Source organism: Anabrus simplex, chromosome 4 (assembly GCF_040414725.1).
Source record: "Anabrus simplex isolate iqAnaSimp1 chromosome 4, ASM4041472v1, whole genome shotgun sequence".
Lineage (NCBI taxonomy): Eukaryota > Metazoa > Arthropoda > Insecta > Orthoptera > Tettigoniidae > Anabrus > Anabrus simplex.
In genome coordinates, this window is record NC_090268.1 from 29,096,898 (window position 1) to 29,673,613 (window position 576,716).

Genomic DNA, 576,716 nt, shown 5'->3' on the forward strand with positions numbered 1-576,716 from the left:
TTTAAAGTTTTCAGTCTGCATAACACTATAATATACCTGTGAAAAGAATAGATGCTATTAAATAAAGAATGCCATGTTTTGTTTTACAAGAACATCCTCAGATTCTATCAGCTCACCTTATATCATATGCTCATATGTACAATATATATACTGCTGTTTGGAGAAAGTGAAACACTCAGAAGCAATGATTTGAAACACACCAAAATCAGAGGGCGTGTAGAACAGCGGAACCATAATAAATGATTTAAATTGCAGAGAGATGGCATGCACATAGGCCCAGCAGTGCCCTCCTGTGTGTGACCGGCCATGTCAGTGTTATGCAATGCTCAGTCCACGCGGAACCATCATACAAAGTGGAAATATGTACCCATGTGCCACTATGCCTCGCTGTCATTACAGAGTGGATTATCAGCATGTGAGTGCGTTCAAATGAGGCAGAATGATTGGGCTCCAGGAGGTGGCTCTCCCGTTCCATGACATTGCGGCTTGTACAGGGCACAATGCTTCAATAGTGAGGCGTATGTGGAACAAGCAGAGAGAAGAGGGCTGCACAGCACTGACAGGGTACTGGACGACACAATGTGACTATACACAAAAAACACAATTATTACAATTTTCAAAATGTCAAAAAAAGGTAAATGGTGGGGATTATACAATACTGCTCGGGATATGGAATACTATCACCTGAATCTAAACAAGATATCCTTACACACAAAAATAACAGACAGAATGGTCCTTATCACAACCAGAACAATCCTCATGGGCCCACAGCTCACACTGCAGGCACTGAGCCCATGTTTCGCCTCTTAAGTCCTCTGAAAATCTGGCAGCACACAAGATGGACTAAACAGTCATCCTTTGGTTGACGTCAGATGCCAGCGGTTTTGCTATCACTGGAATCTGAAGGTTGTGCCTGTCTGACTCTTTTTGGCCTTACACATTAATTCCTCCCTTTTCCCCTCCCTCTACCAGACGTTGTGATCCGTTTGGCCCCTCTTCCTTTAATCAAAGTTTCTAGGCATTCTTCATATGGAGAGGTAGTGAGTATCTGCGCTGTAGCCATCTAGGATTAGGAGCACTGCTGACTCTTCAGTTGGAATTGTTTTTACAATGAAATATTCAACCAGTGAGTGAAACGGTTTGTCTGAATCCAGCCAGATGGACAACATGCAGATATCGAGCCTAGCAAAGCTTCTCTCATAAGCTATTGGATTATATTCTTCCTGGGAAAAATAATCATCGGAGGTACAAACATGCCTCCTGCAATCATGCAGAGAATTATCGTTATAAGAGAGCCTCTTTCAGCTGCAGTCAAGGCTCCTATTTGTCTATTTCCTTTACAGCCTATGATGTGTGGTATCTTGATCTGCACCACATAGAGCCCTGTTTCATGTTCATGTTGTGCTATTTTAAGATTCAAGATTGACAAGACGCTAATAAGCCACTTCACAAGATTCACAGACTTTTTATTCACTAATTTTAATGTGTCCTTACTGCGCCCTTCCCGTGTCCAGGAGGGGTCACTTAAAAGAAATCCCGACCAGTCTCTCAGGGTTCATGAATATATATATTTTTTATGTGGGATCAAAGACACACCAATACGCCAAGTAATATTTCATCTATCAGCTGAGTTGATGGACGTCTCCATCCGGCGTATCATTAGATCGCAAGAATACTAGATAATTCAACATCTTAATTCTAAGTTAGCTTACACAATTACAGGAAATTTTAAATAACACTTCATGTAAATCTAGACTATTATTTATTCAAAAATAGAAATATTGGTAAAATAGAAATATTGGTAAAGGAAAATGAAATCTTGAAGTTAAAATTTTTTAAAAATTTAAAAAATAAATTAATATTTGTTTGACCTGGTAGCTTAAAATATTTGTTAATGATCACTATTATCATTTCTCATCTTTTCACCACAACTGAAATGTGCTATTATCTTTATACAACAATCATAAAGAAAACTGGTAAAATATGCAAAATCTGCATGGGAAATCGATGGTTATGTTATTGTATTACACTTATTTTATCAGTTTCTGTTAATATTCTCAGCTGTTCTCAGGACAAGCTAATAAGATTTATTAATCTTCGATTGGATTATCTCAAGATATGGTTAGAGTATCCTACTATAAGCATCCGGAAAAGTGAAAAGTTTCTTATTAGCAAAAGTTTGCTTCTAATAAATTAAAGTTACTATATTATCCAATATCATGTCGTACTAACTTCCCTTTACAACGTAAATTAATCATAGTATAACAAGGTATTCAGGTCCTTAAGTGAGCCTAAATATCAATATGTGACCTTGTGCAAATTAATTAAAATATCTAGGGAACATCATTCTTAAAGACATTATGCGATATCAATTCAGTTACATTCTTATACAAAGCAGTCATCCATATTAACCTAAGTATGTTATAATTAATTTAAGAGAATGTGATTTGTCAGTAGAAATTCTAAGTTAAAAATGTTCGAGTGAACAAATACTCAATCTTATAGGAATACCTTTTGATGATGTAATCCTATCACAATATTCAAGGAAACTCAGATCACGTCATCGTTATCATAACATATGGATTTTTGACGAAGTATAATGTCATTAAATCATGAACATATCATCTTCTCTCAGTATTCAAATATTCCATTTCCACCTATTATTTGCCAACGGCCGTAGCCGTGTTGAAACACCGGATCCCATGAGATCTCCGAAGTTAAGCAACATTGGGCGTGGTCAGGAGTTGGATGCGTTGCCACGCGCTGTTGGTGGGGGATAAGGGAATGGAGGAGCGGAAAGGAACTGGCCACCCTACTGCACGTAAACTCTGGCTCAGGAACACCTCTGCGGAGGTTCGGACCTGCCTTCGGGCAGAATAACCCTTACCTACCTATTATTTCATCGTAGCAACACATACGGTATTCCTGCAATTCGTCTTCCATTTCTTTCCTACAACAACATTACATCTTCTTCATTGCTCATTTCAAATCATATCTCTTATTATTCCAAATATTTCACATATTTACCTTTCTTGACGCACAAATAACCTTATCCTTGTATATTCATATCATTGGATCACTATCTTAAATAATCAACATTTCTTCTGTCTGCTGTTATTTCCATATCTAGTACACTGACGACCGCCCCGGAGATCTCCGTAGTATGGCGACCAGCAGTTGACGACGGGCCCTGGAGATCTCCATTTTTACACACGGGTATCGTTTGTAGCTTGTGCTATATGTTGGCTATAATTTTAACTACTTTCAATCATGTCACGGAGTAGAGGGATCATATATTTTAGTGTCGGTGTATTGTTTTATTGTACAATCATTGTAGCCATGGAAACTTCATATATACACGGGTATTCTTACGCACCGAGAATCATTATACAAGATGGCATGCCCATGGCAACATGCCCAACATGACGACAAATATTTCAATATTTATATTAAGAAGCATTAACTGATGTGCCACATGGATGATGAGCACTGAGAATTCTTGTAGTTTCCAGCTGACAGTAGGTGACAGCCGACAGTAGGTGACGGGCTAAATAAGAATTCTTGCTCTTATGCACCTTGTATTTTCTTGATTACTGATGAAATTGCAGGCGAGATTATAAGTTGCAAATGGTGTTGTCTTAGAGTATAAATTATTGCTGCAGCTTTCTTTCTTTCAACCTTCCTGTATTTAACAAAATAATGTCGGATATGTAGAGCTATTCCCTCGAACACCCGTGCTGATGTCAACATGGCGCGGCGTATTCAGTTGCCGATGGCTACCGTTAATTGTGATTAATTATATACAGGCCTGTTATAATAGGTTCCGAGTGACAGTGAATTAGATATTTCTAATGATTAACGGTTAACACTAAACGGGGAGTAGCTGTAAAGAGAAATACTTCCATCTTGCATACTTGAAAACAATTAGTATACAAATGGCACTACACTGTGCTTAGAAAGACTATTGAAACAGTACTGCTTTGAAAAGTATCACAACATACAGACTATGAGGCAACTTAGTGAGTACATGATCCAAGTTTGAGGTCGATAGCTTGAATACATATCTCATAAATAAAATAAAATGATAAAATATATTAGGCTTTTAACTACATGTAAATATCTACCAATTTATATACATTTTATTTAAGGAACTTATCTCTTTTTCCTTTGCTTCCGGAATGATATCATTGCTCGTTCATCCTCCGCAGTCGTGGGTGATGGTCGTCTTGCATGGCTGGTCCAGCTCGGGTTTAACCAGGTAGCCTACCCCATGTCTTTTTAGAGAGCCACGGCAAGCTTGACTTGCTCAATTACAAAGATAAAATACATTGATGAAATCAGCTAAAACATATGAATGATATCAAAGTCTTCTAACATACTTTAACAATATTAGATTTCGTTTAAGATTGCTTTTCGTGATTTTAATTTCTATCAGACCTCCAAGATGTCTGCAATTATCTCAATTTATATGTCATATAGAATTGCTTTATGAATACAGTGATGATATTGAGTTATATTGACCGTTTGCTTCTCTGTTCTTGCCGTCTGTAGTATGGCCGATAACCAAGTCTTGTCACGTATTTTAGATATATATAACGTGTTTTATATGAATATTCTTATATGTTTTGAGTTATCTCATTTTGTTGACGTCTGTAACTTCTTTTTCTTAAATGATCTTCTTTCTTGATCTTTTAAAAGATTCAGCTTGCTTCTCAGTCGCAGTACGTCTGCTACCTAAGCTTGTCTTTTCATTTGTGTCTCTTGTACAGTGTTAGCTTTTTTAACAATTTGAATTTTTATTTTGTCTTTATCACTGCCATTACAATCCTATATACTTCGACATTGCATTATTCTGAACTTCCATGGCATTCTATAATATTATGTTTAATTTCATTGTCAGTAATTGCGTTCATTCCAACTCGATTGAGTTTTATTTCTGGAATAGTGGAATGGCACATTACCATTTTTTTTTTTTTTTTTTCTAGTTGCTTTACGTCGCGCCGACACAGATAGGTCTTATGGCGACGATGGGACAGGGAAGGGCTGAGAGTGGGAAGGAAGCGGCCATGGCCTTAATTAAGGTACAGCCCCAGCATTTGCCTGGTGTGAAAATGGGAAACCACAGAAAACCAATTTCTGGGCTGTCGACAGTAGGGTTCGAACCTACTATCTCCCGAATACTGGATACTGGCTGCACTTAAACGACTGCAGCTATCAAGCTCAGTTTACCATATTTCCAATGATTTTATGTGTGATTGAGGATGTCCCATAAGAGGACGAAACATGCATCACCAATATAGTTTAATGTAGTCTTATTAATAAAGATGATTACAATATTGTAAAGGTGGAATTGTAAATTGAAATTTTCAGAAGTTGATAATTTTTGACAATATGGGCTCAAATATGAAATTTATCTCGTGCAACACCAAATTAATAGCTTTTGCCATTGCCAATGGATCTCATTTCTTTTGTTGTCTGTGATTGGGCAGTAAAGGTTAACTATAACCTGGCCTTCCTTTGGCTGTGGATAGATAAAATACTACGAATTAAAATTAACAGCAATATATGTCCTTAGTCATGAAGTAATTATTTATAGCTGGTTTCTTATACTAATAGCAAAATAAGGTTTGGTATAGATGTGAGATAGACGGTTAAAATCGTTCTTACACACAAATCTTAATGGCACTGCAGTTTCCTAAACACAGGGGGGGGTTATGGAATACTTAAAACTCAAGTGGTCCATAACCCCCTCCCATATAAAGTAACGTTTTACACGTTCTTACACGTCACACCTTACCTCCCATATTAAATTCAGTTATATAATCTGAGAGCCCAGTAAGGTCTTTCTGTAGACTGGAGTTCTAGAAAAAGAATAACACAACACAGTTCTCAAAATTGTGTAATGAGTACGCACCTGTAAAAGTTTCCGCCACCTCTGTTGGAAAACAATGAATCTTACTGCAGCTGAAGGAACACTGGGGGGCAAGTTGCCATTTCGTGACGATTAAGGATATTATAGCAGACTACTTTCAATATTGATGTTTAGGGAGCAGCAGTTACCAGCGTAGATATTATGGTATTCCATAAACCCTACCTATTCCACAGCTAGAGCCCTGCACGGATGTGGATATCCGAAGTTAGTGTCTTGGCGGATTGACAGTGTAGATAATTTTTCTGTCAATTTCTAAATGATGAAGTTTATTGATTTTCAGTCAGGTATCCTCTTATTTTTGCATCCGCCTAAATGGATAGATCTGTTAACATAATACAATAGCCCTGACCTAAAACTGGCCCCTGCCTGCAATTAGTGGAACAAAGGTTCTGAAAGAGAATCGCTCAATATGTCGGTAGTGGCGAGAGAGAATTCCTAATAAACCCAGCACTGTAGGGGTCTGGTGCAAAGTATCAGGGCTATTGTATTATGTTAACAGATCTATCCATTTCAGTACTTTTGGTGTAATATAGTTCAATATTTACAATAACCGCGGGTGCGGATGAAGGAAGTGCAGATGCGGATGAAAGAAGTGCGGATGAGAAACGGATGCGGATAATACTTTGTATATCCAGGCAGGGCTCTATCCATAGCCACAAACTCTCCTCTAGTTTTCATCAACAAAGTCACGTTTTCCTGCGGAGATGCGGGGTAGATTCATGTAAACCATACACTCAACATTAAGTATGATGCTAAATAACCTGCCATCTCTCACAGAAGTGGTTGTTTTAGCATTCATTGCTGGGGTTGATTTACCTCACACAGTGCCACGATGCTGTTCAGAATTCTGGGAAATCTCAATCAAGAGATACCATGAGGCAGTATTGTGTGCGCACACGCTCAAATACGACCAAAAAAAGAGGGAAGAGCAGCTACATACATTTGAAATTCAATGTTAGCCTCCGTGTGGAGTCTTGAGGCACCACACTGTTAGGCTTCAACTACAGTGCAGGCGGCGAGTGAAGCGTTGCTATCAAAAAGTTGAGGAGCAGGGAGGAGAGAGCGTCTGTGTGGACATCTAGCGAGAGTCAGTAAGCGGTGCAGCATCTCTCCTGCACGTGGTGACTAGATAATGGCAGTTTTCACATGTTTTCTCGTTTGTCTCTGCTTTTAGAATTTTTTAAAATCTAACATAAGAATTCGACGTAGAAAGAAGAAGATGAGTAACTACCTGGCTCGAATAGCCAATATCTCTGTTGCCCTCAGCCCAGCCACTGAACCCCAACACAATAAATCTCACAATGAGTCTCACACTGACTCCACCATGGAGTCCAACACTGTCTCCGAGTCCAGCACGAATGCTGACTATAGCTCCACCATGGAGCCCAACTCTGATAGACTGTCCGCGGCTAGCCTCCCTTTTTATAGCTTGGGTTATTTGAGCAAGAATTTTTGTAAGGTGGCTGGAGGCAGAACATTCCCGTTGAATCTCCAAGAAACTCGCAGATAAGCCGGCCGATGAGAACAATACACGGTAAAGCTGGCTTCATCCCACAAGCCGGCTGGGAGATCCCCGGTCATATGAGTCACTAGCCCCTTCCTGGAAGTACCAAAAGGGGCTGGCACGTAGCAATATTGAAAGAGCATTTTGAGCATTCAACCAGGAGGGATTGTACATCGAGTGTGGTACAGCTGGGTGGATTAGGGTGAAAATTGTTATTGGTAGCCATGAGTGGTGCAATTCCAACAATCGTTACACCATTTCACTCTGTGAGAGATGCTTTGTTACGGTGTAAGTGGGGGAGGGCAATGAAAGAAACTGTGGAACAATCCAAAGGAAACATACATCTGGGACCCTTAAAAGAGAATAGGATTCCTAAGTTGTTCGAAATACAAGTAATGTTCCCTGGATATGGGACTTGAATGCTAACTGATGTAGAGGCTGAGGAGAGAGATGCCTGACAGAGCGTATGACCAGAGCTGGGAGCGGAGCGAGTAATACCACTGATCGCCTCCACTAACAACTGAAAGTACTCGTGGAGGACCAGAGCACAGTGTAGCACACAACATATGTTTAAGGGTACTGTACCTGTATTCAATCTGCTTATCAAATCTGCATCTATATTTCCTTCGCTTGTTGTGTTTTGTAGATAATGTAAAGTATATTAGATAATAATTGTGGTATTTGTTTCATATTTAATACCATTTTTAGATGGTATTAATAGTTTTAGAATATTTAAAGAAATTTATAGAAATTTTAACCGAAATTTGTACCACAAATGAATCGCTAACTGCAGAAAGGCAACAAGTCCACAAATCCTGATTTTACAGGAATGACAAAGAAACTGTTTTGACACTTTATTTTCCAACTCAAAATTTCAATTTTTTTATAGTTATTCAACAGTTAGTATGGTTCTAAAGGATATATATATAATTTGTTAAGCATTTGTTTGTAAGTGTAAATATTGTTTTTAAAACATGGACATGACCCCTTTTTGTAGTAAATGAGGTTTAAAAATGAAAAAAAAAACTTTCTAAAATCTTGATAAATGCTTTATTTATGCAACACTATTGTCATAATGCTATTTTGTTGTTTTAATATCATAATAACTGATGTACAGTACTACTTAAGAGCTTCATTTATTCAGCTGGTTGATCTTCTTGAATGGACACTGTAGTTACAGGCCATGACGTTATTTCATTCCAAAATCTGAGCTTTTCATCCGGAATATAAACCAAAGTTTTCTTTATATCCACAATTTTTGAGTGGTTGATGGGTAATACAGCTGAATAGGCTTTATTATTTGGTGGTTCCCAGCCCTTTATAATGTTTCATTAGCGAAAAATATCACTTGTCAATCCAGAAATATGCATACTGCATTCAATCTCCTCCGACATCTCAGAAGAAACTGACATCTCACGGTATTTTGAAATTGAAAATATTATTTTGTTAGGTTTTACTACATTTTTCCCTTAAGAGTCTTTGCTTAAGCATGTTCTCTTGTAAAACTTAGACCACCAAGCCCCATAGTCAATGAAATCTTCAAATAACATTTTTTTCACTGTAAACTTTCCAGGAATTTTTGAGGAAGCATTAATCAGATCAATTACTTCAACAGTTTCATAATACCTCTCTACTTTCCTTAGTTTTTGCCTTATAATTCCAAAGTCACAGTGCTTTAGAACTATTGTTTACAGCAGAAAAGGAGCAAGTCCCGGACATGTTCCCTATCTGCAGTAAAAGCAAAATCCAGACTTTTACCATACCTATAAAAATGATGGCAGCAATTCCCTTTTAGCAGTAAACGGTGTGTCTACCCATTTAGAATTGATTTCTGCTAAAAAGTGAATTTGTGAGTTTTGTGGACTTGTTGCCTTTCTGCAATTAGCGATTCAAATACAGTCTGATGCATGGCAATTCTTTGAAATTACTGATAATAAAAATTAGCAAAATGCATTTACGTGGCAGGTGGTGGCGTATCAAATTTGTGGGATCATATCAAGAGGCATCACATGGATGAAATGAGCAGGTCGGCTTCTCCAGCAGAAAACAACATTGCTATATTCAGCAAAACAGTTATGAGAAAAGGGCATTGAATAGTCAGGTAAAATACCTTTCCGTAGTCATACCAATAACGTGTTTAAACGTGCTGCTACAATACATCCACTCGGTACAACTGGGTGATAATGTCACAACTGCTCTGCTCCATCCCCACCACTAAGGTTGATCACAGGTAAGTTATTATTGGACTGTTTACCCCTGTTAACAACAGTGTTTAAATCTCACTTTTAGTCCTAATTAAGTCAGTCTTCAACACAGGCAGAGCTGCGGAAACTGCTAGTATTATGATATTCAGGACTGAATATATCGGGAAATTTCTTATGAGCCAAGCATAAAGAATAAAATTTACTTGCTTACCTCCCTTACCTTAACCAGTTCGATCTCATCACCTGTAGCAGTCACCACTGCTGCCCTCTTATTCACTTCTGACACATTTATATCCCTCTGTTTGAAAATACCGGTGCTCTGCTGATTTTGTTGGTTCAAAATCAAAAGGGATTCATGCATATGACTGCAATGACGATTTCAACTTATTTTTGAGTAGATTCATACTACTAAACTCCCTTTCACATGAAGCTGTTGACATTGGCAGTACTAAAATCATTCTGCTGAGTTTCCTCAAAAGGAAATCTTTCGTTTACAGAAACAACTTTGGCTAGTAGACCCTGTAGTGGCAGCTTCTGCCCAGTTACTGTACAATCGTACCAGTCTTCCATACGTTATGACTTTCAGCATATTTTTCTCTTCTTCACAACACCAGTTTCAACTTGGATTCAGAAGCCAGTAAATTACTAAAACTCAAAGCAAAATTCCCTTTTGGTTTTTGTCTGTCATAATGTTTAAAATGCCACCAAATTAAATGTTTATATATTATTATTCTAGAGTGGAAAGAAATCCTGAAAACATTATATTACCCTCAAACTGGAACACAGCAGTCACAATATTAGAAAATTACAGGCACCTAGGGCTTTTCCAGCAATAAATGTTTGTACTAAAACATTAATTTCTGGATAAGCTTTACTATTCGGAACACATGCCGCTTGTTTACCACTAGAATCTTTTTATTGAAAGTTTTAGCGAGGAAGTCATGTCTGTTATATCTAGTCGCCTACCTACAGTTATGGAAACTTTCCTTGGTGCTGTCACCTGGTGCACTCTTGTGGTTGTGAGATGTATCCTCAAGATGAGCTGAGTTAGCACTGTTGTGATGTCACCATATCCGTGCCCCACAGAGTCGAGGTACCCAGGACTGGAAGAAGACAAGGAGCTGCAGGCAGAATGTGGAGGCACATACAGATTAAAGAAATAGGAATTTTCACCCTGTGGCCAAGTCCCATGGAGTTGATATGGCGAAAGCTGAAAGTGGTTTGGCAATCTCACTCGTTGTCACCCTGAGGGTAGGGGCGGTAGAATAACACCCACGGTATCCCCTGCCTGTCATAAGAGCTGACTAAAAGGGTCCCCAAAGGCTCTTAGGGTGACACTCTGGAGATAAAAATCAATATTTTGGTCATTTTAGTGACTTTTTAATGACTAAAATTGAAGGGATTGAGTTTCATTTTTTCTTGTAACAAAGTTATTCTGCTGAATTAAAAAAATATCACTGTAATAATGCTTTGTTTGCCATTTTTTTTTAACATTAAGAATTTCATTCTTTAGGTTCCGTATTGAATCCAGATTCACAATAGAGAATTGGGAAAAGTTAATATCCACCTTTTCAATACAATGTATTACGTGAGGGTTTTACATTTAAAACATCACGTTTATTTACATCTGGTACCGGTTTCGACTATGTTTGATGTCATCATCAGCCAAGGACAATTGTACAAAGATATATTACATTAATCATGACTCCTACAGTAATATAACATGTAATGAATATAAACATGAATATAATTAAAAATATATACATATATAAGCTGACAGTCAATGGGATAAAAGATTGTTTTATAAGGTGTACACCTTAGTATTTTAGTTAAAAAAGGAGAAAGTATTGAAAGTGAAGTATAATAATCAGCTTTTAGTGACATATTTGTCTGTTGAACAGTAGGGTTGTGTTTTTGGAGGCTTTATAGCCATGTTTAACATTATAAAAGTAGACACATGCTTAGTTATGAGTGTTTCTAAATAAAAATATGTACATTAAAATCTAGAAAGTATTCGAATATAGCTTGAGCTTGAGCTTAGAAGATTGAATGTCACTGCACATTGATGTTGGCATATAAAATGTCCGTTGGGGGATTCTATGTATAAGTTGTTTGTACTCTAATTTATATCATATTAGATAGAGCATTTTAGATTAAAAGCAGTTCTGTTGTAATGGTATTGAAGATATTCTTGTGCTATGAGTTGCAAGTACATAGGTTGTTTGAGAAGGATCTTGAACCAAGGCGGAACCTATAAGAAAATATAATCCGCGATTTTAGAATTACGTAAGCCAGGAATGTATATTATTAATAAAAGAATAGCAGACTCACCTCAGATGCCAAGCTAGTATCAGATGTGTCATCGAGGAACCAACAGACTAACTGAAGGTAGAAGCGGGTCTGCACGAGTGCAGTGAGGGGCGGAGTTTCTAAGCAGGAGGGAGGGGAAGGGGAAGGGCGATAGAGGCGGGACTATAGTCAGGTGGGCGCGGAGAGCGGTAGGGGTAATACTTGAGCATGTTATGTATTGTTTTGATGACTGATGGATTTTTGGGTATTTTTAGATTATTTAAAATTTTAATGAACGTGTCAAACAAGATCGTAGGTTTCTCAGAGAGGTCATTGAGATTATAATTAGGGTTATAGTACTGATCAAGTGATATATAGAATTGTTCTGTTAAATCGAGAGCAGGGCCTTTATTTATTATTTCGATAATGTCTATGTCTTGGTCTAAGCCTTGAAATTTGTGTTTGTAGTCGTTTATATGCTGTCCTACTGCAGAGAATCTTCGGTATTTGATAGCGTTTACATGTTCTGTGTATCTAATTTTGAATGATCTACCGGTCTGTCCGAGATACGTACTGAGGCAGTCGTTACAATGAAATTTATATACACCTGACTTTTCAAAAGGGTTGGAAGTGTTAATTGAGTTAGAATTGTGTAGAATGTCTAAGTTTCTATTATTGGTTCTGAAGGAGATGTTGATATTCTGTTTCTTTAATATGTTTGTAATTGGATGGATGTTGTTGTTAAAGGTGAAGGCTGCAAAAGTTTTTGATTTAGTAGTTTCTTTAAGTAGGTTGGATTTTGAGCGATGTTTGAACTTGCTAATTATACTTTCTATAAAACTCTTGTTGTAACTCAATTAACACTTCCAACCCTTTTGAAAAGTCAGGTGTATATAAATTTCATTGTAACGACTGCCTCAGTACTTATCTCGGACAGACCGGTAGATCATTCAAAATTAGATATACAGAACATGTAAACGCTATCAAATACCGAATATTCTCTGCAGTAGGACAACATATAAACGACTACAAACACAAATTTCAAGGCTTAGACCAAGACATAGACATCATCGAAATAATAAATAAAGGCCCTGCTCTCGATTTAACAGAACAATTCTATATATCACTTGATCAGTACTATAACCCTAATTATAATCTCAATGACCTCTCTGAGAAACCTACGATCTTGTTTGACACGTTCATTAAAATTTTAAATAATCTAAAAATACCCAAAAATCAATCAGTCATCAAAACAATACATAACATGCTCAAGTATTACCCCTACCGCTCTCCGCGCCCACCTGACTATAGTCCCGCCTCTATCGCCCTTCCCCTTCCCATCCCTCCTGCTTAGAAACTCCGCCCCTCACTGCACTCGTGCAGACCCACTTCTACCTTCAGTTAGTCCGTTGGTTCCTCGCTGACACATCTGATACTAGCTTGGCATCTGAGGTGAGTCTGCTATTCTTTTATTAATAATATACATTCCTGGCTTACGTAATTCTAAAATCGCGGATTATATTTTCTTATAGGTTCCGCCTTGGTTCAAGATCCTTCTCGAACAACCTATGTACTTGCAACTCATAGCACAAGAATATCTTCAATACCATTACAACAGAACTGCTTTTAATCTAAAATGCTCTATCTAATATGATATAAATTAGAGTACAAACAACTTATACATAGAATCCCCCAACGGACATTTTATATGCCAACATCAATGTGCAGTGACATTCAATCTTCTAAGCTCAAGCTCAAGCCATATTCGAATACTTTCTAGATTTCACTGTGCATATTTTTATTTAGAAACACTCATAACTAAGCATGTGTCTACTTTTATAATGTTAAACATGGCTATAAAGCCTCCAAAAACACAACCCTACTGTTCAACAGACAAATATGTCACTAAAAGCTGATTATTATACTTCACTTTCAATACTTTCTCCTTTTTTAACTAAAATACTAAGGTGTACACCTTATAAAACAATCTTTTATCCCATTGACAGTCAGCTTATATATGTATATATTTTTAATTATATTCATGTTTATATTCATTACATGTTATATTACTGTAGGAGTCATGATTAATGTAATATATCTTTGTACAATTGTCCTTGGCTGATGATGACATCAAACATAGTCGAAACCGGTACCAGATGTAAATAAACGTGATGTTTTAAATGTAAAACCCTCACGTAATTCATTGTATTGAAAAGGTGGATATTAACTTTTCCCAATTCTCTATTGTTTGTTTGCCAATTGTAATTTTACATGTAAATCCCATTTTTCTCCCATAATATTCTGCCAAATGTAACAAAATTTGTATGGTATATATCACAGCTATATTAAGAAACCTGCGTATGGAATTTTTTATTGCAGAATTTTTCAAGTAGTAGGGATTTATTTTTAAGTCCAAAATTTTAGAACATAAAAAATACACAAACTAGTCTATATATGAGGCGTATAGTTTCAAACATAGCCAAGTCCGTTGAGCTGTTTTTTTTTTCAGGAGAAGCAAAAAACTTGTTTAGGATATTAACTCATATATATTCAGACACCTTATTCTTTATGTTGCTTAACAGAGGCTTCTGATTCATTACCATACAATTTTTACAGTCTAAATATATTACATGAATTAAAAAATGTATTTAAAATTTGGACTTGACCATGTTTGAAACTAACTATGGGACTTGGCCAATTGGGAACATGCATCATTTTCAAAAATATTTTTTTTGAAAAGTACACCAATGAAATAGTACGTAAACGTATTACATTGTGGTATGTTGCCTTGTTTTCTACCATTAAAAAAATATTTAATAGTGCCTTTCCGCAAGGCGAGTGAAACGGCCTCTGACGTAAGCGGCGCGCTGTGACGTCACGATCCAGTACCGCATGGAGCTCTGCCAGCCGTTGTGCATCGGCCGTTGCTAAAAGCCGATTGTTTATTATTCATGATCGCGAATAACTTCGAAATGACAGAAGAAAGGTTCAAAACAGCACAGTCAGACAATCTACCATGTGTAGATGTCATCATTCTTGAAAAATGTGACTTTTGTGGCCGCAGAAATTAGCGGATAACAAGCAAGTTTGTAAGTGGCGTTCTTTATATACGTGCAATGTACTGTAAACCATAGTATTAGGATAACAACGAACCTGGATAGATTTCACATCACTTTCAACATTTCCTTCTAGACTGATTCCCCTATTAAAGAATAACATTACATTTTCGGGCTTTCAGCATTAGTAAAGTAAGAAATCGGATTTCAGCACTAACATAAACATATAGGTAGCATGATAGTACTAGTCCGCTTCTGTGGTGTTGGGGCAACTGGCCTACCCATTTCCGGGGCCCATGAAAGATAATTAAATATCTTTGTGGAGGGAAAAAGTTAAACATGATAAAGATAAATATGACTTCATCTAGTTTTCACAAGTTGGGCTGAGTGGTTCAGACGGTTGAGGTGCTGGCCTTCTGACCCCAACTTGGCAGGTTCGATCCTGGTTCAGTCCGGTGGTAGTTGAAGGTGCTCAAATACGTCAGCCTCGTGTCGGTAGATTTACTGGCACGTAAAAGAACTCCTGCAGGACTAAATTCCTGCACATCGGCGTCTCCGAAAATCGTAGAAGTAGTTAGCGGGGCGTGAAGCCAATAACATTAATTACATTTGGCTTTTAACAAGCTGAGCATATCAGGAAAGAAAAGTGTCCTGGTGACATTTTAGTCGCTCAATACAGGAATGTCTGTGGGTGCTGTGACTTTTACTCTTTTTTTTTTTTTTTTTTGCTTTACGTCACACCGTCACATATACGTCTTATGGCGACGATGGGACAGGAAAGGCCTAGGAATGGGAACAAAGCGGCCGTGGCCTTAGGTACAGCCTCAGCATTTGCCTGGTGTGAAAATGGGAAACCACGGAAAACCATCTTCAGGGCTGCCGGCAGTGGGGTTCAAAACCTTCTATCTCCCGCATGCGAGCTCACAGCTGCGCGCTCCTAACCGCACGGCCAACTCGCGCGGTATTTTTACCCTTCGGTTTATTGACTTGGCTTGTATAACCTGAAACTTAGGCAAAGTTGGATAATATTTTAAACACCTACATCACTATTTTCACCTGTGTGCAATTATGTTATTTATTTCATTAATATTATGATAATTATTATAATTGAGCATTGTTAGCTTATAAGACCCCAACAGACAAGCATTGGTTTTGTGTAGAGTTATACATTTGTTAAATTCACGTTGTTTCCTTTCATGATGTACACGCCTATTCTTTGTTACATTATAGAGTATTTAGATATGGCCTAAATTTCTTTACCAATTAAGCTCTTCAATAAAGACATACATAACTGTCCCATGCCAAGATATATTGGTAGAATTAGAGCTGTCAAAATGGTTCATAACCCCTTTGATTTATTATCTTGACATGGATCACCCAAAACATAGGTTAGGTTTGGAGAATACTTTAATAATCAGCATTATTTAATGTACTGTTTATTACTTTCATATTCCAAGATGTAATTGAAGCATTTAAATAAAGCATCATACATTAAAATTTAAAGTTTTACCACTAGAACAGCTGACATGGAAAAGTGATTTGAAAATTCAAACAAATTCATCATACGTTAAAATCTTCAAAAAATAAACTGTAGACTTTTCCGATATATCACCAGCATTTCTCCGGCTCGCCAAAATCCATTTCTCCCTAGTTTTAGCGTCTTTGGAACATGTATAAACAATTTGTTTGGTATGGTATGCGATGTGCTATTGCACATCGGAACTCTACACCATTTACAAGTTTTCTGCCTCACTGTCTGCGCAGGATTCATTTTAAGTCTAAAATATACCACTCAGATTATTATCCAATGTATAGACCTCGAATTTAACCATACTAGACACTAACGTAAAGTAGAAATACGCGAAGTGTATCCTGCTTCTCACAGCACACTATGTGTTATTTCGTCTGCTAATTCAGTCAACCTGTACGATGACGTCAGACCAATGAGATCGCGTACTTGCGTGACGTGACATTTTCGTAGATTTTTATCATGTTTGGAGTTATTATTTGTACATTCTGATCACATTTTTGAATTCTGCATGAAATTTTGAATCAGATTAGCATATTTTTAATTAAAACCCCGGATCATGCATGTTCCCTATTTTGAAACTTACCTAAGAGGACTTGGCCATCTTTGAAACTTAGATTAGAAAATTTGGCCTAATATACATTATTTCTGCTTCACCGTCTTTTGGGTATGCTTATGCGACAGTACCTTAGAATAAAAGCATCTTGTTTAGCTTTAACGGTGTGCATAGTATGCACTATGAAAGTCTTTTATATCTTTCATTGTCAGTAGCCTATAATTTTTTGTTCCTCTGTGATTACAGGTTGGGTACTGTGGTAGTGACATTGCGGAATACATAAGGAAAAAAGAAATCTAGATTAGGCCTATTTTCCAACTGTGTTCACCTTGACTTTATTTGGAACAAATATGATTAAAAATGATATGAGATTCAGTGAAACATCTTTAAAGATTATTATTTTAAACATTATGTTTGTGTAAAATTACCCAACATTGTAACCAATGTAGAGGGTAATTAACATTTAAATACTGTATATTTTGGAAATATGTGGATTCATATAGTTACTTCAATGCATATTCTTCATATTATACCTATTCAATACCATCGTGCCTTCGAAATACATCACCAAGCCTTGATTGAATCACCACTAACAACACGTTGTTGATTGTACTCATCTCAGCTGTTTTTCCCTCATGCGCTTCCAGATGGAAGGATCACGTTGCCGCTTTCTGTAATGGCGTTTATTTATTTCCTCCATTTCATTGCACAACAAATATGAATACTATTAAAAATTACCAATTAATTATATATATTTATTATTTATAAAATGTTTATAAAAATACACGCAAACAAAACCACCACATGTGACTCGAACAAACTTCAGTCAACCGTTTTACCGGAAGACACCACGTGACTGGATAGCACAGGGTTATTGGTTCGTGCGGGTTAACAGGGACTTGGTCGACTTTGAGATGAAACGTCATTCTTTGCTGTAATTTTAAATGTGGTTTGGCCAGATTTGAAACACACTTTAGTTCTCATTGTATTCATCTTGTAAAGAGGAATCCATGGAAGTCAAAACATCAGAACATGCAAAAGATGGACTTGGTCATGTTTGAAACTATACGCCTCATATATAAAATAAGATTTTTGTCTGTACATTGCTCAGAATTTGAAAAGAATGGTATTTCTGTATCGGTCATGTCCCCAGTAACAAGGAAATGCACTTTTTTACTTTTCCATAATTTCTATCTGTCTGTCTGTATGTACACGCATCACAAAAAAAAAAAAAAAAAAAAAAAAACGGCTGAAGAGAATTTAATGCAAATCAGTATGTTAAGTTTGGGGGATGAACCACTACAATCTAGGGTATAAATAATTTTATTTACGCTGAGTTAAATGGTAGTTTAGGGGAAGGCCTAAAATTTAATTCTCAAATATTTATATTATTAGTGGTCGTATTGATGAATACTACATAACTAAGGTTATACAGAAATACATTTCCGATCATTTATGTCATACATTTTTACCGTGCCGGCTATGATAACACAGGTATTCATGAATTTCTATTTTTGTTGCTAAGTCGATATCAACGCCGAGCGACGAGAAAATGAGTGAACAGAATTTAATGAATATCGTTATATAGAGTTAGGGAATAAGAAGCTACAGTTTAAACAATAAACAATTTTATTCACCCTGGATGAAATGATAGTTTAGGGGAAGGCACCTTCAATTTTATTTTTAAATACCTATGTTATTTGTCCTATAGAAAAGTGCTACATAACAAAAGTTATAGAGAATACCATTTCCGATCATTTATGTTTTATTCAGTTTTACTGTACCGACTATGATAAGAGTGGTATTTCAGAGTTGGAAGAAAATTAAATGTGAAGGCCTACAATATTCAAAGCGCATAACATTGATCAACAATAACATTACATTGACTATTGTTTGTTGTGATGTTCTTTGTCTCTTATGCTGGCACTCAACTCCGATAGACGGGATTACGGCTGCGTACCGATTATAACAGCCTGACTGAATATTGGTGGGAAATAGCTGGGGAGTTAGATAACTTTCTTGTTTAGCATGCCATTTCTCTGGTTTATACATTTTCTGATACTGCTAGTACGTAACACACTGGTTCATCATAGTATTCCAGCTATTTGATACCTACTCTTGACACGCTGTTTTGAATTAGCAGTGTGCACACTTAAGACAGAGGCTCACTTAGTAGTAGTAGTAGTAGTAGTAGTAGTAGTAGTAGTAGTAGTAGTAGTAGTAGTAGCAGCAGTAGTAGTAGCAGGAGTATGAACTGGTCTAGAATTACAATTTAGGCCTATTCCAAATTACAGCACCACAATTCACTAAATAACTCAAAATTCAACCCTGAAAAGAGCCATTTCTTAAGAAAAGCTTCTTCCTCTTCACTTTTATAAATCTACATTCATTTTATTCCAATTTAGCAGCAAAGATGTGGTTTCTCCTGTGGCTTGGAGGAAAAATTTGCTTCCAAGTCAGATAGTTTTCCCCCCCGCCAGTGTCGTGAATTGAGATTTTCTGACTCATCAGGTACTCCTAGGAAACAGATAAGTAAACGGGCATAGCTTTTTCCCTGAGTCTATCCACTTTTCAAACCCACCACACTGATAAAACGTTAAAAATTAAATAATTGAAAAAGAGGTTAATTTTTAACATTAATACTTTCAATACGGAACAATGAAATTTTTATCTTTAAACACCGATAAAAAACAAAGAGTGTTCACGAATCATGGATGTCTGCGATGCCTCTGTCATTCCAGCTCTGGAACTTTGGACTGTTAGGTCGACAGCGTACTACTGTTGGTTAAAAGTGAGAAAATGTGTGGTTTTTCATTTGATTGAGTATTTCATATGAAAGCATTGCTTTTAATCGCGCCATTCCTACCAACGTCATTGTAATGATCTATGTTCATTTCAGTTGAGAAAACCACGAAGAGAGTCTTTCTGAGAATCTATAAAGGCACGTGGAGAGCGAGTGTTGCCATTATAATGAAAACTCCCCAAACTGATTGTGACTGATGGTAGGCAAACGGGCCTACCATTACAATGAAAATTCCCTAACCCAGTTTTCATATTAGAAAAGACGTTTGGTGACTTCCCCGTCTCGTTTCTAGGGTAACGTTAAGAGCTATGCAATTTAATGCAATTTTGCTCACAACGTGTGCACTGCCTAATCTAGAATGCTGTATACAATTTAGAAAACCGTAGCAAAGCACGGATACATCAGCTAGTACAATATATCTCCTTATATAAATTATGTTCAGAAAAATCGATACATAGTGCTTTAAAAGAAGTATTATCTACCTAATTACGAATTTACATTAACATGTTAATTAAATTTCATGAAAAATGGAATCAAAAGTTTAAAAAAAAAATAATATTTTGGAAAAACTATTAATTGTATATGAAAGGTTCGTGATATCTCTACATTTATGTAGGTGACATTCCCACAACGTTTTTTAAAATCCATGCATTAGGTAAAAATATATTTTTATCTCCAGAGTGTCGCCTTAACTTGGGGAGCGTGGGTGGGCAACCACGGGGCACTCGGCTGAATCCTGACATTGCTTCCACTTACTTGTGCCAGGCTCCTTACTTTCATGCATCCTATCCGACCTCCCTTGGCCAACCCTTTTTCTTTTTCAACCCTGACAGTATTAGAGCACCTGAGGCCTAGGGAGTCTTCGATTTTCATGGCCTTTGTCTGTCTTTGGCTGATATCTTCATTTTTTGAAGTGTCAGATCCCTTCCATTTTTTCTCTCTGATTAGTGTTATATAGAGCATGGTTGCTTAGTTGTACTACCTCTTAAAACAGTAATCACCAGCACCTCTCACTTGTCTGCCAGATCTTGTTATGACTGCTTCGTCCTGTGTAGAGTGGTCGGTTGATGTCATCATCATTTTTTTTCTTGAGCGCCAGGGTTCCATGCATGGTATCCCATTCAGAAGCAGGTACAATGTCGTTGAGAAGAAAGCAGGTTTTACCCAGTCTATGGAGACACATACTGACTTATCTTTTATTTGGATAGTTATCGTTCTATCGATGCAACTCAATACACCGGTGAGGGGCCAGAATATGGAGGTTGTAGGGTTCCACGTACTGAATTTTCTCACAGATACACATGTGTGCACGTGTCTAAATCTTTGAATACAGACCTTGAGCTTTCACTATGCCTTGTGGCTGGTGTTGGACACAGTTGGTGCATTTGTTCCCATAGTCTGTCTGTGAAGTCAGAAGCATCTTCTTGTTGGTTGGTTGTCTTGTCATACAATAGTTCACCAAGGAGACGGAATGGTTCTCCATAGACTAATTCAGTTAAGAAGGTTCCGAAGTCGTCTTTATAGGAACTTCGGATTCCAAGCAGGGCAATTGATAGAGCTTGCAACCAGGACATGCCAGGATGACTCATTACAGCTGCTTTGAATTGGCAATGTCTTTCCACCATGCCATTGGAGCATGGGTGCCAACTGGTGGGACAGGATCTTAAAGTACCAGTCAGGATCCCCAGTTTCCAAAACAGCTGAGATTTGAACTGCCTGCCTTGATCATTGGTGATGCATTAGTGGTGATCCAAGAATTTCAAAATCCAACATGCAACAAACGCTTTGGCGACATTTTCTCCAGTGATGCATTCCAGAAGCTGTCGGACAGTAGCAGTAATTCCATGCAGGTAGCAGTGGTCCGATTATATATTGATGGACTTGTTGAAACCAAGCAGATGACATTCTTAAGTTGTCCATTTGTGCATTAGTATGACGTATAACCTTACTGCACTGCCATGTTAGGCCACACGAAGCATTCTGATACCAAGCAGGCGGCAGCTCTGGCACCAGGGCAGCTAGGTCATGAAGGGAAGAGAAAGCTAATCTGTGGTAGGGCATGGTGATGAAGAGTCTGGGTTTGTCTCTGCCACCTGGGCGACTGCCCTAAATGCAGATCAGTAGTGATTGATTGATTGATTGATTGATTGATTGATTGATTGATTGATTGATTGGTTGGTTGGTTGATTAATTTAATTGCCTGTTAACTTAAGGTTATTATGTTATTAATTCATTTCTAAAGTGGATGTTTAACAATGAAGTGACATTTACTATAGGCGATGTGCATTATGCATTTATGCCTGTACATAAGGTGATTGTTGATTCATAAGACTTGGTATTGCTACAGACTGGTGTTTATTAAATTGTAAAGGAACGTATCACTGCATTGTGTTAATATAGTCTCGGTCTAATCTGTCTTCAGTATAGTTGAATACTGAAATAATATTACACTACTGTGTAGATCGCACAGCACTGTCGTTCAACATGCAAATCACACTGTTGTTGGCAGTGCAGCTTGGCTATTCTGGGCTCCCACCAGATCTTTCATGTTTGTTCTTTCAAAATAGAAACTGTCATTTAGATAACACAATAGTTCATAAAATTAAGCAATTGGTAATGGAAGAGCTTAAATCCTTACATGAAAGCTTTATAGAATATCAGATGGCGTATTTTGATTCTGTCATTATTAACTGAATGCAACTCAATCATTTAAAGATAAAAATTTCATTGTTCCGTATTGAAATTATTAACATTAAAAAATTAAATAATTGAAGTTCAACCAATTCAATACATAAAAGAAAGAAATGTAGTAATTACATTCTTATTTAAGTGGGACCGGTTTCGACCTTAGTCCAGGTCATCGTCAGCCGTAAAAACAAGTAGGCGAAATCACACAATGTTTATGAATATTGGAGAAATGGGTCAGTTTCACACTCTGTCAGGCACAAGGTCACAACACTATCAAATAATATATGAAGATTATAAATAAACTTGAAGTCGCAGACGAATAGATTTGTAGAAGCAAACCGCCAGTTCCCGGTGATCAGCACGGCACATTCAAGGTCATGCGCTGCGGTCTCGAACGCCAAAGTAGAGTGGAGAATGTCTTGAAGGTCCAATATTTATCTCGGTTGCGGGAAGTTAAGTATGTATATAAAAAATATACGACGCAAATCAGTATAATTGAATGAGAACTTGTGCTCCTGCTAAGTTCTTGGAAAACAGTTGAGTTTTCTTTTATGTATTGAATTGGTTGAACTTCAATTATTTAATTTTTTAATGCAACTCAATCACTCGATCAAACGTTCCAGATCTAAACAAAAAGGTGTCGCAGGAATAGATGGTAGTGGTTACGGAAACCTGAACTTGCTTCAAGTGAAGTTATGAATTACCGTTGATGAGGGAATGAAGTTCAACATCGTCCTTCTGCGAGTCTGCCAATGTGGAGAAATTCAAGGTGCTGTTTGAAATTCCTTCTACACAAGATTTACTTCTTCTTAACTGTGCAGTGAACGATAACTTGTTCATTTACGCAGGTGGGAGTTCATCACGGTGTTGTCGGAATGCGTAAGTGTCTTGTGGTCAGTCCATTCCAAGATATACCGGAAGTGTTAGATGGCTTCATAGATTGCAAATAACTCACAATAGTATGTTGGCCACTCGGCTTGCTTTGTTGAAGGCTTCTTAGAGAAGAAAGCTAAAAGGGTTGCAACGTCCTGTTTACGTACTACTGCAGACTAGCTCCTGTGACTGTTTTGGAAGCATGGGTAAACAGTCCCAGAGTTGCTTTGGAGTTTGGATGAACTAGGAGCGTTGATTGGCGTAGGCTGAATTTACAGGTGTTAAATGTGGTTTCCACTTCCTGTGTCCAAGGCACAGGTTGGGATTCGCATAGATTGGATACTGCTGCATGGAGAAGTGCCTGATATTCTGATGATGAAGGTAGGAATCAATGGGAGAAATTCATCATCTCCCAAGAAGCGACTGAGGTTGCAGGCTGTTCTTGGAAGAGGGAAGTTTTGCAGAGCAAGGATCCAGTCTGGTAGCGGTCGGGTGCCTGTGGCAGAGGCTTCATATCCCAAGAAGGTAACGCACGGGGAGGCTGAGACGCTTTTGAGTAGCTTTAAGAAAAATCCCACAGTCATAACAGTCATTGGAAAAGGGATCGTAGATGGCGTTTGTGTTCTTCAGGACTCATAGAGTAAACAAATAAGTCATCTACATAAGGTGAAAGTGAATTCTAGTCCTGGCAGTACTTTGTAAATTAATCTCTGGAAGGTTTGACTGGTGTTTCATAACCCAAATGGCATGAATGGAAACTCAAGCAGTCCAAAGGATGTGTTTATTGCTGTCTTTGTAGTGTTATCCGGGTTCACAAGAGTCTAAGTGTACGCCTTGCCTAGTTCAATAACAGAAAAAATATTACATCCACGTAGTTGGTGGCTGAAGTCTTAGAGATGAAGAGGAAGATGCCCATCTGGGATTGTCTGTGAATAGTCTGGATAGTCTCCGCATGCATGCCAACCGCTATCGTCCTTTAGTACCAAGTGGAGGGGTGAAGCCCATAGTCCCTCTGAGCGCCATGCTGTGCCTTCCAGAACCATCACTTCGAATTCCTTCTTGGCTATTTGGAGACGGTCTGGAGTGACGTGATGAGCATGGCTGGAGACAGATAATCCTAGCATAGTTTGGATGAAATATACTGTAGAATTCTCAGATCTTGTAAAAGGCAGTGACGACTTTGAGTGATTTCACGCTAGGCTGTACAGGCACAGCTAATCTGGTGATGCCATCAATTAAATGCTTATTATAACAGTCTGGGTGTAGGCAAAAATATCTGATTCTTTGATCGGAACTGCAACTGACGAATCTCCAGGAGAAATCTCATAGAAGACCAAATTACAGCTTTAAAGACAAAGTTCTGTATGTGTAATTTGTATTGATCACTATCAAAGGGTAGAGAAAGGTCCACCTATTCAATACCACTAATGTGTGATTTGTGGAATTATTTGCTGCACCAAGTTCGTACTCGTTATGTGGAAATTTTAGTGGAAAATAGCATAAATCTGAGCTAGTGTTGATAAGGAATTTATGCTAACTGTTCTTGTCTGTAATAAAGAGGCGACTTCCACTTGTAGGGCAACCATTTACTGCCGCCACTGCTTGCTGTTGGAGTTTGACTGGTAGTTGCAGAAATACTCCTGGGAAATACTCCGGCACTGAAAAACACATACTATTGCTGAAGGGGAATCCTTACAGAGAACACCTCCGGCACAGCTTGCATCACAAGAAGTTATCCTGTTGACAACAAATGTGAGGTATCGAGGTAGGTGTATATCTTATCTACAGTTATTGACTAATTATGCAAGGTTATTCAGCTAAGATATCCACCTCAAGTAAGTCGTAAACAGTTTAAGATACTGGCATTTTGATTTCACTTTCTTTAATAGTATTAAGAGGTTAATATTTGCAGTACTTTTCCAGGCTTTTGACAAAATTTATCGGCACACACATCTGCATATTAGAACGTTATTTCATGCAATATCTGCTGATATACTATCAAGCTTACACTCATCGTTACTGGAACGTCGCACAGATTGCAACACAGGAGAATCAGTCTCGATATTCTCACAAGAGTCTCGAGATCTGCACACGAAAAACCCTCTTCAGGGCTGCCGACAGTGGGATTCGAACCCACTATCTTCTGGATGCAAGCTCACAGCTCCGTGCCCCTAACCACACAGCTAACTTGCCTGGTGCTGTCATAGTTGATAGAGTAGCAATAGTCTAATATTGCTAAAGAATTCTTCATAGCAGAGCTAATATATGCAAAATTTTGGCCTTCTATTTTCTTCTGGTTGAGACATTGTTTAGTATCTCTCCATAGTGATACTTCTGCTCTTAATTCAGAACTTGTTGCTGTGTAATCTGCTTTAGCAACTTTATCTACTGAAAATTTAGAAAAATTACTGGCAATAACCCCTCCTAACGGGGTCACTTTAACATTATCACAAAGGCTTAAGAGAGGGTCGGGAAATCATTAGTAACATTAGTTCCTGAAGTGCTATGAAGCTATCATGTCTTTCTACTCAGAGAGTATGTCAAAATGTTTTTAAATTGACTCGCTGATGTCTGGTTCATTAATAACACTCTTTGAAGAGCAGACATTCTTTTCGCAGAAGCAGTGACAAACGTTGTTACTGAGGAGATAATCCCTAACCTATTTTTAATTTGCCTAATATCACAGCTTTTTGTAATGCACAAGTTCAGTTCATGGCTGAAGCAGTGTGTATGTGTGTAAAATGCCAGAGGTTGCCGATTTAAAATTAGTGCTTGGGGTTCCAGTAAATTTACCTGACTCATTTGTACCAACATCAAACCCGTGAGCTTGAAAATCTTGAAAGTTTAATTGAATTTAGCTGCATGTTAAGATTGTTGCATTTATCCAAACATTTCCTAGGAACTGTTAGCTAACACGGTGTTAACTCTCACAAGAGTCACGATCAGTGAGAATCTAGAAGACAGTGGCAGAACCATGCAGTCTGTGAGTGCGCTTCAATGCACTTTTTGTTTGTTTGTTTGTTTGTTGTTGTTTTTTGTTTTTTTTTTTGCTAGGGGCTTTACGTCGCACCGACACAGATAGGTCTTATGGCGACGATGGGATGGGAAAGGCCTAGGAGTTGGAAGGAAGCGGCCGTGGCCTTAATTCAGGTACAGCCCCAGCATTTGCCTGGTGTGAAAATGGGAAACCACGGAAAACCATCTTCAGGGCTGCCGATAGTGGGATTCGAACCTACTATCTCCCGGATGCAAGCTCACAGCCGCGCGCCTCTACGCGCACGGCCAACTCGCCCGGTGTTTGTTTGTTTGAATACAGCTGTAAACCAAGACGCATTAAGTCAACATTTATTAGAATTTTTGTCTTGATCGTGAATTTTCTGTTGCTCTATTGACCAATATGAAAAAAGCCGAGAAGAGAATGTGTGGTTCAGATTTCTCTCTTTTTGGAAATTATTTCCAAGTAAATACCAAGTGTTCTCCCTAGGACCTTTTTAACAGGCGCACCACCCTGCCATTTTTACAGACCGACCAGCTTACATAACCTAGGTATGTGTTAGTTTTATAACATTAATACATATTTGAGTCAAGAAGTGCTCTAAATTAAAATGTAAATTCTGCAAAAATGTTTATTTAAATGATAAATATTCATTATTGTCAGCATAATTGCATCAGTAACATCAGAGTTCAAATGTTCAGCTTGACTGTCATGTAGTATCGTGCGCGAGCGGTGCCCGGAGTAGCATGCAAGCAATAGATTCCGCATGGCACTCCAAAGCAACTGAGCAGGAAGTGCTGATGTTACATGATGATGAACAAGCAGCAGAACACAAGAAGTTCAAAATACTCTTATGTCTTGTTTGTGATAATAACACTAAAATAGTTCAATTTTACAGTTAATGTTTACCTCTCTGCTATTATTGTTATTGCTCCGAGGGGAATAAACGGACATTTGATCATATTAATTTTTTATGCAATATTTTCCATCCAGCTGTTCATTCCTGCCACCCGGGTGGCGAAAATTTCTGGAGAGAACACTATACCTATTACAGAAAGTAAGCAAACTAATGAATCCGTGCTCAAAGCTAAAAATGAGACTTGGCAGAACATTTGTAGTGAATTCAATGTACATACTAACATTAGTATGACTCTAACAAGAAAAACCCGAGACTACAGATCAGTATTGGGACACCCTTGAGGAATCCGTAGACCACATCCCACATCATCATATGAAAATATTGCTAGGAGATTTCAACGCTCAGATTGGGAGAGAACAGAAATACCGGAAGATTGTAGGAAGATACCCTGCCCATAAGAGAACCAACAAGAATGGGGAACGGCTAATCAGTCTGTGCACTAAGTATGGATTACTCTTGAAGTCTACGGCTTTTAAACGCCTATCTAGGAAGGCGCAGCCCAAACAGCATGATGGGCGAGTTCCAAATTGACCACATAACTATAGACAAGAAGCACCACTGCGACATTATGAACGTGAAGGTTTCACGAGGAGCTAACTTAGACTCTGATCACTATCTGTCCATGGTTAAGATGAATCTGAAACCACTGTATAAAACCAAGGCTATGATTATGAAGTAAAAGAAGGTTCCTACGTTTGATATCACCAAACTTTAAGAAGACAATGCAAGTTACTAAGAGAGTCTGAACCAACACATCAATAGGATTAACACCACTACAAAATGGGGCCCACTTCAGGATGCTATAACAGACGCGGCTCAGAAGACGATCCCCAACAGACCTAAAGGAAACGAGCACCCATGGTGGTCTAACGAATGTGATGAGGCTATAGAAGGCAGGCGACTAGCATGGCTCAAATGGAGCCATCATAAAAACTAAGCCAACCTACAAGCCTTGATTACACAAAGAAAGAACGCCTCCAGCATCATAAGAGGGGCGAAAAAAAAAATACAACAAAGAACTAATTAAAGCAAGCCGAAGAGGATTTTGGAAGAAACAACTCTAGAGACTTATACAAAGGTCTAAAATAACAGACGACCCAGTTCACACCCCGAACTTTACACCTCCAGAGAACAGATGGATCAATGTGACTCGATGATGACTGCATCAAGACCCTAGCTGATTATTTCCAAGGACTTTTGAATGCTGAAGAACATGCGCAGCGCCTCCCAGTTAGAGAACCAGCTAACCCTGACACCAAAGACATGCCTCCTCCCACCTATGAAGAAGTAAAAGAGACCATTCAACTTCTCGGAACAACAAAGCCCCTGGAGAAGACGGAATAGTAGCATTAATGTTGAAACAAGCTGGTGAGCAAACATTCAGGCACATACACAAAGTAATCCTGAATGTATAGGCTAAGGAAAGGCTCCCAGATGATTGGACATCAGCCGTTATCCACCCAGTCCACAAGAAGGGAAGCAAAATAGATCCCAACAAGTATGAAATGAAATGGCGTATGACTTTTAGTGCCGGGAGTGTCCGAGGACATGTTTGGCTCGCTAGGTGCAGGTCTTTCTATTTGACGCCCATAGGTGACCTGCGTGTCGTGATGAGGATGAAATGATGATGAAGGGCCAGCAACTATAGAGGAATATCACTCCTTGCAGTATCGTATAAAGTATTTTCCAAGATTCTGGAATGGTGCATAACAAGACAATTGGATAAAGAATCAGGAGAATATCAAGCAAGTTTCAGAACTGCAAGATCTTGTGCTGAACAGATATAAAATCTGAAGACCATCCTACCATCCTTCAAGATAGCAAAAAAAAAGATGCCGACAATGGGAAGCTATCTTTGTCGACTTTCAGAATGCATATGACTCCATGGATAGAATCACACTCTTCAACACCTTAAGAGAACTGGGACTAAACGAAAACACTAATAGGTTGGTGCAAGCCACCCTGCATATCACCACTTCCAAAGTTAAGTTTAGAGGTCAATTATCAGAGAGCTTCACAATCAAAACAGGGGTGAGACAAGGAGATGGTATTTCATGCATATTATTTAACTGTGTCCTGGAGAAGATCATAAGAGAATGGACCAGGTCATTCATTACCTGAGAACACTGGATTAAGGATGGGGTTTAAATCAGACAATTTGAGAATTCTATGCCTGGCCTTCGCTGATGACCTTACTTTATTAGTAAACGACATGCATGAGGCCACTATGCAGCCACTGCACTCTATAGCAGCTAAAGCGGGTCTCTTGATCAACATTTGAAAGACCGAGTTTATCACCAATATCAAAGATGCTCCTACAACAATGGGAGTCAGTGATACAAAGCATATCAAGAGAGCTAAAAATGTGAAGTAGCTCGGAGAGTGGATATCGGAGGACCTAAGTGGAAAGGTGGCTCTTGAACAAAGGAAAATCAAATTAGACAAGGCCTACCATGCCTGCAGAAAACTGTATGCCTCAAAGCATTTATCAAAGAATGTATAACTGAGACACTATAATGCGGTAGTCAGACCATCAGTCCTCTACGCAGCAGAATGCCTATCCCTAACTAATAAGACCCCACTGAGAGCCTTGGAAGTGCAAGAACAGAAATTCCTGAGAATAATAATAATAGGGCCAAACGATCCTACCAGATGGAAGGCCATGGTAGAAGCCCAGCAATGAGCTCTACCAGCATCAAGAAAACCTCATAGATGCCATCAGAAGAAAACGTCTTACTTTCTATGGACATCTACACAGAATGGATCCTAATAGATTATCCCATAAGATCTTCAAGGTTGCTAACAAAGGCAAAGCTACTGGATTTCCATGGACCAAGCAAGTGGACAAAGATATTGCAGAGCTTAATATTAATCAAGCTGCCATAACTGACAGGAATGCACACCATTTAATGGTCAAAACTAAACCTTTCCGAACATCCCTTACATCAGCTAGCCACAAAGGAGTTGAGAATTGGTCAGAGGAGTGCAGGAAAGAATTCAGCAAGAAAACTGGGCCAACAGGAAGGCTCAAAAGGCTGCTAAGAACACAATCCAGTACGCCAAAAGGGGCAGACGATGACAAAAGCACAGCTAGAACACAAGCACCGTGGTCAGCAGATGGTCTAAACTGAAAGAAAAAAGTATATACAGTATTTATAAATGGGGTCCCATAATTATTTTAAAAATTTGATGGAGGATGTAGGATGTAGGCAGGTAAAATATTTTAATAACATTTCATTTAATAACAAAGAGCCTCCGTGGCTCAGGTGGCAGCACGCCGGTCTCTCACCGCTGGATACCGTGGTTCAAATCCCAGTCACTCCATGTGAGATTCGTGTTGGACAAAGTGGAGGCGGGACTTGTTTTTCTTCGGGTACTCCGGTTTTCCCTGTTGTCTTTCATTCCAGAAACACTATAGGTTTTAATAATGAAAAGGTATCTCATTTTTAAATTAAAATAGGTGTTTTACTATAATTATAGACACTATTGTAAAAGAATATGTCATGTGTCAAGCTCAATAAACGTCGAAGTATGTTTTACTGTTACCTGTAGGCTACATCATACATTTCCTTCCTCGTGTGACATTTCTGAAAAGGGAACTTGAAATGTTCTCTCATACAAATCCAGTTTTGTATGACTACAGATGTTCTCTATCAAAGTGATTCATCCACAATGCACACTGGTGATTGGACAAAACAGAGTTTTCTACGCCTTGTACAAGTTTCAGTTCTTCTTTAAAAATATTCAAAATAGCATGCAGTTTCAATTTCAATCCATTTAAAAAGGACAGCATGTTTAAGTGTTCATCTTGTTAAAGGTACCGTCCCTAGCAATAAGTTATTTAGAACTGTGTCAGCACTCTCACAGTCTATGTGCCAACCACAAGACACAAAATCAGGTACCGGGATTACTGCTGAAAGTAAATTTGTAGCATTTTCACTGCTTTATTTACATACGAGAACACTTCTCTAGTGAACTCTATTATGAATTTCGAGCTACTGAAAATATATTAAATTTATTCATTCGTAATCTGTTTACTCTCCAGGGTCGGTTTTTCCCTCGGACTCAGTGAGGGATCCCACCTCTACCGCCTCAAGGGCAGTGTCCTGGAGATTCAGACTTTGGGTCGGGGATACAACTGGGGAGAATGACCAGTACCTCGCCCAGGCGGCCTTGTGGAGGGATGGGAAGATTGGATGGGACAGGGAAGGAAGCGGCCGTGGCCTTTAGTTAGGTACCATCCCAGCATTTGCCGGGAGGAGAAGTGGGGAAACCACAGAAAACCACTTCTAGGATGGCTGAGGTGGGAATCGAACCCACCTCTACTCAGTTGACCTCCTGAGGCTGAGTGGACCCCATTCCAGCTCTCGTACCACTTTTCAAATTTCGTGGCAGAGCCGGGAATCGAACCCGGACCTCCGGGGGTGGCAGCTAATCACGCTAACCACTACACCACAGAGGCAGACTATTAAATTTATTACAATGCAAAATATTTTGTTGCAGTAATTTATGATGATTGTACAGTTTTTTTTCTGGATTAAATGAATAGCTCCCCAGAATAATGTTGCACAGTCCATTTCATCTACTTTACAGGCGAAGGTAAAAAACGATGTTGGTAAAAAAAAAAAAAAAAAAGGTTCATAAAAATACATTAGAAATAACTTTAAATTGTTTAATTGATACTTCTTTCATAATACATGAGGCTAACCAGTTACTTTTTCTAAGTGAATATGCCTATAATATGCTTCAAAATTATAAGAAAGTTGCATATCTGACCTACTCTTTTTGAACAAAACTAAAAAGTCAGTGCTGCATTTCAAGTATTACATTTCACCGCTGGATACCTTGGTTCAAATCCCAGTCACTCCATATGAGATTTGTGCTGGACAAAACGGAGGTGGGACAGGATTTTCTCCGGGTACTCCAGTTTTCTCTGTCATCTTTCAATCCAGCAACACTCTCCACTATCATTTTATTTCATCTGTCAGTCATTAATCATTGCCCCAGAGGAGTGCGACAGGCCTTGGCAGCCGGCACAATTCCTATCCTCGCCGCAAGTTCGGGGCTTCATTCATCTCATCCCTGTCTCGTTCATTGACTGGAAAACAGGTTGTAGGTTTTCATTCAGTGTAGGGTGAATGTGAATTATTTTTTTCTTTTGCTAGTGGCTATACAGTAAAATGAAAAATGTTAAAGGTCAACCTTTTCAATACAATGAATGTTCATTGATGTGAGTATACATCACATAACATTTAAAGAAGATTGGTACTAGTTTCGACGCTCATTGTGTGTCGTCATCAGCCAGCGAATCAATTGAGCAAAATACAACTTATCAAATATCAAATAGCAATATAGCAAATATGACAGCAAATACAAGGACTAATGTTAAAAGTTAAATTGTAACAAGTTAAAACAATGAAAGCAAGTCAGAGAAGGTAACACAATTGTTAAGGTATGATACATGAGAAAATAATCCAGCTTGAGGTTTGTAGAACATAAGGTGTATCTATATACAGCACTAATAAGGCAAATTTTAAAATGATGAGGGTACGGTGCGTATGACCATCTAAAACACATGACAGCACCTATAAAGTCACTGTTAGATTATAACCAGTTGAAATGATGAGGTGCGTCTGACCGTAAAATATAACATTTTTGAGAAGGTATCCCAGTTGTTGAGTTGATAAACAAGAGAATAGTCCAGCTTGAGGTGCATAGATCATAAGGTAATGTATGTTATCAGCGGGAAGAATAAACCTTGTTCTCTTAAGTTGCGATAATTAACAGGCTTAATTCAGGTGGTTTCATAGCCAACAATGTGGTCGTGTGAAGATCATAATGTGAATCAACGTTACAATTCCCAGTTCAGTATGGAAACGTGGAGACCTGACGAAAAGATTGAAAGCCAAATTAGGCGTGATATAAATGTAGATAGCCAAAAGAAAGATAAGGGAAAAGAGGCAAACTCACCTTGAGCAGCATGATGGCACAGCTGTTGAAAGGAGAGGAACTAGGCTAATGAAGAGAGCAATAATGGAGGCCGAGTAGCGGAGGAGAAGGGGAAAGAGGAGCAGCTAAAGCTGGGGAGTAGGGCTATGGTTGGGCAGAGGGATGAGTTAGTGGGGGTAAGTGACGGGGATGCGTATTGCACACGGCTTGAAAGATAGCGCTAGTGTTTGAAAATCTAGTATTTTTAAACAAGTTAATTAAGAAATCGAAAAGGATATTAGGCTTCTCAGAAATTTCATTTAAGTTGAAGTTAGGATTAAAGTATTGATCAAAATGGATAAAACAATTTTCAATTATATTCATGAAAGGCCCTTTATTGGCCATTTGAAGGATCTCTAAATCGTGTTCATTGTCGGTAAACTTGTGGTTGGAGTCGGAGATGTGTTGACCTATTGCTGAAAACCTATTATATCTTACAGCGTTGACGTGCTGTGAATATCTAGTTGTGAAACTGCGTCCTGTTTGCCCAATGTATGAGGAATTGCAGTCTTGGCATTTGAATCTGTAGATTCCAGACTTCAAGAAAGAGTTGGATATGTTAACTGATGGGGAATTGTGCAGAATTTCAGAATTCCTGTTATATGTTCTGAAGGAAATTGGTGATTTTGTAGACATCTTTGTTGAAAGTAAAGGTGGAAGAAGTGGCATCTTAAGATTTTTCTTTAGTAAGAGTGGTTTTAGGTCAGTGTCTGAATTTGTTGATAATCTGTTATATAAAGGGCTTATTGTAACCGTTAAATTTGGCGGTTGCACGAATAGTATTGAGTTCATTGCTCAAGTCTTTCTTTGATATGGGTATTGTGAAGGCACGGTGGACCAAACTATTATAGGTAGCCCGTTTGTGTGCTTGGGGATGTGTGGATTCTTGACGAATGGTAGTTGCAGTTTGTGTGGGTTTCCTGAAGATTTTGTAAGATAAAGAGGGAGGGTGTGTATGAATGGTCAAATCTAAAAAATTGATTAACCTGTTTGTTTCAGACTCAAGTGTAAATTTAATGTGGGGATCGATGCTGTTAAGATCGTGAAGGGTAGAGGCCGCATTCTTAATTTCTTCGTTCATAATTACAAATGTGTCATCCACGTATCTGGCCCATAGAAGAATGTTAGGAAAGTTGTTGTTGATTTTAGAGTGTTCCAGATAATCTAAATAAATCTCCGCTAAGATACCAGAGGCGGGTGATCCCATTGCTAATCCGTCTTGTTGATAAATAGTTTTGTATAAAGTGAAAAAGTTATTATTGACAACTAATTTTAGAATGGAGATGAAGTCATGTATTTCAAGTTTGCTAAGAGGACTGTATTTCTTTAAGTTGCTTTCAATAATGGCCAAAAGTTTTGCTGTTTGTATGCTTGGATACATGTTGACTATGTCAAAAGAATGAAGGGAGTGGTTAGGTTGCGAGTCGAAGGTCTTTAGTTTGTCAATTAGTTCAGTGGTGTTTCTAATAGACTTATTGGTGAGAAAATGGTAGTTTTTAGCCAAGAAACTTTGGACAAATTGAGTCTTTATACAAAGGACTAGGCCTATAGTTAAAAATAGAGCGAATAGGGATGTTGGCCTTGTGGATCTTTGGGAGGGCTTTAGCTGTAGGAAGACCCGGGTTCATATTTAAAAGCTTAGATTTTTCATGGTCCGTGAAAGGAAAGGAAGTGTTATTTAGGGTTTGTTTTAATTGTCGCTGAATTCGTTGGGTTGAGTCTTTCTTAATTATTGAAAAGGTGCTGCTGTTAAAAAAATCCTTAGTTTTAGAGATATAGTCGGTTTTGATCATTATGACTGTGGTATTACCTTTATCAGCTTTAGTGACTATTAGGTCGTTATTACTGATTTTCCTTTTAAGTTCGGTGATTTGTTTGTGTTCGGAAATCGACTTATTGTCAGCGGGATTAATGGAGGAAAATCTTTTGTTTAAATTGTCAGAGGTAAAAATTTTGTTAATTTCCTTTTTACTTCGAATCTAAGTTTGTCGTGTTGTTCTAGCAGCATTTTGTTGATGGCGGCTTCAGACTCAATAACTAAAGTAGTGGCGATGTTTATTTTGTTCAGGTTAGGGTAGTTGTGCTTTGGGCCTTTTGATAGAATAAGTTCCTTATCCATCTTCACCACAAATGAATTCCTTGGATAAGCAGTCTTAATAACACTTTTCTGTAAAAAGATACCGTCACCCGTCGAGAGTAACCTCCTGACACTTGTTATGTATGCAAGAGCAGCTACAATGCTAAAACAATCAATTACATGTTAAATTAATCATGACGTAGAATATAACTTGGTATTGTTTTTTCTCATGGATATGCAATGTTTTTATACTTACTTCATTTGGAGACTTCAGTCCAGATTTTATTAGATTCCTCCTTGTTGTATATGCCTTTCTGCTGTTCCTTAATATCTTGTTTTTCACATCCTTCCACTCATTTATATTTAGCGACCATCGTTTTCCCTTATTTATGAGATTTTATGGATCCTCCAGACACAAAAATGCTGCTTGTGGATGCCATCTTCTCAATTATCTGCAACTTTTTCTAGGGACTGCTAACTTAATGACTTCATAATGCTTTGTACGATAGATATTTTGACTTTCTACCACTGCAGCACCGTCCACTCATTTATATTTAGCGACCATCGTTTTCTTTTATTTATAAGATTTAATGCTAGTGGATATATGTCGCACCGACACAGCTAGTTCTTATGGCGATGATGGGGTAGGGAAGGTCTAGGAGTTGGAAGGAAGCGGCCGTGGTCTTAATTAAGGTACACCCCAGCATTTGCCTGGTGTGAAAATGGGAAACCACAGAAAACTATCTTCAGGGCTGCCGACAGTGGGATTCAAACCCACTATCTCCCGGATGCGAGCTCACAGCCGCGCGCCTCTAACCGCATGACCAACTCGCCCGGTGAGATTTTATGGACCCTCCAGACACACAAATGCTGCTTGTGGATGCCATCTTCTCAATTATATGCTACTTTTTCTAGTGACCGCTAACTTAATGGCTTCATAATTCTTTGTAAGTAGATATTTCGACTTTCTACCACTGCAGCACCGTCAGGTATGGAATATGCAACATTTTTCCATCATTAACTCCATTTTGACAAAAATGGATTATGCAGTGTTGTTCTGGGGGAGCTATTGAAATATTCTCTCTTGTCATAGTTTATGATTTTTATGACTTCCATCTTGATTTCCCAGTTTCAGTAGCTTAAACTTTGTTTTGGACACTTCCACCTAATCAACATTTACAAATTGTGTTATACACCTTTATTCTGTCTCATTTACAGGAGAACTAGTTCTGGTCTATTGTTTAGACCATCTTCAGCTACAATGATAAACTAAAGAACCATTCATTACAAACTATAAACATTGATACAAATGCCATGTTATAAAGTGTACATTCCTTTTCTTGGTGATGTTTTCAAGAATTAAAAACACAATTTAAATGTCCATTTTGTAACATTGTAAAATCTCTGTAGTTGTCCTGCGAATTTTTAAACTCATTAAAATACAGTTTAAAGCCTTAATCTTCACTCGATGTTTTACACAAATTTTAATAACGATTATTAGTTTTGTGCTACTCAATTGTATCTTCAAATGAAAGTGGCCTTTTGATTTACACTACAATATTGTTGATGGATAGAGGCATGATTTTTTCGCATTAATTTTTGAACGATTTCGCGAGAAGGATACTAATTTTCGCGTTATTTCGCGAAATAGATATTGCCGTATCGCTTTAATGGAATTCTAAAATTAATCATTAAAGGTTTCATTACTATCACTGATCGTTGATTGTGGAGGTTTAATTGATAGACTGTACACACCTGGTACATACTTTTGAAGCCATTTCCATCTCCAGCGGGATGTTGGCTTTGAGTAGCATCGCTGTTGTTTCGTGAATATATATATTTTTTTTACTCTTAGCTTTCTTCTGCATAATGAGAGTTCTATTGTGGCCGACCGTTTCACTGTTGGAGTGCTAAATTTACGTTCTGAATGTTCCTTATTTTTAAAACAATCTTTTGAGACAGTATCTTTTTTTCTCCCACTCGATACGAACATTACGAAATTTACACATTAAAATATTGCTTTCCGAAACTTATAAACCTTCACTCGCAAACTGTTTAGCTCTGCTGTGCACCGTGACACTTGTCGAGCGACCCATCTTTGCTACTCTCTGTGATCACTTTCTTAATTTTACCTGACCACGACGCCGAAATACACCAGTCAGTTGTACTGCTTGTAGACGCCATTAGGGATTCCAGGATTGCACAATGCCGTGAGGAGACAGGCTGGGGTTGGATTACGAGCCACCATAAGAACAACATTCCAAACATTTCGTTTGGCATGAAGCCTGGAGACAGCCCCTTTTCTGTGATGCAGTTTCTTAAAGAGATTTGCCAGAACATTAAGGATAGCATATTTCTTTCCTTTTGATCAACCTTTGTACGCTCTTCCTTTTCTTTTCATACATAATCTTGGAACAAAATGTCAAGTTCGTTATTCACTACAGATTTCGCTGTAATATCGCGCTTATTGCGAAATAATTGAATTTCGCTTTAAAATAGCCTTATTGCTTTAATTCGCGAACATAATATCCATATTTTCTAAACCAGGAACATATGATTCGTAAAGATATCACAAAATCGCTTCAAAATATTTTTTGTTGCGTTTATCGTTAATGCGAAAAATCATGCCTGTGTCGATGGATAAGTTAGTGTGAATGTGTAAAAACAACTATCTAAAATATGAAATACATGAGGCAGCAATCTCCCCTATATCCTTGTTTTAATTTGGATACATTTGTTTAAAATGAGTACAGTTGAGTGATATCGAAGGTAGAAGTCCTCAAGAAATTTCTTGTAGTTATGTTGAGTCAAGTGCACCAACATGAAGATGGGAAAACAGACCACGTTTTATCATTGGATTTCCCTAAATAAATTTTGTAAAAGGAACTCTTTCTTTCTCATGTTGACCTTCTTGCTGGTATGTTACAAGATGACTTACGGCTTTCTGCAACAGAAACCATTTAAAACAGATGTATCCAAATCCAAACAAGGATATAGGGGAGATTGTTGCCTCTTACATATTTTCTGAAAGGAAATCTTCTTGGTGGTGTCGCAAACAACTGACCTCATGGGGAGGAGGAAATTGATGTTGGTGAAATTACGCTTGAGGTAAATAAACTCCATTGTCATAAAGCAGCAGGAATAGATAAAATTAGGCCTGAAATTGTGAAGTATAGTGGGAAGGCAGGGATGGAATGGCTTCATAGAGTAATAAAATTAGCATGGAGTGTTGGTAAGGTACTTCAGATTGGACAAAAGCAGTAACTGCACCTATCTATAAGCAAGGGAACAGGAAGGATTGTAACAACTATCAAGATATCTCATTGTTTTGTATACCAGGCAAAGTATTAACTGGCATCTTGGAAGGGAGGGTGTGATTAGTGGTGGAGAGGAAGTTGGATGAAAACCAGTGTGGTTTCAGACCACAGAGGGGCTGTCAGGTTCAGATTTAAAGTATGGGCCAGGCAATTGAAAAATGCTACGAGAGGAATAGACAGTTATGTTTGTTTTGTAGATTTAGAGAAAGCATATGACAGGGTACCGAGGGAAAAGATGTTCGCCATACTAGGAGACTAAGGGATTAAAGGTAGATTATTGAAATCAATCAAAGGCATTTATGTTGACAGTTGGGCTGGAGTGAGAATTGAGGGTAGAATGAGTTCTTGGTTCAGGATACTTACAGGGGTTAGGCAAGGCTGTAATCTTTCACCTTTGTTGTTCGTAGTTTATATGGATCGTCTGCTAAAAGGTATGAAGTGGCAGGGAGGGATTCAGTTAGGTGGAAATGCAGTAAGCCATCTGGCCTATGCTAACAACTTGTTCTTAATGGTAGATTTTGCCGAAAGCCTGAAGTCTGATATCTTGGAACTTGAAAATAGGTGCAATGAGTATGGTATGAAAATTAGCCTTTCGAAGACTAAATTGATGTCAGTAGGTAAGAAATCCAAGAGAACTGAATGTCAGATTAGTGATACAAAGCTGGAACAGGTCAGTAATTTCAAGTATTTAGGATGTGTATTCTCCCAGGATGGTATTATAGTAAGTGAGATGGAATCAAGATGCAGTAAAGTTAATACAATGAGCTTGCAGTTGCGATCAACAGTATTCTGTAAGAAGGAAGTCAGCTCCCGGATGAAACTACAACCTGTGACAATAAAGTTTGGTGAATAGTCCTGTACTATCAACATAGATGAACAATGCACTACAGTGACCTTACTGTCCTTCGAAATAGTCCCCTCCCATAACTGTGCACTGCTGAGATTGGCGATACATGTCCTGGAAACTTTGCAAGAAGGCTTCCTTTGGGATGGTGTTCAAAAATCTCATCACGTTTCGTTGGATGTCAGGAATATCATCAAATCTCTTTCCTTTCAAGGCGAGTTTGAGTCACAGGAATGGGAGGAAGTCTGGAGGATTGAGATCTGGTGAGTATGGGGGATGTTCAAGTTGCATCACCCCCTCTTTTGCCAGGAACTGTTTGACGATTTTGGCTGTGTGTGGGCAAGCATTGTCATGGACAAAAAAACCATGAACCTTGTTGTGCGTACTGGGGTCGTACCCTGCGTAGACGTTTCATGAAATGGGTCAAAATTTCAATGTACCGTGCAGCATTCAATGTTGTTCCCTCAGGTAGAAATTACTTGTGGATAATGACTATCGAAAAAGGTGATGAGCATCGTTTTGATGCATGACTTTTCGGCTCTGACCTTTTTCTGACAAGGGGATCCCGGAGAATGCCATTCCATGCTTTGCCGTTTTGTTTCAGGGTCGTACCTGAGACACCAGGTTTCATCCTCAGTGACAATACAGTTCAAGAAATTTGGCGTCGCATCCACCGTTTTGACAAAATCCTGTGAAGCCTCTAAATGTGCCTGCTTCTGATCAGTCAAGTGATGTGGCACAAGACGAGAACACATTTTCCTCTTCCCTAACTTCTGGGTAATGATTTGTCATACAGATTCACGGTTAATCTGCAGTTCATCCGCTATCATGCACACAGTTAATCGCCGATCGTTTGTTATTAATGTCCTCACCTTCTCAATGTTTTCGTCACTGACGGCAGTCGCCGGTCTTCTGCTATGGGTTTGTCAGAAACACTTTTCTGGCCTCCTCGAAAATGGTCGAACCACTCATACGCACACTTCAAGGACAGTGCCTGGTCTTCATAAACACGTACCAACATCGCATGCATGTGTTTCTTTTGGTGTCTTGCCAAGCTTAAAACAAAACTGTATATTGATCTTTTGGTCATTCATGTTCCTGTTCACAGTTCAGAACCAACACACTAAACACGCACTGTGTCAAACAGGTCTTACACAACACACACACGATGCTCAACTGAACAATGTTGGGAGCAGGTGGTCAAAACCTGCTGCTACACAGATGCAGCGTTGTATGTTGCCAGTGTTGCCGGATCGACCGTTCTGACTTCATTCTCCGAACTTTATTGTCACAGGTTGTATCTTTACATCGGTCTGTTTTCAGACCAACTTTGCTTTACGGGAGTGAAAGCTGGGTGGACTCAGGATATCTTATTCATAAGTTAGGTGTAACACATATGAAAGTAGCAAGAATGATTGCTGTTACAAACAGGTGTGAACAATGGCAGAAGGGTACTCGGAATGGGGAGATAAAGACTAAGTTAGGAAGGAATTTGATGGATGACGCTGTACGCATAAACCGGCTTTGGTGGTGGGGGCAGGTGAATGGAGGAGGTTAGGTCACCTAGGAGAATAATGGACTCTGTTATGGAGGGTAAGAGAAGTAGAGAGAGACCGAGGTGACGATGGTTAGACTCAGTTTTTAACGATTTAAAGATAAGAGATATAGAACTAAATGAGGCCACAGCACTAGTTGTAATAGAGGTTTGTGGCAATGTTTAGTAAATTCAGAGAGGCTTGCAGACTGAACGCTGAAAGGCATAACGGTCTATAATGATGATGTATGTATGTATTTGTTTTTTAATTCTTGAAGACATCACCAAGAAAAGGAATGTAAACTTTATAACATAGAATTTTTATCATTGTTTACATTTTGTAACGCATGGTTCTTAAGTTTATCATTGTAGCTGAAGATGATCTAAACAATAGACCGAGACTAGTTATACAACTTTATTCTAACTCATTTTCAGTAGAACACAATTTGTAAGTGTTGATTAGGTGAAAGTGTCCAAAACAAAGTTAAAGCTACTGATCTCTCTTGCTCACTGTAATGGATTGAAACATCTAGTCAGTTGAAATATTATTTGTACTGCCACCATACTTTCTCAGAAGAAGCAAGTGCATTCTGTAAGTACTGGTATGTAGGCAATTACTCTCCACAGCATGCTTTGTATACAGAGATTGCCAAACAGGAAGTATATCTCAGAATACAGAACATTAGACTATTCATATATTGACTGTACAGTGGGTAAAATAAGTATTCATACCTATATGGTTTCAAATGGCACACAAATGGGAATTATCTGTGAGCGATTTGTATTAATTTATAATTTATAATTATACTAAGGTGCACTACAGTTTGACGTAATTTATTGTGATGTACAGTGGGTGTACACGCTATATTCCTTGATTTACAACAAAGTATTGTTTAACGGCTCACAAAGAAAGTTTTCATACAATTAGATCGTAGTCGTGTATGGTACGTAAACGCCGCCAACTGACAGCTGAAAATAAATCATTCATTGAGTATCCAGTTAAACACTACGTTCTAGAGGTTTAATGGACCAAGAGTCGCGATATGTAGTACAAGTGCACAAGAACGCGGGCGTGAACGCCTGAATGCTTGCTGAAGACGTCGCAACAGCAACAGGCAAGGAGGTAATCCCTCATACCATAACGAAGTACCTTCACGAAGCTGGCTTAAAAGTCAGATGAGAGCAAGTTCAACCTTTTTGAATCTTATGGGGGAAGGTATGCCTGGCATAAACCAACTCAGAAATTTGACCCTAAGAACATTGTACCAACTGTCAAGAATGGCAGAGGTCATGTCATGGTGTGAGGATGCATGGGCTACACTGGGGTGGGAGAACTGGTTGTTGTTGAGGATAACATGACTGCCACAGCATATGTGAACATACTCTGTGATAATCTGCTGGCCAGTGTTGCAAAATTAGATGTTGAGGACTCGTTTGCTTTTCAACAAGACAACGATTCGAAGCATTCTGCTTGTATAACATAAGAATGGCTGCTGTATAATGTTTGCGAGGAATTTCCAATGCTTCCACAGTCCGCAGACCTCAATCCCATAACAAAACCTGTGGGCATTAGTGGAATGGAGAGTAAATAAATGGAAATGCTTGTCAAAAGGAGACTTCATTGGTTATCTGAAGAAGGAATGGTCAGAAATTGATGCCGAAGCCACATCATACCTTGCAAGCTTCATGTAATGAATGCTTCAAGCAGTTATAGATGCCCAGGGAAAGCATACAAAGTACTGATTGTCAAACTGTGTGTGTTTCAGGACAGTGTTTCAGTGTGTATGAATATTAATTTTCATGAGTTATATTTTTGGGCTTATGCCGTGTAAATAATTGTAAACACACTTTCACGGCCCGTGTAACTATTCATGAGTTATAATTTCCTGTCTGCAAAAATATAGGTAATTGTTTTATTTGTTGTAAAGGCTGCATAATTTCTATCCACAGGTGATTCTTCATTAAGAAATATAATTAATATACTAGGGCAAGAAGTATTTGTGTTTTTATTAAAGATGTGTGACAAGGCACACATGCAGTGTATGAATACTCATTTTACCCACTGTAGATGAGAAAGAGCAAACAGAAATGAGAAGGGTTCAAAGAGGATTTAAGGAGCTGAATGTCAAGGTAATTCTTAATATATTCATAGAGATAATTAAAATTATTTTTCTATAATAGAAAGGAGTACAGGTAAAAATAAGGAACACATTTATGGAACTTCATGACAGTTTCTGTTCATGAGTAATAAGTTTTATTTTTGCTTACAAATCCCAATTTCTAAAAAGTGGTTACTATACAATTTGTACACAAGCAAAAACAAGGCCTGTAAATTACTATACATTAACATTCTTCACATTCATAAAGAAAAAAATCTTTAAAAAAATATCATCTTTGGAAGAGAACACTTTTCAAGGGCAAAGCATGGACAATCATCTTTCGCCATGATGCCCTACCTTTCGTGTTCCTCAGATGAGAACACTTCATATATTGTACCTTTTCAACATATTCAAATGTGTAACATACACTAGCTTAGCGTTTCATTTGGCTTTGGCGACTGCTTTCTCAAGACTGATGTTGGACAAGCATTGGTAATCTTGCTAAAGAATTCTGCCTAACTATAGAGGAGTAATAAATGGGTAAGATACATAGCCTAAATTGGAAATAAAATAAGTACATGATTAGGATACAGAGAAAAGCAACAAATGTAGGAGCTACTGTTATACATTTTACCTTCATCTTTTCAATTTGGTGATTGCATTTACTTTGAGCATTGGCATCTCTGGTTGGTTGAGGAGTGAATGGATTTGATAGAAACGAGCAGGCTTTGGATAATTATGCTTTTGCATATTTGAAGCAGTTTTATCTTAACAGTGCATATTTTGGGGTTTCCCTCCTGTTACGGCATATTTCAAAAGTATTTTTCGTCTTGAGTGTGGACATCAGATTTGTTGGACACTATTGGAAAATTTGACATGTATTTGAAATAACTGAAGTGGTTATCTTCAGGTAGGCTGTTTGACAGGTCGCCAACATGTTTAAATTTAGCAACACTTGCTCTACATCTGGCAATGGCTTTGTCTACCCGCAGTGCAATTAGGTGGGTACTGATTCTTCGAATTTCCGTTATAGCAGGGCTGTCTTTACCTCGTTTCATAAATACAGCAAACTCGCGATTATTCGGGTGCGGATTATCCGATTTGTGGCTTATCCATGCCCCACCGAGATTTAATGTACTGTATTTTTTTCCTTTATTTTTGTCACTTAAAAAATGTGTGAGCGCCCTCTCGACTGCAATTAGTGTGCTGTAGGCATGGTTTGTTCAAGAACTAAACACTACACAATGTACTGTATAGCAGTTCTTTGTTGGTGTTCCGTGATAGCAGTCATGGTTACGAAGCAAAAGAAAGTGGTTTTAATTTAAAAACAAAAGCTTGAATTAATTGAAAAGTTCAAGAAAGGAGAATCAGTAAAGAAATTAGCGAATGATTATGGGCTTGGGTTTTTGTATACTTTTGTATCGGTACTTCAAGTATTTTACCAACCATAGACGTTGCAAGTAATTTCTATATTAGCCTACTTTATGGATACAAGCGGTTATTGAATTTAATAGTTCAACATTATTTCATTTTCATACAGTATTGTATGTTTTGTATTATTAAAAGTTTCATTGTGCATTAAAATTCAGTTATCCAAGCGAATTTGTTTGGTGATTAGTCTATATAATCGAGAGTTTGCTGTAGTTACCTTTCATGCACAAATAGTTCTTGTCAATAGTGCTGACTCTGATTCAGAATTATTTGATAAGATAATCAGCTATGTGGGAAATGACTTCACTCAAGAACTGGAAAAATCCAAAGAAAAGCAGCTCAATTTGTTCTGGGTGTTTTCTGACAAAAGAGTAGTATTACAAAAAATGTTGCAAAGTTTGGGCTGGGAAGACTTAGGAGAAAGGAAACGAGCTGCTCGACTAATCGGTATGTTCCGAGCTGTCGGTGGAGAGATGGCGTGGAATGACATTAGTAGATGACTAAGTTTGAGTGGTGTCTTTAAAAGTAGGAAAGATCAGAATATGAAGATAAGCTGAAATTCAAGAGGACGAATTGGGGCAAATATTCATTTATAGGAAGGGGAGTTAGGGATTGGAATAACTTACTAAGGGAGATGTTCAATAAATTTCCAATTTCTTTGAAATAATTTAAGGAAAGGCTAAGAAAACAACAGATAGGGAATCTGCCACCTGGGTGACTGCCCAAATTGCAGATCAGTAGTTATTGATGTCTTACTGTGGTTGAGTTGGAACAGATTGTGGTTCATAGCTATGTTCTTGCTATTTAATTTATATTGCCTAAGGAGAAGAGAACTGTTAGTAAGGTATTGAAAGCATATGTACGCAAGTTTCAAGACTTTTCAACTGACGGAAGTGTGTTTTATTGTGGTATGGCATTTAATTCTTTTTTTATTTTGGTGATGTTTAAAGTGTAACATTAATTTCTTATAATATAAACCAACTGCTAATTGATTTTGGATATATGTTTGTTTTTAATGTATATTTCAAAATTTTGAGTGCATATTTTGGCATTTTTAAGTGTATAATTATCCAAAGCCTGGAAAAGAGTAAACTGATAGCAATATTGTCACCAAAAATAGAGAAGTTACATATAAATTTAAAAATATATTCTACTTATGAATACATAAAACAACTGAACATGTAAACATATACTAAAATGAGTGAACCACTATTATTGGGCAACTTTGGAAGTACTAAATGCAAATTTGAAACTGGAGGATTTCTGGCCATAGGTGGATCAACATTCATTAACAAGAAAGAACTGTTTGACCAGTCCAGAGAAGATGATGTTTGATTATTGTGTTTGGGGTGTACATGGCTGCAAAAGTTAGCAAATTCAGAATGTTGTATGTCCGGCGCTCCCTGCTCGCTCCGCCAGCCAGCTACACGCGCGCCAAGTGTCATTCTTCTAGCCTCGACGCGCAGCCCTCAGTGCGCGTGCCTGAACCATCGTGTGTGTAATATAAAGAGGAACTCCCAGCCTGTCCTGATGCCCACTTGCCCCGGTGTCCAGCTCCAGAATACACCCTACGTCGAGCACGGAGGCTACTCCTCTTGAAAATGTGCTTCGGCCAGGTGGACTGAATTTCTGGCAGTACGAGGTATCACCTCTGGTCACCGCTCCTCTTATTCCGCTGCCCATATCCAGTCATACTATTACATACCGTCATATTTCCCTAATTAATGCAAGCTCCCTTAGTTTCGCTAAGTAAGAATTCTTCCAACATTGAACTTGCTTTTATGAACTCAGCAAGGAAGGACTTTCTAAAACATATATGTCAGTGCTTCTGATAGTTTTCGACTATCGACTTTGCTATCACAAGGACTATCTTTTCGAGATAGTAGTGGATGTAAATACTGCAAACTTGTATATAGTGTACAAGAGATAGACTCTTTCTCAAGATTCCTAATTCATTTTGCTTCAAGTTAAATTTCAGTTTTATGTGTGTAAATAGTGTATTTTGCATTTGAAGCGAATAATAAAGTTGTGTTTTGTAAATCTCAACCTTGGTTACAACACAGAATAAGATACAAAGTATGAAAATAGATCAATACGGAGGAAACTGAAGTCAAATCTAGTTTTGAAAGCAGTAAAGGAATCCAAGCCCGCCTGCCGGCCATGAACGTCTTGACACCTTGTTTAACGGGTTCGAATCCCATTAGTCGAATAAATAATTTGCCATCAGAATGTTGGTTAATAACATAGAAAAAAGGAAGATAAAATTTATTAGATACCATACATGATAATGATAATCAGTAGGTGTCAAAGTGGTAAATCAGAAATATCCTTATCTAATCACCAACAGAAATGATCAATTAGACATGCTGTAAATAATTAGAAGACTAGTCCAATGTTTGAAGTACAGGTAACATAGTATGTGTAAAATAAAGACTGAATAACTTTGTATATTTCATACATTGACAACTAAAGGTATACAAGTGAGTTGGCCTTATAAATGAAAATGTAGACAATTTTTATTCCCTCTACTTTCAGGTACTGATCCAGCTTTTCTTTAACATAGGAGGTGATGAAATGGACTTCCTTTCCCACAGAATGTATATGTCATTTAATTAAGGGAATGTATTATTATGTTAATAAAAATAATGTGGTAGATTAGTCAGAACAGTAATATTAATTACAGTACATTAAATTATCTGTAAAGAATAAGATGCATGAAATATTGTCATAAACATAAAAAGCATTCCACTACTATATTAGTGATATTGACATCTTATGTCTACGATTCTTTCTTAAGGAATGTCCATTAAATTTCTCCCATCATTTTTATCATCATAAACTGAAGAAAATGCATAGTTTCTGAATAATGATCAATTTTAAAGCAAATAAATATCAGGTTTATCATTTTAAAATCTGTTTTATTACAGTAGTTGGTATTTGGAAGCAAGGATCGTGAATCTCCCAGATACTGCTCACGTGTATTCCTCTTTATACTCCAGAGATACAAATGCTCTTAGTTTGAAATGCCCATGCTTATGTCTTAAGGCTAACTTATTATTTAAAATATTTCTTAAGATAATGAAATTTTCTCCCTAAACAAGTGATTTTCAGTTTCTTTTCTTTAAGATACAACTAACCGTTGTACACCACTAGATCTATTTAATCAAGTTTCCAAATAAAGAGAGTTAAAATGTCTGATATGCTAAGAACATCTGGCAACCCAAAAATAATGATAACTGGTATCTTCACTTCTTTTTAAATTCCATTTTAGAGTTGACGTATGATTTCCAGCCTTTGACAGGAAAATGGAGAGCATTTATTGTTTATTAATTTCAATGATCTGTATTTTTTAAATTTCAATGTTGCATGGATTAAATATGTGTGTTTTAACTTGAGTATTGAATAGCAACAAGGAGCATGCAGCTTTGTGGATGACTGCATGTCTATAAGCATTGTCAAGGGTTCCCATGACAGAAGAGTGAAAGAACATATAGAAAACAGTCTTCTTATTACTTTTATGGTCCAAAAGGCACTTCCAGAATTTCAAGACATTCATAGCACAATTATAATCATTCTGGACCATTGGGAATATCTATTGCAAAATGGATTCTATACATTTTTGTTCCATTCTTTCGATTCCTGATATTTTTCATGTTACCTGTTTTTATATTTACTTGAAGGATGATGATGATTATGATGATGATATCCCAAGGATCATCATCATCATCATCATCATCATCATCATCATCACTGAATTCTTTCTTTCTTCCTTCCTTCCATAATAGGAACCAAAAATTTGTATGAATCATTGTATGGTCATATTTTGTTTAAAGATTTCTTGTCTAAGGTACACAAAGGCAACATTGTCAAGCTAGAAAGTAAATTTCTCCTGCTTTCAAGCTTGACAACATTAATGTTCATGTACACTATACACATTTCTGACGGCCTTGTTCATTTTCTCCCATGACTATATCTCAAACAAGTACAAAATTGTTTTGTTCATATATAGTACACGAATAAATTGCTACATTTTCACATTGAAGCCCCTGTGCTAACGTGATAATTTTATGTTTAGACCTTCATATGCATGCAGTGTTTTTGTTATAAATTTTGCTTCAAATGAGAGTTAAGGCAGATTAATAACTGTGAGGGTGGACAGTTTCTTTAGGGTATGCTACGGTTTGGTCTGTGTGTAGCTTGTTGGTATTTTGAGGTCTACAAAAAAAGTCAAGGTGATCATTTGAAGAATGATTTGTTGAAGAGCCCTATCAGAAAAGGCATATAAAAATCCATCATAATGAAGTATGTAGCTAATAGAAAATTTAGGAGGATTTAGACCCACCTAAAATAATTCTGAAGAAAGAATCTTATCAGGAATAAAGGATCATTTCAGAGTTGACTGTTATACCGTGATATCGGTGTTTTATCATCAGAAATTATTATTGAGAAATTTAAAGGAAGTTAAATTTAAACCATTACTTTGCTTGTTATAAAAAATCTAATGAAGTAATTTAAAAATGCAAGAAATTTTAAAGCTATTTCAAAACTTCTCATGGGGTCGTTGTTTAATATACTGCAAGCTCTTTGAAAATCCCAGACAGTTCGAAAGTTGCATGAAAAATGATGTGGCTTCAGAAAAGGCACCTAGCCTTCAATTTCTTGCCAAAACCACCACTGAATTTTTTCTCCGACTGAGCGAGCCAGGACGGGTACAATACATACATACCTTGCCAAAACCAAAAATGAGTCAGGATGGTTCTAGCAACCCAAGAAGTATCTGGAATAAGCTGAAGAAAGTGAAGTACATACTTTCTATCATTAGCCTGAAGCCTACTATAATAAGTTATGACAGCTAACATATTGTTTACAAAATTAATAACCTCCGTTACTGCCATTGGAAGCAAAATCTATTGATCATTTAGAAAATCTTTCAACCCCTGTAATTCCCTCATGTGTGACCTTAAGTGAAGTATAATCAATCTGTTTCTAGCTAGTGACCGTAGAGGTCTGTATTTCTCATGCTGAGCAATTAAATGGAAACTGTAATTAGTGCTGTAGTTTCTGTTTCTTCTTGCCTCATGTTTTGATGGTAAAAAATAAATAAATAAATAAATAAATAAATAAATAAATAAATAAATACTCTCCTTTTGCTACCTGAAGCTGGACTGTATATCATAAATTCAAAAACACCAGTTTGAAGTACAGTAGCTGTTAAAATTGCATGGAACGTTATACAGTAAGTGTGCCTCATTTTTGTGGCATAGAATCGACTGTAATTGCAAGATTTGATGGAGGGGCAGTTATAACTATTTATAGTTGATATCAGCATTGAGAAATATAACTGCAGAATATGTGTACTGTATATTTTAAATTTTAAAAATGATACAGCTACTCCATTTGATGCACATCTCTCTGCTTTTGCAAGAAGTTTTGAGTTCAAATGAAAAAAAATGCTTTTATATTTCTTCTTAAGCACAAGTATTTTGTAAGTAACACTGCTCATTTTGTCTTATATTTGACAATTACAAACTTTTTCTCCAATCTTTTTTTACATTAATTTCAAAAGCTAATTAGTAATTTTTTAACTTTATCTGTCATATAACTGACAGGCTTATGTTGTATGTAACAATGTTATTACAAGTATTTAAGTTTCAATTCTAGGTTATGTTTAAGCAGGGTACAGAACAAAAGAAATTTATTTCTTGAAAATATCAAACTATTGCAATAGAAAGCCAATTTCTTTCATGTCAAAGTGGCCTTCCAAAAATCAATAATATATAGTTTTAAATGGAATAATATGGCATCTAGAAAACCTTATGTGCATTGCTGGCTGTTGGAAGACTGCAAGGAAATATTTTGTCTTAATTTTTAGGAGATGTATTGAAATGAATGGCACACACACACACAGGTTAGGATTAAATAATGTTGAACGCATAGATTTTATCAGTTCAAGCCTGGTTGCAATTTTGTAATGAAAATTAACACTGTAAAAATCTTCTGCAAGATTTCTGCCAATTAAATTCTCCTGTTTATAAGTTCTCTTGTAGTATTCTACATAGGCCCTCACTGTTTAAACAAGGAGCGAATTCTGGATTGGAGGGAAAGGAACGCGAGATCAAACTGGGGCCAGAGAGGAGCGTCGGATCAGGAAATTATACAGTTTTTATCCTTGTCCTCTCCGGTACCAGGCTTCTTCGTGGGAGAGCGGGGACCACTCAGTCCTGCTGCAGCTGTCTGCTGTCTTCTTGCACAAGCCAGAGCATCATTTGGAACATATGAAATTCGCACTCCCCCATAAGCTCGGCGGGGTGGAAGTTCATACGCGTATTCATCACTGCTTGAACTAGAAGAGCATGTCGAACAATAACTATCAGCATCGTCTCTATCCCTATTTGGTTCACTTTCTCTGCTGCTACTGGGAACATGGCTTTCGGATGTTGTCTTTCTAGGACCTCTCATTCTGTTCCGTCTTTCTTCGTACTCCTCGTCAAATTCACGGTGTCTAGAGCGTCCAGAATAACTTTGACTGCGAGGAAATGTTCTCTGGCGCTGTGGACTACAAGTTGCTGCCGCTGCTGCTCCTTCTTCTCCTCCTCCTCCAACCATGTAGACTCCATCTTCCTCATCGCCTTCATCACCCTGAAATCTTACACTAAGCTGACCTTTTCCTTTCACTTTTCTCACAGGTGAAGTAGGAGTTGTGGGGGGCTGCTGAGATTGTTGTTGGGAGACAGTCTGGTGAACAGCTAATTCTGGCATTGAAGAGGCATGGCCGTACACACTTTCACTTTCGCTACGGATATTATTACTCACTATGGTACTGTTTGTATGTGAATGTGATGTTAGCGCAGGGGGCTGCCATGAATCTAAACTCAAGCTAAGATCAGCAAGATGTAAAGGTTCACGACTTCTGTCCCTTGCTTGTAGTAGCCTCTCCAACTCTGGACTTGCAGCCTGTATCTCTGTAGCCATCGCCACACTACCACCATGCTCGGATAGCAACCGTTCTAGATTTCGTTCCAACAATACACGATCAAGCCCTTTGCTGCACGACGGGGTGGAGATGTTATGTTGCGATGCATGCTGCGATGTCTGCTGCGAGGGACTAAGTTGCGTAGTAGGCGAAGGGGAGGGCAAGGGGGGCAAACCACGCATCACATATTCTTCTGTCTGGAGAAGAGTTACTTCGGCTTGTATGCTAGGAGGTGGTGGAGTTGATGAGCAACATGGGTCGCTTGCGAGGGGTGGTGGTGTTGGAGGTAAGGACTTAGCTCCTGCACCTCTCTGTAGAGCACGACGCCCCATCTTGGGAGAGCGAACAGGTGGTGGACTGCGCATCACATGCTGCTGAGACTGTGGTGACAAGGACTGCTGATGAGGTAAGCTGGAAAAGAAACAAAACAAATACTTCAGTCATATCTATTCTATTTGGTTCAGCAATAAACTATACAAAATACAGTGTCAGTTTATTTCAGGATAATAAGGTAATATACATCAAGAATGAAACACTACACGAAAATTGAAAAACTCTCATACTATGCAAAAAAAAAAAAAAAAAAAAAAAAAAAAAAAAAAAAAAAAAAAAAAAAAAGGATAAATTTTTATGGTCATCTTCTCAGAATGAACTCTAATAGATTAACCAAACAAATCCTTGACTACTTCTGTAACCGCAAAATTAAACAAAACCCAAGTGGTTTAAAGAAACTGAAAAAGATCTAGTAGAATTAAAAATTACAGAAAATTCACAATTCGATTGAACAGCTGAAGTAATAACTAAAGATGAAAATATATGGTTCCAAGACAAATCTACATTAAAAGCCAAACTATTATCTCGGAAGACGAGAGGAAACAAAGATCGGAAAGAACGAAGAAATACTGGGCACTAAGGAAAGACAACACACCGAGAAATGATTGATTCAATGTACCTCAAAGAGGGTAAAATGAAAGAAGAAAAGAAAAATAATCTTATAGACATGATATAGTCTTTTGGGCTCATGCCATGTCAAGAAAATAAGGTGAAATTCTTTACGTTTTGCAGAGAACTGTGCTCGACTGGACAGTCGAGATTTTCTTCTCATGACGCAGAGCACAGTTCTCTGCGAAACGTAAAGAATTTCACCTTATTTTCTTGACAAGGCACAAGACCAAAAGCCTATATCATGTCTATAAGTATGGGCCGTGAAAGCATCAATAATAATAATAATAATAATAATAATAATAATAATAATAATAATAATAATAATAATAATAATAATAATAATCTTTCCTGGCCTAGTTTTACTGCCGGACGCCCTTTCTGATGTCAACCCTACGTCGAGGGATGTACTCACTATTACATGTTTCTGTAATGATTAGTACGGTAGCGTGATATGTTGTGGGTAAATAAAAATGTGTATAAAGATGATTCCATACTTCCAAGTTACAGGCTTTCAATTGAGAGGCACTGGGCTGGAACCAGAAGGATGAAAAGAAGAAAGGGAAATTCAGATAAACATGGCTAAGAACAGTTGCCAGAATTTATGAATAATGATGAATACTTTTACTGAGTTATCGATCTTTGAATAACATTTATAATACTGATATGATATAGGCTTTTGGGCTTATGCCATATAAAAAAAATAAGGTGAAATTCTTCACGTTTCACAGAGAATTTTGCACTGTGTCTTCAGAAGAAAATCTCGACTGTTCACGAGGAAGACTTCTCCACGAATGAGGTTTGAATTTAGACGTTAATAATAGAAGTGAAAGTGGTATGTTCATTCGTTACCAGGATGGCTCACCGTACGCAGTACGGCGCTAGCATTCAAAGCGGAAGCTGACGGAACCATCAGAATCAGTCTGAGAGGGAGTCACATAACTTAACAGGTGTACGCACATATGAAAGTATGACATTGACACAAGCCTGGAATGAAACGTCTAGTGATGAGGAACATATGAATATGGAAAACACCTAAATGAAATAACAATAGGAAAGGGAACTACATATGTAAATCCTTAATGGCTGTCAACCACGTATTACTTAACCGATAGATAGTGTCCCTGTTGAAATTGTTAGGATTTCTATGTATTTCCACAGCTTCCCATATAATCTTGGACCTGTAGTGTCTAGTGTGGGTAAGACCTCAAACATCTTGGAACACAACATTATGACCCGACGATAGAGCGTGCTCAGCTATTGCTGACTTGTCTGGCTGGTTGAGACAAATATTTCATTCATGTTCCTCGTTGCAAGTCTCAGTGGACTGGCATGTTTGGCCAATGTATATCTTGCTGCAAGCACAGGGAGTTTCGTATACCCTAGGATGTAAAAGGGGGGACAATTTGTCCTTTGTTTTACATAGAATGTGAACAGTTTTAGTGATGGTGCCAAACGCGGTTTTTATATTGTGTTTGCAGAGGACCTTGGCAATTTGATCTGTAGAATTGCGAATGGAAGGCAGGTTCTCTGCAAAACGTAAAGAATTTTACTTTATTTTCTTGACATGGCATGAGCCCTAAAGCCTATATCATGTCTATAAGTACAGGCTGTGAAAGCATCAATGGTAACATTTATAATGTTGATGTAAAGATTTAAGCAATCCAGTGAAGTAACTCTCAAAATAAGCAAAACATGTTTACATCATGAATATGTAATTAATAGTACTGAATGGCTGATTGAATGCTAGATTCATCTCTTTTATTTTACTCGGTCACAATTACAAACAAACAATAAAATTACAATTACTTCAGAGAACACCAGTCTTTAGAACACCCTTAACATTTCTTTCACATGGGGTTGGAATGATACCCAAGTTTGCAAGGAAATAGATGCTACTCCATTTTCTGTCTTTTTGCTTAGAGACATAATGATAATGTTATTTGCTTTTACATCCCACTGACTACTTTTGCAGTTTTCAGAGATGCCGAGGTGTTGGAATTTAGTCCTGCAGGAGTTATTTTATGTGCCAGTAATTCTACAGACATGAGGCTGACGTATTTGAGCACCTTCAAATACCACTGGACTGAGTCAGGATTGAACCTGCCAAGTTGGGGTCAGAAGACTGGTGTCTCAACTGTCTGAGCCACTCAGCCCGGTGCTTAGAGACATATAGTGACACTAAACAAGATACTTTGAAACTCTGAAAATTGTTACTCCCAAACAAAGTTACCATTTTACTCATGTTCTCATTATTCTGAGCACCAGTTAATTCAAAATATGTACTCAAATAGGAGCAGTGCCATATTTCAGGGGAACGCATGGCAATGTCGTTCCAGTAAAAAATTATTCAATATTACTGTAAAAAAAATTGTGTTAATTAATTTGTATTTGAAACTCTTAAAAGAGGTGGACAGTTGTTTAAAATTCCCAAATTAATTTGATCACTAGAGACCAATAGCGGCTCACTCTAAAGGGCAGAAACTAACTTTTATTACTTGGTTTTACAAGTACTGACAATCTGAATGATGATACATTCAGTTTTGATATTAGATGCAGGATGCTGCTAGTGTGTCAATGTTTTCATCAGATGTATACTTTGCTTCCTCTGGTCGGTCATGCTGGGCCTGTGCCCTTCCGTGCAGACTCATTCTTAGGTAATTTTCATTCGTGTCTGCATAGAACAAAATATTTTTTCACATGCAAAAATGAGAAATAGGGTCATGTGAAGGCTTATCATGCCAAGTCGAATATCTGTTTCAAATTTGTGTTGCAAGTTTGTCATCTGAGGACTGACAAAATTGATTATTTTAACCATGTTGGTTCAATCTTGTCCGTATTGACTTGTATTCAGTTTCTATGAAACACTTTTCCGTCTTGCCAATACTTTACATTTTCATATACTCGTGATTATCTGCCAACCATTAGTCTGACAAGCGTGCTGTACTGGCTAATGAAATTGGTCATTGTGCTATTTCATAATATTTAGTGTGGTGTCATTAATATTAAATCTACCTGTGCAGTGTGCGGATGTATAGAATCCCCATGAAGAGTCGCAATAGGTATATCACATATGTACTCGTAGGTATGATTAACCTGAAGGCTACATGCAATGGATTCTGTAAGTTAGTAATAATAATATTATTCTAAGTAGACTTTTTTTTCGCAACTGTCCCTAACTGAAAAGATGGAGATAAAGACACTTGGTCGATCAACACCTCATTTACAACTAGAACAAGTCGGACAATATAAAGCGCACGAATATTGACGTAGATTCCAGCCAGGGGTGTATACAGAATACAAGTGGTTATGTGGCTGCGACTCAAGGAATGAGCTTTTCTGTTTTCTGTGCATGTTATTCAGACGTGACATGACTTGGACGAAAACCGGAATGACAGATCTCAAATGCTTGAAAGAAAAAATTAAAAAGCAGGAAAGGTCCTTCCAACATATCAATTCATGCATGGAATTAGCTGTGCTAAGGAAAGTTAATATGGTGACTCAACTGGATTCTGCTTATCGCCAATTCACTAACGAACATAACGATCGGGTTTGGAAAAATAGGTATATATTACACAGAATTATTCAGTGAATAAAAGTCTGTGGTGTATTTGAAGTTGCACTGCATAACCACGACGAGATAGAAAATTCCTTACATCATGGAATGTTCAAAGGTCTCATTCATTTTATAACTGAAAAAGATGTTGCTATTAAAGAGTAGCTGGCCAAAGCTTCAGTATTTAAAGGTACGTCAAAGTCCATTCAGAACCAGCTTCTCAACTGTATGTTGAATATGTGTAGGGAACCAATTTCTTCAGAAATTGGGGAATCCCAATTCGCTGCAATAGAAGCAGATGAAACAACAGATGTTTCAAACAAATGCTAATTGGTACTTGTTTTTCGATATGCATTATGAAAGATTTGGAGGATTCATGAATCCAACCGACAGGACAGCGGATTGATTGAGTCCATGTCTATTAGAGCAAATTAATCCCATATTAAGTGACACACCACATAAACTTATTTGTCAGAGTCATGATGGAGCCAGGGTGATGAGCGGAAAGACAGGGGGTGTGCAGGCGATATTGAAAGTACACTATCCTAATGCATTCATTCATTGTTGTGGACACAAACTGGATGTAGAAATCAAGAAGAGAATCATCGTTACTTGACTGAAATTAAAACCTTTTGTGTGCAATTGTGACTTCCCAAAGACGAGCCTGCCTGGTGGACATTATTGCTAAGATTTAAAGTCTGCCACTATAAGAATGTTAGTCAGCAGGAAAACCATCTTCGGGGCTCCCAAGGGTGGGTTTCAAACCCACCACCTCCCGAATGCAAGCTCACAGCTGCACGGCCAACTCGCTCAGTAGAGTTGTGCATGATAGTCTTTTGGATTATTGCCCTATGAAAGGAGGCGTACTGCAGATAAAATTGACCTTTAATGAGGACCTGCTTCACTTCTTCAGAGAAACCTTAAAACATGTGCTTTTTAAATAGTTTACCTGACCTCCTACACTTTTCCTTTTATTTATTCGACTCTCAAGATATTTAAAATCAGAATACCTGTAATTTCGGGAGTATTTGCCGGACTGCAGTTGACCTGGAGGGGATGATGGTGCAGAAGAGGAGGCAGGAGAAGCCGGAGGTCCCAGTGAACGTCGCATCCTGCCAGGTGACGTAGGTGGAGTACTAGAGCCAGCTTCAGAAGGTGGTCTGGCATTAGCACGCTGTCGCTGTTGACGCAGACGAGGACCAGGTCCCGAGCTATCCGATGGTGTCGGAGGTTCACCTTTACTGCATGCTATAGAGCAATATATTGCACCTCGCCGTGGTAAAAATGGCCGCCCCAGCAGTGATGAACGACAGGTGTGACAACAAAAGCACTGTTCTGTTGCATGCCAGTGTTGTCCTTCATGGCTCATTTGACCTGAAAAATAAGAATACAAACTGATAGAAAAAAAAAAAAAAAAAGAAAGAAAATATTGAAACAGGGAAGTCTTTTCGTCAAAAGGAGAAACACTGTTTATTTTATATTCATTTTGTGATATGTTCCTTTAGAGCTTGCTAATGCATTATTATTGAGGACCTCTTTTGCAAAACTCAGCAACTACAAAAGTAAAATTTTCGGGAAACACATTGTATTGATTATCTTCCAAAAGAAAAATGATATATTAAACTGAAAATTCACTTATAATAGAGCATTAAGATAAAAATTATTACTATAATGCACTTTTCAAAATAATTATTAACAACAGTAAAAAAAAAAAAAAGGATTGAAAATTGTGGGGTTTTCTTCAAAGCTCAACATCTACAGGAACAAAAGTTTACAAAACTATTTTAAAAGGTCATATTTCACATATTATGTAGAACTACACATTGAAAATTAGTAGATTGGCTCGTTTGGATACTCAGCATCATTACTGTCCTCATTTCGCTCTCAGCAACCTTGCAACACAGCAGAATAGAACAGTTTTGTCTCCTCGGAAGATGAATCAAAATATTTCAAAAGTTTCTTCTCCTCTTTTCTTAACATTGACGTGAGTTGATAGTTTGATAGGCAATGTCTTGTCCATACTTCTAAAGTTGGCTGTACCACTTTTGAACACCTAAAATCTGTCTTACGTATTGATTTCAGGACATACACATCCCAGCTCTTACCAAGAACAAGACATCGCCCGTGCTGATTCAGTATTTTGTGATATTGAGACGGGACTGTTATACTCGTAGTTTCCAGTTTTCTCAGTAAAAAAGAAAAAAATACCTTGTAAATATAAATACAATCCAGAATAGTACCGGTACTGATAAATTTTTATTCCTGTAGATGTGGAGTTTTGCTCCCCCTGTGGGTGGGGGCGGTAGAATAACACCCACGGTATCCCCTGCCTGTCGTAAGAGGCGACTAAGAGGGGCCCCAGGGGCTCTGAACTTTGGAGCGTGGGTTGGCGACCACGGGGCCCTCAGCTGAGTCCTGGCATTGTTTCCACTTACTTGTGCCAGGCTCCTCACTTTCATCTATCCTATCCGACCTCCCTTGGTCAACTCTTGTTCTTTTCCGACCCCGACGCTATTAGGTTTGCGAGGGCTAGGGAGTCTTTCATTTTCATGCCCTTCGTGGCCCTTGTCTTCCTTTGGCCGATATCTTCATTTTTCGAAGTGTTGGACCCCTTCCATATTTTCCGTCTGATTAGTGTTAAATAGAGGATGGTTGCCTAGTTGTACTTCCTCTTAAAACAATAATCACCACCACCACCACCACCTGTGGAGTTTTGCAAAATCTAACAAATGAAGATCTGTTATAGTGGTAGATGTTCAGTTTAGTTAAATTCTGATGAGTGCAATTGATTCCTCTCTTATTAAACTACATGACCTCATATATAACTCTTTTTCGGAAATTTTGTAGTTGTTGACTTTTGCAAAAACGGTCCTCAGTTACACAGAGCTTTCTCAATTTAATTTCCTTTTAATGGTGCATAATTAACTATGAATTTGCGATTGTTTAACATTTTGAGACCCTTCATTTTCGACTCTGTTTTAACCTCAATGACGTGGGTTTAGTTCATCGCCAAGGAGTCGAAAATTAAAAAAAAAAAAAAAAAAAAAAAAAAAAAAAAAAAAAAAAAAAAGATTTCCTATTCTGGAGCAGCCTACACCGAAAATGACGACCGGCTTAATTCCTGGGGTCAAAGGCAACTGGGCCCAGTGCTTATCACTATATCCCATTTAAGGCGGTAACGAGCAGTGGAAGCGTTTACTTTCCACTCCTCCACAGGCCTTCATGGCCTCTAAGGAAATGGCTCTGCTTTTTAATTCTCTTATTTTCAATTATACAGTGATATTATACAGAATTGAGCAGAATACGGTATCAGAATTCTTGCGATGACAGATGGAAAGAAAGCGATTTGTGCTCTAAATTAAGGTACATCCGCAGCATTTGCCTTGTGCGAAAATGAGAAACCACGGAACATCATCTCCTGGGATACTGATGGTGAGGTTCGAATTCCTTCGGTAGCTGCGGTAGAATTCTGCATTTCATTTGCAAATAGACCTAGATCTGAGAAGAAAGTAGATAAGGGCAATTAAAGAAAAATTGAAATCTGATTATTTCAATAGGATAGGCCAGTTCCTGACCATACAGAGACCTATAATGCAAGGCATGAGGCTCTTGCAATACCACATGTGACACAGCGAATCTTTCTGGAAGTCTGTAATTTAGAAATGTTAACATTCCACACAAAGCTCCGATCAGTTCATAAATTAATACACGACTGTTGTACCAGAGTAATTTTAAAGCAATTTATTGTAAAATGAATCTGAAATGCAAATGGACATACTATGAAATAATAATGTGAAACTAAGCTGTATGTGTATGTTTAGTCTTCAGCCCGAAGGCTGGTTGGATCCTCAACAGCTCTGCCATCAGCTGTCATAAATGGCCTAGGCATCACTGAAGAGGCGTACTAGGGAAATGAGGAGTGAGGTAGAAACTAAGATATCCTATCTTAATTCGAATACATGCTATTTTTTAATCTAGGACTCTTTCGATAAGCAGAGAACTAAATTATTTTTTAAAGTCACTTCAGTTGCTACAGATTTTAAGAGACATCGGTGTTGCCGCAAGTTTGTCCCGTGCCAGTGACACAGAGTTGTCACTTTTAATACACAACAATCGAAAAAGTTTGTTTTGTTACATGGCTCTCCTCGCATCTAACTTTTGATGTAGAATACGTCTCTCCCGGTGGTCCTATAGGAAAACGCATGTCACGATTTCATGGAAGATTTGCTAATAACTTAGTAGCTTGCACATGCAATTCGCGCACCTCTTCTTTCATCAGGACAGGCTCTCATCTGAGACCACTCCCACTCTCCTGTGACGTCAACTGGCTTTGATAGCGCGCGATCTATAAAAAAGGTCAAAATAGTCATACGCCGCACGCGGTAGATTAACACTCTGCGTCTCTATGGTCAGTTGGACCACTATACTTCGATTTACAGACGAAAATCATCGTTTTCTGGAAGTACCGACAGACTGATTTATACGTTACAGTGAACTAACCTGGGTTTGATCAGAACTTCCTAAAATTTTGTCTCTTCAACAGAAATTCAAGCAGCACTTAAAGATCATCTGTATGGTGTGGAAATTATTAATATTTAAAACAAATTAATGCGGCTTTCGGGTTTAACTTCTGTGTAAGCTAATGTTTCTAGATGGTTTTCCGTGGTTTTCCATTTTCACACCAGGCAAATGCTGGGGCTGTACCATAATTAAGGCCACGGCCGATTCCTTCCCACTCCTAGCCATTTCCTGTCCCATCATCGCCATAAGACCTATCTGAGTCGGTGCGACGTAAAGCAACTAGCAAAAAAAAAAAAAAAAAAAAATGTTTCTAGATACTAGACAGATTTTACCATAATGGCAGACTCGCGAGAGCTTGTAATTTTCAACTGCCTTGGTTGGGTACCGTAGGTTGAGTTTCATTGCATAGACGAAATCTCATTATTTCTTTGAATTCTGCCTGTGTAGTTTGCCAGCCAATGTCTGAATTCTCATGGTAAGACCACTCAGCGAAAGCTACCGTACCGTTCTAAAAACCGAGTGAGTTTCTTGTGCGATGATCGAGAATTAAGCCATTTACTATCCGCGAAGCCAACGGCCGTAGCCGTGTTGAAACACCGGATCCCGTGAGATCTCCGAAGATAAGCAACATTGGGCGTGGTCAGGAGTTGAATGGGTTGCCACGCGCTGTTGGTGGGGGGGTAAGGGAATGGAGGAGCGGAAGGGAACTGGCCACCCTACCGCACGTAAACTCCGGCTCAGGAACACCTCTGCGGAGGTTCGGACCTGCCTTCGGGCAGAATAACCCTTACCTACCTACTATCCGTGAAACTTTTAGTGAAACTTTGTTTTACGGGGATGAGGAGTAGGACGAAGCTACAACGGTTCCAGTAATACTGCCAACTGAATGGAAATGAAATCTGAATTGAATCGATAGTATGATAGATCGATATGAATTTTCTAAACCGTCGTTTCCGTGTAGACGTTCTAGGTTGTTCCTGTGATGTAGGCCTACTTTGATTTTCCTCACTCAAGTTCAAGCTTAACCTATATTTTGACTTTGCTACGTAAATAAACATAGTATTTAAAGTGTTGCAATTATACCGCCAGATGTCTAACGGTGATGTATAATCGATTCATACTTTTTGTGTCAAGAGGTTGCCAATACGAATCTCGAAGAAAACCGAGGTCTACCCATTCAGCACTATGGAGCCGAAGCATCACTAAGAGTTCCGTGGATAGTACAACTCATACGTATTTTCAGTGTTGGTAATAGTATTTGGATATGAAATAAACAATTTAACTAAATTTATAAAGAAAAAAGGAATTACATTTTCCTTTGACAAAATGATTCCAGTTACCTTGGTCAACTCCTATGGGCTCCCCACATGAATCACAGTACTCTGCAAACATGGCATCAAAACAGTGCAAACAGTATGGATGGCCATCACGCATGATGTAACGCTGTCCCCCAAGTTGTCGATCACACTCGAAGCAGGCGAAGTGTTTCATGTGCCATGCACGACCTTCAGCTTCCGTACACTCATCGGCGAGGATGATCTGAAAAGAGAAAAGTTTTCTTCTTTAATATGCTAACGAATGCACTGGTGCAACTTGAAGAGGAACAGCAAGTTGCCAATAAGAAATATTTCTTCTGCACAGTACAATAACATTTTATGAGAGTGGCTGTATCACTGCACTGAACATTATGAACAACATTATAGTATTTTGGAAATGACCTGAATGCAAAGTATTTACTGCCTATTGTACCTTTTTCACACTGAATGGAGAATACTTTATCAGATTGTACGCAAATACTCTGCCCAAAAGAATTAGCGGAACATGTTTTTGAACATCTGGTATGTTACAGTACTTTTGGCACAATTAGTACCAGTGGCCTTAGAGCATAGATTGAGACCTTGTGTACCAAAGCGGACATATCTCAGCTATACTGTCTCTCTAGTCTTAGCCTTGCAGTACAGTGCCAGAAGACACCTCAACACGAAGTGAATACCAGTACAGTATGTCGGCACGTCGTAGCGAGGTAAGCAGACTGACTTTGTTACTTCAGGAGTTCGTATACCTCCCAGCATGTACAATGAGACATATTAACGACGTACAATAACTTCATAGGAACGGTTTTCCAAACGCCCTTGCGTATCTGATAATCATAATTATTTAACACCAGAATCCAAAGCCGATATTTTAGTGATTTTCTTATTCAACCTTTTTTTAAAAATTTTTTAATCTGCTCTAGACGATAAGCATGTTCAAAAAATGTTTATACTCACCTGACTCCAATGTTTTTAATATTAATGACTCAACAAGTTCTTGATAACAGTTTCTGGTACATGAGGTACAGAACTTCTCTCCGGTTTACTGCTTTTACCCTCCTCTGTAGCAGGACTTTATAAATTACTTGGTTATCTATCAGTAATACATCCTTATTATTAGTAGTAGTAGTATTTAATCGGGCCTATATTGACGAAAATAAGGGTCATTCTTTCTTACGCTGGTTGAACGCGATGCCATTTGATAATGAAGTCATAGTCGAGACCGCTAACAGTTCAGCCAGACCTCGAACACAAGAATTACGTAGAAACTGGAGAATTTGACCCTCAGTGAATTGACATACACATTACGTCTGTTGCCTTGAAGGAGGCGTGTGGTTCCTCCCTTCATTCCCATCTCCCTTCATTGTCGAGCCAGCGGATCGTGTCGGCAGGCGGGAAAGCAAGTACCTTCTCCTCCGCGTGTGTTCGTTCATGCTCGTACTTCCGTTTTCTCCACCTCCCCTCACTCTTTAGATGTATGCATGTGTTAACGCGTCTGATGGATGTGACCAATGAGAGAGAATGTGTAAGCAGGTACTGTGTGTTTCTGAGGGCTGTACTGATTTTTTGCCTGAAATGAATATTTTTGGCCACGAGATACTAAATATTTCGATTGTACAACCAGCAAGAGCAGTCACTCTGATCGAGGGAAGGCGGACTTTTTGTCATGTTGCCCAGAACTTCAGTGTCTCCCCGTCTTTCATTTATTGTTTATGGAAAGGTTACAACGAGACAGGACAGTTCACCAGGCGGGTTGGACAAGGTAGTCGACACATCACAACTCAAAATGACGACAGATATCTGGTTATTTGTGCTCTGCGTCGTCGTACCGCCAGTAACAGAACTGCAAGTTCAACTGGAGTCACGGTATCCCCTCAGACTGCACGGAACAGGTTACGTGAAAGGAACGTATGACCCAGACGACATGGTCGAATACCTGGTTTAACGCGGCAATATCAAGCAGCTCGCCTTCCGTTCGCCCGTAACCACGTCAAGTGGCAACTTCGCCAATGGAGATCTGTGTTGTTAACAGACAAGTCGCAATTTCCCCTGACTCGAAGTGATGGCTGTGTACGTGCATGGGGAGGCCCTGGTGAGCGTCATTTGCCAGATGTAATTTTTTTTTTTGCTAGGGGCTTTACGTCGCGCCGACACAGATAGGTCTTATGGCGACGATGGGATAGGAAAGGCCTAGGAATTGGAAGGAAGCGGCCGTGGCCTTAATTAAGGTACAGCCCCAGCATTTGCCTGGTGTGAAAATAGGAAACCACGGAAAACCATTTTCAGGGCTGCCGATAGTGGGATTCGAACCTACTATCTCCCGGATGCAAGCTCACAGCCGCGGCGCGGCCAACTCGCCCGGTGCCAGATGTTATACAGCAAGTGGACAAATCCAGACAAGGTTTTGTGATGGTGTGGGGTGGCATTAGTGTCGACAGTGTCGTCCGTGGCCACCTAATAGCCAGTCAGTATATCAACCAGAACTTGGTGGTTGATGCATACGGTGCTGGCCCTGAATTCCTTCTCATGCACGACAATACCAGGGCGCATGCAGCGGGCAACACCAGGGACGTCTTGAGAAGGCTTCACATTCGAGTGATGGAATGGCCAGCGGCGAGTTCCGACCTTAATCCCACTGAACACGTGACAGGTGTGTCCTGTTGCACCACCGACTTCCCAGGAAGTCTTACAGAGTTTTATTGAAGAATGGGAACCAATACCGTAGAGTGACCTCCGTAGACTTGTACGGATTATGCCACTTAAGTGTCAGACTGTGGTAAATGCTTACGAAAGGTATACACGATGCTAAAGCTCTCAAACTGGAAAGAAAACCAAAGTGGACGCCTGGCGGAGCAGCTAATTCCACTTCGTTTTGACTCTGTCCGGACATTGAAATTTGTTTTATCAAAATGGATGAGAATGAAATAAAAGTTTTGTTGTGCAGTTCACCTGTGAAGAATACAGGTATATCTGGTAAAATTGTTGGTTAACAATTATTGTTCTGTGTTATACGGCATACGTACAAAAACGTGCTCTACTAATTCTTTATTTTCAATCAACTTTTTTCTGCTTTCCCTATAATTGGAAGCTGCTTGGGGTAAAAAGGCTTGCATACATTTTATTCCAAACTGCACAAAAATAATGAAACATTTACAACGAAAAATAACAAGCAAAATATAATTAATTTCAATTAATCTACATATTATCGAAATTAAATTAAAACTGTAATACATTCCATAGCCGGTAATTTGTACAGCTTGATGCTTATGAATTCAACATTAGCTATATAAATGGTTCCTTGGAAACCTTTAATCAAAGCGTATCTCAGACAGAACATTTTACAGAAATTGACAAACCTGAAGATCTCTCTAGAACCAGTCATTGACTTCAGCAAATGTTAGTTTATATTCTTCTCGATGGTAGATAGCAGACTTCTCTGGTGTTTACTCATGTTTATTCCGATGGTAGTGACAACAGTGAAACAATACATTGTGGCCTCCTGGATAGCAATCACGTCATTACGTCTAGATCAGGGGTTTCCAATTTGCAAGGGCTCGAGGGCCATTTTGGAAACCTTAGTCATGTTCGCGGGCCAATTTTCGTTAAATTCTGCAAATAGTACAGAAGCACCATTATGAAATAATATGCATAGTTCAACTGAAATGAGGGTTTGATAATTTTAATTGCTTAAAACATTATTTTAAAATTGCATAACAGAGTGAAGTTCGGAGCCGGGCTGATTGGCCGAGACGGTTGAGGCGCTGGGATTCTGGCTCAGTCCGGTGGTATTTGAAGGTGCTCTAATACGTCAGACTTGTGTAGGTAGATTTACTGGAACGTCAAAGAACTCCTGCGAGACAAAATTTCGACACCTCGGCGTTCCCGAAAACCATCAATAGTAGTTAGTAGGACGCAGAAATAATAACATTATTACTTGAAATTTGTATTTTAATTTTTTAAAAATCAAATATAATTTCTTGAGAACAGGTGAATACTTGAAAAGGGGAACTAGTAGGCCTATTAAAGTATAATTAGTTCTGATTTGGGTCTATAAGGTGTATAAAAATTAATACGTTTTTGAACGAGCTATGAAATATTTTTTGTGACTTTTCTTCACATTCTTTCTTCCAGTGCTCTCACGGGCCGCAAAAATGACTTCGCGGGCCACTTGCGGCCCGCAGGCCGCCATTTGGAAACCCCTGGTCTAGATGAATCGTTCTCTCCGCCTAGTAGTTTCAATGATACAAGGCGGATGCTGTAACTGATTATTGTGTTGACAGGTGTTTCTGGATAGTTTTCCGTAATGACAGGCTCCCAGAATGTGTGCAATGATTTCTTTCTCACTGCCGCAATGTCAGCAGTGGGTTCCATTCTGAGCTCTGTCTGGAAGAGCACGCACTGGGCAAAACTTGGTAGTCATCTCTAGCAACCTGCCATTCAATACTTGTCAGGCTGTAAGTTTAGTCAGTAAGCCGCTGTAAGTCTGTGAGCAAGATTGCCCTAAGTCACATCTAACTTGAGGAAGTTCATATGAGTTGCTAAGTTCATAACTGACTTAAGCGGGATAACACATATGATGCACTGATTACCACCATCAAAAGAGGAAATGGAGTAAAAATACTCCCTAACCAATATGCATAAACGACCGCCCCGCAGTACGCTAGTCGTGAAAGCTCAATAAGGAGAATTTTTCTAACCACTGTATATGATCGAGGGTTACGGGTTGCCGGTATGATCTAATGTGGAATCCCACCTATTGGGATTGTAATTCTGTATTGAGAGCAGTTGTGGCGATAAGGACCCCGCAGACCCCGCGGGGATTGGGGGCCAATGACTGTTCTTAATTTAGTACCTGAAGAGTGATTTTACATATTGATAAAGATACAGCACACATCAGAGTATTATTTGTGTTACAGAGGGTTATTCCAAACTTTAGCCGCCGTAGTGTAGAGTTTCTTTCGTCAATAGGAGTACAATGGTTATTTCTGAAAGAATATGGGTTTCCCAACCTCATCATCATCATCATAATCGATTTTCCGTTCCATCAAGCCGGGTGCGAGTGTTTACGAACCTCCTCCAGTTCGTCCTGATGTTCTACCTTTTGCTACCAATTTACATCACGTTTGGCAAGGTCTTTGAAAATTTGCTTCGCCCGACTATCACGAGGCCTCCCTCTGGACCTCTTATCAACAACATTCCATTGCTCTTGGGGTCCTAATTGGAGTCATCCTTCTCATATGTCCTTAGCATCGTAATCTGCTTAATGAGAAGGGTTCCAACAGGCTCCTGTCCAACTGAAGTTCTTCCCGAATACTTTCATTCCTTATTTTGTCTCTCCTCATCTTTTGGAGACATGTCCGAAGGAGCTTCATTTCAGTGGCCTGTTGGCGACTTTGTGCAGATCTAGTCAACGTTGCTGCTTCCAGTCCGTATGTTCGAATTGATACAAGGTATGTTCTGTACAGCATGAGCCTGCAGGCTTGGGGAAATGAGTCATACCAAAGTAATTGACGAACAGAGTGGTAGAATTTTGATGCAGCTTGTATTCTATTGCATATTTCTTGGTTTATGGTATTGTCAGAAGAAACGAAGCTCCCTAAGTGTTTGAAGATATTGATGATGTCTACTTCTTCAGTTTGCACTCTCAGGTGGACTGCTTCAGGATTTCGACTCATCACCAAACCGACGGGTTTTAATTCGGCTGATGATCATTACCATTCTTTCAAATTCTTCTTGCCAAAGATGTAGTTTAGCTTGAACTTCTGCTTCTTTCTGACCTCATAGCATAACATCATCAGAAAATACAACTGCATTTGTTGTCCGATCCTTCATTTCTACTACTTTTATAACCTCATCCATTATAGTGATAACGAGAAGTGGCGATAGACTACTCCCTCGCTGCCACTCACAACAATCAACAAGTCCTTTGAAGTAGTTAGCCAGATCTGAGAACCCAGTAGTCAGCGAGGATGCGATAACAATGCCATCCTCCTTATCTAACACGAAATACTAAAGTTTCCAGCCTGTTTATAACTCTCTGCAGTCAGTATAGCTAAGTAGGCCTGCAATGGACGGTGACGTTGTAAATAGCAGTAAATTATTTGGTACTAGGGACGAGATTATTTTTTAATATTGTGACGGTCAGCGTGTTTTGGTTACTATAATTGGAATACGCATTTCTCCAGTGTGCGTGTCATATAAGTGTATTCGTTCGGATTTGAAAACGGAATTGTGTAACTTAGTATTATTATTAGAGCCCGGATTTACATGCATTAATAGGTTAGAATGCAAAGTTTCTGAAGCGAGCAGCAAGTATAGTCTACCTTCACAACGATCGTGCTATGGGGTTTGCATAAACATTAGGGTACAGCCCATCAGAACTCCTATAATTTATGTTACTCTTGCTACATTGTGGAAGAGCGGGTGGCCGACACTTCCTATTAACCAGATGTAGTTTGCAATCTAACCCGTTACGGCATGAAAATCCGGGCTTTGATTATTATTATTATTATTATTATTATTATTATTATTATTATTATTATTATTATTATTATTATTATTGTCGTTGCTGTTCATTGTAATGATTTACAACCTTGTACTACGAAATAATCTTCTAACTTTCCTTATCGGGAAACGAGGGACCCATTTTCAATTATTGCAGGCGGAGGGCGATCTTGTTAGTGCCGCTACTGATTGAGAGGAAACGTCAAGATAATCAGCTTCAATTCCTGCTTTATTCTACCTGAGTCTAGTCTTTCAAGAATTAGCTGTCATTTAATGTCACTGTTTCAGACTTACCTCATCACAAGCTGAACAACGTGGCTTGAGAGTTTCGGCATGATGGCGGCCGCAGTAGAGCTTGCCTTCGCGGTAGAAGTAGATGAGGTCTACAAGGAGCTCCTTACATACGCAACACGTGAAGCAAGCTGGATGCCAACAGGTGTTCGGACCGGCGCGGGACGCGAACACGCAGATGTCTCCACTGGACAACCCCTCTTCACACTGGAACATAAAAAAAAGTTTGAGTAATCATGCATGGAGGCTGTATACGAGTAAAATTAAGAGGATTATAATTGAGCCATCTTGTATATGGCACTTTTACTGACTACTAAGCTCATGGTTCCAATGGCCAATTCAGTATAAGATTACCAGGAACTTCAATCACCACCTGCCTATCGCCACCATATTACCGTTTTCGTAGTATTGCGCCTACGTGTGTATGTTTTATACCGCACATATTCATTATAACAGCACACTCAAACATATTTATAGCTTCTCTGGTCCAGTATCATGCTTCAGTTGTCTTCAATAATATATTTACGCAAGTGTATAACCCTCATGAACCCGACAGCCGATATATTGGGGGAACTGGAGCCTAAAGAGTTGAAATGCAAAAATTGAAACTGTTTATTTCCGTGTTGACTCCGTGGCCCATGTGGCAGCGCGCCGGCCTCTCACCGGTGGGTTCCGTGGTTCAAATCCCGGTCACTCCATGTGAGATTTTTGCTGGACAAAGCGGAGGCGGGACACGTTTTTCTCCGGGTACTCTGGTTTTCCAGCAACTCTCCAAGATCATGTAATTTCATCTATCAGTCACTAATAATTGTCCCCGAGGATTGCGACAGGCTTTGGCAGCCGGCATACTTCCTATCCTCGCCGCTAGATGGGAGCTTTTTTTAAATTCCATTCCTGACCCGATCGAATGACTGGAAACAGGTGTGGATTTTTTCATATTTCCGTGCTGAGAGTTTTGTTCTCTATATAGGTTATGAATACTGTGGGGTACCGATAACCGGCATTCCGTAAAACTCGAAATCTGCAGAAGTTTCCTTTTTTTCACGGCGGACAAATGAAATTAGTTTTTTTCTCTACTTATACTGGTCGAGCGGTGAGAAGGGCTAGGAATGTTTGGACCATACTGTAGTACATCACTTTCCTGGTGACAGTGACTCGTACGGGGAAATTCTTACCTACCCTCAGGTAGCAGCTATACGTAGGAGTGTTAAGGAGCAGGGTATGTACAGTAGTACTATAGGTTAGGTTGTGATTCTGAAAGCAGAAACATTTAAAAAAACATATTAGAAAGCGCTCGTGCGAGAGATCCGAGCCGGTAGATCTACTACCATACTAACAATCCTTTGCAAGGAGAATAACGGAAATTTTACCTTTTGGGTGGTGTGAAAAACATCTACCTCTGAATAGGAAGATGATCTATAAGCAGTGGCGGCTGGTGCAGAAAATCAGTTGTGTGCTGTAACCCATTCACCTCCCCCCCCCCCCCCACCAAGTTTAGAATCATATGCGGGCTTCAAGAGGCTCTCCACTGAGTTTTCCATACTGAACTAATACGTGAACAACCCCAACACATATACACATTCCCCATACAAAACTAATTAAACACACAATAACACTTGCAATGACAAAACATTCACGAACTCAGAAACATTTGTTTTGAGCGCGCAAAAAACAGAACTTCTTAGTGTTACCAAAATCACTGAAATCATAATGCAAAATTACATGTTATGTTCTAATAGTGAAATTTATAAACTAGACATTTTTAATTAAAGAAAATCACAATATCATATCCTTATTTGACAACTTAAAAATTATAATTTGTATAGTTCATCGATTTACAAATATGGGTATGGAATAGGCAAATTGGGAATATTAAAGGACCTAGCGGGAACAACTGATGGCTTCCTCTACAGTATTTCGTTTTCCCGTTCGCTTTGATCGATCCCCTCTTAATACCACCGCGAGTCAAGAAGGATGCCACCTGCCACTTTCTCATTTCGGTCGAAATGCAAGCGTGACCAGTGCTGTCTCTCTGGGGTCGCGTACAAAGAATCGCTGTGAAGTGATGTCTTGGCTGTTATTTCACAGCACATCGGAAAAGTTGGGCACGCATGCGCAAACGGCAGAGTTCCTGCTTTCTGGCAAGAAAACTTAGAAATCCTCGCTGAGCTGTGATCTGCACACCACCCGGCGTGGAGCGCACGACTAGTTACCTGGTTGTGAGGGGAGTTGAAAGATTTCCTGTTCTCTGGCTGACATCTTTCTCAATGCACTGTATTTGATTGAAGATAATATTATTAAAGTAATGTATTTTTCAAGTAGACAATGTGCTGCAGTACTTCGGCACATAAGGTACGGCCGACACTGTCTATAAGATATACGAGTTGTCATCGTAAGAGCCTTTTAACTTACACCATGAAAAATGAGTCACAAACATTCACTCGGTCTAAAGCAAAAGCGAAGTCCTTCAATGACGATCACATTAAGTACAACGTGGTGATTCAATATGCTTTCTTTACGAGTGGTTTAAGCTACGTCTGACGTCCTAAATTGTTTCCCCTATCGAAGGGGTTTGCTTTTGATTTAGGAGAAAACTTTCGTGATCAGTGCAGTAAATTGTTCTTTATTCGCAGTTCATGGTGGAAGTTAAGTTTACTGTCTGTCTCCTATAGAGCATTTTTTTTTTTCAGAAATAGATAACTTTCACATCACCCAAAAGTAACTTTTCCATCGTACTTCTAAGGAAAGGTTCTCCATTAGAAGCTAATATTGTGCATATGATTTCGACGTTCTGTGACATTTTCAAGTACATCATTGTGTCCGACTCGTTGGCTGAATGGTTAGCGTACTGGCCTTTGGTTCAGAGAGTCCCGGGTTCGATTCCGGTCAGGGTAAGGTTTTTTACCTTCATTGGTTAATTCCAATGGCTCGGAGGCTGGATGTTTGTGCTGTCCCCAACATCCCTGCAACTCACACATAACACTATCCTCCACCACAATAACACACGGTTACCTACGCTTGGCACATGCCACCCACCCTCATCGGAGGGTCTGCCTTACAAGGGCTGAACTCGGCTAGAAACAGCCACACGAAATTATTATTACTGTCCGACTCATTGGCTGAATGGTCAGAGGACACTTACTACAGTTCATGAAATGGGCTGTGGTTTGGTCTTCACGACATTCACATAGCGTGGGTGTGCCAGAAAAGCCCCACTTTACCATATTGATTCTTGATCTACCAACCCCAGTTCGAAGCCTGTTCAAAGATTTCCAAGTAGACCAATGTTTCTCATGTCCTGGAGGGAGATGTTCAATTGGTAGCATCCAACCAGCAAGTTAAGGATTTCTAGTTCACCATAATCTCAAGATTCGTTTGGATGTTCGGTTGTATTCAGGAAATTCCTCCTAGACCTCAATCGTCGGTGGGCAGGTTCATATCCCCAAAATGCTTTAGTTCTCTCATTCATGGATGAAACTTCCCTTCTAATATGTGGTGGGGCGATTCCAGCCACACAGTAGATTCTATCTCGTGGTGTTGGTCTCAAACAGCCAGTGTTAAGTAGACAAGTTTCATTTAGAGAAATGTCAACTTGTTCAGCATGACTGGATCTGTACCAAACAGGGCACGGGTCTCTACAGCGGAGTAACACAGAGCCAGGGCTGTAGTTCTCATCGTCTTTGGATGTGTACCCCAATTGGTTCCAGACAATTTGCGAAGGATGTTATTTCTAGTTGACACTTTCTGCTTGATGTTCATGCAGTGTTGTTTGTACGTGAGAGCACGATCCAATGTTACACCTAGATACTTAGGTGTTGGCTGGTGATCTAGTTGAGTATCATCCCATACTACCTGCAATTTCCTTGGAGCCTGCCTGTTCTTTAAATGGAAGGCACATACCTGAGTTTTAGATGGACAGGCTTCATTTGGTTTCCTCTGTAGTAGTAGGATAGTTCAGAAAGAGCCTCTGATAACTTTTCTTCTACAACCTCAAAGCAGTTTGTACTCTATCAGTCAGTCAATCAACCAAGTGCCATATCCAAACCTGGACATTGACGACCTAGTCATTCCCCCAGATAAGCCAAGGGCCAATGATTCGACATCGTAAGCAGAAGTTTGATTGCGGTAGGATAGTTACTTTCTTTCTGTTCCTCTTAAAGTCAACAGTACGTGGGTTACCTATACAAGTGGTGACCACGCCCATTGTTACTTAACTTCGCAGATCTCACGGGATTCGGTGTTTCAACATGGCCTGGCCGTTGAGTGTACATGTATCCATAAATCACTGCACAGTCAGGTAGTGGAGTACTTCTCCGACAGATGGCTGAGGCCTAGTTATTTGAATATATAGTTTTGCCTACATGACTTACACACAATCCCATTGACAACGTGTTCATTTAGTAATATTGCGGCTACCGATCATTGAAACCGGTTCATACATTCAGTAGATAAGCCTTGATGAATGGTATGTACAAGGAGTGATGTTTCGAAAAATTACACAGAAAGTGTAATCATACGTCTTCAGATGTTGCCATACACGTAGACGTTCATGGTTGCTCCCCAGAGATGGATGGGTCTGTACGATATAAATTATGAGAACATTTGTTAGGAAGTTTCTGCGTGGGATATAATAACCACAATAGCTTACAATACCAGTAGCTTTCCTTGAAATGGAATAAACACGTTTCGCAGCTGCTTTTAACTCGATCGCAGTTCCGGTAAATCTTCTACTTGAGGCGTGATCAAGCCATACACAATGCTATCACGTACTTTTAAATAACAGCTTCCAGTGTATCGTACTCCGTTATTGCTTTTATTCCAGCGGTTTCATTTCTCGGTATAATGAATCATGCGTTGTTGTTTGACTCATCAGTCCACAGACTGGTTAGATGCAGTTGTCCATGCCACCCTATCCTGTGTTAAACTTTTCATTTCTACGTAATTGCTGCATCCTACGTCTACTCTAATCTGCTTGTCATATTCATACCTTGGTCTACCCCTAGCGTTCTTACAGCCTACACTACCCTCAAAAACCAATTGAACAATTCCTGGGTGTCTTAAGATGTACCCTATCATTATATTTTTTCTTCTGGTCAAATTCAGACAAATCGATCTCCTTTCACGAATTCAAATCAGTATCTCTTCATTCGTGATTCGATCTGTCCATCTCACCTTCAACATTCTTCTGTAACACCACATTTCAAAAGCTTCTATTCTCTTTCTTTATGAGCTAGTTATAGTTCATGTTTGCATTTTACTAGATAGGACGAGCTTGGAGTATAGAGTTTAGTGAATATCAGTCAGGGAACAAGCGTTCGCGTCATAGGGTCCCGGGATAGATTCTTGGTTACCCTGCGGATTTTAGCCACATTTGCTTCATTCCTTTGGTTAGAAGACTGGGTAGTTGTGTTCGTCTTCATGTATACACAGTCCGGCTCCGTGGCAAGGGGTCGTGGGTTCGATTCCCGGCCGGACCGGGAATTTTTACCTTCATTGATTATTTCTCTAGGCTCGGGGACTGGATGTTTGTGCCGTCTTCAACTTTGGGTTTCAAACTAGGTGGTGCAGGTCGCCCATGGGTGTCAAATTGAAAGACCTGCTTCAAGCGTCTCCGGAGGTCACACACCATTACACTACCGACTGCCATAGAGATACTCAATATAGAATACATCCTTCCACATACGGCTATCAGGACCCCCACTGTCGGCAACTCTGAAGGTGGTTATCCGTGGTTTCCCATTTTTGCAGTAGGCAGATGCTGGGGTTGTATCTTAGTTTTTTTCAAGTTGCTTTTACGTCGCTCCGACACAAATAGGTCGTATGACGACGATGGGATAGGAAAGGGCTAAGAGCGGGAAGGAAGTGACCGTAGGCTTAACTGAGGTACAACCCCAGTATTAACTGGTGTGCAAATGGGAAACCACGGAAAATCATCTTCAGGGCTGCCGACAGTGGGGTTCAAACCCACTATCTCCCGAGTACTGGCCGCACTTAAGCGACTGCAGATATCGAGCTCGGTGTGTTTCTTAGGGCCATGGTCACTTCCTTCCCGATCATAACCCTTTCCTATCTCACCGTCGTCCTGTGTTGGTGCGACGTAAAGCAAAATCGTAAGGAAAACCCGAATATAATACCAAAGATATTTATCACAACTATAATGCGTAGGATTGATACCAAATAGTGACTGCGGTGAATGTAAAGTAACCTCTATTTTCTTTCGAAGGGTACTATTTAAAAATTCCTTTTTGCCACTCGATGTCATGAAAAATTCACATAAATATTAAAAGGTATTACTAAGATTTTCATGTTTTCCCCCACCAGACCTTACTCTTCTCGGCAGAGTCCTGGGTGCAGTGTGTGTGTCACACATGTAAGTTTTGACGCGATGCTCTTCCCGACGTCAACCCTATACAGCACATCAAACTATTACTTGTTTCTGTGGTGCTTGAAAAATTTAGTGTGTTATGTGTAAATAAAGAGATATTTATTAAAAACCCACGAACACCCAGTCCCCGAGTCAGGGAAATTAACTAAACAAGCTAAACTCTCCAGCCAGTCAGAGAATCGAAATAGGAACATTCTCAACCGGAGGTTGACCATTCAGCCAAGGGATCCGACCCGCTGGACCAATAATGTTGCATATTTAGTATATTATTATTTTTATTTTTCACATCGTTATGCCCAACTAAGGAACACGCTTGAACTTACTTAGCTGATGATTTTGATTTTTCTCTTCCCAACATCTCTTCATCCTTTCACTGAAATACGAGTACTTCTTACGTTCTTCTGTCCACGTTTTATTAGTTCTAGCTTTTGGCACCACGAAACAATGATTATTAATCAGTGTTCTGAAAGCAGATCGGTTCTTCACAGTTTCCTGGTTGATGTTGATTTCCTGAAGATCTGATTCTATTTCACTTAGCCAGTTCTTGACTTTCAATGTGAGGGCAAGATTTTGAATTCTTTTGGTCAGTCTATCATTGTTCATTCTGAGAATGTGACCATAGAATTTCAATCTCATTTTCCTGATAGTGTCTGAAATTTTTTCAGTATGGCAATAAATTTCATGAGATTTCTTTTTCATCCACACTCCCTCTGTGCAGACTGGGCCGAAAATTTTTCGTAAAATTTTTCTTTCTTGCTTTTTTATATAATGTTATGAGTGATCTACCGCCAATGATTAAGGTTTCCGATGCGTATAACGCTTCAGGTTTTATTAATGTACTAGCAAGATACCCGTGCTTCGCTACGGTATTATACTGAAATTACCGGGCGAGTTGGCCGTGCGCGTAGAGGCGCGCGGCTGTGAGCTTGCATCCGGGAGATAGTAGGTTCGAATCCCACTATCGGCAGCCCTGAAAATGGTTTTCCGTGGTTTCCCATTTTCACACCAGGCAAATGCTGGGGCTGTACCTTAATTAAGGCCACGGCCGCTTCCTTCCAACTCCTAGGCCTTTCCTATCCCATCGTCGCCATAAGACCTATCTGTGTCGGTGCGACGTAAAGCCCCTAGCAAAAAAATATACTGAAATTTATAATTGAATGCTTATTGTTTTAGATATATAATCCGCTGAAATTCGCGATCTAACTCGTTTTCTGCGAGAATCCACCAAAAGTCCCGATCTGACTCGTTTTGTATTAGATTACGGCACGTTTACTACCATTTTTTCAATCTTCCTTTCCAGCAATCGATTTCGTACTTCCCGGGCTAGGCTCAGGTATTCCTCCCGGTCAGTTGGGTCCGTAAATCTTTGCCATCTTTTCCTATAATCATTTTTAATATGGATAAAATCCTTCAGGAGATCCGGCGTGGTGTCTTATTGGGTGCCTTGGCGGCACTGAACCCGCGGTCGGACTGCATTCTTAGTGATTTACCCGTCCAGGAGCCGTTTTCAGCGCGGTCCGCACATTTGACGACGGTCGGGAACATTATTATTATTATTATTATTATTATTATTATTATTATTATTATTATTATTATTATTACTATTACTATTATATGTTGCTGGAATGGCTGATGACAGGGAAAACCGGAGTATCCGGAGAAAAACCTGTCCCGCCCCCGTTTTGTCCAGCACGAATGTCACATGGAGTGACCGGGATTTGAACCACGGAACCCAGCTGTGAGAGGCCGGCGCGCTGCCGCCTGAGCAACGAAGGATCCCTATAAGTACATTAAGGACAGTAAAATCAATTGGTCTCACCTCCTTGTACACCCCATCGCCGTTAAGTTTATTTACCCCCCCCCCCCTAAAAAAATATTAAAAGGGCTTGTTTCTTTATGCTTAAAGGAGATTCCAAACACCAATGTTCACGTCTATTACCTTCAGTTTTGAGATATAAGTATCCCCATAAAAATAATTTACTTTTTTCACTTCATTTCACACTACCCCCCCCCCAAGTGAATTTCCCTGAAAAATATACTTGTTTCTTTAATAGTAAACGATCTTCTAAATACCAATTATCACGACTCTAACTTCTTCAGTTTTTGATTTATGTGTCCTCATGAAAGGAATTCAACTCCTTTACACTCTCACTCTCCAAGATGCCCCCCCCCCAAACGCGTTTTCCTTTGTTTTAAAGGAGATCCAAATACGAATTTTCACGTCTGTAACAACTTTAGTTTTTATTAGATGTATGTATTCTCATACAATTCAGTCAATTAATTTTTCAATTCTTTCACCCCCCCCCTTCATTGGATTTTCCGAGTATACGTGTTTCTTTACTTTTAAAGCAGATTGCAAATATCAAATTTCACGTCTGTAAGTCTGTAACATCTTCATTTTTGAGATATCAGTAGCCTAATTAAAAGAATTCAACACCATTTTAAGTCACTTTTACCCCCCTCCTCCCAAGTGGTATTTCCGAAAACTAAAAATACACGTTTATTTATGTTTAATAGAGATAAAAAATACCATTTTTCACTTCTGTAACATGTTAGTTTTTTTTAGATATACTGTAAAAATTCTCATTTTAAAATTTCACCCCTTTTTAGTTCCCGTTAAGTGGAGTTTCCAAAAACAAATCACCTAAGTTTCTTTACATTTACAGGAGATTCCAAACACCCACGTTTTACGCCTGTAACATTTTACGTTTCCAAGATATTCTGTAGATATCGTCTTTCAAAAAATTCACCCCAATTTGTCACTCCTGTTTAACCGCCATTAATTGGATTTTCCAAAAACTAAAAAATACGTGTTTCTTTATTTTTAAAGGAGATCCCCTATACAAATTTTCAGTTCTGTAATATCTTTCGTTTCTGAGATATATGTATCCTCATTAAAGGCATTCAACCCATTTTTCACCCTTTTACACCCCTCCTATTTGGATTTACAGGAAACAAAAAAATACGTGTTCCTTTATTTTAAAGGAGATTCTAACTACCAATTTTTACAACTGTAAATTTTAAAGTTTTAAGATGTAGACACACTCATTTTAAAAAATTCACCCCCCCTTTCATCCCCAATATTTGGATTTTCCATAAACGAAAAAATACGTGTTTCTTTACTTTTAAATAGATCCCAAATACCAAATTTCTGGTCTGTAATATCTTCAGGTTCTGAAATATAAGTAGCCTCATTAAAGGCATTCAACCTATTATTCACACTTTTACACCCTTCCTATTGGGATTTTCCGAAAACAAAAGAATACATCTTTCTTTATTTTTAATGGAGATTCGAAATACCAATTTTTACATCTATAAACTTTAAAAGTTTTGAGATATAGATACACTCATTTTTAAAAATCACACCCTTTTCACCCCCTCCCCATTAACTGGATTTTCCAAAAACACAAAAATACGTGTTTCTTTATTTTTAAAGGAGATCCCAAACACCAATTTTCAGGTCTGTAATATCTTCAGGTTCTGAAATATAAGTAGACTCATGAAAGGCATTGGACCCCTTTTTCAAACTTTTCCACCCTTCCTATTAGGATTTTCCGAAAACAAAATATACGTGTTTCTTTAATTTAAAATAGATTCTAAATACCAATTTTCACATCTATAACCTTTAAAAGTTTTGAGTTATAGATACACTCACTTTAAAATATTACCCCTTTTCACCCCCCTTAATTGGATTTTCCAGAAACAAAAAAAATATGTGTTTCTTTATTTTTAAAGGAGATCCCAAACACCAATTTTCAGGTGTGTAATATCTTCAGTTTCTGAGATATAAGTAGCATCATTAAAGGCATTCAACCCCTTTTTCACCCCTTTTCACTCCTATTGCGATTTTCCGAAAACAAAAAAATACGTGTTTCTTTATTTTTAATGGAGATTGTAAATACCAATTTTTACATCTGCAAACTGTAAAAGTTTGGAGATATAGATTCACTCATTTTAAAAATTCACCCCCTTTTCACCCTCCCATTAATTGGATTTTCCAAAAACAATAAAATACGTGTTTCTTTATTTTTAAAAGAGATCAAAAGTACCAATTTTCAGGTCTGTAATATCTTCAGTTTCTGAGATATAAGTACCGGTATCCTGATTAAAGGCATTCAACCCATTTTTCCCCATTTTCACCCTTTTTCACCCCTCTTATTGGGATTTTCTGAAAACAAAAAAATACGTGTTTCCTTATTTTTAAAGAAGATTCTAAATACCAATTTTTACATCTGTAAACTTTTAAAGTATTGAGATATAGAAACACTCATTTTAAAATTTTATCCCCCCTTTTCACCCCCTTAGCGAAGGAATATCCAAAAATCCTCTCTTAGCGAGCACCTACATCTTAATATCAATATATCCCCAAAATTTCATTTCTTTATGTCCAGTAGTTTTGGCTCGGCGATGATGAATCAGTCAGTCAGTCAGTCAGGACAAGTTATTTTATATATATAGATTATAATGTCTTAGTTTTGTTTTCCGAGATAATTAATTTTTGTTATATCTGTTCCAAGTGATTCGATATGCTTTCTATAATTTAGTAGTTCTCTCCTTATTTGCTTCACGATTTAATCCAGAAGGTTGAATGATTTCTCGAAGGTATTTGAATTTATTTACTTGGGAAATGTGTCCAAATTTAGTCATCATAGCTTGCCCATCTAGAGACTCCTTTCATGTACTTTTTTTTTTTTTCATATTTAAAGTCCTGTTTTGGCTGCAATTTCATGTAGGTTTTCGAGGGAATGGATTTCTTCTTCTTCTTCTTCTTCTTCTTATTCTTCTTAATGATGAGAAATGTGGAATTAAACGAAGCAACGAAGCGAGTTGGAAAGAGGAGATTGTGGCGGCATTTAGTTAATTCACAGAGGCTCAGACTGGACAATGATAATAATGAGAATCATAATGAAGACGTACGTGTGATATTGTCAGTACATTTAGACATTTCTATATATGTTGCCAACATGACACGAATGCACGAAGCTATTCAGGCTTTCATTAGTGCGTGACTTTTAGCATCCACGGAATTACAGGACGAAAAAAAAGTGGGAACATGTTTATATGAACCATCCGGTAAGTCATAAAATAGTTGCTGTTTATTGTTATGCATGTAGAGCAGAGGATATAGCAGAAAATATAAAGCCCAATTAATAGTGATGATTTATATGTAGCAGCAGGCACAACAGTTCATTATGCGTAGCTGACACACAAGATATATATATAAAACTTATATTTTAAAAATTATTCGGCTTCAGGTCAGTGTCAGACCAAACAACCATCTGGATATTACAACATGCTGGTTTGAACTTTACAATTCAATGACACAGTTTGGAATGTATATACAATAAACCTTGCTCAAAACGGAATCCCAAGGGACCAACATTTTCTTCCGAATTAGACAAGTTTAATCTGAAATATTACTTAGAGCTTACCTGTATCTGTCTACGCATCACGCTTGGCCATCCAGATTGAGGTACCGGTACGTAGTTCTGTAGTACAGTCATTTGTTTATTATTATTATTATTATTATTATTATTATTATTATTATTATTATTATTATTATTATTACTGAGCTTTATTATTACAAACAGAATCATACAGCATGTCATTTTGGCACTATCACAACGCTATATTATACCATTTCAGAAAAGTGGATATACGCCCTTAAAATTATTTTTATCATAAAACTCTGTACAATACTAACCTTTCTTCCACAGATCAAACAAATACACTTGTTTCCTCTCCTTTTTAAGCGTCTTTCTGAATGTAGTCCTGAGGTCAGTACATTACTTCAAGAAGAGTGCCAAATTGCTTTACTTCACAAAAGCACTGTGGGTCTGTTCGTGGTTCGAATCTTGTTTTTATCTTCGTCTTTTTGCTCGTCTCCTTCTCTCTTCTCCTCTCTCTCGGCCTTTCTCACTACTAGAAGGACTGTAGCTGATTCGAAAATGTGTTGCGTTGTAAATTGTTCATCACTTCGAATGAAGTTTTTCCCTCGCAAGGAACGTTTCTTGCTTGACGCAAGTTGGATATTGCCGATGCATTCTTAAGCACTCCATTCGTTTCACCATCCGTATTGTCACTCTCTGCAAACATGTGCGTCAGTTTGTGCAAACAATGACGTTGATCATACCAGCACCAGAAATGCACAAATATTGTGCGTAGGACTACATCAGATCCTAATAATTTCCACATTGTAGAGGTAGATTGTAAAGAATTCCTTCATTTTTCGTTTCCGTTTCCGCGTTGAGATTCCGCTTTATACAAAAGTAAGGACATTATAACGCCGTAACCTTCGCCAGGTCCGAGAAAATATCCCGTAGTGGACAAGTTTCCGCTTTATTCAAGTTCCGCTTTGAGCACGTTTTACTGTATATATATACACACACACTGACTGAGCACATGCCATGGGATAGCGGAGCACTGATGCACAGGTGTGTTATCTGCGCACCACACGCCCCCTGTGCTAGCGGCAGTTGTATAGGAGACCTTGTGAGCAGTGGCTGTGCATGTGACAATTGTAACATGGAATGTCGTGGTGGGCTGACACCGTTCGAACCTGGTATGGTGGTCGGTGCCCGACGGATGGGAAGTGCGATTTCGGAAGTGGTGCGGGAATTCGGCTTCACACGATCAACCGTGTCCGGGGTGTATCGTGAATGGTTGAATGCGGGTGTCACCATCCACAACAGACGAACGACCGGCCGTCCAGCCACCCTCGATGACCGTGACCGGCGACGTCTGAGACGGATTGTCAGTAGTGACAGACGGGCAACCGTGCAACAAATCACGGCTCAATTCAATACAGGCAGTGCTAGACACGTATCCCAGTGGACAATCCGTAAGAACATGGGTTCTATGGGGGTATGGGAGCCGGCGCCGCACACGGGTGCCACTGTTAACCCAACGTCATCGGGCACAACGACGCGCATTCGTCACCAGTCACCAGGGATGGACACTGGAACAATGTCGTAACGTGATATGGTCGGACGAATCACGATTTCAACTGCACCATGCCGATGGGAGGCACCGTGTATGGCGCAGACCACATGAAGCGACGGCCCGCCTGCCTCGAAGGTGTGGTCCAGTGCGCTGGTGTCTCTGTTATGGTCTGGGGTGCATTTTTCTGGTATGGAATGGGCTCCCGAGTTGTTCTGGAAGAGACTTTGAATGGTACGCGGTATGTTGAGCTGCTCGGAGACCATCTCCACCCATTTTTGGCCTTCCAGCGCCCAGACGGTTCTGCGGTGTTTCAAGATGATAACGCGCCGCCACATCGCTCCCACGTCGCCCGGGAATGCTTCCAGGAACATGCAACGGAGGTCCAACGACTGCCATGACCACCCAGGAGCCCCGATATGAACCCTATCGAGCATATCTGGGATGTCCTGGAACGCAGGCTTCGTGCCATGGATCCTACAGCCACGAACAGACCAGCATTGGTGTCAGCTGCGTCCAGAGGACTACCAGGGACTTGTCGACTCACTTCCACGGCGTCTCACTGCAGTTCGCAGGGGCAGAAAAGGCCCCACACGCTATTAGGTGACTATCCCATGGCATCTGCTAAGTCAGTGTATAAAGACATACATGTTGCACATCTTCACATTATAATCACATAAATATCCATATAAAATCAGTCAAATTTGTAGGCAAGTTTGTGTTACATAGTTCCTAATAATAGTCTACTCTTTTTTGTCTTCAGTCGCCAGTAGTGTGCTGATACGGGTTGGTAACTGTTGCTTAGCGTAAATCAGAGATATAATCAACACATTTGGCTGTTCGTGGTATTGAGCACATTCAAAAAAACAGATGATTTAGGTCCTGAATCGACTGGCCATCTCATGAACAGTATGGTGTGTCCACTACGTTGATGCGATAAAGGTGACTTCTAAAACTTCCGTGACTGAATCGCATTCGAGTGATTGACGAGATGGATCGTCGTTGAGTGTTCCATTGTGCGAACCAAGGACATCGCGGGGGATTCTGTTCGAACACTGAAAGATGGCTCCTTGTTTCCTCACACCTCTTTATCCACTGAGTATAGGCTCTTTTGTATATAATCACTGTATACTGTACTCCATGAAGTTGCTGGAAGTATTAATTTTTATAAGTTTTTAGAATCTGCTTTACGTTGCAACGACACAGATAGGTCTTATGGCGACAATGGGATAGGAAAGGCCTAGGAGTTGGAAGGAAGCGGCCGTGGCCTTAATTAAGGCACAGTCCCAGAATTTGCCTGGTATGAAAATGGAAAACCACGGAAAACCATCTTCAGGGCTGCCGACAGTGGGATTCAAACCTACTATCTCCCGGATGCTAGCTCACAGCCGCGCGCCCCTAACCACACGGCCAACTCGCCCGGACCTGTTAACTCTAATCATAGGAGAAACAGGTCTTATCCCTCCGAGAATTAAGATTTGTTTGTGGATTGAAGATACATTACACCAAAATAAAAGGAGGGGGTCATAAAGGGCGTGAAAACAAAAAGACACCGTAGGCCTCACAAACCTAGTACAGTCGGTGGAAGAAGGGAATAAGAGCTGATCAAGGAAGGCCAAAGATGAAAGTAAGCAACCTGGCAAGAGTACGGAAAACACAATGATGGACTCAGCTGGAGGCTCCGTATAGACCAATACATGCAACGGGTTAAGGACACACACATGACTCACGTCTCGACAGATACTACTACTACTACTACTACTACTACTACTACTACTACTACTACTACTACTAGAAGTACTACGTTTTCATTCCTCCCTTGAAGGGGCGAGGCGGGCCTCCTAGACTGTAACGCCGTCCCTCAGGCCAGGAGATTTGTATCGGAGAAGGAGATATGTGGTGAAGGTGAGAGGGTTGGCGACCGTGTTCTATACTAGGAAGCCCAGGGGGCTCTGAACTTGGGAGCGTGGGTTCGCGACCACGCGGCCCTCAGATGAGTTCTGGCATTCCTTCTACTTCGTTGTTCCAGGCTCCTCATTTTTATCTATCCTATCCGACCTCCCTTGGCCAACTCTTGTTCTTTTCCGATCGCAACGGTATTAAAGCACTCGAGGCCTAGGGAGTTTTTCATTTTCACGCCCTTAGTGACCCTACCCTGGCCGATACCTTCATTTTTCGAAGTCTCGGATCCCTTCCATTTTTTCTTTCTGAATAGTGTTACGCAGAGGATGGTTTCCTAGCTGTACTTCCTCTAAAAAAATCACCACCACCACCAGCTATACTAAGAACTGTCCCGGCATTAGCACTAGATCAGGAGAATGGAAAACTTTGAGGGAGGCCACTTTTTAAAGCAAGTTTTCATTCCCCCGCTGAAGGGGGAGGCGGGACACCTCTCTCCGATCAGGAGATTCAGGCGGTTAAAGCTGAAGTGAGGGATTTTAGGAGTAGGGTAAGGGATGTGTGGAAACAAGGAGAAGGGTGGCATTTGACCCATTGGCTAATCGTATTTGTTCTTTTTTCTTCTCTTTTTCTGTATTTTTTATTGTTACTCAAAGTGCCGGGCTGAGTAGCTCAGACGGTTGAGGCGCTGGCCTTCTGAGCCCAACTTGGCAGGTTCGATCCTGGCTCAGTCCGGTGGTATTTGAAGGTGCTCAAATACGTCAGCCTCGTGTTGGTGATTTACTGGCACGTAAAAGAACTCCTGCGGGACTAAATTCCGGCACCTCGGCGTCTCCGAAAACCGTAAAAGTAGTTAGTCGGGCGTAAAGCCAATAACATTATTGTTATTCAAAGTACATAGTTTTATCAAGATGTTGTACATAATACATATTTGGTTTTAAGTGTCTATTCACGTTATTTATATACAAAGTTTCCAATAACAATTGTTTTGGGGATCATATTGGTTTTTGGGTGAGATATACCTTTTTTCTTTTAAATTGTTTTCGTTCCTCCCCTGAAGGGGGAGGCGGGCCTCCTAGACGGTAACACCGTCTCTCAGGCCAGGAGATTTGTATCGGAGAAGAAGATGTGCGGTGAACGTGAGAGGGTTGGCTGTAGAGATGTCTGAAAAATAACGTAGCAGTTACTTGCCTGTCACTGTTACAAATGTAACGAGGAAAAAAAAAAAAAGTGTATAGTATACTCTATGGTGTCTTTGTTTAAGTTGCTGCTGTCATCTGGTAAGTAAAGTGTAAACTGTTAGGGCATATTAAACTGCTCAGGGGTAATCGTTGACTCACACATCACGCAGGGTTACTTGCATTATACTATTATTATAAGTTTCACCCGTATTACTTTTCTTGTACCATAAATAAATTTGTATGCTAACTTTCCATATTGATATTATAGATAACATACCGTTACCTCATTTTACTTAATCGATCCTCGTGTACCGGTTTGTGTCGAGGTTTGGCAGACAGATCATCATGTTTCCTTGTCTTCCATCCTTGATTGGTGCATTGTCAAACTCACTCCTCTAGATGTCATAAAAGACGCTATGTTGTCTTCTCATTTCATCCGTTGTCTGCCTCTCATTAAGTATACAGCAAATAGAAATGCGTGTTTTGTTGCACCGACATTCGACAGTGTAGTGAGTGATGCGTGCGCGCATGGGACTTCGCAACACAGACAAGCTTGAAGCCGTGACCAATAAAAGGTGAGTACCGTTGTACGTTATTTTTAACTGTTACTTTATTGTAGCAGTGGCACGAAAATAACCGTTTATCACATTTCTAGTTGGCGGCCGTGGCCTATACTAGCAACTGTCCCGGCATTCGTCTCAGTGTTGAAGAATGGAAAACCACGGAAAACCATTCTCAGGACATGCGACGGTGCGGAGCAGCTCCTCTCCGTCTCCCGAATACAGAAGCGATAAAGGATTGGCAGGTTAACTACTAGTCTTGGAAATGTGATATATGTGAATTCTAATAGGTGAGATTTTAACATCAAAGCTGTTCCATCTCCTGGATCAATAAATCATTGATTTTTAATGAATTACTTTATCGTGCGGGAAGTTCCGGTTGTTGGCAATGGCAATCCTATTACTAGCGGAACGATGAAACATAAAACTGATTTAATCCATCTATTGGCTGTGATGCCGCTATTACTTGTGTAATTAGGTCTATAAATCAGGTGCGGCTATCTTCGTACGCAGAACACAAAGGAAGCCTCCTAAGGCCACGCCCTCGCCAGGTGACGGCTACTAAATTTGTCAGTGAGAATGACTTTTGTTACAAGACAGGTTGCACCAGCCGTGTACACGCGAACTCAGGAAATCTCCGGTAATGTCTGTATCTTCGTGCACGTTTGTCACCCGATATCCCCCTTTCTAGCAGACGTGGACAGAAGTACGAGGACGAATATGACAAGTGGAAGAGGTAACGGAGAAAGGGAAAGGAAAAACAAGGGAACATAAGGAAAGGAACACGAGAAGATAAAACTAGGGACCAAGGGGCGAGTACAAGGAAAATGAAAGGACAGATCGAGAGTGCAAAGAAGAGGAAGAATTTGAAAATTAGGGTAAGTATACCAATAACAGATGTACCAACTCCCAAAATTTAAGCGGGAAACTCTTTACTTCTGGTCCTTCCTCCCTCTCTCCTGATCGCTGAGGTTTATCTCCCGATTTTGAGAACAGATTTAGTATTCCTGTATTTTTTGAAAATCCCAGGTTTTCCTCGTTCTTTAAGTAGCTGGAGAGAACTGATGTTCGGTGGGTACTGCGAAGGCAGATGGTGCTCTTAAATATGACAGAATCTCTAACATATTGTTTTTAATTTTATAATTTCCACAAAACAATGTTGACTATGAAGCTACTTTTTAGCATATTTACAAGGACAAAAGTTCAATTCACATCAAAGCTTCCCGAAAAAGAATTCTGGAAAAAAACATTAAACCTTAAAACCCTTCAACAAGACCAATGCTTTGAACATAAATCTAGTTCAGAAATTTATGAATAGGCCTAAGGCAGTTACATTGAATGGCCGTGTGTTCTAAGGCTCACGTACATGCACTATTTCAGTACTTTTCAACTAATTAATTAATTAATTAATTAATTAATTAATTAATTAATTAATTAAGAGAAATTACATAATTGTGTAGTATAATATGTTAATATTCTTTAAAGTTTCGTCATCATGTCGTGATAAGCCGCAAAAACATCTCCCGATTTTTGATTTCTGAAAGTTGGCACATTTGCAATAATATACGACTACTTGATATTTCGATACAGTAAACTATTTACTTTCTGACTCAACATAAAGTTCTACAGACGTTTGCAAAAACATTCGCTACCCTACCCTACACTGCACTTTACAAGATTTCTCCTTCTTCCGCTTTTCGCACACCTGCGGGGTCGCGGTTGCGAACTGTATAGCACATGTGGGTTTGGCCTTGTTTTACGACCGGATGCCCTTCCTGACACAACCCTATTAAGAGGGATGTATTCACTATTGCTTTTTTTTGTGGTGGTTGGAAGTGTGGTGTGTTGTCTTAACTGCATAGTGCTGCCATGACGCAACATATTACTTTACAGATTGTGGACAGAAGTAGTTTTACGGCACACCATCAACTGTCAATCAAACACACATGCCAGTGATGCCTTGTTTTTGTTTTACAAAACATACAACAAAACAGCCTTCCAACCAAAGGTACTCCTCCTTCCGCCCTGTCAACATTAATGCGTACCAACCACTGTTTATTTTCCATTTATATCCCCACCACATTACCACAGGCTTCAGCAGTCCCTCTGGCTCAACCTCAAAGACATTACCGACCTACGGTCGTGCAAATATACTTGCGCTTTGCAAGTACCCATGGCCAGTAGGCAGTAATATTCGGTCTTTGAATGTTAAAAGCTTAATCGCGAAAAATCGTATGTATACTCCACTATGGCAAACCATATCACATACGAGTGTTAAGGTATTAGCCCCAGTTAAGAATTGTTGGCACATCTAAGACACTGAATACTAGATTAAGTTTAATGCTTGAAATGTTTGTCACCAAATGCAAACGAAAAATAATTCATGTAACAGAGGGTTAATATGAAGAGGACAGTGTTGGGACAAACACAAACAGCCAGGCTCCGAGCCGGAAGAATTAATCAACACGATTAAAATCTCTGACCCGGTCCGGAATCAAATCCGGGACCCTCTGAACCGAAGGCTTCAACGCTGACCCCATTCAACCATGGAGTCGGACGCACATTACAAGATTACTTCAAAAAATAAACCTAACAATAATACTGTATACTACAGTATTTATAAGTTTCAATTATTTCTCGAAACGTACATAACTAACAGATCAGTCACGACTCGGCTACTCACGAGAAAATGTGTGGCTAAGGCAGTACTTTAGCGGGGTTCGTTCTATCACGTTAACAGCGCCCCGGTCTTCTGCAGTCTCGTAGTCGCTGTATGGACATTGTGAGCAGTACATCGTCCAGGCGGCCTCACCTGCTATGGTGAACAGAGGCCTTGTGGAGGGATGGGAAGATTGGATGAGACAGGCAAGGAAGAGGGAAGGAAGCGGCCGTGGCCTTAAGTTAGGTACCATCCCGGCATTTGCTTGGAGGAGAAGTGGGAAACCACGGAAAACCACTTCCAGGACGGCTGTGGTGGGAATCGAACCCGCCTCTACTCAGTTGACCTCCCGAGGCTGAGTGGACCCCGTTCCAGCCCTCGTACCACTTTTCAAATTTCGTGGCAGAGCCGGGAATCGAACCCGGACCTCCGGGGGTGGCAGCTAATTACGCTAACCACTACACCACAGAGGCGGACAGTAGTTCTTTAACGTGCCGAAAGCAAACGACCCACCTCATTTTGTACTGAGGGTGCGTGGACACTTGGATCAGACATTCCCTGCAAAGTGGATGGGAAGAGGAGGTCCTTTTTCTTGGCCTGCTCATTCACCTGATCTCATCCCAATTGATTTCTTCTTGTGAGGCCACGTGAAAAGCCTTGTGTATGAGACACCTGTCGAGACTGAAGATGATCCCTTAGCAAGAATTCTCGCTGCCTGGGACGCTGTTCAAACGACACCGGGGATTTTCGAACGGGTACGACAGAACTTGGTGCGACGATGCCATGCCTGCATTGGCGCAGGGGGACGCCATTTCGAACATCTGTCGTAAATGGAGCAGCTTATGAAACTTGTGCAGGTAAACGGACTTAAATCAGCAAAATTTTGCTTAACGTTTGACTCGATCGTTTCCGGAATATGGTTCCTTATCTCCATTTGCCGTCCTCCAGAAAGTTTGTAACACCATCACGGACACACCCTGTATACACTTTATACACTCTTCCCGAAATGGGGAAACACTATTGAAAGTTATTCTCTGAAAAAAGAAAATAATTCTTCAAAGGGTATAATATACCAAGATAAATGTCTGAATCTCTGGGATTAGCGGACCGAGGAGCAGGTTTATAACGTGATGAAAAGTGAGTGTCATAGCCATTTCAGTGCCTTCTTCAGCACCTGTGACCTTCCCACCCTAATGTGCGCCGAGAGCCTTCTCATATTTTGTACTAGAGCACTTTCGTATTTCACACCCTCCTCTTTTTTTCCAGCATCGCCCCCTCTTTTTTCTCGTACCAACTTCATTATCTCAAGTTAGTTTTCCTGTTCAGTGACTAGCCGATCCGGCTCGACAACTTCTTAAATCCTTCATCTCAATCGTATCATTTCTTTTCCTACTTTTTGTGTTAACTTGCACCCCCTAGAGATGGGAGGGGTTGTTCGCACAAGAAGGCTGACGCCTTCGGATAAGAAGAAAACTGCGCTTCCACTTTTGGATTTCACTTCAAGAACGTCGCACACTTTTCTGCGGAATTCTCTTTAAAAATTACTGTCAATTTTCTTGCATAATATGTAAATTAATAAGACAAAATTACGAAGTTTTGAGTACGAAGGGCGTTCAATATACAATGCAACACATTTTATTTCTCGGCCAATTTCGGTTCAAAACAATTGGAATTTTATTTGGGACATCTTTGAATATTCCCGCTTCGTCTCGTAGAGTTTCATTAATTTCCGATAGGTGACAGCCTTAAAAATGGCGTCTGTAACGGAGTTGCCTACCAAACAGAGACTAGTTATTGAATTTCTTTTGGTGGAAAACCAGGGCATCACATGTATTCATAGGCTCTTGCAGAATGTCTACGGAGACCTGACAGTGGACAAAAGCACGGTGAGTCTTCTTCACGACAACGCAAGACCTCACACAAGTCTGCGCACCCGACAGGAGCTCACAAAACTTCAGTGGACTGTTCTTTCTCATCCACCCTACAGCACGGATCTCGAGCCTTCTGACTTCCATCTGTTTGGCCCAATGAACGATGCACTCCGCCGGAAGCACTACGTAGATGATGAGGAAGTTTTCGATGCAGCACGACGTTGGCTCCGACATCGATCAGTCGAGTGGTACCATGCAAGCCCTCACATTACGGCACGAACTGAACGGAGATCATGTTGAAATATAGGGGATTGTATCAAAAGGATGCTATATTTGAATCCTCAATCGAGATCGATAGCTGCAGTCGCTTAAGTGCGGCCAGTATACAGTAATTGGGAGATAGTGGGTTCGAATCCCTCTGTCGACAGCCCCGAAGATGATTCTCCGTTGTTTCCCATTTTCACACCAGGCAAATGCTGGGGCTGTACCTTAATTAAGGCCACGGCCGCTTACTTTCAACTCCTAGACCTTTCCTATGCCATCGTCGCCATAAGACCTATCTGTGTCTGTGGGACGTAAAACCACTAGCAAAAAAAAAAAAAAAGAATTAAATTCTCAATAAAACCAACCTGCTTTTAGAGAAAAAATGTTGTGTTATATATTGAACTCCCTTCGTATTTATGATAAAAAGATGAAACTAGGCAGTAGTAATGGATGTGTAGAAACCATATCTTTATAGTTAGCCAAAGGACAATTAACAAGATTTCTACAGATTACGAAGAAAAGTTTGAGAAAAGAAAATAGACTACTCTATAAACTACATATTTAGTCTTCACTTTATTTACTATGCCAACGGCCGTAGCCGTGTTGAAACACCGGACCCCGTGAGATCTCCGAAGTTAAGCAACGTTGGGCGTGGTCAGGAGTTGGATGGGTTGCCGCGCGCTGTTGGCGGGGGGTAAGGGAATGGAGGAGCGGAAAGGAACTGGCCACCCTACCGCACGTAAACTCCGGCTCAGGAACACCTCTGCGGAGGTTCGGACCTGCAGAATAACCCTTACCTTTACTCACTGGAAGTACAAATCTACCTTTGGTGAGATGTACTTTTTACGGTATGTCTTCCGGTATGGGTCAGAATAAATTTGTTACTTCCATTGACTTGGCTTAGTCTCATACTTGTCTGTGACAGTAACTGTGATATGTCATTCCTTACACAGCCTGTCCCTGTTATGGAATGATGTGGAAGCGTTCTTCATAGGGTCGGTTGGCGAGCGCTTTTTTTAAGTCGACTTGACATTACTGATATATAATACCATCTCCTGGCTCAGTAAGGAAATTAACGAGAAAACTACCTCACACCTCCTTTCCAGAGCACTCCTCTTCAATGACGCCTTGGCTGGGGATCCAACCAGCCTTCAGGCCGAGAAATAAATAAATAAATAAATAAATAAATAAATAAATAAATAAATAAATAAATAAATAAATAAATAAATAAATAAATAAATAAATAAATAAATAGTCTGGCTTCTTGGCCAGAGGAGGATCCCGGCTCCGATTCCCGGCCGGGCCTAGTATTTTCATTCCTCCGGCTCGGGGACTGGGTGTTTGTGTTTGTCCCAGAATACTCTTAGTACATCTAGCTCCATGGCTGAATGGTTAGCGTGCTGGCCTTTGGTCGCAGAGGTCCCGGGTTCGATTGCCGGCAGGGTAGGGAGTGTTAATCATAATTGGTTAATTCCGCTGGTACAAGGACTGGGTGTATGTGCCGTCTTCATCATCATTTCATCCTCATCACGACGCGCAGGTCGCCTATGGGAGTAAGACCTGCACCTGGCGAGCCGAACTTTTCCTTGGACACTGCCGCTGCCAGTACGCCATTTCATTTACACTCCTCATGAACACTCATTCAATGTACCACAATACAAACCATCACAAGTATACGCAGTAGTGAAAAACTATAGCGTTGGCGTCATGAAAGACATCTGTCCATATTAGTGTCGACTGAAATTATGAAAAAGGCCAGAAAGTAGAATGTATATTGGTTTCTGAATTCAAAATTCTTAGAGTGCAGCACAAACTGGAGTTTTCGACATCTTTGTTCTGTTTACACCTTCATTCTTTTTGAATGTCAGATCTCGTCCATTTTTCTCCGAAGGGAGTGCCTGTCTAGTTGTACTTCCTCACTATATCTACTTTACGAATAATTGAGTATGTGCCAAATTAATTCTGAAAACAATTCTGAGAGAAGAGTTGAGCAATATCCGCTCAGTATTCAGAACCCATCTCCACTGTTCGCAAGTGAAAGCCAGGAAGCCGAAGTTGACAGTAATATAATGAGAGAAAGTTATCCAATCAATTTCCAAAATCTCGAGTATGTTAAGGTAGGAATGCCATTACCACTCTACCCCTTATTAGCGTCCTCCGCCGCTATAACTCACGGCACACGACGCTCATCGATCGTCGTCGTCGTGTGCCATCTTTCAGCACCACTTGGTGGCGACAGATTTATTGTGACACGCGGGCGCTAGCAGCCATTTGCGAGCCCCCACCCTCATGTGGGCGTGCAGCATCTCGAGTGCCTCAGCTGTTGAGTGAGGGATGCACGTTGAGTACCCTCGCAACGCTCTGTTTCTGCCACTGTACACCTCTTGGCAGGTTAGCAACGCGGGGACAAAAACGAAACGTACATTGAATTAGACCTACGGAGTTACATAAACCTCAGCTGCAGCAAATGCCAAAAACCTTACCTTCAGTTAACATGGCACACAGGCATACGTAAATAGTAATGCATGAATAATGTAACGCCCAGGAAGCTTGAGGGGACTTGTATATGAACATGATAGAAAATCCTGCAATATTTGTTTATATTTATGGAACTCTTGCTACCGAAGTTTAGAATACACAAGCTTATAATTATTGTGATAATTTCACAATAACTTTAGAAGTATTTTAAACCCAGAAACGTTGTGCTTTTCCAAGTATTACTTTTGTTATACATTTGAAATGAGTTTTTGCAACATTCAATAAATTTTGTCACTTCATGGGTTGGTACGCATATCTCAGAAACTATTTAAGAGAGAGCTGAAGTTTTGTGAAGAACTCTTCCGCAAATATCAGATTAATTTAGACCATTTTTAGGATTCTAGATGAAATAATTTCCGTATTTAGTTAGTGCCAATGTTCAGTAGTTTTTGTTTGTAAATATAAAAATTTTCTCTGTAGGATTCTCATACACTAGAAATGCAATAATGGTCTACTTTAAAGACCAGATAATGTTGAACATCTATGAAAATTTCATTACAGTAAAGTTGCTGGTTTCTCTGATACATGGACCAATCCATGAAGTGACAAAATTTACTGAACGTTACAAAAGCTAATTCAAAAATTTATAACAAAAGTAATTTTTGGGAAAGCACAACTTTTATGGGTTTAAAATGCTTCTAAAGGTACAGTGAAATTATCCTAACAATTTTAATCTTGTGCACTCTAAACTTCAGTAGCAAATAAGGTAAGGGTTATTCTGCCCGAAGGCAGGTCCGAACCTCCGCAGAGGTGTTCCTGAGCCGGAGTTTACGTGCGGTAGGGTGGCCAGTTCCTTTCCGCTCCTCCATTCCCTTACCCCCCACCAACAGCGCATGGCAACCCATCCAACTCCTGACCTCGCCCAATGTTGCTTAACTTCGGAGATCTCAAGTGATCCGGTGTTTCAACACGGCTACGGTCGTTGGTTCAGTAGCAGGAGTACCATCAATATAAACAAATATTGGAGCATTTTCTATGTTGTTCACATACAAGTCCCGTCAAGGAATCCAGCGATGCTTCCGAAGACCTTAAGATAGGGGGCCTGTATTTTATCCCCTTAGCAGATTTGGACTTGTAGAAATTCAGGAATATTATGGGCAAGCCTAGAAATTGGTATACATATTACTGAATAATATATTCTCCACTTACGGGCAAGTTACAACGAAACTGTTATTACGTAAGGCAGTCAATATTTGACAAAAACAGTACAAAAACTAAACTACCAAATATCTGTTCGTAATTTAATTTAATTTTAAAAAATCGTTTTTAATCCCTACCAAACACTTTCCCTAGAATGAATTACTGGAAGGCCATTTATGAAAAATGTTTTCTTGGTATTCTTTTTAACATAATCCTTTAGTGTTGCTCGTTGGATGTTAAACGCTTTACTTGCACGTTTCTAACTCATTATCTTGTGCCTCACTGCCTTAATAGCCTTTTTCATAGCCTCCTTATCCCGCGGCTTGCGTTTTCCCATCTCAAAATAATAATAAACTTCATAAATAACAAATAATATGAAGGGGGACGAAATTACGAACATTCACTGATTTATTATAATGACCGCTACAGTAACTCACGCCAACCACCTTACTGTAGCGATTACACTCCAGGAACTATACCACGCGACTGAAATGCAGTCTAGTATTTCATACACATATCAGTGCTCACTCTAGGAATAACAGGCTCTTAATCTGAATGCAGCACTAACTCAGCTCAGTATGAAAAATGAATCCTCCTTGTACACGGAAACTAAACATGGTGCACACAACCAACTCTCACAAGACAACGGGATGAGGCTACATTAGGTACCAACCGTGTAAACTGGAAATCCTTAGGGGGACGAAATTAACTGCGTGGACGGAATTTGGCTCTCCTACACTATATTCTCATAAAAATATAATGAAATGAGTTTTGAACAAACTGTCTTCAGGCTAATCAATTGCAATTGCACACGTTTGTACGGGTACTAGTTATATAGATTCTTCTTTCTGGCCTTTACTGGGGTCACGATTGATATGGATTTGGCAACACTTTTACGGCCGGATGCTCTTCTCGACACCAACCCTATATGTGCTTACAACTGCATGTCGCTGTACTAGTTGGTTGTAGCGTGCGTTGTGTGTAAATGAAGAGAAGTGTATTCAAATTAACACAAACCGCCCAATACCCGAGCTGTAGGATTTAGCCATATACTGTTAAAATCCTCGTTATACCCGGGAATCGAATCTTTGGACCTCTGGAACGAAGGCCAGTACGCTGATCATACAGCCAAGCAGCCCGACTAGTTAAGCACATGATAATAATAATAATAATAATAATAATAATAATAATAATAATAATAATAATAATAATAATATCCTTCTCAACCAGCCAGACAAGTCATCAGTAGCTGAGCACTCTCTATCGTTGGGTTATGATATCGTGTGCCAAGATGTTCGAGCTCTTACCCGCACTAAACATTACAGGTCTAGGGTTATACGGGAAGCTGTGGAAATACGTAATATACGAATATACACTTCCAAGTTATGGTCATTTATGAAACCGCCTACACACAGGCAACACGGCTATGACAACCTACAATGTAAGTTTACTTTTCCACATAGTCCCCAAGAGACTGTAAACTTTTCTCGGAACGGTCAACCAACTTTTCGATTCCAGGTGCGTAGAAATCGCCTCCGGCGCAATGTAACCACCTGGAGACAGTTTCTTTTACCTCCTCATCGTTTCGGAATCGTCGTCCACCGAGATCCTTTTTCAGTTTAGCGAACACACGATAATCGCATGGTGCTAAGTCTGGAACGTATGGAGGATGTTGCAATATCTCACAATTGAATCGCTACAGCAGCTCACAGGTTTGGCGGGCCTTGTGAGGTGTTGTGTCATCGTGCAACAAAATCACGTTGGTGGACGACGATTTAGAAACTATGAGGAGGTGAATGCAGCTGTCACCAGGTGGTTACGTAGCGCTGGAGGTGATTTCTACGCATCCGGAATCGAAAAGTTGGTTGACCGTTCCGAGAAAAGTTTACAGTCTCTTGGGGACTATGTGGAAAAGTAAACTTACATTGTAGGTTGTCATAGCGTTATTGCCTATATACAGGCGGTTTCATAAATGGCCATAACTTGGAGGTGTAACGTACTCTTTGATTCGCCCTCGTATTATTAAGAAAATATTGAAGACTTCTGCTTGTTACTCTTAAGGGAGGGACTAGAGAGTGAGCGACAGGCGTTTTAAGCCCTGGCACCATCTGACACGGCCTTGCCTTTCAGATATTATGCTATAACGATATAAACACCAATAAATCCTCACACCCTTCTCATAAGACGACCCGCGAACTCTTTATGGCTGAAAGGCGGAGTAGTCCATAGTTGTAAAGACAGTGTGCCCTTACAGTACAATTGACTAAAACACTTTTCCCATTCTCCCGAAAGAGGGAAAGATAAACGTCCATTAACAGCCTACATAAAGCAAAAGGAGAAACCTCTAAGAGATTTATTACTACGTGAAGCGGGGAGGAGGGCTACAGAGCGCCAGATCCCTTATCGATTACAAGCGAGGCGCTCGATAATAGAGACGAAAGTATTGAAAGACTTCCTCATAACTTAGATTTGAAACCAAGTCGAATAGGTAGCGTAACTCTGATTGATATTTAGAGTTCATGAAAAACGTGGATAATTGGCCTGGTTGTCACAAGAAATCACAATTAATTAAATTAACTTATGATTTTTATATGCATGAGGAAATTTACGTTTTGATTGTTATTTAGAACACAGAACTACTATAAACACTCTTCCTCACAAAATACTGGGATGACTATCTCTCTCTCACACTCTGCTTTTACGCAATGGTTAGTTCCCAAGACAGCTGCTTTGATCTGGGCTAAGGGGCTCAGACGCAAGACTGTTGGCTTTCTGAGCTCACGCTGACAGGTTCGATATTGACTCAGTCCCGTGGTACTTGAAGGTGCTCAAATACACCAGCTTCGTATTGGTAAATTTGCCGGCACTTAACAGTGATCCTGTGGGAAAATATTCTGGACTCTAGGAGTCTCCGAAAACCGTAAACACAGTTGGTGGGACGTAAACAAAGTAACATTCTGGCATGTCATTTTCAAGTGTTTAAATACCGCACTTACTCGCGTAGTATATCTCGAACTTTTTCTCCCAAAAACTTGAGTTTAAAAATGAGAGTGTGAGATATATGCAGGGACTTAGAAATTAGACCTTTATTAACTCATAAAACTAATAAAGCATCACACTTTCATATAATACAGCATATTGCATTTTATTACGTTCCGCAGCAATATTTTCATCCAACAAGGGGACTGCTAGACTTTGAACTACGCATGGATATGCATGCTTGTCGCTTTTACATTAGCGATGTATGCCAGAATTACTTTTCCCTTAATTCCATAACAAAAATTAGAGTGCGTGAAATATCATCATCATCATCATCATCATCTGTTTACCCTCCAGGTTCGGCTTTTCCCTCGGATTCAGCGAGGGATCCCACCTCTACCGCCTCAAGGGCAGTGTCCTGGAGCTTCAGACTCTTGGTCGGGGGATACAACTGGGGAGAATGACCAGTACCTCGCCCAGGAGGCCTCACCTGCTATGCTGAACAGGGGCCTTGTGGAGGGATGGGAAGATTGGAAGGGATAGACAAGGAAGAGGGAAGGAAGCGGCCGTGGCCTTAAGTTAGGTACCATCCCGGCATTCGCATGGAGGAGAAGTGGGGAAACCACGGAAAACCACTTCCAGGATGGCTGAGGTGGAAATCGAACCCACCTCTACTCAGTTGACCTCCCGAGGCTGAGTGGATCCCGTTCCAGCCCTCGTACCACTTTTTAAATTTTCGTGGCAGAGCCGGGAATCGAACCCGGACCTCCGGGGTTGGCAGCTAATCACGCTAACCACTACACCACAGAGGCAGACGCGTGAAATATACGGTGCCGAAATAAACACGGTGGTTACTGATATATCGTGATGAGTGAGTGAATGGTATTCCATAAACTCCTGAGAGATAACATTCCAGCATCCTGCCGTCTAATAAAATCTTAAGCAGTTGAAGGGACGCTGTAAAAATGACTCTCTCCTTCCCCTCAATATTAACTCATAGCTCTTGCCAAACGGCATAATTCCAGCATGGTAAATTTACCTCCTGGGATGATGCATTGCTCCAAGGGTATGCAGTATATAGAAGCCATATTTTTATATTGAAATTCAATCCTTACTAAAATAACACTGTTCTACAAAAAAGTCCTCTTTATGGAGGAAAAATGTTATTCTTATAGACATTCTAACGCTGAATTCAAATCTGTTTTTAGTTTTCATAGATTAGGGATAGTTTAAGGGTAATCCGATTTTTAATTTCCTTAAATATTTTCATATATACGGTATATCGTAGTTGCCGGGACAAAACCTCCCATGTGAAATATTTTAGCTTAGAAATTTGGCCGGTAAGGTTCTGTCATCTATTGAATATTGACAAGGCATTCTCGCTCTTCATAATGTACGTGCTGCGGGTCAGTATATCTCCAAAAATATTATCACATAGGAGGTTTTGTCCCGGCAGCGACGATATATAGCTTTAATTTAGTCATAGACATACTGACTGACGTTCAATTAAGGGGCCCTATAAACATTAGGAGAGTAACAGAAGGTGATAGTTGAAGTGCTCACGTAACGTTCTCACTTCTCAACAGTCATTCACAGAAAAGTTTATAAAAAATGGAAAATATGGACAGAAATGTGCCTCCGCAAAGTTTCATGTCTTATTTTTTCCTTTTGTATTGAGCATTCTTCTTGTTACGAATTAAACTCTAGCAATAATCGGCTAATATTATGGACATTAATTTCCCTTTATACCGTTTCTCCGTGGTAGCTTACATCTTTGTGAAATCCTTCTCCATGCTCATCTGATACTTCACTATAACTCTCTGGAAAGAAGTCTAGATGCGAGTCCATGAAACGTACTTCCAAGGACAAACTACATCCCAAATATTTATAAGTTTTGTTCAATTCATTTCACAAACTCTCTATATTTTGGGTGTCTTCTTCTTCCAAGGAAGTTTTGTGTTACTTTCTTGAAACATACCTAGGCTCGTTTATCTTTGTCAGGCATACAGACATATCGAATAGAAATACAAAAGAAGAGAATTTTCACCGAAATACTCTGTTGGAAATAAATAAATAAATAAATAAATAAATAAATAAATAAATAAATAAATAAATAAATAAATAAATAAATAAATAAATAAATTGGTAGAAATCGTCGCATTCTCACTGTGATTTTGAGGTTAACATGTCACTCTATCTGAACAATAACATCAATGTCTGAAAGAGAATCAGAAATAGTAAAGTTAATGTTGCCAACAATTTAATTTTCATTTCAGAAACGTGCCATATTTGCCTCAAACAACGATACCACATATGATATATATGTTGAGATTAATGGAAAACTGTCGCTGATAGCGCAATTATGATTGCAGATTTGAATTTAGCAATGTGAATTCCTTTATAATTACACATTTTCATCCCAGAAATGGAATCTTTGTAGAACAGTGCTATTATTTATTCATCTCAGTACACTTGCTATGATACAATACCTTTTGTAGTTTGCAATTTGCGTGAATTATTTAGGAGTTATAGTAGTTTTAGTGAAAGCACAAACAGTTTAGCTGGGCTGAGTGGCTCAGGCGATTAAGTCGCTGGCCTTCTAACCCCATCTTGGCAGGTTCGATCCTGGCTCAGTCCGGTGGTATTTGAAGGTGCTTAAATCCGACGGCCTCGTGTCGGTAGATTTACTGGCACGCAAAAGAACTCCTGCGGGACTACATTCCGGCACCTCGGCGTCTCCGGAGACCGTAAAAGTAGTTAGTGGGGCGTAAAGCAAATAACATTATTATTTAACAAACAGTTTAAATATGGCACAGAGAGAAAGAACTATAAGGTGGCAGGAAGAGCCTTGGGAAAACGTCGCGCTGAGCTACGCGAATGAGCGCATCATATTGTTTAATTTTTTCTCAGGAAAGAAAATATTATAAAGCTTATCACCATAAATTCAAAATTGCTAATACCGTATACAAAAATGGCGTGCATCTCTAGTGTATTATGAACCATATTCCAGAACAACCGAGGAGGTGAAATGCAATTCTTGAATGCAGGAGGTGTACAGAAGTGCAGGAACCAGAAGTCTTATCTGTTTATATTACCATTGAAATTGCTTGTCTTTCCAGTGGTGGGTGGAGTATTGAGTGATTGTTCTTTCCATCGGGGCGTGTAAAGGTAATTATCCAGAGCAAACGTTCGTCACCCCGCCAGCTGCCGGTTCTGCAACCCGCAAGACATTCGCACTATGCAGGACAGCTTACCACATAGGGGCTCGTAGGTAGTTGCTAAATGAAAGCGCTCTGATTGAGGACAATGACTCTCCAACAGCTTTCTTTCATCGTAATCTAAAAATCCATCGGTCTCGACAATGCAGTCGCATATCTTCAGGAATGTATTTTATGCAGTGCTTGGCTAGTGAGTCTGAATTACCTCAGCACTTAAGACGGCGGGTGATGTTGCGGCGAATATTATTTTAAAGAGCGTAATAACACGGTCATCAGCAACTACATATGCTGCAAACATTATTATTATTATTATTATTATTATTATTATTATTATTATTATTATTATTATACTCTAAGTGTGTATTATATTACTAGATGGAGGTCTTAAAACAACAGTGTCCCAAACCATGATAAAATGTTCCCTGTTACAACTAGAGCCTTGAGCGGATATACAACGTAACATCCGCATCCGCAAATGCTTATCCGCGGGTATTATAAATATTTACATGCATTATATTACCAAAGATATTGAAACAGATAGATCTGTTAACAAAATACAATAGGCCTGACACCTGGTATCAGAACCCCTACAGTCACAGGTTTATGTGATGCGACAACTACCGACATACTGACCTTTGTTCGTTTCTTCCACTAACTGCAGACAGAATCCAGATAGGCATAGGTCAGATTCACGGCTTTATGATCTCAAGGTTCTAAATATCATCATCCTCCCATACCAATGTCAAGGGTCGCCTAACTACAAGCAAAAGTAAGAGTAACTTATACCTGAGTGAAGATCAATAAACGTCATTATTTAGAAATTATCCGCACTAGCATACAGTTTGTATCCGCCGAGACACTAACTTCGCGGGTATCCGCAATCGTGCAGGGCTCTAGTTAGAACTCCTCTCCTTGGCGACAAAAAGCAACTGACGTTGGCATCACTGGTAAAAGTAGAAACCTTCGTTAGAAGATATTTAACTCACAACAGCAACAACTGCAGTGGCATGAAAAGGATACCATCGCTGACAAAGAAAGACTTTTCCAACCTCTCCGGAAGATAGGGATTTCTGGTCGTTTAACATGGACTTTCCATCCTCCCTTCTTTGGCACGGCGAGTGCGCGTTTGGGGCGAGGAACACGCCGTTAACTTGAAGCCAGACCGTACTTCCATTTTTGACTAAAAGTAGCGTCTTTCAGCAGAACTTCATACGAGCGAAACTTTTAATTCGGCAGTGATCACTGTCATTTGCTAAGCAAACGCAGCGATTATATTTGAACATAATTTCATACCATCGAGCAGTATATTTCAGCAGTTACCTCTATCACATACTCATTTATCATGCAATTATAGTAAGATCTACCATCAGGATAAAATAGAAATTACCGAGCTCGATAGCTGCAGTCGCTTAAGTGCGGCCAGTATCCAGTAATCGGGAGATAGTGTGTTCGAGCCCCACTGTTGGCAGCCCTGAAGATGGTTTTCCGTGATTTCCCATTATCACACCAGGCAAATGCCGGGCTGTACCTTAATTAAGGCCACGGCCGCTTCCTGCCACTTCCTAGGGGTTTCCTATCCCATCGTCGCCATAAGACATATCTGTGTCGGTGCGACGAAAAGGAAATAGCAAAAAAAAAAAAAACAAAAAAAAAAAAAACCCCTTTCACATCGAAATATGCTTTGTTTGTTATCTGACAATACGTATTTATAGACATGATATGGGCTTTTGGGCGTATGCCTTGTCAAGAAAGCAAGGTGAAACTCTTTACGTTCCTCAGAGAACTTTGCTCCGAAAATCTCGATTGTTCACGAGGAAGCCTTTACAATAATGAGGGTTTGAATTTAAGAACGCTTTACCGTTGGAGCTGTAGTGGTACGCTCGTTCGTCACCAGGTGGCTCGCTGAATGCTGTCACAGCGCTCCAAGCGGGAGCTGACGACAACATGCCAAGCCATGGAACATCTCGGTGAAAGAGCGAGAAAGGAAGTCAAAGACTTAGGAGTACTGACGAGAGTGCAACGAAAGTGGAATTAGCCTGCGTCACGGAACGGCAGGGAGACTGTGTAAACCTGGCCCACGGATGGCCGTAGAAATGAATAATAAGAATAAGAATATGAATTTCACGTCCCACTTTACAGTTATCGGAGACGCCGAAGTGCTAGAAATTTTCTTTCGCAAGAGTTCTTCCACATGCCGGTAAATCTAACGACACGAAGATGGCATGTTTGAGCATCTTCAAAGTACTATATGCCTGAGCTGAGTTTGAACCCAGCATCATGGTATTAGATCTATCATCAGGGTCACTCAGCCATGCAGCATAGTTCAAATATGACTTCACCACCTGGTTTTTAATGGTGAAAACATTTCTTAGCAGACAAAGTACGGGTCCCCATATCACAGAAAACGTAATATTAAGCAATTTCCTCAATTGTGCCGAAAGTTGAAGGGCTAAAAGGGCCCGGAAAGGTTTCAAATTGTGAGTCTTGGATAGCTCCATTAAACTTAAAGAAACGAATTTCGAAAATCATTTCCGGCCTAAATGCAGTTCCGAAAAAACACCCTAAAATCGCGTGTTTTTTACTCGTTTTATTTTTTATTCAAATTTTAGCCAAATCAACTTATTTACATAATTCTCCGTATAATATGTTCCTTGGTTCAATACCCTGATTTCTTGAAAAATGTCCACACCGAATATAGCATAAGTGAAACTCTGCATTCCCTCACATTAGCGCTCGTAGTGGTAGAAAAAGGCAAACTGTTAATCTAATCACGCCTGACTGGATCCCTCGAGCTAGAGCGATGCATCAAGTCGGCCGTGATCTAATCAACCGGATAACGATGATTAAGAAAAGGATTGTAATTTTTAGGAATAAAGAATATATTCTCATAATTTATTATATTTTATTTACCTAAAATTCCTAGCTCATTTCCATAATATGTTTTCAACATTGGATAGCTTACCTGAAGGGCTAGAACTGTGGATTTTTCTGCCATTTTCAGAGCGCATTTGTACTTCTGTAAGGCTGGGAGTGTATACAAATCTTATTCTTCTACCCCTGCAGCCACATGGGAAAAGGGAGAGATGCCCAATTTTCTTTATAGCTTTTAAATGAAACGCTGCTGCGGTAATTAAGCTTCTAGTACCCCCTCTGAAGCTTTAGAAATGAAACAGTCTTGTGGAAGAAACTTTTAAAGGGGAAATTAAGACAGGAGGAATTCTTACCGTTTGCTGTAATGTGAATACTCTCCGGAGGATATTTCCCTGTCTTCAAGGACGATTCACCGAGTGAACTAACATGGTTCGATTGTCAAATGTTAATGAAGTTGAGAAGACGACGTTAAACTTTTATGCAGTCTAATGACAAAGTGCTTCTCCTGGGACGGAGAAGAACGCTGTAGCCATTACCGAAAGTGGTAGATGGTAACCAAACAAAGCCGTGTCTTTACTAATGACCCATGTTAGGCATGGGTTCTCAGATTCTTTATGGTCCCCTCTGGCAACAAAAAAATCTACCGCTCTATGTTCAATATTCAGTATCTGGACACTGCTTTACCATGTAACTCTGTCTATATTTTCTTATGATGCGTTCTTCAATAAAAGAACTTTTGCTCGGCACTTTGTCCATTAAAAATGGATTTTCTCGAACACTTATGTCTCGTTTTCGTGTCCTTATAAAACAATCCCTGATAGCGCAATTCTGATTTCAGATTTGAATTTAGCAATGTAAATTCCTTTACAATGAGATATTTTCACCCCACAAATGGAACCTTTGTAGAACAGTGTTATTTATTCACCTCCGTACACTTACTATGGTAAAATACCCTTTTTATTTTGCAATATGCACGAATATTTAGGAGTTATAGTAGTTTTAGTGAAAGGACAAATGGTTTAAATATCGCGCGGAGAGAAAGGAGCGAACTAACTGGGAGGTGGTGTAGTGGTTAGTCTGATTAGCTGCCATCCCCGGAGCCCCGACTTCGATTCCGGGCTCTGCCACGAAATTTGAAAAGTGGTACGAGGGCTGGAACCGGGACCATTCAGCCTCGGGAGGTCAACTGAGTAGAGGGGGTTCAATGCCCACCTCAGCCATCCTCGAAGTAGTTTTCCGTGGTTTCCCACTTCCCCTCCAGGCAAATGACGAGATGATACCTAACTTAATACCACGGCCGCTTCCTTCCCTCTTCCTTGTCTATCCCTTCCAATGTTTGTGTCCCCTCATAAGGCTCCTGTTCAGCACATCAGGTGAGGCCGGCTGAGCGAGGTTCTGGTCGTCCTCTCCAGTTGTATCCCACGACCTAAAGTCTTACGCTCCAGGATACTGCCCTTGAGACCATAGATGTGGGATCCCTCACTGAGTTCGAGGGGAAAACTAACCCTGGAGGGTAAATGGATTAAGAAAGAAAGAAAGAAAGAAAGAAAGAAAGAAAGAAAGAAAGAAAGAAAGATGTAACAACATTGTGGAATGTGTTCCCTGTAATTATCTTTGAATAGGCATTTAATGTAAAAGGTGAAATGTGTTTATCAGCGAGAAGCACCACTGGGAACGCCAATGTCAATTGACGGCAGTCGAGCGTTAACTAATCCCTTCCATCCTTAATCATAAACATTACAGTAGGAGTTTCTAATCTTAATTATATCAGGGTGTGCCCTTTCTGTGTGACCAAACTAAACTACCTCGTCACAGTTGACAGGAATCTTGAGGAAAGAATAAGGGAAAATTACTGTGTGTGGGTATGATGGTAATTGCAGTCGAAAAGGGCATAAGCATCCTCCAAGGGATGGAACGTAATTCCTGAGAACCAATAATTTTTAGATGTTGTAATAAGGGATTATTTTATAAAAATTAACATTTTCAATTTTTAAGTGATGTTCAAACAGAAACCTGAAAAGACTGAATGATAGGCAGTGAACTGGAGACTGGAACCAATTGAACCTTTCGAGTACTTGCGGTCAACGGTATTTATAAGGAGTTCACAGACAGTCTGCTGGTATATAGCTCTGTTTTGGGGTAATCTTGATTACGGGAAGTAGGTTAAATGCAGAGCTCCAGCGGAATCCGCAAATGCGGATAGCTCGGCTAAGTTAAACTAAGCTAACCTCGACCTCACATTATTGATTGACTGATTATTGAATGATTGATTATCGGTTGATTGATTTATCGGTCTATGACGTCACCTACAAGGGTCATTCAAAAAGTACTTAACCTAATTTAACGTTAGCTATGAGTGCGTAGTTAACCTCAGTGGCTTCCATTCCTAGCCGATATTTTTACGCCTGGCTGCCCTACCTGACGTCACCTACGAAGTTTATTCGAAAAGTACCTGTTTAACGCTAATAATAGTGCGAGCTTAACGTCACCGGCTGCCCTTCATTACGCCTGGCTGTCCTTCCTGATTAACCGTTGATCGATTTATCGGCCTATGACGTCACTTACGAGGGTCATTCAAAAAAGTACTTAACCTAACGCTAGCTGAGTGTGTGAGCTTAACCTCACGCTAACCTCGCTGATGCCCTTTCAGACGCCTGGTTGCCCTTCCTGACGTCACCTACGAGGGTCATTCAAAAGGTACTTAACGTTAACTAAGACTGCGTAGTTAACCTCACTGGCTGCCCTTCCTTACGTCAACCGGCAACAGGACTTAAGAAACGGCAGCCAGTGAGGCTAGCGTAAGGTTAAGCTCACACTCTTAGTTAAAGTTAGGTTAGGTTAAGTACTGTTTAAATGACCTCCTCGTAGGTGACATCATAGGCCGATAAACCATTCATCGATAACCAGGAAGGGCAGCTGGTGAGGTTAAGCTCGCACTCTCAGCTAGCGTTAGGTAGGTACTTTTCGAATAACCCTCGTAGGAGACGTCAGGAAGGGCAGCCATGCGTAAAGAACAGCAGCAAGGAAGGGCAGCCAGTGAGGTTAACTATGCACTCCTAGTTAACGTTAAATTAGGTTCAATACTTTTTGATTCACCCTCGTAGTTGACATCAATCAATCAATCAATCAATCAATCAATCAATCAATCAATCAATCAATCAATCAATCAATCAATCAATCAATCAAAATGAATAACTTAGCCGAACAATCCGCAATTGCGGATTCCGCCGGAGCCCTGCGTTTACCCTGCTGCGGGAGTTACAGTAGGGTGGGCTCAGGGTATTTATTGATAACCTAGAAGAAAAAGGCATTAAAGTAGCGAGAATGGTTGCTGGTGCAAACAGGCAGGAACCAAACGAAGGATAAAACATTCGGCAATGATAAGAAGGATATGATAGAAATGAACGCGCTCAATGGAGGGATGAATATAGAAGGAATTTTCCAGGCTCGTAAGTCGTTGTCGAATTGGGTTTCTAGCTAAGTTTCTAGTCATTTTAAAACATTTATTCATTATTCAGTGTTTCTAACAATATTTTGACACGAAATAATTTCCAACTTATAAATCTCATTTTTGTTTCGTATTGGCATCAACTCAACTCAACTAAGGTTAGGTTAGGTTAGGCTAGGTTAGGTTAGAGTGAAGGCGGAATCCCATCTTCCAATACTTACTTGTTTTATTTACTGCATAGTCTAGTTACATTATTTTTAAAAAGTACATGTTTCGTTCCTAATGCGGAACATCTTCAGCTATGAAAGGGGGTACAAAAATCGGCACAAACGAAATAAAAGCACTTATGATGATGGTAATAATGATAATAATAATGATGATAGCTGACGAGGTAAGGGAAGAAGTAAACGTAGCTGGACCGGCCGGGAGACACTTCAACATCTTAAAACTTCACAACAAAACTTCAATTTCGGTTATTCTACAGGAGTTTCTCCCGGTCATCGTATTTTCAATTTTACATTTAAAAAATTAAGTCTATCTTCAAGATACTGTATTTAAAGTACATATTTCTCCTGCATTTTCAAGAAAGAAGATCCCTTACATAGGGATTTTGTCTCAACCTTGAACATTGACTTGTTGTGTGGTTTGGCTCAATATGAAGGGACAGTTTATCTCATCATTATCATTATCATCATCATCACCATCATCATAAGCGTTTTTATTTCGTTTGTGTTGATTTTTATACCCTGTTTTTTAGCTGAACATGTATCGCATTAGGAACGAAACATTTACTATTCTTTAAAATAATGCAACAAGATTTTAAGCTGGAATACGTTTTATAATTACACAGACTAGCAGTAAAAAAACAAAACAAATAAGTATTCGAAGGTGGGACTCCTCCTTCAACCTAACCTTTGTTACGTATGAATTTTGAGTGAAATGTAATACGCAGACGTTACAAGCCCCATTTTTCAAATTGTTAGTTCATCCGGAAGTATATTTCTTGTTTCATTTGTGTGCGTGGGTGATCGTGTAAAGTTTGCCTAATGGCGTGTAAGAGTGAAGTGTGTGTATAACTGGGGCTAGAGTCCAGAGAGAGTCGGGATATAGCCTAGGATGTAATTGTCTCCCTTGAAATGCTGGAGACCGTGTAAGCAAAGAGACTTGCAGTATTTTATTTCCACACAAATGATGGAACGAGGTGGCCCTAGGGCGCTGAACCTATGAACTCTGCAGTGGAATAATGGCTTTTTAATTTCTCATTCAACGCATGCTGGGTGGTTGAGAATTGATTGTCCACGGGCTGTCTCCATGGCCATTGTTACCTAAACCAGCCAGATCCCTTTCAATTTTCTTCAGCCGGTCACACATTTGAGAGCCAATGATTGTCGTGTCCACGAGAAGGTGAAATCACGCAGATTTATCGTTCAATTCTCTGTTCTGTCCAGTACTAGCCGAGAAGAGAGCAGACTGAAGGCGCTCGCAATGCGGGACGGAATTACTGCATTAATGGGGTGAAAGTTCCTTATGGCGATCATTGTAAGTATCTAGGTGCTAATATAAGGAAAGATCTTCATTGGGGTAATCACATAAATGGGATTGTAAATAAAGGGTACAGATCTCTGCGCATGGTAATGAGGGTGTTTAGGGGTTGTAGTAAGGATGTAAAAGAGAGGTCATATAAGTCTCTGGTAAGACGCCAATTAGAGTATGGTTCCAGTGTATGGGGACCTCACCAGGATTACTTGCTCCAAGAACTGGAAAAAAATCCAAAGAAAAGCAGCTCGATTTGTTCTGGGTGATTTTCGACAAAGGAGTAGCGTTACAAAAATGTTGCAAAGTTTGGGCTGAGAAGACTTGGGAGAAAGGAGACGAGCTGCTCGACTAAGTGGTATGTTCCGAGATGTCAGTGGAGAGATGGCGTGGAATAAGACGAATAAGTTTGAGTGGTGTCTACAAAAGTAGGAAAGATCACAACATGAAGATAAAGTTGGAATTCAAGATGACAAATTGGGGCAAATATTCGTTTATAAGAAGGGCGGGTTAGGAATTGGAGTAACTTACCAAAGGAGATGTTCAATAAATTTCCAATTTCTTCGCGATCCTTTAAGAAAAGGCTAGGAAAATAACCGATAGGGAATCTGCCACTTGGGTGACTGCCCTCAATGCAAGTCAGTAGTGACTGTATTTTATATAATGTCTTGAACACAATCAACGACAAGCACAATGTCAATCCAATAGAGTCTACTATAAGATCTATAGCTCAGCAGTGCCGCCACGTCTGTCTTTCTAGGATTCGAGGACACGCCGGTTTTCCTGGAAAAGAAAAGACAGACATCCTCGCAAAAGCAGCTTCCTCATCCAACATAAAAATCACCTACAACAAATCGCCCCCAAGTTATGCAAAAGCCCAAATTAAAACACATCTAATAAGACAGTAGAACAACCTCTGAACATCAAGTACAAAAGGGTCTGTCACAAGAAAATTATTTTCCCCCGACAATTTAGCCCACTCAGTTTCTCTCCGGTCATGGAGAGTGTAAGTGCTACTTTGAACGCTTCAAGATTAACATTGCAGGGCGATTGCTTGTGCTATTGTGGATCTTCACACACAGTGGACCATTTACTGTTCGACTCTGCCATGTTTCGAGAGACAGGACTCGAACTTGAGTGTCACCTAAGCAGTCGTAATGTGGAACTTTCAAAGCCATTATACCATCTGTTTAGGAAATTCTGCTGCTACAAACAGTTCCTTACGTTCATTCACCACATCTTCAATAATTTAGTTTCCTAATTTTGTGTCAAGTACCAATAATGAAAAACAATGGATCAAAACTATAACCCTAATATACTCATGTACAATAAGGTTCAAACTGTTAGGATATTTAATAAATAAATACAATTTTATTTTTAAATTATGATTCATGGATCACATTAAAGTGAGTTAATTTTATTAAATTCACACTTCTTTCCCTTTAATAATAAGCTCTGAGGCTGGCTCCATGGCTAAATGGTTAGCGTGCTGGCCGGAGTCCCGGGTTCGATTCCCGCCAGGGTCGGGAATTTTAACCATAATTGGTTAATTTTTCTGGCACGGAGGCTGGGTGTGTGTGTCGTCTTCATCATCATTTCATCCTCATTACGAAGCGCAGGTCGCCTACGAGTGTCATATCAAAAGACCTGCATCTGGCGAACTGAACTTGTCCTCGGAGACTCCCGGCACTAAAAGACATACGCCATTTAATTTCATAAGTCCTGATGAAAAGAGAGCAAATAATTTGAAAAATCTCCACAATTCGCCTTGTTTATGTACGCGTCTGTGCGTTTCCAAGTACACCTACACAGGAGTGATGACAATATGGGTGACTACCAGTCGGCGACAATTTGATTTTTGTACTGGAAGACAGTTTGGTTGAAAAAAAACTGTGTTGCAGTCTGTAAATTAGTTCTTATGTTAACAGTGATGTTTCATGGCATGACATGGGCTTATGTCGCGTGAAGAAAACAAGGTGAAACTCTTTAAGTTTCGCAGAGAACTTTGCTTCGCGTCTTCAGAAGGAAATCTCGACTCTTCCCGAGGAAGACTTCTACAATAATTAGGGTTGGGATTCACCTCCGTTCTATTCTATGCTGGTGTCTTTCGTTGCATTTTATTTTATTTTATTAGTTTCTATTTACTTCCTCTACCACTTTCGTCCCTGATTCGTCTGATATACTATCTGTTATTCCTCTCTCTCTCTCTCTCTCTCTCTCTCTCTCTCTCTCTCTCTCACACACACACACACACACACACACACACACACACACACACACAGAGAGAGAGAGAGAAAAAGAGAGAGAGAGAGATATAGAACGTCTTAACTGGAGTTTACTGTTGTCGTCAGCTCCCCCTTGGAGCGCTGTGCCAGCAATCTTAGAGCCATCTGGTGACGGATGAAACGTACCACTATAGCCACGAATCTCCGCTGAAGCTGAATTTTATTTTGAGTAATCAAAAATCAAATCAAATCAAAATCTCTTTATTTGCAAATGAGGTGTCTACCTCGGTGGCAAATGGTACACTAAAGCACTAAATTTTAAATTAACAAGAGAATAATTTTTTTTTTTCTAGAATACAATAATATACAATTTATGCTAACATTTTTTTTCTATTAAACAAACAGGTCATCCTTAATAAATTTATATTGTTTACAAAATTCTACTTATAATATCTCCTATACTTACAAACATAGTCAACTCATATACAGTACGTGGAATTACTTCAGATAATACTATGCACTGGTATAAGATTAAAATTTACATTGCATTTATTTACTTCTTTTTTTTACCCATTTTGGAACCTAAGTAGCATAACGACCTGCTGCGTCTTAACCAGAGCCCCCTTTTGCCACCACTTTTCAGAGTTCCTGAAGGGCCTTCGAGGTATAGGAAATTCCCGCCTTTGAGGAGTGCAGGTAGTCGAATCACGTGGAACTACAACTTGATACTGTCATAAGTGTTATTTTAATCATATAAAAACAAACTCGAAGTATTTTGACATTTTAATTACAGCACTTATTATAACAAGTCGTTGAAGACAGAATACATACAATATAGGAACATAAACTTGGAAAAATTCCTTTCGTTTCTTCTGTTTTTTAATCTCAAGCTTTTTCTTCCAGATATATTTCAACAAAAGTTATTGCTGTAAAAATTTATATTGGACTGACTCTGTATAAAATATACAAGACTATGTATAAAGAACAGGTCTTCACTGGTTACAGACATTCGAAATAATCACTCAAGGTTTCTACTGTGCTTTGTCATTATCCGTACATCTTTGTCTATGGACTGTGGACGGCCTGGGCGAGGCAAATCTTCAGTTGATACTCTACCCCGTTCTATATGGCATCTAAGTATAGTCGGTGCACTTAACTCCTGGCCTAGTGACGATTCAGGAGAAGGTTCAAACAGCTCCAACTGCTAATGGCCAAACGCACTAGGGGTGGACAGACAAATAGCTATGTGAAGATACTTAAGTGTGACGGGAAGATATAACTTACTGTAGTACGTTAAGGAGCAATAACACATAAACCTTAAATACTATATTGCACAGTTAATGTCGTACACAATATTTTTAGCTTGTATGGAGAAAATGTTTGCTTCGAGAAATGGATAAATTCATGTAATATAATTTCGAGTAATAGAGAAGTAAATATACATAAGAATAGAACGGACGTTAGGGAAATTGAAGTTATTTCAAGGCACTGAAAATTCGAATAATGGAGGTTTGACTGAATATAAAGAGAAGACTCCCTACAACTTTATTTATATACTGTGGATTTATTGGATTATTTAATTTAGTTAATGGTTTATTAAATGAAGAAGGAAAAATAAAAACAATTCCAACAATAAAATCCAAACTAGCAAGAGAATGAGAGAAACCAAATTATTTTGTTCATATGGACGAAGCTGAGATAAAAGGTGAGTTTACTTACGGCGTCGCAGGACATAGGCGCTTGGAGTTGTCGAACAGAGCCGCGTCCGAGAGCTTCCCGTTTCCTCTGCGCAGAGAAGAGCCGCAGTTCCTTACGCTCTTCATCCGTGAGGCTATGACAGTAGCGCACCTCATTGTCGTGGGGCGGCAGCTGATGGAGCAGTTGGCGTACTCGATATCGCTCGCCGACAGAGTTTACGTACGGCACTTTGTCCTCGGGTAGCGTCGAGAAGTACACGTGAACCTGAAAAGATAAACACGGGACGTGAGAAAATGACATAGCTTGCAGCTAAATTTTACAACAACAACAACAACAACAACAACAACAACAACAACAACAACAACAACAACAACAATAATAATAATAATAATAATAATAATAATAATAATAATAATAATAATAATAATAATAATAATAATAATAATAATAATACCGAGCTCGATAGCTGCAGTCGCTTAAGTGCGGCCAGTATCCAGTATTCGGGAGATACAGTACCGGTTAGAAGTTTAGGACCACGTAAAGAAATTACGAAATGTCATCTAGAACCTAAAATTGTGCCACGAGGTATCTGTACTTTCCTTTCTGAGCTCTCACATCTAATAGGATATATGTCGCCTGATTTCATTGAGTTAGTCCAAATAATGTGGAAGTTATGAATTTTTAACTCTTGGACGGTCACAACAAAAGATCAAAAATTTTGGTTATATAATGTACTGTACACTCTAATTGGTTGCAAGTATCACCGCCAAGATTTTTTTTTGTAGACTTAGAGATAGGTGAGGGCCATTTTAGTACAAATATAAAACTTCCGAAAATATGCGGCACCTTTTTTTTTTTGCGTGTTTAATTTTTTTCGAACCAGGGCCAAAATGGTTGATTTTTCTTTGCCTTTGTCATGTATGGCCCAAGGTCTCAGGATGAGCTATCGGCATGAAACTTATCTGCCCTGATAGTTCCATTTGCACTTTGTGGATGGCAACCAAGAACACATTTCTGATGACGATAGCTCACACTGAGACCTATGACAAGAACAAGGAAAAAACTGACCATTTTAAAGCTGATTTGAAACAAAAAATAAAAGCACAAAAGTCGGTGCCGCATTTTTTCGGATTTTTTCTATTTATACCAAAATGACCTCCAACTACTGCTAAGTCTATAAAAAAATCTTGTTGGTGTTGCTTGAAGCCGATTAGAGTATATAGTACATAATATTTCCAAAAATGTTGACTTTCTGACGTGACCTTCCAACAGTTAAAAATGTATAACTTATACACTACTTGGCGTAAATCACTGAAATCAGGCGATGCATATCATATTAGATGCGAGAGCTCAGGAAAAAAAATACAGAGGTCTAGTAGCAAAATTTTAGGTTGTAGATGGAACTTCATGATTTTTTAATGTGGTCCTAAACTTTTGACCGGTACTGTAGTAGGTTCGAACCCCACTGTCGGCAGCCCTGAAAATGGTTTTCCGTGGTTTCCCATTTTCACACCAGGCAAATGCTGGGGCTGTACCTTAACTAAGGCCACGGCCGCTTCCTTCCCACTCCTAGCCCTTTCCTATCCCATCATCGCCGTAAGATATATCTGTGTCGGTGCGACGTAAAACAACTAGCAATAATAATAATAATAATAATAATAATAATAATAATAATAATAATAATAATAATAATAATAATAATAATAATAATAATAATAATAAAATATGGAAAAATTAAACGAGTATTACAATTTAAGTATCTTGGTGAAACAATTCAGGAAAATGGACTCGAAACAAAAGCTAATGAAATTAGACACCGAAAGATGGAAACTGCATATCGACTAACCCAACATATCTATAACAAAAAAGAATCTCCAAGCACACAAAACTAGGGCATTGCAATACAGTCATTAAACGAGAACTTCTTCATGGATCAGAGGCGCTAATTTTGAACAGGAAAGCAGACACTGAAAACACTGAGAAAAAGGAACACGAAATCATTAGAAAAATCTAGGCCCAAAACTCACCGACGGACAATACCAACTTGGAGCCAGACAGGAAATCAAACAATACACAGATATTCACAGTGCCATTAGAAAACGAAGATCAAGATTCTATGGACACATTAAAAGAATTCACCCAGACAGATATACCAAACAAATAGTCGTGTTCTATGAAAACAGGAGTAAAGCTGAAAAATGAAATAGCGCATGGCTTTTAGCGCCGGGAGTATCTGGGGACAAGTTCGGTTCGGCTCCTTAAGTGAAGGTCTTTTGATATGATACCCGTAGGCGACCTGCACATCGTGATGAAAATGAAATGATGATGAAGACGACACATACACCCACCTCACGTGCCAGCGAAATTAACCAATGATGGTTAAAATTCGAGATCCGGCCGGGAATCGAACTCGGGACCCCTGTGACCAAAGGCCAGCACGCTAACCATTTAGCCACGGAGCCGGGAAGGAGTAAAGCTAAAACTGGCACAATGAAATGGATTTCGAAATCAAAACCGATTTGAAACAGGCAGGAATTATACTAGCAGATGTCCAAAACAGGGTAATCCTCAGATCCAAATTTCACAAATGGCAAGTTGACTAAGAGGAAATACCAAAGAAGAAGACTGGAACAACCTGGTCTGAAGACAGAAAAGAAGCCCAGAGTAAGAGAATGAAAGAAATATGGGCACAAAGGAAGGCAAGTGCACGCCTTTAAGTACTTTGCGTACTGTTAAGGGGGTTAATCGCATATAATAATAATAATAATAATAATAATAATAATAATAATAATAATAATAATAATAATAATAGTTTTACGTCCCACTAACTACTTTTACGGTTTTCGGAGACGCCGAGGTGCCCGAATTTCGTCCCACAGCAGTTCTTCTACGTGTCACTAAATCTAGCGACACGAGGCTAACGTATTTGAGTAACTTCAAATACCACCGGACTGAGCCAGGAGTGAACCTGCCAAGTTGGGGTCAGAAGGCCAGCGCCTTAACCGTCGGAGCCACTGAGCCCGGCCGTGGTACAGCGCGACGCACTCGAGAAACTGTCGGCAGAGGGCGGTGAATCAGTCTCTTCCCTCCCAACCAACACATCAGAGTGCGACGATCCCTGAGTCCAGTTAGTAGGGGGCAGTGGATAGCTTGGTCGCGACTTCCACGTTCCTCACAAGAATTTCTTTGCCCACTGTCGAAGGCAGACCTTCACATGCCTTGATGAAGGCCAATGTGATTGGAGGAGAGCTCGACTTTGTTAAATATATATAAGTGGCTTTAATTCAGTTAGCACATTTATTTCTGTATGGTTTGTTTGCACACTGAATTGGAGTAGAACAACTCATATTTTGCTCGAAATGTTGTTGCGGCGAACTGTGACCCAAAACCACGATACAATGTTCTGATATTTTCGATATGTATGACTCTACAACCAGACACAATTTGTCATCTGTATCAAATTACATGCAGTCGCGTTAGTATACCTAATGCAGTAATATTGCAATTCAATCCCACAATATTGATAATCAATAACATAATATAGATGGTATAATTATTAATTTAAACTCTGGACTACATTATATTTGTTCAATGTATCTGATTGTTAATAGAATTACATTCGCCAAGCGTTGGCAATTACCTCGAGAGAACCAAAAATGTGGGCTTCCTTTCTATTACAGTTCCATCACTAATGTAAACTGGTTAATGCAGTGAGTACTGCAGTTACCTGCGAACTCACAATGAGACTCGCGTGTATATTCAATGGAAGTTTTGCACTGCATGAAATGCGCTGCAATTTACAGTTCATACTTATATACTGATAATAACCAACTGCTGAAACTTGAAGGTTAGGTAATGAACTAGTGCTTTGCCATGTTTGCAGCTGCCTTTCTTTCATAGTTCAAAATTATAGCAGTGATAACTATTATTTTGAAGGAATCCAGGCCGATTGAACTCTCTTCTCATCCTGCAAACTGTTATTTGAATTCAAATACATTTGATTGTGTCAAGAGTAATTTAAACATGTGTAAGGTAGGGGGGGCAAATATCATTCCCGCACCTAATTTCGTCCCCCTAGAGATTTTCAGTTTGCACGGTTGGTATCTAATGTTTAGCCGCGCACACGAGTAGCCTCATCCCGTTGTCTTGTTGTGAGAGTTGGTTGTGTGCACCACGTTTAGTTTCCGTGTACAAGGAGGATTCAGTTTTCATGCAGAGCTGAGTTACTGCAGCATTCAAATTAAGAGCCTGTTACTCCTAGAGTGAGCACTGATATGTGTATGAAATACAGGACTGCATTTCAGTTCTGCCGTGGGTTACAGTAACGGCCATTATCACAATAAATCAGGGAATGTTCGTAATTTCGTCCCCTTCATTTTATTTGATATTTATGAACTTTATTCTTACTTTCATATGAAAAAACGAAAGCAGTGGGATAAGGAGGCTAAGAAAAAGCTATTAAGGCAGTAAGGGACAAGATAATCGGTTACAAACATGCAAGTAAAGCGTTTAACAACCCACGAGCAACGCTGAAAGACTATGTTTAAAAGAATACAGAGACAATATTTTTCATAAATGGCCTTCAAGTAATTCATTATAGGGAAAGTGTTTGGTAAGATTAGAAAGGAAAACGTATATTAAACTTAGTTCTACTTTTCATAAATTTGGTAGGGGACGATATTACGAACACATTTTTGGTAGTTTAATTTTGGTAGTATTTATGTCAAATATTGACTACCTTACGTTATAACAGTTTGATTGTAACTTGCCCGTAATATATTCAGTAATATATACAGGGTGTTAGGTGTATACCTGCAGATATTTCTTCTAGCAATAGAGAACGATGTGACGAACCACTATATATCAAACTTTTAGAAATTCTCGGAAGTTATTTTCGAGAGCAAAGAGACACGATGTTTTTAGAATAGGTAGTATGCCTTGTTCTTGTGAATGAATAGCTTCCCTTTGAGAACAGGCGAGTCACGCGCCATGCGTGCCAAACTGGTTTCTGTTTATGTTTACGTACAACAGCTGAACGCTTCCTATGCAGTGCACGAGATGTTACGTAACATACTTGTCAAACTGGTTTTATGTTTAAGAGCAACTGAGCTACGGTAACAGCTGAAGGTGGCTACTACAGTAGCGTATGCCTTGTTGCGTTACATTCTCGCCAGAGTGGTTTCGTAGTTGTCAGTATTCAGTTTCCGTCTTAGGGGCTTCAGACAACCCTGGTCATCGGTTTCGGACCCTGGATGTTCCGAATTCTCAGCGTTAATACTGGTTCATTTGCTGTTATGTCCTTTACGGGATTGGGATATGTGTGGTCATCAGCCCCGTGGTCTAGCGAGTATGGAAATGACCTGAAAACCTGAATCCGTGCGGGACCTTTACGAGCGTGTGATATAATTATTGGTTGGTATAGGCGCGCCGGGACGTGAAATACAGTAGATCCCCGTTGTGCATTGCGTAAAGGTACAAGAAAGATGGCAGGTCCTTACGCCAACGAAAGCAGTTATGGGATGCCCAAGTGAGTAGCATCGGAATTGAATTATCGAAACACATCGAACGTTTAGTTTCAAAGGAATATTGGACATGTTATACAACTAAATAAATTAAACGTACCTACATTTCATGCCTCCTTCCGGGCTGAGTTGCTCAGACGGTTGAGGTGCAGGCCTTTTGATTCCAACTTTACAGGTTCGAACCTGGCCCAGTCCGGTGGTATTTGAAGGTGCTCAAATACTGTAGGTCAGCCTCGTGTCGGCAGATTTACTGGTACATAAAAAGAACTGTGCGGGACTAAATTCGGGCGCCTCAGCGTCTCAGAAAACCGTAGAAGTAGTTAGTGGGACGTAAAGCACTTAACGTTATTATTATTATTATTATTATTATTATTATTATTATTATTATTATTATTATTATTATTATTAGGTCATTAAAAGCTGAAATACGTGGAAGAAAATAGTAAAATATGCGTGGTTTAAGAGGAAACAAGATGAAATGTATGTCACGTGAGTTAGCATCGGTCGCAGTAGTTACCTACAGATTACTATGCGTAAAGCGAGAACCAGGTCAAGCTCGTGGGGATGAGTCAGCTGTAATCTCGTATTGTGTATAAACATCAAACATACACATCAACAAATATAAGAAACATAAACAAGGTTACACGTTAGAGACATGTAGTTATTAACCTGAACGCCAGGCCGACGGTCGCTTTCATGAGTACAGATGAGTTATCAAATTATACACAATCCACAGATGTCGAACTTATCTAAGAAGATTCCGCCACAACTATATTACATTTTACTATGATGGTGCTAATAACAAATCGCAGCAGCAATTGGCTTTACGTCGCACCTACACAGATAGGCATTATGGCGACGATGGGACTGGAACGGGCTAGGACAGGGAAGGAAGCGGCCGTGGCCTTAATGGTACAGCACCAGCATTTGTCTGATGTGAGAATGGGAAACCACGGAAAACCATCTTCTGGGCTGCCGAGAGTGGGGTTCGAACCCACTATCTCCCGAATAATGGATACTGGCCACACTGAACTGAAATGTCGTATGGCCTTTAGTGCCGGGAGTGTCCGAGGATAAGTTCGGCTCGCCAGATGCAGGTCTTTTGATTTGACTCCCGTAGGCGACCTGCGCGTCGTGATGAGGATGAAATGATGATGAAGATGGCACATACACCCAGTTCCCGTGCCAGCAAATTTAACCAATTAAGGTTAAATTTCCGACCCTCCCGGGAATCGAACACGGTACCCCTGTGACCAAAGGCCAGCACGCTAACCATTTAGCCATGGAGCCGGACTTAAGCGACTGCAGCTATCGAGCTCGGTAAATCGCAGCAGATTACGCTACTGCGTGTTGAGATGATGTCGGTAGAATACAGTATACCTGTTAAGACATAAGGCTGCAGTAGAAGAAGAGGAAGAAGAAGGTAACGAGAGCCACATAGTCAAGCAGCACACAGCTGAACAAAGTGCACATTAGTGACACAGACATAAGAGTGGCGTGGTCGCGGGTACTACAGTCGCATTCGTAACACTCTGTTGTAGAAAAATAATGAACTAACATACAGTACGGGCTCCGTAATTCCAGGTGGACGGTAACAAGACTATCTCGAATAGAAAAGTACGGATTTACGAACGTACACGAAAACGCCTGTGAACAACATAATATACCTATGTTAAACATTACAGTACAACAGTTTAGAAAACAAAACATACAGATTGCATTAAAAGAAATGTTAAACTTTCCTTTATAAATTAACAAAACACTCTAGGCAATCTTCTTAAGTTAAATGTTAACTTATAGTTCCTATTTCAGTAATGATGAATATAAAACGATTATTTTATTGAATATTTATTCGCGACGACGACGACGACGACGACGACGACGACGACGATGATGATGATGATGATAATTGCTGTCTTAATGTCATCGGCCCTTAAAACGCAAAGCACGGACGATAATTCGCATCTCTGACAGCTGTTATTCAGGTCAAGGTCAGACAGACCGGTTTCATGTAGGGGTGGGGAACCCGTCCAGCGACATCCCCGTCGCTAAGAACAGCAGACAACCAGCATGTGACAGGTCTAGTGCTTTTGTCGAACTGCTTACGTGGAATATTCTCCCACAGTGCGATTTCAATATCATGGTCTTTTGGGAGTCCTACTCGCCGTATGCAGAAACAACCCGTGTTGACGTGTACGTAAATAAAGTTTATTACGTCAACGAAAGAATGCATGGGATAGAATTTCAAAGTGAGTAGTATCGGAATTGAAATGTCAAAACACATCGAACGTTTTACTTCATACCAGTAAGGGACATGTTATAAACATAAATTAATTAAACGTACCTTCCTTTCGTGTTTCCAACCGAAGAGAACATGTTTAAATGTAAATGAGAACCTTCTAGCTTACTGCTGATTTTGCAGTGCCTATTCAACGTATCAAAATAAACGTTGCCAGGCTGAGTGGCTCAGACGGTTCAAGCACTGGTTTCATGAACTTAGCAGGCTCGATCCTGGCTCAGTCCGCTGGTATTTGAAGGTGCTCAAATACGACCGCTTCTGATCGGTAGATTTACGGGCACGTTAAGGAATACCAGTGGGCTAAATTCCGACACCGCGCGTCTCCATTGGCACGTGAAGATTTATTATTATTATTATTATTATTATTATTATTATTATTATTATTATTATTATTATTATTATTATTATTATTATTATTGGGCGAGTTGGCCGTGCGATTAGCTTGCATCCGTCGAAAAGCCACTAACAATATTATTATAAAAACTGTGTTAGTCTATTATTACTGACTATTATGAAAATAAAAGTTAATCGCCCCACTCAAACTTCGTAGCTCGTAATCTGTCAGAAAACACTAAAGAAAATAGTGAACTTTTAACATGTCCGAATTATTATTAATAATATAATTGCAGACATGTCTCCGAAATTACCGAAGCATGTACTTACAAATTGTTTTACGTCGCACCGACACAAATAGGTCTTACGGCGACAGTGGGAGAGAAAACGGATACAAGTGGGAAGGAAGCGTTCGAAGTCTAATAAAGGTACAGTTCCAGCATTTCCCTGATGTGAAAATGGGAAACTACGGAAAACCATCTTCCCGGCTACCGACAGTGGAGTTCGAACCCACTATCACCAGAATACAAGCTCACAGCTGCGCGCCCCTAACCGCACGATCAACTTACTCTAAGCCCCAATGCCGGTCTGCGTAGCTCGGACGATAGAGCGCTGGTCTTCTGATCCCACCTTGGCAGGTTCGATGGCGGCTGAGTTCGGTGGTATTTGAAGGTGCTGAAATACGCCAGTCTCGTGTCTGTGGATTTACTTGCATTTAAAAACGTACTGCTTTACAAAATTCTGGCACTTCAGTGTCTTCGAAAACCGTGAAAATTAGTTAGTGGAACGTAAAGATAGTAGTAGTAGTAGTAGTAGTAATAGTAGTAGTAGTAGTAGTAACATTATTATTACGGACGTTTTAATTAAACGGGTCCATTACATTACCTATCGGCACTTACTGCCCGGTAATTAGCCTTCTGTCCACCTCTGTGGTATAGTGGTTAGTGTGATTAGCTGCCAACCCCCGGAGGCCCGTGTTCCATTCCCAGCTTCGCCACGAAATTTGAAAAGTGGTACGAGGGCTGGAACGGAGTCCACTAAGCCTCGGGAGGTCAAGTGGGTAGAGGTGGTTCGATTCCCACCTCAGCCATCCTGAAAGTGGTTTCCCGTAGTTTCGCACTTCTCCAGGCAAATGCCGGGATGGTACCTAACTTAAGAACGCGGCCGCTTCCTTCCCTCTTCCTTGTCTATCCCTTCCAATCTCCCCATTCCGCCGCAAGGCCTACACAAGACCCCTGTTCAGCATAGAAGGTGAGGCCGCCTGGGCGAGGTACTGGTCATTCTCCCCAGTTGTATCCCCGACCCAATGTCTCACGCTCCAGGACACTGCCCTTCAGGCGGTAGAGGTGGGATCTCTCGCTGAGTCCGAGGGAAAACCAACCCTGGAATGTAAACAGATTAGGAAAAAGAAGAATAAGCCTTCTATTAGAAATGCCCGGTGGCAATTCCATAGTAGACCGAGCTCGATAGCTGCAGTTGCTTAACTGCGGCCAGTATCCAGTATTCGGGAGATAGCAGGTTCGAACCCCACTGTCGGCGGCCGTGAAGATGATTTTCCGTGGTTTCCCATTTTCACACCAGGCAAATGCTGGGGCTGTACCTTAATTAAGGCCACGGCCGCTTCCTTCCCACTCCTAGCCCTTTCCTGTCCCATCGTCGCCATAAGACCTATTTGTGTCGGTGCGACGTAAAGCATCTAGCAAAAGAAATCCACAGTAGCTATTGTTCCTTCGAGCAATGTTCACGCATGGCTGCAACTACGGTTTTTGAAATCTGTCTCATTAATAACTATATGACTGAATGCTTACAGCCTTTTCTTTCAGTGTCCACCGTTCTTTCATTGACCTGAAAAGTTTATGAATAAGCATAGACAACTCGCATTGTTTATTGTCAGAAATTCATCGTAGACTGTCGCAATAACAGCACAGAAATGTTGCGCTCATTTTTCATTTACTTATTAACTATTTCCTTTCATTTTGTCAGGTTGGATCACTGAGTAATGCCATTGACGTCTTATAAATCACACACAACTACACAATACTTTATTCGCACGTATGTGCTGGTGCGTATCTTCGAGGTCACTGTAAGGATCCTTATACATTTCACACAGAGTACCCTAGACCGGTTTACGAGTACAGCAAGTGGCCTGGCACGTGAGTCATCCTCTGCTACTTGCCAAGCCTTTAGGGGAAGTGCACAACAACATGTGTTGGCCTGCGATAAGAAACAGGTTCAACAAGCCCTAGACTCTGCCACTGTACTTCCACTACGCGTGGACAGAATGACGTAACCGGCATATCCTGCTACAGCCGTTCAAAACACATTAGGTCCTGAAATATTTGGCTCAGTTATGGGCAAACTAATAGGACAAGATAAAAAGTACATAGCATATATTGTGAGATGTCTTTTTCTTTGCCGACTAGCTTAATATCTGCACGTATACACCTAACACCCTGTATATACCATGTCCATATATATATTGAACGAATCAACGACTTTCCGCAATTACGGGTTGCCACAATGGACAAAGTAAAGCTTATCAGGATACCTTATTATTCGATATAAAATCTACACTGAACAAGTATTTACTTAAAATGATAAAAGAGACTGTTTGGTAGAAAAACGAATCAATGTTTAATCTCAACCATCCCCATCTCTCCTTCGTGTTAAAATAGTACTGGATGACAAACAGGCATATTGATATTTAGTTGTCAAGTCAATCGCCGAGTCCTTTTTTTAACAAAGATGGAAAATCACCAATTCTTTCTCCAAAATGATTTAATTTTGAGACCAGTTCTTGGACATCGTAAGAAGTTTTAGTTTTTTATAGAAAGATACTTTACGGCCAACCGAGTTAATTTAAATAATGAGTACGATCTCAAGAAAAATCCATACTTTCACGGATATTTTACGTTCTGCAAGGTTACATAGCTTGGATGCTGCTAAACTCCGGTCGTTAATATTTCAGTGTTTGGTAGGGCGCGTTGTTCTTCACGGCATGAATATGGAGCAGCTACGAGACGATCATAGGGAGAAGTGAGGGGGCACTGCGAGGCATGTAATTAAATATCATTAAGCTGAGTGGGGCAACGCACGAAGTGAACCGTTTCTGCGAATCACGGACGCGTAAGAAGACGACCAAGAAATGCCACATGCGGAAGACTAGAAGATATTATTATTTAGTACGTTCTAACGAATTACATAATGACCGTGATTTCGTCCATGCTAAACTCTAACGCAATTATTTTAATGACACTTTATCAATCGCTAATGACTTCCATCCCGTGAATTCTTCATGAACTACTTCCATCTAATAGAAGCTTTAGGACAGGAGGTAAGTACAATCGCTGCCATTTACTCTAGTACACTCAACTAAATTGAGAGATTACCGACTTTGATAAAAAGAATAATCAAGGTGATATTTCGTAAGCTGGAATATGACACTACTTCCAAACGACAGTGATAGTTGTACACCTGAAACAAGTCTTCGCCTTTTGGTAGTGTTTCAGCGTTGTATTAACTGAGATGGTTTTTCGGATCGGATAGGAAAGGGTCAGGATTAGGAAGAAAGCGACCGTTTCTTAGTTAAATTCCAGCTCCAGGATTTGCCTGATGTGAACATGTGAAACTAGTGATGGGATAATCGAATACAAAATAATCGCTTATTCGATTATTTAATTTTATTCGATTATTCGAGTATATTTCCCTTCTATTATTTTTCGATTATTCATTCGAGTTAATGAGGTAATTGAACAGTGAATAGTTTTGATGAAAAGTGGTGTTATTAAGACAGTTAATTCACTCATTTAGTTTCAACATTTCGAGATACGTTTGGAAAAAAGCATATTTATTTTTCATGAGAGTTCATCTCTTCCCTTATTTCAGTCGATTATCCATTCAACACACTTGAACGAAAAAAAAATAATTCATGACGCTTCCGAATATTGTATGCCATACAACTGAATGATATTTGAAACTCATTTGATTATTTTATTCGATTATTTAAATAATCGGATGGAGGTTATTCCATTAATAAAAGTAATCGATCATCACTATGTGAAACCACAAAAAAAAATCTTCAGGGCTAAGGATAGTGGGGGTCACTCACTGTCTCCGGAATGCAAGCTGCCAGCTACGCGACTGGTACAGCGTTACCAGTTCGGTCCATAAACACACTGCATGGAACATTCTACACTGATATCCACTTTTGGGATAAGAGAAGGGCACTTACGTTTCGTACGTACGCTTTCACGGTCGGTATCTAATAATGTAGTATGTGTTCGAGTTTTTAACGAATGTCGAAGTTTCTTCTACTACATACCAGACCTTAGTAAGACAGTCTGGCAGCCAAAGAGAATCGGCCTCTTGTAATGTTGGTGGAAGCGGGAGATACAGCAGTGCACAGGTCCAGGTACTAAACAATTATCATCGCTTAAGAAGGAAAACTATGTAACTGCATTTTTTCCGAAATATTACTTTATTATTTCGTTGTAGATATATGAAGTCTCCATATAATTCTGTGCAGATCACATAACCAAATATCCCATAGAATTACTTGGAATGAGCCAACCCCATTATCTAGTATATGGCACTTACCTACACTTTTCTACAGATACCGTGTAAGTGATAAATGAAAATCTTAAAAAAGAACAAAATTTATATTTGACAAATTGTATTGGCATAATTCTGTTTCCCATTTTCAATCTTAGGAGACTTTTTTCATTCTCTTCCAAAATCAGGTTTTTGTTACATGCGAGGTCTTCATTCTCAAGCAATGAAATGCCTACAAGTTGTCCTGCTCCATGGCTAAATGGTTAGCGTGCTGGGCATTGGTCAAAGGAGTCCCGGCAGGGTCGGGATTTTTAACCATCACCGGTTGATTTCCCTGGCCCGGGGACTGAGTGCATGTGTCGTCGTCATCATTTCATCCTCATCACGACGCGCAGGTCGCCTATGGGGATCAAACAAAAGACCTGCACCTGGCGAGCCGAACATGTCCTCGGACAATGCCGCAATAAAAGCCATACGCCATGTCATTTTATTTTATTTTTTGCCTACAAAATGTCATGACTAGAGTTCAGAATTTTGGACAGTATTAGGTTAGAATGTATCTTCGCCGCTAGATGGCGCTTCATTCATTCGTTTCCTTGACCCCGTCTAATGACTGGACACAGGGTGTGGATTTTCAGTAGGTTAGAATGCAATCTTACCGAGACGAATAACAAGTGTACTCCAACAGGACTACGATTCTGTTAAGAGATTTGCCTAAACATTAGGGGTACTGCCTATTAGAACCCCTATAATTTATGTTACTCTTGGTACACTTCGAAACAATGAGCTGGCAGAGGCTTCCCACTAGCCAAGTAAGTTTGCATTCTGATGTTGATGTTTGTTGTTTAAAGGTGACTGACAGCTAGGTCATCAGCCCCTAACGGTATGAGGTACAACGAAATGAAACGATAATTAAAACTTCAAAATGTATCCACTGACTAGAATCTAAAACGAATGATGATGAAAAAATGACCATGAATCCAAAACAATCAGTGGATCCAATTCACAATGTCTTCTTTTCTGAGATGATCCTGCTTATAAAATGGGTTCAAAATTCCAGGTCACCGGCTCCTGGTAAATCAGGACCATGGTGTTCCTCCTACAGAGGTCTTAATCACGGATAACGTAGACTTATGGTGTTCCTCACATGGTAGTACTAATCACAGGCAATGCAGACCAATGGTATGCCACACATAATGGTACCACTAGCACGAAACACAGACCCATGGTGTTCCTCACGGACAAGAGCCAAACCCTTGGTGTTCCTGACATAGTGGGACTAATCGCAGGGCAAGTATACTCTTGGTGCCATTCACCTAGTGGTACATAAGCAATGCAAACCTGCAAACCCACGGTGTATCGCACATTATGGTACCACCCACAGGCAACACAGATCCATGGTGTTCCTCGCATAATGGTACTACTCTCAGGCAACGGAGAGCCATGGTGTTCCACGCATAGTGCTACTAATCATAGGTAACAGCCAAACCCCTGTTGTTCCTCACATACTGGTACTACTCTCAGGCAACGGAGACCCATGGTGTTCCTCACATACTGGTACTACTCTCAGGCAACGGAGACCCATGGTGTTCCTCACATGGTGGTACTAATCACAAGTGGTCTCATGGTTCTAATTTCATCATCCCTAAGTCGCTCTTTTGTCGCCTCTTGCTACAAGTAGGGGTCCGGCTCCATGGCTAGATGGTTAGCGTGCTGGCCTTAGGTTACAGGGGTCCTGGGTTCGATTCCCGGCGGGGTCGGGAATTTTAACCATAATTGGTTAATTTCGCTGGCACTGGGGCTGGGTGTATGTGTCGTCTTCATCATCATTTCATCCTCATCATGACGCGCAGGTCACCTACGGGTGTCAAATCGAAAGACCTGCACCTGGCGAGCCGAACATGTCCTCGGACACTCCCGGCACTAAAAGCCATACGCCATTTCATTTTTTACGACAAGTAGGGGATAACGTGTGTCTATTCTTAGTCTGCGTCCACGAGCCACTGTCTAAAATTGCGAGCTCTACTCATCACAGTAACATGTTTGTTAGAAATAATCTACATGGTGGATATACTACAAGTCAAAATCTAAGGTGTTCATTTCAGTGAAACCTCAACAATAAGAATCCTTTAGAGCGAACTATACATTCAGAATGTTGCCGAGATGTAGGGTTAGTATTCTATCATTTGCATAAAGCTGGTATAAAAGACCAAGGAAAATCATTTCATGGATTTGCAATGTCCATTCTGGAGTTCACTAGTCACTCGCGTATATAGAGACTACAATGGCCAGCGTTACTTTCACGCCAATTGGTCAGGCTCAATCTAGAAATTACGTTTGTAAAATAACGACTGTCTGGCGTTTAAGGAATGTGGGTAAGGTAGGTAAGGAATTCTATAACTGGCCGAGTAATATTAGTGGAAAATTAATTCTTAACACTGACATTATCTTACAATACGCCACGAGCATTAATAAATTAATAAATAATCATTGCAGTGACTTTAGCACCGTAACGACATTAATTTAATATTACTTAGTCTACAGGGAGAGTACAAGTGGTCATAAAACGAGTCTGGTCGTAAAAGCGTTAGGTAGTGGCTAACGTAGCGCCACCTGTTGCGTTTTAAGCGTCGCGGGGCGTCACAAGGTTGAATGTATGTGGCGACCTCACTAACCCGTAATATATTATGTACGTGAAGCTTCAGAGGTGTCGTAAACCGGAAAGAAGAATGTCTTAAATCAAACCCTATCTTTTCATTCAATAATACCTTAAAACTGGCGATTATTTCACTACAAGGTAACTTACAAAATTAAACGTGGTGGCAAGATAAGTATTTCCAGTGCTTAACATTATGGCTTAACATACTATAGGTTGAGCTTTCTACTAGATTCACATTGCAAGTGATAATAAAGTAAAATTAAAACATAGTTAACAACAACAAGATTACAACAAGCAATTCCATGGAAAGAAAATGTCTGGATGAGTTTTCTTCAAGAATTTCAACCTACCCAATCTCAGACGAGTGGCTGTTACTACACCTTCACTAATGAACATTTCACGAACATTTTCTTGTAGCAGTTGAAGATCTGAACACCGTTTATTGTATTTCTTCCTGGATGCTTCTGTCTTCTCTGACAACTGCTTGTCTCCTTTCTCCTTTAACTCCTTGGTCTGACTGACAACTGTGTTCTCTTTGTCTTCTTTAGAGACCTGTCCATATTTTTACTCAGATAAAGTGTCAGTAAGCTTTGAATACGATTCCTCATCTCATTCAATCATAGCTCTAGCTCCTTTCCGTTTGTCAGTTCTGATAACATTTTCTTGATCGTCTTCATCTTGCTCATCTTCACTGTCTGAAACAGTTCCTTGCTCTTGTTAGCTCGTTTCTCTTTTTTTTTTGTTTTATCATCAGAATCATCGCTTTATTCACCATCATCAGAATCCAAAGCCAATAGTTTAGTGATTTTCTTATTCAACTTTCTGTCTTTTGATTTCTTTTTGATATGTCCTAGACGATGAATATATTCAAAAAATGTCTTATACTCATCTGACTCCAATATTTTTAATATTGATGACTCAACAAGTTCTTGATAATAGTTTTTGGTATATGAGGTACAGAACTTTCCTCCGGTGTACCCTCCTCTGTAGCGGAACTTTCTAAATTACTTGGTTCATCTATCAGTACTGCAGTACATCCTTATTCTTATCTTCATTTTTTTTAGTGTTCTTCATATGAACTACCTGGGGGTATAATAATAATAATAATAATAATAATAATAATAATAATAATAATAATAATAATAATAATAATAATAATAATAATAATAACATTGGTGATATCATTTGTATATTTCAAGAAAGCTTCACGATTGCATCCATAGAGAATCCCTGTTTAAAATTTTAAGACACCTTGGACTACACCCCAAATTAATACACATGATAAAATTGATTCTCACTAACACCAAAACAAAAGTGAAGTTTAGGGGTGAAATATCAGTCATTTGAAATTAAAACTGGACTATGGCAGGGAAATGGGCACTCACCACTATTATTTAATTATGCTCTAGAAATGGTAATGGTAAACCATAGGAAATGTTACCCAAAAATAAAGATTGGCTTTGAACTTGCCGACGATTTAGCATTACTAGCAGTTGACATAAAAGAAGCAAAAACCCAGATATCAGAACTTCAAAACATTGCAAATAAAAGTGGCCTCAAAATACCATTTGAAAAAAAAAACCAGTAATTTTGCCCTAAAACCAACGCAGTTAAAAGAAGTTACCGTAAATGGTAATAAAATCAAAATAGTAACTCATTTTAAATATCTAGGAGAAGTAGTAACAGAACCGAAATGAAAAATCTCAATCCAACCAAGAACAAATAGATTGGCTAAAGCACAAAATTTAACATGGGACATCTACACAAAGAAATGTTTATAAATAAATGCAAACATAAAACACTACAACACAGTTATGAAACCGGAAGCTACATATGCAGCAGAAACACTTTTTCACCCTAATAAACAATCAAAGACTGGCAGACTCCAGAAAACTGGAAGGAGGATTGGAAGAACCTGCATCAACAAAAAATAACAGAAAGATGGACAATGGCGGATAATACCTAACGAAGTCGTGTGCAAAGAGTAGAACCCGTTACAGATACTACGCGAAATAGGAGACTGGGATTCTTTGGAGATATCATGGGGATGCAGGATTCGAGACTTCTGAAACAACGAGTATAACACAACTCCGTCTCAAAAAATACCACAACAGGATGTAAATGGATGAGAGAAGTAAGAGTGGATCTGAAGGAAACAGGCCTTACAACATAAGACACCATCGATAAGATAAAATTGAATACAAAACTCAAGAATACAAACCTCCGCTTTACCCACACGCGAAACAAACCAACAACACGCACATTTTCAACCGAGAAAAGGACACGAAGATCGGAGCGTCTGAAAAAGTACTGGGAGGACCGCAAAGCCCGAACAATCCCTTCAAACGATGGACTGACTAAAGTGATCCTATACGGACATATAATAATAATAATAATAATAATAATAATAATAATAATAATAATAAACAGAACGCTTGAAGCAGGATAAGGGTGGCATTCAAAAACACCCTCATACAGCGGATCTGAAACATATCAATACTTTAATTACCAACTAGAAGACCCGTGTTGCTCCGCAGGACTTGTATAAATAGATCGGATTACGTGCGTTGATATGAAACTACTCCATGCGCGCCGGGGACTATTTTGAATGTTTACTTTTAGGATTTATGTGTCAAGTTAATTTTTTAGATTTTTTATTGAGATATTGATTGATATTTTACGAACTATTTTGTAGTTTTAGAGTTATTGTTTTGCGTTTAATTTAAAGTTTTACTCTTACATTCTTTTTTCGCGTAGATCTTTGTCCTTGTTGCAGTTGATTCTTTCAAATAAATAATACGTTATAAAAGCCCGGATTTTTATGCATTAATAGGTTAGAATGCCAAATTCCTGAAGCGAGCAGCAAGTATAGTCTACCTTCACAACGAGTGTGTTATGGGGTTTGCATTGATATTAGGGGTACGGCCCATCAGAACTCCTATAATTTATGTTACTCTTGCTACATTATGGAAGAGCGGGTGGCCGACACTTCCTATTAACCAAATTTAGTTTGCAATCTAACCTGTTACGGCATGAAAATCCTGGCTTTGGTTATAACTGGTCTCCCCTTTATAAATCCTATCAAAACCATGTGGAGAAAGTTCAAAAACGTTTCTGACGTTATCTTTACTTTAAACAATATAACAGGTTTGTCCCTAGTGGCATAATTCACTATAAAGATCTCCTGAAAGAATTTAACTTCATTATTAAATAGACACATAATTAATGATCAAAAATACCTCCATGGATTTATCAATAATGTGGTAGATAACAGTTACTTTCTACAACAATTCTCGTTCAATACCCGGAAAGGCAGTTTAAGACACAGACATCTCTTGTTTCTTTCGATTTCTAAAACAGTATTTTATAGAAGCTCACCGCTGTTCAGAATGTGCACTACATATAACGTCACAGTTCATAAATTTCCTGATCTTGATTTAGACTTTACTGTTAGATACAATTATTATGTAAAATTATTGAAGAAGGTACACAGTTAAAGTAATGATCGCACTATGCTGGGAACTTTGAGTTGAGTTAAAGCACTATTTCTGAAGGTATGACCTATAGGTGTATATATATATGTACTATATTTATAGTTAATTCTTGGTTAGTTTGTGTTTCATTTGAGTGTTTTATTTTATTTGAATTTATATAGTATAAATGTAGATAAACAAAATGCATGGAAAACTGCAAACAAATTGTTAATACTAGTGTCTATTTGTACTTAAGATTTAGTGTGCTATTCATACTGATTACCACAACTCATCTCTTACCAAACACATATATATTTCATGCCTTACTTTCCATGATTTTCTTTTTATGTCAGTTGCTTTAACTTGTGTCAGTTTAAAATTAGAGTTATTTATTTTGTAGATACTAATTCTTAGTTTATTTTATGTTTCTGTATTTCTACTTTTATTTTATTCATTTTTAGATATTAAGTATTTTAGGTCATAAGTCCACTTCGAACTTGAAAAATATTAATGTGCTGTAAATTCCGTTTGCTACTTATTAATAATGTTGTATACTTTTGTTTTTAGATATTAAATTCTTTCTGACATTTGTTATTTTTAACAATTAATGTATAGTGACTAAGCCGCCTGTAATTGGAGAAACATCTCTGTTGGTGGTATGAAATAAATAAACTGTATGTATTTACGCACAGCGCCTAAGATATGATACAAGATTACACGTGTCACTGGAACTGTCAACAAATCAGCCTAGCGATCCCGGAAAATGTGGATTCAACACTATTTTCAGTCATTATTGACATTTTACTTTTCTCCTCTTCTCAATCCCCAAGCCGATGTAGGCCGAACTTGGAAGTCACACAATTCATCTCAGGGATCCCGAAAACTATGGATTCGACAATAATATTGGTCGTTTTAAATAATTTTTACTAGTAACTCCCGCCCAACCTCAACCACAACTGTAGGGGTGCTCGGAGTGTCTTACCCCCAGAGTATTTTTCTCCATATAGTAAGTCATATGTTTGGTTGAAATTTCAGGTTGGCGGTATCTTTAGTAGAATATTGCTCCTTAACTATATATAACCCGCTAAGTACAGAATGTTTTCCGATATAGGGCAAGCCTTCGCCTGCAATTATTAGTGTGATCAATTTTGATTTTAACTTAGAGACTTATCTTTGCCTGATGATTCACCGGTAAGTAATTCCGGAGACAACAAAAAAAAATAATGAAGCAGCTCCAGTAGAACAGCCGAACAAACTGGAAATAGCTGTTTTTGGTATTTAAAAAAAATATATATATAGATGTTTGGCTCAGGGGCCCCGGGTTCGATTTCTTATGGGCCGTGGAATTTAGCAACATTTGGTTATCTCATCTTACTCGGAGGCTGGATGTCTGAGAGGATAACCATCCGTAAAACTGGACTTAACCGACATTGGCGCCAACCCCAGATAACTGGTAAAAAGTCCAGGAAAGGGAAAAGAAGAAGAAGAAGAAGAATAATAATAAAACAGTTTGATATAGACTGGTAACACACTGTATAATGAGCTTCAAGATATGAAATTTGCGTTAACTATTACGTCTATTACATTCTATTTTGTAAATTTTGCGTTTCTCTTGTTAGGAGAAATGAAGATACTACTATATTCATTTGCATAGCTAAAACGCGATGGTAGATCCGGGAAAGAAGTACTGTAATTCCAAAAATAGCAGGAAAATCTTGAATTCGAATGTCAGCTAATAAGGTGTCATACAAAACAACCTCCTTATCCTCCAAATCAGCGATGGCCTAACTTCAGTGACATCATGATTAATTAGATAAATTATAATCCAATTTCGATACTGATTCTACAACTCCATGACAATTTACAGGGTTCTCCGACTGTATAATCAACCAAACACTCATTAACATGAACTTTGAAATCAATTATTCTCTGAAATTTAATAATAAAAACAACCTTGTATTTACTTGTTATCAAAAAAAAAAGTATTCAAGTGTGTGTAGTTAGCAACTCAGAACATTCGTCTCTTCCCTCTACATCTTTATTTAAATTACAGTAATCATTACATGGCCTTAATAGCATCTCACGGCTGAAAATCACCACCTGACATTTCAAAACTAAATAATTACTTGATAAGATTTTACTGCCATTAATTAATTCTTTCTTTATCACAAATTCAATCTTCTTCAAAAATTCCACATACGGACAAAACATAAAATGATACATCAGTTGTACGCACAACCTTCAATGTAGACTGTTATGCCTCTCTGCGTTAAATAAATAAATAAATAAATAAATATCGTCTACTCAGGGCTACTCTGCTTCATACATTGAATAATTAGTAGAAATTTGTTGTAGAAGTGCATGAATAAAGTACAACTTCGTGGTGCAACTACAAAGGAGTTACTTTCTGAAACTCTGTAGGCCACGCTTTAAAGAGCTTTAATTCTGTTCAATTACGTCTATATTTTACTGAGATTATTCCCAGAGGACAGCAGAGCGGGGTAACAAAAAATGGTGGGTCAGCCGACCCGTCCCTTGGGGAGCATTAGATTCCTGCGGCTTTAAGAGGAAGGCCCCAATTCTTTTTACTACTAGGCGGCAATTCATTCCATTCTCAAAGAACAGAGTTACGATGCCTTGGAGAAAAATGAAACGAACTTCATGAGACAACGATTTAATTAAGGAAAATAACGACGTTTGTAAACTGTTACAGAGTTGAAACTTAATTATGCTATTGGTTTTACGTCCCGTTGGATACTTATAAGTTATAACATAGTATATTTTCGGAGACTCCGGGGAGCCAGAATTTTGCACCTCAGGAGTTCTTCAAATACTACTGAACTGAGGCGGGACTGAACCTGCCACTCTGAGCCACTCAGTCCACCTGAAACTGTAGAGAGTATAACTTATTTTTGTTTCGGAATTTTATCCAGTAAGAATTCTTTAACGTAACAGAATCCAACGACACGGAGCTGCAGCATCCAAATACCCATAAATGCCAATGATTTCGACAGGGATCGAAATCACTATCTTGGAAACATAAGTCCAAATACTCTCAGACTGTCAGTAAGGTCGACATTTTTTAAAGTCTTATTTATTCAATTTACTTTACGTCGCACCGACACAGATAGCTCTTATGGCGACGATGGTACACGAAAGGCATAGGAGTGAGAAGGAAGCGGCCGGGGCCTTAATTAGGTACAGGTGTGAAAATGGGAAACCACAGAAAACCATCTTCAGTGCTGCCGACAGTGGGGTACGAACGCACTATCTCTCGGATGCAAGCTCACATCTGCGCGCCACTAGCAGCATGGCCAACTCCGCTGGTAATCTTAAATTAAATTAAGATGAGGGATGATTCATATGTCCACGTTTTGCATTTAAACGAACAGGAAGTTAATCTTGTCGAAGTTCAAGGGTGAAATTAAAATTTTGTATCAGGATTTCAAGAACTGTAATCGCGAATCCTTGTGTGTAAGTGTTTGATTACATTCTCGGTATTCCCTGCTCACCGCGAGGTGTGACTAAAGAGGCAGGTTGCTGTAGTCCCAGTTAGAGAAGTGCATTTCCAAGAGTTCACGATATATCTGCTTAGGATATATTGCACTCTGTAGTGACTCTGAGGCAGATTTTCTAGTCTCCCTAGTTCTTCTTGTCTAGCAGGCGTGATCGCTGAGGAACGCCATCGTAGTTTCCTAACATGGCGGCTTTGGGTCGAATTCAGACCTGTACAAGTGATACTTCGAAATCGTACGTCACACCCCAATAAAGCTGGAAGGTAGCTTCTGTGTATTTTCTCTTAAATTCCTACGTCCTTACCCTCTTTCATGCTGAGACAGTACTTATTTCTCGAATATAGGGACAATATCCCCATTCCTTTCGTTGTCTCTGAACGATACAGCCTCAATATTTCCACAAACTGGAGGGTGAGGTTAACCTAATAGTACCCTTAATAATAATAATAATAATAATAATAATAATAATAATAATAATAATAATAATAATAATAATAATAATAATAATAATAATAATAATAATAATAATTTTTGAACAGTTTTCACGCACAGAGTAAGTTTTTGTAGCAATGAAACGACAAAAATGCAAATGAAAGAAACCACAATGAATTGAATTTACTCTCTTCTTTTTAGAGGAACTCTTTCTTGTTCAAAATATCAGCTAGGAAGGAATTAACCTCGGACGTTGTTTTATTAGAATTACATATATTACTACATTACTATTTTACAGTAATAGACTGCCCTCAGTGCTTAGAAACCGAGCTTGATAGCTGCAGTCGCTTAAGTGCGGCCAGAATATAGTATTCGGGAGATAGTGGGTTCAAACCCCACTGTCGACAGCCCTGAAGATGGTGTTCTGTAGTTTCCCATTTTCACACCAGGCAAATTCCTAGCCCTTTCCTATTCAATCGTCGCTGCAAGACCTATCTGTGTCGGAGCAACGTAAAGCAACTTCCAAATTCATTGTACCCTAATTATGACCACGCCAGTCTACACACATACGCTAGAAGGCTGTTGATAATACGTGTCGAGTTTGATCAAGTAGATCTGAAAACCAGTATTCTACAATAATAATAATAATAATAATAATAATAATAATAATAATAATAATAATAATAATAATAATAATAATAATAATAATAATAACCGAGCTCGACAGCTGGAGTCGCTTAAGTGCGGCCAGTATCCAGCAATCGGGAGATAGTGGGTTCGAGCCCCATTGTCGGCAGCCCTGAAGATGGTTTTCCGTGGTTTCCCATTTTCAGACCAGGCAAATGCCGAGGCTGTAGCCTACCTTAACTAAGGCCACGGCCGCTTTTTTCCACTTCCTAGGCATTTCCTATCCCATCGTCGCCATAAGACATATCTGTGTCGGTGGGACGTAAAGCAAAAAGCAATAATAATAGTAATAATAATAATAATAATAATAATAATAATAATAATAATAATAATAATGGTTTTACATCAAACTAACTATTTTTACGGTTTTCGGAGGCGCCAGAGGTACCGAAAATTTTATTCTGCTGGAATTTTTTAACGTGATACTAAATGTAGCGACACAAGGCCTGCGTATTTGAGCATTTTCAAATACCGCGGAACTGGGCCAGGATCACACTTGGGACTTTGGGCTCAGGAAGCCGGCTATATACCATCTGAGCCACCCATCCTGGTTATAATAACTTGGTAAGTTTCACACACTTATTCAGTAGAAGAGCTGATGACTTCATCACACCTAGTTAAGCAACGCCTCATATTTGGCAGTTTTCGGAGGAGAAGGACAAGGCAGAAAGGTTCCTAAAAATGCTTCACTAAGAACTATGCAGAGGTACTCAGACATTCCCTTGGCCTTTTAATTGAATATTTTCCGACATCAGATATAGAATTACCGAATGAGTTGGTCGTGCAGTTAGGGGCGCGCAGCTGTGAGCTTGCATTCAGGAGATAGTGGATTCGAACTCCTATATCGGAAGCCCTGAAGGTGGTTTTACGTGGTTTCCCATTTTCACACCAGGTAAATGCTGGGGCTGTATTTTAGTTAAGGCCGCTTCCTTCCCAATCCTAGCCGTTTCCTATCCCATTTCCTATTGTCGACATAAGACCTATCTGTGCGACGTAAAGCAAGTTATTAAAAAAAAAGATATAGAACTCCAACTGTAACTGAATGAGCTCAGCAATACAGAACCCGTATCGGTTGTTTCGTGTAGGAGAACTGAACTCTGCCAGAGGAGTTAATGAAGTTAAGAGTAAAGTAGATCACGACCCTCGAAGGAAGCCATTCAAGAACATTCTGAAATGTATGACAACTCCTGAACTTTCGCTAGAAATGTCATTATGGCGCTTTCCCCTTCCTTTCTTCATTTCATTATATCTGCCTTTGTCTTTCTGCGGGAGAATGAATGCACTGCTTCTTTGTCTTGGAAGGCAACAGCGCGGAGTCATCTGAATGCAAATTCCTCTAAGGACAAGTGACAAGCGAAGTTGTGTCTAATATCCGTGAGTCTGGAGATCGATTACCGTTACAGCACGAAGAACAAAACATTGTAATGCCATTAATCGTATGTTGGGAAATATACATCAAAATGTCACTATTCTTGGATTTTTTTACTATTCACGAAAATATTGCAAGTTAAACATTAATTTATAGTTTTGCCAGAAATTTTAGGGACACACTATAATTTCAACACAAACGACCCTGTCGCTATATAATTACGTTAAATAATAATGTTCTCAACTCTTAATTGGCAATGTGAAGCGAGTATTCGTTTGGCCGAAACTAGGTGTTTCTACGATGGCGGTTATTCCTTCTAGAAAATATTATCGATGCTCCGCAGCATTCGTTATAAACAGGTCAGATAACTCGTTTTCATATGCCTGTCGTAGCCATATAGTTTTGCTTGCTCTTTTCAATGATTTTATGAACATTTAATAAGAAGCTCGTTATGGTACGCCGCAGTCAAATCTATCCATATATTCGCTTTTTTATCCTGCAGTTTTTGGTGTCATACAAGGCAATGGTATTTTTAATCGCAGTTCTTCTATATAGAACTGATGTCTTGTGAGCTCATAGGTTAGTCTCGAAAGAGCGTTTGTTTTGCCAGAGAGAGAACTTTTATAACATACATGGCATTCACTCCTTATAGTGTAGCTAAGTTATCCTTCGACAGGTGTTCCCAGATAATGACTAAGGCGTATGTCATGATGAGTCTGTTTGTACGTAGACTTTTTTCTCTTAGCAGCATATAAGTTATGAGGAACGCCCTGCCATTTGTTGCTGGGTGAGATTAGAGAATCAAAGAGTATCTAGCAGGGAATAGAATTCTTCCGTGATCAGAGGAAGTGTATACTCTCTGGTTTGACAGATAGTAATGAAACATGGCTGCATGCAATGACATTACTAAGAAAGAAAATCATATATTAGAACAGGGCCTCTCAGGGTGCATGCACTGTGCACGGTGCAAAAGACGACTTGGCTTGGTTGACCAGAGTGCAGACCTCTCACTCCTCGATGTGTAGCAGTAGCACTTACTCACTCTTTCCTCACGTCTGTCTCGCTCGCTCCGCCTGTCTCCCCCTGGACCACTTGCGCCGTAGCGCTCCAAATCCGGGCTGTGTTGAGCCGAGTATAGCCGAGTAGAGCCGAGCTTAGCCGAGTAGCCCAGAGACGAAGCGTTGATCCGGGCCATGCCAAGCGTCACCGTTGCACAATGCACGGAGCTCTTGCGCCTCGATCTGCAGGCGTGAGATTTTGGGCGTTTGAGTGGCCCTGTATTAGAATATTAACGAAACTGTTAGTCGCTTAGCAACCTGATAAGTAGAGAATGTATTGCCGGTTAGGGTAAGCCTTCACCTGCAATTTTCATTACTCAAAGTTGTCTGAGCTTAGAGACCTATCAATGTCTTATGATTCACCGCCTGGTAATTCCAGAGAGAATAAAACAAAAAATGAAGCAAATAAGTCCAGTAGAACGGACGGACAGATTTGCAAAAGCTGTTTTTAGCAAACTTTTAATATATAAATTTTTGACTTTTTGACAATAAATTGCAAAATAACTGAATAACTGTGGTGCAATTTTGATTTATTTCTGTATTATTTCCAACGCACTATATTTTAAATTAGCAAGGAATAAATGTTTCTTGAAGAATTAATTCGCAAGCGGCCAAGCATTTTGTGAGTTTTTTCTAACCAAGGGTGGGGGAAATCTTGGTGTTTGAAATAACTCTTTTAATGTAAGCACCTAGCACACGCGGAACTTGTTTCGCTTACCGAACGTGTCCTAAGGAACGCTGCTGTGCCAATCACGGCGCGCTAGATGCTTCTATTAAAAGATTATATCAAATTGAATATACCATGATTTCCCCCAGAAAATGTTTGTCCGTTTGCGAAATAATTTCTCAAGGCACATTCAACCTTGGTAATTTAAAATATAACTTGAAAACAATCCAGCAACAGATAAAAATTGCATCACAGTTAGTTATTCAGTAATTTTAGATTTTATTGCAAAAACGTCAAAAGAACCGTTTGCTTAAATTTTTAGAATATTTTCTAGAAGTGGTAACCCACGCCACAGAAATGCCTTGTTTGGGCAAAACAAATACTCGCTTCCCATTGTTAAGTAACAGTTAAAAACATTGTTATTTAACCTAATAATATAGCGACAATGTCGCCTGTGTTAAAATGGCAGTGTGTCCCTATACTTTCTGGCAAAATTATTATTATTATTATTATTATTATTATTATTATTTTTTGCTAGTTGCTTTACGTCGCACCGACACAGATAGGTCTTATGGCGACGATGGGACAATGAAGGGCTAGGAGTGGGAAGGAAGCGGCCGTGGCATTAATTAAGGTACAGTCCCAGCATTTGCCTGGTGTGAAAATGGGAAACCGCGGAAAACCATTTTCAGGGCTGCCGACAGTGAGGTTCGAACCTTCTATCTCCAGAATACTGGATACTGGCCGCACTTAAGCGACTGCAGCTATCGAGCTCGGTATTATTATTATTATTATTATTATTATTATTATTATTATTATTATTATTATTATTATTATATCGCGTAATGCAGAACTACGACATTACAAGACAGTTGTTTTGCCGCAAGCTTTATACACCTCAGAAACCATATCCCTTGGAGGTCACTCTAAAATTATAGAAATTGGAAAGCAAGAAAGGAAAATTTTCCGGAGCTTTTGTGGTACCACGAGAGAAAATTGAATGTGGATTAAAAGGAGAAATGCCTTTGCTGGCAGGACCTAGTGTTTACAGTGAACTATGTCTTCTGGTATAGGCTAGAGCAATTTTGTTACTTTCATTGATCTGTCTCTGTCTTATCCTTGTCTTTGCCAATATGAAAGTGACTGAGGTATGAGCGATGCTAGTAATGCCAATCCTTATGCAGCCAGTCCCTGCTATGAATGGTGTGAAAATGTTGCTCATAGGGTCGGTTGGTGTATGCATTTCAGTGGGCTTGGCAGACTGATAAGTAATAGCAACTCTGCCTCGGTGAGGAAAGTAACGGGAAACTACCTCACTCCTCATTTCCCTAGTACGCCTCTTCAGTGATGCCTAGGCCATCTATGACAGCTGATGGCAGAGCTGACGGACTGAACATACATACAAAAGGAGAACAGCGTACCTCTACTCATTAACTGACAGGTTCCACAACAGACCGGATATAGTGGTTCTAGAGAAGGGAATAAAACATGCCGCTCTGATCGACACTGCTATCTCGAGCACCAGGAACCTCCATGAAAAGTATTCTGAGAAAATCAACAAGTATACACTACTGGCAGAACATATTCAAAGATTATCGCACTGCGAAGGGGTGATGATTGTACCAATCATCCTTTCGAGTACAGCTGCTATACCTAAAACTCTGGTGGAAGGACTGAAGAAGTTGGGTGTCAACACCAAAATCTACAAGACCATGCAGAAGATGGTGCTCATTGCCACGACTGGAATTGTACGGAAATTTATGGGTTCAAATTGTACGTAAATTTTTTTTTGCTAGGGGCTTTACGTCGCACCGACACAGATAGGTCTTATGGCGACGATGGGATAGGAAAGGCCTAGGAGTTGGAAGGAAGCGGCCGTGGCCATAATTAAGGTACAGCCCCAGCATTTGCCTGGTGTGAAAATGGGAAACCACGGAAAACCATTTTCAGGGCTGCCGATAGTGGGATTCGAACCTACTATCTCCCGGATGCAAGCTCACAGCCGCACGCCTCTACGCGCACGGCCAACTCGCCCGGTACGTAAAAATTTAGCGTAAACTAAGGTTTATTGTGCTCTGATTTCCTAAAATCTGTACAACTGCTTGAATATCATTACGAAAGTGTGCAAAATAAATGAATAAATAAATAAATAAATAAATACATAAATAAATAAATAAATAAATAAATAAATAAATAAATAAATAAATAAATAAATAAATAAATAAATAAATAAATAAATAAATAAATAATAATTATTATAATCTATAATGATCTACAATCATTACTGAAACAAGAGATGAAACCAGATACACCGCACAGAGATTGTACAATATAGCAGAAAGGCAGGCCTCCAGATATCGTACGAAGAAAGCATAGCAAAAATACTCAGCTAGAGATGGAAAACGGCACAATTTCACAGGTGTCCTCCTTCAAATACCTTGGAGAAATCATACTACCATCGGGACTAGACAGTAGAGCCAACATAGAAACAGCCACTAAACTCCATAAGGCGTACAGACTAACGTGGAATTACTACAACAAAAGTCATATCGTGTAATGTAAAATTACGACATTACAAGACAGAAACCATATGCCTTGGAGGTCACTCTAAAATTATAGAAACTGAAAAGCAAGAAATGAAAATTCTCCGGAAAATGGTCCAACGAGAGAAAAATGGAATGTGGATAAAGAGGAGAATAGCGGACGTCTACTCATTAACTGACAGGTTCACTGATGTCGTACGCAAGAGACGCCTGGAATTCTATGGCCATATCTATAGAATGGACAGTAGCAGGCTCACCAAAAGATTATTTAAAGTAATAAATCCAGAGGAGGTCAAACTAAACTGGCTAGAAGAAACTAAGGAGGGCCTCCAAGAAATGAATATCACGTACTTCATAGAAGATCGTGGAGCTTTTAGCATAATAGCAGCCAAGCACAAATTCGTGGAGAAACCTAAAAAGAAAACTCATAGGAAGTGGTCCACAGAACGCAGGATGCAACACTGTGCATTCATGAAGAGATTTAGGGAGGATAAGAAGGCGAAAACCATGAGGCCAACGAACAAGTTCAAACGCGCTCTTTGAATGGGTATAACGAAATAATAATAATAATAATAATAATAATAATAATAATAATAATAATAATAATAATAATAATAATAATAATAATAATTGTACCGGGCGGTACACCTCCGCGCCGCTAATTCGAACATTGCGCCAGTTGAAACTCCTCTACTGGACGAAGCCTGAACTTTAACAACCATGTTAATTCTAAAGTTTCGCAGAAGATGTCTCTACTGTAAATTTTGAAGTGTTCTGAACTATGTCAATTTCGATTCGTGTTTGTCTGCTCCATAGCAAGAACTTTGAACATTCTCTAACAGAAGTCTCTAGCAAAACTAATAACGCTCTCTGGTGTAACGGAATGAACTGTCCGGAAGAAATTTAACATTCATAAGTTTTGTTTTGCTAAATTTTGTTCTGTGGTTCGAGAGTTGGCAATATAATCCTCTCTTTCCGCCTGTTTTGAATGTAGCCAATGAGGAATTTCTGTAATTAATTTTCCACCAATAAGGTGTTTCTTCTTCGTCTGGTGTATTAGTTTTTGCTGTTATCCAATAAAATTTTGTGGGCGGGTTGTAATCATTCATGAAACGTCACGAATTTTCCGCGAGGGTATATAAACTGCTGATTTTCTGGTCTCCTGGCCACTTCAGTAACATCTTTCCTTGTGTGATTATATAGCAGGGGGCGGGAAGCGCCTCTTTCTTCAGGCGCCAGTTCATCCATCAGGTAATGGCCTTTTAATAACTTCTTTGCTTGCTAGCTCAGCAGTTTAACCCTCGGGGCAGGTTCGAAACTTTTATCATGTAACCTTCCTTTAAAATGTAAAAGACACTTGGTATAAAGTTCCGTCTCTTTTACCACAAATCGGGATAGAGAGTGCCTAACCCTCTCGAGCTCCCTCTCATATTATTTTTGAGGTGACTACGTTTTCATAACTGTTTTTCTTCGCTTCATAATGTAATTAATTTTCCTATCGTGTCACCTCCGTAGTATGGGATTAGCCCTTGCATAAGCGGCCTAGTGCCAAATAGGTTTTAAAATGGTTTATTAGGAGTGCAAGTTACGCCTCCACTCAAGTTGGTATTTTGGGGCCATGTAATTGACCTGTTTCTTTACTTAATAGGCCACAGTAGATTGGGTATTATTACCCCTGTTCTTATGTGCCTCGAGGGCAGCTTAAAGTTGGAGTTTGGTGTGGCCTTTGAATAGGCTTGAACTTTGAGAGCGGGCTGCTCTTTCTTAAATTTGGTTTTTGTGTGCCTCGAGCAGGCTTAACTGATAATTGGGAGCTAGTGCTCCTTGGCATGATTGGGGTTTTCTGCCCCTTTGTTGAACCTTGTTTATAAGTAAAGTTGAGCTCATTGCTCAGGGATTGTGAATCTGGGGCTCGAAGCCCAAAATCCATTAATAAACTATAATTGTACATCCTTAACTTGTTGATATGCTACTGAGTACCTGATATTCTTGTTATTTCTTGATCTTGAAAAGAAAATATAACCTTTGTTAAAGTTTTAAATTAACTTTAATTTCGTAAGTTGAGATCTATTCATCCCAGCACTTTCTTTCACCTCTAACTACCACGGATAACTCCGTAACAATAATAATAATAATAATAATAATAATAATAATAATAATAATAATAATAATAATAATAATAATAATAATAATTGTACGGGGTCCGATGACCTAGATGTTAGGCCCCTTTAAACAACAAGTGTCAATAATTGTACGTGCCACTAACTACCTGTATATCACGATTTCTGGGGAAGCTAAGGTGCCCGAATTTTGTCTCGCACAAGTTCTCTGAAGTAGAAGTAAATTTACCGGCACGAGGCTGACTAAGTTGGAATTGTATCCGCTATTTGAGCTAGAAAGCTCAAAAGATAGAAATACGTACGCGGGGATGATAAATCCCTTAAAAGGAAACCGTTACCAAGTTACAAGTGTTAAAACTCACCACAAACAACGTAATAAAGTTGAATATTACGTAAGTTATATTGTTGCAGACTCTGACTCACGTCTTTAAGTGTGTGGACATGGATTGTGAAATTTGTATCACGTCTTAATACGAAACCCTTTTCCATCGTGTTTGTAGAATGAAAGTGAAAATCGTGGGAGCAATTCAAAATCATGTTAGGTGACGCAGAAGTTTGTCGTCTAAAATTGAAATACTCCTTTGTAATTATGCAACTTACAATGCACGACTACGAAAGCAGTTCCAAAGAAAACAGGAAGGGGGGTGGGGGGAAGGATCTCATGTAGGTTGGCTTTAATTTCATCGTACGTAGAATGCAATTTAATACGGCACCTTGTTCTTGGGATATAGGATTCCCGGTTATAGGTTATGACGTCTTGAGTATTATATAACTATAGTAATAGTTCTCATACATCTATAAATTATGCACCTTGTCGGACACTAATGCAAGGACTTAATAAGGAAGACAACCGGGAAAATTGAACTCAGAAGTACCAATGTTACATCATTATGATGTCGCAAGTGACCCAAAACGGTGGTTGGAACATTAAAAAGACAACATATTTCTCAAGTCCTCTGTGTGACAGGTTTTCCTAAGATTACGACTAGACAGATAATCGCGTCATAGCCATGTATTAGATTTTGTGTTAGAATGATGTCCAACTGCAGACATTTACGAAACTTGATAATTTGTCTTAACCTCTTAAAACGAGAACAATCACGGTTGAACTATAACTTAACCCACTAATGCCCAAAGAAGTAACTAGGCAACTTCAAAATTGTAATACGGGCTTAGAGGAACACAGTCTAGTTCAAGTGGAAATTTATTTTCTTGTGATTTCATATCATCTTATAAGACGATTTTATTGACGCAGCTGACTTCATATTCTTTTCAATTTGCTTTACGTCGCACCGACGCAGACAGGTCTTACGGCGACAATGGGATAGCAAAGGCCTAGGAGTGGGGAGGATGCGGCCGTGGCCTTAATTGAGGTACAGCCCCAGCATTTGCATGACGTGAAAATGGAAAACGACGGAAAACCACCTTCAGGGCTGCCGAGAGTGGCGTTCAAACCAATCTCTCGGATGCAAGCTCACTGCTGCGCCCCCCTAACAGCACAGCTGACAGTAGAAAACAAGTTAGAATAAGTGGACGAAATAAAAGCGTACAAGAGACTTCGCCAAGTCTGGAGTATCTCGAAAAAAGTTAAGTGATTTTTTTAAGTATAAATTCAAATACTCTGACAATTAGACAATAAATTTTCAATGAATTAGAAGCTAATCAGTGGACACATTTACGAAATAATTCCTGTAAGGAAAGTTTAGCTGCAGACCTGATAAACATCATTCAAATTTACTTGCTGACTTCAAAAATAAACATATAAAAACAATGGAAAGGAAATTTTACATAATTCAAAGTGTTGAATTAATATTTCTAGTATATGAAAGTCGAGGTTAATAAGTAACAGTTTGTTGTAAAAGAACACTATCACACGCGTCAACAGTGATAAGTACCATTTCACCTTTTTAAATTCACGTAATTCTCTTCGTAGAGAGAGTGAAAAGAATACATCATTTCAAATACAGGGTGACCCAAAAGACCGTTAACATTTGACAAGGCAATACTTCTCGGAATATTGGAGGTAGACAGGTAAAAATTGACACACATGACTGACATGACATGGGGTTTCATTGACCCAATAGTGAGTACACAAAATGACCAACATACATACAAGCAATAATTAGCATAAGAATCGAGGTTTAGCACAAACGATGTTCTTTATGTCGGCCGTCATTCATCAACAATACCTTTAGACGAGGAACAACACTGTACGGTATATCCTTAGGTATGGTGAGAAATTGCCGTCGGATTTGTCTTTTAGCATCCCTAATGAGGTTGGATGATCGCGGTAGACTTGCGACTTCACGTAATCCCACAAGCAATAATCACACGGATTGAGGTCCGGGACCTGGGGAGGCCAAGCATCACATGCCGCGATTGCAGTCGCATCTGACATCCTCTCTCATGACAGCTCCTTTTATACCGTACACAGGTGTTGCTGTCCATCGCCATCTGTTGGCCTGTTTGTGCACTCGTTTTTGGTGTAAATGAAACCCCATGTCATGTCAGGAATGTGCCGCCATCTGTACCTTACGTGTTGCTCTTCAACGCCATCTGTTGGCCATTTTGTGTACTTTATTTTAATGTCAATAAAACTTGTGTGTCTTTCATGTTTGGATGGAAATAAGAACTGAATCATAGGAAATACCACGAGTTGATTGGCTTCTCCTTGATCCATTAAATGAAATGCTGAAGCTCTATGAAGTGGAATTCGATAGGAGCAGACACTGGAAGGAAATGAATTGGACCGCGCGAGAATAAACCCTTTCAATCGTAGCTGAAGGGTATTTAGGCTGCCAGACGTCGAAAAGCTTTAAAAGGATGATTTCTGAAAGGAAATCGATAGATAAAGTAACACATCATGAGGAAGATAGTAGAGGTCATAGCTGAAGAATATAGGGCCTCTTTTCATCCGTTGTTCTCATTATAAAGACTTGTACAGATGATAAACAAGAAATCGCAGTCATGCTGTATTTATAGCTGATTGTTGTTATTCATTGTTTAAAGAATACAATCTGTCCAATACATACTTTTTTTGCTAGTGGCTTTACGTCGCACCGACACAGATAGGTCTTATGGCGACGATGGGGTAGGAAAGGGTTAGGAGGTGGAAGTAACCAGCCGTGGCCTTAATTAAGGTACAGCCCGAGCATATGCCTGGTGTGAAAATGCGAAACCACGGAAAACCATCTTCAAGGCTGCCGACAGTGGGATTTCAACCCACTATCTCCCGGATGCAAGCGCGCCCCTAACCGCACGGCTAACTCGCCCGGTCGTCCAATATTTGAGCTCTATACCGTCCAATGAACTTAAATCAAACCACGCACATTATTCGAACAAATATTATGGTCCTCCACTTTGGTCTAGGGTTTAACATAGTAGCTTCCTTGTTTGGTCCGGATTGGAATTCCAGTCTGACATCAATTAATGGAACTGGGACGGACTAAAGTATTTTTTTTTGTTTTTTTTTACAGTTCACTTTACGTCGCGCCGATACAGATAGGTCTAGGAGTGGAAAGGAATCGGCCGTGGACTTAACTAAGGTACAACCCCAGTATTTACCTGGTGTGAAAATGGGAAACCACAGAAAACCACCTTCAGGGCTGCCGACAGTGGGATTCGAACCCACTATCTCCAGGTTGCAACTCCATATCAACAAAGGATGTCAGAAATAACTTCATGCATACCAAGTACAGTACGCAACAATCTAGATTATGATGTCCTGTGCCTCTATATAAAACAGCATCAATTTTAATAATAACAGATGCATTTTCTCCTAAATGAAGTCCATCTATTTGGCTGAGTGATAGCGCGTCAGCGTTTAGTTCGAGGAGTCCCAGGTTTGATTCCTAGCTGGGCTGTGGATTTTAACCTTGGATGGTAATTCTAATGGCTTGTGGACGAGGTGTTTGTAATGTATCTACTCTTCTCCATGCTCACAATCAACACTTTACTACACTAAACGCGGTACCTCACAAGAGAGGCCGCCCACCCTCCACGGAAGGTCTGTCTAAGAAGAACTACGGGCTCTACCCAGGCTACAATAGCCACACGAATCTATTATTATTATTATTATTATTATTATTATTATTATTATTATTATTATTATTATTATTATTCACAACATTAATAAGGTTTCTACATTTACTTTCTTTGTTTGTTTCTTTCTTAATCTATTTATCCTCCAGGGTTGATTTTCCCTCGGACTCAGCGAGAGATCCGACCTCTACCGCCTCAAGGACAGTATTCTGGAGCGTGAGACTTTGGGCCGGGGGATACAGCTGGGGAGGAGGACCAGTACCTCGCCCAGGCAGCCTCACCTCCTATGCTGAGCAGGGGCCTTGTGGGGATGGGAAGATTGGAAGGGATAGACAGGGAAGAGGGAAGGAATCGGCCGTGGCTTTATGTTTCGTACCATCCCGGCATTTGCCTGAAGGAGAAGTGGGAAACCACAGAAAACCACTTTGAGAATGGCTGAGGGGGGGGGGGAATCGAACCCCCATCTACTTCGCTGACCTCCAGAAGCTGAGTGGACCCCGTTCCAGCCCTCGTACCACTTTTCAAATTTCGTGGCAGAGCCCGGAATCGAAGCCAGGCCTCAGGGGGTGGCAGCTAATCTCGCTAAGCCCTTCACCATAGAGGCGGATTTGTACATTTACACTGGCATAATGAGTATGGTATTTCGTCCTGTGGTGTGGGTTTTTATCAATCCCTGAAAGTATAGTTCAAAATAGATAATTCTGTGATATATTTTTCATTCATGAGCAAATATTTAAACTGTAATTTTATTTTCTATGATCCAGAGTTTCACATGTTCTTGTAGTTGATATTTTGTTCTCAAGTGCATCATTTCTAAGGGGAACTTTTTCAAAAATTTATGAACTACAGCTTGTAGTGTTCTGGATCCATATTTGTTGTTCTACATGATGATCTGAAAATAACTAATACTCAGTCTTGTTCCATGTGTATGTTCATTTACAATTCTATATTGTGGGTTTCAGTAATTTTTTTTGAATTATGTTGTAGATATAAAGCTGTTTAACTCTCTATTTTTGTACCAAAAGAATGTCTTGACAATACGATTTCGTAACATTTGTTCCATATTTACGTCTGTAACAGAAGCCAATCCCCATACACTTACACCATATCATATAAGCGACTCCAGAAGCTATCATGAGGTATTATATACTTAACCATTTCCATTTTGAACAGCTTACTAATTTGTTGTTTCCATAAAGACTATCTATTATTATACCTAGATATTTCATGTTATCAACAAATAATAATTTATCGTTGTCTCCTAATCACTCCTATTGTTTATGTGTGCCAGTGTTCATGCTTAGGGAGGCAAGCATTAGTACATACTAGTGATGGAATAATCGAATACATAATCAAATGCGTTTCAAATATTGTATCATTCAGTTGTATAGCATAGAATATTCGGATGCGTCATGAATCAATTTTTCGGTTTAAGTGTGTCGGATGGATAATCGTATGAAATAAGCAAATAGATAAACTATTATGAAAAACAGAAATACGCCTTTTTTCAATCGTATCTCCAAATGTTGAAAGTAATGAGTGAATTAACTATCTTAATAACATCGCTCTTTATTCGATTACTCGATTATTCACCATTCAGTCGAATGCAGTTCTGAATGGATAATCGAAAAAATAATCGGATGGAAAAATATTCACCCTTCGATATAATCGAATAATCAAATAAAATAAAATAATCGAATAAGCAATTATTTTGTCTTCGATTATTCTATCACTAGTACATACTCTTTACCATTCACCTGCGGAATATTAATAATTATTGGTATCGTGTTATGACGGAGCTCGACATGCAGACGTTGTGTGTGCTGTCTTGAACTGTTTTAGAATGCGCGATAAATTGTCTCTGCTTCACAACGTGTGTCGTAAGACGAGTCAAGGGTGCCTCTCAAGTTACTTTCAACAGCCCTTCTACCAAGAAGTTTCATAATAAAGTTACGTATGACTTTATGGGGTTATCATTCTCTGAGAACACAGCTACCTTCAACCTTGTAAGTGAATTACTAAAATATATCTTACGGCCCGTTTGTACCAGGTGGTGGAACGAGGAGAGAAGGGACATAAAATACACGTTATATACTAGAGAGATTCAAGAGGAATTGGCGGTGCTGAGGAAATGAGTCGGTTGATGTTAGAGATACACTCTAAGTCATAACGGTGCCGGCCCCTACAGAAACTTTCCCATCTACTTTTATAGAATGTTACTGTACCACTGTACTTATGTGCCGTATCTGTATTTATCTTACAGTACCTAACTATAAGTTCCTCTCCTCATTTTACTTCCATTCTTTAATTTTCCTTATTCGTTTCATTTGCTTTTATGTTTAGTTATTGTTTCCCTACACTTATCTTATTGGTTTTTTTATTTTCTTCCTCTACTTTTGTCGTTAGACAATTTTTCTTCGTTGCGCTTCATTTATTTTTTAAAGTTTGCAATGTGCTGCTAGTCCACTGTAAATATATCATTGCGGAACTCTGTAATTCGGCATCATCTTCTCATTTAATAAATAAATAAATAAATAAATAAATAAATAAATAAATAAATAAATAAATAAATAAATAAATAAATAAACTATCATTTTAATGAACAAATATATGAGCGATATATTCACATGGTAAGTTACGAATATCAGAAAGCTGACCAGCGCGTCCACTGGATCGAGTATCGACTGTGAAAGGAGTCTTGCTTAGAGAAGTATAGCCCTGAGCCGTCTACACGCTGCAAGTATACAAACCCACAGCTAGCGACCTATTCTAACATAGGTGCAAATAGACTGCATGTTACGTTAGTCAAGAAGTGGAGATTGCGGATACAAAATTGCGAGAAATTAACAGAGTAGTACAGTACAGTACGTTTTATCTATGTCGGTTTCACATAGTTATCGGAAAGATTTCAGTCGCAAAACATAATAAATCACAGTGGCAAAGTAGCTTTACAGATGAAAATTTAACTGCGAGTGACTCCGCGACTCGATCATTAGAAGCTCAGTAACTGTTTTCTAGGTTACTGTTCGACTTTCTTCCTATATAAAATCTTAAAATGTTTTAATCTCATGTATTTCGTTCTACACAGTTCATTGAAAACTGTTGCACTGAAAATAGCTGCAAACCAGTGTTTAGAAAATTTCAGAATTGTAGTTAACTTCAATTATCACGTCTTGCTGTTGTTGCATTCGTGTTTCTCGTTTCAGTGCATTGTCATCAATAGTCTGTGATTCGTTCAAATACTAACTAACCCGCAAAACATTTTCCTCGTGAAATGAAAATTGGTAGGTTCGGAGCTTCATAATGTTATATTCGTTTTATTTTGCTAGTGTTTTAAGGTCGTACTAACACAAGGAAGATCTTCAGTGACGCAGGGATGGGAAAGCAGCCTCAGTCAGTGGGATTGTGGCGTGAGAATGTGAAACCGCGGAAAACCATCTTCAAGATTTCCGACCGTATGATTGTATTAATTCAGGAAAAAAAACCACAAATTTTTATATGTTATTTTACGTATCAAAGCTATTATGTCACTAAAACGGAAGTTAAGACTGCTTATGTGGTACCACTGCGTACTCAAACAAAGCACTATGGAACTGGTGAAATCAGTCGTAGAATGTGGAGTAGGAACGCGAATTCCGAGGCTAATGCCAGGATCGTATCCAACATGTGTACCAAGGCGCTTTTCCCCCAAACCAACCCTCAATTAATTAAACATACACCCATATATAAAAACAACAGATATACTAAGACCCACGAGAGTTGGAATTTGACGTTTACAGCCAGCGCACTGGCGAGAAACAGTTGACTAACACTGCTCGAATACGGTATTTTGTTATGACAACGATAACAGCGATGCCACGTGGGTTGGCTTGTTCTTAGTCGCTTTTCTGATATTATTTGGCGTGGTACTGTGTTCGCTGTGTTAGTTGTTGTTGCTTTAGTTTATTTTCTGTAAGTTAATCGGTGGCTAGTTGTACAGTTGTATTCTGCTTAGTTAACATGTGCATTTGCTGAGGTTGTTGTCAGAAACTGATGATTTTGTTAGTGATTATGAAATCTCATTTATCGGCAATGACTTGTTCTGTCTTAAATGCTAGAATTATTAGCACGAGCTTAGGAACGGGTCAAGGTTTATTGAGTTGCATTAGACCTGCATGTTTTATTAAACACTCAGCCTGTATTGAAGTGTGATATTCTGCAGATGGAGGTAACTAAGACAACGCAGCGTTCCTCGTAGTTACTGTTTCGCCGCTCAAATGTCAGACTCCAACTCTCGTGGGCTCAACCATAGCGTACGTATGTTATCAAGTAGACGTCGAAGATACTGACCCGCAACACACATGCCATGTGTTTACTGCAAACACACCGATTTTCATTTTACGAGGAAATTGCTTTGCGGGTTAGTATTTTAACGAATCACAGACTATTGATGACTATCCCCTGAAACGCACAACAGGAATGCAACAAGAGCAAGTTGTGATAATTGAGCAAGTTGCACGCTTGCTGCAATTACGAATGCTGTGCTGCAAGTGATATTACGGCGAGAATTAACAACTAGGTCTCGTGATCAAAGAAAACATATCGACTCGATTCCAAACAGTGCCAACACCAACAGGTTTTGAAAGAGGAGGTTCAAGGGTGTCAAAGTCATAACACAATATAAGTCACTTATGATTGAAATGTTATATATCAATAGCAAGGGCAATCGTTTTAATTTATGTGATATAGCAATTTTGATAAGTGAATTATTTCGTAAGCATTAAGATAGTAATAATAATAATCTATATAGAACAAGATTTTACTAAAAACAGCTTTGGCGAATCCGTCCGTCCGTTCTAATGGGCCGATATGCTTCATTTTTTGTTTTATTCTCTCCAGAATTACCTGCCGATGAATCATGAGACGTTCATAGGTCTCTAAGTTCAGACAACTTTGAGTAATCATAAAATAAAGTCATTTAATGATATGTTCCAATATTTTCAGGCGAAGGCTTACTCTAAGCGACTAACACTTTCATTAATATTCTGATATATGTTATTTTCATCCTTAGTGATGTCACTGTATGCAGCCATGTTTGTTTACTACCTGTCAAGTCAGAGAGTATACAATTCCTCTGATCATGGAAGAATACTATTCCCTGCTAGACAGCCTTTGATTCTCTAACCTCTCCCAGCTAAGATGACAAAGCGTTCCTAATAAGTTCCATGCTGCTAAGAGAAAAAAAGTCTACGTACAAACAGACGTCATCATGACACACACCTTAGACATTATCTGGGAACACCTATCGAAAGATAACTCAGCTACACTAGAATGACTGAAGGCCATGTATCTTAAAAAGTTCTCCGCCTAGCAAAAAACTCTATTCTACTGTAGATTAACCAGTGAGCTCACATGGCAAGCGTTATATATAGCAGAACTGTGATTGAAAATACCATTGCCTTTATGTCATAATACCAAGCTTTACATCAAGAACTGCAGCGAATATATGGATAGATGACGTCAGAATGGATGAATACTGACTACGAATCGCGGCATACCATAACGCGTTTTTATTAAATGTTCATAAACCATTGAAAAGGCCAGGAAAAGCAATATAACTACGACAGGCACATCAAGACAAGTTGTCTCACCTATTTATAACGAATGCAGCATGGATCCTCCAGTAATAATAATTTAATGATCATTCTAATAAAGATTTATACAGGTCTCTGTGTGTGGTAATGTTGTCCCGAAGAGTTATTTAACGTGCTGGAAGGCTCAGATTCGTCACATTTAAACACCTTAAAATATACCGGCATCAGCTGTGATCAGATCCGGTTTCAGTAGCCCAACGACTAATCATTCGACTGTGGCACTTAAATCAGCAAGTGATTTTAAATGATATAATCGGCGGCCATTATCAAACTATAACTATTGTAATATGTTTGGTAATATTATCCAAGCGCGACATAGTGTTTCGGCTCCAAAACTGCGAGTTCGATCCCAGCTGAGATCGTGTCATGTGAAAATGTTTGAAATTTACAACTCCATGCGGTTGACTTCGAGTATATTAAGGAACTGATGGGAAACGAAGTTCCGACACCAAGGATTGAAACAATAACAATAACAATAATAATAATAATAATAATAATAATAATAATAATAATAATAATAACAGTTTTACGTCCTACTAACTACTTTTAAGATTTTGAGAGAGGTCGAGGTGCCAGAAATTTGTCCCGCAAGGATTTTTGTTATCTTCCACCAAATCTACTAGCTCGAAGCTGCCGAATCTGAGCACCTTCAAATACCACTCGTCTAAGCCGGAATCGAACTCACGAACTTGTGCACAGAATATTAACGCTCTATAATCCGAGCCATTCAATATAGCAGTCAAAGGGACATTCACGAATTATGATGATGATGATTATTATTATTATTATTATTATTATTATTATTATTATTATTGTCGGCCCCGCGGTTTAGATGTAGCGTGCCTGCCTCTTATCCAGAGGCCCAGAATTCGATTCCCGGTCAGGTCAGGGATTTTTACCTGTACCTGAGGGCTGGTTCGAGGTCCATTCAGCCTAAGTTATTACAATTGAGGAGCTACCTGACGATGGGCTAGCGGCCCCGGTCTAGAAACCCAAAACTAACGGCATAGAGAATCCGTCGTGCTCACCGCACGACACCTCATAATCTTCAGGCCTTTGGGCTGAGCAGCGGTCGCTTGGTGGGCCATGGCCCTTCCTATTGCACCATTGGGTTTGGTTTACTACTATTTTTATTTCTCAAGCACAATCAAGTCATCAAAATCGAACGACTTCGGCTGTAATCAGATAATTCTCCAAAGTTTCCTGGATGGAGGAGAGAGAGAGAGAGAGAGAGAGAGAGAGAGGGAGAGAGAAAACGAAAATTATGAAGGGGCCCTTAGTAAGTATTTGAACCATTTTGACTTCCTGATTTAAAAATTTAGGAATTAGTTATGTATCAGTAATCCAAGGACAGAATATTACCAAAAGTTCATGTTTTGACGTTATAATTGTTTGAATTTCTAGAATATTTCTTGCTTGTTTCCTTGGCTTTGACAATATGAAAGTGACTAAGGTATGAGCGATGCTAGTAACACCATTCCTTATGCAGCCAGTCCCTGTTATGAATGGTATGAAAATATCACTCATAGGGTCGGCTGGTGCGTGCATTTCAGTGGGCTTGGCAGACTGATATGTGAGCAACTTCTGGCTCAGTGAGGAAAGCAACGGGAAACTACCTCACCCCTCATTTCCCTAGTACGCCTCTTCAGTGATGCCTAGGCCATCTATGACAGCTGTTGGCATAGCTGTGGAGGATCAAACCAGCCTTCGGGCTGAATACCCAACATACGTTGTTTAAATGGGACCCAACATCTAGGTCATCGTCCCCTAGAATATTTCATCTTCATTAATAGTGGAACTTCATTAAGAAGATGTTATAGCAGAAACGTTATCTGTAGCACAGGAAAGAATTATTCAGTATTGAAAGTAAACTACGGATACAAATTTACCGTGCCTGTCGATATCCGTGTCATGCCAAACCTGTCTACGTAATTGCCTTTGTTTGTTTCATTCCAATGCGAGGCCTTTCTTTTTGTCCGATTTTCGACCGCGCACCCTCCATCTCAATCGCCCGCTTGCACGTACCACAAATTGGGCAATCACTGTGCTGTCCGCCCTGCTCTCTGGCGGACGACGTGACAACTGCATGCCCGCCAATTATCGGAGCCATTAGTCCGTCCAGACAATCCCATACTGATCAAACATAATCGATTCAATTTCAGATACGAAAAATAATATCCTAATAATTCCTTTCAGTATCAACGCTTGATTGAAATGAGTATTGCAAATTCGAACTGAAATGGGTTAAAGAACGGGAAATAAATCAACTCTCAGTTTTGGAAAGGTCAGTTTCATTTCTTAGACAATATGATGGCTTCAATAAAGCACCATGCAGCAGTATCCAAACCAGAATTAAAGATCACGCCTTAATACTACAGTAGTGGGCACTCACTCAATAATAATAATAATAATAATAATAATAATAATAATAATAATAATAATAATAATAATAATAATAATAATAATAATATTAATAATAATAATATGTAAAATGAATATTTATTTGCTCGTCTCGAATGAACTCAAAAAGTACAGGACCGATTTCGCTGAAATTTTCATAATTTGTTCTTATTACGCTTGAGTGGGTTTAGGAAGTGGTTTGAACGAAACACGATAGGTAGTTCTTTTATGTTTATGTAATTAATTTAATTATAAAGCCGCACCATGATGATGGACAGACTGTCGCTAGGCGACAGTGACTTACTCTGTATAATGCTAGTCCGGTAAGAAATGCTATATATAGGAGGATGGGAACACGCCGCCATGTTTTATAAAGTAGGAGGTTCATGACTGTGGCTGTATACAGGAGGATGGGAACACGCCGCCATGTTTTATAAAGCACCTTTCTTGCCAGGGGGTTCATGACCGTGGCTGTATTGTCTATATGAGGATGGGAACACGCCTCCATGTTTTATAGACTACCTTTCTTGCTAGGAGGTTCATGACCGTGGCTGTATATAGGAGAAAGGGAACACGCCGCCATGTTTTATAAAGTACCTTTCTTGTAGGAGGTTCATGACCGTAGCTGTATATAGGAGAATGGGAACACGCCGCCATGTTTTATAAAGTACCTTACTTGTTAGGATGTTCATGACCTAGCTGTATATAGGAGGATGGGAATACGCCGCCATGTTTTATAAAGTACCTTACTTGTTAGGATGTTCATGACCTAGCTGTATATAGGAGGATGGGAATACGCCGCCATGTTTTATAAAGTACCTTTGTCGCTAGGAGGTTAATGACTGTGGCTGTATATAGGAGGATGGGAATACGCCGCTATGTTTTATAAAGCACTGTTCTTGCCAGGAGGTTCATGATCGTGGCTGTATATAGGAGAATGGAAACACGCAGTAAAGTTTTATAAAGTATCTTTCTTGCTAGGAGGTTCATGACCGTGGCTGTATATAGGAGGATGGGAACACACCGCCATATTTTTTGAAGTACACACTAATCCACTGGAGCAATTTCAATCAAACTTATTACACTTATGATTTACTATCTAGAAACAAACACTTGGGTCTTAATTAAGGTATAGCCGAACTTTTGTCTGGTGTGAAAATGGGAAACCACGGAAAACCATCTGCAGGGGTACTGACAGTTTGGTTCGAACCCATTATCTCCCTAATGCAAGCTGCCAGCTATGTGACCCAAACCGCGTATCAACTTGCTTGATAATATATTATTTAATATACTGAACAGGACATGCAAGGTCGGAGTTTATATTAGTGATGAGATAATCGAATACTTTTAATAATCGAATTATCTCCATCCGATTATTTAGATAATCGAATATTAATCGAAGAAAATAATCGAATGAGTTTCAAATATCATTCAGTTGTATCGCATAGAATATTCGATGCGTCATGAATCAATTTTTCGGATTAAGTGTGCCAGATGGATAATCGATTGAAATAACCGAATAGACGAACTCTTATGAAAAATAGAAATACTCTCTTTTCCAAACGTAGAAACTAAATGAGTGAATTAACTGTCTCTATAACATCACTTTTCATTCAATTATTTGGAAAGCATTCACTATTCAATTGCGCTATTCATTCGAGTGCAGTTCCGAGTGAATAATCGAAAGATAATCGAATTAAAAAATTCACTATTCGATTGCCTCATTGTTTCGAATGAGTTTGGGATGGATAATTAAAAATAATCGAAAAATAATCGAATGGAAAAAATATTAACTAGTCGATTACCTTACTCATTCAAATGGAGTTTAGAAGGAATAATCGACAAAAATAATCGTTTGGGAAAATATTTACTATTCGATTGCCTAATTCATTCGAGTAAATAATCGAATGGGAAATATAATCGATAATCGAATCAGCGATTATTTTGTATTCGATTATTAGTTGATATACTACGTTACACAACATACATCTTCAACTATTCATACCATCAGCTCAGATAAATTTCTCGTTAGAAATAGTGTTTACAGTACACTGTATTTTCTGGAATGGGCTAGAACAAATTTGTTACTTCCATTGACCTGTCTCAGGCTTATCATTGGCTTTGACAATATGAAAGTGACTGAGGTATGAGCGAGGTTAGTACTTTGTAAGACCATTCGCCATGCAGCTAGTTTCTGTGATGAATCGTGTGGTTGGTGTTAGTGTATGAATGTCATTGGGCTTGGCAGGCTGATATGTAATAGCCACGGCTGGCTCAGTGAGGAAAACAACTGGGAAACTACTTCACTCCTCATTTCCCTAGTACGTGTCATCAGTGACACCTAGGCTATTTATGACGTGGAAGCTGTTGAGCCTTCGGGCTGATCGATGGTACTCACCCCTCTAGGGTATTAATATACCTTCTAGAAACCTATTTCTATAGAATGATCTGTCGTGCTCAAATTTACTTATATAGTGAAAAATAAAGTATTTAAAATTTATCGTCATCATCTCAATGATTATGATGATGTTCGCTGTTTAAAGGGGCCTAAGAGCTAGGTCATCGGTCCCTAATGGTACGAGGTGCAACGAAATGAAACGATAATTAAAACTTCAAAATGTATCCACTGACTAGAATATAAAATCAATGATAATGGAAAAATGACCACGAATTCAAAACAATCAGTGGAACCAATTTACAATGCCTTCTTTTCCAAGATGATGCGAGTTATAAAACGGCGGTCCAACATTCAGGTCACCAGCCCCTCATAATAGTACTAATCACTGATAAAGCATAATCATGGTAAAAATGAAATGTTGTATGGCTTTTAGTGCCGGGAGATCCCAGGACGGGTTCGGCTCGCCAGGTGCAGGTCTTTCTATTTGACTCCCGTAGGTGACCTGCGCGTCTTGATGAGGATGAAATGATGATGAGGACAACACATACACCCAGCCCCCGTGCCATTGGAATTAACCAGTTAAGGTTAAAATCCCCGACCCGGCCGGGAATCGAACCCGGGATCCTCTGAACCGAAGGCCAGTACGCTGACCATTCAGACAACGAGTCGGACAGAATCATGGTGTTCCTCCTATAGTGGTACAAAAAATATGGCGTGTGGCTTTTCGTGCCGGGAATATCCGAGGACAAGTTCTGCTCGCCAGATGCAGGTGTTTTGATTTGACATCCGTAGGCGACCTGCGCGTCGTGATGAGGATGAAATGATGATGAAGAAGACACATACACCCAGTCCCCCGTGCCAGCGAAATTAACCAATTATGGTTAAAATTCCCGACCCTGTCGGGAACCGAACCCGAGACCACTGTGGCCAAAGGCCAGCACGCTAACCATTTAGCCATGGAGCCGGGCATAGTGGTACTGATCACAGATAATGCAGGTCCATTGTATGTCACACTTAATGGTACCACTTGCGGGCAACACACACCCATGGTGTTCCTCACATAAGAGCACCACTCGCAAGCAATGCAGACCCATGGTGTTCCTCACATAGTGAGACTAATAACGGGCGCCAGTATTTCCGTGGTGTTCCTGACAAAGGGAACTAATGACAGGCAACGTATACTCTTGGTGCCGCTTACCTGGTGGTACTAATCATAGGCAATGCAAACCCACGGCGTATCACACATTATGGTACCACCGACAGGCAAAGCAGACCCATGGTGTTCCTCACATAGTGGTAATAATCACGGGCAACAGTCAAACCCGTGGTGTTTCTCACACAATCGTACTACTTATAGGTAACGCAGATCCATTCTGAACACAGGAGAACCAACACATTCCAGTGCAGCGTACGGCATCTTTTATAGCATGGATATTAGTCCGCGCAACCGAGTGCAACCCCCACCCACACACAACTCGGTGGGATCCACACGATGGTATTAACCACAGGTGGTACTAATCACAAGTAACGTCTACCCATGGTGTTCCTCATGTAATGGTACTAATTACAACTAGTCTCAGGGTTCCAATTTCATCATCCCTTGGTCGTCCCTTTTAGTCGCTTCTTACGACAGGCAAGGGATAGCGTTGGTGTATTCTTCGTCTGTGTCCCCCACGCACAGGGTGTCATCAGCATCGTAATTGATAGTAATCATACATAGTAAGATATGCTGAACAACATCATGTTGCCCGGAAGGTGAAAGGCAAGAAATAAATTTTTATCCTTTTGTTGTTTCAAGCGATCCTTTCACCTTTGAGTAATTGCGACAGACTCAAAGTTAATGGCACTGCCCAGCAGCCATTGTATTATGCAATACACACATTTAGAAGGTCAAACATTAAACTACATTTAAAACTTTTCTCCTTAGGCCGCATTACGTCATTGTAACTAGCTACCATATTATTTTGTGTGTTTTCAAATTGGTTATAGTCATATTTTGTTCTTTTCCCTCACACTGTAATTACTTCGTTTCAGCAGTAAAAAACCCAGTTTAGGAGCGAACTGATTCAGATTAAGAAACTAGTACCGTAATGTGAGGCGTACTGCATTTACGAGTCAAATGTATGAATCAACTACATGACGGAGTGTCATTATCGTTGAAAATTTTATTTTCTACATTCCTTTAAAGCCTGTTTCGTAACACTGATGAATATTAGGATGTAAGAAAATTCCGCTATAGCAACAGTAGTGGATATCTTTTATTAGCGATTAGACATCACACTGAACACAGATAGACTTTAAGGTACAGCCTCGGCAAGTGTCTTCAAGGCTCCCAACGATGGAATTGGAATACGCCATCTCCCGAATGGAGGCTCATAGCTGCATTGTCCCTACATCATAGCCAATATCTTCACCTTCGGCCGACCTGAAGATTTCCTCATTTTCGGATATACTGCAGGCAATAGGTTGGGATATACGATACCTCAAGTAATCTGATTACTGTTTGCATGAAGGAGTTATACCAAATGAATCATATGGTTACGAGTGTATTGAGAGGTTATAGTAATGATGTAAGGGAGAGGACATATAAATCTCTGGTAAGAGCAAAACTACAATATGTTTCCAGTGCACTTGACCATCAAATCAATTTGAGAACTTGAAAACATCCTAAGGAAAGCAGATTTGTTCTGAGTGGTTTCCGACCAAAGACTAGCGTTACGAAAGTGTTGCAGAGTTCCGGCTGGGAGAACTTGGAGGAAAGGAGACGAGCTGCTTGACTAACCGCTATATTCCGAACTGTCATTGGAAAAGTGGCATGGAATGACTTTAGTAGACGAGTACATTTTAGTGATGTAGGAAAGATTGCACTACGCAGATAAGCTTGGAATTCAAGAGGACCAGATGGGGAAAATATTCGTTTATAGGACGTAGTTTACAATGATGTGTTCTGGTATAGGTTAGAGCAATTTTGTTACTTTCATTGACTGTCTCAGTCTTATCCTTGGCTTTGACAATATGAAAGTGACTGAGGTATGAGCGATGCTAGTAATGCCGATCCTTATGCAGCCAGTCCCTGCTATGAATGGTGTGAAAATGTTGCTCATTGGGTCGGTTGGTGCACACATTTCAGTGAGCTTGGCAGACTGATATGTAATAGCAACGTTTGGCTCGGCGAGGAAAGCAATGGGAAACTAACTCACTCCCCATTTCCCTAGTACGCCTCTTCAGTGATGCCTAGACAATCTATGACAGCTGATGGCGGAGCCGTGGATGATCCAACCAGCCTTAGCGCTGAGGATTCAACATACATACAGGAAGATAAGTTATGGATTGGGATAATTTACCAAGAGACATGTTCGATAAATTTCCAAATTCTTTGAAATTATTTAAGGAAAGTGTAGGTGAGCAAGTGATAGGCAAACTTCCACCTGGACGACTGCCCTAAGTGCAGATCAGTGATGATTGATTGACTGATTGATTGATAGTCTACATACACACCTCTTAATTTTGTACTATCTTGACGTCCGCAAATGCCTATGGTTTTAAAATATATTCTTCGACTGAAAGGTTTGGGTAGCCTTTCGCATTGTGATGTTTGAAACAATACCTACTATAAGTACCACAAAGTTGCAGGTTGTATGACTCCAACTGAAAATTTCTACGTTTTCGAAATGGTACGAATGGTTATATTTTTGAAGTTGTAAGCATATTAGCTGTATTTCAAGACCTTTTCAGGGTAATGCACGGGTAGAAGCAAAATCATTATGTGACCTCTCCGCTGATTGGTCATCGTAGATGGCTTTGGGACACAGGGTTCAGGGTTTGATTCCCGGTCGCGCCGATGTTTTTAGCCGCTTTTGGTTAATTAATTACTACGGGACTGGGTGTATGTGTTCGTCGTAATACGCATCTCTCCAATGAAAAAAGAAAACTTGGTACTAGAAACCACCGCTGAAATACGACATAGTCAACACATCCCTCCACATAAGTTTGGTGTCAGGAATGGCATCCAGCCGGATAGCACTACAGCCCTGAAGTGCCTTGGCCTACCTAGGACTGCTGCTTAGCTCGAACGCCTACAGATTACGAGATGTCGTGTGGTCAGCACGACGAATCCTCTTGGCTATTATTCCTGGCTTGCTAGACCGGGAATCCACAGTCGGTGGTGACAAAAAGTAACTGGGAAAATCCAAGAAAGGGGAGGAAAAGGAAAATCATTATCAAGGCTGTAACTCAGACTGCATCACGAATACTTGAAATACGTCATTTTATTCCAACGTCAAGATTGATACTACAGAGTAATGAAATGAAATGGTGTATGGCTTTTAGTGCCGGGAGTGTCCGAGGACATGTTTGTCTCGCCAAGTGCAGGTCTTTCGATTTGAAGCCCGTAGGCGACCTGAGTATCGTGATGAGGATGAAATGATGATGAAGACGACACATACACCCAGCCTCCATGCCAGAGAAATTAACCAATGATGGTTAAATTTCCAGACCCTGCCGGGAATCGAACCCGGGACCTCTGTGACCATGGAGCCATGGAGCCATGGAGCCTGACACTACAGAGTGATTGAAAGAGATCTCTCACGATACAATGGAGAGAACTTAGAAATCCATCACTATATTGCTAGATAATAGAAGTTAGAGAATTACTGTAGAGTAGGTGAAGCTTTATCTGTCCCTGTAATCATTAATTAAGAGGGGAATTCCTTAAGGCAGTATTATTGGACCTTTATGTTTTCTTATATATATATAAATGATATGTGTAAAGAAGTGGAATCACAGATAAGGTGTTTTGCAGACGACGTTATTCTGTACAGAGTAATAAATAAGTTACAAGATTGTGAGCAACTGGAAAAAGACCTCGACAATGTTGAGAGATGTACAGCAGGCAATGGTATGATGATAAACGGGGTTAAAAGTCAGGTTGTGAGTTTCACAAACAGGAAAAATCCTCTCAGTTTTAATTACCGCGTTGATGGGGTGATATTTCCTTATGGCGATCACTGTAAGTACCTAGGTGTTAATGAAAGGGAAGATCTCCATTGGGGTAATCAGATAAATGGAACTGTAAATAAAAGGTTATGTGGGTATTTAGAGATTGTAGTAAGGTTGTAAAGGAGATGGCATATAAGTCTCTGGTAAGATCCCAACTAGAGTATGGTTCCAGTGTATGGAACCCTCACCAGGATTACTTGATTTTAGAACTGGAAAAAAATCCAAAGAAAAGCAGCTCGATTTATTCTGGGTGATTTCCGATAAAAGTGCAGCGTTACGAAACTGTTGCAAAGTTTGGGCTGGGTAGACTTGGGAGCTGCTCTACTAAGTGGTATGTTCCGAGTTGTCAGTGGAGAGATGGCGTGGAATGACATTAGTAGACGAATAAGTTTGAGTGGTGTTTTTAAAAGTAGGAAAGATCACAATATGAAGATAAAGTTGGAATTCAAGAGAACAAATTTGGGCAAGTATTTGTTTATAGGAAGGGGAGTTAGGTATTGGAATAATTTACCAAGAGAGATGTTCAATTCTTTGCAATCGTTTACGAAAAGGCTAGGAAAACAACAGATAGGGAATCTGCCACCTGGGCCATTGCCCTAAATGCAGATCAGTGTTGATCAATTGACTGATTGAAGTCCTGGTGCAAACGATAAAATGTAATTAAATTAAGCGGATTTTTTCGGCGATCATTCTGAAGAAATGACAAGCGAAGGATACAAGATGAAAATATAGCTTTTTTTCGTTGATATGTAAGCGATGTGAGGAGGAGGAGAAAGCTGTCAAGCTAGGCCTGGTGTTGTGGTAAACAGCGTCATTGTCACTCAGTGCTCCCCTCCCCTGCCGTAATGGTCGGCCATCAGGATTCCAGCCAGGCCTGCACCGTGGCCGTCACTCATAAGGGTCGGTCTACCATTACGGCACTTACGGCAGGCTAATAAAATACACAACTTATACGGACCCGAGGCTCTGATGAAGGCAATAACTGTGCTGCGCTCAGATAGAAATAAACTGGGCTCAGGGGTCTACGAGCATTAGTTTTTCTGCCCACGTTCCTAGAGTCTCTGGCCGGCGGGCTTTTACTGCGAGAGGAAGAAACGTGCTGTGGTGTAACCAACAGAGCTACTGAAAGAAATTTGCAACTCTCTCTATAATACTATGAAGTCATAACTCAACACAAATCTCATATCCAGGGTGACAGTGGCACCTGTTATACGGAGGCAGCCGACCACGAACTTCTTGTAGATTTTGCAGCGAGCCTTTGTGAGAGAGGACTTTGCCGACAAGCTCAATGCAAGTGCTTTAAAATACTGGTGATTACATTAATGATTTATGAAATTATTGTTTTCTTCTTCTTCTTCTTCCATACATAACGTTGATGTGTAAGTCTCACAAAACTCGGTCTCTTAAATCAGAGCGTGTTAAAAGGTGCGGTTTGTATCAAATCTTCCAAATTGTGTCAACAGTGCAGGAAAAAAAATGCATTTCTTGAAAAGTCAACGGAAATATATTTATTTTCAAGATGAAATAAAATAAAATCACTAAATGACCATTCCAATAACCGCAGGCAAAAGCTTAGCCTAGCCCGCAGTACATTCTGTACTTAGCGGGTTGCTAAGTGATTTAATTCTTTTATTAATTCTGATATATGTAGCCTCCGTGGCTCAAACGGCAGCGCGCCGGCCTCTCACCGCTGGGTTCCGTGGTTCAAATCCCGGTCACTCCATGTGAGATTTGTGCTGGATAAAGCGGAGGCGGGCTAGGTTTTTCTCCGGGTACTCCGGTTTTCCCTGTCATCTTTCATTCCAGCAACACACTCCAATATCATTTCATTTCATCTATCGTTCATTAATCATTGCCCCAGAGGAGTGCGACAGGCTTCGGCAGCTGGCACAATTCCTATCCTCGCCGCAGGATGGGGCTTCATTCATTCCATTCCTGACCCTGTCGGGTGACTAGAAACAGACTGTGGCTGTGGATTAATTCTCATATATGGGATTTTTATCCTTAGTAATGTGATTGCATGCAGCCTGTAAAGCCAGAGAGTGTAGGCTACACTTCCTGTGATCATGGAAGAATACTATTCTCCGCTAGATACTCTTTGGTTCTCAGACCTTCCCCAGCTTCTGAATATACTCAACAGATGGCAGAACATGCTGTCAAGAGAAAACGCTCGACGTACGCACAGACATGGAAGTATCAAGTTGACTAGCTTTCTGTATGATCATTAATAAAGCGCAGGGACAAACTCTTGAAAAAGTGGGTGTCTACTTACCCGAGCTAACATTCAGTCACGACCAACTGTATGTTGCACTATCTCGGGTAAGGCGTTTGAAAATGTTAAGGTCAAGATTCGCCCGAATAGTTGAAGCACAGTATTGTATATTGTATAGAAAGAAGTGTTATAAACTACATTACAAAAAGCAAAGCAAAGTCACCTTCGTACAGGCCACGGGTGGCCCAGATTGGTTGCGCAGTAGATGTTAGTTTTCCCTCGTTCTGCTCGTGACGTCATCACAGGAGCACCGTGACTGTGTAGCATACAACCGCACGTGTATCTCATTTCGTAGTTTATATATTATTGTCTTATAAAGAAATGATTTCCACCTAATAACTATACGTTATTTCTTTCCGTATATTGCTGTTGGTTTATACAGTGGCCTACTGTATTTTGCGTAGTGTGTGTCGTAGTTCGTTTCTGTGAGATCTCTGCTAAGTTGCTGTGTTTCGTGCAGTGAGGTGCACTTATTTTCTTTTCGTTAGTTGCGTGAACAGTGTAACAGTAGATGGAGTGAAATTTATGTGTTCATAGTACAGTATCGTTGCGATAGAAAACCGTGCCGTTAATGATTCACCGACCGAGCTCGATAGCTGCAGTCGCTTAAGTGCGGTCATTATCCAGTATTCGGGAGATAGTGGGTTCGAACCCTACTGTCGGCAGCCCTGAAGATGTTTTTTCGTGGTTTCCCATTTTCACACCAGGCAAATGCTGAGGCTGTACCTTAATTAAGGCCACGGACGCTTCCTTCCCATTCCTAGGTCTTTCCTGTCCCATCGTCGCCATAAGACCTATCTGTGTCGGTGCGACGTAAAGCGAATAGCAAAAAAGAAGAAGAAGAAGATTCACCGCAATCTACAGCGACATCTGATAGTTCAGCAGAGGGATTTCGGTACCTCGCCGCCTACATCGCCGACCGTGAAAGAAAATATGACAGGTTGACAGGTCAATGCGAAATCCCACTGGGGAAATGCTTTACATTTCTTCTGGTACAGCCCCTGTGGGATGGATAGAAATGTTATCTCGGGGAGGTCTACTCGTTCCATCGTTAGAATGGTAAACCAAATAAAGGAATTTGAGTTAATTTTCAGGGACACTCACGGACGTGCTGAACTGTGACGCATACCTAATATTATACGCAAAGTGTGTCAAATAATTAGCAGTAAATTCCGCGCTATACCACCAGAAATATTTAAAATGTATGTTAGAACGAGAATATTTATATGCATACGACAAATGAACATTCGGACAAGAACTGAAAAATTCATAGCAGCTCATCGGCGAAAGGCACGACAGTGGATTTCATCTTCAAAAGCAACCATTTCATGATATCTAATCTCACAGGTAGGACTGTGTTCTAATGAAGTGTTTTTCCTGTTCTTTCTTATTGTTTCATTTTTAAAAAGTAGACTATCTATGCGGAACCTCCATGGCTCAGACGGCAGCGCGTCGGCTTCTCACCACTGGATACCGTGGTTCAAACCCCGGTCACTCCATGTGAGATTTGTGCTGGTCAAAGCGGGGGCGGGACAGGTTTTTCTCCGGGTACTCCGGTTTTCCCTGCCATCTTTCATTCCAGCAACATTCTCCATTATCATTTCATAGCATTTATCAGTCATTAATAAATCACTTTGGCAGTGGCGACCCCATTGTAATAATAGGCTATATATGGCTCATTCATTAAATCCCTGACACGGTCAAAGACTGGAAAACAGGTTGCAGATTTTCCAGCACTATCTATGCATGGTTTCGAATATGAACTTACTTCTGCTGCTGTTATAATATGTGTTAAGCTTTAAACTCGATACCTGCGGAAGTGAGTCAGTATATCGTATGTTAACATACGCTAGTTCCATAACGGAATTTCTGCTGTAAAGATTTAATATGACAAAGATTTCATATCTCTAAATATTTAGACTATGTTTACAGATTTGAAAGCGCGTAACCTTCCTCAAACTAAATAGAGGAACTTGGAAATGTTAATAAATTTTAAGCGTTGGTCAGTGTGCCGTCACGTTACATTTACGCCTTATTCGTAATGGAAATAATGAAAAGTTACTATGCTGTACTCTTTTTCAATCTTATAACAGCAGTAATCTTTGTCTGGTCTGCAATTAGTTTTGAGAAACTGTAATGTTTGCTGATAATATGAGATTCCTACTGATTTTTGCGCGCTCTGGGCGCGGCTGCTTTGCTCCTACTGTGACGTCATTTCGTTAACCAATAGCAGCTCGGCTCGCGTTGGGCCCAACCTTTAGTAGTGTTTAAGAACCTTGGTACAGGCCATGAAGGCCCTTGGAGGAGTGGAAGGTAAAGGCTTCCACCATTGTTAACCTCGGCATGTGATGGGGTAGAGTGGTTAGCTCTTCGCCCGGCCGCCTTTGCCCCCAGGAATTAACCTGGTACTCATTCTTGGTAAAGGCGGAGTGAACCTCAGGGCCATATGTACCTCCGGAAGTGGAAATCTCGTTTCTTAAATTTACGACTTCCTGACGGGCATTCGAACTCAGGTCCTTCCGGGCGAACCGAGCACGCCTTTAGCGCCTCGGCCAGGCAGCTCCTATGAACTACATTACGAATGAATCAATTGTTACATACCGGTATTGAATGTTCATAAAACTATTTAAAAGGGCAGACAAAGCATTATGACTATGACAGTGAAATCAAGACCTATTTACAACGAATGCTGCGCAGAAGCACGGGCCCACTAATAATAATAATAATAATAATAATAATAATAATAATAATAATAATAATAATAATAATAATAATAATAATAATAATAATAATAATAATAATAATAATAATAATAATAATAAAGTTTGCTCGGGAACAACGTTTAAGGCCCCTACGTCAGGATGTGCAATAGTCTAGTCAAGGCATGTAGAAATCAGGGCTAGTCACATACTGTAGGAGTGTCATCTTGGTGTGTATATATCGTTCGTAACATTCTCTCAGTTGTCAGAGTGTATCACTCTTGTGGACGTAAACGTTAATTGGCATTGCTGGTCAATCCAAAAGCCTGCAGATAATGAGATGACGTGTGGTCACGGTGACGAATCGTCTCGGCCACTATTGTAGGCTTTCTAGACCAGAGCCAGTATCTTCTTATTTCTCATTTAGGCTAAGTGAACCTCGAACTTGTCCTGATATCCTCGTAAAAGTCCCTGACCTGGCCGCCAATCGAACCCGGGACTTTTCAGAGGCAGGCTTGCTACCTCTAGATTGCAAGGCCTGAGTGAAATATAAATGGAATAACACTAAATATAAGGAAAGCAGTTAGGCTTATAAAATGGCTGAATTTCTGAATGCTTTCTTGCCTTCTTGTTCATAGGTAATAAATTCTGACACTTATTGCAAACAAAGGTTACAACAGAATAAATTTTAATGTTCTGAGTAACTCTCAACGTTTGATAAGCCCTAACTCATTAGCACTAAAATTAATTTTAAATTAACTTTGAATTGGATTTGATATTAGGTGTTCTAATAAATTAATATTTCTTTCTTTCTTTCTTTCTTTCTTTCTTTATCCGTTTACCCTCCAGGGTTGGTTTTTCCTTCGGACTCAGCAAGGGATCCCAACTCTACCACCTCAAGGGCAGTGTCCTGGAGCTGGGTTGGGGATGAAACTGTGGAGGTGGACAAGTGCCTCACCCAGGCAGTCTCACCAGGGTCCTTTATGGAGGATGGGAAGACAAGGAAGAGGGAAGGGAGTGGCCGTAGCCTTAAGTTAAGTACCTTCACGGCATTTGCCTGGAGGAGAAGTAGAAAACCACGGAAAACCACTTCTAGGATAGCTGAAGTAGGAATCGAACCCCTCTCTACTCAGTTGACATCCCAATGCTGTGTGGACCCCGTTCCAGCCCTCGTACCACTTTTCAAATTTCGTGGCAGAGCCGGGAATCGAACCCGGACCTCCATGGGTGGCAGATAATCACACTAACCACTACACCACAGAGGCGGACAGTAATAATTACACCGGGCGAGTTGGCCGTGCGGTTAGGGGCGCACGGCTGTGAGCTTGCATCCGGGAGGTAGTAGGTTCGAATCCCACTGTCGGCAGCCCTGACGATCGTTTTCCGCGGTTTCCCATTTTCACACCAGGCAAATGCTGGGGCCTTAATGAAGGCCACAGCCGCTTCCTTCCAACTCCTAGGCCTTTCCTATCCTATCTTCGCCATAAGACCCATCTGTGTCGGTGCGACGTAGAGCCACTAACAAAAAAATAATTACACATTTTTAAATACAGCATTGTTTGTTAAAATGAATGACACTGTAATTTACATGAAGAGAAAATGAAGATATAAAATTAAGGAATAAAATATGAGGGAGTGTCTTTTGAAAAATACTAGCAATTTATCCCTGACGAACCCTGTAGGAGAAATGCTGTGCATAACTGTGGACGTTCTCAGAACATATACTTCATTACGTGAAAGTACTCACACCTCTTAATCCGCCCAGATGGATTTAAATCAGTTTGCTAGACGACATGTGAATGCATTCTTCTCCTTGGAACCACTCCAAGTGTGCCTCTCGAAGACAATGTAAGGACGCCATAGTTCCTGGAGGGCTCTGCCCACAAAATTCTGTCTGCTCCATTCTTATGAAACATTAATGAGCGCTTCTGGTATGAAGGTTGTTCGAGCTCTACAAGGTTACCTCTCAGCCTACTCATTAACACTACCGCCCCACTGACGACCTGCTTGCCCTGCCCGCACCACACACTTCACTCCAAAACAATACAGCCCGCGAGCGTCTAGAACTGTGTTCCCTTATCTCTAGTCACCACTAGGTTACCAGGTGTATGCATAAACTTTTGTCGGTTTTCGTGTTTAAAAAACCACGTAATTTTCAAGAGAAATTCATTTTTTGTTTATTCAAAATAATGACCATGGGCTTCTACACAATTCGCCTGTCTCTCAGGTAAGTTATGAATACCATGCCAGAAATACTGCTTGTCTTTTGCGGCAAACCATTCGTCGAGCCATTTTCCAACTTCCTCGAAATTGCTGAAGTGCTGCTCTGCGAGCGCGTGGCCAATTGATTCGAAGAGGTGATAAAAAGATGGCGCCAGGTCAGGGCAGTACGGCGGGTGCCAAAGGATGTCCCATCCAACCGATTTCAAGGTGTCTTTCACTGGTGTTGCTGTATGAGACGGGGCATTGTCGTGTAACAAAATCACTTTGCCATGTCTTCTGGCCCATTCCAGTAATCTTTCGATTAATGCGTGATTTAAATTAACGGTTTCGCCGGGCTTCAAGAGTTCATATTACACAATACCGCTCTGGTCCCACCGGATTTGTCGAAACTATGACTCACATGTTCTAATCGATCGAACGTGTTCACCATATGCTTCTACCTGCAAACGATGACTTTCCATGGCATTTTTCTTTTGATTAAATAAGAAAAGGAATGCGAGCCGCAAATGTTCTTTTTCAGGCACAAACGTCGATATCATCACTGAACGATACAAGACAGACGCTAGTGTTTGGTGGACTCAACTTGTGTGTGTTGGTAGGTTACTGTCAGATGAACAAACTGTGTCAAATTCATACGCTGCGTACTGTTCGCTGGCGCCATCTCTTAGTGAGACCGGAAAAGACTTACGCATACACATGGTAGACATTTAATACCACGCTCGTCTTCTGCATTGCTCAAGAGGGATAGCATCTTAGTTGTAACTTTTATTTCGGATGTACTTTCCGGGACGAACAACACAATGTACTCATCACCCTGAAATATTCTTTGGTTAATAATTCTGATAGTAGACTACTAGTGAAAAAATCACCAGCCTGTTTTGCGAGTGGTTTAACGTCGCACTAACTCATCAATGGTTGGTGTGAAAATGTGAAACCACGGAAAACCATCTTCAGGACTGCCTACAGTCAGATTTGAACCCACTATCTCACAGCTACGCGATCCTAACTGCACGGCCATTTCACTCGTAACTCCTCCACCTCCTCCCCATCATCATCATCATGGAAATGGTTTTAGAGAAGTACCAAATGGCATTTTCAATGGCTCCTCACCAAGGCGGTTACAGATAGCATTCCGGCCAATACAAGCGACGTTAGAAAAAGTGAATAGCCAGGTTCCTGTCGTGTGGAACCCACGTCATGTGACAATGAACACGATGTGAACGATCTTGTAAAGCCAATACGATAGCTTACTTTCTTACTAAGGTTATACTTGATTAAATCTATGCAGAATTCAACAATTCAACAATTCAGTTGTCTGAGTGGCTCAGGCGGTTGAGGCACTGGCCTTCTTTCCCCAACTTGGCAGGTTCGATCCTACCTCAGTCCGGTGGTATTTGAAACTGCTCAAATACGCCAACCTCGTGTCGGTAGATTCACTGGCGCCTAAAAGAAGTGCTGCGGGATATCATTCCGGCATCCCGGCGTCTCCGAAGAAACCTTCAGAAGTAGTTAGTGGGACATAAAAACAATAACATTATTATTAATTTCTCAATGGCGCGAAAGTCCCAATGAGCCATGGCCTACCAAGCGACTGCTGCTCACCTCGAAGATTATGAGGTGTCGTGCGGTCAGCACGACGAATCCTCTTGGCCGCAATTCTTGGCTTTCTAGACGGAACATTATTATTAATATAACCTCAAAATGATTTTTGTTTCGTGGGGCGAACTACCGTTATTAACAGCTCTTCAACTCACGACTAACCCGCATACGTCAATAGACTGGCGAATACTTGAAAGAGGTTCTTTAAGGTGCCAAGTAAACCTACGGACACTCGTCTCTCGCATTACAACTACTTGCAGGCCTTTTTCCCCATTTACTTGAGATCGGTACTAGTGATGGCATAATCGAATACTTTTAATAATCGAATAACCTCCATCCGATTATTTAAATAATCGAATAAATAATCGAATGAGTTCCAAATATCATTCAGTTGTATCGCATAGAATATTCGAATGCGTTAAGAATCAATTTAACGGTTTAAGTGTGTTGGACGGATAATCGATTGAAAAAAGAGAATAGATGAACTCAAATGAAAAACAGAAATACTCCTTATTCAAAGCGTATCTCCAAATGTTGAAAGTAATTGAGCGAATTAACTGTCTAAATAACATCACTTTTCATTCGATTACTTTGAAAGCATTCAATAGTCAATTGCCTCATTCATTCGAATGAATAATCGAAAAAATATTCTAATGGAAAATTCACTATTCGATTGCCTCATTCATTCGATTGAATAATCTAAAAAAATAATCGAATGGAAAATTCACTATTCGATTGCCTAATTCATTTGAATGAATAATCGAAAAATAATTGAATGGAAAATTCACTATTCGATTGCCTCATTCATTCTAATGAATAATCGAAAAATAATCGAACGGAAAATTCACGATTCGATTGCCCCATTCATTCGACTGAAAAACCTAAAAAATAATCGAATGGAAATTTCACAATTGAATACCTCATTCATTCGAATGAATAATCGAAAAAATAATCGAATGGAAAATTTACTATTCGACTGCCTCATTCATTCGACTGAATAATCTTTTAAAAAATCGAATGGAAAATTCACTATTCAACTGCCTCATTCATTCTAATGAATAATCGAAAAATAATCGAATGGAAAATTCACTATTCGATTGCCCCATTCATTCAACTGAATAATCGAAAAAATAATCGAATGGAAAATTCTCTATTCGATTGCCTCATTCATTCTAATGAATAATCGAAAAATAATCGAACGGAAAATTCACTATTCGATTGCCCCATTCATTCGACTGAAAAATCGAAAAAAATAATCGAATGGAAGTTTTACTATTGAATACCTCTATACCGGGTGGTACACCTCCATGCCGCTAATTCAAACTTTGCGCCAGTTGAAACTCCTCTACTGGAGGAAGTCTGAACTTTATCTACTGTGTTAATTTTCTAGTTTCTCAGAAGATGTCACTACTTGTAAATGTTGAAGTTTCTGAACTGGGTCGTTTTCGATGTATTTTGTTTTGCCTGTAGTAAGAAGTGTGGACATTCTCTTCCAGATGGCACTACTGAAGAAATACAATTATGCACCCTAGCGCGAAGTGAAAGAACTATGTTTTTGAAGAAATTTTGTGTTCATAAGTTTGTTCTTTGTTAAATTTCTTTCAGTTATTGTTTATGTTGGCAATATTAACCCCTTCCTTCCGCCAGGTTTGAATTTAGCCAATCCCGAATTTCTTTAATTAATTTATGACCAATCAGGTGTATCTTCTTCAACTTGGATATGTTGCTTAACCCTAGCCAATAAAATTCTTGTGGGAGGGTGTTCTCATTCCTGAAACGCCTCGAACTTTCCGCGAGGGTTTATAAACTGCTGATTTTCGGGTCTCCAGGCCACTTCAGTAACATCTATCTGTGCGTAAAGTACGTAGCAGGGGGCGGGAAGCGCCTCTTTCTTCGGGCAGCAGTTCAGCCACCAGGTAATGGCCGTTTAATAACTTCTTTTCTTGCTAGCTCAGCAGTTTAACTCTCGGGGCAGGTCCGAAGCCGTTCTACCATGTAACTTTTCCCCTAAAATGTAAAGACACCTAGTATCAATTCTATCTTTTAAACTACATATTGGGATAGAGAGTGCTTAACCCTCTCGAGCTCCCACTCATATTGCGTTGAGGTGAACTTATTTTCTCAACCGTTTCTTCCTTTATGTAATGTAAATTGCCTCTTTCTATAAGTCACCTCTCTAGTATGGGATTAGCCCTTGCAGTAACGGCCTAGTGCCAAGTAGGTTTTATATAAAGTGTATTAGGAGTGCAAGAACGCCTCTTCTCACGTTGGTATTTTAGAGGCCATATAATTGACCTGTTTCTTTACTTAATAAGCCTCAGTAGGTTGGGTATTTTTACCCCTGTTTTCATGTCCTTCGAGGACATCTTAAAAGTGGAGTTTGGTGTGGCCTTTGATAGGCTCGAACTTAAGAGCAGGTAGCTCTTTCTTAAATTTTGTTTCTGCGCGCCTCGAGGAGGCTTTACGGTGTAATTGGGAGCAAGTGCTCCTGGGCATGATTGGGGTCTTCTGCCCCTTTGTTGAATTGTGTATATTGTAAAGTTGGGCTTATAGCTCAAGAATTGTGTGTCTGGCTCTCGGAGCCCAAATCCTGTAATCACTGTAATTGTACATTTTCGAATTGTGTTTCGGCTGCTGAGTACATGTTCTATTTGTTATTTCTTAATCTTTAAAAGAAAATATAACCTTGTTAAATTTTATCTTAACTTTAATTTCGTATTTTGGGACCTGTTCACCCCCGCACCTTCTTTCACCTCTGCACATCCACTATACTCCGTACCAACCTCATTCATTCGAATGAATAATCGAAAAAATAATCGAATGGAAAATTCACTATTCGATTGCCTCATTCATTCGAATGAATAATCGAAAAATAATCAAATGGGAAATATAATCGAATAAAATGAAATAATCGAATAAGCGATTATTTTGTATTCGATTATCCTATCACTGGTCGGTACTATACTGTATGTGGATTTGGCCCGGCTTTGCGGCTGGATGTTCTTCCTGACGCAAAACCTATGTGGAAGGATGTATTCACTATTGCATGTGTGTGTGCTGGTTAGTAGAGCCATAGGAATTACCCAGACATATCTAAAATCTTTGGCGGAACCAGGAATCGATCTCAGAATCCTCTGAACCGAAGGGGACTTGCCTGACCATTCATGCGAGGAGTCGCTCTCCTGCATTAAGGCACTCTTAAAAGTCAAGGATTTGCATCAGAACTAGATTTCGCTATCTCGAGCCTGTAAGACGATTACCTCAAACAACTACGCTACGCTAAGAGTAACCACAGTGAAATCTCAGGGAGCAAATTTCTACCGGAGAAGATATGCTTTCAGGGTTCTTCGAGCCCATTGCACTGACTGTAGGCTGTACCAGCGAGAGCACCCAAATGCGCGTGAGGATGTCGCGATGCCATAAAGCAGGTCGACGACCGTCCAGTGCTGGTGAAATGCACTGGAGCGTGCTACACACGGGCCGCAGGTGGACAGTGGGCACGGCATGGCAGGGATTGTGACCACTTATGCGCTTTGATCCGAGAGAACATCGCATGGACGAAAGAAAAAAAAAAGTTGATCAGGTTGACGGAACTCAACGCAGACATTCAAGATGCAAATATCCACAGTTCTAGCCCTTCAGGCAAGCAACTCAATGTTAAATACATCCTAGGGATATGAGCTATGAATTTTAAGTAAATAAAATATAATAAAGTTTGAGAATGTATTCTTTATTATTCCTAAAAATTACAATCCTTTTCTTAATCATCGTTATCCGGTCGATTAGATGAGCAGTTTCGCTACCACACGGGCGCCAATGGAAGTCAATGCATTATTTCACTAAGCGCTAATGTGAGTCAATGGATATTTCACTTAAGCACTACTACAAGCGCTAATGTGAGTCAATACATTATTTCACTTAAGCACCGCTACGAGCGCTAATGTGAGTCAATGCATTATTTCAGTTAAGCACCACTACGAGCGCTAATGAGAGTCAATCCATTATTTCACTTAAGCACCACTACGAGCGCTAATGTGAGTCAATACATTATTTCACTTAAGCACCGCTACGAGCGCTAATGTGAGTCAATGCATTATTTCACTTAAGCACCACTACGAGCGCTAATGTGAGTCAATGCATTATTTCAGTTAAGCACCATTACGAGCGCTAATGAGAGTCAATGCATTATTTCACTTAAGCACCATTACGAGCGCTAATGTGAGTCAATGCATTATTTCATTTAAGCACCACTACGAGCGCTAATGTGAGTCAATGCATTATTTCACTTAAGCACCGCTACGAGCGCTAATGTGAGTCAATGCATTATTTCACTTAAGCACCACTACGAGCGCTAATGTGAGTCAATGCATTATTTCACTTAAGCACCATTACGAGCGCTAATGAGAGTCAATGCATTATTTCACTTAAGCACCATTACGAGCGCTAATGTGAGTCAATGCATTATTTCATTTAAGCACTACTACGAGCGCTAATGTGAGTCAATGCATTATTTCATTTAAGCACTACTACGAGCGCTAATGTGAGTCAATGCATTATTTCACTTAAGCACCGCTACGAGCGCTAATGTGAGTCAATGCATTATTTCACTTAAGCACCACTACGAGCACTAATGGAAGTCAATGCAGTTTCACTTCAGCCCTTATACGTATATTCGGTGCGACATTAAAAAAAGAATCAAAAACTTCTGATGGTATTGAACCAAGGAACACATTAAAGAAAGAATTATGTAAATAAGTTCATTTTTCTAGGATTTGAATAAAAAAGAAAACGATTAAATAAACAAGTGATTTTAGGCTGTTTTTCCGAAACTGCATTTAGGACGGAAGTAATTTTCAAAATTTGTTTTTATTTTACTTTGATAGAGCTACCCAAAACTCACAATTTGAAACTTTTCCGGCCCTTTAGCCCTTCAACTTTCGGCACAATTGAGGAAATTGCTTAATTTTTTTCGTCTTCCGTAGTATCGAGACCCCTACTTTGTCTCATAAGAAATATTTTCAACATTAAAACAATTTGCTTTTAGTTCTTGGGCGTGTGGTACTCCTCTTATTACTCTGTACTACTTTGTATCGAGCTACAGTAATTGGACCGAGATCTGTGATAGATGCTGTGAGAGTTGATGTAATGCCTGTTGCTCACGGTAAAATTTTCTGTCAAATTTATTGTACAATAATTTAATTTTATAAGATTTCTGTGCCGGCCTCAGTGGCTCAGACGGTTGAGGCGCTGGCCTTCTGACCCCAACTTGGCAGGTTCGATCCTGGCTCAGTCCGGTGGTATTTGAAGGTGCTCAAATACGTCAGCCTCGTGTCGGTAGATTTACTGGCACGTAAAAGAACTCCTGCGGGACTAAATTCCGGCACCTCGGCGTCTCCGAAGACCGAAAAAATAGTTAGTGGGACGTAAAGCAAATAGCATTATTATTATTATTATTATTATTATTATGATTATTATTATTATTATTATTATTAAAATTTCTGTTGCTCACGGTCAAATTCAAGTTTTATAAAACCTTTGATAAAACTTTTCATAAAATAGGACATGTTCTATTCCGTAAAATTAATTTTACCAAACGAACCAATCAGCGAAGCTGACATCACGACATCCTCTACCTTCTTCTCTTCTTTTGATCCAATCCCGAGTCCAGCATTTCCTGGCATTTTGTTTTCTTCTTTTTTACCACTGTACAACATATAATTGCAGCTAAAGCAGCAAGTTTTGCTTTGTTTGTTGGAGCCATACTCTCAAACACATTGTAGGTTGAACAGCTGATTCTTAGTTTAAAAGTTTATCGATAGATGGCAGCACATACACATCTTAGTTCAGAAGTAAGTTCATAGATGGCCATCCTGATGTTTCCATGGATTTTATAAAATAATTTTACGGTGAGCAACACAACTTGTTTTCACCAAATTTTTATAAAATTAATTGTGCAACAAATTTTACGAAATATTTTACCGTGAGCAATAGGCATAAGACTTTGCGACAAAAAACGCGGATATTCAAATATGTACTGTGTAATTAATATTGGGTGTATGGTCAATCATTAACTAGTCCGACTCGTTGGCTGAATGGTCAGCGTACTGGCCTTCGTTTCAGAGGGTCCCGGGTTCGATTCCCGGCCGGGTCAGGGATTTTAAACGCTTCTGATTAATTTTTCTGGCTCGGGGACTGAGTGTATGTGTGCATCCCAACAATCTCCTCATTATATTCAGGCAGCACACCATACTACCAGCCACCACAGAAACACGCAATAGTGATTCCATTCCTTCCTATAGCGTCGGCCTCAGGAAGGGCATCCGGCCTTAAAACAGGGCCAAATCCACATGTGAAACACAATTCGCACCCGCGACCCCACAGGTGTGCGAAAAAGCGGTAAGAAATGAAGAAGAAGACGAAGAAGTCAATCATTAACCACCGCAATCGCTATATACCAGATGATGAAGTCGATGCATTGTAAACCGCTTTCAAGCAAGCTCGAACAGTATTCAGTGACCAGACTAAACGATGGTTTGCCACAGTAGTGCACTGGTTCAATCTGGGCCAGGTATTGTTGAGTGTTCTGTTTCCGCTCGCATACACTTCCTCGGTACAGTCACGGGTCGCTACACAAGCATAAGCTTCCCCATTCTGCGACCGTGTTAGATTTGTGCTTAGTAGTGCTTGTTCTTCGGATTGTTACTGTTTCGGTTCGGCCATTAGTTTGATATGCTTCTGGTACATCTCTAGTGAGATACTGTGGGCTGAGAACACTCATCGAGTTTGTTACTTGCATTTTAATGTTGAAAACCTTTCTTAGCAAAGTAGGGGTACCACGAAAACGAAAAACGTAAAATTAAGCAATTTCCTCAATTGTGCCAAAAGTTGAAGAGCCCGGAAAGGTGCAAAATTTTTAGTCTTGGATATCACTATCAAACTTTAAAAAATTCTAAAATCACTTCCGGCCTAAATGCAGTTTCGGTAAAAGAACCTAAAATAACTTGTTTCTTTACTCGTTTTCTTTTTGATTCAAATCCTAGCCAAATTAACTTATTTACATAGTTCTTCCAGTAATGTGTTCCTCGGCTCAACACCCTCAGGTATTTTTTGATTTTTTTAAAAACGCCCACACCGAATGTAATTGTAAGAGCTTAAGTGAAACTCTGCTTTGACTGACATTAGCGCTTGCAAACAATGCATTGAGTCACATTAGTGATCGCAGTGGTGCTTAAGTGAAACAATGCATTAACTGACATTAGCGCTCGTAGTGGTGCTTAAGTGAAACAAAGCATTCACTGACATTAGTGCTCGCAGTGGTGGTTAAGTGAAACAATGCATTGACTCACATTAGGGCTCGTAGTGGTGCTTAAATGAAACTCTGCATTGACTCACTTTAGTGCTGGTAGTGGTGCTTAAGTGAAACAATGCATTGACTGACATTAGCGCTCGTAGTGGTGCTTAAGTGAAACAAAGCATTGACTGACATTAGTGCTCGCAGTGGTGGTTAAGTGAAACAATGCATTGACTCACATTAGGGCTCGTAGTGGTGCTTAAATGAAACTCTGCATTGACTCACTTTAGTGCTCGTAGTGGTGCTTAAGTGAAACAATGCATTAACTGACATTAGCGCTCGTAGTGGTGCTTAAGTGAAACAAAGCATTCACTGACATTAGTGCTCGCAGTGGTGGTTAAGTGAAACAATGCATTGACTCACATTAGGGCTCGTAGTGGTGCTTAAATGAAACTCTGCATTGACTCACTTTAGTGCTCGTAGTGGTGCTTAAGTGAAACAATGCATTGACTGACAGCGCTCGCAGTGGTGCTTAAGTGAAACAATGCATTGACTCACATTAGCGGTCGTAGTGGTAGAAAACGGCAAACTGCTAACCTAACGGTCCGGATAACCAGTAGTGTAATTACCTTGCCGGATAACGATGATTAAGAAAAGGATTGTAAATTTTAGGAATAAATACAGAATATAATCTCATACTTTATTATATTTTATTTACCTAAAATACGCAACTCATATCCCTGGGATGTTTTCAACATTGAGTTGCTTGCCTGAAGGGCTAGAACTGTAATTTTTTCTGTCTGTGGCTTTGACGATATAAAAACGAATGAGGTATGAGCATTATTAGGAAAATCATTCCCCGTGATCAATGATATGAACGTGTTGCTCATGTAGTCAGATGGAGAATGCTCTTCAGTGAACTTGTCAGACTGATATGCAACACCATCTTCTGGCTCGATGAGGAAAGAAACGGGAAATTACCTCACTCCTCATTTCCCTGGTACACCTCGTTATTGACACCTGGGCGATATGTGACAGCTTATGGTGGGAATGTCGAGGATTCAGCCAGCCTTCGTGCTGAGTACTCACCACACATGCAGTAGGGCGTGAAAACCGAGTGAGACTGCCTCTTTCTTCTCAACGAGGCCGCCACATTTCCGGCAGAAGTAAGCAGTATTTCTGAAATAATAAGTCCAGTCCCCGAGAATTGGATTCCACGTAAAACGTGAGGTACCGGGGCTACGATTATGATATAAACTGTCACTAAAACTGAAAGCGTGATTTTTCCTTACCAAGGGTTTTAGTAATAATGTTATTGGTTTTTATGTCCCGCTATTTTTACGGTTTTCGGAGACTCCTAGGTGCCGGAATTTAGTCCCGCAGGAGTTATTTTACGTGCCAGTAAATCTACCGACGAGGCTGATATATTTTTGAGCACTTTCTCAGATCGGCTCCAAGGGTTTTCCTAAGAGTGATCATAATCATCACCTCCCTTGGTCGGGCCAAGCATATACAGTATGAGCCTAAGTCGAGTTGCCCGTTATTTCTTGTGCTATGTCTGGGCGAGTGGATGATGTAATCGTAATAACCGCCTGACCCACATTGCTTGCCCTGACATGTCATGCTCTCAGCCAGACTGCGGTAAGCTTCCGTAGAGCGTGATTGCTACTTAGCAGCTATTGATCGGTTCAGTGCGTTTCATGGATTCTGAATTAAGTATCGAACAACGATTTCCATGTGCTGTAGATTTTTAAAGCACGAATCTGCTGGGAGAGTAAGATATTTTTTTACAAATTACTTTAGCATACGTCGCACCGACACAGATATGTCCTAGGGCGGCGATGGGACGGGAAAGGGATAGGAATAGAAAGGATTCGACCATGGCCTTGATTAAGGTGCAACCCCAGGGTTTGTCTGGTGAGAAAATGGGAAGTCATGGAAAATCATTTTGAAGGCTGCCGACTGTGAGGTTCGAACCCACTATCTCCCAAATATGAGCTGACACCTACGAGACCCAACGCGCGCAGACAATGGTGCGGTAACATAGATGATGATGATGATGATGATGACTCTTCTTTGACCTGAATTCTGTTTTAATAGACGCCATAGTGTCAAAATGTCTTGAAAATATGGTCTTTAATGAACGAGTAAATCTACTACCCGTACTATAAGGCGATCGCATTTTACTAACCTTAAATGCTCACCCACTGCTCCAGAATTGCATTTCTGCACCTGAAGTTTAGGATTAGCACCCAGTAATCTAAATAAAAATCATGTCCCCGAAATTACTATTGGTTAATTAAAGACTCAGACGAAGTCCACCTGATGCTCATGATCGTTAAGGCGTTCAAGTCTAAACCGTCTGACACCGAGGTTGGCCGGTTCGAGTCCCGTTGGTCGAAAAAAATGTCACCATCACAAAGTTTGCCCCGCGGAGCAAGGGAGGTGGTGATATACAATTTCTCATCACTAGATTGCGTGCCAAAAGCCTGCATTGAATTTCAAACCTCTCCGCAGTGCTCATATGGAGTGAGGGCATTTGGCGCTGTTGATGGTGATTCGTCCGTTGGATGGAGACGTTAAGCTTTGAGTAGACCCCTTGGTGCTTTTCTCCCTTCCTATTATCATATACCACGTTATTCATTTCATCTTATTAACTCCTCTGATGAGGTTGACTTGAAGATGGCTATTCGGTCGTAAAAACCAGCCACGACAGATTCATCTCAGATCATACTCGACACCGTAGAGAAACAGGACAAGGGTTGGAGAAACAAACAAACAAACAAACAAACAAGACTCAGACAGGCGGAATTTCGTCCTTTCTTCCTCTTTCGTTCTTTCTTCCTTTCGCATCCAAGTAAGTCCGCTGATCCAAGCTTCTCGCATTTAAAATGTCAGTAATAGAGCTGGAATTCGATCTCCCATCCTTCGGTCCAGAAGGTGAGCGGGTAACCATACAAAACCACAATTAACTACGAATACACACCCGTAGGGACACCAGAATAACGCAACTTATAATCAGAGACATCTCTCACATGTGGTAAGTACAGGATTACGAAGTCGCGAAGGACAACGAAGTATTTCTGTAATTGTGATACTGCACATGTGCGGAGCAACGAAGGTCCGATTAAGTTGCAGTAAAAAAATGCTTCATACATGATGCCAAGTGGCACAGTGAGGAAGGAAGAAATGGTAGGATGGAGCACACTAATGAGAGAATGCACTGTATGTGAACCGAGGGCGAGTTCACGTGCGCGGAAGTCATAAATACTAATTACTGTATAATATTCACAAAGCAGTTGCTTGTTTTCTGTCTTTCTACTTTAGCGAATCTGCATAACGGAACAGGCTTTATTAATGAAAAGTTCATCACATGTTGGAATCACACACTCCTCCTTCACTCCAAATCTCTCTCTCTAGCGAGAGGGCAATTAAATTCCATGACATACGTACAACGCATACATACCCTACAAGTAGACATCCACACGGTGACTAAGGCAGAGTCTTGTATGAACAAATCATCTCAACGAACCATAAGTTACACATATTTTCTTAACATACTGTATTTGTTTAGTTACTGAATCACGTCACAAGCTGTTTGTTTCATGATCAGCCTCGGGTAGTTGTTCCACTGTAGCCTATTTTAATGCAATTTCCTCAATTGTGCCGAAAGTTGAAAGGCTAAAGGGCCCAAAAAGGTTTCAAATTATGAGTCTTGAAAAGTTCTACCAAAATAATTAAAAAACCGAATATTGAAAGTCACTTCCGGTCTAAATGCAGTTCCGAAAAACAGGGTGTTTCTTTATTCGTTTTCTTTTATATTAAAATCCTATCCAAATAAACGTATTTACATAATTCGCTTTTAATATGTTCCTTGGTTCATTACCCTCAGGCCTTTTTTATTTTTGAAAAATGTATCTGAGAGTTTTTCCATTTTCTTGTAGAGTGTTTCTTTCTTGATGTACATTATTATCCTGAAATTTTGATTCTATGATCTTTCAAAATTGTCCTTTCTTTTGGATCGAGTTTCTCCATCTGCCCTTTGAAATGCATGCTCAGTTTTTCTGCTGGAATGCCGGCCAATGAAGGTAGGATTTAAAAAGATAGAAAATGTCAAGTCCCTGTGGTTGAAATCCGCATGAATACGAAGTCCTGAGGCCGATTATCGCAAGATTAGCAATTACGTAAAGCTACAAGTTACCTGTGCTTGGCATCAATGAACTCGAAAGGGTTGAGGTCACCTCATTTCGACTGCTGGAATGTATTTAACAATCCTCATGTCCCCAGATTTAGATTCCGTCCATACCCGAAATAAAACCTCATATTACCTTTACTTCAGGGCAATCTCCCTTGTGATGGTGTAACTTGAAATAAGGGAGACAAAATGTCACACACTGAAAAAAACAAAACCAGTGAAATAAAAAAGGAGCTTGGTAAACACAGTTCTGTCTGTAGCTGGGAGCAACACTGGTGGACTGTATATTGACAAAGTCTAAATAAAACAAAACAAAATGTCGATGTGGCGCTTTTTACGTCGAATGCTACTATGTAGAACAGCTCCGGGACAAGTCATAATATTCTTGGCCGGCTATTAACGGCCGCATGCATGACAGCTGGCGGCCAGGACTTGCTACCTTTTGTGTGTTTCCCGCAAGCTTCTACAACTCGAGCTACACAAAAGACCTAGTTGTAGTGCGCTCACCGCCATGTTGATTGAGAGGCCACGATAACAGAAGCATATTGCTTAAATGACTAAACGAAACTATTACAAAAAAATATATACATATATATTTCAGCGAATAGCAGCATCAAAAGAATCTGTCCGATGAACGGAGAATAACATTAAGTTCGAAAGAAACAAAAATGATAGGCTACGTAGAAATGAAACAATTTCACGGCAATTCGAGTCTAGTTTGTGCCATGCTATGCTATTTCACTTCTCTGCTCTCTACCAGAACGGTAGGAACGTTATTTTCACTAAATACGTATTAAGTACAAACATCCTAACGAGGATACTTATAGCTTACTGTTTAAAGTACCCGTATTGCTATTTAAATCTGAATCAATCAAACAAACGAAAATAAATAAATTTGAAAAGTGGAACGAGGGCTGGAACGGGGTCCGCTCAGCCTCGGGAGGTCAACCGAGTAGATTCACCTCAGCCATACTCGAAGTAGTTTCCCACTTCTCCAGGCAAATGCCGGAATGGTATCTGGTAATTCTTCCCAGTTGTATCCCCTGACCCAAAGTCTCAAGTTCTAGGACACTGCCCTTGAGGCGGTAGAGGTGGGATCCCTCGCTGAGTCTAAGAGAAAACCCAATCCTGGAGCGTAAACAGATTAAGAAAGAAAGAAAGAAAGAAAGAAAGAAAGAAAGAAAGAAAGAAAGAAAGAAAGAAAGGGACATATAGTGAAAATGGTTGAAAGAAATATGCTGCGATGGTTTGGCCATATGATAAGAATGTAAGAAGATCGCAAACCAAAGGAAGTTCTTAAAGCCCAGCCTGAGGGTTAAAGAGGATGAGTCCAGGGTCAGGAGTTTATGGAAAGGATAACCCGGAAGAAACGGAAGAGTGTATCAGAAATCCGTAAACCTGCACCGGACCGGAAAACATACAAGAAATAAGTAAACGTTACCCGACACTTAGAGACATAAAGGGAGAGAAAAGTAGGCTTGACACTCGACCCTGAGACCCACAGCTCAATAGAAAGGGTCGTAAACATTTTCAGCACCATACTACCTATTCATATTTATTTATATCAAACAATGAACAGGCAGAAGAACAATCAAATGGACATTGGCCCAGTGGATCTCATGAAGCAACAGGCCCCAGGACATTAGCTGCCACCTCCTCCGTTAGAAATGATAATTAGACATTCAAGACGTACTGGAGCACTGCCGTTCTCGGGAACAATAACCAAGAGCGAAATTGGACATTGTTTAAACAATGCAGCTCTAGAGAGCGCGATGGGCATTCGTAATTGATACCGGGCCGCCCCAGATAAAATGAGGTGCTTGCCTTCAATGGGATATCTTCCATATCATGCAGCGGTCGAACACCACTGGCGAGGAAACCAAGCCGACAGCTATTCAACCTATGAAGCCCGGCGACATGAAATATGACGGTAGGGTACACGGCAACATAATGAAGAGTGGTTAGGCATTCAAGGCTGCATTATCAAAATTCCTGTCAGTTACTTCGTATTTGAGAGTGCTTAAATAAGTGGCATCACTGAAATAATAATAATAATAATAATAATAATAATAATAATAATAATAATAATAATAATAATAATAATAATAATAATAAGTGGATTATTTTCTTTTTGAAAATAGGTCTAAAACTCTGGGGTGTAGGGTAGCAGGCTAGCTTGTTAATCGCAGGCCACGAGATCGATTCTCTTAATCGTATTATGGGGGCTAAACGGGTTTCATTAAGCCTTCTGAGATCAACTGAGGAGGCAGTGGAATCCACCAAAAACACCAAGCAATGGATTAAAGTTGTACTCACGCCGACCAAGTGAAACTAATATCTGCAGGCCATCAGGTTGGGCAGCAGTTGTCTTGGATAGCCAAAGTGCGAAATGGGTTGTATATACCACTGCACTGGTTCTTTGGTAATAACCTCTTATTCTTCTGTTTTGTGATATTTTCTTTCATATTGTGACATTGGCCTCCCCTGTGGTGTAGTGGTTAGCGTGATTAGCTGCCACCCCTGAAGGACCCGGTTCGATTTCATGCTCTGCAACAAAATTTGAAAAGTGGAACGAGGGCTGTAACGGTGTCCACTCAGCCTCGGGAGGTCAACTGAGTAGAGGCAGGTTTGATTCCCTCCTCAGCCATCTTCAAAGTGGTTCTCCGCGGTTTTCCACTTCTTCTCCAGGCAAATGCTGGGGTGGTACTTAACTTAAGGCTACGGCCGCTTCCTTCCTCTTCCTTGTCTATCTCTCTATCTCTTCCAATCTTCCCATCCCCCCGCAAGGCCCCTGTACAGCACAGCAGGTGAGGCCACCTAGGCGATGTACCGGTCCTCAATTCCAGTTGTATCCTCCCGACCTAAAATACCTCGCTCCAGGACACTGCCCTTGAGGCGGTAGAGGTGGGGTCCCTCGTCGAGTCCGAGTGAAAACCAACCCTGGGGGGCAAACGGATTAAGAACGAAAGAAAGATTGTGACATTGGACAGTTTTGTATTCTACACTATTTGATTACATTTGAGCATGTCTCTAGATACTTATTTTAAATATGGTCTCACTGGAAAATGCCGTAGTCGGATGTATTAGCAATCACCATTTCCTCATTCAGGACGTTTTCTTTCTTCTTCTTTCTTTCTTTCTTTCTTTCTTATTCCGTTTACCGCCCAGGATTGTTTTTCCCCCGGACTCAGTCAGGGATTCCACCTCAAGGGCAGTGTCCGTGAGCTTGAGACTTTGGGTCGAGGATACAACTGAAAGGAGGACCAGTACCTCGCCTACAGAGGTGATATCAGGATGTTTATAGGGCAATAATAATAATAATAATAATAATAATAATAATAATAATAATAATAATAATAATAATAATAATAATAATAATAATAATAATAATAATATTGGCTTTACGTCCCAATAACTTCTATTACGGTTTTGGGAGTTTTATAGGACATATCTGTACCGGCATCGAAGGAAATATGTGAATCATCAATGCAGGGAAATATTACGTTGGAGTAAGAGAATGACACCATCCTTTCGTATATTTGGAGATGAAATTGGAATGTTTTGAAAATAATATCGGCGATAACATTCGCCTCACCAATCCATCGTCGGAGGAGGACACTACCTCGCGCAGTGCTGTCAACATGTCTTGACATTACCAGGTGACAACGAACAAGCCAAGAGGTTAGGAGCGGGCAGAATAAATGGTCAGCAAACGATCGTGTTTATTTAGTTAAAAGATATTGTTGACAAATATTCTTAACGTCGAGTATGAGACCGTGGCTGTACACAGAGTGTGAAATAACTACATATTTTCCTTTTTCGGAGGTGAACACACAAGTGTTATTGATTTTGTTTCATTTACAGTCTATAGAGATAATGGTCAACATCCCACAATAAGTGGATGCATGTTTGTTGGCTGGCAGAGGAGACGCCCACCTTACAGCAACTACACGAGAACTCTGGCTCAAAAACTGTCCAGTGGACCTCAGCAGCCTCCACAGTTCCACAACGATTATTACTACTGGTGGTTATGGGTTTTATTATTATTATTATTATTATTATTATTATTATTATTATTATTATTATTATTATTATTATTGTCCGTTTCACCCTCTTTGGGGTACGATAGGTCTATCAATGGTTAGTGAGTCGTGTTTTCCTGTCCTCCCAGTACTTTTTCATTCTTTCAGATCTTGCCTTCCTCTCTTCTTCAGAAATTCTATACAGTCGTTTGGGCTTCTCCCTGTCCTGAAACCTCTTTATTTTATCTTTGGTTATTTTCTTTGAAGATCCATCTACAAGCATCTCTTCTGTAATTTGGAATTCTCGTAGGTCCTTCTCAGTTTCCTTAAACCACAACGATTATTACTACTGGTGGTTGCGGATTTTATAATAATAATAATATTAATAATAATATTAATAATAATAATAATAATGAAAATGAAAATGAAAATGAAAACCTAAAACCTGTTTTCCAGTCATTATCCGGGTCAGGGATGTAATGAATGAAGCAGATATAGGCTATTAGTACGATGGGGTCGCCACTCCCAAAGTGATTTATTAATGACTGATAAATGCTATGAAATGAGAATGGAGAGAGTTGCTGGAATGAAAGATGACAGGGAAAACCGGAGTACCCGGAGAAAAACCTGTCATACCTCCGCTTTGTCCAGCACAAATCTCACATGGAGTGACCGGGATTTGAACCACGCTCTGCCGTCTGAGCCACGGAGGCTCTAATAATAATAATAATAATAATAATAATAATAATAATAATAATAATAATAATAATAATGTTAGAAATATGCAAGCATTTATGACCTAAAATGTACTAGAGTATGAATTTGGTCACATTTTGGATATTTTCAAAATTTTGCCATTGTTTAATTTAACATTATATTGAAAATATACTTTTACAATTTTGAACATTCAGTAATAATAAATAAGTAATAATATTAATTTTATCATTATATTTTGAATTTATTTAATTACTCATTCCAGAGGTAACTCTAGACTGTGCACAGAATGAAATAAATGCTACATTTTGAAGGACGATCAGAAAGAATTACAATGGCAAATTGTATATATTTTAAAGTTTTCAAATGGGAACGATCTTCTATTTTCACGTAACGGGAAAAAGACCGCTCAACATCGCAGGATGTTATTGGGGCATATTTCAAATACGTCGAATTGATAGCGTTCAATATTGAGGGTCACTATTCCGTCGCTTTATACGCATCTGTCTCTTTCTATACAGATTACTATACGCGAACTTTTTCTTGAGCCCGATTTTTACGGGGTGAGAGGTGAGGAGGGAGCGCTGACGGTTCCGGTTATACTGCCAACTGGATGGAAATAAAATCTGAATTGAATCGATAATATGATCGATCGATATGAATTTTCTAAACATTTAATATCTTACGTCAACAACTCTGTCACACATACATTATTTAACATTATATAACATTTATCGATGGGAATCTTGTTCCTAGCATGAATTATATAGTTTGGCTTTGCTGTGTAAACAACATCAGTACTAGTTCGTAAAGTGTACGCCAGATGTCGCACAGCGATGCATAGTTTGTATTTCAAAGGTTGCCAATATGGATGTCGAAGATAACCGAGGTCTACCGATTCAGCTCTAGCGAGCTCAGGGCTCAAGAAAAGGTTCGCGTATAGTACTCTCCTCGTTCACATAAATATATATTTCTAAGAAAATGTTAGAAATTACAGACAACAAATAGGAGATGAAAAAAATAAGTATTTGAGACGACTGAAAGAGGTATGCGAAAATGGAATTAAAAGATAAAAATATGGTAAAAACACGACAATTCATGGGGGAAATATGACCATAATATGAAAAATTACCGGAAAATGACAAAAACGTTTAAAGAGCCAAAATATGACTTTACATGCCCCGTGAAAATTGCATAATTTTAGTCACCGTACAAGATATTAGAATCATTCCGTATTGACGGTTTTCACTTTACAAAGGTGAAAAATGAGAGTATCCTTCTAATTCAATACAATAAATATTCCGTCATTAGACGGAGTAAACAAATTCAAACATGTTTCATCTCGTTTGAGCCATATTCAGTGAAAAATTATATATATTATATAATTAACACCTTTTCACTGAATTTTGTCGCAGTGGGTTGTTTTTTGCTCTGCATATTGATGTAAATATTGTATATTTGTGCTAATTTTGTTTCTGTCTAGGATCTCTTTTGTTTGTTTTTTCATTTGCTCCTTCATTATGTTTTTTTAGCATTTTTTCAACTTATATTATGTAAATTATTTCAAATCTCCCCTCATTTTTCACTGAAGATGGCTCAAACGAGCCGAAACATGTTTGAATTTGTTTACTCCGTCTAATGACGGAATATTTATTGTATTGAATTAGGAGGATACTCTCATTTTTCACCTTTGTAAAGTTAGTCACCGTAGATAAAATTATGCTTAACTTGTATTTTGCAAGGAAATTATATACAGAAACAAATTATGACATCATAAACATCCGGGCCCTAATTATTATTATTATTTTCAATTTGCTTTATGCCACCCCGACACAGATATGGCGATGAGATAGGAGACGGTTAGAAGTGGGAAGGAAGCGGCGTGGTATTAATGTACAGGCCCATCATTTTCCTGGTGTAAAATGTAAAACCACGGAAAACCGTCTTCAGGGCTGTCGGCAGTGTGGTTCGAAACCACTATTTCCCGAATAAATGCTTATAGCTACTCCACCAAACAGCACAGCAACTTGCTTGGCACGGTTTTCATATTGTGACTTCTAAACAACCCTACCACAATACACCCGCAGGAGTTCTTTTACGTGCCAGTAAATCTACCAACACGAGGCTGACGTATTTGAGCACCTTCAAATAGCATCTGACTGAATAACCTGCCAAGTTGGGGTCAGAAGGCCAGCGCTGTAATGTCCGAGCTACTCAGGTCGGCGTGTGTGCAAGTAGTACAGGTAGTAGGAGAGCATCATTGTATGCTGTATGTTGGGTATTTAGCCCAAAGGCTGGTTTGATCCTCTACAGCTCTACCAACAGCTGTCATAGATTGCATTACGGCCGTCAAGCCCAAGCCGGTCACATAAAGAGAAGATTCTGCTACAGTGGTGCCAGTGCACTTTCCAATCAGAGAGGGTCTTGCTACAATACCAGCGGGACCAGAGCCAACAACAAGACGTGATCTGACAAAATAAGTTCATGTTATGCAAAAAACAGACAACTCTCGGTAACGACGGACAAGTGTTAGCTGCAATAAAAAACGTTCAAGAAGTTCATTGTTTCCAAGAAACATTCAGGCAAGCAACTCAATGTTGAGAACATGCTAGGTATGTGAGCTAATTAAAATATAATACAGTATGAGAATATATTCTTCATTTATGCCTAAAAATTACAATCCTTTTCGTAATCATCGTTATCCGGTCAATTAGATTAGCAGTTTGCCTTTATCTACAACTGCGAGCGCTAATGTGAGTCAATGCAGAGTTTCACTTAAACTCTTTACACTCGGTGTGGACATTAAAAAAAAGCTCCAGAGGGTACTGAACCGAGGAACACATTACAGAAAGAATTCTGTACGTTAATTTGGCTAGGATGTGAATCAAACGTTTTTTTGCTAGTAGCTTTACGTCGCACCGACACAGATAGGTCTTATGGCGACGATGGGATAGGAAAGGCCTAGGAGTTGGAAGAAGCCGTGGCCTTAATTAAGGTGCAGCCCCAGCATTTGCCTGGTGTGAAAATGGGAAACCACGGAAAACCCTCTTCAGGGCTGCCAACAGTGGGATTCGAACCCACTATCTCCCGGCTGCAAGGTCACAGATACGGGCCCCTAACCGCACGCCCAACTCGCCCGGTGTGGATCAAAAAGAAAACGAGTTGAAAAACAAGCTATTTTAGACTGTTTTTCCGAAACCGCATTTGGGCCGGAAGTGATTTTCTAAATTTGTTTCCTTAGTTTGATAGAGCTATCCAAGACTCAAAATTTGAAACCTTTTCGGGCTCTTTAGCCCTTCAACTTTCGGCACAATTGAGGAAGTTGCTTAATTTTACGTTTTTTGTGGTATGGAGACCCCTGCTTTAACTGCTAGGAAACGTTTTCAACGTTAAAATCGAGGATATACCCTCTCGGAAGACAGCATCCTAATCCACGGGACATGCGTCTATGGCACGTGTACACGAAAGCTGGGAACAGAGACCGAAAGAAAAAGCTAGTGTTTCTCCGCAATCCAGTTGGGCAGATAAGTCGTCCGATGCTGCCTATAGCTCCCATAGAGGATGATCAGCGTGAAAAGAACGCTGGGATCTAACGGAGACCTCTGTTCAGGGACCTATTTTTTTAAAAGCAGAAATTGCTTTCTCCTTCTATTCTTAGAATAATAATGTCTCTATAGTTATTAAAGTGTTTCGGAAACGATAGAAAGTGACACGAAATGAACGGTGGTGATATTTGTCCTTATTTTGGCGACATATCATCCAAGACGTACTTAGGTCTAAATACACACTCACACCGGCATTATGATTAAATGTATCCTACACTTGCCGACTCAGAAAGTGACGGTCCCCTGGAAGGTGAGGTTGCCCGCAACACGCACAGTGGGAGGCTAGCACATGCAACGTGGCCTCCTTGCCGAGTTACGTTCTATTTCATTGTCCTTATACGACTGTAAGACATGGCTTGTTACGTCTCTCTGCCTGGGACCTAATATATCCTTCCAGTGATCACCAGATGTAATATAGGTGCACTATGTTTTGTCCGACGGTCGTGTCGTAGTTTTGTGAACTGCCTCCGAACGTGCAGGGTCTTTCAACCAAGGAGGTAGCCGCGCGTACTAAATCGTGAGTTCTGCCGCTCGCTTCTGGTGTCAAGTGTGCAACTCTCGTTATAGTAAAAGAATATGTATATGTATATTTATTCTTGCATTGACTTACACGGCGAATCACGCAACTTCCTTTGTTTAATCTAGCCATTATTGTCAGTGAGATGGCTTAATTGTGGCCCTGAATACGGTTGTTAGAGGGGTAAGAGGACCGCCAACCACCGTTGTCCTCTTCCAGGCGTGTAGCGTGGGATCGATTAGGGCAGCGGCGTACGTACTGTCAGCTGCACTGACAATCCCAAAACATGTTGTATGTATTTGGTGGGGTTTCGGGCCAGATCTCCGCAATTAGTCACTTCGTCTCGGTCTATACGTTTCCGATGCGATTCATGTCTGCCACACAATGATGCAGTCGATATACTCAATCTGACCTTGTCTTGAGAGCCATTTCTGAACTAATTCTGCGGAAGTTTTATAACAACGGCGGGATGAGCATAATATTGCTTGAAATGTGCACATACTGGCCAGCGGTGAGACGTTGCTCCATTCTGTGCAATATTTCTATCGCGCGAGAGCTCATCTAACCCCCCCAACACGCTACAGATACACGGCCAGTGCGCCGATGCTCGGCCACGTATACTGGATTGTATTGGGGACCCGAAAGGTGGAACACGCGTACCGGCCAATCGTTCGCCGCGGAAAACATGCTGTCGTCGGAGAATATGACATACGACTAATCATGTAGCATGTTTTCCTAGGCAAAGGCAAGGCAGTAGGCCTATATCCTCTGCTAATCACTGAGCTTTTGTTTCTTATCAGTTCGCCGGGAATGAAAACCTGCCTCACTCAGGTGTCTGAAAACCGTCCTTGAGCTGCCTGGAAAACGCGTAGCCGGGCGTAGCTGCACGGCGTTCATGAACGGGGTCGAGTGGACCTTGGCGATCAGCCAATCGGCCTGTTCCCGGTTGGAGACCGGCCACGAACTCGAGCCAGCATGTCGGCTTACGTGTCCCGATTCTTGGAAACGTCTTATCCAGAGAGTCGCCATACTCCTTGGGATGCCGTAGCGTCGTCCCTTCTCTGTTGCGGTTAGATTTCCTCGTTGAACAACTACCCACTCACGGATGCGGGGTCCTTGGTGTGACATAGTTGCTGGTAGAATGATCTACCTGTGTGTAGTAACCCTGATAGGTGCATTCTGCCATCTGGTTGGTTTGCCAGCTGCTGCTGCTATTGCCGGCGAAGTGAAAAACAAAAATTCCCAAGAGATTCAAACCAGTTACCTTCCAACTGTGAACTTGAGTTCGTACACTACTGGGTTACGCGCTTTACGTAAACGCACGGATAACACACCTAAGTTATTAGTCTGCCTGCGACCTTTCACCTCGCTCGCACTTACGAACGTTTACAGGAAACTGTGCCATCTAATTGCTTCTCACACTCGCCGATGCTTCAGTTATGATGGCGACTTCTATATGAGCAATGCTTCATTGCCCCTGAGTACTGAACTAGGAACCACAACAACGCTAGTCAATGTACTCCGCGTTCACTTTGTTTCGCAAGTGTACAACTACTCGTAACTCTGTTACATCTGGTGACAGCATCTGATATACCTGGTCTGTCAATAGGCTTTACGGCTCCTTATACGGTTTCGAATGCATAAATCTCACCAGTTTTACAACATGACGCTTCTAAACCACAGAGTGGAAACTCGTCAAACAGTCCACCATAATTCTTCCTTTGTCTACGAGACTTCGGTCGACCACTCCTAAACTCCTGTCACGAATTACGGATATTAACGCATAAATGTCCAACCGCAAGGTGCACAACAGTGTTTGTTGGAAGATTAGGTCCGTTACTGTGCTCGTGAGATTAGCTTACTGCCTGGTTCGTCAAGCTTCGAATCCGGATTTTTAAAAAACAATTTGGTTTACCTATGGCGACGATGGGATAGGAAAGGGCTAGTAGTGGGAAAGAAGCGACCGTGGCCTTAATTAAGGTAGCATTTGCTTGGGAAAAGCCTTCTTCAGGGCTGCTAACAGTGGGGTTCAAGTCCACTATCTCTCGAATGTAAGCTCACAGATGCACGCCCCTAACCACACGGTCAGCTCGCTCGGCTAACCTTGGATCTGTTGCAAATTTAAAAATGGTTAGATAAATAGAGTAAGGTGCACTCAGCCTCGATTTTTAACAAAACTAAGGAGATAAAATTCCTCCCTCTCAAAAATGCGGTAAGTGATCGTTGCTTCCCACTTTAACTCTAGACGAAAGTCGGAGCGATTCCTAATTTAGAAAATGGCGGCTTCTTTCCCAGTTGGTGTCCGAAGTAAAATTACTAATTTACTGCTGAGATTGGAACGATATTCGAACATCAGTCAGCTGTAATCCAATGAGCTAATCACGCCCCCATACTGATCACGTATTACTTTTCATAATTACAAAGTCTATGTCCGACTCGTTGGCTGAATGACCCGGGTTCGATTCCCGGCCGGGTCGGGGATTTTAACCTTCATTGGTTAATTCCAGTGGCTCGGGGGCTCTGTGTTTGTGCTGCCCGCAACATCCCTGCAACACACACACTACACATAGCACTATCCTCCATCACAATAACACGCAGTTACCTACACATGGCAGCCGCTGCCCAGCCTCATCGGAGGGTTTGCCTTACAATGGCTGCACTCAGCTAGAAATAGTCACACGAAATTATTATTACCAAGTCTGTGTAGAATTACGAATAGACACGAACAGAGACAAAACAGTTACTCAGGTTCTCTTTGATTTCAAACACAAACACACACACACACGCAGAGAGAGAGAGAGAGAGAGAGAGAGAGAGAGAGAGAGAGGGGGGGAGTGGGGGAGAGAGAGAGGGGGGAGTGGGGGAGAGAGAGAGGGAGAGAGAGAGGGGGGGAGAGGGAAGGAAGTTATCCATTATGTTCCATGATCCCTACAGGAGACACAATGGAAGAGTATGGAATTTAAGTATTTGAAATTAAATTAATATAAATTGACCCCATCTCGTCCTTTTCGGAACAGACATTAACTAACAAACTATTTGTGATTTCAGTCCATCAACATGTTGATATTACTAGGACATTATTATTATTATTGTGGTTGTTATTATTATGATTATGATTTACCCTTTATCTTTCTTTCTTAATCCTTTTACCTCTAGGGTTGGTTTTTCCCTCCGACTCAGAGAAAGATCCCACATCTATCGCCTCAAGGGCATCAAAGTTTGGATCGGAGGATGAAACTGGGAAGAAGGACCAGTACCTCTCCCAGGCGGCCTCACCTGCTATGTTGAACAGGGACGTTGTCGAGGATGGGAAGATCGAAAGGGATAGACAAAGATGAGAGAAGGAAGCGGCCGTGGCCTGAAGTTAGGTACCATCCCGGCATTTGCCTGGTGGAGAATGGAGAAGTGGGAATCACGGAAAACCACTTCGAGAATGGCTGAGGTGGGAATCGAACCCACCTCTACTCAGCTGACCTCCCGAAGCTGAGTGGACCCGTTCCAGCCCTTGTACCACTTTTCAAATTTTGTGGCAGAGCCGGGAATCGAACTCGGGACTCCGCAGGTGGCAGCTAATCACAGTAACCACTACAGTACAGAGGCGGACACATGTTGATTTTACTAAGACATTATTACTAACCCTTTATCAATAATTAATACTGGCGAACAAACCTCCTAGGGAAAAACGTGCATTTGATATTGTTGTATATTGGTTACCGACACATCCGAAAATCGAACAACAGTGAAGTTATTTAAGCTTCAAATGTCAGCACAAATTGTTATAATTAATGTAACATTTAGAATACGATCGAAGGTTTATGACTACTACTTGTTCTCTTATCAGTCTGTTGATTACATTGAAATCCCGCTTTATGCAGCCTCCGCTCTTCGAGTTCACAATAAAACGTGCGCAGATAGCAATTGTTAGTGGTGGGTAAGTAAGAATATAATTTTTACAAGGGAATAAACCATTTACCATTAAAATCCCACGGCCCTATCGGAAATCGAGCCCGGAACCCCGAGTCCCAAAATTCAAGATACTGGCTATTCAGCCTTTTAGCCGGACGTCCAAAGGGAATGGATCTTGGGCGACGAATTTGAAACAGAAATATCACTTAGAGCCATTCATATTTCTCAGCTGCATATCCGAGAAATTGCATTAACTCAAGTGAAGATATACTGAGTTAGCTATATTATTTTAAATGATTCCATACCAATACACACAAGTATTTTCTGGAGTAGAAGTATCTTTATTACGCTGCGGAGTTCTAAAGCCACACAGCTGACAGATAAACAATCGTAACGCACACAACTCTTACTGAATGCATAAGAATTTAAATCATTTTTATAGTCTGCGTTTGTTTTGTAAAACCGTATGGTTGCCCAACAAATAAATTTCGGAGTGGGAATATATGAATCATTCCTATATATTGTAAAGAGAAATATTGTTATGATCGTAGTAAAGAACGGGACTAAAGCAGGCTAAAAAGTGAAGGGAAGTCGAAGGTAAACAGAACACGAGCAAATCTCAGCGGAGGAAGAACTAGTGCTGTCATACGGAACAAGAGAAGGATTTCCAAAAATAAGGCTAATATTTAAAGGAATATTAATATCAATCCAGATACAACAATAATAATAACTTTCTTAGTTTTAGCCTATATACCGCTAACTACTATTATGTTTTCGGAGTTACCGAAATTTTATCCTGCAGAAACTCTTTCACGCGCCAGTAAATCTACCGACACGAGGCTGGCGTATCTGAGACCTTCGCATAGACTCTTCTGCAAAAATCCACAGTTCTGGCAAGCAACTCAGTGTTGAAAACATCCTAGGAACATGAGCTACGAATTGTAGGTAAATAAAATATGATTAAGTATGAGAATATATTCTTTATTTATTCCTAAAATTTACAACCATTTTCTTAATCATAGTTATCCGGTCGATTAGATTAGCAGTTTGCATTTTTCTACCATTACGAGCGCTAATGTGAGTCAATGCATTGTTTCACTTAACTACCACTACGAGCGATAATGTGAGCCAATGCATTGTTTCACTTAACTACCACTACGAGCGTTAATGTGAGCCAATGCATTGTTTCACTTAACTACCACTACGAGCGCTAACGTGAGTCAATGCATTGCTTCACTTAAGCACCACTACGAGCGTTAATGTGAGCCAATGCATTGTTTCACTTAAGTACCATTACGAGCGCTAATATGAGTCAATGCATTGTTTCATTTAACTACCATTACGAGCGCTAATGTGAGTCAATGCATTGTTTCACTTAACTACCACTACGAGCGCTAATGTGAGTCAATGCATTGTTTCACTTAACTACCATTACGAGCGCTAATTTGAGTCAATGCATTGTTTCACTTAAGCACCACTACGAGCGCTAATTTGAGTCAATGCATTGTTTCACTTAACTACCACTACGAGCGCTAATGTGAGTCAATGCAGAGTTTTACTTAAGCCCTAATAACTACATACTGTGTGGACATTTTTCAAAAAATCAGAAAACTCCTGAGAGTATTGAAGCAAGGAACACATTACAAAAAGAATTATGTAAATAAGTTAATTTGTCTGAGATCTGAATAAAAAAGAAAACGAGTAAAGGAAGAAGCAATTTTAGGCTGTTTTTCCGGAACTGCATTTAAGCCGGAAGTAATTTTCGAAATTTGCCTTTTTTATTTTTAGTTTGATAGAGCTATCTAAGACTTACAATTTGAAACCTTTCCTGGCCCTTTAGCCCTTCAACTTTCGGCACAATATTTCTGAAATTGCTTAATTTTATGTTTATCTTAGTATGGGTACCTCTACTGTGTTTGTTATGAACTGTTTTCAACAATAAAAAATATAATATATATATATATTTTTTTACTGTGCACCATGAAATAACCGTGAGAGTATAATAAATGTTGATGACGACGTGTGTCCCATTTGCGTTTAATTCTGAGTGCTTGCGCAAAAGTGACAGTAAAGGGAAAGGAGGAGCGGGTAAGTGTCCCTCTCTCATTCAAAGAAGACACCAATCAGGGCCCTAGTAGCAGTGTGATGTCCGAGGCAGAAACTTGAGTGAACACGCAGCATGCGTCGACGACACATTCGACAAGCCTTTGTCCAGCTAAATGAGTTTGAGAAGAACCCAATCTGCAGGAAGGGGAGTTAGGGATTGGAATAACTTACCAAGGGAGATGTTCAATAAATTTCCAATTTCTTTGTAATCATTTAAGGAAAGGCTAGGAAAACAACAGATAAGGAATCTGCCACCTGGGCGACTGCCCTAAATGCAGATCACTAGTGGCTGATTGATTGATTACTGCCACCTGTGTCCGCGCTACGGGTGCTCCAACACTGTACTATACCCGAATATTGAAAGAAGCATTCTGACAGATAAGGCTGGAGGGAGGAGCATTGCACGGTGTTGCCACTTTTCTGCATTCCTTTCTCCTTCTCTTCGTTTCCGGCTCTCTTGTTCGATCGTTCAGACCGCTCAGAAGTGAGACGTTTGCCAACTCCAAGCCGCCCAGCAGGCTTATCTCCATGACAACCGCAGTGGACCCGTCCTCGTTTCCATGACAACCATTACTCCTTTCTTTTTGCTATTTGCTTTTACGTCGCACCGACGATGGGATGGGAAAGGGCTAGGAAGTGGAAGGAAGCGGCCGTGGCCTTAAGGTACAGCCCCGGCATTTGCCTGGTGTGAAAATGGGAAACCACTGAAAACCATCTTCAGGGCTGCCGACAGTGGGGCTCGAACCCACGATCTCCCGATTACTGGATACTGGCCGCACTTAAGCGACTGCAGCTATCGAGCTCGGTCCCATAACTCCTAATCTCTTATTCCCACCCAGGCAGGTAGTAAACGGACCTCCCTCTAAGAAATGTCAGAATGCTTCTTTAAGTATTACGACCTGTTACCCTGCAATAAATGCTTGATGCGGTACAATATTTCGATGCCTTCTTCATACGATGATGCCCTGTGCCTGTAACCATTTACGTGCCCCTGAAGTGGCTGCTTTATAGGACGCTTGTTCTTTTCTTTGTTTTGGCAAATGAGACTACTAACTACCGGACTGAGCAGGGATCTAAACTGTCAACTTGAGCTCAGAAGACCAGAGCTCTACTGTCCAAACTACTCAACCCAACTGAGGAATACATCAGTGTGGTGTATAAGTTGTAAAAGGCCGTGAGAAATAGTTTCCTCAATCTGCGTCTCGTCAAATATCGGTCAGGGTCAGCTCGTTACAATCATTTTTAAAGAGACAAGTTATCTCAAAATTCTTTCTCAAAATGTTCCTCGAAGGCGAGACATGCGATAGGTTTTATTTAAATGGAAAATAATTAGGTAATAACAATATTGGAAAGGGATTTCTCGTCACCAGGGCTCGGAAGCTGAAGACCTACAGACTGTCCAAGAAAGACTTGTAAAAATACATATGAATATCCACAAAAAAGGACCTAAAACTGGAAAAAAGGACGTAAAATTGCGATCGAAATTCAGTCATAATTTTGGTTTTAATTACATATTTAACAAAGGAATATAAAAATTAAAAATGCAAAACTCTGGTGTTATCCAACATAGAGTGCAAAAATGTATGAGTGAAATACTTCTTCGTTCAGACATATATTTTTACATTAACATAATTTAAAAAAAATTCGTGTGTGTTAAAAAAGTACTTGGAGAATTTAGAATGAAATGTTATTTTCCACCTAGAATGAATTCAGGGAACCCGCAATGGACATTCTGGAGGAAGAAATTGAAATTACTATAACTGGAACCACATTTGATTTGACCACACTAGGTTTACAGAAACTGGAATTTGGAAACCTTACCTCAGTTGGCTTTGCAGTATATCATAGTAGTGATCTCCAGGTTCCTAGGGGTAAAGTCCCGTCACTTTTCAGACGGCACGTCGCGAAACATCTCTCCTCATCTACGGATGTTAGGGATTCATATGTGAAGCAAGTGAGGTCTTCCTTTTCAAAAACACTCACATCAAAAAATTTTCCTTTCAATGTTTCACTTATCTTGCATAAAATTTGATACCCCTGTTTTTTTCCAAGCATTAATTTCATTTCTTGATTTCACTTCGTTTTCGTTTTTTTCTCTCTCACTAGAGAAAAGATGTTTAAGAGGTGGATGAATTAATGATTATTCGAATTGAGAATGGGCAGTATAAATGTAGTCGAAAGAATGGGAAGTTGCTAAAAAAGTCGTTAATATCTAAAAGCAAAGGCTAAAAAGGACGTATAAGCCAAGAAATCGCCGAAAAAGGCAAAAAAATCCAGATAAAGCCCACCATTTACTAGTCTACAATAATCCAGAATGAACATATATTATGTTGGACCTGGTCTTCAGACACTCGAGAAAAAAGGATTTTTCCTCAACATCCGAGCCCTTCTCACGAGATTAGCAGGCAGCATAACATGTTGCAGAAGGAATATGAATGAAGGAATGACTGAGTGAATGATTTAATGAATGTCATCTCTTGAACAGCTAATGGAAACTAATATATAATTTTTCTCCAAATTGCTACAGAGGTGTGAATTCAGTTCCCAATGCAGTTGGAAAATTAGGTGAGGCAGCGTTTACAAGACAGCTAGGACCACCCATATGACAGGCTACCTGGTACTGCGCAGGACTTCGACTCAGAATTTCATCTTTAGATCATCTTCATCACAGTATATTATCACCATCTATCAGACCCTTCAAAATGGATTAATAAGCATAATAATATTGATGTTCCATCTCTATAACAGAGAGGAGAACCCTCCGCATTGATAATTCTGTATCCCGTTATACACAGGAGAGAGCTTATAAATCAAGGCCTGTGCACCAAAAGTTTTCCTATTCATATCGATTAAGTAATTAAGGCAACATACGTCTGACGTGTAACTCATCCAGTGGAACTGTAAGTGACCTTGGTTTTGTGGTTTTAAAATACCTAAGCGATTATGTATATTTCAATTCACTCTGCCTGATATGCTTAGCATGCAGGACCTGACTGAAGCTAATGAAATAATGCAGGCCATCCTTGAACATCATTAAAAAATGGAACTAAATTGCACGTTGCTCCTGCTCATGAACATATGAGATGAGATATGAATATGCTAATGTACACTTTTTACTCTTCTATCTCATCCTTCTGCCTCTCCCCGAAGGGAATATTTTAAAATCGAATTTTCTATCAAACCTGGAATTAAATCTACTATGACCATGGTAAAAATTCCAGCATCAATAGTCAGACGCGCAGGTAACCATGAGCTAACTTAATGACAGTTGTCCAGATAGCAGGAATATTAATTAAATCAGCACCTTCACGGCTTCACTCGGAACATGCTGAGTCAACAGAACACTTGGAGCAGGGATGTAAATAGACTTCCTTTGGGATTAAATCTAGAGGTAGGAAAAGTAACAATTACCAAATTATTAAGGACTAGTATATGTAAGAGTGTCTTCAACATCCGAAATTACTATGCGAGAAGAAAGTGAATATTAAAAATGAACATTTATGAATATAAAGGATATGAAAATGGGAGAAATCTTTGAGGATCTGTTAAAAATCGAGAAATGGAGAATTTGAAGCACTTCAAGTACTTGGAGAGCTTGTTGACAAAGGATGCCCACTGAACAAATGAAATTGGAGCAAGAATCGCCATGGTCAAAGTCGCATTCAACAAGAAGAGGACTCTGTTGACCAGCAAGTTGAACTTGGAACTGAGGAAGAAACTGGTGAAGTGCTACATCTGGAGCATTGCACTGTACGGAGCAGAGACGTGGATCATTAGAAATAGGGAGAAAAAATAACTATATATTTTTGAAATGTGGTGTTGGCGGGGAATAGAGAAGATCAAGTGGACAGATCCGGTGGCAAACGAAGATGAACTGAGAACAGTAGGAGAGAAGAAAACTATTCTGAACACTATTCTTCAGAGGAAGGCCAACTGGATCGGACACAGACAGCAGGAGCTCATACACAACGTCATCGAAGGGAAGATCAAAGCATCTACAGGACGAGAAAGAAGAAGAATTCTACATCTGGATGACATGAAAGATGGGAGGAGATACATCAGAATGAAGGAAGGAGCTGAAAACAGTGAGCATTAGTGTTAGAAATTCTCCGTTCGAAGAGAAGGACCTGCCACTAGGCAGAAGTTAGACTTCCCATGCTACGTACCGGTACATCTTACTTGTATATTCGTATAGAGTTATAACAGGTATTATATAATTTTCGTAAAAAAACATATTACATCTAGTTGTAGAACATATTCATGGCTAAACACTGAATAGGAGAAATTTATCCCAACTTTATGACTGTGACAAAGGAGGCTAAATTTACAGGAAATTGTTTCCGTTTAAGAACGAATGGTATATAAGGATTAATAGGTGCCAAATTCGTTCTTGGAATAAAAAACGTTCTTCCTGAAGCAGACTTCGCCAGATGTTCTGCAAGAACGCTATTTTTGTCCACTTTCAGCACAGAGAATCTCATTTCGTTGCACAAACATATTAGATGCGGATTTTTTTTTAAAATTTCCACCGACACAGATAGGTGTTATGGCGAGATCGGAGAGGAAAGGGCTAGGAGTGAGAAGGAAGCGGCCGTGGCCTTAATTAAGGTACATCCCCAGCATTTGCCTGGTGCGTAAATGGAAAAACACGGAAAACCATCTTCAGGGCTGCCGACAGCGGGGTCCAAACCCACTATCAGCCGGATGCAAGCTCACAGCTGCCTAACCGCACGGCCAACTTGCCAGGAAAATAAATAAATAAATACATAAATAAACAAATAAATAAATAATAATAACATTATAATAATAATAATTTCTTCCTTGTATTACGGCAACGCTGCACGCAATTCAGCAAATTACTGTAAGTGGTCAGGAAAAACAAACAGAAAAAAAATTACAGGAAAGGCAAGGCAAAGTAAACGCCTTAAGTGTGGCTGCTCTTAAGGTGACATTTAACACAGGCTTGAACCTCAATTTGAAGTAGTATTTTTGTTCCACTACATCTAATGCTTTCGTGGCCTGCGAGCAACTAGAAGGTACTGAAAACGTATAATGGACTTAATCACACATGTATCAATGCTAAGAAGAAGTTTGAATGTATTCAGTACGCAGGAGAGTATATTACTTTGCAAATTGCGCGCCAGAAGATGCGAATTAAGGGATGTTAAAACAGATTTGAACAATTTTCTGGTCCACATTTTAAAAAATGGTGCGAGTATAAACGGTACTAAGTTGAAAAAAGAAACATAGAACGGACATCCTTGAAGGCGAAATACAGAATAAATATTAATAAGAGACTTACGGAAAATAAATGAATATGGCTGAAAGTTGATATTTAAGTTGAAAACTTCTTTTTCTTCTTCCTCCTCTTCTTCCTCTATTCTTAAGACGCCATCTCCATACGGAGGTTGAAGATCCACGTAGCCAGATCTGATCTTGTCAATGCAGCATGAAAAAGCTTCTTCTGATGTACATCTGTGCTAACTTCAAATGTCCTTTAGCCATACATTTCTCCGTCTACCAATGCACCGTTTCCCTTGTATCTTTCCTTCAATAATTATCTGTAATAATTAACACTGGTCGCTCCTCATAATACACCATAAGTATTGTGTTTTGCTTTGTTTTATAATAAGTAACAGTTTCTTTTGATTTTCCATCCGACATCTGAAATTTTCAATATCCAAGGTATGCGCAAGAGACGGGGATACAAATACATTTCAAAGGCATCTATATGTTTCTTAGTGCTTGGATCAAGGGTCCAGCTTTCACGTCCATATAGAAGAATAGGGAATATGGAGCAGCGGGTCATGAGGATTCGTAGCTACTGACCTTACAAGAAATTTTTTCATGGTAATGAATTGTTTCCTGTCCTGCTTAATTTTAGATTTTATTTCTCTTTTGTAATCACGTTGGTCATTCAGCATGGTGCCCAAGTATTAGAAGGAGGGCACTTGCTCTACTATATGAGTTTTATTGTGAGATTTAATCGTACTAACTGTTTAGAAAAAGCCATCATTTTTGTTTTGGAACGTTTAACATACAGGAAAAATTCTTCATTATGCTGAACTAACTTCTCCTTCGTAACGAACGTGATTGGAGTTCATTTGCATTATCTTCAGAGTACCTGTAAACAAGAAAACACGGCTGAGGCGCTGGCCTTCTGACCCCAAAGTGGTAATTTCATCCTGGCTCAGTCCAGTGATATTTGAATGTGCAAAAATACGTCAGCCTCGTGTTAGTAGATTTACTGGAACGTAACATATCGTTGGTGGGACTAAATTCTGGTATATCGGCGTCTCAGTAAACGATAAAAAGTATTCAGTGGGACGTACAGCAAATCATATTACTATTATTAAACAAGAGCAAGAGTATCAATAGAACACAATACACTCATTACCAGGTTCATATTGTCACATTGATTTCACATTTAATTGGATGTCCTATTTCCAATCTTGTAGGTAATTATTATAACGTGCCTTCAGACCACGGATAAGAATTAGTGTGTAGATCAAAATCAGAGTATAACATTTTTCTGTTGAAGGCTCAGTGCCCTTTAATACTGTGCGATACTGACCCGCAGCACATATATTACGAACTAAGTTTCACAAAGTGGTTTTTGCAGGCGCAACGAGGATATGTTGATCTTCTTTTCTGACAGTTTCCTCGATTATTCCAGAAAGTAATATATTTAATATACCGCTAGAGGACCCTGCTGCTTCACACCATTCCTTATACGAGTAACTCGTCTTGATATGACTGTGGTAGTCATTTTGTTTTGCCTGTCCTTTTCAATGGTTTTATGAACATTTACTAATAAGCGCGTTATGGAATGCCGCAGTTCGTAGACAGAATTCATCCCAGATAAAATCTAAGGCGTATGTCATGATGGGGTCTGTTTGTACGTAGACTTTTTTCTCTTAGCAGCATGTAAGTTATTATTAACGGCCTGCCAGCTGCTGAAAATATTTGGAAGCTGGAAAAGGTTGGAGAATCAAAGAGTACCTAGCAGGGAATAGTAGTCTTCCGTGATAAGAGGAAGTGTATATTTACTCTGTGGCTTCACAGGTAGTCAACAAACATGGCTGCATGCAATGACATTACTAAGGATGAAAATCACATATCTGAATATTAATGAAAGTGTTAGTTGTTTAGCAACCTGATAAGTATATAATGTATTGCAGGTTAGGGTAAGCGTTCGCCTGCAATTATTGGAGTGATAATTTAATGACTTGATTTTATGATTACTCAAAGTTGGCTGAACTTAGGGACCTTGCGATGTCTCATGATTCACCGGCAGGTAATTCCGGGGAGAATAAAACAAAAATAAAGCAAATCGGTCCAGTAGAACGGACGGACAGATTTGTCAAAGCTATTTTTAGTAAACGCTTTTGATATATACATAGCTTAGAAGTCTTTAATGTAGTTCACAATCTTGAATAGAAAACTAACTGACTTGCGCCACATGACTTTTTCCCCTCAAGTCTCGTTTGTGATTCGTGAGAATATTCATCCGAGCGAGAATAGAAGCGTATGCAAATGGCCTAGCCGTGGGTGTGCGTGACGCTGCCCGGCCAGAGACATAATTGCGAGAGTGCTGGACACTGTGGAATGCGTCCGACCCCACGGCACTTCCAAGGCTATAATCAGGCTCCGATTGCCCTACAACAGGGTTGGCCAGTATCTTCAGCCCAAAATAGTGGACCAGTGCTTCTATGTGTAACTTTCCATTCTACTTCCCTGGAATATTTAAATACCTACGTCAAAGTGAAATCATCATCATGATCATCATCGTCTTCTTCTTCTTTTTCTTTCTTTTTCCTTCTTCTTCTTCTTCGCGTTTGTCCCACAATGGAGCAGTGTCCGCTATTACAAGCCAATCTGCACTTGGTTCTATTAAGGGCATCATTTGGAACAAGGTATAGGATGTAACAAGTTTATCAATTTAGTTATAAAACACGCAATGCCAAGTGCTATCGCGTACCGACAATTTACCTGAATAAATATGGAGAGAGAGAGAAAATTAGAAGTAATAGTGCCGAAGTTTCTTAACTTGAAACATGTAAATCTCAAATATGGGCATGGGCGCTAAGCAGATGTAAATACAAATTTGGTATGATAACGGAGTGTGCAAGTAAGTTAAAATGAATACATTGTGAACTGAATTATTATAAACCGGTTTGATATGGATTTCCACGTCACCCAATTTGACCAGGATTCAGATGACTATTAATTTGATTTACCACAGGATTCCACACTAAGATGAACACTACACTTAGGTCTCAATAATAAAATAATCCTTGATAATAATTCGTCTTGAAAGAGGTTCTTCAATGTGTCAGTAAATATGCTGATAGGTGTATCATGCAGTTAAGCATTCTTAAATGTCAATCAAATGTGTTCTCAAGTGGAGAAAATACAAGAAGAGTGTATCAGATCGTTCCATACGTCTAACTTGTATATAGTCTACACTAAACGGCAAATACAATATTTCTATATGGATATGTTTAATGAAGATTGAGGCAGAAAATCCAAGACCTTGTTCAGACGATGGAGATTTTACTTAGTATAGACGCATGAGATTTCACAGTTGGCCAACCTGGCGGTCTTGGAATGAAGGTTACCGCATCGAAGAGGGCTCCACCAATGATATCCGCGTGCGTTTTTGTATTGGATCATAAAAACTGTGGTATAAGTAGGTGTGAGGACCCATGATTTAAAACTCATCAGAGAAGTTGGTCTATAGGAGTTAAAACCCTCGGAGGTAGATCCAACGGGAACTTAAATATACATCTTCGTAGACAAGATTGTAACGGTCATCTGTGTAACATGAAGTTAATTGAATCTAAAATAAGCTTATATTTGATTGTAATCACGTAGATTAGTTCATAAATCGAAATCTTGAAGATAAAAAATATAGTTGTGTATTACCTACGATTTCACTTTCTCATTTTCTATTGACTAGTCGCGGGTGTAAAGTGTCATACATGCAGATCTGGCCTCGTTTTACGGCTGACTTCAATTATTATTATTAAATACGAGTAAGCCCATAAGGACTACGCTAAGTACTCAGAGGCGTGCATTTGCCTGCCTTTGTGCCCAAATTTATTTCATTCTTTTACTGCGGGCTTCCGTTTTGTCTTCAGACCAGGTTGTTCCAATCTTCTTCTTTGGACTTTCCTCTTGGTCAACTTGCCATTTGTGAATTTTGGATCTGAAGTTTACTCTGTTTTGGACATCTGCTGGTGTAATTCCTGCCTGTTTCAAATCGATTTTGATTTCACCAATCCATTTCATATTGTCTGTTTTAGTTTTTCTCCTGTTTTCATAGAATTAGACTATTTGTTTTGGTACGTCCGTCTGGATGCATTCTTTTAATATGTCTACAGAATCTTAGCCTGCGTTTTCTAATATCACTGTGAATATTTGTGTATTGTTTGGTTTTATGTCTGCCTCTAAGTTGATATTGTCCGTCGGTGAGTTTTGAGGTAGAATTTTTCTTATGATGTTACATTCCTTTCCTCATTTTCATTGTCTGCTTTCCTGTTCAGAATGAGCGTCTGTGATCCATAAAGACATCCTGGTTTAATGACTCTATTATAATGTTTTAGTTTTGTGTGCTTGGAGATACATTTTTGTTATAGATATTTTGCGTTAGTCGATATGCAGTTTACATCTTTTGGCATCTAATTTTATTGGCTTTTGTTTCGAGTCCATTTTCCTGAACTGCTTCACCAAGATATTTAAATTGTGATACTCGCTTAATTTTGCCATAATTTGTCTCTATGAATTTGTCTGCTTGTTTGTTGCAGGTCATGTATTCTTTTTTCAAATTCTTCTTCTTCTTCTTCTTCTTCTTCTTCTTCTTCTTCTTCTTCTTCTTCTTATTATTATTATTAAAAGAAGATGTTGATGTTGAAAGGCTGGCGGAGACGAGGAGTATAGATGTAGCCTACTCTTAAAGTGCCTCTTCCATTTTTAATATTGCATTCTGCTTGTTCGTGAGTGCATGGGCTCCCAGTAGAACCTAACCATCACCACTGACCTCTTATCATAGTTGCGTATTATATATTCTGTATACAGACCAGCGAGGTGGAAAGGGTGGTTAAAAAACCTGAAGTCAGATGTTCACTGTTACTCACTGAGGAGGTGAATGACGTATGGGTAGCTAACTTTGGATCATCTTTCACAGTCACATGTTCAGCTTCACAGCATGATCATTAAATTAACTGTGGTATTTGTTATAGTGTTCCTTTCAATGACATGTGCCCTTCACCGACATTAAAGTCTACCAGAGGTTAATATACTTTTTTGTATCTATCACGTATGTACTTATTTTGGCAACATGTGCCATGTCATACTAATACCATGACGAATATAAGACCAAGTGTGAGGACTCGGCCATTATAGCATGATAGTTTGTGGTCCCGCCACTGCAAGCACTGCAAGCGACTGTATCCAACACGAGCTCCGGGCAAATTATAGAAAAGTGCGGGACACGTTATTGTGCGAAATATTTCAGTGAATAAGTTGAATTTTGCTTTCATTTCCTAAACTCAGTTGATTGTATGTTGTGTACTTCAACCAAGTATCTTACGTGGCTTGATTAATTTAAGAGTTCAGCATGCCGTACTGTTTTGTTCCTGGCTGTAAGTAAGGCTATGGTAGAGTAGTCGACGATATACAATATTTTTCACCTCTGAAGGATAGACACCAATTTGAAAAATAGGCCAGAGTTATTCCATGGAAAGATACTGATATAACGAGTAACAGCACAATTTTTAATGTTCATTTCTCTGATGATTTGATAGCGAAATCAGTGAACGGTAAACAAGTGGATATCTCTCGTGTGAGATGGAAATTACGTCCAGGAGCAGTGCCTCACATTTTTTTCTAATTTGCCGAAATACCTTTCAAGTGAGATTAAGTCACGTGAAACTCCCAACACGAAAAAGAACCTAGACACCATCAAGAAAAAAAGAAATAAGAATGAAGACGGGAGTGCAGTTGCGAATGGGGAATTAAAAGGTCAGTCTAATGTTGATCAAAATTTGGGACATTCTAATGTACTTTCTGATGCCGAAAAGACAATATTATCGCTCAAAAGGCGCCTAAAAATGCTAATCGAAATTTATTTTATAGTCTTGAACATCCGCCAAATCTTCACGCAAGCTTTCGAAAGTCCAGTAACCAACAAATTGAGTTGGTAAGTAGAGTATTACCTTTAAATAGTTCCTGGGCGTTTGCTTTAGTATTCTGGGAGTTATGTGTAATTTATCTGTATATGTACACTCCAGTAACCTCTGCTTTCCGCAACTTGTGATGAAGGCCGTAGCTATTATTTCCATGTATGAATTTTTTCCATTGTACCCTGCCGTGGTATTTTAATTGTAATTTCTCATTGTTTTTAAAAGACAGTGTATATTCTTATCAGTTACAGAGTGCTTAATACGTTTCCTCTGGCATAATTCCTAAGATGAGCTGATCGGTACTGTGGAGCTTGCCCGCTCTAGCGCTGCCTGGCGAGGCGCGCTTGAACTCGAGGAGTCCTCACACTTGTTCTTATATTCGTCATGCTAATACAGCACGAGATGGAACTTGCATGTGTACAATATTCGATGTGACTGTTTCATCATTTGCTTCTGATTGACATTCTAAGCAAAATATTCATTCGGTAATCAAGTATTTCGTTGTGTTGATTCAATGAAACTTTAGGCACTTCCGGATTATTGATGCTGATGATGTTTTTCATTCAAAGGGACCAAACAGCTAGGTCATAGGCCCCTAATGAAACGAGGTGCAACGAAATGACACGATAATTAAAATTTCAAAATGTATCCACAGACTAAAATATAAAACAAATGCTGACGAAATATGATCACGAATTCAAACAGTCAGTGGAGCCGATTCACAATTCCTTATTTTCAGAGATGATGCTTGTTGTCCGAAGGGGTCCAAAATCCAGGTCACCAGCCCCTCATAAGCAGAACTATGGAGTTCCTCATATAGTGGTACAAATCACAGGCAATTTAGACCTATGTTATGTATACACAATGGCACCACCGACAGGTAACACACACCCATGGTGTTTCGCACATAAGAGGACTATTCACAAGCAACGCGGACACATGGTGCTCCTCACATTGAGGGACTAATCACGGGCGGCGGTATTTCCGTGGTGTTCCTCACATGGTGGACTAATCACAGGCCACGTATACTCATGGTGTTGTTCACATAGTGGTACTAATCATAGGCAATGTAGACCAGCGGTGTATCGCACATTGTGGTAACACCCACAAACCCACGGTATTACTCTCAGGCAACGCAAACCCATGTTTTTTTCTCACACACTGGTACCAATAACGGGCGCTGGCCAAACCCATGGTGTTTTTCATAATATGGTACTACTCATAGGTAACACAGACCCATTCTGAACAAAGTGGAACTGACCAGTGGAATGCACACGATGGCACTTACCACAAACAACGCCCAGACCTGTAGTGTTCCTCGCATAATGGTACTGCTCCTATGTAACGTAGACCCACTGTTTTACTCGAAAGGTGGTACTAGTCGCAAGTAACGTCAACCCATGGTATTCCGCACATAATGGTACTAATCACACACAAGTACTCTCATGGTCCTAATGCAATCATCCCTTGGTTGCCCCTTTCATTCGCCTCTTATGACAGGCAGAGGATACCATGGGTGTATTCTTTGTCCGCGTCTCCCGCCCACAGGGAGTACTTCGGGATTAATACCGGATGTACTGTAATATCGATATTACAAAATATTTCAAAACACCGCAGCTGCAGTTAAAAACAATATGTGTCGGAAACATTTTCTTCATGTGAGTGCGAAATAATGGGAAAAGCACATTCAAGATGGTTGCAGGAAGCGATGGTACTGTAATTCTCTATTCTGGAGTCCGTGGTACGTATGGTAACACGAATAATTTACGGGGACAGTGTGGAGAAGAAAATCGATATTTTAGTCATTTTGAAGAAAAAATTGTTATGGCTGAAGTTGAAAGAATCGAGTGTCTTCTTTCTTGTCACGAAATTATTCCGTTGAATTCAAGCAATTTATCACTTTAATGATGCTTTGTTTGCCAATTTGTACACAGCAGAAATAGGCGTCGCGTCTGCCGAGATGTATTTTGCAGCCAATTATAATTTTACGTATTATTACCAAAATTTGTATGGTATATGTATCACAGCTATATTAGGAAACCTGTGCATGGAATTTTTTATTTCAGATTTTTTTCAAGCAGTAGGGATCTCTAAACCCAAAATTTTAGAACCTAAAAATTACGCAAACCTTAGTCAAATATATCTCCTTAGAGCATTCGATAATATTGATTGGACCAACCTAGTTGAGATTCCGAAGATGGTCGGGATCGGGTACCGAGAACGAAAAGTTGTCGACAATGTATATAAAAATGAGTCTGCAGTGATAAGAATTGAGGGCTATGAAATAGAAGCAGCAATCCAGAAAGTGGTGAGGCAAGGCTGGTCTTCGCCTACCCCCCCCTCCCCACCTTTTCAATGTTTTTGTAGAATAGGCAGTAAAGGAAATCAAAGAGGAATTTGGAAAGGGAGTCACAATCCACGGAGAGGAAATCAAAACTCTGAGATTTGCTGATGATATTGTTATTTTATCTGAGACTGCAGAAGATCTGGATAAACTGGTGAGTGGTATGGACATAGTCTTGGTTAAGGAGTACAAGATGAAAATAAATAACTCCAAAACAAAAGTAATGGTGTGCAGTCGTACGACGTCAGACTAAATTTAAAGGAAGTAGATGAATGTTGTTACTTGGGTAGTCAAGAACTAACGATGGCAGAAGTAACGAGGACATCAAATGCAGCCTAATACAAGCAAGGGAGGCCTTTCTTAAGAAGGAAATTTGCTCGCTTCGAACATTGATACAGGGATTAGAAAAATGTTTATGAAGACTTTCGTCTGGATCGCGGCACTGTATGGAAGTGAAACATGGGCGACAACTCGCTCAGAAAGAAAGAGAATAGAAGCTTTTGAAATGTGGTTTACAGAAGAATGTTGAAGGTGAGATGGATAGATCGAATGAAGAATGAAGAGATACTGAATCAAATTGATGAGAAGAGATCGATCTGGCTAAATTTGACCAGAAGAAGAGATGACATGTCGTATGGCTTTTAGTGCCGGGATATCCCAGCACGGGTTCGGCTCGCCAGGTGCAGGTCTTTTGAACTGACGCCCGTAGGTGATCTGTGCGTCGTGATGAGGATGAAATGAAGATGAAGACAACACATACACCCAGCCCCCGTGCCATTGGAATTAACCAATTAAGGTTAAAATGCACGACCCGGCCGGGAATCGAACGCGGGACCCTCTGAACCGAAGGCCAGTACGCTGACCGTTCAGCCAACGAGTCGAACAGAAGAAGAAATAGAATAATAGGACACATCTTAAGACATGTTCAATTGATTTTTGAGGGAAGTGTAGGGGCTAAGAATGGTAGCGGTAGACCAAGGTATGGATGCGACAAGCAGATTACAGCAGATGTAGGATGCAGCAGTTACGTAGAAATGAAAAGGTTAGCACAGGATAGGGTGGCATGGGGAGCTGCATTAAATGTGTATGGACTGATGTATCGAACAAAAACAACAACATAGAAATTACGTACAGAAAAATCAACACAGTACTTTTTAAATAAGTGTTATCTACCTAATGACAAAATTTCATTAACATCTCATATAAATTTCGAGTACAAATGGAATTAAAAATATCAAAAAGGTCATTTTTGGAAAAACGATGAGCTTTATATGAGACAAATTTTCGTGATATCCCTACTTTCATTTAGGTGGCATTCCCACAACGTTTCGTGAAAACCTATGCATTAGGTAAAAATAACTATCTCCAGACTTTCCCCTTAAGACCGTTTCCTACAACACTGATCATAGATTGCTTAGTTATAGAACGAGGTTAGGACTAACTGGTCCTGGGTGACATCCAGCTAAACCGGGGTTTATTCCGGCTCTGGATTCAGGAACTAGAATGGGGTGCACTTGCCTTCAGTTAACACAATTTAAAGACACATTGTTTGTTATTCCGTTCTCAGCCATGAAGTGGTTTTTCGTGGTTTTCCACTCTTTGACTCCCGTAAAAATGAAACAGACCTCGGGTAGGATATTCCATACAAAGAAAAACATAAAATTAAGCAATTTCCTCAATTGTGCCGAAAGTTGAAGGGCTAAAGGGCCGGAATGGTTTCAGATCGTTAGTCCTAGATAGCTCTATCAAACTAAGTGAACACATTTCGAAAATCACTTCCGGACTGAATGCAGTTTCGGAAAAACAGCGTAAAAACGCTTGTTTGTTTAATCGTTTTGTTTTTATTCAAATCATAGCCAAATTAACGTATTTACTTACTTCTTTCTGCAATGTGTTTCTTGGTTCTATACTCTCAGGTGTTTTTTTTATTTTTTGAAAAATGTCCACACCGAATGTAGTCATAAGGGCTTAAGTGAAGCTGTGCATTGACTCACATTAGCGCACGTGGCGGTACTAAAAGGCAACTGTAACGATGATTAAGAAAACGATTCTAATTTTTAGGAATAAATAAAGAATATATTCTCATACTTTATTATATTTTATTTACCTAAAATTCGTAGCTCATATCCCTAGGATGTTTTCAACATTGAGTTGCTTGCCTGATAGGCTAGAACTGTGGATTTTTTTAAATATGACAAGATACGTTACACACGAAGGAGAGGTACAATCCAGTAAATGTCTGGAGATCTAGACAGGGGCCACCCTTCCACTATAATCCCCCTCTCTCAGTGATAAGACAGATAGAACGTGTAGGCTTCCTCCCCTCACTGCAAGAATAAAATATACGATGTCACTTATCTGGCTTTATATTTTAAATGCAAAAATCACGACCAACCATCTGCATGTGGTCTCATAAGGACAATAAAGTAAAAACAAATAGAGGAGACCAATGTCGATTTCTGTTTTCCCCTTCTAGAAGTCGCCCTGGGGGGTTGCGTTGGTCGAAGTGAGCCAGGCAGGAAGGGCTGTGGAAATACCTCAATAAGTCAGCCATCCCTAGCCCTGTCTTTCGCGATATGATCCACGCGCGGCCTAACATCAGCAAAGTCGCGCCAAGCTTTAACTCATACCCTGCCAGAGATGGGGGCGGTTTCTTGCTCTGCCTGTCAGTTCCCTCCAATAAAGCCGGGAAATGGCAGCTTGTGCGGTAATCCTAGGGAATTGTCCTAATTTCATTTGCCCCCCTCCCCACCTCAGCCCCGCGACGTATTTTATTGTCACCGAGGAGTGGTGCCACGCTGTACCATAAGTAAGGCTGACGGAGGGTGGTAGGTTAATGGTGAAAGCCATTTGTTGGGCTCTTCTTACTTTCTTTTCTTTATTTCATCTTCCCTTGTTAAATTCGTTCATGGTTTCGAGTGCAGACAGTATCTCTCGCGGAGTGGTATTTGAATAGCTCCGCATCACCCCTTTGTCCCACGTTATGACATGTATCACATCACATATAAAAGCAAGAATTCAGTATTTGGTTGCTGGATGGGATTCAGTCACCTCTAAATATTTTATACCACCCAAAAATGGCGTTGCACTGATTGGGCATTTTCGATACTTTCTTTTCCTGCCATAAGTCACTCTCAATACCAAGCATCCAAATTAATACTCGAAAAGTGATAATCGAGATTCGAGATATCGCAAGACACTGATTGCCAGCGCACCTAGCGAGACGGCCTTGAAACCGCGTGTAGTAGTCTATCTATGAATGTTTGCTTGTGTGTATGTCTCGAATGGACCCAAAAACTACAGGACCGATTTATCTGAAAAATTCACAATTTGTTCTTAATACCCCTGGGATGGTTTAGGAAGTGGTTTGAACGAAATCTGATGGGTAGTACGGCATAGAGGGTGGGAAGGGTGAAAAAAAAGTAAGCAAGGGAAGGTAGGTAAACCGCATGGCAAGTCTGATCAGTGGGTTGCCTAACCAAAAGTATATAAAGATTATGATGTGTTTCTTATAAGTTTCCTTCTTCTTCTTCTTCTTCTTCTTCTTCTTCTTCTTCTTCTTCTTCTTCTTCTATAAACGCTATATAAAAATGAAAAGTCCAAGCTCAGTCCCCTTGGCATAGGGGGTGAGAAGGAGTGAAGAAAGAACATATCGAAAATGACAAGAGATTACGGGTGAATGTGTGTTCATGTTTCAGCATAGCTCTCAACCAAACTAGATATACATACAACTTAATATTGTATCTGGAAAAATTACTGTAGGGGCAAAAAAACCTAGCACCCCTAAAGGAAGGGGTCAAGTGTAAAAATACGAAAAATGATCGATATTAGTGGCGAGTTCATAGTCTTTGAGATAGCTGAGATGAACCGTGACACTCTGGATGCCGTCTGAGCAAAAGTTCATTCCCAATCGGGATGGGGGTTAGAAGGGGGTGAAAGGAATACCCAGAATGATCAGATCATGGATGTACGTGTGCATGTTCCAGCATAGCTCTCAACCAATCATGATACTTCATGTGACTTAATGTTTTGGAAAGAAAACTGTAGGGTAAGACACCCATACGGACGGGGTTTGAAAGGGGGGAAATGTTAAAATAATAGAAAACGAACATTGAAAGAAAAAACAGTATAAGTTAAAAAATATAGTTTTTCTTTTGCATTTATTTAAAAGGTTTAGAAAAATCTAGCGCGGTTGAATTAATCAACGCAGGCACCTGCTAGTTCACCATACACTATGAATTTTGCCGAACGTGTTAGTTTCCAACTCGTCTTTAATGAACAAGTGGTCATATACGTTACTCCATTTCACATCGGATGGTAAAATTATATTCTGTGACGTTCGCAACGAACAGGTGAGTGAAACTTGTTTTATATTTACCCCTAACGAATTATTATAAAATTAGCAAAATAAATATATATTTTAATTGATGCCTGTAAAATATATAAAATTTAATCTGCTTAGAACGTATTTGAGTGTCTATTTTAGGCAGATAAATTACATTTAAGCACCTAAAAATCCGAGGTCTAGTAATCACTATCGGATGTTTCTGTGGTGGTTGGAAGAGAAGTGTATTGTATGAATATGAAGAGAAACGTGTTGTAACAAACACATACATCTAGTCCCCGAGCCAGAAGAATTAATTAGGCGTGAATCGAATCCGGGACCTTCTGAACCGAAGTCCTTAACCCTGAACATTCAGCCAATAATTCAGACAAATTGAAATCATCATTGCGTTTCATATGTCTATCAGTATCAACATTCAACTTTCGTAGTAGAACAAAGCAAACATCTTAGTTCCGTTAGTTCTTTCATTTTTAAAATGCAACATTTGTAGTTTCCGTTTTGCCGCGTGATGTCTAAGGTGCGCCACTGTCAACATGTGTCTCAGTTTGGTACGGGAGAATACGGAAGTGTCCGGTATTCTATATAGTGTATTTGCTGCTAGTACAAGACAGTTGGAGTATGACGGGCCTGCTAGACGGTAACGACGTCTCTCATTCGGAGACGGTGAGGTGCGCGCATCCGTGACCTAGAATAGGAACTGTCCCGCGATTCGCCTTACTGCAGAACAAAGGAAAACACGGAAAACCGTTGTAAGGACAGAATGTAGTGCTGCAAGGCTGTTAAGCTGAAATGTCGGTATGTGTAAGAAGCCTGGCCAAGTTCTCTCAGCATTGCAACACAACTACAAAGAGTTCTCCGCTTCGCTACGAGGGGCGCTGACTTTACTTAACAAGAGCGAGACGAACTATTAGCGAAAATGGAATGTGCAAACTAGCACGCAAGTCACCAGGGCGTTACAACTCAACATTCTTGTATTTCATAGCCACGGAACCTTCAGTTTTACGCGGGATTTCAAAAATCCCGCATGTGCTGAAAGGGATTCGAACTGCGTTTGCATTCGTGAGAATTCGGTGATCACAACAATTGGCACTCACGCTCAGGCAGCTGACGTCATACGGTATTATTATAAGTAGAGGCCCCGTACTGCTCAGCAGCAGGCCAGATAACTCGTCTTGATATGCCTGTATTTGGCCCCTTAAAACAACAAGCATCATCATCATCAATATGTCTGTCGTAGTCATATTGTTTTCCCTGCGCTTTTCAATGTTTTTATGAACATTTAATAAGCGCGCTATGGTATGCCGCAGTTCGTAGTCAGAATTCGTCCATTCTGGAAATGGTATTTTTAATCGCAGTTTTTTTATATAGAACGGTTGTCTTGTGAGCTCATAGGTTAGTCTAGAAGGAGCGTTTGTTGCCAGACAAAGAACTTTTTTACGACACATGGCCTTTAATATTTCTTGTGTATTCCCAGGTAATGTCATAGGCGTATGTCATGATAGGGTCTGTATGTACGTAGACTATTTTTTTTTTTTCTCTTAGCTGCATATAGGTTACTAGGAACGCTCTGCCATGTGTTGAAAATATTTGGAATCTGGGGAAGGTTAGAGAATCTAGCAGGGAATAGTGTTCTTCCGTGATCAGAGGAAGGATATACTCTCTGGCTTAACAGGTAGTAACCAAGCATGTCCGCATGCAATTACGTTACTAAGGATGAAAATCATTCATCAGAATATTTTAATGAAAGTGTTAGTCGCTTAGCAACCTGTTAAGTACAAAATGTATTGCGGGTTAGGGTAAGCCTTCGCCTGCAATTACCGGAGTGATCATTTAATGATTTGGTTTTATGATTAATCAAAGTTGCCTGAATTCAGAGACCTATCAGTGTCTGACGATTAACCGGCAAGTAATTCCGGAGAGAATAAGACAAAAATGCAGCAAATTGGTCCGGTAGAAAGGACGGACGGATTTGCCAAAGCTGTTTTAGTAAACTCTTTTAATATATAGGCTATTATTACTGAAAGTATGTCTTTTTTTTTTTTTGCTAGTTGTTTTACGTCGCACCGACACAGATACGTCTTACGGCGACGATGGGACAGGAAAGGGCTAGGAGTGGGAAGGAAGCGGCCGTGGCCTTAATTAAGGTACAGTCCCAGCATTTGCCTGGTGTGAAAATGGGAAACCACGGAGAACCATTTTCAGGGCTGCCGATAGTGGGGTTCGAACCTACTATCTCCCGAATACTGGATACTGGGCGCACTTAAGCGACTGCAGCTATCGAGCTCGGTATGTCGTAATTTGAGAGAAACAGTTATGCCACTCCCACTTCAATATTACTCCGTAGTAAGACTATTCCTCAGTATATGAGAATAAATTTCCAATCCGAAAAGTTGGACACAATTCTATTCAAGTTAGCTGTTGAAAGTAGAAAATTAAATCCTCTGTCATTTGTCGCGTAATGAAGCAGTAGATAGAATATCATTAAATGAAAAACTGAGGAACAGCACGTTTGAACACATTTCTGTCTATACTGGCATACACGAGAGTAACATCTTCTCTAGAGGACATCACTTGGTTTCCAAGGTCGGTAATTTTAGAGAATAAAAATTATTGATATAAGAAACCTGTTTCTAACACCTTATCGTAACTTTTGTTCAAAGACATTCTTTAACAGGACGAGCTGACTAAAATTAAGCTTATTATATACCGTACACCTTTGTACATATTAAATGGGAGCAGCGTAATTTATCTTGGATTAACTCTCAAGGTTGTGGACACAGTAAAACTTGGAGCTGAGTCCATAAAAACACATTTTACTCACCAAAGTGATTACAGTAATCATACACTGTATAATGCTAACGCTCTAGACTTTTGTACCACTTCGAAGGATAGTTTATGTACTGTTTAGAATTACCATTTATGAACACATCTATTATTATTATTATTATTATTATTATTATTATTAACGGCTCAATGGCTAAACGGCCAGCGCCCTGTCCTTTTGCCCAAGGATTCCTGGGCTCAATTCCCGACTGAGTTGGGGATTTTAACCTTCACTAGTTACTTCCGATGGCTCGGGGTTGGGTACGTGTGCCCTCTTCAGGCGAGCCGAACATGTTCTCCGATACTCCCGGCACTACAAGCCATACGATATATAAAAGTAAAACAAGAATTAGAATTCATGATATGCATTGCTCCATCCTCACAGACGCGGAGGTCACCTATAAGGCGTCAACTCGGAAGACCTCCGTGAGGCCTCTCCGTAGGCCACACGCCATTATTATAATTATTATTATTATTTTATTATTATTATTATTATTATTATTGTTTTTGTTGTTGTTGTTATTAATTTTGCTCAAAATAGTGAAAGAACAAAATAAACTTCAAACGTGATTTTGTTAGCTATACTTAAATTCTGGTTAGTCCTTGACCAGATATTCACACCTCATGCTTCTTTCCCTCCTCTGCTCCACGGAAATAAGTAATGTAACACACTCAGCGAGTGGGCCCTGCGGTCATGGGCGCTCAGCTGTGACCTTGAATTGGGGTTCGAACCGCACTGTCGGCAGCCCTGAAGTTGGTTTTCAGCGGTTTCCCATTTTACACCAGGAAAATGCTGGGGCTGTACCTTAATTAAGGCCACGGACAATCCCTTCTCATTCCTATCCCATCGTCCCCATAACACCTATCTGTGTCGGTGCGACGTAAAGCAGCTAGTAAAAAAGTAATGTAACAAGTGGTAGCAGAGCGTAGTCCGCCGAGAGGCCTTACTCATCTCACAATTATTATTATTATTATTATTATTATTATTATTATTATTATTATTATTATTATTATTATTATTATTATTATTATTATTATTACGGAGATTCTGTAGCCGGCTTGGATAAATGGTCAGAGTAGAGGCTTGAGTTTCAAAATCTCCCGGATTAGATTCCCGGCAGGGTGAAGATGGTAATTTTAAATGGCTCGAGAACTGTGTTTCCCTGCTGTCCCCAATACACCTGCAACTCACCCTTTACCACAATAATACTCAGTTTCCCATAAACGGCAAATGCTCACCACCGTCATCGGAGGGGCTGCCTTACAAGGGCTGTACCAGGCTATCAACAGCTATACAAAAATTAAATTACTAGAACACGATTCAAATTTCGTACAGCCCACAGTACTGATAGACTATTGTAAAGTTAATTATGAAAGTGAATCTTTTAATGCGCCGTAATCTCGTTTCTAATGAAAGTTTTTACTGGATATAATTTTCATAATTCCTTATAAATCACGCTGCTTGAGATAATTTAGCGCAGAAAAGAACATTTCTACGTATATGCGGGTCAAAATTGCGGCAAGTAGTAGGGTAAATTATGTTCTAAAACAACGGTTGCTAAGTCAGCATTTTCCAAAGCTTTTGGCTGGAAATTTGAATTTTGCTGAGTCAACGTTTTCTTGGTGCAAGTAAGGTCATTGACCCCTAGTCAATGACATCATCATAACGTCAAACCTTACCTACGTGGGCAGGCCCAACCTCACTTAGGTGAGGTTATGGCATAATGATGACGTCTTAACCTAACCCTGCAACCACGGACGCTATGCTAACCTCACTGGGTCAGGTTAGTGACCGAGGTTTTTTTTGTGAGGGTGGAGAGGGTCCTATCCTCGCTCCCTGGGTGCCACCTTCCAGTTAGCGTCCGTGGTTGCAAGGTTAGGTAAAGACGTCTTCATGACGACATAACCTCACCTACGTGAAGTTAGGTTAGGATAGGTTAGGTTTGACGTCATGGTGATGTCACTGACTCGAGGCTTAACGTCACCATCCAGCGGACGAATCAGCATCAGCAATGTAATATTTTCTCACTGGGAAATACTAATTCAGGCTTTTTGACATGCAATCTAGTGATTAGGAATTATATACCACTACCTATCCTACCCCACCGTCCAACGTTCTAATTGTGACAATTTTTTTTCCAGCAACGGGACTCGAACCGGCTAACCACGGCGTCAGACTATAAATACTTGACGCCTTGGTGATCGTGGCTACTAAGCGGGCTTATCAAAAACGTATAACACACAAAATATAAATGAGGAGTAAGAATATAAATTATAGCAGAGCTGAAACAGCTGGGCTGAGTGGCTCAGACGGTTGAGGCTCTGGCCTTCTGACTCCAATTTGGCAGGTTCGATCTTGGCTCAGTCCGGTGGTATTTAAACGGGCTCAAATACGTCAGCCTCGTGACGGTAGATTTCTGCCGGACTAAATTCCGGCACCTCGGCGTCTCCGAAAATCGTAAATATAGTTAGTGGGACATACAGCCAATAAATTTTTTATTAAGGCTGAAATAAAGTAACATTTTCATTTCATGGCCATCTCCTAGTTATCTGGATTCGGTACTAAAGTGGATTAAGCATTATTTTACAGTCGGATGCCCTTGCGGACGCCAACCTTGTGTGGAGGGATTCGTTACTGCATATTTTTGTGGTAGTTAGTAGTGTGATGTGAGTAAATGATGGTTTGTATTAAGACGATCACAAGAGCACAGTCCCCGAGCTAGAGAAATTAATCAAATGTGGTTGAAATCCTCGCACCATTCTGAGCGTTCAGCTTACGAGCTGGACGCAAAATTAAAATAATCTAATCGATGAAAGTATATTAATTGAAAACAAAATTATGCTACTAGGTTGCGAAATATCGCCTTCAAAGTAGAAGCGAATGGGGAGAAAGAACTGCCAACAGATGTTCAGAGTAATAACTGTTGGTGATGAAGAATCAACTGGCAGAGAGAGGAACTGACTCCTGAGTTGTAAGTAAGAGGGTGAGCAAGCGGTAAGTTAATTGAGAGCAGCACTTGAAGTCTAAAGAGCTTATTACGATATTCATTATCATATTGTCTTGTAGATGACTTGATATTATTCCACGATGTGCTATTAGAGCAAGGGCATCGCTAGCTATTATCATAAACGGTACCTACCGCCCTATTCTCTGCTTCACCTTGCTTTTTAACGTTGTTACTTTATTGCTTTACGGTAGTAGGGAGAGAGAGGGCGCACGGGGACTTTATGAGGCAAACGGCGCCCCAACCCGAAGTCAACTGTTATGATTATTATTACATCCTGTTGAAGTAGGCCGTGAAACCTGGCTCCGTCATTCCTTGCAGCTATTATAATGTAAAATACAATGTAAGAGTCCCTCTCGTGTCATGAATGTGCAAGTTGTAGCGTAGTGATTTACCGTCTACCTTGAAATGTTATAGCAACATATTGTAACAGCTAGATGGACGACACAGTTACTAGCGCTGATGTTTAAATCTTACGAGTTGAGAACTGTGTGTTTCATCATCATGATCATCTTCCTATTGTAAATTTAGTCACCACCACCTCCAGACGTTTATGATTTTGGTCAGGGGTTTAAGGCGCGATCGCTTTCCTGCTGGCATGTATTGGTTCTATTGAAGATCTCTCCCGAACTCACCAAGATTCATCATCATCATCATCATCATCATCATCTGTTTACCCTCCAGGTTCGGTTTTTCTCTCGGACTCAGCGAGGGATCCCACCTCTACCGCCTCAAGGGCAGTGTCCTGGAGCTTCAGACTCTTGGTCGGGGATACAACTGTGGAGAATGACCAGTACCTCGCCCAGGCGGCCTCACCTGCTACGCTGAACAGGGGCCTTGCGGGGGATGGGGAAGATTGGAAGGGATAGACAAGGAAGAGGGAAGGAAGCGGCCGTGGCCTTAAGTTAGGTACCATCCCGGCATTTGCCTAGAGGAGAAATGGGAAACCACGGAAAACCACTTCCAGGATGGCTGAGGTGGGAATCGAACCCACCTCTACTCAGTTGACCTCCCGAGGCTGAGTGGACCCCGTTCCAGCCCTCGTACCACTTTTTCAAATTTCGTGGCAGAGCCGGGAATCGAACCCGGACCTCCGGGGGTGGCAGCTAATCACGCTAACCACTACACCACAGAGGCGGACCTCACCAAGATTAAAAACCGGAACACTGAGTTGAGAACAGCGTTCTTCTTCTTTGTATGATTATTATTATTATTATTATTATTATTATTATTATCAACCCGTCTGATGGCCACGATCGTTAAGGCGCTGACGTCTAAACGGTCTGACACCGAGGTAAGCCGGTTCGAGTCTCGTTGGTCGAACAAATGTTTACCATCAGAATGTTGGCCGGAAGGGTAGGGGAGGTGGTGGTATACAATTTCTCATCACTAGATTGCGTGCCAAATGCCTGGATTAAATTCCAAACCTCTCCTCCGCAGTGCTCATATGGAGTGAGGGTATATGACGCTGTTGATGGTGATTCGTCCGTCGGATGGAGACGTTAAGCCTTGAGCAGACCCCTTTGTGCTATTCGACAGGAGTAGGCTATGTGCCGGCACCGGGTTTCACCCTCTCCCTACTATCATATATATCACGTCATTCATTTAATCTCATTAACTCCTCTGATGAGGTTGACGTGAGAAAGGGCATCCCCGGTCATAAAAACCCGCCACGAGAGATTCATCTCACCTCATACCCGATCCCGTAGGGAAACGGGACAAGGGTTGGACAAACAAATATTATTATTATTATTATTATTATTATGATTATTATTATTATTATTTCTTCTATAAGGGAATCAATTTTATGGCAAACATTTTCTTGAAAACTGTGAACTCTTACCCTAAAAATCGCCACAATACTGGGTACTACTGAAGGAGATTACCTGTTAATTTTATCTGCTTTACGTCCCACTAACTACTTTTATGGTTTCCGGAGAAGGAGAGGAGATTACCTCGGATCGAGTAAGGGTATTTCAATCGCCTTGACAAAGAATACTGCAATGTATTGGAAACGTTGGCAAGCTGTACGTAAGATACATAAAGCAACAACAGGGTCCAACCTGGAAGAATTAGATTATTCAGCAGACTGTGGAAGCTTCGCATTTAAGATCCGGGCGTCCATCTGCAACCGCAACTGATGCAAATATTGAACAAGTGCGTGATATGATCCTGAATAACAGACGAATGACTGTTGATGACATGGCAAACCATATACATATTAGCGATGGTTCTGCATATCGACGGCTTACTTCTAAAACCTCGTATCTCGCAATGCTCTTTCTACCCATTATTTTCCTTAAGACTGGTCACGCCTCCCAGCCACATATTGATATGCAGCCCATCAGAACAATTCCCGTTGTGTTCATTTTCCTACGCTGATGTGTAAAGGAAATTGAACCTTAAATGCATTATACTGTAGGAGTGCGTAAATACGTGATGCAAACAACATCCCTACTATACGGTATGGTAAGGTCCATTTTCCTTTACACATCGGCATAGGAAATTGAACACAATGAAAATTGTTCTGTTGGACTGCATATCCATATGTGGCCGGGAGGCGTGGCCAGCCTTAAGGAAGATAATGCGTAGGAAGAGCATCGGGATATACGAGGTTTTAGAAGTAAGCCGTCGATATGAAATCATGCATAACAGGTTCCAAAACAACTCAATGACGAGCAGAGAATCTGTCAGCACCTACTGGACTGTCATGCTAACGAATGTGAAATGTTTCTGAACCGGATCATCACTGGAGATGAAACACGGCTTCACCACTTCGAACCAGAGAGCAAACAAGAGCATAGAATGGAAGCATCCCGGATCCCCAGCCAAAAAGAAATTCAAGAGTCAACGTTCTTCAAGAAAAGTGATGCTCGCAGTATTCTGGGACTCTCAAGGGTCAATCCTGGAACATTACCAGAAAAGGGGGAAACAGCACACAATGAACGTCACAACGATATTTTGGTAAACATGCGGAAATCTGCAATTTGCCACAAACGCAGAGGTCGATTGTCGGAAGGATTTCTTTTGTTGCATAAGAATGCGCGTCCACACACCGTTCAAACTCTTCAGATGCTGCGTTTCGAAGTGTTTGAGCATCCTGAGCGCAGTTCCGATCTCTCCCCGTCGGATTACCATCTGTTTGGTCCACTTAAAAATGCTCTAAGAGGCTGTCGATTCAGCTCCGATCAACAGGTGAAGGAAGTGGCGCATGTGTGGCTTGCTGCGCAACCAAAAACATTTTCTGCAGAGCGTATCAGAAATCTTGTGTAACTGTGGACCATATGCATTGAAAAGCAGGGTGACTATGTTGAAACATGATATCAATAAAAAGTGTGTACTTTTTTGTAATAAATTATAAAAATTGATTGCAGATACTTATTGACTTACCCTCGTAAATTGACTACATTTTAGTCTGGAGTGTTAATACAGTATTTCTGCAGCGTCGAAACCTTTAATAAAACAAAGTGATAAAAGGAACTTAAGGTTAATAAAATAATTTTCTTCGATGAAAGATTTTCATATTATTATATCACTCATATAAAATCAGAATGTACCTAATTTTGACGCTACAGATTTGTTGAAGACTGTACACACAAATTTATTTCCTTAGACTGTTCGTAAAGTTAAGGCTCTCGGTGCGGACCTGATGTGCGAGCTCTGTAATCTGTTAGTAACTTTAACAGAAGAGTCTTTCATTTAATCCATTTCACTCGACAAGGCGCACCCTGAGTGCAGTCTTGCTTTCCATCACAGAAAAAAGGAGCTTTTTCTACTAAAACCACACAGCCCATTAGGATTTTACAGACGGAGGCGAGTGAAAGTATGGCAACTAACCTCATGGTGTTGAACCAATTTAATTAATGTTTATGGTGAATAACTTTATGGGTTAGAATACTACAACCGATTAAACACAAATAAAGAGTAAACCGTTAGTCGTATGAGAAAGGAACATACGTGTAGGATTTACGAGGAATAGTAATAAATAGAAGTGGGACAGGTTTTTCTCCGGGTACTCCGGTTTTCCATGTCATCATTAATTTTAGCAACAATCTCCAATATCATTTCATTTCATCTATCAGTCATTAATCATTGCCCCAGAGGAGTGCGACAGGCTTCAGCAGCCGGCACAATTCCTATTCTCGCCGTTAGATGGGGCTTCATTCATTCCATTCCTGGCCTGGTCGAATGATTGGAAAAAGGCTGTGGATTTTCATTTATAATGACAAAAATGAGCACTAAAATAATAAAGATGCTATAATGTAAGCTACGTAACACACATCTGCATCACATTTTAATACTGAATCTTACATCGCCCTGTGGTTGGGGATGATAGAATAACGTCAACCGTATCCTCTGTCTGCTGTAAGAGGCGACTATAAGGGGGACCAGGTCCTCTCAAGTTGGGAGTGTGGGTTGGCGACCACGGTTCCTGTGGCTGAGTCTGGCGTTGCTTCCACTTACTTGTGTCAGGTTTCTCGTTCTGTCTCATCTCCCTTGGTCAACTCTTGTTCTTTTCCGACCTCGACGGTATTACATTTGCGAGGCCTGGGAAGTCTTCCATCTTCACCCTCTTCGTGGCCCTTCCCTTCCTTTAGCCGATACCTTCATATTTCTAAATATCGGACTGCTTCCATTTTCCTTTTGGTTAGTGTTATCAGAGGATGGTTATCAAGTTGTTCTTCCTCTCAAAACAATAATCACCACCAACACTTGATATTACGTAGCAAGGACGGGACCTGTCAACCCTAATATGTTAAAATCAATCCTTCTTTATTATTAATAATAGAGTTCATTGGAATTATATACCTTTTCTTTCAATTGATTAATTTTACGTAATATGTAAATAACAGCAGAAAATGTCCACAAAACTTAAAAATGGCATTAAACTATAAACTTCTTCTTCTTCTTCTTCTTCATCATCATCTTATCCCGCTTCAACTGGGGTCGATGTTTCTGGCAAGCCTTTTCTACGTTATCCTATCCCACACATCACATTCCCCTAATTTCTTCTCCTTCAGAACTTCTCGTACATTATTTGTCCACCTCCTTCTTGGTCTCCTCTATTTCAAGTCCCGTCCGCAGTCATATCCATTGCTGTCCTCCTTACATAGCTTTCATCCCTTTGCATAAGAATGTATCTGTATCATAGCAGTCTTCTCTCCTGTACTTTCTTAGATACTTCTGTCACTTTAACTGTTCCTCTGATTTTCTCATTTTTGATGCGGTCCATGCTAGTGACACCACTCATCCATCTTAGCATCTTCATCTATGCAACATCTAATTTATTGCATTGTGGCTTTTCTTTTTGCCCAAGTCTCTGCACCATGCAACATGGCTGGCCTCACTACTGTCTTGTAGGCTTTTCCTTTAACCTTTATGCCAAGTCTTTTGGCACACAGAATGCCAGGCATTTTTTTCCAATTCATTCACACAGACTGCACTTTGTGATTAATCTCCGGGTTTAGGTTGCCATGCTTAGACACAAAAGATCCTAAATACTTGAAACCATGCACTGTTTTTAAGCATTTGTCCAACCCCAGCGGGAAGTTGGGTCGGTGAACAGACTATCAAATAAAATACGGAAGCTAAAACAGTCAAAAAGGCAAAATAATAACTGGTTGTTCCATTCCCAAATGTACGGAACCATGTTCGTGTCTACGTGACACTTCGACATATCCACCGTAATAAAAAGGCATTTTGTCTAACTTCCACAGGAGGTAGACATATAATTCGCAAGATTATGGAAAACTAACATTTCCTCTTCAAGCTCAGCCGTGAGTGACAACTCATTCGTAAAACTAACAACAATCTGTCAGAGAATGATGAGAAAACCTCCCACATGTCCAGAGCATGCTCAGGGCGACACAAAACAAACTCTGGTACTGGTCATACAGAAACATTATTACCGTTGCCACTTGGGAAATTAAAGCCCTGCACGGTCCTTATTTACATCTGTTAACTCAGATATGGAACAATCTAGAGATTAGTTCACAAGTCAGATTACTTCCTACTCCCGATTGGGGACACAGTAGCCTATTGCTGTATGTTCACGGAACTAACAAAATCCCCAATCATTGAGCACATAGGCTACGGGACGTTTACACTGAAAATTCTTCTCTTCCACTCCCTATACTGAATAAATAATAATAATAATAATAATAATAATAATAATAATAATAATAATAATAATAATAATAATAATAATAATAATAATAAAGTAATACGAAGTCATTAATACACTTTCAACTGTCATTTTTCCTAAAGACAGAAAAGGAATTCTTTAAAGGACAATTAAATATACTGTCACGCATCTCTTGCATTTCAGCATTTTTGTATAGCAGTCGACTGTGTCAGGAATCGAACCCGAGACAGGAGGAAGAGCAGCTAGAACTTTGAAGGTAGGGGACGTGGCCTTAAATGAGTTATAATCGCAGCATTTGCCTGGTGTGAAAATAGGAAAACAAATAATAATAATAATAATAATAATAATAATAATAATAATAATAATAATAATAATAATAATAATAATAATAATAAAAAAGTATCTTCAGAGAAGGTGACTGTAGATTTTAATCCCATCACCCTCCAAATTCGACGCGCACGTCGACAAGCAGGCGTCAACTCGAAAGACCTGCACAAGCCATTATTACCTCCCAAATGTAAGTTAAGACTCACTTAGACAAATAAGTAGATGTCGGGAACGCTCTCGGAGAGGCAACATTAAGCAACTTGCGATCTTTTATAGGATGCACTAAGAGACTACGTATTTTTTAAATAAAGAGAAAGCTATGGCTGTCGACGATGTTGACGACGACGATGATGATGATGATGTTGATGATGATGATGATGAAGAAAATAAATAATTCGGGACTGTTAAAATAACGTTTCAGACAAAAATGCCGACGACGATTAGAGGAATTATAATTAGCGTAAAAAACTAAACGAAGCTAATTTGAATATATTAAATTGGAAATTGAAATCCAGACTAGGAATCCAGGCAGGTAAAAGGCCAGTGGTTACGGGTGAACAAAGAACACGTCGTTTCCGGAATAGCAGGCCATGAAATGAGAGCAAGTAGACCAGTACTAGGAGGCCGGGCAGTCGTTTCCGATCTTGCTGCGGGAGAGTTACGAGCCATTGTAGAGGTTACCTACATACGTACATTCACAATGGTTTTGTTCCATAATATTGCAAGCAATTGTGCTTTCACTGTACTGATTCAAGATTCTATGTCGGCTATTAAACTACGGGAGCCTTTCGCTAATTTGTCATGGCTGCATTTGCTGACCACCATCTTGAACTTGTAACCCACAGACAAATCAAAGACCAGCCGTTACCAAACGAGCGATCTCAGCTGTTGTTATCTAAAGCAGGGTTTCCCAAACTGTTTGTCTCTAAGACCCCTGAGTATATGGCATTCATGTTCAAGGACCCCTTAGTCACAGAACATAATACTACATTCAGTAAATAAATGCAGGATTTTGTAATGATGCTATGTTTGATTTTATTCGTATAATACGAGGGCCGTACTATATTGTTTTACACTTTATTTTTTGTACGTCCGGGTATGGTTCACATGTAACTAGTGTCTTGTTCCACCGTTTGGTAGCAGCACACGCACAGGGGCCAACGAATGCACTCGTCATAGCCATTTCATAACAACACTGTCAGTGTAGGAGCAGACAACATGCAAAGCAACGGTCAGGGACGGCGCTATACGACTTGGTTCCTTTACGGAAACACTGCCGCCATTCGCTTACCAACTGATGGCACTGTTCGATATTTCTTTGGTGGTGGACTGCCCTATGCTTCCATTGCATCGATTGTTGTTTCCTTTGTGGCTCATGGTCTGATCACCAGTCACAAGCCTAGCCATAAAGTCGACTGGATCTTGATCATGGCGTTCCAAAGTTCCCTGCACACGTCCATACGCCTCTGCTTTTCGTCTGCAGACAAGAGTCTAGACACCCACGTGGATGACACCTTCCCCAACTCTAAGTGGCCATGGACGATCCACTGCAGAGTGTTTCGGCTAATTCCCGTGGCTGCGTCCATTTCCGTAAATGTGATGCATTTGTTTTGCTGGATGGCCTGGTCGACCAGGGCAATGTTGGCTGGTGTCGACAATATCATATTCCTTCCAGAACTGGTTCCCTTGTACACCGATGTGCGCCCTGTTTTCCGACCTTCCACCTAGATGTAAACTGTTTTCCGTGACCACGCATGTTCTCCACAGACTACCACCAAGCGCCGATGAATTTCTGCAGTGATCACGCCTTCTTCCCAGGGAGATTGTTCTGTAATATTGGACCCAACAGTAAGTCTAGAATCAGGCCAGCCGCATGATGTGCACTCTGAAAATGAAAATCCACAGCCTGTTTCCAGTCATTCGACCGGGTCAGGAATGGAATGAATGAAGCCCCCATCTAGCGGCGAAGATAGGAATTGTGGTGGCTGCCGAGGCCTGTCGCACTCCTCTGGGGCAATGACTAATGAATGACAGATGGAATGAAATGATATCGGTGAGTGTTGCTGGAATGAAATATGACAGGGAAAACCGGAGTACCCGGAGAAAAACCTGTCCCACCCCCGCTTTGTCCAGCACAAATCTCACATGGAGGGACCGGGATTTGAACCACAGAACCCAGCGGTGAGAGGCCGGGGCGCTGCCGCCTGAGCCACGGACACTTGTGCGCTCTGACAAGCAGTAAAATATCATGTGAACTCCGTCGCCGTCTACGGACTGTTAGTGGGTGCAAGAAATACCATGCCGGGGATGACAGCCGAGTTGTGGAAGAGGTTTGCCCTGAAGGAAAGCTACCAAGCCACGATTGCCGAGGCGGCTGTGCATGGGTCCATGCTTCCTTTAAGAAACCATTTGTATTCAAAATCATAAAAATTGTACAATACTGGCTCTTATGGCAAACCCGTTGAGGGCCAGTTTCCTAAATAAAGGATTATATATATTTCATATTTCCATTGGATAATTAATCTTTCAGGACAAAGAACTTCATTCCAAAAGGCTTTGTGAAACAATAAATTAGCCAACCATGTATATATATATTTTAACATAGGAAAGTACATGTAGACTTACAAAAAGTACCATGTAAGAAAGAGTGTCGACCCGTTTCCCTATTCCTCGTTTTGCGTTTATATCTTTTCCTACAGTGTATTTTGTACAGACTTTCATTTAAGGAGACAGCTGCTGCGAGGGTCCTGCTATTGTCTAAATCAGGGCACACTGGTCTCAAGGGACCATATTATAGCTATTGGGAGCCCGGAAGAACGGTTCTTCCCGAGGGACCTCCAGCGTCATTGCATCTTGATCAGTCTCACTACGGAGGGGACAGAATTCACTTGCGTCCCGTATGCTTCCTAAGACACGCTTCGTATCAGGAAATTCTGCTACTGGATAACATCGCAAATCTATACTAATGAAATCATCTGTACACTATTTCGGATAAAGAATTTTACTGTTTGACACCTCAGGTGAAATAATTATTATATATAGATTTTAATTTATCGTAATTTTCTGTTCTTGGGCCTCATTTATCCTGAATCTATATTAATGAAGTTGTTTCTCAACTGCAACTATCACTTTTATACCAGCGACCTTCAAATATACTGACCCTTTGAAGTCGCCGACATTGTCAATGCAATCCACCAAATGAAATCTGTTTTACACTGAATTTGCTCCAATGCAAAAGGGAACTGGCTATAAATTAACGCGAAGAAAACTCAAGCAATCATAACAAGACAACCTAGACTTTTAAATCCTCAAACATCACACTTCTGTCTACTACGGGACAAGTATGAAAATAACACCTATTCGAACACTAATTTTTCCAATAATTAGTCGCACATCTCCTGGCTTGGTCCGGTGGTATATGAAGGTGCACAAATACAGCCTCATGCCGGTAGATTTACTGGAAAGTAAAATAACTCCTGCGGGAAAAAATTCCGGCACCTCGGCGTCTCCGAAAACAGTCAAAAAGTAGTTGTGGGACGTAAAAATATTATTATTAATAATAATGATATAATTGTTGAAGTACTACATACAATTCACGTCCAACAAACCAATTTACGGTTTTCGGAGATAACGATTTGTCGGAATATTGTACCGCAGGAGTTCTATTACGCGCTGGTAGATCTTACTATAAGAAGTTGGCACATTTGAATACCATTGTCCTCAGATGGTCAATTCGAAGTAATAATAATAATAATAATAATAATAATAATAATAATAATAATAATAATAATAATAATAATAATAATAATAATAACAACTTGATTTATGGGGGATTGCTGGATCCGCCACTGAACATGTTCTTCTGATTCTCGGATACAGCTAGTTCTGCAAGATATAAGTTAAATTTGTACAGGCAGACTAGTTTTGTTATAATTTACAATTCACTACTACTAGCACCTGCACAGACAGAGAAACCAATGCATGTTCCATCATACCAGCAGCTTGGACAGAACCGACACACACTCAATATTACTCTCGCCAGCATCGTGACGCTCTCGACATCGTTTCATACTCAATCATTCTTCGGCCTATCATTACCAATAACAAGCATAAGAACACAAATCATTAAAGAAGCTACTGAACCACACAGCGAGCTGTACTGAATAGGTACGGTAAAAATAGCACATTTAATAAAATGGTTCGATTCATTTCAGGAATGTTTAAGGGCACATGTCTGTGAAGTCCACAGTTAAGAAGTGGAAAATCACTATCTTTGGCATCATATTTTGGACAGAAATACTTATTCTAAGTGGACAAAAATTATCACATGCAATGAATGAACATTGTAGATTGCTATTATCTTATTCGTCTCTGGTTATACTTCATGCCTAATTTTTTATGACAGTTAATTCCTCGTATTGCTTTTCATGACAGAAAATTCACTTCAAGATGTCGGAAGGGTAAACTCATAAACTACTCATGTGACATGAATTATATTTTTACAGATGCTATTTTTCACATATAGTGTACAGCTACCACGGCTTTAAACACAGTCAAATTGCGAGGACAACTGCGTGAACCTACAGAGTTCTAAAAAAGCTGTATTATGGTTTGCTTGGAGATTTTGCAACATTATATAATAATAATAATAATAATAATAATAATAATAATAATAATAATAATAATAATAATAATAAAAAAGTCATCTCCGTACAGGCCATGAAGGCCCTAGGAGGGGTGCAAGGTATAGGCTCCCACTATCCGTAACCTCGGTACTTGATGGGGTAGAGTGGTTAGCTCTACACCCGGCCGCCTTTGCCCCGAGGAATTAACCTGGTACTCATTTTTGGTGTAGGCTGAGTGAACCTCAGGGCCATGCGCACCTCCGGAAGTGGAAATCTCTTTTCTTACATTTTACGACTTCCTGACGGGGATTCGAACCCACGTCCTTCCGGGCGAATCGTGCACGCCTTTACCGCCTCGGACAGTCAGCCCCTAATAATAATAATAATAATAATAATAATAATAATAATAATAATAATAATAATAATGAGAATAATAATAATAAAAGAAGAGAGGAAGATCATTAGGAAAATCTTGGAAGCAAGACACACCCAAGACGGTTACAGGCTACAATCAATCAAAACAACAGAAAACTGCTCAAATATCGGAATTGATATTAGGAAAAGACGAATGAAATACTTCGGTCATCTCACTAGATTACCAGAAAATCGATTGACAAAAAGGGTAATAGATTATGTAACCTCACTTGGGAACTTAACACCCTGACTTAACGAACTTCGACAGGACCTTAAAAAACGCAAACATAAGTTTCGATACAAAATAAACAGTTGGGAAGCTACATCACAGCAACCACTACAAAAACAGTACAGACCAAAGTGGTTCGTAGAACCTTCTCGGAAAGAACAACAAGAACAACCCGCAGAAGAATTGATTGAGTTAGTTGTTTTAACGTTTTCAAATATTGGGAGAATTCGCTAATAATAATAATAACAATAATGATGTTATTTGCATTAAGTCCCACTACCTACTTTCGCTGTTTTCGGAGACGCCCAGGTACCGGACTTAAATTCCGCAAGAGTTCGTTTACGTGCCAGTATATCTACCGACACGAGGCTGACGTATTTGAGCACCTTCAAATACCACCGAGCTGAGCCAGGATCGAGCCTACCAAGTTGCAGCATGGCTACTCTAGTCGCAGTATTTATACTTGGATGAACTGGGATGGAGAACAGGACTCGTGAATTTCTACTGTATACTTAAAGAAGCCGGTGCATTAAACATGTTACCTGACCTCCTGCTCTTCGACCTAGAGTATCATTAATACTTGGTGATATATTTTTAAGTCAAGCCGTGCCTCCTATTGCTTGGTAGAGTCCAGATCATTTATTCTTCCTTCAAACTAAATAATAGAGCTCCTGCAGTTCTTTCCTTAATGTAAAATTAATCTGTTTCTTTAACACATCTATTCCTGCGAGACTTTGTTGTTTAAACTAATTAATCCTTCATCAATCATCGATCTGTTTCACTACACTGGTTAGTGTTCTCGAATTGCCCTGTGTTCTGAAGAATGTCACTGTATGTTTAATCCAGTGTAATAAATGGCTGGCGAGTAACAACCAACTACAAGACCTAAGCATATGTAATTGAGTGGACGGCACACAAAAAGAAAGCGACAAGAGCCAAGTGCGGCCCTGCAGGAGTTCCTCTTAAAACATTTGCATTCCCGTTTGTGGGTTAACTCACTCTCTCTGTGTCCTCAAGGGCGAATAAATGAAACAAGAGAGCGTGTTGGCCATTGAAGTTCTTAATCTGTGACCTTTACCTTTAATTCAAATTACAACCCGCAGATAGTTTCCAGGAATGTCGCGAGGAACTCACCCCCTTCGAGATCAGGAAAGCTGTGCACCACACAACGCCTAGTTAGCATAGGATAGAGTGGTACAATCCCGATCAAACTTGGAAAACCCGCTATATTTCATTCTTCAATGTTAGTACCACTTACATGTGACCGGCTGAGGGAAGAGTGAAGCAGCTCCTTCGTAAATGTGGAAAATAATACATCTGTTTCTATTAGTTTGTAGGAAACAGCCGATTTTACATCACAAGGTGAGCGATACTTCGGTGTATTTCACATTGTTAAGTTTGATGCTGTTTTCGCTAAGCGTTGGGACTATTTATAAAATCGCTATCTCTCTACAAACCTCAAGATGGGAGTATGATACTCAAACACTATCTTTTGTATTTCTCTGTAACTAGTTTTTGGATCCATTGTTGAAGTACATGCGGTACATTTTCGATCGGATGGAATGATGCAATTTCGATCATAGATATTTGCGTTCTTCTCACTGCAGATGCCGCGCAGAAGTTCAATGAAGACAGTTTATATGAAATGGTTAATTACGCCCTTTCTTTGACCTTCAGTCATTCGATTATCGAAGCAACAATACCCTTGCCTAAAATTTCTGAGACTCCTTCAGACAATCCAAAATGAATCATCCTGTCGCCGAATGTAATGAATGACTGCAATTCAGTATTAATTCAGCACCAGATAATTCAACCATTATGGAAAATGCTTCAACTTCAACTTTTAATGTTACAAGCGCTGTCGCTGTAACACCCAACAACTCTATGAAAAAAGTCTTACCGTCACCTGAAAAGGAATCCACGCCAAAAAATTCAATGTAGTATCTTTATCCCATTTAACGTCAGATCAGAATTTTCAGATTGTTAAGTTCCAAAAAACTCTCTCTTTAAGAATGACAATAGTGTAAACATAAATCAAAAGATAACCGGCATGTCAAGCACTGCAGATCTTCAAGATGATAAAGCTCAACGAGCGTTTTCGAAAGACAACCAGTGTGGATTTTGTCATCTGGATTATAACTGGGAGAATCAGGCGATAAATTAAATTTTGATCGAAAATGCTGCTAATGGAAACACGTGTGCACAGGAGAAAGGCGAAAGGCTTAGCTTTGGGTGGTGTGAAAATAATTTCCCATTGAATAAGAAGATAATCTACAGTTACATTTCAGTACGAAGTCAGGTCATCGTCAGAATTCACACAACGATCAACGAAGTACTGATTGTAGAACGAGTCAGCGCACTGATCAATAAAGTTCAATCCGCCTAAATCAAAACCGAACTTCCATTTTCGACGACCACATCGATCACCTCCAGCCTAGACTGGGGCCATCATCTGCAAATTATTAAGAGTAAGATAGTACCTACTATAGGTGTATTGAACAGACTACGTGGAATAATTCCTGATTTTAACTTAAAGTGCGTTTACTAAGCTTTAGTTCATAACCATCTACAATGCACTAATGTTGTATACAGTTGCTGCACACACGTTCAAACAGCAGAACTTCAAATTCTTCAAAATAAAGCACTCAGAGCCCTTTAAAGCTTCTTACTCTTAATGTCTAGACAAATAATATACTCATCAACAGACATTCCTCCGGTTAGGTTATCCGTTGCATACTCTTTGGTCACACTTGCCTTCAAAATTAAACACAGTTTGGTTAGGTCAAAAATAAAACTCAAATTCATGAGTAATTCATCAATTCATGATCATGTAACACGCCATTCTGGAAACTTACATGTCCCTATAATGAATAAAGTGAAGTATGGAACTAATGGTGTATTGTATAGAGCTATATTAGCATTTAATTCCATTCCAGACTGGTTAAATTTTTGTCAGAATTTCAATAAATCCAAGAAAAATATTAAGAAACATTTATAGACATTTTTTGCTAGTGGCTTTACATCGCACCGACACAGATAGGTCTTATGGCGATGATGTGATAGAAAAGGCCTAGCAGTTGGAAGGAAGCGGCCGTGGCCTTAATTAAGTACATCCCCAGCATTTGCCTGGTGTGAAAATGGGAACCACGGAAAACCATATTCAGGGCTGCCGACAGTGTTATTCGAACCTACTATCTCCCGGATGCTAGCTCACAGCCGCGCACCCCTAACCGCACGGCCAACTCGCCCGGTAATTTATGGACAACACCAGCCCCGTGGTGTAGGGATAGCGCGCCTGCCTCTTACCCGGAGGCCCTGGGTTCGATTCCCGGCCAGGTCAGGGAATTTTGCCTCGACCTGAGGGCTGATTCGAGGTCCACTCAGCCTACGTGATTAGAATTGAGGAGCTATCTGACGGTGAGATAGTGGCTCCGGTATAGAAAGACAACAATAACGGCCGAGAGGATTCGTCGTACTGACCACACGACACCTCGTAATCTGCAGGCCTTCGGGCTGAGCAGCGGTCGCTTCGTAGGCCAAGGCCCTTCAAGTGCTGTAGTGCCATGGGGTTTGGTTTGTTTTTTATGGACAACATGAACAAACCTTCATAATTAACGACACGGCCGCTTCCTTCCCCCTCCTAGCATTTTCCTGTCCCACGGCCGCCATAAGACCTGTCTGTGTCGGTGCGACGTAAAGTAACTTGTAAAAAAAAATAGTTTTTTCCTACGTTATTTATTGTCTCATTTATAAATATACACATCGGTACAGACATAAAAATAACAAAATATACCCCCTCCCCTAAAAACAGTATATACAGTTCCCTGAGCGAAGCAACAACAATGTACTGCAATTGGTTAGCCTTGAACAGAAATCTTATCGTTTTCCTTGGTGTGGCTAACCCTTCAATTAGGAATCTCATCACTGGAGATGTTAAGAAAAAAATATTGTAATTTATCCTGGAAATTATTGATGGTGGGATGATGATAATTGGTTACATATCACTACTCAGTCACATTCTGTAGAAGCATGATCTTGGTTGGTTAAGGCCACTCGGCCGCAGGCTAGCAGAGTAACCGGTTGATACGTGCTAAGAATATATCCTTGAAGCCATTCCACCTGGCCTCACGTGCTAGCATACGACGTACTAGGAAATGGGTTCGCTACCCGTACCCAGAGATCCCATAAATGCTACACTTGGCATCTGTAGTTGGGTTACCTTCACGTGTGACACCATGTTACAATGGACAGAATCTGACCACAACAGCCTCCAGTTTGATAGAATACTTCTCCACGAGCTTGCTAGATTGGGGTTACTTCCAAATTGTGGTGTTTACAGTAAATCTGTCAAACTCTCAGCACAGCATCAGCGTTATTGTTCGCCGAGCGTGGCTCAGGACCTCACTAAACTTGAGGTTGGCTGCTGATTCCAAGCTGGCCTAAGTTATAGAAGTGTATGGTGTCGTTAGCCGCGTGTCTAGTGTGATATATTGATACTAGTGACGGTCCTCACACAGGTAAACGATATTCCACATATGGACAAACATAGAAAAGTGAAAAAGTAAATAATTATCTGACAGAGTGGTAGACATCGAACCATCTGCCAAAATACAAAACTCTTATTGGCCGGCTGATGGTGATGTCAGAATAACAAGGTATTTATTTACTTGTACTTCCTACAGTGATAGGCTGCCTACAGTACGCGAAACTTTTAGTGGTACTTCGGCTCCGTAGTGCTGAATCGGTAGACCTCGGTTATCTTCGAGATTCGTATTGGCAGCCCGACTATATGCGTCGCTCTAGGTAGCTCCCAAGGAGCGCAGCGAGGGATCCACTCGGCTTGTTTGCACAGCAAAACCAAAATATAGGTTAGGTTTTAACATGAGTGGGGAAAATCCAAGTACATTACAGGAACAACCTAGAACGTCATGGCTCGTAAAAAAGGCCACGTCATCCTTCGCCTTCCCCCATACAACTGTGATCTGGAAATGTGATACTAGTGACGGTCCTCACACAGGTAAACGATATTCTACGTATGAAGAAACATAGAAAATTGACAAGTGTGTGTGACACAGTTGTTGGCTTAAGATAATAAAGGTTTAGATAATTCCTATCGATCGATCATAGGATCGATTCAATTCAATCTCATTTCCATTCAGAGACATCTGTGTCATTGAATTGGCATGGACAAAAATAAAACGTTAATTCAAACGACGCAATATTACGGGAGACATGCCAGCAGTTAACTTACGACGACTGACTATAGGAGCATTCCATTTAGTATCTGCCGCAGATTGCAGAAAGGTGAAAGAACTGGAACAGGGATACTGGAGGCACGACGGTGTCATGGAAATAGCCATTTACGAGATAGCAGATAGCAGTGATGATTGTGAAAGTGGATAGTGGAAGGGAGGAACAAACTAGGAACAAGATTCGCATTGAGAAATGTTATATAATGTGTGTGTGAGACACAGTTGTTGGCTTGGTATAATAACGGTTTAGAAAATTCATATCGATCGATCATTCTATCGATTCAATTCAAATTCCATTTCCATTCAGTTGGCAGTATTACCGGAACCGGGGTAGCTCCCTCGGTATTCATCGCCTCCGTAAAACGAAGTACAGTATCACTAAAAGTTTCGCGGACTGTAAATCTGACAAAGCAGGCTAGGCCTATACATAACAGCTGAATATTTAATGTATGTTTAACCATGAACAATTTTCTGGAGTTAATCCTTCTCATATGCAGTACTATAGAGGTGATTTCTAACAATGCGGACGGAGCCTTTGATGGCCAAGACGGATAAATCACATGTACAGATTCTTGGGAATGCCCACACTTCTGAACAACTTGGTTCCTCTTGCTCCGATGAAAATTCCTACCACCCTTATACTGTACAGGATTTATTGTATGATTCCTTGAAGTAACTGATGGTTGGTTGATAGATGGCTCACTTCTCCGTGTCTACTTCTGCTGGCTGACTTGAGTCGAGCTCATCCGTAATGGTAGGGTCCAGAATATATTCAAAGTTTTTTTTCTCGGTCAATTGATTATAATTATCTATTCTCCGGTTGTTTCCACAGTCAACAACGCATGGCACCTCTTCATGTACCTCTAGAACACGCCTGAGGCACAACGTAGCAAGGAGAGCCGAGAATAACGCACAGCAGCCCAGGAAAGAGTGATATTGAGAAGGTTCAGTTGGAAACGCGATCACAAAGGGTAGGTATTTACATGAACTATTTAGTTTGTTAAAGAATCTTCTATCCACCGATAATGGGTGTCTCACATGTTATGAAACAACTTTATATGGATATGCACAGTGACAATCACAATTCTGATATTGATTACGTATTTTATTATTATTATTATTATTATTATTATTATTATTATTATTATTACTATTCAATTGGCTTTACGTCGCACCGACACAGATAGGTCTTATGGCGACGATAGGAAAAGGCTAGGAGTGGGAAGGAATCGGCCGTGGCCTTAATTAAGGTACAGCCCTAGCATTTGCCTGGTGTAAAAATGGGAAACCACAGAAAACTATCTCAAGGGCTGCGGACAGTGGGGTTCCAGCCCACTATCTCACGGATGCAAGCTCACAGCTGCGCGCCCTTAACCGCACGGCCTACTTGCCCGGTAAAAGGAGTACCTGGACAACAATAATGGATACAGATAGATACAGTAGATAGTATGAAGTTAAGAGTAGGCAAAAAGAATGAGGCATGTCAAACATTTACCTGAGGACCGCAAAGCATGGTTCTCGAAGATCATGAGGGACTTCTTGAGAGTAGTATTTGTGATTTTATAGATTAAATCTCTATTCAGCCCAAAGGTGTTGGAAAAGTTGACAAAGAGAATTAGGGATGGTTCCTCGAGCACCCAACATTAAGCCGATTACAGAGGTGGATGAGAGCTTATACTTTTGCTCATAAAAGTCCACCATTACTCCATAGATTCCTCTTTCTTTTCACATCGACCTCTTCTGGCTGGTTTTCGTTGATCTCAACTCTAATTGTTGGAGCAATGATGAAACCTTCAGAACAGGATGGCTTAAAAGCAATAATACCAATGCGAGCTCACAGCTGCGCGCCCCTAACCGCACAGCCAACTCGCCCCGTAGAACGGTTGTCTTGTGAGCTCATAGGTTATTCTCAAAGGAGCGGTTTTTTTTTTCAGGCAGAGAACTTTTTAAAGATATAAGGCCTTCACTCTTTCTAGTGTAGGTAGGCCATTCTTCGATAGGTGTTCTCACATAATGTCTAAGTTAGAGATGGGCACTATCGACTGAAAACCACTATCGACTAGTCGGGCGATAGTCCCTTCAAACTATCGACTGAATAGTCGAATGTTTTCAGTCGAACAAAAGTATTCATTACTTCCTGTTGAGAAGACTGAACAGTCGAATGATTTCAGTCGAAAGAAAGTATTCATATAACGCAAGCAGTCAGTCCATGAAAAACATTCGAATGTTTCCAGTCGAAACTCTCCGTATCAAAAGTGGAGAGTCGTACTTTTACGAATTCGACTGATTTTAATGCAATTTACCAATAATTAGAAATCACTTGTATAGACACCCACTAGAACAAAAGTAATGTTATATTGAGTGACTTACAAATTACACCACTCCACATTAAGAATAACAAGCTGCACCACCTGGATATCCCAGGTCCGTATTCCATTCACTGACAGCGGATACCATATCCTTAAAGCAGTTTTCCATGGGGTTTTCTACATTCATTCCTGGCAATTGCCACAACATTACTGTACCTTGGGCGCATACCCCAATCCCAGACTAATATAATCACACTATCGAGGAATTCGCAGTTGCGCAGGTTAAAATCCGATTTACGTACTCGTCCGTACACGGGCCTATTAAATAGGGAGATGCCCTTTACGAATCAGCATCATAGGAATGGCCTTTCTTGGTGCTAAATGGACAGTGACACATAGAAAGACGACAATGAGGCTCTATTCCCGAACAATGCTAGCAATAATAATACGTAAAATTTGTTGCTGTAGTACACAATCAAGATATATATGAGAATAGCCAAACACACTACTACTGTATTTTCTAGATTATTATTATTATTATTATACTTATGCAGATTATTTTATAGTTATGCCTTATTTATGAATAACGTAATTAATATAAACAAATATGCAACGAAATAAAGAGCACATAAACGACAAGAGAAAATCGCCACATTAAGTATGTACATATAAAATTAACATATTATATATTACATATCCGAAATGACCATAAACTGATAGTTCCATTCGCTTCCGCGTCGCTGTGACGGGAGTACGACTGAATTCAGTCGACTTGTTTTGTGCTGACTGGAGAGCAAAGCGTGGAGAGATCCGTGACGGGGACTGCGACTGAATTCAGTCGACTTGTTTTTTAAAGTAGTCGACTGTTACGATAGTTTAAACTATCGACTAGTTCGATAGTTATCAGTCGATAGTGCCCATCTCTAGTCTAAGTCGTATGTCATGATGGAGTCTGTTTGTACGTAGACTGTTTTCTTTGAGTAATCATAAAATCAAACCATTAAATGATTACTCCAGTAATTGCAGGCGAAGGCTTACCATAACCTGCAATACATTCTGTACTTAGCAGGTTGCTAAGCGACTAACACTTTCATTAATATTCTGATATAATATGATTTTCATCCTTAGTAATGCCATTGCATGGAGCCATGTGTGATTATTACCCGTCAAGCCAGAGAGTATACACTTCATCTGATCACGGAAGAATATTATTCCCTGCTAGATACTCTTTGATTCGCCAACCGAAATGTTCTAAATATATTCAACAGGTGGCAGAGCGTACGTAATAACATGCTACTAAGAGAAAACAGTCTACGTACAAACAGACTCCATCATGACATACGACTTAGGCATTATGTGAGAACACATATCGAAGGATAGCCTAGCTACACTAGAAAGAGAGAGGAGGTCTTATATCTTAAAAAGTTCTCTGCCTGAAAAAAAAACCCGCTCCTTTGAGACTAACCTATGAGCTCACAAGACAACCGTTCTACCGGGCGAGTTGGCCGTGCGGTTAGGGGCGCGCAGCTGTGAGCTCGCATCCGGGAGATAGTCGGTTCAAATCCCACTGTCGGCAGCCCGGAAGATAGTTTCCCGTGGTTTCCCATTTTCACACCAGGCAAATGCTGGGGCTGTACCTTACTTAAGGCCACGGCCGGTTCTTTCCTATTCCTAGGACTTTCCTGTCCCATCGTCGCCATAATACCTATCTGTGTCGGTGCGACGTAAAGCAAATAGGAAAAAAGGACAACCGTTCTACCTAGAAGAACTGCAGGATAAAAAAGCGAATATATGGATAGGTTTTTACCAAACAGACGGCATGATGACGTCAGATTGGGTGAATTCTGACTACGAACTGTTGCATTCCATAAAGCGCTATTTTTCATGAAACCATTGAAAAGGGCAGGCAAATCAATCTGACTACGACAGGTATATCAAGACGAGTTATCTGATCTATTTATAACGAATACTGCAGAGCAGCATGCGTCCGCTAGTAATTATTATTATTATTATCATCCCGAACTTTTCCCATTTATTACATATAGACTTGTCTCAGTTTTACGGTTGGATACCCTTCCTTTCGCCAAGTTTACGTCGAGGTGTGTATTCTCTGCTGCGTGTCACTAGAGAGTTTGGAAGTGTGGCGTGTTTGTGTACATGAACTCGTATGTATTAAGTCAAACACAAATACACAGTCCTGGAGCTAAAGTAACTAATCCCCGCTCCGACCGGGAATCTATCGCGGGACCCTCCGAATCAAAGGCTTACCCTTCAATCAAAGATCCGGACGAGAGCAATAATTCTATAAAACATCAACTCGAGAAGAAATGAGAAGTACGATCCCTCTAACTGGACAAGAATTACTGAACTAGGTTGGCTGTCCTCCAGCAAGGAGGACCATCAAGCTGGTTCTAAGGTATTTATACCTAATTATTTTAGCTCCTTCCATCCATGATAATCAAGATGCGAAGTCACGCTCGAGGGAGCCTGTAGATAGCAGCTTCCAGTTTTACCCAAGATCCGCCCTCATTTCGCATATGAGGTGAAAGTTGTGACGAGAAGATTTTTCACTTTTTCAGCCTGTCATTAACCTTGAAACACATATCACATTTACGACAGAGATCGTGCCGTTGAAGCTTAGTCATGGAAGATTCAGCCTCCGCGTCACCAATCATAATTTCACCGAGGTATTCGTGTCACGTACTCCAGAGGTTGTCCGATTGAATTCTGGTAATACTGGTCCTCCCTCAGAGAAGCTGACATCATTTTTGGAGGAATATCACCTTCGGATGTACAGCCCATACCAACTGGGCGTATCAATATGAGACTATTGTGTTTCCAGCAACACCATGGGTTCTATTCTTGTAAGTCAGGTGGAACAAATCGGTCGGTAAAGTTTTTAATCTCTCCAGTCCTGATGCATCGTATATTGTTTGTACACTGATGCACATTCTCGATAAATATCAGGCGTTACGTTAACCTGTTGCACCATTGCTAATCCTCGGTATCGAAGCCATGGTCTCTTGACGCTCGTTTTTCTCTCCATTATTCCCCTCGGAAGCAACTCAAAGTGGTATTCAGAAGGCAGTGATGAGCTCGGCCGTCACTTCTCTATAATTTAACCAGAAGGCAGTGATATTATCGACAGGCATGTGCCTCTAATATTTAAAATTTGTTTTTCGTCGCACCGTCGCAGATAGGTCTTATGGCGACGAATGGTTTCCCATTTTCATACCAGGCAAATGCTGGGGAAGTACCTTAATGAAGGCCACGGTCACTTCCTTCCAACTCCTATCCCATCGTCGCCATTAGACCTACCTGTGTCGGTAAGACGTAAAACAAATAATAATAATAATAATAATAATAATAATAATAATAATAATAATAATAATAATAATAATCATGTTATTAGCTTTACGTCCCACTAACTGCTCTCTTTAAGGTCTTCGGAGACGCCGAGGTGCCGGAATTTAGTCCCGCAGGAGTTCTTTTACGTGCCAGTAAATTTACCGACACGGGGCTGTCGTATATGAGCACCTTCAAATACCACCGGACTGAGCCAGGATCGAACCTGCCAAGTTGGGGTTAGAAGGCCAGCGCCTTAACCGTCTGAGCCACTCAGCCGGCAATAATAATAATAATAATAATAATAATAATAATAATAATAATAATAATAATAATAATAATAATAATAATAATAATAATAATCATGTTATTAGCTTTACGTCCCACTAACTACTCTCTTTAAGGTCTTCGGAGAAGCCGAGGTGCCGGAATTTAGTCCCGCAGGAGTTCTTTCACGTGCCAGTAAATTTACCGACGCGGGGCTGTCGTAGGCCCTATATGAGCACCTTCAAATACCACCGGACTGAGCCAGGATCGAACCTGCCAAGTTGGGGTTAGAAGGCCAGCGCCTTAACCGTCTGAGCCACTCAGCCCGGCAATAATAATAATAATAATAATAATAATAATAATAATAATAATAATAATAATAATAATAATGGGTTTTTTTTATTTCAGGAAAGCGTACGACTCGGTTGATCGACAGTCTCTCTTCGTTATTGTTGAGGAACTGGGACTTGATTCCAAGAACCTCAACCTCATCAAGGCAACACTCACTGACACTATCTCCAACGTTAAATTCACGGGGGAGATCTCTGAACCATTCCCGAATAAAACTGGCGTCCGACAAGGTGACGGCCTATCTCCGCTCCTTTTCAACCCCGTCCTAGAAAAAGTCATCCGCGAGTGGGAGAATACATTGAAAGACATGGGATACTGGCGCCCGACTAGGACGACCCAAAGACGGTATTGAGATATCCTGCCTAGCTTTTGCAGATGACCTGTCCATACTGACAGATGATGTAGCCACAGCCGTTAAACAAATTGAAACCCTTAGCGAATGTGCTGAAAAGGTTGACCTATAAATTTCCTTTGAAAAGACCAAGTTCTTCTGCTCAAAACTTGACATCCAAAATTTGAACACGACATACGCACAAATACCACACTTCAAGTACTTGGGAGAAATACTTAAACCAACGGGAAGCGAGAAGGCTGCCCACAAAATTCGCCTACAAAAATTTCGGAAAGCCTACGGTAGGGTTCACAACATATACAATAAAAAGTGCTTGTCCCGCCAAAGATCAGACACTATAATACAGTAATCAAGCCCAAAGTCTTATATGCCAGTGAGACCCTTACAATGAATGGGAAGGGTGACCGAGAAAACATTTTAAAAGAAGAAAGAAGAAACCTGAGGAACATTCTCGGTCTCCAAAAAACAGAAAATGGTTATAGACTGAGATCACGCAAAGTGACAGAAGAGTTTTCCAACATTGCAGCCGACATCCGCAAAAGACGTCTGAAATTTTATGGGTACGTTCGCAGACTGCCGGCAAGTAGACTGACACACAAGATTCTCACCTTTATAGAATATCTAAAAAATATTCTATGGGTACTGGAAGTGAAGAAGGATCTGGAAAAAGCCCAGATGAACTCAACTGACACAGCGCACAGAAACTTCTAGAGGAAAAAAAATTAATGGATGGAATGTGCAACCAGAGAACGAAGTGGAGAAGACTGGAGCAAAGTGGACAGAAGAACGAAAAAGGATCCACGGAGAAAGGATGAGAGCTGTTTGGCAACTCAGAAAACAGAATCGTTAGAGTTTTGCGTGATACACTGGGTCCATACGCAAATAATAATAATAATAATAATAATAATAATAATAATAATAATAATAATAATAATAATAATAATAATAATAATAATAATAAAAAGCTATCGAAAGGTGTTATCAATACTCCACGTATCCTATAATTTATTCTTTGATGAGGGTTATTGTATTTAGAGAAATGCGAAGAGAGAGCTCGTATCACTTCACATACCATCCATGAAATCTAGATCAAATGTCAGCCTTTTTCACAGCCAGTGTGATAACATCATACAATGAGAGTGAAAAGGCTGAGTCGAGCTCATTGTGGATGACATTTTAATTACTTTGAAGGCAAGATTAACATTAACTGAGCCAGATTACACTTTGTGGAGCGTGTGATAGAAGGGTGTGATATTCGACCAAGGGTAACGAAGAATTAAAACGTTTTACAGTACGAGGCATCTCCTGCCAGATTATTTCAAGTATCTCCTAAGACTAGCTGTAAACATTTTGTATGAAGTGAAAGAGTCGGATGATCAGATGCCTTCTTGAAACATCAAACCGGCTTCATTCGACAAGATCGAGTCTAGTTTTCAAATATTGGTTGGTTGCTGGAAAGTTCAGGATTAAAATTTATGTTCTAGAAGGGTTTACTTTAGACTTACGCCATAACGGGGCTGTCTACCCAAGACTGTAAAGGAATGTTCGGTTCACCCAGAAGAACGTGGGTTCAATTCCTCGTCACGGAGAGTACAGGCTCAAGACAATTTTCTTATGTCTAGAGGGAGCGGCAAAGGACCCTGAGGTACACTCAGACTAAACCAAAAATAAGTACCAGGTTCATTCCTAGGGAAAAAGGCGGCCGGACATAGCCCCAACCACTGCATCTCACTTAGTGCCTAAGTTACAGATATCACTGGGTGACAAGATTTTCTTCACAAGAAATTTGCATTTTGTCATCCTGAATTCAGATATGTAGTCAGAATTTTTCCATCAGGCACAGTCTTTTTGTGATAGCAACGTTTTTAAAATTTGATTTTAGCATTCTTTTTTTACCTGTCATAGGAACCTTTATGTCATATGTATCGATGCCATTCGAGCTACATTTAAGGAGATTATATGTAATATTGAATCACCAAAAGACAAGACTGCGCTGGTTCATTCCTGTTCTGAAACGCACAAACCTGTTAATCTAGCATTATGATGTGTCAGTATTGAGCAAACTGTGAGCGTGTCAGCACGAATATCGCTAGTGAAATATTGCCTTCCTTTCTGCTTACAATGTATTGTGTATGTTGTGTTCTAGTGTTTTGTTTTTCCATCATGCCAATAAAGTTTGTAAATCATGGAGATATTTTCTGCTATATTTGCGGTGAGCTAACTTTCAAGACATTTCACACGACTTGTGAAGGAGTGCCATGAACTTTACTTTGACTGTCGAGTGGGTGGAAAATGGTACACATCATATGCCATTTGCAATTTCCATTATTTGGAGGGAACCGAGGGATCATCGAAGAGATTTTTGTTTAGCAAATATTAAAGGAATCACATCTAAATGAAAATATGGAGTTACGTATCCGATTTTGCCATCTGAAATGAGGCCAGTCTTACACAATGAAGAGTTCCCTGTGCAAATTATAAAAACATTCAAATGAATACGACACAAAACTCCTGCCTGATAGGCAAAACCTGACATGATATTTGAATTCAGCATGGAAAATACTTCTAGAATCTCTTATTTTTATTCTTGTGAAAGAAGGAAAGGTTCTTTTTTGTCGACCAGTGTAATGGAAGCCTTTACCTTCTGCTCCTCGAAGAGCCTCAATGACCTATAAAACGATACCTTTGCTTTTTGTTCGATTAACATTGGCGTAATATTTATGATCAGCGAATTAACATTTTAAGCGGGTTAAAGTTAGTATCATCTGACGGTCGAAGATTGCAACAGTGTCGTTGAAAATGGTCATTCTGAGCCAGGATTTCCTCAGGTTAATACGTTTACCTCAGGGAAATTCTATACGGAGTATCTTGAGTACAGATTCCAGAAAATTTTCCTAAGTCTAGATCGAGTTCAAGAAAGATTTCATTCGCTCACAACTACCGAATAACATTCACATAGAGCTCGTTTCGTATCTACCTAGTTCTTGGAACTAGAAGAAACTTCAGTTCGACAAAGATTTTGTTGAAGAAAGCTTTTCAGTGCCTGAGGAACCAACAAGCCTTCGGGCTGATGACTTAAGGCGATACTCCGGAGATAAAATCGATATTTTGGTCAATTTGGTGAAATGTTTTATGACAGATTGAAAGGATTGAGTTTTTTTCTTGTCACGAAGTTATTCCGATGAATTCAAACAATTTATCACTGTAATAATAATGCTTTGTCTGCCAATTGTAATTTTACATTTAAATCCCATTTTCTCCCATATTATTCTGCCAAATGTAACAAAATTTGTATGGTATATGTATGACAGCTGTATTAAGAAACCTGCGTATGGAATTTTCGATTGCAGAATTTTTTCAAGTAGTAGGCATTTTTTTAGTACACAATTTTAGAACGTTAAAACTACACAAACTTCAGTACGATATATTTCCTTATACAAACTGTGTACAGAAAAATGGATACGTAGTGCTTTTAAAGGAAGTATTATCTACCTTATTACGAATGTTAAACAAATTTCATGAAAAAATGGAATTAAAAAATCAAAACAAAGATTAATTTTGGAAAAACTTAATTGTATATGAAAGAAATATTCGTGATATCTCTACTTTTATGTAGGTGAAACCTAATGCATGGATTTTCCCGAAAATTTGTGGGAATGTCACCTACATAAAAGTAGAGATATCACGAATATTTCTTTCATAAACAATTAATAGTTTTTCCAGGATTTTTTGAAATGTTTAATTCCATTATTTCATGAAATGTAATTAACATGTTAATGTAAATTCGTAATTAGGTAGATAATACTTCTTTTAAAAGCACTACGTATCGATTTTTCTCTACATAATTTATATAAGGACCGAGCGCGATAGCTCCAGTCGCTTAAGTGCTGCCAGTATCCAGTATTCGGGAGATAGTAGGTTCGAACCCCACTGTCGGCAGCCCTGAAAATGGTTTTCCGTGTTTTCCCATTTTCACACCAGGCAAATGCTGGGGCTGTACCTTAATTAAGGCTACGGCCGCTTCCTTCCCTTCTCCTAGCCCTTCCCTGTCCCATCGTCGCCATAAGACCTATCTGTGTCGGTGCGACGTAAAGCAACTAACAAAAAAAATATATATATATAAGGAGATGTATCGTGCTAAGGTTTGTGTAATTTTTACGATCTAAAGTTTTGGACTTAAAAATCCCCACTACTTGAAAAAATTCTGCAATAAAAAATTCCATACGCAGGTTTCTTAATATAGCTGTGATCCATATACCATACAAATTTTGTTACATTTGGCACAATATTATGGGAGAAAAATGGGATTTAAATGTAAAATTACAACTGGCAAACAAAGCATTATTACAGTGAAAAATTGTTTGAATTCAGCGGAATAACTTCGTGACAAGATAAAAGAAACTCAATCTTTTCAATTTCAGTCATTAAAAAATTTCGTAAAAATGACCAAAATATCGATTTTTATCTCTGGAGTGTCGCCTTAACAGACAGACGATAGTTCAATAAACTATAGCGTATAGTAACGTTATACACGTCTACAAAAGTTCGCGCATCAGACCAATGAACTAACACAGGGTAACCCAGAAGTCCGTTAACATTTCACGAGGGAATACTTCATGGAATATTTGTGGTAGAGAGGTAATAATTGACACACATGATTGGCACGACACGGGGTTTTATGGACACCGAAATAAAGTACACAAAATTATCAACAGAAGGCCAGCCCGGAAATAAATAAATAAATAAATAAATAAATAAATAAATAAATAAATAAATAAATAAATAAATAAATAAATAAATAAATAAATAAATAAATAAATAAATATCAATTAGACTCCTAAAATCCCAAACTGAAAAAAAATTACAATGTACATATAAATGAAGAAATAAATAAATTAAAAACAAAGTGGCATCCTTTAAACCAGATTAAAATGTAGCTTTTGTTTACCACGATTTAATTTATACTGAGAGTACCAATTCTCTAGACTACCGGCTAAGAAACCCTGAGGATAAGAGTGAACAATGTAGTCTTCAAATAATACCGATAAAATTAGTCAGCGCAGCCTAGGCGAGGTGAGTGTTCATGGACTTTGGGAAGTCTTACTTTCAGATATTTAAATAAAAGCCTTTCCGTGGCTTCCTGTTTCAATTTTGCTTACAGCGATGAGCAATCCATTTTAGACTGTTTGCAATACATTTTTTAAATTGAAGAATTACCATATATTCTTAATAATACTACTACTATAATTTATTCTACCATAGCTGATTGATGCTGGAACTGCATTCCATAGCGATGACAGTATTCCATTTCCAGATGGCTGCAAAGTCGCTGTGACAGCAGCTATTAAGATGTTCACAGAGGAGACACCACGCCTGGCCTCTTGCTGTGACCCCAACCACTGCATTTTACACTCGCTTCATTAACAAATCTCTGGGACAGGCGGGAGAGAGTTGACATTTTTTACAGCATAACTAACAAAGCAAGTAGTGTGTCTGCAAGGTGTTTTGTAACAGCTAGAGAACGTGATCAGAGTTGGAAGACATAGTGATCTATGCCACTGCCAGCTCCAGTAATTATTAGTGAAAGAATTTTAAAATATAGCTACTTTTATACCGATAGGTCAATATATGTATTTGGTGACATGAAGTGAAGCGAAATAAACACAATGTATTGCATTTTTTTCACTTTTTTGGTGAGATTTTTTTTTTTTTTTTGCTAGTTGCTTTACGTCGCACCGACACAGATAGGTCTTGTGGTGACGATGGGACAGAAAAGGGCTAGGAGTGGGAAGGAAGTGGCCGTGGCCTTAATTAAGGTACAGCCCCAGCATTTGCCTGGTGTGAAAATGGGAAACCACGGAAAACCATCTTCAGGGCTGCCGATAGTGGGGTTCGAACCTACTATCTCCCGAATACTGGATACTGGCCGCACTTAAGCGACTGCAGCTATCGAGCTCGGTGGTGAGATTTCTACATGTTGCCACCCCCTCCCCCCCACACACATACTCTTATCTATATTTTTAAAAGATTAGAAAGAATATCTTTTCTCTTCAGCACTTCTTGTGCGAAAACTTTGATAAAATCGAATGCTTCATTTGTGGCCTAGACTCAACGGACGCAGAAGTCGTAAGGCAGGCCCAACAATTACTCAACAACAAAGACCTAGTGTTGGAACTTCTTGCAGTGCATGGCTGGAAGCATTTACCTGAAGTGATTCGGAATTTGGAAAACGTTGATGAGTTAGGGGGAATGTTGATGGATTTGCGAAAGACAAATTCGATTTACATTTGAAGTTACTCTCTTTACAAGTGCTGACAAGAAATGCTCCATTGGTTTCTGTATATGTCGAGCGGTGTTCCTCTCTATGTAAGAATCAACCAAGCTCAAAGCGCCAGCGACTTACTGCCAAAAACATGGAAATGTTGTGTGCAATCCAATACAACAAGTTTATTCATTATTCAAATCCAGTAAATGGGATAATGAAAGTTCGTGTAACTGATATAAACCTTAATAACGTGATTTCATCAAGAGATTTTTCTAGGTATTTTCAGAACATTTCTCCCCCTTTTCTGTCAACACTCTTCACCTTAAAATCCTTTCCCTAGCAATTATAGAACTTCATAAGACGAATGGCAGTTTCCTAATGAGTTAAAATCTCTACGTTCTTCCGTCCTTTGGATTTTTGAAACACTTACCGTGCAGAGCACAATCAATTAAGTGTAATAAAGAACTTTTTAGAATAAAGTTTGTTCACTAATAGGTTGTGTGGTGTTTATTATGTCAGACACTTTAACTCAAAATTGTAGGATTGAATCTCAATACAGTCGTTTGGAGTTTGAGGAGATGTAAGTACAGAAAACCTGCCTCAGAAGATTTACAGGTATAACAGAGAACCAATTTAAACCAGAATTACTCAGTCCTTCATATCATTATGTAAATGGGGCATTAGTCTTGGAGCAATGTTACTCCTTTCCCGACAGGTCAGTGGTTTCACGCTTCATTTCAAGTCTGGAAGAAGAAACCCAAAGATGTAGTTCAAAAAACGACCATCTCATTCTTTTCTGGTCTTGTTCCCAATTATCTGAGGTGAGAAATAATCTAAATTAAGTCCAGTTTTATGGCTGGATACCCTTCCTCAAGCCAACCCTCCGTGAAGGGATGTATTCGCTATAAAATTTGAAAAATTTGGTGCAAATAAACAGGAGAAGGGTACAATACTCTGGAAGTAGGAAATCGCAGGTGTGTTTCCACGGTGACTGGTGGTGTGTTGTGTTGTGTTTAAATGAAGATGTGTAAGACTGTCACGATCACCTCGCCCCCAGAGCTAGAGGAATTAACCAAATGTAGTTAACATCAAGAACCTAGCCAGGAATTGAACCCGGGGCCATCTGAACCTAAAGCCACGATGGTTACAGTTCAGTTAAGGAACTGGAGACTTCATAATAATACGAACACAATTGGCTGATTTTGTATTTGTTGTTTGCAAGTTGATTTATGTCGCACCGACACAGATAAATCTTACGGTGACGGGAAAGGACTAGGAGTGCGAAGGAAGCGGTCGTGGCCTTAAGGGGGGTCCTACACCTTAAAAGTGGATAAATAAACTTGTTCTTTCCTCAGCAATGGAAGTGAATACTAAAAGGAAACTTAGTATGACAAACACAATATTCCTTAGTAATATTTATAAATCATATAAATCTATGCCATTACATGTAATTCATTATTCAACATGGCGGTGTACCATGACCACCGTTTTGTCGTTTCCCTGATAATTTCCAAACAAATGAATATTTTTCTATGATTCTTTCTTATTATGATTAGTAATGTTATAGCTACAACTTGTACTACAATCACTGAAGTTCGTCAAGTATCAGATTTTTTTTCACGAATTTATAGTCAAGTAGTCAATTTTTCAATAATTTCCATTTGAATTTTTTTTAAAACTTAATCAGTGAAGCTAGCTGAATAATTCTGGTACGTCGTCTTGTTTTGTATGAAATATACATGTATAAAAATTTCATCTTAATATCTTAAAAACTTTCAGAGTTCTGAAAAACAAATTTTAGGGAAACGAGCAGCAAACTTACTGATAAAGAGCTTGCTTGGGAGACAGGACTTCACAAGTATTGGAGATATTAAGAAAACGTTTGCACTGTTATATAGAGAAAAGTTCAATTTAAAGTGAAAAAATAAACTGAAAAATCGCATTTTTGGCCGGTCAAAGGTGTTGGTCCTCCTTAATTAAGTTACAGACCTAGCATTTGCGAGGTGTGAAAATGGGAAACCACGGAAAACCATCTTCACGGTTCGACGCTGGGGTTAGAAATTATTTCTCCCTCGTCGAAACATAATGGGCTACTGAAACGCACAGCTGTATATGTAGCTTGAGGTAGAAATAAGTGTGTTACCTTGACTCCGTGTGTCTACAGCAGGGAAGTAGCCTGCCCGAACAGAAATTGAGATATCTCTGGTTCGTGCTTCGGAAGAATAGAGCAGATGAAATGGAGATTGTGAAACTAATATGTGATTCTTAATAGGGGACAGTATTCTTCTATTACCCGCCAAGCTTCCCCCTTACATATTTTGAGGGTAATAATGGACACTGTGAGGAAATAAAGCCACTTTCCGTTTTGGAGGGAGTACTTTCCCCTCTTTCACCTGCTTAGTTATTGTAAGAATATATACTCAGATTAACGATTCAAGAAAGGAAAGAAAATATTATAATTATTGAAAAATGGTATTAAACTGACTTTCAAGAAATAACAAGAATAATACCGGGGTTAGTTAGCATAATGTGCGCCCTCAGTTTCACTGATATCAATAAGGTGAACCTGAATGAAAATGGTGTAAAAATCACGGATATTATCTATAATAATAATGTCCGCCTCTGTGGTGCAGTAGTTAGTGAGATTAGCTGCCACCCTCGGAGGCCCGGGTTCCATTCCCGGCTCTGCCACTAAATTTGAGGCGGTAGACGTGGTGTCCCTCGTTGAGTCCGAGGAAAAAACGAACCCTGGAGGGTAAACGGAGTAAGAAATAATAATAATAATAATAATAATAATAATAATAATAATAATAATAATAATAATAATAATAATAATAATCGTATGGCCTCAGCTACCGTGTGCAGACATTTCAATTTGACGCCATCTGGATGTCTGCTCGTCAATTTCGACGTTCCGTTTTACTCTAGGCCCCCACTGGGTGGCAGACCGAGTAAACCGAAACTCTCTTGGGCGTCTATGGCTGAAATTTAATGAATTTTGTCGGGTAAACACCAAATGTGTCACCAGAGATCTTTTACATGCCGACATCGTACGACATGGAGTGTCGAATGGACTTTTTTTCCGCCCTTCAAAAATCCGACTACCTCTGCCGGGTTTGAACCCGCTATCTTGGACTCCGGAGGCCGACACTCTACCGCTGATCCACAGAGGCAGCTATAATAATAATAATAATAATAATAATAATAATAATAATAATAATAATAATAATAATAATAATAATCTATCTATATAAATAAAATTGTAGGGGGTCCGCTGTCTGTAATTTCTTTTGTTTTGCCAATTTTTCAGATATTTATCCGTTTTAGGTCAACTCAAGACCGAATCGGTGGTTTTTACGTTTCGTGTCTGTTTGTTTGTCTGTTTGTCTGTCTGTTTGATTGTTCCACCATCACGTCGAAACGGCTGGATAGATCTCAACCAAACTTCATATTTAGTGTATACTCATACCGGGGAAGGTTTCGATATGCATATCATTTTAAAATCTTTGAACAGACGGGGGTTTATAGGGAAACCAGAATGGTTTCTCCACCATCACGTCGAAACGGCTGGATAGATCTCAACCAAACTTCATATTTAGAGTATACTCATCCCGCGGAAGGTTTCGATATGCATATAATGTTAAAAACTTTGAATAGACGGGGGGTTTATAGGAAAATAAGAATGGTTTTTCCACCATCACGTCGAAACGGCTGGATAGATCTCAACCAAACTTCATATTTAGAGTATACTCATACCGGGGAAGGTTTCAATATGCATATCATTTTAAAATCTTTGAATAGACGGGGGGTTTATAGGAAAACCATTCTGGTTTTCCTCCATTTTCTCTTATACTATTGATTTTCTGTAAACTTCGTTTACCGTACGTGAAACGTCTCTTCATTATAAACAGCTTTCGTTATGTCCATAATTTACCTTACTCTTCATATGACGGAGAAATTTACAATTTTCCGCTGGTATCATGCTCTGCACTGAGTGACCGACAGACCGACAACGAACCTACAGGTTACCATGGCAACGTCTCTGAATGCCAGTAGGGAAGTAACGTATTGCCATTTTCCTCATCATGCTTTTAAAGTCGTGGTTGTTCCTTGGGTAGAAGGCAAGAGAGGCGTCAATCGGCCTATCTGCGGGATATTGGCGGAATATCGTTGGATGTTATAACCGCCCTCGAATAGATTAAGTAATATCACCATTAGTCATCTTCTTATTATTTGTTTACCTAGGAATCACTGGACCTAAATTTCTTCTCTGTTACTGCTTTATTATATCCATAACTCACACTAGCATAATTTATTGAGGGGCATTTGATTTTCCAATACATTAACTTGGCATTTACATATTTGTCGTTATCCGGCTGTCCTCAGTTATAATCCATTTTCTATTACTTTCAACTTTCTTAACTGTATTATTTTCTTCCCTAATTACGCCGTATGTACGCGAGTGCTACAAACTACTGGATGTATTTCCACCAAGACTCATATTTAGAATACACCTGTCCTTGATAGGTTTTAGGGCAAATATTGTTTCTAAATCCCTGAACTGACTGGGGGTTTATACGAAACCGAAACAGTGATTTTGCACTTCCACAAAATATACACAACCAACGTTTATTTAAATCTACCTGCCTTGGTAGAAATTAATTTCTAAACCTTTTTTCTCATGTGCATCATTTCGATACGAGGATTAATAAGGGAGATATCATTAACGGACCGTTTTTCTGTACAAGTCCCATCGGACTTAACTCACGAGCGGGTGCGAGTAAAGCGTATTCCTTACAACCTGAAAACTACTGAAGACATTCGAACCAAAATATATATTTAGCATCCACCTGTCCAAAGGTAGGTTTTAAACGTAAATAACATTTCATGTTCCGGAATGGACTGGCGGTTTATAGGGAACCGAAATGGTGATTTTACTCTTCCACAATATATACAGAACAAGACCAACCTGACTGGAAATCGACCAAACGTGATGGAATTCCACCTCTAAACCTTTTTTTCATGTGCAATTTTTCGTCAGGAGGATTAATAAGGGAGATTACATGAATGGTCAGTTTTGCAGGTTAAGTCCAGCGGACATAGCCAAAAAGGTGTTTTATATGGAGCAGATTCCTTATCTATATAAATCAAATCGTAACGACTGTGTGCCTCTACACTGACTATTTTGGCGAAATTTTCGTACAGCTTTCCGTTTAAGGGGTAATAATGACCATCTGCATAATTGTTGGTTTAGTTTCCTGAAAGTCCTAATTTTTACCCGCCTCGCCCAAAATCCAGATTGCGGCATAATCTGCCAGAAGAAAAAGAAGATAATTGAAATTTGACAAAATTATACGTTTTAGCCTGTACCGAACGGAAAACATCTAAGATCATTAAATTTTTCACTTTTTATCCCCGAAGAATATCGAAATATGCAGGCAATTTTAATGATGGTGCAGACATTCGGAAATTCCTATCACATAACAGATTGCACAATCTCCATTCAATTTGGAATGATCTACAACCTTGGTCTTATGACTTTTTGCCGTATCTGTATCCCTTTTAAGTTTGATTTTTCTCTATTAATCGATGTTAAGTCAATTTGGAATTTTCACATGCATAATTCACACTTTCGATTACTTATATGAAATACAGAATCATCAAACTCTTCACGAAAATTGGCCCACCCAGTAGCCATATGTGAGCCAAATGCTATGTATGTAGCTGTCACATAATTATCCGAAAAGTAATGTAATGTGAGATAACCTTACAAAAACGTTACCCTGTTCCACGTTTCTAACTCAATCTGACCCAAGAATAGATGACATATCATAGGACCAGCCATTTAGGCCACTAAATCCGGCGTGTCTTATGGTATAATCCTTTGTCGATATGACGTACGTTTAGTAGCAGTTCGTCTGTAAATGAAGGTCTTCAATATTGTGAACACGCATATACTTTCGTATGTCGATCTATAAATATTCACTGATGTCGATTTGTAGCGATCGAGAAAGGGTGGGTCTGCTATTGTAATCAGTACTCCCCACACCGACTTTGACTGGCAGTATGAAAGGTTTCCTTCTCCAACTCCTGTGTAACTGTCATTAGTAAGGAAGGTCTACAATTGTAATGAATAGTTCACTTCTCGATTTGACTTGCAGAAGGCAAGTGGGCATGCAGTTTTGTTTAAAACTCCCCTACCCGATTGTGTTTGGCAGTAGGCAAGGGTGCCCGCCATTATAAAGAAATGTACTCATCTAAAATGTGACTGGCATTAGGCATAGTGGCCTGCTATTTTGATGGAAACTCACCAACTTGGTGTGACTGGCAGTAAGCTGGCTGGAAGTAGGAAAATGGGCCTGGCATTATAATGATAACTGCACAACTCAATTTCGAGTGATAGTAGGGTAATTGTCTGCCATTATAATAAAAACTGTAATCTGTCTGGAAGTAGGAAAGGGGGGCTGCCATTTTAACGAAAACTCCCCAAATCGATTCTGTCCGCGTAGTAGGCAATGGTGCCTGCAATTATAACGTAAACTTCCCAACTCGATTATAAATGGCAGTAGGCAAGTGAGCCTGCCGTTATATCACAAATCCATAACAAACACTTTACATTGGAAACAACGTACGGGGACCTCCCCATGCTCTTTCTCGGATAACGCTAAGAGACATGCAATTTTAAAACAATCTTATTTACTGCATGTACACTATTTACTTCGATATTCGAATACAATGTAGAATACCGTAGCGAAGCACGGGTACATTCGCTAGTAATAATAATAATAATAATAATAATAATAATAATAATAATAATAATAATAATAATAATAATAATGGATTTTACATCCCATTAGGGCATAAACTACCAGATTTCAGTTTTCAGAGGCGCGAAGAGGCTGGAATTTTGTCGCATGAATATAAATCTGTGCACACGAGGAACTGCATAAGTTTGGCGTATTTGAGCGCCTTCAAATACCAGCAGACTGAGCGGGAATTAAACACTTCAACTTGATCTAAAGGAGTCCAATTGCAATGAGATATTTTCCGCTGGAAGGAAAGACTGACAAGGCATTAATTTGTAATTAAGTCTTAAGATCTTTCCTTCATTTTCTGTTTTTTGTTAGCGGTTTACCGTCGCACGAACATTTTCCTGGTGTGATAATTGGAAACTACGGAAAAATTCACCTTCAAGACTGCCATCCGTGGGATTTGAACCCATCATCTCCCAAATTCAAGCTCACTGCTGCGCGACCCTAACTATGTGGCCAGATCACTCGGTCTTTTCTTCATTAGTTATCTGTATACAGTCAATCGTTCCATCCTCCACATTTTAGACACAATTTTGAAGTGAAACTGAACATTTGTACAGCACTGACAGATTTTCTTCCAAGCAGCAGCAAGGACACATAATGGAGATTCTGGGATCCATGTTCCGTTATTTGCCACCCACTCCTATAAAGCTGAAGAAAGCTCTCAAGTTTGATCGCCTCCAGCAATATTCCGACCGGCATCCGCCACAGCATTTGAGTCGCTGAGTCAGGCTCGCTACATGCCTTGAAAGGCTTCGTGCAAAAAGATAGAAAGCCGATTTTATTTACAAGACTCTCGAAATGAACTATGATGCATAGGAGATGAGAGTAGGAAATATTCATATTCATAACTGAATCATGATGATGCCAGATAATAAATAATATTATCAATGGGTCATGAAATCTGAAATAATTGAGTCGGAGCACAGAGTGCAGTAATGGTATCTGGTTCTTACATTCCTTCCACTTACATCTCCCAGGCTCTTCACTTTCATCTTATGTAGGTTATTGCTTTCACGTTCCACGAACTATTTTTATGGTTTTCGGAGAAGCGGAGATGCCATAATATTGCCCCGCAATAGTTCTTTTGCATGCCGCTAAATCTACCTATACGAGGTTGACGTATCTGAGCATCTTCAGATACCACTGGACTGAGCCAGGATCGAACCTGCCAACTTGGGCTCAGAAAGCCAGAGCTTTAAGCGTCTGAACCATTCAGCCCGGCCCACTTCGACTGCTAGGACAGGGACGTGGGGACAGGTCTACAAAATCGACTGTAAGAGGGCAGAACGCATCTGTGCGATACGTTTGTAACTTGCAATATTTTGAACATGCTTTCTTGTGTGGCAGAATGAACATACAAATTGTTTAACTGCTTTAGTTAAATAAAAAAAAGGCACAATGTTACTCACTGACTCAAATTCACACAAGTATTATCGTACACATGTGTCGTAATTATTTCATTTGATAATTATTTACACGTGATCAGTTACAATATTAGACATAACGTTCTATCACACCATGTGTGCGTGAGAAGTGACAGTGCACATAGTCGAATCAGGGACGACACCAATGGAGCTTAATGTTGTCGTCAGCTCCCGCTTGGAGCGCTGTACCAGCATACAGCGAGCCACCTGGTGACGAACGAGCGTACCACTACAGTTCCAACGGTAAAGCATTCTTAAATTCAAACCCTCATTATTGTTGAAGTCTTCCTCGTGAACAGTCCAGATATTTTCCTGCAGACGCGGAGCAAAGTTTCATCTTGTTTTTTCGACAAGGCATACGCCCGAAAGCCCATAATTATCATGTCTACAATATTAGACACAATTTGCAATGCTTAGTACGGACTGAGTAATGTCTGCGTTAATCTACACAGTATGATTCAAGAAACACCGACAAAGCTTAATGTGTTGCGCAGAACGGTAAACTGATCACTTTTTCAAGAGGGAATCAATGTTCGGAAATGCAGAGAACACGGACGTTACCTTTTTTTTTTTTTACGATTGGCTTTACGTCGCAGCGTCACAGATAAGTCACATGGCGACGATGGCATAGGAAAGGGCTAGGAGTTGTAAGGAAGCAGCCGTGGCCTTAATTAAGGTACAGCCCCCCGGTACATGCCTGGTGTGAAACTGGGAAACCACGGAAAACCATCTTCAGGGCCGCCAACAGTGAGTTTTGAATACACTATCTCCCAAACGCAAACTCTACAGTTGCATGCCCCTAACCGCACAGCCTACTCGCTCAGTGAGTACAGATACTACCACGGTTATCAGATCTAATACATCTCGTATTTTTGTTTGGGATACTACGAGAGTCAAGCGGACCTAATCGCATGAGTCCTTGCAGCGACTGAAATGTTGCACACGCCACCAGACGTCTTTCACCATGTGCGCCAGTCTCTGCTCCACCGATGTAGGCTCTGCAATCAAGTTATAAATATGGGACACACACTCACCACCATATACGAACCGTTGTCAAATTTTGACACCCCACATCACCCGAAGGATGCACTTTCGGACATGGGTTCCCGCCTCAACAATGATCACTTTATTACCCCGCCCAACATACTGTTACGAATTACATACTATTTTACTGGACTAACTTAACTTAGGATGGGCAAATTAGCACACACGCTAACAATTATACTTGACGATGACTTACACACTTCACTAATTAATGGCTCTTTACAAAAGTATATTATTCTCACAGTAGGTCGCCAGCTTTCTGATATTTACTTGGAACGGGCGACCCTTCCGTAATCTTGATTGACAGCTCTCACCTTTCACTTCGCTACGCACGCACACAGCAGCTGCATGCAGACAGCTTCGAGCACAAGTCTACTGACTATCACAAAGCACGGCTGCTGTTCACAACTTTCATAATCAATTCACGAGACCACTCCACACACTGAACTACTTAACACTTATCACTCGACAACACAACACAACTCAGCACCAACCACTAAACAACAACAGTGCTAACAAGCACTCCACTCCTCTTCAATCCTACTACATTCACCAACACTGACTCCAACATCCCTGAACGGCAACATTAACATTATTCTCCGACGCACTCCTCAAATAAAGGCAACAATAACAGGCTGTTCGCGGCGACCTTGCCTAGTGATGAAATGTTGATATTTTCGGGGAGCGCCCAGAATAGGAACCTTCTAGTTTCGCCCTCCAGAAAATCCACGGAGACACCAGACAAAAAGCACAATACAAGGAGCGGCCGTCTCGTGCCCTCAGGCAAGCCGGGTCCTTGCCAGCCTGACTCACTCATTCCTTCTAGGAAATACAGAAGGGGGCTAAACCAGGACAGTCAGCCGCATGTGCTCGTAACAATACTAAGCGTTGTCAGAGTAATATTATATTTCTTTGTTTTATTCTATTCTATTTAATTACTAATCTGACATCACAGTTATCGTACGTAATTTGGAATATTTATGATATACCGTTTATAAATATAATAATTAGTGTTATATTAGTTTCGCTAAATTCAAAATGCCACCTGGCCTTAATCTTGCCAAATAACAAATGAAAATCTACAGCCTGTTACTAGTCACTTGACCGGGTCAGGAATGGGATGAATGAAGCTCCCATCTAGCGGCGAGGATAGGAATAGTGCCGGCTGCCTAAACCTGTCGCGCTCCGCTGGGGCAATAATTAATGACTGACGGTTGAAATGAACTGATATTGGAGGGTGTTGCTGGAATGAAATATGACAGGGAAAACCGGAGTACCCAGAGAAAAACCTATCGCGCCTCCGCTTTGTCCAGCACAAACCTCACATGGAGTGACCGGAATTTTAACCCCGGAACCCAGAGGTAAGAGACCGGCGCATCATGGACTTAGCCAAGGAGACTTAGAATAATAAATAAATAAATAAATAAATAAATAAATAAATAAATAAATAAATAAATAAATAAATAAATAAATAAATAAATAAATAAATTTTCTCGCCTTTCGCGCCCTATTCTTTTTTTTTGTCACTTCGAAGGGTTGGATCTCTTCTTGTTTTCATTTCTGATTCGAAATTAGGAACTATGATTGCCTAGTTGTAATTCCCTTAAAATGACAATCACCACCACCATCCCCATATAATTGTTGTGCTTATCATTGCTTAGTATAACCTTGAAACTCAGTTAACATTCTTGACTTTGATTGTACCAGGCATTCTTGAACAAATAATAAGCACATGCTCTGTTTAAGAAGTGTGCCATACAAAGTACCAAAACATTTCAATAAACGTGTATCGAATTACTATGTAAACGACTTGAGTTTAATGAAAATCGTGCAAAATTATTATAATGTTTTTAAATTTAAAATCAACATACGGTATTTAACAGATGACTAAGACTTCAGTTACGAACTATTTGTATGGACTATTCTTCAACTTACTCTTTGCATGACTTAGGAGTAGGGTTACCATACTTTGTTTTCCACAAACTACAAGGGAGCATCGAATACAAAGGGGATTTTATTCTTTATTTAAATTCACTTATTGAAAAACACAAGGCAGTTATAATTTATTTTTCCACATAGTTTCCTGCGTTGGAAATGAATCTGTCCCAGCGTATGGGCAGCTTTTTGATGCCCTCATCGTAAAAAGAACAAGGTCGTGTCACCAGCCAGTTGCACACTCTCGTCATCTTCAAATCGTAGCCCTCTAAGAGCTTCTTTAAACGTTCCGAACAAATGGAAATCGCAGGGCAATGAGTCCGGGCTGTAAGGAGGATGATGTACGCCTCTAAACGTCTCAACTTCAGATTTTCGGTCAAAAGACGAGGGAACCATCTGAAACACACCTTACGAAACTGTCGGTCGTTCGTAATGATTGCTTGACAGCTCCCATAACTGATTCCGACTTGTTCTGCAATTTCTGACACACTCGATCATCTTTAACCGCACGAATGTTTTCGTCTGTTATGCTGGTCCGAGGACGGCGATTGTGATGCTCACTTTCCACACGTTCTCGTCTTTCCTTCAACTTTTTATGCCACGCAAACACACGCGTCCTTGGCATTGAATGTTCAGTCAATCTCTGGCAAATTTCCGCCACTGTAACTCCTTCACGAGCAAGAAATGTTATAATTATGCGTTGCGCATTGTAGGGGTGCACCTGTAGCTCCGACATCGTGAGCGTTACTGACGAAACAGCGGGAAATATCTAACATCACGCTCTCCCCACTCCTAATGGTCCCGCCTAAGCATAGCAGAAGCGCGGGGCCAGTCCTACCAACTGTTGATGTTCAGGAATAAAAATCCCGTTTATATTTGATTGACCTTCGTATTAATCATAATCATTACGTTTTCATCAGTTGAAATATTTCATTGTAAATGAACACTCTAACTCAACTAATACCAAAGATGATCACCTAATACCGGCTTCGGGAAGATAAACAAATTTTGTAACTAAGACTGGTTTCTCGGGTATTTTAAAACCGATGAGAATTTGTTTACTTTTCTTGACATAGCCTAGTTGGACGTGTAATTAATTAAGTTTCCGGCTTTGGAAAAGGGTCCAGCGATAAGACATGACTACATTCGCCAAACAACAGAGAAGCCAATAAGCAAGTGGCGACTTACTTGCGTCAGTACATTGATTATGTTTTACCGTAGCTACACGGCGTATATGGCTTAGGGAATCACTGCCTTTCTGCTTTGGAACGCAGTTTTCGAAACATTTGTACAGCGATGTATAAAAGAAATGTTACAATACATGTGGATGTGGCCCTGTTTTACGGACGGATCCCCTTCCTGACGCCAACCCTATATGGAGGGATGTAATCATTATTACGTGTTTCTGTGGTGGTTAGTAGTGTGGTTTGTTGTCTGAATATGAAGAGGAGAATGTTGGAAGGGACACAAACATCCAGTGCCCAAGCCAGAAGAATTAATCAGAAGCGATTAAAATCACCGACCTGGCCGGGAATTGAACCCGGGACCTTCTGAAACGAAGGCCAGTACGCTGACCATTCAGCCAACGATCACTTACAAAGAATTAAACAGTGTGAATTATTTTCGAGCAGCAGTTTCCATAACATCCGGGGCAAAACTATGAACCGGACGGGACACCGCGACAGAGCTTCCAAACCGGTACGGTCCCGGCTAAACTGGGACGTATGGTAACCCTACTTAGGAGGATAACTGTATTCTACCGGTATATCACCTGACTGGAGAACATCCAAGCAGGTTCTTTTGGAGCAACAGCCAAGCAGGCGAAATCGTCAGAAACTTACCTGAAACAAAGGAAGGAAGGACATGGTTAGCATAATTAATATTTCGAGACAGTAATGCTGGATTGAGAAACCAATTCTAAAAGATTAGAGAAAATATTATGTGAAATGAAAAGCAAAATACAACAGTGTATTAAAAATACTCAATTTGAAGAGAGAGAACAGAAAAGATGACCCACCCAAAGAATCGAACTGGAATTCTCTATTCTACTAGATTGCTCAACTAGCGAAAACACCCTATTTTCCTAGTTAATGCTAAGATAGTTCCCAGCGTAGAGAACTCATTTCCTATGACTCTAATTTAAGATGCACCAGCGCACTCTGACAGTCGTATCAGAAACAATTTTAGAAACTGAGAAATTGTTTTAGAGAATTTACTGTTTCTCTTACGGCGGTCGCCATTCAAAGAAATAGCAGGTGAACGAAATCGTTCTCGAGACTTTAACACCAATATCCTGCTTTATGGACAAATATCCGACTCGTTGGCTGAATGGTCTGCGTACTGGCCTTCGGTTCAGAGGGTCCCGAGTTCGATTCCCGGCCGGGTCGGGGATTTTAACCTTCATTGGTTAATTCCAATGGCCCGGGGGCTGGGTATTTGTGCTGTCCCCAACATTCCTGCAACTCACACACCACACATAACACTATCCTCCACCACAATAACACGCAGTTACCTACACATGGCAGATGCCGCCCACCCTCATCGGAGGGTCTGCCTTACAAGGGCTGCACTCTGCTAGAAATAGCCACACGAAATTACTATCATGGACGAGTGCATCACACTAATACCACTACAAAGGTCGACTTCCTACTATTTACTGGCTAATAAAGTAACGACGGAAACAAGAAATACTGAAAAATGAGCAGCACTTAATTTATTCGTTAGAAGGGATATTGTCAGGTAAAGAAAGCAATCATGTTATTAGTTTTAAGTGAATGTCTACATCGTGATCAAAACCACAGGACGTCCAGTTTTACGTAGAATCCGAACCATACTTTCTTTAAATCCACGAACATTGGCAAGGATTCGAAAGATGGCTGCCTCGGTGAAAAGCTAGTGATGCTGTTCGTACCTCTTGTTACGAAAATATTCCAAAATCTTACGAAGACAGGCCAATCTGGCAACGTCAGACTCTTCTTAAATTCTTTTTTGGACCTCCTCCTGTTAAGGGGTAAGGACGGTATGTGGGCGAGCAGACCACCAGGAGGGCAGCTAGAATCTGACGGCTCTTTAATAGAGAAAAATGTTTTGAATCAGACAAGCATTCAGCAGTGACACGCTACCTCATCATTAGCTCGAAGTACTATTGATGAGAATGAATATTATCTTCATATGGTAAAACCATAACAGATATATACAGCGTTCAAGGAGTTTTAATGTATTCATTTCTAACCAAGTATTATTTTGGTACCAGACACCTTCAAGTTCGGATTTTATGTCTTAATGATTTTGTCATCAAAAGGCTCACGAAGGTCGCAAGGTATAAAAAAATGGTCAAACACGACTATGAAACTGAAAACTTGTGTAATTATTACCAGGTGGGAAGTAAAGGAAATTTTTGTTTGAGCTGAAGATACAGCGAGTTAGATTACATTTTAAAAACTAGTGATTTATCTCTCATGTTGGGACATAAAAAGAAACAAACAATACTTTAGATGTTCTGAAAAAAGTCTCGATTTGAGGATAAGGTCTCTTTCTGTGACAATTCAACGAGTCATACGCCAAGATATTTCATCACAAAGGCTACGAATAGTGTCCGAAACACATTTAACATGTTGTGTCGCAAATATGTAGTTATGCAAAACACCCAGTGTATATGCAGCTTGACTAAAGAACACTTGACGTTCTCACATATCTCAAGCCTATTGTCTTTATATCTGGATGAAGAAATGATGTACATACCGAAGAGAAGCTTGGTGTGATATCAATTATGTGACGATGGAAATTATTATGCTGCAGATGAAAACAAGCCTACTGAAAAAGTAGCAAGATATATCACCAATTATCCGCCGTGACAGCGCTACAATAAGAAGTCTCAATCGCATGTGATTTCAACTTGCAACCAACTTCCAAATAAAAACCAACTTAAAAGTTGTTCATTAATTAAAAAGCTCCAGTCGCTTAAGTGCGGCCAGTATCCAGTATTCGGGAGATAGTGGGTTCGAATCAAACTGTCGGCAGCCCTGAAGATGGTTTTCCGTGGTTTCCCGACACAGATAGGCTTTATGGCGACGGTGGGATAGGAAAGGTCTAGGACTGAGAAGGAAGCGATTATTTCCTTAATTACAGTCCCAATATTTTCCTTGTGTGAAAATGGGGAAGCCGCGGAAAACCATCCATAGGGTTACCGACGGTGGGATTCGTACTCACTATCTCACTAATGCATGTTCACCGCTACGTGACCCAAAATGCGTAGCCAACTCGCTCGGTGGGTGTATTTTTATTTCGAAATATTGAACAGTAAGCCTCGTTGAGTATGTTTTGTGAAGTCCTTTGTTTTTGTCTGAGTGGGATCCGTATTTCATAATGTACGGTAAATCAATTATCCTAGCCCGCAAGGTCACAACTCCTTATATCGGATTGCCTGATTTCGACTCAGAAACAAGGGAATGCCATTTGGTCCTTGTTTCAGTGACGGTGAAATCCCGACATTCACCTCCCCGCGGTAGAGAGGGGGCAACGACAGGCGGCTAACGAATGAAGGGACCGATTATCTCCCGGTATAAGGAGATCCCCTATACCAAGTGCCAACAGTCTCTTTGAGAGTGGATGAGCGGGTACGGGTCCTGGGGACAAGAAATTGTTCCCAAAGGCGGAGGAACCGGTTTGGTCAACGGCATTAGGATTCAGAAGGCAACAGGAAACCACTGCATTAAAGATCCTGAGAGATATTCCAATAAATTCACATGGAATGGCTGCAACGTCAAGATCAGAGCAGGCCGTGTGGATTGTCTACCTCCGTTTGGAGACGACGGCTTAAGAAGAAGAAGATCAGGCATCTGACGCCATGAATGCCATTTACTTCCATCCTTTACAACTGGGCCTAATTCCTAAAATAATGTGGAGGGAAAACAAAAATTATTGTAGCTACCGGAACATAACAATAGTGAATTCGGCATGTTTAGGAGAATCTGAGTCAACAATGCCAAACGCTTGTTGTTGTTGTTTGAGTCATCAGTTCACTGAATGGTTTTATGCAGCTTTCCACGCCACCCTATCCTGTTCTAATATTGCTGCATCCTACATCTCCTCTAATCTGCTCGTCATATTCGTACCTTGGCCTACCCCTACCGGTCTTACCACCCACACTTCCCTTAAAAACCAATTGAACAAGTCCTGGGTGTCTTAAAATGTGCCCTATCATTCTATGTCTTCTTCTGATCAAATTAGGCCAAATTTATATCCTCTCACCAATTCGATACAGTATCTCTTCATTCCCGATTCGATCTATCCATCTCACCTTCAGCATTCTTCTGTAACACCACATTTCAAAATCTTCTATTCTCTTTATTTCTGAGCTAGTTATCGTCCATGTTTCATTTCTATACAATGCTACGCTCCACACGAAAGTCTTCAAAAACATCTTTCTAATTCCTATATCAATGTTCGAAGTGAACGAATTTCTTTTCTTAAGAAAGCTCTTCCTTGCTTGTGCTAATCTGCATTTTATGTCCTCCTTACTTCTGCTATCGTTAGTTATTTTACTACCCAAGTAACAATATTCATCTACTTTCCTTAAGACTTCGTTTCCTAATCTAATATTTCGTGCATCACCTGCCTTCGTTCGATTGCACTCCATTACTTTTGTTTTGAACTTATTTCCATCTTGTACTCCTTATCCAAGACTCTGCCCATACCATTCAGCAACTTCTCCAGATCTTCTGCAGTCTCTGATAAAATAACAATATCATCAGCAAATCTCAGGATTTTGATTCCCTCTCCTCGGATTGTGATTTCCTTCCCAAATTCCTCTTTCCTTTCCTTTACTGCCTGTCTATATAAACATTGAAAAGGAGGGGGGACAAACTGCAACCTTGCCTCACTCCTTTATGGATTGTTCCTTCTTTTTCAAAGCCCTCAATTCTTATCACTGCAGACTGATTTTTATACAGGTTGTAGATAATTCTTCGTTCTCGGCATCTGATCCCAGTCACCTTCAGAATCTCAAACAGCTTGGTCCAATCAACATTATCGAATGTCTTTTCCAGATCTGCGAAAGCCATGTACGTGGGCTTGTCCATCGAAGATCAGATGTAAAGTCAGGATTGCTTCAAGTGTTGAAACGCTTATCTAAGAAAAATGCTAATAGAGCGAGGAAATTATGTTCTCCACGGAAAAAGCCACTCCCCTCTGGAAAAAATGAGGTGACGGCGTTTACCCGCGTCACCCTGCAGTAAGACCTTGCTTGTAGTCAGTGAACTCATGAACCTCCACATCACAATTTTCCTCTCTAGAAGTTGTTCACACCTCTAAAGCACAGGAGTCTTGCGAAGGATTTGGTGTTTTAGTTGCTGGCAACTGGACACACCTGTACAGTAACTAGTGAAGGAATTTTAATTTGCAGCACCTTTTTTAGAAATATAGCTATTTTCATGTAGATAAGTCAATATATGTATTTGAGGAATGAAATGAAGCAAATCCAACATAATTTGTTGCAACTTCTGCACATTTTTTGTGAGATTACTACATGTTGCCATCTTTTCCCTTCTACGTCATGCTTCATCACTTTTCCCCCCTCTATCTGCATTTTTAAAAGATTAGACTGAACCTTTTTTCTCTACTACAACATATTTTCTTGAGCGAAAATTTTGTCCTAGACTCAACGGATGCAGAAGCCATCAAGAAGGCCCAACAAGTACTCTCCAACAAAGACCTAGAGTTGGAACTTTTTTCAGCGCATAGCTACAAGTATTAGCCTGATGTAATTCAGAGTTTAGAAGAAGTTGATAAGTGTTAGGGAGAATTCGAATTAACCCAGATGTGGAAACCTTTGATAATAATAATGTTATTTGTTGTACGTCCCACTAACTACGCTTTTGCGGTTTTCGGAGACGCCGAGGTACCGGAATTTAGTCCCGCACGAGTTCTTTTACGTGCCAGTAAATCTACCGACACGAGGCTGACGTATTTGAGCACCTTCAAATACCACCGGACTGAGCCAGGATCGAACCTGCCAAGTTGGGGCCAGAAGGCCAGCGCCTTAACCGTCTGAGCCACTCAGCCCGGCGGAAACCTTTGAAACTTTGATTGAATTGCCTTTACGAGTCCTAACAAGATAAATGCTTAATTGGTTTATGTAAATGTGTAATTATGATTTGCTACGACGTAAGGGAATTCAGCTGCCAACATTCAGCGATTACTATTTCTGCAGCTATAACATATAAGCCAGGGACTCTCAGGGCGCATGCACCAGTGTACTGCACGGTGCATGGTGCAAAAGACGACTTCGCTTGGTTGACCAGAGCGCAGACCCCCACTCCTCGATTTGGAGCAATAGCGCTGTCTCTCTCTTTCCCCACGTCTGTCTCCTTCTTCCTCGTTCGCTCCGTAGCGCTGCAAATCCGAGCTGAGTTGAGCCGAGCTTAGCCGAGTCACCCCGAGACGACGCGCTAGTCCGAGCCTAGCCGAGTGGGACCTATGCACTGTGCACAGGAACTCTGCGCCTCAGTTTGCACGTGTGAGATTTTGGGCGTTTGATAGACTCTGGTCTAAGGAATTGTTTTTGATTCTTCATCGATTCTGCAAAAAAAACCTCTTCTTTTGAAACAGAAGGTTTCAGGATATCTAGTGTTATTATTAGGGAGTGGATTTTAAGGTGGAAAGTATGGTCAGCAAAGGAGGGAAATAGTTCGGAAAATACATACAAAAATGCAAAACAGGTGTTGATGAAATCACATTATTGAGGTTTAAAACGGTTACAGTACATCAACTTTCTTTATACCACTTACTGGGTTCTAATTTATTAATTAATTTCGTGTGGCTACTTCTAGCCGAATGCAGCTCCGATGAGGATGGGCGGTATCTGTCATGTGTAGGTAGCTGCGTGTTATTGTGGTGGAGGATAGTGTTATGTGTGGTGTGTGAGTTGCAGGGATGTTGGGGGACAAGTTAAAATCACCGTCCCGGCCGGGAATCGAACCCGGGACGCTCTGAACCGAAGGCCAGTACGCTGACCATTCAGGCAGCGAGTCAGACACTGCGTTCTAATAATGAATAAATTCATTATTTGTAATTTAACTTTGTATCACAAAGAATGCCGCTGTAATGAAAACCCTGTAATAAGCAATAAATTAAATTAAACTAAACTTGTTTTATTGATTTGCACACAACATTTCAATGTTTTTGACAAATAATTCACTGGCGCTTTGAGCTCAGTAGATTCTTATATTCTGTTGATGTAACACTTTTAAACATCAATAATGTGATTTCATCAACACCTTTTTTTTTTGCACCATTTTCTATGTATTACCTTTCTTCCCCGCTTTTCTGATCATACTTTCCTCCTTAAAATCCTTTCCCTAACAATAACACCATGTACCCTGAAACCCTCAGCTTCAAAAGAAAGAATTTTTCAATATCGACGAAGAAACAAAAACAATTGCTTAGAAATCATAGCAACAGAAGTACTAATCACTGAATGTTGGCAGCTGAATTCCCATAGGGCGTAGCAAATCATAATTTTATGTTCACAGGCAATCGAAAATATCATTTTCGCCACACTTCCCAGTTGACGTCCTCGAATCAAGATTAAGTCTGGGAGAAAGTTTACGTTATCTCACGCCATAATTTACGAGCGATTCGTGGAAGAAGACAATGTGATCCCCAGCTAGCAACATATCACAGCTGAATATTTAATATTTAAAAAAGACAGCCGCTAGCAAGAGGCAGCTCCGAGTTTCCTCCCTGACGGTCTGGTCTAGACACCTTTTTCTTCAGCCTCGCCAGGTAGCAAGTAGAGTGAGGCTTTTAAGAATTTCTCCTGGACCATATTTCATGAGACAAGAGAGGGCTGAGCGGCAGAAATTTAGTGGCGTCTCTCGTCAGACGGGCGAGCCACATTCATGAAGCAGTATTTAAACTCGAGCAGAAGAAAGATAGAAGGTGGCCAACTTCACGCAGTACGAAGACCATACCAAACCTATCCTTGTAAAAGAACTAACTGGTTTGTTCAACAACAACAACAACAACAACAACAACAACAACAACAACAATAATAATAATAATAATAATAACAACAATAATATTAAAATGTTTAAAACTGTCCGCCTCCATGGTGTAGTGGTTAGTGTGATTAGCTGCCACATCCGGAGGCCAGAGTTCTATTCTCGGCACTGCCGCAAAATTTGAAAAATTTACCGAGCTCGATAGCTGCAGTCGCTTCAGTGCGGCCAGTATCCAGTAATCGGGAGATAGTGGGTTCGAGCCGCACTGTCGACAGCCATGAAGATGGTTTTCCGTGGTTTCGATTTTCACACCAGGCAAATGCCGGGGCTGTACCTTAATTAAGGCCACAGGCGCTTCCTTCCAATTCCTAGGACTTTCCTATCCCATCGTCGCCATAAGACCTATCTGTGTCGGTGCGACGTAAAACAAATAGCAAAGAAATTTGAAAAGTGGTATGCGGGCAGGAACGGGGTCCACTCAGCCTCGGGAAGTCAACTTAGTAGAAGTGAGTTCGATTCCCACCTCAGCCATCCTCGAAGGGGTTTTCTGTGGTTTCCCACTTCTCCAGACAAACTCCGGGATGCCACCTAAATTAAGGCCAAGGCCGCTTCCTTCCCTCTTCCTTCTCTGTTTGTTCCAACCGTGGAGGGTGAACTAATTAAGAAATAAAAATATAAAAAATTAGGCAAACTGCAGTGAACTTTATTTTCTACCTCAAATATAAATATATATATATATATATATAGAGAGAGAGATTTAACAGTAACTGTGAGAACATTTAGGCCCTATTAATTTCAGGTAGAAAATAAAGTGTACTGCAATTTGCGTAATATTTTCCCCCCTATTTTAAATTTCACGTTGCCGGGCTGAGTGGCGCAGACAGTTGAAGCGCTGGCTTTCTGACCCCAACTTGGCAGGTTAGATCCTGGCTCAGTCCGGTGGTATTTGAAGGTACTCAAATACGTCAGCCTCGTGTCGGTAGATTTACTGGCACGTAAAAGAACTCCTGCGGGACTAAATTCCGGCACCTCGGCGTCTCCGAAGACCGTAAAAGTAGTTAGTGGGACGTAAAGCAAATATAACATTATTATTATTATTATTATTATTATTATTATTATTATTATTATTATTATCATTATTATTAAATTTCACGTTCTCTCAAATAATAATTTATTTTATGCAAGAAATATAGCTGTGACGAGACTCGAACTCACATCTTCGAGGTTCACAGACAACTACGATGACCACTTGGCTACCACTCCGGTTGTCTGTGATGTAACTCGCCGAGCATATATGTGCTGTATTGAAATCGGGGATTCATCAATTTTTCGGAAATTATTAGGTTGCGGACCTGACATGTTTCTAAGTCAGATCTGTTCGCCTTTTAACGTTGTGTCACCTTCACTTTTTCCGAAGCGGATCTTGCGTCATGACATTTGTCCTCAATTTTAACGCAAACGAAAGCGTATTGACCTGAACCCTTATACACGAGTTACTGTTAAGTGTTCCCCAACAGCGTATATTGAAGCTCGCTCAAATCGGTTGGCCGCAGGGTCTGGCCTCTTCTTGTTAGATATATGACATTGTCCAAGTATACTGCTATATAACTTGCCAAGAAACTTACAATACCCTCATCAAGCTCATAAAAGTCAGTAACTTACGACGGCTTTCATAATGGAAATGATGTATTCTTTGAGGTTGTTATTTCATAAATAATACAAAAAGAAAAGAAGGAGTTTTCAAAGGAAGGATTCAACGCGACAAACCGTGGACATTTCAATTCTTCTTCAGCACCTTAACTCACGACGTGTATGTCATATGGCTCAGGAATAATAATAATAATAATAATAATAATAATAATAATAATAATAATATCCACCTCTGTGGTGCATTGGTTTGTGTGATTAGCTGCCACCTCCGGAGCCCCCGGTTCGATTCCGGCTCTGCCACGTAATTTGAAAAGTGGTACAAGGGCTGGAACGGGGTCCACTCGACCACGGGAGGTCAAATGAGTAGAGTCGGGTTCGATTCCCACCTCAGCCATCATGGAAATTGTTTTCCGTGGTTTCCCCACTTCTCCTCCAGGCAAATGCCGGGATGGTACCTGACTTAAGGCCACGGCCGCTTTCTTCCCTCTTCCTTCTCTATCTTTTCCTATTTTCCCATCCCGTCCACAAGGCCCCTGTTCAGCATAGCAGGTGAGGCCGCCTGGACGAGGTACTTGTCAATCTCCCCAGTTGTATCCCCGACCCAATATCTTACCTCGCTGAGTCCGAAGGAAAAACCAACCCTGGAGGGTAAACAGATTAATAATAATAATAATAATAATAATAATAATAATAATAATAATAATAATAATAATAACAATAATAATAATAATAATTGCATTATTCACGCTGGTGCCGTGGCCTAACCATTCGACAGCTAATTTGAATATCTGGAGCCTGAATCCCAGCGATTTCGGATGAAAATTTTCCTAGGACTAGTTCGTGGTAGCAGAAAGGCCATGGACTACTATATGGTCCTTAAACCCATGGGCAAATTCTAGTAAGTCGAATTGGGAGCTCTGCCGATCCGACCTAATAGTAGGAAGATGACGTCGAAGAAAATAATTTTCATTAATATTATTAGTTTTTATTTTGGCTACTTGTTTAACGTCGCACTAGCATAAAGGTTTTGTCCCCCAGCATTTGCCTGGTGTGAAAATAGGAAACCATCTTCAGGGCAGCCGACTGTGGGAATCGAACCCAATATCTGCTGAATGCAAGCTTACCCTAACCGCAGGGCCAACTCGCTCAGTAACATTATCAGTAATCGATGCCATTGGTGTTACTTTCTACCAACTACTTTTATGGCTTTCGAAGAAACCGAGGTGCCTGTGTCTCTCAGATGCATTTTTATGTGCCAGTAAATCTACCGACAAGAGGCTGGCGTGTTTTCCCGAGACGGCTGCAGCTGGAATTTTGGCCAGTGGATGTGTCTGTCGTTCGGATTCCATGTAAAGTCAAAGTCCCACGTTACCCACATATTCAATTATAAACTTGCTTGAATCTTAAACTACTGTATCATAATGCAAACTAGCTTGTAGTTTTTACGAGACTGTGGCCATCGTAGGACGTCCTGTTTTACGTGGAATCTGAACTACAGGGGCGTGTGTTTATCATTTTAAAAATCCCACATTTATTCGCCGTGATTTGAACCGTACCCACACTGGTGTCAAGGCAGCTTGCTCACCATTCGTATTCTTCTTCCACTTCCACCGCTTTTATCACACCAGTGGGATCGCGGGTGCGAACTTTGTAGCAATTTGGATTTGGGCCTGTTTTACGGCTGGACGCCCTTCCTGACGCCAAACCTTATGTGGATGGATGTAATTTATTTGCCTGTTTCTGTGGTGGTTGGCAGTGTGGTGTGTTGTGTTCTTTGAATATGAAGATAAGAGTGTTGGAAAAGACACAAACACCCAGTCCCCGAGACAGAAGAATTAATCAGAAGCGATTAACATCCCAGACTCGACCGGAAATCATACCCGGGACAATCTCAACTGAAGGGCAGTACGCTGACCATTCAGCCAACGAGTCGCACCTTCGTATTATGATATTATTTTGATTAACAAAAATATATAATAATAAAACAATTGTTTATCAAACTGCGATTCGTGAGGAATTGTCAACATATTTCCAGTGAAGGATGGAAGGAAGGTATAATAAATAAATAAATAAATAAATAAATAAATAAATAAATAAATAAATAAATAAATAAATAAATAGTCCGCCTCTGTGGTGTAATGGTTAGTGTGATTAGCTACCACCCCCGGAAGCCCGGGTTCGATTCCCGGCTCTGCCACAAAATTTGAATAGTGGTACGAGGGCTGGAAAAGGGTCCATTCATCCTCGAGAGGTCAACTGAGTAGAGGGGCGTTCGATTCCCACCACAGCCATCTTCGAAGTGGTTTTCCGTGGTTTCCCACGTCTCCTCCAGGCAAATGCCGGGATGGTACCTAACGTAAGGGCCGCTTCCTTCCCTCTTCCTTGTCTATCCCTTCCAATTTTCCCATCCTCCACAAGGCCCCTGTTCAGCATAGCAGGTGAGGCCGCCTGGGCGAGGTACTTGTCATTCTCCCCAGTTGTATCCCCCAATCCAATGTCTCCCGCTCCAGGACACTGCCCTTGAGGCGGTTGAGGTGGGGTCCGTCGCTGAGTCCGAGGGTAAACATATTACAAAGAAGAATAATAACAAGAACAAGAACAAAAGTATAAAATAATGAAACACTTGCTTATCAAACTTCGATTCGTGAGGAATTCTCCGCAAATTTTGAGAGAAGGAAGGAAGGAAGGAAGGAAGGAAGGAAGGAAGGAAGGAAGGAAGGGACGAACGAACGAATAATAAATAAATAAATAAATAAATAAATAAATAAAGACATTCAGCTGGTAAATAATGAGCCTGACACATCAACCCTGTTATTTTTTGCCTCTGTTCCCAAATGTCTCTAATTTGCCTCTTTCTGTTACAGAACATGTATAAGTGACCCTCAGATGTGGTCTACTTCGCTCAAGTTCCTTTTAAGAGAGGTTAAATAATTGAAGGAAAGAAGTAGCCATGCCACTGAAGAACTTCCTCTGCCTCACAAGATTCCGTAAATGCGAAAAGCTAATCCAATGCGAGGGCGCCGTAAGACTAACAAAGAGTGGAATGTTTTTGTGTGTGAACGTAATGGGTACAAAGGATGTCTGATAATGACAGTTGCCCGCTAGCGTGCTCTGGACACGGCCTAGCACCTGCTGGCAACATACAGCCCATCTTCTTTACTTCCTTAAAGCTACTTGACTTTCGAGTAAAGGATTCTTTTACAATACAAAAGCCTCAGTAATTTACATCAACTACAAATATACTGGTCTAAAGACAGGTTGAATAATAATCTTCTTGTCTGCTGAACCCTTGCTCGAGTAAAGGCCTTCCCAACTCCCTCCATTTGAAGTTTCTTGCCATCAGTGCTGATGCCCTACTTATTATTTCATTCCATTCCATTCCATTGTCAACATTAACCTATCAACTGCCATGGATCTTATTTGGTGATATTTCTGTTCGTTTTTTCTGCATACATTCTGAAGCAGTCCTTAGGTTGGCAGCCCGATTTATTTCCCTTGTTGTCCAGAAGTTGTTAAAGTTTGTGCACAAGTGATATTAGTTGTGGACGAACAACACAGGCTTTTCACGGTTCTTTTATCTCCCTGTTTTTAAAAAGCTGTTAATACATATTAATAGGGCTTTGTAAGCAATCTGTAATTTCAAGATGTTATTTTGTTTCTAATACACTACAGATTGTTGCTTGGTACCCGAAACAAAAAATGAAAGTCAAATACAATGTTATATGTCATGATCCCCACTTGGAGATATGAATATTTTTTTGTCCTCTTTTTTAAAAAGATATTCAAAATTTGTACTTGTTGACTTTCCCTGTTACTAGATGTTTTAAGAAACCTATACTAAGCCCACGAGAGTTGGAGTTTGACGGTTAGCGCCACCGGCGAGAAAAAATTGACTAACGCTGCTCGAAAATAGTCTGTTTCTATGGCAACGATAACAGCGATGCCACATTTAAGAAAGCTTTCGCCACGTGGGTTGGCTTATTCTCAGTCGCTTTTGTGATATTATTCTGAGAGGTACTGTGTTAGCTGTGTTTGTTTTCTGAATATTATTTCTATTCCCACTTTTTGTAAGTACAGTTCTATTCTGTATTTAACAAGTGCATTTGTTGAGGTTATTGTTAGGAACTGATGATTCTGTTAGTGATTATGAAATCTCATATTGACTGGCAATGACATGTTCTGTCTTAAATGCTGGAATTATTAGCACGAGCTTAGGAACGGGTGAAAGTTTTATTGAATTGCATTGGACCTGCATGTTTTATTAAATACTCAAGCTGTATGAAAGGGTGATTTCCCGCAGATGGACAACGGAGCGTACTTGTTAGTTACTGCTTTTGCCGCTCAAACTCTCCAACTCTCGTGGGCCCAACTATAGGAAATTGTTTAAATTGCAGGAATAAATTGGTAGACGCAAACAACTCTTCAAACAAGGAAATAAAGACACGTAACCGCAAAGGTGCCACATACAATGATTTGAAAACTAACATTTCCCCCGGAAGGTAACCTTGTGTTTGTCAGTAGAAAATAAATTATGAACATAGAACACAGTCTATAGATTTATATGAACAATAACGGCAGTGTATTGCAGGATATATTGGGAGGATGAAATGTCCCATGGATATAGTAGAATGCTCCACTAGTAATATAAACATGAACTCATAATAACGAATCATTCTTCGTCATATTGCAGACGTTTAAGGTGGAAACTGGCCACCTGTGCTCTCCCTAACGTTCACCCTGTGACCTATGTATTAAGTTAGCTCCTTTGTGTTGACGTGGAATGTATGGCGTCTTTATGCCGTTATTCCGGTTCCCTTTTCTCTTTAATCTAGAATGTCTTACAGCACTAATATCTTCTCATGTATCATCATGTTCTATCTAGTTAAAATTTGATTTGTCTGAACATGCAACCCGCGAGGCGTTTGTCAATTTTTCTTGGTCAACAACACGCACGCTACGTGACGTCTCTCCTCTCTTACTTACCACCACTATGGCAGAACACACATATCCTACGGTACTATTCCTCCGGTTTACTACTGCAGTTGTTCCACTTGCCTGTACATAAAGATTCTCAATGCAAAACACAACAGAGTATGGTGGTGGTGATTGTTGTTTTATGGAGAGAAAAAACAACGGGAGCATTCCACCGAGACCGAACAATCTGAACGTTTTAGTGATATTTATTTTCAACCTATATATTAAAAGAGTTTACTAAAACAGCTTTGGCAAATCCGTCCGTCCCGTTGTACTGCACAAATTTCCTACATTTCTGTTTTATTCTTTCCGGAATTACCTGCAAGTGAATCACGAGACATTGATAGGTCTCTAAATTCAGCCAACTTTCAGTATTCGTAAAATCAAACCATTAAAAGATCTCTTCATTAATTGCAGGCGAAGGCTTAGCCTAACCCGCAATACAATCTATACTTCGACTAAGCGACTGACACTTTTATTAATATTCTGATGTATGATTTTCATCCTTATTAATGTCATTGCATGCAGCCATGTTTGATTACTACCTGTGTAGCCTGAGAGTATACACTTCCTCTCGTCACGGGAGAATACTGTTCCCTACTAGATACTCTTTGATTCTCTAACCTTTTCCAGATTCCAAATATATTCAACAGATGGCAGAGCGTTCCTAATATCTTACACGCTGCTAAAAGAAAAAAAAATTCTACGTACAAACAGACTCCATCATGACATACGCCACAGACATTACCTGTGAGCACCTATCGAAGGATTACCTAGCTACACTAGAAAGAATAAACGGCACGAATCTTAAACAAGCTCTCTGTCTGGCAAAAAAAAAAAAAAAAAAAAAAAAAGAAATTCTTCCAGACTAACCTATGAGCTCACAAGACAATAGAAGAACTGTGATTAAAAATACCATTACCTTCCACGACATAATACCAAGTTTTACATCAAGAACTGCAGGATTTAAAAAAAACGGAATATATGGAAAGATCTTTACCAAACAGATAGCATGATGGCGTCAGAATGGATGAATTCTAAGTACGAACTTCGGCATACCATAACGTGCTTCTTATTAAATATTCACAAAACGACTCAAAAGGTCAGGCAAAACAATATTACTACGACAGGCATATCAAGACGAGTAATCTGACCTATTTATAACTAATGATGCAGAGTAGTAATTGTAGTAAATGTAGTAATTGGTTCACAGATCAATTGACGTTCGGTATCATGCTTACGAAATATCTGATAACAAAACATTGATGTTCAGTTTCATTACAAGTAAGTTAAAGAAATACGCGTCCTTAAGGGTCAATCTCTTGCAATATACGCGAATGTCACGATCCATTTTAGGCAGGATTTCGAAATATGACATCCTATGCTTACAATCTACCATATATGTTTTCTTCAGATATAAAGCATGTCGTATTTTACTCCTCAATTATAATTACAAGGATTTGCTTTTCTTCTTAGTGCTCTTCGATTAGTTTACAAAAATGTATGTATCGTGCTTTAAAATTGAATAAGAAGATAATTATAAAGCAAACAGTGTTCGAATGTTTATTTGTGGGAAGGTATATAATACTGTGGGCCCGATTTTCAAACAATAGTTTTTACATTTTACAGTTTAAATATTTAACTTCTGGCAAGTAAATGTAGAGACAGGGAGGTCTTACGGCGACGATTAGATAGGAAAGACCTCGGAGTTGGAAGGAAACGGCCGTGGCCTTAATTAAGGTACAACCCCAGCATTTGCCTGGTGTGAAGATGGGAAAGCACGGAAAACCATCTTCAGGGTTGCCGACAGTGTGGCTCGAACCCACTATCTCCCGGATGCAAGCTCACAGCTGCGCGTCTCTAATCGCACGGCCAACTAATATTTTTGCACTGCATGTTGCATACCACCAGAATTTTGAATTTTAAACATTATATTCCTTCATGAAATATGTAATTAAAAATAAAATTTTGAATGAATTCGGATCGCATTTTTTGGCAGTTTTAGGTCCTTTTTTTGAATGATTTTGTTAGCCAAATTATAAGTCTTCAACTTCCGAGCCCTATTATGTAATTCCGCGCAGAAAAATGAAAAAAATGTTAAAAGAAAGACAATCTTGCAGATACGCTATGTTATGCCATATATCTGAAGAGGTGAAAACGATGAGTATGCAAGGCCTCAGGTCATCCAGCACCTTCGAGATCGAAAGAGAGTTAGAGATGGGCAAGCGGAGAGGTCGGTTGAAATATTTTATCAGCCTGAGTTGCTTCAGAAAAGAATCTTGGATAACATCATTGCGTACACAAATCCCGGAGCCCTAGTAAACTTTGATCTCTTTCGGAGATCACGCTTTATGCTTGAGTTACCTGATAACATGCTATAAACGATTATAAGCCTAAGGATATAAAAGCCATTAAATTTCCTGTTCAGCAGAGTGACACTGGAGCGCGGTACTCGTTTGATCCTTCTTCAAGAGGCTGAAGTTCCATTAGAGACGATTGCATCTGCCTCCTTGTGAGTAATCCCATCTTATTTCGTCGTGTGTAACAACAGAGCGGTGACAGGCTAGAGCGTTAAGTGTCGATAACAAAAAAGTGGAGCGCTCGAAAGAGACACTTGTTTTTACGGCAAAGGTTTCTTCCTTCCATGGATACACGAGACAGGGTGCGTTTATTAGCCAGCGGTGGGGTCCTCACGAATGTTTGGTAGATGCTTTACGTCGCACCGAAACAGATAGGTCCTATGGCGACGATGGGACAGGAAAGGTCTAGGAATGGGAAGGAAGCGGCCGAGACCTTAATTAAGGTACAGCCCCAGCATTTGCATGGTGTGAAAATGGGAAACCGCGGAAAACCATCTTCAGAGCTGCCGACAGTGGGGTTCGAACCCACTATCTCCCGGATGTGAGCTCACAGCTACGCGCTCTTAACCGCACGGCCAACTCGCCCGGACCACACGAATGTAGTATGCCATTATTTCCGAAATTAATGTAACTCACGCCTGCCACATTTGTAGGGTTTACTCCTGTTTTGCTTCGACTTGTACAAGACTGTACACCTCTGACGCCTTGTCTTACCTTCCCACTGGGTTCTATAGCTGCCTCTGTGGATCAGTGGTAGAGTGACGGCCTCCGGATACCAAGATAGCGGGTTCAAACCCGGCAGAGGTAGTCGGATTTTTGAAGGGCGGAAAAAAGTCCATTCGACACTCCATGTCGTACGATGTCGGCATGTAAAAGATCTCTGGTGGCACATTTGGTGTTTACCCGACAAAATTCATTAAATCTCAGCCACAGACGCCCAAGAGATTTTCGGTTTACTCGGTCTGCCATCTAGTGGGCCTAGAGTAAAACGGAACGTCGAAATTGACGAGCAGACAGCGAGATGGCGTCAACTTGAAATGTCTGCACACGGTAGCTGAGGCCATACGATTATTATTATTATTATTATTATTATTATTATTATTATTATTATTATTATTATAATTACTGGGTTCTATTCCAGGTTATCTCACGGAGGATTATTATCCTGGTGTGAAGGTTTTAACGGTGAGCTCACAGCCCCGCGAGGGCAAATGAGGAGGAATGGGTTCAGATTGGACTATCGTCTATCATAGAAATATTTTCTTTTTACCTGCTTGTGAATGTCGGGTTAGCTGTTAACATGTTGCCCACAACTTTTCAGGAAATATAACTCAAAAATAGTGTTACGAGTAAAATACTGACTGTTCTTTAGAACTATTTTAATCCAGGATAACCCAATTAATATATCCACTCACTCACTCACTCTCGACAATCAATGACAATTGTTAGTTTGTCCAACCCTTGTCCTGTTTCTCTATGAAGTCGCATATGAGGTGAGATGAATATGTCGTGGCGGGTTTTTACGACCGGAGTTAATAAAATGAAATGAATGACGTAATATATGAAAGCAGGAAGGGAGACCGTGAAACCGGTACCGGCACATAGCCTACTCCTGTCAAATAGCACCAAGAGGTCTGATCAAGGCCTATCGTCTCCATCCGACGGACGAATCACCATCAACAGCGCCATATGTCCTCACTCCACATGAGCACTGAGGACTATAATCCAGGCTTTTGGCACGCAATCTAGTGATTAGAAATTGTATACCACCACTTCACCTACCTTGCCGGCCAACATTCTGATGGTGAAATTTTTTTCGACCAACGGGCCTCGAACCAGCTAACCACGGTGTCAGACTGTTTAGACTTCAACGCCTTAACGATCATGCCCACCAGGCGGGCTTCGACAATCAATGCCAATACTTCACTAATTTCTGGCTATTTACAAAGGTCTCTTGTCCTCGCAGCGTGTCTTCGGCTGGCAGTCTTTACCTTTGACGGTGATGCTGCGTAATCCTGATTGACATGTTTCAAGCTTCACTTTCAGGTGGTTTTCACGCACCATGATAACGTAACACAGTAGTTCCGCGTAGTCAGGTTCGAACATACGTCACAATGCATGACTGGTGTCACCTTGCTCCACTCCAGACAAGACCGACAATTCGCACAATCAGCTCACTCTACCGCTCCACACACTGAACTCTTAGCTTACGACTCGAACTGACTACTCACCACCACCACCACCACCACCACCCACCCACCCATTAACTACTCCTATTCGAGGCGAGTCTTCTTTTATATACGTGGCTCTAGTATATTTGGTGTGCGGCCACAATACGAGTATTGTTACACCTTCCAGAAAATTCACGGAGAAACCAGTAGAAGCACGCACCTTAGAACGGCGGGGATCTCTCTACTCTGACTCATTGATCCTTTCCAGAATCTACCTGAGAGGGCTTCCAGATAGCTAACGGCGGTATTACCACCTAACAGCAGCCTTGTGCGAACAGGCAACTACCTACTACAACTGTGCATTTGTTTGTGTGCTAGATTCGGGTTATTATGAATTTCACTCAATCTCCAGAAATCTTCATGTGTATAAATTAATAAATGAAATCCATATTGTTCCAGGAGTTCGTCAAAATGTGAGAACGAAAGTGAAGTGAACAAAGGCGCCGTAGGGTGGTAAGGGGAACGGACGATTCCTTTGTGGGAGAGTTAATAACCGAGTAACAATGGTAATGTAACTAGAAGAACTCTTAGCATTACCGACAGTAAAACAGTGTAAGAGTGTGCTTCAGAAGTCACTAATCATCCAGCTATAGGTTGAAGTTTTTCACCAAAATTACAGGGGTCTTTAACAGACAGATCTGCGCTCTTACCCGAGCATGCTGAGATACGAACTAAGAGAAGGCAAAAGAACCCACAGCAGCGGTTCACATCCGGGTCTCAGCGTCGTTAAGTAGCAACACTAAATGCAATTGCCGGGCTGATTAGCTGATGGCCTTCTGACTCCAACTTAGCAGGTTCGATCCTGGCTCAGTCCGGTGGTATTTGAAGGTGCTCAAATTCGTCAGCCTCGTATAAGTAGACTTACCAGCACGTACAAGAACTCCTGCGGGACAAAATTGCGTTTCTGAAAATGGTCAAAAGTAGTTAGTGGGGCGTGAAAACATTTGTTTGCTATTTTGCTTTACGTCACACCGACACAGATATGTCTTATGGCGACGATGGGATAGGGAAGGGCTAGAAAGTGGAAGGAAGCGGCCGTGGCCTTAATTAAGGTACAACCCCGACATTTGTCTGGTGTGAAAATGGGAAACCACGGAAAACCATCTTCAGGGCTGCTGACAGTGGGGCTCGAACCCACTATCTCCCGATTACTGGATACTGGCCGCACTTAAGCGACTGCAGCTATCGAGCTCGGTCGTAAAAACATTATTATTATTATTATTATTATTATTATTATTATTATTATTATTATTATTATTATTATTATTATTATTATATGTAATTCTTCACTACGCAAACACTGCCATAGTATTTTTTCACGGTCAGATCATTTTTGCAAATACGATCCGAAACAAGATGAGCTTCATCGAAAATTGTTCAGAGTCAAGGATCGTTTATGCTCTTTAGAGATGCGTGGTTGTCAGTGATATGAGGTTCTGTAAAAGTTGCGCCCAGTAAAATTTGCGCCGTGGATATTCCCCGCCGGGAGTAGAAGTGGTTTGACAGCTGTCATAAGCAACTACTATCTGCGCTGCAGCTCAGGGGCTTATTTCCAAGTTCAAGGAATGTCTGTGAATGTCTGTAGTACTAAGATTTTGAAATTAATATATTTAAAAAAGTTATTAACTATCAATGTTGGTTTTTTGCACATTTAGAAAACCTGCATCGTATTTATATCAGTGGGTGAAATGTTTATAACTACGTAGTTTGACTTTATTTACAAACCAAGTGTGGAAAATGGAATCAGTCTTTCAGTCTTATGAAGAATATCCACAGCCTATTTGTAGCTAACTGACAGGGTCAGGAATAGAATGAATGAAGAATGAAATACCGCTAAAGGAAGAAAATGCTGCCGAATACGAGATCTGACGTGCTTTTCTGGACAAAGAGTAATGGATGGCAAATGAAATGTAGCGAATTTTCTGAATAAAGATTGACCAGTGAAAACAGAAAGAAATAAAACAAACAACGGTCTCACCCTATGTTTCCCCGACATTGATAGGGGTCAAGAATGAACCATAGCTACTGCCAAGGAAAGGAAATTGTGTGCCCTGGCGAGGCCTGTCGCATTCCCCTGGGTATAAAAGATTAATAAATAACAAATGAAATTGTTTCAAGCAGTGATGCTGATATAAAGATGAAGAAATCAGAAATTAGGAATAGTTTTATGCGTGCGGGACGAGGATTTGTGACGAGGCTGGAAAACTCTGATAAAGGGTAAGTAGGCAGTGGACACTGTCACATTCTGAAACACGAAACTTCCCTGTGGAATTCCCAAACAAGACCTCTCACTAATGAGATCCTAGAATGATTAATGACCACGGCGCAATTTTACTGATTTTAACACGGAGCAACTTTTACTCGGCGCAAGTTTTACGACACCTGATATGAGCAGGAAATGTCTAAAGACGTGTAATTTTGAATCCTGTTAAAATAATAAATTTCTTCAGGTTAATCCAGCTTATTTCTTGGGTCGATGAACCCACCCAGGATCATTTTAGATTTAGCTGGCGGTTTAGGGTCGGATGCCATTCCTGACGCCACGTGATTCTTGAGATGGAAATCTCGACCCACAATTCGACCGGGATTCGATCCTCAGCCTTCCGGTTGGAAAGGCAGCAACCAAGCCACTAAGCTAATCACGCCCGCAATGATAATACCCAGCCAAGTTGACTGCACGGTTTGGATCGCGTAGCTGTGATCTTGCATTCGAGTGAAGTTGGGTTCGAATACCTTAGTCGGCAGCCCGTAAGGGTGTTTGGCGTGGTTTCCTATTTTCACACTAGGTAAGGCCACGGCCGTCACCTTCACAATCCAAGGCAAAGTACTCCGGTTTTCCCTGTCATAATTCATTCCAGCAACACTCTCCAATATCATTTCATTTCATCTGTCATTCATTAATCATTGCCCCAGAGGAGTTCGACAGGCTTCGGCAGCCGGCATAATTCCTATCCTCGGCGCTAGATGGGGGCTTCATTCATTACATTCCTGATCCGGTCGAATGACTGGAAACAGGCTGTGGATTTGCATTATCCATGTATGTATTCCAACCATGACGTGACCCTCCTATACGCAACTTCACGAACCGCCACTGATAACATGCATTTGTTTATGCTAACTTCGGTAACATTTCGATTTCAAGATCCATAGGTTACATGTATATAAACTTAACGATTAAACAACAGGACAATTTCCAAGTTAAGTACCCATCTAAAATTACGTCAGTGAGCGAAGAAGACTGTAAGTAGTCCGATTTCATTTTTATCTACCTACTTGATACAGAAGAAAGCGCATGAGCTAAAGGTTGGCATTATTCCCCTGGCACAGTACGAGCGGAAGCAGGTTCGGAGGTAGAATAAGGCGCTGTTGATTGGATGTGCGAGAGACGAGGATAAACTATTTCAATCTAAATGTTAATAATGGTTGCGGTGCACGCTTTGTTCCGTTTATTTAACAGTCAGTCCGTTCAGCCATTCTGCAGCTGAGGAAACATTCACCTACAAATCAGAACCAGATGTTGCACTATTTCTCTTCCATTTGTAATTTCAACAGCACACTGGTCAGTAATGCTTTTTTGTTTTTGTTTACAACTTGTTTTACGTCTCACCGACACAGAGATCTTATGGCGAAGATGGGATAGGAAAGGGCTAGGACTGAGAAGGAAGCAGCCGTGGCCTTAATTAAGGTACAGCCCCAGCATTAGCCTGGTGTGAAAATGGGAAACCACGGAAAACCATCTTCAGGACTGTCGACACTGGGGTCCTAACCCACTATCACCAGGATGAAAGCACACAGCTGCGCGCCCCTAACCGCACGGCCAACTCGTCCGGTATATATATTTTCATGTTTGAATTGAGAAAACGTATTTCCTTAAGAAAGTATTACAGCTACCCAAGCAACAAAATTAATTTTGCACTTCCTTCCCTAATACGAAATTTCCTGCATCACATGATTTTCTTAGACTAAATTCCACTACTTTTGTGTTAGATTTATTTGTTTGAATTTTGTACTTCTTGTTCATTTAGCAATTTCTCGAGATTCTCATCAGAAGCAGATACAGTAACAGGATCATTGTCAAATTCAGAATTTTGTTTTGCTCTTCTTGAACTAATTCATTTTCCGATTTGTCTTCCATTTCCTTTACGCTTGTTCAGGGGCATACGCAGAGCAGGGTATTGGGGGGGGGGAGATAAATCATCCCCAAAATTTTGAAGTTCAGAACTCGTGATTAATTGTGGCAATGATGTAAGCGTGGGACAGGGACAGCTTTCCTCAACTTTGCCACGATAAATAAATTATCTATCTAAATAAAATTCAGGAAAATCAATCCTCAAAAATTGCCAGTGTTCCGCCCCAGTGCGCCATGGGCTCATCACTTGGATTACCACACTGGTAATTTTTTACGATTGAGTTGCTGAATTTTATTCAGCTATCTCAATCGGAAGCCATATTTTTGGTCAAATTATCTATCGAAATGAAGCTCACTGTTTTTTTTTAATTTGAACTACGTATTTGCCAACAATATGTTGATGCTTTCCTTCACGAGTCAATTTTCTGCAGGAAAACTGAAGCTCGCTGTGTTTGGGGCCTATCCTGGATCATTACCAGGAAAAGGGGCAAACAGTAAATAGTGAATGTTACAGCGATATGCTGTAACCTGCAATTCGCAACAAATGCAGAGGTCGATTGTCGGAAGGAGTTCTTTTGTTGCATGACAATATGCGTCCACATACCGCCGCTCACACCGCTCAAACTATTCAGATCCTGCGTTTAGAGGTGTTGGAGAATCCTGTGTATAGTTCCGATATCGCTCTGTCGGATTACATCTGTTTGGTCCACTTAAAAATGCTTTAAGAGGCTGTCGGTTCAGCTCCGATCAACAGGTGGAGGAAGCGGGGCATGCGTGGCTTGCTGCGCAAACAAAAACTTTCTTGCAGAGGGTCAAAAGGCTTGTAAAGCGATGGACCATGTGCACTGAAAAGCAGGGTGACTACGTTAAAAAGCGATATCAATACCGTGCGTGTACTTCTTTTGTAATAAATTATAAAAATTGATTGCAGATACTTATTGACTTGCCCTCGTATATTTTTCTTCTAAGAGCAATCATCCTGAACCAATGGACTTCATTTCCTCACTTAACATTTTGCGACAGTGATATTTTCCCAATCCGCCTCTGTGGTGTAGTGGTTAGCGAAATTAGCTGCCACCCCGGAGGCCCGGGTTCGATTCCCGGCTCTGCCACGAAATTTGTAAAGTGGTACGAGGGCTAGAACGGGATCCACTCAGCCTCGGGAGGTCAACTGAGTTGAGGTGGGTTCGATTCCTACCTCAGCCATCCTGGAAGTGTCTTTCCGTGGTTTCCCACTTCTCCTCCTGGCAAATGCCGGGTTGGTAACTTAACGACACGGCCGCTTCCTTCCCTCTTCCTTGCCTCTCCCTTCCAATCTTCCCATCCCCTGCAAGGCGAGGTACTGGTGATCTTCCCCAGCTGTATCCCCCACCCAATATCTCACGCTCCAGGACACTGTCCTTGAGGCGGTAGAGGTGGGATCCTTCGCTGAGTCCGAGGGGAAAGCCAACCCTGGAGGGTAAGCAGATTAAGAAAGGAAAGAAATATTTAAAAGGTTATTTGCAGAATATGACTGCAGAGGAAATACTGAATGTGTTAGTCCTTTTGTATATACAAGAAGCAAAATATGTGACCGTAGAGCTGGCCAAAACACCCAGGAGACGTCTGCTAGTGTAATCATCAACATGAATACAAATGTGTCTTAATTAAATAATTGTATTATTTTGAAAGTTTTTATTTTGTCTTTCTAATTTCCCAATATGCATCCAACATTATTTTATAGAAGTGCTCAAATTTTAATATTTAATTCGCGAAAATAATTTTTGCGAACGCCCCTGCGTTTGTTCTACATAAAATTGTACTCTTGAAATATTTGGAAGAGTTACATTTTATTGTTACATTTTGGAGGCTTTATCTACCCGTTGAGTAAATACTTGCACGAAGAGAGAAGTTTAAGCTCTCAATTCAACGTCTTTCGCAATTTGCAGTCTAAAAACTTAAACATGCATGAGGAGTAATCCTAGAGCTTGGGAAACACATTATACTTAATAATGCCGAAAGGTAGCATGTTCATAATTTCAGAGAACGAGTCGGCATCTACTCTCTGCACGCAAACAAATCATTCTTCAACGCAAGCTAGTTTGCTGCACCAATTTATTCAGAAGTTCTAAAAGTAGGTTCTATATGATTCATCGAGTGTTAGGACACCTGAGGTCATAAACTCCGTGCTTTGTATTACGGTCTGTCTGATGATATGGATTAATATGAGGTAACTCCAATTACTTGCGCCTAGGATTGAGGTAGATGGCCATGGTCTTGAAATACCAATGTTGATTTCACAAGTCAAAAAGAACTTGTGGGGAGTGGAAAGAGATAAGGGTAAATTGTGCCCTCTCTTAATCGGTGACGCAGTGGTGGTTAAGAAGGTGAGTGCTTGACCTCAATTAGAGTATTCAGAACACAGTACTTTGTCAGTGTAGTTGTGAAAGTAGCAGGTTAAGGGTCATTAAAAAGTAATATTTATTATCCCTTTTAGGTTCCTTATTTTAAGGGGTCACTCTGTCATGAACTTATTATATTGTAGTAACTATTTTTTTCTAACTGTGACCTTATACTTCTCTTGTTTTCCTGGCCAGTTCTTGTTTCGTGGTGAATATGTGACAGCTGCTTTTGGAAAATAACTTGTAAAGGATAATGTAAAATATATTGCATTATATTACAACAAAATAATTTCCTCTGATCCCAATACTTCATTGGTTGCCTGGCCGAGGCAGTAAAGGCGTGCTCGGTTCGCCCGGAAGGACGTGGGTTCGAATCCCCGTCAGGAAGTCGTAAATTTAAGAAACGAGATTTCCACTTCCGGAGATGCATATGTCCCTGAGGTTCTACCCTATCACGTGCCGAGGTTAACAATGGTGGATGCCATTACCTTCCATTCCTCCAAGGGCCTTCATGGCCTGTACGGAGGTGACTTTGCTTTGCTTCTCTGGAAACACATTGATGGTTAATAAGGCGAGTGTTTGAATATTCAGTATACTCAATCAGTTCTGATGGGAGAGAAATTGGTCATGGGTCATTAAAAAGTATTATTTTTCCTTCCTCCTACAAGATAAAACTGGATGGTAAAATTCTGGAAGTGGTTAAAAGTTTCAAGTACAAACTGACATGTTTTAGAATGATTAGTCTGTAGTGGGAGATAAAAACACTAAATCGAAAGAAAATTTTATCGAAAATGAGCTGCCTCAGAACTCAATGTTAAATTATGTGGCCCGACAATTCTTGCAATCCATATATTATTTGGAAGATTCCTCCGCCCTGTTTGTCTCTCTCCCTTGTCCAGCCGGCTCGTGTGTGGCTCCGTGTGGGACTGTCAAGGCTTCCAACAAGGGATCATATCGACGTATTTCAAGTTTGATTCCGATTTTAGCACGCTGTGACCATCTTTTTCATTCATTTTGTACTTTAAAACACAATGGGACTTTTAACATTTAAGACTTACACGAACTGTGTTTTTAAAAATCAGTGTTTAAATGTGACAGGCTGAGTCACCTTGACCATTTAACATTTTAATATTTGTCATTCATTTTTAGTATTAAGATTATAATGTGTTTTACCATAATAGCTTACACAGAAGATGTCTCACAATAGAAGAGACGAAACATGTCCCTTTTCTTAAAATAGCCGGGCTGAGTGGCTCAGACGGTTAAGGCGCTGACCTTCTAACCCCAACTTGGCAGGTTCGATCCTGGCTCAGTCCGGTTGTATTTGAAGGTGCTCAAATACGACAGCCTCGTGTCGGTAGATTTACTGGCACGTAAAAGAACTCCTGCGGGACTAAATTTCGGCACCTCGGCGTCTCCGAAGACCGTAAAGTAGTTAGTGGGACGTAAAGCAAATAGCATTATTATTATTATTTCTTAAAATAAAATAAAAGGGAATATTGTATTGTATTGTTGTAAAAGTGGAGTCACTCAATTAATTAGACCTTATTGCTTATTGAGGCCGACAATACGGATTTATTATGAAATTTATATCTTGTGGTCAACTCTTCTCTGAAGTACTCACCAAAACCAGTTAGAAGCAACGCTAAATTTGCGTACTCCTTGAGACGACCCCACATATTCGAACCACACTTTGAATACCACTGTCCTATCAAACAGACTCTCAATCATCCTCCTAAGTGAAGTTAGACCCCCTACCGGGCGAGTTGGCCGTGCGCGTAGAGGCGCGCGGCTGTGAGCTTGCATCCGGGAGGTAGTAGGTTCGAATCCCACTATCGGCAGCCCTGAAAATGGTTTTCCGTGGTTTCCCATTTTCACACCAGGCAAATGCTGGGGCTGTACCTTAATTAAGGCCACGGCCGCTTCCTTCCAACTCCTAGGTCTTTCCTATCCCATCGTCGCCATAAGACCTATCTGTGTCGGTGCGACGTAAAGCCCCTAGCAAAAAAAAAAAAGTTAGACCCCGTTTAGAGACGTCATTCCATGACAGTCCTGTAATCAAACCCATGGCGTCCTGTTAGGAGGCAGACACTCTACCACTACACCGTGGGGTAGTTACGTATCTCTGCAAATCTATGAGTAAAAGATTGGTAATCGTAGTTAGTTTATATTTAAAACGCTGACCACACCCGCGATGGGCTTGTTTATCATTACAGCAACAGAAGATCCTTAACCGAGCATAAATAAAACAATGAAAGTTGCGCACGTGTAAAACAAACGGAGAAAATGAACCACTTTTATTTTCTCATTAAAATTCTGAACACCTGTGATGCTGATTGAATCCCAGACATTAAAAAGAAGAAATGAATAACATAAGGAACAGAGCCAAGTAAGAAGTCAGACACGGAGGCCAAGCAAGCGGCAGCCAGGTAGGTAGGCAGGCGCACGGGGTACAGGCAGATGTTATCGTCTGATTGAATACTACGTATGTAGCTGCAAGTCATTGCTGAGGAATGTAACCCTCCCTCAGGAAGTACACCAGCAAGGACAGGAGGTTATCGGGAGAGATGAGTCTCGAGTTAAACGGTACTGATGAGGTCAGACAACTGCTAGTCAATCGGCACGTACAGTCTGCGTCATTCAATGGTTTTTTTTTTGCTAGGGGCTTTACGTCGCACCGACCATTCAATGTTAGTCCCTGAGAGTAATAATGAGGGAGAAATGATTACTGAACCTAATAAATTATAGTTATTTTCTAACTATTGTGTTAACTCGTTTTTTACGCTCTGCCTTACGTCAGATTTTGTGCCAAAAGTCTGGATTAAATTCCAAAACTAACCACAGTGTTCATATGGCGCTGTTGATGGTGATTCGTCCGTCGAATGGAGACGTTAAGCCTTGAGCAGACCCCTTGGTGCTATTCAACAGGAGTAGGCTATGTGCCGGCACCGGGTTTCACCCTCTCCCTTCCTACTATCTCATATCACGTCATTCATTTCATCTCATTAAGTCCTCTGATGAGGTTGACGTCAGGAAGGGCATCCGGTCATAACAACCCGCCACGACAGATTCATCTCACCTCATACCCCTCCCCGTAGAGAAACGAACATACGCACGCTCTGCTTTACGTCGCACCGACATAGATACGTCTTGTGGCGACGATGGGATAGGAAAGGCCTAGGAGTAGGAAGGAAGCTATCATGGCCTTAATTAAGGCACAGCCCCATCATTTGCCTGGTATGAAAAGAGGAAACAACGGAAAATCATCTTCATGGCTGCCGACAGTGGGGTTTGAACCCACATTCCCCTAACCACATGGTATGTAAACTAAGTGAAACTGAACCAAGGGGCAGTAAAGCAAATGTAGAGAACTCGCAGTTGTGATCAATGGTATTCCGTAATTAGAAGTCAGCTTCCGGACAAAACTGTCTTTGTATCGGTCTGTTTTCAGTCCGACGCTGTACAGGGGTTAAATCTGGATGGGCTCAGGATATTTTATTCACGAGTCAGGCGTAACATACATGAAAATAGCGAGAATGATAGCTCGTACATACAGATGGGAATAATGGCAGGGTACTTACTTGAAATGACGAGATAAAGACTAAGTTAGGAATAAACTCTATGGTTGAAGTCGTACGCAAATACCGGCTCATATATGGCAAATGGAGGAGGACCTATTAGTAAAATAATGGACTCAGATGCGGAGGGTTAGAGAAGTAGAGGGAGACCAAGGCGACGATGTTCATACTCTGTTCTTAATAATAATAATAATAATAATAATAATAATAATAATAAAAATAAAAATAGGAAGTGTTTATGTGTGTGCGCGCGCGATGCCCAGCCAAATCGACAGTACGCACAGATCTGAAATTTGTAATTTCACAGATCACGCATGGCTGTGTCAAAAAGAGCAATTCTTGCTCCAAGAAATGAAGCTGTCAACGTCATCAACAAGGAACTTTTACAAGAATTACCTTGTGTTCCACAAATTTACAAGTCTATCGGTACGACTTGTAATACGGATTAGGCTGTCAACTACACGACAGAGTTTTTGAATAACTTTGAGTCACCTGGAGTACCCACCAGCATCTTGGAGGGGATGATTTTGGCACCGATTATCCAAATTTTTCTGCAACGGAACACGACTCTCAGTCAAGAAACTGATGCCGACTATTACTGAAGCTACCATCATGACTGGACATGCGGCGGGCGAAGTAGTATTCATTCCTCAGATTCTAATTATCCCTACGGACATCGTCGTTACGCCTGCGAAAACCGCTGTGTGATACAGTAATATTTTTTTAGATATACTGACCCGCAGCACAAGATTATGCAGTGCGAGAATTCCTTGGCACATGTCGCACAATATTGAACCTCAGATGACACAACAGTACCGGACAAAGTTCTAAGCTGAAATATTTCACACGGCGCTTTTTGCTGACGCGAAGATGATATGCCGTTTCAGTTTAGACGTCTGCAATTCGCCATTTTCTTTTTTCAATTTCGGTATGTGCATCAACAAGGCCCAAGGGCAATCGCTTAAAGTTGTTTGACTCGATCTTCCGAAACAGTACGTGGGTTGTTCAAGAGTTGGAAAGGCAACCACACCATACATCTCAGCTCCAAATGAAAGGACATTAAATATATTTCTTCTTCCGGGTTGAAATGTGCATTCCGTGCAGTTTGCTAACTTTTCGAATACATTGCAGTACTCTTTGCCAAGGCGACTGAAATATTCCTACTCGATCCAAGGTAATCAGTCTCTCAGGCAGGTAGTTACAGGTAGAGTAGTTACTATCATTGGCCTTAGATATCCTTCTCTGTCTCTGTATGAAATGATCGTTTGGCAATAAGCATTTCTTATTTCAGAAGGCTTGTTTTGCTACCTCGATTCCGAAAGGGGCCTGTTGTCAGAGGTAATTACACTACCCAAATATAGTCTAAGAATCCTGTGACTTGTTCTATCTTTTAATTCGTTTCTAGTTGTAGGCTTCTTTTCGTCTACTATCATGAATGTTTTATACTGTATTTATTTTTAGTTTTTTCTAAAGATTTGTTATTAGCATCTTACTCATATCACCTGCAAAGCGGATACTGTGGACCTGAATACAATTAAATTTCACCCTTTAGTATGCCCTTTCATGAACTGGTTAAAGAGATATGGAAGCTCTATAACGATACATTAGTTTGTTTTGTTATATAATATGGCCTTTTATATTGTTTTAATATTATTTGTATGATTCACCAACCCGGTATCTTAAGCGTTGAAAATACAAATATCCGAGCCGGATGAATTGACTACTTCCAAGTTAAAATCCTCGACCCAACCGGGAATCAAACCCGTGATCCCTTGGACCTAAGGGCAGTATGCTAACGGTTTAGCCATGGAACCAGACATTTAATGATAAGAGGTGTGGAACTAAAGGAAGCTATAGAGTTGGTTGAAAATAGTGCATTGTGGAGGCGCTTCGTTAATTTACAGAGGATTGCAGATGAGCCCTGAAGGGCGTAAAAGTCTAAAATGAAGATGTATGCATGTATGTATAAGGGCCATTCAAAAATAAACGACCGAGCTCGATAGCTGCAGTCGCTTAAGTGCGGCCAGTATCCAGTAATCGGGAGATAGTGGGTTCGAGCCCCACTGTCGGCAGTCCTGAAGATGGTTTTCCGTGGTTTCCCATTTTCACTCCAGGCAAATGCCGAGGCTGTACCTTAATTAAGGCCACGGCCGCTTCCTTCCACTTCCTAGGCCTTTCCTCTCCCATCGTCGCCACAAGACATATCTGTGTCGGTGCGACGTAGAACAAAATAGCAAAAAAAAAAAAATAATAAAAAAAAAATAAACGAGCCGGAGGCTGTAGAATGAAAACCTGTACCGTTATTTCAAAAGTACTGCCCGGTACTGTTAAGGCACTTGTCTCAATGCGACACAAAGCCGTGAATGGCCGTCTTGTAAATTTCCTGTGGCTGCGTTGTGAACCAGTTCCGAATGCACTGCTTGACGTTGTCAACCGAGGTAAATCATTTGCCTCTCAGAACCTTCTTTAACTCGCCTTGGATATTTTTAGGTCACTGTGACCCTGCATGCTTCCACTGGAGACTTTGTCGTTTTGACTCGGGTTCGAAGTGATGACACCGTATCTTATCTCAGCGACCATTCGTGACAGGAACCCATCCCCTTCCCTGGCACAGCGCAGTAGATGTTCAAGAGAGAGAGGTCCGTTCAACAAGCTTTCTGTGATGGTTGACTGTGAGGCACCCATTGGGCTCACGTTTAGCGAATTTCCACTCTCTTCTTAATGATGGCGTGAACACTTATAACGATCACTCCCACCTCTGCGGCAATTGTGCTACCGTAACTCGCCGGTCTTGCATAATAAGGGCAGCCACCTGCTGGAAAATGGCATCGGTAATGCGGTGTGGCGTTCCAGACCGTGCACCATCCGTTCTTACCTGATCGCTTTGACACTTGCCACGGACATGCAGTGTTCTTCGTACATTCTTCGATGAATTTTCGTTCCCCTCACTTCTTCTGCTGTCAGCAAACGCTCTACACCCCTCCATTTCACTGTTTTCAGCACGACTGGGTGCAGTGGACGATCAATGGATATGCGTGCTCACTCTGTCGTCACATGGTGTGCACCCATGTCCCTCGCGCGGCGCTCTTATAGGGACCGCACCTTCTTCCGCAAGCAATTGTATTACGACCCTTTCAGCGGTTTTATTCTATAGCCTCCGGCCTGTTTCTTCTTGAATGGCCCTCATATGTATGTATATACGACGCCAAAATGGTACATGAAACTGCTAAGTGCTATAGTTTGTCTTTGTTCTGTTAATTTGTATTTTGAACATTTTGAACTTATTCATGCGTTTCAAAGTGGCGGCAGTGTCAACAGGCTGTGAAATGCTATTAATTTAAAGATATTACCTTGCAATTATTATTTGTTTAAACCAACAGAAAGTTGCAGCTATGGAAAAAGCAATGTTGGTATTCATGACCGTGCAGAGTTTTAATTAAAAACAGAGTGTAACTTCAAGTAAAACAGATGTTGGTTAAATACCATGAATGTGCCTGAGAATACCGCAGAAACTGTGTAGCGTTGTTAACACGAACACTGAAGTGTTTTTGACCCGATGGAAGTTACTGTCTGTCAGTCAGTTGGAATTTATTCGAATTTGATTTGGAGCAACGTAAATAGAGAGATCGGTAAATTAAGGAATCAATGTTGAAAATGCTGTCAGCTAGGAGAAAGGTTTTGGCTTTGTTTTATTAGATACAAGATTTGAATTATTCTCATCACAAATCTATTTCCCTCCTATTCAACAATCGCGTGATTTATATCTCCGTGCTATTGCTAACGATTTAGATATGATCATTCTTTTTGTTTTAAGTAAAATATGGAACACAAAGGTTTCAAAAAATTGCAAAGCAGAACAAACAATAATTTCTAAAAACTGCTACAGAGAAGATTCTCATACTTACTCTCTAAATTTGTGTTCTTCTCATGACTATACATATTTGAAAACATTTCTTAGCAGACGAAGTACTACAAAAATGTAAGCAATTTCCTCAATTGTGCCGAATGCTGAAGGGCCAAAGGGCCCGGAAGATGTCCACGGCCACTTCCTTCCCTCTTCCTTGTCACTCCGTCACAATATTCCCATCCCCCGGTAATGCCCCTGCTCCGAACAGCAGGTGAGGCCGCCTTGGCGAGGTACTGGTCCTTCTCCCCAGTTGTATTCCCGACCCAAAGTCTCAGCCTCCAAGACACTGCCCTTGAGGCGGTAGAGGTGGGATACCTCACTGAGTCCGGGGGAAAACCAACCCTGGACCGTAAACGGATTAAGAAAGAAAGAAAGAAAGAAAGAAAGAAAGAAAGAAAGAAAGAAAGCATATTACAAAACATGTCTACGGTCGAAGGAGACTGAGTGGTCCCATCCTTTGCAAAATCAAGCTCAAATAAGGTTGGAAAATGACGACGTCTTCTAAAAACTACATAAATGCCTACTCTAGTGCAGAATCGTACTCTATCATACAGAGACCAACTTGAAGAACGTAGCAACAAGAAATTGTCACCCGAATTTTATGTCGCGTACAAGAATGCCCTGCCCGGGACCGACAGGAATTAGTAATGCAAATTAGAGTTAATTAACAAGTATTCCAAGAAGTGGGGCCCCTAAGCAAATAATTAAAGGAGTGAGTACCATTAAGTCATCCTGACTAACAAGGCATGCAACAGGAAGGTCTTCGGTAATAACAGTTTTCGTGGGCTTATTAAAAAATACCTTTGTCCGAGCGCATACGTGTCTTAGAACCGCAATCGGATGATTCTCTGAGCCATGGTTATGCTCAAGGAACTCTACACTGCATCATGTTCCACTGCGTCAGTACAAGAAATAGAGCATATAGAATGATCAGAAATAACGTGAAGAGAGTATATAAGCGTTACAGAGTTGGTCATACTGATAAGTAATTTGAAAAAATTCAAGTACCTACCCTGGAGAAGTTTATTTCTTCTATTGGCGCTCTCAAGCCGATCATAAGCCACGTGACGATTTAGCAACACGCCTCACAAAGCCCATTTGAAGTCGCCCGCGAAGAGATCTGATTGGCTAACTTCATCAGCTGATTAAATGGCAACGGCGTGAGGTATCTAATTTTGTTTTTCATTATTTTTCAGTATGACCAATCGTCGAACGCTCATATACCCGAACAGCCTGTATATAGTTGGTCTTCACTCTCTCTTTACAGCTGGCGTTCAAACAGAAGTTCAGTGATATTGCTTCTATCATACCGAAGAGATATTTTGGAAAAGAGACTCGGGAAGATATAGATCTTCTATAGATTCGAGGTTCAAATATTGCTCCTAGCCATCAATCATCGAGAGCGAGTCGCATCACATTATCCTTGGCTTATTAAAGGAAGCGTTTTTTGCCGTATTTAATTTTGAATTACAAACTCATAAACATATCGATGACTCATGTAGTTACACTATATATTCATTCTTTCATTCATATCATTTTGCCCTTATGGGCAGTGTTTGAACTCGAATATCTCATGATGACACAATTTTCACTTCTTTCCTTTCCTCCTCTTCTCTTCCCATAATCTCTTCATCCTTTGGCTGTGCTCCTGTTTCCTTTGTTCTGTTCACAATGTTCCTGTCTTCTTGTACTATACATTTTATATTCCTAATTTTGTTTCTGAAGTCTTTTCTGTCTCCTATTATTTGCCTGTTGATCTCAACCTGCCTTCAGTCTTCCTCTATTTCATGATACCAATTTGTTTTCTTTCTTGAACTGTTTACTACATCATTCTTTGTAAGTTATAGCAAGTTAGTCTGCGTTTCCTGATCGTGTCTGTGAGTCTGTCAGTGTGCTGGTACAGCTCTTCGGTAGGTCGTTTCATCCATATGCCATCTCTGTGTATTGGTCCAAATATTTTTCTGAGAATTTTACGTTCTATTTCTTCTGTCTCTATGATGCCTGATGCTCCAATTGTGGTCGTTTCTGACGCATAGAATGCTTCTGGTTATACGACTGTGTTGTAGTGTCTAAGTTTGGCCTGTCTTGACGTGCTTTTCTTATTATAATGTGATCATGTGAGTTTGTATGCGTGTGTGCTTTCAAGCTTTAAATCGTCTTGAGTTGAGTAAGAGTTGGTCGTGTATTGCATAGTATTTGTGTGTGTCCTTTTCTTTTTCGTACTGTACAGAAGTCGTTACTGAAGATGCTGGTGTTGTGGTGTGCAGCGATACGTCATGGAGTAACTTGTACTGTTAAAAAAATGCCGTGTGTTTTATTTGTGATTGGTTTTGTTATTTAGCTGTTCTTTCTTAAGCACTTTAATTTTACGATTGTTTCTATCATGACCGCATTTAATTTTTACTATTGGTTTTTTGAGCGATACGACAGCATAGTAGTGCCACGCGTTGCCTGGGGGAATTTATTAAATGCATTTAAATGCATCTCTCACCCTTCGAGAAAACAGAAAAATAATTTTCTCCCCCAGTTTGCCTTACACTTCAATGCTGAGGTTTTTATGTGCCGTACAAACTAAAAATAGCCCCTGTAAACCCCCCGTCCCCTTTAGTTCATAAAAATAATTTGTAGCTTAGTTGCTTCCGCTTTTTATCTTCGACTTCAATACCGAGAATTTCACAAATTTATGTGACGCCGTTTTACCGTGATGGTGTTGAGCAGAGCAGTTCGATATGGCAACCCTGTTTTCTTAACATGGAATGAATTATAGGGGTACTAACTGATCGTCTTATTGGGACGTACATTTTTACCAAAACAAACTCAATGGACGGAATTACTTTTGGTTTCTGTGGCACCATCTTGCGGGATTGCCTGCATCGAGTACGACAACACTTTGAACACTTCCTTTAACTACGAGTAAGTATCCTGTACAGTCATTGTAACATGTAACTGTATCACACTAAGCAAGACTGTTTTCTTGTTCATTTAAAAACAACTGCACATATACCGAATTATAGAATATGTCGGGTTGAGAAATCAAAGAAAAAAAATCGAAAGGATCCGACACTTCGAAAAATCAAGGTATCGGCCAAACATTTGAAACTTGAGACTATACGTAGCTACTAAAAGTTGGTGGAATTCTACACCAATTGTCACTCGAAGCCCGAAAAACTAATTGTGGCCATCGTTTTAACGCACTGAGCTATCGAAGTCGACACAGTAGCAAACACAATAAAAGAAGTATGAACCTTGTTTTTAAAGGGAGCGCTGATTTATTCGAGAATATTAACCAGTTTTCTGAGACATAGAAAGGCATGTAATGCATCTTGATCAGCCATACACAGCAAGTTTAATTTTTTTAAAGCACAGGAAAGTAATATTCTATCATTATAACAATTTTATTGGCAATGCAGATCGCAAGGGCTTCTTCGAATCGCATCACCAATGATGGCTGCAAGGTTTATTACCTGTTGGTATCAACGGTTAAGGTGTTACGTTTCCGGCTGTGAGAATCCTGGGTTCGAACTCCCAGTGGCGGTGAACATTGCTGTATTCCCCGGCAATTTCGATCTTCTCCGGATGGACACAGCCTTATGAAATATGGATATCAGCATGACTCATGAAAACAAGTCTATTTTAAAACAGCCCAGTTAATCAGAACGGACTTATTTGGTAGTGGTTTCGTTGGAATGCAACAGGTCATAATACATTATTGCTCTATCACAAGCTGAGCTCGACGATATGGCGATGAGACCACAAGTTCTGCGTATCAGAGTTGGTGCCGACAAAATCAACGTTTTTAAGTCAATGCAGGCCTGTAATTTTCCGTGAATACTGGCACTGTATTGATAGCCAAAGAACCTACATTTTTCCATGGAATCCGAGCCACAAGGACTTGACATTTGAAATATTACATGCATTGACGGCATTCGAATCACGGTCACCATGGTGACTGAACAAAGGGATGTCATCTAGGTGTGAAGTGACCACCTCAATGATACCTTGTTCGAAAGAAAAAAGAAGGCACGCATGCACTTAACTGAAAACACCTGTTCCAACATAGGCCTGCCTATGCAAGCAAGCCAGCTTGATTGTAATCTTCGTGTTCATATCTACGGGTCTCCTACTGCACATGGAATCCCAACCACTGCCACGAACATTTTCAGTTCCGATATACCACACGCACTGGCCGGGATTCAAACCGCTAACGCCTTGGTGAGAAGTCAGTGATGATGTCACTCAGCTATCACTGCAGGTGTTACCGTCAATGCACAGCACCATCGCCAACAAATCATTAATAAAAATCACGCATTGATCGAAAGACGGCCGGAATACGCCAGAAGACATGGCAAAGTGATTTTGTTACACGACAATGCGCCGACTCACACAGCAAAACCACGGAAGGACACCTTGAAATCGCCTGGATGGGACATCATTCAGTACCCGCCGTACTTCCCCGACCTGGCACCATGTGACTATCACCTCTTCGCATCAATGGGGCACGCGCTCGCAGAGCAGCACTTGCTGACAATTTCGAGGACGTTGGAAAATGACCGCAAAAACAAGCAGTTTTTCAGGCATGGTATCCATAACTTACCTGAAAGATGGGCGAAGTGTGTAGAAGCTGATGGCCAATATTTTGAATAATCAAAAAAATAAATTTTTCTTGAAAATTATGTGTTTTCTTTACCACAAAACCCGTCAAACGTTTATGCATACCCCTGGTAAGCCTTCTGACTTTCGAGAAACTTCGGTTTGTAGCTCAAATGCGTGTGTATTTACCTGGAAGCCCCGCAATATATTTTCGGACAGGTCATGTATTTCTACAGGGATCTGAGGATCAACGTGAAAACATCTGAGGAGCTATTGGTCGATAAGGGTCGAAATGATTCGTCGCGCTGACCACCCATCATCTCGTGATCTGCAGGCCTTAAGGATGAGCAGAAGTCACTATGTAGCCCAAGATTCATCAGGGCTCTAGCGCCATGCATTTTTTCTTTTTGTCTATTTCTGGCACCAGACTGCAGTGCATAACAAATGTCTAACTTCGTCAGACTGCAAGCAATCATTCACTTCTAGTTTTCCACTCCTCTCTTGTCCGGCTCCATGGCTAAATGGTTAGCGTGCTGGCCTTTGGTCACAGGCAGTGTTGCCAACCTCAGATGGTTAGGATTGTGCAATAACCCCAAAAGGTCGTATTTTTTAAGAGAGGATCGTACAACTTATAACTATTAACATATTCTCTTTTCCTTTTCCAGGTGCAATAGCTCGCTTATACAGCAGCTTGCTTCTCAGAAAGTTGACTGATACAATTCTTGATTAATAATATGAGATTTCCGAAAAGTCAAGAACCAGTGCCTCTGGTTCGGGCCGCGCGTAAAACTTCACGTTCCGCGGATTACCTATAATTCGCCTATTCCTGTTTTTTACTTCAATGTGATGAATATTCCTTCGCAATCAGCATTCGAGTGACGGGGTGACAAACCAGAGAGTGAACATTCTGGAAGTGTGGAAAACCTTAGCATTGCTGGTATCAATTCCCGGCTCATCGAGCGAGTTGGCCGTGCGGTTAGGGGCGCGCAGCTGTGAACTTGTATACGGGAGATAGTGGATTCAAACTTCTCTGTCGGCAGGCCTGAAGATAGTTTTCCGTGGTTTCCCATTTTCACACCAGGCAAATGTGGGGGTTGTACCTTCTTAATTAAGACCACGGCCGCTTCCTTCTTTATCCTAGTTCTTTCCTATCCCAATGTCGCCATAAGACCTATCTGTGTCGGTGCGACGTAAAGCCAATTGTAATTTTTTAAATCCCGCCTCGTCCAAAGATTTTAATCCTGGATTCATTTCAGGGATGGAACTGGGTTCATTCTATGGGTGGAAATCATACCCTGGTAATTCTCATATAACTGTAGAAAATGCAGTTGCGAATATTTAATATTCACTAAGTTATCAAATGTCTGAATAATGTGAGTTTTATTTATCTCAAACAGCTAGCAGTTCTACTGTTCTAACTGCAAATGGCTGTCTTCTGTATCACTGTTTCCAAGTAATTAATTACATAGAGTTACGATAATTTAGTTCGATAGTACGCAATACAAGAATGAATAGCATGGACGAGATATTGTAATTGTTTTCTTGCTTCTTACGAACATAAATATCGCACTCCACAGACTCACGTCTGGTGAAGCAACCACAAACAACGAATTAAGGAAAGAAACTCATTTGATACCGGTTGCAAAACAACACACACTACCGTTGTAAACTTCAGAGATGATTTCAAAGATAGCTTGTTTTTACGAAAAAAAACCCGACAAGCTCATTGCTCTTTAATTAACTCTCTATATCGCGAAATCCTGCTTAAGAAGTATTCAAAATATAATACGTGCCTGTTGCTAAGTACTTTCTACAAGTACTAGGCAGATCTTGATAAACGGCCACAGATGCCATACAAGAAAGAGGATTACACCTGAAGCTATGACCAGTGACCAGTTTCGAGGACAGAGCAGATGTAATCGCAGGCAAGCCAACAAGTGTGAAAAATTCAGCATTTCATTTAACTTTTATATTTTAAATTTCTATGAACTCACTCTTTAGCGATTATAAAAGATAATCCTTAATAACCGCGTACTATTTTATTACACCCAGCGAGTCAGAAAATTTCCCCCTAATTACTTTTTATATAGCATTGATAACGCTATTTAATTAATTATAAATTCTAGCTCAATGGCTAAATGATTAGCGTGCTGGCCTTTGGCCCAGGGAATCACGTATTCGATTCCCGGCTAGGTCGGAAATGTTAACTTACATTGGTTAATTCCAACCGTGCAGGTCGCCTATCAGACCACATGCCATTATATTTCTATATGTATATTACTGCCAAACATGCCAGGCTGAACGGCCTTCTGACCCCAACTTGGGAGGCTCGATCCTGGCTCAGCCCGGTGGTATTTGAAGGTGCTGAAATACGTCAGCTCCGTGTCGGTATATTTACGTAAAAGAACTCCTAAGGGACAAACTTCCGGCGTCTCTGAAAACCGTGAAAGTAGTTAGTGGGTCGTAACGCAAATAACATTATTATTTATCACTTCCAAACACATATCGCTTAGTACAAATAAATGTCAAGTATTTTCAAAGTATTTGATTGTTCTAATAAAATTTGCAGTGATTTCTTTTGCTATCGATGAACGTTCGTCATAGTTTTCTTCACGGATACCTGATTGTTGTCCTTATAATTGTAGGGAATCTGAACCCAACCAACTGACAACTGACCGAGATTTATTATTATTTTCACTTCAACAAACCCTCGTTTGGTTTCAGAGTACACAGATACTACGGAATTTGTATTCAAAATGCATTTGTCTCGCAGCCAATGCAGTATCGATTACAGACGACCATCATTAACTGTAATGGACAAAAATAAAAGTCAAAAACATAAATTTATAATAGGAATGAGTAACTGGTCATTTGAAGTGCACTGCTAGAGGAATTTCCATAATCTGTTTGATGATTAATACTTGATAAATATAGGGTTATAGCCTGCACCTAAACTACAAGCTTCGTCTTCCGACTTAGAGAGATTGTACTGATTAATTCACAGAACAGTAATTTTAACTCTCCATACAAGATCATCAGGTATTCTCGATCGTATTTATTTATTTATTTATTTATTTATTTATAATTTTATTATTTATTTATTTAATCCATTTACCCTCCAGGGTTAGTTTTCCCTTGGACTCAGTGAGGAATCTCACCTCTACCGCCTCAAGGGCAGTGTCCTGGAGCGTGAGACTTTGGGTCGGAGGGATACAACTGAGGTGAAGGACCAGTAGCTCGCCCAGGCAGCTTCACCTGCTATGCTGAAGAGGGGCCTTGTGAGGGGATGGGCAGATCGGAAGGGATAGGCAAGGAAGAGAGAAGGAAGTGGCCTTGGCCTTAAGTTAGGTACCATCCCGGCATTCGCCTGGAGGAGAAGTGGTAAACCACGAAAAACCACTTCGAGGATGGCTGAGGTGGGAGTCGAACCCACCTCTACTCAGTTGACCTCGCGAGGCTGAGTGGATCCCGTTCCAGTCCTCGTGCCATATTCAAATTTAGTCGCTGAGCCGGGAATCGAACCCGAGACTCAGGTGGCAGCTAATGACACTAAGCACTACACCACAGAGGCGGACATTTATTTATATATTTACCTGTTTTATTTATTTATATATTTACCTGTTTATTTATTTATTTATTTATTTATTTATTTATTTATTTATTTACCTGTTTATTTATTTATTTAGCGCATGGCTTTTAGTGCCGGGAGCGTCCCACGACATATTCGATGCCTGGTGTTGCTACTTAACGTCCATGGGAGACCTGCACGGCCGAGTGCGAGATGATGATGATGATGACGATAATGAAGCAGGGAGAGGGTGAAAGCCGGTGTCGGCACAAAGGCCAATGCTGCTGAATAATACCCAACGTGTGTGCAAATTTTCAGCACGACCTGCGGTTGCCCGGCTCAGACACTTCCCTCGTCAGACAATGACAATGCCCTACGGAACATGCCGCAGACATGTTTGAGATACAATGACATATACCGCGTGAAATCGTAATCTGCAAGACATTTTTAGCGCTATATATTCCGGGATGAGAGAAAGGACCGTCCGTCACCTCGGGTCTCCACAGAAGGTATATTTGATATTTATAAACCTCAACATCAGCCGGCCCCGTGGTGTAGGGGTAGCGTGCCTGCCTGCCTCTTACCCGGAGGCCCCGGGTTCGATTCCCGGCCAGGTCAGGGATTTTTACCTGAACCTGATGGCTGGTTCGAGGTCCACTCAGCCTACCTGATTAGAATTGAGGAGCTATCTGACCGTGAGATAGCGGCCCCGGTCTAGAAAGCTAAGAATAACGGCCGAGAGGATTCGTCGTGCTGACCATATGACACCTCGTAATCTGCAGGCCTTCGAGCTGAGCGGCGGTCGCTTGGTAGGCCAAGGCCCTTCAAGGGCTGTAGTGCCATGGAAAAAAAACTCAACATCCCTGGTCAACAGATACGATCATAATTTATTTCAGAACTTAACTGACCAATCAAGGAATTACTTTTGCAACTATCATAAGAGGGGAATCTTCAGAGAAATCTCACAAACAAAATGTCATGAATTCTGACAGACAAACCGTTTACTCCACGCATTCTAACGTGTTCCATAGAAATACTAGCTGACTCCGACTACTGCCGAAGTTTACGTGACCATTATCATTCAATTACATAGCCGTGTCAAGCTATATGTAGAATGGTTCTGGGGTAACTTTTCCATGTTAACAAAATAATATTCCTGTCTTCTCACTCAGGACTAAAAAATTCTATTAAAATCATGTCGTTGCAAAATTAAGATGTGCACCCTTTGATTGGCAAAGTATTATCGAGCCAAAACATTTCTATGATCTTGTGCACCTTCCTTTAGGTCGTGATTGTACACTCATGCACAGAAATGGTGTCCCCCACCTCGTCGCTTAACGCACTGCCCGCTACAAGAGTGCTGTGATTGAAATGGGCACAGTGTTGGATGGATAACAATACACACACACTGTGCCTTCAACACTACCCACTGGAGCGGCGTTCAACACTACCCCTTCACTCCCTCCTTCCCCCACCCTTTTCAGTGTTGGAGTGGGGCAGTGTTGATTGTTTATGTCGTGACACCTTTTCTGTGTATGCGTGTAACTTTGTAACTTAAGGAATTTTCAGCTGATTACTTCTTATGTCGCGTATGCATGAAGATTAATGTACAATAAGCAATTGTTAATGCCAGGATGAGCGCCCCAGAGGGTTGATGCGCTGGCCTGCTGATTCCAACTTGACAGGTTTGATGCTGGCTCAGTCCGGTGATATTTGAAGGTGCTCAAATACGCCAGCTTCGTGTTGGTAGATTTACTGGTACACAAAATTGTAGCGCCTCGGCGTCTCCGAAAACGGCCAAAGTAGTTAGTGGGGCGTAAAAATAACATTATTATTATTATTATTATTATTATTATTATTATTATTATTATTATTATTATTATTATTATTATCAGTAATTGTTTGGGGAGGGGGCAGCGCAGCTGTGAGCTTGCATCCGGGAGATAGTGGGTTCGAATCCCACTGCCGGCAGCCCTGAAGATGGTTTACCGTTGTTTCCCCCATTTTCACACCAGGCAAGTGCGGGCACTGCTCCTTAATTAAGGCCACGGCCGCTTCCCAGTTTAATAAATTTTAGATGTTCGCGATCTAGTGAATTATACACCTCACTGTCCGACACTTAAAAAATTATACAGATTGTTGGAACACAGTTGATAACACTGAGATAGTACTGAAGTATACCCCAGTTAATATTGGCTCCAAGTCTAGTATGCCAGAGATTGTAAAGAAGCAAAGCAAAGTAAAGTCATCTCCGTACAGGCCATGAAGGCCCTTGGAGCGGTGGAAGGTAAAGGCTTCCACTATCCGTAACCTCGGCACTTGATGGGGTAGAGTGGTTAGCTCTACGCCCGGCCGCCTTTGCCCCCAGGAATTAACCTGGTACTCATTTTTGGTGTAGGCTGAGTGAACCTCAGGGCCATATGCACCTCCGGAAGTGGAAGTCTCATTTCTTAAATTTTACGACTTCCTGACGGGGATTCGAACCCACGTCCTTCCGGGCGAGCCGAGCACGCCTTTACCGCCTCGGCCAGGCAGCCCCTAGAGATTGTAAAGAAGCCAGTTCCCAATCTGTCTGTCAGTTCAGAAGACACGTGTCTCTTCTGTAACACGGTGCATGCATAATGTAAAACTCACCATCCCTACAACATGAACTTTCTGGTTTTCCTTCCTCCTAGTCTATAGACAGAGCAGCTCGTAAGAGAGACTTTTATACCATAGTCATTTTAAATTTTGTGTATAATGACAAGGAAATGATATTAAGATCATTTACTATTAGTCTTTTATGTCGCAAGAACACAGACAGTTTTTATTTTACGAATTGCTTTACATCGCACGGACATAGGTCTTATGGCGACGATGGGACAGGGAATGGCTAGGAGTAGGAAGAAAGCGACCGTGGCCTGATGTGAAGATGGCAAACCACGGAAAAATACCTTCAGGGCTGCCGAGAGTGGGGTTCGAACCCACTATCTCCCGAATACTGGATACTGGCCGCCTTAAGCGACTGCAGCTATCGAGCTTGGTACTTGTAGATCTTACGGCGCGATGGGATAGGAAACGGCTAGGACTGGGAAGGAGGCGATAGTTGCATAAATTAAAGTGCAGCCCCTGCATTTGCCTGGTGTGTAAATGAGCTTATGTCGTGTCAAGAAAATAAGCTTCAGAAAGCCTTCTCGAGGACAGTCGGGATTTTCTTCTGATGACGCAGAGCACAGTTCTCTGCGAAACGTAAAGAATTTCACCTTATTTTCTTGACACGGCATGAGCCCAAAAGCCTATATCATGTTCGGGACGTGAAAGCATCAATGTCAACATGGACAAGTGTCATCAGGGCTGCTGACACTGGGGTTCAAACCCACTATCTCCCCAACACAAGCTGATAGCTATGTGACGCAAACCGCGCAGCCAATCGTTCGGAATAATAATAATAATTGTTATTATCAGAGCTATCGATCGATTGCAAATTTTGATCGGTTATCCAAACGCCTTTAATCGATTATCGGTCGATTAACATAATTTTAATCTGTTTCACACAGTATCCTTGAAGGCTTTATTTAAACTTAACCGAAAATTGTCATACTTTGTCAGTGTAAACAGTGACAACATTGTCTACCAATCCCCATTCATCTTCATCTTCAAACTCTTCTGTGCAGTTAGCGGCATTGTGGTTTTCTCTAAGATGTTTAACTTGTAATGTTGAATGACGATACAACCCATTTGAATCAAACCAATGAGGTTTAACCCCCCAAGTAGCTACGGTAAGATATGGAAGATAAAAATCCCCCCCCCCCATAAGATTAACAAATCTCATTGTTTCATTTCATCCAATAATTTGACCTTTCTTCGTCATACAACTTGTTCCTCTTTTATTTACCGTGTCTGCAGAGAGAAAATAGCAAGTGAGAAATGAGTGCCCGCCGCAAAACCTTTTCAATACCACGATCAAAGACATCGCGGTCTGCATAATCCACTTCACTAGTTTATTCGTATTTTCAGTTTCTATATTAGAAAACACAGGCTCAACTATTAGGTGCTCCAGCGTTGACTAAGAAGAGTGTTTTGTAAAGGTCCGCAAAAGTACTACAATAGTATGAGAGAAAGATATGAATATCAGCTTACTTTAATGACCAGTCAATCATACAATAGCTTGGGCCAGCACACCAAATGGAAAATAACAATACACATGATTTTTGCCACAAAAACATTATTCCTTCACTACACTACAGTTTTAATTGGTTCGATTAAAGCACATTAATGCGTTAATCGGAATTTTGGATTAGTCGATTAATCTGTTTGATTAATCGACTAAAGCGAAAGCTAGAATTATTATTATTATTATTAATTTTTATTATTAATGAGTAAATTATACATATGCATTAAAATAATAATAGCAATAATAACATTTGTAATTATTAATACTATTATTATGGTCATTATTATTATTATTAGAATTTTTAGTACTATTAATTTTACGTCCCACTGACTATTTTTCTGGTTTTCAGAGGAGCCGAGAGGTACCAGTTCTTTTACCTGCTGGTAAATGTACCAACACAAAGCCGGTACCTTTAAGCATCTCAAAGTTCCACTGAACTGAGTCAAAATCGAACCCGTCTATCAGGGATCAGAAGGCCAGTATTCTACCGTCTTAATCTGGCTCCCGCTAAATTCGAACAATGTGACAAACAAACATTTCTTGCGAGAAACAGTTTGAAGTTGGAGTACAATTATTTATACTAATACAGTTTTCTTTTATAGCAGAAAAGATTTGCTCATCATCTCCAGGAATTACAGGAGAGAATTAATACAATCTTAGTTATCAACTTGAAATGATAATGTAAACATACTACAGTAGAATTCCATTAGTCCGGCATCCAATAGTCCGGAACGCCCGATGGTCCGGCACCATTCCAGGATTTTAAATATTATTATCTCTTAATAATGATCTCTCCTGAACAATTTGATGCATTTGTCGAAACCATTGGAAATGTATTTTTTATTGCTTCAAAGTAAATATTGCAAATGTATCTGATACAATCCAGTTGTTATGCATTGAATTACTTAAATATCTCTATCTCTGGAAATATTCAGGATGTGTGCTACACTGAGTACTGGAAAGCCAATCATATGATAAAAAACGAGATTTCAAAAATTGATTATATGGGCCACGTTCAAAAACGGATGGGAACATGCCTTCAAAAATTGAAGCGGACAGAAAAAAAGAGAAGTTGTAGATGGAAAGTCTCTAAATGGTAAAGGAAGACTTACAGATAAAAATATCGATGAACTTCGGCATTATTACGGAATGACAATAAGAAACAACACGATTGAAAAGAGGAGTGTGTTATTAAACTAATGATTCTGCTGATCAACATTTTACTGCAAAAAGCGGTGTTAGAGCTGTTTTCACTATACGCCTTAACCTATATCGTAGTAAGAGGTACCGCCCGATAGTCCGGCATTTTCGGTAATCCGGCACCGGGCCGGTCCCGATCGTGCCGGACTATCGGACTTCTACTGTAGTTTTAAACTATTGAGTATTCTTCTAACTTACAGTGGGTGAAAAATAAGAAAAGAAACCACCAGATCTCCAGGTTGTTCAGAGAATCTAATTGCTTTCAACAGTCACGAATTTATATTTGATATTTCATATTTATTTCCAAAGAGTCTATACAGAGTTCTCCTCCAACTTAGACCCTGTGTTGTTAGTAGTGAACAAATTAAATCTAATATACAGTTATAAATAATGAACAAGCTATGATAGGTATAGTGGGCCCTCCACGCAGTTATCACTGCCCGGTGGAGCCTGATGTATTCGGCGATTGCCAGGAATCGCGAGGAAACTCACGATAATAATAAGAATTTGTAATAATAGATATAGTAGCTCCCTCCTGTTGTGATAACTGCTGGATGTAGCCTGGCAATTAACAAAATAATAAACTGTAATCGGGATAGTGGGCCCTCCACGCAATGATCACTGCGCGTTGGAATCTGGTGGTTACCAGATTTTCGGCGATTGCTAGGAATCGCGAGGCTACTCACGATACTAAAAGGATTTACACGGATTTATATGGATGCCTTTCTACATTTTGGCAGATAGAAAGCAAGCCTCTGCCTGGTGTTGTGGCTGGGAACATAAAGCGAAATCCACTGCAGGAGAGACGTGCAGTCCACTCTGACACCTGCACACTTGAGCATTCACACTTGAACGGCCCCATGATGTTCTGGAATGTCTCAGTCTTCTGAGGAGAGTGGAGTGCCCGAATATCTGTAGCTGATTCACTTCATGAACCTCACTTACAGGTTCTACATGTTCTTTATGGAATACTAGCTGTTGTGTCCTGTCGTCAACGAGTTTTTGTAATTGCTGGAGTAACGTCATCTAACTGAGATGAGTGACAGCAGGAGAAGCGGAGCAACAATAGCCAGTCAGTCAGTGATGATAAGATTTCGAGGTTTGGCACATTGTAGATCACCATACATTGTCTTATTCCCGCTTGGTGATATTAAGGACATTTGAGAATTAGACCTTCAGCTACCCCTTCCCCAATTTTTATGATTCTCCCCTCCTGATCGTTCCCTGACGCGGCAGTCTTGAAGATGGTTTTCCGTCGTTTCCCATTTTCACACCAGGCAAATGCTGGGGCTGTACCTTAATTAAGGCCACAGCCGCTTCCTTCCAACTCCTAGGCCTTTCCTATCTTATTGTCGCCATAAGACCTATCTGTATCGGTGCGACGTAAAGCAAATAGCAAAAAAATAGCGTTCCTTGACGTATTTCTACTCATTTTCATATTGATCTTTATTACAAATCGGGCCTAATGACCATGCGGTCTTGCAGATCACAAAAGAACAATCAAAACAACCACCCTATCGCCAGTTAGTTCGTTACCATGCCAATCACTGAACAATATTTCCACGTCAGCGACGCTGTACGGGGATAGGTCGGAGCAGGGTCGCCATCCCAAATGTCCTCAATAGGATTGAGGTTCGGTGACCCTGAGGGCCAGGCAAGTATCGTCATATCCGTGGAGTGTTCATCGAACCAATCGGCCACAATTCGGGGGCACTATTTTGCAGCAGGTATAGGTCTTCTTCAGGGTGTGAGAGGTGAACAAATTGATGGATATGATCTAACAGCAGATTCCTGTATCGTTCAACAATGAGGGACGTTAGCAAGTACAGCAGGGGTCCTATTTCATCCCGTAAGAACGATCCCCATACTATTCACTTGGCCTATCACAGTACCATTTACCGAAACGCAGCTATATCTACATCAATTGTTCATTAGTGTATAATGAAACTGCTCTAGGTATGTCTTATAATATCGTCGCTGCCGGGACAAAACTTCCTGTGTGAAATATTTTAGCTTAAAACTTCGGCCGGTAAGGTTCTGTCATCTAAGGTGCAATATTGTGTGAATACTGACAAGGCATTCTCGCTCTTCATAATGTAGGTATGTGCTCCGGGTCAGTATATCTCGAAAAATATTATCACATAGGAGGTTTTGTCCCGGCAGCGACGATATCCTAATTTAGATTTCTATAACGTGTTTGCATGTACACAATTGACAACGAGGATTCTAACTTCGTTTGTCCTCCTGTTAAATATATTAAACAGTAAAAAAGGATAACAGATCAAAATATAGACATGATATGTGCTTTTGGGCTTATGCTGTGTTAAAAAATAAAAAAACCGTGAAACGGTTTAAGTTTCGCAGAGAACTTTGCTCCGCGTCTTCAGAAGAAGTCTTCCTCGTAAAGAGTTTCACCTTGTTTTACGACATGAGCCCATATCATGTCTACAAGTACAGGCCTTGAAAGCATCAGTGTTAAGATCAAACTACAGTCGTGAATGCCACGGTTCACCAGATATAACATGAGTGGAACTTTCAATACTTTACGACTTGAATCAGCCAATTTGTACCTCAGCAGTTCGTTGTAATTAGTTTGACTGGAACGTGCAGTGTCGCGTGAGATCGACTTCGCGATTAGAGTTCTGATGACCCAGTAGCAGGATTCTAGTCCTGCCAGTGAGCAAGTGAGATACGATCGTGGTCGGGTAGCTTGGCCGTACGCCGGAAACAGAGGAGCTCGATAGCTTTGGTCTCGTTCAGATTCTTCTTCTGCGAGAATGGGTCACTTAGCACCACATCCTCCTTGCCCACTAGTTCTTCAGTTTTAGAGATTGTTGTAATTTCTGCTCCTCCGACCAACTACGTCGCGTTGGTTTCTTCCCGTCTTCCTCAAAACCCCTTGTGTGAACAATTTTCCTGACTAAATCCCTATCCTGCAGATTTGGTGATTCCAATTCAGTGAGATCATTCTCTACTTGCGTATACCATTTTGATCTCACAGATTTGATTTGCAAAAGTGTGTTTATTTTTGATAAGTATGTCTATTCTTATTCATTCTTTCCAAATGGCTTATAAACTGAATTCATCGCAGCCTCATTGTATCAGTAAGTTTAGATATTATAAAATACCGTCGCTGCCGGGGCAAAACCACCTATATGAAATATTTTAGCTTAGAACTTTAGCCGGTAAGGTTCTGCCATCTAAGGTGCAATATTGTGTGAATATTGTCAAGGCATTCTCGCTCATAATGTATGAGCTGCGGGTCAGTATATCTCCAAAAATATTATCACATAGGAGGTTTTGGCCCGGCAGCGACGATATCTTTCCGAGTTGGGTTTGGGGAAATGCATTCCTTTTTTAATTCCTGGCCCTACGGTCTTCCATTCTCTAAATAATTGTTCCTTTAAATTTTTATGATGTAAATTCAGCATTTCTGAAGCATAAAGAACTGCAGGTCTGATCACTTTCTTGTACAGATTATGGATTAGAAATATTTTTATTTGCATGAACGCCAATGATTTCACCACCCCAGGCATGGGATGAATATGAATTAAGTAAATACATGTGGGGTATAATGCTCTAATCCTCTTGGTTTACTCAGGTATTTTAGTCACACGGAGGGGTTGGAATAAATTTTGCAGTCTGACAAGTTTGAAGAGTAATTAACCATCAGTCAGAAATAGAAAGATACGAGTGTTACCGACACTTCTTCTGAATTGAGATAAATTTAATTTTCTCAGTTTTAGGACAAGAACTGGACGTTTTCACACTCACGATTTTAATTCGAATCATTTGTACCTGGATTCAGTCATGCTAGTTGTAGTCTACCTTTTGTATGTTATGTTGGCGAGAGGGACGAACTTCTCCTCAAAGGTTGAGCAAAGAAGTATTTGCTTTCAATGTCAGACGTAGAAGCAACACCGACTACAATATCTCAGAACGTAATAGGGAAACCATAATGGCGAAACTCATAGGTCAGCCGCTAACTGTTCAAGGTTAGGGCGTCATCTACATAACTTCCTTTTGACACGAAGAACTTGGCATATTAGATTACTTTCCTCCATGAACTCCAAGATTAAGGTTAAAAACAAGAATTTTGTACAAAATAATTGAAATAATGCAGAATAAAAACCAGTGGTTACTAAACTAACACAACACTGACATAACGACACATGTAAGTAAATATCACATGCAATATATACATTTTATGTAACAAACAGCTTTGCATAAATGAGCAGTTACAAAAATATGATAGAAGTGCTAGAAAGAATCAAATAATGTGACTATCCATGCAATTCTCTATTTATCCATTATTTAGAGATTGCATTCAGAAATTAAATAGTGCCTTAAGAAATAAGAGTATCCTCAATACGTAACATCTCTAAGAGCAATAATAATAATAATAAACATAATAATAATGCTATTGTCTTTACGTCTCACTAACTACTTTTGAAGGTTTTCGGAGAACGCAGAGGTGCCGGAATTTTGTCCCGCAGGATATCTTTTAAGTGCCAGAAAATGTACCGACACGAGGCTGACTTATTTGAGCAACTTCAAATACTGCCTGTCTGAGGCAGGATCGAACCTGCCAAGTTGGGGTCAGAAGGCCTGCGCCTCAACCATCTGAGCCACTCAGCCCGGTCTAAGAGCGCAGGTTTTCCTTTCTATAGAAGTGTGATATAAGGCTTTCCTGGTTAAATATGGAGCTAGTGTCAGTAACATTCCCTTCTCAGAATGAATAAGATCTCTCAGTCCTGAAATATTAGCCTGAACTGTAGTGAATTGGCATGTTTTCAATGATTGTGAATATCTATTTTGCATTCGGTGTAGCAAATGTCATTACATCAGTTTAGCCAATTATGTCGAGCACATTTCCATAAATGCGCATTGCTAAACAGAAGAAAGAGAGATTTGGATGGTTTACTGGATTGGGAACACGAGATTTGAATGGATCACTGGATTAGACCGGTTAGTTTTACCCTGCTGATGACTGGTCGTTGCGATAGTACGAGAGGAACCGCAGGTTCGGACATTCGGTTCACGCACTGGGTCGAGCGGCCTCTAAGGCCAAATCCCTTCTAGCCAATGTTGGCAACGTTATCTCTCGGGAGTCCCGTGAGTCGAAAGGCTCCAAATAATGTGACGTTAGGCGCGTCTCGTCAGTGGGGGACGCCGTATAGGCCCTGTGACTTTGCCGAATGGAGCAACTTGGGCTGTCGCGTCGGGATTTATCTCTTCCGTCCGCCTGCTCCTAGCGGTCGTGAAATACCAATATTTTTATCGTTTCTTTACATATTTAGGATACAGCCGCTTAAGGCTCAGATATTATCCTACTGAATGTTTGAAAGTGAAGCTCATTCATTGTACTTGAGACGATATCAGTTAATTATCCACACTGCCGCCCTTGCAACTTCCGAAAAGCTGCCAACCCCCTTTCGACGAACAATTCATTAGTCTGGTCACTCGACAGGTACCCATGCGATCAGTGGCGAAGCGTGAACTAAGTAAGGGGTAGACAGAGATTTCTTTCATTTAAACTGTTTTAATCATATTATTATATGGAATTTTTTTCGACGCATACAGATCTGTATTCAATATTATATTAATGAGTCTGAAAATAAGACAAACCCTATAACAACCTATAACCTTACATGCACTTGATTTATTGTTAAATATAGACGAAATAGGCAGCGGGAGTTGCCAAATAACAACATAATTTTAGAATAAAAATAGCAATATATTTCAATTTCACTGTTATGTATATTTAATAAGAGAAATAAGAAATAAATAGTTGTTCGTACAAGTCACCTTAAACAATATTCTTGTAAATGAGTTTAATCCGCCTGTCCTTTATTTCGGAAAATATATCTATTACTCTCGTCTTGAAGTTCTTCTCTATAGCTAGAGTTCCTAAGTTAGACAGTCTCTGGTTGGTCATCCAATTCCTTAAATAGGTTTTAATTCGTTTGAAGGCACTCATATCACGTTCACAAGAAACTGACTTTAACGGAGTATACAGCATCAAGTTAAGCAATTTTTTTTCTGTATGTGTACTCTGGAGATCATTATTAAGAATGGAAGCCAATAGTTGTTGGGGTTATAATACCGCAACTAATGAAATGAAATGGCGTATGTCTTCCAGTGCCAGGAGTGTCCGAGGACAAGTTCGGCTCGCCAGATGCAGGTCTTGTGATTTGACTCCCGTAGGCGACCTGCGCGTCGTGACGAGGATGAAATGATGGTAAAGACGACACATACACCCTGTCCCCGTGCCAACGAAATTAACCAATTATGGTTAAAATTCCCGACCCTGCCGGAAATCGAACGCGGGACTCCTGTGACCAAAGGCAAGCTACTAACCATTTAGCCATGGAGCCGGATACCGCAACTAATATTGGCGGGAAAGAAAATGCATGCACTTGAAGGGTTCTGATGCTGTCATTCATTTATTAGGTGTAAGTTTACTATACTTCGTATTTGAATATTATTAATTTATTTTTAGACGTGTCTTATAATAAAGTAAATTCAAATTAATAACATTAAAAGCATGTCTGAAATGGTAGGCAATAAGAGCACCTTTATAAGAGAGATCCAAATACTAGCCAATGAGAGCAAGAAGAGATGCAGGTAAGTCTGTCTACTGGGCTCGCTATAGGAACGTCATAGTTCTACAGTCAATACCTACAGATAGTGTTAGTGTTGCTCTATCTGTAAGCTTTGAAAATCAAAGGAAAAATACACAGCATGGACAGCGTCTACTTTCACCTACGTGCTTCGTGTAACTGACGCGAGCCTTAGCTTTGCCGAAGTGAGACGAAAATAAGTAAAGCGGGGAATACGATAATGTCACGAATGTGGAAATAATTAATGTTCTATAAAGAATTAACTAGACAATATTTCTTTCACAAAATGTTAAGGGTACACGCTGTCTACCCTGTCTCCCCTGACGCTTCGCCCTTGCATGCGATACAGTTGCATCTACGGATCGGCCATCTGCTTTATTGTGACACACAAGCCTCCACACCGCGGCAAGGTCACATGGTTCACAGGGGGAGACTTACAACTTGATATTCAGGGAATTTGAAAGTTGAAATATCTACAATATAATTTAATCTAACACCCAGTAAGTAGCATGAGCGACCCCATTTCGGAAATATTACAGTCGTTGCACCACAACTGTATACACGATATTATAAGGACTACGTATTTTAATATAAACATATCTAACACTATACCATGCTAATAACTCGGTGAAGAGTGCTAATTGACCGAGTATATAAGCTAATTCAATAATACGGTCCAAATGTTGTTTTCCTCCATTCACTATGCAAACATTGCCATGTACAAACCAATATTAATAATCTTGACCAAAATAGCCACCTTGTTACAGACTATGTAAGGTTCATGCCAACCTGGTAGCATAATCTTCTATTTCCCGAAGGGCTTAATCACTTATTTAAACACCATGTTATATTATTTTTTATGTGATCCATTTCCATTTATTGGATTAAGAAGAACATATTACATGCCTAATGCAACAGTGCTCAACATTGTATCTACACAGTTTGTATGTCGAGTTTGTATGGAGCTGACAAGATGAACTTTACTTCCATACCATTATTCATCAGTTATTAATATTAAGCATGTACTCTGCCCGAAGGCAGGTTCGAACCTCCTCAGAGGTGTGCCTGAGCCGGAGTTTACGTGTGGTAGGGTGGCCAGTTCCTTTCCGCTCCTCCACTCCCTTACCCCCCACCAACAGCGCGCGGCAACCCATCCAAATCTTGACCACGCCCAATGTTGCTTAACTTCGGAGATCTCACGGGATCCGGTGTTTCAACACGGCTACGGCCGTTTTATTAATATTAATTATTAATATATCATATTGTCTATGTTACAGTTTTAGTTTTCCTAGAGCGGGCTTCTCTCTTTCATTAGTTCTTAATGTAAATATATGAATTTTAACCTATATAGCTGAAGAAGACAATATATTTCTGGACATATTTACCGAAACATGTACTATATATTCTAAAGTGTGAAAAATTGTAATACATAGTACTGACTAGGCGGATGACCAATCTGTCTATTTACTATCTACGAACCACACATACCAATCGATAGTAGCATTAATGTCTGAGATATTGTAGTGGTCTGGCTAGAAGTAATTAAACGTATTTATAAGAACGTCGAATCAGTGGCGCAGTCTATTATTTGTTGTCCTCCAAGATAGCGGGTTCCTTCCCGTTTGAGGTTGATGGCGTTTGAAGAATTTTAAATGTAACAAAATCTGTGACGTTGTTTTCTGGAATGTTAAAGAACTCTTGCGGGATAAAATTCTAACACTCAAGTGTCCTTTAAAAAATACTGAAATGTAAAGGACGGTATTACTAATGAGAAAAATAGTGTTAACAGTGATTCTTTCACGGTCCGTACTTGTAGACATGATGTGGGCTTTTGGGCTTACGTCGTGCCAAGAAAACAAGGTGAAACTCTTAACGTTTCGCGTCTTCGGAAGAAAATCTCGACTGTTCAAGAGGAAGACTTCTACAATAATGAGGGTTTGAGGTTAAGAAAACTTTACCGTTGGAGCTGTAGTGGTACGCTCGTTCCTCACCAGGTGGCTCGCTGTATGCTGGCGTAGCGCTCCAAGCGGGAGCTGATAACATTAAGCTCCCAGTTCTATCACACTGTGTGTGCGTGAGAAGTAACCGAGAGGACATCAGACGAATCAGGGACGAAAGTGGTAGCAGAAATAAATATAAACTAATAAAATAGAATACAACGAAAGACACCAAGATAGAATAAAACAGAGCTGAAGAATGGAAAGAAAGTATGTGGAGAAAACCAGAGGATGATAATGCTGTGAAATGGTGAGAGAGAGGGGGGGGGGGCATAACCGGTGTACACACTTTATGAAAGTATGACATCAACACGTAACCCATAGCTCGGAATGAATCAGCTGGTGATGAACGTACTAATTTGGAAAACACCCAAATGAAATAACAATATTGAAAGGACAGGGAAGAGAACTACTTACGTAAATCCTTAATGGCTGGCAACCACGTGTTACTTAACTGATAGCCAGTGTCCCTGTTGAAATTGTTAGCTTATTTACGTATTTCCAAACCTTCCCGAATAATTCTAGACCTGTAGTGTTTAGTGTGGGTAAGAGCTCGAACATCTTGGCACACGACATCATGACCCGACGTGCTCAGCTACGGCTGACTTGTATGGCTGGTTGAGACGGATATTTCTTTGTGTTCCTTGATGCGAGTCCCAATGGACCGGCTTGTTTGGCCAAGGTATACCTTTCCGCAGGTAATTTTGTACACCCCAGGGTGTAATGATGGGGACAATTTGTCCTTGCTTTTACCTAAACTGTGAGCAATGTGATTGACGGTGCCAAACACGGTTTTTATATTGTGCTTGAGGAGAAAAGTACTGTTTTCCCGAAGAGAAGATTAATTTACATCAAAGTAAGGAAGTAATCTAAATTCAGTTTCCAATGAATAAGGCTCTTAATTTTTTTTTTTCTACAGACCTCCAGCAAAGTTTACTCGTACAATTTAATACCAGGTTATCTTACACTGATCTGAAATAATTCCATTTCACAACCACTTAACGATACACCCAAGATCCGATTACTACACAGCAGCTGGAATGTATCTAATTTACTATTCTTGTGCGAGCGTATCCAAGCCTTAATCTCAACATCACATCGAGCTAAGAAACAAGATAGCATTTACAAACTTCTCAAGCTTATCATTCGCTTGCCACCGTATTCTGTAGTTCATTATTGCCAACCATTGAAACTAATAACCATTCATAGGCTATGGGTAAATTAGCATTCAATACATTCAGGGTTGAGTTATCTTACACACATCAAACCATACCAAGTAATCATTCATAAGTCGCTTCAAAAATTAGTTTTACTCCCACTCTAGATTGTAGTTGATTACCAGACACCACCTGCATAACAACTATAAAACTATTTATTCAGACCGAATGTCTCATAAAAGAAAACCTGCAGCAGGGAGACTTCCCTCAACACCATAGAAGGAACTTGCAATGTTTATCAAGCCCCGGGTTAGGTCTGCCAGTCATGGAGATTAGTGGCTTTACGATTTACCAGCAGTGAAGGTCGCATTCTAAATCCCAGCCCTCGAAAGCGATTTTCGTAAGTCAATTTGGTTACCAAGCTCAATAAGGTTGAGAGAAAACGAAATGAATCTCATTTGGTACAATTTGTATAGTTCAAAAGAGGCAGATTAACACAAAAAAGTAGTGTAAATTAATAGTACACAATAGCAATTCGATCAATAGCTAGCCATCAACTAAGGCCTTAGCTTATTGTAAATTGCATTCCATAATACTTGTGGAGTAGCTGCCAACTCTAGCTCGTACGCTTTGAAGTTTAACTTCAAGTACCAGATAGTCACACGTTTGTTTGTCACACGTTTTTTAAACTTATGTGAAAATGAACCAAATCAAGTGTTCGTATGTTTCACATGTGTTTTTTATCCATGGTTACATCATAGCAACATTATAACATCTTCAACCACAAATATTACACAATATTGTAAAACTCTGCTTCATATTGTGCACTGACTGACAGAGCAAATGCAACACCAAGAAGGACTGGTTCGAAAGGGATGAAAGTTGGGGAAAAAACAGAGACGACACGGACGAATAATTGATGTTTATTTCAAACCGATATGCAGGTTACACAATGCGCACGGCATCGACTCAGTAGGATGTAGGACCACCGCGAGCGGCGATGCACGCAGAAACACGTCGAGGTACAGAGTCAATAAGAGTGCGGATGGTGTCCTGAGGGATGGTTCTCCATTCTCTGTCAACCATTTGCCACAGTTGGTCGTCCGTACGAGGCTGGGGCAGAGTTTGCAAACGGCGTCCAATGAGACCCCACACGTGTTCGATTGGTGAGAGATCCGGAGAGTACGCTGGCCACGGAAGCATCTGTACACCTCGTAGAGCCTGTTGGGAGATGCGAGCAGTGTGTGGGCGGGCATTATCCTGCTGAAACAGAGCACTGGGCAGCCCCTGAAGGTACGGGAGTGCCACCGGCCGCAGCACAAGCTGCACGTAGCGGTGGGCATTTAACGTGCCTTGAATACGCACTAGAGGTGACGTGGAATCATACGCAATAGCGCCCCAAACCATGATGCCGCGTTGTCTAGCGGTCCACGATTATCAGCTACTTTACTGCTTAAAATATTTTAATTCATATTTCCTCACGTTCTGCTGAGAATTAAAAGATACCGGAAGAGGATCTAAAGCCATTTGCTTTCTTTCTCCCCGCATTCGTCCGCGCCTTTGCACAGTCACTCATTTTGAAGTACGAACGTTCTTTTGAGAGACTCCAATTAAAACCGATACCATTTAGCACATCGAAACCATGCTCTTAATAGTTTAACTGCAATGTGATCTTTAAACCTCACTTCCCAATAGATTGATTGGATAACTCAGTGCTGAGAGTCAATCACAGCTTTCTCCCCTTTACCATGCGTGTTTCGAGAGTTTATAGAAGTGTCCTTTAAGAGACCAGTTTCGAAATACATTACCGAACTTCAATAATTCATTGTACCTGTAAATTAACTACACTACGTACAGACAAAACATAACTTATACAGTTTTAGTTGAGAAATAAAATCCCAAATCTACTCGTAGGATTGAACTGATTGAGTATTCAAACAGATCCCGTGATGCTGCTGTTTTGGATGCCACTGGCCTACCACATTATGAGGTAACACGTGGTCAACTTAACCAGTCGTCTCGAGTTGCTGATAACAAGAACCAGATCGCCCTTATTACAGCTGATATTCAATGAGGATATGGTACAAGAAGATGATGATGAAGAAGAAACCTGGGCCCTTATTACATTGACAGTTAGATCCTCAGTTGTTCTCACCTAGGGTGAGTAGACATTGAACCAGCCCCAGATACAGATAAAAATCCCTGACATGGACCGAAATTTAACCCAGGATCGAGTATTCGCTAGGGTATAAAACAGTTTTTCATCATAACTGAATAAACTCCAGAATGATATTTAGGGGTCGAGTAGACGTTGCTGCCTCTATGGCTACGTTCAGAAGAAATACAGTGCAAAACGCACAGCTGTAAAAGGAGGCAGAAATTTCGTCATCATCATCGTCGTCATGTAACTAAAAATCACTTTATCTAACCAGAATATAACAAGCACTGGGCATATGAAATTCCCTCCTAGAAAGTTAGGAATATAATCCTATCACTAGTACACGGCAGTAATGCTCTTGATTATATCTAGGTTGGTGACTTTAATGAGTGGGTACAACAGCATCGTTGCATGAGCGCCAGTTTCAATGGCTGTAAAGTAACATAAGAACGACTCGTGATCGTGGAATAACTGAATTATGAGATGTACTTGTATAAATTGCTACTGTATGTAACACTAGGATAAGCTATCGAGTTTCTTTTTATTTTAGATCGTTGATCAAAATTTCACATTGGACATGCCTAAGAGCGTATTTCGAAAGACAGAACCTATTTTCTTTCCTCACTGAAGCGACGCAAATATTATGATTGACCGTACACCTAATAATTTGAGGGGGAAGAGGTAGTCAGTGAGCAACGTTAACAACGAATGTGTTAATGTTGCACTAGTTGTCGTAAATCAGAAGCTGGGTATTTATTATGGCACGATTAAAGGGAAACGAGCCAAGATCCAGTCTACTTATTGACGGCATTATGCAGTGTAATGCTAATATAAAATGTAGGCTATAATTACGTGTGCATACAAGATTCAGAATTAAGTTCGGTATAACAAAACGCGTGCTAAATTCTTAAGGGACTCCAAGAATGACTATACGTAAAGTATTGATAAAACAATGGTAGTTTTTCGGACAGATCATTGCCTCTTCAACAGGATATTACATTACGAATGCAACTTCTTGAAAGAAAGGGCCTGACTGGGCGAGTTGGCCGTGCGGTTAGGGCCGCGCAGCTGTGAGCTTGCACACGGGATATAGTGGATTCGAACCCCACTGTCAGTAGCCCTGAAGATGGTTTTCCATGGTTTTACATTTTCACACCAGGCAAATGCTGGGGATGTACCTTAATTAAGGCCACAGTCGCTTCCTTCCAACTCCTAGACCTTTCCTGCCCCATCGTCGCCATAACATCTACCTGTGTGGGTGCGACGTAGAGCCAAATGTTAAAAAAAAATTAAATAAAAAGAAAGCCAATCGTAATAGGTCCACTAACTGAGGGTTTTCTATTCCTTTTGCTACATTAATAAGCCTTCAAGACATTCATATATGTCACACTACCATAGTTGCAAATATAATTTGTTTGTTTCAGGTAAGACTAAGGCAATAAATACTCCAGTGCGTGTAACCAGTATGACAGACTGCTGTTATGTGTTTACATGCAAAGATACTGAAGTAGTTCTTTTTTTCCTTTTACAATTTGCTTTGCGTCGCACCGACACAGATAGGTCTTACGGCGACAATGGGATAAGAAAAGGCTAGGAGTGGGAAGGAAGCGACGGTGGCTTTAACTAAGGTGTTTGGTTTGAAAATGGGAAACCACGGAAAACCATCTTCAGGGCTACCGACAGTGGGGTTCGAACCCACAATCTCCTGGGTATAAGCTTACAGCTTCGCCCCCCCCCCCAACGCACGGCCAACTCACCCGGTACTGAAGTAGTGGACACCTTCAAGTGCATAGGAAGTGAATTAAGAACTTTCCACTGAATTCAGCACCCCAAATTTAGGTAGGATCAGTATATTTCAAACCAGATACAGAAGAAAAGCTGAACTTTGTAGACTAGTGTTGTTATTACATAAGATAACAACAATGTATACTTCTATATGTTATAACACTACCATATAAGCCAGTTTTTCAAATTATGAGTCCTCTAACTTACAGTAATTTAATTTTAAATTACTGCTCTTTACCGCAAGTTCTTTATTTTCAAATTCTCTGTATTCCAACTCTGTCTCCGATGAGACAAAATAGTTTTCATTTCTAAAAAAAGTATTAAAAGTTTGTGAGCTTTTATCAAGGGGTTTCATAAACTGGGGAGGCCATATTTCAAAGAATATTCAATGCCCCCCATTATTTGCAAGACGCTCTAGAAAGGTGGCATATACATTTCTTTCGCGTGCTTAAATTACAGATAACGTCAACAAACATTGATTTCAATCGTATTATGTTTGATTTAAGGCTTTTAAAAATTATATTAGGCATATTTTCCAAAAGACGCATTTTCTCCGAATGGAGAAAAGTATCTCACGATATTTGTACTCCCTTTCCACAAATAGGCTTCATTTTATAGGAGGGACCATCATAAAGTTAACAGTACATTCGTATGATAATTTTAAAATTTCAAATATTTAGCACTTTATTAGAGATTTTTGTTGTTGGTTTTACATGTTCAAACCCTACTTTTGTTTTGAAATAAATGTGATAATTTTTGTTCACCCTTGAGTATGGTTTAATATGAAGAGTTTTGCCAAATAAGAAGTTAATCATGCAATTACGTTGCGATTTACAAAGTTTCTTCCGTTAGAATATTGAAATTTCATGAAAACGATTTTTCTACTCTTTTTTCTCATTACCGCTTGTTTTAAGTAGCACCTGATTCTTTTATCCTACCCTTCTTATGGGCATATTTGTTATGCTATTCAAGTCTATGTCTCTTTTTCCTTTCACGAGAGTGAAAAATAGAAAATAAAAAGCAAATGAGTAGAGGATGGTAGGATTCTTCCTTGAACAAAACCTTAGTTGGTGTGACACATACAGTTGAATAAGCAAAGCACGGATTTTTATGCAGTAGCAGGTTAGATTGCAAACTATTTTGGTTAGTAGGAAGTGTCGGCCACCCGCTCTCCCATATTGTAGCAAGAGTAACAAATTATAGGGGATCTGATGGGCGTGCCCCTAATGTTCATGCAAACCCCATAGCATGATCGTTGCGAAGGTAGACTATACTTGCTGCTCGCTTCAGTAAGTTTGCATTCTAACCTATTAATGTATAAAAATCCGGGCTCTATGAATAAGTAACACACATATTTTAAGTTACTTTCACATTTATATAAACCTTCCAGGGGAAACAAAAATAACTTAGTATAAAGACAAGAAGGAATTCCTCAGATAAAAAACTAATTACCCTCTCGAAACACAATCATAGATCTTAATAGGGCACAGTGTTAACTTTCAAGTGCTTGTGGCAAGAGTGCTGTCGCTCGTAAGATAGTTGAATGTTTGCATTATTTGCGCAGGGGTTAACATGACAGTGCCAAGGGGGGGGGGGGCGTCTGTCACTCCTCACACAATCGACAACAGGAGTGTTTGTTTGTTTCTATGTAGTTCACCAGTACTAAATTAAGCCTCGGAGGAATCTCTTAAGATGTCGTTGAGAAGTAATAATATGCGTTTCTCTCATTTCACTGGGGTCGCGGGAAGAGCAAATCTTGCTCCCTCGGCTGATCCGGAGGAATAGCAACTTTCATCTTGATTAGGATTCTCTTGGTGCAAAATATTTGCACTTGTAACTAGGCCTAAATGCCAAGCTTATGAAGAGGGATGTGTTCACTGCTGCCTGTTTCTGTGGGTTGCTGTGTTTATTTATTGGAGAAAAGTGTGTTGGCCAAGCAGCCGGATAGTATATATTTATTTATTTATTTATTTATTTATTTATTTTATTACTGCGCAATACAAAATTTCTACTCCCAATTAGCCTACAATGGCAATTGTTTACATCTATTCATTTTTCAATGTTTCAAATCAGTCTAATAAATTAATATCTAAACTATTCTTATATATTTACAATGAGAAATGAACAATATTTCATATCTAATCCTTACAAGAAACAAGAGATCAAAAACATAATGTCGTATCTAAACTAGTCTACAAACCTAATATCCGAACTATTCTAATATTATTGTTACAATGAAAAGGAAACAATATTTCATAACTAGCAAGGCAAAGTCAAGCAAAGTCACCTCCGTACACGCGATGAAGGCCCTTGGAGGGGTGGAAAGTAAAGGCTTCCACTATCCGCAACCTCGGCACTGGATGGGGTAGAGTGGTTAACTCTACGCCCGGCCGCCTTTGCCCCCAGAAATTAACCTGGTACTCACCTTTGGTGTAGGCTGAGTGAACCTTAGGGCCATGTGCACCTCCGGAAGTGGAAATCTCGTTTCTTAAATTTTACTACCTCCTGGCGGGCTTCAAACCCACGTCCTTCCTGGTGAACCGCGCACACCTTTACCGCCTCGGCTAGGCAGCCCCTAGTTCATGAAAATTAAAATCCACAGCCTGTTTCCAGTCAATTGATCAGGTGAGGAATGGAATGAATGAATTCCCATCTAGCGGCGAGGATAGGAAATGTGCCGGCTGCCGAAGCCTGTCGCACTCCTCTGGGGCAATGATTAATGAATGATTAATAAAATAAAATGATACTGGAGAGTGTTGCTGGAATGAAAGATGACAGGGAAACCCGGAGCACCCGGAGAAAAACCTGTCCTGCCTCCGCTTTGTCCAGCATAAATCTCATATGGAGTGACCGGGATATGAACCACGGTATCCATTGGTGAGAGGCCAGCGTGCTGCCACCTGAGCCGCGGAGGCTACTCTCCTATTTCATATCTAATATAATTTAATCATTACAAGAAATATTAGAATAAAAAGTAAAAACGTATTTTCATATCTCAACTATTATTTTATTCTTGCTCTAGCACTTATGTTTAGGTATATTTATGACATAAGGCTTATTGTAGAAGATTTGAAGTACATTTTGTAGTTCAAATCAGCATTACACGTTATTTAGAGAGTTTTCACGGATATGGTGAATTGCTGTAGAAAAAGGTCTGGAGGTACACACAAGTCTAAAGAATTATTTTTCTGAACTGCACTGTTGTAGACATTGCATAGCCTGTTGAGTGGGTAATTTTTGTGAGTGGCTGTTCAGACTTTCTAAATTCTAAAATGTTGCATTTGTCCCCGCATGAAAGCGGGGTGCGTTAAAGTTCAAGAGGCACCTTCTTCTTCTTCCCCTTTATTATTATTATTGTTTTTGTTGTTGTTATTATTTACAATAATTACCATCATTATTTTCTTCCTCCTCTCCTCGGTGGGATAGTTAACCGTATCTTCTATTCTCTGGACAGCAGGTTCAATTTTAGATCAAGTTGGCCGCGTTTAAATGCACTTCAACGCGATCTCTCTACGTTTTTTGGCTTCCAGAATGTTAAAAAAAACCTGCCGTAGGACACAATTCTACCACATTGGCGTCTATTAACACAAGTATTAGTTAAAACGGGGGTTACATAAACACACACACACACACAGAGAGAGAGAGAGAGAGAGAGAGAGAGAATGTTCCAAGACCATTGCATGGAGACCCAAGTTTTACCCAATTAACTATGAGCGGGGAAGTATAACATACCACTTTTCCTGTAATTTAAAAGGCCACTATTTCATTACAAGCTTCATACCAACAGAGACACAGTTACCAAAATAAACAGAATGAGATGGACATGGACACAAAAGAAACAAATCTAACTAGATCGTTGTTCGGTGAAAGGGTTGACGACTCAACTGGCATTGAGACATAGGGAAGTACATAATACCGAGGAAAGTGATTTTTCTTTCTTTTTGTAACTCGCGAGGACAAGGGGAGGCACAAAAACTGCAATTTCATCAAGAACAAAAATACAGACGTGTTTTTATAACCAAACAATTATGTAGTCATAGTACTGATATTGACAGGAGAAATCACGATCCTGAGCTAAATTTGTCTTGTCTTCATTTTTCCAATACACGGTCCATATGTATTAACCAAGACTTTAACTAGGATCGCATAGAGAATGGACCGATGTATAATAGTTTAAACCGAGGGGAGGAGGAACGGAATAATAAATAAACACTGTAGATAAACCTATTTTATTTCTATTTTTCTCTGTTATTTCTCAGTGAGGGTGGAGCATCCAGGCTCAAGTAGAAAAGGGAGGTTTAGGGCTGGTTGCCCTTCCGACCAGCGCATGGTGGTTCTACCGAAATATCCACCAAATGACGAGAAGGTTCGAAATGAAGATACTCGGACTGGAGGGAAACTGTTAGACCACCGTGTGAGCGCACTAGAAATATTACGTGGAATTGATTGTCTCTCCAAGCGGTAGACACGCTATAAATCACCGTTTGTCGAAGAAAGGGATTATTATCCTGTAAAGAGTAGACTGCATACAAAAATAAGAGGATAATGTGGTGTCAGGGCAAATTCTTGGCTTAATACCTGTTGCGATCTAGGCGATACATTACTTCACACACTGCGCGCGAGCGACACTGCTTTCAACCCAACCCGTCTCAACATTTCCTTTGTAGCACCGACTGAAAGACGGTAGCTGTGTAGGTAAAGTTGTCAAGCAGCCCAGCTAATGTTCCGGAAGAGACAATGACCTGTGGAGCCGCGTGTCTTGCTGGTAAATTACTGCGGGATGACATTTACATTCAGCCAATTCCGCAGCGACGTCTCTTTAGCCTCAAAACAATGTACAAACTTTGACGCGAACATTGTTAAACAGAACTTAGTTAATGGTGACGTTCCTCGCTTCCTGACGAGCAAGTAAACCTGAGCAGCCGTCGAGAACATCCAACGCCTTCGAAACTCAAGCGGCCGATAAAATCTGAACAAAGAAACTGAAAGGACGAAGAGAAATAAAATCACTGTAGTTGCTGCTGTTAGTAATTTGGAACAAGTCCGTCCCCGCGGTGTAGGGGGGAACGCGTCCGCCTGTCACCCGGCGGCCCCGGGTTCGATTCCTGGCCGGGTCTGGGGTTTTCAATTGTAAATTATTAATATCCCTGGCCTGGGGACTGGGTGCTTGTGTCGTCATTAACGTTCCTTTCCTCACATTCAACACTACACTTCCGCAATTTCCAAATACACGCAGGTTCCTAACATATGGTGCTAGTAGTGGCAAAAGATCTTTCTAGATCCACGCCCCGAACATCATCATCATCTGTTTACCCTCCAGGTTCGGTTTTTCCCTCGGACTTAGCGAGGGATCCCACCTCTACCGCCTCAAGGGCAGTGTCCTGGAGCTTCGGACTCTTGGTCGGGGGATACAACTGGGGAGTATGACCAGTACCTCGCCCAGGTGGCCTCACCCGCTATGCTGAACAGGGGCCTTGTGGACGGATGGGAAGATTGGAAGGGATAGGCAAGGAAGAGGGAAGGAAGCGGCCGTGGCCTTAAGTTAGGTACCATCCCGGCATTCGCCTGGAGGAGAAGTGGGAAACCACGGAAAACCACTTCCAGGATGGCTGAGGTGGGAATCGAACCCACCTCTACTCAGTTGACCTCCCGAGGCTGAGTGGACCCCGTTCCAGCCCTCGTACCACTTTTCAAATTTCGTGGCAGAGCCGGGAATCGAACCCGGGCCTCCGGGGGTGGCAGCTAATCACGCTAACCACTACACCACAGAGGCGGACCGCCCCGAACAAATAGCATTTTATTTCATTAAAAAAATTAACAACGAGGTCTTTCTAGCTGTCGTTCATGAGCGACGTGGGCGTCTGTATGGGGGCCCTCAAGCTAGATAAATCAATGAAAGATAAAATCATCCACCTGGTCAGGAATTTATCCTACGACCGCTTGGACCGAAGGCCAGTAGACTATTCTAGCCAGTTAGCCATGGCGCTGTATCCTGTGTAACGTAAGGGTGTATTCTTCCTGAAGGCAGGTCCGAACCTCCGCAGAGGTGTGCCTGAGCCGGAGTTTACGTACGGTAGGTTGATCAGTTCCTTTTCGTTCCTCCATCCCCTTACCGCCTTCCAACAGCGCGTGGCAACCCATCCAAATCTTGACCACGCCCAATGTTGCTTAACTTCGGAGATCTCACACGATCCGGGTTGGCAGAACCCTGTGTGATAATAATAATAATAATAATAATAATAATAATAATAATAATAATAATAATAATAATAATAATAATAATAGTAATAATAATAATAACGTCGTGTGGTCCCGAAGAGGTCCGGTGCAGGTCTGTGGAGTTGACGCCGTACAAGTGACCTGCACGTCTATGAGGATGGGACCCTACCTAGGATGATTTCTAATGCTGAAGAAGAGACACATATTCAGCCCACAGGCTATCGGAATTAACCAATGAAGATTAAAATCCCCGACCCGGCCGGGAATGGCGGTGACCAATTGTTATTGTTTTGAAGAGAAAAACAACGGAATTATCAAGACTAAAGAAGAGTGTAAGACATTCATGCACACCGCGTCACTACAAAACGCACCGCACAGTTATGTGATGAAGATAAGACTAAAATAGTTTATAAACAAACCTGATCTGGACGGAGGCCAGGCGGGACCCACGTGTATTCCTCAAGCGCACATCCTGAATCGTCGTCCGATTGCGAATGCCGGTGGGGATCGGACGGTTGGCCATACTGCACTCCCTTTCCGAGGAGCTTATCAGCGGAGTCTCCCGGGGGCGGTGGAGGCGGTAGTGATGGGGGAGGGCCGGCACCCTGCCCCAGGGGGTTCCCCGTGGCCGCCATACCGCCCGCGTGCTCCTCACGGGGGCACTTGCAGTTCCGGCACACTTTCCTGAAAAAAAAAAAAAAACATTATATTAGAAGTAGAACGACACAATGTAATTTTTCAAGTATAACCAACGGCGACATTCTAATATAGTCGCTGGGTGCACTCTGTTCTCTTGGTAAGTTCTCCCATGTTTAATTTCACAAGAGCATAGAAACAGAGCACAGACATGCACAAAGAATTCATATAGATTCGATAGTAAACGGATGAGTTTCAGTGTCGACACGGTTGTTTCCAGTCTGTCGTAAGACGAATTACAACACTTGAGAACATTATAACATACATGTTCATTAACTGTCGTTTATAGGTATGTTATAGTGTTTCTAAGTAATATAAATTAATGTTTGGACATACATACATACATACATACATACATAGGATAAGGTGGTACATTTTCGATCAACATTTAATTAATCGTGCACTCGACACTTTATTTGAAGTACCATCTGCAATCCTTTTACATTAACAATGAAGTAACCGCCTTAAACAACGGTACACATTATTGATAATAGTATTCAAACAATCCCTCATTATAATTTTTTTTCTTAGATTCGTCGATTGATACAGCGTTTATAACATTAAAACCTGAAGTATTTTCAATAATAGTTCAATTATTTGGCATTGAACTAGTACTGTACTGCCTGTCTTTGACCGCAATTGTACCGCTGGTGGTACAATGCTGATCACACAAAGTACAATTTGAATCACATAAATTTTCCATACACAAAGTATCTTATCCCCAACACATATTTCATATGCATTCGTGGTATTGAATCCATGGTTCTTTTATCACGTAATTCTCACAGTTATAACCTAGATGACAAAATCCACACTGGTCGTCTTTAGAATGCTCTCGATGAGATGTAGGCTATCAACTTGAAGATTAGTTGTGCTTGACATGCCGGTTATCTTTTTATTTATGTTGACGCAATTGATATTATTAAAGAGAGCTTTTCTGAACTTAACCATCTGAAAATGCTGACTTGATGTTAAATGGAATGAAGATATTACCTTTCATTTGATCGAGCTCGATAGCTGCAGTCGCTTAAGTGCGGCCAGTATCCAGTAATCGGGAGATAGTGGGTTCGAGCCCCACTGTCGGCAGCCCTAAAGATGGTTTTTCCACCGAGCTCGATAGCTGCAGTCGCTTAAGTGCGGCCAGTATCTAGTATTCAGGAGATAGTAGGTTCGAACCCCACTGTCGGCAGCCCTGAAAATGGTTTTCCGTGGTTTCCCATTTTCACACCAGGCAAATGCTGGGGCTGAACCTTCATTGGGGCCACAGCTGCTTCCTTCCCACTCCTAGCCCTTTCCTGTCCCATCGTCGCCATAAGACCTATCTGTGTCGGTGCGACGTAAAGCAGCTAGCAGATGGTTTTCCGTGGTTTCCCATTTTCACACCAGGCAAATGCCGGGGCTGTACCTCAATTAAGGCCACGGCCGCTTCCTTCCACTTCCTAGATCTTTCCTATTCCATCGTCGCCATAAGACATATTGTGTCGGCGTGACGTTAAGCAAAATAGCAAAAAAAAAAATAAAAAAATAACCTTTCATTTGTTTTGGCGTGGATTTCTTTTCAGGGGACGGTAAGAATTTTTTCATGGATTCGTCGATTGATACAGCGCTTATTACATTAAAAGTTGAAGCTGAAGTATTTCCATAATGGTAGAATTATCTGGTATTGAATTAGTACTGAATTGCAGTCATTCATTACATTCGGTGACCTTCATTTTGGGTTGACTGTTTGAACCAGTCTCAGGAATTTTAGTCAAGTGTACTGTTTCTCCGATAATAAACGAATGACTAAAGGTCAAGGAAGGTATATAATTGACCATTTCATATAAGCTTTGTTTTCCTATCTCTGCGGCATCTGCGATGAGAAAAATGCAAAAATCTATGATCGAAATTATACCATTCCATCCAATCGAAAATGTATTACATGCGCTTCAACAGTGGATCCATAAGCTAGATACACAGAAATACAATATATAGTGTTTGCAGTATCATAGCCTCGTCTTGAGGTTCATAGAGATATGGCGTTAACATAAACAGCACTTTATGCTTCAAGGAAAGGTCGCAAATGTTAGCTAAGACAGGTTCAAACTTATACCAACATGAAATACAATGAATCATCGCTCGGCACTTTCTTGCAAACTAATAGAAACAGATATATTATTTTTCACATTCACAAAGGAGCTGTTACGCTCTTTCCACAGTCGATCACACGTAAGTAAGTGGTAATAACACTGAAGAATGAAATATGGACGGTTTTCTAAGTCTTTAGACCTGCCAGTATAAATCTCTTCAGTCAACTTATCTCACCGACCAGTAAATATTTAAAAGAAAAGAATCTAGCCCTAGGCATCGCCCGGTTATAATTCTATCACTTTACGGTCACAAAAACAGACAAAACTGGTGGCCTCCAGCCAAGGCCAGTAGAAGAAGAATATTTTGCAACCCAGAGACTCCATTGCTAAGTGTTGTCAAGAATACGTGATGCAGACACGCTGGCATGTATCCGGGAGGTTCGGTGCTGGAGCGTCCCTCACCAAGTTACCCATGCAGTACGCATGTTCCCAACCAATGTGGCTTGAATGACAATTTAGTTTGGTTTGCATCCAGACTGTAGCCAGAAGTTTGTCCGAGGGAGAGTGAAGCATATTAAAGGTCAATGTTTTGTATTCAGGGTATATTTAGTGTAGAAAAAAAAAAAAAAACAGGTGTTAATCAAGCGAGGAAATGCTTGCTTAGAGAAAGCTAACGGATGACGAGTTGAAGCTTCCACGTTCTGTTGAATTAAAGTACACTCTTCGTCCGTGTCCGGCGGTGTTGTTGCTGTTCTATGTCATCATCATCATCATCATCATCATCTGTTTACCCTCCAGGTTCGGTTTTTCCCTCGGACTGAGCGAGGGATCCCACCTCTACCGCCTCAAGGGCAGTGTCCTGGAGCTTCAGACTCTTGGTCTGGGGATACAACTGGGGAGTATGACCAGTACCTCGCCCAGGCGGCCTCACCCGCTATGCTGAACAGGGACCTTGTGGAGGGATGGGAAGATTGGAAGGGATAGGTAAGGAAGAGGGAAGGAAGCGGCCGTGGCCTTAAGTTAGGTACCATCCCGGCATTCGCCTGGAGGAGAAGTGGGAAACCACGGAAAACCACTTCCAGGATGGCTGAGGTGGGAATCGAACCCACCTCTACTCGGTTGACCTCCCGAGGCTGAGTGGACCCCGTTCCAGCCCTCGTACCACTTTTCAAATTTCGTGGCAGAGCCGGGAATCGAACCCGGGCCTCCGGGGGTGGCAGCTAATCACGCTAACCACTACACCACAGAGGCGGACTGTTGTTCTATATACCATAAATTATGTAGGCTACACGTTGCAGACGTTTCGAATACACTGCATTATAGTTTATCCGATTTACATACATTCTAATTCGATCAGAGGTGATCAACCTCTTGGGCCACGGATGTCAAAACTTGGCCACCATAAGCGGAGTACCCGTCCTACTACGGTCGTCTGACGCGAAGTCGTGCGCATGCGCCAATCTCAAGTCTCAAGCCCTGACAATAAACATCAGTTCCGTGATTCTTGTGAACTAAGGTGCTGCTGTGAAGTTTAAAACTGGTAGTGCAATATTGTGCTTTAGTAGCACATTTACTGTAAGTACAGCATAATGAACAGAGAGCTCGCACTGTTGATCTCAATTAATGTTTGTAGCTTAGAGTGTAGTATATATTACCCGTGCCATACCTACAAGCTGCTGCGACTTCTCGTGAGACGCAGATAGTTTTTTTCTTTTGAAAAAACTTACCGAATTTTTTTCTCTTTTTTTTAAGTCGCACCGACACAGATAGGTCTTATGGCGACGAAGGGATAGGAAAGGACTAAGAATGGGAAGAAAGCGGCCGTCGCTTTTATTAAGGTACAGCCCCAGCATTTGCCTGGTGTGAAAATGGGAAACCACGGAAAACATTTTCAGGGCTGCCGACAGTGGGGTTCGAACCCACTATCTGCCGGATGCAAGCTCATAGCCGCGCACTCCTAACCGCACGGCCTACTCGCCCGGTGACGCAGATAGTAGAAATACTTGTGTATGAGGACGCAAGTCTCTTCCCCTCAACTGGGTTGTACTTCATCAATTTCCCGACTCAGGACTGTGCACGCCGACAGGCTCCCGTTATCTGTTGTGGTCTACACTGACTTAGCAAATATCACCTAATAGCGTGTGGGGCCTCCTCTGCCCCTGCGAACTGCAGTGAGACGCCGTGGAAGTAAGTCGACAAGTCCCTGGTAGTCTTCTGGACGCAGCTGACACCAAATCGTTTGCAGAGCGGCTGCCAATGCTGGTCTGTTCGTGGGTGCAGGATCCATGGCACGGAGCCTGCGTTCCAGGATATCCCAGATATGCTCGATGGGGTTCATATCGGGGCTCCTGGGTGGCCATGACAGTCGTTGGACCTCCGCTGCATGTTCCTGCAACCATTCCCGGGTGACGTGAGAACGATATGGCGGCGCGTTATCATCTTGCAACACCGCAAAACCGTCTGGCCTCTGGAAGGCCAAAAATGGGTGGAGATGGTCTCCGAGCAGCTCAACATACCGCGCACCATTCAGGGTCTCTTCCAGAATAACTAGGGGGCATTCCATGCCAGGAAAATGCACCCCAGACCATAACAGAGACACGAGCGCCCTGGACCACACCTTCGAGGCAGGCGGGATGCATCGCTTGGTCTGCGCCATACACGGTGCCTCCCATCGGCATGGTGCAGTTGAAATCGTGATTCGTCCGACCATATCACGTTACGCCATTGTTCCAGTGTCCATCTCTGGTGACTGGCGACAAATGCGCGTCGTTGTGCCCGATGACGTTGGATTAACAGTGGCACCCGAGTGCGGCGCCGGCTCCCATATCCCATAGAACTCATGTTCCTACGGATTGTGCACTGGGAGACGTGTCTAGCACGGCCTGAGTTGAACTCAGCCGTGATTTGTTGCATGGTTGCTCGTCTGTCACTATTGACAATCCGTCTCAGATGTCGCCGGTCACGGTCATCGAGGGTGGCCGGACGGCCGGTCGTTCGTCTGTTGTGGACGGTGACACCCGCACTGAACCATTCACGAAACACCCTGGACATGGTTGATCGTGTAAAGCCGAATTCCCGCACCACTTTCGCAATCGCACTTCTCATCCGTCGGGCACCGACCACCATACCCCGTTCGAACGGTGTCAGCTCACGGCGACGTTCCATGTTACACCTTTCACATGCACAGCCACTGCTCACAAGGTCTCCTATACAACTGTCGCTGGCACAGGGAGCGTGTGGTGCGCAGACAACACACCTGCGCATCAGTGCTCCGCTATCCCATGACATTTGCTCAGTCAGTGTACATGTACTACTTAAAACATGTCGAGAAGAAGCAGAAATTGTAAACAGAAGACATCTTCGAAATACAGCGAAGAATGGTTATTTCTTACATGGCGGAGAAGCACAGTGCCTTGTACAGTATGCTAAAAATATATCATACCTGAGAAGTTTAATGTCCGGAGGCATTTCTTTCTTTCTTTCTTTCTTTCTTTCTTTCTTTCTTTCTTTCTTTCCTTCGCAATCCGTTTACCCTCCAGGGTTAGTTTTTTTCTCGGACTCAGCGAGGAATCCCATCTCTACCGCTTCAAGGACAGTGTCCTAGAGCGTGAGACTTTGCGTCGGGGGGATACAACAGGTAAGGAGGATCAGAACCTCGCCGACGCGCCCTCACCTGCTATGCCGAACAGAGGCCTTGTGGAGGGATGGGATGGACAAGGAAGAGGGGAGGAAGCAGCCGTGGCCTTAAGTTAGGTACCATTCGGGCATTTGCGTGGAGGATAAGTGGGAAACCACGGAGAATCACTTCGAGGATGGCTGAGATGGGAATCGAACCGCCGTCTACTCAGTTGACCTCCCTGGGCTGAGTGGACCTCATTCCAGCCCTCGTACCACTTTTCAAATTTCGTGGCAGAGCTGGGAATCGAATCCGGTCTTTCGCGGGTGACAGCTAATCATGCTAACCAATACACCACAGAGGCGGACGTTTTTAGACACTATGAAGTGACTACAAAGGACATCGCAGGAGAGAACAGGAAAGCCTTAATAACCGAACTATCAAATGGTGTTCAATTAGTAGCCTAATTGTCTTATGTTTTTTAAGATGTTGTTTTGATACAGAAGCGTAGCGGCATAGTATTAGGGATTGTTTCGCGTCATGATTGTTCACAGGAGAGTTGAACATGTTAAGTCACTAAACAACTGCCATTTATTTGTTCTTTATTGCTTATAAGTAGAGCCCAGAAGTTAGGCAAAATACCTTTTTTTTATCTGGGTGGATATATCGAAGTGTCAAATAGGCACAAACATATATCTGTTCGTTTGGGAACGGTAGGACCAGTTGTTATTTTGCCTTTTTTGCCTGTTTTGAGTTGTGGTGTATATTTTCGGTTGTTATTTATTTATTAAAATTAAACAATGGAAAGAAAAGAAAATGTGATTCCAATGTACTGTGTTAATAATAAAGAAGACAATTTCGTTTTAATATAATAGATAAAAAGTACATTTATTTCAATATTACACAAATCCCTATTGAAAACTCACTGCAAAAGCCAAATGGTCGAGTGCGTTGCCAGGTCCCCTTCCTACAACGTAAGATTATGTGGTGGTGATTATTGTTTTAAGAGAAAGAACAACTTGGTAACTATCTTCTATTAACACTAATCAGAAGGAAAATGAAAGAGGTCTGACACTTCGAAGTTATCGTCAAAAGACAGGAAAGGGCCACGAACGGCGTGAATATAATAAACTGTGGTACGGAAGTATGTTATTGTAAACACCTATTTTAATTATTTTATTGCCACTTTCCTAAATTGTAAGTGCTTACTTGCCGGTCTATTTTAGCCAAAATAAATGCCAGAATTTACGGCCTCTACTTATAACATACATACATATATTCATTATCATTATAGACTGTTTGCCTTTCGGCGTTCAGTCTGCAAGCCTCTGAGCATTTACTAAACGTCACCACAATCCTCGATTTGCAACTAGTGTTGTGGCCTCATTAAGTTCTATCTTATCTTTAAATCGTTAGAAACTGAGTCTAATCATCGTCGTCTTGGTCTACCTCTACTTCTCTTACCCTCCATAACAGAGTCCATTATTCTCCTAGGTAACCTATCCTCCTCCATTCGCCTCACATGACCCCACCACCGAAGCCGGTTTATGCGTACAGCTTCATCCATAGAGTTCATTCCTAAATTAGCCTCTATCTCCTCATTCCGAGTACCCTCCCGCCATTGTTCCTACCTGTTTGTACCAGCAATCATTCTTGCTACTTTCATGTCTGTTACTTCTAACTTATGAATAAGATATCCTGAGTCCACCCAGCTTTCGCTCCCATAAAGCAAAGTTGGTCTGAAAACAGACCGATGTATAGATAGTTTCGTCTGGGAGCTGACTTCCTTCTTACAAAATACTGTTGATCGCAACTGCGAGCTCACTGCATTAGCTTTACGACACCTTGATTCAATCTCACTTACTATATTACCATCCTGGGAGAGCACACAACCTAAATACTTGAAATTATCGACCTGTTGTAGCTTTGTATCACCAATCTGACATTCAATTCTGTTGAATTTCTAAGCTACTGACATCAATTTAGTCTATTTAGTCAATTTACTCATTCCACCTATTTTCAAGTTCCAAGATATTAGACTGCAGGCCTTCGGCACAATCTGCCATTAAGACCAAGTCGTCAGCATAGGCCAGACTGCTTACTACATTTCCACTTAACTGAATCCCTCCCTGCCATTTTATACTTTTCAGCAGATGATCCATGTAAACTACGAACAGCAAAGGTGAAAGATTACAGCCTTGTCTAACCCCTGTAAGTACCCTGAACCAAGAACTCATTCTACCATCAATTCTCACTGAAGCCCAATTGTCAACATAAATGCCTTTGATTGATTATAATAATCTACCTTTAATTCCATGGTCCCCCAGTATGGCGAACATCTTTTCCCTCGGCACCCTGTCATATGCTTTCTCTAGATCTACGAAACATAAACACAACTGCCTATTCCTCTCGTAGCATTTTTCAATTACCTGGCGCATACTGAAAATCTGATCCTGACAGCCTCTCTGTGGTCTGAAACCACACTGGTTTTCATCCAACGTCCTCTCAACGACTGACATTTTCTAATGACCTTGAAAGTAATTATTTTCCTCGCAGCGAGTACGAAGCATGTTGTTTCGCACATGGTATGTAAACGCCGTATTGAACTCATTTAATTATATTATATAGTTGGGCTGGGTGGCTCAGACGGTTGAGGCGCTGACCCAACTTGGCAGGTATTTGAAGGTGGTCAAACACGCCAGCCTCGTGTCTTTAGATTTACCAGCATGTGAAAGAAAGAACATCTGCGGAACAACATTCCGGCGCCTCGGCGTCTCCGAAAACCGTTAAAAAAGTAGGTAGTGAGACATAAAGTAAAATTATACTAATTTAAGTTCCTTCTCCGTCTTCTACAAGTAGGATGCTTGGTTCTTGTTTTCCGACTCCTCCTATCTTTCAAAATTATTTCCCGCACACTTTGTGAGCCCTCAAGAGAGTGGACAGTACCTTACCGTACATGATACTCTTAAGTGTATGAAGTTGAAGAAGTAAATATTTATGTTAGAGTGGAGGACCAGTGAAGTTAAAATTAGCTGAAGATTTAAAAGGAGACTTTATTGGTTATATCAAAGACATCCGCCGTTGCCAATAAGCCTACTTAGTATCGAGGATTTGTTTGGTGCTTAGAGCAGGCCCATTAAGATATTATGACTTGCATGCTCAGTTATTTCCGCCACGTCACGTTGCATCAGCACCAATGTCAATCCAAGGTGCGCCTCCTCCACTATTAAAGTACCTCTGTATAATTATGTATGGGACGCAGTGTTCGCAAGTCCGTACGAAAGTGTTTTAGGCTTATTCAAGAAACAGTAGGGTTTTAACTTCTACTTTACTACACCTGGCAAACACAAAAGTTGGGTTACATCAAAACGTGTAGTCGGTGTGGAAGTATAAAGACATCCGCCGTTTCCATTAAGCCTAGTTAGTATCGAAAATTCGTTGGGTGTACAGGGCCGTTATGTCTTGCATGCTCACCTGTGAAGTGACATCAGGGATATCGTACTTGATCCAAAGTTGCTTTCCTTGGAGTCATCTCTGGGAATAAACACTCCCCAGGATATTGGTGTGGAGATTAAAGAAAAGTCATATTTCATTCCTGACTGTGAGGTAATGTTACTCGAAATCTGAAAAAATAACTGAATAGTGGGTCCCTGACATCTTTTAAAGCAATTTTATGCATATTTCGGCCATTTTTGCTGATTTAGCAATATTTTGATCATTTGGTTACATTTTAAGCATTTTTGTTTAAATTGAGGCATCGTTCCTAACGAGATAGGTCTACATGTTATCTGCGCCGAGTTTCAAACACAGAATTTTAAAATACTGTAATATGTGTATTTTTCTTTCTTTTCCCGAAACAGGTAGCAGGTTTAGAAGACATGATTCTGAGAAAGAGGTGCTGAGCGAACGTCCACCAAAGTTACATTTTTTTGTCTTTTTTTTTTTTTTTTTTACATTTTGCGTTACGTCGCACTGACAGAGATAGGTCTTACGGGGACGATGGCATTTACCTTAGCTGAAGAATGGAAAACCACGGAAAACCATTCTCAGGACAGCCGAAGGTTGGGGCCCAGCCGTGAGGTCCAGCCCTGCCCCGTCTCCCGAATGCAGAGGCCTAAAGCCACGGTAGAGCCGTGACCACCTCTTCTCTGCTCGGTTGGCCGGTCAGAATACAGAGCTGTTGGACCACGGACCAGCCGTGGCCACTTAAGGGACCAAACCCACTCTGTATCTACCGACCACCCTGCGTCACCATGTCATACGGAGCTCCATTGCTCAGTTATTGCGAGATGCTGGTTATACAGAGCACGAAGAGGTCCATGGATTGTCGGAGAACGACAGCAGCACCCCTAGGATTGATACGATAGCCGTCAGAACTAACAATAATGGATATATTATTTATCCTACCGTTCGGTTTGAATCACATGCTAATCAGCCCAGAGAAGTACACGAGGAAAAGAAAACCATATACGAACCAACTATCCCCTTCTACCGACGTGAATCCGGACTGGATAACATCGAGGTTATAGGCCTCATGATCAATGCAAGAGGAACAATTCCAAAGTTCTTCGAAGAATTCCGCAGAAGTTTCAACCTGCCAGAGTCGTTAACAAAAACTGTGGTCCTCAAAGCCTTGAAAGGTTCATTATCCATATTGAGGAATCATCTGTATAGTATACTTTGTACTCATGGGCAACCTCCTTATGGGGGAAGAGTTTATTCTCTCTGGATAAATGTATATATATACTAAGCATGAAGTTTGGTAGAAATATATCCAGCAGTTTTCTACTTATAAGAACTTAGTCAAATAGGCAAACAGACACCACAACTAAAAAAAATATGCACATGGTCATTATTAGACCTGAAAAGGATACCTGTAGGAAAATTTCGCCAAAATATTCAATGTACAGACACACGGTCGTTACGATTTTATTTATATAAGTAACTCTGTACGGAATGGACCACTTATGGCCAAGTGGAACTAGTTTGTACATTGGAAATGAACGGAGTTAGTACCAATAATATTCGTGGCATCCTTTGATCTGGCCATATCAGATTACCGTTACTGCTTCATGCTCCAGTCTTTCACGGTGATGCTCTCGGTAATAATACGTTACTAGTAACATGATACAACTTTATAACAATAATGTGGAGTCATATATTGTCTGCAAGCGGGCAGCACGCCCTGCCTCACAGGTTAGTGTGTATGCGGAAGAGCTCTATCAGTCGTGTGGACAACACAGCTGACGCATCTGTTACATTACAAATTTACAGGCGTGACTTTTCACATTAACGATAAACAAGGAAAAATATTTTTAAGCGATTTTGAGATATCCTAACGAATCATATGATTATGGTTAAGAATTTCGTGATTTCGTTTGCGTAAATTGCTGCGAATTAAAGCGATAACGCCAGTTTAAAGCGAAATGTACTTATTTTGCGAAAAGTGCGAAACTAAAGCGAAATTCATGGAAAATAACGAGCTTCAAATTGTATTCCAATATTATGTGCGTAATGATGGGATAATCTAATACTTTTAATAATCGAATAACATCCATCCGATCATTTAAATAATCGAAAAATAATCGAACAGAAAAATATTCACTATTCGATTGCCTCATTCATTCGAATGAATAATCGAAAAATAATCGAATGGAAAATAATCGAATAATCGAATAAAATGAAATAATAATTATTTTGTATTCGAATATTCAATATACCTGCGTGAAGAGTAATGGAGGGCAGAATAATTATTTCTGAGTTCGACAGAAATACCTGTGTTTTAGTACTCTAGGAAATCCTTTAATGGTATGACCATACATGTCAGGGTGAGGGGGTAATTTGTTATGTAATCTTTATTAGAGCTATATTATAGTCCTAATAAAGAAAATATGACGAATAATGGATTATTATTAATATTGTATTTCACATAAATAATTCACAAATCACACGAATGCTACTTTATATGAACAATTTTAGGAAATGATTACAGCGAAATTCCAGCGATGGGTCGAGACCTATTTCGCGAAATAATGCGAAACGTTGTTTCCTTTTCGCGAAATCGTACATAAATGAATGAGAAAAAATCACGCTTCTACGAAATACTATAACACAAAGAGAGGGAGAAGTTTATGCTGGATGTTCTTCACTTTCTAGTTAACTTACAGGCACATTTAATCTATCTTCAGGCCCTGATTTGAAATTCTGCAGTTTTATACTAGAACAGTCACTGCAGGCTGGAAGTGTACTGTACAGAAAATTTCAGAGGGACAAAAGATTGACAGAATGGCATCATGTCAGTCATCTACAGCGGTACCACGAGGAAGATTATGCGTTTCTGTCTCGTATCGTCACAGGGGATGAAACGTGGTGCCACCATTTCGAGCCCGAGAACAAACGACAAAGCCAACAATGGGAACATCGCAATTCTCCCCCGCCAAAGAAATCCAAAGCTGTTCACACAAGTTCCGATAAAGTCATGATGACCTTCTTCTTTGACTGCAGGGGCCCTCTGCTTGTCGACTTCCTCGAGCGTAGAACCACAATCAATGAGCAGCGCTATGAAGATACTTTGCAGAAACTGCGATGCCACATAAAGTTATAAACGTCCTGGAATACTGTCGGACGGAGTCATCCTGCTGCATGATAATGCTCACCCCCATACTTCCAATATGCCGAAAACTATGCTTGAGCGATTTGGTTGGGAAACACTTCAAGAACCTCCGTACTGCCCGGATCTTTCACTTTGTGATTTTCACATTTTTGACGACCTGAAGAAAGACATTCGTGGACGCCGGTTTCATTCGGATGAGGAAGTGCACGAGTGGGTGCGTTTGTGAATCCGTCAGTGACCTACTTCTTTCTACAAAACTGGAAATAATCATCTCGTCCCCTAGTGGGATAAGTGTATTCACGCTCTTGGTAATTACTTTTGAAGTCCAGCCCCGCGGTGTAGGGGGCAACGCGTCTACCTGTCACCCGGCGGCCGCGAGTTCCATTCCCAGCCGGGTCAGGTTTTTTTTTATTGTAATGATTAATATGCCTGGCCTGGGGACTGGGTGTTTGTGACGTTCTTAATCTTCCTTTGTTCACACACAACATTCCACACTACCGCAGTTCCAATTACAAACAGGCTCATACAATATGGTGCCAGTAGGGGCAAAAGATCCACATGGATCGACGCCCCGAAAAAATAGCATTTAAAAAAATACTTTTGTCACGTTGTAGCGAGTGATGGGTTTATATTTGCCTGCCGCTTATACATGCATACATATATACATACGTACATACATACATGAATAACATCAAAGTCAATAGGAAGAGACCGACACATAAGCACCCGTGAACAGCTCCAGGTTCTTGTATGCTCACTCTCTTGAATTCCTTGATAAGTGTAACACTGCTGTAGTTCCCACACGATACCATATAAATGTAATTTCTTGTTGTCATCATGAAGAGGATTTTCATAGCCTCTCATGCTAGAACAATAATAGCAAATCTTTTCAAGACTGAAGATGCTTGACGTTGAATAGAGACTTACTTTACTGGCCGCCGGTAATAAAGCTCTTCGTACCACAGAACAAGACTACAAACTTCCTTCAAGACTCATTAAGTGCTCGTGTACATTGTATCATCAAGAGGGAACTAGAATGCTAAACCCATTATCCTCATAAAGTATACAGTCGTCTCTTTGGAGGAAAAAAGAAAATTATCTTCCAGTAAAGCACAAAAGAAGTAACGTATAGGATTTAGGTGGAATGCTTTATTATTAGAGTTTCTTACGCATCGATGTGAGTGGTAATTTGTTTCCGACTAGCTCATACTTAGCAAACAACTGTACATTACGCTGGAATTTTCTTATCGGAAAACTGATACGGATTTAAATTTGAAGGTCACTTTTTCGAGATTCAACAATACAATCGGATACTAGTAAGTATAGAAATGACCCTGTTCTATCAGAAAGTGGTTTTGGAGTGATCTCGAGTCTCGTTTATGATGATTATGATGATGATGATGATGATGACGATTGTTGTTTAAAGGATATAACAACTAGGTCATCGGCCCCTAATGATACGAGGTGAACGAAACAAACATTACAGCTTCAAAATGTATCCACTGACTAGAATCTGAAACGGATGATGATGAAAAATTATCCTGAAACAAAACAATCAATGGATCCAAATTCACAATGCCTTCATTTCTGGGAAGATACTCATTACCTAAAGAGGCTCAAAATCCAGGTCACCGGCCCCTCTTAATGGTTCTAATCACTGGTAAAGCAGAACCATGGTGTTCCTCCTATAGTGGTACTAATCACAGGTAACGTAGACTCATGGTGTTTCTCGCATGTTGACACTAAACACAGGTGATGTAGACCCAACGTGTATCACACATTATAGCAACGCCCACAGGCAATACAATCCCATGGTGTTCCTCATATAATGGTACTACTCCTCTCAGGCAACGCAGACCCATGGTTTTATCCACACAATGGTACGAATCACAGGCAACGTACACGCATGGTGTTCCTTATAAAGTTGCACTACTTGTAGGTAACGCAGACCCATTCTGAACACAGTGGAACCGACCGGCGTAATACACAAAACAACGCCCAGACCCGTAGTGTTCCTCACATAATGGTACTGCTCCTACATAACGTAGACCCATGATTTTCCTCTCAAGATGGTACTAGTCGCAAATAATGTCGATCCAGGGTGTTCCGCGCGTAATGGTACCAAGCACAAACATTCTCATGGTTCTAATTTCATCATCCCCTGATCGCGCCTTTTAGTCCCCTCTTACGGCAGGCAGGGGATACCGTAGGTGTATATTCTTCGTCTGCCTCCACACCAACAGGGGGTCGTCTCGTTAGTACTATACCTTCGTTCTCATTTTAAATGAAAATAATCTTTAAAACATTGAATTTGTACCAGGATACCTGCGAGGTGAAGTAAAAATCAACATGACCATAACATGGATGGGTGAGTATATGCACGTGATTGATGAGGGAACAGAATAGATCTAGTTATTAAATTACAAGTGAACTACTCTCCGTGATTCCAGTTAATCGGTTTGATGAAGTGGTACTGAAGACATTAAAACATTCCATACAGTCATAGTGGTAGAAATAATGTGAAAGAGGAGGTCTCACGAAAACAAAGGCTGAAATAAATTATATCGAAAGTGCCATAATGATCAAAGGTTTAACCAACATCCAGGTAGGTGAAAACATTTCCATTAGAAAATAAGAATAATTAAAAATAAAGAACAATTAGAAATTAAGGATTATTAAAAGTTAAGAAGTTTTTTACTATTTGTTTGAAGTCGCACTGACACAGATAGGTCTTATGGCGACAATGGGATAGGAAAGGGCTAGGAGTGGGAAGGAAGCGGCCATGGCCTTAATTAAGGTACAGCTCCATGGTGTGAAAATCATCTTCAGTGTTGCCGACAGTGGGGTTCGAACACACTATCTCCGGAATGGAAGCTCACAGCTGCGCGTCCCTAACCACACGGCTAATTCGTCCGGTTTAAGAACTTTAAAGACATCCTCCACTACTATTCACTAGCTAGCGGAGGAATACTGATGGATATCGACAATTCAAGTTGTCAAAATTTTAAGTAAGAATTAGGCTATATTTATAACTGAATAGGGACAGAGGAAAGAAGACAGTCAGACAGAGGAAGAATGCAAAGATTTTGGGCTGGGAAGAAGGCTTCCAGTAATGTGTGATAGTCTTAGCGTGGTCTCAAATGGCCGTAAAGGAATATAACAATAATAATATACTCGGTATTTTGTCACTGGCCTCTGATAAAAGTGGCCGCAATCAGAATGCACGTCAATGTAAGTAGAATATTTTGTAAATGGGTAGTCACGTCCCTGTGGTAAGGATTCCATGACCCCATTTTACTCGAAATTTGTGTTCTGTTCTCTTCAATACGTACTCTATGTACTAATACGTTGAAGGTTTATTTCGAGTACAATGGGTCGTGAAAATTCTATATTCGTTGACCTGACCTCAGGTTGTGGGTTCAGATCCAACTGGTGGTGTCCGGGTGGCCATTTTGCTTCTGTAATCAACATCTGTTCAATATGTACTGAACGCGTTGAAGTTATATTTCGAGAGTCATTGCAAGTCGAATCGGAGGTGGAGTAAGGTTTTATCGGGCCCCCAGTTTCATTGCACTCTTTTTCTCCCACCGCTCTTCCCGTACCCCAGTGGGATCGCGGGTGTCGGCTTTGCCCTGTTTTACGGACAGACTGCCTTCCTGACGCCAATCTTATGTGGGGGGAAGTGTTCAATATTGAGTGCTCCTGTGATGTGTTGTATGTATACGAGGAGGACGGTATTGTGACAAACTCGAATACACAGTCCCCGAGTCAGAGGAATTAACCATACAAGTTTAAAATCGCCGAACCGACCGGAAATCTAATCCGGGCCCCTCTGAGCCGATGACCTCGACACTGACCATTCAGACCCCAATTTCCTTCCACTAATAGCGCAGTAGTTGGAGGTGGTAGAACAACACCCACGGTATTCTCTTCCTGTCATAAGAGTCAACTAAAACGTGCCCCGGAGGCAATTTGGAGCGTGGGTTAGAGACCGCGGGGCCCTTAGCTGAGTCCTGGCATTGCTTCCACTTACTTGTTCTTTTCCGACCCCGACGGTATTAGAGCACTCGAGGCCTATAGAGTCTTTCAATTTCTCGCCTTCGTGGCCCTTGTCTTTCTTTGCTGATACCTTCCTTTATCGAAGTGTTGGATCTCTTACATTTTTCTCTCTGATTAGTGTTAGATAGAGGATATTTCCTAGTTGTACTTCTTCTTAAAACAATAATCACCACCACAGCCGCCACTAACACTGCGTAATCATTCATATACTTGAGTGATAAGTAGTCAAAGTCGTAAATCGCGATGTTACTTGGGTCAACATTTTCAGAATTATCACTTTGTTCGAATCAGGTTACGAGCAATATTATTATGTAGGTCTAATTCGGTTTAGAATTATGAACTAGTAGGAAAGAGAATGCAACAGTAATACTAGACACAGTAAGCTTGGGAACAGCTGGTCTGTAGCATTCATTAGTTCTCGTTTGCTTTCATGTTAAAGGCGTCTCAATTACACTGTACAGAAAGGTATTCTCTTTTCAGAGAACGACAAAAAGGAATTCCTTCACATTCTTGGACTCTCAGTATCATTGAACTTAGTCCGCCGACACTTCAGTCCAGGAAATATGAATGGCGTCATCTCATCTCCTTTCATTTCATATGCTTTTATTCCACAGCATGTAGTGAGCATTGTAAGTGATCCAGGAAGTGATACACAATGTCTACACAATCTCTTTCTACGAAGTTAGCTCCAGTCATCTTATATCAGCACCGGGAAAGAAATACTTTCTCAGGCTATGTTGTTAAAGCTCTAGAGGCAATGCAAGTACATGAAATCCAAGTACCTTCACTGCGTAACACTTGTCTGATAACAAGTGATTTTGAGAGTGTGTAAATGCAAGTGGGAACCTAACAGAAGAATCATCACTATATTTGTGTATGTGTGAAATTAAAGACCATGAGTATCGTTTTTTTTTTTTTTTTGCTAATGGCTTTACGTCGCACTGACACAGATAGGTGTTATGGCGACGGTGGGATAGGAAAGGCCTAGGAGTTGGAAGGAAGCGGCCGTGGCCTTAATTAAGGTACAGCCCCAGCATTTGCCTGGTGTGGAAATGGGAAACCACGGAAAACCATCTTCAGGCCTGCTGACAGTGGGATTCGAACCCACTATCTCCCGGATGCAAGCTCACAGCCGCCCGCTTCTAAGCGCACGGCCAACTCGCCCGGTACCATGAGTATGGACATAGTATCAAGGATCGTTTACAGTGTTCATAATGACTAGCGCGTTTAACTCTCAGGAATATTTCCGTTCAGGGCCTAAATAAATTACTAGTGTTAGTGGTGATGGTGATTATTAAAAAAGGCTTAAATGAGTGATATGTAATTTATTTGAAGTTTTACTTGAATCGTAACACTGAAGTTGCAAGTTACGGGATAATAGAAACATTTTAAACTTATTATGTACTGTATGGGCTACTGTGTAGGGTTTCCACCAAGCTTATAAAGTAAAAATGAAATGGCGTATGGACAAGTTCAGCTCGCCAAGTGCAGGTCTTCTGATTTGACTCCCGTAGGCGACCTGCACGTCGTGATGAGGATGAAATGATGATGAAGACGACACATACACCCAACCCCCCTGCCAGCAGAATTAACCAATTATGATTGAACTTCCCGCCCCTGCTGGGAATCGAAAACGGGATCCCTGTGACCAAACGCCAGCACTTTAACAATTTAGCCACGGAGCCTCACAGCTATTAAGTTAATTGATGTTCTTATTGTTCTTTACGTCACTGCCATTGAAGAACGAGGTTTGCAGCCTTTTTTTTAAAAATTTAGGTTATATTCCAGGGTTGAAACATCTTATCAGACATGTGTCTGACAAAGTACACTCTCGAAACCTAAGTTATTGTAGACAGACTTAGGAAATGGCTTTAGAGTTCTTCGAATGTACTGTATTTTCTTACGATGAATATGAAAACAGAACACGTTAAAAATCAGGTGGTTGGTAGCCAGAGCTACAAACAATGTTGTTTCACCGTCCTTTGAAGGAGATTTTTTAAAAAAATTACAATTTGCATTACGTCGCACTGACACAGATAGATAGGCAAAGGAAAGAGCTAGGAGTGGTAAGAAAGCACCCGTGGCCTTAACTTAGGTATAACCCCAAAATTTGCCGAGTGTGAAAATGGGAAACCACGGAAAACCATCTTCAGGACTGCCGAGAGTGGAATCCATTTTCTCCCGAACGCAAGCTGACAACTACGTGACGTAAACCAAGCAGCCGCTTCCTCGGTAAAGGAGAAATTAATGTGAAATAAATTCATCATAGATACTTAGGAATGCGTTTAAAATAATGACCGTATCCCTCGATTATATACTTTGTATCTTGTCAACAAAAATGAAAAACCACTCAATTTGGGCTTTTTAGATTTACCATGATTTTGCGATTTGTTATTCCAGACATCACGGTTGGTATGAATCGTGCTGGGGCTGTACCTTAATTAATGCCAACGGCCGATTCCCTCCCATTTCTAGACCTTTCCTGTCCCATCGTCGCTATCAGATCTGTCTGTGTCGGAGCGACGTAAAGCAACTTGTAAAAAAAAGTATGAATCGTATAAACACTGTTTATATAACTTACAATTCTAATTTTTGTTGTTGAATATGATAATTAGAACCAAAGGTATCAAAACAATTGCTTGAAGTGAATTGTAGTGAGTAACGTTCCATAAGTTCAACATCTACAGTAATTAGTGATGGGATAATCGATTCGATTATTCGATTATATTTTCCATTCGCTCATTTTTCCATTATTCATTCGAATGAATGAGGAAATCGAATAGTGAATATTTTTCCATCCGATTATTGTTTCGATTATTCATTTGGTTTATTATGGCGTATGGCTTTTAGTGCCGGGAGTGTCCGAAGACATGTTCGGCTCGCCAGGTGCATGTCTTTTTATTTGACTCCCGTGGGCGACCTGTGCGTCGTGATGAGGATGAGATGATGATGAAGACGACACATGCACCCAGCCCCCGTGCCAGCGGGATTAACCCAATATGGTTCAACTTCCCGCGGGACCCCTGTGACCAAAGCCCAGCATGCTAACCGTTTACCCACGGAGCCGGACTATTCATTTAAAACTCCATTCGAATGAATTAGACAATCAAATAGTGAATATTTTTTTCGTTTTATTATTTCTTATTATTCATCCCAAACTCCATTAGAATGAATGAGGCAATCGAAGAGTGATTTTGTCCATTCGATTACTTTTTCGATTATTAATTCAGAACTGAATTCGAATGAATGAAGCAATTGAATAGTGAATGCTTTCGAAATAATTGCATGAAAAGTGATGTTATTAAGACAATTAATTTACTCATCTTTTTTAACATTGTGAGATACGTTTGGAAAACTGCGCGTTTCTATTTTTCATGAAAGTTCATCTATTCGCTTAGTTCAATAGATTAACCATCCGACACACTTAAACCGAAACACTGATTCATGACGCATCCGAATTTTCTATGCGGTACAACTGAATGATATTTGAAGCATATTCAAATATTTTATTCGATTATTTATTCGATTATTTAAATAACGGAATGGAGGTTATTCGATTATTAAAAGCATTCGATTATTTAAACAATTAGGTGGAGGTTATTCGAATGTTAAAAGCATTCGATTATTTAAAAATAATAATGCTATTTGCTTTACGTCCCACTAACTACTCTTTTACGGTTTTCGGAGACGCCGAGGTGCCGGAATTTAGTCCCGCAGGAGTTCTTTTACGTGCCAGTAAATCTACCGACACGAGGCTGATGTATTTGAGCACCTTCAAATACCACCGGACTGAGCCAGGATGGAACCTGCCAAGTTGGGGTCAGAAGGCCAGCGCCTCAACCGTTTGAGCCACTCAGCCCGGCCCGATTATTTAAACAATCGGTTGGAGGTTATTCGAATGTTAAAAGCGTTCGATGCCTTCCTGAGAAAATCCCTCGCAGGTAACATTCATATAAACCCTTTCAACCGCTTACAGCTGAACTGTCGTTCCGCTCAATGAGGTCGAGGTGTGTCTTTTCCCTCCATTTGCAAGAACAGTATCATATCAAAGTGGCTTCTTTAATCGTTCTGCTCCCACCACAGATAAAAGAACTACCTCCAGAGAAATTTTGTAAAGAGGTAAAAAGGATGTATATATAATGAAACCTTCTGTACATAATATAATTTTTCTACTGTGTGAATTATCAGTGTGAGTGAGAGGACGGATGAAAGTTTATGGGATCCCGAGTGAGTGAGACTGTATGTGAGTATGAGTGAGTCGGCCTAGCAAAAGTATATGTGGCGATTCTAGAGAGATAGAGAGATAGAGAGAGACTATGTGTGGGTGTGTGTGTGGGGGGGTCGAATTACTTGATTGTTGAACAGGTCTTGTGAGTATTATGTAAATATACCTTGTAAATACGGTAAATGTATATAAGCACACTATGTAGAATGTAATTGTATATTTAAATATTGTAATTTTAAGTGGTGATGGAGGCACTTTCGTGTATGTGGGGCTATGCCCTTTCTCCATTCACCATCCATAAATTGTACCTACAATTAGTGGAAAATAAATAAATAAATAAATAAATAAATAAATAAATAAATAAATAAATAAATAAATAAATAAATAAATAAATAAATAAATAATAATAATATTGGCCAAATAGAGAGGGTAAAAAAATTCAAATTCTATGGGAAATAATCCAAGAAAATGGTTTAGAAAAATCTGCAGTAAAGGTGAGGGTACATAAAATGGAGAGAGCTTATGGTGTCACCAAAGATATCTACAATAAAAGATACCTATCCAAAAATGCAAAAATAAGGCATTACAACACAGTAGTGAAGCCAGAATGCCTATATGCAAGCGAATGTCTGGCATTAAACTATAATTTAGATAAACTGGAAACACTAGAAAGGCGAATCATGAGGAAAATATTAGGCCCACAAAACACAGCAGAAGGTTGGAAATTACGAAGTAATGCTGAAATATATCAAAAAATAGAAAATATATCAGATGTAATGAGGAAAAGGAGACTTATGTTTTTGGACATTTATATCGAATGCAAGATAGTAGATTAACCAGTAAGATGTTCAGATATTTGTGGGATAAGAAATCAACGACAAGCTGGGTCAATGAAGTAAGAAAGGATTTAGAAAAAAACAATATAACAACAGAAGAAATAAATAATAGAGAAGGCTTTTGGGAAAAAGTATTGAAAATAGAAGGATTCCAAGGTAGGAAAGTAAAAAAGACTGGTTTAAAGTGGTCTGAAGACAGAAAGAAGAAACATAGTGAACAGATGAAAGCGTACTAGAAGAAAAGGAAAGAACAAAGAAGAAGGAGTTGAAATTGGCACGTGGTCCTCTGGTGGCCCATTCGAAAGAATAATAATAATAATAATAATAATAATAATAATAATAATAATAATAATAATAATAATCACTAACAGTTATGAGACGTACCACTGAGCACGAAGACATGAACAGCCACATGTCACGTCACATTTACCTAAATGTCGTTTTAATCTTTCATAAAGCAGACATTTCTTACGGCGAATATCTCTGGGGTACCGTTATTCAAAACTGGGTGTCTCTGTATTCTTTGAGAGTTTGTTACCTGGCACAATTTTACACAGACACACCTCGTGACGAAATGTCTCTTTTGCAGCAACACAGAATAACGTTTACTCTGTATTTTTCATCAAATGGAAACGACAGTTATTCTTTTGAGATGTCGTGACGATACTTAACAGAAGACGTATTGTGCGATATATAGTCTCCTACAATATCTCTAACATCATTGAACTACACACCGCCCATGCAGGTGTTAAACTAATATCTACGTGCCACCGCGGCTTGGATGGACGAGGAAGCGATGATGGCGAATTGCGTTGTCAGTTTCGAGGAATATTTCCTGATAAATGTATGTTGGGTATTCAGCCCGAAGGCCGGTTTGATCCTCCACAGCTCCGCCAACAGCTGCCGTAGACAGCCTAGGGGTCACTAAAGAAGCAATCGAGGGAAATGGGGAGTGAGGTAGTTTCGGATTGCTTTCCTTATCAAGCCCACTGAAATGCATGCAGCAACCGACCCTATGAGCAATATTTTCATACCATTCATAACAGGGACTGGTTGTATAAGGAATGGTATTACTAACATCGCTCACGCCTCGGCCACTTTCATATTGTGAAAGCCAAGGATGAAACTCAGACAGGTCAATGAAGGTAACAAAATGTATTCTAGCACATGCCAGATTATATAGTGCACTATAAACAATACACCTCGCCAGCAAAGGCAGTCTTCGTAAATAATAATAATAATAATAATAATAATAATAATAATAATAATAATAATAATAATAATAATAATAATAATAATAATCTATATATAAAATCCCTACTCTGTCTTTCACGATTGAGTGCTCCTGTGATATGTTGTGTGTGCACGAGGAAGACAGTATTATGACAAACACGAACACGCAGTTCCCGAGTCAGAGGAATTAACCGTACACGGTTAAAATCCCCGGCCCGCCTGGGAATCGAACCCGGACCCCTCTGAACCGAAGAGCTCGACAATGACCATTCAGACCCCCAATTTCCTTCCACTAATCACCCTGTGGGTGCGAGCGGTTGAATAACACCCAAGGTATCTTCTGCGTGTCGTAAGAGGTGACTAAATGAACCCACAAGGTCTCTCAAATTGGGAGTGTGGGTTAGCGACCATTGGGTCGTTAGCTGAGTACTGGCATGCTTCTATTTACTTGTGGCAGGCTCCTCTTGTGGTCAAGTGTTCTTCTTTTCCGAGCCCGAAGGTATTGGGTATCGATGCCTAAGGAGTCGCTCATCTTTACGCCCTTCGTGGCCCATGTCTTCGTTTGGCCGATACCTTCATTTTTCGAGGTGTCGCATCTTTCTGATTAGTGTTATATAGAGGATAGTTGCCTACTTGTTATAACAATATCACTACCACCATCACCAGAGTATGCAATTTCGCAGAACTGACTCATCTAGCGAACGCTGAGTCAGTGTGAGCGGCGGGCCGATTTCAATTTGCTAACTTTATGGCATAGTAACCGCTTGATTAACAGATCCTCTCTGAGACAACTACATAACTCTGGAAATCAAGATATAAATTACAGTTTTCAGTATCATATTTTAAGAGGTGCTTTAGAAACATTTATAATATAATACGGAGTTAAGGTGGATAAGGTATGACATGTGGTTGCTTGGGTTTAAATTATCTGATAAACTCACCAACAATCCAATAAAGCTTACCGGGAATAACATAAGTTAGGTTATGCATTTGCAGGCATATTGTATATCTATTTGGTAGACGCCTTTACATTATTGTTGTTGTTGTACTTTAAGAAATACGTATTCACTCATCATGAAACTCCCTCGCCATTTAGAGGCTAGCTGTTATCATCGGAGCCCTGATAAATTTTAAATACTATTTTCAGATATTCAGTGAACAGGGATAGTGACATAACACAATGGCACTGTGCAGAATCAAGCAGTAGAACCTGTATATTACGTTTTGCTGAATGAATAACAGGAATTTTACATTTTTAATGGGAATACTGTCATTCTTTCCAACAAATTGTAAATCATAGCTTGTACACTTAAACCCTGTATCTCTGTAAATTGGAAGACAACAATTAAAAAAATCATTTTTCTGTGAAATATAAATGTGATATAATCAAAATATCAAGCGGAGTATAAATCAAACCTGAATATGTTGAAAAGGTCGATTTTTGCGGTCATAACGTTTTATATATCTGTTTATTTTCAATACTGTATCCGAATCTTTCGCTCAGTAGTGCGAGGAGAGCTTCGTAGTCACAATGGAACGACACTTCTTCCCTTACCTGCCAAGTGTGTTCGTTCTCTCGCTTCACTGTGACGTATGCTTGCTACGTAAGCGGCCCGCATTTACGTCACGCCAGTCCGGCCACACAGGGCCAGCCTCAACGGGCGCCCAGCTGAGCACCTCTGTCTAAACCGTGAGCGTCTGAAAAGGAATAAGAGTTGACCAAGGGCAGTCAGATAGGAAACACGAAAGCGAGGAGCCAGGCTAAAGTGAAAGCTATATCGGACTCTGCTAGGAGCCCCGTATTACTCTCTTAAAACTGAAAGTCCCGGGGTGAGAGGGGATAATGCAAAGTGTACGTGTTTTCTGATATTGTGATCATAGTTACAGGACCTGCAGTTTTACATTGAATCGAACCATAGGGACGTAATAGTTCATTTCAGAAATTACGTTTGCACTGACAAGGATGTAAATAGCTACTGCGTTAGTGAGAAGGCAACGACAGTGCCACCAGTCGACCATCACGCCTCTTAAGTTATATTACCATAGGCAATAATCGTTACTGTTCTCCTACGTCAATTTTGGCTAACATTTTCGACTTTTTTACAATTGGCTTTACGTCGCATCGACACAGATAGGGCGACAGTGGGATTGGAAAGGACTAGGAGTGGGAACTGAGGTACAGCCCCAGCATTTGCCTGGTGTGAAAATGGGGAAACACCGGAGAAACATCTTCAGGGCTGCCGACAGTGGGGTTCGAACCCACTATCCCCCGAATGCAAGGTCACAGCTGCGCGCCCTAACCACACGGCTGACTCGTTCGGTCTGGAAATAATAATCGCTTGGTAGTTTTAATGGTTTTACGTTTAGTAAACTATCCAGAGGCTTTTGCTACCTTAGCTTTTCCATTTCTATGCATTTGGTGCACTTTAACATTAGCAGATTCCGGGTATTAGTGCACCTCCCTTTACATCTTTTAAATTATCCTAGATATTATGGGTTCTCACTAGTGTATTCACCACTTTAAAGGAAAGTGGACTGTGTGAAAGGAAACCAGTCAGCCCTGAATGCAGGCCATCATTAATGCACAATGTGATGGAGTGAGTGCGGTATGAGTCTACAATGTAATTGAGTGTGAAGTAGGCCTTTTCACTTCACAAAAGCTCTCTTTAATTACAGCTGGTGGTAATGAAACAGTCACGTGGAAACTGCGGAGAATGTTATTCAATGTCCGGTAACCCTATTCCCTGTATTGTGTGTTTTGACAATAACATACCATCAGGAATTCATTGGCCGCAGTCCTATTGTTCGAACGGTATCAATGAAAGCAGGTGCTCATTGAAAAATTGGATCCCAGTTCAGTGGCAAAGCAAAGTGAGAACATATTTAGTACACGGTGTAAAATATATGAAATGTTCCACTTTGACTTTCTTATTTCAACTTCTTTCTGAAGTGTAATAGCAACCGTTGTTTTTATATCGTATGTATTAAATAAATAAATAAATAAATAAATAAATAAATAAATAAATAAATAAATAAATAAATAAATAAATCACTAATATAAAACACGCTCTTTCTACAATCCCACTGGTAGGTAAAATTCCTGCAGCCATATAATTAGGAGAACGGATCTCAGCACACAAGCGCGAAACTTTGGCTATAGACACCAGGTGCACTAAGTTAAAGAAGGCATATCTTTCCTGTAAAATCATCTATACTTCCAAGAACCTCTCCAAGAACCTAAAGCTGAAGCACTACAACTCAGTAGTAAGAGCCTCTGTACTCTACTCCTCCGACTGCTTCTTGATGAATTGCAAGTGTCCGCTCAGGAAACTAGAACTTAAAGAGAGGACGATCTTGACCCGTTGGAGAGGAATATAAGAACCTACAGGACCATGCACAACAATGAGCTCTACGCACATCAGGAAGAGGCAACTGACCTACGGGCAGATAACCCGCCTGAAATCCTGCAGGCTCACTAACAGAATCCTCACAGTGACAAGTAGGGAGAAGGTTTCCAAGACCTCAGTAAAATCAGACCTAGAGGTACTGCAGATCCCACTAGAGACCACGGAGAACCGATCTCAGTACCGACTGTCCCTCACAAGCAAAAAGAGTACAGGGACTCTCCAGACCTAAGTAGACGGATGGAAGGAAGCAGGCACACAGCCAAAAAATGAAAGCATGCTGGGCCAAGAAAAAGCAAGAAACCATACCCAAGAGTCAAGGCGAGCCCCGTACTCCCTAGTTGGTAAAACGAACCGAAAAAAGAACCGTAAGGGTGGCGTGTAGGCCTATAAGCTTTATTATTTCAGAAATGTTAGCTGAAACTCATTTCAAGTTACATTTTTTTGTACTGGTGTCAATCTGCCTGTGCTTCTAAAACTGGAAAATGGCTGGAGAGACTTCAACCAAACTCCGTATTCGGATTCTACCCATTCAGGACTCTGCTATCATGTACATTAGACTTCAAGATTATCGCATGGAGTAATTGTAGGAAGATCACAACTGCTATTATTGAATATCCCCGTTAATATTAGGTCTGCCGAAACGTTTTATTTAACAAAAGCTGTAGAAAATCAATTTTCTATATTTTATGGGATATAAATATTTAAAAATTTATTGTGCAACGGATAATACCGGAGATAATTACGAAAATCGGGTTTTTAGTCCTAATCCTATGACACTTCCGGGTCACTTCAAGGTGGATTTACAGGAAGGACAAGAGAGTCTTTTCTATTTTTCTCGATACAGCAGATAATACGGGAGATGTGAACAACGGGTTTCGTGAGTCATCAGTCGCAGTGCCACGCTAGTGGTCCGAGAAACTGAGAAGCAAAGGCTATTTCGCACACCTTCAGATAGGAACTGTACCGTACTGCACATTCGAAGATCATCATCATTCTGTATTTTCTTCATCTTTATCGGACTTCACATTGCTGCCACATGCTTCCGGAGAAAACTACCAGTTTAGCATGCCCTATTAAACGTGTGGAAGGAGATACGTAACTTTGCATAAATTATTGAGAAATTTTAAATCATCGTTCGGAGGAAGCGTACAAATTCTAATAAAAAATTAAAAAAATTTATTTCTGGATTTACATCCCACATTTTTACAGTTTCAGAGACGCCTTTGTGCCGGATTCTTGTCCCACAGGAGTTCATTTATGTGCCAGTAAATCTACCAATACGGGGCTGGCATATTTGACTACTGCTAGTACTAAACGTTTTCATTCCTCCCCTGAAGGGGGAGGCGGGCCTCCTAGACGGTTACCCCGTCTCTTAGGCCGGGAGATTTGCTACGGTGAAGTAGATGTGCGGGAAGGTCAGGAGGTTGTCGGCCGTGGCCTATACTACGAACTGTCCAGGCATTCAGCTTAGTGGGGGAGAATGGAAAACCATGGAAAACCATCCTCAGGACAGCGGACGGTTGGAGTCAGCCGTGAGGTCCAGCCCTGACCCGTCTCCCGAATGCAGAGACGTAGAGCCACGGTAGAGCCGTGGCTATCTCTCCTCTGCTCGGTTGGCCGGTCAGAGTACAGAGCTGTTGGACCACGGACTAGCCGTGGCCACTTAAGGGACGAGACCCACTCTGCATCTACCGACGCATGTTTGAGCACCTTCAAAGACCACCGGACTGAGCCATGATCGAACTAGTCAACAAATCTAATAGAGTGTGGGTCGGAAGAGAACAAACGTTGACCGAACAGGAGAGATGAAAATGAGAGCCTTTCAATCGCCTCTTTACGACACGAATAGAGAGATAACGGCTTTAATGTTACCAGTGTAAAAAAGGGGGGGGGGGGGGGAAGCTGGTCCTTTAAGTAATAGCCTATATAATCTATGTCTTCTTATCCTGATATTAATTATTTGTCCGGCTCCATGGCTAAGTGTTTAAAGTGCTGGCTTTCAGCCTAAGGGACGCCGAGTTCGATTTCCTGCCCGGTCAGGGATGTTACCTTTTATTGGTTAATTCCTCTGCCTTGAGGACCGGGCGTGTCTCCCGTCTGCAATATTAGAATAATGGTCAGAGGTAGGGTCCTGTCATCACAGACGCGGTGATCACCTGTAGGTGTCAATTCGACAGACCTGTAGCAGGCCTCTCCATTGGCGTGTTATAGGCATTTAGGGCTTATGCTCTGTCCAGAAAATCAGGTGAAATTCTTTACATTTCGCTGAGAACTTTCCTCCGCGTCTTCCGAAGAAATTCTCGACTGTTCGCGAGGAAGGCTTCTCCTAGAATCTTGCCAGACTAACGAGCGCGAGTGATCTTATTTAGCTGATGCCGTTGCCTTCAAAATCTCTTCATCTTCTCGCTGTGGCTTTTCTTGCGGGGGCCGATGACCTTAGTTGTTAGGCCTCCTTAAACAACAAGCATCATCATCATCATCATCATCATCATCATCATTTCTTGCGATCTCCTGACCAGGTTTTGTTGGTGGTAGTGCTTGGATGATGTGTAAAGCGGTGATTGTCGACTAATTTTCTGAACTTAGATCTGTTTAACACAATGTCATGTGTGATGCCTATATCCTGGATATCTTTTCCAGCTTCGAGCAGCCAATTGTTTTTTGGTTTCATTGATAGGACAAAGTTTTTCTGAGAATATGTCCATAACATCTCAAACGTCTTCTCCTAAATGTGTCTGAAATTTTCTCTGAGTGTTGGTAGGCCTGCAGTTCATGAGGTATCCTTATCATCCAGATTCCCCCTGTACAGATTGGTTCAAACATTTTCTTTAAGACTTTTCTATCTTGCTTTTCTACATCCTTAATGATCTTCCCCAAAGATCAGTGTCTCAGATTCATATAGTGCTTCAGGCTTGATTAAAGTGTTACAATGCCTTAATTTTGCATTTCGCGATGTGGAATTTTTATTATATCTGTTCCAAGTGAGTCTGTACGTTCTCTGTAGTCTAGAGATGCTTTCTTCACGATTCAGTCCTGAAGGCTGGATGACTTCTTCCAGGTATTTGAATTCAGACACTTGGGATATTTTGCCATATTGAGTTTTCATTGATTGTCCATCTAGGTACCGAAGAGATCCTTCCATGTAGTGAGTTTCCTGGTATGAGATCTGAAGTCCTGTTCTGGATGCAATTTCATGGAGTTTTTCAATGGATACAATCGCTTTCTGTCTGTTACTGGATAACATATTATTATTATTATTATTATTATTATTATTATTATTATTATTATTATTATTATTATTATTATTATTTGAAAAATAGAATAGTGAGACAGTGATATGACGAAAATCTGCAAATTTATAGGAACAAAATGAAAGCAAAATTATCTGTCAAAACAGATACCACAGTTCAGTAGCGGCGACTTTGTGGAGAAATAAATAAATCTGTATTCCATTTTAGCCACCTGACTTTTTAAAGTTTCCAGAGTCTGAAGAACCTGAGTTATTAAACATTGTCTGATACTTGAAATTATAAAAAAAATAACTTGTACAATCCCTATTGTTTTTCAGCTAATTCCTTCCTTTTTCTTTCTGTAATTATTAAGACAAGTACTTAATAGTAACACACACAAAATGTCATTCGTTGCGGATAACCGATTCGCACAGCGCAGCAGAGTGTAGTATGCGCTGTGAGGAAGGGTAGTGGGGGTATATATTTTGCCAAGGTCTTGGACAATGAGGAATAATAATTATATCTCTTGCCACGCGCATTCGTCAGTCTCCCAGTCTCACTCAATAAATGTGTCTGTGTAGTTCTATCTAGTGTATGTTACCAAATGACTTCTGAACTGTATAATCACAACGTACTTCTTTTTAACTGCAATATATGTGTACTTACTGTATCTTTGGTAAAAGTTTTATTGTATAGTACTCTTATTTTCGCACTAAATTTGGTAGACTTAACCTTTACATCTCAGACAACATTAAAAAATCTTACCATTCTGTAGCTAATTTTTTCAATTAATATATCATCCCCCCTCCCCCGCCGTACTATAGCCAGTAAACGCGGGTACTTTTGGTTTTCTATACATTTTTGTGCCCCCCCCCCACGCTTCTAACAACCAATCACCACTACTTCTGCAGTTCAGTAATAATTCATTTTAATATAAACAAGTTCCTAGAGAGAAATATTGCTAAACGTGTCATATCGAAGTATTTATCAGTGTTACAAAAATCTACCAGTTACAGTTAAAGATGTTTTGCATCCAACAAGAGAGAAATGTCGACAAATGGTCATTCAATGGACGTATCAATAACGACTGGCCAGAGTAATTGCGTGCAATCTAACCGAGCTTGTAGTGAGGATACCGCGAATTCATCATCATTACGCCGGCCAAGTTGCGGTAATCAAGGAGTAGTTGTTAAGTCAGCTGATGGATCACGCGCGTCGAGGGAACACGCTGCACACCCGAGAACGATCAACGGTACCAGGCCTAGTTCAACACCAGGACAAAGAGATTTTCTATTACCTTCAATGAGAAATGATACTGTGTGCTCACTAGGGCGCTAAGAAGAACCCCGCCCGCCGCAATAATTGAAAATGGGCCCCTCGTTTCTTGATAAGGAAAGTTACAAGTTTATTTCGTAGTACAGGGTTGTATATTATTACTAGAGCCCGGATTTCCATGCACTATCAAATCTCAAAATATGCATGCATTCATGCACTATCATATAGCAAAACATGCACGATAAACTGGAAATATGCACAATCAAAATTCACTTCCTTTTGAAACATTTGTAGAACTCATTTCTCCAAATTGCCTTGATTTAAGCTCGTCCGTTTATCTGTCAGCATATCCTTAAGCACAGAAGTTCTACGTCACAAAAAGTGAGGTCAAATTGTACGTCTTTTACATTTTCACTACAATACGTCTTATATAAGCTTGACGAATCAAAATCAGGATTTGAACGGATCACTTTTTTCAACTTCTATCTAGCTGCCGCAGTTAAACTTCTCCGTGGAATGATGGCAGACACATTTGTATATCCTCAATAACTGGCATTGATTGCCTGCTGCGATAACAAAGTGACGAGTGACAGTTCTCGGTAGGAAAATCCAGGATAAGAACGGAAGAGGGTTCTGTGCAAAACCAGCTGCTAGCTCAGTAACGCGGCGTCACAGAAATGCGATACAAGTTTTATTTTGTTCGTCTAATACAGACGAAAGAATGAGCCGTCAATGAGTAATGCACAATTTATGGTTCGATTTATAACAATGTATAACTGGGACAATTTAGTCCCAAGAATTACAAAGATCGACGTGGGGCCTTCCGGCTTACGTCAATGTTCACTCAAGCAGCAGATAAGAACGCGTTTGGTTAATTGGATTATGTACTAATTTTGGTTGTTATGTAGGATGCCAGGAATACATTCTCTCAGTTTCTCAGTAATAGACATTCTGTATAACGTGGAAAAAAGGCCCCAAATTCTGCAAACCAACATTCCTAAAAGGCACTATCATGCAAGTTAGCATTATATGTGCGCCAAAGTCACAAGAAAAGTCATATTATGCAATATTAAACGTCCAAACATTCGCTATTAAATCCAAAATCTTCAAAATATGCATTGCGTATGAATTTTGTCCTAAAACGGCCAATTCATGCAAACATGCACGGAAAAGAACGGTTATTTGGAATCGTTAAACCATAAAACGAATATTTGCGAAGTTTGAGAATTGTAACCAGCTTATTTAAAAGCATGCATTTGCATGGAAATCCGGGCTCTAATTATTACAATGAACAACCACGATGCAACGATGATAATAATAATAATAATAATAATAATAATAATAATAATAATAATAATAATGATAATATAATTTAGGTTTCAAATCCGAAGTAATTAAACTAATCGTCGCTGCCGGAACAAAACCTCCTATGTGAAATATTTTAGCTTTGAACTTTTGCCGGTAAGGTTCTGTCATCTAAGGTGCAATATTGTGTGAATATGGTCAAGGCATTCTCGCTCTTCATAATGTATGTGCTGCGGGTCAGTATATCTCCAAAAATATTATCACATAGGAGGTTTTGTCCCGGCAGCGACGTAATACACTTATATGGTACGAATACACACACAAGAACTGCATATTCCAATTATAGTAACAAAACACGCTGACCGTCACAATATTAAGAAATAATTTCCTTCCTAGGCCCAAATAATTTACAACTCAACCGTCCATCGTAAGCCTACTTAGCTACACTGATTGCCGAGACTTACAAACAGGCTAGAACCTTTAGTATTTAGAGTTTAGATAAGTAGGCTGTCATTGTTATCGCATCTCCGCAGACTGCTGGGATCTCAGAACTGGCTAATTACTTCAAAAGCTTTGTTGACTGTTGTGAGTGGCAGCAAGGGATGGTTATTATTTTAACAGGTTGGGAACCGACATTCTTTCAGAAATAACTACCGTACTCCTACTGAAGGAAGAAGCTCTGCACTACGACTGCCTAAGTTTGAAATAACCCTCTATAATACAAATAATACTGTGTTGTGTGCTGCAGATTTATCAATGTGTAAAATCAGTCTTCAGCTACTGAATTAAGAAACAGTCATGGACCCCTCACAAGACATGTTTATCGCCACCAATTTGTGGGCTATTTAATTCATTTGTAGCATTTCTTATATCGGGACGGAACGAGTTGGCTTCACAGTCTGGCAACGTAGCTGTTAGCTAGCATTCGAAATATGGTGGGTTCGAACCCTACCGTCGTCAGCTCTGATGGTGGTTTTCTGTGGTCCCCCCATTTTCTCACTAGGCAAGTGCTGCGGCAGTATCTTAATTAAGCCCACGGCTTGGTTCTTCCCACTCCTAGTACTTTCATCGTCAAAAGCCTATCGGAGTTAGTGCGACGTTAAACACTATGCTGGATCATTTAGTAATTTCAGATAAAACCATTAAATATGTGCCGTGAATATCAATATTTTATTTTAGTGATGTACAACTTGTTATGGGATATTTCCTGAAAAGATTTGTTGCTTTTAGATTTGTAACTGCCGTTTTGTTTTTAACTTCTTCTACCTATTGATCGTGTTTGATACTTAAATTGACCTTGCGTGTTTATTAGTTCTGATCTTGGATTCTCCATTCCGACCCTTCTCCATTACCGTCATTTTCGTTAGTATTGGGAGCAGATTTTATCATTAGTTCATTACTGACTTTTTTTTTTCTAAATTCCGTTATTCTTCTGGTTTCTGGTTTTAATAATTTACTTTGAGATACTGTACCTCGCTATTTTTATACACCTCGCACTTCACTTTCCACAGTTCAGGCAACTCGCAATAAATTCAGATGAACTCTCGCCAGAATTTTTTATTACGTTTTTTTGGTTGACGCCGTACTAAACAGGACTCAGGTATAAACAGGAAAGCGTCTTCACTCGGCCAACTGCCTTCAAACGCTGCCATAGACGTTCGAACCAGTGTTGCGCAGATGATTTCGGTCTCTCCTGATTTGTTTCAAACAGTTGTGTAACTTGTCAATCCATGCCATACACCATCAAAATGTTTGTGCAAAACAATTTCTTCCGCCTTTACACAGCCGTACACGTAGCAAAACAGATCTGGTGTATTCATGCAACTTCTGGACTCCATAATGTCCACTGTACCTGACAAAAAAGGAAATCAAATGAGAATATTCGGCTTTGCATGAAAAATAACGAAAAACTATGAAAACAATTCTCGATGAATGCTGTTCCATGAAAAATGTAACATTGATAGCATCTTCAAAATCTGACGTGGCAAAGCAAAACGGTTTTCAGATGTGATATCAGTATGAAAGACTGCACATCATGTCAGATATCTACCCCTTGTAAATCAATCGCCTCCAATATTTCCTGAAGTATTGCCTCTTCAAATGTTAACGGACTTTTGCCTCGAACTTGCCTTTACCAGCTGTATCAGCTGTGTACAATAAAATTACGCAACATAATCCTAAATTTTTCGCAAAACAGCATTTCTTTTGTTTTATACTTTTGAAAATTCCGTAAAATAGTGTAGATCTGTTGCACTGGGTGGGAGGGGGACCAAATGTCCTCACTTACTAGAATAATTAATATTTTTTTTATGTACGAATGGTCGTTTGAGAGAAGCCTGGACTCACGGGTGACGTAACGAACTAAATTACAAAACAGGCAATTAGGTTCTATAGAGTTCAGAATTGTGGCCTGCTGAATGCGAAGCTCAGCATGTGACTGAAGCCACACCCCAAGTGTTTCTCTTGCCTTAATTGCATCACTTCTCAGTGAACTATATTAGACTCTCCTAAAGTGGCGTAATACCATTCGTGTTAAGAGGGGATGGTACTCACGCCCTCGGTGATTGCTCGCTCAGATTGTGAGGTATTTATTTCCCAGCGTACTGCCCACACTGCGGTGGCTGGGTGGTCAGCTGGATATAAACATCGCCGCTGGTTACTTCAATTTTTCGGACGAAACAGCAGAATACTTCATAACAGCACAAATGTGCATGCATTCTACTGCCATAGACTCTTCAAGTAATTTCATCAGTCTTTATTAGAAGAACTTTTCTATACAGCTTTTCCCAGTCGACTACATTAGACGCAGGGAGTCAGCGTTGCCAACGCAATTTTCATTTAATAAGCTAGATTATCATCCAAAATAAGCTATAGAAAGCTACACGAGAACTATAAAAATTTGAAAAATAAGACAAATATTTATAGCACTGCTCACCTGGTAGGGAGTGATATTGTTCGTTGCTCTGTTCAATTAACACACGAGGCACGTTGGATTAAATATGCTAGATTTAGTGGGGAAAAAGCTAAGTTGGCAACAATGCAGGGAGTCTTTCTTTTCTTGCCTATCATGGGCCCCCACTTTATTTGGATATTATTCTCACTTGTCGAGACACAGCAGTAGAAGAAGAAGTGGCCATGGCCTTAATTAAGATACAGACCCAGCATTTGCCTGATGTGGAAATGGAAAACAACGGAAAATCATAATCAGCGCTGCCGGCAGTGGGGTTCGAACCCACTATTTCCCGAATGCAAGCTGATGCACTGACGCCTATTAAATTGTTGTTAATACAATTACGCCCCACGAACTACTTTTGACGAGTTTTTTTGGAGACACCGTGGTGCCAGAGGTTTTATTATTATTATTATTATTATTATTATTATTATTATTATTATTATTATTATTATTATTATTATTATTATCATTATTATTATTATTATTATTTGCTATTTGCTTTACGTCGCACCGACACAGAGAGGTCTTATGGCGACGATGGGACAGGAACGGCCTAGGAATGGGAAGGAAGCGGCCGTGACCTTAATTAAGGTACAGCCCCGGCATTTGCCTGGTGTGAAAATGGGAAACCACGGACAACCATCTTCAGGGCTGCTGACAGTGGGGTTCGAACCCACTATCTCCCGGATGCGAGCTCACAGCTGCACGCCCCTAACCGCATGGCCAACTCGCTCGGTGTGCCAGAGTTTAGTCCCGCATGAGTTCTTTTATGTGCCAGTAAATCTACCAACAGGAGGCTGATGAATTTCAACACCTTAAAATACCACCGGACTGAACCAGGGTCGAATCTGCCAAGTTGGGGGGCAGAAGGCCAGCGCCTCAACCATCTGAGCCGCTCAACCCGGCCTTATTAATTGTATCCGTGTTAATGATAACGCGGACAATGCAAATTTTTACTTTGTTGATAAATATATTTTCCTTCATATTTTTGGGTAATTTTTCGCATACTTTAAGCGGTTTATGAGGATTTTTAGGTCACATTATAGGTCTTCATTTCGGCAACTATTAGGTCATAAAAATCTAGACCATTATTGTCCCACTGATCCCAATTCTTTATTGTTCAATCGAGCTCATCTGGACCCCTTGCTCATGATAAAGGTCACCTGAAAATCAATCGATTATCCAATCGCTTGACTCACACACTTCACGGAATTTTGTGCATTGCAGAAAGAGTTGGCCCTGAACTTGCACGACAAATGATACGTTTCTTCCACCGGAGTGCTTTGTGAGAACACTTTGGACCAAAAACTGCTGCTGAACTTCAAAGAGGCATTCAATTCGTCTCGATGTTTAAAATGTATCAGTGATTTGTAATGCATAAATAGCATGAAGGTTCACTCTAAACATCGCTTTTAATCGCATTTTCTATCGCGATAGGGTGGAAGATTGTTAGTATGTTATGAAGCAATTGTATTACTTTTTCTGGACACACGTAGTCCATCTTTTATTAGACTCCTCTTGATTTGTTTCTGTTTGAAGATTGAAACAGGTGCGATTAGCGATTCACCACGGCATTTACTCGCGATATGTCTTCCCGATAGTGTTCCACACGTATTAAGAAACCCACATGTAACTTGTCAACTTCGTTGCCTAGCAACTCGCCCGGTGAGGGCTACTCTTATACGGGCTGATGGCGTAATTACTGGGACAGTCATGTCTTTATACAAGTGGGGCACACTCGTGAAGGACGGTGTCTTTTAGTTTTAAAAACAGTTTTATATTAAGATAATTATGTAATTAAATGAACAAAGCCATCTTTGATCCAAAAGTATTATGCATATTTGTTAAATATACAAAAGTGAGAATATATTATTGCAGACAGGACTTAAATACATAAAATCCAATTTCACTAGTTCACTAGCGAGTTACATTTTTTAAATGAATGGGATTAGGTCTGCCCTCATGCTCTAGAGGTAGCAATCCTGCGTCTTACCCTGACGCACCGGGTTCGATTCCCATCCGGGTCATATATTTTATATACTATTAAGCAATGCTATTACTATTAGCCATAACAAACAAGTGATCCAGGATAATCGCCTTCTTCAGATTTAAGAATTACAATACATACAGTGTCCGCATCTGAGGTATAGTGGTTAGCGTGATTAGATGCCACCCCCAGAGGCCCAGGTTCGATTCCCGGCTCCACCACGAAATTTGAAAAGTGTTACGGTGGCTAGAACGGGTCCACTCAGCCTAGGGAAGTCAATTGAGAAGAGGAGGGTTCTATTCCCACTTTATCCTGCCTTGAAGTGGTTTCCCGTGATTTCCCACTTCTCCTCCAGGCAAATGCCGGGATGGTACCTAACTTAAGGCCACAGCCGCTTCCTTCCCTTTTCCTTTTCTATCCTTTCCGATCTTCCCATCCCCCCACAAGTCCCCTGTTCAGCATACCAGAGGAGGCCGCCTGCGCAAGGTACTGGTCTTCCACCCAGTTGTATCCTCTGACCGAACGTCTCAAGCTCAAGGATACAGCACCTGAGGCGGTAGAGGTGGGATCCTTCGCCGAGTCTGAGAGAAAAGTCAACTCTGGAGGATTGTCACAATGGCACTTTGGTCCTGTGACCTTTTGTCGTATCTCTCTCCCTTATACGTTACATTTGGCTGTATTTCTGGATTGCTTGTAAATTTGATGATTTTTACACGTATATTTCATTGTTTGACACGTATAGGAAATATAGTAATCAAGTTTGATGCGCACATTCGCACGATTGGAGTTCATAATTATGTGGACCAAATTTCATGATTGTAGCTTATATATAAAGAACATAATGTAAAGCGTTAAAAATGTACCCAGATTTCACCCTATTCGAATTTTCGAACTCAATTTAACCCATAAATATGGGAGATACGAGAAAACGTTTTTTTACCAAATATGCAGAAGGATAAGAGGGACGCCTAATGGTGCAAACTATTTGTTAATATGATGTACCGTTTAGAAGTAATGTATCTCGAAGTGGAGGTCTGCACTTTAATATATTTAATAAAATCTCAATTACCGCGTGTAAAGTAATGTATGTAGAGAACCTTATACGATGTAGAAAACCGTAGCGAAGCACGGGAACATTGCTAGTACGTTATATTCTCTTGCCATGTAAGTATATTTCGGTATCACCTAAGGTTTACTTTTTGGTTGGACGCTAATGACAGGAGAATACAGTATAGGTGGCCTCTAAAAAGGACAGTGGGCAAATATGGGTCTACGACAACTTTCGGTTTTGTTTTGAGATTTATGACTCTTGATGAAATAGTGAGTGCATTGGAGGAAGATGACGATTTTAGTAAAATTGAGATGTCTTATAAAGAAAAGAATCTCGCTGTAACCACTACACCTCTTCTATGAATACAACTCTGGAATGGGAGGTGTGGACAGGGGTAACCAGAATGTAAGCCTATACAGAATTTCCACTCATGGAATGAAATGGTATTTTCCATTTGTTTTATTTTAATTGGCTTTACGTCGCACCGACACAGATAGGTCTGATGGCGACGATGGGATAAGAAAGGCCTAGGAGTGGGAAGGAAGCGTCCGTGGCCTTAATTAAGGTATATCCCCAGCATTTGCCTCGTGCGAAAATGAGAAACCACGGAAAACTATCTTCAGGGCTGCAGACATTGGGGCTCGAACCCACTATCTCCCGGATGCAAGCTCACAGCTGCACGCCCCTAACCGCACGGCCAACTCACCCGGTTTTACCACTTATAACTCAGTGTACTGATGTGTGTGAAAAAATGCGTGGCAGCTGCACAGGCTGGACAAAGGAAAATTATGTCGCCTGACTTTCCGCAGATGGGTTGTAACTGCCCTTCTAGAAACAAGGCAGCGGACTACTGCAAAGAAAACGTGTCGTCCTCCTCGTCTTGAGAATGCAGAATCCAGGCATGATGAAACAAACCATATTCATACAAGGCAAGCAGACGCGGTGCAGAATTTGCCAAAAGAAGGCATCGATGAAATGTGAGAAAGGCGATGTTGCATTGCATATCGAATGCTTTACCCAATACCACACAGAAAAAGAGAAAGACAAATGATGTTTTCATTCATCGTTGAATTGTGAGAAGTGTTTGGTACACTAGAAATCAAATGTTTTGTGCAGTACCACAATGAACGATGACTTTCATGAAAATCATTTCGAAAGTCATTTCAAATATACATAGGGATTCGTTCCTTTTTTTTTTTTTTTTTTTTTTTTTTGCGTATTTGCATGTATGTTTGTGAAGTCGATGATACTCTTAATCAGTGGCAACTCGTGCTGAATAATGTTGGTGGTTCTGCTCTGTGACGCCCAGTCCGTTGCAGTAAGTGTTATAGACAAATCTAAATTCGTACTGCATACGGAAAGTGTCAGCTGAGCTCGTGTGAATCCGTCCTCCAACCCCGCGGAAACGCTTTACTTCATCCATGTCTGTCTCTGCTAGGGGCTTTACGTCGCACCGACACAGATAGGTCTTATGGCGACGATGGGATAGGAAAGGCCTAGGAGTTGGAAGGAAGCGGCCGTGGCCTTAATTAAGGTACAGCCCCAGCATTTGCCTGGTGTGAAAATGGGAAACCACGGAAAACCATTTTCAGGGCTGCCGATAGTGGGACTCGAACCTACTATCTCCCGGATGCAAGCATCCATGTCTTATCAGTGTGAAGTTCTCTCGAAAATGTACCGAAATAATACCGGAAGACGTTCATCTCAATTTGTAAGACCCCAATTTCGAGGGACATCAACAATATAAATAACTGACTCGTACAAAAAAAAAAAAACAATTAAAAAGTTACAAAAAAATAAAGCCCCTCTTCCGTTTATTGAAAAAAATGTTGACCTATCGACACATTCATATTTAAAAACATTCCGAGACCTGCATACATCTTTAGCAGCCGGCTTTCTTAATGGAGGGGAACATCATCTGATGGTACTAGCGTTTCTGTTTTCATTTTCATGACTACCTAACTCGGAAGAATTCACTACCATTACGGAGAAACATAGTCATCATGATTACTGTATATACTTGTAGTCCTAAGAACTCGCTCATTTACCTCGTACGAGAGAATGTTTTCGGTCGTTGGATAGAATTTTGCTGAAGTCCTGGTCATTTACACCAAAGATAGAAAAATATACATACCCCAATCATAAGGCACGTTCTTTGAAGACTTAACATGGATAGTAGATTGATTTTGTGTTACTTAATCACAACCATCCTATTTTTTCATGCATTTATCCTGTATTTAAGCTATTTGGGCTTTCTTTGTACTGAACAGAAGCATCACAATTATACTGTAGTATCTGAGAATGTTGACATGTAAGAATTTTAAACCATATCAATATGCACACAGTTTTATAAGTTCTCTATTTACACTGATGAGTACAATGGAGGGAGCTTTTTCCAAACAGCTGAGATTATATCGCTGCAGCGATTCTCTGACGGACGGTGGCGCTATCTAGTGTATTATTTACTAACTCTATGGTCACGGGAATAGGTCAGACGTACTGCAACGCGTGCAGTTCATACAGAACTTTATGGGCGACCCTTAGCCACCTTTCGGAGGAAAGCTGTAGTTAAGTGTGCTCTCCTGGCTCTCCTAATGTTCTGTCGTTCACAGTCCTAAACAGGGTTGCCAGATCACCAGCAGCTGTATGGTATCGATCTTTGGCTCGATATAAACACTCAGTATGAGGGATGGGATCGCTAATCGCTATATATTATTTATATTACTGTATACCTTTCATAGTGGTGGTTCTGCAGCTCTGCAGATCGTATTATGGAGCCGCGCCTGCTCTTAATGAATATTTCTTTCACGATTGTATAGAACAGGCATCGTCAATCAAAAGCGAAATGCATTCTGAGCCAGTTTGCTCCCCGCTCTCGAAGAACGAGAGCACCTTAGCGAGCAAGTAGGGGAAGAAGTAGGGGAAGTGCGCGACGTAGTATGTACTGAAGGCCAGTACAGTACGGCCACGGTATGCAACCCGCCTGTCCGCTGCTCTCTTGTCACGTGACAAACACCCGTCCCGAGCGGAGCAAGTAACACCGGCTCCCTAGAGTAACTACGTGATGACGTCTGGCATAGAATACCGTACAATAACATCTGACAACTGCATACATTGTTACCTTAGTCGTATTATGTACATGTGACTAAAATATCCCTTATATGCCTACTGTCCTTTTAAAAGGACACTTCTTTCTATCTAAATTTATATATCTTTTCTTCAAATTTGAGGTTTACCTGTACTAACTCGTGCATCCCGTTAATTTTATAAGGTAAAATCATGAACCCACTTAACAAATATTTTAGGCATATCTGGGTTAATCATATTAACAATAATAAATTTAATTTAATTTAATTATGGCATGTGTGTAACTAAGCGGGCCAGTAAATTACTTCACCACCAGTCCTAGACGTCCCTAAAAGCTTTCGGTGCGCCGCGGTTTCACGAAACAGCCTTATATGACATAGATGTTAGCAGATGGCCGACCATCTCCCACTTCTTGTCTCTTTCAATTACTCAGCAGAAAGCCTCTAATGTCTAAGGTCTCAAGACAGAGATGAGCATTCATAATTCTTCATAATGTCATTTCAATCGTGTTCGTCAAACTGTTCTCCGAGTATGGAATGTAACTTCATCATGACCGCGCTCAGGTAAGGCAGCTCATACACAAAGAAAGCAAGACGTGTTCGTTGATTGTAGCGCATCAACACTTTAGTACAGTAATAGTTAACTAAATATTTGAAAAGGAACGAAACTAGACCTATAATATTTAAATGCAAGTAGGTGATAGTAAAATTAAAGGTCTGCCTAGTTGAGGTGGTAAAAACATGCTGTTCACCGGGAACATCGAGGGTACGATTCTCCGTTAGGAAGTCCAAAAGTTTAGAAACGAGATTTTCACTTCGCCCGCCTCTGTGGTGTAGGGTTAGTGTATTAGCTGCCACCGAGCGAGGGTTCGATTCCCGGCTCTGCCACGATTTGATGGGAAGATTGTTCTTTTATTGAGCCTCCGAGACTCATGCGGCCTCTCACGGCTGAATTACGTGGTTCAAATACCGTTGACTCCATGAGAGATTTGTGCTGTACAAAGTGGAGGCGGGGCGGTTTTTTATCCGGGTACTCCGGTTTTCCCTGTCACCTTTCATTCCAGCTCCAATATCATTTCATTTCATGTGTCAGTCATTAATCATTGCCCCAGAAGAGCAGGACAGGCTCCAGCAGTCGGCTCAATTCCTATCTTCACCGCTTGATGCGGGCTTCATTCATCCCATTCTCGACCCGGTCGAATGACTGGAAACAGGCTGTGGATTTTTTTAAATGGTCTTTTATTCTTCACGTATGCTTTTGTTACAATTACTTCGTTCAAATAGTAGGAACTGCATTAAGCTTAACCTCGAGTGTTTGTGGGGTCGCAGGAACAATGTTCATCTTGGCACTGGCTAATGATTTAAGGGCAGGTACCTTTCATGATGTCAAGTGCCTCAAGAGAAAATTTCACCCTAGGATACTCGGTCGCCTCTATATAATACAAACAATTAAGTCACTATGCTACCCATCGATCGTAAAATAAGTCAGGGATGCGGAACTTCGTTCTACTGGAGTCCATTTTTGAACCAGAAGCAAAGAAAACTGAGTTATTAGACACCCTCAAACGCCATCGACCGCAACTGGGATCGAACGCGGCGGCTTGGGAGCAGAATGTTACATTTCATGTTGAATTTCTATACTAATGCCATTACAACATATTTTTACATAACTACAGTGAGTTTGTCTCATCGGTTGGCCGGGAGGCGCACCCGCCTCTTTTGCCTCCCATTGACTCATCACTTCCCGTTACAGAGCGCAGCGACAGCACGAGAAGGCCCGCACTTCGCAGTTCAGGTCCGTGCTTAGAACATGTATTAAGTGTTGATCTGTCCCTCCAACTGTTCGCGAGTTGTGAAGTGTTACTTCGGGGTATAATTCTCATAATGCCTCCACATGTGTACACGGCAGAGGAAAGGGCAGTTACGTATGATAGTTATGTGAAAACAGAGTCTTGCACGGAAGTCGTTAGGCGATTTGTAACACGATTTCCAGGTGTATGCTCTGCAGATAGAGAGACCGCGCGGAAACTCGTAAACAAATTGAGAGGAACTGGTTCCTCACTCAATAAGAAGCGAAGTGTTAAAAAAACGTGTATTTAACGAGGAAATAGTAAATGAAATCGCAGAAAGATTAGAACGTCTGCCTACAAAATCCCTAAGACGAGTTGGACAAGAATCTAGGGTTTCAAACAGCTCAGCATGGCGGACTACGAAAATGTTAAAATTCAAACCATAGAAGATAACTGTTATTTGTTTTTATTTTCTAAGTTTTAATTGTTATCTCATGCCATGAACGGATAAAGTGAGCGAGGTGTTGTCCTTGTTGCTACGCCGCGGAGCGGGGAGTGATGAGTCAACGGGAGGCAGATAAGCTGGGCGAGTCTGGCGGCCAACCGATGAGGCAACCTCAATGTACATAGAAACCATTAAACCAACTTTAACATTTTGCTAAAGTACGTGTCACTAATAGCTTGACAACGAGGGGTGATAAGCGAGGTCACTGGACTTCTGATATTTAAATCATCTTCTTTTCCTACCGCTTTTTCCCACACGCATGGGGTCGCGGGTGCGAACTGCGTCACACATGTGGATTTGGCCCTGTGTTACGGACGGATGCCCTTCCTGCCGCCAACCCTATATGGAGGGATTTAATCAATATTGCGTGTTTCTGTGGTGGTTGGTAGTGTAATGTGTTGTGTGAATATGAAGAGGAGAGTGTTGGGACGGACACGAATACCCAGTCCCCGAGCCAGAATTAATCAGAAGCGATTAAAATCCCCGACCCAGCTGGGAATCAAACCCGGGACCTTCTGAACCGAAGACCAGTACGCTGACCATTCAGCCATCGAGTCGGACTTCTGGTCTTTAAATCTAATTCCTGTCAATTCAAGAACCAGGTACATTTTAGTCATCAGTAGATCTAATTGCGCTTTTGAGTAACTTGTCTTCCTGTGTGTCCATATAAATACTTGTATTATATTGAAGGAATCTGTAAACCTATATTGGTACTCTTAATTTTGGCACGCTCGAAAATATTTCCCAGAAATTATGCCCAGGACATCTGGGGACTGGCTTATTGAGTCTAATACGTGTTATGACATTTTTTTATGATCTTCAGAAACAAATTTATAAGTATTTAAATATAACTGATTTTGTCTTTCTTATAATGAGACGTTCAAAACCGAGTTTGTGTGAATTTAAATCATGGCAGTAGCATTCAGCAAACAAAATCTCGACATATCTGCTCTTTGATCAAACTAGCTGCTGGCAGGCTGCTATTATGGCCTTTTGGTTGAAGGTTCATCCCACACATCTATGTCCTTAGAAAACTACCAGGTGCTCTGACAATAAGGAAGGCTTGGCTGAAGGGGAACTACTGTACTGTACAAGTGAGCATGAAAGCTTTCTTTAGTATGCATAATGGGGGATGCTGATATTTATCATTCTTCGGTAAGCATTTTAAGACGAATTAACGCCCAACCTAATGGTTACGTTGCTGGTCAAGCTCAGTAATTTGCTGAAGGTGTGGCTGTCCGAAAAGGAGAGTTGTCACTCCCAGCGCGACTCCAGGCTAAAAGGAAAGGTTTGTTTCTCTTTAGAGATTCCGCCCGAGGTGATGTGTTCGTTGACAGTGAACGATGGGCCTTCTTATAGCATAAAGAGGATGCCTGATGCTCTCCTATATCAGTGAGGTACAGTGACTTTCAGTCTGAAAGCAATAAATGACAGGTACCATCAGTTATGATCAGTCCTCAGCCGCATTCTTATGATCGGTTGAACATTCGGTGAAATATGCTGTTGTGATAGTTCTTCCGGACGATGGAAGTTAGGTAAAAATAAGATGTGTATACCTATATGATGTGGTCGTACAGAGCATGGCACTGATTTATTGAGAACGCTGGTGCTTTGAGATTCAGCGTGTTTATATTTCCTTCTGTTTTCCATTGTTATGTGTGTATTTTTAGGGCTGATATCGAGAACTTTCATCTATATGGCTGGTGATTGCAGATTCTGTGTTTTTAATCTGATACGTTTTGTATTCATACTTTCACATTTCGATCGAATTCCTCAATGTAGTATTTAGACCAGAATGTATTAATTTGATAATCTGTATGGTCTCTTTTGGTCAATGTAGACTTTGTCATTAATATTATCATCAGGAGCTTAAAAAGGAGTCCAAGAGTTTTGTAGGAGTATTGAGAAGGTGGACTCCTATCAAGCGCCTGATTTTCAGTGTAATAAAGTTAATGTATTTAGACCATTCACTGTGTTTTACACCCGAATCGTCATTGTAAGAAGTGAGTTTCTGAAACTAAGAAAATAATAATGTTATTTGCTTTACGTGCCACTAAATACTCGTGCGGTATTCGGAGACGCCAAGGTGCTGGAATTTAGTCCCGCAGGAGTTATTTTACCGACACGAGGCTGGCGTATCTGAGCACCTTCAAATACCACAGTTTCATCGAACCTGCCAAGCTGGAGTCAGAAGTCCAGCGCGTCAACCGTCTCAGTCACTCAGCCCGGCTCTAAAATTGAAACATCTCGTGTCCTATAACCGTGACCTCCGATTCGGAACTTGTGGGTCTGTCGGAAATTGTCGTGGGTTTTCCCTGCTGATTTACGGTGTCCATGGGTACACAGAAAGTTTCAGAAATTAAACTATTTTGGTATTTGAAGTGGGAATATCGCAGAATATAGAGGTTCCGTTGGGCAGTCCACGCCACTAACAAGGAGGTACTCCAGTTTGCCCAAAATTCATGCGAAGTCTTAACCCTTGAAAAACACAGGAGGGCAGCGTATTTCAGTCACATGTTCCGAAGTGATAAAGACAGCCTGATACAACAGATCATAGAAAGACAAGGTGGAAATGAGCGGAGAAGACTTTCCTGGATAAAATAGGAAATTAAAAAAAACAGAGAGATGATGGGGGTGGTTCCTAATGCGGAAGAGATGCTAGAGATGAGATTTCAGAGGTATGAATGCTTCGTTGGTATGGGCATGTTGAAAGAGAACAATTAACTTATCTCTAGCAGCCGTAGAAGTAAATGGACGAAAATCGCGTGGAAGATCAGAGCAGCGATGGATGGCGACATGAGGGCAGAAGGGCTGACGTCCTCCTACGTGAATGGCGGATGCGGAAGTGGAAACCAGAAGAGGAGACACTGCAACCTGAGTGAGAAAGCTTCTAAGAGGAAGAAGAAGAAGAAGATATTATGAAGAATCCCGGTTGTAGGCCTAGTTCGTGAAGTTGAATCCCAAATTTTCACTCTTAAAAATGTCCAGAAGACCTAGATATTGATCGATTTACTGCAGTTTAATGATGATGATGATGATGATGATTTTTGTTCAAAGGGGCGTAACATAACGACGATTAAAACTCCAAAATTCATCCACCAACCAGAATTCATAACACGATGTGAAGAATGAATGAATAAATGAATCAATGAATACGAAATTAAAATAACCAGCGAATCTAACTCACAATAGTTAAAATAATTCCAATATCCATCCACTGACTAGAATTCAAAAAGACGACGTTGAACAATGATTATGAACTTAAAACAATCAGTGGATCCAACCCGCAATGTCCCACCTTCCCCCCAAAAAATTAAAACAGTGGCATAAACTGAACAAGGAGCTCCTTCCAAAGCCAAATTCTAAATCGATGATGCTTGTTTTCTAAAGGAGTCTAAAGGCCAGGTCACTTCATAATGATACCAATCGCTAGTAAAGTAGAACCATGGTGTTCCTCATACAGCAGTACTAATCAAAAGTAACGTATACTCTCTGTGTTCCTCTCATAGTGATTCCAATCAGATCAGAGGTTATGTACTACTCACAGGTAATGCAGACCTATGGTGTTCCCCATATAATGGCACCATTCATAGTTACTGCAGTTTAATAGTCAGTAGATAATCCATAGTTAAAAAAAGTCTCCTATTGAAACCACGATTACAGGGTGCGCTCTCACAACAGTTTAAGAGAGTTCCTGACTTATTTTATGTGGTCCAAAGTAACGCTCTGCTGAACCTAGCGACAAGCCTGTTTTTCTGCTCAGTGAGTTTGAGGCTACCTTGTGTATAACGTACACCACTAACATAATGTGGTGATAGAGTTAGCACTGCGAGACGGAGATTCTTCAAGCTGCTCCTATAACATTTGACTGCACAATGAAAATGCACAATTTTCATTGGAAGACAAATTGCAACAATAAGAAATGCCATTGCCATCCAAGAATGAATTTCGTCGGCATTGGTGTTGTGTAACTACAGTTTTACTTCAAGGTCGTGTACAAACTATTCTTCGAAGCCCGCTCCATGGCTAAGTGGTTAGCGTGCTGGTCCTTGGTCACAGGGGTCCCGGGTTCGATTTCCGGCATGGAATTTCGCTGGCACGGGGGTTGGGTGTATGTGTCTTCTTCATCATCATTTGATACTCATCACGACGCGCAGATCGCTTACTAGCGTCAAATCATAAGACGTGCAGCTGACGAGCCGAACATGTCCTCGGACACTCCCGGCACTAAAAGCCTTACGCCATTTCATTTCACTGCTCCAGTGCACCTATAACATTATACAAATATATTTTTCAACTATACACTTTCTATAACGTTCTATACGTCACACTAACTACTTTTACGGTTTTCGGAGATATGTTTTCTAGTGACTTCACAATCTTTTAGTAGATGCTCCATTTCCATGTTTTTCTTTCGTAAAATACACTGACATTCATCGGATCCTTGGCTGAATTGTCGGCGTCGTGACTTTAGGTTTACAGGGATCCGGATTCGATTCTCGACAGGGCATTTTGATTGCGTACAGTTAACTCCTTTCGTTCGAGGTCCGGGTGTTTATATTCGTCTCAACATACGCACCTTCATATACGCACAACGTACCACAAGAACACGCAATAGTGACTGAATGCCTTCACAATTTGTTGACGACAGGAACAGTAACCGTCGTAAAACTGAGTCAAATATGCATGAAATGCTGGCCGCGAGAAATTGGGAAAAGGAGAAGAAATAAAATTTAAAAAAAACAAATAATAATCCTGAAACGAACAAGCTAGTACATTTACTTGGCTGTTGACACAATGATCATAGCCACAAGGGCGCGAATTTCATTTCAAAATTCCCACATGCTGGGATATGAACCGTGACCACTGTGGTGAGACGCCAGTGACTATGCCATTCGGCTATCATGACCCATTATTATTATTATTATTATTGACCGCATGTGTGGTGTAGTGGTTAGCGTGGTTATCTGCCACCCGCGGAGGTCCGGGTTCGATTCCCGGCTCTGCCACGAAATTTGAAAAGTGGTACGAGAACTGGAACGGAGTCTACTCAGCCTCGGAAGGTCAACTGAGTAGAGGTGGGTTCGACTGCCACCTCAGATATCCTGCAAGTGGTTTCCCGTGGTTTCCCACTTCTCCTCCAGGCAAATGCCGGAATAGTACGAAACGTAAGGCCACGGCTGCTTCCTTCCCTCTTCCTTCTCTAACCCTTCCAATCTTCACATCTCCCATAAGACCCCTGTTCAGTATAACAGGTGAGTCAGCCTGGGCGAGGTACTAGTCCCCCTTTCCAGATGTATTCCCCCGACCCAAATTCTCACCCTCCAGGACACTACCCTTGAGGCGGTAGAGGTAGGATCCCTTGCTGAGTTCGAGGAAAAAACGAACCCTGGAGGGTAAACAGATCAAGAAAGAAAGAAATAAAGAAAGAAAGAAAGAAAGAAGGAATAAAGAAAGAAAGAAAGAAAAAGTAAGAGAAAAGAAATAATAATTATTATTAGATAATATTTTGAGCTGAGATGGTGAGGAACCCTTGAAGCAGTTATTGCTTTTAACGTACGTTCATATTCATTTCTACATAGAAAACCTGGTTGAATTAAAAATAGTATCACTAGACACGTATCCGGTCAGCGAATGTTCCGTTGATTGCATGTTTTATACCATCTCAGAGTCCTGAGGATGGATTCAGAAGAAATGCATTTCATTCTGAAAGACGTCTTCGCAAGTTGACCTGTGTAAAAGATACAAGCAGCATTCCTATGAGATTGCACGTCGTGAACCTCTCTCTTGTTAATACAATAATTCATGACGGAAGGGGGAGGGGGATATGAAGCTCTTGACCATGACTAACCATGATACTACAGGATGTACGGAGATTGAAAGGATGAGGCTGAAAAAGCTTGTCAAGAATAACAACCTCTGCCACTCCAAGCTCGAAAAGCAAGTCTATGCTGTCGGCACTTCATGATAATAAAAATCTCGGGTACAGATGCAATATTGTTACATATTCAGGTATTCACAAGCTTGCAATATAAAATGGTAATTGGGATCTCTTTCTTTTTTTTTTCACTCTCTTTTAATATTTTCGTGGCTGAGGAATGCCATAAAAATGGTCAGTTACTTTTAATAACATGAAGTAAGATACTGGTTGTAAACATCGTTATATCGCAGGAGTGGCTATGTTCGTGAGGTTGTTAAGACGAGTTGCGTATTTAATGAAGTACGTCAAATACACTACTTAAAATACTATATGATTCCTCCTTCAGAAATTTCTACCGGCCTCCGTGGTATAGTCAGTAAGTCGCTGGCCTTCTGATTACAAGATATTGGATTCAATATCAGCTGAAGTTGGTTGCATTTGAAGATACTTAAATTTAACATTTCCACCGGTTTCCAAAACATTAACAAAGGGAAAAATTTACGGCAACTTAGCGTATCTTAAAATCTATATCAACTGAATGGACCTTAAATAATTAACAATATAATTAGAAATGTTGGCCCTGGGATATCCAAACTACTTACATGGCATGATATGCATTCAATTTACACTAAAATCACGTTATATACCCTCAGTGAACTCTCGAATAATCGAGTTAAACTCAGTGGTTCACGCATTGTTGACACTCGTGGTTGCCTTTCTATGCTGACCATGTTCCAGCGGCAATATCATTCAAGTTAGTAAACTCGTTCCCTCGTATTCCTTGAGGTGATGAAGTTCTTTTCGGGTACACCCTTATTAGAAGAGAGTTTTTAAACACACAACATCCCTCCTGCCAATCTTCGAACGCAGGCCTCCGAGGACGACCGATAGTTACACTACGAAGGTGGACCTCATTTCAGATAAGGGTATACTCTGATTCCTGTGTTTATTTTTATATACGTTTATATACGAGGTTAAGTAAAAGTAAAAAGACAACAGTGATTTAATGTAACAACAAACGTACAGTATATTTTCTCTATTATATAAAGCCAGAAGGCTAGCTGACTGACCCACTCACTGACATAAAAGTTTACCCACGTCCATATCAGCTAGAAAGTTCAATTTTACATTTTTACCCCTCCCCCAAGCAAAATGGCTGACTCAAACTTCCATGTGCGCTAGAGAATTTAAAATTGACCTACAACTGACGGAGAAATTTCAAAACGTGCCAAAGTTTAACTTTTTCCTCCGAAAAATATCGAAATGTGGAGGCAATTATCATGACGGTGCAGACCATCGTTTCGAGGTATTTTGTGGCTAAATGGTAATTCGTATCACAAAACGGACAACACACTCGGCACCCATCATGAAGAGATCTACAACTTAGTCCTATGACTTTGTCAATTCTCGAATCCGTATGCCTTTGATAGAGCTGCATTTTCCAATTTTACGTCAATTTTGTACATTTTTCATTATTAATTTTATTGTTTGGCACACTTATAAGACTGATGGAACCATGAAATTCGGCAGACTCATTGGTACATCCATGGGCCATATGCAAGCCAGATTGCATGATTTTAGCTGCGTGTAAGTATAGAGAAACGAAAGTGATATGTGGAAACTGTACTCGTATTTCAGCCTAATCTAAGTTTCTAAATGAATATAAAGTGTACCTGATAGAGGTACGACAAAACGTTAAAGAACCAAAATTTTATATCGTTTTATTCTCGGTACGCCTTCCAAGTTTCAAGACTGTAGCTGTCCATTAGGTGAGGAAAGTAATTTCTCAACTAGTGAAAAATGTACAAAATGTGCCCCATGTCGAAATTTTTACCTCTGTCTATGCTATAAATCGCCAATATAGAGAAAATGTCATAGGACCAAACACGTAGACTGCTAAAAGAGACGTCCGGTGGCACAATCCGTTTGTCGATACGACGTACCGTTTCGCTACAGTAATTTTTTAAATGACCACTTCCAATGAAAAGCGAGTTTATAAATGTCTGTTTGCACTCAACAGCACAAACACTATCTGGCAAAGAAATATTTCATTTTATAAGTTCTCGGAACGCGAGGATATTCGTAAACTGTGGATCGCTGGTGGCCGAAGAAATGACACTTGGAATCGTATCGTCTGCCATTATGTTCAACCTATTTCAAACGAGCCTATTTTTGTACGTTTCAGTGTACGCCATCGAATGCCATGAGCAATCCAGACCAGAAAGATGTAATTTCTTAAAAGTAGTACCATACCCGATGACGGGTACGTTCCATGTGGCTTTATTTTACATTCCTTTGCGTTTTAATGCTGAAAACATTTCTTTGCAAAGTAGAGGTCCCCATACTATGGAAAACGTAAAATTAAGCAATTTCCAAAATTGTGTCAATTGTTGAAAGGCTAAAGGACCAAGCAAGGATTCAAATTGTGAGTTTGGATAACTGTATCAAACTAAAAAACAAATTTCGAAAATCACTTTCGAACTAAACGCAGTTCTAGAAAAAACAGCCTAAAATCGCTTGTTTCTTTATTCGCTTCCTTTTTTATTCAAATCTTAGCCAAATTAACTTGAGTTGGTTCAAAACCCTCAGGCAATTTTTAATTTTTTTAAAACAAAATGTCCACACCGAATATAGTTATATACTTATAACAGCTTAAGGGCGCTCGTAGTAGTGCTTAAGTGAAACAATGCATAGACTCACATTAGTGCTCGTAGTGCTGCTTAAGTGAAACAATGCATAGACTCACATTAGCGCTCGTAGTGGTGCTTAAGTGAAACAATGCATAGACTCACATTAGCGCTCTGTAGTGGTACTTAAGTGAAACAATGCATTGACTCACATTAGCGCTCGTAGTGGTGCTTATGTGAAACAATGCATAGACTCACATTAGCGCTCTGTAGTGGTACTTACGTGAAACAATGCATTGACTCACATTAGCGCTCGTAGTGGTGCTTATGTGAAACAATGCATAGACTTACAATAGCGCTCTGTAGTGGTGGTTAAGTGAAACAATGCATAGACTCACATTAGCGCTCGTAGTGGCAGAAAAAACTAGTAATCTAATCGACCGGATAACGATGATTAAGAAAAGGATTGTAATTTTTGGGAATAAATAAAGAATATATTCTCATACTTTTTATATTTTATTTACATAAAATTCGTAGCTCATATCCATAGGTTGTTTTCAACATTGAGCTGCTTGCCTAAAGGGCTAGAACTGTATATGTTTCCACGACTTTCTCAGGGTGGAAGTAGCTCCTTTTGGACAGGTACTCCTCAATTATTGATACAAAAGAATAAATAATTTGTTTCTGGTTTAAACTATTAACGCTGTTATATTTTACATCACTGATATAACTTAGTACATTATGCATGTGAAACGCGGTAGTAGTCTGGAGTTTCCAACGTCTTTCCGCTCTGGCTACCACTGGCATCTCGATCTCCGGCTGACGTCAGCGGATCGGATTGAGTAGCCAGGTAGTGAGCGCTGCGTCATCCCGTAGTGACAGCAATCTGCTCTTACTTTCACACACACGGCCCCGTGAAATTACCTCTACAGGCCTGCATCCGCTCTTGTATGAATGAGAAAGACCGTCAGAGAAGCATAGAGAAACCGTAAGCTACTGTCTTCCGCGGAAAACTTTATTTCTTAAGATCAGCGAACCATCTCAGTCCTTCAAAAACCAGTGAAAATTCATAACTGAACGTCCCAGAATGCATAACAATATGGCATAAGGAAGCCGAAGTTCAATTGTTCAATTCGGAAGACTTCCTTACTACTTTGAATGTCGATTTGTCCCCGGGTTTGAGTACTATATTCAAGTAGATATTCGAAGGGAAGGTTAATTCAACTTAGTACCGGCGACTGGGAATTCGAAGTGGGAGGGCAAAAAAATATACAGACAACATAAAGTGGCCGGGTTTGTGAGATGTAGCGGCCGTGGTGGGGAGGGAGGGCGGGGAGGGGTGTATAAACATCAAACCTGAAGAAAAGGCTACAAAATGGAAGGTTTTTTTAATGCTCTCTAAGCGAATTTCGACACAGAGGTAAAGGTTGGCACTTTACCCACTTAAGTGCGGTAAAAATAGTTCTTGTTTGGAGATGTTGATTCGGTACTATACATAAAACTTTCACCAAAGGAACAATATTACTCATGTATTACAATTAAATAGAAGTATGGCGTGATTATACAATTAACATCTTTTAGTATTTGACTACACACTAAGAAACTAACAGGCACTAAAGACACTGCCACCGGGCGAGTTCGCCGTACAGTTAGGAGCGCGCAGCTGTGAGCTTGCATCCGGGAGATAGTGGGTTCGAATCCCACTGTCCGCAGCCCTGAAGACGGTTTTCCGTGGTTTCCAATTTTCACACCAGGCAAATGCTGGGGCTGCACCTTAAAGGCCATGGCCACTTCCTTTCCATTCCTAGGCCTTTCCCATCGTCGCCATAAGACCTATCTGTATCTGTGACGCAAAAAAAAAAAAAAAAAAAAAGACACTGCCAGACTGAGGAATGGGCGCGGCAAGTGTGTGAATCATACCTCAGTGGCCACGAAGTAGGCAAAAAATGTACTCCTGCTACCCTTCCTCGCAGCACATAAGTTTCCAATGCGACGAACGACATTAAAAAAGTTTCAGAACTCCACGCGTAGTCCTTCAAAGAACAAGTCCAGCAAAGACGTAGGAACATAATGGATTGTAAACGTCATTAAATAAGAACAACTGCAGTGGAGATTTAATACACACTGTCTACGAAAGAAAATGGATTTTGCATTCAGTTTATGGTTTGTGACTTACGGGAAGGAAGTCGACATAATTGTTGACGAGGAAGAATACGAAGTAAATGTATATTTATTTATTTATTTATTTATTTATTTATTTATTTATTTATTTATTTATTCTTCTTTTCGTTTCAACCATCTATGGGCTGCGACTACGCAACATTTATTGCTTTCCCAAGTTCTTTCTCCTTCCTCTTTCGCCAGTATTCGTTCATCCGTTGGCTTGCTCGTGCTCGTTCTTCTGCCGAGAATACTCTATTCTTCCTCGTTTTCTCATCAGCTAGGTCCTTTAACTTCGCAACTCTCTGCCTGAAGATTTTTCTGCTTGTTATATCTTCTGCCCGTGATCCCACATTTTTCTAAATCTCGGTGGACATCTTTTACCCATTGGACTTGTGTCTTCCTGTTCTTCTGGAAGGTGGGGATCCTGTCGGCGAGTCTCTCTGATTCCATCCTTTTCATATGTCCGTAGAACGTCATTCTCCTCTTTTTCATTGTGGTGGTTGTGTTTTCAAACTGTTGGTATAGTTCTTGGTTTGGTCCCATGCGAAACGTAAACTTGTCTGATGATTTTCTGGGTCCAAGAATCTTTCTAAGGAACCTCCTTTCATTCTTTTCCAAATCTGAGAGTCCCTCCGTGGCTACTGTCTCAGCTGCGTATAAACATTCAGGTTTGACTATCGTGCTGTAGTGCTTGAATTTGGCCTGGTAGGAGAGTGACTTAGATTTATATGTGTTTTGACATAATCTAAATACAGTTTCCATCTTTCTTGTACGTTCCTGAATTGCTGCTTTTTCATTTATGTTTGGAGTCAAAATCTCTCCTAGGTAGGCTACTTGAATTTTGTAGCTCCTTTGATGTCACCGTACTTGGTCCTCACTGTCCAGGTTGGGTCAGTGGTATTTATGTTCATCTACTCCGTCTTCTCAAAAGATATTTGCAATCCCGTTTTCTCTGCTGTTTTCTTGAGGACTTCAATCTTCTTAGTTGCAAATTCTCTGAAAAAAAGACTATATCATCTGCAAATGCGAGGCATTCAAATTTAAGCTCATTTCTCTTGTGACGTAATCTAATGCCATTTGTAAAGTTGAACTTGCTCGTTTCTTTTTGCCTTTTTATTTATTTATTTATTTATTTATTTATTTATTTATTTATTTATTTATTTATTTATTTATTTATCGCACACTAGAGGACTTAGTGCTCCCATTACAGTGGCAACTACGTCATATAAACTACAATTAACATGGTGGTGCTTATATCTAAACTATATTAATATGGTGAAAAAACACGCAACAAAGTAAAATGACAAAATAAATGAAGCAATTCACGTACAAGCATAATATTAGAGAAGTCCATCTTACAATTTCCCCTATATTAATGACTTCATACAATAGCGCAATGAAGTTCAGTTAGAAACTCGCGCATAGGCAGACTGAAGTCAAGGCCATTATTTTTCTGAATGGCACTGTTGAAGATACTACTGAGTCTGTTCATCGGCGAGTTATCATGGGCACAAGTCCTGGTTTTTCATTTTAAAATGTTATGTTATTTCTGGAATTAAAGCGACGTACATGGAAATTTAAGACAGACAGTAATTCAGGATTATCAATGGCACAGTTTACAATTTTAAAAAGAAATTTTATTGCATCCTTCTGTCTGCGAATTTCTAAAATCTCCATTCTGATTTTTTTTTTTTTTTTTGCCAGTGGCTTTACATCGCACCGACACAGGCAGATCTTATGGCGACGATGGGATGGAAAAGGACTGGTGTGAAAAATGGGAAACCACGGAAAACCATCTTCAGGGCTGCCGGCAGTGGGGCTTGGACCCACTATCTCTCGGATACAAGCTCACAGCCGCACGCCCCCGACCGCACGGGCTAGTTTCTTTCCTGTCACAAGGTCATGTAAAAAAAAAAAATCTTCTTTACGTCGCACCAATAGAGAAAGGTCTTATGGCGACGATGCGATAGTAAAAGGCTAAGATTGGGAAGGAAGCAACTATGGTCTTAATAAAGTTACATCCCAGCATTTGCCTGGTGTGAAAATGGAAAACCACGAAAAATCATCTTCAGGGCTGCCGGCAGTAGAATTCGAACCCACTGTCTAGCGAATACAAACTGATAACGTCGATTTTTTAATTACCTGGCGGATACTGAAAATATTATCTTGACAGTCCCTCTATGGTCTGAAGCGACACTGGTTTTCATCCAAGTTGCTCTCAACCACTAATCGCACCCTGCCTGACATACTGATCAATGAGATAGATATATCTCGATACCTGGTGCGAACTTTCCTGTTACCTTGCTTACGCGCAATTACTTCCTTTGTCCAATCAGAAGGTATTTTACTGCTAATATTCCATACTAATCTTATTACTCTATGAAGACATTTCATCCCTACCACCATTCCAGGTGTAATTTCATCCATTTCTGCAGCCTTATGACAATGGAGTTCATTTACCATCCTTTCCACTTCCTCAAGCATAATTTCACCATCATCATTGTCCTCCTGCCCTTGAGTTCGGTTGTTCGCAACGACACTAGCAAAAAATTCCTTTCACGTTGAGAAGATTTTCAAAATATTCCTTCTACCTACCCAGTGATTCCCTGGTATCTATTCCGGATAAAATTCCGAAACACATCCCATCATCTCTTTAAATGTACTGCAATTGAAGGGACGTTATACAAATAATAATAATAATAATAATAATAATAATAATAATAATAATAATAATAATAATAATAATAATAATAATAATAATAATAATAATAATAATAATAATAATAATAATAATGAAATGATCATTTAAGTTAATATCTAAGAAAGAGCGAGAGAGAGTACAGCCGAACCCGTTTATAGCGACATCGCTTATAACGACATCGCTTATAACGACGTATTGGATATAACGGCGAAACCTAACGGTCCCGTATAAATCCTATATAGGCCTAAACACTGTATTTTAAAATATCGCATATTACGACGTATAGTATAAAACGACGTATTTTCATCACATTTTCGGAGACATATATCGGTTATAGCGTCCAATGTTGATTTTTGTTTGTTAAGTATTTGTAGATTGCTAACAACAATGTAACGCTTATTATTGTAGACTTCAAATGTTGGTTAAATAGTCAAGGCAAGCATCGCTGTGAAGATGACGCAAAAGAAAAGTAAAATGCTTAATACTGAAGAAGAGTCACACATTATATAGCGCTTAGAAAATAGGGAAACAAATGTCAGCATCGAGAATGAATTGTATCACACTGACTGATTTCTACAATTTGTAAGGACAGAGAGAAAATACAGTCAGAATATGAGACCACTTTGAGGCTGTGTGATGAAGTGAGTTCAATACATAGAAAAGAAAGCTTGACAGAGGTGTTTGGCAGCTAGGTGCGACTGAGTGTACTGTAAACATTATCTTTATGCAGCTGGAAGCAAATGAACCCTGCACTAGCTGTCACAGCCGTTGCGATGATATTTACTTCCGGGCTATTTACACCGTTCCATGAAATATGACCTTACATTCCGCTTGGCTAAATGTGTACAGAGGAGCCTGGAAAATATAACTCGTCCCTGACCTGCATCAGTGAACGATGTACTGCGCTATGAGACCACAAGTGCAGCGAATTTATAGCGCATAAATCGCCGCAAACAACACATGAAAAATAATGGATACCATAAAAATTAACCTAACTTGAGGGATGAACTGCAGGTTCTCCATTCAGAAGCTACTGATGTGCAATCAACTTATTCTGAAGCAAATGTCCTATTGTTCTTACTTCTTTGTCACCTTCTTATGAGAAACCTGTCCCAGTTCGATGAGGCTAAATCACAGTACTGTTAACACCGTTGTAAGTGCCACACACAGGGCCGTATTTACTCATGGGTAAATCACAATACTGTTGACAACGTTGTAAGTGTCACACACAGGGTCGTATTTACTCATGGGGCATGGGTAAATCACAATACTGTTGACAACGTTGTAAGTGCCACACACAGCGCCGTATTTACTCATGGGTCATGGGTGAATCACAGTACTGTTGACAACGTTGTAAGTGTCACACACAGGGCCGTATTTACTCATGAGTCATGGGTAAATCACAATACTGTTGACAACGTTGTAAGTGCCACACACAGGGCCGTATTTACTCATGGGTCATGGGTGAACCAAGTACTGTTGACACCGTTGTAAGTGCCACACACAGGGCCGTATACTGTTGACAGCGTTGTAAGTAGCACACACAGGGCCGTATTTACTCGTGGGTCATGGGTAAATCACAATACTGTTGACACTGTTGTAAGTGCCACACACAGGCTGATATTTACTCATGGGTTATGGGTAAATCACACGTGCCAAACACAGGGCAGTATTTACTCATGGGTCATGGGCAAATCACAATACTGTTGACATCGTCACACACAGGGCGGTATTTACTTATGGGTCATGGCCTGGAATGACAATTGATTTTTTTGGGGACGGCAATTTTTTGTCAAATCTAGATTCTTTATCATGCGCTCATGACACGAACTTTTATTTTAGTTTTTTCAGAGAATGGTCAACAAATTAAACAACATGTGAACTTCAAATAAGTACTGATATTTGTTGTCAGACCTGACTATTGTCCCGTCACATGCATCGCCGAATTTATGCTTGTAACTTCCTTACTGTTAGAGCGAAGATCATATTACTTCAAAGAATCAACTCTTACGCATTTTTTTCGACAAAAGGGTTTGAAATGTTTAGCTATTATGTGGATGTAAGTTTGCGTTTGTACCTGTGCACTGTTGTAACCAATCAGCCGACTGCTCAGCTTCTTCACTGCAACGAATCGAAACATATACTATACTTTCCTCTTTCTAAGGAAAGCTTACTTCTCTTCTATTCACTGGGAGTGAAATTTTACAATACATACATTATTATGATGTGATTGATGCCATTGCCAAACGCAAAGAAACGACAGCTTAATTGACTTTTAGCTTTTGGTCGTGTTATTTGAGGACACAACCAGACTTCGGGCTGAAGACTTAACATACATGGAGATATTTTTCAACAAAGAATTAAATACTGCATGCATTTAAAAAAACTTATCTGGACTTCAATGAGTAAACAGTAGCTGTAGTAGCAGCCACTTCGTAGGCTTAGATGTAATATACTGTTCATTCTCTTCCTCTGACAAGTAGTCCAGCTCGTTCTGCGATGAGATAACAGACGTGAGTGGGAAGTACGAAATTCCGATCCTGTCCGCCTCTAATCTCCATCTGACAGCGACGAAGGTTTCTTTTCGGCTGCTCTAGATGGAAACTCACTCCCGCTGCGAGGGAATTCTAAAGACCGTGCAAACGTGCATTAAGCCTATGGCGAGCGAACATTGATTCACGTCACCGTGGCACGGACCGTGTTGAATACAAATAAAATTGTTCAGAGGATGAACGCGGTTGCCTGTTTGAGAAATGGGGCGAAATAAAGCAACACGACTCAATACAAGAAGCTCCACTAATGGTCCATGTATCTGTGATGCACTATTAATCACCGCATTGAACCCTCGCTTTACCATGCATGGCTGCGAGTTACTTCTCTACTGCCTTTCGGAGCCCAAAGTCATTCACAAATTAACACGTTGCTGCAACACTTTCACAACTAATCTGGCGCCACTCTTTTTATCAACACTTCGCACAACTGTTTGGGAATCCTATGTGCACAATAGGTTTCAATTTCCCATACAAAGAGCTATATATATTTCTCTTCCAGTACTCCTAATTAACCAGTTTATTTTACTAAAACTATTCCAGGTTTGGGATATTGGGATATTTTGGAGATAATAATAATAATAATAATAATAATAATAATAATAATAATAATAATAATAATAATAATAATAATAATAATAATAATCGTATGGCCTCAGCTACCTCAGCAGACATTTCAAATTGACGCCATCTTGCTGTCTGCTCGTCAGTTTCGAAGTTCCGTTTTACTCTAGGCCGACTAGATGGCAGACAGAGTAAACAAAAACTCTCTGCGATGAGAGACGCCCAGTCTGTGGCTGAGATTTAATGAATTTTGTCGGGTAACACCAAATGTGTCACCAGAGATCTTTTACATGCCGACATCGTACGACATGGAGTGTCGAATGGACTTTTTTCCGCCCTCCAAAACTCCGACTGCCTCTGCTGGGTTTGAACCCAGTATCTTGGGATCCGGAGGCGGGCAATCTACCACTAATCCACAGAGGCAGCTAATTTGACGTTATCCAAGCCAGTAAAGTGAACGCAGAAGAAACCAAATTTCAAATCAGCCGCCAGCCGATGAAGATTCGATGAAATGATAAAAAACGGATACTCTAATAATAATAATAATAATAATAATAATAATAATAATAATAATAATAATAATAATATTATTATTACCTTTACGTTCCGCTATCTACTTTTACGGTTTTCGAAGACGCCGAGGTGCCGGAATTTAGTTCCGCAGCTGTGAGCTTGCATCCGGGAGATAGTAGGTTCGAATCCCACAATCATAATCAGAATTAGATTCCATCCTGGTAGCTTCCGCAATCGTCTATTTCGTATTCATGTTATCGACACACCATATTGTACCTGTGACAGAGTGTTGTTGAAGAATCCAGAACATACATATTTTTTTTCACTGCAACCGTTTTACTTCCCAGTACCAAACACTTCTAAAGGCAATGGTCGAGTTACACTGACCGCTACCAACCAGAATGTCAACTTTGTTCTCTACAAGGTGCGCTGCAGTGCACTCCGCTCTACAGAAATATTTGAAGAATACTGGCCTCTGTTTATAACACACTTCATGAACATTTCTCACATTACCTCGTCAACAACAAGAACTCACCGTGTACATTTTATGTATTATTATGTATTTTTAATGTTCAGTTTCAGTGTATGTTCTTTCTTTCTTAATCTGTTTACCTTCCAGGGTTGGTTTTTCCCTCGGACTCAGCGAGGAATCCCACCTCTACCGCCTCAAGGGCAGTGTCCTGGAACGTCAGATATTGGGTCGGAGGATACAACTGGGGAGAATGACCAGTACCTCGCCCAGGCGGCCTCACCTGCATTGCTGAACAAGGGCCTTGGTGGGGGATGGGAAGATTAGAAGAGATAAGCAAGGAAGAGGGAAGGATATGGCCGTGGCCTTAAATAGGTACCATCCCGGCATTTGCCTGCAGAAGTGGGAAACCACGAAAAACCACTTCCAGGATGGCTGAGGTGGGAATCGAACCCACCTCTACTCACTTGACCTCCCGAGGCTGAGTGGACCACGTTCCAGCCATCGTACTACTTTTCAAACTTCGTGGCAGAGCTGGGAATCGAACCCGGGCCTCCGGGAGTGACAGCTAATCACACTAGCTACTACACCACAGAGGCGGACTAGTAGTAAGCTCAACCTATAGTATTGCAAGCCGTCGTGGTAAGCACTAGAAATACTGAACTTGTGTGTGAATTTGTTTATGATGATACTGGATTTAGAATGTTGAACTATAGAGCGTTCCAACCTTAAATTGCAGTACAGCGTAGATGGAGCGCGCTGTTGCGAAATCGACACGTGAAGATCACGCTCGAGTGTGACCCAAACAGGGCGTCACAGTTCCACATTTTTCGTTTGTAATTTTGTAATTTTAAGTTCATTCATTCATAAATTAATATTTGTAGGATGGTAAAATAAATACAACATACCTTAATCACTGGCGTTGCTCTCAGACATTGGACGTACACCTTCTATCATTTCTGCAAGGCCTGATGTTCCCGCTTTGGATGAAACAGGTTCGAGAGGTGAACTTGAGGATGATCCGGACGATGAAGAAAGTCGTATTAAAAACTTTTCATCGTCGACATCGTCCTGTAATTCGTCTGCTTTCCACAAAACTCTTTCATTTTTCTTTAATTCGTTCACGTAATTTACCCAATTGTCTTATGTTTTTATGGCATAAACATTTTAGTTCAGCATTTGGAACAAAACCATGTTCATTATCCGCGTGGACTAAGGCAGATCACGGTCCTCAGCTTTTCGGTGGCCTAAGTCTCGAACTCACCCCTTCAAAAGCGGCCTGCCGTGCACTTTTCACTGTCGTATCCTACCATTCTCTTGTCACTGTCTGCCCAATATTTACCCACGATTCATCTGTGTAAATTATAGCTTTATTTTGTGCCCTCAAACGTTTTATCTCCCTGAGATATCTGTGCCTCCAATTAATAATTTCATCGGTTTCAATGAAAGCTGCTTTATTACCCCGTCTTAAATAACGGAAGCCTATATCACGTAAGCAGCGATACAACGTAGTTTTGGAAAATCGTGGCAAAGAAGCAAAGAATCTTCTCCATTTACGCGACTCAAAATCACGTTCAATGTCGGTGGTATGTTAGCAAATAAAAGAGAGTGAACCGCCCGACGCATCCACTTCTAACAATTTCATCATATTTAATTTTTCTGTCGTCCTTCTCTCTCTTTCTTTTTTTTTTTTTTTTTTTGAGAGTTCGCAAAGGACCATGTGTGTGTTCCTTCCTTATAGCATAGATTGTTCTTTCGGAACAACCTGTAGCTTTAGCTGTTTCACTGATTGCGCTGCTCAAATTCATAGTCTTTAAAAAATAATCCAGGACACTCATAATATTGCGTTCTTTTCCCCTGAATTTACCTACGGAACGTTTCTTTTTAATTTGACGGTCCATTACACATCCTTCTGCACTTTTTCTTCGAACTAAGAACTGTACATACGAGCACGAACTGACAATTACACATACTACACAAACACAATCCACTTGTCCTCAAGAATTATACATTTATCACTGATCTTGTCCGGCTCCATGGCTAAATGGTTAGCGTGCTGGCCTTTGGTCCAGAAGGCCCCGGGTTCGATTCCTGGCCGGGTCGGGGATTTTAACCTTCATTGGTTAATTCCAGTGGCTCGGGGGCTGGGTGTGTGTGTGCCGTCTTCAGCATTAGAATTCATCACAGGTAGGGGCCCCATTCTTATAGACGCGCAGGTCGCCTATGCGGCGTCAACATTGGAAAGACCTGCACTCGGCCTTTTCGGAGGCCACACGCCATTAAATATTATATATATCACTGATCTTTATTTAATCAGTCTTATAACACTGATTAAATGAACATCATTGCACACGGCTGCCAGTATATTTAAAAGCTCAGCCAGCCGAGTCACTCGTGAAACGTAAACAAACGAGACGTTCTCCCTGTCATAAATTAAGAGATAACGAGATAGGGACTTGAGGTATGCTTTAAATATAACTTCCATATTCGAAGAGCGTTTGCTTTGCTTTAATCACGCCATGATCCTACTGCACATTTTCTTCGAAATTAGATCCCCACGCACGAGCACGAACTCACGAACCACACACACGAAATACACTTTCCCTCAAGAATTGTGCATATGTCACTGATATGTATTTAATCACTATTATACATACTACTGACGAAATGAGCACTGCACTGCATGCGACTGTCTGGAAATGTTAAAAGCGCATGTTTGGGAGATCACTATCGATACTTCAGCCAGCCAGCCAGACAGCCGAGTCACGCGCGAAACCAAAATTCAAGGAGATATTCTTCCTGTCACACATTAATAACTAAGCAAGACAGGAACTTCGGGATTGTTTTAAAAATAACTTCCATATCTGAAGACCATTTGCCTCGCTTTGACCCCCCATGCAAATTCAATAGGAAAGACGCTGGCCAGCGACTGACTTTTTCGTGCCTACACATAAAATTCCCTGAACATGACTGAAAATAAACGCATATACTGCATTTTGTTATCATTTAAATTTAAAAATAAATTTATCTACATCGAGCTGAAATGTTCCTTTACCAGCAGTGAAAAAATTAGGAAAATAATGAATATAAAGTAGGAGTTATGGCATGATAAGTTCTATGCAATGAAGATTTTGCATTTGGCGAAACTTTCCATTATATTACCATTTTCACACTAAATTATTTTTTTACATTTTTTTGTTAACGGCATCAAATGCGCCTTGAAATTCTGTACATAACACGATATTCACCCATTTTAATCGATAACATTCTGATTCACGGATATTTGGCAAACCCGCTGCATTAGAGTAGGACAGCGCTACCCGCAAAACATGGGAGAAGGAAAGAGACGGAATTATCCCATTACTGCTGTACTGCAATTTAAGGTTGGAACGCTCTATAGTAGTATTTCTTGTAATACTTTCTCTCCATGGCATTGCTTGTTGTACTCTTGTTGTTGTTGTTGGGTAATTATGTTTTAACTTGATTATCACACGACTGTAAGTGACCATTGCCATCAGGATATTTTCCAACTGCGATCTATCTGTTAATAATAATAGTAATAATAATAATAATAATAATAATAATTGGGGGAGAACAAGAAGAAGAAGAAGAAGAAGAAGCAGAACGAAGATGCCGGATTTTATACATGATAATTCTTATTTAAGGGCTTCCCCCGTGAAATATACTTTTGAAATTAATTTAGTTAACGCGGATGAATACGACATTAATTCTTTTAATATATGTTATAACTGTTAAATAAATAAATGAATAAAAATAAATAAGCATTGTTTTCGTAACTCGGGGGGCCGAGGGGGGCAGTAAAAGGAGAACTACATCCCGTGGATGTATTCGAACTCTCATTTACACGGTGCTGATAGAAAGTAAGAGAAGTTCTAAGCTCAGAAAAGATGGGAGTGGCAGTTTAAGGTGGCTTTTAACGACAGTGCAGTGGAAAAATGGTGATGATGATGCTTGTTGTTTAAAGGAGCCTAACAGATAGGTCATCGGACCCTATCGCTCGAGGTGCAGCGAAATAAAAATTAAAACTTCAAAATGTATCCACTGACTAGAATCTAAAACGACTGATCATGAAAAGGTGATCGTGAAACAAAATAAGTGGGTCAAATTCACATTGCCTTAATTACTGAGCTGATACTTATTATCTAAAGGGTTCCAACATCCAGGTCACCAGCCCCTCACAATGGTGCCAACCACTAGTAAAGCAGAACCATGGTGTTTCTCCTACCGTGGTACTAATCACAGGTAATGTAGACCCATGGTATATCACACACAATGGCAACACTCACAGGTAACACAAATCGATGGTGTTTCGCATGCAAGGGCACTACTCACAAGCAACACAGACCCATGGTGTTCTCCATATGATGGTACTACCCCCATAGTAATCCTTCCCCGTTGTTGTTACTAATCACAGAACCAGGTGGAGGCCGTAGCGGTTCGAGTTCCTTAGGTAATAGTGATTACTGCTCTAAAAGGGAGCACAACCAGGCACACGTAGTAGTACTAATCGCAAGTAAAGTCGAGCCATGGTTTCATCGCGTAACGCAGGTCGACCAATGTTCTTCCGCACGTAGTGGTGCCAATCACAAGTAGTCTCATGGTGATAATGTCATTATCCCTTGGTCGCCTCTTTTAGCCTCCTATTACGATAGGCAGGGGATGCCGTGGGTGTATTCTTCGTCTGTAGCCCCCACCCACAGGGGGTACGGTGGAGAAAACGTCCTATGCTTTGCATGCTTTAAAAAGGTTAGCGTTAGGAAATAATAGTGGAAGTTCAAATGAGCTCTGAACTACATTTTACCAAAGGTGACTCACCCCAGTACTGTGAGCCCGAAATATGAAAGAAAGCAGTTTTGTTTATGAACGAATAATCTATCGACTTACGATGCATGCACGTAATTCTTGAATTATGAGGATTCATATTCTGACGGCTAAACACATTTCGAGGAACGTTTCCTAGTAGTAGACCCGCAAGTATGCGATTCTTGGATTACGAAGGTCAATATTCTGACGGGTAAACAAATAAAAAAAGTGTCTTATTTCGAGGAACGTTTCCTGGTAGTAGGCTACTATGGTACACATTTTTGCCGTAAAGCATGTAGTAAGTAGCGATATCGAACCAGTTTATCGAGAGCTTGCTTCATAAACATGCTCCTGTAGCCGCCATTAATTATATTCTGCGGTAGTTATTACTTTTTACACCATCCGCTAACAGCGACCGCATAGTGCATTCTTTTACAGTTATTCACCGCCTCCCTTTCATGGAAGACATCGGACAAAGGACACTACAGTAATATAGATCCTCGGCTAGTGATGGGATAATCAAATAACCTACATACGATGATTTAAATAATCGAATAATAATCGAATAATCGAATAATCGAATTAGTTTCAAATATCATTCAGTTGTATTGCATAGAATATTACGTTGCGTCATGAATCAATTTCTCGACTTAAGCGTGACGGATGGATAAAAAATCAATGAAATAAGCGAATAGATGAACTCTTATGAAAAATAGAATGACGTCCTTTTCCAAACGTATATCCAAATTTTGAAACTATATGAGTCAATTAACTGTTTTAATAACATCACTTTACATTCGAATGAATAATCGAAAAATAATCGAATGAGAAATATAATCGAATAAAATGAAATAATCGAGAAAATAATCGAATGTAAAAATTCATTATTCGATTGCCTCATTGATTCGAATGAATAATACAAAAATAATCGAATGAGAAATATAATCGAATAACATGAAATAATCGAATGGAAAAATTCATTATTCGATTGCCTCATTGATTCGAATGAATAATCGAAAAAAAATCGAATGAGAAATAGAATAGAATAATCAAATAAAATTGAAATAACCGAAAAAAAATATTCGAATGGAAAATTTCATTATTCGATTGCCTCATTGATTCGAATGGACTTTCGGATGGATAATCAGAAAAAATGGAAAAATAATCGTATGGAAAGATATCACTATTCGATTGCCTCATTCATTCGAAAGAATAATCGAAAATAATCGAATGAGAAATATAATCGAATAAAATGAAATAATGGAAAAAATAATCGAATGGAAAAATTCATTATTCGATTGCCTCACTGATTCGAAATGAAAATTTTATTGCCAATTCAAAACACCAAACTTCTGCCCTTTTAACAAGTATAGGAAAATATTTCAAGTCACAAAAGTTCTAACAGCATTTATTTGTTTCCTATGAACTTGATAACAAGCATTCTATTTTAAATACCGGTACTTGAAGCTTATGAGCTGAAAATATGCATAACAAAGCTATTATTCCCCTAATTTCCATAATTTTCAGCAGGTTCTCTAGTAGTTGCCTCTTCACTGATGAGAACAGGACTCTACTGCTACTACTAAAAATGTTTTCATTCCTCTTAGACGGTGACGCCGTCTCTCACGCCGGGAGATCTGTTACGGTGAAGATGCTCGGGGAAGGTGAGGGGGTTGGCGGCCGTGGCCTATACTAGGAACTGTCCCGGGATTCGCCTTAGTGCAGGAAAATGGAAAACCATTCTCAGGACAGACGACGGTTGGGACCATTCCTGAGGTCCAGCCTTGCCCCGTCTCCCGAATGCAAAGGCGTAGAGCCACGGTAGAACCGTGGCCACCCCTCCTCTGCTCGACTGGCCGGTCAGAATGCAGAGCTGTCGGACCACGGACCAGCCGTGGCCACTTATAGGCCGAGACCCACTCCCACAGGTCTCTGCAGTATGTCTTTATAAAATTGCTGGTGACTGTCTTCCACATATTGGATAATTTTGTGAAGGTCCTCTATTGTTTATTTTTTAAGGGTACCTTACCAGTAGGATAGCTTACTTTAAACGGTAGTTCTACATCTCTTCTTAGGCCAACATTTAATGTATCCATCTAGAGCTGTATTGGCCCCTATTTTCTTTCCAGAGGAGCTTGCGTAAGCTTCTGCTTTCAGCCCAGCTTCTTTTATAATATTTCTCTTACATGTTTGAGGATTGGCATTCCTTTTTCCTCTGGGAGACCATCCACCTTCAGCTAAAGAACTCATAATTCTGAATGTTTATTTCTTATGCCTGCAATCCACAGCAATGCCAATACCACTGAGAACAATAATTAAGTACAATCAACAATACGTAGCGCCAACTCCACCATAGAAGAAATATGTTTAAAGAGCAGATGGCCTGGACACCTGCCCTTTGAACAAAATATTGAGAAAAGAGTTGTATTTTAAATGAACTTAGAAGTAAGGTTACAGGGCAAGTTGGCCGTGCGGTTAGGGGCACACAGCTGTGAGCTTGTATTCGGGATATAGTGAGCTCGAACCCCACTGTCGGCAGCCCTGAAGATGGTTTTCCGCTATTTCCCATTTTCACACCAGGCAAATGCTGGGGCTGTACCATAATTAAGGCCACGGCCGCTTCCTTCCCACTCCTAGGCCTCTCCTATTCCATTGTCGCCATAAGAATTATCTGTGTCGGTGTAATGTAAAGCTAATAATAATAATAATAATAATAATAATAATAATAATAATAATAATAATAATAATAATAATAAGTTAGGTTATACTGCCTTTTCAACACAGAATGGTGTATCTAGTTCGCCTCTGTGGTGTAGTGGTTAGCGTGATTAGCTGCCACCCCCGGAGACCCGCGTTCGATTCCCGGCTCTGCCACGAAATTTGAAAAGTGGTGCGAGGGCTGGAACGGAGTCCACTCAGCCTCGGGAGGTCAACTGAGTAGAGGTGGGTTTGATTCCCACCTCAGCCATCCTGGAAGTGGTTTTCCGTGGTTTCCCACTTCTCCTCCAGGCAAATGCCGGGATGGTACCTCACTTAAGGCCACGGCCGCTTCCTTCCCTCTTCCTTGTCTATCCCTTCCAATCTTCTCATCCCTCCACAAGGCCCCTGTTCAGCATAGCAGGTGAAGCCGCCTGGGCGAGGTACTGGTCATTCTCCCCAGTTGTATCCCCCGACCAAGAGTCTGAAGCTCCAGGACACTGCACTTGAGGCGGTAGAGGTGGGATCCCTCGCTGAGCCCGAGGGGAAAACCGAACCTGGAGGGTAAACAGATGATGATGATGATGATGATGATGATGATGGTGTATCTACCCATCTAGTTTCATAATCAATGTAAAAGTAAAGAACAAAAAAAAAAAAAAATGTGACATCTGTCCTTTCAACAAATGCCAATTCATTTGTGTTTTCCACTGGGCTGATCTCTTTTAAAGAGCATTACAGCCCCAATTAATTATGTCGATAGTAATACAACAAAGAATTATCATAACAAACATTGTTTACAAAACTTGCTCACGGTTTTCACTGACTGGAAGTAAGTGCCAATTCACACCGTGTCAGTAGCAATACCACGTGCTATTTCTTTAAACATCTTGGACTAGTAGCCTAATACAAGTGTGCTACAGAAACCAGTTTTGTAACCTGGGGACGGAAGACGTATTAATACGAGGCTTGAAGCTGTCAAATAGCTCCAGTGGCTTAACGTCCCATTGCAAGACCTGTCTTCCGTACAGACTACCTCTCTGACAAGCGAAGGCGTGGCAAAAGCTGCTGTACTATAAAAAAACACAAGATTTAATTCACGACTCACATATTTTCATTCTAATAAATTTCATGTCTAACGATAATGAGGCATTCTCTCTTAAAAGAATATCATCGTATTGCCCTAGAAGACGAGGTATGCTATGACGGTTCTACGAGTGGAGTTACTTTCATGAACGTTGGTGAAACATCTCCCTTACTTCAAGTTTACTAAAACTTACAAGGAGAGGCCAGACCCTGCGGCCAATCTCTTTCAACGAGCTTCAATGTACCTGTCGGGGCACAATGAACAGTAACTCGTGTACGAAAGCTTTTCGTTTTCGAATAAAATGAGGTCAAAGGTCACGACGCAGGATCCGCTTCCGACAAAGTGGAGGTGACAGAATACTAAAAGGCGAACACATTTTACTTAAACATTCAGGTCCGCAACCTAATAAATTCCGAAAAGCTGATGAATCCCTGATTCCAATGCAATACGAGTACATACGTATTTGGAGAGTTACATCACAGTCAACGGGAGTGGTGGCATAGTGGTCACGGTAACTGTGTTCGAAACTCGAAGACGTGAGTTCGAGTTTCGTCGCACCTATATTTCTTGTACAAAATACATTAATATTTGAAAGAACATGAAGATAAAAATGGGAACAAAAATATTATACAAATTGCAGCACACTTTATTTCTTCCTCTTAATCTGCTTACACTCCAGGGTTGGTTTCTCCCTCGGACTCAGCGAGGGATCCCACCTCTACCGCCTCAAGGTTAGTGTCCTGGAGCTTCAGACTCTGGGTCGGGGGATACAACTGGGGAGGATGACCAGTACCTCGTCCAGGTGGCCTGACCTGCTATGCTGAAGATGGGAAGATTGGAAGGGATAGACAAGGAAAAGGGAAGGAAGCGGCTGTGGCCTTAAGTTAGGTACCATCCCGGCATTTGCCTGTAGGAGAAGTGGGAAACCACGGAAAACCACTTCCAGGATGGCTGAGGTGGGAATCGAACCCAACTCTACTCAATTGACCTCCCGAGGCTGAGTGGATCCCGTTCTAGCCGTCGTACCACGTTACAAATTTCGAGGCAGAGCCGGGAATCGAACCCGGGCCTCCGGGGGTGGCAGCTAATTACGCTAACCACTACACCACAGAGGCGCACCACATTTTATTTTCTACCTGAAATGAATATAGGTCTAAAGTTTCTCACAGTTACTGCTGGATCTCTCTCTCCCTCTCTCTCTCTCGATATATATATACAGTAAATACACTGACTGACAGAGCAAATGCAACACCAAGAAGGAGTGGTCAGAACTTTATGCCAATTGCAGGGTAGACTGACGTCACTGAGGTATGCTCATGATGTGAAATGCGCCGCTGTGCTGCGCACGTAGCGAACGATAAATGGGACACGGCGTTGGCGAATGGCCAACTTCGTACCGTGATTTCTCAGCCGACAGTCATTGTAGAACGTGTTGTCGTGTGCCACAGGACACGTGTATAGCTAAGAATGCCAGGCCGCCGTCAACGGAGGCATTTCCAGCAGACAGACGACTTTACGAGGGGTATGGTGATCGGGCTGAGAAGGGCAAGTTGGTCGCTTCGTCAAATCGCAGCCGATACCCATAGGGATGTGTCCACGGTGCAGCGCCTGTGGCGAAGATGGTTGGCGCAGGGACATGTGGCACGTGCGAGGGGTCCAGGCGCAGCCCGAGTGACGTCAGCACGCGAGGATCGGCGCATCCGCCGCCAAGCGGTGGCAGCCCCGCACGCCACGTCAACTGCCATTCTTCAGCATGTGCAAGACACCCTGGCTGTTCCAATATCGACCAGAACAATTTCCCGTCGATTGGTTGAAGGAGGCCTGCACTCCCGGCGTCCGCTCAGAAGACTACCATTGACTCCACAGCATAGACGTGCACGCCTGGCATGGTGCCGGGCTAGAGCGACTTGGACGAGGGAATGGCGGAACGTCGTGTTCTCCGATGAGTCACGCTTCTGTTCTGTCAGTGATAGTCACCGCAGACGAGTGTGGCGTCGGCGAGGAGAAAGGTCAAATCCGGCAGTAACTGTGGAGCGCACTACCGCTAGACAACGCGGCATCATGGTTTGGGGCGCTATTGCGTATGATTCCACGTCACCTCTAGTGCGTATTCAAGGCACGTTAAATGCCCACCGCTACGTGCAGCATGTGCTGCGGCCGGTGGCACTCCCGTACCTTCAGGGGCTGCCCAATGCTCTGTTTCAGCAGGATAATGCCCGCCCACACACTGCTCGCATCTCCCAACAGGCTTACGAGGTGTACAGATGCTTCCGTGGCCAGCGTACTCTCCGGATCTCTCACCAATCGAACACGTGTGGGATCTCATTGGACGCCGTTTGCAAACTCTGCCCCAGCCTCGTACGGACGACCAACTGTGGCAAATGGTTGACAGAGAATGGAGAACCATCCCTCAGGACACCATCCGCACTCTTATTGACTCTGTACCTCGACGTGTTTCTGCGAGCATCGCCGCTCGCGGTGGTCCTACATCCTACTGAGTCGATGCCGTGCGCATTGTGTAACCTGCATATCGGTTTGAAATAAACATCAATTATTCGTCCGTGCCGTCTCTGTTTTTTCCCCAACTTTCATCCCTTTTGAACCACTCCTTCTTGGTGTTGCATTTGCTCTGTCAGTCAGTGTATATACTAATTTGACGTAGAAATTAAAGTTCACTGCAGTTTGCCTAATATTTTCATTCGCATTTCTATTTTCTTCCGACTCTGTGGTATAGTGGTTAGTGTGATTAGCTGCCTAGAGGCCCGGATTTGATTCTCGGCTCTGCCACAAAATTTGAAAATCGGTACGAGGACTGGAACGGGGTCGAAAGTCTCACGCTCCAGGACAATGCCCTTGCGGTGCTAGAGGTGGGATCCCTCGCTGAGTCCGAGGGAAAAACCAACCGTGGATGTAAACGGATTAAGAAAGAAAACCTGGGCCAAATTCCTATCAAATTTCGAACCCAATAAATTGGGGAAAGGCCAGGAAGAAGATTGTTAGTGCTCTACGCTGAAGAAATCATTATTTTTTCGTACGGATGGCTCGGGTTTAATTCCCACGGTCGTCTTTTACATTGGCTTTATGTCGCACCGATGTAGATCTTATGATGCCGATGAGATAGGACAGGGCTAGGACTGGGAAGAAAGCACCATGACCTCTATGGTACGACCTGATGTAAGAATGGGGAGGAGTGAGAAGGCTGCCAACAGTGGGGTTCGAAGCCACAATCACCTATATCAAACTCACAGCTGCGGTGTGCCTGCCTTTACTAAGGAACTAAGGCTTGCTCGATGATCCCTAATGGACAAATAAGAAGAGAAACGGAAGAAAATCATACTGTCGAAGCTTTTAGGTATAGTTTTGAAGACGTTTTGCATGCATACATATGTACATCATCATTATAGACCGTTATGCCTTTCAGAGTTCAGTCTGCAAACCTCTGTGAATTTACTAAACGTCGCCACAATCCTCTATTTGCAACTAGTGCTGTGGCCTCATTTAGTTACATACCTCTTATCTATAAATCATGGGAAACTGAGTCTAACCATCGTCGTCTTGGTCTCCCTCTACTTCTCTTACCCTCCATAGCAGAGTCCATTGTTCTCCTAGGCAACGTATGCTCCTCCATTCGCCTCATATGACTCCACTACCGAAGCCGGTTTATGCGCACAGCTTCATCCATCGAGTTCATTCCTAACTTAGCCTTTATCTCCTCGTTACGAGTACGCTCCTGCCATTGTTCCCACCTCTGTGTACCAGCAATCATTCTCGCTAATTTCATGTCTGTTACTTCTAACTTATCAATAAGATATCCTGAGTCCACCCAGCTTTCGCTCCCGTAATGCAGAGTTGGTATGAAAACAGACTGATGTAAAGATACTGTAGTTATCTGAATTAAAATTCCTAAGGTGCGGGTACACACAATACAAATTCACTGAAAGGAAAGCAATGGCTGGAACACATTATAGTGAATTCAAGCAAAGAAGCTTGTAGTTTTACGGGACTGCTTATATCGTAAACATAGCCATGGAATCTCCAGTAGAATCCGAACCACATGGACACGAATGTTGATTTCGAATATCCCACATGAATCGTCTGTCATTTCTTGATGGATGCAGTATTTTTGTATCCGTCTCTCGGCACAGGACAGAGCAAAGTGTAGCTTCCACCGAAGTCCCAGTCTCATCCATGGCTATGACAATATGGAAGCTGCTGGGGTATGGGTGGTGCTGAGTAATGACATTCAGAGCACAACCAGCATGTCTGAGTGTCATGAAAGATGTTGCTCATAGGGTTAGTTTTGCTACAATAGCACTGTCTGGACCAGTGAGGAAAGCAATGGCAAACTAGCTCACTCCTCGTCTGCCTAGCACGCCGCATTTAGGTACTGCCATTGGGTTTTGTGGTTTTCCTATAACTGTATTGCCTTTGGTGGTGCTATTTGAGGATCCAACCAGCCTCTGGGCTGATGATCTAACAGACAGACACATGAACCTGCTGAGATACACACTGAAGCTACATCGTTACGCAGCCAGCGACTATACTCCTTGGCTATCACGCCCCTCATTATAAACAAACATGCAGTAATTATGTTCATGTCTTATGTATGTAGCCCACACATCAGGTTTACAAAAATCCCCTCAGTATGATTAGAAACATTCTAACATATAGATATCTGCAATGGCTTATATAATCAATGATATACGTGGTATCAGGAAGCTACACAGCACGCATCACGTGACAGCCCGTCTTATTTGAATAAATTCTTGTTTCGTCAGCGGGTTTCCTGCAGTAGGTCGGGACTGCTACTTGTCACCCCGGACAGCTCGAGTCACAGGACGGATTACTTGTATAATAGCAAGCTTAGTGAGCCCAACGCTGGTCCCAAGTCTTCATCAAGTACAATCTCTGCAACATCTCAGTGAACAAGTTTTTTTTCCGACAACGTCTCTCATTTCAGTACCTTGTGTCACCATACCGGTGACATTCTCATTCTTGAGCGTTGGTTCGGAGAGGAAATCAAAAGGACCACTCTTAGATCATCGGTTTCCGCATCCCAGGACTGTCATTTAAATTAGGGAGATGTAGTGAAATGTTCGATGGGCAGATAAAAAGTCTCTACGGTATCAGATTATAAAATTATCTGGGAAAACTCATTGAATACCCACCCAACGAAATTAATTGAAAATCGAGTTCTAGCTACTCTCTCAGGTGGTGGAGTAAGAACTTCGAAACTGACAATCGGGCAGCCTAAATGCTATCACATAAAATGTCTTCGTACGGAAAATGAGGCCATACGATTTGATTCTCAATCACCAAATCGAAACATGTAAGAAAGGAAATTTCCACTTCTGGAGCAGCATATAGACCTGAGATTCACTCAACCTACGCCAGAAGTGAGTACCAGGTTAATTCCTGGGCGCAAAGGTAGAGACAACTACAATACTGAGTACCGAAGTTAGAAGTAGTGGAAGCCTTTACCTTCCACTCCTCCAAGGGCGTCCTTAGTCTGTACGTAGATGACTCTCCTACATATTTGACAGGCATTTTCATAAATGAGGAATTCTTAACAACTAGGATTTTACGTAGGACATTACATTGGAATTAGAGGAAGTAAACCTTGGTAATATTAGAAGAAGCATAATAAAGATACATTATGGTCGTCACGTGCATGCTAGGCGAGGGGTGCGGAGGGTGAGCACGGCTACTGCGCTTGTGCCAATCTCAAGTCTCAAGGTCTGACAATAAACATCTGTTCCGTCCGCGGTGATTCCTGTGAACTTAAGTGCTGCTGTGAAGTTTCAAATTGCAGTGCGATTGTGGTTTAGTTACACTTTTATTGTCTGCACTGCATAATGAATAGTTTAATAATGAACACGCATCTCTTTCAAAGAGCTCGCACTGTTTATCACGACTAATGTTTGTAGGTATTCATGCCGTACCTACAAGCTGCTGCGACTTCTCGTGAGACGTACGCAGTAACGTGTGTTATTCCTCGCAATTCTACTTCAAGAATATCCCCGTGACTTTATGAATAATAATCATTGCCCTATTCTAGCATTATCTATTACAGAATTTGCTGTAAATATTTCCCAATTTTACACGTACTCGTGTCGTACTTTGTACTGAGATATGATAGGATTACGTTAATGTAGAAGGTGCTTAAAATAATACACGGTAAGTTATGGCCATCCTGAATGTTGAGAAGTGGTAATTGTTACCATAACGGGAATTGATGTTTCCTTGGCAGAGAGCGACGTGACGAGAGAAACGTATTTAACAACAATAAATAACAAGGTCGACATATTTGGTAATTGTTGCATTTTCTCTATATAATGGAAGTAGTCTTGTTCTTCTTCTTCCTAGGGCGAAACAAGAGATTTTAAGCCCAGATTTCACATTTCAGGTGAGTAAATTGAGGCGCCGTACAAAGAAGTTCATTTAAGTTCATTTAAGTTCATTGTAATCGAACGTGTTGGCAGACAATATTTGACTGTATTGAATTAACATTGTTAGAAAATGAGAAAATGGGTCGGTTTATTTTTCGTTTGGCAGGATGAAAGGAATAGATCACGAGTTCACGAGTAGTAGTTCATAAATCCTCAGCATAAATTTTCTCATATTATATATTTGGCACTGAAACCAGTACGGTGTGTAGCCGCCATTTATTTAAGAATTAAGACAACAATACGTAACGAAGTGAAAGTGCAATCTGTCAACTTCCTGAATTGCTGAAGTACTTTCGATTCACCACGTTGAATACCAGCCTGCATTTTCCTAGAGAGAGAAATTTTAATATTGTATTATATGGACCGACTCTCTCAGACCAACGGCCAATTGTAATTCAGATACATTGACCGCTTGTCATTTAGCGAAAGACAATGGTAACCACACCCAACATTTATCTGATGGGAGATCCATGTTACACGGTGCTTGAGTGTCAGCCGAAAGGATATGGGGCCTCATTAGTAACAGTTCTATGACGAATTGGAACTTGTAAGTCTGTCTAGATCTCAGCATCCTGTCCTCCAAATGCCAAGACGGCACTTCGCTCATGGCTTTCGACAGGTGCCTTGCGGTAGTAACTACAACTCTGAGATATTCTCCTCCTCTTATGACGCTCCAGTATAGGACATAGCCTAACTTGGTCACCACATGCCCCACATCCTGACCCCAATTATTGAGAGTTTACTCCCCTATCCCCACCATACCGTCCTATATCAACTTGGCCACCATCGTTAAACATATTTTATTTACAAATTTTATTTTATGTGAGTGCATACATGACCGTAGACTGTTCTGCCTTTCAGCGTTTGCTCAGCAAGCCTCGGGGAATTAACTACGCTCTATGGCCTCATTTAATTGCACACCAAATATCATTAAATGATTAAAACGGAGGGTGGTGATGATTATTGTTTTAAGAGGAAGTACAACTAGACAGCCATCCTCTACTAACACTAATCAGAGGGAAAACATGTAAGGGGTCCGACATATTGAAAAATGAAAGTATCGGCCAAAGAAAGACAAGAGCCACGAAGCGCGTGAAAAAGAAAGATTCCCTAGGGCTCGAAAACCTGATACCGATCACTAACTGTCCGGCTCCGTGGGTAAATGGGTAGCGTGCTGGCCTTTGGTCACAGGGGCCTGGGTTCGATTCCCGGTAGATTCGGGAATTTTAACCATCATTCGTTAATTTCTCAGGTACGGGGCTGGGTGAATGTGCCGTCTTCATCATCATTTCATCGTCATCACGATGTGCAGGTCGCCTACGAGCGTCAAATCGAGAGATCTGCACCTGGCGAGCCGAACATGTCCCCGGACACTCCCGGCACTAAAAGCCATACGCCATTTCAGTTCATTACGGCCGGACCGCCTTCATTCGCCTAATATAACCTCACCAGTTTGTACGTGCAGCTTCATTCATCGATTTTATTAATAATTTAACAGTCGACTCATTGCGAGTATATTTCTGCCACTTTTAAGTCGCGCCGACACAGATAGGTCTTACGGCAACGATGGGATAGGAAATTGCTATGAGTGAGAGTGAAGCGGCCGTGACCTTAAGGTACAGCCCCAGCATTTGGCTGGTGTGAAAATGGGAAACCACGGGAAACCATCTTCAGGATGCCGACAGTGGATAGTGGCCGTACTTAAGTAACTGCAGCTACCGAGCTTGGTCGTGGAAAGGATATATGGCCCCCTGGGGTGGGGGTGGGTTATGTAACTAGTTTTGCAATCTGTCAATTATATACGGAACTGGATGTTGTTAAATTCATTAAAATTTTTCGAGGAAAGTTGTTCTAATAAGACTAAGTTGAAAATTCATAAGAACTCCGCATTTAACAGAGCAATGATACTACGCAACATTATGCTGCATAACAGAAGCTACTTTTACTTGTTCATGTAAATCTGTTCTTCTTCTCAGTATAGTTTAATAGAGACAACACAGTTTAAAATAGTCTAGTAGTCGTATTTTCTTCTTAAATCGAATCATTTCTAATATTCACCCAAGTGAAACAACCTATATCTCTGCAAAGTGGTCTGTACGGCAGCACTACAGGTAGAAAGAAACCCTTGCTTATGTTCTGTATCGGGAAATGGACGTCAGATGATACATCTTAAATTAATTACCATATAAATAAAAAATCCACTGTTCTAGTCCTTCAGGCAAGCAACTCGACGTTCAAAACATCCTAGGGTTATGAGCTACGAGTTTTAGGTAGATAAAATATAATAAAGTAAGAGAATATATTCTTTATTTATTACTAAAATTACAATCCTTTCCTTAATCATCGTAATTCGCTCGATTAGATTAGGAGTTTGCCTTCTTATACCGCTACGAGCGCTAATGTGACTAATGCAGAGTTTCACTTAACCCTCATAACTACATTCGGCGTGGACACTTGAAAAATAAAATAAAACGCCTGAGAGTATTGAACCAAGGAACACATTACAAAAAGAATGATGTAAATAAGTTAATTTGTCTAGGATTTGAATCAAAAAGAAAACGAGTAACGAAACACGCGACTTTAGGCTGTTTTCCCGGTACTGCACTTAGGCCGGAAGTGATTTTCAAAATTTGTTTGTTTAATCTGATAGAGTTATCAAAGACTCGCAATTCGAAATCTTTCCGGGCCCGTTATCCAACCAACTTTCGGCACAATTGAGGAAATTGCTTAACTTGACGTTTTTGGTAGTTTGGGGACTCCTACTTTGTCTGCTGAGAAACATTTTCAACATAAAAGTGATCTCAATATTCACCTCTTGAACATCGAATTATCACCACATTCTAGTCTAAATCATTGCACAATGATTATCATTTGAGTTTTTGGGGTTACGCCATGTCTAGAGGCATGATTTTTTCGCATTAATTTATGTTCGATTTCGCGAAAAGGAAACATTTTTTCGCGTTATTTCGCTTTAATCATTTCGTAAAATTATTCATAAATTCGTAACATTTGTGAATTATTTTTCTGAAAGATAGATAAATAAAGAGAAACAAAATTGATTACAGTGTTGCCAACTGATATTTTCAAGAGCCGCTAAATACTACTGAAAATCCGCTAAAATTACGCCAAGAAATCCGATGTCAAATAATGAGCAATAAAAATGAGCAATAATAATAAATAATAATAAATAATAAAAATAAATGTCTGCACTCACTTGATCTGCGAGTTTCACTGGGATTACCCCCCCCCCCCCCCAGCCTGCGAGAAAACTACTGTAGGCGTTTTACGGCCGGGTGGAAACTAGGTGAATCCCCTACCTCGAGAGCCACACAGAACAGGCCAGTTCATTAAACGGTCATCCTTCATAGCATAAATATAAATGCTACTCTCTCACCGTTTCATTACCTGTTGTCATTCGTTAACTAAGAGATAAGTAACCTTTCCCCTCACATTACAAATTTATGATACCATGATCTCATAACATCAAATGTAAATAACATGTTTTCCTCATGTGACTGCTAGCTCCTGACAAGAAATACGGAATAGCTCGGTGACAGACTGGAGTACAAATTTTTAAAAAACCGTGAAATGGATTAATCACTAAATTCCGCTATAATAAATGTAGAATTCCGCCAAAAACCGCTGTCCGCTAAATGATATATTTCTCCGCCGACAGTCTTCTAATTCCGCCAAATTTAGCGGAAAATCCGCTAAGTTGGCAACACTGATTGATTATCATTCATTATGCCTTATGTAATCTTGATTAGAACTATAATATACTGTAGGTCTAATCAAGATTAATAACAAATTGCCCTTTCACTATATATGGCCACAGCTGTCACTCGGCATGGCCATACCATTAAGGGATTTTACAATTTTAATTAATACGAAGAGATACTTCTGTCGAATTGAGAAATCGTTATTCTGTCATCTGTTTCTCTTCACACACGTGATATTGGAATACAGTTTCAAGATCGTTATTTTCAATGAATTTCGCTGCATTTTCGCACTTATCGTAACATAAGTGCATTTCGCTTTAAGCTGGCCTTGTCGCTTTAATTCGTTGTAATTCGCGAAAACAAAATCACTGATTTCGTCATCTGAATCATATGATTCTTTAAGATATCTCAAAATCGCTTCAAAATATTTCTTGTCGTGTTTATCGTTAAAGCGAAAATATCATGGCTCTAGCCCATGTCCAATAACTCTTAAATCGTAAAGAAAAGGTTACAAGCATTTTTTTTACATTGAAAACTTTTTTTTTTGCTAGTTGCTTTACATCGCACCGACAAAGATACGTCTTATGGCGACGATGGGACAGGAAAGGGCTAGGAGTGGGAAGGAAGCGGCCGTGGCCTTAATTAAGGTACAGCCCCAGCATTTGCCTGGTGTGAAAATGGGAAACCACGGAAAACCATTTTCAGAGCTGCCGACAGTGGGGTTCGAACCTACTATCTCCCGAATACTGGATACTGGCCGCACTTAAGCGACTGTAGCTACCGAGCTCGGTACATCGAAAACTAAGGCTCACAATCTCGATTCATGGTCTATGGAAATCTTTGTCAAAATAATCTCTCTTATAATACTTATCTTTTACAGCTACTGGTCGTCCACTGTAATTTACAGTCAAGTAGGCTATATGAGAACCTGTTTCAATAGAATCTGTTGGAATGTAAAATCTCATTTACAAGTAGCAGTGTGCTATAAGAAAGGGTGTTACAGCTCACACTTATTCCGTAGGACACTAAAGGATCGGACCAGGGATTATTTCTTCACCTGCCGGTAAGGGAAAAAGAGGAATGGGTCACGGAGATTTAGAAATGATTCTGTCGGTCCAGTGAGCTTCTGCCATTCACCGCGATATGTTCCGCCTGGACAAAAAGTCGTGTCCACGCTCCAGTAGCGTCGACTAACACCCATGTTCGACTAGCATTCCTGTCAGGTACAAGTTTATCACTAGGCTTCTGACTGTTACATTCTTCGGGCATAGAAAATATTTGTCTTCGTACATTTTAACGTTGAAAACATTTCTTAAGGGACAAAGTAGGGGTCTCCATACTATAAAAAAACATCAATTACACCATTTGCGCAACTGTGTCGAAAGTTGAAGGGATAAACGGCCCAGAAAGGTTTCATATTGTGATTTATGGATAGATATATTAAACTAAAAAAATCGTATTTCGAAAATCACAGCCTAATATCCCTTATTTCTTTCCTCGTTTGCTTTTTTGATTCAAATCCTAGCCAAATTAACTTATTTACAACATTATTTCTGTAATGTGTTCCTTGGTTCAACACCCTCAGGTGTTTTTCGATTTTTGAAAAATGTCCACACCAAATGTAGTTATAAAGGCTTAAGTGACACTCTGCATTGACTCACATTAGCGCTCGTAGTGGTAGAAGAAAAAGGCAAGCTGCTAATCTAATCGACCGGATAACGATGACTAAGAAGAGGATTGCAATTTTTAGGAATAATTAAATAATATTTTATACTTTATGATTTTTTTAACCTAAAATTAGTAGCTCGAATCCTTACGATATTTTCAACATCGAGTTGCTTGCCTGTGAATTTTTATAGAAGCTCATATACATACACCGGGTGGTTATATTTAAACTCTCCCTACTTAACTGTCTCTGTGGAAAATCAGCAATTGTATGAACATGAAACTTAATCCAAACATGGCCAAGAAAATGAATTATGCACGCGAAAGTCCAATGAAGCGCTTTGAATACGTTTCCATATCATACAATATGACTGGTTGTTATGGATGTAACATCCGTCAGACTATGAAGTGTGCTCGAAATGTTGCCCATCACTGTCCAAGACAGTTTGAAAACGTGGGAGAGTATGCTGCACGCTTGCTGCCTCTTCAGATCGGCACATATTTAAACATTCCCCTGATAAATCCTGTCTTACAGGTATGGTGAACCATCCAATCTTTCCAAGGTGTATAGTTATTTTCGTGTGTTCACACATTGTTGGGAAGTAAAAAATAATTGCCATGACTTATGGATCAACCTACATGTAATCATTTTTTTTAACATTTCATTGGAAGACGCCAAGCGATTATAATTATTCTTCCACAATTAAGTGTAATAATCACAATTAATTTCCGAAATGTTAAAATTGACACTCAACAGTGGAGCACGTATAATTCGATAAATTATTTATTTATTTATTTATTTATTTATTTATTTATTATAGATAGAGCCTACGGAGGGCCATTTCACACTAATAATAATGAAAAAAATGAAAACCTACAACCTGTTATCCAGTCTTTGACCGGGTCAGGGATGTAATGAATGAATCATATATAGGCTATTATTACAATGGGGTCGCCACTCCCAAGGTGATTATTAATGAGTGATAAATGCTATGAAATGAGAATGGAGAGTGTTGCTGGAATGAAAGATGACAGGGAAAACCGGAGTACCCGGAGAAAAACCTGCCCCGCCTCCGCTTTGTCCAGCACAAATCTCACATGGAGGGACCGGGATTTGAACCACGGTATCCAGCGGTGAGAGGCCGACGCGCTGCCGTCTGAGCCACGGAGGCTCCTACTAATAATAATAACAAGTTTAAATATGTATAAAGGATAACAATCCCTATAGACAACAATATTAAGTATCAATAGTAAATAAATAAGAATAACAACGGCAAGGATCACTGGCAAGGGTTGGAGACAGAATTAGCAAAAAGAAAGATCATGGGCTGGAAGGGCGGAAGAAAATCGGAACCTGGAGGGGATTTCAAAGGAATCTTTTAATTTTGTGTTTGAAGGATGTGAAAGGTGTGAATATGTCGATATCGGGTAGTGAGTTACCGAGAGTAGGGAAACGGTTGTTGTAAGGTTAGGTGCGGACGGGACTCTTGATGAATATGCCGGTTGCGTGTTGGGGCGGGGGGGCGTATATAGGGAAGTAAACCAATAATGGTTTTGTGAAGTTTTGTATCTATACAAGGGGTGAATTATATTCTAATAATAAGTAAATCCTTCTTTGAGCAACTATAGCCCTTCGAACACGAAATCGAACTCTTTCGAATATCTTCCCGGTTTTTCTTCTTTAAAGTTGAAAACTAGCGAATTAATTAAGTAATTAATTAATTTTCCCAAAGAACACCACCCGCTGAAAAAACAAGCATTATAGAGAACATGTCGATTTACTTGACGGTTGATAGTGTAATCGTAGTACCAGGACGGTAGTTTCTAAAATTCCTACATGTACTGATGGGGATTCAAACCATAGCCGTCATCGTGGGAAGTTAAATGAAATATCACGCAAACTAACGTTAGATCAGACATAAGTCTCCTACCATTGCTTCTTGGGAACAGAGCAACGTAGTAGGCACTTACTGTGAGTGTATGGAAGTATTTACGTCTTAAACTTATTTTGTGATTATAAATATAATTTACAATTTCATCAACTGTAATCACATGCTGGAATGACTGTATACAGGCTAAAAGACCATCGAAATATTTTCTTCCCCCTTTCCTTCCTTCCTTCCTTCCTTCCTTCCTTCCTTCCTTTCTTTCCGTTCACTGCTATGCGAACTATGTTCATTTACTCACAAACATTCTGAAAATAGTGAATTAAAGTATGATAGAGGGATTATCTATGTATTATTACAGTCCCTATACCAGCGTCCTTATTTCTATTTATTATCTTCACTTAAGTGAAATAAGATACAAAAAAGTAATTCGTCGGAGAACTTAAGATGATTCTGTGCCGATGTCCACGTAGAGATTTTTTAAACTATTACTAGAGCACTATTTTATACGAAAATCTTCTATGTAATGAACAGACATTACATCATCTTTCTATTAGCTACTGTGACTGATTTCGTAGAAGCCGAGATGTTGGAATTTTGTCCCGCAAGAGTTATTTTACCTGCCTGTATATCTACGACAAGAGGCTGACGTACTTCAGTACCTTCAAATACCACCGTACCGAGGCAGTATCGAACCTGCCAACTTAGGCTCAGATATCCACCGCTATAACCATCTGAGCCACTCACCCCGGCTATTACAATACATTTTCTTACTGCTGAAGTTATGCTATATTAAACGGACAAGTCATCCTTCAGAATCAAAGATTCTCTGTCCTACATCTTTGCCCATCATTCCATTAACGACCGCGGTGGCCACTTCCGCTTGTGATAAGGAACAGAGCAAGAACTGAGACTACTGCAATCGCCTTTCGTAAATGCATCGGTTGAAGCTGTTACTTTTGATAAACATGAATCACGACCTGTTATCTGTCATCTTCCTCACGACTTCCCTCACTCTTCTGAAAAGGTCTGGATCATGATCCAGGAAACAGCTTACTCTAAAATATAAATACACATCTAGAACACGAGAACAGAGATTTCAAACTACTAGTCCTCCAATGTGGTATAAACAAATATTTGTATTACTCGCGCAACTTTTAGTGATGCCTGGTATTACGGGGGTGAGGAGTGAGGAGTAAGGAGGGAGCTCTCCCGGTTCCGGTAATGCTGCCAACTGAATGGAAATGAAACCTGAATCGAATCGAAAATATGATCGATCGATATGAATTTTCCAAACCTTTTAAGGGAAGTTAGGACTGAATTTATGAAAAATAGTAATTATTGATAGAATTGAATGAAATTTGGTTTGTGGTCTCCTGATGATGAAATAAGACCATATACCAATTTTCAGGAAAATAGCAACAGAACTTTCTGAGAAATTAACACTTACATTTAAAAAAAATTTAAATCGATAAGCATAAAAAAATGCTCCAGCTAAAGAGTTACTTCAAATATCACATTGAAAACTGGTGTACAGGCACTTCAAGGTATGTAAATAATTTTAACAGAGAGAAAGTCTGCATGTGTAGTCCATGAATGTGAGAAAAAAAATATGTTGTATGTGTTTATGTTTTTCTCAAATTATGCTAAAAATACCCCTTTGAAGGCTACTATCTTTTAAAGTATCAACATTATAAAACATTCCTTCTGTTAATATCAAGACAATATAGGTGTTAACAACCCGTGAAATTCTCATGGAATTTGAAACCAAAATGGTTCAGCTGGAACATCTTAAATAACTGAAAATGTATATATGAAAGAAACACATTGTCGTAAGTAAAATCTAGTGGATGGGCGACTCAACCGGACATTCAAATATCACGCTAGTACTTTAAAACTGGCGGAACCCGAAAAATACCACCTCCAAATGATCCGCAGGAGTCCGGCGTACAATAATATGCACAAACTGAAAAATCGATAATTTTTACTTTTTTTACTATTTTTTACTTTTTAAGCCAACAACTGTGTCTCACACATTACATTATATAACATTTCTCGATGGGAATCTTGTTCCTAGCATGAATTCCACAGTTTGGCTTTGCTGTGTAAACAACAACAGTACTAGTACGTAAAGTGTACGCCAGATGTCTCATGGCGGTGCATAAGCGATTCATAGTTTGGGTTTCAAAGGTTGCCAACACTAATCTCGAAGATAACCGAGGTCTACCGATTCAGCACTAGGCAGCCCAGGTGTCACTAAAAGTTGCGCGAGCAATACAATAAATATAGAAAATTGTATTTATGTTAAAAATAAAACTGATAAATGATTTCAGGTTTGAATCTACGAAATATCAGACAACATATTTCCAGTTTTAAATCCATACGAAATATGAGTAAAGTAGGTTATTAAAATACATTTCATAATATTACATACGACCTGAGCCGGGATTTTGGCGACCTAAAATGTTTGGCAAAATTATGTATAAAATGACGGCAAAAATCCAGTAAAGCGATCCAGAAACTTAAAAAAATAACAACTTTTTAAAGAAATTTTACAATCAGTTTTCTGATTGAGTTAGCCGATGCCGAAATGTAAATATTATATGTCAGAAAACTAAATCTTAAATGAGGCTCATCATAGTTCAAGTTTAATTAAGATACAGGTTCTCCACCAATCAGAGTTCAGATTTTTATTGTGATACAACTGTTTGACCAATTAGGTAAGGATAGCATCGCGCCTGCGCTCAACGCACTCGCTTCGCACTTGTTTCAAAATCAAACATCTCGGACACACATATCAACATAAATGCACCTTCTACTTCCAATATTCCACAACCACACGGCACATTCCCGCAAATTCACTTCACCAACTATACAATAAACACTTTGTATTTAACATAAAGCTAGGTTATGATAACCTTCTATCAAAGCTTTGAAAACATGTGACATTGTCAAGGTCTCCGATCCACTCACGGAAAATCAATAACCCAGCACATGCGCTCTACGCTCTGTTCAGTAAACTCTACTGTCAAGCGACATCTCGACAGAAATTTATGAATATTTAAAAAATAGAGTTATAATTATCGTCGAGCATAAACAGTCGTATGCAACTCACCAACAGTCGTATGCAACTCACCTGTAATGGTAATTAAGACACGAGTATGTTTATAAAATGAGCTTGTTGCGTAATGTACTATTATGTTATAGACATTATAATAAGCTTTTGGGCTTATGCCACGACAAGAAAACAAGGTGAAATTCTTTACGTTTCGCAGAAAACTTTGTTCGCGTCTTCAGAACAAAAATTCCATAAAGTGACCAGGTACTGACGTTTGACATAAAAGTATAAAAAAGGCAACAAATGACAAAAAAGACCTAATAAATTTGCATTTCTTGCGGGAACTATGATAAGGATTTCTGTACAAGTTAGCAATGTCCGTTGCGGGCCAATTAAAAGATGACATGCCATCAACCTCATAGCCCTGCTTATGACGCTTCGAATTTTTGCGCTTTACTTCAAGAGAGGCACCAGAAGTCCAGTGCTACAGATCAAGAAGAAAATTATTGGCAAGGAAAAGTACGGACTCAGTCACCATATAAATCGTCCAAACGAGTAGAACAAGTTTCTGAACGGCTGGTATGTCACAATATTTCTAACACTGTTCGTACCAGTGGCCTTATTGCGTAGAATGAAACCTTTTATATTCAAAGCAGGAAACAGATCAGTCATGCAGACGTGCAGTGCCATGAGATCCCTCAAAACAAAGTGAATACCCGTGTGTCGGTGTATCATAGCAAGGTCAACAGACTGAAGTTGTCATTTGCGGAGTTCATCTTCGATCACGTCGCAGGAGCAGTCACTTTAATCCAGCAAGAGTGGACGTTTGGTGGTGTTGCCCAGGATTTCAATGACTCCCCGTCTGCTATTTATCGGTTATGGAATCGATACAACGAGACAGGTCAGTTAATCAGGCGTCTTGGACAAGATCGTTGACGCATCGCAACTCAAAACGACGACAGATACAGGGTCATTCTGCGTTGGGTAGTTGCGTATTCGTACTGCCTGGGGACAGAGAAGACTCAACAAGGGCAACAGGAATCAGGGTATCCGATCAGATTGGGCCTCGCTTAACACGGCAATATCAAGCAGCTCGCCTTCTGTTCGCCTTCAACTGCAACTTCGCCTTTCGAGAGCTGTGTTGTTCACAGACGAGTTGCTATTTCCCCTTCCTGTAAGTGATAGCCCTGTACGTGTATGGAGATGTCCTGGTGAGCGTTACTTGCCAAAAGGCGTTCAGCAAGTGGACAGATTCGGACAAGGATTTGTGATGGTGTGGAGTGTCATTAGTGTCGACAGGTATACAGATCTTGTTGTTGTCTGTGGCAGCATTACCGCCAGCGAGTACATGTCAACCAGACCTTGTTGCTACATACAGTGTTAACCCTGAATTCCTTCTCACGCACGTCAAAGCCAGGACACATGCAGCGGGCGACACCAGTGACGTCTTGAAAAATCTTCACATTCAAGTGATGGAAAGGCCAGCGGTGAGTTCCGACCTGAGTCCCACTGAACACGTATGAAACGTGCTTGACAGACGTGTTCGTGGTTGTCCAGTTGCACCACAGACTCTCCAGGAACTCTTACCGTCTTCTGCTGAAGAATGGAAACCGCCACCGCAAGGTAAACTACTGTAGTATGGCACGTTGATGTCAGGCTGTGTGTGATAAATAAGTGACTATGGAAGGTATACACATATTAAAGCTCTCAAACTCGAAAGAAATGACTGGATGAGCGGCTCTTCCCAATTCGTTATTGACACTATCGGTCTTTCAAATTTGTTCTGTAAAAATGAATTCGCATCAAATGATGTGTGGCAGTGTAATTTATCCGTAAAGAATAAAGGTACATCTGACAGCATTGCTATTATTATTATTATTATTATTATTATTATTATTATTATTATTATTAGGAAACATGTTTTCATTCCTCTCTGAAGGTAACGCCTTCTCTCTGGCCAGGAGATACAGGCGGGTTAAAACTGAAGTGAAGGATTTAGGAGGTGGGTAATGGATGTATAGAAATATGGACAGGCGTTTTGCCTATTGGCTAATCGTATTTGTTCTTTTGTTTTTCTTTTATTCTCTAACTTTTTTCAGAGTAGATAGTTTGTGATATTTACAATTACTTATATACAAGGTTTCCCATAACAATTGTTTTTGTACATCATATTGTCTATTATTATTATTATTATTATTATTATTATTATTATTATTATTATTATTATTATTATTATTATATTTTTGAGGGGCAAGAGATGGAAGAGATGGGAGGAAATTGGGGTTTAGAACGTTCCGTCACAGATCACAGTTAAGCATGAGCTTAGGGTAGGGTGGGGGTGGGGCGGTAAAGATGTAGAGGTGTTTGGATAAAGTGTGGGGAAGGGGGATGCGTATCACTTAGGAGATGGTTAAGGGAGGGGTGGTTTCGGTTGGCGGCTCGAAGGAAGACATGTTGGAAGTAGACTTGGACATAGGAGTCGAGTTTAGGAAAGGGAAAGATATCATACAAGTCGGAGGTATGAGAACGGAATGGGAGCTGGAGTGCGTGGCGTACGGTACGGCGTTCAATGGAGAGGAGGGAGTGGCAGAGGTTAGGGTTGGAGTGGGCTATGGCTGCCCAGGTGGTGAGGCCATAGGTAATAGGAGGTCGGATGAAGTTCTTCTAGGTGAGGAGGAGAAGGGAAGAGTTAAGACCCCACCGAGTGCCGGCTAGGCGACGAACCAGTCGGGCACGGGTGGCAGTCTTGATTTTCAGGTTTAGGAAATGGGAACGGAAAGTTAGGTGTTGGTCGAAGAGGATGCCGAGGTATTTCAGGGTGGGTTGGGTGCGGATCGGGGTATTTCGGATCTGGAGTTTGAACTGGTATGGGTTGCGGGTGGTACTGTTTTTCGTCGTTTATGACGGAAGAGGACAGCTTGGATCTTGGAGGTCTTGAGTTTGAGGCGCCAGCGATCACACCAGGAGAGGAATGAATTGAGGTAGGGTTGGACGCTACGGTTGATGGACTAAACGGAATAGAGGGAAGCTACGATGGCGGTGTCATTAGCGAATTGAAGGAGTTGGATGGGTTGTGGGGGGTTGTGGGATGTCGGCAACGAAGTGTATGAAGAGGAGGGGAGAGAGAAGAGGTGAGCCTTGTGGGACGCCGAGATTAAGGGAGAAGGAGAATGATAGCTATTGGTTGATAGAGATCTGCGTAGAGCGGTTAGTGTATGAGGATATGAGCCTAATATAGGAGAGCGGAAGCGCGAAGAATCTGAGTTTGAAAATGAGGGCGGGGTGCCAGACGGAATCAAAAGCAAGCTGGAAATCGAAGGTGATTAATACGGTAGGACGGGCTCTGTTGAAGTTGTTGGAGGTGATCTGGACAAGGCGGAGCAGTTAGTCGATGTGGAATGTTTGGGGGCGGAAGCCAAACTGTGAGGGTGGCAGAAAACTGTTGGACTGTAGGTAGGGGTGGAGTTTTCGGACGAGAGTTTTGTCAATAATTTTGGCTACAACCCAGATGAGAATTAAGGAATGGTAGAAGTCTAGTTCGGAAAGTGGTTTTCGGGATTTGGGAAATAGAAGCATTGTGGTGTGTTCCCATGTGAAGGGGTAAAATCCGGTGCGAATGATAAAGGTGTAAAGTTCAGCTAGAATTGTGAGGAGGCCTAGTGGGTCATGTCGGAAATGTGGGTGTTAGGTTTTGTCGGGTCCAGGAGCTGTGTTTCGGGACTTGGATAGAACTAATTGAATTTCGGATGTGAGTGTCGACGGAGTGGTTGGAGAGGATATGGGGTGAGAGTGGGGGAAGATGCAAGGTTTCGGTAAAGTTGTGCGCCCATGAAGTCAAAGTAAGGATCGGTAGCGGGAAAGCCCCAGCTGCCTGTTGCATTAAAAGTAGACTGTGTAAAAAAGTGATTACCAAGAGGCATGGCTTATAAAAACTGAAATACTTTACTCTTGATAATTAAAACACATTTTAAAACACTTATAAGTAGCACACATATTTTGATGATATTAATTACAGAGAAAGGCTTGTTCTACTTGTGATGTCAAAGATGAAGACAACATTTTATCTCACAACAGTCCATGTACAAGACGCCACACCGGCGGGAGGTGGAAGCAACAGCGTTCAAAGAAATTAAATCATAAAGTCTTATCAACATTGAAATATACAAGAATTAATAAACTTAAAAATCAAACAGTAAACACAAGTACGATATGTAACACTGTCAGTATGGAGTATTACATACGTAAAAGACGTTTTCCACTCATTATTTTGGCTTGTGTAGATGTTTTTTTCGTTCACTGTTTATATAGCGCACCACACGGATATGTGCTACGGGTAACCAGTAGTCTTAAATTCGTAGAAGAGACTGAGGTTACCAAGGAATTTCCAGAACCTTAAACTCACAGAATCAAAAATGAAGAAAAAGAAAGGAGTGCCTGATCTTTCCATGAATGAGCGAGTCAGGATTGAAAAAATAGCGCGAAAGATAACGGCAAAAAACGATCGACATTATACACATATTTCATACGACCGTCCCGGTTGAAGCCAAAGAATAGAACGCCCCACTGAAGCAAAACCACAGTTAAGACTCAACAAGCTCATGATCAGATTTCCTGTGAATCTTTTCATTCTTTGATACCTGTTTAACGTTATCCTAACTTATGAACAGGTTGTTTGATAGCAGAGTGAAATAGTCATTTGCTCCTCACCAAGGCGGTCAAGGTTTGAAACCCGGTTAATGCATGTGGGAGTTTTGGAAATGAAAGTCATTGCCTTATTATTTTTTTTACAATTTTTTGGTTTTACGTCGCACCGACATGGATAGGTCATATGGCGACGATGGGAGAAGAAGGAAGCAGCCGTGGCCTTAATTAAGGTACAGTCCCAGCATTTTCCTGGTGTGAAAATGGGAAATCACGGAAAACCATATTCAGGGCTGCCGATAGTGGGGTTCGAACCCACTTTCTCCCGGTTGCAAGCTCAAAACCGAGCGCCCCTAACCGCACGGCCACGTTCCATAAATGAACAGATCTCATTGCTACGATCACGGCATCTACAGTAATGTAAAACTACGTCTGGATGCTTTCGGCGACGGTGGGAAAGGGGAGAGCCAGGATTGGGAAGGTGGCAACCGTGGCTCTCTTTCAGTTACAACCCCGGTATATGCCCGACTGAGAATGGGAAACCATATTCAGTCTGCAATTAGGGGGTTGGACCCGAAATTTTTCCTGCTCTGATGACTACAGTGGCTCGGTTAGTTAATGTCACTCACTTTGATGATAGCAGGTTTCAGTGCCAGTGGAGCCCACTGGTGTATAAGGAGGTGCCAACTCTACGTCACCTTCCTGCGCTTTAAATACTCTTGTGGGACAAAATTCAGACATTTCAGCGTGTCTTAAAAGCTATAGCAATTAAGGTGCGTTAAAGAAAAACTCCACAGTTCTAGGCCTTCAGACAAGCAACTCAATGTTGAAAACATCCTAGGGATATGAGCTACGAATTTTAGGTACCGGTAAATAAAATATAATAGAGTATCAGCATATATTCTTTATTTATTCCTAAAGAATACAATCCTTTCCTTAATAATCGTTATCCGCTCGATCAGATTAGCAGTTTCCATTTTTCTACCGCTACGAGCGCTAATGCGAGTCAATGCTGAGTTCCACTTAAGCCCTCATAACTACATTCGGTGTGAACATTTTCAAAAAAATAAAAAATGGCAGAAAGGTATTGAACCAAGGAACACATTACAGAAAGAATTATGTAAATAAGTTGATTTGGCTAGGATGTGAATAAAAAGGAAAACAGCCGGGCTGAGTGGCTCAGACGGTTGAGGCGCTGGCCTTCTGACCCCTACTTGGCACGCAAAAGAACTGCTGCGGGACTAAATTCCGGCATCTTGTCGTCCCCGAAAAACGTAAAAGTAGGTGGTGGGACGTAAAGAAAATAAAATTATTATTTATAAAGAAAGGAAAACAAGTAGGGCCTAAAGAAACAAGCGATTTAGGCTGTTTTTTTCGGAAGCGGATTTAGGCCGAAAGTGATTTTTGAAATTTGTCTTTTAGTGCCTTCTTATTTTTTCATGGGGCCTTTAAATATTAGTTTCTAATTAGCGTCGACCTCTAAGATCATTTGCTACCATGTTTTTCCTTCATTCCCACCTAGATATACCTGCTCCCTTCACAAAGCTGCAGGTTGTTCTTATTGGGTCTTCTTGGACTTTTTCTCTCTCTTCACCTGGTAGTCCTAGAGTGGAGAGTCTGAATCTAGCCAGCGGCTCACATTCGAAATGTATATGTTCAGCTGATTCCTCTGCTTCATTGCATTTCCTACGTATGTTGTCTCTTATTACTCCAATTCTATGTAGGTGTTTTTTCAGATGGCAGTGTCCTGTCAACAGCCCTACTACCGATTTTCTCTGCTGAGTTTCAACAGTTCTTTAGTACGCTTCTTGTTTGGTCTTTTATCGGTCCCTTTGCAAGCCTGCATCCTGGAGTATTTTTCCTGTTTTCTATTTGTTTCTTTTGTACCCATTTTCCTATGTTGTGTCGGGCTTCTCGCGCATACAGGTTTTGGGCCTAAAAAACGTGTTTCTGTCCCTTTCCTGGCCAGTTTATCTGCCTTTTCTTTTCCTTCTATACCTGCATGCCCTGGTACCCATATTATTTTGACAATGTTGTACTTTTAGAGCTTCAGGAGAAGTGAATGGCAATACCAGATAATTCTGGATATTATCAGGACTGCCTCTAGTGCCTTAATGGCCGTTTGGCTATCCGTAAAAATGAAAATGTTCTTATTCCTATAGTTCATTTTCAGATTTTCTTCAAGACATCTTGTAATAGCTATCAATTCAGCTTGTGTTTGCCCAGGCTCATCTGGATTGATCTCTCAGGTCTTCCCACGTTGATCCCTGTTTTTTAGTTTAATATAGCCCTTCAACTTTCGGCACAATTGAGGAGATTGCTTAATTTTACTGTTTTCGTAGTACGGGGACCCCTATTGTGTCTACTAAGAAATGTTAACATTAAAACATTCTATTCTTATTATTGTCCCATGTGGTGTGCATAGCACAGTCTGGTAGTCACATTCGATAATCCTCGTTCCTTACTGGGAGTGTAGGAACAGCACAACAAGTTGCCCTCACAGCCGTGCAGCACTATATATTAGAGAAGATTTCTCTGCTTGTTTTTAAGATACCCGCTTATACATTATGTATGGAGACAGCGCACGTGCAGTATTTTGGAAGCAACTCGAGCCCTGTGTCATTGTTCGCGGCGACTGCAAACTACATACACTGTGGGAACTGAGAACTCCAGCTAGGTCACTCCTCAAAGTTGCCAAGCCTCAAAGAGCTCTCCGTATTCAACGACTGCTAGGCGTATATTTCAATGAACACCTTCGTGTGAGAAATAAAATCTGAAATAATTAACTAGCCTTGGAATAATAATAATAATAATAATAATAATAATAATAATAATAATAATAATAATAATAATAATAATAATAATAATAATAATAATAATTGCCCCAGAGGAATGCGACAGACTTCGATAGCCGTCACAAATCCTATCCCAGCCGCTAGATGGGGGTTTCATCCATTTCATTCCTGAGCTGGTCGAATGACTGGAAACTGGCTGTGGATTTTCAATAATAATAATAATAATAATAATAATAATAATAATAATAATAATAATAATAATAATAATAATAATTGCCCCAGAGGAATGCGACAGGCTTCGATAGCCGTCACAAATCCTATCCCCACCGCTAGATGGGGACTTCAATCATTTCATTCCTGAGCCGGTCGAATGACTGGAAACTGGCTGTGGATTTTCAATAATAATAATAATAATAATAATAATAATAAGAAGAAGAAGAAGAAGAAGAAGAAGTACTACTACTACATGTGAAGAGGACATAGTCCTCTGTACTTTGTGCTTCTGAAGATTTTCCGTTATAACTAGCGTCTATCTGGAGTCTGTACTGATATGTGTTTTCCCCCTGTGGGTGGGAGCGGTAGAATAACACCGACGGTATCCCCTGCCTGTCATAAGAGGTGATTAAAAGGGACCCCAGGGGCTCTCAACTGGAGAGCGTGAGTTATTGACCACCTTAGCTAAGTCCTGGTATTGCTTCCACTTACTAGTGCCAGAATATTTACTTTCATAACATCAATCAATCAATACTGATCTGCATTTAGGGCAGTCGCCCAGGTGGCAGATTCCCTATCTGTTGCTTTCCTAGCCCTTTCCAAAATGATTTCAACACTTTTTCTTTTCCGACCCCGACGGTATTAGGTTTTCGAGGCCTAGGGAGTGTTTCATTTTCACGCCCTTCGTGGCCCTTGTCTTTCTTTGGCCGATGTCTTCATTTTCAAAGTGTCGGATCCCTTCCATTTTTCCCCTCTGATTAGTGTTATATAGAAGATTATTGTCTGCTTGTACTTCTTAAAACAATAATCACCACCACCACCGCCGCCTGATAAGTGTTCTAGTAATTAGGCTTGAAAAGAAAGTGGTCGTGGCCTAATGGTAGGTATCATCCCAGCATTCGCCTGGATTTTCAAGTAGTAGTAGTAGTAGTAGTAGTAGAAGTTTTTTTTTTTGCTATTTGCTTTACGTCGCATCGACACAGATAGGTCTTATGGCGATGATGGGATGGGAAAGGCCTAGGCGTTGGAAGGAAGGTACAGCCCCAGCATTTGCCTGGTGTGAAAATGGGAAACCACGGAAAACCATCTTCAGAGCTGCCGACAGTGGGGCTCGAACCTACGATCTCCCGGATGCAAGCTCACAGCCGTGCGCCTCTACGCGCACGGTCAACTCGCCCGGTAGTAGAAGAAGAAGTAGTAGTAGAGGTAGTGGAGACGAAATTACGGAAAGACACTTGTAAAATATTCGAATGGGATTGAAACCTGATTTCCCTAATCGAAAGAGTTAGCAGAGACTGAGTCCTCGCCGTTCTAGTCCCTCAAGGTAAGGTAAGGGTGTATTCTGCTCGAAGGCAGATCCGAACCTCCATAGAGGTGTGCCTGAGCCGGAGTTTACGTACGGTAGGGCGGCCAGTTCCTTTCCGCTCCTCCATTCCCTTACCCCCCCCCCCCTCCCTCCAACAGCGCGTGGCAACCCATCCACTTCTTGACCGTGCCCAATGTTGCTTAATTTCGGAGATCTCACGGGATCCGGTGTGTCAACACGACTAAGGCCGTTGGCCTAGTCCCTCAAACGGGTGTTAAATTCGTGTCAGAGCTGAGATTCGAATATATGCCAGCTAGACGGAAAGCAACAGGCTGACATCCAGGACACGGCGTGGACGCTAAGAGTAGAATAACCGAATAAAAGGATAAACAGTTATTATTTTCAATTAGGCGCAACTTGAAAATTTTACTAGACTTTAAATGAAAATCAAATTCGAATATACACGTTCAGGATACTATGAAAGCCATTTCATTGAGCGACTAATGTTTGGTAAGCCAAATATACAGAACTAAGGTATTCACAGCTACAACATTCAGTTGTAATATAGAGGTTGTCAATGAGTGTTAGTGTAGTTTAAGGACAGCACAGGGAATATACAATACAGTATCCAAGAAGCTGTGTGTCTGCTTGTGTGCCAACTTTGAGTCGAAGATATTGACTTTCAGCGCATTGGCCCACGGCGTACACTAATGCGTGGAAGATTCTGAATTAAGACATTCTATTACTAACTGTTTACTGTCAATGAAATGGTGTATGGTTCGGGAGTGCCCGAGGACATGTTCGGCTAGCCAGGTGCGCGTCTTGATGAGGATGAAATGATGATGAAGATGACACATACACCCAGCCACCGACCCAGAGAAAGTAACCAATGATGGTTAAAATTTCCGAACCTGCCGGGAATCGAAACCGGGACCGCTGTGACCAAAAGCCAGCACGCTAACCATTTAGCCATGGAGCCGGGCACTGTTTACTCTATAAGTTAGTGACAGTCTATACTCGATGGAGCTGTAAGAACTGACTGTCGTCCTACAGGATCTTACCAGTATCCTACAAATTTCGCATTCGCCTTTTCATAATGTCATCAGGCAACACAGGGGTATTTGAATATTACGAATGCATTGCATTTAAAATGTCATCTAACGGCAAGGTGGCGTAGTGGTTTGACCTGACAGTGCAAGAGTACAGCTTTGGAAAGCCAAGGTCCCCGTCATCCCAGGACAGCTGATGACAGCTGCAGAACGTTTGACACCTGGATGTCATGAAGACTGGTTTGTCTGGAAGTCATTGAATAGACTGATGACAGGAGTGGGCAGATCCAAAGTCAACCTAACAAGATGGGGTCATATCGATGCTAGCGACATCAAATGTAACTGTGGCGAAGAACTATGCAGCATATGCTCCAGTGTCCATTGTGTCTATCTTCCTGCATTGAAGATGATCTTTTTCATGCAGCACGGAGTGCACTTGATGTTGCTAAGTTCTGGTCGACATTGGTGTGAAGTTCTTTGATTATTATGTGTTATAGTTTGTTATGTAGTTCAGTATGTATAACTGAACTGTGTAAATTATATTTCTGACACGATAATAAGTGGTCTGAGCACATTCCCTTGTTCGTGTGGTTTCTAGTTTGATTTCCTGCTCATCGTATGGGTTCTTTCTGGACAATAGGTCCCTAGAAAACTGTTTCAATGGAATACAGAGAAGGACTGGTAAGCCATCTGATACGGCTCAAAGCAATCTCGTCAGATAAACCGACAAGAAAGTTAAAGGAATTCATGAGATAATTGGATTATAATTTACAGGCCTATTGTTCGTAGGAATTGAAATTGGTCGATGTTAGACTACAGAGCACTTTCAAAACGTAACGAATTAGGTTCAATGTTACATTACAGAGCTTCAATATTAAAAAAATGAAATTCCCATAGACTACTCTTGTGAAAGGAATAGCTGGTCGCCCGGAAAAGAAATCCTATAGTAGTTTGAAACTTTCTGCATTCATTTAAATAAACATTTCTTTAATCTATCTATACATATAAAGCAGAATGTCTGCCTGTCCGTTCATCCGCCTGTTTCTTATACAAATCCGTACCGTTCCACCAATCTGAGCCAAATTTTGTATACTTAACTTTTATGACCCTGCGGGTAACCCCATCTACAAGAAATTTTAACAGCCCACTCCATTCCCTTTGGCACATTAACATAGACTAACATAGGTGAAATATCGAATTTGTCGCACAACGACGAGACAAAGCTCATTTTCAACCTCACGACGCGAAGAACAAAACTGGGGAAGGTCCTACGGGCCCCGCAAACCATGTTTTAAGGGGCTAATATCAACTACTGTAGTATCACACTACCCCGCTCTAGGAATCTACTGAAGAAATGACGAGCCGTAACCATGGCAACGTCAGCTCAATTAGAGCAGAATACAGGCCTGGTGTTCGAAGAAAGCATGTGCGTAAATGTAGGCTGGGCCAAGGAAATGAAATGAAATGGCGTATGGCTTTTAGTGCCGGTAGTGTCCGAGGACATGTTCGGCTCACCAGGTGCAGGTCTTTTATTTGACTCCTGTAGGCGACCTGCGCGTTGTAATGAGGATCAAATGATGATGACGACGACACACACACCCAGCCCCCGTGCCAGAGAATTTAACCAATTAAGGCTAAAATTCTTGACCATGCCGGGAATCGAACTCGGGACCCCTGTGACTAAAGGCCAGCACGCTAACCATTTAGCCATGGAGCCGGACTGGGCCAAGGAGATATTCTGCTACACATATGATTGTGCGGAAAAAAAATACTGTGGGGTTGTCACCCCTACGAGCGCGGTGTGGAAAGGGTGGCATATACAAATTGAAAATAGTGTGGAATCCATAGACTCCGGGGCCGCTGAGATGAACAATGACATTCCGCATGTCGTTTAAGTCTGAGTTCAGCCGCATAGGCACGGGGTTGAGAATGGGTGAAAAAGAAAATAACCGAGAATACGGATGAATTTATGTTCCAGCATAACTCTCAACCAAAAATAGTACACATGTGGCTTACTACCTGAAAAAATGACTGTGAGGGCAGGACTTCCCTAACACCGTGGTACTCTGAATGCCGTTTAAGTCACAGTTCAGACCCAGAATGTTCATGTTCAAAATGGCCGAGATTACGGTTGTATGTATTATATTCCAGTACAGATGTCAACTAAACTTTTTTTTTTTTTTTGCTATTTGCTTTACGTTGCACCGACACAGATAGGTCTTATGGCGACGATGGCTTAGGAATGGGAACGAAGCGGCTGTGGCCTTAATTAAGGTACAGCCCCAGCATTTGCCTGGTGTGAAAATGGGAAACTACTGAAGACCATCTTCAGGGCTGCCGACAGTGGGGTTCGAACCCACTATTTCCCGGATGCAAGCTCACAGCTGCGCGCCCCTAACCGCACGGCCAACTCACCCGATGTCAACTAAACTAGGTGAACACGTGGCTTACTGTACTATCTGAAAAAATTATGTGGGGTAAGACACCCCTAGCAAGTCTAGTGGAGGGGATGACAGTAGAAATAATCGAAAACGACGAATATTACTGTCGAATCCATAGTTTTCGCGGTCGCATAGATGGATATTGACACCAAAAAAAGTGCCCGGGCAGCGCCGGGTAATATAGTTAGTAGGTAAATAAATGTAGATTTCTACAGTTTAAAAACACAATAGTTGTGTTTTGTAGCACAGTAAGAACGTAGTATGTCTATCTAGGTAGAACAAGCCCATGTACTTCCGTGAAAGAAGAGTGAACTCCCTTTAAAGGATATCGGGAGCGATGTTATCTTAGACGTAAGCCATTGTCTTGACCTGGCTAAAGGGCGCCCCAGTACTTTAGAGCACCTTGTTCGTACTGTCACAAGATCACCGCTCGAGATAAGTCATACATTGCGCGTGGATCCTGTTGTTATCGGTCTGCGTGGACCAGTCCTGGTTCTTATCTCTGTCACCAGCGCTATAACCATTAACAAATTACAAGCTCCGGCCTCTCGACAACTCTTCAACATGATTAATGCCCTTTCAAACACATTTGATTTCTTTTCTACCTGCTCTGACAGCTAACGCCATTGTATTAACAAAGAAAAAATAAATAGCTATTATTCCTATCTTTATGAATTCATTACTAGTCTTAAGTAACGGCTATGTTCGTTATCACGATAAATTTCAGCAGGTACAACCACAGGAATAACGGTGATGGGGACTGGGAAATACTTGGGTTGGTACAGTCCAAGACAGACTAAAATGTCTCCCACACCCCTATTAGACTATTACCAAGACAATCGGTGATGAGCGTTGGTATCTACATGGGAGATTAATTATATTTTGGTAATAATTGAAACTGTCTGATAAAATATTAAATGCGAGGAACACACAAAACCATGGGCTCACTCTTTTGAGCGAAGATCACATTCACTTGAAAAGCGTGTGTTTGCAGAGGAAGTACTTAAATAAAAACATCGAAGTGTCTGACAGACTACTGAAAATGATATACTGAATCATGTAGTTTAGTAATTCAGATTTACATTGCAAGGCCTTTGGACCAGACATTCTGAAATCTTATCGGCTTTTATCCTAACAAGGAAACGTCTCATTTTTCATAATACGTGGGCAAGTCAACAAGTACCTGCAATGTTGCTCTAATTCTCTTTAGGTTCTGTGGCGTTCTGTGCTCACCAGCCGCCAGAAGGCACCGTTGTCTACGTCTGTGACAGGTTTCAGCGTTATCAGTTCAGTACAGCTTGCTCTGTTGCGATGTAAAGACCAGTGTTGCCAACTTAGCGAATTTTCCGCTAAATTTGGCGGAATTAGAAGACTGTCGGCGGAGAAATATATCATTTAGCGGACAGCGGATTTTTTGGCGGAATTCTACATTTTTTAAAGCGGAATTTAGTGTTTTATCCACTTTACCGTTTCTTTTTAAATTTGTACTCCAGTCTGTCTCCGAGCTATTCCGTATTTCTTGTCAGGAGCTCCCAGTCACATGAGGAAGACATGTTATTTGGATGTGATGTTATGAGATCATAGTATCAAACATTTGTATTGCGTGGGGAAAGGGTACTTATCTCTTAGTTGACGAATGACGACAGATAATGAAACTGTGAGAGAGTAGCCTTTATATTTATGATATGAATGAAGACCATTTAATGAACTGGCCTGTTCTGTGTGTGGCTCTTGAGGTAGGGGATTCACCTAGTTTGCACCCGGCAGTAAAACGCCTACAAGTTTTAGCTCGCCGGCTCGCAGGCAGGGAGTTAATCCCAGTGAAACTCGCAGATCAGGTGAGTACAGACATTTATTATTATTATTATTATTATTATTATTATTATTATTATTATTATTATTATTATTATTATTATTATTTGAGATCGGATTTCTTGGTGGAATTTTAGCGGATCTTGAAAATATAAGTTGGCAACACTGGTAAAGACGGCCGCGCCACTCTGTTTGCACCATGGAAGAACAGTGTTCCGTAATCCGTTGTTTGTGGTCTGAGAGTGTACCAGCAGCGGAAATTCATAGAAGACTTTCATCACAATACGGGGACAATGTTTTTCCACAGCGAAGTGTTTACCAGTGGATTGAACAGTTCAAAAGGGGTCGCACGACCGTGAAGGATAAGGAAAGATTCGGGCGTCCATCTGCAGCCGTAACTGATGCCAATATTGAACAAATGCGTGATATGATCATGAATAACGGACGAGTGACTTTTCTATGAATTTCCACACCCGGTACACCCTCAGACCACAAGAAACGGATTACGGAACGCTCTTTTTCCTTGGTGCAAACAGAGAGTGGAGCGGCCATGTTTACATCGGAACAGCACAAGCTGTACTGATCTGATAACGCTGAAACCTACCACAAACGTAGACAACGGTGTCATCTAGCGGCTGGTGAGCACACAACGCCATAAAACCAACCTGAAGACAATCTGAGCAACCCTGCAGATACATATTGACTTGCTCTCGTAAATAAAAAATAAAATAAATAAATTAGCCAGAAATACGTAAGAATGTTTTTAAAAACTTCTTCGAGATGCTGCTTATAATACTGTGTTAAATACCAGGTGACTCCAAAGGTGGTGTAGACATTGAAGTAAACCAGAGGAGCACAACTACTTTTGAATAGGAACGTGTTGACCATGACGAAAATTTGTATAAAACCTACGTCAGAGCAAGCCTGGGAATGTCAAAAACGACATAACGGATAATTTATTTCATTCATTTTCCCTAAATAAAAATGAAAAACTGACAATCAATGATATAATCGTTCTGCAAACAGTGAAGGCAGACGCTGGGCACTGAATATTGTTTACAAACACCTGTACTGAACGTGGTGGGCTGCAGTTCGGACAGCTTTCACTGGCTGCACTAACGACCATCACTTCATCGATTGTGAATTGTGCATTGTTAAGGAATGTAGAGTATTTTGGAAAAAGTAAAAGAAATTGCCCATTATGTCGTTACTAACATTCCCAGGCTTGCCCTGACGCTGAGTTTCGGCTTGAACTGTATGTTCCTATTCCAAAGTTGTATTTCGACCCCTTTATGGTCTATTTCAGTTCCTGCGCAACTTTTTGAATTACTTCATATATCTCAGCGCTTAGTAAAACAGAGAGTCATCTTTCGGAAACACTGTAGCTTCTTCTTTATTCTTATACTAGCAGAAGTACCCGTTCTTCGTACGGGTTATCAGAAACTGGCTTTAGTTACTCATAATATCGGTGTGACTGACTTCATTAAATATTTATATCAATGGTGTATTTACTGAAGTACGTAGAAATTATTTGTCATGTTTGGAATTATAGTGTATCTTCTTCTACTTTTCTTTATGGGGGCCTCTAAATATTAGTTCCTAATTCTCGTCGACCTCTAAAATATTTTGGTACCATGTTTTTCCTTCATTCCCATCTAGATATACCCGCTCCCTTCACAAAGCTGCAGGTTTAGTGTAAGTATACTTCTGCTAGGTAGTACCACAAATATAAATATTATTGAATGTATTTGTTTGATCTGACATTTCGTAACTATTACAAATGATCAAGGAAATGTGTGATGCATAAAAGAAACTACTATAATTATCGAGAATTATAATTCTCAGGGCTTGTCACTCATGTAGCACATCATATAATGAATCTGAGTATAAATGTTGAGAAACTTTTTCAAGTCATGGGCGCAACATCTTGACAATTGTGTACAGTATATAGGTTGTTTTCATGATTACAATGATCGTTAAAGTGGACCAAAATATCGGCACTAATAACATCAGTCATCCTACTACTCCATGATTTGATAGAAAATAGTTTAAACTATAGGTAACAGACTCCGCAAAATGCTGAAACCTAAGCCAGTACGTAAAAACGGAGGCCCGTCGGCAACCGCTGGTCGCTGTACTACGGAGACCTCCGGGACTATTATTTTTATACTTCACTCCCTTTCCATCCCCGCTGAAAGGAGTGCTATGAGCGTCTTACACAACAGTTTATTTTTCCAGATAGTAAGTCATATGTGTATCAATTTTGTTTGGCAGCTAAGCCCAAACGTACATGCATAATCTAGCTGCTGTAGAATCCTGGAGCTGACATTGCCATGGTTACGGCCGTTCGTTTCTTTATCCGATTCCTAGAGTAGGGGTAGTGTGGTTCCAATATCTCCATAACGGATGGTTTTAGGACCTTAAAACATGGTTTTCGGGCCCGAAGGGTTTACCGAGTTTTGTTCTTTGCGTCAAGGTGCTTAAAATGAGCTTTGTCTCGTCCTTATACGACAAATTCGATATTTTGCCTACATTAGCCTATTATTTTTAAATCTCCCCCCCCCCACCACGCTCCCCCCCACCTCGAATTATTTTGAAAATAAAATATAGCCCATGTTACTCACTGGCAATGTAGCTTTCTATAGGTGAAGTAATTTTAAAAATCTTTTCAGTGGTTTTTGAGCCTATTCGTTACAAACAAACAAATTTTTCCTCTTTAAAATATTAGTATAGATGTACAATTGATTACTCAATGCTACAAATATGTTATATCAAAATGAAATGAAATGGCGTATGGCTTCAAGTGCCGGGAGAACCCAGGACGGATTCGGCTCGCCAGGTGCAGGTCTTTTGATTTGACTCCCGTAGGCGACCTGCACGTCGTGGTGGTGGTGGTGGTGGTGGTGGTGATGATGAAATGATGATGAAGACAACATATTCACCCAGACCCCTTGCCAGGGAAATTAACCAATGATGGTTAAAATTCCCGACCCTGCCGGGACTAGAACCCGGGACCCCTGAGGCCAAAGGCCAGCACGCTAACCATATAGCCATGCAGCCGGACTCATATCCAAATGAAACGTTTAAAGAACTTGGTAAAGTATAGACTGCACATGAGACAGTAAGTTGAGGTTGTAGGAAGTATGTTAATGAAAACCTATTTATAACAACACCAAGAGTTCCTGATTGTAAAGACGAGAACAAGCTATAAAAGAAATTCGTTATGCAGGCTGAGTGACTTCAACCCACAGAAAAAGCGAGGCATTCTCTTCCTCTATCCCCAGAGTTTTACAGATCACCCGTCAGCTTGAAATTTGATCAGTGCTGCGAGTTTCCTGGACCGCACCCCGCGATAAGAGCAAGTCAAACACGTGTCTGACAGAACAAACACACATCTACACTTCCCCTAGTCTAGAGCACGTCATTTCTACAAGTGGTGTTACCCTCCCTTTGGAAAAAGCATGAGTAACCCTCTAAACTGACAGATGGTGGTCCTAAAGGAATTTACGATGGTATCCAGGCAACACCAGCAAGTATGCTTTCAAAACACTTCATAATTTGCGCGTCCACTTTTTATCAATCAATCAATCAATCAATCAATCAATCAATCAATCAATCAATCAATCAATCAATCAATCAATCAATCAATCAATCAATCAATCAATCAATCAATCAATCAATCAATCAATCAATCAATCAATCAATCAATCAATCAATCAATCAATCAATCTTACAGACAATATTCTCACTAAATTTGTTACGGAAAGGTTCATAGTAAAATCTCTTCAGACACTGGCTTTCTAAAGAATATTTTTCGGTAGTTACATCGTCTCTTCGGCGGTTTGACAGGGTAGCTCTTTGGGCACTCGGTCGCGGTAAAAAATCCTGGCACAGTCTGTTGGCACGACATTCAGTGTATTTAATGGAACGTTAATGAATTTAAGTTCCAAAATCCAACGCCGTGGTGTCTACTTAAAACAGTTGAATAGATTATTATTATTATTATTATTATTATTATTATTATTATTATTATTAGTATTATTATTATTATTTGTAACAATTTTGTTTTGTTCTTTTACCTAAAAAGCGAAATACGATCATTCACCGAAGTACAGTAGTTCAGCTGGGATGAGTGGCTCAGACGGTTGAGGCGCCGGCCTTTTGACCCCAACTTGGCAGGTTCGATACTGGCTCAATCCGGTGGTATTTGAAGGTGCTCAGATATGCCAACCTCGTGTTGGTAGATTTACTAGTGCGTAAAAGAACTCCTGCGGGACTAAATTCCGGCACCTCGGCGTCTCCGAAAACCGTGAAAGTAGTTAGTGGGACGTACGGCAAATAACATTATTATTATTATTATTATTATTATTATTATTATTATTATTATTATTATTATTATTAACAGGAGTTCAGGATTTTATCAAATGTAAATCAACAGAAAAAGCAAAAATGTTGTTTAACTCTACTTGCAAAAGACAGCGGAAAATGACTTCCAGTTGGTGCGGGAATTTTGTTCCGCAGGAGTTCTCTTAAGTGCCAGTAAATGAATCGAAACGGGGCTGACGTATTTGAGCATCTTCAAATACCACGAGACGGAGCCAGGGTCGAACCTGCCAAGTGCCATTTAGCCCGGCGTTCTTGTAGCCTTCAATCCTGAGAATGTTAAGTTCGAAAGTAGAATAGTAGCCAATGAAGATCCGGTTAACGAGAACATTTTCTGAATATATTTGAGGAATCGAGGGATCGAAGCCATCATCCTGGGAACAGGAAGGCCACGTCTGATTGACTGGGACATTAACGAGAGTCTTCTTTCCTCTCTCTTAATATTACTTCATGATCGTCCAGTTTTGCTGAATGGTCTTCCAGCAGCTGTAATGTTCCGAGAACGCATACTACTTATCGATACTAAGGATGGCCACGTTGAGGTAAGCTAAAAGCAACCTGTCCTATAAGTCACCTCTAAAGGTAGAGAAGGGTATGATGGATACAATGAAACCCTCCCCCACAGACATTGTGGTCTTGTGTTTGGATAGCAACTCGCACAGCTGTCCCCCACCAGACAAGATAATTACCAAGCTTGAGCAACAAGTTCATTCCATCCAGGTGTCAACACTTCTTGTGCTGCGGAGTAGTTTACTCAGTTTTTATACCACCAACAATGATGAGCTGGTGAAAGAAATGCCAGCCAGGTACGTGTGCTTTGGGATCCAAGCATGTTCATACCAACTTAGTGGATCCCCACAGAACTTCACAGCGCGGAGCATGACCAGTGCGTGGAAGACTGACAGAGGAAAAGAAAAAATAGATTATATACATAATTATAGACTTATGCCTTTCAATGTTCAGTCTACAAGCCGCTGTCATTGAAGTAAGCGTCTTCACAACCCCCTCTTTGGAGCAATCACTGTAGTCTCTTCAACTCCCACGATAGCATTTTGAGCTCAATTTGGAGAGTTCGACTACGGCTGAATCCGGTAATACCGGTATTATAAGAGTTTCAAATACGTCAGCCTCACGTCAGCAGATCTTCCGGCACATAAAATAATTACACAGGGACAAAATTCTGGCACTTGGACGTCTTCGTAAACTTTGACCCGTTCCTAAGCTCGTGTTAATAAATACAGCATTTAAGAGAGAGTACGTCATTGCCGAAAAATATGAGATTTCGTAATCACCGAAATCATCACTTTCTGACAATAACCTCAAGAAATGCAAATGTTCAATACAGAATAGAACTGTACAACTAGCCATTGATCAACTTACAAAATATAAACTAACAACGAAAATAATAATCAGAATGCTAATCTCTTCTATAACAAGTAAAAAGTCAATAACACCAATAACAAATACTGTACCACAAATCAGGTGTATACATCTTAAATTGTAACCAATGTCCAGAGAATTACGATGGTCAAACTGGAAGAGGCATTATTCAACAGTTCATCCATGAACAAGCCTCATAACAAACTTTTACGTTCTCGCCCCCCGCCCAGCGGATCCAACACTCTCCTACTCTCCCTCCAAACTAGCTTTTATCACCCACGGCTTCTACAGATCACCTTCAATCAGCCGTAAACTGTAACATACGTATCGAGCCTAACTTCTCTTGGGCAGACTAGGACATAAGTAGTCAGATGCGTCGCATTTTAATTCAATTACACTTGTAATTTTAAGATGCTTCAACCTTACGTACTTTTAACGTTGCTAATAGCCGTCGTTTCCGTTCTAGGAATATTCAACCACGACACAATTTTTCTCCATGTGTGCACTCACAATCAAATATTCCGCCTGCCTCATAACCTAACCAAGAATCATCAACAACACATCACCACGTCAACAAGAAGAGCTGACTGGGCAGGTTGGCCGTGCGGTTAGGGACGCGCGGCTGTGAGCTTGCATCCGGCAAATAGTGGGTTCGAATCCCACTGTCGGCAACCCTGAAGATGGTTTTCCGTGGTTTCACACCAGGCAAATGCTGGGGCTGTACCTTAATTAAGGCCACGGCCCCTTCCTTCCAACCCATAGGCCTTTCCTATCCCATCGTCACCATAAGACCTATCTGTGTCAGTGCGACGTAATGCCACTAGGAAAAAAAAACAAGAAGAGCTCGATCATCGAACTCTAATGGAACTATAACGTGTGTTAAAAATATCTTCTATTTAACATAACGACAAAAGCAATTGCGCTCCGGCATTTTAAGAACATTCTTCAAATTTTATTATGCCTTTCAACTTGACGTATTCGGTAACCCGAATCGTATTTTAATGTTTATTTGTCTTTGTCTATTTTACGTAACTTAAAAGTGTTTCGGCTGGTGATGTCCACCAAGAAGGACGAAATGTCCCGACATTTGTTAATTGCTAATTAAACAAAAATATAGTATTGTAAAGGTGGAAGCTTTGACAATACCTTAAAAAAAGAATACAAACACATAAAGCAGCAATAACTAACAGTACCACTCCGAATAAGCGACTTAGTGCAAAGCAACCCACGTGGCGATTACTTAAATGTGGCAATGCTGTTATCGTTGCCATAGCAACAGACTGTTTTAGAGCAGCGTTAGTCAACATTTTTCTCGCTGGTGGCGCTAAACGCCAGACTCCAACTCTCGTGGGCCTTAGTATAGTTATCAGCGTGATGTGAGGAATCTCAAGATGTCCACTTGATTGGATATAATGCCATTCATTCATTAGAAGAGACAAATGTACAATTCCCCGGATCAATGCACTTCCACATGATTGTCTCCCCGGGTGAACTTATCCGCGACCCCGTGAGTTAATGCAGGCCGTCCGACTCTCACTGTTGCCCGCGGCCTCGCCATGACTTGCACAACAGATGAGAGATATTAGCTTGGGAAATTAACCTGCTAAGTTCTCAAGACACAGGTTCAAAGAGAACCGGCGCGGTACGACTCTTCTGAATGTGTGGTCTGCTCCTGGTTCTCACCTACCGACAGAAGTACCACTGTTTAACAAAGGGAAATAATAATAATAATAATAATAATAATAATAATAATAATAATAATAATAATAATAATAATAATAATAATAATAATAATAAAACAGATCAAAATCGTGATGAACACAGAAACAAACCTCAAAAATCATCAGATCTGAAGAACGAAAATATGATCAAAACAGATTGGCAGAAATCGAAGAAGATTTCAAGAAAAACAATGCAGAACATTCAGAGAAGAATTATCCAATTACCAGGCACCTAGTCTCTGTTTCAAACGTACAGATGGGACTTTGGAAAGAAGTAATAAGGGAAATTGTGAACTCCTGCAAACCATTTCATGGACCTTTTAAACTGTGAATCTCCGAAAGAACAATTCACCTATGTAAAACCAACACCTAATCCAGATTCAGCACCCCCACATTACAAGAAGTCAAACAAAATATCAGAGATTTAAAAGACAACAAAGCACCAGGAGAAGATGGAATAATCGCTGAAATGTTGAAAATTGGTGGTGACAAACTGGCCCAGAGTATTCAAAAAAATCTTACAGGACATCTGGTTTTCTGAAGAAATTCTGGAGGATTGGAAATGTGCGTTGATTCACCCACTTCCCAAGAAAGGAGACAAATCAGATATTAATAAGTACAGAGGAATTTCTCTCCTCTCACTCGCATATCAAATCTTCTCTAAAGCTCTACTTAATAGATTAGAGAAACAAACAGACCACCTGATCGGAGATTATCAGGCTGGATTCTGAAAAGGGAGATCCTGCGCAGAACAAATCCTAAACCTAAAAACCATACTACAGATTCGCAAAACCAAACGAACAGTAATCACCTTTGTTGACTTCAAAAAGGCGTATGATTCCATACATCGGCCGACCCTGTTCAACATACTAGAGGAATTTTAAGTCGACAGGAAAACGAGGGGAATTGATTAAACAAACTCTGACCAACACAACATCAAAAGTTAAGTTCTTGGGAGAAATTTCTGAACCGTTCGAAATCAGAACTGGTGTCCGACAGGGAGATGGACTATCCCACTACAATTCAATTTAGTTTTGGAAAAAGTGATTCGTGAATGGAGAAAAGAAACTAAAGGTCTAAACATTGGCAGACTTCTTAAAGACAAAATTCACCTTCACTGCTTAGCTTTCGCAGATAACCTTGCGATCCTTTCGAACAACAGACAAAAAAGCAATCCACTCCATAGAAAAATTGCATGAAACAGCCGAAAAAACCGGACTTCAAATTTCATTTGAAAAGACACAGTTTATGGAAGGAACTAAATCAAGATTCGACAATCAACCATTAATCACCAAATGTGGAATAATTTCCCAAGTAGACAAATTCAAGTATCTAGGTGAAATTATTCAGCCAGCAGGGTTAAATCAAGAAGCTAACAAAGAAAGAACTGCTAAACTGCAATGGGCGTGCAAAATCACACGGAACAGATACAAAACAAGATGTATATCAAAAAATGCAAAATTACGACACTACAATACAGTCATCAAACCAGAGGCACTTTATGCATCTGAACACTGATCATTGGCGGCAGGTGACAAATGAAAAGCATTGAGAAATAAGAGAGGAACATTCTCAGAAAAATCCTAGGACCAAAGTTTCGAAAATGGAATTTGGATGAAAGAGAAACCACACGAAATTTTTCAATTCACAGAAAAAAAAAATATCACAGATACCATCAGAAAGAGACGAATAAAATTCTACCGACACCTACACAGAATGGATAACAACAGGCTGACAAAGAAAATTCTAAATCTAGCTCTAACCCTGAAAATCCGCAACAATTGGTTAGCAGAAATTCATGAAGATCTACAAGAAATGGGTAATGAGGACGAAACCATTCAAGATAGAATAAAATTTAGAAGCTTAGTAAACAAACATAAATTTGCAGAGAAACCAACAAGAAAAATACAGGCTGGACAGAAACACGCAGAAAGGAACACAGTGAAAAAACATTGTGCAAAATAAGTTCAAACGCGCTCCACAGTTGGGCACAACGAATCAAAATATATATATATATAAATTTGCAAAGAGCATACAGACTCACTTGGAGCAGAAATAATAACAAATCTATATCCCGAAGTGCAAAATTAAGTCATTATTACACTGTAATCAAGCCTGAAGCACTATACGCACCTGAAACACTGAATATTGGGGGCAGATCATTGATTAAAGATCTAGAAAAGTAAGAAAGAAAAATCGTAAGGAAAATTTTTGGACCGGTCTGTATAGTGGGATATGGATGATAAGGAAATCTCATGACCTGTACCAACACTCAGAGAAAATCTCAGACACATTATTGGAAAAGGACGTATTCTCAGAATGAATAATCAGGGATTGACCAAAATCATTCTGAACCTTGCCCTATCAATGAAAGTAAAAAACAATTGGCTGTTCGAAGTTGGAAAAGATCTTCAGGAAATAGGCATCAGAGACGATATTGTGTTAGACTGACATAAGTTCAGAAAATGAGTCGACAAACACCGCTTTAAAAATCACCCAAGCACCAAAAAAAATCATGGTCAGAAGATCGCAAGAAAAGCCAGAGAGAGAAGATGAAGAGATTCTGGGAGAAGAAAAAGGCAAGAGCATTCAGCTAAATAAGTTCAATAACGCTCCTTAGTTGGGCATAACAAATAATAATACCGTGCGGTTAGGGGCGCGCTGCTGTGAGCTTGTACCCGGGAGATAGTGGGTCCGAGCCCCACTGTTGGCAGCTCTGAAGATGGTTTTCCGTGGTTTCCCATTTTCACACCAGGCAAATGCTGGGGCTATACGTTAATGAAGGCCACGGCCGTTTCCTTCCTTCCCTTTCCTATCCCATCGTCGCCATAAGACCTACCTGTGTTGGTCCTACGTAAAGTAAATAGCAAAATAATAATAATAACATACAAAGCAATTTAATCACATCAAGGAACAGGCCGAAAAAGCAGGCCTTCTGATCTCTTTGGAGAAAACGTAATTCATAATGGTGGTAGTGGTGATTATTGTTTAAGAGGAAGTACAACTAGGCAACCATTCTCTAATGTAATTCATAACGAACATCAAGCCTCGCATCAGGAAGATAGTGGGTTCGAACCCCACTGTCGGCAGCCCTGATGATGGTTTTCCGTGGTTTCTCATTTTATACCAGGCAAATGCTGGGGCTGTACCTATATTTAGGCCACGTCCGATTCCTTACCGTTCCTAGGCCTTTCCTATCCCATCGTCGCTGTAAGACCTATCTGTGTCGGTGCGACGTAAAGCAACTAGCAACATCAAGCCAGCACCAAGAGAGCTAACAGTAAACTAGATGGCAATCTAACAGACAGATAAGTTTAAATATCTTGGTGAGTGGAGAGAACCAAACATCTCCGAGAAAAAAGCGTTCGCATCACGCATGAATAAAATGGAAATGGCTTATTAACTAACCAAAGACGTTTATATATAAATTCCATATCCTTGAATGAAAAACTCAGACATTATTGCAGTCATAAGATCGGGTGCTTTGTTTGCAGCGGAATGCCTTGTTATGAACAAGAAAGGCCTGATAGAAAAATTGGAAATTAAAGAATGAAAGAGAATATTATTTACCCAATTCAAGACAAAGATGAATATAATAATCATGGGCTGTATACTCATGTCGAGATGATCTCAGATATCATGCGGAGAAGGAGAAGGGGAATCGCACTTGCTGAGAATGAAACCCACAAGATAATCGAACCAGATCTTTACCTAATTTAAAGATAAGAAGACCCAGAAAACTTGGTTCCAGGAGGTGGAAAGGGACCTACAGGAGATAGGGATCACTTATAAAGATATACAAGAATTCAACTCGCTCAGGAGGGAACTGAAATACCACCAAGATTTTCAAGAAAGGCCAAAGATGAAGACGGGAAAGACGTGGACAGACGAAAGAAAAGAGCACTGCGCAAAGATCAAAGCCCAAATAAGACAGCCGAAACAAGGTGGTCTTTAGTAGGCCAATACGAACAAGGAAATATTAATAATAATAATAATAATAATAATAATAATAATAATAATAATAATAGTATAACCAAGAAGATTTACAACAAGAAATGACTCTCTCGTAATACTAAATTGAGGCACAACCAGAGAGTTATCCGCCCAGAAGTCCTATACGCCACAGAATGCTTGATACTGAACAGGAAAGGATTGTTGGACAAATTGGAGGTCCAGGAGAGGAAGATCGTGACAAAGATACTAGGACTCATCAAAGCAGACATAGAGTTCAGAACGGGCGACCAAACCAGGAGCTATAGAGTTATACTGAAAAAATCACAAGCATAGTCGGGAAGAGGTGTGGGGCATTCTTGAAATATGTCCAAGGAATTTTACCCTTCGTTTGCTTATTGTATCTGAAATCCTGTTGCATGTTTAATGTACTTCATTGTTACTGCGTAATCGGTCTGTGTCAGCACATATTTTTGGTCCGAGAATTTTTCTTAAAATCTTCGTTCCCTTCTTCTCGATTTCTTCAATGTCTTTTCTGGTTGTTAATCCTACGCATTTTGAAGCATACCGGCACTTTCATTGGATTACTGTCTGACAGTGTCGTACTTGAATTTTATCTTTTTATATTAGTACATTTCAATTAGAGTATATGAGTTTGTTACATACTTCAGGTTAGTTTTATTTCAAAACTCACAGTGGGGTTTGTTAAATTATAATTAGAGTCCGGATTATTAGGTGCTGATAGGTTAGAATGCAAGCTTACCCTTCACTGTACAGCGGTTATGCTATGAGATTTGCATAGATATTAGGGGTACAGCCTATAGAACTCCTTTAATTTATGCTACTCTTCCTACATTATGGTACAACAGGTTGGATGATACTTCCTACAAACCAAATTACTTTGCATTCTAACCTAATACCACCTAAAAATCCGAGGTATAAAATACTTTTAAGAAGTCCGGGGACTGTAACATTTGGGAAACGGTGGAAGTCACCCAGAGCAGTAAGAATGAAAAGAAGTTACTAATGCTTCAGGCTATACAATTCCTAGGATCCCCAATTTGATTCGAGTGAAAGAGAGAATTATTTGGGAGGAAAAGTCGCACACAGGATGCATAATGTTAGCGCCGAGAGAGATAACTCGTCAGGTTGGGAAACAAACCAGGGATCACTGAAATATCTGCAGCTAAAAATAACGTCCCCAGCTCACTGTTAATAAAACGTTTCAATAGGCTGCATCTCCAGGAATTTATAATCGTCCTTCACACAACGCGATGGTAAGTGGGTCGTGAGGACGGCTTTTATAACTAGCATGAAAAGAAACGCAGGTATTTAAAGCACAGGTGGTTGGCTGGGAGGAAAGGCAGCTGTCCGCTACCTGTAACGATTCTCAGTAACATAGGGCAGGTGCATAGGCATTTAAAGACTAACTTTCCATGGAACAAAACGGAAAGATATCTCTGAAACACTATGATATCAAGTTAAGTCATGCACCTTGGCTGAATGGTGAGTTCAGAGGGTCTCTGATTCGATTCTCGAGGGCGCCGATGGTTTTAACTACATATAGTCCATTCCTTTGGCTCGCCACACTGCCAACCACGACAGAAACGCGCAATAGTGAAAACATTCTTCAACGTACGATTGATGTTAGGAAGGGAAGCGGCCGTTAAATTGTCAAAATCCACATCAAATGCCGACCCCAATATATAGAAAAAGGCCAGGAAGATAATAATAATAATAATAATAATAATAATAATAATAATAATAATAATTTCATTGGCTGAATGGTCGGCGTTGAGGCCTTCGGTCAGAGGGTCCCGAGTTCGATTCCCGGTCAGGTTGTGATTTTAATCGTGTTTGTTTAATTCTTTTGGCTCGGGGACTGGGTGTTTGTGTTTATTCCAACACTTTCCTCTTCATATTCAGACAACAAACTGCACTACCAACCACCACAGAAACACGCAACAGTGATTACATCCTTCCATATAAGGTTGGCGTCAGGAAGAGCATCCGGCCATAAAACAGGGCCAAACCCACATCTGCGACAGAGTTCGCACCGGCGACCCCACAGATGTGGGAAAAGCGGTATAATAATAATAATAATAATAATAATAATAATAATAATAATAATAATAATAATAATAATAATAATAATAATAATAATGGTTGATTGTCCAACCCTCGCCCCTTTTCTCTATGAGGTTGGGTATGAAGTGAGATGAATCTGTCGTGGCTGGTGTTTATGACCGGATGCCCTTCCTAACGCCAATCTCATCAGAGGAGAAAATGAGTTGAAATGAATTACGTGATGTATGACAGTATGAAGGGAGAGGGTGAAAGCCGGTGCTGGCACATAACCTACTCCTGTCGAATACCACCGAAGGGTCTGCTCAAGGCTTAACATCTCCATCCGACGGACGAATCACCGTCAACAGCGCCATATGCTCTTACTCGATATGAACACTGCGCAAAGGTTTGGAATTTAATTCAGGCTTTTGACACGCAATCTCGTGATTTGAAATTGTATACCACCACCTCCCCTACCCTGCCGGCCAATATTCTGATGGTGAAAATGTTTCCGATCAACGGGACTCGAACCGGCAACCTTGGAGTCAGATCGTTTATACTTCAGCGCCTTAACGATCATGGACACCAGGCGGGACGGAATAATAATAATAATAATAATAATAATAATAATAATAATAATAATAATAATAATAATAATTCTATTGTTTTTACGTCCACTAACTAAATTTTTATGGTTTTCGGAGACGCCGAGGTGCCGGAGTTCTTTTACATTCCAGTAAATCTACCGACACGGGGCTGACGTATTTGAACAGCTTCAAATACCTCCGGGCCAAGCCAGGATCGAACCTGCCAAGTTGGGACCGGAAGGCCAGCGCCTCAACCGTCTGAGCCTCTTAGCCCGACAGTCCGGGAAGAAGAAGAAAAGAAGACTTTTAAAAGTCTTTTTACGTCGCACCAACATAGATAGGTTTTATGATGACGGAGGGACAGAAAAGGGCTATTTAAGGAAGTGGCCGTGGCCTTAAATAAGGTACAGCCCCAGCATTCGCCTGGTGTGAAAATGGGAAACTATGGAAAACTATCTTCATGGCGGGCGACAGTGGGGTTCGAACACACTATCTCTCGAATATTGGGTACTGGCCGCACTTATGTGACTGCAGCTATCGAGCTCGGTGAAGAATAAGAATAAGACTGTAGCATCAAGTTAAAAATTCGAGATGCTAACTTGAAAGGTCCGTAATAGACATTATATACTGCGGATTTCTTTGTTTTTGTTTTAGAAACATCTGCCTGTCGAATTAAAATATATTCAAACAAAGATCCTATCATTAGTCACAGTGGGTGAATTCCTCCCCCCACCCCCCAGCAATTCACTACATCCTTTCCCCGCTTAGTGCACCCTTCTGTGGGGTCACCCCTGGCTAACCAACAGCACATCAACACGTCATAAAAAATCTAAGCAGGTGACTTCTGATTGGATCTGATTCAACTGACCATCGCGTCGAAAACAGCAATGTTCCCCCATCGTGGTGTTCCACACATTGATTCTGAAATACGAGTGAAAGGGTCACCAATATTGGCGAAGGGGCAGTAACCGCACCATAATCTGGAAGGCTATATCCATTTAATGGACGAAACAAAATGGAAATTGCCCACTTCATCGTGTTTTCAGCGCTTCTGGCTTCACTGGGCACTTGCATAGGGCAGTCATCACACGTGTATGATTGTAATCATGGGTCATGAACGTGTTTTGTTGTTCACTGTCTAGTATTTAATACATAAGTAGCAGGAATTTATAAACATGAATACCATACTGCAGTAGTTGCATTGACTTTATGCGAGCCGATTTATTTATTTATTTATTTATTTATTTATTTATTTATTTATTTATTTGTTTATTTATGTGAATCAACTTTCTTCTTCCTTCTTTTGCTATCGGTTTTTAAAAATGAAGCGGTGGGACCTCCATTTTTATGTGTAATCCCAACAGCAGAAGCGAGATTTTTTCATTTCAAAACTCCCACATTCATTGGCTGGGATTCGAACCGCTGCTCTCTGATGTGAAGCTAATGGCAATGCCACTCAACTATCGGCTTAACAGCTTAGTAATACATGCATGACTTCGATGACGTCATGACGGGAAAGGGCTACGACTGGGAAAGTATTGGCTGTGAACAAAAGTTGTCTTCCGTCTCTTGTTTTTTTTTTTTTAACAAGTTGTTTTTCGTCGCACCGACACAGACAGGTCTTATGGCAATGATGGAATAGGAAAGGGTTAGGAATGGGAAGGAAGGGGTTGTGGCGTAAATTAAGGTACAGCTCCAGCTTTTCCCTAGTTTGAAAAAGGGAAACCACAGAAAACCATCTTTAGAGCTGCAGAAAGGGGGGATTCTTGATGATGATGCTTGTTGTTTAAAGGGGCCTAACATCTAAGCTCATCGGCCCACAGTGGGGTTGGAACCCACTATCTCCCGAATACAGCAACCACATTAGCTCATTAACCAAACCACTGTAACTCATTTAGAGTTTTAATTGGGAGGTTTTAACGGAAATTGCTTTCCTCGACACACCGTTTCCATTTCAGGTAAAAATTCTACCCGTAGATCAAACCTGGGTGCAGATCAAGAAGTTAAGCGACTATGTACATAATTATGCTCATTCACCGGACGAGTTGGCTATGTGCTTAGGAGCGCGCAGCTGTGAGCTCGCATCCGGGAGATAGTGGTTCGAACCCCACTGTCGGCAGCCCTGAAGATGGTTTTCCGTGATTTCCGATTTTCATACCGGTCAAATGTACCTTCCTAGGTCTTTCCTGTCCCATCGTCGCCATAAGACCTATCTGTGTCGGTGCGACGTAAAGCAACTAGCAAAAAAAAAAAAAAAAAAAATTCTCATTCATCAAACAACACATTGCAATATTACTGCATAATATTTCCTTATCAGAGCTATTTGTAATTAAATCTATGGTAAATACTCTTGCAGTAGCACTTCGTTCAAGAGGTAGGGATGAAGCATTTCAGATTAACAACTCTTGGGCATAGTAGTCCCGGAATGAGTGATTCTGACTCATTCATTATACAAACATGTGGACAATCAACACTAAGTTATAAGACGTAATTACCACAGCAGCCTCCGAACATATCGCTCCGAAACATTACCAATTTTTCGTGCTTTTACACCCTTATTTATGCTCCATATGGGTTGAATTTTTCAAAAAATGTTTCTTAGGGAAACCTCAATGATATTATTTACTTTAAACGGTTTTGTAGTTCCTAAAATACCAGAATTTGTAAAATATATTATTATAATTATTGTGCTCTTACGGCCGCATTGGACCACTGTAGTCAATTTCTATCCGGTCTTCTATGATGTTTTATGCTTTTTTCCTTTCTGTTCTTCCAGTATTTCTTCATTTTTTTCTGATCTTCGTTGTCGTTCTTCTGAAAATACCTTTTAGTTGTTTCTCCTTTATCAATTTTTGATAAGAGTCTAATTTTACTAAACTTACTTACTTCGTCTGATTTATTCTTTAAATCCTCCAGTGTTATGCCTAATTCTTTCATGTCTTATTTTATTTCCTTTACCCAGACAGGTTGTGGTTTTTGTTTCCAAAGTTTCTCCAAAATTCTGCGTATTAACCTGTCTTGAGGTATTCCGAACAGATGACCAAAGTATGATATTTTATTTTTTCTTATGAATTCCGTTCTGGGCCGTATTTCCTGATATACTGCTGCATTTAGCATGATACGCCTTTCTCCTTCTTACTAATGCATGGTACATGTACATGTACATATCCATATATATATATATATATATATATCCAATTGCTTTAAGTAGCACGGACGCAAATAGGTCTCATGGCGACGATGGGATAGGAAAGTGCTACGAGTGGGAAAGAAGCGGCCGTAGCCTGAATTTAGGTACAGATCCAGCATTTGCCTGGTGTGAAAATAGGAAACAACGGAAAACCATATTCAGGTCTGCCGACAGTGGGGTTCGAACCCACTATCTCCCGGATGCAAGCTCACAGCTGCGCGCCCCTAACCGCACGGCCAACTCACTCGGTATAATGAGTACGTGTATGTATAGGCCTGTATGCTGTAGATTAGTGTGTCAGAAGTTTGTGTGTGAGAGTTGACGCGCCGCTGGAACGTAAGTGACCTGAACCGAGATAGAACTCGCGATCTTGGAGACAGGAAGCCAGAGATGGATGGACGGACAGACGGACAAAAGGATTGACTGACTTATTAAGTGGCTTACTGATTGATTCATTGGACTGATCGACTGACTGATTGATTCATTCATTCATTGCAACTGAATACACAATACGGAATGCAGAATGCAACTTTTACTCCTACAGGAAACACGTAAATAAAATATATAAACAGATCTCCCTCTAATTTGTTGTTTAAGAGTAATTTTTATAAGCCAGTACGAATGAAAAATGTATACTATAACGAAGAGTTGATGTGTGTATTGAGTTCAGAAACTGACATTTAACAGCATCCTGTAGGCAACTGTAAGGGAGTTTGGATACGGTTTAACTTCATTTAGAAGAAAAAACTATGGAGGGAAGCAGAGAAATAAAATATGCAAACGAAATACTAGATTGAAAAAACAAGCAAATGCTGCTGGAAAATAATTTACATTCTGCGCTGATTAAAACACACGAACAAACATAAAAGAATGAAGGAAAACAAACATGTTGTGGTTTTATAATAATAGCAAACACTCAGTATATGTCAGAGAGAACTATTGATTCATAGGGTGTGGAGAGCAGAATGAGGGACCATGTGTCTATCGGGGCAGTATAGTTGGAATGTAGAACCAGAAAAAAGAATAATGGGTGGGAATCTGGTTATTCATTTGAATACACTATCTCCGTGTCTAATTATTTTGTCGTGATCAGCAGCGACCTCATAAGGGTATTACTTGGTTGACCCTTTCTCATGATGTGGTTGACAAACTGAGAAGACAATTCAATCATGAACTGCATTTAGGGCGGTCGCGCAGGTGGCAGATTCCCTACGAATTTTTCCCCTCATATTTACATTTATTTATTGTTGTTTACATAGGTTTTTCTTAAATATTTTCAACGAACCTGGAAGTTTATCGAACATTACCCTTCATAATTTATTCTATTCGCTTACTCCTCGCCCTATAAATGAATATTTGCCTCAATCTCTCCTTTTGAATTCCAGCTTTAACTTCATATTGTGATCTTTCCTACTTTTAAAAACTCCAATCAAGCTTATTCTTCTGCTTATGTCATTCCACGCTGACGTATGTGAGCACCTTCAAATACCACCGGACTGAGCCAGAATCGAACCTGCCAAGTCAGAGTCAGAAGTGCCTCAACCGTCTGAGCCACTCACCCGGGCTTACGGATAGAACTCCGACTCCTTGGAGTTTCCGAAATCCATGGAAGTAGCTGGTAATAGCACCAATAACATTATTAGAAGTGAAATATTGTTAAATGCCAATAAAATTCGGTTCGATTCAAACACTTTTCTGGTTGATATGGTGCGGCATACCAATGACAGATCTAAAATAGCGTAGTAATTTACTGGCACGTAAAAGAACTCCTGCGGAATGAAATTATGGTCACATCGAAGTCTCCCAAACCAAAAAAGTAGTTATTATTTTTACTATTATTGTTATTATTTTGTTCGAAAGAGTTATTTCACATGCCGCACAGATGGACATATCAGATTCCCTTAACAAAACACTCCCTGCACGGACATAGCATCATAGAGTTTTCTTCGTTTACATTTTCTAAAATGTAAATGTATGAAGGGAACAGTAAATCACACAATTCTGTACCGCTGATAAAGGGCAGCAACCATGCAGAGGCACTTGCCATGCAACTCTCGATTACTCTATACTCGATGTGTAGTGGAACAAAGACGAATATATTTGCAAGTTAAAGAGAAAGGAGTGCACAAGTCACGTCACGTCACGTCACTCCCACTACACATGTGATGGGAGAACTCCAACAAGCTGCTCGTGAGCTGCTATGTAAATGGTTACAACCAGTGAACCTCTCACGGTTTATACATACGTTCTCCAAGGAAGGGCCTATTTTACAGGCGACGAACGAAGTTAATAGAAAAAGGAATAGTGGTCGGATTTCCCTTATTAACTAGATCTACAGGAAGATAGACAGTGGCACTCTCAGTTATGTTCTTGAACTGTAAAATCTTACCAAAACAAGTGATCGGTCGCAGTAATACCTACGAAAAAAATTAAATATGAAAGTAAATATAAATAAGAAATGGAGCAGGGAATATTGTATCCCTGAAGGCTAAATATGTTTCTATAAAACTACATTTTCTTGTGATTTTCTACAGTATATGAGATTTTTAACTTTACCAATTACTGTATCATCTTGTAACTGCCTGTAACAGTCATTTCTAATTCACATTTCACAATAGATTATTGCAACTGACTGCCCTATTAAATGACTGATTTCATTGCACCTACGTGAAATATTTTAGCTTGGAACGCTATATGGAATGGTACTGCCATACAGCACAGATTTTATCAAAGAATTCGCGACCTTAATTACATCAGTGCTGCGGGACAGTATACCTCACAGAGGTCTTTTCAGGCGCAACAACGCATCAAGTCTTTTGAGAAATACCTGTAAGATGCAAGGAGCTAGCCTTGATACGGGGTAGTTATCATTTTAATTTTCACGTCGCTTGCATCTTTGAGTTTATAAAATACTACATATAACTGATGAAATGAAATGTCGTATGGCTTTTAGTGCCGGGATATCCCAGGACGGGTTCGGCTCGCCAGGTGCAGGTCTTTCTATTTGACACCCGTAGGTGACCTGCGCGTCGTGATGAGGATGAAATGATGATGAAGACAACACATACACCCAGCTCCCGTGCCAGTGGAATTAACCAATTAAGGTTAAAATCCCCGACCCGGCCGGGAATCGAACCCGGGACCCTCTGAACCGAAGGCCAGTACGCTGACCGTTCAGCCAACGAGTCGGACATATAACTAATCATGGCCGATAACTCATCGAGGTAAGTACCTTGTTATTATTGTTCTGACCACCATTGAGAAAATCAGACTTAACGGGAACTTCTTCCTTTTAAATTTCAAAGGTAGGGGTCAGTGGAGACACATTCACAAGCCAACATCCAGGAATGCAGTTACATAGAAACGCAACGCTCGCAGCATCGTATGTTGAGAATAAGTTACTATTTTATGCAAATGAGTTATTGAAATACGTATTATTCTTATATCGATCCTGAGATAGACACCTTTCTGTTGATGCATAGTATCACAGTGATCTCAAAATTTTGCGTTACACGATCAGGTTTATAGAGTTCGTTTCAGTAAAAACGGTCAAAAATTGAACTGGAAATAAGGTTTGCTTTACAGAAGATTTTGAGAAAAGGAACCTTGTGTCTGAGAAACCAGCTTAAGGATGTGATGTTATTCGAAAGACACCAGTGATATTTGAAAGGATGCGGCAGATGTCACGCTTGCATTGAGGTTGGTGGCCGTCATTCTCAGCAGCTGTTGTGAGATGCAATATTGTATAGTAACTCAGGCTGGTCAATGGTATGGTACTGTACAACTGTATAAACGTAAGAACTAAATGTAAAAGCTGTAAATAATCCATAAAATGTAATAGTGATAAACAGTGATAGACAAGTTTGAACCCATTTTTCCTAAAACTGCCTTCTGAAACCCTAGGTACCGAGCTCGATAGCTCCAGTCGATTAAGTGCGCCCAGTATCCAGTATTCGGGAGATACTGTAGTGGATTTGAACCCCACTGTCAGCAGCCCTGGAGATAGTTTTCCATGGTTCCCCATTTGCAAACCAAGCAAATGCTGGGGCTGTACCTTAATTAAGGCCACGGCTGCTTCCTTCGCACTCCTAGCCCTTTCCTGTCCTGTAAAAATAAACCTACGCTTTCTACCTCAAAATGTTCGGTAGAACATCTCTTATTTCCTGTTTAATTTTTGCTCTGAAACAGCATGACAGACTAACTAATGAATTTTCTACATAGACCGTTTATTTGTTTAGTATCCTTAAATATGCCAAGTAGGTCTACTTACTTCAAGTCACTTTCACCGCATAACAACTATCAGGAAATAATTTTTGGACACAGCTACACAGATGAAATAAGAATAGTACATATCATACGAATTCAGTTACAATACAGCGTGGGTTTGAATAAATACCTGTACGTAGTGTCTTCATAGTACAATTTCGGTGGAATAATATCAGGGTAAAAGCCACACCAAGACATTGTACCGTATAATTATCACTTCATACGGAGAAACATGTTGGCTACAATGAATCCTGCAAGCATAAAATTAACCAATTGTGAAAAGTGTCATGACTGTAGTAGGTGATCTACAATCTTCGTAATAACTACTTTAAAGGACTTGCTTACTACTTCGTAAGTTTTGTAATTTCACTGAGTATCTGTTTGCCTAATGAAAGAGTGCATTCCACCCAATGTTATAATTAAGATGAACTGTAAGTGAATCTTTACTATCCAGCAGATACTTAACAAGTTTCTTCAAGAATGTGTTTAGAAAGACTCTCCTCAAACCACTATGATAGTGCACAGAAACAGACACATTAAATCACAGTCCCAAATTCTGATGCCTTCAAGTAAACTTCGTTCATACTCCAGTGAGTTTTGATAAATTTAAGAGGACAAAGTGTCGAATCGTCTGATCATCGTCCCCTTTTGACAAGGTCACTTTTAAAAGTAGTCCACGTGACCGCGTAATACGTTCACTTCATTCGGTCATTTAAGCTGTACTAAAGAAGAAGTAGGTTTCCTGTAAAAATGAAGGGAGTGCTTTACTGAGAAACATTCAGGGATTGTCAATATGACCACCAAGTTGTGACAGACAGGGCTGTCTGATTTAAACCCCCTGTCAATTGTCAAACTGATCCTGGGAGCTTCACGAACACCACACAAACGTGAGAATACTGCACTGAAAAGAAAAGACCTATGAACCTAAAATCAAATATAAATTCGCAACAAGACAATAAACACAAAATGAAGTGATATGTAGAAGTTTGGCTTATAATAACATCTCTGATTTTAACAAATCCATCAATAACTGTGGAGTTTAAAGTTTAGTGAATGAAATGGCACTTCACTATGTTCAGAAATTAGGAAGCGTTTTAAATGTCGCTTAGTGCCCTTCTTCAGGGTAGCACTTTCTAAACACAAGCTTGAAGATACTATCTTCTTAAAACGATGAAACTCTTACAAAAATTATAGAGTAATAATTTGCTTGATTTTCAAAATTAATTGAAGTTATCGTGATTTCACACATCATTTCCAACAAAATATTTAATTCACGGAAGGCAAAAGTAGCTATTTTTTGTTTTGTTTTGTTTCAAGATTAGGGTCTAAAATAGAGTATCATTTCTTTTACTGGTGGTAATAAAAATAAAGAATTAAAAAAGTATTCGTGTAATAATACGTTTGCATAGCAGAACAATATGTTTGTTCTTGGTTCAGAATATGTTCTCTGTTTTGAATACTAACGGAATTATACAGGGAACTAGCAACTTACTGAACTTCTAGTTGGCTTTAATAGATGGGATGTATATGTCTAAATTAAGAAGTACGTATAGTCTCTGATAATGAAGTCTACCGAGGCGGACAACTCGCGGAAGAAATAGAGAATATATTGCTGGAAAGTAAACATTTTCTCAGTGATGCAGAAAAAAACGAGGGATAAAACAAAGAATTGTCAGGAGTGACCTGGATAACTGAAGGGGTACGGAACTACCATACGATCATCTTGAGTTCAACTCTACTCCCCTTAAAGTAAGATACGCATAATGAGAACTATGAAGTCGAAGTTTTAATACCACGTCACAATAGCATTTAATGTTTCTTTGAAGATTTCTCACATTTACTTACGTGAAGTGCTCTCATGGCACCTTTAAACTTACTTTAAATGTCTTCTCCCCTTATTAGTAACAGATCAAAAGAACTGACTGCAAAGAACACTCTAAATAACACACGGTTCGTAAAATCTATTTAAATACTCCGTTCCGAAATAGCCGGGCAAGGAAATATGATTAATCCTGTCGTAAATACGTAAGGTTGACAAAGCCGATAGTCCTTTTAAATAAAATACCCGTGGCGTAATTAGTAGTTCAGAAATAAACTTACAGAGCAAAGTTCAGTGTAAAGGTACGTCATAAGAGTGATCGCCTGAGTCGACCTGTATCTGGAAATTTGTTGGAACTGATCGTATGAAATCACATTTTTGCACATAGCATTGAGAAAAACAATTACTTACCTTTAAATTGTACACAAAACGCATTACACTATTAATTTCTGTTCGGTAGAAAGAACAGAACTTACCTTCAACGGTATGTAACGCGGAATTTTGGTGACAAAAATAGGCTACACGTGAAACTGTTTGGGAAAGAAGGCGATGTAGAGTTCCGTCACGGTTTCACTCACAAACTGAGGAAGGATAGCGTTCTACATATTGGAGGTCAGACACTTGTAAGCATGGGGAGAGACTGGGTTTGCATTTCCTGCCCTCCACCACGCCGGAAGTGGATTTTGAACAGACAGGTGCACGGTGGGAAGTGCTTAGCTTCCTCCTACTAGTGGGTAACGAATTAACAATACTACAAACACGGATCATTGTTCACTAGGGACGTGAAAGATGAACACCGACACAGAAAATTGTGAGAATTGTGAGAGTAACATCCCCGACACCGAGAAAGTTTCTCCTGTTTTTTGTAGTTCAGTTTCGTTTGGTACGCAAAGGTGAGGAGGCAGACAAGAACCACGAAGTTTTTAAAATTTATGTAGCGGGATCAAAAATTCCATCGAGATCATTTGTTGATTTTTCTGCTTCATTCAGGCGGGGGAGGGGGGGGGGGAAGGGGGCATTGTGCACCGTGTCAAAAGCTCCGTTTTTACTGAATATATTACAGTCTACGTATTAGTGAAGTATGTGCTAATGAGTCAGAAAAATAACATTTACTTCTGAGTAGTTAATTCATAAAAAAGTCCAAAACAAGCAAATAATAATAATAATAATAATAATAATAATAATAATAATAATAATAATAATAATAATAATAATAATAATAATAATAATAATAATAATAATAATAATAAAGTGTCTGGCACCTTGAATGAATGATGAGCGTTGTAACTTTCGGTTCAAAGGGTCGGGGTAAGATCACATGATGATGATTGTTTTTTTAAAGGGGCCTAACAGCTAGGTCATCGGCCCCTAATGTTACGAGGTGCAACGAAATGGAAAGATAATTAAAACTTCAAAATGTATCCACCGACTGAAATATAAAACGAATGATGATGAAAAAATGACCATGAATACAAACCAGTCAGTGGATCCAGTTCACAATGCTTTCTTTTCTGAGATGATGCTTGGTATAAAAAGGGATCCAAAATCCAGGTCAACGGTCCCTCATAATAGTACTAATCAGTGGTAAAGCAGAACCATGGTGTTCCTTCTATAGCGGTATTAATCACAGGTAATGCAGGCCCATGGTATGTTACACATAATGGCACCACTCGCAAGCAACGCAGACCTATGGATTTCCTCCGATGGTGGGGACTAATCACGGGCGCCGGTATTCCCGTGGTGTTTCTCACTAATAACAGGCCACATACACTCTTGGTGCCGCTGACCTAGTGGTACTAATTATAGGCAATGCCAACCCACGGCGTATCACACATTAAGGCGCCACCCACAGACAACACAGACCCATGGTGTTCCTCACATAATGGTGCTACTCTCAGACAACGCAGACCCATGGTGTTCTTCACATAGTGGTACTAATCGCGGGCAACAACCCAACCCTTGATGACCTCACATAGTGAGAGACAACATAGACCCGCGGTGTTCTTCATATAGTACTACTCATAGGTACCGCAGAGCCAGTCTGAACACAGGGGAACCAACACATTCCAGGGCAGCGTACGGCACCTTTCTCGCAAGGACAATAATCCGCGCAGCCGAGTTCCCCCGCTCCCCTGCCTCGGGGGGATACACACGACGGTACTAACCACAGGCAACGCCCAGACGCGTGGTGTTACTGGCATAATGGTACTACTCCTAGGTAATGTAGATCAATGGTGTTCCTCACATGGTGGTACTATCACAAGTAGTCTCATGGTTCTAACTGCACCATGCCGTGGTCGCTCCTTTTAGTCGATTCCTACGACAGGCAGGGGATACCGTGGGTGTATTCTTCGTCTGCGTCCCCACCCACTGGGGGTGGCACGATTAGAATAGGCATTGTATTGTCGGTTTCCCTTCCTAGTGCCAACTCTGTATGAAGGAATGTCTTCACTGTCACGTATTTCTGCGGGTATGGGAAGAGATGTGTATTGAGACAGCTCAAATATCCAGTCGCCGGTATGGAGGAATCAATCTGATATGGCTGAAATCATCGACCCGGATTTTAAAGGACGTCGTGATGTCAGAATTTTGTCCCACAGCAGCTCCTTAATGTGTTAGAAATCAACGATACGGAGATGTTTTTTTTTAAACACACAGAAACGCCACGGAAATCCACCAGGATCGAGCCGGCTAACTTGCGAATATAAGCACAAAGGCTAGCCGACTGCGAAAGAGAGACAAAGTACGTAACGGTGAGAGAAGATGTATAACAGGAGATGTATACTGTAATTAACTTAATAAGCATCTATTCTAATTAACGTAGAGGCTAACTAGAACTATGATTGCTTCCTGAGGTTTTGACTCACCCCACGCAAACGAATCTCGTAACTATGAACTAACGGTATAGCAATCTATTTCTGTACAAGAGCTGACAAAGTTATTGGACGAAGGTGGGCATTTATCAATCACCAATGTCAAGACCGGGCAAGCCGTACATACACACACTTTTTCTATAAATGAAAATAGGTTTATTCATTACATTCATTCTGAAAACCTTTATGAATATGTGAGCTGTCCTCCAGCAAACTTTTCTCACTCATGGTGTTAATTTTATGAATTCTCAGTTTTTGCCACTTCGTACGCTGCTGCTTGTAATATTCTCTGCTGTGGTGGGATGTAGCAGGGAGAATGACGGACCAGTGATCTACAAGATCTCAAATCATACGATTTGGTAGCCTAATCAATTCGATACTATAATTAATATTAAACTGAATGTTGGCATCAATTACGAAGAGTTGAGGTCAATATTTAAAAAATGAAATATACGTAGCTCAAGAATGATTTTGACAAGATATGAATAATCTTGATGGACGGGTTTTGATCGGCTGTCCTTAGCAACTATTGTAGTAGTAGTAGTAGTAGTAGTAGTAGTACCGCGCGAATTGTCGGAGAGGTTAGGGGCGAGCAGCTGTGAGCTTGCTTCCGGGAGATAGTGGGTTCGAACCCCACTGTCGGCAGTCCTAAAGATGTTTTTCCGTGGTTTCCTATTTTCACACCAATAAAATACTGAGGCTGTACCTTAATTAAGGCCACGGCCGCTTCCTTCCCACTCCTCGGCCTTCCCCATCCCATCGTCACCATAAGACCTATCTGTATCGGGGTGACGTAAAATAAAAATTAAAAAAAGGTAGCAGTAATAATTTTATGTCGCACCGGCTACATTTAACAGTTTACGGAGACGTCAAGATGCCGGAATTTGTCCGCAGGAATTCTTTTACGATCCGGTAAATCCATCGACACGAGGCTTGCGTATATGAACACTTTCAAATACCACTGGTCTGGGTAGGGATCGAACACATCAACTTGAGTTCATAAGGCCAGCGCTCTACTATCCGAGCTACTCAGCCCGGCAACTAAAGTGCATTGCTACCTACATCGGCACTGACATTGTTGTTTGATCTATTAGTCCATAGACTAGTTTGATGCAGCTCACCATGCTACCCCATCCTGTGCTAACCTTTTCATTTCTACGTAACTGCTACATACTACATCTGCTCTAATCTGCTTGTCATATTCACACGTTGGTCTACCCCTACCGTTCCCACTGCCCACACTTCCCTCAAAAAACGACTACACAAGTCCTGGTTGTCTTAAGATGTGTCCAATCACTCTCTCTCTCTCCTTCTAGTCAAATTTAGCCAAATCGAACTCCTCTCACCAATTCGATATCTCTTCATTCGTGATTCGATCTATCCACATCACCTTCCGCATTCTTCTGTAACACCACATTTCCAAATGTTCTATTCTCTTTCTTTTTGAGCTAGTTATCGTCCATATTTCACTTTCATTCAGTACCACATCCCAGACGAAAGTCTTCAAAATATCTTTCTAATTTCCATATCAATGTTCGAAGTGAGCAAATTTTTTTCTTAAGAAAGCTCTTCCTTGCTTGTGCTAGTCCGCATTTTATGTCCTCCTTACTTCTGCCATCGTTAGTTATTTTACTACCCAAGTAACACTATTCACCTACTTCCTTTAAAACTTCATTTCCTAATCTAATATAACCTGCATCACCTAACTTCGTTCGACTGCACTCCATCACTTTTGTTTTGGACTTATTTATTTTCATCTTGCACTCCTTACCCAATACTCTGCCCATACCATTCAGCAATTTTTTCATATCTTCTGCAGTCTCAGATAAAATAACATCACCAGCAAATCTCAGGGTTTTGATTTCCTCTCCTTGGATTGCGATTCCCTTCCCAAATTCCAGTTTAATTTCCTTTACTGCCTGTTCTCTACAAACAATGAAAAGGGGGAGGGAGACAAACTGCAGCCTTGCCTCACTCCTTTCTGAATTGCTGCATCTTTTTCAAAGCTCAATTATTATCACTGCAGGCTGATTTTCATACAGATTGTAGATATTCTTAAGAAAATACTACAAAGGAGCCGTCCGGGCTCGAATTCACTAAGGTCTCTAGATATTTAAAAAGTCGTCTTGGAAATGTTGAGAGGTAATCTTATAACTACTCGTTACTCAGAGCTCGAAAAGATCTTGAGAATATATTCAGCTTGAGAACAATGCAATAACTTACGATACTGTACTCCACACTCCGCGAGCTCTTGGAGTTCTATCATGTGAGTCACGTCCCGGCGAAGTGCTCGTGATTCAGGCAACACGGCTTCTATTTCCGGGTTCAAGCCTTAACCTCCACAAAATGAGGAAAAATGACACATCGTGCTTGAAATGTTATGAAGCCGAGAAAGTGTACAGAAATAGATTTCACGGGAAGCAGTATAAATAGCTAACAGATCTGCGACTGGAGCTCTGAAGTTTGTATCCCTACTAGTAGATGTGTATTCTGAACAAGAACTGGCGGAGAGATGTTAAAAACATTTCAGCTCTTTTCGTCTTGGCAGCCCGTCTGTATAGTCAGTGATTAATTTGATAATTTGATGGGGCGGTCAGCTCTGATTGACACCCAGTATCATAAAACACTCCTAAGCTGAAGATAATTTTATAAAGCGGAAAATATGGTGCGCTTTGTAGTAGCCGTGGTGAAACAACGGTGAACAGGATTCAGAACCGAAAATATCAGGATCAGCAGATTTTCCGACGCAGTCGGCTGTCAGAAAGTCCTGGGTCACGAGTCAAGGAGCCATGTTTGTCTCTTTCCTAGCAACTTCATACCTGCTTTACCTTCCTCCCAATCGCAGGTCACATCTTCATAACCATAATGAGTACCTTGTTGTTCTGTTTCTTAAACAATTGAAATTTAATTAATTTAATTAATTCATAAATTATTTACGTAATGCGAACATTTTGAATAGTATAGGGCCTACGTACAAAGTAAAGTCAGTACTGAATTATCTTGGAATATTCCACGGATTGTTTGTATTTTTCCCCTCAATCGTCAACCGTTTACGAGGCAACAGCACTCCCCTGTTAATCCCACTTCAGGCAGCTGTAACCATACTTGTCTACCAGCAGTGATACGTCACCCTGCAAGAAATTTTCAAAATGAATCACAACTCTGATGGCTTTTCGACTACTGGACAGTACAATTTCCAGTGGCTTGGGGAATCATTCTGGATGTTACACTTAAGAAAATGGAAATTGCAACACCATGAAGGCATTGGTCGTTTGTGTTGATTTTCAAGATATGGAACGATGAAATGTAGGTATTAAACGATCAAAGTTTCAGACCCATTGGATTGTTGCTACAGGTCTCCCCACGTGATTGGTCGCGGAGGAATGAACTCCAGTATACGAACTCTGGTGTAGCGTAGTTGACTTGCAGTCTGTGCAGTGAAGAGTTCCCCGTCAAACATGTCTCGACGACAGAGAAGAGTACGCTGTCAACAACTGTCGCCGTTTGAGAGGGCTTGGATAATTGGGCTGTGTGAGGCTGGATTATCGCTAAGGACTGTCGCTGCACGTGTTGGCCGACAGGCATCTACGGTACAACGTGTATGGCAGCAGTGGTCAAATGAAGGTACCCACACTCGTAGACCTGGCACAGGCCCAGCGCGACAGACAACTGTGCGAGAGGATCGCCGCATCATTCGGATGGCCCGGATGGAACCCCATGCAACAGCAGCGCAATTTCGAGCAGCTGTGGCACCCCACGTTACACAACAAACAGTTGGTAATCGCCTGCGTGCAGCTGGCTTACGAGCCCGTGTCCCTGCAGAAGATGTTCCATTGACCCCACAACAGCGACGTGTAAGGCTGGCCTGGTGTCGAGAAAGATCGACGTGGGTCGACGAATGGCATAGGGTCGTCTTTAGTGATGAATCGCGCTTCTGTCTTGCCCGCAGTGATCGCCGGAATCGTGTGCGCCGACGTACCGGGGAGAGGGGCCACCCAGATCTTATTGTCGTGAGGCACACAGGGCCAATACCAAGCATTATGGTCTGGGGAGCTATTGGCTTTAATGTGAAATCACAATTAGTGCTCGTTGAGGGCATTATGACTGCTCGACAGTACGTTGATAGGGTACTCAATCCAGTGGTTGTCCCTATGATGGCGAACATTGCTAATTGGATGTTTCAGCAGGACAATGCCCGGGTTCACACTGCACGCATCTCCAGAGAAGCTGTCCACGACATCACAACCTTAGAATTGCCCGCCAGATCCCCGGACCTCAGTCCTATTGAGCATGTGTGGGACATGATCGGTCGACAACTGGCCAACCGTCGTCAGCCATCCACAACTCTGGAACAACTGACCCGTGCAGTGCAGCAGGCATGGGCTACAATTCCTCAGGAAGAGATCCAGGGCCTAATTGACTCCATGCCTCGACGAATTCATCAATGTATTGCAGCTCGTGGTGGGCACATCTTGTATTGATTGTTGTCCAAACTTGCGGTCAGAGGGACCTGAAAGTGTAATCATCGAAGCGCAACCGAACACTCGTCCTGCATGTTCAATTGCAGCAATGTAGCACCACTCCTTCTGGGTGTTGCAATTTCCATTTTCTTCAGTGTATCAATGAGAGTAAGGTAAGGCTTTTGTTCTGCCCGAAGGCAGGTCCGAACCTCCGCAGAGGTGTGCCTGAGCTGGAGTTTACGTACGGTAGGGTGGCCAGTTCCTCTCAGCCCCTCCATTCCCGCACCCCCCCCCCGCCCCACCACATCAATAGCGCGTGGCAACCAACCAAATCTCGACCACGCCCAATATTGCTTAACTTCGGAGATCTGACGGGATCCGGTGTTTCAACACGGCTACGGCCGTTGGCATCAATGAGAGAATCTTATATTATTTTGGCCAAGGAGGAAGAACTCATAGATGGTTGAGTTGGATGATACAAAGACAGATTTCCTCACTGCAAAATTAATACAAAATATCCCCTCCATTCGAACTGATAAGAAAAACAGATATAACTCGAAAACAATCGACTGTAAGACGTAATGTATGTCCACACGGACGTTTTCTGTTGTTTTGAAGTGTAGCCTAATGTCCACGCCCCGATTATTCCCCATATTTTTGGGAAAACAGTAGATACTACGGAGAGCTCACAGTGGTCAGGCGCTTCGGCCGTACAGTGGAACGAAGGGGTTGCCTCGCTTTGTAGTAGGCACATTTTGTGTCGTACATAGCGGTGTTAGTAGTCCTACAGTGCCCTACATAAGCACGGAGCACATCACAGTACGACAAGCTATCTATGCCTCCGACCTTTTTATCTTTATGGGAAGATCTGTATTTATTTGTTAAAAATGATAGGAATGCTACAGCTAAATGTTTAGTTTGTAGAAAAGAGCTACGATATATATAATTTACAAAGCCACTACAGTTTGTGTCACGCTACAGATTCTGATAAGCGTCAAGGCGAAGAACCGGTACCTGTAATTTCAGAATTGAAAGATAAATTAAATAACACTGACGATCAGTGAGTCAACAATTTGACTGAGGCTTAAAATTACATATTTATTTGCAAGGAAACGTAGACCGTTCAGTGATGGTGAATTCGTGAAGGAATGTTTAATATTCTAGCCGGTGAGGCAGTACGACTGAAGCGCCTAACCACTCTGCGCCCTTACGTCACACGGGCTCTCCGATATCACTCGTCAGCCAGTTGGTGGACACTGTACTAGGGGAAAGGAAACCTACAACCTGTTTTCTAGTCATGACCGGGTCAAGCATCTTGCGGCGAGGATAGGAATTATGCCGGCTGCCGAAGCCTGTCGCACTCTTCTGGGGCAATGATTAATGACTGGCAGATGAAATGAAATGGTACTGGAGAATGCTACTGGAATGAAAGATGACAGGGAAAACCGGAGTATGCGGAGAAAAACCTGTCCCGCCTCCTTCTTGTTCAGCACAAATTTTACACGGGATTTGAACCACGGAACCCAGCGGTGAGAGGACGACCCGGTGTCACCTGAGCCACGGAGGCTTCTGTACTAGGGGAAAGGGTGCTAAAGACCATTGGTGTCCATAGCCTGCACCACATTCTGACTCGATGCTATAAACGGAAAAGCTGACCAGAAATGGGAGTTGACACGTAACTAATGAGTTTAAAATCCATTTGCCCGTTTTTGCATTCGAAATTGTGCTGTTATCATTTCCATTGACCAACTGTGGAATGCATTTAGCGTTTGAATACCATAATTCAGGTAACGTTATTCCAGCTACTAATTAAATGAAATGCATGGTGGTTTGTGTAATCTCTACGTGTAAATCGAATGAAATTATTTGTGCGTCTCCTTTTATGGGGCATTACGGCTCGCGTTGTGTTGTGGTCAGCGTACAAGGGACTCCTCTTTCGGGTAAATCATGTACTCAGCAGGGCTTGATTTACTAGCTTTGGACCGGGCGAGTTGGCCGTGCGGTTAGGAGCGCACAGCTGTGAGCTTGCATTTGGGAGATATCAGGTTCGAACCCCACTGTTGCCATACCAGAAGATGGTTTTCCGTGGTTTCCCATTTTCACACCAGTCAAATGTTGGGGCTGTACCTTCATTAAGGCCACGCCCACTTCCTTCCCTCTCCTATCCCTTTCCTGCCCCATCGTCGCCATAAGACATGTGTGTGTCGGTGCGACGTAAAGCAACTTATTCATATCTCCGGTCAAGCCAGTGAAGACAGTACTTCTAGGGACAAAATGCTTCAGCGAATTGTTTGAAGTTTCATAAACAATGAATATTTACAGTCTCACAGAAATAACGCGAGGTAATTTTGCAAACTAACATTAATGACATAAGATATTGTGCCCTCAAGGTCGATGAATTAAAGAGATTTCTGACTGAAAAACGTGATAAATTTTATTTGTTTTGTAAGCGGTGCACAGTCGAACATTCATAGGTTTCATCAAATTAAACTGAAGTTAAAGTTAAAAAGCAGCGATTTGGTGATGTGAAAACTGTCAAACAGAAATAATACAATGGTTCGACATATAACCTACCGTAACTTAAGTGCGGCCAGTATGCAGTATTGGGGAGGTAGTGGGTTCGAACCCCACTGTCGGCAGCGCTGAAGATGGTTTTCTGTGGTTTCCTATTTTCACACCAGGCAAATGCTGGGACTGTACCTTAATTAAGGCCACGGCCATTTACTTCCCACTCCTAGCCTTTTCCTGTCGTATAGTCGCCGTAACACCTATCTGTCTCGGTGCGACGTAAAGTAACTTGTAAAACAAAATAAGATTCTCATCTCATTATTCGTATCTTCCGTCAAATACTTCTGGGGACAAAATACTTCAGTGATTTCTTTCAAGTTTCATAAACAATGGATATTTACAGTCTCACAGAAATAATGCTAGGTAATCTGAAGTCCTTTACTATTCAGCTAATGAACTTCAAAAATAAAACACATGAATGTTCTATGTCCGGCCTCACTGTCACCATGCCAAGTTAATGGAATGCTATTATGCATTCAAGTTGGCATGAGTGACTGATTAGGATTTAACTGCATAGGGAGGAGATTATGAAGTTTAAAAATATGGTTAAGAACGTCCATCCTCTTCTACAAATGGCGGTAGCAAAACTTTAATCCAGAGGTTCTAATTTGAGGACATAATTCACCGATGGAATGTATTATGTTTTATTACTGCCACCATCATCATAAGACTGACGTTTAGTATAGAAAAGAGAAGCTTCGATTTTTACATACATAATGACAGGTAAAATACATCTTCACAGACCAAACGGCAGACTGTCAAGCACGACAAATGTGAAGGCCCACGCAGTCTTCATATTACACAATTAGAGAGCAAAACACGTCTGTTGATTACCCGTGACTACTATTTTAGGAGTTGACATGGGACGCTATATTTCGTATCTTCATAAATAATGGTGCCTCCTTAAATGGGGAACAGACTCGAGACACAACACGTAAGTACGGCATCAAATTTCTTACTCTTGCAGAGGTCTTCACTAAACAGTAGTACATAAACTCACAATTTCAAGGAAGGCATTGTTAGCTGACACCAACACCTTCTTTGTGGCTTCTGGACATTTACATTTAACCTTCTCAATTACTGGTTTTGTTTAATGGAGTCGTTCATTTGACAATATGTCATTTTGTTACTTCTTCTTCCCCTTTATCTGTTTACCCTCGAGGATCGGTTTTTGCCTCGGATTCAGAGAGGGATCCCACCTCTAACCCTCAAGGGCAGTGTCCTGAAGCTTCAGACTCTGGGCCGGAGATACAACTGGGGAGAATGACCAGTACCTCGCCCAGGCCGCCGCAACTGCTGTGCTGAACAGGGGCCTTGTGGGGGATGGGTAGATTGGAAGGAATAGACAAGGAACAGGGAAGGAAGCGGCCGTGGCCTTAAGTTAGGTACCATCCCGGCTTTTGTCTGGAGAAGTGGGAAACCACAGAAAACCACTTCCAGGATGGCTGAGGTGGGAATCAAACCCACCTCTACTCAGTTGACCTCCCGAGGCTGAGTGGACCCCGTTCCAGCCCTCGTATCACTTTTCAAATTTCGTAGCAGAGCCGGAAATCGAACCCGGGCCTCCGGGCGAGTCGGCCGTGCGGTTAGGGGCGCGCAGCTGTGAGCTTGCATCCGGGAGATAGTGGGTTCGAGCCCCCCTTTCGCCAGCCCTGAAGCTGCTGGTTTTACGTGCTCTTCCATTTTCGCACCAGGCAAATGTTGAGGCTGTACCTTAATTAAGGCCACGGCCGATTCCTACCGACTCCTAGGCCTTTCCTATCCCATCGTTGCCATAACACCTATCTGTGTCGGCACGACGTAAAACATATTGTAAAAAAATGACACAGTACGTTGTGGAAACTTCTCAGGCAACACCGGATAACAAGCACATATGCCAACAGATTCAAACCTTGAAGTTTAGAACGCCACAAACACCAAGCTACTCTCAACCATTTACAACATACTGTACGATATCGATACAGCTCGCAAGGATGTTAAGCACCTGGTTTCGATGAAATTCACTCAGAATTCCTGGTTCACTTGGTACTGACTTTTACGAAATATTGTTGGCAGAGTTCTAAACCGATCTTCTGTAGACGAGAATTCAAAAGAACAATCTCCATTTGAAAAACAAGCAAATTCGTCAACCGACAGGCAGTTATGGATTAATAGAGCTTCTTAGTTGCTGGTATAAGTTTTTCAAAAGGCTGATCTGCATAAGAATCGATTCATCTAACTTACAACACATATCCGTAATACGGTTTATAAAATATATAAAAGAGGGATAAACACGAAACAAAAAATGGAAACAAGTTTGTGGTTTTACATTACTGTTGATATCATGATAGTAGCCACAGGATGTACAGTTTTACGTAGAATCTGTACCAAAGGGGCGCGAATATTCATTTCAAAATTCCCACATGTCTAGCCGGGATTAGCGCCACGGCCGCCTTGGTAAGAAGCCAGATTTCAAGCCACTCTACTGTAATGTCCTCAAACAATGGAGACAATTAGGGAAGAAGTTATATCCACTGAAGAAATTTGTCGTAATTAAGAAAACAGGAAATAATTAATATTGTAATAGACAGACGTTTTACTGAAGTTATAATTTTTAAACTTCATTTGATATACTAGGAACCCATGGTTCAAATAACAACTCAAAGACCATAGCTACAGGACGAATCTCAATATGACAAGCAGTATAAACGCTGCCGGACTAAGTGATTCGGACGGCGGAGTGCTAGATATCTGATCCCAAGTTGGCGCATTAGATCCCGGCTCAGTCGAGTGTACTTGGAGGTCAAATACGTCACTCTCGCGTCGAAAATTTCAACACGCAAGGAAACTTCTAAGAAACAAAATGCTGGCATCTCGGAGTCTTCAGAAACTATAGAAGTAGTTCATGAGACGTAAAACCAGCAATATTATTATTAGTATTATCATCATAAACACTATCTTCATTAAGAGATTTCAACGACAGGATAGAACAGTAACCGGCACCACACATTCATTAATCCTCTACCACGGTTTTAAGACTTCGAATTTGGGAATGTGAACAATTTTTGTGGGATTCTTTTGGTGTAGGAAATTCCAAGTTAGAATTTCTCCTGCTATAGTTTATGACATTATTTCGATACATGCCAGCAAATAAGGGTTTTTTAAGGTGTGGAAAAGGAATCATTCTTTGCAATCTAAGAATTCATATTTCTTATTTTAGACTATATTCCGCCAAGGGTGAGGAAAGCAATGGCAAACTACCTCACACCTGGTTGTGCCTCGTTCGTTTCATTATGACACCGCCGTTGGTTTTCGTTATTTTCCTATAACCACACAAGTTTTGGTGGTGATATCTCAGGATCCAACAGGCCTCGGGGTTGAAGGCTTAACGGACATTCAGCTAAGTAGGACCTAATCAAGATTTGGTATGAAATTCTGCGAACAGAATACTACTAGTAGGATCATGATTCGATGTGATGCTGGAACGTCGGGGAATAAACCCAGTCGTCAATATAAAAAAGGAAAGAAATCATAGCCATAGTTTGAGGTCACGGACTGACAGTTAGACATTTGCGGTGAAGTAAAAAGTAAACTTGAAGTTCTACGAAATTTAAATCACAATCCACTGTAGTTTAGTTTCAAACGGAATCCGAACTATAGGTTTTCATTTCGAAAATTCTACTTTCCTTGACTGGGGTTCGAAAGTGGTCTGCCTTGGTAAAGGGCTAGTGACGAAGTCAGACCCGATTTTTGAGTTAAAAAATAACTGCCATGAATTATTGCTATATGAACTGGGAAAATGCGGAGTCAAGTCTTGAGAACGTCCGAAATTTACTGCGAATTCTATTTACAATATAAGTGCGTTTAGTATTTGTAGCTTTACAGTTCTATAATTGCCATTCTGGACGTCCCAAGATGAATGTGGTCGACCCGATTGCCATTAAAATGAATTTTCCGGACAAGCTCTGTTATGTTTATAAACGTCCAAATGCTGTATTACACAAATGGATTGCTTGTCGGAAAGTCTCGCAAGGCTGAGTGAAATGAAGCCGGCGCTATACTTTGAATGTGGTCAAGTTTAAGCTAATCATGACCACATGACTACTGTAGAATGGATCTGCAGAGAGTAAGAGAAATACGGTTTAGCGGATTTCATCTTTTATCGGACACCAAAGGTGATGGCAGAGATTCAAATCCACGAAGGAGCTACTGATAATTCCTTCTCTTTGAAATTACTGATAACTTCAGTCAAACAAGATCTTTAGCACTCCAACAAACAAAGTCTACCTCATCTTAGGAGGTACTCTCATTGCGAACATAGATCAAGAATGTACAGAAGAAAAAGCATAATTTCCTCATACCTGATTAATCAGTTTTATACGTTAGCTCTTTCCGTTTTTATTTTTAATGAAATGTGAGGCTACAAGCGCTTTGAACAAGTAGAGTTATATACTACAAACTAGCTGTTACCTGCGACTTCGCTCGCGTGAATTTCGTAATTTGATAAAAGTAATCATTCCTCGGTACTGCATTAAGACATTATCTGAAAATCCCCTAAAGTATAAAAACTCACCGATAAATATCAGATTCATGTACCCCAGAACCTCTTTGTAAACCAGGCTGCTGGCAGAGCTAACTCTGAAACATGCGACTTAGAACTGCACATGTGAGAAACAGTCCTCAAGTCGAAAAAATACATGTTTCTTTATTTTTAAAGGAGATTCCAAATACCAATTTTCAGGTCTTTAACATATTCAGTTTCTGATGTATAAATCCTCAAAACAGAATTAAACTCATTCACTCATTCACCCTTTTTTCAAATATTTTCACCCCTTTAAGTGGATTTTCTGAAAACAAAAAATAGGTGTTTCTTTATTTTTAAATACCAATCGCCTTTAAACTGTTAAGTTTTTAAGATGCAGATATTATAATTTTTTAAATTCATCCCCATTTTCACCCCCTTAGCGACGGAATATCCAAAAATCCTCCCTTAGAGAGCACATACACTGTATTATAAATGTAATCCCAAAATTTCATTTATGTCTAGTTTTTTGGGCTTGGCGATGATGAGTCTGTCAGGACATGTTATTTTATATGCTACGAGTATGTCACTACTAGACCATTTCTATCATTTAGTGGTTTACTCTTGAATTATTGTATGATAGTTGCATTCCGAAAAAGATGAATATTTAAAAAAGAATTGAATTGTTTATCAACAGCATTTCAGAAGAGAATGCCCCCAGGTTTCTTCCCATGAATGAAAATGGTTAAGCAGGAAGTAAGGATGTTTCCGAACCGCTTCCTCATTTCAAGGCTATTGCTGGAGACTGATGGGAAAGTGGCAAAGGATCGAATTAAAGTGAAAAGATGCTATTGTGTTATCAACATGTAATCAAACATCCTCCCAAATTAACACGCTTAAGGTCAAGGGAGGAGGTAATGGAACCTTCTTTACGACCTGAAGAGAACCGGATGCCTGTAGTTACATCATAATTGTAGACCACAAAGAAATACGAGGCCGAGAATGTCAGGGAATAAGCCCAGTCATTTTCATATGAGTTAGTAATTTAGAGGGCAGTAACTCCCAGCGCAGTGCACTAGTCGATAGCTGCAAGCCTACTGAATGTAGCAAACAAGGCACATCAATACATTACTACTTCTTCAATATGTTCAAACGTAGAGGGGAAAATTAATCAGTCTGTTATGTTCTGAACACTGTACTCAATATACATATAAACACTTTACATAATTTATTTAACTTGAATATGCATGTGCTGCAAAGCATGGTGTATCTATTCCTTGTAATGAAAGTCCAAATGAGAAGAACAGTTCACTTCAGAGAGTATACGTCTGTGTGTCCTTAAGCTGATGATACCAGCGCCCTCAATAGTTTGAAAATACGCTACAGTCTCCCCCATTTAGATTCGTATTACACACTGAATTTTAAACAAACACTTTGAAGTTGTGAACATATCAGATAAGGAATATAGACTAATTACATAAGAGAAAGTACAGATAAACCATGGAATTTGAGAAGAAAAAAAGGAACTTCACTTTTCACAGGACAGTCGAGAAGAAAAGATATCTGAGTTGGTTCACAAAACAAAATCACGAAACCGCACAGGCAGTCGAGAATGTCTCGAAGATCTGCGGACACCTACGTTTGCTGAACATTGGGATTCTGTCGTGGTGTCACTGCCATATCGAGAGTTGGTGTATTTTCTACGGGAACAGCTGGTGGTACTGTCAAATCAGACATGGCAATCTGGAGCTCTAGGCCCGTCGTATGACTGGGCTGGTTCAAATGTGACTGATTTAGGTTGAATCAGTGTCTCACGAAGTTGGTTGATAAGTCGTTTCAGTGTTCTTCCTGATTTGTCCCCCCCAAAAAACTATTTAGTGTCGCTGACCATACTTCTTTACAAGTATGCCAAATTTCCAAGTGTACATGTTATTACAGAAGACCTGGATTCTCCTTTATTTATTTATTTATTTATTTATTTATTTATTTATTTATTTATTTATTTATTTATTTATTTATTTTCGCAACTTGTTTTACGGCGCGCCGATCCAGGCAGATCTTACGGCGACAGTTAAGAAAGAAACGGGCTAGGACTGGTAGGAGTGGGAAGGAAGCGACCGTAGCCTAAGTAAAGGTGCAACCCCAGCATATGCCTAATGTGAAAATGGAAAATCTCTGGAAACCTTCTTCAGGGCTCCCGACGATGGGGTTCGAACCCACCATCTCCCAAATGCAAGATAACAGTTACTTGTCATGAACCGCGCAACAAACTAACTCGGTATATTAATTTACTAATTAATTTTTTATTAAATATCTTGTTTAACAAGGTGGGACTCAGGCTACGAAACTGCCTGCTTATACATATACAGTCGAACCTCCATTATTCGAATTTTCAATATTTCCCCGCCGTTCGTCCACTCTTCACGTATATTTATTTCTCTATTACTCGAAATCCGATTATACGGATTTCTCTATTTTTCGAAGCAAACATTTCCTCCCTTGTAGCAAAAAATACTCTGTAACTGGAATTTTGTGCAACATTAACTGTGCAATACGGCATGTATGGTTTGTGAGAAACGGTAGGTTTACAATAATGTTGGGAGCTAACATGACGGGAACCGAAAAACTAAAACTTCTAGTGATCGGAAAATCGGCGAAGCCTCGGGTGTAAATTAATTACCGGTCACGTACGAAAGCAACCCTCGAAGTCACGGATGAAAAACTCCATTTACGAATCTTGGCTGCCTAGTACTGACAAGTTTTAACGTGATGGGAGGAGAGATTAACTCTGACAAACATAAGAGACTAACGGATATTTTATTCCAAAGGTGTTAACGGAGGTATGTTTTTTGTTTCACTACTCTATGTATTGTATCCTGTTTTCTAAAACAAATCTTTAATAAGTGTTATAATGAAAGTGATGCCGCAAAATAGAGTTGATTTGTATATTTTTAAGTACTAAAAAATATGTTGGTAGAAGCTCTGGTTTTCCCTCATTTCGACTATTACGACGTGATTTATAGAGATGCTGGGTGCAAGTTATTGAGCAGATTACAACGTGGTCAAAATGCATGTGTGAGATACGTCTGTAACCTACGGTACTATGACCATATAACTCCTTCATATAACCACCTATCTTGGCCCCGACTAGAAATCCGTTGCACTGTTCATACCCTATGCCTTCTTCATAAAATCCTTCATTCTTCACAGCCATTTTACCTTACTTCATATTTCAAATACCTATCTTTTTATCACAATCTTAACACTAGATCCACTAATAATTCCATCCTTGCTTTACCTACCCATAGATCTGCCATCTACGATAAATAATTCACGGTAATTGCCTGCCGGGAGTGGAACCTCCTTCCCGAAAATATCAGAGGGTTAAGCGCTATTCGCACTTTCAAGGAAGCTCTGTGGAGACATTTTATGCATCAGTAAGGTTCATCTTTAAACTTGATGCTGCTACTTACTACCATTCTATTGTCACGGATGTTCTGGTAGAAGATTAGTCTAAAATTTTTACCCGATCTGTTTTTCAATTTTTATTAAATTTTATGTTCTACCTCTTTTTACACGTAGGATATTAGTTTTAAGAATTTATCCTTTTATTATACCTAATTTATTTCATCTTCATTTAACCTTATCAATTATCATTCTCATATTACTATTAATTTAATTAGTATTAAATCTATTACTGTAAAGTGATACAATGTAATATATGTATATTTCAGTGCCTGGTTAGACGGAAGAGAAGGCCTTAATCTTGCCAGGTAAAATAAAACATTACTAACTAAAATAATATAATCAGTATAAGCCCGTAGATACATATGATTCAATTATGTGCCATACATGCTCAAAAACTATGTTCTCTATAACTCGAAAAAAAAAATTAGGTCCCGAGGTGATTCGAGATCTCCAGGTTCCACTGTACATTCACCTTCAGTCTTCATGAAATATTAGTTACTTATTATTAAACTTAAAGCACGATACTTTGCAAATTAGTGAACAACACTTCTTGAAAACACACAAAGGGAATATAGTGTTTAATTGTATTCCCCATGTGCATTATTTCCATTTATTTGTGTATTTTATTATCCAGTTCCTGGATTGTTTCTTAAGTGTACTGTGTTTGACACGCTGGCGGACACAACAAATGGCGAGCTGTAGCCACTTGATCGGTGAATAGATATTCTGATTATACAAACGTTGTAGTTTTGCATGGTTGCATGATGATGACGACGATCAGTTCAATTCTTGTCCACGATTGAATAATTATAAAATAACTACAGTATGTAAATTAAACTGTGCCGGGCGAGTTAGTCGTGCAGCTGTGAGCTTGGCATGCACAAGATAAGGGATTCGAACTCCACTGTCGGCAGCCCTGAATATGATTTTCCGTGGTTTCCCCATTTTCACAGCAGGAAAATGCTGGGGCTGTACCTTAATCAAGACCAAGGCCGTTTCCTTGCCAATACAAGCCCTTATTAAAACTTCAGGCCATCTCATGCAGCATTAGTACAATGGTTACCGCTTGCATCGGCAATATCTACGTGCGGTATGACTGTCCTATGTTTATTTCTCGCAGACGACTCGCCGATGACGAAGCACAAAGCTGCCAACCACTGTACTTAGGAACTAGTCCATCTGTTAGCAAAGGGGTCTGTGGGGGTAAGCCCCCAGTAAAGGTAGGGCATGGATAAGACCATTGGTCTGGATTGGTTATGGTAATGAGCCCTGGACCACAATTACCTTTCTTTTCACATGTTAGGATACTTAGCCCTGGACCACAATTAAGTTTCTTTTCACATGTTAGGATACTTAGCCCTGGACCACAATTACGTTTCTTTTCACATGTTAGGATACTTAGCCCTGGACCACAATTACGTTTCTTTTCACGTGTTACGGTACTTAGCCCTGGACCACAATCACCTTTCTTTTCACATTACTGCACCACGCCATTCTATGTGGGTTACTGGTCAGGAAATGATACGATTGATAGCAGCAAAGCCTGCTACGTCTTTCTTCGTACATAGCGCCTCCACATCTAGGCAGCAGTGCATCTGTCCATTGTTGATACAGAAAACATATCTAATTCCATTGACATGGCATCGTGCGATGGATGCGTTATTAATGTTACAAGTTTAATTATTAGTGAATGAGAAGTTCAATCGTGTTGTTTTTTCATGTCGTCGCCGAGTACAAGGGGGTCGGGAATGTGGTTGGTATGCCAGTGCTAGAAAAAATACCTTCTTTGTATGGTTTGTCGTGATTAGAATCGTAATTACTGCATCGAAACGTCTCAACTATTTCCACATGTTCTTATATAATCGTGGCTGGTGGTGGCACGAATGGACTGTGCCATCGCCTGAAGATTTGCCCTATGAAATGTCACTGCCATACTTCAAGATAGCCAGATATTGTTAATCTTATTTGTTTCACATGGTTATTCTTTTACATTGCCTCACTCTTAGGTCTTGTCATCGCGTAAGTTGGTCATAATTTCTGCCTGTATTGAATTATGGGAACGGCATTTCATTGGACTAGCCTTCAACCAATGGCAGTGTTCATTCGCCCACCGTCAGCCATGATTACTATGTTATAAACTTGCGTGAGTAAGGCTGAACTTTTACCCAAGCTCTTTCCTATCCCACCGTCGGCATAAAACCTGGTGCGACGTCAAGCTAAATGGTTAAATTGTTAAAAAAGGAAAAGAAAAAAAAAGAAACAGCAAAGACCATGCTAAAAGAATGCACGAAACAAGAATTCCACAAACGACGTTTAAACTAAGTGCCAGACAGGAAGAGAGATTTTAGATAATTATTCAAAGGATGTGAAGCGTAAGAACAAATTAACTATTCGAATTCTAAGACGGCGGAGGAGAAAAACATTTGGTAATAACATTGGATTTTAAAAATGTCTACGGGTAATATGGTACCCAAATTTACAAGTAGTTATGGCCATACCTTCTTGATCCAGAAAAAATAAAAATAATTGATTATTCACAAGAAATATTCAATGATCATGCATAACACAACAATTTTCTAAGTAAGACAAGCTATTCAACTCACGGTCCACAGAGAACTTCATAATTCTCAGCCATTTATAACGAATTCTCCAATACTCACCTAGAACAGAAAAGAGAAACAACATTATTATAACGCAGAGTGTTTCGTTTTTGAAACAGTAATTACACCAATATATTTGGAGTCCTTTCGAGCTGAATGAAGTGTTTGCCTTGGAAACTCAGGACTGTGACTAACCTAGGCTCAGAGTATTTAATCCAATACTTCCTTTGTTATCTTCGAATTTCCTCGATCAAAAATGAGGAATTTAAAAAAGTTCCATTCACTGCAGGTAGATCGCAATGTAAATTTTAATTTATTACTATTCAACTTGGACAATATCAGATCCTCACAGGTGGTGTGAATCCGATCATTAACTTATTTTGAATATAGAATGTGGGAATCCTATCACTACTTTGAGTTTTTAAAACTATGTAAAGTATTTATAAGAATGTATATTTTTTTACAGTCTTTGTTTGTAGAGATAGTAGAACACATTTAACTCTAACAGTCGTGCTATACAATACATTTGAATTAAGAATTGTTCCAAAACAAATCTAATCTAAAAACACGCAGAAGTAAACATTTTATAAAAATACTAACAGGAGAAACTGGGTACTCCAGTTTTCCCTGTCATATTTCATTCCAGCAACACTTCCATTAACATTTAATTTCATCTATCAGTCATTTATCATTGCCCCACAGGAGTGCGACTGGCTTCGCCAGCCGGTACATTTCCTATCCTCGCCGCTAAATGGGGGGTTCATTCATTCCATTCCTGACCCGGTCGAATGACTAGAAACAGGCTGTGGATTTTCATTTTTCACTAACAGGAGAAATCCAGAATCTCTCTATATATAAAATAAGATTGTTGGTATTTTTGCATCGGTCGTGTCCACAGTAACAAGGAAATGCAATTTTAATTTTCCATCATCTCGGTCTGTCTGTATGTACTTGCATCACGAGAAAATGGCAGAAGAAAATTTAATGAAAACCAGTATTCATAGTTGGGAAATGGGGCGGTACAATATAGGCTATACATAATTTTGTTCACATTGAGTGAAATTGTATTTTAGGGGAAAATAAAATGAAAATCCACAGCCTGTTTCCACTCATTTGACTGGGTCAGGAATGGAATGAATGAAGCCCCCATCTAGCGGCGAGGGTAGAAATTGTGCCGGCTGCCGAAGCCTGTCGGACTCCTCTGGGGCAATGATTAATGACTGACAGATGAAATGAAATGATATTGGAGAGTGTTGTTGGAATGAAAGATGACAGGGAAAACCGGAGTATCCGGAGAAAAGCCTGTCCCGCCTCCCCTTTGTCCAGCACAAATCTCACATGGAGTGACCGGGATTTGAACCACGGAACCCAGCGGTGAGAGACCCGCGCCCTACCACCTGCGCCACGTATGCTTCTTAGTTTAGGGGAAGGCCTAAGATTTAATTTCTTAATATCTATGTTATTAGTGGTCATATCGATAAATACTACATAACTAAAGCTATACAGAATTACACTTCCGATCATTTTATCGTACCGGAGATAACAGAGATATTCATGAATTCAGGAATTTCGATTTTTGTAGCTTCGCCCGTATGAATAGCTAACCACAAGAAAATCGGTATGTAAAGTCAGGGAATAAGGTACTACAGTGTAGGCTATAAATAATTTTATTCACGCTGGATGAAACGGTAGTTTAGGGGAAGGCGCCTAAAACTGAATTTTTAAACACCTACATTATTGGTCCTACGGAAAAGTAATACATACAAAAAGTTATACAGAATACAAAAAAGTTTTACCTCACATACAATAGTAATAGAATTGATGAATTCAGTCATTTGTTGTTTAGTGCATATCAACGCTGAACATTGCCAACATGGAAATATTTCTCAACAGTGTTAACTGGCGATGGTTTTTTTTGTCATGATTGCCTTACGGTGTAAAACGGCGTGGTCATCGATCCATATCGACAAGGAACATTGTGAAGATGAATACAAAAATGAGAAAAACAGTAAGAGAACAATCACTACAAGAATAAGACAAGAGGAAGCTCATGAAACTGATCAACAATAACATTACATTGACCATTGTTGTGATGTGATTTGTCTCCTCCGCTGCCACTCATCTCTGAAAGATGGCATTACTACTGCGTCCCAAGTAAATAAGCATGCTCAAATATTGGCGGAAAGTAGCTGGGGAGTGGGAGAACTTTGCACATTCTATATGACTGTCTTGTATTTTACCTATACATTCCCATCTCTGCGATTTTTTGGTGGACAAAGGGAATATTACGGTGATAAGTCGTAACTGAAGAAACTACCGACAGGAACTAGTCTTTTCATGCTGCTGTAGAACAAAATCAAACACCGGAAACTTTAACGTTAAGTTATGAGCGTCTTGACCTCAGCTAAGCAATCCAATTTCCTTTCTCGCCGCAATTCAGCCAGTAGGTGAATGAACGGGTTTGAACACTATGCCCACATACAGGAGACGTGATCGGAATTCAACACTGATGAACAGAATGAGGGGAACTGTTACTGAATATCGAGTGTGTAAGAGGTCACTGGATTAGTTTCGCTGCACTCATATGTTGTTTTTCTTCCTATCCCTTTACGCAATGTATTGGGGTAGACAATATGCGTATATTTGGCCCAGTTAAACGGCTGGATGCCCTTGCTGACGCCAACCTCATGCGTCCACTTTGTGTGTTTCTGTGGTGGTTGGTAGTGTGCTGTGTTGTATGCATGTGAAAAGAAGTGTGATGATAATGTTTGTTGTTTAGAGAGGCCTAACAGCTAGGTCATCGGCCTCTAATGGTACGAGGCGCAAAGAAATGACACGATAATTCAACCTTCAAAATGTATCCACTGACTAGAATCTAAAACGAATGGTGAAATAAAAACAATGTCTCAATTACTGGGATGATGCGTATTATCTAAAGGGGTCCAAAATCCACGTCACCGACCTCTCATAATGGTACTAATCACAGGTTATGGTGTTCCTCACATGGGCGCCGGTATTCCCGTGGTGTTCCTCACTTGGTGTAACTAAACACGTATACTCATGGTGTTGTTCACATAGTGGTACTAATGACAGGCAACGTATACCCATGGTGTTTCTCATAAAGTGGCACTATTCATAGGTAACGCAGATCCATTCTGAACACAGTGGAACCCACCAGTGAAAACACATGATGACACTTCTCACAAGCTACGCCCAGACCCGTAGTGTTCCTCAGTACTGCTGCTATATAACGTAGACCCATGGTTTTCCTCACGTAATGGTACTAATCACAAGTAGTCTCATGGTTGTAATGTCATCATCCCTTGATCGTCCGTTTTAGTCTCCTCTCACGACAGGCAGGGGATACCGTGGGTGTAGTCATTGTCTGCGTCCCTCACTCATAGAGGGTAGAAAAGAAGTATAAGACGAGCATAAATAACCATTCCCTGAGCCAGAGGAACTAATCATACGCAGTTAAAAGCCCCAGCCTGGTCGAGAATTGAATTCAGGTAACTCTGAGTCGAAGGCCACTACGCTGACCTTTCAGCGAAGGAGACTGTCAATACATTTCCTCTTGAGGAACCCATCCCGCTTTGATGTCGACAAAGCACAATGATTGTTGATATTATTGAAGCGTGTCCCACAATACTGCCTGCTAATAGAACACCCTGTCCACAGGAGAACGACGAACAGTTCACCTTTGAGTAGTGACGAAATGAACCTGCCTCTGAGTAGGAATATGAATTTTAGGATATTGAAGCTATATTTCACAAGGTGGTCATTTTCGGATCTCTCAAAATGATCAACGCAGAATTTTAACTTGCATCAAGAGCAGTAAAGTAACTTTCACTTCACGGAAGTTCACTCCATCTTAAAAAAAACGAACATCTTCAAGAGAATCGTATTTTTAGTGCATTGCGAGTCATTAGTTTTTCAAGATTGCTTACACATAATAATAATAATAATAATAATAATAATAATAATAATAATAATAATGATAATAATAATAATAATACAAAACTTAGACACTATAATACAGTGATCAAACCTGAAGCGTTATATGCCTCAGAAACCTTAATCATTGGTGGCGGATCTTTAACCAAAGACATTGAGAAACAAGAAAGGAAAATTTTACGAAAAAATTTTGGCCCAGTTTGTATAGATGGAATATGGAGAAAAAAATCATCCCAGGAGATATATTGTCATTCTGAAAAAAATTCTCACACTTTTCGGAAAAGACTATTGAAATTTTATGGACACATTATCAGAATGAACACTAACAGGCTAATTAAAAGAATTCTCAACCTGGCCCTTTCGTCTAAAATTAAGAACAGCTGGCTTCGTGAAATTGAAACAGATCTCCAGGAAATTAAAATCTCAGAAGACATTGTACAGGACAGATGTAAATTCAGAACCAAAATCGACAATAACCACTTTGAAGACAAACCCAACACCAGAGCTACTATAACTTGGACAGAAGAACGAAGGAAGAAGCTCAGCGAGAGGATGAAGAGATTTTGGGACGAAAAGAAGGCCAACACATCAGCTAAGGAAGTTCAACCGTGCTGCTGAGTAGGGCATAACGATGTAAAAATATAATAATAATAATAATAATAATAATAATAATAATAATAATAATGTTTATACGCAGCTGAGACAATAGCCATGAAGGGACTCTCAGATTTGGAAAAGAAATAAAGGGGAGGTTCCTTAGAAAGATTCTTGGACCCATAAAATCATCAGACAAGTTTACGTTTCACATGGGACCAAATCGAGAACTATACCGACAATTTGAAAACACCACCACCACAATGAAAAAGAGGAGATTGATGTTCTACGGACATATTAAAAGGATGGGATCGGAGAGACTCGCCAACAGGATCCTCACCTTCCAGGAGAACAGGAAGACAAAAGTCTCATGGGTAAAAGAAATCCACTGAGATTTAGAAAAATGTGGGATCACGACAGAAGATATAACAAACAGAAAAATCTTCAGGCAGAGAGTTGCGGAGGTGAAGGATCTAAATGATGAGAAAACGAGGAAGAATAGAGTATTCTCGGCAGAAGAACGAGCACGAGCAAGCCAACGGATGAAGGAATACTGGCGAAAGAGGAAGGAGAAAGAACTTGAGAAAGCAATGAAGTTGCGTAATCGTAGCCCATAGATGGCTGAAACGATAATAATAATAATAATAATAATAATAATAATAATAATAATAATAATAATAATAATAATAATAATAATAATAATAATATGTATCCAAAACAGCATTAATCTTAACTGCCTAGCATTTGTTGATGACATTGCAATCCTATCTAACAACAGACAGGAAGCAATCCAGTCTCTAGAAAAACTCCATGAAATAGCAGCCAAAACAGGACTACAACTTTCTTATGGAAAGAAAAAGTATATAGAAGGGACTAGATCAGGTTTTAACAGTCTGCCGTTAATCATCAAACATGGAAATATCGCTCAAGTAGACGAATATAGGTATCTAGATGAAATTATTGAACCAGCGGGGTTAAATCAGCAAGCTAACAAAGAAAGAATCGTAAAAATTCAAAGAGCGTACAAAATTACTTGGAACATACAAGAAAAGAACTATATAAAAAAAAAAAAAAAAAGCAAAATTATGACATTGTAACACAGTAGTTAAAACAGAAGCACTTTATGCATCTGAAACTGTTATAATTGGTGGAAAATATTAGGACCAAAATGCGAAAATAGAATTTGGATGAAAAAGAAATCACATGAAATAGGTCTATATCAAGATACAGAAAAAAAAATCACAGATACAAGCAGGAAACGGCGATTACAATTTTATGGTCACTTATATAGAACGGATGCAACAGGCTCAAAAAGAACATTTTGAACTTAGCCTAATCAATGAAAAATCACAATAACTGGCTGAAAGAAAGCAGTGAAGACCTAAATGAATTTGGCGGTAATGAAGAAACCACTCAAGATAGAATAAAATACAGAACCTTAATTCACAAACACAAATATTCGGTAAAGCCCATCTGACTAAATACAGGATGGACTGTACAACGTACAAAGGAACACAGCGAGAGGATGAAGAGATATTGGGAAGAGAAGAAGAGAAAGGTGCTAATAAGTTCAAACGCGCTCTTTAATTGTGCATAACGAATCAATAATAACAATAATAATAATAATAATAATAATAATAATAATAATAATAATAATAATAATTGAGTGGCTAATTGCTTGGCTTGTGCACCCTACTAATGCAGATCCTCTGCTGAGGATGGGCGGCATTGAGTTACTGCGCTGGTGATTAGAGTTGTGTTGAATGTATGATTTGGAGGAATGTTGGAGACGACACAAATTCTTAGTCCCCGAGCGAGGGACAATAAGCGTTTAAAGGAAAGACGTAACAATCGAACTGATGAGCCCACTGCTATACTGGGACGAAACGCTGATAATTTCACGATTGCAAAGACCTGAACCTCTCTAAAGAACCAGAGAAACAAGGAAATGCCATTTGGTCCTTGTTTCAATGACGGTGAAATCCTGACATTCACCTCCCCGCGGTAGAGAGGGGCCAACGACAGGCGGCTAACGAATGAAGGGACCGATTATCTCCCGGTATAAGGAGATCCCCTATACCAAGTACCAACAGTCTCTTTGAGAGTGGATGAGCGGGTATGGGTCCTGGGGACAAGAAATTGTTCCCAAAGGCGGAGGAACCAGTTTGGTAAACGGCATAAGGATGCAGAAGGCAACGGGAAACCACTGCATTAAAGATCCTGAGAGATGTTCCAATAAATTCTCATGGCATGGCTGCAACGTCAAGATCAGAGCTCGCCGTGTGGATCGTCTACCTCCGTTTGGAGATGACGTCTTAAGAAGAAGAATCAGAAGAAGAAGAAGAAGAATACAGACCTAAAGGGCTTAAATGTTTTTAAAACTTGCAATTGATGAACTACAATTTTGGTTTCCTTGTAGGAACTTAATTTTTGATACAAGAGCAAAGGCAGTGGAGGCACATGCTCCCTCTAGTGCACTGTCACTGCACTGTCCTACATTGGAGGCTTGCAGTGGGTCTCGGCCCACAAGTGGCCACGGGTGATCCGTGGTCCGACAGCTCTGCGTTCTGACCGGGCAACCGAGCAGAGGAGGAATGGCCAGGTCTCTACGTCTCTGTATTCGGCAGACGGAGAGGGGCTGCTCCCAATCGCCGCGTCGGCTGTCCTGAGAATGATTTTCCGTGGGTTTTCCATTATCCTGCACAAGGAACAGTTTTTGGCATAAGCAACGGCCTCTAACCCTCTCACCTTCACCGCACATCTCCTGCTCCGTCGCCTTCCAACAGGCCAGCCTCCCCTTCAAGGGAGGAATGAAAACATTTAGTAGTGGTGTCTCAATGGCGCACTACCACTCAGCGTCTTGGAAACGTGTAGCAATCCAACTGATGAGCCCACAGCTACGGTGGGACGAAACGCTGGTAATTTCACGATTGATAGGCCTGAAGAGGTACTTTTTTTAATTATTGTTTACATTTCTCGACCCGGCCGGGAATCCAACCTGCGGCCCTGAAGACCGCAGGCGAAAACGCTGACCACTCAGCTGTGGAGCCGGACATTACGTACATGACGGTCCAGAATGGTTAACCACCCCTAAGGAGTTCCTTCTTGATTTAGATAGAGTATGGTTTTGTTATAAGGAACAAAAAGGAGAGGGAGAAGAAGAAGACGACTTTGTGATAGGGGCTGCCTAGCCGAGGAGCAATCGTCCTAACATCAGCTATTATGGAAACCAGAGCATCATCGAAGGGGCGTACTAGGAAATGTGAAACGAGATTATCTTGTCCAAAGACACATTTACTTCCCTTGTGTCCCAAGTTCATTAAGCTAAGATTCTTTATAGGGATTTTCTAGCAAACTTTCCTTTCGCATTTGTGTGGAACCGCTTTCACGTGCGATTCCTGAGCAGAAAGCTTAATCAAACAAGTGCTCCTGTGTACAAATACAACCAAATATGCGTGGCACTTAGAGCGAGCCTACCTCTCAAGTTGTGGGCAAACAGTGTGCGCGTCTTGGCTGCACCAGTCTCGGCGAGGAGTTAATAGATAGAGCCTACATGGTAATGTACTTAACATATTTGTGTCAAGGGACACCTAATGTACGATACTCACGAGAAATATCAACTATGATGAATGAATAGGGTCAGGCTTTAGACAAGATAGAAAAAGAAATCAAGTACGACGTTCTGACAACAAGAAACCACCAGAGCAAGGTCATAAAGTTACAAGAGAAAGAGTACAAATAAAGTCTGGTAGAATCTTGGTGATTGTGAAGTAGCCGAGCTGAGAAACTCAGGCGGTCAAGGGCTGGCCTTTGGAACCGAGCTTGGCAAAATCGATCTTGGCTCAGTTCGGTATTTAAATGTGCTAGAAGTAAGTCAAGCCTCATGGCATTAGAAATCCATCAGGACAAAATTCCGTCTTTGAAATCAAGATAGCAGTTAGGCAAGGAGATGGGCTATCACATCTACTGCTCAACTGTATCCTTGAAAAGTTCTGAATAGACAACTGAATAATCAACGAGTTCAAATCGGAGTCAGGCTAAGGTGCAAAAGCCAACATTTTGATGTTGATTGCCTGTCTTTTGCAGATGATCTTGGAATTTGTTTCTGATTCCTTAAATACAGCCATGGAACAGGTTTCTCAGCTTAAAACACAAGCAGCGAAGGCAGGCCTACAGATCTCTTTTGAGAAAAGATTTTTTTAAACTAATATCAAGCTGGCACCCAGAGAGCTCACAGTGGGATAACACAAAATGATACAAGTAGGTAATTTCAAGTATCTGGGAGAACTGATAATACCAAACTTTACAAGTAACAAGCTTTAACAGCTTCATTTTAATAATACTAATTCAGTATTGACTATAATCAAGTAGTGAATATTCAAGATAAATATTATAACTGAATGGTCCGCCTATTCAATACAATGTATAATTTATTATATTTAGTACATGTTTCGTCCCCTAAGGGATATCATCAGATATGATAAATTAACATTAATATATCAGAAGACACAATACATATTATTAAAATTGGAAAGACACATTAAAATATTGATGTATGGTTACGACATTTAAATCATTAAAAATTAAAATACTGATGTGCCTTTCCAACTTTAATAATACCTATTTTGTATTCTGATATATTAATGTTAATTTATCATAGCTGATGATGTCCCTTAGGAGACGAAACATGTACTAAATATAATAAATTATATGTTGTATTGAATAGGCGGACTATTTGGTTATACTATTTAAGTTTATCTTGAATATTCACTACTTAACACCAAACTTGTCAGAGAAAGAAGCCTTCACATTACGGATGAACAAAATGGAAATGGCGTAGGTATCATTTAAGGAAGGGCCTCTACAACTAAAAGTCCATATCTTTGAAAGCAAACTGCATTATGCAGTGTCATCCGTCATGAGGTCTTATACGCTTCAGAATGTCTTACAATGAACAAAAAATGCGTGATCGAGAAACTGGAGACCAAAGAAAGGACGATTTTGAGAAAGATCTTCGGTCCCCTCAAAGACTATGTGGAGTACAGGAGACGGCATATCGACGAACTATACACCCACGCAGAGAAGATTACCGATACCATCCGGAAAAGAAGAATGACCTTTTATGAGCGTATGACACGAATGTACCAAACAAGACCGACCAACCTCATCTTTACCTTCTTTCAGCAGAAGAAAACCAAAGGGGCTTGGTTCACTGAGGTGGATAGAGACCTTGAAGAAGTGGAAATCGCATATATTGACATAAGACATATTGATATAAGAAACTTAAAGCGTTCTAGGGTTCATGAGAGAAGCCAAAATTAAAAACAGGAAAGGCAGGAGAGGAAGGAATGACACTAAGAACGCCTGCGGAAGTACCGGGCAGACATCAAAGCCACAAGTAGCCAGTTAAAATAACGCGGCCCGAAGTTGGCCAATACTACATGAATGATTTTATTATTATTATTATTATTATTATTATTATTATTATTATTATTATTATTATTATTATTATTTACATGTGGCTGCTTAACCAAGGCATGGGCTGCTTAGCCAAGGTAGTAAAGGCGTGATTGATTTCGCGGCCTACGAAGGAAGATGTATTTTTTCCTCAAATGATATAGACCCTCATGGGCAGTTCCTCGTCAAAGCTGTATCAAACCTTCACGCTGGTCGTTGCCAATAACTTCCATCATAACTCGTCAGCTCCTTGAGGCGAGCGGGCATGTTCAGGTCACTGGTCTCGTTCTTAAACGACTTGTATTTACAGAGATACGATCAATTGCGAGGGAAGAAGACACGGAGTTCTTCTTATGAAATACATGTTTAAAGATCCATGGCCTCGAGATAAATGTGGCTAGAACTTCAGCCGGAGTATACTTAAGCAAAGTGATTGTTTTTTATGGGTGTTTGTTGGATAGTCTCTAAGATTTAAATTGGAATGGTTTGGAGATTCCTTAAAGAGTTCAGAGGATCTGTGAATAGATAGCTCTGATTTGCTGGCGAGTCTGTGACCAGCAGCGGCGGCGATAAGGACCCAACCGACCCCGCAGGTTGGGGGGCCCCATGACTGTTTCTTAATTCAGTAGCTGATTTTACATATTGATAAAGCTACAGCACACAACACAGTATTAGTTGTGTTACAGAAGGTTATTCCATACTCTGGCCGTCGTAGTGCAGAGACTCTTTCGTCTATGGGAGTACGGTAGTTTTCTGAAAGGACGTGGGTTTCCCAGCCTGTTCCAATAATAACCATTCCTTGCTGCCACTCACAACAATCAACAAAGCTTTTGAAGTAATTAGCCAGTTCTGAGAACCCAGTAGTCAGCGAAGATGTGATAAGAAAGACAGCCTCCTTATCTAAACTCTAAATACTGAAGCCTCGAGCCTGTTTATAATTCTCGGCAGTCAGTGTAGCTAAGTGGGCCTAGGATGGACGTTTGAGTTGTAAATTATTTGGTTCTAAGAACGACATTATTTCTTAATATTATGATGGTCAGCGTGTTTTGTTTACTATAATTGTAATATGCATTTCTTGTGTGTGTGTGTGTGTGTGTGTGTGTGTGTGTGTGTGTGTGTGCGTGTGTGTTCGTACCATATCAGTGTATCACTTTAATTCCTTCGAATATGAAAACGAAATTGTATATTATTATTATTATTATTATTATTATTATTATTATTATTATTATTATTGTCGTTGCTGTTCACTGTAATAATACACAATCTTGTACTACGAAATAAACTCAAAGCCATCTTAGTAACAGTGCTGATTGTAATACTTATTATTATAATTTATCACAAACGACTGTGTGTGATTAATTATAAAAATACGAAACAAACTTGAAACTTTCCTTACCAGGAAACGAGGGGCCCATTTTTTTCAATTATTACGGGGGGTAGGGTGGGGGGAGGGGCGGCGAGCTTCTTAGCGCCGCTACTTCTGACCAGTCAATTTCTTCTCCTTCAATCTCATGAAAGCGTCTGCTATTGAAGGTAAGGTAGTGGCCTCACTCCTCGTGCGACCAGTACCTTTCCTGGCCTAGATGATCCAACACTTGTACGGCCTATTACTGATATCGTTCAGAGTCGATTCGATTAGTCAATCATCAACTTTATGAATTCAAACTATGTGACTTCGCCCTTGTCCGGCTCCATGGCTAAATGGTTAGCGTGCTGGCCTTTGGTCACAGGGGTCCCGGGTTGGATTCCCGGCAGGGTCGGGAATTTTAACCATAATTGGCACGGGGGCTGGGTGTACGTGTGGTCTTCATCGTCATTTCATCCCCATCACGACGCGCAGGTCGCCTACGGGAGTCAAATCAAAAGACCTGCAGCTGGCGAGTCGAACCCGTCCTCGGACACTCCCGGCAATAAAAGCCATACGCCATTTCATTTCACTTCGCCTTTGCGAGCTGGCTCTCACGTCCTCCAGTGCGAGGTGCTCACGAGGCTCTTGCTTTATGCAAGGTGTGTCCGTGGTGTGCGGTGACCAAGGCCGTACCCAAGGGGGGGGGGGGAGTGAGGTTAGGACGGGGTTCAAACCCCCTCCGTAATAAAAGTTAACTTGAAAAATGTAAGCAGCATAATAGGCTACGGTACCGGCCCCATGGTATAGGGATAGCGTGCCTGCATCTCACCCGGAGGCCCCGGGTTCGATTCCAGGCCAGTTCAAGGATTTTTACCTTGACCTGAGGGCTGGTTCGAGGTCCACTCAGCCTACGTGATTAGAATTTAGGAGCTATCTGACGGTGAGATAGCGGCCCCGGTCTATAAAGCCAAGAATAACGGCCGAGACGATTCGTCGTGCTGACCACACGACACCTTGTAATCTGCAGGCCTTCAGGCTGAGCAGCGGTCGCTTGGTAGGCCAAGGCCCTTGGTGGGCTGTAGTGCCATAGGGTTTGTTTTGTTTTTGTATATAGGCTACAGGTTTTGAGCTATTAAAACATAGTATATACTGACCAAGAGGTTGCTTCCAAAGCACAATCCTGAATCGATGCTGCTTATTGTCCGAAAGGGGTCCAAAATCCAGGTCAGCGGCACCTCATAATGGTACTTATTGCTAGTAAAGTAGAACCATGGTCCTTCTCATGTAGCGGTAGTAATCACAACTAACGTAGACTCACGGTGTTCCACACATTGTGGTACTACTCACCGGTAATGTAATACGCACAGGTAACGCAGACCTGTGGTGCTTCTCACATTATGGCGCCACTCACAGCCAACGCAAACCCATTGTGCTCGTCACATAGGTGTTCTAAGCATAGGGACTCGTACTATCCCGTGGTCTTCTTCACTTAGTGGGTACTAAGCACAGGTAACGCAGACTCACGGTGTCGCTCATATAGTGGTACTAATCAGAGGCGACGTAAGCCCGTGGTGTTCTGCACATAATAGTACAAATCACGTGTACTATAAACCCATAGTGACCCACCCACTGTTGCAACTAATCACAAACCTACTGTGTACCTAACATAGTGGTATTTCTCACAAGCAAAGCCACCCATGGTGTTCCTCGCGTGATGGTACTAATTACAAGTGGTCATATGGTTCTAATTCAGTCATCCCTTGGTCGCCCCTTTTAGTAGCCTCTTACGACATGCAGGCGATACCGTAGGTGTATTTTTCGTCTGTGTCCCACACCCACAGAGGGTATGAATGAGACGGGCTGATTAGCTGTAGTAAAAAATTCGTGTCCTCGCCCCGAGATAGTGCAGCTTCTTAATAGAAGTGAGCTACATGAACCGTTTTGACCACATATCAACCCTCCTGCCACTCTTAAATTTCTGGCAGTACCCGGAATCGAACCCAAGACTCCCAGGACGGCAGCTCATAGTGGTAAGGAGATGGACCCAGGAGAATACTGTATCAAGACGACAAGGCACAGGTCCTTCCACACAGACCACAGCAAGATACGATCGTCGGACTGTTCAAATGTCTCTCACGAATAGGCAATTGATAACAGTCGAAATCGGAGCAATAGTTATAAGCAGCGTATCGCCATGAACCTTCCGAAACAGGTTGCTTGAAGCTGGACTGAGATGATGAGTGGCATTCTATGCCATTTAGTACTTCTGTCTTCGGCTGTCAGATCCAAGAGAGTATATTCGTAGTAGAACTGGCTAATCCGTCTCTGATTCTTGTGAGGTATATCTCTCACCTAGGTGCTTTAGGACTGATATCGTAGTCGATCAGGGAAAAATAACTGTCCGCTATTACAGTCAAAATCGGTTACAAAGACCTCGAAGGGACCGCCAATCAAAGTTGTTATAGCTGATAGTTGCACAAACCAATTTATTTATTTTATTTTTATTTTTTTGCGAAAAATGTCATATCTCTAAGTTTCAGTCTCCGCACTAACATGGTTAATGAAAAATAAACTTCAAAAACCCAACTGAAATAAGTACTGTATTTAGAGTACAAAACAGTATTTGTGGAGTGGGACTATGAGGAATTTAATTGGCTTTCACTTGAAGAATAGCCTATGTTTACTGATCGGTACATTGTTTATTCTTTGCTGCTTAACCCGTCTAAGTAAAGATTTTTTAATATCTTTATGCTCAGATGATCTGGCTCCGTTGATTCTTTAAGATTTTTCTTCGAAAAGAGACTTATTTTCTCTCTGTCCTTCCAAAATTTTATCGTTCAGCGTGATACTCCCAATTTTTTCGCGATGCTGACATTTGTATCCCGATTTTCTAATTGCCATATTATGTGTGACTTTTCTTCCGTATTAAACACTTTCCTTTTCTTTAGAATCATCTTCACAGCGATGTCTGTCCTGACTATTTAACAGCCACATGTTTTGAAATCTACAATAATAAACGTTACATTGTTGTCAACAATCCCCAATACGTAACAAACAAAAATCAACATTGGACGTTATAACCGATATATTTATCCGGAAATGTGATCAAAATACGTCGTTTTATGCGATATGTCGTAAAAAGCGATATCGTACTAAGCGACTTTTAAGTACAGTGTTTATATATGATTTAGACGGGACCGTTAGAGTTCGCCGTTATATCCAGTACGTCGTTAAAAGCGATGTCGCTATAAACGATTTCGACTGTATATGGAAACAGTGGAAGGCCCTCTTGTGATACCTTTTATGGTCACACATCCAAATGACATGTTCCAGCATGATAATGCAAGAGCGTACACAGCGAGCAAATCAGACCAGACCTTAGGCGATATACGGATCCAAGACTGGCCTGCCCGTTCTCCTGATTTTCTCCCATAGAGTATATTTCGGATGCCACGGGAAGGTGTTTGTTGTGACACCATCCACAGAGCTTCGAGAACTACTACAACATATGCTTCAGGAAGGGAGAAAAGTTCCTCAAGATGAGAGTCGAAGACTTTCTGATTCAATGCCACCACGAATTCGAGAGTGTATCCATGCTCGAGGTGGTGACACCTCGTAATGAAATTGGCCGTTATTTTCGATGAAAGGGGCAAACTTTCAAGCCTTTAATACCTGTTATTTGGTTATCATTTCCACAAAATTTGGCATATGTGCGGGAAGTGCTTAACGGTGCAACACTTCTCAATTTCCGCTGTTGTATATGCCGAGTTTCATTACAGCACCCTCTGCTGTGATACCCGGGGTCAGAATATACAGGATGGTCAGAAACAACGTGAACCGCGTATATTAGCGTTAGAAGGTTGGTCATACTGATAAATAATTGTAAAAAATTCGATATCTCGTGCCCTTGTCATTTTATCAGCTGCTGAAGCTAGCGAATCAGATTCGTTCGCGGGCGAATTCAAATGGACTTTGCGAGGCGGTGGTGCTAAATCTCTACGTGGCATTAAGACCGGACAGAGAGCACTAATACAAGAAAAAACATCCTTCAGGCAAGCAACTCAATATCCTAGGGATATTAGCTACGAGTTTTAGGTAAATAAAATATAATAAATTATGAGAATATATTATTTATTTACACCTAAAATTTACAATCTTTTTCTCAACCATCCTTATCCGGTTGATTGCATTACCAGCTTGCCATTTTCTACCACTACGAGCGCTTATGTGAGTCTATGCAGAGTTTCATTTAAGCACCACTATAAGCGCTCATGTTAATCAATGCAGAGTTTCACTTAAGCCCTTATATCTGCATTCAGTGAGGACATTATTCAAAAAGTACCGAGCTCGATAGCTGCAGTCGCTTAAGTGCGGTCAGTATCCAGTATTCGGGAGATAGTAGGTTCGAATCCCACTGTCGGCAGCCCTGAAAATGGTTTTCCGTGGTTTCCCATTTTCACACCAGGCAAATGCTGGGGCTGTACCTTCATTAAGGCCACGGCCGCTTCCTTCCCACTCCTAGCCCTTTCCTGTCCCATCGTCGCCATAAGACCTATCTGTGTCGGTGCGACGTAAAGCAACTACCAAAAAAAAAAAAAAAAAATTATTCAAGAAGTAAAAAAGACCTGAGGGTATTGAACAAAGGAACACATTACAGAAATAATTTTGTAAATAAGTTAATTTGTCAAGGATTGAATTTTAAAAACGAGTAGAGAAACAAGCGGCCGGAAGTGATTTTCGAATTATTATTATTATTATTTTTGTTTTTTACTCTAATACAGCTCTATCCAAGACTCACAATTTGAAACTTTTCCGGGCCAGTTAGACCTTCAACTTTCGGTACAATTGAGGAAATTGCATAATTTTCCTTTTTTCGTATTACAAGGACCCCTACTTTGCTAAGAAATGTTTTCAACATTAAAACTTCGCCATGGGAGGGTTTTGAACACAGACCCCTCCTCAACAAGTACGCTGCGGTGACACTCGCTGAAACCCACGATGTGTTTGTGTTTGAAGCTGATTTCTCCATCATTTGAATACTTTAGAAATATGTTTGCTCGTATCTTACATTCGAACAGCAAAACATGCATAACAGCCAAGCTTCATGTTTCTATGAAGTGCCCCAGCCGTCTGCCCTATAAAGGCTTAACGCGCCGTAAATCTAGTAATATGAAGCTGGCGTATTTGAACACTTTCAAACACTACTGGACTTAACCGGGATCGAACTAGCGGTAGGATAATCGAATAAACCCCATCCGATTATTTAAATAATCGAATAAAATAATCGAATGAGTTTCAAATATCATTCAGTCGTATCGCATAGAATATTCGGATGCGTCAGGAATAAAGTTTTCGGTTTAAGTGTGTCGGATGGATAATCGATTGAAATAAGCAAATAGATGAACTCTTATGATAAATAGAAATACGCCTTTTTCCAAACGTAACGCCATAATTTATGTTGAAAAGACTGAGTCAATTAACTGTCTTAATAACGTCACTTTTCATGCTATTATTTCGAAAGCAATCACTCTTCAATTGTCTCATTCATTCAAATGCAGTTTCAAATGAATAATGGAAAAATTAATCGGATGGGAAAATTCACTATTCGATTGTCTCATTCATTCAAATGAATAATCGAAAAAATAATCGAATGGAAAAATTCACTATTCGATTGTCTCATTCATTCGAATGGAGTTTCAAATGAATAATCGAAAAAATAATCGAATGGAAAAATTCACTATTATGGAGTTTCAAATTAATAATGGAAAAATTAATCGGATGGAAAAATATTCACAATTCGATTGCCTCATTCATTCGAATGAATAATCGAAAAATAATTGAATGGAAAATATAATTGAATAGTCGAATAAAATGAAATAATCTAATAAGCGATTATTTTGTAATCGATTATCCCATCACTAGTTCAAACCCGCGAACTTGGGCTCAGAAGCCAGCTCTTTTACCGTTCACGCCACGAAGCCCAGCCCCTTAAAACAGTCACTTTCATCGCCACTGTCCACGAACTACAAGATTTCTTGAGGTACTCGAATTTATTTTCCAACATATCAAAGTAATTACATGTAAATTGCCATTTTATTTACTTATCATAAAATACACACACACACACACACATACAGAAAGAGAGAGAGAGAAGAATTTTGTAAATTATTTTGTTACTGTCTCTTCTTTCCTAAGGTTAAAAATCTGGAGGTCACTAGTTGCAAGGGCTCATAAATCATCATTAGTTTAAATGTTCCCATGACAAGTGCCATGCCTTTCAAAACAAATTACCTCCATTTCAAATTGCTATCCCAAGTCACTTACTTCGTAATGCGAAAAGGTTCCTGATGGTTGCAAGCGTTTCTCAGGAAGTTAGCCTGTCATATAGCAGCATTTGCAGTAATAAAATCATTGTGCCAATGTAACAAACTTATTGCTCAAAGACCATTACTTGTCTACTTCTTTTCTTTGGAACTCCTGTGTTTAGAAATACCTCACCGTTGCCTCTTTCAGAGTGCTCATTTAATAAATCACATGAGAATCTTGCGTCAACCAGATTTTAAAGATAACGCAACACATACGTACGCTTAGTATAGTGATAAAGTTTGCAGTTAATTAATTCACATCTTGAAGCCCTGACGCTGATTGCCATCAATGTCCACATCACGGATAATTTTGGACTATTTCCCAGATATCTTTCCTTGACTTTGCAATTGTATTTATTAACTCGGCAACAAGCGCAGAACGAAAGATAATGTTGTTCATTTTTCTCAAAAAGAACTTGCCTAATTTATTTAGGGAAATTCCAAATATAATTTTTCAATTCGTGATCGAGACTCATTCTCTTTCCCTTTGAGCTAATGTTGAGGGGATAGAGGAGGGGATTAATCTCGTCTATTTCATCCAACAACTTTTACCCTATGGCTTTTAGGGAGAAAGTCATACCACGTAAAAATATGAGAATAATTTGCTTAAACAGCCATCTCCACTACCATCAAGTAGCTGTCAAAACCTGCGCATGTTAATGTAGAATACGTGTGTTCGGAGGATCTACTTGGATAAAAGCGACCCACATACGTACCAGAAACCATTGTCAAGTATAACTTCATAGTGCAAAAAATGAATAGATTTATAATCCCTTGGTTGTTGATATTTGGGATAAGCGAAAGCTCCTCAAAAATAAAAGTGGATAAAGTCGGATAATACGTTGTATAATAGTGAATATTTCATGTACGTGATTCTGTTGTTTCATTGTTATAAAAACGTACTGTTACAAATAAAACACTGACTGTTCTATGAAACAAAATCGAGGATGACCCTACACAATACTCCAATTGTACGGGTGTGACTCGTCCCCCTTAACCGTAACTTGGCCGGTCACTACTGCGCGGCACGTCTCCCCACCACATATACTCACTAGTTTCAACGTTAAATAAACATAATAATGATAATGACTGAATGTGTATAACAGATAAAAGAAAACCCACTCACACAACTCAGTTATATGTTCCCACGAAAATCTTTCGGCAGGCAGATTTGAATTTTTGAGAGGAAGTAACGTGCCGAATGTCCATTGGGAGTGTATTCTAGAGTCTCGTTGCAGTAATTACAAAAAGAATGATTGTAGCAATTCGTTCGATTTAGTGGAATTTCAAGTAGGAACCAAAACGGCTACTAATTTCATGGAATAAGGAAATATTCAAAGATAGGTATGTAGGAGTGTTCGTCGAGAGTAGTTTCAGTTTCATTTGATCATTTTTATACAAATTCATCAGAACAGCGCAGCGAAACATCTTCGGTAATGCATTCTAACCTCCAAGCGCACAATCAATAGGACGTAACGGTATTATTCAGATGAAGCCGACGTATTGAAAAACTGCGTCTCAAAGAATTTAAATGCAAAAATAAAATTGTGGATTTCCGTTTTGGATATTTTGTTCTCTGTATAGGTCATGAATACTTATGTATCCGATTTGTTTTATATTTAGGCATTTTTATTATCACCACTTAATTTTCCTAGTTCTTAGCTAAGTAGTCGCCTGCCCCGTGGTGTAGGGGTAGCGTGTCTGCCTCTTTCCCGGAGGACCCGGGTTCGATTCCAGGCCAGGTCAGGGATTTTAACATTGACCTAAGGGCCGGTTCGAGGTCCACTCAGCCTACGTGATTAGAACTGAGGAGCTATCTGACGGTGAGATAGCGGCCCCGGTCAAGAAAGCCAAGAATGACGGCGGAGAGGATTCGTCGTGCTGACCACACGATACCTCGTAATCTGCAAGCCTTCGGGCTGAGCAGCGGTCACTTGGTAGGCCAAGGCCCTTCAAGGGCTGTAGTGGCATGGGGATTGGTTTGATTTTAGCTAAACAGTCGCCCGACTTCTTGACTGAATGATCAACATCCCACCCCTCGCTTCAGAGGAGGCTCGGGTTCATTTTCGGTCGGGTCGGGCGATTTTAATCGCTTCTGATTAATTCTTCTAGCTCGGGGACTGGGTGTTTGTGTGTCTCTCCGAACTCTCCTCTTCATATTGAGACAACACACCACACTACCAACCATCACAGAAACAAGCAATAGTGAATACATCCCTCCATACAGGGTTGGCGTCAGGAAGGGCATCCGGACGTAAAACAGGGTCAAATGCATATGTGTGACGCAGTTCACAACGGTGACCCCACAGATGTGGGAAAAGCGGAAGAAGAGGAAGACCGGGCGAGTTGGCTGTGCCGTTAGTGCCGCGCAGCTGTAGGCTTGCATCCAGGAGATAATGAGTTGGAACCCTACTGTCGGCAGCCTTGAAGATATTTTTTCCGTGATTTCCTATTTTCACGCCAGGGGCTGTACCTTAATTAAGGCCACAACCACTTTCTTCTCACCCCTAGGCCTATCCTATACCATCGCCTCCATAAGAGCTATGTCTATCGGTGCGACGTAAAGCAAATTTTATAAAAAATCGTGGACGGAGAAGAAGATGATGGTGAATCGCTAAATAGTAAAAATACAACTCGAGCTCCATATTCTGTCTAAATAAATTCTGGAAGTCTCGTTATATTATTAGAGCAAAAGAAAAATGGCGAGTAAACAAACACAGTTGATCGTTTTTAAATATAGTAAATAATAATGTTATTTGCTTTACGTCCCACTAATTACTTTTTAAGGTTTTCGGAGACGCCAAGGTGCCTGAATTCAGTCCCACGGTAGTTCATGTACATGCCAGTAATTCTACGGACACGAGGCTGACGTATATGAGCACCTTCAAATACCACCGGACTGGGCCGGGATAGAACCTGCCAAGTTGGAGTCAGAAGGCCAGGGCCACCAGCCCGGCGAGTTTAACACTTTCAGCCCCAGAGGTATGGAAGGCACATTTCCTCCCAGCCCACGATGTTTTAATTAACACGCGCTCAGCCCCATGTGAATCATTCTGATACACACCAAGTAAGGCGCTCAGCCCCATGTGCATCATATTGACACACATGACAGGGCCTTGTTCTTCAAAGTGTGAGGCTTTCAGATTCACACGTACATTGAAATAGCATAGTGTCTTCTTCTCCCTGGGGCTGTGGGACCACAGGACGGTGCTGGGTCGTATATTGGTCAAGTAAGAACAATGTGCTTTGGTTGCCCAGAATTCAAGTACATGTGTATGGACTGTTTTTTCAAGAAACATAGATATGTAGCGAAGTAACAGAAAGTAAAATGTTGCTCTTAGTAAAGTGTAAAAGAAATCAGTTGAAGGAATCTACTGAGTTTTGTATGTATTTACGCCTAATGCTGATTCCTGTGTCCATTTTTTAAATTTCAAATTCTTGTCACCTAATCTAACCTCGCCTATTCTAACGTAACTTAACCTAACCCTGGTAACATAAAACAATATCCAAATCTGTATGGAAGTGTTTGAAATAAAAATAAATTAATAAATAATATTTTAAAACTATTTTTGTGCGTGTATTAAAATGACGCACACGAAAAGTGCATACATAACTTACTCAGAGCCCATGTGCATCTTATTGACTCACACCTTATTTAGGAGAGTTCAAGATGAGAAAATGTTTTTATTTGTTTTAAAACACCTGTAGGCCACCAGAATAACGAGTTCATGCAATAGTAAGCCTTGGGCTGTGGGTGAATTTATCAACTTTCTGGCTGGGTTTAACGGTGTATCAATTTGATACACATGGGGCTGAGCTCATAACTTACCATGTATCAAATTGATACACATGGGGCTGAAAGTGTTAACAATCGGAATGGAATTGAATTACTGAATAGGGAGTCAACAGCTTAGTGCCTGATATCAAAATACTTAGCTAACATCCCTCAACATCCTCTGAAGGTTTGTCGGTAATGTTCACATCTACTCTGTAAATGTAGATGTCGTAACATCAATGCTCTCAGCTTTGAAAGACGACAGTTGAAGGCAACAGTTACCTCACCAGCCGATCTCTCCTGAATGAACAATTCTTCTGCGTTCCACAAAGAGATGCATGTCTTCGCGTCCGTCCTTGGGTGACCTTTGAAAGCCAATGAATCTGCCATTTATTCTCCCCCCATGTGGGCTTGGAAAGATACATCCGTCAGGCATTTAAGATGTTGATGCAAAAAAGATTTAAAAAATCACCACACCTGACGTTTACTAATCGAGTCTCGTAAAACACAATAGTCTATTAGATATTCGTGGCTGAGGTGGGCCGCCAAATGTCAACATTAACAAACAGCTACTTAGCATTCTGGAGTGCGCTATCGTCGTGTCACATGTTAACATGCCTACTTAAATTATATTTCACAAACTAGACGTGGCGAGCGAAGAACAACAGTCGCTTTCTCCACGAGAAGCTCACCATGCGTGGACCAGACGGCCCATTCAGGACTCGATCAAGGCTAATAGTAGTGGGGACAGAAGTGGAGCAACACAGTGGAAACAAAACCAGCGAAGTCGTCCCTCTGACACAGAAAAATTCACAGCGCTGTGGTCAATCACCATTCAAATCAAAGGGGCCTACATCATTTTCATGTACATTTTTGTATTATAACAGTTAGCTGTCGTCTGCGGAGCACTGGGGTCCATTCTCGGCACTGTCAAATATTTAATACTGACAACGAAGGAAGGGTTCATTTGTGGTAGACAAATTAAATGTACCTCAACTCTGGACGTGTACCTAAACAGAGCTGCACCACCTTAGAAAGTACGAGGGCATGAATTTACATTCAGGCCTACAGAAGGTCGATCGCGATCTCTGGTGACGAGTTTGAAGGCCGCTGGCGGCGCTGTTCTCAACCTGAGCTCGTCAAAACGGGGTACCGAGAACGTGTGTGTAGAGTTGCGTGACATTAGGTGCAACGATGCCGAAGTGACTTGACCCTTACTGGGAGGGCTACATAACAGCCCTTTCTGATGCTAAATATAGCTATTCTGCAATACAAAGAATATGCAAGAATCGTGATTTATTGATATCACAGAACGGGATCAGTGCAGTATTGAATAAAGAAGGCAAGGGACGACTGGGATTAATTCCACAGGGGGGAGAAAACAGGCAAATACACGACCAGCCACCAGCCGTCACCTGAAGTGGTGAGGAAAGTGAATACCCGTGTCTCAGGTGGTAACTCCCGCACAGGACTATCGCATGTAAATTGAGGATGTATGTTTCAACAGTTAACACCATAATCATCAAGGACCTGCAATTAGAAAAGCGGCATAAGCGCAGAGCTCACAAGCTGTTGCCTCGTCACATTTCAGAACGTCCCACTAACGCAAGAAAGCAGGGGACAGATGGAAAAATGTGGTGATATTAGACGAAGCATATTTTTACCTTAGCGAATGCAACAAACCCCACTTGATTTACTACCGCCCTGGAGACAAAAAAAAAATCATTGTATAAAGAATGCCCCGAAATTTTTCCAAGGGGTTTCATGATCATCGCTGGATACTGCTACAATGGCAAGTTAACCATTCGCAGTGTCGCTAATAATATGAAGGTGAACTCTTACATACTATCAACAAGAGCTTTGAACACTCATTTATAACACAGATATCCCATCACTGTATGGGAGAGCAACAAATCAGGTATGGGTAGATCAAGCCACACCTCTCTTCTTAGAGAGAATCGAGACGAAAACTGAAATACGTGCAATTTCTTTTACTGACATTCCGATGAAAACACTGCCTTAGGAAATAGACGTCCACGCACAATCAGTGGCCTCTGGAACGCCTGTCAGGAAGAGTACGATAAAATAGACACGCTAGCTCTGCGAAAATGTCTGCTGCAATGGATACAGCGATTCCAAGAATGCTCAAAATGGTTTTCAAGCACTAAGTTTATACTTTTAAAAAGGAAATATGCCTGCTAACACAAAGGAAGTAAAAGTAGAGATGTTTGTAATAATAATATTTTTTTTGTTTTACGTCCCACTAACGGCTTTTACGGTCTTCGGAGACGCCGAGGTGCCGGAATTTAGTCCCGCAGGAGTTCTTTTACGTGCCAGTAAATCTAGCGACACGAGGCTGTCGTATTTGAGCACCTTCAAATACCACCGGACTGAGCCAGGATCGAACCTGCCAAGTTGGGGTTAGAAGGCCAGCGCCTTAACCATCTGAGCCACTCAGCCCAGCAGAGAGATGTTTGATGATGATGCCTGTTGTTTAAAGGGGCCTAACATCTAGATCATCGCCCCTAATGGTACGAGATGGAACGAAATGACATGATAATTAAAATGTAAAAAATAAATGTATCCACTGACTAGAATTTAAAAACAAATGATGTTGAAATATTATTAGGAAATATAGTAATCAAAGCAAAGTCATCTCCGTACAAGCCATGAAGGCCCTTGGAGGGGTGGAAGGTAAAGGCTTCCACTATCCGTAACCTCGTTACTTGATGGGGTAGAGTGGTTAGCTCTACGCCCGGCCGCCTTTGCCCCCAGGAATTAACCTGGTACTCATTTTTGGTGTAGGCTGAGTGAACCACAGGGCCATGTGCACCTCCGGAAGTGGAAATCTCTTTTCTTAAATTTTACGACTTCCTGACGGGGATTCGAACCCACGTCCTTCCGGGCGAACCGAGCACGCCTTTGCCGCCTCGGCCAGGCAGTCCCTAAATGAAGTAATCAGTGGATCTAATTCGCAATGTCTTATTTTATAATAAAATGAGAAAAACTGTAGATTACATTGGAATAAGGTATTGCCTTGAAGTAAAGTGGTATACATACGCCATTCACCATTCAAGTTAAAAGTTAAAATAACATTAAAATACACAAACACGAACTAAAATAGGGTCATTGGAATAAGAGCGTAGGTAACATTACAATAAAAACTAATAGGAAATATACTTTTACACACGATAAAAAAAAGGCCACTATCCCTCACAAAACGGATGACGAGGTCTGTTGACTGTTCGTCATCTCGCAGGATGAGGGAGATGGTACTCAGGTGTACTACGGCGTAGATCGGCCAGGTCAAGAGATGATTGGAATCGCAATAGATTTGGTAGCAGGATTGTAGTGCGAACAGTTCGCAAAATACTGCCATACTATCTGGTTTGGTTGATCGACCACTCCTAGAGTATACGTGGTTCCCTCAGCCGTACCAGTGTGTACGAACCTGAATATAACCTAAAAACCTTCTGTTGCCATAAGGTGAGACATGTTACCCTAATTATTACGCAGATGATAAATAATGTTTACGTTTTATTTCTATAATACGGCTCACATTGAAACTTCTTAGCCAGTGAAATGAAATGGCGTATGGCTTTTAGTGCCGGGAGTGTCCGAGGACAAGTTCGGCTCTCCAGGTGCAGGTCTTTCGATTTGACTGCCGTAGGCGACCTGCGCGTCATGATGAGGATGAAATGATGATGAAGACAACACATACACCCAGTCCCCGTGCCAGTGAAATTAACCAATGATGGTTAAAATTCCCCACCCTGCCGGGAATCGAACCCGGGAGCCCTGTGACCAAAGGCTAGCACGCTAACTATTTAGCCATGGAGCCGGATTGCTGGCCAGTACTTTGTAGTATTGGAGAGAAGGAAGTAGTAAAAATAGCCTAGAGACAAAGATAATTACAAATGCGTTAAAAGGCGACGTGATCCCAGTATACGATGAATGTATATTCTGACGGACGTCACCCATATCGACGTCTATTTGAGACTCTCTTTAATTAAGTACATGAGACTGGAAGTGTAACACGTCAGAAAAGTTCCCGAATAAAACAATTACAGTACTAGAGGGCGAAAGTAATGTTCTAGTAGCTATTGCTGTAGATACCCACATTAGCTCCCTAGCTATTGCGGAGGTGGTGTTGGTGGTGGTGGTTATTGTTTTAAGAAGAAGTACAACAAGGCAACTATCCTCTACATAAGTTAACACTAATTAGAAAGAATGGAAGGGATCCGACTCTTCGAAAAATTATCCTCCAAAGAACGACAAGGGCCACGAAGGACCTCGAATGCACTCGGGGTGGGAAAAGAACAAGAGCTGACCAAGGACCTTGACACAAGTGAAAACAATGCCAGGATTCCACTGAGGGCCCCGTGGTCGCAAACACACGCTCTAAAGTCGAGAGCGCCTGGGACTACCCCTTGTCGCGTCTTACGACAGGCAGGGGATACCGTGCGTGTTATTCTACTGACCCCTCACCCCGCACAGGGGGGCTATCGCGAAGGGAAGTAACATAAGTGAGGCACCGTCATAGGTTTCATCCATATCATGTCTCTCTCCATCAAAAGATACATGTAAGTTATTTTCAGAACAGAGTGTGATTGGTATTAAGACATAACACACCTAAGTCGTCATGTATCTTGTTTACGGACGAAAGAACGTTTACAAATCACGATCAAGTCAACCATAGAAACATGCACTACTGGTCAGTAAACATTCCTCATTGGCTTTGCCGAGTGAAACGTGAACGTCCATGGAGCGTACCCGTGTGGCGCGTAGTAGTAGGCCATTATCTGATACCTGCTACTGTATCTTCTATCACCTCTATTTTCATTTTTTGTCATTTGTGTGACAAAGTCGCATAGATGTTGGGGGACGATAAGACAGCAAAGGGCTACGACTGGGATGGTAGCAGCCGTGGCCATAATTAAGACATGGACAGTACGAAGTATAAAAATGGGGCTGCCAAAAAAGGAGCTTTGAACCACCATCTACCGATTGCAACACTGCAGCTTCAGTTTTCTTTTTCAAAGGAGTGTTCTCCGCTAAATTCATAACGGACGTTACAACAGGTGTTGCGATGTGCTTAGCCATCCATTATTCCTGAAACAATCAATGTTAATGAAGTTCGATTCAGTACCTGCGTTCATGCAGAGCTGTACTGCTACAGCATTCCAGTGAAGTGGGGGGTTCCTGAGTGTGCAATTACTCCGAGTCTGTATTGCTCCTCCTCTGACCGACAATATCCTGTTGACAGTTCGATTCCCTTTTAGTATCTACATCGAGTACACAGAGTCGCCCACTACTCGTCTATTCTCATTATACTGCTATGTAACACGATGTTAGCCCGCCTGGTAGTCATGGTGGTTAAGGCATCAAGTCTAGTGGTGTGACACCATGGTCAGCGGGTTCGCGACTCGCTGGTGCAAAAAAAAAATCACCAACAGAATGTTGGCCAGAGGGGTAGGAGAGGTAGAGGTATACAATTTCTAATCACTGCATTGCGTGCCAAAGGCCTGAATTCCATTCTAAATCACTCCACAGTGTTCCTATGGATAGAACCCTGTGCGGATATACAAAGTGTTATCCGCAAATGGTTATCCGCGGATATTGCAGCTATTTGACTATATTACACCCAAGGTACTGAAACAGATAGATCTATTAACAGCGAAGATGTGGTTTCTTCTCTGGCTTGGAGGAAAAATTGCCTCCACGTCAGATAGTTCTTTCCTCCGCCAGTGTAGTGAATTGAGATGTGGCACCAGACCGCCTACAGTCCCACGTTTATGAGGCATTTTCTCTTGCAACAATTATTATCGACTAGCTGATGTACCCGTACTTCGCTACGGAATTCTAAATTGTATACAGAGTTCTAGGTTAGGTAGTATAAACGTTGTGAGCAAGATTGTATTAAGTTGCATAGCTCTTAACGTTGCCCTAGAAGCACGACGGGTAAGTCACCAATGTCTTTTCTCATATGAAGACTGGGTTGAGTAATTTCCCAACTGAAATGAACATGGGTCATTACAATGACGTCAATGGGAATGGCGCGATTAAAAGCAATGCCTTCATATGAAATACTCGATCAAATGAAAAACCACACATTTTCTCACTTTTAACGAACAGTACTATGCTGCCGAACTAACAGTCCAATGCTACAGAGCTGGAATAACCAAGACGCAGACATCCGTGATCCGTGAACATTCTTCTTCCTTTTTTCGGGGGGTGGTGGGGGGGGAGGGAGGTCAAATAGTGGATAGTCCCAGGGCAAAAACTATGCCCGTTTACTTATCTGTTTTCTGGGAGTACCCGATGAGTCGGAAAATCTCAATTCACTACACTGGCGGAGGAAAGAACTATCTGACGTGGAGGCAATTTTTCCTCCAAGCCAGAGAAGAAACCACATCTTCGCTGCTAATTTGGAATAAAATGAATGTAGATTTAATGAAAGTGAAGAGGAAGAAGCTTTTCCTAAGAAACGGCTCTTTTCAGGGTTGCATTTTGAGTTATGTAGTGAATTGTGGTACTATAATTTGGAATAGGGCTAAATTGTAATTCCAGACCAGTTCATTCTACTACTCCTACTACTACTAACTGAGCCTCTGACTTAAGTGTGTACACTGCTCATTCAAAACAGCGCGTCAGAGTAGGTATCGAATACTATGATGAACCAGTGTGTTACGTACCAGCAGTATCAGAAAATGTATGAACCAGAGGACTGGCATGCTAAAGAAGAAAGTTACCTAACTCCTCAGCTATTTCCCGCCAATATTCAGGCTGTTATACTCGGTACACAGCAGTAATCCCATCTATCGGAGTTGAATGTCAGCATAAGAGACAAAGAACATTAAAACAAACAACGGTCAGTGTAATGTTATTTTTTATCTATGTTACGCGCTTTCGATATTGTAGGCCTTCACATTATTAATTGTCTTCCAGTTCTGAAATACCACACTTATCATAGTCGGTACGGTAAAACTGAATAAAACATAAATGATCGGAATATTCTCTATAACTTTTGTTATGTAGCACTTTTATAGGACCAAGAGCATAGGTATTTAAAAATTAAATTTTAGGTGCCTTCCCCTAAACTACCATTTCACCCAGGGTGAATAAAATTGTTCATAGCTTAAACTGTAGTTTCTTATTCCCGGCTCTATATACCTATATACCGATTTTCATTAAATTCTGTTTACCCATTTTGTCGGGGCTCGGCGTTGATATGGACTTGGCAACAAAAATCCAAATTCATGAATATCTCTGTTATCATAGCCGGTACGGTAAAAATGCATAAGACGTAAATGATCAGAAATTTAATTCTATATAACTTTAGTTATGTAGTATGTATCGATATGACCACTAATAATATAAATATTTGAGAATTGAATTTTAGACCTTCCCCTAAATTACCATTTCACTCAGCGTGAATAAAATAATTTATAGCCTAGATTGTAGCGGCTCACCCCTCGACTCTACATACCGATTTTTATTAAATTCTCTTCAGCCGTTTTCTAGTGATGCGTGTATATACATACATACATACATACATACAGACAGACAGACAGAAATTACGGAAAAGTAAAAACTGCATTTTCTTGTTACTGGGGACATGATCGATACAGAAATACCATTCCTTTCAAATTCTGAGCAATGTACAGACAAAACTCTTATTTTATATATAAAGATGTATTGAGTGGTTCTGTGTTGGAATATGTGTTCCATCCTTTCACTAATTGCGGGCAGAGCCAGTTAGGCTTAAGTCACATTTACGGCTTTATGGAATCAAGGCTAGCCGGCCCCGTGGTGTAGGGGTAGCGTGCCTGCCTCTTACCCGGAGGCCCCTGGTTCACTTCCCGGCCAGGTCTGATCTGAGGGCTGGTTCGAGGTTCACTCAGCCTACGTGATTACAACTGAGGAGCTATCTGACGGTGAGATAGCGGCTCCAGTCTAGAAAGCCAAAATAACGGCCGGCAGCATTCGTCGTGCTAACCACACGACATCACGTAATCTGCAGGCCTTCGGGCTGAGCAGCGGTCGCTTGGTAAGTAAAGGCCCTTCAGGACTGTAGTTCCATGGGGTTAGTTAGTTTCATGGACTCAAGGCTCGTTATACAGGGTGAAGCGTAATTCGCGCACTCGGGCGTCGCAGCGCGACTCCTCACATGCCAGCAATAAAAAAATGTCTCTTACAAAATTTCGTCTTGCGAGTATATCCGGTAGAAAACGGACGTTGAAGAGTAGCAATCTGGCAACACTGTAACCATATGTAGAGTAACTACCGCTGTCAGCACATCCACGTCGTGTTGTACAGTTGGTGCAGTGGGTAAAGTTTTTGGTTGGCATGCAGGAGCTCGATGGTTCGATCCTGGGTTGAGGCGCTTTTTTTATTTGCTAATTTCCATCTGACATTACCTACTGTGATACAGTAAGACACCGTTTCTGAGGTCACATGTATCCTACATTTACAACATAATAATAATAATAATACATTGAGATACGTACTAAACAGCATGCGGTTACCAGACGCAACACGCAATGTTGAAAGGCAGAATTATTGGGACCATGGTGATAACACATGCAAATTGTAACCGAGTTTGGACATTATTCGCAGAGCACGTTGCTAGGCCTACTGGTAACGTAAGGCCCTAACGAAAAGTAATGGACCTGAACGAGGCAAGAATAATAGTTGGACCGGGCGAGTTGGCCGTGCGCGTAGAGGCGCGCGGCTGTGAGCTTGCATCCGGGAGATAGTAGGTTCGAATCCCACTATCGGCAGCCCTGAAGATGGTTTTCCGTGGTTTCCCATTTTCACACCAGGCAAATGCTGGGGCTGTACCTTAATTAAGGCCACGGCTGCTTCCTTCCAACTCCTAGGCCTTTCCTATCCCATCGTCGCCATAAGACCTATCTGTGTCGGTGCGACGTAAAGCCCCTAGCAAAAAATAAATAAATAAATAATAGTTGGTACTAATCTATGGGACCATTGGAGAAGGGTACAAAGAAAACAGGTTTCACATTTAGTAGATGAAGTGGTGCGAATAAATTCACGCCCACGACGTGGAAAGGGCGCCTTTCAAAGCTGACCAATGAAAACGATTGTTCGTCCATTTCTAGGATCGTAGTATGTAAGTGCAAATGGTTTCTAGAGGACCCACTGCAATCGCTGTTGACGATTAAGATGCCAGATACCATACCACCTGGACTACATTTATGAAATAAAAAACATACGCCTCAACCCAGGATCGACCACTCGACCTCCTGCATGCTAACCCAAAACTCTATCCATTGCACCAACTGTACTGTACGAGTAATGTCTGCTGACAGAGGTAGTTACCCTACATGTGGTTACAGTGTTGCCAGATTGTTAATCTTCAACGTCGTTTTTCTGCCGGATATACTCGCAAGATGAAATTTTTTTATTGCTGGCATGTGAGGAGTCGCGCTGCGACGCGCGAGTGCGCGAATTACGCTTCACCCTGTATATCACCATTTTCCGTTTCCAATGTCAATGATCGCCTCACCATAATAAAAAAAATAACTGCATGGGATGTATGAAAGAGCTGGGAAGAGAGGCTCAAAACGATTGAGGCGCTGGCCTTCTGACCCCAACTTGGCAAGTTCGATCCTGGCTCAGTCCGGTGGTATTTAAAGGTGTTCAAATACGCCAGCCCCGTGTCGGTAGATATACTGGCACTACGGCGTCTCCGAAATACGTAAAAAGTATTTAGTGGGACGTAAAGCAAAGCAAAGCAATGTCATCTCCGTACAGGCCACGAAGGCCCTTGGAGGGGTCGAAGGTAAAGGCTTCCACTATCCGTAACCTCGGCACTTGATGGGGTAGAGTGGTTAGCTCTACGCCCAGCCGCCTTTGCCCCCAAGAATTAACCTGGTACTCATTTTTGATGTAGGCTGAGTGAACCTCAAGGCATGTGTACCTCCGGAAGTTGATATCTCGTTTCTTAAATTTCACGACTTCCTGACGGGGATTCGAACCCACGTCCTTCCGGACGAACCGAGGGGACGTATAGCAAATAACATTATTATTATTATTATTATTATTATTATTATTATTATTACCGTGTTTTGGTGGTAGGTAGAGGTGAAAGAAGGTGCGGGCGTGAATGGATCTCAAGCTACGAAAATATAGTGCATGTAAACAAAATTTAAAATTTAATAAGGTTATATTTTTTTTTTCAAAATAAATAAGTAACAAGCATGGCAGTTACAGAGTAGCAAGTCAAAAAAGGTAGTTACAATATTTACAGAAGTTGGGCTTCGAGCCCCGAATTCACAATGCTTGGGCAATCAGCTCAGTTTTATCCCAAACACAATTTTAACAGAGGGGCAGAAAACCCCATTCATACCTAGGAGCCCTTGCTCCAAATTACACTGAAAAACCTCCTCGAGGCATACAACATACAATTTTTAAAAGAGCGACACGCTCTCCAATTTAAGCCTCTCCCAGGCCACACTAAACTCCACCTTCAAGCTGTCCTCAACGGACATAACACAGGAGTAAAATACCCAATCTACTGAGGTCTATTAAACGAAAAGAATGTTAATTAAATGACCTCTAAAATAACAATTTGAGAGGAGGCGAACTTGCACTCCTAATACACTTTGTTTTTAAGACCTATTTTGGCTCTTAGGCCACTGATGCAAGGGCTAATCCCATACGACAGAGGTGACTTAAGAAAGGAACAATAATTTTACGTTATCGAAGAATAGGTTGTGAGAAATAAGTTCACCTCAAAACAATATGAGTGGGAGCTCGAGAGGGTTAGCACTCTCTATCCCATTATGTAGCTTTACAAGAGAATAGAAGAAAAGAGTAGTTACATTTTAGGAAAAGGTTACATGATGGAAAACGCTTCGAACCCGCCGCGAGAGTTAAACTGCCGACCTAGCAAGAAAAGAAGTTATTAATAGGCCATTACCTGGTAGTAGATCGCAGCCGAGGAAAGAGGCGCTTCCCGCCTCCTGCTATGTACTTAATACACTGAAAGATGGAACAGAAGTGGCCCGGAGACCCTAAAATCAGCAGTTTAAATACTCTCGCAGAAAATTCTAGGCGTTAGGGGAAAGAAAACACCCTCCCACAAAGATTTTATTGGGTAGGACCCCGCAACAGATTCAAGTTGGGGAAAGATACACCAGATTGGTCAGAAATTCATTGAAGAAATTCGTGATTGGATACATTCAAAACAAGGGGAAGAAAGGGGTAAATATTGCCAACTTAAACAATGACAGAAAGAAATTTAACAAAGAACAAACTCCTGAAATTAAATTTTCTCCAACAAAATAGTTCTTTGACTCCGCACTAGGTTGCACTATTGTTGATCTTCAGTAGTGTCCTCTAGAAGAGAAAGTTCACACCTCTTAATACAAGCAAAACAAAAGTACGTCGAAAATGACACAGTTCACAAACTCAAAAATTTCCAGGTAGTGACATCTTCTGAGAAATTTGGAAATTAAGACCGTAGATAAAGTTCAGACTTCCTCCAGAAGAGGAGTTTTAACTGGCGCAACTTTTAAATAAACGGTGTGGAGGTGTACCGCCCGGTACAGACCTCCCCCCCCAAAAGTTCCTCCAAGGGGTAACACAGAAGAACATAAACTTTTGTTTGAAAATAAGTTCCAAGTTTTGATGTTGATATTAAGATAACTTGCAGAAGTATTTGAGAAATTTCTTAATTCGGTTCCAAAATTTTGTTGTTGCAGGTGAAGTAAAGTCTTTATGTTTATAGAAGTTGAATTTCTGAAGATAAGCTTTTAATACTTAAAAGTGAAGGAAAAATTTGCAATGTCCACCAAATATTGCTGTTGAATTCCCAAGTGTAGTTATCTCTTATAGTAACTGTCCATGTAGTTGATGTTGATGAAGTTGGATGGCCAGACCGGCCGTTGCAGCTTGCGTCCAAAAGGAGGCCGCTCGGACCCCTTAAGTACCCTGAGATACCGCTCGCCCGCACTATGAGGGGAGCAGAGGTGTTGAAACACGCCGCGCCCGCGGTGAACATATACAGGCTGCGGGCCAGTAGCAGGTCGTGCGCCGCACATCCGCCTTGGCCGGGAGGAGAGCTCCGGCTCGCCGTGCACATGTCGGCCTCGCTGGAGAGGAGGGGGCCCATCCCCCTCCCCAGTTGCTGCACGGCGCTGCGCGGCTGCGGGGGCACTGAAACATTAAAGCTAGGCGGCAGAATTGTGTTGGACCATCGTCTTCATTGAGGGTACAGGCATTATGGAGAGGTTGAGGGGCCAGCGGCGTGTAGATATCCATGGCATTAAATATTATGAAGCCACAGTGTAAGGTGGAGCAGGAGACGGGAGCGTGGTAATGGCCGTGGCAAGGACAGAATGGCAGCTTAACGGGTCGGGACAGGTTTTACAAAAATGCTTACATCTGAAACAAAATATTATAGGTAGTGCAGAATGCCTTAAAAGTGAAACTCAAAAAAAAAAAAAATATATAACCTTCATATCCTTTCAAAATAATATGAAGCAAGTTAACACAGAAATTACACTGGTTTCACCTGGGACAGGTGAACTCTAAATATCCTCTCGGTGGCTGGATTACTTAACAATAAGGTAACCGGCGTAAGAAAATCGAGAATGATACAAGGCCCATGAAATCTGGGGGCAAGCTTGCCCGCGGGAACAAAATTTTTGACCATAACCTGGTCACCTACCTTCAAAGGGGTGGGTCTCCGTCCACGATCATACCTTTCCCTAACCTTTTCATGAGACACTTTAAGATTGGCTTTAGCCTTCTTCCAAAGATCTTTAATGTTGTCCGGATCTATTGTCTCGGGCAGAATGTCACTCAGAGACCAGAGGTTAGAGAGCGGCGAGTTGGGAACAAACTTGAACATCAAAGAAGCTGGAGTAAACTTGTGAGATTCATGAACCGCCGAATTCAAAGCAAAAGCTAACCAATGCAGGGACGTGTCCCACCTGGAAGGATCTTCATGATGATAAGCAATGAGAGCGGACCTGAGATTACGGTTAACCCGTTCAGCCAGAGATGGTTGCGGGTAATAAGCAGAAGTAGTTACATGAGATATTGATAAGTCAAAACAGAATTTACGAAATAAATTAGATGTAAAAGCCTTAGCATTATCAGATACAATATATTGACACGGACCAAAAGAAGCAAAAATAGAATTTAAGCAGGTAATGGTGGACTGAGCGGTAGCCAGCTTAGTCGGAAATAACCAGGAAAATCTAGTAAAACCATCTACACATACAAAGATGAACTTGTTGGCATTCCCCTTTGACTGGGGGAAGGGTCCCACATAATCAATATACAGGCGTTCCATGGGGCGCGACGCTTGATGAGAAGACAAAAGGCCTACCTTAGTGGACATGGTTGGTTTACTAAGCAAACAAGATTTACAGGCTTTTACAAGTTCACGAATTTCACCGTCCATACCTTTCCAGATGAACCTTTCACGAATCTTTTCACGGGTTTTAAAGATTCCAAGATGCCCCCCCAATGGGGTCTCATGATAGTATTTGAAGATCATAGGCACGAGAACAGCTGGAACGACAACTTTCATCATCTTGTCATGCCTCGAAGGGCAACATAAAACACCATTCCTCAGAACATAAGGGACGACATGTTCCCCAGAAGAAAGGGTTTCCATTATCGGAGCCAGCGTAGGATCTTCACGTTGGTATTTCTCGATATCCCTAAAGAGCATGGGAGCATCGGTTAAGATGGCATTAACCTCGGATAGTATGGACTCGGAAGGTGATGAACTGTCGACCGGTTCATGGGTCTCGACGTCGTTAGAAAACATACGGCTGAGTCCATCAGCAATAACATTTTCGGTACCTCTGATATGCCTGACATTGAATTGGAAGGCAGAAATACGGATGGCCCAACGGGCTATACGACCAGTACGACGCGGCCTACCTAAGACCCAGCTTAAGGCTTGGTTATCTGTCTCCAGGTCGAATTTGACATGTTCCAGATAGAGACGGAACTTTTCTAAGGAAAATAAAACTGCCAAACCTTCGAGCTCATAGATGGAATACTTGGCTTCTTGAGCTGACAATGTCCTAGATGCATAGGCGATGGGTCGCCTCCCTAGTTCAGTCTCTTGAAGAAGGACTGCAGCTACAGCTGACGACGACGCGTCCGTTTGGACGATGAATTTCTTCGAGAAATCAGGCATAGCAAGTACAGGGGCATTACAGAGAGCTAATTTAAGATCTTCGAAAGCGGCTTGTTGAGAAGGTCCCCACTCGAATTTGATGCCTTTCCTACGAAGAAGGTTTAAGGGCGCCGCTCTATTAGCAAAGTTAGGAATGAACTTTCTGAAGAAATTCACCATACCAATAAACCTGGCGATGCCTTTAATGTCCTTGGGAGGTTTAAAATCACGGATGGCCTGTGTTCTAGAATGATCGACTGCTACACCATCGGGTGACACAATATGCCCTAGGAATGACATAGAGGGCTTAGCAAAGGCAACCTTGGACAACTTAACAGTTAACCCAGCCTTACGAAGGCGATCGAGAACTTCGCGCAGATGATCTAGATGTTCTTCAAAAGTCTCTGAAAATACGACGACATCATCCAAGTAGTGATATAAGTACTCAAATTTGATGTCGGAGAAGACCCTATCTAGTAGCCTAGTGAGTACAGCTGCTCCGGTGGGGAGCCCGAAAGGCACGCGGTTGTATTCGTATAAATTCCAGTCCGTAGCAAACGCTGTAAGATGTTTAGACTCTTCGGCAAGGGGAATTTGATTATAGGCCTGATTTAAGTCCAAGATGGTGAAGAACTTGGCCTCACGAAACCATGAAAAACAAGAATGAAGGTCAGGAAGGGGCACAGATTGCAACACCACCTTCCGATTGAGAGCCCTGTAATCAATGACAGGCCTGAAGCCTCCTTGGGATTTCGGGACTAGAAAAATAGGCGATGAATACGCCGACTTAGAGGGCCTAATAATACCATCCTTCAACATCTGATCAATAATTTCTTTCAGAGCCTTCATTTTAGGTGGAGATAGCCTATAAGGTGGAAAACGGACAGGAATCGAATCCGTGACCTCAATTTTATATTCAATAAGGTCAGTAACACCAAGAGTATCAGAGAACACCTCGGGAAATGACTGACACAGTTTGCGAATACTATCAGCCTGCTCCTCAGGTAGATGTCTAAGGTCTAACAACATCTCATCCTGGGTAGGCGAAATAGAAGAGCATGACACAGAATTACACTTTAATAGTGGTATTTTACAACTAGAAGCAAATTTGAATGTGCACGACCTAGACTGGAGATCGAGCACAAGACCAGTGTGAGAAATAAAGTCAGCTCCCAATATAATGGGGCAAGACAATTGCTTGGCCACAAACAATTTAATTTTCCATGTAAACTTAAAAATACGAATTTTGACCAGTACGGAACCTAGAATTTCTAATGGAGATGAATTAGCCGAAACATATTGAATAGGAGAAGAGTCATAGACAGGTAGTTTACAAACAGATTTCAATTTCGAGTACCATTCAGCCGAAATAATGGAACAAACACTGCCTGAATCTAATAGAGCTGTTATAGGCTCGTTATTTAACTCAATCTTAAGAAAAGGAACAGGTGCGGGGGTATCCGCCGCAATCCTAAGACATTCTTTAGGGCATTCAAAAGATGAATTTGAAGGCTGATCGTTCTCTGCATTTACAACCTGTTTACTAGGGGCTGAGTCTCGGGAAGATGGCTTAGTCGACTCAGCCGAAGCCACTAGTCACTTTTTATTATTGGCATAGATGGAATTTGCACCAGAAGTTGAGCAGGAGGGGGTGCTATTTGAGTTTGGGCAATTCTTGGCGATATGTGAGAAGGCCCCGCACTTAAAACAGCCTTGTGATGACCCGGCTCCATTCCTTGTCCCACTTGACTTGATCAGTGGACACTTGTCGCGCAGATGGTCAGGCGACCCGCAAGCATAACATTTACGGGGATTGACTGGTCGGCGAGGTGGAGGCCGAGTATTACTAAAGGAAGGCGGGGGTTCTTTCGCGACACGCAAAGAATCGGCGTATCTAACTCCTTCCGCTGAAACGGCCAATGCTTCAAGTTCAGAGAAAGTTTGCGGGCACGCCGCAAAACACAAATATGACCTATAGGGAGGTGAAATTCCCTCTACAATAGCCTGTACAATCTGATCTTCAGGAAAATGAAGGGCAAACACCCTAGTATAAAACTTAATGTCCTGTATGAAATCAGCCAAGTTTTCATCCAACCTCTGTACTCGATAATAGTATTTCTGAATCAGAGATGACCTCGCGCGGGCAGGAATGAAATTTGCAAGCAAGTGTGCGTGAAAATCTTCAATAGATGACTGTTCAGCAATGGCTCTTACTATTTTATCTGAGAGAACACCAATAGCATACGGATAGATAATTTGCAAAATCTGACAAGGGGAAAGAGAAAACACAAGGGCGTGATCCTGAAATTCAACTAAAAATCTTAAAAATGAAATAACTTCACTGGTGGTGTTGACAGAAAACTTAGAGATACCTCTTAGCAACATTGCCAATGGATGAGGCAAGCTACTAAACCCGGGTGACATAGTAGGTAAAGGTTTCAATGGCAAAGAAGTTAATTCAGAACGGATGTTACCCAACGATGCACGGCGTTCAGACTCGTTGTCCAATGGGGCAGAGATAGTTTGAGCAGTGGGGGTTTTCCTATTTACTTCTCCCTTAGGAGACTCTTCCTCGCTACCTACATTCACTATGGTGGGTAGATCAGATTTGGGAGGAATTTCCCCGGTTAACAATAGAGTGACTTTACTAGACAATTCAGAAATAGTTTCAAGGAGCGTATTAGCTTCCTTCCTCTGAACGTCATTCACCTTTAGAGACAACAGATCATTAACTCTATTTGAAAAGTGATATAGTCTGCCTTGCACACGCTTAATTTGATTAGGAGACGGATCATTTTCATCAAAAAAACTAACTACAGATGCTAGCCCAGTAATATTCTCGACGATCGTGGAAAGAGAGTCATCAATTTCTTTCTCTCCCAAATTGGGGATGGAAATGGGCAAATCAAGGGACTCTCTAAGCTTGTTAGTGTCTATTGCAACCGTGCCTCCAGATTGAACGTTTCTGATAGTTAACTCGTATATCAACTCCTCTTTGCGCAAATAGTTAAGGAGGAGAACATCGCGAGGGCCGGGCATGATGACAGAACGATTTTGAAAAACTCACAAATGCCAGCAACTGAGAAAATGGTTAGAGTTTGAATTAAAGCAATGTTTAACCGTCAAGAGGGGCAAAATTGAGACCCATTCAACCACGCTCTGCTACCACTTGTTACCGTGTTTTGGTGGTAGGTAGAGGTGAAAGAAGGTGCGGGCGTGAATGGATCTCAAGCTACGAAAATATAGTGCATGTAAACAAAATTTAAAATTTAATAAGGTTATATTTTTTTTTCAAAATAAATAAGTAACAAGCATGGCAGTTACAGAGTAGCAAGTCAAAAAAGGTAGTTACAATATTTACAGAAGTTGGGCTTCGAGCCCCGAATTCACAATGCTTGGGCAATCAGCTCAGTTTTATCCCAAACACAATTTTAACAGAGGGGCAGAAAACCCCATTCATACCTAGGAGCCCTTGCTCCAAATTACACTGAAAAACCTCCTCGAGGCATACAACATACAATTTTTAAAAGAGCGACACGCTCTCCAATTTAAGCCTCTCCCAGGCCACACTAAACTCCACCTTCAAGCTGTCCTCAACGGACATAACACAGGGGTAAAATACCCAATCTACTGAGGTCTATTAAACGAAAAGAATGTTAATTAAATGACCTCTAAAATAACAATTTGAGAGGAGGCGAACTTGCAATCCTAATACACTTTGTTTTTAAGACCTATTTTGGCTCTTAGGCCACTGATGCAAGGGCTAATCCCATACGACAGAGGTGACTTAAGAAAGGAACAATAATTTTACGTTATCGAAGAATAGGTTGTGAGAAATAAGTTCACCTCAAAACAATATGAGTGGGAGCTCGAGAGGGTTAGCACTCTCTATCCCATTATGTAGCTTTACAAGAGAATAGAAGAAAAGAGTAGTTACATTTTAGGAAAAGGTTACATGATGGAAAACGCTTCGAACCCGCCGCGAGAGTTAAACTGCCGACCTAGCAAGAAAAGAAGTTATTAATAGGCCATTACCTGGTAGTAGATCGCAGCCGAGGAAAGAGGCGCTTCCCGCCTCCTGCTATGTACTTAATACACTGAAAGATGGAACAGAAGTGGCCCGGAGACCCTAAAATCAGCAGTTTAAATACTCTCGCAGAAAATTCTAGGCGTTAGGGGAAAGAAAACACCCTCCCACAAAGATTTTATTGGGTAGGACCCCGCAACAGATTCAAGTTGGGGAAAGATACACCAGATTGGTCAGAAATTCATTGAAGAAATTCGTGATTGGATACATTCAAAACAAGGGGAAGAAAGGGGTAAATATTGCCAACTTAAACAATGACAGAAAGAAATTTAACAAAGAACAAACTCCTGAAATTAAATTTTCTCCAACAAAATAGTTCTTTGACTCCGCACTAGGTTGCACTATTGTTGATCTTCAGTAGTGTCCTCTAGAAGAGAAAGTTCACACCTCTTAATACAAGCAAAACAAAAGTACGTCGAAAATGACACAGTTCACAAACTCAAAAATTTCCAGGTAGTGACATCTTCTGAGAAATTTGGAAATTAAGACCGTAGATAAAGTTCAGACTTCCTCCAGAAGAGGAGTTTTAACTGGCGCAACTTTTAAATAAACGGTGTGGAGGTGTACCGCCCGGTACAATTATTATTATTATTATTATCGTATGAAAGACTCACTTGTCGAGATTTCTAGAGTATACATGAATGAAAATCAATAAACATAGTTATTTATAAATTATCAGCAAAATTATCCGCGCTACCTTACAGTTTGTATCCGCCAAGACACTAACTTCGCGGATATTCGCGGATGTATCCGTGCAGAGCTCTACCTGTGACGATGTCGGTGGTGATTTATACGTCGAATGGGATTTCATCCTCTCCTTACTTCCTCCTCATCCCACATACAGAGGCGCAACTCACTCATGGGAGTCAAACAGAAAGACTTGTACCAGGCGAGCCAAACATGTCCTCAGACATTTCCGCCACTAAAAGCCACACGATAAATAATAATACCACTATGCTGGAAGATCAATTATTTGATAAAAGTTACTTTAAACAGGTTACATGTCTCTCACCTCCTGATGGTGAGCATGCCATCAGACGTTAATTAGTTCATCAACACTTCCGGGTACTTCATGTACAGATTGCGGATATACTGTGAGAATATATTTTATTCGCATAAAAAATAAGGTAATATATTTTTAAAATTAGCATCCCTACTCTCCCAATTTGATTATCGTATAGGCTATAAAATGTTTACCAACGACCAAGTGGCTTCGCGATATGATCACGTAACTGTCAGCTTGCATTCGGGAGGTAATGTGTTCGAACCCCACTCAGCAACCCTGAGGGTGGTTTTCGGTGATTTCTCATTTTCACACCAGAGACCTTAATTAAGGCCATAGTGGCTTCCTTCCCACTTCTATCCCATCGTCGCCAGAACACCTATCTGTGTCGGTGTAACGTAAAACATATTGTAAGCAAGAAACTTTATATTTGATCCGTATTGACACAGTATTCAGGAGAATAGTAGACGAATTATCCAACTTTCAATTCAAAATTAAATTGAATAACTATAAAAATTACACCATTTCATATGTATGGGACCGGTTTTGACCCTTGCGTACGGTCATCTTCACCCAAGTAATTTAAAATCGGCAAGTAAATAAAAGTATACAAAACATTTAAAACCTACAAAAACACATCCAAAACATAAAAACGCTTTGAAATTCCACACACACACAGAACCTGAAAATAAAAAAAATGCACACCCTGTTTCCAGTCATACGAACGAGTCAGGAAACGGCGAGGATTGGAATTGTGCCCGCTGCCGAAGCCCGTCGCACTCCTCTGGGGCAATGATTAATGAATGATATGTGAAATGAAATGATACTGGAGAGTGTTGCTGGAATGAAAGATGACAGGGAAAACCGGAGTACCAGGAGAAAAACCTGTCTCGCCTCCACTTTGTCCAGCACAAATCTCACATGGGGAGACCAGGATTTGAACCACGCAACTCAGCGGTGAGACGCCGGTGCGCTTCCATCTGAGCTACGGAGGCTTATACACACACAGGACTTAGAAAAAAAGCACTTTAAATTACTCACTTATATGTGAGCCGATAAAAGCTTTGTCAAATTTCGTTAATGTTAACTTATTTGAATAAGTTCCACATGAATGGTTATGCCCAATGTCGATTTTAAATTACATAGCTGAATATGACCCTATGCAAGGGTCGAAACCGTTCCCATATATATAAAATGGTGTAATTTTTACTTTTTCCATGTAATTTTGTATTGAAAGGTGGATAATTCCTCTCCTATTCTGCCGTAAAACATATAGTTAAGAAATGTTTACGGACCAAATTGATCACCCGGTATGGGTCGCAAAGCTGTCAAACATTGAGAAGATTATGGGTTTGGCCTGAACACTGTTGGGAGCCCTGAAGATGATTTCTCATTGTTTCATGTTTTCTCTTCCTGAGTTAAAAGAACAGCGACTACTTTTTAAGTTCTAGTCCTTTCTCATTCTAAGGTGGCGGACAATCTTTTTTATATCAGTACGATTTTAAACAGTCTGAAAATAATTCCATTTGGCATTAGGAGATGTACTGTGAAAAATATTTAATTGTGTAAAATGCTTCAGTATTTAGACAAAATTTCGGCAATTCTTGACCATTCCCTTTTTCAGTAATAAAAGAAGCATGTAGCTTTAAATAAATAGTAAATAATCAAGATTAGTGTTGTTATTTCATGTTAGAATCATTGGCTGAATAGTCAGCATTGAGGCTCTCGGTTCAAAGGGTCCCAGATTCGATTCCCGGCCGGATCGGGGATTTTAATCCCGTGTAATTAATTCTTCTGGCTCGAGGGCTGGGTGTTTGTGTTTGTGCCAACACTTTCATCTTCAAATTCAGACAACGCACTACACTACCAACCACCACAGAAACACATATAGGGTTGGCGTCAGGAAGGGCATTCGGCCGTAAAACATGGCCAAATCCACATACATACATACATACATACATACATACATACATACATACATACATACATACATACATACATACATACATACATACATACATACATACATACATACATACATACATACATATATATATGTGTGACATAGTTCGCACCCGCGACTCCACAGAGCGGGAAAAGCGGTAGAAGAAGAAGTGTTGATATTTCATCTTTTGTTGTGAGAATTTATGTTCATTAATTACTGCTCTACTAATTACCACAATTAGCAACAAGAGCAAGAGAGGGTATTTTTTTTTACAGAGATAGGTCTCATGGCAACAATGGGATAGGAAAGGGCTAGGAGTGGGAAGGAACAGCCTCAGCACGTGCCTGGTATTAAAATGGGAAACCTGGAAAAACTATCTTCAAGGTTGTCGACAGTGGGGTTCGAACTCACTGTCTCCGCGATGCAAACTGATCTCTCGAAGGTCGACCTCGAAACCAATTGGAGAACTCCGAAAATGTTTTTACACGGCAGCTGAGGCATTTCAGCATGGAAGAAGTCAAGGTCAAGCGCCGTCGCCAGGATATGATGCCCCGTTGAACTTCTCGTTCTGTTCATTTCTTCCACCTGGTTGCTTCTTCAATGGTCCAAAAGAGATGTATATCAGACGGTACCAGGTCCAGACAGGATTTTTTAGTTTTTCCTAATGGTAGTGTCGTAGCAACTTCCTGACATCAAAACTGAGCAGACTCTTGTACGGACAGCAGTCAACATGTCCGGCTCCTTGCCTGAATGTTCGGTGTAGTAGCCTTCGGTTCAGAGAGCCCCGGGTTCTATTTCCCGTTGAGCCAGAGATTGTAATCAATCAATCAATCAATCAATCAATCAATCAATCAATCAATCAATCAATCAATCAATCAATCAATCAATCAATCAATCAATCAATCAATCAATCAATCAATCCTGATCTGCATTTAGGGGAGTCGCCCAGGTGGCAGATACCCTATCTGTTGTTTTCCTAGCCTTTTCCTTAAATGATTTCAAAGATATTGGAAATTTATTGAGCATCACCCTTGGTAAGTTATTCCAATCCCTAATTCCCCTTCCTATAAACGAATATTTGCCCCAATTTGTCCTCTTGAATTCCAACTTTATATTGTGATTTTTTCCTACTTTTAAAGACACTACTCAAACTTATTTGTCTACTAATGTCATTCCACACCATCTCTCCACTGACAGCTCAGAGCAGCTCATCTCCTTTCTCCCAAGTCTTCCCAGCCCAAATTTTGCAACATTTTTGTAACGCTACCGGTATGCTTTCGTCGGAAATCATCCAGAACAAATCTAGCTGCTTTTCTTTGGATTATTTTCCAGTTTTTTAATCAAGTAATCTGGGTGTGGGTCCCATACACTGGAACCATACTCTAGGTAGGGTCTTACCAGAGACTTATATGCCCTATCCTATACACCCTTACTACAACCCCTAAATACCCTCATAATCATGTGCAGAGATTATTTTATTTACAATCCTATTTATGTGATTACCTCAATGAAGATCTTTCGTTATATTAACACCTAGGTACCTACTTAAAATGATTCCCATAAGGAACTTTCACCCCGTCAACGCAGTAATTAAAACTGATGATTTTCCTATTTGTGAAGCTCACAACCTGACTTTTAACCCCGTTTATTGTCATACCATTGCGTACTGTCCATCTTACAACATTATCCAGGTCATTTTTCAGTTTCTCACATCTTGTAACTTATTTATTACTCTATATAGAAAAACATAATCCGCAAAAAGCCTTATCTCTGATTCCACTTCTTTACTCATATTACTTATATGTTTACATATAATAAAACACAGAGGTCCAATAACACTGCTTTAATTCCAACAGGGTGAGATAAAGCTTCGCCTACTCTAATTCTCTGAGATCTATTTTCTAGAAATAGAGCCACCCGTTCAGTCACTCTTTTGTCTAATTCAATTACACTAATTTTTGCCAGTAGTCTCCCAAAGTCTACCCAATATAATGTCTTAGATAGGTAAACTTGAAATGGTTGACTCGGGGACTGATTGATTGTACTGTCTCCAAAATTTCTGCGGCTCATACACCACACTATCCTTCATCGCGACAATATGCAGTTTTCTACACACGACAGATGCTTCCCACTCTCGTGGGAGGATGTGGGTCACAAGGGCTGCACCAGGCTAGATATAGTCACATGTATAGCTTGTCCTGTGCTGTGGTCTTTCGTAATAAAACTTGTCTTGCTCTTTCATGTACATTTGTCTAATGTAGTTCTAATGTGTTAGGAAGGTTTCAGCGAATGTTTACAGCTATATGGAGCGAATGTTATCATTTAGAGGAGCCGGAAGGATGATGATGATGATGATGATTGTTTCAAGGGGCCTAACAGCTAGGTCCCTAAGATACGAGGTGCAACGAAATGATACGATAAATAAAACTTCAAAATGCCATTGTCCAGAATGAAAAATGAAAGATAACGAAAACATGACAATGAATCAAAAACAGTCAGTGGATTCAATTCACAATTTCTTATTTACAGAGAGGATGCTTGTTGTCGAAAGGGGTCCAAAATCCAGGTCGTCGGCCCATCATAAGAGTTATCACTGGTAAAGCAGTCCGGCTCCATGGCTAAATGGTTAGCGCACTGGCCTTTGGTCACAGAGGGGTCCCGGATTCGATTCCCGGCAGGGTCTGGAATTTTAACCATCACTGGTTAATTTCCCTGGCACGGGGGCTGGGTGCGTGTGCTGTCTTCATCATCATTTCATCCTCATTACGACGCGCAGGTCGCCTATGGGAGTCAAATCAAAATTCCTGCACCTGACGAGCCGAACCCATCCTGGGATCACCCGGCACTAAAAGCCATACACCATTTCATTTCACTGGTTAAGCAGAACCATGGTGTTCCTTCTATAGCGGTACTAAGCACAGGTAACGTAGACTCATGGTGTTTCTCGCATGGTGGTACAATTCACAGGTAATGTAGGGTCATGCTATGTAGACACAATGCCACCATTCATAGGTAATATAAACCCATGGTGTTTCAAACATAAGGGTACTACTCACAAGCAACGCAGACTCATGGTGCTTCTTACATAGTGGGACAAACCACGGGCGCCAGTATTCCAATGGTGTTCCTCACACAGCGAAACTAATCACCTGCCCCGGGCATTCATGGTGTTCTTCAAATAGTGGTACTAATCATAGGCAATGTTGACCCACAGTATATCACACATTATGATAACACCCACAGGCAACATAAACTCGCGGTGTTCCTCACATACTTCTATCAGTCAACGCAGACCCATGGTGGTACGAATAACCAGCCAAACCCGTGGTGTTTCTCATATAGTGGTACTAATCACAGGCAACATAGACCCATGGTGTTTCTCATAAAGTGGTACAACTCATAGGTAACGCAGGCCCATTCTGAACACAATGGAACCGATCGGTGGAATACACACGACGACACTTATCACAAGCAACGCCCAGACTCGTAGTGTTCCTCGGATAATGACACTGCTCCTATGAAACGCAGACCCATCGTTTTCCTCGCCAGATGGTATTAATCGCAAGTTAATTAATTTCGTGTGGCTATTTCTAGTCGAGTGCAGCCCTTGTAAGGTAGACCCTCCGATGAGAGAGGGCGGCATCTGTCATGTGTAGGTAACTGCGTGTTATTGTGGTGGAGGATAGTGTTATGTGTGGTGTGTGAGTTGCAGGGATGTTGGGGACAACAGAGACACCCAGCCCCTGGGCCATTGGAATTAACCAATGAAGGTTAAAATCCTCGACCTGGCCGAGAATCGAACCCGGGACCCTCTGAACCGAAGGCCAGTACGCTGACCATTCAGCCAACGAGTCGGACACTAATCGTAAGTAACGTTGACCCATGGTTTCCGCACGTAATGGTCTAATCACAAGTAGTCTTATGGTTCTAAAGTACCATACCGTGGTCGCCCCTTTTAGTCGCCTCTTACGACACTCAGGGGGTGGCATTAACATGCATTAAGCTGCATTTTACGGACGGATGCCACGGCTACGGAAAAGTAGTTGTCACATGAAGGGATGTGACAGTTGACTGCATCACTGCTGAATTCTCACCAAGGCGTTCGTAGTGTGAATCCCGGACGATGCACGTGGGGTTTTTGAAACAGATAAGTAACGTCCATGTGGATTCCATGTAAGACTGGAGGTCTTTTGGCCATGATCACGATTTTTTTTCTAAAGGAAGAGAAGAACACTTTTTACAGTCAAAGTGTAATTAAACCTTTGTGCATTACATATCCAAGACATATTGATGACTCTTCAGCTCATGGCTTCAATGACCAATCCAGTACGGGAATTTCAGGAAGTTCTGTCGTGCTTCTATCCGGGAACCTAGAAATACTATATACGTAGCTTTGAAGATTCTCAGCATTATATTTAAAAATAGAATGGTAATACCTACAATCCGTGAAAGAAAGCAATACGTTTATAACACAGTCAACTATAATTAAACAACGTGACGAATACCCGATTCAGAGGATATGTTAAGGCACGTTAAGAAATTAACGTTGCGATATCTAACATCGTATTTACTGAGAGATGAAAATGAGATATGCGACATAAAAGTGAATAACTGAGCTCTGTAGCTGCAATCCAGTATTCGGGAGATAGTGGGTTCGAACCCCACTGTCGGCAGCTCGGAAGGTGGTTTTCCGCGGTTTCCCATTTTCACACCAGGAAAGGCTGTGCCTTAACTACGGCCACGGCTGCTTCCTTTCCACTCCTAGCCCTTTCCCATCCCATCGTCGCCAAAAGTGTATCTGTGTCGGTGCGACGTACAGCCAACTGTAAAAAAGAAAATCTCTCGTGTGAGATGGAAATTTAATTTACCGAAATATATTTCAAGTGAGATTAAGTCCCGTGAAACTCCCAACAAGGGAAAGAACCTAGACACCATCTGGAAAAGAAGAAAGAAGATTGAAGATGGGAGTGCAGGAGCGAATGGGGATTTAAAAGGTCAGTCTAATGTTCATGGATGTTTGTTTTAATATGCTGTGAGTTATGTCTTATTTATCTGTATATGTAAAAAATGAAAAAAAATGAAAAATGCACTCATGATATTCTAAAAAAATGCCTTAAAAAGCAATGAATGGTACAGTTACATGATCTTATGAGTAGAATGTAAAATTGTACCTGTCTGTATGGCTTCCACACCGGCTGATAATGAATACGTTAAAACATTGGAATGTATCCAAGGAGCCCGATAAGAAGTCATCAGATGTAGTCTTTCTTTATCAAAGTTCCGTTTTACGGTCGCCTAGTCCATTAGCACCTCTCCAGGTTGCGGATAGTCCAGTAATGAGCGGGACAGGAACAGCTTGTAAAACAAGTCGAGTTCCACTGCGCCCGAAATAGCGCCCAATACCACTTGCTTGACAACTCCCACAGAAGCTGCGGGAGGCGGGCAAGCTTTACCACTAGCGGCTCCGAGGAGCGACCGAACGACAGGTCCGTACTGAAGTATCAATGTTCGAAATATTCACGTCAATGTTACGAGACATAGTGGACAAGTAGTTCGTGAAACATTCCGTACTGTGGAGACTTGACATATTGTGTTGAACAGCTGCGTTTGGTGTGTACAGAGGGTAAGCAAATCAGGAATAGATTCATCATACACAGAAAACACTTTTACAACAAAATGTGTCCGGGAATGTACAATTATCGAGTTATCAGGCTTTATTCGTAGTACACTGCAACACACCTCACTGTTGATCCACCAATTAAATACAGTATTTGATCAGATAAAAGATATCCCCTGACAGCAAATATCAGTACATGTTTCGTTCAATCAGTGGACATCTTGAGGTACAAACCATAATTAGGAAACCATTATTGCATTTGAATTCTTAAAAGACAACGTGTTATGTTATATGTGTACACAGTTGCCTACAAACAAGGCTGCAGACAATCTTTACAACTTCCAAAGGGGCCAGTGGAGAATCTCACACGTTTCTCGTGTTATATGCTGCTGTCGTTAGAAAGATCTCAGAAATGTAAAGGTTTAATGGCTCCCTGTTGAAGTTCACTACGGTATAAAATAGACTGATCCATGCTACAGGAGGATGTTTACCCCTAATTTGAACTTTCCTTATGCACTTTGTTATATGTGATACGTAAGTTGGTAAGACCCTGTGTTTCAACATATCAACGAACAATTTTAAGACTTTCATATGATTAGCTTGCTACGTAATATGTGTGATGTTTCACGACTTGATAGATGTACTTACAGTTATATCTGCCAACTTAAGAAAACCAAAAACCGCGAGATATTGATATGAAAATCAGGATAAATCAAGAGATACAATGGATCAAAACTGCTTATTCTACATGTCTTGCATAATACAGGAGTACTGTGGGGTATATAACTCGTATTCCCTTGAAACCCGACTGTTGCTATACGAGGCTACAAGGCTTAAAATTATACATCTCTATTCCATCACAGGAAGTGTGTGAGTGACATGATCGGTCTCTGATAAGGCTTCCGAAAATAGTATGAGCTCATGCAGCACACGTGTGAATCAGTCATGCACTTAGATGCCATTACTTATAGATTAATATATTGCAACACGTACCAGCGGATTATGCGAAGCGCAATGCTATTTTTATCAAGTAATAAATCAAAATCCACCAGAACTGTCTCCAAATGGCTCCTAAAATCTCAGGAAAACTCACTAGTTGCTATCTTTGAAATTATGTCACTAAATTACTTTAAAAAGAGACTCGAAATCTAGCGACTAGTCTCTAGAATCGACTAGACTGATGTGAACGGACTCGAACATAGCACGCGAGAACGAGAGATTGACAATCGATATACGCGTCGCGATATACAGGTTTCAATAAACATCGCACATTCGCGCGCATTTCTCGTATTAATAAACGTCGATTGTCATTTGAAAGCGGCCAATGAGCGAAGGACTTCCGGCCACTGGCGTACAAAGCTGAAATGGGGGGATTTGAAAACAAATGTTTGAATTTCACCAAAGAAATAAGCTAAATCGGGAGGAGAGAAAAACTGTCAAAAATCGGGAGTCTCCCGCCTAAATCAGGAAAGTTGGAAGATATGCTTACTATTCATATCTTAATTTGGTGTTTCGTTCCATATTTTAATACGTCATGCATTATTTTTACTATGAATTTTAATTCCAATTTTCTCTTTTAATAATCTGAATATGTCCACTAAGTGGACGAAACATGTACTAATATTTGTTATCCGGTGATATATTTTATCTGATTAAATAGTGTATTGAATTGATGGATCTTCTACATTTTAGTGATGCCAATACGGACCCAACATCTCACTGTTGTTAGCATGATGTTGCATTGTTATACCACTGGAGCATTCTGCCGACTTGTCGTATGAAATGCTGAAAATGTCTTCCTCTTGCCTCAATACAGGCCACACTGTCTGTCTTAGCATTGAGTTGCCAGTGGTAGTATGTTGAGCCCTCAGCGCGAAGGCTGGTTGACCCTTATTAGATCCACCGTTATTTCTCGAGGTGGTGCAGCCTCTTTTCAGGCACAACCCTAATGGAAGTGAGCTGGAATGACCGTTTTTAACCACATACTAGCCCTCCTGCCATTCTCAAATCTTTAGCAGTAACGAGGATCGAACCGGCTCTCCAAGGACGACAGCGAACACTGCTATCCGTTACGCTACGCAGGTGAACACTCTACAGTCAATAATGCAAATTGTATATACTTTTCTCGGCTCAGCAGGGACTGATTGTATGTGACACATCACGCAAGTGGAAAAATCTTTAAAATACGGAACAAAAGGGTTACACTTTTGCGAGAAATTCCTTATGACGATACAGCACTAAATTCTGTACAATGTACAGATTTAGTCTAATCACCATTTCTACCATTAGCAGTTCCGACGAGCTACAGTAATTAGGTCCAGAAGAAGAAGACAGAATCTGCCTCTGTGGTGTAGACTGTAATTAGCTACCACAACCGGCTCTGCCACGAAATTTGAAAAGTGGTACGAGGGCTGGAACGGAATCCACTCAACCGCGGGAGTTCAACTGAGTAGTTCGATTCCCACTTCAACCATTCTCGAAGTGGCTTTCCATGGTTTTCCACTTCTCCACCAGACAAATGCCGGGATGCTACCTAATTAAGGCCACGGCCGCTTCCTTCCCTCTTCCTTGTCTATCCCTTCCGATCTTTCCCTTCCCCCACAACGCCCCTGTTCATCATAGCAGGTGAGGCTGGCAGGGTACTGGTCCTCCTCCGTAGTTTTATCCTCCGTCCTAATGTCTCACGCTAAATGTCAATGTCCTTGAGACGGTAGAGGTGGGATCCCTCGCTGATCAGAGGGAAAAAATCAACCCTGGAGGGTAAACAGATTAAGAAAATATATAAAGAAAGAAAGAAACAAAGAAGGAAGGAAAGAATACAGAATGAAGGTAAAGTGTAATTTAAACTTAGAATTATTCACTCAGAAAAACTATACTCTACACGTCATAGAATTAGCAACCACTAAAATAACTATGAGCAACTCACAAGCAGAAGACAACTTCATCTAAGCACCATTCGTGGAACACCAATACTCACCTGGAAAACAGAGAAAAATAATTAACATTCCGCACACAATATACACTTACACAACATATACAAATCACTCAAATGAATCCACCTCTACTCCTCTTAATAATAATAATAATAATAATAATAATAATAATAATAATAATAATAGGCGAGAAGAAACGAATATCACAAAGAATGAAGAAATACTAGGCACTCAGGAAGAACAACGCACACAAAAATGATTGATTCAACGTACCCCAAAGAGGGAGAAACGGAAGGAGAAGAAGATGAATAATAATACTAATAATAATAATAATAATAATAATAATAATAATAATAATAATAATATTTTTACGTCCCACTGTCTAATTTTGATGGTTTTTGGAGACGTATATGTGCCGGAATTTTGTCCCGGAGGAGTATTTTCACGTGCCGGTAAATCTATCGACACGAGGCTGACTTATTTGAGCACCTTCAGACACCATTGGACTGAACCCGAATCGACCCTGCCAAGTTGCAGTTAAAAGGCTAGCGCCCCAACCGTCTGAGCCACTCAGCCCATCCAAATTCTCTTAAACAATCACATAAAATGAAGGAGAAGTTAGGAAAATAGACTCTCTAGAAGAAGAATGAATTTTTGTTTTGCGTGTCTATTGACATCGTAATCATTGTCATGGGACCTGAACCACAGGGGCGTGATTTTTCATTTCAAAAATTCAAACAGAACGATGGAAATCTAAAGCACATTATAACGTAAACACCTGACACATTGTTCCATTTACAAAACTTAAAATCAATGAGGGAAAAACGTCGCACGTATTTTTGAGAGCAAGGCATCGGAGACTGATTTTGCATCTCAGACTTTGTGCCCCTCTCTCCTCGACCCACCTCACGCGGCTTGCTGCCGTATGTCCGATAGGTGCGGGCACCGGGGAATAGTAGGGATGGGCGCGACTGAAGCCTGGAATCGAGAGCGTCGACTCCATCGACTCCGAACATCGGTCTCGGTTCGCATGAAGCCTCGCGACTCCAAGTTAACTTGATGCGCACTGCGGGGCCGCACGGTCGCTTCGCATGAAGCCTCGCGACTCCAAGCGAACTTGACTCTCATTGCGGGGCCGCTTGCGTCTCGAGGCGCGGAAAGTAACATGAAATATCATACATGTTGCTGCTCATTTTCCCATTGGGTTTTTTAAGAGTATTGGAGAGTGAAGTACGATATCGTTAACGAAGACGGTGAGCGTAATGATGCAGTTGAAATAAAATTAAACGTGTCATGTCAGAAAGTATCGCCATAGCAGACCACGGACATTTAATTTCACGTCTTTATTTGTCGTGATCAGAAAACTGATAAACAGATATCGATGGTAAATCATTATGAATTGCACATGAACGATGAAAACAAATCTAATATGGGTAAATCCTGTAACATAATTCGAACATAGATTACACTATTACAAGCCTCCGTGGCTCAGGCGGCAGCGCATTGGCCTCTCAGCGCCAGATTCCGTGGTTCAAATCCCAGTCACTCCACGTGAGATTTGTTTTTCTCCGTGTACTCCGGTTTTCCCTGTCATCTTCCATTCTAGCAACACTCTCCAACATCATTCCATTTTATCTGTCAGTCATCCATGATTGCCCCAGAGTAGTGCGACAGGCCTCGGCAACCGGTACAATTCCTATCCTCGCCGCAGGACGGGGGCTTCATTCATTCCATTCCTAACCCGGTCAGTGACTGGAAAACAGGTTGTAGATTATCATTATAATTCAAGGACTACGTTAAGTCTTGTTGCATTATGATTATTATTATTATTATTATTATTATTATTATTATTATTATTATTATTATTATTAGTAGTAGTAGTAGTAGTAGTAGTAGTAGTAGTAAACACAAAAGCCCCTTTTCGCGACAGCCCTGGTAGGCCTTGGCCTACCAAGTGACCTCTACCCAGCTCGAAGGCCAGTAGATTACGAGGTGACGTGTGTTCAGCACGACGAATCCTCTCGATCGTTACTCTTCTCTTTCTAGACCCGGTCTCTACCTCAACGTGATCACGAAACCTGAGATACAGGTAAAAATCTCTGACCTGGCCGGAATCGATCCCGGGGCCTTCTAGACTGCGGAGGCGGCTATTATGACGCACAATGTCTGGTAAAATAGTTGTTGTAAAATCATACTCTAAGCACTCGCTTCCTTTTTTTCTGTTTTATGCCCCAGGTCAGGGCTATTAATCATTTAAAATTAAAAAAACCTAACCCGGTCGAGAATCGAACCCGGGACCGCCGGGTGACAGGCGCACGCGTTGCCCCCTACACCGTGGAGCTAAACACGTTGCGGTCAATTTTGGCGATTATGTAAAAGTATACTGTCAGATTATTATTACCATTTCAATTATTGTCATCATTGTCATCATCATCGCCAAATAGACCTACAACATTAACACCAACGGTGATAAAATCCCGAAACAATATTTAATGTTTGCTGACTAATAATCATCTTGTATTCATCGTATCACGAGTTACCAAGGGAGGAACGTGGAACTATAATTCCAAGCAGTTCCGACAATATTGATAGATGGCGTTACTGCATCAGTGGAGTCGACAGTGGAGTCGAGAGTGTCGGTTCCAGAGGTAGCAGTCTCGACTCTTCGCGACTCCGTTCGCAGCCCATCCCTAGGAATAGGTGTGCTAGGCTTCGCTCCGTCAGATCATCACTGCTAACGATCAACCATGCGTTACTCACCTCATATGGATAATCAAGTGCTGGTATGTCACTCCCGTTTACTTCTACATCCTTGTAGGAAAACACAACAGGACTGCTGTTATAGGAATAAAATAGTTTTATTTTTATAGACAATTCTGCTAAAACGAAATGCAGTCTTTCAGGTGTGGTGTTCACTTTTGCTGGTTGGAATCGAACCAGTGATCATGGGAGAGACACCACCACTGATCTCCAGAGGAAGCTAATAAAACCGTGAATGATACTTTCAAAATTAGTACTTTTTTACAATTGGCTTTACGTCGGATCGACGCGAATAAGTCTTATGGTGACGGTTGGATAGGAAAGGTCAAGGAGTAGGAAGGAAACGGCAGTGGCCTTAATTAAGGTACAGCCCCAGCATTTGCCTGGTGTGAAAATAGGAAACCACGGAAAACCATATTCAGGGCTGCCGACAGTGGGGTTCGAACCCACTATCTCCCGGATGCAAGCTCACAGCTACGCGGCCCTAAACCGCACGGAGGTCCGGGTTCGATTCCCGGCTCTGCCACGAAATTTAAAAAGTGGTACGAGGGCTGGAACGGGCTCCACTCAGCCTCGGGAGGTCAACTGAGTAAAGGTGGGTTCGATTCCCACCTGTCATTCTAGAAGTGGTTTGCCGTGGTTTCCCACTTCTCCTCCAGGCAAATGCCGGGATGGTACCTACCTTAAGGCCACGGCCACTTCCTTCCCTCTTCCTTGCCTGTCCCTTCCAATCTTCCCATCCCTCCACAGCGCCCCTATTCAGCATAGCAGGTGAGGCCGCCTGGGCGAGGTACTGGTCATTCTCCCCAGTTGTATCGCCGACCCAAAGTCTGAATCTCCAGGACACAGCCCTTGAGGCGGTAGAGGTTGGATCCCTCGCTGAGTCCGAGGGAAAAACCGACCCTGGAGGGTAAACAGATTACGAACGAAGGAATAATAATAATAATAATAATAATAATAATAATAATAATAATAATAATAATAGTAATCAAAATCTGGAACTCATTTCTCTTGTAGGATGGGTGAACATCAGAGACATTTCCTTCTTGTTTTTAGATAGAATAGACCACGTCCTTTGAACGGAGCACGCCCTTACTATCTCAGCTAACCAGCCCTTTTGTCATTTATTTATTTCAAAGTGCTGGGACGAGAAATGTCTAACCCCCAGATCTTTATATCGATCCTGTACCGAAGTGCCGGCCCCGTGGTGTAGGGGTAGCGTGACTGCCTCTTACCGAGAGGCCCCGGGTTCGATTCCCGGCCAGGTCAGGGATTTTTACCTGGACCCGAGGGCTGGTTCGAGGTCCACTCAGCCTACTGATTAGAACTGAGGAGCTATCTGACGGTGAGATAGCGGCCCAGGTCTAGAAAGCCAAGAATAATGGCCGAGAGGATTCGCCGTGCTCACCACACGACACTTCGTAATCTGCAGGCCTTTTGGTTGAGCAGCGGTCGCTTGGTAGACCAAGACCCTTCAAGGGCTGTAGTGTCATGGTACGGAGGTATGGACATTAGTATGCATTGAAGGTGATGACACTATATTACATTAAATCGGAATAGCTACAGGGCAATGAAACCGAAGGAACAACAAGTTGAAGTTCTTATAGCGGTAAATCTCTCACCACCAAACGAGAGAACATCTAAACAATGATATGGGACACCTTGAAGGTCATCCTCTGCAATATGAACGGCATTTCTATGAGAAGGTACTGGCTTTACAACCAGTCTTATAGAACCGAACAAGTAGAGGACACATTCCAAGTGGCTCTGGAGATATTTACTGCAGGCTATAAATTGTAACCGGTTGCCTTACACGCCAGCTTTCAAAAGAACCCGGTAATTGCATTGTCGCAGGAATGTCGGATTAAGTTATAAACACTTACCCAATACGAACCAGACATTTGACTGAGCTCATTGTCACCTGAAGTCACGCTGGGAGCTGTCAGGCAATGATTCAGCATTATCTTAACAACAGCTCCTGGTGAATATGTTCTTACTTGGAACATTCGCGTTCGTCTCGAGTGGTACTGCAGACATGTAAGGAAATTTGTGTTTGTGAGCGGTAATAATAATAATAATAATAATAATAATAATAATAATAATAATAATAATAATAATAATAATAATTGGAGAGCCCGTGCTGATCCGCATCACTCGGTATAAATAGGTCAGCTAACGCGTCTTGATGTGCCTGTCGTAGTCATTACTTTTCCTGCCCTTTTCAATGGTTTAATGAACATTTAATAAGAAGCGCGCTATGATACGCCGCAGTTCGTAGTCAGAATTAATCCATTGCGACGTCATCATGCCGTCTGTTCGGTAAAAATCTATCTAATGTTCACTTTTTTATCGTGAAGTTCTTGATGTAAAGCTTGGTACTGCGACGTAGAATGCAATGGTATTTTTAATCGCAATTCTTCTATATAGATTGGTTGCCTTGTGAGCTCATAGGTTAGTCTCGAAGAAGAGTTTCTTGTCGGACATAGAACCTTTTTGAGACACATGGCCTTCATTGTTTCTAATGCAGCTAGGTTATCCTTCGATAGGTGTTCCCAGATAACGTTTAAGGCGTATCTGATGACCGGGTCTGTTTGTACGTAGACTTTTTTCTCTTAGCAGCATGTAATTTATTAAGATCGCTCTTCCATCTATTAAATATGTTTGGAAGCTGGGAAAGGTTAGACAATCAAAACGTGTCTGGCAAGGAATAGTATTATTCCGTGACCAGAGGTAGTGTATACTCTCTGGCTTGACAGGTAGTAATCAAACATGGCTGCATGCAATGACATTACTCGTAAGGATGAAAATCACATATCAGAATATTAAAGTGTTAGTCGCTTAGCAACCAGCTAAGTACAGAATGTATTGCGGGTTAGGGTAAGCCGCAGTCTGCAATTATTGGAGTGATCATTTAATGATTTCATTTTATGATTTCTCAAAGTAGGTTGAACTTAGAGACCTATCACTGTCTCGTGATTCATCGACAGGTAATTCCGGAGAGAATAAAACAAAAATGAAGCAAATCGGTCCAGTAGAACGGACGGATTTGCCAAAGCTGTTTTTAGTAAACTCTCTTAATAACTTATAACAGGGCCTTTCAAACGCCCAAAATCTCACGCGTGCAGACAGCGGCGCAGAGTTCCTGTGCACAGTGCATCGGTCCCGCTCGGCTCGGCTCGGACCAACGCTTCGTCTCTGGGCTACTCGGCTAAGCTCGGCTCAACTCGGCTCAACTCGGCTCGGATTTGGAGCGCTACGGAGCAAGTGAGGAAGAGGAGACAGGGGGAGCGAACGAGACAGGCGTGGGGAAAGAGAGAGTAAGCGCTAATGTTCCAAATCGAGGAGTGGTGGTCTGCACTCTGGTCAGCCAAGCGAAGTCGTCTTTTGCACAGTGCACAGTGCATGCACCGGGCGCATGCACCCTGAGAGGCCGTGACTCATAACAACAGACATATCAAATTATTCTAAGGTTTCAGTGTCTTCTTATGACAGAATAATGAACAGAGTTCTGTAAATGATAATTAAACACTTTGGAGGGCACGACTTGAAATGAATATCTGTGGAGGAATGGTGAAACAATATTCCTTGGGAAGGTCTACAACTCGGCATCTCAGCGAGAACATGGCCATCGACCGTGAAAGGAGCAGCTGTCTTTTATAGCGGTGGTATCATGTCGTAACAATCTCCTCGGTCATCTTACATTCATTGCAAATTTAGAAGTTATAAGCAGGTTACCGATCTACTCTGCAGTCACCTTAATTGCTGGTGTGCGACAGCTATTTGCAAACAAACGACCGCACTAAATCTTCGGGTGCAGGTGACAGGGCGTTGTTGTCGAAAGCACCATAATGTTCTGAAAGAAGCGTTCAAAAGAGCTGCCACGAAGAGTACGTGCCTGTTGAGAATCCACAATCGTATCTAAAAATGTAATAAATCACACGAGGTAAACACAAAATCTAGACATAAATTCAGAACGGAGGAAAAGATCCACAGTCCCTTTAGGCAAGCAACTCAATGTTAAAAATATCCTAGGGATATGAGCTACGATTTTTAGGTAAAAAAAATATAATAAAGCAGGAGAATATAATCTCTATTTTTATTCCAAAAATTACAATCCTTTTTTTAATCATCGTCATCCGATCGATTCGATTAGCAGTTTGCCTTTTTCTACCACTACGAGCGCTAATGTGAGTCAGTGCAGAGTTTCGCTTAAGCCCTTATAACTACATTCGGTGTGGACATTTTTCAAATAATAAAAAAAATTTAAAAAACGCCTGTTACTGAACCGAAAAACACATTTCAGAAATAATTATGTAAATAAGTTAATTTAGCTAGGATTTGAATCGGAAAGAAAACGTTAAAAAAACCAAGTGATTTTAGGCTGTTTTTTCCGGAACTGCATTTAGGCCGGAAGTGAAATTCGATTTTTTTTTTTAAGTTTGAGAGAACTATCCAAGACTCACAATTTGAAATATTTCCGGGCACTCTGGCCCTCTAGCGCTTTGTTTTTCGTAGTATGGGGAGCCCTACTTTGCCTGATGTCAACATTAAAATTGTACGCTATCACCTGGGAACAAGTAGTTATGGAGGAAGCTCCTTGAGGCAAAGTTTACAGTCCGCGGATTTATAAACAGAAGAAAATCCACATTTCACCACTCCATGTCTGAATTTAATGGAACTGTATTGCACACATTTAGCTGTGTATTTCAAGCGTCCACTGGACAGAATTCCAACTCCCAGCATTTTAATACGTCGACCTAGAATTCTGAGCTTCGCTACTACAGTTCCATTAAAACAGTGTGCTCGTTCTGACAGCTAGCAACAAGTGTCTTACCACCTGCTCGAAAATGGAGTATCTGAAAATATAATAAACAACTCGCGAAAAGGAGAAAAAAGTGTACGCTATCGCTTGGGAATGAGTAGTTACGGAGGAAGCTTCTTGTTGACAAGACAAACAAAATAAACCTCGCGCTGTGGATGATAAGATTCACGTACTGGAATTGCATTCTGAAAAGGGAGTATAATAGTTATTTTTATTGGAAGCTCGGCGGAAAAGCCATCCGCTCAAATTTTGTAGGTTACTGCATCGCTCGAGTACCGACCACGTTCCTACTAGCTCTTATTTTAGCAATTTGTTTTACGTCGCACCGACACAGATAGGGTAGGGAAGGGCTGGAGTGCGAAGGAAGCGGCCGGCGCCTTAATTAAGGTACAGCCCCGGCATTTGGCTGGTGTGAAAATGTGAAACCACGGAAAACCATCTTCAGAGTTGACGTGCATTTCAAAGCAAATACTGTAGTATTTTTAACTGTTACTGGTTTTACATACTACTAACTGATTTTCTAGTTAATGTGCCGTAAATTTAGCCCACTGGACTTCTTTGACGTGCCGTTAAATCTCCCGACTCGAGGCTGGCATTATTGAGAACTTCAAAAACCTGAACTGGGATCGAACCCTCCATCTTCGGATTGGGAGGCCAGGATTCTAAGAAGTACTGATCGTGTTCCAAATGGTACTACACAGCATCACCGTAGTACCTCATTCTATACTGCCCTCAGCGAAAGCTGAATCTTCTTCTAGCCTTTGCCAACAAACAAGTATTAATGATGGCGAAAGAAAAATGTCATCGTAAGTCAGTATAAATGGAATTCAAGGATTATATCCCAGATAGAATTTTTAGTCTCCTTGCCTGTACTCTCCGCTGACTTCTTGTTCTGATGATAAGAACGAGTCTTGGGTTTGAACGGTTCATAAAGCTAGATAAAGATAAACGACGTATGAGAAAAGGCCTACATTGGCTTTGAAAACAAAATATCTTTTGAAAAAGTGAATATTCTACAGCTTACACTCTTTGCAAGTCGATTTCCTTTATTGGTTAGTAACTGGCAATGTTCATCGTACATATATCGCAAATGCATATTAACGACACAAATACACCACGAACCAGGAAGTAAATTAACAACTCATTATAGGCATCACAGCCTCCGTAGCTCATACGGCAGCGCGTCGGCCTCTCACCGCTGGATACCGTGGTTCAAATCCCGGTCACTCCATGTGAGATTTGTGCTGGACAAAGCGGAGGCGGGAGAGGTTTTTCTCCGGCTACTCGGGTTTTCCTGTCATCTTTCATTCCAGCGACTTTCTCCAACATCATTTTATCTATCAGTCATTAATCATTGCCCCAGAGGAGTGCGACAGGCTTTGGCAGCCGGCACAGTTCCTATCCTCGCCGCTAGATGAGGGCTTCATTCATTCCATTCCTGACCCGGTCGAATGACTGGAAACAGGCTGTGGATTTTCATTCATTATAGGTGTCACGTGTGTGGTCTTAACACTCGATATATTCAACATGACCCTATACGTATATTTCGCATCTTTAAAAGACAGCTTTTCAGGTCGTTTATTAAAGAGAAATGTGATCATTTAAAATGTTCTTAAGAATATGGTTACTTACTACTGTTCATATGCCACTGTGGGTGAGCGAAGCAATGCCACGTTATAGACGTGTACGTTATCCTATGTATAGGTCTCCTCGACCTATACTTAAGAAAAGTGTAATTCATATTGATAGTTATGCTAATGGCGATAGCTATCGTGCATTTATGTTGTATAAGCCAGAAGAATCCGGTGTATTACTAGGTTGGAGGCTGAACATGCGTGTTTACAACTTACGTGACAAAGGTGAAGCATGTTTGAACATTTATACGTGTGTGTTTTCGGGATGAAATTCCTAAAATTGACAATATGTCCGATATTGATGATCAGATTATTGGTTCTACTTACTATTGTTCATACGCCACTCGATCGTATACACGGTACTGGTGGGGAAGGAAAGCACTAAGCAATATTTTATACACACACTAGCGTTGTATTTAATGTAAAACGTTCACTTAGTTTTAGGAACTTAGGGCATCTCCCTCATGTACTTGAGCATGTCGAAATGTGGTGCTGTATTATTATGTGTTCTGAAACTGTAGTTAATAGAGTTTAGGTTTGGGTGGGTACCCGAGACTTCAAATACGATACTGTCGCAGCATAGGCAAATATTGTTCTATGGACTTATCAATGGGAAAAGTATCAGGAATGGTTTTTCGAGGATACATCAGTAATAGTTCGTCCTGATAGGAAATTGATAAAACAAATATGTGTTCAAAATGTTGTATACATAATTTGTTATATGCACATATTTTGAAAATTAATCATTCCGGAAATATGTTTAACAAACCCGCCTCTAAATATCACATCTTCTAGAAAATGTTACAATCATTTTAAACCCAATTTTTTTTCCAGTATTTCTCCTACTCCGAGGGTAATCCCAAAAATAAGGTCTTAAAAAAATACAGATCTCTGTTCGTGTGGCTGTTGGTCACAACACTGTGAAGAGTGTTTCACGCGCTCGCATATAAACATGCCCACGCCGCGCTGAGGCACTCAGTCTTGGCTTGGCAACCGTTGAGAATGGAGCTTTCATTGGACGTTACCGCCAAGTGCGAAGTGCGCGCAGTTATTCGGTTTTTGAACGCAAAAGGTACTGAACCGAATGAAATACATCGCAAATTGACGAACAAAGGAGTGGGAGACCATCAATTTCCGTCGAGACAGTCGTGAAGATTGAGCAAATCATGCGTGAAGATCGGCGGATCACCCTGGATAATCTCTGCACTTTAGTTCCTGAGGTTTTCCAAGCGCCGCTCACAGAATTTTAACGGAAAGGTTGAAATACCGGAAGGTGTGCGCAAGATGCTGACTGAAGACCACACTTCCTTAACAGCATGGCGGCGTGCTGGTATGACACGGGCATACAAAAACTGTCACAGCATCTACAAAAATTCATCGACCGTAATGGTGATTATGTAGAAAAATAGCTAAATGTTCAAGCTGTAAAATGATGTAAACCACTGTAGAAATAAACAGGTCTATGTATTTATAAAAAATAGGAAACCTTATTTTTGGGATTACCTTCGTAATTACTTTGTTACCAATTACTTAAGTACATTTGGAGTGATATTTCCACAGGCAGACAAAATGACAATCTATCAAAAATGAAACTGATAGTGAAACTGATCAGATTAAAATTGAGTCTGTGAAGTCATCAGCCCTCAGGTGGGTAAGATCCTCAAATAGCACCGTCAAAGGTAATACGCTAACACTGTATCCTCAAAAGTCGATGGCGGAGAGGTAGTTTGTGGCTGCTTTCTTCGCTGGGTCCGAAAGTGGTACTGGAACATCCAGTCGCACTGCTACGTACCTTTCATACGACAGCAGCATCCATACTGCCACAGCCGTAAAGTAGACTGAGACCTCGGTAGAAACTACATGTTGCTCTGGCGTGGTTTATAAAAAATACTGCACCAAGAAATAGTGACAGGCGCGATAAATTGAGTACGCCAAAACTTTCAAATATTGTGGCAGTAAATCCGTTTTTTTTTAAATGGCTAGGCATATATTCCGAATAAGATTTTAATAAAATAATTTATTTAACGCGCACAATGTGCAAAGAATTACTATATACAACATTAGTCTTCGTTGCAAAATTTCACCAGTGATTCTGATCGCTGTTTACAATTTAAACCATGGTACCTAGTACAGTGTGCACAACATCTTAAACATACACAGTTCAAACCTGGTTCATGATAACGCTTAATATTACACAGTTTATAATGGAATCCATGAACGGAGAACCTTGTCAGCAGGTGTCGCAGTTCATATCCACCTTGAACCCACTCGCGATTTAGCATGGCATCGGTAGAGTAGAAATCTTCCCAGATGTCAGCCTTCTTCGATCGTAGGTCTCGAAGCAGATGTATATAGGGTGTTGTTCCTGGAAGTAACAACTGTAACCTTAGCTCTTCCACATAAAATCCCTCTCTGGATAGCTCATACACGAGCCGGGAAGGAGAATATTTGGAGAGGCACAGAGCCCGTTTCAAGTAGATTGCCTTCAACTTCTCGATTTTTTCTAACTGTTTCATACTCAAATGTTCCCAAATGTTTTCCAAGCCATATGTTGCTATAGGGCTGATTTTTAGATGAAAGAGTTTTATGGCCGTTTCTAAAGACAAGTTTCTCAGGTGCTTAATGTCAGATATTGCTTTCATAGATGCATTTAGACGGTCTATGAGATGGAGGGTGAAAACATTACCTTGGGTTTGAAAAATTACGCCCAAGTATTTAAAATGCTTTACGGACTTAAGTTCTTGGTCTTCACAATAGAAGATTCCATGAGGTCCCCCTCTTCTAAACGTCATGGACACTGTTTTTTCTACATTCATTTTGAGCTCATTTTTCTTTATCCAGCCTATTATTTGGTTGAATGATTCCTGGAGTTCCTTCTCTGACGTTGATGTTAAGACCATATCGTCAGCGTACATTAATAGTTTGACGCTTTCCTGGTTTACCAAATCCACTATGTCTGCTGTCGCAATGATGAATAATAATGGACTTAACGGGTCTCCCTGTAATACCCCGGTTGTTTGTTCCAAAATAATAGATTTGGTAATGCCATCATCTACTTCTATTGAATTGTTGAGCAGTAAGTTCCTAATCAGCGGTATAAGGTAGTTCGTACTACCAATGAAACTCTCCAATTTTTCTAACAGTATGGTTCTGCTTATGGTGTCAAAAGCTTTCGAATAATCTATAAAGATGGCATGCAATTTAATGCGAAGAGGAAAACTTTTCATGCGCATGAAGATAAGTTTGAAAATGGGTGTAATGCCTATTGCTCACGGTAAAATGTTTCGTAAAATTTGTTGTACAATTAATTTTATAAAAATTTGGTGAAAACAAGTTGTGTTGCTCACGGTAAAGTAATTATTTTATAAAATCCGTCGAAACATCAGGATGGCCATCTATGAACTTACTTCCGAACTAAGATGTGTATGTGCTGCCATCTAGCGATAAACGTTTAAACCAAGAATCAGCTGTGTTTGAGCAAAGCCTACTAGATACTAGAAGGCCTGGACAGAGAGCCAGTTTCTTGCATTAAAAGCGGGGTAATAGCTTTTCTCTTTTCCACCGCTAGGTTCGCGTTTATGTTCTGTTGTTTGGCGCGAATTCTATGTTTATGTGTGTTACTGCAACATGTTTTATGAGAAGAAATAACATATTAAACTTCATTTTATAAGGTAAGGCCTTGTCTAACATGAAATATGAAGAGTTTTGTCGTTTTTGAATTTATTTGGTCTTATGATTTGCAATATATGGATGGTTGCTGAGATGCATTTAACATTTGTTTAGTTATGTGCTTCCACATTGCCGTCAAGGTGGTGGTGGTGATTATTAATTTAAGAGGAAGTACAACTAGGCAACCACCCTCTGTATAACACTAATCAGAGAGGAAAGCTGGAAGGAACCCGACACTTCGAAAAATGAAAGTATCGGCCAAAGGAAGACAAGGGCCACGAAGGGCGTGAAAATGAAAGCCTCCCTCGCCCTCGGAAACCTAATAGCGTCGGGGTCGGAAAAGAACTAGGGTTGACCAAGAAAGGTCGGATAGGACAGTTGAAAGTGAGGAGCCTGGCACAAGTGGAGGAAATGCCAGGACTCAGCTAAGGGCCCCGTAGCCGCCAACCCACGCTCCAAAGTTCAGAGTCCTTGGGACCAATTACTTTCAAGTTTCTCTTTCCATTCTGTAGGTTAAGATGGTTTATTGTTGCGTGCCTAACTGCACATCTGAGCGAAAAAATATACACAAATATAAATTTTCATCTTTTCCCTAAAGATCCGAGTTTATGGGAGAAATGGAGGCTTGCTATTTCTCAACAGGGCAGCAGAAAAGTATATCTTTGGGCTCCTAATGATAACTTTGTCGAATGTCCGGCTCCATGGCTAAATGGTTAGCGTGCTGGCCTTTGGTCACAGGGGCCCGGGTTCGATTCCCGGCAGAGTCGAGAATGTTAACTTTAATTGGTTAATTTCGCTGGCACAGGGGCTGGATGTACGTGTCGTCTTCATCATCATTTCATCCTCATCACGACGCGCAGGTCGCCTACGGGCGTTAGATCGAAAGACTTGCATCTGGCGAGCCGAACTTGTTCTCGGACACTCCCGGCACTAAAAGCCATACGCCATTTCATTTTTCTTTTCTTTGTAGAATCAGATCACAGTGTAAGTACTGTGAGAGGAATTCTGCTCCCCGACAAAGTGCCGACGCAAATTCGTCTTCTTTTTAAAAATGTATTAATATTTACAACGCGGGCGTTAGGATATCTCGGAAAATGTAACCTTGTCCGAAAGCTGAAATTCCTTACCGCTCCAAAGTTCACCGGGCGAGTTGGCCGTGCGGTTAGAGGCGCGCGGCTGTGAGCTTGCATCCGGGAGATAGTGGGTTCGAATCCCATTGTCGGCAGCGCTGAAGATGGTTTTCCATGGTTTCCAATTTTCACACCAGGCAAATGCTGGGGCTGTACCTTAATTAAGGCCACGGCAGCTTCTTTCCAATTCCTAGACCTTTCCTATCGCATGTTCGCTATAAGACCTATGTGTTTCGGTACGACGTAAAGCTACTGGCCGCTCCAAAGTTTAAAGAGACGTTTCAGTGCCGCCACTGTGATCAAGCACACATCACATACGTTATACTTACAACATTTTTCAGGCCTGTTCTTGATAACATTGCAAAGAAAGTGACTAATGACTGTGATTTATTAAACAAATTCAAGAGCAAGCCTCCGAGCAGAAAAGTGTTGAAATTATGGAAACAGGGAAAAATCGGGCGAGTACTTCTATTTAGGCCTATTTCCCTATTCTTTATTCTTGTGTGATAAACAAGTGCAAAATGAAAGAAATCAATGAAGTGTAGGCTAGTGTGTTCTAAGTTGTTTTATATATTTATATCTGATTCACACCGGGCATAATGATAATAAAAATGTATTATTTCGCGTTATTGTATGAATCTTCAATATAAGGACATAGAGAGAACATGAGAACAACAGAACATAAACGCGATCCAAGCGGCCATTGCCTGAACTATTTCGTTCGCCCAGAAATGTGTCTGCTTGTCCAGGCCTTCTATTTAGCGTAGGCAACGGTTTGAGAGTATGGCTCCAACAAACAAAGCAAAACTTGCTGCTTACCTGCAATTATATGTTGTACAGTGGTAAAAAGGAAGAAAAGAAATACCAGGAAATGCTGGGCTCGGGATTGGATCAAAAGAAGTGAAGAAGGTAGAGGATTGCTGTCCTTGGTCGAAAATTAGTTGAGGTTAGAAGACCAGTATTCATATAGGAATTCGGCGATTGTGTTTTTTGCCTCTCTTCTTGCATTTCTGCTGTGTTAAAGTGGCGTTTTAACTTCGTACAAACAAGAATATTTCTGGTATTCGTCAGTAAAACACTAACAGCTTCCTTAGTCCACCCGGATCCTGCCATTTTAGAAAGAAGTGTTTGTTTACCACCGCCGTCTCAATCCTATATAGAGATTAAGATGGCGGTGTTGTTTCCAATCGAGCTTCGCAATCTTCTCACGACGTAGCGCCAGCATCATCGTGATGTCAGCTCCGCCGATTGGTTCGTTTCGTAAAATTAATTTTAGGGAATAGAACATGTCCTATTTTATGAACAATTTTATCAAAGGTTTAATAAAACTTGAATTTGACCGTGAGCAACAGAAATTTTATAAAATTAAATTATTGTACAATAAATTTGACAGACAAAAAAATTTACCGTGAGCAACAGGCATAACACAATATACTAAAACTCATTTTTGTTTCCAGGCTTCACCATTGTTCTTCATTAAGCTATAAAATACTGAAAAATTTAGATCTGTATTCACAGTTCTCATTTCATCGAGGGAAGTTAAAGATTTCTCGACGGTGTGAGAGAATCGGTCGGCCCGTCTGAATCACCCACACTGTTCAATCATCGACCTGTCAGAACAGGAGCGGTGGAACGAATGTCGTTAGATTTGTGTAATGCGAGATTGTGTCTCTGTGCTTGCCATTCCATCATACAGCTGTCAGGGGAGAAATATTAAACTGTCGGCATGTATCTGTCAGATCGCAAAGACTTTGGAAACGTTCTATCGCGAAAAATAATTATAGAAACCCGGAAGATAATTCTAAAATAACTTCTGCTCAAATATGCCAGAATTTCCAGGCTCTGTTCTAACGTTACTGAAAAACTACCTATATAGTATAACGGGAATAGGTTTTACATACACTAGTCTTTTTTAAGGGGCCTTGCTATGTGGCTCAGTCAGTATTCTGTTGGCTCCGAGCCGAAGTTGGTGGGTTAAGCTACGGCTTAGTTCGATATTTGAAGGTGCTCAAATACTCCGCCCTCACGTCGGTGTGTTTACTGCCACCTAAAATGACTACAGGTCTGAATTCCGGCAACTCCGTGTCTTCCAACTCCGTATGAATAGTTATAGGAAAGGAAAATAATCCTGATGGCTGTTATTATTATTATTATTATTATTATTATTATTATTATTATTATTATTATTATTATTATTATTATTATTAACCGTTTTCGGTTACCGACACGAGGCTGGACAGAACAAGCTCTCACCTCCAGAGCTACAGGAATTACGCATACGTAGTTAAAATCTCACACTCGGCTGGGAAATGAACTCAGACCTCCGCAATCTGAAACCTAAAACGCTGAGTCCTAATAATGCCTTTTCCGGGCGAGTTGGCCGTGCGCATAGAGGCGCGCGGCTGTGAGCTTGCATCCGGGAGATAGTGGGTTCGAATCCCACAATCGGCAGCCCTGAAGATGGTTTTCCGTGGTTTCCCATTTTCACACCAGGCAACCTTCCAACTCCTAGGTCTTTCCTATCCCATCGTCGCCATAAGACCTATCTGTGTCGGTGCGACGTAAAGCCCCTAGCAAAAAAACAATTAATGCCTCTTTGTGTGCGTATCAAGATGATAAACCTGGAGAGGTTGGCTCACAAGATGCTTATCCTGCAAAAAAGTAGAATGAACCAACGTCTGTCGTTAGGGGATGTACAAAGAGAAGCGAGTGTCGAAGAGGGAGAGATACACTATATAAAATATGCCCTACTGCTGGGCGATAATTGCAATATTAAAAAATATGAAGAAATAAATGAAATAATTTATCTCCTCGCGATTGGGCGTTAATTGTAACATTAAGAAATTTAAAATTGATCAAAATATTAATGTTACGATGATTGAATGTAATTATCACTTGATGACTTTCAATGAGCCAACGGCCGTAGCCGTGTTGAAACACCGGATCCCGTGAGATCTCCGAAGTTAAGCAACATTGGACGTGGTCAAGATTTGGATGGGTAGGGAATGGAGGAGCGGAAAGGAACTGGCCACACTACCGTACGTAAACTCCAGCTCAGACACACCTCTGTGGAGGTTCGGACCTGCCTTCGGGCAAATACACCTTACCTTACCTTACTTTCAATGAAATAAAATTCAAAACAAGTGAATAAATAAATGACGATGCCCGGTTCCATGGCTAAATGGTTAGCGTGCTGGTCTTTGGTCACAGGGGTCCCGGGTTCGATTCTCGGCAGGGTCGGGAATTTTAACCACCACTGGTTAATTTCTCTGGCACGGGGCTCGGTGTATGTGTCGTCTTCACCATATTTCATCCTCATCATGACGCGCAGGTCGCCTACGGGAGAATCGAAAGACCTGCATCTGGCGAGCCGAACATGTCCTCGGACACTCCCGGCACTTAAAGCCGTACGCCATTTGATTTAAATAAATGACGATACTGATAATAATAATAATAATAATTTATAATTTACCGAAAACGCAGGTTAATGGGCGTCAGAGGTAACCATAGGATCCCTCAATTTAGAATATTAATAACACGAGCAATAATAAATGTTAAAGTACAAGAGATTTCACTCGGGTCGTGTTCATAGAACTGAAAAACTGGTACTCTGCTGATTGGGCCTTACTTGACCCCCCTGAAAACGAATAAACAGGTAGGAACGACACCAAGGTTCTCCAACAACTTCTCAACTAATTCAAACTGAACTGTCTATATTCTGACCTAACCATAATCTGTACATTAGCACTTCATTAACACACGATAAACATAAGATAGCAACACACTCAATAAATATTTACATCTGCATTCAATAATCCTGAAACAAAAACGGTAGGAAATGACAGCGAGGACCACACTACCATTTGCAAGTGGGCTCAAATACCAGTTATTACAATGCATATACAGTGCAAGTTACATTGGCCTCACTCTTTTTCGTGCACCGTGTTCGATAGCTGCAGTCGCTTAAGTGCGGCCAGTATCCAGTAATCGGGGGATAGTGGGTTCGAGCCCCACTGTCGGCAGCCCTGAAAATGGTTTTCCGTGGTTTCCCATTGACACACCAGGCAAATGCCGGGGCTGTACCTTAATTAAGGCCACGGCCGCTTCCTTCCAATTTCTAGGCCTTTCCTATCCCATCGTCGCCGTAAGACATATCTGTGTCGGTGCGACGTAAAGCAAATAGCAAAAGTTTTTCGTGCATCAACATAACTTGCCCGGTCTCACCATCAGTACATCGTATATCACTTTGATACTGTACCTCCTTTTTCACTGACACCAGCGCTTGGTTTTAGAGACACATTCGCTTGCCTTGAAACCGGGCCGAAAGTTGCCATGAGATATAGAAGATCACGTACATGTGTATGATCACTACTCGAGCACAAGAGTTGTATGAGTATTAATAAGGAAACAACAACACTGCTACGTTCGTCCATAACCAAACGTACACTCGTTAGTGTTAAGAGTTAGATAAAATGTACATTAAACTTCGCTGGATCGCATTCTCCCAAAGTATATGTAGACTTTACGCATCTCCACTCCTCGATATCTTGAGGCCTGTCTGCCCAATCATAAGCAAGAAATGTCCGCGCTATGGTAACACGAGACTAAAACCCGACCACGCCCACCGAGGTTGACATCAGGATATGCATATGTCAGGGTTAGACTCCCCGCATGACTCACTCAAGTTTTCCCGGATGTTTTTCCTATGTTTCCCAACTGCATGTACAAAACAAATTACTAATATCTAACATTAAGACCTTCCAACTTCAGGCATTCATTCCTTGATACACTAATAAAATAATAATATGCTGTAATAATTATACGATATATGATATGTACCATCACAACACCAAGGATCAGTCTTCTGGAAGAAATATGTTGTTATGCCTGCCTCTGCGTTCTTTCGTGTTGTTTTCACTTAAGAGATTTTACTGCATTGGGTGAAAAAGTCTTACCGACTCGTAAGATACAAAATCATTTAAATTTCCAATTATAAACAAACGGTATTTTCCTCTGAATTACCGCTATACCCTATTTATTAATCTCGCTACTGAGAGCGTGTTTATACGGAGATACGTGTGTTTTATGATCGTATGCTCATCGTTATTACAATTATCGCATTGTTGTTTTTTCCCTTTCGTCGTTGGCTGTGTGGAGGAATCTAGACTTTAAACAATGCGATCGATCATACGAATGAGGTAGATTTACGGCAGTTGAGCGTTTATCAATCATTTACGCCGCTAGTAAAATTATACGCAATTCGTATTTATATTATTTACAAAGCTGGGACTTCTGCTGTGTTTACAGTGTGTAATATTTAATGGTGTCTGCCTTTATGTAGCGATTAACATATTCTTTCCTCCCTCTATTTGTTACTGTTTTGGTTGACCATAGGTCAGTTCTCGACTCTGGCAAGGATTTCAAGGGACGATCTAGGAATGACACAGAAACCATATGGTTCTGATTAACATTCAAGTAACATTTCAGTTTCAATAACTTTCATTTGCTTTCTTTCAAAACTTCCACTTTAACATAACATACTACACCTCTGTGGTGTAGTGGTTGGACTGGTAAGTGTGATTAGCCGCCATACACGGAGGCCCGGGTTCGATTCCCGTCTTTGCCATGAAGTTTGAAAAATGGTATGAACACTGGAATAGTGTCAACTCAGCCTTGGCAGGTCAACTGAGTAGAGGGCGTCTGTTTCGGTGCGTCATAAAACAACTTAACGTACACAGATACTTTGATGGTTGAAACGTCAGTTTCCTAAGAGAACCAACAATACACCGTAACCTGAAGATGACTTCTAAAAGCAAATCTGCTTATTTGTAGACTTATTTGAATTATTCATGTCTATAATTACTGAAATGTGGGTTTTGCATTACACAATATATTCTATTAACGATTATGTGTAGTTCTAGGAATTAATCAAGAGCTACGAAGACTGGACGATTCTAAAATAAAATAATAGCAGATTGAAACAGACAGAGTGGAACGAACCAAGGACATGGTTCCTCTAATAACAGACATAGATACATAAAGTCACCTTCAGCGGTGGAGCACAAAGAACTGCAATGTGCTTATTTCGTGTAGTTGTTTACAATTACTGGAGAGACGATTCAATTTTGTCGGGAGACCACCCAAAATTATAATTTCCTGTGTCCTCGAGCTGCACATCTATGTTCGTTATACTCGTATTATGCGTAAACTGTGCGAGGAAGTCAAAGGGAACATGGTAGCAAAATAAAGCGCAGTGTTGCCAACTGTACGGATAAGCTATTCCTGAAAGATGATCTGAAGGTCAGTATTTAGGGTGTGAAATATCAACATCATCATCATCATCATCATCATCATCACAGTCATCAGGGTGATCCAAAAGGTTGCCCGGAAGAGGAGTTGAAATGAACCAACTTTCAAAGAGGAACATAGGCCTATATAGCCTAAGACGAAATCCTGCGTCAGGGCAAGCGTGGGAATGTCAGGAACGATATAATGGACAATTCATAATTTATTTTTCGAAAATGTTCTACATCCCTAAAAAATTCAGATCTGACAATCTGTGAAGTGACAACTCCCTGTTGGTGGGGGTGGTAGAATAACACACACGGTATCCCCTGCGTGTCGTAAGAGGGGACTAAAAGGGTCCCCAGGGGCTCTAAACCTGGGAGCGTGGGTTGGCGAACACGGGGCTCTGAGCTGAGCCCCGGCATTACTTCCACGTTTTTGTGCTAGTCTCCTCACTTTCATCCATCCTATCCGACTTCCCATAGCCAACTCTTGTTCTTTTTCGACCCCGACCGTATTAGGTTTGCGAGGCCTAGGGAGTCTTTCATTTTCACGCCCTTCGTGGCTCTTGTCTTCCTTTAGCCGATAACTTCCATTTTTTTCTCTGATTAATGTTAAATAGAGAATGGTTGTCTAGTTGTACTCCCTCTTAAAACAATAATCACCACAACCACCACTATGAAGTGACAGTCGTTTGTGGATATAATGAAAGCTGTTCGAACTGCTGCCCACCACATTTAGTGCAGACATCACATTCGTTTTTTTTAAATTTGCTTTACATCGTATCAACACAGATAGTTCTTATGGCGACGATGGGTAGGAAATGCCTAGGATTGGGAACGAACCGGCCTTAATTACAGCACAACCCCAGCATTTGCCTGGTATGAAAATGGGAAACTATGGAAAGCCATCTTCAGGGCTGCCGACAATGGGGTTCTAACCCACCATCTACCGGTACGGTGATCAAGATTTATGTGAGTGTGGTTAAAAGCAAGATCATGGACACCTCATCTGTAGAAATCTGCCTAGACCATGTAGTATGAAGGATTTGGTGGAAGCCAATGAATGTGCCATCTCGACACTTGAATACTGGATGAAGAAAGTGTAAATAGAGTAGATGTAAATATATTGTAGTGATTTCGGACACGGATAAATAAATAAATCTCCCGGATGCAAGCTCACACCTGTGTGCCCCTAACCGCACGGCCAACTCATCCGGTCATCATATTCATGTAGTAGCCTAAACTCTGATTGGCTGTGTGTGTATTAACGACTATCACTTAATTGACTGTCAATTCTGTATTGTTTAAAAATATAGAACATTTTGGACAAAATAAATTAACTGTCTATTATGTCGTTTCTGATATTCCTACGTTCAAGGTTTCCTCCTGAAATATACATTCTTGCTCGGAAGTAGAGGTATTTCGACCCCTCTATGACCCATTTAAGTTTCTGGGCAACCTTTTGAACTGTTCGGTATAGAGGAATAGATTGAAAGTCGCAACTGCGAACTGCCTAGTCGAGATCCCAGAATTGCAAATTTAAATATGCTCCCCGTTCTGCCCATACATCTCTGAAAGAGAAGTCCGGGTCGATGGCTAAATGGTTAGCGTGCTGGCCTTTGGTCACAGGGGACCCGGGTTCGATTCCCAGCAGGGTCGGGAATTTTAACCATCATTGATAAATTTCACTGGCACAGGGGCTGGGTGTATGTGTCGTCTTCATCATAATTTCATCCCCATCACGACGCGCAGGAGGCCTACGGGCGTCAGTTCAAAAGACCTGCACCTGGCGAGCCGAACTTGTCCTCGGACACTCCCGGCACTCAAAGAGAACAAGATATGTGGTCTGTAGAGTTCCGTAAGGGGCTAGGACTTGCCGGATCGATTGCTGCCCCACCAGATGGTCTGCAGATACTGGAGTGGTACATAGTCGTCGAAACACTCAGAGTTCACTGGATCTCGCGTTATACAGCTTTTCATTTAACCGGAAAAGGCTAAGTGAACTCTATTGCAACCCTCAGGCCACAACTAAAATCCTTAGAGGAACCGAGGTCTGTAGTTCACGGGCAGGGACGTTCCTAACACCACCACTGGATGGTCAATCAATCAATCAATCAATCAATCAATCAATCAATCAATCAATCAATCAATCAATCAATCAATGAATCAAGTTCCTCACATCCTCGAAGTATGTCTTCCTCTTCCTTACTTTCCTAGTGTTTTTCCTTTAAAGACGTTTACTAGAAAGTCATTATGTCTCAGGATATGACCTACAAGTTTTATCATCCTTCTTTCCATATCATTTATCAGTTTCCGTTGCTCATTGATTTTCTTTAGAACATCTCAATTCTTTTTTTTTCAGTCCAGCATTTCCTTGTCATTTTCCTCAGAATCTACATTTCAGTTGCTTCCAATGAATCCCTTTCCTTTTTCCAAGTCCAGCTCTCACAACCGTGAAGTAGCGCACTCTAGACAAAGGATTTTACAAAAGCCTTTCTTGTTTTTAAAGTTGCATGCGAATTTGTTATAAGACTTCTGTTATTTTCAAAGGCCTGTTTGGCAAGAGCTATTCTTCTTTTGATTGATTGTCTTCAGTTATAATGCTTCCTAATTAACAGAAATGTTGCACGTGTTCTATTTTGGAATGTATCGTCGCCATAAGACCTATCTGTGTCGGTGCGACGTAAAGCCCATAGCAAAAAAAAAAAAAAGAATGGAATTTCCTATTCTTATGTTTATATTAACTTTCCTGCCATCTTTGCTCACAACTAAAATTGTGGTTTTCTTACTATTGATTTTAAATTTGTAATGTTTCAATGTATCGCCCAGACAAGTCAGTATTCTATTTAATTCCTTCTCAGAGTCTGATAGTAAAAATATAAACGCTCCTCAATTGTCGACGGCCTAAAGCGACTCCAGATTGCTCGAATTTTGCTCTTAAAACTGATCTAGTGTGCTAGCACTAACAAATATCGTCTCACTCACGAGTTTCGATGTTACAAATTTGAGTAATATTGGTATTTAGTCCAGACCTGCGGTGTAGGGCGCAACGCGTCCGCCTGTCACCAGGCGGTCCCGGGTTCGATTCCCGGCCGGGTCAGGGGTTTTGAATTGTAAATTGATATCCCTGACCTGAGGACTGGGTGTTTGTGTCGTCCCTAACATTCCTTTCCTCACATTCAACACGTTACACTTCCGCAATTACACTTACACGCAGTTTCCTCTCATATTGTGAAAGTAGTGGCGAAATATCTGCAGAGGTCGACCGCACGAACAAATATAATTAATAAAAAACTGGTATAGGCTACTATCTATTAACCAAACATTTTACACAGCCATCCACCAGGCAAGAAATCCAAATAATTGTGTGGAGTTAGTTGGGGCTAGGATTTTGAAGGATCTGATCATATTCTTTAATGTTGAAGACATTTCTTAGAAGAAAAAGTTGGGGTCCCCATACTATGAAAAACGTAAAATTAAGCAATTTCTTCAATTGTGCCAAAAGTTGAAGGGCTAAAGTACCCGGACATATTTCAAATTGTGAGTCTTGGGTAGCTGTATCAAACTAGAAAGAAAAACAAATTTCCAAACTCAATCCGGCCTAACAGTTCCCGAAAAACAGCCTAAAATCGCTTGTTTCATTACTCGTCTTCTTTTTAATTCAAATCCTAGCCAAATTAACTTATTTACATAATTTTTTCTGTAATATGTTTCATGGTTCAATACCCTCAGGAAATTTTTTTTTGTTGTTTTGAAAAATATCCACACCGACTGTAGTTGTAAGGGCTGAAGTGAAACAATGCATTGACTCACACTAGCGCTCGTAGTGGTAGAGAAAGGCAAACTGCTAATCTAATCGACCGGATATGGCATCGTGTCGGCACATCTTAAGAAACGTTTAGTGTGTCCTTTGCGTTTGGAAACGTGGAGAAAACAACGAAAATTAATTACAAATGCAGCAAGAATAAGATTCAGTAATGAACCGGGTTCCAGTCGGCAAACAAACGAAAATGTAAAAGTGATCAACAGTAGCCTACTTCGCATTCGATGATTAAGAAAAGGATATTAATATTTTGGATTAAAAGATGAATATATTTCGTACTCTATTATATTTTATTTAACTAAAATTTCAACACTGAATTGCTTGCCTGGAGGGCTGTGGATTTTTAACCACACTCGCTCTAACGCGCTGTGCCATCTTGATCAGTAGATATACGCTGTAACCCTCAATCGAAGAGAATTTGAAGTCATCAAAAATAAAGGCTGACAGGAATGTGTAAAATTCTGAAGATTTCGCCTTGTAAGAGTTACGTTGGCGAGCCTGGTCGTGAGGGAAGTCGACGAGAAGGAACTTCTTCATTTAACAATTATTAGATTATTTACGGGAGAACATTAAGGTAGCTCTAATGATATACGAACTCTCTGCTCAGTTCCTTAATTTCACTGCAGGCCGATGTAATTTTCTTCAGAGCTGCACAACTCACTCCATCAGAGATTTAATTCACAAACCTGAGAATTCTTAATTTAATGCTACCTTTCTGTAGAAGTACAGTGTACACGTTTAGGGAGAATTTCCTTGTTCCATAAGTACGGACCGCTTATTTTTCACAAATTCTTATAAATTTTAAAGTAGATGCAATATAAGTGTCTTAACACCTACTGCATTGCGAAACTTAGTCATTTTACACGTTTTTCTTAAATTTTTACGTAACTCTTATGTAATTCGCCATTATTTTCGCGATTTTGGATACAATTTGTAATGAAAAGCGTGATAACTCACCGAACTATCAAGCAGGACATATTACGTCGATACAGTCATGGTTACGATGGTTACGCAGAGCACGAAGAGGTCCATTGGACTGCCGGAGAACGACAGCACCCGTAGCATTGATATGGTAGCCTTCAAACATAACAATTATTGATCCTATGGTTCGTTTGAATCACACGCTAACCAACCAGTGAAGTACACGAGGAAAAGAAAAGAATTTACCTTATACCGACGTGAATATGGACTGGATAACATCGAGATTATAGGCCTCATGATAGGTGCAAGAGCAACAATTCCTAAGTTCTTCGAAGAATTCTGCTCAAGATTCAAACTACCACAGTCGTTGATGAAAAATGTCCTCCTCAAAGCCTTGAAAGGTTCATTATGCATACTGAGAAATCATTTATATAGTCATAAATGTATTTATAGACATTTATAGGCTTTTGGGCTTATGCCGTGTCAAGAAAATAAGGTGAAATTCTTTAATCTGTAATTTTAGGGGTAATAACCCTGTTCATGATAAATACACAAATCCAATCCAATCCAATCCAATCCAATCCAATCCAATCCAATCCAATCCAATCCAATCCAATCCAATCCAATCCAATCCAATCCAATCCAATCCAATCCAATCCAATCCAATCCAATCCAATCCAATCATTAGGCATTTTGTATGTCACATTTTTCTATACAGTCTATGCTAAAAAAAAGCATTAATTTCTGAGCAGAAATACTGTTAATGTAGCAAAGGCGGTCTTCTAGATTTCTTGGAAAAATCCATACCACTGTATGTCATTGTATTGGTATTAGGCTTATGTAAGTATATGATATTTACTTTATGATGTATTCAAAATTAAAATTATGCAATAATAATAAATAATGCTGATGAGTGCTGTAGGTTAGATGCTTACCTTCTAAGCTCAAAGATGTCCAATCGAATTTTGGAGTAGTTGATGGACGTGACAGAGTGCTAAATGGGAGAAATCCGTGTCCAGCGTTGCCAACCTCCCAAAATTGAAAAACCGTACAGAAATTCAAAATAAATAGTTTTCATTATAGTAAACCCACACGGTACTAATATTCAACCCAAATACACTAAAATTCAATAGAATGCGTGCCATAATAGCAAGTAGCAATAAGATCAAATAGGAATACTTAACTGAAAAGTATTAATAGAAGTAAGAAAATGCAAAATATACACTTTGCCTTTTCTTCACATGTTGGATCAGGACGAAGCCACTTACTATACTGTCTATACTTTTCTCTTTCTTGGTGTTGGGTGTCGACGGACTTGCTTTATTTTTGGAACTAGAAGTTAACCGCATCTTTACGTATTAAACATTCAAAATATACGTCAAAGAAAATAATATATACTTAGTTAACATATAGTAATCTAACCTACAAGAAATTGAAGAACGCGAAAGAATTTGTAAGTATATCACAATATTATTCATTAGTTTGACGAATTCACGTCATCCATAAGATTTACAACTAGACGCTGCACTGTTACATGTTCGATGTTACACCAGAATGCACATCGGTTAAGAAACTATTGACGGAGTTCGGTGTGGGCTGATTAAAGGGTGTGACTGTGAACAAATATACGACTACGAAATCCACACCAGGCGAGTTAGCCGTGCGGTTAGGGGCGCGCAGCTGTGAGCTTGCATCCGGGGGATAGTGGGGTCGAAGATGGTTTTTCGTGGTTTCCCATTTTAATACCAGGTACGGCTGCTTCCTTTCCACTCCTAGCCATTTCCTCTCCCACCGTTGCCACACGACCTGTCTGTGTCGGTCCGACATAAAGCAAATGTTGAACGAGATCCACATTTGATAAAGTTTGAAGTAAGGTAATCCTGGCCGCAGATCCAGACAGAAAAATCCCACGTGTCAGACTATTCAGGCGTTTCATTGGTTGATCTAAAACCAGCTCAAAGGTGAATCACAACATTCAAAGCTTGAGAGTCTGCTGGAGAATTGGAGACCCTGTCATACACGTCGAGGAAATTAGGTATGTTCAAACAGGAGGAAAAAAAAATTGCATACAAAATCTGAACATTTCCAATCATGAAGAATGTTCATTAAAAAAATTCGCAGAACCGTATATAACGTGTTCGGTTTGACATTCGAACCGTACGCTGTACATATAGGATTGAAAACCGTAAATGTATTATTATTATTATTATTATTATTATTGGCTGATATAACGAAATAAATCACATCCTACCACATCCTCACACCGTGACGTAGTTGATTACTCGCTTACCCTCACGCAGAGCCTTGTGTAGTAGTAATTTCTCAAGAACAAGTCTCAGCAAATTAATTCGTTTGACTCCGGTTTAATGAGGTACATTTTTTCTATAGACACGACACCACCATACGATATGACTTACGATACAGTTGTTTTGTTCCGAACCACTTACGTGGAGGTCATCCTCTTTCGTTATAGGCCAACATTGTATTCAAATTGGGTCACAAATTCAATCAAGGGAAGTTGGCAGTACTTAATTTGGGCGCAGTCTTGAAGCTCTAGAGCAGCTTTACATATAGCTAACACCTAACACAACTGTTTGTCTGATGGAATGTCTATCAAGGAATCTATTTAAATGCTCACGTCAGAACACGAGTGTGTTACATGTAAAATGCTCCTGGTTAATTTGGCAAGACATAACTACGAACACTTGAAGAAGTGGATTTAATTCTTTGATCTTAGTAGAAAGATTAGCCTGTCCAATGAGCGACTGACAGCCGGCTTGGGAATTAGCCCACACACCGTGACGTTATTCGGGACTCCAAATCTAGAGTAACTGTAGGGGGAAAGCTTATCTAGAGAACGTACAGTAGGTCTCAAATGAACGCATTAGGAATATGAATATGGAGAAATGTATCGAAGTAATCAGCAGACCAATTAAGTTGTCTACATTATAACTACAGAGGAAACTGGAGTTCATTTCTTTATTTTCTCGATGGATGTTGATGTTACACACTATTAAAGCTCATCCACAACAAAGCTACTTGCTATTTGCTTTACGTCGCACCGACACAGATAGGTCTTATGGCGACGATGGGACAGGAAAGGGCTAGGAGTGGGAAGGAAGTGGCCGTGGCCTTAATTAAGGTACAGCTCTAGCATTTGCCTGGTGTGAAAATGGGAAACCACGGAAAACCATTTTCAGGGCTGCCGACAGTGGGGTTCGGACCTACTATCTCCCGAATACTGGATACTGCCCGCACTTAAACGACTGCAGCTATCGAGCTCGGTCCACAACAAAGCACTGCACCTTCCACCACCCTTCGCATCGACCCAAGCACTTTAGACCTTCGCACCAATGTAGCCAGAATCATTATCCCAATTCAGTTTCGGTGGCCAAGATATGCTCCTCATCAACGCCTGACAAAAAATGTACATTACTTAATTCCAATTAAAATACGTGACATTTTGTTCTAAAAGATAGAATAGACAGCTCTGCAGCGTCCTATGTAGGACAACGCAGTGACGGTGCACTAGGGGAGGCATGTCGTCTTGGAAATGTGTAGCAATCCAACTGATGAGTCCACTGCTATACTTGGGGGAAACTCTAGTAATTTCACGACTGAAAAGGCCTAGAGATAATAAATGTTTCTAAATAATTACTTATTAGGAGTACCCTCAAGTTAAACATTGGATATAAAACAAAAATTAAAATAGAAGATGCGTATTTAGATTAAGCTTTACAGTAAGTACCTATACATCGGAGCACGAGGGTGTACCACATTAGACTAACTTCTTGGACAGAAAGAGAAATTTGGTTCGATCCCAGATCATGATACATGAGTTAAACTTTGTACTCAACATTTTGTAAAATACATTTTCAATGTAAAATGCACAACCTAATACCTGCAACATTAAACTTGAAAATCTAATGTCGTTCCAAACACTTCACGAAATTCAACAAAATACTTATTATTATTATTATTATTATTATTATTATTATTATTATTATTATTCTAGTTGTTTTACGTCGTACCGACACAGATAGGTCTTACGGCGACAATGGGACAGGAAAGGGCTAGGAGTAGGAAGGAAGCGGCCGTGGCCTTAATTGCCTGGTATGAAAATGGGAAACCACGGAAAACCATTTTCAGGGCTGCCGACAGTGGGGTTCGAACCTACTATCTCCCGAATACTGCATACTGGCCGCACTTACGCGACTGCAGCTATCGAGCACGGTATTATTATTATTATTATTATTATTATTATGAGGCCTCCGTGGCTCATGCGGCAGCACGCCGGCCTCTCACCGCTGGATACCATGGTTCAAATTCCGGTCACTCCATGTGAGATTTGTGCTGGACAAAGCGGAGGCAGGGCAGGTTTTTCTCCGGGTACTCCGGTTTTCCCCTGTCATCTTTCATTCCAGCAACACTCCCCAATATCATTTCATTTCATCTGTCATTCATTAATCATTGCCCCAGAGAAGTGCGACAGGCTTCGGCAGCCGGCACAATTCCTATCCTCGCCGCAAGATGGGGGCTTCATTCATTCCATCCCTGACCTGGTCACTGACTGGAAAACAGGTTCATTATTATTATTATTATTATTATTATTATTATTATTATTATTATTATTATTATTATTATTATTATTATTATTATTGAATTAAGTCCACTAGGGATCACTCTGACTAGTTCTTTTTGGATGCTCGTTTCCGTGCCCACCTCTTGAGTCCTGATGTTAGGTTTTTCTGTTCTTTCCCGTGAAAGAGATTTGCGAGATTTAACATCATTTGGTAGAGAAGACAGGGAATTTACCAATTTACAAAATTTAGGGCCGTCTGAGACATCAGTGCCAGAAATCCCGGCGGTATTTAAGTACTTTTTTAGTTCACTGAGCCACATGCTTCCTGTCTTGTAGCTCTTGATGAGTGAGAAGATCTTCTTTGTAAGTCTGCCATTGTCCATTCTTAGAAGGAGCCTGTAAAACTTCAGGCGCACCGTCGCATGCTAGTGTTAGCTGTATCTACCGCTGGTATAGTTCCGAGTTCGCTTTGATCGGTTGGTTCCATCCAGGAGCACTCTTGACCCATGAATTTTCCGGAGGATACGTCTTTCACTTTCTTCCAGGTCGTGCATGGTGCCTTTCTTGTTCATCAGTAAGGTCTCCACAGCATATTATAACTGAGGTCTGACAACCGTTTTGTACTGGCATATTTTGGCGTTCATCAAAATGCACTTCTTATTGTAACGGTTTTGCGACAGTTTTGAGTTTTGCACATCTAAGATGGAGGTTTCGTCTCTACCATTGGGGTGGACCTCCAAGATACCGGTATCGATTGACTTTTCCTATCTTGAAGATAAAGTAATTCGTTCCAGAACTCTTGCATACTGAGAGTTTGTTTCGAGTAGCATTACGAATCAAAAGTAAAACGTTTTAGAAATAATTAATAATAATAATTCAACCTTCCACTAGCTACTTCTATGGTTTTCGAAGACGCCGAGGAGCCAGAATTTTATCCCACAGAGGTTCCTTTACGTGTTAGCAGATCTACTGACGCGAGGCTGGCGTATCTGAGTACCTTCAAATATTGGACTGAGCCGAGATCAAACACTCAGACATGAGCTCAGAAGGCCAGAGCTCTACTATCTTGAGCTTCTCAGCCCGAATATTTGGTAATATATAAGAAGTCTCAGCATGCAAAATCTGCCACACAGATCATCTTTCTTTCTTAATCCGTTTACCCTCCAGGGTGGTTGGTTATTCCCACGGACTCAGCGAGGAATCACATCTCTATCGCCTAAAGGGCAGTGTCCTGGAGCGTCAGACTTTGGGAGTCAGGGGATACAACTGGAAAGGAGGACAGTACCTCGCCCTGGCGGCCTCACCTGCTATGCTGAAGAGGAGCCTTGTGGAGGGATGGGAAGACTGGAAGGGATAGACGAGGAATAAGAAAGCGGCCGTGGCCTTAATTTAGGTACCATCACGGCATTTGCCTGGAGGAGAAGTGGGAAACCACGGAAAACGACTTCCAGGGTGGCTGAGGAGGGAATAGACCCTCTACTCAGTTGACTTCCCGAAGGTGAGTGGGCCCCGTTCCAGTACTCGTACCACTTTTCCAATTTCGTGGCAGAGCCAGGAATCGAACCCGGGCCTCCGGGGGTGGCAGCTAATCACGCTAATCAATACACCACAGAGGTTGATCCAGATCATCTTTATGGGATAAAATATTTACACATTTTGAATCTATTCTATTTAATCCAGGTCTGTCGTAAATCAGAAAAGGGTTCATTATATTCCGAATTTGTCTGCACGGAAAACCATTCTTCAGAATAGAATTTTAACCTCAGTCGGAAATAAATATTAGGAATAATTCGACTTCAAAGATTGGAGAGAAAATGCATCTATAAAAAATCTTGATGGTGACCAGCCAGCCACTTTCTTTGAGTTATTCTAAACTCCTAGTGGCAGTAAACTAATATTCAGTTGTTAGTCGCACGGTGGAGCGGGAAGTACGTGCGGGGCATATTCTCGATTATGGAAAGACACAAACGTCTTCCAATGTTCTGTTAGGAATTTACTGCCAGTTACATTATTTTTTTAAAGATCAAGCAGGTAGAGAACGCATAGTCTCACAAGAGGAAGTTATATTATTATGAATTATGTTAATGAGCTTCAAACTTCGACAAAGAATTTACCCAGCAGCATTGATTAGAAACAAGTTTTAAATCGTTGAGAAAATATTATTCACCCAGAGCTAGAATTAAACGGCCACTTAATTTAAATACCTCATAAATTATACCTAAAGATTTATACTGGGGCAATCGTTCTGAAAATCTTTTTTTCCTCTATCGACTTGAACAGTACACTGGAATTTTTATTGACTACACCTCCATGTCCAAATAGGATCAGTGAAGATCTTTACTGCTTGTTTGAATCCAAGGACGACGCCCAACAACACAGAACAAAACAACAACTTCCAGTCAAAGAAAAGAGAATGGAATTAGAATTGGGTCACATGATTAAGGTTTATGGTGACATCTAAGTGGTCCTCATCCAACAAGAACACGTGGGCCAGTCTTAAGTGTGGGTAGCACGTCAGATGTCAGTAGTATTCGAGCTCTTACAAATACGAGTCCGTATACTAATGCATGTAATTATTAGAATGCACGCAGGGGAATGAAAAATAGAAACGTGTGACTTTCAAGTCCTGATTTAGACAGCCATTAATGTCTGCAATAAGTTCTTAGCGCATGGCCTGCTGTGAGACAATATGTAACGTACACAGTGTTACCAACTAACTTCAGTTTAATTCCTATTTGTTTCCAAAATAGTAGCAATATAAGATCGAAGTAAGATAAAAAGAAACGAAATTTTAAGGCAGGAGAGTATATTAATAAATACAATACAATGTTCTAATTCGGTAGAGGAAAAGGTTTTAAAAATAAATGTCTCATTAAAGAATATTTTACGACTTGTCTAGGGTAAGTGGCTATTTGCATGTAGTTATTATGGTTAGAACTATTTTTATGTAAGTTATATAATAATAGGCCTCATGTTAATGGCTTTACGTCCCACTAACTACTTTTAAGGTTTCCGGAGACGCCGAGGCGTCGGATTTAGTCTCGTAGGAGTTCTTCTACGTGCCAGTATATCTACCGACACCAGGCTGATGTATTTCAGCACCTTCAAATACCACCGGACTGAGCCAGGATCTAACCTATCAAGTTGGGGTCAGTAGGCCAGCACCTCAACCGTCTGAGCCACTCAGCCCGGCATGACAATTATATACTGCTTATCTGTTCACAAAGAAAGAATAGTTTTTCTTTCTTTTTTCCGATTCTTCTTCCATTTCGTGTAATTTGTTGTACAGCAACATTTTTTCTCACAGGTTGCGATTGTCATTAGCATCAATCGTCATTAAAGCCTTTTCAACAACAGCAGGGTGCGCATAACGCCTTCTATAACGTACGAAGTTTTATTAAAATCGCTGTAATGTAATCAGTCAATTTAGTATGAGTTACATTGTTCTGTCTGTAAGGTTATCAACACAAAGGTTGGTTAGATCTTCAATTGGCAAGTACTATATTTATGGGAAACTGCTAAAACTGATGGTGGCATCAACATGAGCCGTACTACGCAAGATGAGTAGTGAGGTAGTTTGCCGTTGCTTTCCTCACCGGACCAATATCACAATCAGATGCTAGAGTCGTGCTCCGAGTGTCATTACTCAGCCCACTTATACATTACCAGCTTCCATACTGTCACAGCCATAAATGAGACAGGGACTTAGGAGGAAGCTACATTTTATTCAGGCCTGTACCAAGAAAGAGGTGCAAAAACACTGTGCCCATCAAGAAATGGCTAGCTACTTGCTTTACGTCGCACCGACACAGATAGGTCTTATGGCGACGATGGGATAGGAAAGGGCTAAGACTGAGAAGGAAGCGGCCGTGGCCTTAATTAAGGCACAGCCGCAGCATTTGCCTGGTGTGAAAACGGAAAATCACGGAAAACCATCTTCAGGGCTGCCGACAGTGCGGTTCGAACTCACTATCTCCCGGATCAAGAAATGGTTTTATAAGTGGTATGTCATAAATTAGTGAGGCCTGGATGTCGATGACGTTATGAATGCACTTAAAGTGTACTTAAAATGTTAAAATTTATTTTATTAAGTAAAGTAAAAATTAAGAAAATGCTTTATAAAATGTAAACAATGATGTTAAAAAATTAATGTTTAAAAACTGTTTAGGTTAGACACAAACTTAGGCTGCTCGAATACAAAGAATATTGGTTGAAAAAGGAACAGTTTGCAAAGAACTCGAAATAATAAAAGACGGTTTGTGGAGTTAAGGTCTACAAACACATTTAAAAATTATAAGAATCAATTTCAGAAATTAATTTCTACGACATTTAAGGTAAGGTAAAGGTTATTCTGCCCGGAGGCAGGTCCGAACCTCCGCAGAGGTGTTCCTGAGCCGGAGTTTACGTGCGGTAGGGTGCCCAGTTCCTTTCCGCTCCTCCATTCCCTTACCCCCCACCAACAGCGCGTGGTAACCCATCCAACTCCTGACCACGCCCAATGTTGCTTAACTTCGGAGATCTCACGGGATCCGGTGTTTCAACACGGCTACGACATTTAAAATACAGGATAAATATGATTCAGAAACAAAAACTTGAAAGACAAGAATAAGACTACTTAATATTATACTGAAATATTTTATTTCAATATTTGTATAACTACTAGTTAAGGCTTTCATAAAATAATATGGTAACGTGAAATAAGGGATAAAATGACCTAAGGAGACAAACATCTCCAAAATACGACCGAAAAGTTCTGTTGAAAATGCTTTTGAAATATTAAAAATGCAAGAATGTCCGCCTCTGTGGTGTAGTGGTTAGTGTGATTAGCTGCCACCCCCGGAGGCCCGGGTTCGCTTCCCGGCTCTGCCACGAAATTTGAAAAGTGGTACGAGGGCTAGAACGGGGTCCACTCAGCCTCGGGAGGTCAACTGAGTAGAGGTGGGTTCGATTCCCACCTCAGAAATCCTGGAAGTGGTTTTCCGTGGTTTCCCACTTCTCCTCCAGGCGAATGCCGGGATGGTACCTAACTGAAGGCCACGACCGCTTCCTTCCCTCTTCCTTGCCTATCCCTTCCAATCTTCCCATCCCTCCACAAGGCCCCTGTTCAGTATAGCAGGTGAGGCCGCCTGGGCGAGGTACTGGTCATACTCCCCAGTTGTATCCCCCGACCAAGAGTCTGAAGCTCCAGGACACTGCCCTTGAGGCGGTAGAGGTGGGATCCCTCGCTGTGTCCGAGGGAAAAACCGAACCTGGAGGGTAAACAGATGATGATGATGATGATGATGAAAAATGCCAGAAATGCAAGTAATGCAAAATGGAAAGGATATATTTGTAATCAGGTGCCATGAACAGAATTTTTCTATATTGGAGAATTGCACCCGACCACTCGATAGAAAGATGACTTGTCGCCCTACAAATCACTAAGCCCAAGGATCACTGTAGGGAAAATGAGTTTTGTTGATGATTATGAGGCTTGTTGTTTAAAGCTAATTAGCCGAAAAGTGAGTTAAGCTTGACTGGATGCAGTGATTACAGTTAGAATATGCTCCTATTTCAACAAGTGAAACTAAGCCAGATTGTTAATGGTGTGCATAGACTTCTTTGTAGCGTGTGTCTGTTTTTCTTTTCAATATACTGAGCACACCGACAGATGTATCACTCGAGTTCTTCTAAGCCCGGATTACGCTTGTAAACCACCCATCCACTAACACTTCAGCCTACGCAGGAAAAAAAAATGAAATGAAATGGCGTATGGCTTTTAGTGCCGGGAGTGTCCGAGGACATGTTCGGCTCGCCAGATGCAGGCCTTTTGATTTGTTTCCCGTAGGCGACCTGCGCGTCATGATGAGGATGAAATGATGATGAAGACGACACATACACCGAGCCCCCGTGCCAGAGAAATTAACCAGTGGTGGTTAAAATTCCCGACCCTGCCAGGAATCGAACCCGGGACCCTTGTCACCAAAGGCCAGCACGCTAATCATATAGCCATAGAGCCGGACTGCGCAGTGGAATTAACAGTCTCTTTGTAGCGTATCCGTGTCTCGTCTGAATCAGGAAAGCTCCAGTGATTTTTTTTTTTTTTGCTAGTTGCTTTACGTCACACCGACACAGATAGGTCTTATGGCGACGATGGGACAGGAAAGGCCTAGGAGTTGTAAGGAAGTGGCCGTGGCCTTAATTAAGGTACAGCCCCAGCATTTGCCTGGTGTGAAAATGGGAAACCACGGAAAACCATCTTCAGGGCTGCCGATCGTGGGGCTCGAACCTACGATCTCCCGGATACTCCAGTGATTTAACTACGAATTGAAACTTAAAACTGACAATCCTATAGCTCTGACGGATTGTTTCAGAAGACTCATCAACACTTCAGAATCGAGCTACCTGAGAAGGTAATAATAATAATAATAATAATAATAATACATAATAATAATTCATTAATTCATTCATGTCGTATCGGCCAACTTCTGACCACGTCATTTCAACTGGCTACTTCTGAACGTGATGAATGCCCAGTACTTCCGCGTACGTTCTCGGTGTCGTTCTTTTCTCTCCTGCGTCCATGTCTTTCTTCTTTTTAATTTTGCCTTGTCTCGGAAACTCTGGAAGGCTTGAAGTTTCTTCTTAAGTAGGACGCTCCTGGATACTATAATCTATCAGCTTCAGTCCGTATTGATAATTTGAGTACACAAGTATGAAGGATGAGTTATCCACCTAATCAATATTTTACGAAGTGTCTGGAATATTTACATTAAAAGACAGTAGTGGTGCTAGTGTTGTAGCAACAACTGTCAAGGCCGCAGAAGAAGCGAAGCAAGAGTTGAAAGAGAGTGAACGTCATAACAAGACAATGGAGGCAATTGCATTATGTGGCAAAGGCGTACACATGAAGCTAGCACCATACAGAAAAGGGCTTGGCATCAACTAGGAATTCCTGTACTGCCTTTTAATGTAAATATTCTAGACACTTTGTTGTAAAATAAAGTACTGATTAGGTGGACAACTCATCGTTCATACTTGTGTACGCTCCTGGATGTCATTACGTTTGACTCCCACTTCTTCAAGGTATCTATCAACCTTAATGAATCAAGCCCCTTTGGTTTTCTTCTGCTGAAAGAAGGTGATGATGAGGTTGGTCAGTCTTGTTTGGTACATTCGTGTCACATACTCATGAAAGGTAATTCTTCTTTTCCGAATGGCATCGGTAATCTTCTCTACGTGGGTGTACAGTTCTTCGTTATGCCGTCTTCTGTACCCCCATTCTTTTGACGGGACCTTTCTCAAAATCTTCCTTTGTTTGGCCTCCAGTTTCTCGATCAGGCATTTTCGTTTCATTGCAAGACATTCCGAAGGTATAAGACTTCTGGACGGATGACACTCCATAATGCAGTTTGATTTCAAAGATATGGACCATTTCTGTCGTAGACGCCCTTAGTTAAATGGTACGCGATTTCCATTTTGTTCATTCGTAATGTAAAGGCTTCTTTCTCTGACAAGTAATAATAATAATAATAATAATAATAATAATAATAATAATAATAATAATAATAATAATAATAATGTATTTACGTCCCACTAATTACTTTCTACGGTTGGGAGAAGCTGAGGTGCCAAATTTGTGTCCAGTAAGAGTTATTTTACGGGCCAGTAAATCTACCAACACAAGACTGTCATATCTCAGGTACTTTAAGTATCATCGGAAAATGCCCGGATCGAACCCGCAATTTGAGCTCTATCGTATGAACTACTTATCCCAATGATAATTCTCTTTAAATCCCTCTCCTTATTTCTCGACGGAAATACTCTATCCTACAATCTCACCCTCCAAGCCTTATTAATCCATTGATCAATCAATGTGAGACAACTCCTTCACAGTTTTAAAATTCCGAAAGTGCAGTCGAATTCCTGATAACCATACAAGTAAGAATGTTTCATGCGGTTGAAATGAGTCATAAAATTAACCACATAGATTCTTTAGGCATACAACGTTACAAGCTGATAGCATGTCCTCATGACATGTTATGGCCCCTGTTCAGTTACAGATTATCTAGACAGTAATGGTGGCCATTGCTCTGAGTTACCGACCAGTAATAATTCCATTTGTGCAATGCTAATTCGCTTTGATTATGGAGACGTTCAACGCAACGGGTAGATCCATCTTCAAAGTGATCCCAAATCACCGAGATGTCATCATGTATTGATTCTGAATTCTGAAACTAGATTGTATTCGACATCCAAATGATCCTAGGTCAGTGAGATTATTGATTTAATTAAATTAATTAAATTAAATTAATTTAATTAAAGAATGGCAAGCTTCGATATCACAAGTTATGGGACCGAGTTTCTACGGAAATACGGGATGATGGAAGACGACAAATCAAAACGGATTATCAAGTTGTTTAACGTCCGTCCGTTCTTAACAGACGCCGGAGTGTCAGAATTTCGTCCCGCAGTTCGTTAACGTGCCGGAAGCCAACGAAATGGGGTTGCCACCTTTAAACACCCTGAGATACCTGTTGAAACTGAAGAGGATCAGTTGGCAAGAATTCTCGCTGCTTGCGACGCTGCTCAAACAGCACCGGGGATATCGAACGGGTACGATATGCCTGCACTGACGCAGGGGGACGCCATTTCGAACATTTGTTGTAAATGAGCAGCTTGTGAAACTTGTGCAGGCAAACGGATATAAATGAGTAGAATTTTGCTCAATTTTTGACTCGATCGTTTCCAGAATACGGTTCCTTATCTCAAGTTGATGCATTCACCGTCCTCCATCATCCCTGAATGAGTGTAACATCATAACGGATACTTCCTGTAAACACATTTCTATAGACTGTTTAATAAGCGAATGAGTTCGGGTTGAGAAACTGTGAACTTTCATTCGGGAGCGATGGGTTCGAACCACACCGTGGACAGCCATGAAGATTATTTCCTGTGATTTCCAATTTTCACAAAATCCCAGCCCTTTCACATTCTTGAGTCACTGGAAATCTTTGACGTGTTTTAAAAAAATTGCTTTACGTCGCACTGACACAGATCGGTCTTATGGTAACGATGGGATAGAAAAGGGCAAGGAGTGGATAAGTATCGACCGTGGCCTTAATTAATGCACAGCTCCATCATTTGCCTGGTTTGAAAATGGGAAACCACGGAAAACAGTCCGTCAGTGGGGTTCGAACCCGCTTCCTTCCGAATGCAAGTTGATAGCTATGTGACCCAAACAGCTCGGCTGCTTGCTCGGTCCAGTAGCTTGTATCCTGGATTCTATCCACACTGGGTGTGACACTGTCCAGGCTTTGTATCTTGTTTTTTGGTCGTCCCAGGGCTGCTTGCCTGAGTTGCTTCGGACCGTGTAGCTGTAAGCCTACATTCAGGGGATGGTGTCCAATCCCACCATCGGTAATCCTCAAGATTGTTTTCTGTGGTTTCCCACTTTTACACCGAAAATGTATCTTAGTGTAACGTTAACCACTACAAAAATAATCCTACGAGTAGTGATGGGATAATCGAATACAAAATCATCCCTATTCGATTATTCGATTATATTTCCCATTCGAATATTTTTCGACTATTCATTCGAATGAATGAGGCAATCTGTCTTTCTTTCTTGAACTGTTTACCCTCCAGGGATGGTTTTTCCCTCGGACTCAGCCAGGAATCCCAGCTCTACCGCCTCAAGGGCACTGTCCTGGAGCTTCAGATTCTGGGTCGGGGGATACAACTGGAGAGGATGATCAGTACCTCGCCCAGGCGCCCTCATCTGCTATGCTGAACAGGGGCCTTGCGGGGGGGGGGATGGGAAGATTGGAAGGAATAGGGAAGGAATCGAACCCATCTCTACTCAGGTGACCTCCCTAGGCTGAGTGGACCCCGTTCCAGCCCTCGTACCACTTTTCAAATTTCGTGGCAGAGCCGGGAATCGAACCGGGCAGACATGAATGAGGCAATCGAATAGTGAATATATTTTTTCATTCTATTATTTTTCTATTTTCCATCCGAAACTGCATTCGAATGAATGAGACAGCTGAATATTGAATGCTTTCGAAATAATAGAAGTAAAAATGATGTTATTAAGACAGTAGATTCACTCATTTAGTTTCAACAATGGCCTTGGAAAAAGGCGATTTCTATTTTTAATAAGAGTTCATTAATTTTCTTATTTCAATCAATTCTCCATCCGACACACATAAACCGAAAAATTGATTCATGACGCATCCGAATGCAATACAACATGATAATGATATTTGAAACTCATTCGATTATTAAGTAATCGGATGGAGGTTGTTCGATTACTAAAAGTATTCCATTATCCCATCACTACCTACGAGCCTCTCCACACTAAACTATATTTTCTTGTGATCCTCGTTGAAGGCAACAAAATCATTCTATGTTCTCCCAATTTTTCTGAGATCGATGTTACTCTGAGATGTTTCCATATAGTGTCATTTCGAATTATATCGAGCCTTGTTTTCCTTGTAGGTTTTATTCACGTGTTCCGAATAACACCGTATATCATTCCTGTTAATTAAATGAATCGTGAATTGGTAAAAGGGCGTAAGTCCACATTTTGGCGGTTTTCACTTATAGTATATATGAACCTGTACCTCTGGGTTATACCCATCTTTTAGTGTTAAAAGGCATTAAATCCGGGACATTCGCGAGCTTATTCGGGGTAGTCGGTTCTTTCATGGAGTGTTAAAAGGTAGTAAGTCCTGGATGTGCTGTTGTATCTCCCTGTTGGGGAGTTTTGTGAAACACACATTTAAGCTAATTCAGCCAGGTGTAGGAGACACTACTCTTCCATTTAACTTGGCCTACCCTAAGGGTTCTGTTCCCATCCACACTAAAATTTTGAAGGATATTGAGTAGCTCCTACCATACATTCCACACAATAAGGAAGAAGGTGATTTTTATAAAAATATTCTAAAATGGAACAATGTGGATGGTTTGGATGATGAGGGTGATGAAGACTGATTTTACTATCCAGGGTTTTAGTGGTCAGCTTTAAAAGAATTAAGAGTGTAACACTAAAAAGCATTCTGTATTGATATTAAGGAGGATTGGCTAATGTATATTTCTTTCTGTCAAATCTGGTGATATTTTACTATTAGATTTTTTAATTTTCAGAGATTGGCTGTGTTTCTATTAATGTAAACGCATTATATGCCACAATTACCAATAAATACAAAGTTTAACGTCCCAAATAAAGGCTAGTTTTCAAAGAATGGCACTTTTTAAATGCAAATGCAAAAGCAAAACTGAATGAATAGCTAAAAGGACTTAAGCCAATGCACATTACACATAATAAAATGTGTAGGAAATGGACATTATATTCAATTTTTGGAGTTACATAGGTCGGTCAGGAGAAGCCAAACTTATTACAAGAGGTTTTTGCTTCCGTAATGCAATAACGTAGGATACAAACACTTTTAACAATTGATGATTCAATTGGAATTAGTATATCAATACGAGGCTTGAGCCCGATGAGCAAAGGGTAACGATGACGTAAGATCACAAAGTGGCTCATGAGTTATCTAACGATGATCAGTGAACTTTCCTCAGCAATTCTGCTAGAGGACAATGTGATTGTCATCTGATGTTCTGATTCTGGGAACTGGAGATGCTTGAATAAGTAAATTTATCTGTGAGAGGACTCGTTGTTGGAAGTTTGCCATCATAATTTCTTGTTAGTCATAGCATGTCCCCGCAGCGTCACAACAAATAAAGCGCACGACTTGACTCGGTGATTTATTTCGACATCGGAGCAGAACGTGGAAAAGAAATAGTCCTACTACTTAACATTGCGAAACTCGAGATAATTACCAGAGCAAGTTTACACGTTGTTAACTGGGCTCATAATGACCAGCATACATGTTCCGCAAACCTTTAAATAGATCGCAGTGTTCTGATTCTGCTTCCAGCATCTGTTTCCGTAATGGGTTAGATAAATGTTCGTGTTATCATTCAGTCCTGATCGGCAAGCCTGTCACTATAGTCGTACGTATCCTGTGAGGACAGAGGAATAGAAGTTCAGGACTTCTGCTAAGGCCAGCGCCACTGAGATGAATAAAGGTATGGAGACCATATTCTGTCACCGCACCTAATTCCGTCTCCCTAGGGATTTCCAGTTTGCATGGTTGGTACCTAATGTTTAGCCACGTGCAAACGCGTAGCCTCATCCCATTGTCTTGTTGTGGGAGTTGGTTGTGTGCACCACGTTTAATTTCCGTGTACAAGGAGGATTCATTTTTCATATTGAGCTGAGTTAGTACAGCGTTCAAATAAAGAGCCTGTAATTCCTAGAGTGAGCACTGATATGTGAATGAAATATTGGACTGCATTTCAGTCGTGTGGTATAGTTACTAACGTGTAATCGCTACAGAGAGGTAGTAGGCGTGAGTTACTGTATCGGCCATGATAATAAATCAGGGAATGTTCGTAATTTCGTCCCCCTTCGTTTTATTTGTTATTTATGTTTATTATTATTTACAGATGGGAAAACGCAAGTAGTGGGATAAGGAGGCCAGGCGAAAGGCTATTTAGGCAGCGAGGGACAAGATAATTGCTTAAAAACGTGTAAGTAAAGCGTTTAAACATCCCACAAGCAACGCTGAAAGACTATGTTAAAAATACTAAGAAAACATTTTTCATAAATGGCCTTCAAGTAATTCATTATAGGGAAAGTGTTTGGTAGGTTAGAAATAAAAAAGTAATAGAATTAATTGTTCTTTTATTCAGCTCCATGGGTAAATGGTTAGCGTGCTGGTCTTTTGTCACAGGGGTCCCGGGTTCGATTCCCGGCAGGGTCGGGAATTTTAACCATCATTGGTTAATTTCACTGGCACAGGGGCTGGGTGTATGTGTCGTCTTCAACATCAATTCATCCTCATCATAACGCGCAGGTCGCCTATGGGGGTCAAATCAATAAGACCTGCACGTTGCGAGCCGAACATGTCCTCGCACACTCCCGGCACTAAAAGCCATACGCCATTTCATTTCATTTTCAATTCTTCTTTTCATAAATTTGGTGGGGGTGGGGGTGGAGTTACGAACACATTTTTGGTACCGTAGTTTAGTTTTTGTAGTGTTTATGTCAAATACTGACTACCTTACGTCATAACAGTTTCATTATAACTTGCCCGTAAGTGGAGAATAATTCAGTAATATATATACACATTTCTTGCCTTGTCCATAATATTCCTGAATTTCTACAAGTCTAAATCTGCTAAGGGTACGAAATTTCGGCCCCTACCTATTTATAATTTCGTTCCCTCTGTAAACATCCATGTTTTGAAAAATATTGTACACCAGAATTCCTCATGATCCCGTGATCTTTCCTTCAAGCAAGCCATATACCTGCCATAACACACTTCAGAACATCCTTGTTTCTAAGTTTTACGACCCATGGCATCTGTAACAATCTTTTCCAGCTGCGTACAAGCAGTGACAATGGTTATCTTTACAAGAGACCGTAGCCTCTTCAATGAAGGGATTCCAGCAACATTCTAACTGGTCACTAAGAAAGGGAAACTGAAGATAGAAAAAATAACAAGGATAAACCGAAATAAATAGGAAGGAAATAACAGGGAGACGAAGAATACAAATATATGATTAAATACAAAAGATGTACAAGAGGTGAAATGAGCGACGGACATCTATATTAGAAGGGGAAATGACAATGAAAAATGAAAGAGGGATTGGATATATAGGACAGTAAATAATGTTATTGGCTTTACGTCTCACTAAATACTTTTACGGTTTCCGGAGACGCCGAGGTGCCAGAATTTAGTCCCCGCAGGAGTTCCTTTACGTGCCAGTAAATCTACCGACACAAGGCTGACGTATCTGAGCACCTTCAAATTCCACCGGACTGAGCCAAGATCGAACCTGCCAAGTTGGAGTCAGAAAGCCAGCGTCTGAACCGTCTGAGCCACTCACCCCGGCTGGATATATAGGACGAAACAGAAACGAAGAAGTACACAGGAATACTCTAAAGAAATCCGCGAGGAGAAATGACAAATTTACCTTCCAACTTCCAGTGTGAGCTTCGTGGTGGCTACACAGGCCAATGCAGAAAGTACACAATTCGCCGCAGTGAGCTCAGGTATAATTGGGATGTTGACCGAGTAAAGTTCAGTTTTTTGCAGAGCGAATAAATGAATTAATATATATATATATATATATATATTGTAATAACATAAAGGAAATGAAGGAAAGAATCATGATAAAGAGAGGAAGCAAAAACTAAGGAAGGACAGATAATAAGCCACGTTCAACTATTATAGCATGTAACGAAGGAAATTCCGTGGGGGATTCCAATTCACATCCCAGCAATGTCACCTAAGTTCGCGTGCTCATTACCAGCGCGTAGTTAATGAGATTGCCGACTATCTCGTTACTTTAGAATTAATCTATCCTTGTACTGTTGTAGAAAACATTCAAGCGAAATGTAGGTTTTACTGAATGTTAAGCTAACTTGCCTTGCCACCGCATTGAAATGAGGTAATTAAAGAAGCCAAACACGTTTTTCACTTGACTTTCCTTTTAATAAAGAGGAACATATGTGTATCCTTATCTCGTAGTCCACATTCCTATAGTGTCGGGAAAATAATTTATCTGCAAAATAATTTATATGCATTTTAATGGCAAGAATGGCTAGGACGTGGTAAAGCCTAGCACGTAATGTGAGTACGTTACATATGACATTGGGTTTTACGGCTTGTTATAGACAGGGCTTAAATTATGTTAGTTAACCTGTCAGTGCTCACAACAATACAGTAATATTGTGAGTTTAACGTCCTACCAAGCGAGTTGACCATGCGGTTAAGGGCTTGCAATCGGCAGATAGTGGGTTCCAACGCTACTGTTGGCAGCCCTGAAGATGGTATCCCGTTGTTCCCTATTTTCCTACCAGGCAAGCGCTGGAGCTGTACCTTAATTAATAATAATGTAATTGTTTTTACGTGCCACTAACTACTTTGGTCGGGTTTCGGAGACGACGAGGTGTCAGATTTAGTCCCGCAGGAGTTCTTTTAAGTGCCAGTAAATCTACAGACACGACGCTGACGTATTTGAGCAGTTTCAAATACGACTGGACTGAGCCAGGATCGAACCTGCCAAGTTGGGATGAGAAGGCCAGGCAGCTTCCTTCCTATTTCAACCTATAGTATTGTAAATCATACTATTAAGCACTGAAAATACTTAAGTTGTATGTGAATTTGGATGTGATGTGGAAGTAGAATGTTAAACCAGTAGTATTTCTTATAATATTTTCTTTCCATGTAATTGCATGTTGCACTCTTGTTGTTGTTGTTGTTGTTGTTTTGTAGGGTAGTTATGTGTTATATTATTTATTTATTTATTTATTTATTTATTTATTTATTTATTTATTTATTTATTTATTTATTTATTTATTTATTTATTTATTTATTTATATTATTGTTATTTCCTAACATGCCAAATGTCCTCTTTAAAATGGTGTATGAATTATGATGATATAACTACAAGGGTGCTTTTTAAAATAATTTATATGATGATACACGCTAGATTTCTGCTGTGAGTAGACATGACGGTCTCTTGCAAGTCACTTGACGAACGTTCTATCCAGTGGTACAATGCTAATTATATTACTTACGGGATGGTGACTAAGGCTTTCAAAGTGGTTCAGGAATCTAAACCCTGTAGAAATGATGTAAATGTAACCAAATTGAAATGTGTTGGTCACGTTCAGAAACGTATGGGGACAAGATTGAGACAACTAAAATTAAGCATGAAGGGAATGAAACTTTATTATCACGTGTAGTTAAGCACAGGAAATACTTAAGTTGTGTATGATTTTGTTCTTGTTAGGTAATTACGTTTTAACTTTAGTTTATTATTACATTACTGTAAGTGACCATTGCCGCCGGGACATTTCCCAATTGCTGTCTTAATAATAATGTGTCATTCCTATTATTATTATTATTATTATTATTATTATTATTATAAATTCCCATTCCTAGCCATCCGACTGCTTGGCTGAATGGTCAGCGCCGCGGCTTTCGGTTCTGAGGGTCCGATTCCCGGCCGGGTCGGGAATTTTAATCGCGCCTGATTAATTCTTCTGGCTCGGGGACTGGGTATTTGTGTTTGTCCCAACACGTTCCTCTTCATATTCACGCAACATACTTCACTACCAACCTTAAACACGCAATAGTGATTACATTCCTCCATATAAGGTTGGCGTCAGGAAGCGCATCCGGCCGTAAAACAGGGCAAAATCTACCTTTGCGATACAGTTGGCACCCGCTACCCCACATGTGTGGGGAAAGCGGCAGAATCCCCCTGTGGGTGGGGGCGGTAGAATAACACCCACGGTATTCCCTGCCTGTCGTAAGAGGCGACTAAACGGGGCCCCAGGTGCTCTGAACTTTGGAGCGTGGGTTGGCGACCACGGGGCCCTTAACTGAGTCCTGGCATTGCTTCCACTTGCTTGTGCCATGCTCCTCACTTTCATCTATCCTATTCGACCTCTCTTGGTCAACTCTTGTCCTTTTCCTACCCCGACAGTATTACATATGGACGCCTAGGGAGTCTTTCATTTTCACGCCCTTCGTGGTCCTTGTCTTCTGTTGCCCGATACCCTCATTTTTCGAAGTGTCGGACCTCTTCCATTTTTCTCTCTGATTAGTGTATATAGAGGATGGTTGCTTAGTTGTACTTCCACTTAAAACAATAATCACCACCAAAGTGGCAGAAGAAAAAGAAGAAGAAGATTCCCACTCCTAGCCACTTCCTATCCCATCGTCGCCATAAGACTTATCGATGTCGGTGCGACATAGACTAAAGCCAATTGTCAAAAAAGTTTAATATAAAATATAAAAATAAAAAAAATATAAAAAACTAAATATATTAATATAAGATAATCTAACAATTTCTAAAATTAAATCCTTGGAATAAAATCCAGCTAAAAAAGGTATACCACAAAGTGCAAGATTAGAAATATTAAAACAAACAGCCGTTAGTGGTATCTGACTACAAATATTTCCCATAAACCGAATATCTTGTGAATCCTTTATATTATGAATTAATGAACCAGCACATATAAATAAAAGGGCCTTAAATAATGCGTGTGTTAAAAGATGAAAAAATGCTAATTTAGGAAACCCTATAGCTAAAATTCCATTCAACCATTATCGGTCTAAAGAGTTCTGGAAGTGCTAGAACATGTAGACGTCATTTCGTAGCTTTTTTTTTCTTTATGTCGTACCGACTCACATAGGTCTTATGGCGATGATGGGATAGGAAAGGCCTAGGAGTGGGAAGGAAGTGGCCGTGGCCTTAGTTGTAGCCCAATTTAAACTAATCCTCTCTGAACTTCAATAGAAAGGAAAGTGATTCAACCACGTTGTAATTGTAGGCGAAAGCTAACAGCAAGCATCAATGCAGATCGGGTATGGCGGGAAGAATGGGCTGCTTCAAATCCTGACCGTCTAGGTATAATCTCTGATCACTGCAGCCAGCCATCTGGTTTCATTTTACAAAGAAGAATATGAACACTACTGAACAGGGTTCGAGCGATCCACGGAAGACAAGTGGAGGAAAATTGAGTCCCTTCTCTAACCGTTCCATCGTATCACAGACTATCCATCATGTAGCCACGGAGTCTCCACTGGGGAGATTAGAAGGATCTATTCCACATCTGCAAAATATGATCGAATAAAATGTTAACATGAGGAATACGCTGAATATTAATTATGTTTTGATTTACACGCAGCGTCAATTTGTGCATATTGCATATACACCCAACTCTCGATTAACTGGGATAATGTAGTGTTACGACTTCCCGGGTAAGTTAAATCGCGTTTAATCCGCAAACATTTAAAAATAGAACGGGCGTATTGAAAGTACAGTTAAAATGATAATAAATGACACTGCCGTATTTTTTAAATTTTAACTTACCCAATACCTTGCAGTAAAAGTAGCATTCAGCACAATTAATAACTGGAAAAGTAAACAGCACATTTAAAGTAATAAGGCAAAGAAAAATATTCAACTACCTAACTTTACTCTTTCTGATAATAATCAGTCATGGTGTTCTGCTTTTATACCGAGAAACACTTTTTCTTTATTTTGCTTCTCAAGTTTATCAAAACAAGTTTATCGGTGGCATCATCCTGGCAATATTATCCCGACCCTTTGTAATTCTGTATTACTGCAACTCCTAACACTCGTGCATTTTTAGTGTTTTTGATATCGCGGTTAAGCCGCAACGCGGTTAATCCGATTACGGTAAATCGAGAGCTGAGTGTAATTATTGTATTTTCTGTAACTTACAAATAATCTAAACTAATACTGTTGTTTACAGAAATAAGTAAAAATTGTAATCGTTATGTACGATTGCGTTGCCTGCACTGTTAGAACCGCGTATATGTAAGCTTGCATTTGGAAAATGGTGGAATTCGAATCCCACCGTCACTCCGGCAGTCCTGAAGAGCGTCTTCCGTGCTTATCCATTTGTACACCAGACAAATGTTGGCGATGTACATTTGTTTTTTCTACTTGTTTGACGTCGCACCGACTCAGACAGGTGTTAAGACGGCGATAGGATAGGACAGGGCTAGGATCGGGAAGGAAGCGACATACCTTCAAGGTACATCCTCAGCATTTGCGAGGCGTGAAAATGGGAAACCATCTTCAGTGCTGCCACTATCTCCCGAATACAAACTAACAGCTACACGCGTCAAACCGAGTAGCCAGCTCGCTCGATACAATTAATTAAGGCCAGAGCCACTACTTCTCAAGGACTAGCCCTTTTCCTTCTTTTTGTTACCGAGAACAAGCGACGTGCTACTGGGACGTTAACCCTTAGAGTGCCATGCTCTCTTCTAGATTCCCAAACACAAATTGCCAAGCTATTTTGCCTGAAAAATGCAGGGTCTTTTTCCTTAAATAACTTGAGATATATTTGATGTCTCTGCCTGTTCTTTTTCCTTTTCTTGCTTTGAAGCAGAAGGTTTATTCTGCCAAAAGTACGTGTTTTTAGTTGGCAATATGTAAATGCATGAGTACGAATATTACGTGCATCACCATCTTTTATTTCATCAAATTTACAACCGTGTATTTCGTTCGAGTCATTACGTTGTGCAGCACTGCCAAAATTTACTGAATGATTTCCACTATCACTATTGTAGTCAGCACCACCATTTTTACTTGGATTCATATCGGACTAACTACTATTCAAACCTGAGAGCTCACTATCGTTTCCTTCGTCAGATTCCAGCAAATAAGTCAGAATTTCTTCGTCACGTTCAGTACTTGTGGACGCCATTGTTTTTTTTTGTTTTGTTTTTTTTACATTCGATGTGCGCAGAGAGTTAAAGAGTATTCATTTGTTTATATCCATGACCTTCGGAACAACCGATACGGCCAAAGAAGAGTTAGCTTGAACTTTCTAGTTGGTCGTGACACAGATACAATCTCATCTTCCTTGTAAGTAGAACGCTAAGTTAAGAAATCCGATGATATGATTAGATCGCATCTGGCAATTTTAGCCATTTTTCTGAAATACAGTCAGATCCTATTTGGCATTCTAAAGGTAAGGTAAAAAATGTCTATTTTTAGTTTTTTATGAAAAATTATTATTTGGAGTTTCCTCTTTAATCTTATGTATGTTTCATTGATCTTGGATGACTGCAAGTATTTATTACTTTAAAAATTATATACTGCAAAAGGTCCATTTCTCCAGATTCGTGAGCCCTTTTCCAGTTAAGACAAGATATCTCGCGAACTATTTGCTGTAGAAGGCGGTAATTTATGTTGATTTATAGCGAACATCCTGCTGCATAAGTTAGCTACATTGGTGGCTGTATCACTTCCTATCTGGTGTAAATGTGGTATGAAACATGGTAGCATCCAGGTTTTGTAAGTGCTATTACACTTTCAGGTGTGATTTTTTTTTAAACTACATTTTTGTGTGTGAATGTTTCCCATTTTCTCATAAACTACTTAAGCTGGAGCTTTGAAATTGTTACCTCTCATTAACAGCATTACTATTTTAAATAGATCTTCTGTGGTAGAGCTGCCACACACAGTTTGATCATAAATGTTTAAAAACATTAAAATATATAAGAACTTGGTTTTAACATCCATATCCTATTAAAATTTTGTCTTATTGCCTTGGACAGTTCCAGAGAAACCGAGATGTAAATAGGCTAAATTTAACATTACCAGGATAGGCCTTTGATAATCCCCTTAAATAATTACCAAATGTGCAATCAATCAATCAATCAATCAATCAATCAATCAATCAATCAATCAATCAATCAATCAATCAATCAATCAATCAATCAATCAATCAATCAATCAATCAATCAATCAATCAATCAATCAATCACTACTGATCTGCCCTAAAAGTAAAGCAAAGCAAAGTCACCTCCGTACAGGCCATGAAGGCCCTTGGAGGAGTGGAAGGTAAAGGCTTCCACCATT

The 576,716-nt window shown here is 40.5% G+C and overlaps 2 protein-coding genes across 2 annotated transcripts in view; one reads left to right on the top strand and one right to left on the bottom strand.

Moving 5' to 3' along the window:
* LOC136871591 (uncharacterized) overlaps positions 1-105 on the top strand; it is a 13,488-nt gene extending 13,383 nt beyond the window's left edge. The window contains exon 3 of the mRNA XM_067145031.2: positions 1-105. This exon is cut by the window's left edge and continues 823 nt beyond it. The gene's annotated coding sequence lies outside the window, so the exon portion shown is untranslated.
* Positions 106-47,723: 47,618 nt separating this feature from the next.
* On the bottom strand, positions 47,724-331,152 carry LOC136871590 (protein prickle). The gene is made up of 6 exons (XM_067145030.2): positions 330,876-331,152; positions 112,167-112,409; positions 68,741-68,944; positions 61,970-62,168; positions 57,119-57,482; positions 47,724-52,021 (listed from the first exon to the last, which is right to left on the bottom strand). The coding sequence occupies exons 1-6, from the start codon at positions 331,089-331,091 to the stop codon at positions 50,782-50,784; spliced, it is 2,466 nt and encodes an 821-aa protein (XP_067001131.2). The 5' UTR covers positions 331,092-331,152; the 3' UTR covers positions 47,724-50,781.
* Positions 331,153-576,716: the final 245,564 nt, after the last annotated feature.

What these genes read in the sequence shown, in the direction of transcription:
- LOC136871590 (XM_067145030.2), bottom strand. Translation starts at nt 331,091, where the DNA reads ATGGCGGCCACGGGGAACCCCCTGGGGCAGGGTGCCGGCCCTCCCCCA. An exon ending in CTGGCCTCCGTCCAGATCAG is followed by an intron (nt 112,410 to 330,875) that starts GTTTGTTTATAA and finishes TTATCTTTTCAG; the next exon opens with GTTCACGTGTACTTCTCGAC. An exon ending in GCCCATAGGAGTTGACCAAG is followed by an intron (nt 57,483 to 61,969) that starts GTAACTGGAATC and finishes CTTATTTTTCAG; the next exon opens with GTCAAATGAGCCATGAAGGA.